The 576716-nt window shown below is 36.4% G+C and overlaps 2 protein-coding genes and 1 non-coding gene across 3 annotated transcripts in view; 2 read left to right on the forward strand and 1 right to left on the reverse strand.

Annotated features, from left to right (window-relative positions):
• Positions 1–18912: 18912 nt before the first annotated feature.
• On the reverse strand, positions 18913–299844 carry CCDC178 (coiled-coil domain containing 178). The gene is made up of 20 exons (XM_053912249.1): positions 299820–299844; positions 298813–298902; positions 292320–292459; positions 282417–282439; positions 275951–276030; positions 273336–273536; positions 270671–270891; positions 261858–262000; positions 258413–258566; positions 251650–251745; positions 251367–251503; positions 231446–231629; positions 223592–223654; positions 221748–221909; positions 220097–220210; positions 214819–214964; positions 210560–210719; positions 108345–108494; positions 43106–43240; positions 18913–19017 (listed from the first exon to the last, which is right to left on the reverse strand). Exons 1-20 carry the CDS (start codon positions 299842–299844, stop codon positions 18937–18939), a joined length of 2505 nt encoding a protein of 834 aa, XP_053768224.1. The 3' UTR covers positions 18913–18936.
• On the forward strand, positions 228016–228120 carry LOC112323085 (U6 spliceosomal RNA). The gene has a single exon (XR_002976713.2). It is a non-coding gene; the product is annotated as a U6 spliceosomal RNA (small nuclear RNA).
• Positions 299845–421888: 122044 nt separating the features above from the next.
• Positions 421889–576716, forward strand: part of ASXL3 (ASXL transcriptional regulator 3) — a 169984-nt gene continuing 15156 nt past the window's right edge. The window contains exons 1-9 of the mRNA XM_053913326.1: positions 421889–422069; positions 456241–456323; positions 490876–490984; positions 492233–492341; positions 507188–507309; positions 516554–516671; positions 517622–517741; positions 528146–528309; positions 574935–575031. Coding sequence (XP_053769301.1) covers positions 422016–422069; positions 456241–456323; positions 490876–490984; positions 492233–492341; positions 507188–507309; positions 516554–516671; positions 517622–517741; positions 528146–528309; positions 574935–575031 — 976 coding nt within the window. The 5' untranslated portion in view covers positions 421889–422015. The remainder of the gene's footprint in view (positions 422070–456240; positions 456324–490875; positions 490985–492232; positions 492342–507187; positions 507310–516553; positions 516672–517621; positions 517742–528145; positions 528310–574934; positions 575032–576716) is intronic.

The raw sequence follows: 576716 nt of genomic DNA on the forward strand, positions 1-576716 counted from the left end.
CACTGGGGATGGGGGCAGTGACAGTAAGTAGAGGGACATTGATGAATTATAGGTCTGTTTTCAAAGAATAGTCAGGAAGTAAGCAGTGTGAGGGGAAAGGAGTCAAGGATGATGGCAAGGTTGCTATCATGAGCCTGTGAGTGAATGTTTGGCCAATTATTTAAGTAGAAACACTTGAGAAATAATTTGGGAAGAAAACATGCTTCAGAATCTCGGGCATTTTGAGGTGCCTGGGGAAGATCCAAGTAGATGTATCAAGAGGAGCTAGACAATAGGGTATAAGAATCAAAGTAGAAACTGGCATGAAAGCAAAAACTTAGGGGTCCTGGGTTTAGAGAGGAAACCTGTGGGCTGTGGATAAAAATTAGAATAATACAGGCCTCCTTCTCGGGATCGTGGTGTATAGTAGACCACAGGGGAGAAAAAGGAGTAAGATTAGATGTTCGCTAAGAAGTGATAAATATGTTTTCTTTGCTTTTATACATTACCACAAATATAACATTGATTTTTTATGATAACGTATTTTGGCTTTTTACTATCTATTGTTGGCTACATTTTAATGATAGTTACCATGTGTTTTGCTTTTGCTAGTACTGCACTAGCAAGCATGAGACTTTCCCAAATACTCCGGGGATCACACAATCCAGAAATTATTAGAAAATTATCAAATGCTTTCTTATATCCTTGAACACATATAATCAGTGAAATAGCCATTCAGAGAACTCAGAGAAAATGTCAGATCTAGATATACACAGAAAACACCTACCTCTATATTTGTGAATAAATACACATCCATGCACACACACATTTGTGTCACCAAAGCCATCTTATTGTTTCCTTGATATTGCCAGTGAAATTCAGAGAGGTTGAGTGATGTCACATAGTTAACAAGTGGCTGAAAGCAGACTTGAAATCACACTCAGTTCTTTCTACTCTACCACTCCCAATTGTAATAGCCAATATTAACAAGTCCCTGTGCATTTCACTGAGCACTTTCATCCTTCCTATAACTCTGAGGTTAAAAGACCCACACGGCAGTGGAAACAGTATATAAAGTGAAGCTTTCTGACTCTCCTGCATCCCACACACTAGGAATATCCTGAGTTTGCGCAGAGGCAGCCTTGGACTTGGACTCTAGGCAAGATAACCACGGAATTGACAAGTAAGGGAGTGCCATTCACCAGGCCCACTGTGATGACAGGAGAAATACAATCAGCATAATCTAGGCTGAAATAATTGGTATGGAACACCTCAGAATGATAGGCACCTTCTCAGGGCTCAACGTTTTGATGTTACGTGCCTAAGCGAAACTCCTCCCACTCCTTCCCTGGGGTTGAATTTTAAGGGCCCAATGAATGAGGGTGTTCATTAACTGGTTTAAGGTACTTATGAGAAAAGAAGAGAGGCCAGAGGAAAAAGAAATAAACATTACTCGAGCTTCAGGAAGGTTTAAGGTAGGGCAGAAGGAAAGAACAATAACAATGATAATATTGACGGTGGGGATGATAAGAGACAAAGGGAGAGGAGGACCCAGCACATTCACAGATATGTTTCTGTTTGAAATCATCTGCACGTTTTTTTTACCTAAAACTTTCCCGCTGATAGCTGAGAGGTAGCTCAGGTATTAGCCTCAGGTTTCTACAACGTACCTGGCTGGCCCCGTGTGGCTGTGGGTGTTAGACTCACTAGGATGAGAACAGGGCTGTGGTTCCCCTCATGCTCTATTCCCCACGGGGAAGCAGGTCTGGCTGTCTTGTGCTGGAAAGCGTATTTCTCACAGAATGAGTTCATTTTGGCTGTCAGCCGTAGAGTATCTAAGAATCTCTGTATGCAAACACCGTTGCCAGACGGATGCCCACCCACCTCCACCGGGGATAAGAATTCCCAATGGGGGAAAGAGGCTGCTTCCAAGTGAGTGAAGCAGCTGTTGTTTTACACAGAAATGTCAAAAGCACAAGCAAATTTCTCATCACCAATTGGCGGTGTCATGGCCAGTGGAGATACTTTGTGTTTTTTTTTAATGTGGTTTGGGAAGAAGCAACTGGTTTTGTGAGGTTTAAGTTATAGGTATAAAGTGCATCTGGAAAGGAAACCTTTAGTTAGAATTCATTTTATTGCTAATGATAGAATTCGAATCTGAGATGTGGAAGGTGTGTTTAAATTTGCTGCATGTCTTTGAAATTTTAAAAATTATTTTATGTTTTAATTATCTTTTTCTTAATAGTTTGATGAGTCTGAATATGCTAAATAAATATGAAAATGTATAGAATTGGTCATATGTTTCTATTACCTAAATTACTGTCATTTCCCAAAATAAGTTTTTAATAATAAAGAAAATTAAAAGTTATCCAAATGAAAAGAAATAAAACTACGTGCCATTGTATTTACATTGACCTTCCTTTATCCGTGTGTTTATTCCCCCATCCGTCTGCAACCTATTCATTCATCCACGTTCCTGCCTGTCATCTAACAGCCATTGAATAAGCACCTTCATAGCCGTACACTGCATTAGATATTATAGAATACGGAGACTAACGTGACCCCTTTTACCTGCCTTCTAGAAGCTTCGATTATTTTGACTACTAATTTACAGCATGACGAAGTGTGAGCTACCTTATTGCAGCAGCCATCTTTAAAAATAAGGAAAATGATACTTAACAAGATACAGATGGGTAAAGTCTTACCGTGAAAGTGGGCAACCTTTAAACCTCTTTTAAGATGAGCCCTGTTTATGCACTTGATAAATGACGATAAAATATATATGAATTTGAGAGTATATAAAGACTAAGTTAAATGTGATTTAGGTTAAGAGAAAATAAATGGGAGTTCAATAGAAAGCAATACAATCTAATGTAACATAGTATCTTTATGAACCATGCTATAAATATCTCTGGCATTTGCCTTGATCTGTGTGACTATTTGACAGAAGTAACAAAGCAACTCTGGTTGTCACAAGTCCATTTGGGCTACAATAACAAAACTACCATAGTTTGGATGGCTAGAACAACAAACACTTATTTCTCACAGTTCTGGAGGGTGGGAAGTTCAAGATCAGGCTCCAGCAGATTCAGTGGCTGGCGAGAGCCCCTGTCCTGGTTCATAAACGCCCGTCTTTTCCGGCGTCGGCACGTGGCAGAACGGGAGCGAGAGCTCTCTGGAGCCCCTATTGGAGCACTGATCCCATGACCTAATTATCTCCCAAAGGCTCCGCCTCCAAATACCATCACAGTGGGGGTTAGTTTACAACTTAAAATTTGGGAAGACACAGACATTCAGTTGATAATAGTAGTTAACGTATCACTATAATAAGTTATTAAAAACCTTCTTGAAATTATACCTGGATTTGAAATATTTTAATTGGAAGTTCCTTTGGTGATCACGTACCTCAACACCCATTTTGCAGATAAAGAAACAAAGGCCAAAGAGATCATAGAAGTCGCTGCAAGAGGGCCCCCGAGTCCTCTAACTCTAGGTCAGAGCTCTTTCCACCTCCTCTCACAAGGATTTTTTTTTATGCCAGATTTCCCTGCCCACAGCCAATAATAGGAGCAATTTTAGCCTAAGGTGAGGCATAAGAATGTTGTTTTAAAAGTCACCCTCTTACATTTTTTTAACTTCCTTCCTCTACCCACCTCAACCCCCATCCAGTTCCCTTTTGTTTCCCACGTCTTGTTTCCCTAATGGGACATTGGTACCATACAATTTGCATCACAAAAACTCCCTTAACCCGCCCCCACCTTCCCCCTTTAACTGTGTCCCAACGACCTGGTTCCCAAAGTAACAGTTTTGATAGGATTCTCTGAGGATTGCCTGGGGATACAGCAACTGCAAGGTCTGGCTTAAAGGAGGGTGAATCTTTGTCCTTTGTCTTATTCTACCAATAACAAGTGTAAATGGCCATTCATTTTACTTAGTCTACAGCTGGCCTTGAACTCTGAGAATGTGCGCCATCAAGACCATGGATAGACAGCACGTCAGATTTGCCAGAGTTCTGGGGAAATGCTTTGACCCTTTAGTCACACAAACACACTTTCTAGACACTGCACACACACAAACAAGGAAGCATAGACTCCTATCTCTTCCCTTTTTGCTCTTATATCACCCTGATATGGTTCTGGTGCTCACAGGGGTGCATGTCTTTCGTTCTGTCTACTCCACCCAAGGACCCCCATCAACATGAAGATATTTTCCCAAGTGAAGTCCCATAAAGATGCCATAAGATCTCCCCACCGTACAAGCTCTGAGTGTTTTCCTTTCTTTAATAAAAAGGCAGTCGTTTAATAGCTCCTTTAAGTTTATTTTCCCTGGATTCTTAATTGTATTAAATACTCATATATTCCTTCCCTGAGTATTCATTTAGAAAGAAGTTTTTGTAATAGTCACATTTAATTTATCAGGGTGCAATAATTTGTGTTTCCCAATCATCTTGCCGACTTTGGTTCATTATACTATTGTTTCACATGAGGAAGTTTGCAGAGTTGGGATTGATTGACTCTAATTAACTAAAACTGGTTCCAGGCTGTGCATCTTTTGTCATGCTAGCTGGCCGCAAAGCCCTAAACTGCGCGGTTATGGCGATATAAGGTAATATTGATTTGAAAACTACAGATAATATGTAACCTTGGGCTTATCACTGTTTGGGAAACAAACTTAAAAAAAAAGGATGGAAAAGGAGAGAGAGGTATTAAGATAAATGGTAAGGACACTGGGGAGTATAAATTGCAGTTACCAGTGGATTCACGTCTTTCTTGTTTTTCCCATTCAGAGATAATCACAGATGTGTTGAATTACAAACAAACTTAAAGTTCAGCAGCCACAAGACTAAGGATTTCAAGGATTTGAATCTGTAAAGATATAAAACACACTTGCTGACAAAAAGTCCAACATCTACCCCAAAGTTATGAGCCAGACCCCCATTTGGTAGAGAAAAAGCTTTCTATATATAGAAAAGTAAGATTGTTGAATTTAATTTTTTCTCTGTTGTTGATTTTTTTATAGTCAGCAAGGATCTTCATCTGAGAAATAAAATGGTTCCTGGACAGTAGGAACAACTGGAAAAATGATTGCATCTACAGCCTATAAGCATGAACAAATATCACTGTTGCTTTCAGGGCTGGACAGAAATCAAGTTGAAAATTGTAGACCAGAATGCCACAGTAAGATTCATCAATGAATTTCCAGCTTTCTCAGGCAAGATGCTGCAACTTCTGTTGCTTACCTTAAAGTGCCAGTTAGGAGGTCCTTCCATTTGATTGCGGTTCCTCACTGTTTCCAGTTTCATAGTTGTCATAACAAGACCTCCAGTGCCCCCGTCTCCCATGACACCCATTTAATCTCTCATTTCTCACCAAGTTCTACGGAACATCCTTCATGTCCAGACAGACAGATGTAGTGAAAGTTTAACTCATGTACTGCAGGGCTTTGCTTGAGAAGTTTTCAGTGAAGAAAACACTGGAAGCGTTTCCAGTTTACCTAGCAGCTTCCTTCATTTGCACTGTGCTGAAGTCTCTTTGGAAACTGAGGGACAGGCAACCTTTATGTCGGTACCTTCTCCATCTGATTGTTCGAGTTTCTTTTAATGTTTTGCGTCCATTGTGGCCATGTGAGAAAGGATCGACTTCCACATGTCGTAGTGAAAGGAGCCTGTATTAGGGTTTTCCAGAGACACAGAACCCAGTGTGTGTGTGTGTGTGTGTGTGTGTGTAAATAGAAATAGAGATAGCTGGAGCAAGAGCAAGAGGGGTGGGATAGATATTTTAAGGAATTGGCTCAGGTGATTATGGAGGCTGGCAAGTTCATAAAGGCAATGGCTTCTTAATGAGGTTAAGGAAGGAGCCAGAGGAGAGGAAAGAGACAACTTTGTTTTTGAAAGGAGAAAAAGGCAGGCATATGGCTACTCATTCCTTGTAGGTTTTGAAGCATTTGAAACGATCACCACACAAAGATGGCATATACAACACACAGCTGTCTTTCTTCTTCAGCAGCCAAGTAACAGGATGTCCTCCCGATATTTTCTTGTTAAGTGCTGGTAGCAATCATGGCCGTTCTGAAGGGGTGGGACGCCAGGGGCAACTCAGTGAAATGAGGGCTGGTAAAGGCCCTGCTCCGACTCCTTCCTCTAACTCCCTGTAGTGGGCAAGCAGGTGGCTGCACACATCTATCCCACAGAATTTCTTCCCCTCCTTCCTTTTAGAATTCAAAAGAATAGGCCAAAGGTCTCTCCACGTTTGTAATTTCCCACCCTGTTAGTCCCTGTTACAACAGACTCAGTTCTCACAAAAGAGAAAGTGGGCTGAGCATCTCTTGCAGGTAAAATATTTGCTGTAACATCTTCAATAATAAACCAACAAGCATTCTTTAAGTCCCTAATAAATTCCCAGCACTGAGGAGAAAGCAAAGGAAGAACAGAACTAGTCTGTTCCTGTAAGAGTTTACAATTTAGGGGGAAAACATGTCTAATACAAAGCAAGTAAATAGAATACACAGGAGTGGGCAAAGTAGGTTTAGAGTTGTGAGTATGCAAACCCCAGTTTATTTTTGTATTATTGTTTATTATTGTTGTGTTATTTATACAAAAAATTGTAGACCTGGTTTTGCCCACCCCTGTGTATCAAATAATTAGCAGGAATCTTCAGACAAGAAATTCTGTCAGAGTTTATAGATGGTGGACAAAAGTATGAGATGAAATGCTCACCTTTCTACGCTGCTATATCTGAATATATGTTCCCAAAATTTAGGGATACTGTTTAGATTGATGTGTTAAGAATTGGCTTATTCTTATTCAAATAACTCCATTTTCTCTCAACGATTGTTATGTTTTCCTAGCATCCTTTTAGCAATGTATTCAATTTAGTAGTCAAATTTTCAGAACCATACAGAAAACTCCTAAAGATGGAGTTTTGACAGAGGAAGTTATTTGGAGTTTTACCTGTAGCAGGGAAGATATCTCTATACTTGTAAACTTTCAGTTTACCTTCTTAGGAAGCATCTCATTTTTCCTCGAAGGTCATAACTATCATCAGCAGACAAATCTCTACTCTCCGTTTTATCAATATTCTTTTATAGCTTTTACCTACAGGAGAAAAAATAGACAATGTTTGGAAACATATTGAATAAACCCTGCCTTTCTAGTAATTTCTGGGTCCCATGAAATGGCAAATTGATATCAGTGGCCTGTATTTGTCTACTCCCCACTCAGGACAGGAAGAACCTGGTGGCAGAAACAGTGTCAGGAAGACTGGCTCTGAGTTGAAGGGCAAGAATGTTTACTGTGGAGCTTGGTCCTCACAGTGGGTAGGAATAAAGAGGAAGACACCAAGACCATGGCTGAAATACTCCAAGGTTGAACTTGGGAAAAAGCACTAACTGTGCAATCTGAACAAAATCAGCATGGGGGAGAATGATGGTATGTGGAGGGCTTCAACAGGATGGGATTAGGTGTGAGGGAAGGCCAACGAGAGCAGCTCAGAGCTAAGATTTTGAGTGGGGACTGTATACTGGAGCATCCTTTCCACAGGATCTGAAGTTTATATTAATGGCACAGGCAAAACAGTTTAATGTATTTCACCAAGGTGTAGTAGCAAGGTGGAATGCAGAGCCAGACTCTATTTTTGTGACAGATATATGACAAGAAAATCTCTTCTGGTTTTGTTTCTTTATCTGAAAGACAAGACATTATATTTGAGATGACACAAGATAGATCTGTTGATTCCCACTAAAATCAGGCAATGTTGGAGAGGCAGTAACCTTAAAGCTTTGCTAATCAAAGTGTGGCCTACAGACCAGCAGCATCCAAATCACTTGGGAGCTCATTGGAAATGAAAAATCTCAGGCTCCAGCCAAGACCTACTACATTAGAATCTGCAAGTTAACAGGACTTCTAGGCAATTCATGTGTGCATTAAATTAAGGGACCCAGACATTCTCCCTCCTATAATAGTACTCCCAGACTGTCATCCAGTGTCTGGTTACAAACCCACCCGTGATATGAAGCTCTCAGTTTTAAAAATCATTGTGTTGCTAATAAATTCTCCTTTAACTTTAAAAAATAGTACAATAGGAAAACAATTATACTTGATCATAAATATTGTATGAATGAATCCATATTTCACTTTGAATTGAAAAAACACGTCATAAACTTGTGGACTGGCTAGACGATAAATCAATCTGATTTCCATAGCCAGCCCTAAAATTAAATAAAAAAAACTTTTTGTTTTATATAGATCTCTGTTTTCTAGGCTAAGTATGGCCAGTCCCTTGAACTATTTCTCGCATGCCAGCATATATGAGCTCCTCCCCATCCTTGCTATCCTCTTCGGGCCACATGTTGCATTTCAAGTGTCCCTGGCAGTATGTGTGATCTGAAAATAGCCTGTCCCCAGAGGTGCTCGGGGCAGCACACAGTACAAAGGACACAAGTTGATGACATTTCTCTGCTTCTGCTCTGGGCTTTTCTAATGTAGTAAATTGGCTGTCACATCACTAAAAATAGGAACTTTGAACTCTTGGGCTCCCCCTTTTCTTGTCTGAGGTTATTTTGCTTACCACAAATGAAGGCCACAGAAGCTAAATATATGTCTACTTGAATGATGACTTTATAGCAATAAAATGAGCCCACAGGGGCTAATGACTCTGTAATCAGCTTTTTTCAACCACTTTTTATATTGGGCATAATTTTCTCTCTCTCTGAGAAATTCTACATCATTTATCACTAGACTAACATGAGCAAAGGGGAAAGGCATGAGCCGAGAGATTAGAGGCCACCGTCTGTCTGCAGTTAAATCATAATAGTGACTTTGCCTGGAGGAGACTATGCAATTTTGGATACTAGTACAGTAGATGTTCATGTTGTTATTATTTTTTTAAGTTCAGAATTCTTATTTTGGCATTGGTTTAAGAAGTTAGGGTTAAGAGGAATTAATTTTGTTTCTAGTTTAAAAATGATTGGTCAATAGTACACCAACTCAGAACCATGTTTTAAGTTCCTTTTATTGTTCTCTACCACCTCCTGGTTGTCATTAAGGGAAGGGTATTAGATTCCTTTTGTTGATCGGCTTGAAAATTGGTCTCTGATAAATATGAACTCAGATACCTTTTTGGAGGGATATTATTAACATTTTAGTGTACCAGTGCTCCAGCAACACTATTGAAAACCACTTCCTTTCCTACCTTTTAATAGTAATTTGACCCACTTTCTACAGCTTGCAGCTAAGCCTGCTCCACTGGCAACTATTCCTTTTCCAGAGTCCAGTGCTCTGGGGCTGGGTTCACAGCCCATTTGTACTTAATATCTTCTTATTCCTCCAGACCCACTCTCCACCCTTCTCTGTCCTGCTCTCTGCCATGGGAGGCTCTGCACACATCACATCAGTGGCCTCCATCCTCCATGCCCTCTACCTCCCCTTATCCTTTAGGTAAAAGGTGGCAACAGCTTCACTTCTGTTAGCCCAGGATTTCTGCACCGTCCCTTATGGTCTTTCTGCAGTTTAGACATGTCTTTGTAATCAGTGCTGTGTATATAAACCCTCCTTGGATTATCCTCATTTGCTGGTACCATCTGTTTCTTCATCCCTTTATCCTGGATGATTTCAGCACCTATTCATTCATCTTCTCATGTATTTATTTTTATCAGTATACGCAATCACTTATTCATTCATGTAATAAACACTTACATATTATGTACTATTTGCCAATCATTCTGATAAATTTCTTTAGAGCTCATTCTCTGCCATAAAATTCAAGCTTTAGATAAAGATTACTTATGAATTCCTTATTTTAGTTGCATCGTGTCTTGTTGGGATAGAGACTTGTAATTGGGAGGCAGGTACTACCAGTCATCTTGAGATATGTCCGCTACTCTGAATAAGAGCCTCCTTTCCTATCAAGCCAGTCTTTTTAAAATTCACATAGGCCAAAGAAAAAGTAACAACTATTATCATTTTAAATTAAAAGACTAATACAACAGGAGATAAAAGTTGTACTGTTGGTGCCAATAACTATAGTTATCCCATTACCCCCAGACTCAATTTGCTTTTTCTTTGATTCCTGGATCTGGTGTTTGGCTAGTAACCTGACTTCCAAGGCTACTCATAAAGGAAACATTGGAGTATAAACCAACAAAAGACTTTGTTTATATATGTTTGGTGTAGTCACCAGCAAAAGGACAAGAGGTTTTATTCCTTCGATCTGCCCTGGGTCTGTGGTTTAAGAAGAGGAATCCTTGTTTATTTGGGTAAGGACAGAGTAAAGCTTCCTCTCAGGGGTAAAAGAGCTTTTTTTAAAAAGGCTTTTGGGTTTTAAGGCTTCCTTGGCTTTGATTTTGACACAATACATGGCTTTATGGCAGGGATGGTGAAGAAATGTTTAGTTTGTACTGAAGCCATCTTTGGCTACACTAATAAAAGTTAAGGACAAGACAGAAGGCTGTGCGAGCCCTGCTGTTCAATAGAGTGGTAAGAAAATATTGTTAGGGCTGCGTTCTTTCCAGAGTCCAATTTCAAGAAAGACAGTTGATCACTTTTCAAGCGGAGGAGCATAAAGTATAGGTGAGGGAAAGCAGATCTTATGGGAAACATGTGAAAGAAGAAGAGATTGCAAAAAACCAAAACAAATCTGTTTTTAAATGTGGAGAACTTATTTATTTATTTTTTAGCTCTTAAAATCAGAATACGCTGTGTTTGTATTTGTATGTGTGTATTTTCCTTTGAAATGAAGACATTACTTCCCACCTCATTTCATGAGGCCAGAGTTAGGCTGATATCTAGCCTGAGAAAGCCATTGCAAGAAAAGAAAACCATAGGCCAATATTTTTTAGGAGCCTAGACACAAAACTTCTAAGTAACATTTTGAATAAATCAAGTCCAATGTATATATAAAGGATAACACACCGTGACCAAGCAGGGCTGGTCTCAGGAATGCAAAGTTGGTTTAACACTTGAACATCCACCCTGCAAAATGCTCATAATCCATCATCTCTCTAGGAAAAGCATTTGATAAAATCCAACAATCATTACTGATTTAAAAAAACAAAACAGAGAAATTCTTAGGAAACTACAGTTAGAAAGGAAGTTATTGAATCTGATAAAAGCATGTATGGAAAACCATAGCTAGCACCATACTTAGTGATGAAAGACTAAAATGCTTTGCTCCTAAAGCTAGGAACAAGACAACATTGGGTGATGGATACGCTTGTCATGTTAACTGCGATCATGGTGTCACGTGTATGTACATAAGACAAAAAATGCAATCGTACACTTTAAACATGTGCTTTGTAGGTTAATTCTATGTCATTAAAGTGGGACGTGGGGGAGGGAAGGAAGGAGGGAAAGAAAGACTATGCCCCAGATTAGTTGCATGATTCAGTTAGAGGCTGATGGAAGTTCTGAGACTGAAACACAATTTCTCTTCATACTTGTAAAATTGTCATGAGCTGTGAGCAGATTCCATACTTCCCTCCCTCATTCTTTCCCTTCTCTCCTTCCCTCCTTTCTTCCTCCCTTGTTTCCTTCCTTCCATTGTGAGATTAAATATTTTATTTTATCTTAAGACTTTAAATTGTGAAAGAAATTAGCAAATAGTTTAAATTCTGAAAACAATTCTCTAAGTCTCTTAGGATTGCAGGTGATACCTTAGCACCTGGAACAGCAGGAGAAACAGAAATGAAATAGCTCAACTGTTCTGCCTTAGACATGAACAAACACTTAGGAGTGCAGAGAACAGAGACCAGACAAGAGGGAACTAATGCCAGAGAAACATGGCATCATCATTAAAGGACCCTTCAGGTCAGGGATGTCTAATATTCAACTTTAATTGTTCGTGTTGGTCTTGCTGTGATATAAAGCCTGTCTGTGGAAAGGCGAGTTGGGTCAACCTCAGGGCAGAGGTAAAGGAGCAGCCGCTCCATGCTGGGCACAGAAGTGGTTCAAGAGTTTTTAAGAATGGTAGCTAGAGGCATTTCTGGCAATTTTGGGAAAAGCATTTGATTTTCCACTGGAAATTAAATTAGCACTCAGGTGATACCTGGATGGCACTTCTTTGTTTATTTTTTGATCACCATGTGCCAGTACGTATACTGGGGGATGGGACTCACGGGACAATGGAAAAAATCCCCAGTTTGGTGTGATAAGTATGATGGCAGTGGTAATACCTGAGGGTGGAGGGTTGCTTGCTCCAGAACTTCCACACAGCAGTGATGCACTGGTAGCCACATGCTGCAAGGGGTGTGGCCTTCAAGATCTGTCCATCATCTATCTATCTATCTATCTATCTATCTATCTATCATCTATCTATCACCTATCTATCATGTAAAGCAACTTACATAAAAGATACATAAACATAATGAAAATAAAATTAAAAACAATAAAACAAAACATACATTATCCACGTCAAATAACGTCAGACAGTACAGCCCAGGCTGCCCACACACACCTTGGCACCTCAGTGCCCGGCATGGAGAGATACTTTCCAGGACGAGCCCCTGAATTTCCTACTCAGTAGGTGATGTTGGAGGATGTGTGTGAGCTCATGAGGCAGACAGCTTTGGGTAGGGGGTTTTGTATGGAGTCCAGAGCAAAGGTAAAAGTCTGTCAGTGAGAGAGTTCCTGTTTGAGAGTTTCTGCTTGGAAACCAGTATTCATGGGCATCATGACAAGAGCCAGCTGGACTAGTTGTTATTTCTCTCTAGCTATTGTGGAACAGGGGAAAGTATAACATCTTTGGACAATGATGCAAATTTCACCTTTGCCCCATCTATATGGCCTTGGGCCTTCGAATTCCCAGATAGGGCTGTTATTCAAGTTTTTTTTTTTTTTTTTTTAAATATATGGATTCATGCAGCTCTGCCCCAGGCATTTGGCAGGATGTGTCAAAGATTTCAGACACATCTACGAAGTCCATAAATTGGAAAAGACCAAGCTAGCACACTTGAAGCAACCAGACAACAGTACCATGTAATAAATTACTGACATGTGCTGCTTAGGCAAGAGATGTCTCAGGACCCTGCTGTACTTGGTGTCCTGTCGTCTTTCTCTGGTCTACATGCAGGACGTACATGCAATTCAATGCAACGTGCAAAGTACTAAGCGGTCCCCTAGTGGCCAGAAAGAGTTAATACTACATATACCCTGAGTGAGACAAGGAAGAACATCACTTACTCTCACTTTGTCTCCCAGGGTATCTTTATCTGAGCTGACAAGTTTCTGGTTCTAAATCAAGTCATTCTTCAGTTATTACTATTATTAATTATACTGACTTACCCTGCTCCCCAGTGCGCTCCTGAACTTACATTTCTCGTGGCTTACTGATTTCAACAGATCGTGCACTTATTCGACGGGCTTCCTGTATTAAGAAATGAACATTTTGAAGGAAGTCACTGCGCTAACGTTATTTACAGAGATCATGAAACCTAGTTTTCCCAGGGAAGTTCTGGTTTATGCTTGTTTCCCAGTGTAATTATTAGTATCACCCTTTTTTATGATCGTACTTGTCCATCTTGATAATGAATGATGTGGTCACCCTATTTATAGCTCCTGCTCCTTCCCACTCTTTTTGCCCTGTTGGACACTGCAGAAGTGTTGAGATAACTCAGCCAACAAGAGGCCAATCTGGATATGATTTCAGTCACCCCGGCAGTCACCAGGGTTTATTTGGCTGGTCTTGTTGGCTAGGAAGCCATTCTCATTTCTCTTAAATATTTCCCCATAGGCTCAGCTAGAAAAGAGGACCACTGTTGAGTTTTGGTGACTGTGTGCTACCGAGCACCCTTGTTTGGGTCCCCTCACAGTTTCTTAAAGTCACCTCTAAGCCAGGCCAAATGCTTTGACATGTCAGTTGGGCACAATGTGCAGAGCTTGGGTGAATACGTCCCGCAAACACGCCGCCTATGAAATACACTACTGGGAAAGCTATAATGGTAAAATAACGTGTTAGTAGTGAAAGAACATGATCTAGACACCAAAGCTGAACCAGAACAAAAGGAAATTGCGAACACTTTCAAGATACAGCATGAGCCTGTCGGCAGTGCCCAAATATCACCTTTTATCATGGTCAGAACGATACAGACACCTGTAAAACTTAGCCAAGTGAGGCTTTCAAACTCAAATTTATGCTGGATATGTCAGAACTAAATTGGCACATTTATAGACTAGCTGTGTGAGTGCAACATAGGAGAATTGTTTTGGAATCCAGCAATAGACTTGTGAACGCATTGTTAAAGTGAAATACACTTGTCTTGCTCAGAACAGATTTCTTAGGGAGCATGCCTATCTCCTTACATAATTTGTTTCAAATAATTTAATAAATTCAGCCACTAAAGTAAGATCTGAATGTGTGATTCAATTCAAAATGCCAAAATAAAATTATTGCAAATAAAGAGACATACAATTACACTAATATTCAGAAACTCTTTTGTGATTTTGATGAAGACTCAGAAACAAAATATTACTCTTAATGGCTTAAACAATGCATTTCTTCTATTTCTTCTCTTTTTCTTCTCATCATCTCTGACCTGTTTCCCCTTCTCACATGCTGCTACTCACATCTTTGCCATACATATTTGAATGAGATTAGGAATTTATGATTTTAGGAGATAAACACACACATATTATAAATGGTATTACATTATTTATTTACACATTGTAATCTTATACTTATGAACAGAAAAACCTTAAAAATAAAGATCCACCAAATAGGTACTATAATATACATAAAATGCATTAAAATTTATAAATAGAATAATAAGATTTGGGGAATTTAAATACCAAGCAGTTACTTATAAAATACCAATGAAATAATTCTGGGTTAATTGGCATAATACTGGACACAACAAACACCATGTTTAGTAAACCAACAGAGAAGACTTGCACCGGCCCTGATGGGAACCATTCTGAGTTGGTTACGATCACAGATAGGTGGAAGTCAAAAGTCTTCAGTGTGACTGTAAGCACTTAATTCTGCTAACGGATTTCCAGGAGAAATTCAGAGGTTATCCTTTTATTATTGTAGGGTTTTGACCTGGGATGTGTATCATTCTTTCATGCAATGAATGTTTAAGCTTTTCCTCCTTACCAGGGATAATGTTTGCCTAATACTGGGATCAGAGTTGAACATGAGACTTAATTAGCTTTATGTTCAGTGAAATGAAATGTGGTGCATTCCTCTAAATAGTCATTGCAAACTTAGAACAATCGAGCTTGCACAATGACTGTCTCTTTATGTTGGCTACTAGCGAGCTCAGAGTCTAACCTCAGTAATTACTTGCAAATATATAAGATGTCGGGGATGCAGTTTGTACTGATTTGACTCTTGGTCCATTTGTTTTCTTCTGCCTCATGTTTAACCTATTCAAACTTATGCTAATTTATGTTTTCTGGGGCATATTAATCTTTGTAAATCATGCATAGAGACATAATCACATCTAAGGGTCCCCCAAAGTATGTATGTTCTATAAATGCTGCCTCATAGCACTGACATTCGTTATATCAAGTTTAATCCCTAGAGTGGAATTGAAACACTAAGGATTATCTAATAGTGTAGCCTAGACTCAATGATTTCTACAGCGTGATTAGTTTTTCCTCACGTTTTACAAGTTGTTGTCTTCCTGCCAAAGTGTCAGAATGTTTTACATAATCCACACTACCACTGTAGTGTAAAGTAGAGCAATAGTAAAGACCCCCTTTTTAAGGTACTGTCTGACACAGATCTGTGCAGAAGCAAATTAGTGACAGAGGTGATTTCAGTTGTGCAAATACAGGTGCAAGACAGCCTGCCTGTTGTAGGCAGTTCCTAAGGCACTAAGTCCTCAGCAGTGAGTTACAAAAATTATGGAAGGATCCATTCTGATTCTGTTGTGAATGGCTAAGAATCCGGAAGCTCAAAAAGAAGAGGCCCAGGGCACAGGCGAGCTGAGATACTGTCCAGCCTTCCCTCAGCCTGGGAGAACGAGAGCTCAAATCTGCTGTCGTCATCTCTCATTTGTTTCATGATGTCAGTCAGTCATTCTTAACTAACCCTTTCTCTTGTAATTATTAAACCACGATCCCCAGCAAGCACTTGCTGTCAAGACTCTCCAGTTCAGAGCAAGGAGGCAACTTCCTCTGAGAATTATTTTTTCTACTAGCTATGTTTAAAGTTGCTTTTCAGCTTCCTCTGTAATTTTATTTGTGACAGCTCTGGGAATGTAAAGTAATTCTGCTCTGGCGCATCCTGCACCAGCTCTCTTCCTCTTTTTTTCCCTCCTTTCCTTTCTCCTATCTCCTGCTCTTCCATTGGGGTGACACTGATTTACATCTCAAAGTTTCCTCCTATAATCAGAAGTTTGTGGTGTGACTGACCTTTTAGGTCAGGTATTATTAGCGCTGTTGGAAAGCGGTGTCTGTGGCTGAGGGTTGTGATATGCGGTGTGTGATGTGCTGTACGGAACAACCAATTACATAAATAACTCCGTAGGTAGGGCACAGAATCTTCCCTTAGGGTTCCACTGAAGAAGAAGCCAAATCAGAAAGACTAATACTAGTCTCAAATTCTTAGAGGGATAAAGAGGCTGGGTAAAGGCCAAAACTGCCTTACATTTGATGATCTAATTTCACGTGGAAGAACAATTTGAATATTACACGGAAGAACCCTGCTGCCCCATTTAACTTGAATGCTTAATTCATAGAAAAACCCTCCATTTGATAAGCTCTAAGAAAACAATGCACGTGGTTGCAGTGTGATCTATCCGTGTTTACCAGCATAAAGAGGTTGCTGGGTCACAAATCTGCCACCACCTGAGCATGGATGTCACTTCACACCTGACAGCTCCTACCCAAATCTCTGCTTCTCACTCTTGTTCTGTCACGAGAGATGTTGCTGAAATGACTTCACTGAGTTGAAAGACAAATGTGGAGTCGGGCTACCGGTTTTTTACCATCTATTTTCCTTAGCACCTGATGGGAAAGCCCAAGATAACCAATATATTAAAGTCTTAAGTTTTTGCATGTTGGAAAACATTGCCATGTCACTTTATGATAATTCTGCATTTTATGTCTTTTTAATGACAAAGTCATCTAGTATGTATTTTCCCTTGGAAATACTCTAGACATATAGATTTTCATTTTAGCATGCAGAGTTACAAAAAATTTTAAATGTTTATAAAAAGAAATCATTCAAGAACTAAAAGAGAATTTGATAAAATACATTTTCTGCAAAAGTTATCTTATGAGAGATCTAACACTGTAATGATTGAGTTTTTAAAGTCATTAATGGGGAGAGATTTTTGTCCGGGATAATTTTGAGAAGGCAACAATGTTTTAGGTTCTTTGAATGTAATTTAAAAATGAAACAGGAAACCAAGGAGAGAGATTCTATAAAGTAGACACTTTTAGGGGGAAATGAAACATCCCTTTCCATGTCCTGAGAACTAGGAGATCACTGGTTCTTAATAAGAACGTTCAATTACCTTTTCGACAGTGTTAATTCCATTTAAATATTTGGACATTTTATTTAACACCATGCTGTCCTTCAAAGTTGATATACCACTAGGCTGCATTATAAGACCTTCAAGTGTTGTGTTTGTAATGAGAAGTTTCTGCAGACTAAGCCCTCACTGTTGTTCTCTGCATGCATATCCATTTGAAAAAATAAACTGAGGTAAAGATCAATAAGGCTCTATTATACTCACAAAACTTGGCTGTATGAACAAAAGACACGATTGCTGTAACAGTTGCCTAAAAATTATTTTATGGTCAAAGATTTTACTTGAAATTAATGAAAATTAAAAAAAATATATTTCTAGGCCTAGCATCATTTGCTCTAGAGATAAATATATAAAAACAAGGACTGAAACTTACCAGAGATTTTTAATTTCTACATTTTGATTAGGACCGGTAGCTATTCTTTCAATAAAGTAGGCAGTGTTTCAGTTTGTAGCAGATTCTGAAAGTCAAAGCTGCTACGTTAATGAGCAGAAGAAAGATTTGGATCTCTAGTTAAGCAGTACTGTAAACAATTAGTTTAACTGAAACATGTTTTCCCTTTTGTAGACATTGGGGAACAAATGGCCAGATGTGCCCATTAAACTGAACTGGGAGGGACCAGGGATTAGAAATTTCTCGAGGTCTCTCACCAGGGCCATCAAAGTTGTTCATTTGCAGTGCCCTGTTTTCTGCTGTTTCTCTTTCCCTCTTTCTCTCTGAGTGTGTGTGTGAGTGTGTGCGTGTGTCTGTGTGTCTCCATCTCTCTGTCTTTCTCTCTCTTTTGCATAATATTTACCTCAAGCTTGCTTCAGGCTAATGTCTCAATAATTTCCCCTCCTTTCTCAGGTCCTTACCACAAAGGACTTGACTAATGATCCATGGACAAAATGAAGCATTTAAATTTATTCATTAATCATTCATCTCCAGCTCATTGAAAACTTTAAACTTCCACAAAATTAAGATAGAACATTGAGGAGTGATTGAGAGAGACAGCTCTCAGCCAGCTAAAAAAGGTTGGTAAACACAAAAACAAAAGTACCTTAGACAGAGTGTCTGAAAGTGTCACATGGGCATAGGTATTGTTACAGTTTACACAAACCTCAAGTACTGAATCTCGAAGCCTTTATTTGGGCCAATGCGATGGGGAAATCTGGGGTGGTGAACAGTCACTGTCAACACTGCCAGTAATTATTCTCTCTTCCAATTAATGGTGACATAGATTAATTATCAGATGAGGCAAAGCCAATTGCAATCAGTCACCCAGAGCTGAAATTAGATCGTTCCTGACAGCAGCATGAAAGTCACCTGTTTCATTGTTATGGATTTGCTGTAAGTAAAAGAGTGGCAAAGCATGCTGGGAGGTGAGTGAGTTTTCGTCCATGGAAGTGTGAAATGGCAAACAGGTGAATGTCCAATTACACTGTTATCTGAACTGTGTGACTTTTCTTGTCTTTTATTTAGGCATCCAAGATACATCAGTTGTTTGCTTAACCATCGTTTTTACATGGGCTATCTGACAAAGTCTGGAAGAAATTTACGATATGTTGCATTAACTTCGAAGATTCCTCCTGTTTAGAAGTGACAAACAAAGAAGTCAATAAGTATACATAAATTAAGAAAACAGCACTATTATAAAGTCATACATGCGGAAAACTTACAAACACCGAAAATAACGATAAACACCATTAACACTATCCTTTATAGGAGACAAATAGTACCAATAACAAAGAAGACTGTTTTTCCCTATGACCGAGTAAATTCTTAAAATTAGAAATCAAACTAGCTTTAAGGTGTAAAGTGAATGAGACACTTAACATACTTTACGGCTTTAGAGATTCTTTTACCCCTGCTGTCCTTTCCCCCTTCCGATAGGTTTTAGATAATTTTATTACACAGAGAGAGTGCAATCTGAGTTATTATGTATGGGCAAGTTAGGATGACTGTCCCTGGGATTTCTTCACATTGTTTCAATGACCTGTTGTTTATATTCATTCAGCAAATCTATTTCTTTATAGTGACGGGAGAAAAGGAAACAATTCTCACCCTCATGAGGTATACATTCTAATGTGAGGGAAGAGACAACATACATGCATATATACAAAGGTATATGCATAATTAATAACATGTATGTATGAAATATGTATTTATAACTCCTTGTTGCAGTAGGAAAGAAATCCCCACCAGTTTCGTCTAAGTATGTGGTTCTTCTAAACATGAAGAGAGCAAAACCAATAACATGAACAAGGTTAATTTTGTAATCTTGGACTGAAGTTTAATTATTACAAGAGCTTTTTCTCAAGATACTCGATTATGTAAAAAGTCTTCATTTTTGTTTTTGAATATTAAAAATATTTACTGTAAATGTGTGTTTTGATTTGCAATATCGATTTGGTCTGCTGCCATTCTGAATGCATGTTATAACTGAGCCATAATACATATAAGTGGTGTTCTGGGTAATTATTACATGCCTCATCCTTCAAGTGCTATTCATAGCCTCTACACCAAAGGCTCAATTGCTTTAATTACCCAAGAAGTGAAATAATCCCTTAAGAAGCCTGGCTCTGGATGTCTCAATGCCATCATGAACACATTTTCTAAACAGAGACACAAAGGCTATACTTAAGCAGGTATAAAACATTCTTATGAAAATTAAGTGATTTGAACTGATAATTACAATATAGATATATAGTAAGATACATCTTGATACTTCTATACTTGTCTAAAAACAGACATTTATGAAAATATTTTCCTCTAGGAATAGCACATAACTCTGAGGAAAAATGAGATTTTAAGAAAGAGATAAAAATAAAAACACTGAGAATCTTTCTGAATAAAGACACAAAAATATCCTATTCTTAAAAGATCTCATAAGTGGATTCAGTAAAGATGATGAGAAAAATATCTCAAGAGAAGAATCAAGTCATATAATTACTTAACAGAATTAAGAATGTTCTACATATACAGAATATTGAGCCAATGAATGGACCAAAAGTATTTTTAGCTTTCTCATTGTTTTAGTCAGTGTAGGAACCTGTGCCTTGATTATGGATACAGCACGTGAGAGTGATGATAGGGACTGAACCTCGATCCTCGAAGTGAGAGACAACACACGGGGAAAATCCACATTTAATTTCCTTTCGGGATGAGCACTGATCACTTGCATGAGTTGATGTGCAAATGGGAGCATGGTTGGTGGATTTAATATCTGTGCTCTCCTACTTCAGACATTTGTCAGTAATCCAACTTTAGCTCTCTCTATCTCAGATGTGTGGGCCTAAATAGAGAACCATGCTCTATTGTAATTCAATAGATAACCAAATGGAGAAACACTGAATCTAAACCTTAACTTTGTATGATAAATCTAACTAAGCAAGAACTTGCTTTAATAAGTAGCTAATTACATTGATATGTGATTTGCATAATAAAATACTAATTTGCATTCTGTTAATCTTAATTTAGCATTACATTTACATTCCTCATATGTAGAAGAAATGTTTCTAAGGTGCTCAAAGAGTCCATTTGCTGTGTTTAAGTGGATAAATATTTTTTCACATTATATATTTTTTTGATCAGGGAAGTGGAATTTTTTTCATAGTGAAGATCAAATCCACTGTCAAACCCAAACTCTACATGAATTGTTCAGAAAAAGAAGAAGCCCACTTTGGAGTTAATGAAATTTAAAATAGTAAGATTTACATTTCTGTGTTTCTATAAATTTTTCACATGGTCACATTTTCCATGCCACTTTTCATTAATTTTTTATCAACTTTTCTTCTTTTGTTCCATGCAGACTTCATAATGCAGATATTATATCCAGTAATATCATCTGCTGATACCAGAGAAACAGATATTTTGTTCCTAAATTAGAATCCTATTCTTATATTACTAACAGTCAGTATTATGATCTATTTTAAGTAATCCATTAAAATATATACAGGACTGTATAAAACATCTAGGCTGTCCCCATCTGAACATTGATCAAAGAAATGAAATCAGGGTCAACTTTCTTTTCTAAACACTTTAATTTTGGTGGATGTAAGAAATAGCTTTCTGGAGTGTTCTTAGAAAGGTTCTTGGGTACTATGGGTGTAAGTCGAAGGAGGGGACGCTTCTCAGCAGTGTACAAAAGTGGTAGATAGTAATATGTGTTTGAAGGGCAGGAATGACATCTAAAAGGACAGTGAGGTACATACTTCACAGACCAAATAGAACTTCTACAGTTTAATTATTATTATTTTTGTACCCTGAAAGACACAAGTTGCTTAAGACCTCACAGTCCCAAGGGCAAGACAGAACTTAAGCCTGCAGATCTGTAACGTGGCATGCAATTAATGCTCTATGAGCCGTTTGCCAGAAAAGAGTTCAATGGTCATCAGTTAAAACACTGTGATGATCATTACAATTACTAGCTCATTTCTAGATTTGAGAATATACTTTATTTTTTAAGTATGATTACATTCCTTTCTGAGTCCTCACATGAGCTGAGAGTAAAAATCTTTGGATCTTGCCTACTCAACAGGCACATTCTGCTATAGGAAAACAATAGAAGGACAGAACCATTGAAAAGGAAAATATGATTTTTCAGGAGTGTTGTTTGGAAAGAGGAGCCCATTTTTAAAAGGGATATACTGGCAGATTAGCAAATAGCTGTCCCAGTAATTTATTGGAGGCTTTGTAACATTTCATTAAGAAGGAATCACTGAGGTTACTTTTAAATGAAGCAATCAAGTTAAAAAAAAAAGACTTTCAAAGAAACCCAACACAAAGAAATCTAAAAAGCATGCCCTGTCATCTCTTTGATCCTTTACACCAGAGTGGCACCAGCTTGTTGGAGTAGAATGGCGGCGGGGGGCAGGGCAGACGTCTGCAGTTTTATGGAAAGTGAGGTCAAGCTACAGAACTTAATCCCAAATTCAGCACGATCTAAAACTTTCCAGGAAGTAGAAGATGGAAGGACACATTTCATTGTGTCATGCTGTTTCTTAATTGTATGTTTGTGTTTTACTTTAGCACGTTCACATTAATGAGTGAACTGCCCTTAGAAACTTCCTAAAGGAAGGATTGGTGAACATTTCAAGAAACTAGTATAGTGACCTGAATATAGGTCCTTAATAAATTCTTATTGATGGTGATGCAAATCAATTCATTAAAACAGGAAGATTCCTGCTCCAAATACCAACCCACCCAGGTGACTACATAGACACAAAATGGTGGATATTCGGGATGGGCGCAGTAACTACGGTGCTGTTTTCTTCTAATGTAGTGAATGGGGTTGAAGTGCACAGTTATTTGAAAAGTCTTTTGCCCTGGAGTTTTCTGGGAGTAAGTTGTTAAGCACACTCAGTGAGAACACAGAGCTTTTCCCTCCCATATTTGCTTCTTTTTGAGAGCAAAAAGACTACCATGTGTAGTCCTGGGATTTAGAACTAGCTAAGACAGGGCTTCACAAACACAACACTCCCAGATCAATCTTCACAGCTCTCTAAGTGAGGTGTAATCACTGTGAATCTTTTTTTTTCTTTTTGCAGTTGATTTATATTGTAATTAAGGCAGAGAAGACTCACAGACAAAGGCCAAAAGTGGAAAAGTAGCTCACATTTTTCATGGAAAGTTTTCCCCCCGTAAGAGCACGAGAAAGTATTAGAAGAAAAACATTACAAGGAACTAATCATGCTCACTGACATGATATGGGAGAATGCTAAATCATCTGTGTTTCTGTTTAAATGTATATATTTCAGTTGATTAAAAAAGCACATGGTGAATTGATCTTGCAGCTTATAAAAGCAATATTTCAGCTTCGGTGTTTTTTATTCTTTTTTTTAATCAAATTATCTCCCAGAGCATTTTGACTGAAGTTTATTAACAAGGCAAAGCAGCTATTAATGCTTTGCAGTGCACTCTTGCAAAGTTAAGTAAGAGACATGACTTTTCCTACGCATACTGATCATACCTTCTGAAGGTCTAAAAGAACTCAAGATTGCATAGCTGAATGGTTTTGAAGAAAGAAAATTGTTACTTTGTCTTTCTTTATGCAATGTTATTAGATTTTTGGCGGGGGAGCATTCATAGGAAACATTATACTGCTAGATTTTAACTGGTATTTCAAATATTATCAGATTTCCAGAAAAGTAAATTAGAAATTCAGAGACCAAACCAGCTGCACGGCTTTGTGCTGGGATAGAGGAGAATGGGAGAATCCTGTACCTTATGTAGGTGGGTAACCGGCTGCCTTTCAGAAAATATGGTCTAATAATATTTATATTAACCAGGAAAATGGTCACATCTTGGACAACATACCAAATGAGGAAGAGAAAGGGATGCCTTAATATTTTTTATTTAACATAGTAATATTAAAAAGAGGGAAAAAAAGGGGGCTATTATTCCTAAAACAACATATTATAAGGGACAAAAATATTTCAGGAGTTTATTCTGGCCAGTAAGTAAAACAATCTTTGTGAATTCAACACTTTGTGATTTTTGCTAGATTCCTGGGAAAAAAATTCTGTGGTGAATAACAGGCCCTATATTTTCTTTAGGGAAACTAAGGTCTGTCTACCTAGAATTTGATGAGAAGTAACTTTCCTAAAATTATTCCTGTAAATAAAATTGGATACTACTTCATTGTTTTCTATTCTCATATCTATCGCTAAATTAATTAGCAAAAATTTAATCCTACATGTGCTTTCCTTCTCAGAGTACAATGTTTTCTCTGAGGGAAAACAAAATGTTCTGTGCTCAAAAATTTGGTAAACACTGAATATTCTATCCCACTTTTTAAAGAGTGACAAGGCACAATAGCATACTAAATGGTCTTAGATATTTTGAAATTAAAAAAATTTGCCTAACATTTTGATAGCCAGCATTTCAGAAATTTACTGTCTACTTAATCTTTTACCTGGTAGCACCTATTGAGATCCCAAAAGATATATTTTGGAACAATTATATTGGTGTGAAGAAAATAATTAAGTTAAAAAGAAGCCTGTGCTTATATTTCAGCCCTTGTGCAGACTGTGTAGATACCTTTTCTCTTTTATTCATTCACTCAGTGAACACTGGTTCACATTTGTTGTACCTAAGGCACCCCCTTCTGTTATGATGTGGTGGTCAGGAGTAGAAAAGCAGCACAATTAAAAGGTTGAAAATTGCTGGTATGGAATGTTAAACTATCATATTACTAAATAATCTTATGAGTTTTTTGATGTATACAATTGGTGAAAATGAAGATAGTTCCAAAGTTTGAAACTTTAATTTGTCATTTATTCTAATTTACTTTAGATTGCTGACTAGATAAAATTTGACTTGGAAAACAGGTTTATATGAAAACCTGTTCGAAACCTGAGTTCGTTTTCATTTGTTTCCAGGAAGTTTTTGATTTCTTCCATGTGTCCTTTATACATGTTCCTTGATGGCCCTTCCCCTAATATAACTCTCCCCCCCTCTTCTCTGGTTACTGTCTGTTCTTTATTTCAATGTCTCTGGTTATAATTTGCTTGCTTGTTTGTTTTGTTGGTTAGGTTCCACTTATAGGTGAGATCATACAGTATTTCTCTTCCACCACCTGGCTTATTTCACTTAGCATAATGCTCTCCACTTCCATCCATGCTGTGGTGAAGAGTAGGAGCTCCTTCTTCTCTCTGTTATGTAGTATTTCTTAAGTAGTATTTGTACAGTATATCTTTCTTTATTCCCACATCTTTTTTATTGTTGTTCAAGTACAGTTGTCTCATTTTAGAATTCTTACAAACCTCGATTTCTGTGTGGCGGAACCTGTATTTTTTATTTGTTTGCATATTGTTCTTTACTATGTTGGTGCAGAAACAGCTAAAACTGGTTATTCTACATTTTCGACTTGATATCATACAGTTTTGAATGTTAACAGCAGAAAAATTGAGATATCCTAGATTTAGTTTAGTTGAGTACAATTTTAAATGGTCTTGTGTTCTTTGTCAATTTTTTGTTTTTCACAGACTACAATCAAATTACCTTCCTCTTACTTTATTTCACAAGGTTCAGGAAAGCTATCTCTTGCACATTAAAGTAGGTCTGTTTGTGCCACTTATGAACTACCTCTCTTTACGTTACACTTGACAACTAGTATAAGTGTCAACAAAAAACCTCACAATATCACACATGCCTTATTGCTAACACCATTAGAGTTCCCAGATAACTTATTTGCAGTGACCCTCTGTGCTCTGAGTGCCCCGCCTGTCAGAGGCCCTCAAAGAGTCCTTACTGATGAGCGTGAGCAAAACACTGATGATGAACGAACCTTGGGAGTGGTTGGGTTTGGCTCTAAATTCACTACAATATCTTGAATTAGCCCCTAAAATGAAACAAAATTATCCTGCTTGTGGGTTTGGATTTTGCTGTTATTTTAGCAAGCCCAAAATAAAATGTCCTTTTCACATATCATCTTTTCTTTAAACTCTCTCCACCCTGGCAGCTTTCATTTAAGTATTAACAGGATTCAGACAGAGGGAAAAGAGAAAGTTGTGTCAGAAACAAGTGCCACATCAAGTTAAAGAAAAGTCTTGTTCTTAGCACCCCTTTATTATCTCTCAAATATCTTCTCTGTCTCTAATGGTATTAATTATTTGAAGCTGATAACTCAGTTTGGACAACTGAGCACCCTAAGAAACCACCTCACCTCCAGTCGTGAAACTTCTATTCCACTTCCTGCTCACTACCCACCCACTTTTTATGTTCCACACATCAGGCTAAGAGATCCTTGTAAAACTCAAATGTTATCATATCCCTCTGTTATTTTATCCTCATCAAACCCCACTCCCCTCCTCCCGCCCTATATTATCAGGATAAAGCTCAAGCTTCTTTTCATGTCACACAATTACTTGCACTCATCTGCAGCTCTAGACCAATTGCATTCATGTGAGTCACATGGATATAATGCAGTTCCAGTGATGGGCAAGGTCCTTTTGGGTCTAGATCTTACTACTTTGAATTCTGTCTGCAAAGTCTTCCCACCTCTGCATTTTACCCTGTCGTTGCATTTACCACACTATATTGACATTGCCTCTTAACCCGTCTTTTCTATTGTAGACCAGGTTTTTCTTAAGAGCAAGAACTGAATTCGGTTCACTTCTATGTCTACAATGCCTGCACAGGTATTTGATATTGAATTCATGAAGAGTTTCTGGTTTTCACGCACACACACAAATAGATACATATGTTCCCAGATCTTTGCCATGTCTTAGCATTTCAGGACTTTAAGAAACAACTCGTCTCTCTATAACTTTGCAAATTCATTATGTATTTCACTTAGTTTTAATACTTTGTGTTACTTGAATTTTTTATTGGTTTTTATTGATATTTTCTTTTGGTTCCATAATGCCTTTTGGTCAATAAGAATTTATGAAAGTTCTTATTATCTCAAGGTATTCAGTCATAGATGATCCTTAACTACAAATACAGTCTCTATTCTCTTTTCTAATAAAAAGCTTATTATTACCATTTCCCCCAAGTATCTTTTTAATACATTTGCTACCCATCAGAGTCCATTTTTCCTCATTTATTAGATAATCGAACCTTTCTCCTGATGTATATTTTAAAAGTCTTATTTATTTTACTATATCCAATACTAATTTACACATTTTTCTCTTTTGTTTTGCCTGAAAAGTGACTTAGGTATTCTCTTGCACTTTAAAATTTCTTTCCTATATCTATGTTTAAATAAGAAGGATCCAGGAGCAGTCACAAATGTTTCTATTTAGTAAACCGGGTGTGTGGGAGAGGACTTTAAAGGCTCAGATGCTGGCCGTCAATGCATTTCTTTTTCATGCATGATATTTATGTGCATTCATGGTAATTTCAACAGCACTTTGGTGGGTTTTTTTAAATTTAAAAATAAGTATGCAAATTTTATTCAAAGCCCAGAAATACAGCATACAATGTTTTTGTAACAATGATTTAAGTCTGGATAATATGTCGTATCGTATAATACAGTTAAACAGCCACTTAGCTTAACAGATGCGATGACGGTGGCATGTTTTTTACAATAAGTCAGTAAGATAAAAAATCAAATGTACAAAATTCAGGTTTCTAACAGAAAAATGATTTTTTTCTCCTCCCTCCAATAATAAAACTAAAACCACTGCTCTAAATAATTGGCCTTGGGAAGTCTTAAAGAAAAACAAGCCTACTGTGTAATAGTAATATGCTAATATTAAAGGTTAAAATTTCAAATTAATGAAATTCCAGGCTAAATTTTCAAATGCCTAAATAAAGAGTATTGATATATGATATTTTGAGGCAAATGTGCACTTTACAATGGGAAGAAATATACCTAAAAAATACCCAAGCTCTTCTCTATAATTGCAGACTGTAATGACCAGCATTCTACAACTTTCTGCTCATGGTTTTTGGCATATAGAACTGTCTTAATTATTCTCCTAACTTTCGGCCTTCTCCTTTGATGGATGCCATGCTTCTTTCCAGCTGAACCTAGGAGGCTAAGTTATTTGCCTTCATTCCTCTAATTTTCTCTGTTTTTCATTAACTTCTTTGAGTTTGTCTTTTTTTTTATGGCTTCACAATCTGATCACAAAATTTGTTATAGCCCTTCTATGTCATCAGTGTGCCAATCAATACTTCTGTTGCTCAGGGGACACCTCTATATAGGGTCCCATTCTCTTAGAAAGCAAAAGACAACCTAAATGAAACTGTTGACTAGGCTTGAAGTAAAAGCCCTACCAATTCTCTGATCTTATTATTAGGCTATCCTAAGCTCCAAAGCTTGGGACCATGTGGTTGTTGTTGTTCTGCTCTATCTCACCGTAATAAGTCCATTGTTTTAATAAGTCAGTGGCTTCATGCCTCTGAAATGTCCATTTGCCCTTCTTTTCTATTTTCTTTGCTGCTACAGGATCTTGCCAATATAGATCTCCATTTTTTTATAGTAGTTTCTCAGCCCCATTTCCCAAATATTTTCACTGAAAATCCTGACTAGATGAGTTCTGTTTTTAAAATGTCACTTGTGTAATATAATTCTCTTAAAATAATGATTCACTGTTCATTGCATCCAGTTGCTCCCTTGCCAAACTTTCGATGTCTTCCACAATAGATCCACAAAATGTATGCACAGCATGCACGTGAGCTCTATCTCTGTCTCTGCCTAGCTCATCTCTCATCCCAGACGTGAGCACTCACAGCAGCATGTTCCTTTTGCTACAGTGTGGACTGGGAATCAGAAACCATGGGATCTAAACCTGGCTCTACCATGTACACAATGTGGCACAGGGATAGTTCATTTCAGCTCTTTGAGAGATACTTTACCTTATTTTCACAATGGGCATGACAAAAGCTTCATTCCCAGAATTATTTTTGATAGTTACATCAAAATGAACACAAATTGAAAATATAAAGTGCTATATTGAGCTATATTGAAAACATGAGCTAATGCAATGCTACTGGAACTCACTAGCTACTCCCGATGTTGTCGGTATTCATACAGTGCTGCTTCCTCCATTTCTTCTCAGAAAGACTAGAACGCTACTCACCCAGCATTGTGACATGAATAACTCCTTATCATAATGTTCGGAAGAGGGTTTTTTTTCTATTTTAACTTTTATAAGCTAAAGAAAACAGAAAAGGCGGCATGAGAAAACTTCTGTAAGGTCACTGTTATTTAGAATCTGTCAAGATAGATATTTCTAAGAAGCAAGGAAAGCTAAAGGAGAGAGAAAAGATGAGATAAGAAAAAGGATCAGTTTGGTACAGTAAAAGTAACATTTTATAATCCAACATCAGCCCTGGGTTTTGACTTTTGAATGAATCAGCTGGCTGAGAACTTTTTGATCCAAAGCAGGGAAAGATGCCAGCTGGCACCTCTAGAGGCTAAATGCAGAGATCTTTCTAGTTCTATAAAAAGATTTTAATAAGAAACGTGTATTTAGTTTATTACAGAAGAAGCAAATCAAGATCCAATCATGTAGTCTTGCAGTATTTGCTAGAAATTATATGTTTAAAGGCCTATGAGATGAAAATTTTGACAGCATATGAGAAATTTTGATTTCATGCTTTGCTCACTGCACTGCAGATGTTGTTATATGTTTGTCTGTTTGTTTGCTTTTTGCATCCAAAATGGTATGATGTTAACCTAGCAGCAGGACACGGGATCAACTCTGCAAAACGAAACTCTCTCGTTCCAACAGTGTCGGCAACATCTGTAGGCATTTGTCTGGGAAGGTGGAGGTCAGGGGCAAGAGATTAGGAATTTGAACATACTGAAGTACAATTAGTGAATATAGGGGAGCCTTATACTCATCATTAACTAATTTAGCCTACTTACTTTGTGCTTCGATTTTAAAATTAGGATATTATAATAGGATATTGAATATCATATTACAGGTTATGCAAGAAATATGCCTAGTGGAGAAAATTGGGATATAGGAGAATGCTGCATATTTCCTAATTTTATACTAAGCAGTCAAGTTTTCATTTTGGTAGGTCATTTGATTCTCGGCAGGTGGCTACGCCTGCCTCTGAAGAGAGAGTCCTGAGTCACGTGTTACACAAATGAAATGCGATTATCTTTGTGGGTAGCATCATATGATTTGGAATAAGTCTTTAGGTCTAATATAAAGATCCTTCAAATAAATCATCCAGCTAAGCTTCTGTGGCCCCAAACTCCTAATTTAAAAATGTTGATAAATGAAGTACCTCTTTAGTTAATAAATGAAGTATCTCTTTAGTTATCCTTTGTCAGCAACATTCATTTTAATGGAAAGTGAGTTTACAGGGTTACATGATTGAACTACTGAGCCAAGTCAGTGTTGGCAAATGATGGGCTAAATTATTGATGTTACACACTAATGAATTCTGATGAGAAATAAAACACAGACATTACGTTTCAAGTGGTTCATAATTATTTTTGTACTTTAAAAGCAATTTTATTCTTTTTCCAAATCATACTGGTTCTGTAAAACAAAAACATAGTTAGTGATTATTCTAAAATTATTGAGTTTGTGACAAAAAAGGCTCTTGCAAGTTTTCTTTTCTGCCAAGATAATGTTATTCACACTAAGTTTCTGATTTCCTTACATCCTTCTGGGATAAAATAATTAAATTAAATGTCTAAATTTTAAAAATAGTGTCTTCAGATAAGCTAATCTGCTTTGCCACCATGGCTAGCATTTCAATAAATGTATTTATAATCTATGATATGTCTATCAACACATTACTGGAGATGTTATTTCAGGTAATGACAAGTACAAAGAGACTTCAGTGAGGCAGCTTTGTTTTAGTATAGACATTACCATCAAATGTGTGATACAGAATAAAGTGTGCACTATAAAATGATAGACAGTTTACAAAGTCCGGGCCTGCCTGCTGGCAATAATCGAAGCAGGTTCATATTCAGGAAAAGCACTAAGAGGTCTATACATTCCATAATATAATGATAGTATTCCTTATTACTTAACTATCCTAGACTGAGATGTTAATTGTGGCCTTCCTTCTGGCTAGTGGGGTGGCTCATTACTAGAGATCTTAGACTGATTTTTAAATCAGGGGTTTAGAAGTAGAAGTAGAAATCATAGTAGATGAGGTGTTAGTTCAAAGACTTATCACTTGCTGGTTACTAGTGTTTGGACACGTCCCTAAGTTTCTCTGAAGCTCAGTTACCAAAGGCCCTAAATGGGGCAATGGGTCCTCTTTTCCTAACAGAGAGGAATTCATAAATCAGATATGCTTGAAAGTGAAACCTTCTATGTAAATATATGGTCTATTTATTTCTTATATTTGCCTAGACTCCAGTTCATTTTAGGGAGGTCGGAATTAGTGTGGAAAATAGTCCCTTTACCAGCTGAGGGATATGATGCAGGAGAAAGGAATGAGAAGAGCTTTCATGTCAAGGTTTAGTCAACATGCTAGATTATTTCCCCTTTACAATAATATATGCAGATATACACAAGCACAAAACTCCAAAGGTAATAAAACTTCTTTCATTGCGTTGAATGGAGGTAGGAAATGCCATGCAGGCAACTGTAGTTCTCACTTGGTGGACACTGTATGAAATTTTTAATACATTGGGACTTAACTCCATAACACCCAATTCTTATATTAAGGATTTACTGACTCATTTTCTTCATCTTCACAATTTTCTCTTTATCTATTGTAGACTTGGCACCATTTGTGAATAATAAGGCTACTTCAAATTTTATCTCCTTAGTATTTTATTAAAATTTTTTCTCTTACTATCTTCCTCATAACTCTACTGTTCATTGTTCTACAAGCTTGATGCTTTGGGATGAAAAATCATGTGTCTGAGTTAAACTCACATCAAAGCAGCATCATTATGTAATAACGATGCTAAGTTGTATGAAAAATACCTACTGGATATGCTCCATTAGTCACTAATTTTCAAACCTAGAGCCCTGTCTTTGCAAACCTCCTCTCCCCCGCACCACTGACATGGCTCCTCTGCTTGAAAAATGTGCTGCCCATATAAAGTGAGTTTAAAAGTGATTTAGACACTGGGTATTATTTTGTTTAATTCCAAAAAAATCAGAACACATAAAATTTATATCCTTCTAATAAAACAATTATAAATATGCTTATTTTATTTTAAAATTTAAAAAGAGCAATACATTTTGGTTTAAGCATATTATTTAACAGAATAAAGGAGGTAGACAATTTAATTTGTGAAATCTAACATTAACAAATGCTTTGTTAGCCTCCCGAATCTACATCACATTGATAAATTGTGAAATGAATGTATTTCCATCTTAGATGTCAACATTTGACATGAGGTTCTTTTTTGTTTATTTTCAGATATCTTTTAATTATTGATTTCTAATAATTCCATTGTGGTCAGAAAACACACACTTCACTATTTCAACCCTTTTAACTTCATCAGGATTTGTTTTATAGCTCAGTATATGGACAATGTTTGGAAATGTTCCATAGGCACTTAAACTAACATATATGTAGCTATTGTTGAATTGAACGCTCTATATAATGTCAAATAGGTCAAGTTGGTTGGTAGTGTTATTCAATTCTTCTATGTTCTCATTGATTTTCTCTCTCAATGTTCTATTAATTCCTAGAAAGAAATATTAAAATCTCAAACCATAATTATGTATGTTTTTATTTCTACTTTGTTTTCTCAATAGTTGTTTAATGTATTTTTGAAATTTTCATATTAGCTTCATTTAGGATCATTATATGTGCTTGGCAAATTGATTCCTTCTCTTAATAAAATGACCTTCTTTATTTCTGGTAATTTTCTAGTTGTGAAGTTTAATTTGTCTGGTATTACTATACCCTATCCAACTTAGGCTTGGTGTTCTATGCTATGAGTTTTTCCATTCTTTTACTTTTACCCTATCAGTGTCTTGTGTTTAAAGTGTATCACTTTTAGACAATAAGTTTGAATTTTATATGTTTAGCTAAAGTGACTATATCTTTTTTAAACATTTGGGGTTTTTAGTCCATTTATATTTAATATAACTTTTGACATTATTGAATTTAGATCTATAGGACTGATATATCTGCTAGATAGAGAATTCTGGTTCATTTTTTTTTCTTTAAGCAGTATAAAGATATTCTACATTTTCTGGCCTTGATAGTTTCTGATGAGATATTAGATGTAACTTTTTATTTCTTCCCCTCGGATGCTTTTAGATTTTATCTTTAACTTTAATTTTTTTTTTATATTTAGTTTTCAGAAATCAACTTCAATGTACCATGGTATGATTTTCATGTAAATCTTTTGGAGGTTTCTTTGAGTTTTTGAATCTATAATTTATGTTTCTCTTTTTACCAAAATCTCCATACTAATTTTATACTTTTTTGGTTTAAGTGCTCTCCCCTGTGGTAGCTAATAAGTTAAGCTATGGTAATACCATTGCTTAGAGACTGTGGAAGCTCAAGGCAAGATGCCCCCAAATGTCCCACAATAGCATATTGATTACTTTGAAGAAAAGTTACCTGACAAGCAGCTGGTGCCCAAGGGCACCTTGACGCTTGTTTCTCTCCTTGGATGCAGTGACTACACCTCTTATGTGGAACTGTTCTCACTGCACCTGGGAGACACCCTTTATCACTAGAATTAAACAACTTGGAGCCAAAAATCTGTATAGTCAATTCTTATTGCCTCTTTTCTAATTTACTACATTGTTTAAATTCCTTACTTAAAAAAAAAAAAGCCCAAACTTTGCTTAGATCCCTTTATAATGAGCACTAATATTCTTTGCCTGCCAATTTCTCACAAATTTATTATTACTTTGTCTAAATAATGTAAAAGGTGCGTGGCTGGATCATTTCTTTAAGCCTCATTTTATGATCTGAGCATCATAGTATGATTCTCCCATACACACTCATTAAATTGATTTTCCTCCAGTTAATCTAGTCTTGTGTCAATTTTATTACTAGTCCAGCCACAATTCTCTTCCTTCTCAATAAGAAGAAATACCTGAGAAGTGCATGCCAAAATTTTAGCACTTGGTTTGAACAATGGTCAAGAATTATTTACTGAATGTTTAATGCATTCCTGGAATATCAAATCTAAATTAATCAACTTGTTATCTGTGGCCTTAAGAAACACCTTCCTTTATCTTTTGTCTTCCACTATCTTCCTCTGAGACCATCTAATCTCAGTATCAGAGACACAGAAAATTGCCACAGTATGGTGCTGAAGAGCAGGTATCCTGTAGTAAAAACATGTAATTTCTATGTGTTTCAGTTTCCTTTTCCATAAAATGGGACACTATGATGGCATCTCTTTATGTTCTTAGAGAATTAAATGACTTAAAGGATAAAGCACTGATGACAATGTTTAACACATACTGAGGACCGAATAAATGTTTTTTAAAGAGAGAAAAGAAAATCAAGGAACAATGTCTATTCCATAGACCTGTTTTCCAAGTCTTTCATATTTCCTCTGCTTAAAGGCGCCCCACTATTTCCATCTCACATAATGTTCCTCTTCCTCTGTGTATCTTCAGTGACTTATTCCTGTAAGCCCGTTTCAAGTCCCATCTCTTTTACAAAGGTATTGTCCTGAATTCAGGCCTAAGTAGCGCTCTCCACTTCCTGCCCACTCATGAAGTTTACTGTCTGTACCTGGTAACACCTAACCATGTAACTAGTTTTTCCCTAATATATTGTATATTTATTTACCTCTTCATTTTTGATATTCCCTATCTTGCATTTTTTATTCTCTAATAATATCATATTATTTGCCATTTTCCCTGTATAGTATGTACTATGCTGTTTATTTACATATATTTCTCCAAGCTATTTTCTCTTCCATAACCCCCTGCCTAACTTTTTTTGATGTCTTCTTACCTTTCAAGATTTAGTTTAAGAATTATCCCCTTCAGAAAATTGACCTTGTATTTGCAGATTGGGTAAGTGCTCCTCTTGTTGCCATCATTTATATTTACATGACATGTATGATGGAGCAAAAGTAAGTTTACAGTGGTAAGTTTGCAAAACATAGTTTATTCTTACATTATTATATATTAATCACTGTATAATTTTCTATATGAACAACTGTAAACCTACTTTTGCTCCACCCCGTATTGTGCCTGCCTCCTCCATGAGATCGCAAGCTTTTTGAAGACAGAGATTACACCTTCCACCATTGGACTCCTAGTGTCTGAAAAATGACAGTAGGCACCCCCACCCCCCAAATGTGTCTTGAAATTAATTGATAGTCTTTAACGTAACTATAAACTGCTTAAGATCAAAGATCATGATGCATATACTATATGCATGCTGTTAGCACTCAATAAGTTCACAGTAAAATCAGTTTCAATATGTTATAATAATTTACATGTCCCCCATCAATCAAAATGTAATTCTAAAAGCATACTTTACCAAGAAAGATAAAGAAACAGTCAGTCTTAAAGGTAGGGGTATAGAACAAATAAACTCATAAGTTCTCTTTCAGCCACAATTTTCTGGCCCTGAATTGATGTTTGGCAATAAGCTTTTATTTATTTATAGATTTTATTTACTTATTTTTAGAGAGGGGAATGGAAAAAGAAAGAGAGGGAGAGAGACACCAATATATGGTTGCTTCTTGGTGCCCCCTACTGGGGACCTGGCCTGCAATACAGGCATGTGCCCTAACTGGGACTTGAACCAGCAACCCTTCGATTCACAGGCCAGCACTAGGTCCACTGAGCCACACCAACCAAGGGAGGCTTTTAATTCTTAACTATAGTCAGCTTCGGAAGAGGGTGGAAGGCTAATTTTACATTTATAGAAGATATTAGTAAAAATGTGGTTCATTTATTTGATGTTTTATTTTATTTACTTACTATTTTTATAAATGTATTTTTTCTTTATTTTTATTAGAGACTCTATTGCAGATGTCCCCATTGCCCCCTCTTTGCCCACTTCTACCCAGTCCTCACCTCCATTCTCTTTGGCCATCACCACACTGTTGTCTATGTCTATGAGTTACGCATATATGTTCTGTAGCTAATCCCTTCCCTTTTTTACATTCATTCTGCTCTTCCCTCTTACAACTGTAAGTCTGTTCCATGTGTCCATGCCTCTGTTTCTATTTTGTTTGTCAATTTACTTTGTTAATCAGATTCCACATATAAGTGAGATCATATGCTATTTGTCTTTCTCTGACTGGCTTATTTCACTTATCATAATAATCTCCAGGTCCATCCATGCTGTTGCAAAAGGTAGAATTTTCTTCTTTTTATAGCCAAGTAGTATTCAACTGTGTAAATATGTTCCACAGCTTTTTTAGCCACTCATCTACTGATGGGCACTTGGGCTGCTTCCAGACCTTTGCTATTGTAAATAATGATGCTATGAACATAGGGGTGCATATATTCTTTTTGATTAGTGTTTCAGGATTCTTAGGATATATTCCCAGGAGTGGGATCGCTGAGTAACTGAAGATACATACAAGAGGAGCAACATCATGTGAGATGGAAATAGGGGAGCATCTTCAAGCAGAGGAAGTATGAGAGACTTGGAAAACAGATTTCAGGGGTATGGAATAAACATTGTTCCATTTTAAATTTTTTGAGGAAATTCCATACTGTTTTTCACAGAGGTTGTACCAGTCTGCATTCCCATCAACAGTGCACTAGGGTTCCCTTTTCTCCACATCCTTGCCAGCGCTTGTTTATTGATTTAAAGATAGTAGCCATTTTGATAGGTTTTAATTTACAACATTTGTTTTGTTTAATTCTTTTTGTTTATGTGTTTATGTATACATTAAAGGTTGAGGAAAGAATCATTAAATGATTTAAAGGTAACCAAGCATTTATTTTGTTACATTCATTATACAACAAGAGGTGCACCTACTATGTGCAGTTTCTTCTTAAGAATTTAAAATAATATCAGACATGGAGTTGCAAATTCCTGAAGGTGAAAAGATTGGAAACTATAATACTTTCATGATTAATTAATTTTGTCAAACTTTGGTAAGAATTGCATTTTTGGAATTTAATTAATGTAGCTTTTTGATGTTTTATTATTCAGTATCATAAGATCTTGACCCTAACCTAAAAACAATTTCTATTTAAAAAAAATGTCAGAGCTATTCTTGTGGATTTTTATCTTCCAAATGCATTTATAATCATCTTGTCAAGTTTTATTAAAAAGTTTTGTCAGGATTTTGTGTGTGATTGTTTTGAATTTATATATTTTTCATCATATGGCATTTTCCCATATGTATAATCTTATCATTTATGAACATAATATATTTTTACCTTTATTTGGGTCTTGATTATATCTTTTTAGTATTGTTTAGTGGCTCTCTCCAAAGGGATTGAGCTAACTTTTTATTAGGTTTATCCTTAGGAACTTTATACTTCAGTTTGCCATTTTACCACTTGTCCCAGTAAAAATTTCAGTGGATCACTTGTCTTAATTAAGACTATGGTCTATTTTAGAAACCTATATTGACTATGTGAAGACTGTTTTATTAAAATCATTGAAATATTTTCAAATTACTATTACATAAGATGTTACAATATTATAAAACATGGCCTCCCAAAGGGAAGCACATGCTACCTTGGTCTATTAAAAAGCAAAAAACTAGAAGTATCTGTTGTGTAAAAAAACAAAAACAATGATACATGTTCTTTAAAAAGCAGAATTTTTTAAAATTTATTTTGATTATATTTGATTATGCTATTGCTGTTGTCCTGATTGTTCTCACTTTACACCCCACCCCCACCCAGCACCCCCCACTCCTTCGAGCAATTCCCGCACCGTTGTTCAGGTCCATGAGTCATGTGTGTAAGTTCTTTGGCTACTCCATTTCCTATACTGTACTCTACATCCCCATGGCTATTCTGTAACTACTTATTTGTACTTAATCCCTTCACCTCTTCACCCAGTCCTCCATACTCCCCTAGCATCTGGCAACCATGAAAATGCTCTCCATATCCATGATTCTGTATTTGTTCTTCTTGTTGCTTAGTTTGTTTTTTAGATTCAGTTGTTGATAGATATGTATTTTTGCCATTTTATTGTTCATAGTTTTGATCTTTTTTTCAAATAAGTCCCTTTAATATTTCACATAATAATCATTTGGTGATGAACCCCTTAATTTTTTCTTCTCTGAGAAGCTCTTTATCTGCCCTTCGATTCTAAATGACAGCTTTGCTGGGTAGAGCAATATTGGCTGTAGTCCCTGCTTTTCATGACTTTGAATATTTCTTGCCAATCCCTGCTAGCTTGCAAAGTTTCTTTTGAGAAATCAGCTGACAGTCTTATAGGAACTCCCTTGCAGGCAACTAAGTTCTTTTCTCTTGCTGCTTTTAAGATTCTCTCTTTATCTTTAACCTTTGGTATTTTAATTATGATGTGTCTTGGTGTGGGCCTCTTTAAAACCATAGTTTTCACCAACTTGCCACATAAACAATGCATGTTGAACCTAAACAAACCAAATCTCTTTCTAAGTATTTTAATTACATGTGCACTTCATGATGCTTTTACCACAAATAAAAAGATCTTGTGAAGCACTTCAAAGCTATTTCAACTTTCATTTTCTCCTGGCTATTTTTGCTGTTTTCTTTTGAATATAGTCAACAGTCTCTGTGCTGCTTTATCACTTTTCTTGGCCTACGACCTCGAAGGCTTCAGTGCAGAGATACACAGTGATGACAGCAGCAGGAATCCTTATTTTTCGCCCTAATTTTAATAAAATGTTTCCAGTAATGTATCACTTAGTATATTTTAATTAAGATAAGGCAGTCTTGTTCTATTTTGTGACTTTTATTAAAGTGTATGTTGCTCTTATTAGCAAATATTATTTAGAATATATACGGTAATCACATAATCTTTCTCTAATCTGTCATTACATTAAATTATATTAATACCTTTTCTTTTAAAAATGTATTTATTTATTTATTTTTAGAGCGAGGGGAAGGGAGGCAGAAAGAGAGGAAAAGAAACACTGATGTGTGAGAGAAACATTGATCGGTTGCTTCTGGCACACCCCCAACCGTGTGTCCTGGCCCACAGCCCAGGCACGTGCCCTGACTGGTAATCCAACCAGTGACCTTTTGCTTTGTGGGATGATGCCCAATGCACTGAGCCACACAAGTCAGGATAATTAATACATTTTCTATAGCTGAATTTCTTTGTAGTTGAGTAAAAACTCACAGGATTTGTTATGTTATGCTCATACATTTTTATTTTTAAAAGGTTCAAGGATATATGCTAGTATTTCCTATTGTGATTATAAATTTTAAAAGTTTCCTCTGGCTTTCAATCAGTTCTTACTTTATATATTCTGAAATTATGCTGTCATGTGAATTAATTTATAATTGATATGTCTTAATAAGTTAATATTGTATCAGTACCCATACTTTAGTGTTTTAAATTTTTTCCCTTGAAGTCTCTCTCTCTCTGTCTCTCTCTCTATTTTTAAATTAGAACTTCTTATTCTTTTTTTTCTGGACTCTTCATTCATTTCCTATTTGTCTAAGGTACCATCCCTTCTAAATGAGATGGGTTTTGTTTTTATAACCAATCTGTAGGTCTGTACTTTAAATTGTGTAATGAAGCCATTTACAGTTATTATGTTCACTAATATGTTTGGATGTAGTTTGTACATTTTTATACTCTTCTTGTCTTCCTTCCTGTATTTTAAATCTTTCTATTTTTATGGTACTTTTCTACTTTAGTAGTTTCGGGATGACAAATCTTATATCTAGACTGCTAGTAGATATTCTTAAATTTTTGGCAACTATATTAAAGTATCATTTTTTATTGCAATCTAGAATTAACCAGTAAGATTTAGCAATTTAATGTTACTGCTCAATGATACTATTTTTAAATGTAAATATTTTAAAGGTCTACATTTCTATAATTTCTTTTGTCTTTAAAAGATCACAGAGCTTCAGAGATTTTCTTTTATGTCATTGTTAAGTAATTTTGTATTTTTATCCTGTGTTTTTTTCTGGCTTCTTTTCATTTGCACAGTTCTTTTGAAGATACAGGAAATTGAGCTGTCCCTGTATGTGCTGATGTATTGTGTGTGTGTGTGAGTGTGCTTGAGAGTGGGGGAGAGAGAGAGACAGAGGCAGAGAGACAGACAGACATGGTTAAGCATCTTACTTCTGTCCCAACAAAATTCCTAGCAAAGCACCCAGAGAATGCTTTTGTTTAGTAACTTACAGAACTGTAGGCACCTAGAGCTGAAAAGAACCTTTGAGGTTATCACATTCAATCTTAATAAACCAATTCACTATTTCGCTTAACAATCAATTCACTCAACAAATATTTTTGAGTACTTATGTTTCCAGAACTGTAGTTGGTGCCAGAGAGATAAAGATGAACAAATAATATGTGCTGTCCAACTGAGAAGTCTCACATTCTAGTGGGAGAGGACACAAAGACATTTGCACAGATGTTTGTGCAAGGAGGGAGGTCAGGGGAACATTCCAGGAGGAGATGTTCTTCGGGCTCTTAGATCATTCACTTTTCCTCACCCACTGCAGTAACTGCTGCTTGGGCACCGGCAGTGCTTGTTTGGACAGCAACATCTGTTAGAATCTCTACTACTGAGCCCAAACCCTCCTCCCAAACTCTTCTATTGCTGGTCCAGGTGTTGCCCTCTAGAGCTCAACAATAAACATACATAATATGCTGACCTCCACGTAGCAGTTCTTTAAATGTTTGTTCTTCTGAAGTCTTTCCTTCTACAATTAAGCATTCTACATTTTGCATATTCCTCCCTTTCCCTGATCTTTCTTATACTGCTGCTCTCCAATGTATCAATATGACCCTTAAACTATGCTTTCCAAACCTCTATAAAATACTGCAAACGTATTCAACTTTTGAAAAAGTGCAAGGGGACTGTCATATCCTGTACCCAGACAAAATATGCATGCTTACGCTGCTACGGTTGCATTTCCATACTGTAGCTGCAACACGTTCTCTCATTTAAATGATGTGTTCACAGCTGTAGCCCAGTGTTTTTTCCCCAAGAAGATACCAAAGAGTTTTACATACTGAATAGCATTAAAGAATTCCCCACTATTGGCATACCATTAAATTATATGAAAGGAGAGAATAATAACATCTGGTCTGTTGAGCTATTTTTGGCCTTTGCTGAGTCAAACAGTAGACATTGACACCTGAAGACTCACTCTGCAAACAAATTAAATTGCCATGTTTTCTTTTTCCAAAATTGGACGTAATCATTGAAAACGAGATAGGCACAGAATACTTTCAGATTCCATAAGTGGTCTTGCTACCATACGCCGTAAAAACACCTGAGCAAGAATTGAACTAATTTCACCGATGGTGGAAAGCCCCAGTGGAGCTTAGAATCTTCTAGCAAGAAGAGCATTGCAACAAATAGGAAGTGTGGGCTGCTAAAAACAAAACCAGAGGACATGGTACGCATAGAGGACATGGTGGTATGCTCCGTGCTGAAAGTTTAGGATTTTTTCCCCAAAAGCATTGCATGTGTTTCTATTGTTTCATGGCAAGATCCTGAAAATTGTACTTTCAGATTTTTATGAAAAGCCAAAAGTTAAATATCCTACATTGAAGACATCTACCGCAGTTAAGAAAAAAGTGCACCAAGTCATGCTCCTCAAGTTTCCCAAATACAGTTAAGGCTTGGTGCTGCGTCTCTAGATGGGGTTTCCCACCGACACTGCCCTGTCATCTCTGCTCCTTCATGTCCACTGCCCTATAGCAGCCATAGAAATGAGTAATTTAAGATCAAGTTTGGTAAAGAAATTATTGGTGAATTTCTAATACAAAATTAGAATAATGATTATTGAAAGTTATGGATTGAAAATTCACGTTACCAATATTCTAATAGTTTCTACTGACATTTTCAATATTTCAAAATGAATCCTAATTCGCAATGAGAATTTATCATTTGTGAGAGCTTTAATAATATTTACATTTGGACAGAAATATGGGATTTTTCTAAGACAATACTTAGAACACATAGATTATTTTTGAGTATTTAAAAAAGAGATCAAAGGTTATATAGCCAGTTCATAATTTTTAATATAATGTATGTTAACATACTTTTTAAAATATGTTCCTGACTTCTAAAATACTACAGTTGTAGCTTATATTCAAGTTTGTATGTAGATTAATTTCCATTAAACCTATACTTTTTAAGCTCTGCCTTTTCAAAACTTTAAATTTCTCCTATTATTTACAATTTTTGTTATTCATTTTCACTAGAACCCTTATATGAAGTATGCGGAGTACATACATAGGAGCCATATTCAAAAGAAAACAGCAAAAATTATCACCAGAAAAATGAAATTTGAAATAGTTTTGAAAGTACTTTACAAAATCCTTTTCTTTATTGGTGGTAAAAGCTTCATGAGTGCACATGTAATTAAAATATTTAGAAAAACATTCAGTTTGTTTAGGTTGAGCATAGATTGTGTTGCAAGTGAATGAAAGTTATGGTTTTAAAGAGCATGTGTCATTGTTTTTGTTTTTTATACAATAGATACTTCTATTTTTTTTCTTTTTAATAGAACAAGGTGGTGTATACTTTCCTTTGGGAGGCCATGTTTTATAATATTGTAACATCTTATATAATAGTAATGTGAAAATATTTAAGTGATTTTAATAAAAAAGTCTTCACATAGTCAATATAGGTTTCTAACGTAGATCGCAGTCTTAATTTAAGATAATTGATCCACTGAAAGTTTTCACTGGAACACATAGTAAAATTTCACATGCATCTAAAACCACAAAATTGCTTATTTTTCACATAAAGTCGCCTCCAAACCTGCTTAGGCAGATAAGCCTCTTGCAAAATGGAAGGGGAAAGAAAACAGTTAAGTAAAATAAACACGAGTGCCATTTTCGCTGCAGATTTCACACAAAAGGAACACAAGGCTACTGTTGACAGTATCTTTTAAACAGCTGAATGCCATCTGCAGAGCTTGAAGATTTGAAAATGTATATTTATACCAAACGTACTTATAAAAATCCATTCCGAGGTTTGTGAGAAATAAGTTCAATCTCCTTTCTGCCCCAAAGTATGCGTGGTATATATGCGAACTTACTGAATTCATCCTTCATGCAATTCCAGTTTATTAAAGAGGTTAAAAATTTATAAAACTCTGATGGGATATGGCTTTAATGCTTCATCACACTACCCATCATTTGCTTTTCAATCTAGATCACAATGATCTTTCCTACTTCCCTGCAATCACCTACCTGCACAGCTAATATTTTGTGAATGCTCTCCTGAGAGTCTGTCTGGAACTTGGCCAGCCTCACCCGGCTGTGGAGGACCACCAGTTTCAAGTACTGCTGCCACACCTTCTGTACCCTTCTCTGCAGCTGGCAGAGCTAAAGGGAAGAGGGAGGGGGAAAAAGCACCAGTCAGAGCAGGGGAGGAAATTAATGGCAGTGTTCAAGAAGAATGATGGAGGGAAATACAGAAAGCAGTCAATAGCCCATTCCGCACTGCGCGGACCTGACAGGAATTTCACAGTCTCTTGATTTTTCAGTCCACTCATGTGCATTCATCAGAAACCAGTCACATCTGGCCGCCAGGATGGGGGGTTAATTTTCTCTAAATGCCTCAGCAGTTTTGTTCTAGCTGAGGCAAACTCTGTGACTGCAAAGCTGATGAGTAAAATATTTCTACTTCACCCAGTTTAACTCAAAACCGATAGCCTCGGGACATATTCAACCTTTCTTTTTTTAAAAAAAGGTCTTTTGAAGCTGTTTTGAATGGCACATCGGGTCAAGCCAAAGTTTAAAAATGCAACTTGAAGACTTTGATGGACACCATTGCTTCTTTTTTTTTCCTCATAAAGCTTACCATTGCTTGGCAATGTGTGCTTTAGAGCATGACAAAACTAAAGAGAATTAACTTAGCCATCAACCGCTGAGGGAGAACAATAACAGGGAAGAAATTTCCAGCTAGAACTCCCTATTAATCTACCTCCCTCTGACTATGTGACGCGGAACCATCCCACTGCACCACAGTGCAGTGGACGCAACGTTCCGCAGGGACGCGTTCCGCGCTGCACCCACACAGAAAAAGGAAGACCGCTCCTATGGGACATTCCATACCTTTCAGAAGGTTCATGCAAAACCAAGCAAACAAGAAACACAGTAGAAGTTTCATCAAGATGATGTACAGTTGTCCTTCAGCAACTAAGCATAGCGACACCACCCAGAAATGTTATAATTAGATTATTTTCAAAGGAATAAATTTCATAAAAATTAATGGTCAAATCTGTATTAAAATATTTACATATACTGTCACTGAAACCTTGTTTGGATTTTGAAAATGTGGATAATTGATTTTGTTGATTTCTTTAGTGTGTTTTGTACAATAATAAACACTCACAATTTCATGTCAAACATTTCTTCATAACAGAATAAAACGTCACAAAATATAGTATTTTATGTTCTTCTATTGATCTGGGTACTGGTTACATGTAAGGGATCCTTTGCAAAACTTCACCAATCAATGCAAATAACTTGTCCACTTTCCTATATGCATATTTCGATCAAACAGTTTACTTACAAATAAGAATTTTTAAAAGTTACCTGGTACTGCACGTGAATTCTTTGTCATCATTATCTTCACTACGCATTGTAATAAGCAACACATAGACATTATGTGTTGAAAAATAAAGCCTCTATTTTTGGTTAATTGGCTAACTTAGAAAGAAAATATAACTTTATAAACTATAGATATTTCATCTTATTCAATGCTGAAATGTATTACCTGGAATTAGTTTATGGGCATTTCAGATAATTTAGGCTATTGAATTGAAGAGGAACATCACTTTTTGAAGAGAAATTTTTGGCGATATTAATTTTATTTCTACAATATAATACATATAAATAAAAATTGTAATAGTTTAATATGATATTGAAATATTTTTCTGCCAACTCTGACAGCCAATGAGGGGAGGGTGTGCTTTATCTTAATATCCTCATTAAGACATGAGGACACTTTAGCCTATGTGTTATACCATTATTATGGTATCCACAAATATGACAAAAGGTAAATGCGAGAGAGATGAGTTTTAGAAGAATACCTTAACGTGAAGGTAATTTTTTTTCAAGTGGGAGATCTTCAACATGTGGAAGGTATGACAAAGGGGAGCTCATCGACGAAAGCACACTGAATGGTAATGTTTCCCACATTCACATCTTAAATGAGGAGAAGCAGCTGTACACAGTAAGGCTCATTAATGCAGTTTTCTACACTGTAGCTTGAGGTAGCCAAAAAGGCCTTAAATTAGTCCATACACAAGTGTTATCTGCAGCTATTCAGGTGGCAAAGTTCCTTATGCATCAACTATGAAAGAGTAGCATCTCAAAAAAAGACATTTTAGGGGAAATCTATAGTCAACAGGCCTTTGGAGAAAGAACCAGCAAAGGGGGGCGGCGGGAAGAGATGAAGGAATTCTCAAGGAGACAAGAATCCAATACAAGTCACATATACACACATACATATGCATATTAAAGACAAAAAGGATAAAGAATAATATATAGAAAAAAGATTTAAGATGCCAGAAAGATGGCTGAGAAAGAGTTGGCCATGATTATGACTATTTTAAGAAAGTGCTTATGGTAAAAGCCCAGTACTAAGATGTCAGCAGTGATCACTCAGTAAATATTTACTGACATTAACTCAATAAAATGAACTCAGGATATTTTAGAGGCAGAAATGAAGAAGGGAATAAGACTTTCAGGAACTTACTAATTGGTGGGAGAAGAGAAAAATAAACCAAGTAATGGAAAAACACACAAAATACACACCCTTTAGGGGATGGCAGAAATTAAATTGGAAAAACCAAAGGAATCGGAATGTCTGATCTCTTCAATCTCAATTGGCCCAGTATTTTGCAGATGAAACACTCCAATGATTGCATTCCTGAAATGTAATCATTTGTTCTTAAAATGATTGCATTCCTGCCCTCTGATATGGAATTTAGAGAAGGTGAGGAGAGATGAGGGAGAAGTGGTAGAGAACAAAAACGGGACAGTGAGAGGCCCAAACACACTGGATGGACTTGCCATGTACTTAGAAATAAGAATGGAATTTAGAGCCATTAACATAAATTGGGAAGCCGCTGAGCCCCAAATTAGTATTGCAAGAATTTTGGAAGATAATGGGTATATTCTTATTGAACTAAGAAGGAGCACATGACAACAGGAAAAGAGTCATTTTTAGAAAAAGATACTCAATTTAGTTGCCCTCAATTTTGTTTTATGAAAGAGAAAGTGAAGATATTCAGCTTTATCAGGAAAGCTAAATCAGGAAACAGCTGGTTTGTACTCCAAGCCATTTAAAATGGTAAAAAGGTGCCCTGGCTGGGTAGCTCAGTTAGAGCATTGACCCTATACACAAAGGTTGCAGGTTTGATCCCTGGTCAGGGCACATACAAGAATCAACCAATGAAGGCATAAATAGGTGGAACAACGAATCTCTCTCTCATCAAAAAAAAAAAAAGAAAGAAAAATAAAAATTAAAAAAATAAAATGGTGAAAAGGGATTGGAAGAGTTTTCTGACACTGGTTTCTGACCAGTTCGAATTTGTAGTAGACTTGCTAAGCCTGGCTTTAGTATTTGCTTTCTGAGTTGTTTGCTGAAGGAAGCCCGAAGATGGAATTCACTGATAACTTCTGTTGAGATAATGATCACTATATACCTATTCATGAAGAGAGAAATCAGTCAATGCCATTATGACCTGGTGTGGTGAGACATGGAGAGTGGCGATCTTGTGTTAATGTGAGCATTGCATACACTGTACATTTGTGAATGTTGTATACGATAAACATTCACACATTTGGTACAAATGCGTTCTGTAAGTTTGGTTAGGTTCTCATGACATTCGTTAATATTTTAAAGCTTAATACTGTTTGACAGTAAAGCAAATTTAATGTTGTTTACAGGCAAACATTCAAGAATGGTTCTCCATTTCCTACTTTAAAACTTTGAATTATATGGATTCTGTTTTTAATCCAAGTTATTTTGTTTGCCTATATAAATTCACGACAATTGCAAACTCCTGTATATCACATAAACCTGGATTTAATACTAAATGTTATAATGCATGTATTATGACACAGAGAAGCTCTAATTATATAAATTTAGATTTATATTATTTTATTGCTGTTACACATGTAAAAATTGAAATAATAAAATAATGTTATTTGATATTCAAAACCATTAGGGCATATACATAAACAAATTAGCACCTAAATATTGCCTTCCATCTTTTCCATGTTTTCAGCATCGAAAGTAGAAATTTCAAAGCATCACCTTTTTAAGCATTCTCCAGGGCCTGGTTGGAGCATACAGTTTTCTGGTTTACATTGTGAAGGACAAAAGAATAAAGTAAAGCCTACAATATCTAGCCCAAAGAAGACAGGCCACATTGTAGAAAAATGGGGTGGAATAGAGTTGCAGTATATTTGTTATTCACTGTGCTTTAGAAAAGAAAGTGTTCATAGGTGTGATTTTAAAAATAGGGCCTCAAATGATTTGATATCCCTTCTTTTAAGAAGCGCAGCAGTCTGGTCCCTTGGAGTGTGGCCTGGACTTGGTGACTCTCTTGTAAAGAACAGAAGAGAGCAGAAGGGATAGTACGCCACTTTCCAAACACACTCACAAATGCATAATGGTGTCTCCTCTCCTGGGTTTTCTCTCTCTCTGATTCTTTCGGATCATTTGAGCTGGAAGAAGCCAGCTCCCATGTTGTGTGAACAGCTCTGTGGAAAAACCCACATGGTGATGAATTAAAGCATTTTTTTGGGCCAACAGCTGTGTGAATCATCACAAAAGCAGATTCTTCAGCTTCTTCAAGTGACAGCCATCCTGACCAGCACTAAATTGCAACCTTGTGGGAGACCCTAAGCCAAAAGCAGGCAGCTAAGCAGCTCCTGATTCTTTACCCTGGGAAACTTCGTGAGAAAATAAATGTTTGTTGGTTTAAGCTCCTGAAGTTTGGGGCAACTTGTTTTGCAGGAATAGTTAACAATAGATTATTAACTATCTTCCTCTCTTCTCTCTTTGCCTAGCAAGGAAAGAATTTACCTTCCATCTTCCATACTTGAAAGTAAAAGTGCTCTCCTAAATCATTGTTTTGCTTAAGACTGAAACTGGGAATGATTTATTCATAATAAGAGGGTGATTAGTAATAACTTAGATTGATTAAATATAGTTTGTACCATCTTGGGGCTCATTATTTTAATTGAAGACAGTAAATAAGAACTGTAATTTAATAATTCCAGAAATTAAAAAATAGTTCATTCTCAACAAATATTTTCATGTAGCATATCAATATATTAAAGAAAAGAGCATCACCCTCAAAAGGTTGATACAACTCAACACTAAACAAAAATAATCAATACTGAAAAGTTATCTAGGAATAGGAACAGAAGAAAATTTCTTTAATCTGATAAAGGATATAAATCAAAAACTATCCACAAGTATTTTACTAAAGTAGAGACACTTAGAAACATTCCCATGAATTCCAGGAAAAATAAAGTAAAGATGTCAGAAATCAATAATCTATTTAAAATTTTACTGTAGACACTGGCCAAAACAATAAGAAAATAAAAGAAAAAAGATAGGTATAAAAGTTAGAAAGAATGTCTACATAGAGAACTCAAGAGGCTCTACAATCCAACCATCGGAGGTGATGAGAGTGTAGGAACTATTTTGCCTACAAGATCAACATTTAAAAAGTATTATATTTCAAATATAAAAATGGCTTTTGGATGAGATTTTTGTTATGTATCAACTCTGTGTGATGTTACCTATCATAAAAGAACTATCTAAAATATTAAGAATTTATGTAAATATAAAAAGAATTATTACTTCCAGCGGCTTCATAAATTATCTAAGAACTTCGGTATTCCACCAATCAGGTCACATAACTAATACAGTTGTTGAGTAGTAATTGTATAACTTATTTTATACTAAATTTAAGATAGACATACACGTGCACAGATTTTCAAGAGAATTTGAATTTGCTAGAATCAGGGGAGGGTTGCTGGTACTCCCATTTGAGAAAGCTTCAGATATGTAAACTGATTAATAGAACTTTAAAGACAGTTTTTTTATAATCCCTCAAATTAGTCTTTTGATCATAATTAATTTTGTGATTTAAATTTTCTAACCATTATCAAATCAGAAGATCAAGTCTCTAATAAGAATAATGGAAGTAACATTTTTGTGTCAGCCATGTTTATATACCATAAAGATGCTTTGCTAAGTCAAAGTTTTCAAAAGCAACAATAGAGCTCAGATATTAAAAATAAATCTAAATAGACAGACATTTTTGTCATATTATACACACGTTGTGTGTTACTGTGTTAAAACAATGGTAGACTAATGTTTTTTAAAATCCTTATTGTCTCTGCACAGGACAGAACATAAATATCACGGCAAATATGCTTTAGATAAAATTAAATCACTTTTAGAGACATATGGTGGCAAAAATTAACTCCTGAAAGCACATAATTTAACTGGATTTTGCTATTTAAGAACCCCAGAAGAAAGGAAAGAGAACATCTCAAGGAAATGAGAAGTGTCCTTATAATGAATTTCTGCTTATAAGAATCAGACATAATAACAGCCTTTTTAATTAAAATACAAATGCCATATGTATAGTTATCTGAAAATGAACTATAAATTGTTTTTCCAGAAAACAAAGACCAGTCATTACAGAAAACACAGAAGTCCCTTATAATACAGAGGTGATACTAATCCAACTACTGAATGTTCGTGGGCAACACTTCAAGTTCTTTGTCTATGCATAACGATTTGTCCATCGCTGGACTAATCAAAATATAAAACTCCTGAAGAACTGACCATATGAAACATATTTTAAAACAATACTTCATTTAGATTATACTTTTTTGGAGGGAGAATATCTTCATAAAAACTGGGTAGTAGTTTAAGAAAACACAGACTACTTCTGCACAGAACATGCAAAATCCATTGGATACAACATTCAAACAGGAAATGAACAGAATCACAGCAATCAATAACCTTTATTAACACAACATGTAGGAAAAATATGAGAAATGTTTTCCAAATTCTGGGGGTAAAAATCACTCCCCAGGACACTGGGGTGAGAATCGGGGGTGGGTATATGGTGGTGATGATGTATGATAATTGTTAGAAGTTACATACAGGATTTCTGAGGGAAATACCTTGTGTATGCATGAATTAACTCATCACAGGTATCTGAAAATGTGCAAGTTCATCCGCTGTGACTGCTAGTGAGCCTAGAATTGCACAGGTGAGAAGCCTGCATCCTAAGAGTAGAAATATTATGAAGAATTTTTACTTTGGGAGAAAAATCAAAGCAGTTCAGATAATCTACTTGTATTTCTTATCTACAAACATAGTCCAATTGTCCAACTGTAGAGCAGCTCTAAAAAAACCACACGTAATTGACAGAGAAAAAACACGCTGCATTCTGCAGATTGTCACATGTGCTAAGATCATATTTAAGGCTTTGACAAAATGTGACAAAGGCCACTTGTAAAAAAATCAGTATTTTTTTATAAAAATATACTTTAGATAGAAGATAGATGGTAGAAACGCACATGTAATCACTCATTTGGACTAGAATATTAAAATAATGATAATTTCTGACCTGTTTGTTCCATGGTTTCACACACTGAAAGCATACTGCCTTTCTCTATTTCTGACAGATAAATAAAACTAAGTGCAGATATGTGCATGCGATTTTAATTCAAGAGAGGGATGTGAAGTGCAGCTCACAAGGCAAATAGCTTAAGCCTTATCAGTTCTGTTTATTGTAATAAGCCAAACAATGGCAATTACAAACTAGTCCACAGATTTCTCGCACTGCAGGAATGACAGATACACAAAATCCAGTTAATACTGATCTTTTTTTGGTACTCAGCTCCCAGGCTACACGTGTACAGTATACGAATCTCAAATTCATTCCACAGACTAGTGTTAAAGATCACATAGCTCATTTCTAGAAATGCCCTTTGTCAACTGCTTAGATATCCTTCAACAAATAGAACTCACATACATTCCCAAATCTGGGGCTGGACTTTAAGGAAATTAATAAAGAACTACTCTCTTCTCTGATTATATAATGAATAAAACATTTTTTTTTTATTTTGACCTCTCATAATATATAAAAACTCTGATGACATGAGAGAAAGAAAGCTGATCCATAAAAGACATTTCTAATTCTTGTAGTGAATAAAGGTCAAGACTATCCTTTACATGAATATGCAAATGTATTTCTTTTGTACATAACACATTACTATGACTTGTAACAGACAGTAACTAACCCAGTATTTTTATACATTTAATAGTAGTAATAAGCTGCAAAACTCACAGACATTTTTGTTTCATAGATCCCTAATTCTTAAATAAAATTACTGCATTCTGATGGATATTTCATTTTAAGAATTAAAAATAATAGTTTAGACATTTTATTTACTTAAATTACTAAATTTTATGCACAAATAACATGAACTGTTCAAAAACAAATAAATGAATGCAAGTATAATTTTAATTCTAAAATTTTTGTTAAAGTCTAAAGTGGCAATAAATACATACCTGTCAATAATCACTTTATTTTTTAATTTTTTTCATTTTATTTTATTTTATTTATTTTTTAAAATTTTTATTGGTATTCAGTTATAGTTCTTTAAATGTTAATGGCTTAAATGCTCCAATCACAAGTCCTAGGGGAGCTGAATGGATAAGAAAACAAGACCCCCATACACATACATGCTGTTTCCAAGAGACTCACTACAGAACAAAAGATACACAGACTAAAAGTAAAGGGATGAAAAAAGATATTTCATGCAAATGGAAGGAAAAATATCTGACAAAATAGACTTTAAAACAAAGGCTATAGTAAGAGACAAAGAACACTAAATAATAAGGGAGCAATCCAACAAGAGGATATAACCCTTGTAAACATTTATGCACCCGACACAGGAGCACCTGAATACGTAAAGCAAATGTTAAAGGACATAAAGAGAGAGATTGACAATAATAGAGTCATAGTAGGAAATTTTAACACCCCATTGACATCAATGAATAGATCTTTCAGACAGAAAGTCAACAAGGAAACGGTGACTTTAAATGACACACTAGATTAGATGGATTTAATCTAATTGATGTCTTCAGAGCATTTCATCCCAAAGCAGAATAATGTACATTCTTTTCAAGTGCACATGAAATATTTTCAAGGATAGACCACATATGAGGACACAAAACAAGTCACCGTAAGTTCAAGAAGATTGAAGTCATATCAAATATCTTCTCCGACCACCATGGCATGAAACTAGAAATCATTCACAAGAAAAAAACTGAAAATCACAAAAGACGTGGAGGCTAAATAAAGTGTTACTAAACAATGAATGGGCTAACAATGAAGTCAAAGAAGACATCAGAAAGTACCTCGAAGTAACTGAAAATGAGAACACAACAACCCAAAATCTATGGGACTCAGTGAAAGCAGTCCCTTATAAGAGGGAAATTCACAGACACAGATATATATTTACAGTCAGATATTTGTTTTCAACTGATGATTGTGCCTTATATTTTTATAGTATATTGTAGAAGAGAAATACTGTATCACTCCCATTACATCATTAATACTTGACATCTCCAGTTAGAATATAGTATATGTAGCTACTACTATTTGTTCACAAAGTAGACCTTTACTGAGAAAGTGCTTTGCGTCAGAGCCCAGGCCCTGGGTCCAGTGGCTCAAGGATCCAATGGGCCAGCTGGTTGCTGTCTTCGATTTGGCTCAGACGTACATATGAGATAAGTAAGATTTTTATGTAGATGGATAAATGTAGAAGATGAGTGGGAAGCAGAAGAGCAGGATCTCAGAGAATGAATGCCTAATGACTTCTGCACAGGATGGGATGATTCATGCTGGAAATGACATGAGTCAAGTTTAGTATAAGTTAGCCAAATAAAACAGGTGTTGGGCTGGACAATTGCCCAAGACTCCCAAATTACTGTGGGAATCTTGAAGAAAAAGAGCATTCTTAAATATGGAGATTATAATAGAAAAAATAGTTCAACTAACTAGAAACAAACATTAACTAAATACTTGTATGGAACTAAAGCAATAAGAAAGGAAGTCAACAAATGTATCAACCTTTGAGAGATTTCAACATAGCCATCTGTTTTGGCAAGTCAAATTAAAATTATGAATATTAATAGGCTTAAAAATGATCTAGCAAATATATATACATATGTGTGTGTTTGTGTATTCACATGTTCTTGAGAACACAGCAATGAAATTAAAAGTAAAATAAAATTTTCTATATAGCTTTAGAAGTTTATTAGTATAGTTTCTTGTGTGGCCATTTAATTAATTAATTAATTAATTAATTAATTATTGTTGTTCAAGTACATTTGTAGCCATTTGCCATCCACCATGCTTCCCTGCTCCACCTATCCCCACCTCCCATCTTCAAGCCTACCCCTTTGGCTTTGTCTATGTGTTCTTTATATATGTTCCTTGTGGAGGGCCATGTTCCTTGATGGCCTTTCCTCTATTTTCCCCCTTTATCCCTCTTCCTCCTCTTCTCTACTTACTGTCAGTTTGTTCTTTATTTCAATGTTGAGATGTACGAGTATAATTTTGTATAACACACATGTAAAAATAGATGATAGATTTTTAAATAGTTAATACTAAAGGATAATAAAAAATTCAAATATCTAGATACAAATAGATGATACTAAGAGGAACATTTATAGCCTTCTGTCCTTTATCAGAATCATTACATAGTACACTTTAAAAATATATAATTTGTTATTTATTCCTTAATAAATTTGGAAAATAAAAGAATAGTCAGAGATGAACTTATCATCCCAATTAAAAAAGTTAAATGAAGAAGAACATAATGAATACCTCCAAAAATGTAGGGAAAGAATTTAGTGTAATGAAACAAAATATATAATAGAGAGCATTCACAAGGCAGAGTTAGTTGTTAGGAAAAACCAATAAAATACATAAATTTCCACTAGTAAGATAGAAAGTAAAAGTTAATAATATTTGAATTGAAAAAGAAGTAAAATTAATAGACACATAATTAATGTGTCTATTAGTAGACACTACTGTGTCTATTAATGATAAAAACATTAAACATTAAGATAATACTCTGAGTAATCTTATATAATAAATTTAAAATAAAATGGACAAAGACCTATAAAAGGACTTAATAAAACTGACTCAAGATAAAATAGAATGTCTCATAGTCTTATAATTATTAAATAAATTGTAACTGTAATTAAAAATTACTCTCATACAGAACACACTCAGCTCTGAAAGTTTTATAGGTGAGTTTGTCCAAGTTTTACATGTGCAATTTATTTCAATCTTATGCAAACTCTTTCAGAAAACAGAAAAAGAAAATATTCCCAGGATCATTCTACAAGGCTAATATAACATGCAAACTAATGTCAGATAAGTAGTATGAAAGACAGAAAAAGTAGAATTCAATTATATTTATAAACTTGTGTGCAAATTTCTAGTATTTGTAAAATGAATATGGCAATTTATAAAACCATAACCATGACCATGGCCAGTTTTATCATAAGACTCTAAAACTTACCAAATTAATACATTTTAAACATGCACTTTACCTACCACATTAAGTGAATAAAGAAGAGAAACCATATGATCATTTTATTAGACACAGAAACTCAGTTGGAAAAAAGTCAAGGCCCATTTGTGTTGACAACAGTTATCTTGTCTTTATACACAAGGTTTGAGGAACTTTTCTGGAAAAAATGAGGGAAATATTTTAGCTTTGTGGGTTAAACCATCTGTTGGAACTACTCAAATCTGTTGAGTGAGCATGAACGTGGCCGTAGACAATTATGTAAACAAATGTGTGGCTGTATTACAGTTAAACTACTTATGGAACTTGAAGGTTATATACTTTTTATGTGTCAAGAAATATTACTCTGACTTTTTTCAAGTATTTAACAGCATCATGGCCAGCACCAAAGCATGTGGGGGGCCCGGATTTGGCCAGCGAGTGCAGTTTGTCGACCCCTGTTGTACAACTTGTACTGGAGAACTAAACATGTAGCGAGAAAAGGAAAACCAAGCCAAAGCAAAACAAATACGTATACAACCACATAAACATCAAAGGGAAGAAACTGGCAGTGATTATGTAGATGACGCAAGATAATTTACTGCTAGTTATAAGAAATACCAAATCTTTGCCAATGGCTGCATGTAAGATCAATGTTTAGAAATCAATGAAAATTTTACTCGTTGGATAGAAACTTTTAGAAACTGTAATTAATTTTTTTCCACAAAAGCACCTAATTATAAAATAATTTTAAGCAAATATTTTAAAAAATTGAATAGGATTTATATGGAAAAAATTAGAAAACTTATTTAAAGATGCTAAATAAGAGCAAAAGAAAAGAATAGGAACCATGTCCATGCCGAGAAAGACTCAATGTCCTAATGATGTCAATTCTTGGCAAATGAATCTACAGCAGTAAGTCAATTCTTAGCAACAGGGTAGTTTGGGAAACTTAGAAAAGAAAAGAAACTGATTATAAAATTAATTTTGAAGAGCAAGTAGCAAAAGTTAGCCAAAGCACTCTAGAAGGAGGTAAAGGTGAGATACTTGCCCTGCTATGTATCAAGATTTCCCACAAAGATAGTAGTTAACCATCAGTGTGTTTTGTTATAGTCATAGACATATTAATCAACAGAGAAAATAGAGAACCTGGAGTTATAAGAGTTGGCATGGCGGATCAATTAGGAGTGGACAAACTAATTATTCTGACAGTCGTTTCTTAATGTGAAGAAAAATGATCCAATCTTCGCATTACACGTAAAAATAAATTCCATATATGTTAAAAACTTAAATGTGAAAGGAAATATTTTAAAATTTTATAAATTATAAGAAAATATCCTTACATACATATATAAGAAAATATTTTTGAATTCTACTTCATCAGAACTTTTTTTTAATCAAAAATTACCATAAAAATGAAAAGGTAAGCCACAGTTGGGAAAAGGTATTTATCATATACATAAAAACCCAGAATATTCACTTCTATGATGTATCTATGTATCCTAAATATATATGAACAATGCCAATATGAGGCAGAAAAAGTCATAAAACCCAATGATAAAATGGGAAAAAACATTTTTTTACAAGAGAAATGCAAATAGCTTATTAGTAACTAGGAAAATGGAAGTTAAGACCACAATGAGATACTCTTTTATACTCATTAGATTATTATAATTATCTACTTTAATATAATAATAATAATATATAATATAATAATGAATAATAAAATTATTTACTAATGCTATATAATATATATTTATTCTTATTATTACTTGGTAAAGCATATATTACTTGCCAGGCACTGTGAAAAACCCTTTATTTACAATCCTTCAGCTATTCATCATTAATCTCATTTTATAGACTAAAAAAAAGGATTTTTAGCTAGATTAAATAACTTGCTATGTAGGGACAAAGCCTGGATTCAAATCCGTGTATTATTTGATTTCTCATACTTTTGTTGAACACTTGATCAATATTTGCTGAACAAATTAAACAGCTAATTTAGGTCCTTATTTTGTACCTATAAATGTTTAGGGCTTCAGATACACAGTGATGACGAAGAGTCCAGGACAACAGGATTATGAAGTTTACAGCCTATGGGGGAAAACTGGACTTCGTGAGTAAGCAACAAAAAAGAATGCAATTACAAAATTTTATCTGTGTTATTACAGATGAAAAACATGGTACTGCCAAGACTTCTAAGCCAGAATGGTAGTATGTCAAGATTGGGGGTGAAGGCTTCACATAAGCTTGAGGATTTTTTTCAAAATTGTTAAAACTAAATTTTAACTTGGGTACCTCTTTATTTCTTTGTTAAGTGTTGATCTTCCTTTTCAAAGTCTCTCATTGCACTTGCACCAGCCCCCTTGCGTCTTCATACTGACCCCGGGCTGCTGTCCAAAATTTGGTTCTTCGAAGCCTGTACAGAGAAATCTTCTGATCTCCTTCTCCCACTCCCGACAAAACTCTTGCTGTGTTTGACCCTGTCTCCCCTGAATTTACTTCTCAAGATACATCCCTATATGAACTAGGTTGTCCAATTAACCAATTTAATTTTATATAGCACTACTCTTAAAGGGTTTTGTGTTAACCACATCATACATTTCAAAAGGACATCTGCACATTGCTTTATCAAAGGGAGCAAATGGAATAATAGGAATTTTCAATACTGTATTGTATTTGTGCTAAATAGTACAGAGATAATGGGAACTTCTAGGCCTTCTCAAATCATACCTCAAAAGTGGCTACATTTACTGTAAATTCAACATGTAGACACTTAGTTATAGTCCTTGAAATCATTGAAAGTGTAATAGTTGAACCAATTTTATTATATTTTCTGTCATGTTAGTTTAAGTACTGTCAAATCAAACAATTGTTTTTTTTTCCTTTCACTTTGAGTAAATGAGCTTTGTGGAGATCTAGTCATTCCTTTGTTCTTTGACAGCTTGTTCTGCTTGTTACATGATATGTGGGATTATCAAATCAATAAGGTTTTGCTGTTTCTGAAATACATTATAAAGTAGGATAAACTTTCTGAGTATTTCTAAATATAAGTTTCAAGTCAAACTTAAGATCAGAGGGTTAAATTTAAAACACAGAAGCTGTTCACACAAAACTACTCATGACATTCCTAAACTGTGGCTCATGGGCATTCAAAGTTTGCTTTGGGAGTTAGAGGGAAACATCCCGAGATGAGAAGGCTGAGAAAATGTGAAGCCTTACAGTAAATAAGAGACAATGGACATTGTGAAAAAATGAGGTGACTTCTGAGCAACAGGAAAGATGGAATTGTGAAAGTGAGAAGCAGCAACAACAGGCCGAATGTCTGCTTTCGCAGCTGGGCCTGCGGGTCCTTGAGGCAGGGTTCATGTAATCATTTCTGTGTTCCCTGCGCCTCACCCAGGGACAGATGCATGGGAATTCCTCCACAAATATTATGTGAATGACTTAATTAATAAATATGAAGCTTTTAATGAATGTCAAGGAAGCTGGGTTCCTTTCACTTCAATTACACCAAATCATACATTGTGAAATTTTATTAGCTGTTAAGCCTGTTGAACCAACACCACGGGTTAGCTCTGTACAGTACAGTCCTGTGATACAACAGAGATGACTGCTCCATGGAGGAGCCCTTCCGAAGGCATCTCCCTGCCCTAGGCGGACAGAAAATGCTTCCTCCTGCAAGCTCCCGTAGGGGTCTAATATTATGTTCAACAAAGCATGTGCCACGTTGAATTATAAATCTTTTTAACACGCAAGTTGTCAGTAGATTCTGAGCACATTGAACTGAAGATATTCGCTTGGTTTCCGATTGTAGTCTATTGCTTAGCACTATAGTAGGGATTCAACATTTGTCACATGAGGATAAGAGAAGGATTTCTGTGGTAGAGTGAATCACATCCCCCTTTCCCAAAAGGTCTACTTTCTAATCCTTGAATCTTTATATGGTAAAAGGGACTCTACAGAGGTAATTAAGGTAAGGGTGTAAAGATGGGGAGATTATCCAGAACTGTCCAGGTAAACCCAATGCAATCACAAAAGTTCCTTAAAGAGGGAGGCAGGGGCATCAAAGGCAGAGGAAGTTATATGAAGACAGAAGCAGTCAGTGAAGATGTGATACCACTGTGCTGAGGTCTCTATAAGGAAGGGGCCGCGAGGTAACAAATTCAGGCACCCCCTCCCAGAAGATGGAAAAGGCAAGGGACCATTCTCAGAGCCTTCGGAAGAAACCAGCCTTACTCACACTTTAGCTTTAGGTCAGTGAGATTGATTTTGGACTTCTGACTTCCAGAATCATATGATGATGAATGTGTGCTGTCTTAAGTCACTAAGCCTTTGTTATTCTAGTACCAGGAAGCATGCACAGTTCAAATTAAGCACCTTGAAAAGGTAGGAAGTAGCTAGACAACAGAATTCCTCACCTAATTTAAAGGAGGTAGAGTCTTTTCTTCCCCTTCAATATTTACTGATCGCCTATTACTTGCATAACTTACATTAGGAGCCGTGGGATGTGCAACACTGTATGAGACACAATAGTGCTGCATTCCAAACAGAGCAGAATCCTCAAAGGCCAGGCACGTGCACATAAAAATAAGATCAGTAACATAAATCGGCGTTTGTTAAATTATCACGTGAGTGGTACAGAAAGGGTTGGAAGAACTGAAATGGATTGAGTCTTACTCTAGCTGCCATGGTCCAGGACAGTTTTTCGAGGAAGTAAGCCTCAGAACAACCTCTGAAGAAAGGAAAGGAATCTTCTGGGTTGGGGCATGAACGGAGGTTGTTTTAGTAAGAGGAGAACGCATCAATTGGCAAACAAAGCTGGCTTCAAGGAATTAATGGAATTAATGAGTCTTGTGGGGCTTCTGTGAGAGACATGGCCTGACTAGGCCAGAAAGAAAGGACAAAATTAAAAGGAAAAAAAGGAGGTGGCGATGAGAAAGTGGAAAGTGCTAACTTCTAGGTCCAGGGGTTAGAATTCCACCCTCCAGTGAAGGCAGAGTCCCTGCTCCTTTGATCGGGGAGTTCTATGTGTAACGTTAACAGTGCAGCTGCTTTTCTCACATATGACCTCGAGCGACTCCGAGTAACCTCAGAGTTACCCATGAACCTTCCCTCTTTGCTCAGGTATACCTATCCAATTGGTTGCTAAATATCTTAATTTCTAAGTCCTAAATATGTCTGGATTCCATTATTTTTCTCTAAACCTATCGTCATTGTTTTAATTCAGCTCTACAATTTGTCTTGGTGAGCTATTTCACAAGAGAAAGGAGGCTAGAGATGGAGAAAGAAAAATTGTGATAATGCAGAGACAAAAGTCAAAGCAGCGAAAATGGAAAGATTAAGGGACTCACATCTGGCAAATTTTCCTCACTTGGAAAAATAACATTAACGCTTTGTTAAACTCTTCTATAACTGACTAAAACTGACCTAGAATAATGAAAAGTTCATTGCTTTGTTCAATAGGAGTTATGAGTTAGTAAGTAAATAAATAGGTTTCTCCTCAAGTGTTGATTTTAATTAATTAACTATAGCCACCTGGAGCACTGTGTTTAGAAGGATGTGGAGGACTGACTGGCCTGTACAAAGAAAAAAGGAAAAGTGTTTGGTGCTGATTACCTATGTCTTCCATGGGTGTAAAGGGGAGGAAAAATAAGAATAAGAATAGACTTCTGGTTTTAGTGATTAGAATATTATTCTGTATTTCCAAAGAGGCTAATACCAATGAGGGTGGTTTAATACCAATAGGTCCAGTGTTTTGTTTAATGGCTGACTTGAAGATACTAACATTTTGTTAGCTATCTGGATGACAGGAACTAAGGCATGCCAACAACTTCAGATCCCATTTGGCAATGACCCTGCACTCCGTTTCATAGGTTCTGTGCTGAACCCGCTGCTGAGCAAAGGGCGTTGTATGGGCACCGTCCCTGGGAATACGTTTCAGTAATCTACATGCAGGACTGCATTTCAAATAAATGAGATTGCTTATCAATGGAAGGACCGACTTATGGTATATAATTAAAATAATTCTGCAAGTAAAAATCAGAGTTTAACTATATGATAGAAATATCTTTTTTATAGACTTCTCCATTTTACAAAAAAATGCAATTCTTGTTTAAGTAAGTGGAGTGCTTGATCAGTCCTAAACGTGATTCTCAAAGAGTAATTTAAAAATATAATTTTATATTAAGGACTACCTTTGTTTTCATCACAGTATCAGCTCTTAGTATTGTGATATTGGACAAGTTCCTTAGAGTCACTGTTTCCTCTCAATTTTCTCCTCAGTTTTTCTTATGTTAAATTAGAGGTTCAACTCAATCTAAAGCAAAGTATCAATGGACCTTTTTGGAGGGAGGTATTTAATAGTAAAATTAAAATTTATCTGGCATGTTAAACATCTAAAATATGTATTTTTGTTATATTTTGACAAAAGAACAATAAAGTAGAAGATGCTGTCATATTACACATCACAAGACATACCAAAGGCAAAAGAAATCAAAATTTTGAATTTATGAAAGAACAGGTGGACCAATGAACCTGAATAATTGCAAAGTAAATATAATAATTCCAGCATTTCAAATTAATGGGCATTATTTTAAGCATTTTATGTTTTATTATTTTTAATCTCAACAAACCTGAGTTAGATGCTATTAATATTCCTATATTATACACAAGCAAACTTAAGCATAGAAACAGTAAATAATCTTAATCAAGGTCACTGAGTTAGGAATAGTATGCAAGAAATTTAACTTAAGTTAAAGAAAGCAAAACAAACCAACAAAATGATAAACTAGGAATGTGGAAAAGTATAAATCATCGCCTCAGCTTATATCATACACCAAATAATATTCCATTTAATGGAAAATGCTCAATATATAAAGTTATATGAATAAAGTAGGATATAAAACTGCAAGTATAATATGAGTTCAAGCTGGTAAAATATGAACTGAAGACTTAAATACAAACAATTAAACCATAGGAACCAGAAGAAAATCCAGATGGATTTTTAATTGATCATGGGATGGGCAAGTATTTTTTAAGTATAAAAAAGTAATAAAAAGAAAAGTCTGGATGCATTTGATTGAAAGTAAAACTTAAAATGCTGTATAAAATAACAATATTTGAAATTATGAAATATTTGAAGCAAAAAAGTAGAAAATGTACTTTGTCATTTCCAATAACAGCATCCATTATCATAATTTCAAAACGCCAGTCTCTTAGCTACACCTGCTGCCTTGCCAGCTCATTCTCCCTGGTACCCAAAATAAAAAAAGTCCTTTACACCCATGGGAATATTTAATCCTATGATTCTATCACTATGAATCCATTGACAATCATTAGAATTGTGCTGTTACATATCATCTCAAAATATTGTGTTGTCCACACTTTATATACTTGGTTCTTTATATCCCAACCTTAGTTAAATTCAACTGAGGAAAAAAACTTCTGTTCTCCAAGAATATGAAATAAAGTAGAAGACAGGCTCTTTTTTTGGTTCCTCATTCCAAGTCTGAAAAGGGAAACCACAGAATCAATTTAAACTAGTCCCCATCAATCAATCACAGCTCCACTTCAGTACTTGAGATTCTGAGAGTCAGTTGGTCCTCAAACTTTATCCTAAATTCAGCTGATCCCTAAAGCCAACATTTCCCACAAAATAAAATAACAAAGCTCTATCCGTCTGTCTATCAAGCCATCTATCCATCCATATATCCATCTTTCAAGACTCTAAATAACATGGCTCTTAATTACTCTCTGTCCTTGACTTCCTCTTTTCCTCCTTCACACTGGCTCCTTGCCCCTTTTCCTTTCCCGCATATGCTCTTGTCTTAGTGACTTTGTGCACACGGTGTAACTTTAGTACTCTTCCCCAAACAGCCACGTGGCTAGCTCTCTTCATTCCTCAGACTTTTACTCAAGAGAACATGTGGCAGCTAATGCTTCCCTGACACCCTGCCTAGAATCCCATCCCCACCCCTCATGTTTCCTGTGCCCAACCTGGGTTTAGTTCCTGACACGGTATGTATTTGATCTGTCTTGTTTGCTGTCTGTGTCCCTCACTAGGACAGGGATGTTTGTTTTGTTCACTGTTGTAGCTCTACTGTCTAAAAGGAGGCCTTTCAGTCAGTGAATTCACATTACATTTTACACAAATGATGGTGGTTCAGATTCAGGAGTGGTGAGATTTATATTTTGATTTCTTATTTTATTTTACAAAAAATTAGGGGAGTTGATGTAGAATTTTGGGACTCTGTCTCATGATCAAAATGATCAGAGCCATTGACAGAAAGTTTGAATCATCTCCTTGGGACTCCCAAGTGAATGAACTGACCCACGAAACAATTCTATGACATTGGCCACTTTATCACTGTCTTCTAATCATCTAAATTGAACATTTCTACCTCACACTATTCAATGTTTTTATGCTCTCAGTATTAGGAGAAAATATGATATGGGGATTTCTTATGAAAGTGGAATGCAGTTGTAAAATGTACAGTCTAACTTTAATATGCATGTAAAATCCCCAGTTTTATTATTACATTTGTTTTTTTTTGCTTCCCCCACTCCTCTGTCTTCACCATTGTAGAAGTTCCATTTCTTAATGGGCTCCTGCTCAGACCTGTTATTCTAATGGTGGAGTCCCAAAGGAACACATGTTTCAGATGTAAAGTATTCCCCGCAGATTCCCTGGCGCTCATGGAGAGCAGGAGAAATTCTTGATGTATGAAGTCACTGTCACCACTGTCAAAGCACTGTAGTGTGGGAAATGAACCACAAATAAAACCGAAGGGTATTTCTTCCAAAGCACTGCATATTAGTGCATAAACAACACTTTTTTTCATGAAAGTACAAAATATCTCAGATCAAATCTCAGTGTTTAAGTGTCCGGAGAAAACATCTCAGCCTACGTGCTGGAGATGGCAAATTTTTGGTGCATGTGCAAACAATACATAAGAATTTAAAGACTCTTCATCAAAGGTCAAAAAGTTAATTTACTTTCAGAATTTTGAAATTCTGCATAGATCCAACTTAACGTCCATAGCAAATGACATCATAAATGTAGTTCTCTGTCCTTTACTTTAAAGAATTAATTTTAAGGTATGCATATTTTTTTTCTTTAAGGGCTTCTTAAACCTAAATTAAATCACCAAAAGTCGCAATAAAGTAATATTAAAGTTGCACTGAAATCCATAAGAGCAAGACAATTTGGAGGCAGGTTGAAATTCCATTCTTGCTCTTTGACCTTAAATCATTCTGCGGGGTTCAGGTATTGCGATGATCTAAGGCACTGTGTCATCTTTCATGCCAGCAATCATATGTTACAATTCCCGAATTAAAGAATAGCTATTGCCCCAAATTATTATTTTAACTACATAGTCATTCTCAGTTTAGATTTAGGTCAGGCACCAAAAGTTACTTTATACTCTTGGGAATGAATATCATACCCCTCAGCTCAAAGTATAATTGTCAGAGCTTCACATCCAGAAATGCATTATATCCCACACAGAAAAGTAGAAAAAGTTTTTGATTATTGCTAAATATGGGGAAATAAATGTGTTTAATCTGGTTAATAGCACTTTTATACAAGTGGCTGGAATGTGGCAAAACAGCCACAGACAGTGGCTGCAAAATCAAACACTCAGGCATGAAAAGTCTTTTTCTTACGTTGTTTTCAAGCTTCATCCTTTTTTCTGCAATAACTAAAGCAAAGCCACAGTAGCTGCAGCCATTTGAATCTAAGGAAGAGATGTTTTGCTTTGGTGATATAGTTAATGAGTCTAAAAATATTCAGTATAATAATTCTGTCAAAGCCCCCACAGTCTCCTCAATGAGCGGAAGCCTGCAGGATTCCAATGGGGAGCCGAGTAATGAGCTCTCAGCATTCGCTCCCACACCGTCCAGGCAAAATATACTTGGGCCTCTATGGTTCCACATCATTAGCAACATGAAACAAAGACACATGCTTGACTTTAATAAGCGACTAAAGTTGCTGGCTTACTAGTCTGTTACTGCACGTAAACTCTGTTTCAGTATTTCAGAACAGCTCCTTGCAAAGAGCAAGCAGGCAGGGCTTTGGCAAACAGAGTCAGGTTTAATTTAATGTGGTAAATGATTGAGCAGAATGCAAAAAAGAAAAAGACACAGGAAGTGATGGGTTTCTGACACTAAGTCCCCCGGGCTCACTGCAGACTGCAGTCTCGCTGTTGGAGATGATGGTTATGGTGGGCTGCAGTGATAGGGCTGTAGGTATATGTGACTGAGTTTTAGTTGCTATTCTTGCAAGACAGGAAGTGAACAAGCTTATTTCCCACCGGGAAAGGTTCAAACATGATTAACTTGGGCATGACCAAATAGGTCAATAATATGACAATGAATTTCTAGCACAATAATTAAGTGGGAAAATTTGTGTGATTTGTTCTTCTTGTTCTGCACACACCAATAATGAATTAGCATGGATTCATTTAGTTTCTTTCATTAGGTGAAATCACAGAGCTACAATTTAAGATAGTGACGGTTCAATCTGAATACTTAAAAGTTATTTCTGAAAAACAATATTAAATTATTTTTTTTCATGTTATTTTTAGCATAGACTTCTGCATGTCAGCATTGAAGGAGTGATTTGAAATCCATCTATACATGTGTACTGATTACTTTTAGAGTGATAGTCCCATCTAGTATCAGGTTTTACTCATATTGGTTACCAAGATAAAGGAAGAATTATTGGAGAGAATGAAACAGGTAAAAATAAATGCTTTCCACCCTGGTTGGGGTGGCTCAGGGGTTTGAGTGCTGGCCTGCAGTGAACCAAACAGTCATCAGTTTGATTCCCAGTCTGGGGCACATGCGTTGGTTGCAGGCCAGGTCCCTGGTGGGGGGCATGTGGAATGCAACCATGCATTGATAATTCCCTCCCTCTCTTTCTCCCTCCTCCCATCTCTTCTCTGAAATAAATAAATAAATAAAATTTTAAAAAGTGCTTTACCGTTGAAAGTTAGGATTCAATGTAATTTATACCTATATAATTCCTGTCAGTTATTAAAATATTCCAAATTTTCTTTAAATAAATAGTTCATATATATAATCTCCAAATTTTAGCACTGGAAGAATACTCAAAAATCAGAAAGTCTGTTATTCTGTTCCATACAGTGTTTCATTCTCTGGTGTCCCCTCAAAATTGTTTTTCTTTTTTTATTATTAACAATTAAAAAAAAGGAAGTGTCCATTTTCTGATTTTTATATAATTTAACAATGCAACTTAAATGTAGGAGATTTACATTGTATTTTATTTTTTATTTTGATTTTATTGTTGTTCAAGTACAGTTGTCTGCATTTTACCTCCACCACCGCCCCCAACCCCAGCCGTCCCTACCTCCCTCCCCTTACCCCACCCTCCTTGCTTTAGTCCATGTGTCCTTTATAGTTGTTCCTGAAAACCTTTCTCCCTTTTCCAGCCATTATCCCTTCCCACCTCCCCTCTGGTTACTGTCAGATTGTTCTTAATTTCAATGTCTCTGGTTATATTTTGCTTGCTTGTTTGTTTTGTTGATTAGGTTCCACTTAAAAGTAAGATTATATGGTATTTGTCTTTCACTGCCTTCTTTTAAATTTCATCTTCTTGGCTTTTTTCTACAGTAAAGGTAATCTTCATTCATTTTCTGCCATTTGATATATGGCTATTTTATCCATAACACTTCAAATTATAAGTATGACTTCAGCAAATGGAAGACAAAAATGACTGAGTTCAGCAGCAGTCCGATGCAAATCAAGGATGACCTTAAAGTGCTCATCACTTTGGTTATTGTTGTACAACTCTCTTGTCCAAAAGGATAACATAAATACTTTATTTTTGCTTTGTAAAAATCGGTGTAGTCTCTAAGTAAGAGTAAACTTTACCTGCAATTTAAGTAAGCCAATCTAGAATACTTTTCTGAGCTTTAGTTTCATTTTCACTTAGTTTTAGCTTCTTCTCCTTTTGAAAAATGAGTCTAATTTTCCAATTTCGTTTTTCTGGCATTTCTTCCACCCACTCCATAGTTTTTCATTAGTAATTGACATTGGTTCCTTGATCGCTTAGGCACATTTTTTTCAGGATTAGGAATGCTTCTGTGGGCCTGGCTACATCAGTTTTTTTCATGGGTCTTGACTCTTTAATTAGTATAAAGGTAAATTAGTTCACCCTTTCCAAGGTTATGACTAATCTCTTTGGTAAAAAAGATAGAAGCGAAATAAAAATTCATTGATTTTTACTTATATTTATCTTAAGCTTGGTGCTATCAAAATGGTTGGATCACATGACATTATTTTACTTTTATATACATTATGTTTTATAATGAAATGACTATATTGGCACACACACATAATCTTATAATAAAAGGATATGGTTGGTTTTCACACTACATTTTATATTATGATAAGTAACTAAGTTAAAAGATGAATCTCTGCTTGTAACAAAAACTGATTTAATGGAGGATTATTTGATCTTCCATCAGTGTGCGAATAGAGTATGAACCATGAAAGAGACAACCTTGCTCTACAGGTATAGAAACAGTTGAAAGACAAGCTATTCAAATAATGTGTCAATATTGCACTTCCCCAAGAAAATCCAAGATTATTCATATGCATGCAACGACCTGGCCAATGATATAACCACTCTTAGTTATACATGCTTATCTACATCAAGATCACATTTTATAAGACAGCACAATTGATTTAAAAAAATCATGTTTGTGGAGAAGTAGTTCTGAAATGGTGGAGTAAGGATCTCTGAAAATATGCTCCTCTGTGAAAGCAAAATTTTCCCCAAAACAGATTTTACAGAACTCTGAAAATTAACCAAATCTTGTAATAATCTGAGGAGCATCCATTCAAGGAAAATGGCTCAATTTAAGTAAGAACATCAGGTTTTGTGACATTTCAGCTTACCCTATTCCCATTCTCTTATGTGCAGTTCCTCACACACCTAGAAAATTGACAATTTTGAAACTACAGCAATTGTGACAATCAATTATCAAACACTAAAGGCAACAGAATGGGTTTGAAGCTCCTTCAAAAGTCCCATTCTAGAGATTTGTCACTATTTGACCTGCCTGGAAACTCTCTGGAAAAATTCCATCCTTAGGACTTGTCTTTATTTGACAAGACTCACATCTTAATCGGTGTGAACAAGACCTTCCCCAGGACATTTGACTAAAACAATCCGTGGCAACTGTTTAACACCTAAGTTACCAGAGGTGATGATACCTACTGGGGCCAGCAAAAAGCTGACCAAAAAGCTTAAAGGGAAAAAGTGGAAAATGAGATATCTTTGGAGGGTCTTAGAAAATTTCTGATAGAGTACTGGGAATCTAGAAGGCCACACCAATGTGCAGGGCTATGCACATGCCCGAGACACATGACGAGGTTCCAGTGTCTCCACTCTATCTTTGGAGACTCTGCAAAGGCAGGAAGTGAAGGTAAAGAAGAGTTGTAAACTGCCAGATTGTTAAATGCACACCCTTCCCCACACAGAGTCCCCTGGCAATTACTGTTTCATTGGTTCAGGCATTTAAAGAACTTTGTCAAATCATTAGAGAACCACTGACTGAGCTGAGGCTTCAGTGGCGGCACATGACGAAGAATACAGACTTTGCACAATTAACCCAGGAAAATCACAAAACAAACAAATAACAGCAGCAGCAGAAATAACAACACGTACCAACAACAACAAACTCTGGGGAGAAGAGGAATTTGATTCTCAGAGTTGACACATTATAGTACTAAAAGTGTCCAGTTCACAACAAAATAATGAGATATGGAATGAAACAAGAAAGTATGACTCATCGGCAATAACAAGCAGCCAATAGAAAAAAATCAAAGAAAGCTCATATGTTGGGTATCTTAGGCAAAAGTTTAAATCAGCTATTGTAAGTATGTTCAAAGAACTAAAAGAAACAATACTTAAAAATGTAAGGAGTGTATGAGATGATGGTAGACCAAATAAATCAATAAATAACATAGAAATTATTAAAAGAACCAAGCAGAAATTCTGGAGTTGAAAAGTACAATGATGGAAATGAAAAAGTCATAGGAGGGGCTCAACCACAGATTTAAAGTGGCAGATGAAAGAATCAAGTATTCTTAAGATAGGTCAAATGAGATCATTCAGTATAAATAACAAAAAGAAAAAGAATGAAGAAAAATGAACCGAGCCTCAGAGACCTGTGGGCAACCACAAAGCGTATCAACATATGTGTAATAGGAGTCAAAGAATCAGAGGCAAGTCAGAAATGGGCAGAAATAGTATTTGAAGATATAATGGGCAATGATTTCAAATTTTGAAGAAAAATAATCTATACATCCAAAGCTTGGCAAACCCCAAGCAGGATTAACTAGATATCCACACCTACATACACCATAGTTAAACTATTGAAAGACAAAGAGAAATTTTTTTTAAGTGAGAAAAATGATTAATTACATACAAGGGATCCTCAAAAATATGAACAGCTGGCTTGTCATCAGAAACCATGGAGGACAGAAGGAAGACATATCCTAAGTGCTGGAAGAAGAATGTTAACCAAGAATTCTACATCGGTAAATTTATCCTTCAAAAATGCAGTTAAGACATTCTTAGATGAGCCCTGGCTGGTGTGGCTCAGTGTATTGAGTGCAGGCCTGCAAAACTAAAAGGTCGCCAGTTTGATTCCCTGTCAGGGCATATGCCTGGGTTGCAGGCCAGGTCCTCAGTAGGGGGCTCATGAGAGGCAACCACATAGTGATGTGTCTCTTCCCCTCTTTTTCCCTCCTTCCCCCTCTCTCTAAAAATAAACAAATAAAATCTTTAAATTTTTTAAAAAGACATTCTCAGATGAAGAAAAACTAAGAAATTTGTTTGTTTTTATTTTTAATTTTATTTTTCTGGAAGACTTGTTCTAGAGAGTATCTTTCAGACTGAAATAAATGCACACTGGACAGTAACTCGAATTTAAATGAAGAAATAAAGAGCATAGTAAAGGTAACTATATAGGTAAATACAAATGGCCATGAATTTTATTTTTGTTTGTAATACTTTTCTTCTACAGAATTAAAAAACAACTGCATACAGAATTATTAAATAGGGTTGATGGGCTTATAATATAGAAAGATGTTATTTGTATGACAGAAACAGCAAAAAGGAGGAAGGTGGAACAGAGCTTATTGGAGCAAAGTTTTTGTATAATATAGGAATAAAGTTAGTATTAATCCAGATTATATTATAAAAAGATATTAGCTGTAACCTTCAGGTAGCAACTAACAAAATATCTCAAAAACATGTAAGAAGTGTTAAGGGAATTACACTAGCACAGAAATTATATATATTTAACAAAGAGGAATGCAGAATGGGGGATCAGAAAGTAGAACAGAGGAACAAAAGGATATAAAACACAGAGGAATTATAGCAAAATGACAGATGCAGAAAAAGTACTTGACAAAAACCAACATCTTTAATGAAAAAACAAAGCACACAATAAAATAGGGGTAGGAGGTAAATTCTTCAGTTTGAGAAGGGCCATCCACAAAAGTCCCCAGAGCTAATATACTTAGCGGTGAAAGATGTTTTCCCACAGTCAGGAAAAACACAAGAATGTCCATACTTCTACTGAACATTGTACTAGCAGTTTAGGCCAGGAAACAAACAAAGACTTTCAGTTTTGAAAAAAGAAATTAAACTGTATGTGTTCACAAAGGAGAGATGACGTATAGAAAAATATCTAAAGAATCCATAAAATAACTAGTAGAACCAATAAATAAAGGTTCTAATAACCTTCCTTATATTGAAAAACACAAGAGGAATAAATAAAAATCAGTGATGTTTCTTTCTATACACTAGGAATGAAAAGTCTAAAAATAAAATTAAGAAAGCACCTGCATTAAAATTATATCAAAAAGAAAATAATTTGAAATAGTTTTAATGAAAGAAGTGCAAATTTTATATTCTGAAAATGACAAACATTGTTGGAAGTAATCTAAAAAATACTTAATAATAAAAAAACATCTTATGTTCATGACTCAGAAGACTTAATATTGTTAAGATGGCAATGTTCCTCAATTCGATCTACACATTCAACAAAATCCCTATTAAAAAGCCAAATTACATTTTTTAAAAAATTGACAAGCTGTTCCTAAAATTCATGTGAAAATGCCAAGCACCCAGAAGAGTTAAAACAATCTTGCCAAAGAAGAAAAATGTTGGAGGACTTCTGATTTCAAAACTTACTACAAAGCAGTGTGGGGTTAATAAAAGGATGAACACATAAGGACAAGAATGGAATTGGGGTCCAGAAAGACACCGCTACATTTATGGTCAATCGAATTTGAGAAAAGTGTCAGGATAATTCAATGGAGGACAGAACACTTTTCTCCACAAATGGTGCTGGGACAACAAAACATCCACATAAAAAAGAATAAAGTTGATACCCTAACCTTATACCATACAAAGAAAATTAAATAAAAACGAGTGATATCAAACTTAAGAGTTAAAACTATAAAACTCCTAGAAGAAAATCTTTATGATTTTGGATTAGTCAAGGCCATCTCAGATATGATGCCAACAGTATTTAGAATACATAAGGAACTCATATGTCAATAAAAAGGCAAATAACCCAATTAAAAAATGGTTGAAAGACTTGACTAGACATAATCTCCAAAGAAAATACGTAAATGATGAATGAACATACGAAATAATGCTAAACCTCATTAGTAATATGGGAAATCAAAATCAAAAGGGGATATATCACTGAGATAGCCAAACGATTACAACAGAAATAAAAGTGCTGGGGAGGATATGGAGAAGTCAGAACCCTCACAATTGTGCTGACAGGAAGTTACAAGCCCATGTTACCACGCGTTTAATTATCAGCTTTCTCATACTCATCTTTGTGTGGAGGGCAGGAGCAGTCCATCTTGCTTTCACAGTGCTGGAAACAGGCATTTAGTAAATACTTTTGAGTTCATGAGTACATGAATGAAGGGTGAGTAAATGAATGAGTGAATGAAAGTTGAAAGGCAAATATCATCAAAGGCTGGTGTGTGCATGAGATTAAGATAATCTAGATTTATTCTCTAAAGAGACTGTGCAGCAAAAGTGGATAAAGTAAAAAAAAACACAAAAAACATTCCTTTTATATAAATATTTCTAAGGCTGCCACAGAGAAAACCCATTTGAAGAACATACGTCTCTTTTTTTCTCCTAGGTTGTCCGAGACATCTGTGATCATTAATTTAGCTTCCAGACAACCAGCCTGGGAACATGAGGCTACAGAAACATATTGTTTCTCTAGTTTTACACAGAGTATATTTCCCACTATTGATTAGTAAGCAAAAGAAAGGAAAAAAAATTACTAAGCAGTGACACTGTGACAGGCACTGTGAAAGATGACTTATTTATATTATTTAATTTGATTATCTCAATTCCATTAAATTTTTTCCCCCCAATCCTCTCTATTTACAGTGAAGAAAACTGAGACTCTAGGTTGATTTAATTTTCCCAATGTCGTAATGTATATAAATCAAGAGACATGATTTTAACTCCTCTGTTTAACATCAAAACTCATAAGTACTTTTTGTAATCAAGTAAGTTTAGGCTTAACATTAGTCCAATATATATTTGAGTACTGAAGACCCTGAGAATCATGCATTTCATCATCCTCTTAACTGCGAGATTACATTCAATATCTGGTGTTCCTAACCAGTCTCTATATTCCCCCCATTAAAAAATTGCAGTCTGTAGGGGCACTCACTTTAGATGCAATATGGTTCCAGCAGCAAAGGGGTCTGGGAAATGTTGGCCTCTCTGCGTAACTCTGTGTAGCCTCAGGCTTGGCTGACTACCCAGAAACCCTGAGCCCAAAGATAAACATCGTGCCCCCAGAAAGGAAGTTAATGAATGTTTAGAGTGTGATAACTGCCTGATGTTATCTGTTAACTTAGGAATGCACTGTTCTTTCTGCTGCTCTACAGGACCACCCACCGTAAGGTTTTACTATTAACCCCCTATAATAAGAGCCCCTCTGCTGGGTGGTGTGGATTCTTCCTGGTCTGCTGGCACTGAAAACAATTGCTTTGCCCATAGAGGTAAGTTTCTCCTATTAAAGCTCATGAGTTTGAATAAGGCTATATGTCAGTTCTTCAGAATCCATCCTGACTTTAGACTTTCCCTCAACATAGTCTTAAAAATAAACCAATAGAGTAGTGCTTACATTTTTCTTAGATAATAAAGGATTTCATAAAAATAATCCAGCCACAGTGTAAAACTTCCTGAGATTCATACATTACTTTTCTTAGTCCACTAAGAATAATTGATTCCCTTAAAGTACAGACAAGGTTTGTATTTGTAACACCCATAGTCCAATTTTACTTCTGTTTTTAAAGTCTAAAACAACCGTGAATGCATGTGAATATCTTTATTTTCTTTCAAGCAATTGGTGATTCCATAGGAACCTCAACTGTTGGGAGGGTTTTCCATTTTGTAAATCAGGGAACGTTTAACGTTGAAATCACACACTGAGTTTTCCCACCATGACAGCACTCTAGCAGTCTCCTCATTCCTGCCTACAGGGCAACCTATGACAACCAGCCGTTTTTCTTATTTCCTAAATAAAACAACACTAGTTAATTCACTGACGTGCATTTCAGGTTGTAGGAACTAACTCTACACACGAAACCTTAGTGTGCATGAGTCTTAGTGTGAAGTGCACTCAGGACACTGGGCACAGCACCTGCAGACATGGCCGCTGAGCATGCATGTTCGTGAGGCCCTACTGCAAAGCAAGCAGTGTAAGGATGGTTTTGTGATTTCTCACGTAGGGTTCCGAGACTGCTGGCGTCCCAAAGCCACTGCCATCTATCTGGAGGCTCAGAAACAGCAACTAACAATAAATGTGCTGAATTCGTAAGTGCAAGAATTGAAGTGAAAGGAAAATAGAGAAATACAAACCTTACCCAGATGTGACAAAAGACAAAAGACAGTGATATTGGTAGAACCAAAATGTAAAACATTTTGATCTGATGTATCTTCTTGCAGATGGGCCTTCTCTACACCAAGCAGTTCTTAAAAGGCAAAATTGCTTATTTCTCCTGTGTTCTGAATCTTTTTTCTATCAATTTTATTTTTCTCATATATTTCATTCTCATTGCTACTGGCTCTTTCAGTTTCTCTCTCTCTCTCTCTCACACACACACACACACACACACACATATTTTTAAGATTGTGTCTATGTTAAAAAAGTAACAAAAATTCCTTCCTTGATAATTGGTCTGCAATGACAAAGTTTTCATCCTCTTGCTTTCAATTCTTTTTAATCCAAGCTTCTTGAAAGTAACCCCAAATATGTCTATTTGGCATAAAAATTATTTTAGGCTGGTTAATTTTAAGAAAAAGCAGATGGGGAGAAACTTCGAAAACCAAGTCAAAATTACTCTTTGTAAAAATACATTTACAGAGTAAGGAAACTCTTCATTTGAACAGATGTCTCCTTTGCTGTACCAGGAAGAGGAGGATGCCCTTAGCCACCACTGCTAATGCTATACAGAGTCTAAGGCTATTCAGAGTCTCTAAAAGACAGACATGCCCTGGCTGGTGTAGCTCAGTGGATTGAGTGTGGGCCTGTGCACCAAAGGGTTGCTGGTTTGATTCCCAGTCAAGGCACATGCCTGGGTTGCAGGCCAGGTCAGGTCCCAAGAAGGGGAGCACATGAGGCAAGTACACATTGATGTTTCTCTCCCTCTCTGTCTCCTTCCCTTCCCCTCTAAAAATCAGTAAATAAATCCTCAAAAAATTTTAAATAAAAAATAAAAGACAACACAGAGAAGTCAAAATATGGAATTTAAAAATATGTTCAAGTAATCTGTCTATAAAAAGGCAGGAAAAAGAAAACAGAGTAATGAAAAACAGAAAGAACAAATAGAAAAAAACAAGATAATAATATGGCAGACTTACGTACTAACTTACCAACAACTGCATTAAATACAAATGGTCTAAATACACCAATTACAATACAGAGATAGGCAGAGTAAATTTTTTAAAATATGACATAAGTACATGTCTACAAGTTACTCATTCCAAATATAACAATACATGCAGGTGGGAAGTAAAAGGATGGGAAAATAATGTCACATGAAAACATGAATCACAGGGAAGCAGGAGTAACTATATTAATATCAAACAATATAGGTTTCATTGCAAAGAAAATAATCACAATAATAGAGGAATATTATATAATGTTAAAAGAAGTAATCTACCTAAATTCACCTGGGCCAAAAAAACAGTTGTGAAATACAGGGGTGAGCAAAAGTAGGTTTACAGTTGTGAGTATGTGAAACATAAAGTTTATTCTTGTGTTATTAATTGTTGTTTTATTTTCCATACAGACAACTAAAACTTAATTGTGCTCACCCGATATGTGAAGAAAAAGCATATAGAGAGAAGAACTAGAAAAATGAACATTACGGTTACAAATTTCAACACTTCTCTCAATAATTTATACAATTATACAAAAACTCAGGAAAGAGAACTAAACAGCATCACCAACCAACAGGATTTAATTGACATTTATAGAACATCCCACCTAACAATAGCAGAATACAGTTTTTTTTAAGTTTCCATGGAACATATATGATAGACCACATGCTGAGTTATAATAAATATCTCAACAATTTTTTAAAGATTGATATCATACCATATATGTTCTTCAACCACAATGAAATCAAATTAGAATTCCATAACAGAAAAATCTGTCAACACTTGGAAAGTAAACAATGCATTTTGAAATGACTCATAGGTCAAAGAGGAAGTATCAAGGGAAATTTAACTTTCTGAATGAGAATAAGAATGCCACATATCAAATTTGTGAGGCACAGATAATTCAGTGCTGAGAGGGAAATTAATAGCACCGTGTATACATTAAAAGAAACGAAATCTCTCAAATAATAATTTTAGCTCTCCTGCCTACTCAAAAAATTGAAAAAATAAGGGCTAAATAAGTGGAAAGCAAATGGAAAGAGAACCCTCCCCCAGAAATTAAAGATAGTAAACACAGAAAAACAGTAAAGAAAATGAATGAAATAAAGAGGTAGTTATCTGAAAATATCAGTAAAATTAGCAAACATTTAGCAAGGCCGACAAGGAAGAAAAAGGCACAGATCACTAATATCAGAAGTGAGACAGGGGATATCTTTACAGACCCTGCTGAGACCAAAAGAATGATAAGGAAATACTATAAGAAAACTCTGCAAATTACACAATCAAATTTTACAACCTAAATAAAACGAACCAAGTTGTTCATTCTCAATAAGTATAGGGTGCCACAATTCACACACTATGAAACATTTCACTTACTCAATAATTATGTAATTATTATTTAATCATCTTTCCATTATACATTTATGCATTCAACATGTTATTTGAATAATACTTCTGATATAAAGCACATTCTGAATATATGAATATGAAAATGAATAATATACTATTCTTGTTAAAACTCAAGGAGTAGGCATCTCCTACCAAGAGGCTATGGAACATAATATGTGCTTATTTAAGCTCAGTTGTTTGGGAATGCACGAATGAACATGAGGTAGAATGCCTAAGACAGGTACAAATCAAACTCCCATGAGTTTGGGAGAAGAAAGCTCAGTTCTTCTAAGGTGCAGGGAAGAATGTTTATAATGGCAGAAGAAGTAGCCTTTGACCTCTGGCTTGATATAGAGTTGGGTTTGGAGGGGAACATCCTCTGAGTCAGTATGAAGAGGCTGAGCTGAAGCACATGGGCAGACACAAAGCCCAGAGTATAAGTTAAAAAACTTGGCCAAAGAGAACAAGTAAGAAGAAAGAATGAGTGAAGTTCAAGATTTAGCTTGTACCTCATCTGGTGGAAAAAAGGAAGGATTTAAAAAATAGGAAAAATGTATATTCTGTTCTTTTTAAAGGTTGATTAGAAATTGAAATTTCAAAGATTCATTGAAGTTCATTTCGTTTGCCAGCAGTGGTAGTGGCAATGGGGATTTACATGCCCTACAAATCTATTTCTTAAATAGTTATGTGTCACTTTATATTTATTTCCCAAGTCACTGAACTTCATTCCAACTAGAAACAGGCACAAAAATGTCAAATGTGGTAGAGACAGACCTAAACTCATCTGCAACTTAAAAGGATACCCATAGGACTTGTCATGTTTTCATAATTTCTATATAATTTACATTTATTAAATATGTAGCTCAGTAAAGTCACATATAAAGAAAATATTAAAAAGAGGAAATACTTGTAATTCTCCTTATGCCTTATTTTGAAACTTATTCCTTGTTTCTTTAAATAATTTATTGAATTATTTATTTTTTTCAATTTTTGCCAGACCTCGTACTAGGCACACAGTATAAAAAAAGACCAAGACATGTACTATCACCAAGAACATCAGTAGTTCCATAACACACGGTTGTAGAAGCACTAGACACAGTGTGAATGTATGTCAGAGAGAGAAAAGAACCAGAGAAAGCCTTATGGAGGAGGTGATACTTTCACTGAGACTCAAAAAGTAATTCAGACGACAGAAATTGGATGGGGTGGGGCGTTCTAGAGAAGGGGAGGCATGAGCAAAGGCCCAGGGTAACCATGCTGCATAAAGGAGAACTGCACATGACCCAGCAATGCTGGAGTATGAAGCATAAAGACAGCATAAAGACCATTGCTCACGATAAAAAAGGGAGTCTGGCGTGGGTCAGATTATTGGGAGAGTGTGGACTTGCAGGGTCACTGAAGGGCTGTAAACTGCTGTGAGCGGGGAGGTTTAGAAACTGTTCATCCCAGCCACAGGGAGGCCACACAGGAAGCTATAGGGGTAACCCCAAGGAAAAGTGATAAATACATAAACTAGGATAATGATAATAGTGATAGTGAAGAAAGACAATAGATTCAAAATGTGTTCAGCAGGTAAATTATAAAGACTTAAAATTGTGCGTGGGATAGTGAGAAAGTGGAGTCAGTGAAGACAAGCAGCTCTCCATAGTGATAACTGGGTCAGTGACAGCATGGCCACATAAAAGAAAAAATAATAATAAACCTCAGAAGCAACAGAAGTTAAGAGGAACATTCAGAGTTGGGCATTTTCTGTTTCAGGTGCCTATAAAATTTCTACTTGATGTTCACTGCTTGAGAGATATTAAAGTCTGAAGCTCAGGAAAGAAACCTGGTGGGGATAAAGATCTGAGAGTCATTACCTATGTATATGATACCATGAGGGTGGATAGGAGCACCCAGAAACTACAGAGTGGAGAGAGCAAACGAAATCCCAATGTTTACGTTTGAGTGGAAGAAGAGTCTGTGTAGGAGAGTAAGAGTAATGCATGCAATGTCAGGGAAGATTCAGGAGAGAATAGTTCTTTGGGGATGGAGAGGGTGCCAGTGGAATAATGAATAGCACCTGCTATGGTGTGAATGTTTGTCTTCCCCTGAAATTCATATGTCGACATCATAACCACCAAAATGATAATACTAGGAGGTGGTGTCTTGGGAGGTACTTAGGTCATGAGGTTGGAGACCTCATGAATGGGAGTAGTGTTCTTATAGAAGAGATGCATAGAGCTCCCTTGCTCTTCCCGTCACAGGAGGACACGGCGAAAAGGAGCTTGCCATGAACCAGGAAGAGGGTTCGCACCAGAACGCGACCATGCTGGCACCTTGGTTCTGGACTTCCCAGCCTCTGGAGCTGTGAGAAACACATTTCCATTTTTTATAAGCCACCCAGTCTGTGGTATTTTGTCCTAGTAGCCTGAATGGACTAAGAGAACATCCCACACATAAGAACATCAAACACAATAGAAAAGCCCTGTAAGATAGTGATTGAAGTGTAGTGGGTGCCCAATCAAAATAATTTTTCTGCAAAATTATGTTATTTAACAAAAGCACCAAGGCATTAATAGAAGGTGTCGCTTTTTGGGATGAGACTAAAAGTAGTAGGCTCAATATCATACTGGTTATTTGAATTCCTAAGTTCCCTTTACTGAGACTCTTGAGAAAGCAGATGGTATATTGGTATATTTTGAAAATCAATTTTTTCTAGTACATTTCCTCACAAAAACTCCAAAATCATATTTTGAAATACTTTTGTTCTTGAGAAAATTTCCAGTGACCTAGCATTGTAAGTTCCTTGTTCATTCTTTAGAACAAAGTCACAGAATTGAAAGGGTTTACTTATTTTTTTTAATATACTTGACTGATAAGTACTTCTTTCTTTAAAAGTGTCTTTCTTGCCATCCTGACAGTGGGGAATTCTAAACTTGCTTTCAATGGTCCAGTCCAGGATGTTCACGCCCTCTTCATCCTCAGGAAGTTTATGAAAATATTTAAATATTTAAATCGGATCTTCTACTCTCAGCTTCTTCATGGAACCATGTTAGGGACCAAGAGGGCAGTTATATTTTAAGACTGTTTAGTAAGAACGTGTATTGGATTTTAAATTTTTCAAAAAGAAAACTAGACTAGTCTCTTCATTAAACCATGACTTATTAGTAGAAGTGATGTTTTATCCATGTTTTAAAATGCAGAACCATTATTTGAAGTAACCTAGACGTGGAAGCCAGAGGCAGAAGTGTTGTTGCCATGTAACAGAAATGCTGAAATCTGTGATCTTCACATAAAATAGGGGTCCATGCTATCTACTGAATAGCCTGAATTCTTTTCACTTCTCTCTTCACTGAGGAGCCAGTGGCGCTTTACTTTTATTGCAAACTATGCAGAAATTAGAATTGACCAGAAAACCGCTCTCTATTTTTTTGAAGAAAAGCATGATCATTAAAGGCCCCTACAGCTAGCAAAGGAAAAGTAGGTCATATTACCAGAGCAAACAGTTACAGATACTTTATTTCTAAAAGTTTTATTTTATGACAAGATCTAAAATGCTGGAGATTCAACATGGTTGCATTAACCAGAGTCAAATAAAACAGAAGTAAGGATAAAATTGTAAGACTGGGCAAGAAATGTCATGTTTCAAAATTGCATACATGCATCAGGAAAGCTTGGAGTTAGACTACAAAATGAAGGTTGCGTCATAAAAGTTTATGATGTATAATTACATATCTGTAATTTTCTCTTATATCTTTGAAATATTGGTCTTTATTTCACTTACTGATTTTTTTCTTTCATATTAATATGTCAATAAATTAGATATACTTATTAAATTTTTAAAAAGATTTGGGCTTCCACTTCTGACTCGTTGCCTGGAAAGGTATTCTAAGAGACCATCTGCTGTAGAATAACTAAAACCTAGAATGGCACATTCTTTGGAACATTGTCTCCTAGGAGGTAGTGAAGGCTTCCAGGAATCTCTCCTACTCCCTTAAAAAAAAAACGAGCAGGGATCAGAGCAACAAGAAACGGGGGCTGGTGAAAAGCCTGAGTCAGTAGTTGAGGAGAAGGGCAAAGTCACCTAAGAAGAGATGCTGTTAGAATCATTGCTGTCTGGAAATGGGGGTTTAAGACAGATTAAAGGTGGAGAAGGGGTCACTAGGACCCCCACATACTTCTGTCTAAAGGAGCAAGCTCCACATCGTCTGGGAGGAATATGTGATTCATTCTCAATATATAGCAAAGTATTCCCACTTGTAAAGTGTAAGCGATGATCTCACAGTCAAGGAGTACAAAGCAAACAAGAGCTCAAGTCAGACAAGACAGCAGGCAACATATCTGGAATGTCAAAAGCTCAGATTTTCAAACTATATTAAATATTAACTACATTTAATAAACTACAACTATAGTTTAACTATATTTACTAATTAACTATTAACTATATTTACTAAACTATATTTAATACATATATTAAAATGTAAAGTTTACAATCACGAAGATGACCAGGCAAAAGAGAATATTAAGAATAAACCAAGAGAAATAACAATAAAATGAACAGAACTTCTAGGAATATAATATACAAATCTTCAAACATTTCATGGGTTGAGAAGTGATATGAAGAAATATGAAGGCTGGAATAAGAAAGGCTGAGACATTTATAATTGATGTAATAGAACGAAAATGAAAGAAAGAGATAACCTTTTCAGTCTCTTCACATGTCCGAACACCAAAAAGATGAGCTAACAAATCACATTGGGTTCATGCCTACAGTGTAATTAGAAGACAGAGAGACTAAAAACCCCAATGTCCGTGAAAGCAGGGGAGTACATTTCCAAAGCCCGGCAGAGCCAGGTCTGGTGTGCGCACTGGAATGAAGCAGTGAGCAGTGACAGTACAGAAGACTGGAACAGGCTCGGGGGGCGGGGGGGGCTAACAGAGACAGCATTGCCAAGGGTTTACCCTCAGAGGAGCGGGATCTTTTTGAATAAAAAATACCTGCAGAAGATTTGATACATGATGGTTCCAATACGTGCTACTACATATGTGGAACCTGACGCGGCAGTTTTGGAGAGGCAGGTTCCAGGGTGAGAGAGAGCACCATAAAAGGCAGGTGCATCCCTTGGTGGAAGAATAGAAGACAATGGCGAAAGACAGTGCTCTTACAAAATTGAAGTCTCCGAAGATAAAAATATACATCAATGGAACAGAACTAAACTGTATGACAATGACCCAAGGATACTTTTCTGAAATGAAAAATTTCAGTTTCTAAAAATGTTACTCTACCCACGGAAAAGGCACACAGTGTATACTGGGAGAATAGCCCCAGCAGGGTCACCTTCTAGATACATATGTTAGCAAACCAATATATTTCATAGATAAAGTAAATCATCCTGTGGGCAAAAAATCCAAATCACTTAGCAAGGAAAGGAAAACTAGTAAGCTTCTCAATAACAATATGTAGAGCAAGACAACAACAGAGCCATTCTTTAAAGATGTCTTGAAAAAAGCAAGTATGAGCCAGCTCTGTCCTGCTGGTATCGAATCTATACATGCAAGGACTCGAAGTAGCACACGGCGAGCCCTTCCCGGGGAAAATGCCAGAGGACAGGATTCTTCCGCCCGGAAGTTGACTTGGGGAATTGTGGTAAGGTAGTCAGCATTAAATATAGGCAGTAATTGTAGACCTAAGACTAAAATGAAGTGATAATAGGATGAAAAATAATATAAAATACTATCGGCCCTGAAGTCTTGAAATAACACAATTTTAAACAGAGAATTAAAAGAAGAAAGGAAAAAGTATAATAATCTCAATGATATTCACTGGCAATAGGTACAAGTAAAACATAGTATTTAAAACTGTCGGAATGAATAGAAGGCCAACTAACATTTTTAGAAACTACAATTTACCAAAATGAAGCAGTAGAGGCAGGAATTTAAAAATACACATATCCATATAAAAAATTTGAAGGTTTTTCAAAGCTCATCAAGCAAAATAAACAGCCACCTTGTTGATATTTTGACAGAGGAATTCAAACAGGCTTTTAAATTCCATATAATCCCAAAGCCACTATTCTTTTCAAAGCTTTGAAAAATAAGACAAACTTAGAAATCTTTTTATGCAGTGAGCATAACACTGATATATAAAATTTTAAAGGCTGTCCAAATAGAAAACTGTAGAATAATCTTCAGTCCTCAGGTTTGGGTGCTAATTAGTTTTTTTAATCATAATTTCATATAAAATAAATTGTCAGGATATAATTCAAAAGTTGTCATATTTTCCAGTATATATTTTTAATCTACACCAAGAAAACAATTCTGAGGAATAACCAAACCTCTGAAATCATATTAAAAAATAAATTATAGCATAACGCTAAAGCTCAAACTTTTTAGTAATTATATATATATGATATTTTAAAAAGAAGATTGCTTACTAGAGTCATATCCAACACCTTTTGTCCCTTCATTTCTCACCATTATGTTATTTCAGCATAATAAAACATGTAACTATCGAAATCATATGGTACTATCCAATATACTAGAAGAAAGCAAAACAAAATTACATTTAAAGATGCTTAGAAGGTTAGTTAAGACTTTGGAATTAGTATGTCGAGTTTTCTAGGTTGATATGCTTTTAACTATATATTATTTAAGAAAATAAATTACTTGACTTAGAAGAAAATAAATGACTGAACCTTTCAACTCTAAATTTCCTAATCTGTAAAGTGGCAATAATAATACTTCTACATAGTATTGCTATGGGGATTAAGACGTGTATTTACAAAACTTGTATAGGACTGATGCCTACAGCACTTAATAAATGATCTACTGTTGATAATGTCATAGTAAATGATAAATAAAAGGTAACTTAAGATCTATGCCTACATTTTATCTTGGGTATTCACAGTGACTCTCTAGTATTAACCACAGTGCTGAGCATATAGAAGGTTCTTATTAAATATTTGTTAGCTAACAATTTAAAGAGTTGTTAAATATTTACTTTGTTGGGTCCTGAGCGGAGTGAATAAAGGAACAAATAATACATTCAATTTTATCTCATCTCATAAGAATCTTAGAGTCTAACACATGAAACTATGTGTCAAAAGTTTAATCTGATTTGCTTTGGCCCTATGTGTATGAATTCTTAGGCGTCTTGATAAAGTAATTCTATCTTACTTACAGACAGTTAAAACAGTTCAGGCTTCACATTCCCTGTAATGAAAATGCATGCCCTAACAAAGCAACGGCATCACAGGTGTAGCCTGGGAGTCACCAGATTTTCAAATAAAAGGCTTTTAATATAATATGTAGTTGAATGGTAGATGATGCTAGATTTAACAAGCATGAAATGAATGGGTATATATTAAAAACAAACCAAATTACGATGTACAAGCCTTGATTTCTAGCTGCTTGTCAAAGGAGTGACCTGTTTTTAATATTTTAACATTTTATAACTTGTGTCTAAGTTTAAAAACTTAGGGTTTTTTTTCTCCTCATACTGAGAAATCTTTGGCCAGGGACACATGACTACTATTTGGCATGTTATGTTTTAATACAAATCCATCACTCACCCTTTCAAACCACTTTCAAATTATGGATGTTTTGGTTGCCTGAACTAATTTTTGCTGGCCTTGAGAAAGACTTCTCATATCCTACTGTTTTAGTATAAAATAAGTATAGCATGCACTTATTACAAATGAAAACCTTTATAAAACAAAGCCAACTATAAGCAAAAAGAATACACTTATTTCAGAGCCTAAATGATACTTCTTAATATTTTAAATATTTTAGAAGAAAAATTTGAACAACTATTAGTAATTTATGACAATGCTACAATCAATACTTCAGTGAGAAATGAAACAATCTCTGTTTGCTATTGAAAAGCTATTTCATATACTCATTAAAAGACAATTTAAAGTTTCATTAGTAAAGATAAGACTATGTTCAGAAATGTCAAAGTGTCTTCTACAACTAATATTTGATTGACTCTCACAAAATAAATGATTCCTCACTTTAACTCAGCTCTGACATTTACATGTATGGTTAAAACATTATTTTAGAAATAGAATTGTGCTACCTTTAGTATGTAGAAATTTTTGGCAATTCCTACCAACACATAAATTATTTCATAAGCATTGTGTAACAGCACATGCAACTAACTGTCATCTGTCTTTATGTTACTTAAAAAAAATCAACTGAAAAGGCAAAGATGTCACAACTCCTTCTACTTAGTTGCTTCAGTGCTAAATTATCAGAACAGAATTAGGAGAACAAATATAAACAGTACAATAAAGAAAAAGTGAATTCAAACCTCAGGCTTATGATGTCCCAAGGCAGATACTAATGGTTCTGCTTTCTCTAAGTTCATTCTTTTTCTTCCATAGCTTCACAGCTTATGAGTCTCCTAGTTTTCACCAATATGTTATAAAGTGGTAGCCTTCAGTTTGGGAGTTTCATTTGTGTGATGTGTATGCATTTTACTAACTATGTTTGTTAAGTATGAAACTATCAGCTTCCCAAATGATAGCTCTAATTTTGCATATTTGGGGGCATAAAATATTTTTTATGGATGAAACTTTGTCTGCTTAATCCATCTGCAAGCAAGTTCTTTTTTTCTGGCCCAAATATTGCTCAAGGCCTTCAAGTGTTTCTTCATCTGTGAAATGAAAAGAGGTACTTCCAACCTAAAACGCCTTGATCTTCATGTCCCCTTGTAAGTTCAGAAATCTTTCTACAGACTTACAGACTAAGCAGCAAAGAACGCAGCACTCTGGACGCACCCTTAGCCTTCTTTAACTCTCTAGAAGGAAGGCCTAATGATGAGCTGGGTTTAGCTGTTTTTTAGTACAGTGTACTTACAATTCTTCGATGGTACTCTAAGTCAAGGGATTTGTCTTCAAGAAAAGCACTTGCTTAAATAGTAGCTATCAATTTGCTTTATATTGAAAAGGAACTTTAACCCCTCTAAATATAAAAGACCAACTTTGAAGCTTAAGGTTTGTAGGAATGATAAATCATATGTATTCACAGTTGAATTCTGTCCCCCTAAAAAGATATGTTGAAGTCTTATCCCCAGTACCTCAGAATGTGACCTATTTGGAATTAGGGGAAATCAAGGTCAAATTAGGTCAATAGTGTGGGCCCTAATTCAATATAACCAGTGTCTTTTTAAAAGGGAGAAATTGAACCCAGAGACAGACACGCAAAGAGGGCAGACACTGTGAAGATGGCCGTCTACAAGCCAATGAGCAACTAGAGCTACTGGAAGCTAGAGGAGAGGCCTGAGACAGATGCTTCTCTAGAGCCTTCAGAGAGAGCACAGCTCTTCGAACACCTTAATTTTGGATTCGTATTTTCCAGAATGGTAAGATAATCAATTTTGGTATTTCTAAGCCACACAGTTTGTAGTACTTTGTTATGAGAGCCCTAGGAAATGAAAAGATTATGCTTCAAGCATTCTGACTCAGTTTTCTAGTAATAATTTGTGATAACTACATTGTGTTATAGTAGAATATTCTAGAAGTTTCTATAAAACGAGACCTTGGCACTAGAATATTCTTCTTGCATTATGAAATAGGGCTATTCTTGAATATTTTCATAATTATGAAATGAACCATAATATAGAAATATTTATTATGCAAATGACAATTTTCCAGCTTATTTGTTTTATACCTATGTTTTTACTTACAGGTAGTTTTAGACACAAAAGGTTCTTGGAGGCTTTAAAGCAAATCATTGTATAAAAAAAATCTCTGGGAATTTTTGTTCTGTATCTTGACTATAGATTATTACTTTTGTTTATTTTTATCATAAGAGGAATTATCAAATAAAGATTTAGGATAGCTTCCTTTTTGTCAAAGGAAAGTGTAGAAGATAGGTAATGAACAAGAATGAGGTCTAAAATTATACATTATAATTTCAGAGATGTTCTTCCCATCCTTTATAGAATCTGCAGTAAAACTCTTTCTCCAACACTAAGGTCCATCCTAACATTGTAGGAATTCCTGAACTCCCCTTAGAACACAACTCCTTCTGCATCTCTATGCTACCGCCAGAATAAAATCCAGATAAATTGACACTATGACGTAAACACCAGAGAATGTCATTAAATTTATCATGACATTCAGTTCTAGTAAAAACAGTTCTGACAAGAAAACGATTAAGTATTTCTCACCACAAATTTAATAGTAATTTACTATAAAACAGACCCCCAAAAAGTTGACAAATGAAATGCAAGAGTTCACATAAGATAAATCACCTGCTTCAAAGATAGTGTATTAACTTCTTTTATAACCTAATAATTTGATTTAAAAAATTTAACACTTATTGTGTTTTTAACTTATAAAATCATGTAAAGTTGTGGAACAATATTTAGAAAATTGGAGAAATTATAAAGATATATGAGTACAAATATTTTATTTAATATGATTTAAAAAACAGCATATGATTATATACCTCACAAAGTTTAACCTAATTACCATCATTCTTTTATGTTGTTGTATATAAATGTTTATCAGTTTACATCATATCAAGGTAATTTCCATGACATTTGTCAACTTACGATTTACAGTTTGTCAGATGCTTTCATATTTAATTTTGTAGTTGCATTACATTTTACTTAACCATCTCCTAACTGTGCATTGTTCTTAAAGACTCTTGGAAGTGTTAGAGTACTTGACCAGGTGAGGAGTTGATAGTTACTACTGAGAGACAAGCTTATCTTTAAGCTAAATATAGATGCAGTGCACTCTTATTTTTTTCAGTTCTTACTCAGGGATACTTTCACTGATTTCTAGAGAGAGAGGAAGGGAGAGAGAGAGAGAGAAATATCAATGTGAGAGAGGAACATTGATCAGTTGCCTCCCACGTGTGTCCTGACCGGCGATCAAACCCACGACCTTCTGGTGTATGGGACAACACTCCAACCAACTGAGCCGCCCAGCCAGGGAAGATGCAGCACACTCTTTACTAAAGGACGGTAAGAGAATAATCAGAGGACCAGTTCTGTTCATTCTCAGCAGAATTATTTCCCTGCAGAATTCTGTTTATTTAAGAACATAACATATATAAACATTACATAATATATACTTCCTATCAAGTAGCTTTTACTAAAATAAAACTTGGTTGATGGAAATTAACTATTTTATTCATTGTAATTTTTGAGAAAAATATAGCTGGGCTTGTTTTTCCATAAGTTTGTTACATTTTTCAAGATGTGTATAATTTTGAAGGTCACATGGCAAATAGATGCTAAACATCAAATTTATGATAGAAAATTTCTTAGCTTGTAAATACTTTTTCATTAGTCTTCTGAATAGGCTTGAAAGATAAATTTCAGACATATTATTTTCATATCACAGGTAATGAAAGGCGCCCAGTAGCCTGGACTATATAAGAATAAAATGGGTCTGTAGATAATATTAAAGGAATGAGTAGGGAAGTAGAGGAGGCAACTAAATCAGCCAAAACCCAAGTCGAAAACAAACCCAAACACGTAACGTGAAGTGAACTTGGAATCCTACATAGGCAAGATGATTTACGTCAGATGAATTTTATATCTACTTAGCAACCTTGTGGATTAAGGAGCTAATGTGTCTTCTGAAATAACACATCTTATTGTTGGAGAGTAATGAGGCATTTGGACAATATGTTCATTGATGTATAAATTCACCAGAACAGGCATCGAGAAAGACCTGGAATTTCTTTATCTGTTCGCAGGCCTTGTTTGTAGCTCGCCAGTAAGACATGGAATAAGATTTCTAAAATCTGTCTATTTTATTGCATAGACTTCAGAAGTTTGGCTTTTACTGGTTACCAAATCTTTTACTCCTCACGTTCATTGTTAGAAACAAAGGGAAAGTCAGTTAAAATGTAGATACATATTAACACTGGATAAAAACCATCTCGAGAAAGAAATACAGAAATGAAAAAGCCCAGGATAGAAAATATCGTGATGTGGGGTTGGAGAGCCTTCTGACTTAGAAAGATCCTAACAATGAGCCCTCCAAAGGCTCTTTCTTGTGGAGACAGGACGAAGAAAGCCACTTGTGAAAGTTGGCTTGCCACTTTTCTATAAATCCAACTGGACCTGAATTTATGTGATGCTCCCCCTCCAAATAAATGTTTTCTAGTGACAAGAAGATTCAGAAACTGCTTCAACAGCAATAACTGGGATGGACGCTGTGTTGTAATAATTTCGATACACTTGACTAATGCAGTTATTTGCAATGAGGTTGGCTCAGTGCCCAAAGCACTGAGCAAACAAATACAGCTCGACAATTGTTTCATGCCTTCCAAGACAGCGGGAAAGATTTTTGCTCGGTCCAGGGGGGCCGGTGGTCATTGCTGCAGACTGTGGTCATCCACACCATGTCAGATATATTTTTAAAACAGTCTTTGTTAAATTCACCCATGTGCTTTATGTAAAAATGCTGGTGAGGCGCGGGTGTTTTTAATCAAATTAGTATGCAACATAAGGCAGCTGTGTATTCAAATGGGTTTTTTAGCAATTTGGTTGTTTTCCTTATAATAACAGGAAAGAACATTTTGATTTTGAAGGTGACAGAGGCAATATTACCAGAATTAAACAATCTGAATTAGCTTTTTCATGAAATGTAATATGTTTTATGCTTTTAGATGGGACGCTCCAGTGCTTGCAGATGAGTCTTCCACTGTCACAGTCAATGGCCAGGAACAGAATAAGCTCTGGAGGTAGGATTATCCTCAAATTTAATTTTTTTTAGAAGGAGCTAATGGCAAATGTTTCTAGCAAACTTTAGGTTCATCTATGTTATAACTAGAGAACCAAGACAGGATATTAAAAGAACAGATAAGTATAAAATTAGTAAACAAAGTTTGACATTTTGCTTATTCTGTGAATTTAATGCTGAAAACGAATATAATCCCTAAAATCATAAACAGCGTGCATGTCAGACAAAAGCTGCAAAATTTCATTTCTTTGTCAACTTAGGTAAATTCAGAACTCTGGTACCTAGGAGGGTAACAAAATTACACATTTAAGTTGTATGCTAACATTTCTCACTGCAGAAAGTATGCAGTCAAAACTGACTAAACAGGCAGAGAGAGGCTCTTTTTTATTATCTCAATACTTTATATGGATTGGCATTCAAAAGAGAAGTATTCAGAGTCCAGACATACCACCGTACAAATGGGAAGTTCCGGTTCCTATAAATCAAGAGGACACCAAAGCCCAGAGGAGGCTAAAAACACATATACTACTTCAGGAATATTTGGAATTCTTGAAATGAAGAGCCCCCATAACCAATTTCTTACTGTCCAAAGCTAGCATGTGTAGTTTTGAAAATGACAAGGAAGTTTTCGTGCTAGCCCCTCATAAACAAGTTGTTACATCGATCTTTGGGAAGTAGGATATTTGACTTCTTGGCGACTAGGACTGCCTATTATTAACACGTATTTGGGTAGGAAGATGGGCTGATTAATTTTGAAATTCGAAAGAGTGGCAAGCCATTTATAAACAGGGCACTGAAAAGCCCTTCCCTAAAAGGTGCATATATAGGAACTTTACAGCCTAAGGCTGGACAAATAGTGAATAATGTCAATGATTGCAGCACAGCCCAGGAGCCCTGTGATCCAGCTTCAAAAGGAATAATGTCTGTCTAATAGAATGATAAGTGCATGCACTAGGGACCACATAGATGCTCTACAAATATTAGCAAGAGCAATGTGACTAAAGCAGGCTGCTAGTGTTCTGGATGAAAAGATTTTAAAGCCATCTGGTGTCTGGACATCCGCCTGAAAATCACAGGCTTCAATCCATAAGATAATCCATTCACATAGCCCACATACTGAGATGGCTTTCCCTGCGGATTTGTTCCATTAACCCAAACCGGTCCCTGTAACCTGTGGAAAGGTCTAATGTCACCTAGGCAATAGTGAAAAAGCACTTATTTTTTATTTATGAGATATATTTTTAAGGTGATTCAAATGGTTGAGGGCTCCACTGGCAGAAAGAAAGACTGAAATGTAGGTAATATTTTGTGATTAAAACTGTATTTTCTTCTTTATGAAAAACACAGTGATGGATTAAGAATATGCTCAATCTTATGCTTTGTAAGAAAGGTAAATAACTCCAAAATGAGATTTTCAGAGACAAAAATAACATTCAAGGGGGGTTCCAACTCAATCAACACTTACTGACAATGTGTAAGATATAAGTAGAGACAAAAATAAGTTATAGAGGTTTCTGTCTTCAGAGAATATAGAATCAAAGAAGAAAAAAGCTACACAAGTGAATCAACCTATATGTACCACAAAGCAGTGCCAAAATAGTAAAATAAATGCTTGTTCTTTCAAAAAGTATTTGCACTTCAAATTAAATAATAATGTAAAATGCAGTTGAGTTACTTAAACTTATTTGGGTAACCTTTTGTAACAACATTTAATTTTAAAATTGTATTTGATTCTTTAGAGAAATATTTTGTCTGCTGGTATATAAAATAAGAGATATAGAAAATATTAAAGATGTCATTGTGAAAATATGATTTTAAAATAGTAATTTTAATACACTATTTGTGTCCTAAAACTTGAACTCTCACACCAGAATGTCTCCTTCAGAGCCAGATCATCAGAGCAAGGCACCTGGCACTCTTCCTTGCCCTTTATGTATTGTTCGTTATTCAGATTCTCCTGCCCAGTAAAAAGACAGCTCTTCCCATGACCACCCACCTCTGCCTTTCCCATTCAGATGAGCCATCTTGAGCCGAATCCACTTTACATTGAATATTCCTATGACCTGTGTCTTCAAATCAAGTAAATACAATGGATCACTGAATATTTTTCATGTGAAAGCAGTCTGATCTTATCTTTTTCGATTCTTGGTGAGTGCTGATGCTTAACTTGTAAAGGTTCTGATACAGAATGAGGCTATACGTTCTCTGATGGACAGACGCAGACTTCCAATTGCTACCTTGAATTCTCCCTGCCACTGATGTATGAGCACCTACAGGCAGAGAGTTTTACCACAAGAACTCAAGAATGCCTGTTAAATAAATGGAAAGAAGAAATTGCCTCCTTGGGCACATGTGCGTGTGCTACTCACTTGATTGAGATATCATTTCTGCCGTTATCTGGCTTCTGCCTCTATCTAGGTGAAGGGGGAAGGGATGAGAAAAGGTCAATGTCTTTACAATCATCAAGCGAAGATCTATGGAATATCGCCCATGTGCCAGGAAAGAGGAGGAGTGTAAGTAATTACTGTTCCCAGGACTATATTATCCAAAATACATCCAAGGGCTTCCTTAGCTTTTAAGAATTGCAACAAGCTGATGTTTTATTATACTTCCTCCTGCCCCAATATTGAAAGTTTTTATCAGTTTATCTCTGAATGGTCATCAAATGTGTTTTCAAACTTATGAACTGGGGCCAGCAAATTATTATATAGTTACCAACTAGCACTGGTGAAAAAATATTGCTAAATGTGGCAGAGCAAAGAATCATCCTTGTTAAATATGATTTTCACAGTCCCTCTCTGAAAGAAAAGAGGAGACTGGAAGGTGTGGCAGAGAATTATAATAAATTTTTGGAGAAGTAATAAATTAGATAAAAATGAGAAGATTAGGGATCTTGAGAGTTTCCCCTGAGAAAAAACCATCGTAGATCCAGAGACTCCCAATATTTAATACAATGTAAACTTGACAGTAGATAAATAAATAAGCAAGTGGGCTAAGAGACATTTCTCATTCAGCCAGGTAGTGAAAGTCAGCAGCCAAGGGCATTCAAACAGACCTGGGGGACAGTGAGGAGAATAGGAAGATTGAAAGGATCAATTGAAAACAGCTGGACTTTATTTTTAAAAAGCACACAAGAGCATGTGCCTTAGAAGCAAAGTTATCTCATTTTCTTGATTCTCAGTTTACAGCTACATAAAATGGGGCTATTTATGCCTGCTCCTAAGGGTTACTATAAATCCGACAGTGAAACACTGTTTATAAAGCACCGAGAACAATAATGCCACATAAAGCAGTGTCGTGTTAAGTCTCAAAAGATTCTTATAAATCACCCAGCCCAGGTTCTCCCAAGTCTCCAGGATGTTATTTGCACCTTCTTCTGCCTCGCATTTATTTGCAGCTTACTGTCAATTCAACGTTCCCCAAAGTTTTGTTCTAAGTGTGTGCATACCTTTCTTTGAAGTGTGTTCCTCTTCTCACATGTCCACCCAGAACAGGTATTGACTGCTTTGTCAAGTCTGGGATGAATTGTAAGGTCTGAAGTTTCCTTAGTTTCTCATAGTAACTTCATAAATTACAGTTGACCTTTGAACAACCCTCCAGTCATGCCCTCTGGTCACTCCCTACCGTTTCCGGGGTTTCCAATCCACTGATTGAACCAATTGAGAACAGTAATTTTGAATTCCCCACTTTGGATCAAAAATACCATTTTCCATTCGTGGTTGATTGTGAAGGGCTGACTGTAGTGTCAAAAGTTATATGTGGATTTGTGCCTTGAGGCAAAGGGCACCCCTAAGCCCTTGATGTTCAAGGGTCCACCTGTCCTTAAGGACATGTCCTCAGAGCACTGACACATAAAAGGAGTCAACTAATGTGCGTTTCAGATTGATAAATGCTGTTTATGAAAGTTTAAGTTTATTGTAAATAATAAATTTGGCCATTATTAAATTTTCATTTAATACTCTATTAAAAAATGCTTTCCCTAGAGATTTTATAACATCTTTTGAGAAAACTCCATTGCTAATGGTGCTAGGCAATCTCCTCCAAGATACAGGCATTGTCGTGTCTTTGAATTTTCCATATCTAGCAGGGTTCTAGTTTCCCCAAGCATTTTTGTTGAATAAGCAATTTTATGTCCTCTATTATTGCAATTTTTTCTTTTTCTTTTCTTTCTTTTCTGTTTTTTTTTTTAGCTTTAGTTTTCTGAAATAGCGCATTCTTGCTGAACTTTGAAATCTGGACTCACCTCCAACTTTTCTACCGTTGGTGGAAAAAGTGAATCTGATGCTTAGAAAAAACATTGTCATGCTGAAGTAGGCTTTGAACTCTCTCACAATAGAAAATTTGTTAAATTTGAAGTCTCTTTGAGAAAATATGTGGTGCCTGTGTATGGTAAGTTTTATAAAAATATAATGTTTCTGTCAACATGGACTTTAACATGAACTGGAAAACAGGCATTAAATTTAATGGCACTGCCACTAAAAATGAAGTAAGAACCAACAACAAGCAACAAAAAAGTTTCTTTTATGAAACCCATAACCAAGTTATATAAAGATGGTCTATTCTGTTACATAGCTACATTTCTGCATACTCTTGATGTTTTATGCTGAAGAAAAACCTTACACTTCACTAATGTCTAGAAAATAATATATCCTAAAATCTAGAGAAGTCACACAATTATTTAATATGTTTTCTAGCCCATTAAAACGTGGAAATATTTCAGCTATTTTATCAGGCTTACTTCAATTTTAATAACACGGTTACCTTTTTATCTTACACTTTTATAATCCAGTACTGTGACATTATTTCTGGTATGTTTAACCCATTTCCTTTTCAACACCAAACTAGAAGATTCTGGAATTATAAAATTTTTATTGATAAAATGTGAACATTAAGAAAATATGTAAAAAATAAAATATGTAAATGGTCAATTTAATGATAGTATATTCAAATCAGCTTAAAATATTATATAACTCTCCCCTCAGTGAAATAGATAGTAAATGACAATAAACATACAGTTTTGATTTTCTGTATAAAAAATAATCTATCAATTGTGCTTTAAATTTACTAATAAGCCTAAATGCTCTGTTTGATCTTATTTTGATGTTGATTAGGAGACAGAATATGAAAATCTATTTCAGGTATTTTATGAAATGAATTCAAAAGGCTTTATGATAGCATCTATTCTCTTTGTAACCATTCATTCCACTTCTGTCAAGAAATTCCTTAAATAGGAAATTTTAAATATCAACTCTTAGCATGAGTTGCACTGGAGATGAGGCGAGTAGGGGCTAGAACGAGGAAGGAAAGCTCCAGCAGGTTGTCGCCCAGTGGTTTGTTTTGTTTAAAGCTAATTCCTAAAGCTAATATGCACAGGTGTTCAAATATATGGCCAAATGAAAGTGATAGATGATCTATAAATTGTATATGATCAATACTGCTGATGTGTTTCTTTCCAAATATTCAAGATTTGCCATGCTAGACATCTATATAGAGTATGATACCAGAATATCATGCCCCCATTTAGTGGAAATCTCTCATTCAGATCACATATTGGTGAGGGATTTTACCCAGATCTGTCCTGGAAAAGTAATTCAGAGACACTATCACTTTGGAAACAATATTTTTAGTGTAAACATAATTGGATTCATCTTGCTTTTTGTTGACATGAAGTAGCTGAAGAAATTATGGTAGATGTAAATCTTGAAGCATGCGATAATGAGGTAATGACATAAACTCAGGGGTGGAGAAAGTTTTTTCAAAGTGTACTAACCGAAACCTTAAGTTTGGACATTGTCCACATCCTTCCATCTGTCTTACCCCTCCACCTAGCACCTCAGATGCTCTAAAGTACAGTGATGAAGATTAGAATAGAGGCTTTTAGGAACGTACATATTAGTTAGGTTAGGGCACTGGCAATAAACCAATCACATCAGAAACATAATCTGGCTGTGTATTAGAAGGGCAATGAAAACAGCAAGAGACAAAATTGGTTAAACTTAGAAATCTATATGGCATTAAAGGTAAAGGGAAAGTGCTCCCAATTTAAATGAATTCTGATTAACAAAGACGAATGCAAAATAAAACATGGCACAGATTCGTAGAGACGCATTACAAAGATAGAACAGGAGCTATTATCAACATAGCACCATGAATATGGCCTTAATTCTTCAAGTCAATCAAGGACAAGAATTAGAAAATCAACAGCTATACTAAAAGATGGAGAAGAAAAAAATAGTATGTGCTCCACCAATATTTGTTTAATTACAGTGAATTATTGAATGAAGAGCAGCAAACAGGCTGCCGTTAAATGACTTCTTCACCACGGCCTTTTAGGAGGAAGTGTTTGGCAACTGTTGAGCACAGTGAATAGCCACAGCGGAAGGACGCGAGCCTGAAGAGATGAGCTCACCATGTAGACATGTATTAGGGAAACAAACAGATCTGTCTATATATGAAAACCACAAGAACAGGCAAAGCAGCTGTCTGTATGAAAATCAAGAAGAAGGAGGCGTTGCAGTATGTTAAGGGCTTTTTAAATATAAAATGAAAGTAATTTGGAAAATACCAAACATTAATATACCATTAAAGATGTAAAAAAGAAAATAAAACTGGACGTGGTTACTTGGTTGCCTGGGAAGACACCAGAAGAAGTGATCAATCACATTTTAATCACCTGGAAAACTGTGGGTTCTATGAAACACCAACATGGTTTTCTGAATAGCAAATCATGCCAGACCCATTTAATCTTGTTCTGTGATAGCATTACAGGCCACAGAGACAAGGAAAAATGATGGTGACAATCCGTCTCACTTTCAGGAGGTCTTGGAATCTGCTCTGTCACATTTTCATTGACAAACGTGGAAAAATATGACCTCAGCCACATTATTTTTAGGTGGGTGGACACACAACATTCTTGAATATTCAGTTAAAGGATAAGTGAAGGATAAATGAAGTTTCAATTAGAAGTTGCACTAATATTCTTGTGTAGCTCTAGGAGCTGGTTCCTGGGGATCATCTAGTCAACTGCTATTAGATGATCTGCATTAAGTAATTTAGATGTGCTCATCAACATTCCAGCTAATTATAAATTTATTTAGTCAGTCTAGGTAGGAGGTAAAAATTGAAAGGATGGAGTAATATAAGCACACAAAACAGATACCTGGAAAAAATTTGTCAATGTTAATTGACAAATGTTAACATTGTAACTTATTACAATGTTAATCAACAACACGATGCCACCGTGAAAACTGGCAGCGCTCCACAGGAAAGTCTTAAAAGGAGTAAGACAGGCAAGGACTTAAAAAAAAGATGCTTCGGCCTTTTCTTTGTTTTAGCTAATTACCATCAAGATACTTGTTTCCTATTTTTGTCACTAATATCATACTTTTAAATGAATTCAAAGATAAAGTTTGCTCATTTTTGTGTTTTTCAAGTGTTCTGCTTGTGTATGTATTATTTTTGTAACCAGAGAATTCAAGCTGCCTTTTGAAACATGGTTAAAAAGCAAGCAAACACAAATAATTCAGAGAAATATGAGCATATGCCTTTCAAAAGTGTTTCAGGCAATAGAAGATATTGAAATTGATGCCCATTAGGAAATCATGAAATGAGGAGAGTTATTTAGCCCATGGTCAACACATATTCAGGGGGACGTACAATGCCATCGCCCCTAGGCTGGGCTGTCACATACATCTAAGCTTCACAGCACCTTATACGGAGAAAGAAGAAAGGGAACTGGAGGAAAGAAGCTGGCTGGGTGACATTCCAAAGGTCTCACAGAAACAGAATCCACACTCGAATTTGTATTGATGTCAGGTGTACCTAACTGAAAGAAGATTAAAATGTTTCTTTATTTCTTTAGTGTGTGCATGGCGTCACCATTAAAAAAGATTTTAAATTTATAAATATATACTTTAAGGGATGCTGTAGGTTTTTTCCTTTTCTTTCTCTAAACATTAATTCAGATTGTCACATAGGGTCCACCTTACCCTTGTATAAAGATAGAATACAACCTGTAAAGAAAAAATTACAAAACCTCATGAAAATAACTGAAACTACATTCTGTAACATTAATTATATTTATTTTAAGTAAGCAAAATAAATGAAGTTTAGTAAAAAAAATTTACAGTGGGATCTGGGGGCATTTAGGATTTTATCTAATGTGAAATTTTCTAAATTTTTCTTCTAGGTGTCCTATATTTTTCACAATCCTGAGATATTTACTTTGGAATGCTTACTAATTAATTTGAATATTTTATTTTGTCACATAAAAACAGTGTTCTATTTTTATATCATGAAATAATAAACGTTCATTATAAAAATGAAATAAACAAATGAAGGAATGAAGAAGAGTGTGAAAACCAGCCACAGGCTAAAAACTGGCATACAGGTTTCTAGAAATAAATGTAATAAAATCTAATATAAATGACAATAGAAAGTAGGAATCATACAGTACCTGTTGAATTATAGCTTGATTTTTCAATTAAATATGTACCACGGCTATTTGTATCACTCCTCTTAAAGACTGTATAATACTCCATTGTGTACCAATTATAGCCAACTACAGGCTTAGACAATCCATGTAACTGTGTATTAAACATGCTGAAGTTTTTTTCTTTTTTATAAGCAGCACTGTAATCAACATCATTATACATACATCTTTGCAGACTTTTCAGATTATTTTCTTAGAAATTCCCAGAATGAGAAATGCTGTCAGCGGGTCCGCATCAATACTGTGTTAGACACTTTTTCAGTTACTAAATGATGCCTGCCCACTAGGAGGCATCATTTAGTAACTGAAAAAGTATTTTCCAGGCACTTCGCTAGGTGCTAGAGTTATGGTTGTGAATAAGATAATAAGGTCTTCATTCTTATTAAGCTTACATTCAGGTGGCAGGAATAGATGATAAACAAAATGAACATAAAATAAAATATCAGATGTGAAGTGCTATGAAGAAACTAAAGTGACATGAAAGTAGGTGGCTGAGCGACAACTTCAGGGCCTCTGGAAAGGCTGCCCCAAGGAGGGGACTTTCAGTGTGATAGTTAAATGGGTGAAATGGTGAAATTAAGCCAGATATAGGAAATTTGAGGGAAGATGTACATCTAGAAGGATCTGAAATTTCAAGGACCCTATACTGAGAATGAGTTTGGTGGTCCAGTATTAGAAAATAGCATTTGGCTAGAGCAGAGCGAGGTGAGTCAGAGTGATATGAGCAGGGAAGTGAGTGGATTATGCAGTCTTCCAGGCCAGAGCAGGAAAGCAGGAAGTGTGGATTCTGAATGTGGTCATAAGTCACTGGATGATTGTAAATTTTAATTTAATTATGGCATACATATATTAAAGTGTACCCATCGTAAGTATATAGTTCAATGAATTATTCACAAACTGAACACATCTACCAGGTCAGGAAAGGAAACATTATCAGCATTTCCTAGACCCCCTTTATGTCCTCTTCTAGCCACTACTTCCCACCAAGGATAACTACCTGACTTCTGACAGCACAGATTTTATATACGTGTGTGTGTGTATATATATATATATATATATATATACATAAAGTATATACAGTCTGTGTATGTTTATATATGGTATGTGCTCTCTTTCTTCTGCTCAAAAACATGCCTGTGCAATTCATCCATATTTAAGCATCCTCCTAAAGAGAGAATGTGGATGGACTCCACATTCCACAAAAAAGTGAGTGGATCCTACCACTAAGCACTGGACAGAGTGCCTCAACATCTGGTACTTGAGCCGAATAAGAGCGGTTAATACAGGGGATACAGAGTGTCCAGTGAGGTGGGAGAAAAAAATAGAGACCATGGTGCTACTGCCAAGGCCGAAGATGCTTCCAGTAGAATGGTTGACAGTGATCAAATATTGATGAGCCATTGAGCAGGAGGGGGCCAAATAGACTTTCATGGATTTGACATCATGGAAGTCGTTTACGGGTGGGACTTCAAAGCAGAAGACAACGAGACACGATGAGGGAGAGAGTGCCAATGCAGATAGAGAACTCATGCCGAAACTTTTACCAAAAAATAAAGGACTCTAGGGAATGTGCAGTTAAAAGAGGTTTTGAGATGTTAAATAGTACAGCATGTCTGTATAATGATGGGGATAATCTACTGGGGAGGAGAAATCAGGATATAGAAACATGGGGAACTGTATGGAAGAGGGCTGTAAAAAGGTGAAAGAGAATGGAGTGCAGAGCACAGGTGAAGGGGGCTTGTCTATGTTTGGAGCCGAAGTGCTTCAGTTTTAATAGGAAGAAAGACAGTAACTATGGCGAGGATGTCAATAGGTTGCTGAGTTTCATTTTGGACAATGAGAGCACTAATATTTTATGAATACCTCTTTTCCCACACACTCCCCTATCATCTCTGTGTATAATCAAACCTACTGATCTCTTAAAAACAGAGTGTGCTCTAACAATATTACTAGTGCTTTTATGAGAAGAGGAAAGTTGGACCAGACGCATAAAGAGAGAAGATAATGTAAAGACACGGAGACAAAATGATCATCTGCAAGCCAAGGAGAGAGGCCTGGAACAGATTCTTCCCTCCCAGTTTTCACTAGCCCTGTTGACACCTTGATCTTGGGCTTCTAGCCTCCAGGACTGTGAGACAATACATTTCTGTTGTTTAGGTCACCCAATCTGCGGTGCCTTGTTACAGTAGCCCTGAGTTTCCTGAGGAAATTCCTAGTTGTTTATAATAGAGTTTTGTAAACTGAATAATAAAACAGAATAATAATGATAACGTTATCTGTAACTGGCTATGTTATGCTAAGTTAAAAGTTCAGTGCTTTACATATGTGGTAAATGCATAGCATGGTGCCTGCCATAAAAGAGGTGTATAATAGTAACTATTTTATTTTCTCTTATTTACTGCAATGAAGAGATGTTAAAGTAAGGAAAGAAAGAGAAGAAAGAGAAGAAAGAGAAGAAAGAGAAGAAAGAGAGAAAGAGAGAAAGAGAGAAAGAGAGAAAGAGAGAAAGAAAGAAAGAAAGAAAGAAAGAAAGAAAGAAAGAAAAGAAAGAAAAGAAAGAAAAGAAAGAAAGAAAGAAAGAAAGAAAGAGAGAGAAAGAAAGAAAGAAAGAAAGAAAGAAAGAAAGAAAGAAAGAAAGAAAGAAAGAAAGAAGGAAGGAAGGAAGGAAGGAAGGAAGGAAGGAAGGAAGGAAGGAAGGAAGGGAAGGAAGGAAGGAAGGAAGGGGAAGGAAGGAAGGAAAAAGAAAGAGAGAAGGAAGGGAGGAAGAAAAGAGTTAATTCATAAAAGAGAGGAGAAACTAACACATTGGGTAGGGAAGAAAGGAACCATATCAAACAAAGGCTCCCAACAACAGAGAGTAACAGATTTCAAGTAATAAGGTGCTGATGGGAGACAGGTGCTTGGTAGGTTTACTTGGCCAGAACTGTCACAATGTGTCTAGGCTTTTGTTTTCATGTGATCTTATAGTTTGCACAGTGTCTTTGCTATAATCATTTTAATGTTATTAATAGTAAGAATGGAGACACATCATGAAGTCATCATACACAGTATTGTGTTGACTGTTTTTTATTTCCTTTTTAGCTTTTTGAGTTACTGACACATTATTGCAGCAAAACATATGTAGGGTCAATTCATGCTGAATAGTTATTAGAAACCATGATAACAAAAGTCATTACACTGCAGTTCAGTTTTGACAGTAAAATTTCTGCAACATTATCACAAATCCTCATGCATTAGTGCAATGATCCTTACTATAGTTTCATATTAGAATCAAAAGATTGCTGTAGCATGCTTCGTACAAAAAGTCAAGCAAGCCAAATTCTTTTCTGCTTTTACAGATAACATTTTTGCTCTTTTTCTATGTATATCATGCAGATAGCAGCTTTGTTTTATATACTTTTTTCAATAACCTATGAGTATATTGAATATATCGTTTTTTAAAATGAGAATTTTTCCTTGAAAGAACACACAACTCTGATTACCAGCACCAAAGGAAATAATTTGAAAGACTTTATATCTGACAGAAATTCACAAAATTCTAAAACTATATTATACATTGCTTTATTATCTTTCCTTTTCTCAGATAATGTGTTGGCTGTGTGTCTTTTCTGTTAGTCAGTGATTTGCTATCATGGAATAGTAAAAGATTTTAAAAAGGACATCTGTAATAGTCAGGATTACTTTGATAGAAAAGCTTTGAGAGCTACCCTTCAGCTGACAAAAGGAAACATTTTTAATGTCTATCTGTCTACAATATTTTTTCATAGTCACTTTTCAAAAAATATTGAAAGGGTCAGATGGTGCTGGTAAAATGTTCGTGTGTGTGTGTGTGTGTGTGTTAATGGTAACTTATTCAGGTCTATTTCAAGAAAAAGGAAGAAATATTCCTTGTAAATTAGTGGCTAAAGAATTAGTTAACCTCAAAAAATTGAGTAACTCCTTCCTTAGTAAGAAAATCAGGTTTATACAGGAATACACAGAATATGGATAAGTAGAGCACATTTGGCTTTATACACAATATTTTCTCTGGAAACAGGGATATTAAAAAATCCTGTTCAGTTGTGTCATAACTGGAGTAATTGTGGGTTCTTTGAAATTGCTTTAAAATTGAAACATGAAGATGCCAGATTCCACCAAATTAAAACATTGTGTATTGTTATATCATGTGTTGTCTTTATTGTCATCTTCTCCAACTTTCTCAAAATTTTACAGGTTTGTATTGAAGGATCTAATAAAATTTCATGTTATGGTTATTTCTAGGAAATTTTTATTGTTATAGCTATTGTGAATGGGGTCTGTTTTATAAATACTACGGGCTAACTGGTGTTTCTTAGTATGAGATTTGGACATAACTGTGACTAACCCGCGTGCCATTGTTAAGTCTACCCCTCACACCTTCACATAGACACGTGTACATGGGACTTTCTGTACTGTGGCCTTCTGTCAGCTTTGCCCGGCCAATGAAGGGTTGGTCCATTGCTCTATTCCTCAGAGCACCTACATGCTTTCCTAACTGACTATCGTAATGTCACTATTACCCTATACTTCCCTCCCCTCCCCCCACAGTTCTTCCCATTTTATAGCTATTATAGACTAAAAGGCCTTTTATATTAGGTTAGCCACACCAAGATTTGTTACAAGAAGTAAAGGACACATATTTGTATAAAGAATGATAACAATATCGATAGTCATTCTTTTGTACGTGTAAAATATACAGTTTGTAGAAAACTATTTTAGGTGCTTTATATTTAAAATAAATACTTATGTTTCATAGGGTTGTTGAAGAAATTAAATAAGATTATGAATAAAAGCTTGTGAAGTGCCCAGCATGTAGTAAGTGCTTCCTGCGTGATAACTACCACTATCTTTATTTACAACAGTCTTACTACAGGTGGTGGGGAGACTTGAGTGTTCCCATTTTTTTCAGATGCTCAGGGGGATTAAATAACTTGTCCATAGATATTCCTCCTCACTTTCAATAAGAGTAACACTCTGAAGAAAGAACAAATGACCTCATTTTTTTCAGATGCTCAGGGGGATTAAATAACTTGTCCATAGATATTCCTCCTCACTTTCAATAAGAGTAACACTCTGAAGAAAGAACAAATGACCTCAAGAGAACATTTAGCATATTAGTATGCATTTTCCATATTAATGTGTATGTTAGTAAGTGATTATAAGACACACCTCTGTAAATTAAGGGAAAGGTGATAATAAGAGCAGCTTTCTCAAATGTTTATGTCACTGTGATGCATATGTGTAGTTCAAAACTAAAAAAAAGATCATTATACTGATGTTTCCACAGAATTGCAAATCAATTACAGCTGTAAGTCATGCATTAGACAAGCCTAGGTAGAAAATATACCTATTATACAAGGTGCATACAATGAACATTTTACTTGTTTTATTGTAATTTTTAAATGGCTTTTGAGTGATAAAAACTATTATTTCATTTTATGGCTGCAGTATGGCATTAAGTAAAGTCAGGCTTTTGAATCTGAATGGATTCCAAGGATCATAATCTATTTACTTGAAAATACTCCGAGTTTTTCTAGAACTTTACAGGAAATATAAAGAACACTTTTACTTTATCAAAGTTATATGTATGCAAAACTTCCCAAGTGTATGATTGTTGATATGAAATTTTCTCCTATTCTATACAGGATAACATTTTCCAAGGTTTAATTCTCTGAATACTCAGTTGTAAACAGGTTTCCCAATAGGAAATTTAGGGTTAACAAAACTAACAGGTTTCTTAAAATGGACTTCTCAGAATCTTTAACTTGCAAATGGAGTTTAAGTCTTTAAAAAGGAGGTATGAGGTACCATTGGCAAATATGTTTTCCCATACTGTTGGTTCTCTTTCTATTGTAATGCTGTTTTCTTTAGCCATGCAGAAGCTTTTTATTTGGATGAGGTCCCATTTGTTTATTCTTTCCTTTATGTCCCTTGCTTTAGGGGACGTGTCTGCGAGGATGTTGCTGTGTTGAATGTCTGAGATTTTCCTGTCAATGTTTTCCTCTAGGACTTCAGAGAGAAAGAAGGAGCTTATACCCTTTGCAATGGCATGGATGGAACTGGACAGCATTATGCTAAGTGAAATAAGCCAGGCGGTGAGGGACAAATACCATATGATCTCACCTTTAACTGGAACATAATCAACAAAAGAAAAAAGCAAACAAAATATAACCAGAGACATTGAAGTTAAGAACAATCTAACAATAGCCAGAGGAGAGTGGGGAGGGGATAGTGGGGAGAGGGGTTTACAGGAGCTACTATAAAGGACACAAGGACAAAATCAAGGGGGAGGGTAGAGGTGGGGGAGGGAGGTGGGTTTGGCTGGGGTGGGGTGGAGGGATGGGGAGAAAATACAGACAACTGTAATTGAATAACAATAAAAATTTAAATAAAAAAATTAAAAGGAGGTATGACATGCATTGTGCCTTATTATCTATATACATCTCCTGTATTTATACAATATATGTATCTGTATCTGTATGTCTAGATCTCCTTTTCTCTATATATTGGGGTGTACTGACATGACATTTTGGGGCTGGAAAATTTGTGTGTGTGTGTGTTTGTGAGGAGGCTGTCCCTGGTCTCTACCTGTTAGACACCAGGAGCACAGCACCCAGCCTCAACCCCAAGCCCACCCAGGTGTGATAAGCAAAAATGTCTGCAGGCACTGCCAGGCCTTCACAGAATCCCTGGGGAGCAAAACAGCCCTTGCTGGGGAGTCACGGACTATGTATATATATAATCTGTATATACATGTATACTATATATACACACATATATGAAAATTTATATATGTATAGTTACACATATTCAATATTTACTTACACATATATAATTTATATATATGAAAATTTTACTGTGAATGTCTTTGATATACCAGGGATCTAATCACACTCTACACATCACTTTTAATGTGTTCTTGTGTGGTTAACATGAGAAAGCTGCTGTTGCTAAACATCTCCAGCAGATCACCTCAAAATTGCATAAGGACACATAAGTCTACAATTCACTCAGAACTGGTACTGACATTTTTTAAAGTGTTAGATAGAAATAAACATTTAGAGTTTCGACAACAGAAGGGAGATTCATTGAGGTAAAACAATAGATGACCAGCTCTCTACTCCTGTCTCAGGGATTACAAAAGCTCTTCAGAGATTTCTTGAGAGTTCTTCAGAGGATGGGAACAGTCAGAATTTAATGCAAGCTTATCAGTCTATGGAGTGTGGCGACTCCTTTAGAACAAGTGTGCGTATGTGTGAGTGTGTGCGCTCACACATACCTATGTCCTAAGAAAGGGAGGAGTGATACTGACGGGGTCTTTAAGTAGCTGCTGTAGGCAGAAATTATTTTAAAATTATGGTTTTCCTGGCAAAAATAAATAAATTTCTATTTCTATTTCTTGTACTGAAACAAGCACACAAACTCACCACTCAGAGCCTAATTTTAATATATGCAAGTAAACACGCAATACAATGAGATACTGCCCATCACAGTCAGTCTCCCTCTACTTGGGTGACCTATGACCCTCTCGGTCTCAGGGGCATGTCTTATAGTGGAGATGATAATAATAGCAATGATAACAATAGCAATAATAGACCATTTTCCAGGATTGCAGAGGGATAGCAAAAAGGTAACGTTTGCAAACTGCACGGCTCAGACACCTATCCACATAAGTGCTTGTTAAGCACTGACTGATTCTGTGACAATTTGTATCCTCTCAGTTTAATAGCACGGAGAATTGGAGTAGGCAAAGTGAAGTTTTACAAGTGGTTTACAAAAATTTGAGAATGTATTTTAACCACTTTGGGGAGAGATCTTGTTTGCAGCCAGCAGAATAGATCAACGTGCTTAGCCTACCTTCCTTTGTAGGCCTGAAGAACTGGAAGCAGCAATTATATCAAACACACGATTCTATCAATGTATTGGTGGATTTTTAAAAAAGATATCTATTTGAAAATGTTGATGAAAAAGTCTATTTTCACACAGAAGTACAACCTGTTTTTCAGATATTTTTCTTCATTGCCCGTGGACATGGAAAGAATTTTGAATGATCGCTTTTGTTTACTTCTGATTTTTAAAGGGGGAGACATCCATCACAGCAAATTTTAAAAGTACAGGAAACAATCAAGAAGCACGTGCAAAAGAAGTGGACATACTTTTATTACCAAGAATAATACTATAACAGTCTAATATTTGAGTCGTCTGCATATAAAACTGTGTTAAGGAAGGGAACATTCTTATTTGTTATATTTAATTTGCTTTACTACTCTATTACATTTTCTTTGCTGCTCTTGGCATAAAAACACATAGAAATATGAAAAACATATAATTTGTGTAGAGAGAATAATACTCCCTAAGAAACATAGTGCTTAAAATATAATTATTTTCTATGCCAAAAGGAATGCATATTCAAAAGCATTGAAATTATTCTAAAATGGGAAAAAGATACACAAAAATTCCTAAAAGTGAGATCCATTTTATCTGTCAAGGGAATCAGGGTTGAACAGTGTCTTTGTGGATCTAAAACTAAGTCAGTCAAGAGATTAAAACCTACGTAGTTGGGGAATGCATCAGTATCCAGGGAATGCACGAAAATGCTGGAGGGTTTTTGCAGTTTTGATGGCCAAATTCCATCCTGTAAGCAGTGCATCAGACGCTAATGACATACGATTTCTCACTGACAGATTTAACAGCATCAATAAGGCCTCTCTGTCCATTGCAGCAAATTGATCCTACATGACACTGACAAGGGCAGCCTGCACTTAATGACCTCCATCGCTGAAGGATGGAAATGAAAAATGAATGGAAGTACAAATAAATCTTTTAAAGTTTCCCTGAAACAGGTGTGCTAAAAGTGCTTGGTTTAAGGGATCATCACAAACATAAACCCAATCTCCTAGCATGCCCCACTCTGTGCTCAAACTAAGGTTCACTTCTTGGATCTTGAATCAAGATTTGCTTTGAATCCAAAAATGACATCAAGACAATTTTGTTCTTATTATGCAAATACTATGTTAGAAATTTCTCTTAAAGGCATTAGGTTGTATTACTACTTATACAGGTACTTAGCATATTTACTTGCCACCAAAGGATTCTGTACAAACTGACAAGTATAGGTAATTTTTTTCTTTTCCTTCTGATTAGGAAAAAAAAAATACAGGACAAGCCACTGATCTTCTCCTTATTTCTCAGAAACAAATAGAACATGTTTAACCTCAATAACAATGTCAAATGCATGAAGTGATGAGACAAATGCTCCGTGGATACATCCTATCCTTGAACACTGCACAATGGTTTGAGGACACTAAGACTTTGGTATAAAGAACCATATTCTCTATTCAAGCACATTTACAAATTGATCCACCTTCATCTTGTTACTGATTCAATACAAATTTTCAATACAAATTTCAATACTTTTTTTCTCAATATATTTGGAAGTGTTAACTTGTAGTAAGAGTAGATGGATGAGAATCATAGGGGTGTTTATAAGCAGTATACCAGATGAATTTAACAGTTACTGATAGTTTCACAGTGCACTTTTATTTTTAAAGTAACTATGGATGTGTCTTTGTTATTTCTTATCAATTTTCTTCTGAGATAAATCTCATTTTATAGATGAGAAAACAAGTCAGAAAATGTAAATTACTTGCCAAGATCACTGAGCTAGTATCAGTAGAGCTTGTGTTCAAATCCTGGTTGTGTGTCTTCTCAACAGTCCATAAAAATGAGGGATAAATATTGTAGTGGTATTTTAAACTACATATAATACAGTAATACAAGTATCACTGTATAGTAATACAGTAATACAAGTATCACTGTATAGTAATACAGTAATACAAGTATCACTGTATAGTAATACAGTAATACAAGTATCACTGTATAGTAATACAGTAATACAAGTATCACTGTATAGTAATACAGTAATACAAGTATCACTGTATAGTAATACAGTAATTCCTCCTCCAAAATGGAATTATCTTCTGGAGGGTGGGTCTCTTGTAGTACAGGCTTCCCCCACTAGGTGAGTTTTCTAGGAAACTATCTGTATCAGTGTACCAGCTGGCGTTGTTGTGAGAGGCTACATTCAGTTTCAGTGAATTTTTTTGAAGACTCTTTCAACACATATGCCATTTCATGATGGGTAATTTACAAGTGCACCTGCCCACACTGCACTGAGTGTTCAGCAGTTTTTGACCAAAAAACAGCATGACCCCCCACCCCCCACCCTCCCTAATTTACCTGATCTTGCCCTGAGCAACTTTTTTTTGTTTCCCTGGATGAAAAAAGTCCTTAAAGGGAAATGTTTTGCTGATGTGGAAGAGATGAAACAAAAAATGGCAGAAGCAGTAAAAGGCATCAAAATCGACAAGTTCAAAAACTATTCTGAGCAGTGGAAAAAATGTCTCTGTAGGTATATTGCATTCATTGGAGAGTACTTTGGAGGTGACTGAAATTTAAACATGAAAATAGATACATGGTATTTTAATAAATAAATTCTGTTTTGGGGGTCCTCCTCATATGGGTGACAATGATAACACAAAGGATCCATTAGCAGTCTACTAGTTCTTATGGCTAAATAAATTGTTTAAAATAATTATGCATCTATATTTTGAAATTTAAATTCTGGGAAGAAACAAAAATTCAAAGAAAAATAAATTTTCTTGTCCATGAGAGTCTGGAGAAGAATACACAGGAAGTGGGTACATCTCACTACTCTAGTAATAAAGCTTTCTCTTCCCTTTTTATTGTGGTATATTGTATGTTTTATTCTTCCACTTTCATTATTGTAGAAGATTTTACAAAATTGAATTCCCAGTGATTTGTAGCAACCAGAGAGGGTCAACTATTTCTCCAAGTTTCTAATTAAGTCCCATATTTAAAAGAAAATAGAAACCAAAATTGAAGCCCATGCATCATGAGGAAGATTTAGAGATGTCTCACGGGAAGTTTCCTAAAGATAAAATTGAAATTTAAGGTCTATAACATATGAAAATCTATGAACTATGAAAATTTGGTATTCTAGGACATAATAATTAACAGCAAATTAGTATAAAATGGTAGATTAGAAAATAAGTATTTATTTCCTGAGTACCCTTTCAAAATTAAATTTCAAAAGGTTGATAAAATATAAAACTCTACCAAAAAAACCCCCCAAAACACGCTATCCTTTGGTGACATATAAAGGGCCACCTTCAGATAAAAAAATCCCATGACTTACCACTTGTTACTTTTTATATTACATAGGTCAAGTAAGTAATTATAAAAAAAATAAAAACCTACCTGTTTCTTATCTCTAATTGAAGCATCGAGTGATAACTGTCTATCATATAGATTGAAATAATGGTTCTTTTCTGATAAGAAAGTCATCTGTAATTTCTGATACTCTTGAGCTAAACGTCGATTTTCTTCTAGTGAATCATCTTGTAGTTTCTAGAAAGTAAATATATAGATATATTTAATTAAAATCATTTAAATTTATTTTTGAATTTTTATTTTATTTTGACTTTATTTTGAACTTTTATTTTATATGTAAAAGTATTATATTACATATTGCAGAAAAATAATAAAACTAAAAGGATATTTCCCTGACAACAATATGCTCCTTGGATTTCATAATTTTCTTTCTTGATGCAGGGGTTTTTTTTTTGTTGATTTATCAGTGTCTGTCTAACTTCTGTTCCCCTCTTTTCAGGACTTCCCTCCATATGCTTTAGGAAGTACCCAGGCCTGGAAGGCTCCACTGTGCATCCCAGGAGCCTTTTTCCAGTTTCCCATCCTCTTTTCACTTCCTTCAAGCCCCACTGCTCAAATAGGCCAAAGACAAGTGGGTACTTAGAATCCTATTTCCAAAAGTTTCAGAATGGTGGCACTCACAGGAAGCACTCAGAACAGAGAGAGAAAGAGTAAAAGACAGGAGCAAGGAACTCAAAATTCAGAAGCATACAGAGAGACCCATTATTTGTTACTAGTATCCTTTAGCGATATTAAAGCTTAACTCTCATTCTGTGTATAGTTGAGAACTTTGTAACACCCTCATGTCAAATCTAATACAAACCACTTAGAATACAACTTTTGCACCATTACCCAGCGGCAAATTGGGGACTATCTACCATTTGAAGTTAGATGTGTCAATTCAGTTTAGTTGCTGTTTTTTGTCCTACATTTCTAGCACAGAAATTTTTCTCTGGCTCCTTCAAAAAATATGGAATTTATCAACAGCCTTAAATATTTTCAAAATGTTACTCCAGTAATTCCTCTGATGGGAGTTTAATCTAAGCAAAAAGCTTTATTCATTACAAAATTATTTATAGTAAAGTTTTCAAAACACTTAAAAGCAGATTAATCATGATAATGATAATGATGATTAAATAACCAGATACAAAAATAACAATTGTGAAACAGTTAAAAAAATGTGATTGCCATTCCCTCAAACCTTTAGTGTAAGTTGTTAAAAACGTATACTGTGGTATTAGAATGTGCATAGATAAAATGTAATTCAGCAGAAAATTGCCTATACAAACATTTCTGTATTTACACACTTGAAGATTTATTAAGGTCAACAAACAAATTTCTCAGGCAAGCCTGGTATCCATATCGATCCCTAATGATTTATACTGTGTCATAACTGTTCTTCAAAAAACCAGAATGATGGACTGACAACCATTTTAAATGGTCTTGTCCTAATACAATAATTTAAAACTTCAGAAACTTCTATCTAGTAAGGTTGCCTAAAATCCATAGAATTATCTTTTAGTAGAAAGACAAAGTTTATCTATGAATATTTTTAGTTGGTGGAAATACTTTTAAAAAGAGGGTCACAGTTCTTTTTGATATCTTAGCACTAATATTAAAATATAATCCTCAAGTGATTAACTTAAAACTTTGATACATGTTCTGGAGGCAGGAGGAGAAATAATTTTGAGTTTTTGGTTTGTGTGATTTAACATGAGCATAATTCTGATACCTGTGGTGTTCTATTTCTCAATTATCTTTCTTTCAAGCCTTATCTGGCTACTGTAAACATTAAATTTGAGAGGGATGCCATGTGGGCTTTTCATTAACCCATTTAATGAATTTTAATTGGGGATATCCTTGGTACTTTATCCTTTGCTCAATGTGTAATATGCAGTTTTACTTTCAAATAAATATATTTTCCATTTCTGTATCACATCAGTTCTTATTGTTTTATACACCATAATTAAGTAGCAAGAAACTGAATTATGTAGTTATTCCAATGAATATTCAAAACACTTTTATATCCATCATGACATTATACATTACCATTTATCAGTAATATATAGAAGGATTTGCCAATTCCTGAAAGTCAGTGACCTTCAGATGTGCAATATAGTTTAAGGGTTTTTTTTAAATTTTAAATACATGTATTCTGCCGGCATTGAAAGTTATGTTTAAATGTGGTTCCATATCGCAACTCTACTTTAATTTTAACCAATAGTATTGTAACATGCATGTAAAACAAGGGAATGATCGTTATTGGCAGAAATATGTCCATGAGAAATAATGCCACCACTACTAGAACTGAACATCTTATAACATAGGAGCAGTAGAGGATATTTATTGGGGGCAGTAAAGTCAGGGTTGGTGGTATAATAAAAGGGTGAGAAGAAACTAGTAAAAGAAGAAAGGTGATGACTTTCATGTAGTTTTAAATTCAAACCCAGCTGAATCCTATCTGTAGAATCTTTCTACTTAAGGTCTGGGCTAAATATCAACTTGAAAAAGATTTTGTTTCTAAAACCATTAGAAAACCTTTATTTGCACTCTGTAGGTTAAAATGGGTGTGCTCTGAGTTGATTTAGAATATTATTTCTTTCAGTGATTCATTTATTCATTTTCATTCAGTTACTTATTTATGGTTTTATTTACTAATTACTATATGATAAGCCCTGAGATATAATTGTGAACCTCAAGAATTTGTGGTCTTGTAGCAAAGACTTATATTAAAATCACACAAATATATAATAAGAAAGTAGAATTCTAAATATTTTGCATTTATTTGTTCTCAATATGCATAAAATTCATACAAAAGTTCTAAATATAACACTTTCTCAAAGCCAGATTTATTGGCAGATTTATTCAATTCCCATTATGAGTGATTATTGAGATGATGAAACCCTGGAAATATGGCTTGATAAAGAGAAGAAACATGGTGAGCATCCCAATATTTCATTAGGAAATAAAAATTACGTGTATAAAGGACTAAAAAAAATTATATTACATGCTCCATGAAAGGCTCCATTATGGGAGACCACCATTTGTTTCATCTCTGAGACATACTGCACAACGCAGAGCTGACATGGGTGCGCAGGTTTCCATTACATCAATGAGCGAAAACAGATCGCCAGTTAGGAAATGCAGATACGAAGCACTTTAGAACTACACAGCTTATATGCCCACTGCTATGAAACAACGTATCGGCAATATAACCACCTATTACAATGAAGCACATTTGTATTATTTGATGCCATATTACTTGAGAGATGAAGATCTTAATTGTATACAGAAAAATCTCATAATATATTTTCGCACTGAACATTAGTCTAAGGATATACCGCCTTGTCTATACTCTTAGCAAGATTTCCTTCCCTGGGTACATTGTTGTTGTTTACAAGTTATATGAACCCCTTGAAACTACTCAGCGTTTTTCTTGGGTCGGCTAAATTAGCTAGCCTGTGATCCTAAAAGTATTGAGAATCCTTTACTAAAGAAAGACCTGGCTTCCTCCTCTGTCACCAAAAACGCTGAAAAGTGAAGGCAGATTGAGAACCCCTCAAGTTACCCAGATAGTAGTTCTCCATTCTTTTTCAGCTGACCTTTCCTGATCTTTACGCCGTGAATTTCCTCTTGGACTTTTCCTCCATTTTCCCCATGTACAGTTTATTTTTCTCTCTTCCCCCTCTCCTTCCCCTCTCCCATTGGGTAGGTGGGGAATAGGGAATGACAATCAGAGATTCTTTTGGATTCTTTTGGACAAAAATATAGAGCCCCTATCCTCTATTTTTGTTTCACCTTGTGATAAATACATGAGGATTTAGAAATAGGGCTGAATGTTAACTTACAAATTCCACACAATATAAAGAACTAGGACAATAGCATTGTCTCAGTTATATTATTCTCATTTTACAGAAAAGGAAAGATAAGACAAAGAGAGGTCAGGTGAGGCAAACTATATTTTTCAAAAGTGGCCACAGAAATATTTTCACTGCTACATGTTCTTCTGGAACCTTGTCACTCCATATCGAGAAACATAGTCTAGTTCTCCTTCCCTTGAACCTGAATAGACTTGTGGCTTCTCCAGCAAATAGGATATGGTGAAAATGATTAATGAAGTGACTTCCCAGGCTATTTTATTTTAAAAGGCAGTTTAAAAATAAAGTTAGTTTATTATAAAAAAGCTAGTTTATGACAAAAGCATATAGCTTCTGCCTGGTCCTCTCTTTGGGGTTATTCACCCTCAGAACTAGCTACCACGTGGTGAGGAATCCAGGCCACATAGGTAGTTGTTCCAGCAAACAACCGCAGCTCAGGTCTCAGACTGCAGTCAACACCCACTGTGAGGGAATGAGTTGGCTGAGGATGACTCTATCCCTAGTCTCTGAGTTGTCCATAGGCTGGTTCCGAATGTGTGAGACATGAGACAAATGGGCCCTGCAGTGTCCCGTCCAAATTGCTGATGCATGGAATCATGAGCCATGAAGTTTGGGGGTGTCATGTGACCACAGCAGCTGAAACAACAGGTACATGGTGCAAGATGAAGCAAGCATTGAGTGCAGGACCTGGGCTTTGCATCTAGGCAGAGCAGTTCCAGATCTGGTTCTCTCTACCACCTAATATACTTCCTTCATAAACATGAACCAGCACTCCTCAACACTACGTGATGCTGTCTTTATAAAACCTAATGACATTAAAAAATCAAATCAAATTACAGGATTACTTTTTTCTAAGTCTTTTTTCCACTGAGTGACTGTGTTTTTTTATAATCTGGCTAACAGATAGCTTGTTGCCATCAATAAAATGGGCTGCTGAAGGAAATTAGAACTTGGTCTCCTTGGAAGCTACTTTTCATTGGAGTCAAAATGGGCATGTTGGTAGCATTTAACCAGTCTCTTGTGTTTTTTGTTCTCCATGACTCTATATTTCAAGATTTGATTAGGCCTGATGCATTCACTGGCAAGACCAAGTACCCAAGTACATTGAACTTCATAGCTGAAGCCTGCGCAATTCTGGAGTATGGTTGAATGCAGCAGAATAATGTTACTCACCAATACCTGCGGAGGTCCAGCCAGATACACCCACCCTGGAGGAAGTCTAAAGCCATTTCAACTTTAAAAAAAAAATTAAGATGGACTAATGGCAAAGATTACAAGAAATAAACTTGATCTAAACCTTCTAGATGGATGATTGTAATTGAAATATTAGCACTGTACATGTATATGTAGAAAACCATAGCTATTTACAAATACTTAAAATAGCCCTGGTGTCTATGGCTAAATTTATAGTAATGCGTCCTCTACACCCTCAGTTACTCTGAATACAGGCAACTGAATCCAGTTCACCAGGCAGAGGGCCTAGCCAGGTCCTTCTTTCAACTACATATTATAAGAGAGCTTTTTTGGACCCAGGTTTAATTCTAGCTCTCCTATCCTGATATGATTTTGTATGGTTGCCTCAGATGATCTTCCCTGAAGATCTGTCTGCTGTATCCTGATTCTTGGTTATTCACAGTTTACTACAGATAGCTCCTTGCTTTCTTGCATCTGGCGAGAGCTCTGCTGCCTTGGGCGGCACCACATTCATCTTAATCCCACCCGAAATGACTTCCTACCACAACCACCAGAAAACAAAAGCTGTATTACTGGTACTTATTGATCAGTCTTACTCCAGAGCATTCTCACACCTAGCATTTCATTCATTAATTTATTTGTTCATTGAAACATTTGTTTAGCAGATACTTAGTTTACTCTATGGGTCCAGGCCCATGGCTATCCCAGGAATTAAAAAGATAACCTCTGTTCGCCAGAGATTACAGGCTAGAGTAGGGGGAGGAAGAAGTATAAACAAGTCTATTGATGGTATTTTTTGAGGTATCTTGACTTGATTCTACCAGGTGGAACTGATTCTATCAGGCAGGGAGCAAGGTCAGAAAAGGCTTCATGGAAGAAAATAATCAGTGACCTGAGCCTTAGAAGAGCCATATTATTTGCAGGAATAAAAGCTGTCCGGCCACACAGGTCAGCATATATCTCAGTACAGGTGGGTGAGTCAGTCGAGAGCAATGTTCTCTTGGCTCCTATAGGACTATTGACTCGTGTATTAGATTTTCATAGAAATCTACATGTTCTGCTCCCTCTTCACGAATAGTGTCAACAATAAAGTGTACCCACATATTTAGCATCCCATTGATGCCTATCATCACAATGCTTCATTCCAAGGACCACTGTTTCAGCGGCATGTGATCCTGTATGCATGCTTGCCCGTTACACCGCTGATATACTATTATCAATGGGGGCTCCACAGTCCCCACAGTCTCCATGTGCCTTTGACATCTTTCTGCCGGTTTAGGGCACTGCATTGATAGTTTTGCCCTCAGGAATGCTTTGATGTTATTACAGCAGGCATCGATACTAAGACTAATTCATAAAATGTGTAGGGGATAGATTTTAGAATAAAATGGGTCCTGGAGGCTCCAAGTCTCTGTGAATACTGTCACTTTAAAAACGTTCCTTTTGATTCACGGGAATTAGTGTGGTGAACACAAATGCTGAAAATACATGCCAATTCTCTAACAATATAACAGACAGGGAGAAAACATATATTTTATTAAGTATATCACCTACTGTGTACATAGAGGTGTTATTGTATTGCTGCTCTTTTAAAATCTATACACCAATTACTACAGAAAATGAAGGTTCTCCCCAGTGTTTCCAAGGAGCAAGTCTGTAGGAATGAGATGTGTCAATACCCTGAAGCCTCAAAGTAGCAAATAACTGTTTTAACTCTCCTAAGACCCACTTCTTTGTCTGTGCTGCCATGGAAACCAGTCTCTTGTCCAACATGAGTTCTCTGATAATTAGTCTTGAACATTCTTGATTTTTAAATGAACAAATCAGTCCTCTGCATTAACATTGTTACATGCCTCAAATTCTACATATTATTGTTTGACAAAATGCTCTGTATTCACTAATTTATTAAAAAATACTCATTGAACCCTGACTGGTTTGGCTCAGTAGATTGAATGTGGCCTTCGAACCCAGGGGTCACCGGATCAATTCCCAGTTAGGGCACGTGCCTGGGTTATGGGCAGGTCCCCAGTGGGGGGCGCACGAGAAGCAACCACTCATTGATGTTTCTCTGCCTCTCTTTCTCTCTCCCTTCCCCTCTCTAGAAATAAATAAAATATTTTTTAAAATTAAAAAAATACTCATTGAGCAACTTGAATAGACAAGCACTATGGAGACACTGTGAGAGGTGAAATAGCAACTTTATGACACTGCTTGATGACAGCCTGCCACACGTTAGCTGACCAGCTAAACCAGTCCCTGGCCCATACTTTCTTTAGCTGCCCCCCTCCAACACCCACATCTGTGACCGCATACAGCACTCCTTACCTTAGATCCCTGGCGTGTTTACAAATTTAGCTACTGTTGACTTACTGAAAAATGTACCAATGGATACTATGGCATTGCCTCTTGGAGCTCAGAAAAAGGTTTATTGGGAATTTATGAATACTTTGTATTAACCCTGCTTGTTCCTTATTATTTTTTACTGTGTTCATTGTATATATTTGACTGGGAATTATTGATAACAGCATGAAAAAATACACAATTTCAGGGCCGAAGGAGCTTGCAATCAGGTAAGGGAATTGAGGCATTCACACAGCTAACCTCATCAGAATACATTATACATGAAGAAAGGATAAAAGCATATCCAAATAATAATAGGAGTTCCGTGAGAGATTAGTTCTAAGTTTCAAGGAAGAGTTCATTTGTGAACAGATTCTGAAGATATTTCATATACAGTGCCCTGTATGTGTTCTTGGCAAGGAAAACCTGGCCTAGAAACACAGCAGCCTGTTAAATGCTAAAAATCACCTGATTAAGGGGGTGTGTGTTCATTAAAAAGGAACAAATACCTCCATGTTGACTGTAGTATTTCTCCTTTAACTACTCGATGGCTTTAGGAAATGGTATACAAATGCACCTATATTAGCTATTACATTTCTATTTGATCCAGTTTCCTTCCATATAATCGTATGTCCCCTCAAAGTATTCAGTACAACTGATTAGAAAAACAAATTAGGTTACAAGAAAAAGAGAGTAAAAACCAGTATCATGTAATTATTTCCAATAAATTTCTCCAAGTTAAACTATGTAATTTAGGTGGTTAAATTATATGTATATTCTAAATGACAGTCACAGTAATAATTCCTAAAGCTATTTATTAGTCATTAATAAACTTTAAATTTTAATCCTGAGTCTGTATTGGAGTTTAATAATGTGTCCTCTAACACTGCTTAAGGTCGTAAGTAGAAACATATTTGCATATTATTTCCTTTTTAAATATTCCCATGCACTATCATAGTTTAATTATATTTCAATTGGTCAATATTTTAAAATATAGTTTTAAAGTCTGCTATTCTTTCCACCATTTCATGTGAAAAACTGAACAATTTCCTCTTCATGTGCACCTCCTGATTTGAATAGTTTAAGATTTAGAAGGTTTCCTATTTACTCACATTTTAATGATATACATTTCTACTTCACTGGTGGAAAAGGCTGATCAGTCACAGAAAGGTCAGTTAACACTAAATAGACCCTTTCTTTATGTAATTACAAAGAATAATATCTTTGTGCTGATGGCACTGCACAGGGAGTGGGTGATGCAGAGAATTAATGCGCTGCCTCGGCGGCCCATGGGGTAGAGATTCCAATACAATAACCACAGCTTCTTCTAATTATGCAGCTTTAAAAGGTCATCAGCAAAAAGAGTTAAGGAATTATCAACTAACTTTATCATGAAGTAATAATGGACTACGTAAATGCAGAGACTGTAAGAACAGGACCCAGAAACTTTACGACAAATGAGAGACAGACTGACCTAAATGGTTCCAGAATATAGACTATGGTGTAAATTAAGTAAACTCATTGAAAATTAAGATATATGATATTTGTAACTCCCTGCTGATGTGGTCAGGTACCCTGACCTCACCTGATGTTTGTAAAAACTGCTTAATTTTGGAAATATTTTTTATGTTTAATGCCAATTTCATTGCAACATTCATGTTATACTAGAATTTAAATATGTCTTTAAAAATCCATTTGCTATAAAATAATGCACACTGATTATACTATACACACAAAAAAGAGAGGTACATGAAGTAGAAAATTAAAGCCCCTCTTCACAAACAACAACCATGTTTAGACCCCAGGGAGAGCATTAACAATTTGGTGCAAGTCCATAAGGAATAGAAATTAAAAAAAAAATGCTTTCCTTGGCAATCAAACAATAAGGCCCGAACAGTCAGTTTCTTGTCCAAAGTCACAGAGGAAGGGAGTGGGATTAAGGCTAGGATCCAGTCTCATTTCAGCCCAGCACCCTTTCTGGGAACACCACTTCCTAAGCTTGGATGTGAATTACCGAGTCTTTAAGATTTTAGACTGATAAGTATGAATGCTCTAATTTCTGAATGACCTGTAGAACACAGTGGTCTTTCAAAATAAACTGGATGCTCACAGAGAAAAAAAATTCTTTGAAATAAAAAAAATGAAACAGTCTCAGTGTCTTTTCTTTGGGAGGCAGGGTGAGGAATCACTGGGACTATTGCTGTAGAGGTGACAAATATAAGTACAGTAAATAATTTTTAGTCTAACAAAATATCCTGATGGATATTATTATTATTAATGGTTTTTTTCTTTTGCTTTTTTCAGTCAGATATTCCCCTTTCTAAGAAATTAAAATCACAGGTATCTCTAATCACCTGATGTCATTTTTCACATTAGGGCACCGTTCACACCTTGCAATGTATCTCAAGTGGAAATAGGATTTAAAACACATAAGGCAGAAGACATACAAATGACCATGAGACACATGGAAAGAAGCTCAATGTCACTATTTACAAGAGAAATGCAAATCAAAACCACAATGAGATATTCCCTCACACCTGTCAGAATGGCTGTTACCAAAAACCCAAGAGATAACAAGTGTTGGTGAGGATGTGAAGGAAAAGCAACCCTCAGGCACAGTTGGTTGGAATGCAAACTGAAGCAGCCACATGGAAAACAGTATGGAGGTTCTGCAAAATGCTAAAAATAGAGCTATCATGTGACATAGTAATTCTATTTCTGGGTATTCATCCAAAGAAAAAGAAAACACTAATTCAAAAAGATATAGGCAGCCCTATGTTCACTGCAGCATTATTTACAATAGCCAAGACACGTAAGCAATCTAAGTGTCCATAGACAGGTGAATAAACAAACATGATACATATATGTAATGGAATATCATTCAGCCATAAGGAATGAAATCTTGACATTTGGGACTACATGGATGGACCTAGAGAGCATAATACTAAGTGAAGTAAGTCAGACAGAGAAATACAAATACCATAGGATTTTATTTATGTGTAGAATCTGTAAAAGAAAACAAGAGAACACAAAACAGAAACAAACTCATAGATACAGAGAACAAATGGATGGTTGCCTGAGGGCAGAGGGCAGGGAGATGAGCCAGCAAGGGGAAGAGGAATAAGAAATATAAACTTTCAGCTATAAAATAAGTCACAAGGACGTAATGTACAACATAGGGAATAGAGTCACTGACATTATCATAACTATGTATGGTGATAAAGGGTTACAAAACATTGAGGAGATCTCTCTGTAAGGTATATAAATGTTGAATCATATTGTACATGTGAAATTAATACAAGGCTGTATGTCAACTGTAATTAAAAATAGACTTAAAATAAAATAGAATACCTAAGGCAATTTTCTATGAATACTCATCTTGAGATGCATCTATTCCCCCAAAATAGCTTAATCCCAGTATGAAAAAAATCATAGTCTAGAACTGGGGTCATCAAACTATGACTCTCCAGCCAGATCCAGCTTACTGCCTATTTTAGTAAATAAATGTAATTGTAGCGCCATCACCCCATTCACTCATATGTTGTCAAAGGCTGCTTCCACTCTGCTGGGCAGATTGCAGTAACTGTGATAGAAACCGAGTGGAGTGCAAAGCCTATATTTACTATTCTTTACACAAAAAGTTTGCTGACCATGCTCTAGACCCTTAATTAAAATATAAGTATCGTGCAAAACAAAGTTCCAATTTAGACCTCTCGTTCAAGACCAATTTAGGTTGTACTTATGCCTATATACAGAGAAACTGCTGGAAAGCATTTTCTTCATTTTTCCAGCAGAGGCACTAACTGAGGAGACACAGTCAATTAATAATTCAGGAATGTCTCTAGCTCCTTAAAAAATTGTGAGATGCTTAGGATTTTAAAGTACTGTACTCTCAAAATGGACACAGTAACTTTACAGAGTGGTCAGAGCTATTAAAATATCTTAAACAATGTCCAAATTTATTTATCCCATACCTTCTTGAATTAAATGAGGTTCATGTAGGTCTTGCATTATAGGAAGTTAGAGGTCTGTTAATTTTCTATTCCTGCACCTTCTATTTTGGGGGTCCAGAATTATCTTTATAAGGAGGATGCCCCCCAAACTGAAATATCTTCTGGAGGGCAAGCCCTTTGTACTATAGGCTTCCCCTGCTAGGTGAGTATTTTATGAACCCATCTGCATCAGCATACCAGCTGGTGTTGTTGTGAAAGGCTGCGTTCTCCTTCAATGATTTTTTTTTTTTTTTTGAAAACTCAGTGCATTTGACCATTTCATGATGGGTGATTTACAAGTGCGCCTGCCCACACCATGCTGCATATTCAGCAGTTTTTGACCAAAAACGGTGTGACTCCCATGCCCCACCCTCCCTATTCACCCGATCTTACCCTGAGTAACTTTTACTTTGCTTCTCTGGATGAAAAAATACTCAAGGGGAAACATTTTGCTGGTGTGGAAGAGATGAAACAAAAAATGGCAGAAGTACTAAAAGGCATCAAAAGTGATGAGTTTAAAAGCTGTTTTGAGCAGTGGAAAAACATCTTGATAAGTATATTGTATCAGTTGGAGGGTACTTTGAAGGTGACTGAAGTTTAAACATGTAAGAATAAATACACGATTTTTAAAAAATAAATTCCAGGTATATTTGGGCCCCCCTCATATGTTGCCAAGTTGAAGTTTAATTTTTCAGGTGATATAGGTGTCCATTTAAATGAAGATGGGCTAAGTCAAATGCGGAGGCCACCAACCATGAACGACTGTAAAATGATCGAGAGAAATGCACTAGATATACATTATAGCAACACAGAGTAATCTTTAAAACATAGTGGACTATATGTACAATGGGGTATTACTTGGTCATAAAAAGGAATGAAATCTTATCATTTGTGACAGCTCCCACGGGCCTAGAAATTATTATGGTAAGTGAAATAAGTCAGTCAGAGAAAGACAGACACCATATGATTTCACTTTATATGTGAAATCTAAAGAAGAAAATAAATAAAAATGAACAAAATTGAAACAGACTCATAGACACAGAGTTGCCAGGAAGGAGAGAGCCTGGGGGGCTGGGCCAAAGAGGTGAAGGAATAAAGAAATCCAAATTGGCGGTTACAACACAGTCTAGGGGATGTAAAGTGCAGCATGGGGAATATAATCAATAACACCGCGATAACTACATTTGGTGCCTGGTGGGCGCCACAAAAATCAGGGGAACACTTTGTAATGTATATGATTGTCTAAGCAATACGCTGTACACCTGAAACCAGTATAAAATCATGTTGAAAGTAAACATAATTGAAAGGTAAAAAATAAAAACGTATGAGTATATAGTGGTGAGTAGAGAAGACAGAGCAAGAATGACAATATTGCACAATTCAGAACATGAGGGACAGTAGCAGTGGGAGTCGGAGAGAAACAAGAAATAGGAATTAAAGGTGGGGAGAGCAAACATATCAAGAGTTAATACTTTGAGGATATGTAAGTTCTATATAGTTAGAAATGGCATTGCTTCCTCTTGAAATGATTAAGCCACTGGGTTCCTAAATCTTCCAGAATGACAAACCCTTGAAATAAGATAAATCAAATATCAAATAACTTTGGAAATATATCTGTGCAACAATGGGTTTCCAGAGGCTGCCACCCTAAAACACATCCCGAATAAATGGCCAGAGCCAATGAAGGCACAAAGCAATGTCATACAGAGCCCCTGTATGGGTTCTGAACCATACTGTATGGGCTCATAACTGTTTACCAAATTCATGTTTGTTTGTTTCCCTCTATGGCTTCTTTTGCTATTCTCTCAACTTATTCCTTTCCTTCCCTGTTTCCTCTTTTCTTACCTCTGCTTCTCCCTCATTACCTTTGTGAAGCATGAACTCACTCAGCTGCCTCAGGTCCCTTGTCATCACATACCCCCCTAAAGGTAACCGTCTCCCCGAACCACCCCACCACCATTTCCCCAAACCTCTACTCTTTCCAAGTCACTTCTTTTTACTACCTTAGGGCGTGGAAATAGAAGTGTCTCAAAGAATAAAAAATGCTTTTTGAAATATTAAGTCCCCCACCTATTTCTTCTAACAAAATAAGGTATTTCATGAACACCTAACACAATGGAAGAGGGAGGGTGAGATGTTTATTGTGCCATTCATGTTATGGCTGCCTTTTTGTGAGGTTGCCCAGATATTAATTTGGGTAGTTTTGAAAGAAATGAATGAGACTGAAAACTTTGGCCTATCTGGGGAGGCTGATCAGAGGTATTTTGTGTTTCGGTATCAACACACCATGCCACCCTGGCAGGGAGGTACGGGAATGCCAATGCAATGAGTTTGCACAAGTAAAATCAGTGACAAATACAATCATATTCTTATGCACACAGAGATACATATAATTCATATTTTTAATGTATTGACACATATGAAGAAGGAGAAAGAAAAAAGGTAGCACAAACTGGAATCTCCTTGGTAGTAATGCAGGACACAAAAGCAATAAACCTGGCATTTACAATAAGATATTTCTTATTGGGTAGTAATTCCTAACTCACTGGTCATAAATACTTTGTGTATGTAGTAACATGTGGTGAAATGTATAAATATTAGTATTTTCAACTTTTGTTGGAAAACGGCACTGGGTCTGCCTCAGTCAGTGGTTAATGCTATATTATGGGTATCGCTGTCACTGCAATCACCGTGATTTATTAGTATTAACATTTTATTAACATATATCTGTAGTATTAATCCCCCCTTTGTGAACTTTAAGTCTTACTAATATTTTTGCTCCAGTGCCTGGTACATAGTCTGGTACTCAATAAGCATATTGAATGAATGAATAGATGAGTGAAATTGCATAATACTCATGCTTTGTTGAACTCAGAGTTACCTGCACAGAGGAAATGGGTGGATTGAATTAGTGATTTTTATTTTCATCAAAGTATCTACTTCTGTCAAGTGTTCTTAAACGAGTGGACTTTTTGGAGTATTTTACGTGGATGACGTTTTTATGGCGTTTTCAGTTCTATAGAGAAGCACTTCACAATTCATTTTTAAAATGTAAAAACATAGGAATTTCTCCACTTACATGTTTACTGAGAAAAATAATAAGGTTTCCAGTTCTTTAAATCCTAGTTTGCAAAAGCATTTTACTGTATAATCTCTCTGTGTTGTATTCCAGTTTACTTGTAGATTTTCCTTGGAAGACTAACAGAAATCTAAGCTACCTGCTTTGCTGCCTTTATACACTTTGCTAAGCTGTGTTCTCACAACTCGGGAGATTAAAATTTAAAAAAAAAGTAGTAAGACAGTTTCACATGAAATAACTATAGTTGATTTTTTTTTCAAATTACAGAGGATCCTCATCATTGCAGATGGATATGAACGCTTTAAGAAAACTGAAAGTAGTATTGTATATAATACAAAAATAGCATTCAAATTGCCTTATCCCCAATTTTTTTGCACAAAAGAATCATAAATTTCCCGTGTATTTCAGTGACTTAAATATGGAAAAGTGACATGTTTTAAATGGAAAAAATACTTTACATACCACTCTCTCTTCAGATAAGACTGTTTTCGTAGGATTCATGCTTCCTCTGTGCCAGGTGCCACCCCCACTGCACATACCCCTGTCAACATTGGACCAATTTTCCTTTCTCCTGGAAGTTTCTTTCCTCCATTTGCTCCAATAACAGAGAGGAAGGAAGGAAGGAAAGAAGAACAAGCCTCCCAGAATCACATGCTACATCCACTCCAGAAACTGTGTCACCCGTGTTTACCTTCCTTTGGTCTCAGAGTACTGTTGGCCTGGGGATAGCCGTCACGTGGAACCCTGTTCACCTGTCGTTAGGTGCGGAGACTTGGACCCACCCAAATGGAGAGACTCATGAGCTTGGTTTCGAATAAAATAAATAATATTCATGGAAGCTATGTGACATCTGTGTAGGCCATCCATTCTCCCAGCATGTGTGATCAGTTAGCCTTCAGAAGTATGTCCGTGGGGGGTTCTCATGGGTAACCACTGGAGCTCTAGTCCCAGGAAACTATGAATATGCTCTTCTTCTTCATGGCAAAGGGGACCTTGTAATGTGACTGAGGACAGACCTTGAGATGAAGAGATTTTCCAGATTAACTATATGGGAGTATCTAATCACATGAATTCCTGAAAGTGAAGAATTTTTCCAGGCCAAAGGTCAGAGGAAGAAAGGAAGAACCAGAAGAAAATTGAAGCATGAGACCCATCTCCTTTTCCCCCTTTGAAGACTGAAGAAAGAGGTGACAAGCTAAGCAATGCAGCTGGCCTCTAGAAGGTGGAAATAGCCCTCGGCTGCCAGCCAGCAAGAAAACAGGGACCTACTTCTCACGGCCACAAGTCAGAATGAGCAAGGAAGCAGATGCTTTCCTCAAGTCTCAAAAAAACAAACAAAAACCAACCAAACAAAAAACCACAGCCCTGCCAACAACTTGATTTTAACCCAGTGAGACTCACTGTCAGAAGACTTACAGAAAGAGCTGTAATACAATGACTTAGTGTTATTTTAAGCCTCTAAGTTTGTAGTAACTTAATGGTAGCAATATAAAAACTACTAAGGTGATACAGGTATTGTGTTTGCTAGTAGACTTATAACTATTAATAATATGTTTCATAAAAACTAACATGTTACTGGTGGAAAATCAAGTATTACGGCTTCCTTGCAACAAATTCATTAATATGTGAATTTTTAAAACTATTCAATAATTTATTTTGTATAAAGCATTTGCCTTCTATCAGAATGTGAAGTAACTTGAACCATGTCAATAACCACTGAAAAATCAACTCTAACGGGATACAGACTACACCATGTGCTCCTAACTAAATTTCTGCTTATGTTAAAAGTAATAGATTAAACTATCATTTATAATTTGAAATAAAGTTTTCATCCACTTGGTAATTTATTTATTATATAAATAAATAAATTTTATAAGTCTAATATCAAAATTAGAAAAATAATTGAGAGTCCTGAGTTTCTCCATCATGATTAAAACATAAACTTAAGTACAAATTATACTATGAACTTCCTATTCTAAGTATCTCTAGTTAATAACTTTTAAGTGATTGACTTGTCTGCTGATTCGCTGACCATGCAAATATTTTTTTAAAAAGTGTTTGTATGTTTTGGAAAATTGTTTGAATTAGTAAGAATTTAATTTATAGTTAAAAACACTCCAGCAACCAAAAACACTTCTATTACAGATATTACTTGTGCGAGAGAAATTACCAAAACAAAACTCAGCAAATAAATGACATCCCTGCCCTGTTATCAAGGTCTTGTTTTTTTCCTTTTTGCTGCTGTTCTGGGTGTATTTCTAAGGCTTATTTCTGAGCTCTCGGTTGGTGGTTACAGCACAGTACTGTGCTTGTTCTTCATTAAAATGGTAGCCGGGTCCAGCCTGCCCGCTCTTTCCAAGTCAGATGAAGTTATTACACCTAAGATTCAAGTATGGTACAATCCGGATTCAAGATACAGGACCCAGATTATATTGACAGGTGTAGAAATTGTTAGGAGAATAATTCTTTAAATTTTCTGAATTATAACCAAGTATCCTTACAAACAGATTACTGGGTTTCTAAGATAATTGTACAGCTTTATGTCTGTATACATAATATGAGGAGAATAAACTTGTCAAAATTGCGCTTTCAAATCCAGAATATATATTCAATACTTACCTTACTTCTGTTTTATAAAAAATGCAAAATTTCCACAACTGGCATATATCCTTTATAAAAGGTTGATATACATAATTATAAGAATTGATAAATTTGTATAAATGAATATACCTACATAACCACCACCTAGAGGAAGATATAGGAAGAAAAATCACTCCAGAAGCTTCCCTCATGCCTATTTGCAGTCGATAACAAGCCACACCCCCTAACACACAAGTTCTGTTTGTTTTGATCTTCATATAATCATAATCCTATAGTATTTGCTTTTTTGAGAAAAAAAATTTTAATCTTTCAATTACAATTGATTTAAAATATTACATTCATTTCAGGTGTACAACATAGTGAATAAACATTTACATAACATAAAATGATCATCTCAATAAGTCTCGTTTCCCTCACTGGACACCATAAATAGTTATTACACTATTCCCTAAATATATATTTTCTTGAGTCTGGTATCTTTTGCTCAATATTAAGTCTGTTAGATTCATCCATATTTTGTGGTGTTGCAACATTTTGTTATATTGTTATATATTATTCCATTGGACCAAAAAACTGTTAACATCTCCATACTACTGTTAATGACTTTTTATTAAGGTGCTATTGTGAATAAAGCTGTTATTTACATTTTATATAAAATATTAGCACATTCTGCTGCATATGTGCACTAGTTCCTGACATGTATAAGTGTGATCATATTTGCATATGTTCAACTCTAGTTGATAGTGCCAACATTTTAAAAATGGCTGCACCGACCTACCTCCCCAGCCGAGATACTGAGAGTTCCTGTTGCTCTACATTCTTAGTTATTATGCTTCAAAATTTGAGCCATTTAGACAAGTATGTAGAGACAAGTCATAGCTGTTTTAGTTTGCATTTCTTTGATTATTATATTGAATGCCTTTTCATATGTTTATTACCCAGGTGTATAGCCGCTTTTGTGAAGTGATTTCAATTTTTTTGCCAATATTTTTTACTTAGATTGCCTGTCTTTATTGTTTTGTTAGGAGTTTCTTATTTATTATAGTTGATAGTATTTTGCTGGGGGTTATATATGTATATGTATATGTATATATATTTTATATATGTACTTTTTCTAAGCTGTGGTTTATATTTTCAGTCTTTGATGGTATCTTCTGATAAATGGAAATCTTAATTTTAAAAGAGTACAGTTTATGGACTTTTTTGTCTCATGGTTTGTACTTGTGTCCTATTTAAACCATCCCTGGCAATCCCACAATAAGTCAGATGTTCTCATAAGATTTTCTCTAAAAGCTTTATGTTGTATAACTTTCACATTTACACGTGTAATACAGGTAGAACTGATTTTGTGTATGTTGTGAAATAGAAGGTCAAGGTTCTATTTTTTTTTTTTTTTTGGCTAAACAGAGTTATACTCAACCTAGAATAGTTATCCACTTGATCACATATCATTTATTGATTTCAGCACCAATTATTTTCCAGTACATTGTTTTGCTCTATTTGGGTGGCATCTTATTATAAATCAAGAGGCCATGTTTCCATTCTAAGTCCCTTTCTGTCTCATTATTCTATTACCTACATCTGCACCAATAGCATACTTTCTTTTTTTTTCACATTTTGGAACAGGCTTTTAATTACTACTGTAAGAAAAGGAAGGGTTTCTTGCCAAATGCTTTGGTGCTGCCAAGTTCCTTGTATCTCCACTAATGAATCCATAACATATAAATAAATAGAAAACAATTAAGAGATTGAAATAAGAATTTGGTTAGTATTAGAGTGAAAGTTTTGGTAATATACATTTCATATTCCTGTAAAACAGAGTTATTTTTGGCCATAAGAAGATGTATGCATAACCATACACACACACACACACATTAGCAGCTGTGTAGAATATTTCCAAATGAACGCCTGAGAAAGAGGTAATGGTGGGAAGGGAACTGCAATCAAGAGAGAGAATTTCTCATTTTCCCATATGTCCCTATTGTGCCATTTGGATTTTTCTACCGTGTGTATATAAACTACTTTTTCTCTCTCTTTTTTTCAATTGTTCTAGTACCGTTGTCTCTATTTTCTTCCCACTACTACCCCCACTGCAGCCACCCCCACCTCCCAGCCTTGATCCTAACCCCCTTTGGCTTTGTCCATGTGTCCTTTATACATGTTTCTTGACAACCCTTTGCCCTTTTCACCCCATTATCCCTCTCCCCCCTCCCCTCTGTCAGTTTGTTCTTTATTTCAATGTCTCTGGTTATATATTGCTTGCTTGTTTGTTTTGTTGATTAGGTTCCATTTATAGGTGAGATATGGCATTTGTCTTTCACCACCTTGTTTATTTCACTTAGCATAATGCTCTCCAGTTCCATCCATGCTGTCGCAAGGCTAGGAGCTCCTTCTTTCTTTCTGCTGCATAGAATTCCATTGTGTAAATGTACCATAGTTTTTTGACCCGTTCATTTACTGATGGGCACCTAGGTTGCTTCCAGCACTTGGCTATTGTAAATTGTGCTGCTATGAACATTGGGGTGCATAGGTTCTTTTGGATTGGTGTTTCAGGGTTCTTAGGATATAATCCTAGGAGTGGAATTGCCAGGTCAAAAGGCAGTTCCATTTTTAGTTTTCTCAGGAAATTACATACCATTTTCCACAGTGGCTGCACCAGTCTGCATTCCCACCAACAGTGCACTAGGGCTCCCTTTTCTTCACAACCTTGCCAGCACTTGTTGTTTCTTGATTTGGTTATGATGGCCATTCTGACCGGTGTGAAGTGGTATCTCTTTCTTATAACATAGTCTTATTGTAAATCTGAATACTAGACCTTAATGTAAATCTGAATACCAGGTAGTTTAAATCCTCAACTTTGTACTTCAAGTTTATATTCACTACCCTTGACCCTTTTCATTTGCTCATACATTATAGAATATTAATGAATTAATTTCTAAAAACTCTGGTTGAGTTTTAAATTTTGATTCCATTGCATATACGAGTCAATTTGGGGAAAATTCTATATTATTTAAAATAGTGAATTTCCATGTCACAAAACAGGTCATTTATTTAGAAGTTTTTTGATTTTTCTCAGAAATGTTTTATAGTTTTCTGTGAATACCTATAGATTTTTGGTAGATATATACTTAAGCATTTGATGTTTAGCTATTCAATTATAAATAGTAACCATTTTAAGGTTTTATTTTTTTTACTTATTATTTATTGAATTTATTGAGGTGACATTAATAACATTTTATCAGTTTTAAGTAAGAAGATTTTATTTTTCAGTTATTTTGGCTAGTGTATGGAAATACAATAGATTTTTATTTATTTTATATCCTTTTACTTCCCTAAATTCCTGAATTAATTTTAGCAGTTTCTCTACAGAGTCCTTTAAACTTTCTATGAACAAGCAATGTTTTCAAATGATTGTAGCTTCTAAAGCCATCTTTTATCATGTTAAATGAGTCATTTTCTATTTCTAGTTTGCTAAAAACTATCATGAATGACTTTTAAATTTCATAAACTATTTTTATTTTATATTTTAAATTTCTATATCTATTAAGACTATTATTTGACCATTTTCTTCCTTTTTTGTTAATGTGATAGATTGTGTTTACTAAATTTCTTAAGGATGGAAATTGTTTGCTTTGATTTGGGGCAATTTAAAAATGCCCTTAACCAATTTTGCATGTCATTAATCACATTCTATTTACATGTTACTAATCACATTTACAATATGAGATAAAAGCAACCATTTATTTACACACAATTACTATGAGGACAGAAGTTAGATATAATAGGAATAACAGGTATCAAAATTTATGATGTCCTAGCTGTGTGTTACTATTATATTTATTCATGAGAATAAAATTTGTCCCACCTGCCTAAATGGTGGTTATAAAAATAAAATAATGGAGTGGAAATGGTAAACTATAAGAAGAATTATTAATATGAAGTTCAAATAGTTATTATCATAGTTAATTATAGTTCTGTTTAATAAGATAATAATGATATATGTAACTTGAATTTTCTTCTCCTGTACTTGTATTTTTCTTGAACATTAGATCAGGGTTTGCCCATTGATTTTCTTTCCCCAGACTTTTCAAATTGCCAAAACTGACAAATGAGAAAGTTTCAATGAGTCTTCACCAATCTGTTGTATTAAAAAAAGTATTTATCCTGCTTTCATACATTCATACATTATATATCAAAATTTAAGGTGGATAATAAGACTGATCCTTATATTTTGTTGAGAAGAAATTATAGTGTTTATATGGCTTTAGTAAAACCACAGATTTCTAAAGTGAACTCTCTGGCCTAAAAATACTCAGATCACTGCAAGCTCCACCTCCATTTCCTCTCCAGTTTTCCACATAGGAAAGAAGAACTGCTAAGCAAATTCTCTGGCCCAGTTTGTTAAGACAATTTCATATGTTAATTTTCTTCTCCTCTACTCAACCTTTGTGCTACCCGAGAACAAAGAATAAATGGAATAAAATTCAAAATAGAAGATAGATGATCACTTCCAATTCAAGCCTGCTAATTATATTCATGTCTTAGATTTCCTCTGGAGAATTTTGTTACAAAGTAGTTTTTGGAGTTTCCTTTCTCCTTTATCTTCAGGAGACACAACTTTTTACTCATTTACTATAATGCGCGGTGATGGCATTTGGGAATGCATTGTGTTTTCCTAAATGGTGAAATGAAGAACTCGGCACTTGAAGAGAGAGCAAGAGCAAAGCGACACTGGCTGTCTGTCACCAGTTTCTCTTTGTTAGCTTTCATAGCCAGTTAGCTTTAATGCTGGGTTCATCATATGAGGACTAGGTTAACACCGGGGCTCCAAACATCTTCTCTCTTATTATCGCTCCATTTGTTTTGGTGATTATTCCGTACCCCAGCATGCGCACTTATGGCCAGGACCAACAGAAGATGGTAGTGAAATTCCTGCATTTTCCACAGGGGGAGAACATATACATCAAAGGAAAACCATGCTGATTAAAAGTCACGCCTGTAAGTAAAATGACTCTAAACTGTGGGCCTAAGTTGACTGTGACAAGCACCTGTAATTTCTGTTCATAAAAACCAAAGGTATTTTTTTAAAGATATGTTTTACAAAAAGTGGTCATGGTTTTTGATGAGAGACTTCTCTTTATAAGAAATTTCTCGAAGCACAACTTTACCTAAGCATTTCTTTTTAATACCCATGGAATATCCAATAACGAAAGAAAACACATACTCAGTAAGATTAAAAGTCTGCTGAGGGGAAAACTGCCATGAATTAAATTATAATTTAGCTTTCTTGAACATTGAAACTTTAAGAAAACTATTTTATCCTCTTATACACATTTAATTATTTTGTGCAAATTATTTGTTAAAAATAACTCCTAATATGATAAAAAAAATTTCTTTTGTTGGACTTTGATGTTGTTGGAAATAGATTTAGTGTCTTGTTGTTGGCATGGTGTTCCTTAAATTATTTTAGAATAAATTGGGGTAAATATTCTAAGTAAACAAACACTCTGAAATTAATAAGAAAATAATTGGTGAGGATATCAGCTATCTTAAGTGATCACAACTACCTACTAGATCTTACTCAGATGAAATTCGCTACCCTGAAATTCAACATTTGGTAAAGTCTTCAACACTAATTAAAATAATAGCAATGGAAATGACTCTGTTTAGGATAAAATTACAAGGGCTATAAATCTCTAAGCTTCAGGGCATAAACTGATCACCAGCTGGGGTGAAAAAGAAATGTCTACCTATTGCGTAATTTTGCAAAATTAGGTACATTATATGTTTTACTCCCCCAAACATCTGGCAGGTCTACTATTTGAGACACTTTTGGGCTGAACAGGGGACACTGCTTGACTATGTCATAGAAATTATGTGGAGAATTTACACATATGTAAATTCCACATGATTGTATATATATACATATATATATATGTAACACTTAAAATTCAGACCTTGCTAAAAGAATGCTGAATTCTTCATCATAATATTCTTGCTTCAAATTCTTGCTCAAGGTCAAATTCTTCTCAAGATGTCAGAGAGAACATCAGAAATTCAAAAGAGTTAAAATTTTGGTGTTAGCCCCTTTATTATTAAAGCTAATATCATTATAGACAATACTTGGTAGTTTCCACAGCAAAAATAAAATAAAATTGATAAGAGAGAGAAATGAGTGCAGTGAATGATGTTCCATGACAGCTCTCCTCCCACCCATCTTTGCGACTCAGCTAAAGAGGCTGCTTTGATTTCATACAAAATAGACGTAAACCTGCCTGTGGAGAGGACGAGAGGATCCCTGCTGTTTTCTACTACATAAGGATGAAGAGGGAGGAAAAACCTGGAAGTCAGAGCATGACTGCAGCACAGGGTCCTGCCTCTGTCCTGGGCATGTTGTCCAGAAGGGACCCTGGAGGTGAACATCACCACAGAGAAGCCCAGGAATACAGGGAAAGGGAGCTTAGGGGCTAAAAGGAAGAGAGTCCAGTAAGTGAGAAGAAGACAGTTGTGATGGAGCAACTGAACATGGTATTTTCAGAAATAGTTACTAATGATTAATAACCATGTGATGATTATCAACCAGTTACTAATTAATGGTTAATGACTATGCCTACTCATCTGCAGTCAGTAAGTTAAAGGAGCCTTCAGAAAATCCTAAAGCAGAATATGAGGCAAATAGCTCTTTACCATGTTCAGCTATCTTCTACCAAATTCCTGAATCACAAACTTGGCAACATAAAGGTAAATGAACAAGCTGCAGTTTTTTTAAATTAAAACTTAATTTAAATGCCTTTAGGACAGCATCTTTCCAATTCATCCTCGTTCTTGATACCTCTTAATGACTTAGTCCCAGTGTTTTCATATTTGAAAATCACATTCATGGATGGCAAAAGCATTAATGTTTATAAATACTAGTATAAAGGTATCACATTTCTGTACAGTTCTATTTTATATGATTTGTTTTATTGCAATGCACTACATCCAGAATTGGTTACAGCTTTACTATAAAAGAATCCTATGAAAAAGTCAATTTTCAACATCCTTTTTTCCCATTAAAAACAGTAATACCAAGTTCTAAAGCTCCTATTTCTTAAACTCTGATAGGCAATGTTCTGAGAAAAACTTCCAAAATCTTGAATTTTTCTTTGAACATAGAGCCTACAACAGAATTCTGACTATGATTTTAGTAGTCAGTGGACAGAGATTGCATTCCTCTCCGTACATCTCTCTACAAGGCTCCCTTTGCGGACTGTGGCGTGTTTTCCCCCTAGAACAGCACCCCATTGCCTGTGGTCATTTCAGAGTTCATTACAGAGCCCAGAGGGTTTCCCACTGCACTCCTGTGTGTTCCAGGGATGGCGGCTGTCGATCAGTCCAGGTACAGCCTCAAGGTCCTCTGAAAGGAATCTGCTAACAGCTATTCTTTAGGATAAGTGCTTTCTAAGTAGTCACAAAATAAATGATGGCCATAGGATTGCAAATGAGATGAATTCTAAAACTCTTAGTTTTGACTAAATTAATATCAAATGAAATTTGAGATAGTTTTCAGCTCAAAAGTTTTTAAATAGAGTGCTACCACACAATTTTCCCTCTATTTTCTGATAGCTATTATTTAAGAAATTGCCACATTTAAGTTAGTCATCACTGTGACTTAGGATTTGTGAATCATTAACCCCAGATCTGCCAGGCTGATTCCAGAGCCAGGGGGTAGCAGCAAGCTGACCTTCTACAGAGGCGGCTTTACCTTTCTAAACCTCAACTTACCTCCAGGGACTTCTGGGAAATTTGGGAAATTCGGGTCATGACTCTGGCGGCTAAACCTATTCTAGTTCAATGCTGTTAAGAACATTTGCGTTGGAAGGAAAAATAAAGTATCCAAAGACTAATTGAGAAGTCTAAGGTAGGAATGAGCCCAGTCAATCTTACAGAAGTAAAATTGTGGATAGTTAATTGTGGCTGTATCAGTTTTGTGTAGCTACATAAAAAAAAAATCACCACAAATTTAGCAGCTTAAAACAACACCCATTTTTCACCTCACAGTTTTGTAGGCCAGGAGCTGAGGCATGGCTTCGCTGCGTTCTCTGATCGATGTTTCATATGCAAGGTGTCAGCCACCGGGTTCACATCTGAGACGCCACCAGGGCAATATTCACCTCCCAGCTTCCTCAGGTTATTGGTAGAATGTACTTCCTGTAGCTATGGGACTGAGGTCCCTGTGTTCTTGCTGGCTGGCAGCCAGGCGTTGCTGTCGGCTCCTGGTGATGCCCTCAGGTCTTCACCGCTCAGCCCACCCCAGTTTCAAGCCAGCAGTGAAGAATCTCCTACCAAAGCCCTTCTAGCACTTCAAATCCCCTTTTCTAGGAAAAGCCCAGTCTTTTTTAAGGGCTCACTTAATTAGGTTAGACCAGGATAATCTCCTTTTCTTCTAATCAAATGATTTGGGTCCTTAATTACATCTGAAAATACCCTTCATGACAGTACTTAGGCTGGTGTTAATTACATAACTGGGAGAAGCTGTGTGTATGTATAACAGGTGGTGGGAATCCCAAGTTGAATCAGAAAAGCAGAACCAACAGGATGTACAGATAGATGAGATAGATAGATAGAAAGATTTCCCAGAAATGACTGGCTTACACAATTGTGGGAGTTGGCTAAGCAAGTCCAAAATCTGTACACAGAAGGGGACAATCCCAGAAAGGCAAGACACCACGGCATGAGCCAAGGCTGTTGTCTGTAGGTGGAATTCCTTCTCTCTCAGACAATGCCTGGGGCCTCATGAGGAGCGATGGGGTTCAGGACCCTCTACCCCAAAGTATGGTACACCTTGGCATATCGAATATTTTAAGCTGAAGAAGTTTGAGAAAACAACAGAAACAGCACAGTCACTCTGACTTTCCCCTACTGCTTTCCCCTGAAACCTTCTTGTGAGATGTGCCCCACCCATTCCCAGAGTAAAGGAGGACCCTTATCTCCACAGACACTGAGAAGAATCTGAACAAACAGGCCTTGCTAAGTTTACCTCGGTTTACTATATTATCTCAGACTCTCTGACCTGTCATATTTCCATCACTATGGACTCTATAGCAAACCTACCATAAAAATACCCGTTTCATGGTTTCTTCGGGTCTTCTTTTCCTTATGAAGGCTCTCATAAAGCTTCATATAAAACTTTAAAAAAATTGTACTCTTTTTTCCTGTTAATGTGCCTTTGTTAGTTAAATTTTCAGACACAGCCAGGGACCTTGAAAACATCAAGAAAAACCTTTTCCTCCCTCTGAACTTTTTCTTCCTTTTGGTTGAGTTAGAAAGAAACTTAGGCCTGTTTTATAGATGATTCTCGATATGCAGGCACCACCTGAAAGCAGACAGCACTAGAGCGCCGTTCTGGGCCAGGCATGAAGAACAGGTGAAGGAAAAATCTTCCTGTGGGAAGTACTCGCTCTGAGCGGTGTCTCAGTTGTGCATTTTGTCTGGAAGGAGAAATAGCCAGAGCCTAGATCAATGGCATGAGTCCGTATCAGTTCATGGGCTGTGGCTAATGATTTGGCTGGATGGTCATGAACTTGGAGAGGATATGATAGGAAAATTGGTTAAAAATGTCTGGGGGAAGAAGTATGCGGATAGACCTCTCTGAATGGGCAGAAACTATGAATATTTGTGTCTCATGTGAATGCATAACCTCAGCAGAGGAGGACTTTAAAAATCAAGTGACTGGGGTGACATGTACAGTGGAGTTTGAATTGGCCCCTTTCCCCTGTCACTCCTGTCAGTGTATAATGGGCTCATGAACAAAACAACCATGGTGATTATGGCAATTAACGGGATGGGGATTCTGCATGGGCTCAGCAACATTTACATCTACCCACTAAGGCTGCACTGACTACGGTCACTGCCGAGCACCCAATCTGCCAGAGTGCAGACCAGTAGTGAGTCCCTGATACGGCACATTCACAGGGTGAGCAGCTAGCTACCTGATGGCAGGTTGATTATATTGGACTGCTTTGTTAGTAGGGAACACACACTTGCTCTGCACATGAATCTGCCTTCCCTGTCTGCCAATCACCTCAGCTGGCTGTGGTTCTTTGCCTGGTGGAGTGACCCAAACCTTCATAGCTGAAGTTTGTAGGCCATCCAGTCCTAGCTGAATTGGGCTGCTGCCGTTTTCCATTGACTTTAGCTGCAGGACACAAGACTACTGAGGGACGCTCCGAGGATTTCCTGTACTACAGACATACTCTTCATTGCCCCCATTGTGTAGTAGCAGCACGATTTCTCCTTGGCAGTCAGGATCGATCACTGCGGCCAACACGGTGAGCCCATCTGACATCGCGGACTTTTGGAACGCCTTACACACTGTCAATGCATTCTGCACGGCCTGCTTCTTACCAGTGAACTCATTCCACAGCAAACGAAATTCAGTAATGGGCTCAAGCTCATGGAATTCCTTGGTCTTATCATGCCCACCATTCAGCTTAAGTGGCCACTTGGTAGAATGGTGGAATGGCCTTTTGAAGACTCAATTATGACACCAATTAGGGGGTAATGCGTGTGGGGCTGAGGCCATGTCCTCCAAGATGTGGTATCAGTTCTTTAGCAGCTTCCAGTATGTGGAGCTGTTTCTCCTATTGTCAGGACTCATCAGTGCAGGCGCCAAGGGGGTGAAAACGGAAATGGCTCCACTCACTCCTACCCCCAGTGTTCCACTACCAACGATTTTGCTTTCCATCTCAATGACGTTAGGCTCTGCTCATCCAGAGCTTTTATATCCAAAGGAAGGTTCTTCCACTGGTGAACTTAACAATTATTCCATTGATCCAGAAGTTGAGACTTTTGCCATTTTGGACTCCTCTAAGTCAACAAACAAATAATGAGGGTTACTGTTATGGCTGGGTGATTTATTATGCCGGCCAAGGGGAAATTGTCTTCTTGCTACACAGTGAGAGTAACAAAATGCGGGTCTGGAGGGTAGTCAGTTTTCTAGGCATCTCTTATTACTCCCAGGTCCTATGATTAAAATCAATTGAAAATTACCACAACCCAATTCAGGCAGGACTTTTAATGGCCCATGATGGTCTTCAGGAATCAAGGTTTGGGTCAACCCAACAGGCAAAAAACCAAGACCAGCTGAGGAGCTAGATAAGGACAAAAGAATATGAAATAGGTAGTGGAAAAAGATAGCTATAAATAGTATGACCAGAAGACCAGTTACAGAAATGAAGTTTGCTATAGTTATGAGCATGTCCTCCTTATTGTGACATATATATATATATATCCCAAATATTTTTGGTTTCTTCTCTCTCTTAGTCGCTAATCATTTAATGTGACAGATAACTTTACTGTCCCAGTATTTCAGCTTCAGTACATCAAAGGGGGAGAGTGAATATAACTCAAGGGCTTTTTATCCTCTTCTGGGGAAAGGGTAGCATGTTTTCAGACTGTGCGGGATAGTTATATCATTATTGATGGGAATTTGACCTTGCTTTTGTCTTTATTTAGAAATCAAGTATGGTCCGGAAAGATATGTTGGGTGCCTAGTTGACAAAGGGTAGACTCTGATGGCTTTTCTGATATGTCAACTTGGCAAAGCTTCATTCCCCAAGTTATTCAATCAGACACTAATACCGGTGTTGCTGTGAACTAATTTTGCAGATGTGATTAAATCCTTTAATCAGTTCACCTTAAGTAAGGCAAAAACCCTAGATAATCTGGGTGAGTCTGACTTTTTCACTCCAAAGGGTTTGGAAACAGGGCTGAGGCTTCCCAGGGTATGAAGTGGGAAGTAGGCAGAAGAGAGGCAGACAGACACAAACACAGACAGAAGGAAGAAGTTCTACCTGTGCACAACAGCTTCGGTTTATACCCTTGGGTTCCTGCCAGTCTGCAATTTATTCTTCCCAATTATCTGCCCTATAAATTTTGGATTTTCTTAGCTAGTCTCCACAAGAGCATAAGCCAATTCCTTGCAATAATAGATGAATAAATAAATACATATACACAGGTAGATAGATGACAAATATAGATACAGACACAGGCATATAGATATCCTACTGTTCTACTTCTGTGTTTGAAACCTAATATAGGGGCCATCTTACAATTCTGCCTGCCAAAGGCTTCCTTTGGAATGTAGCCAGATATTGTAGCAATCCCCAGAATCAAAACTGGAAGACCCCAGCTTGAGACTAGGTGCTGCTAATAAAAACATCATAATCTTGGGAAAATCAATTGCCCTCCCTAAGCTTCACTTATCTCTTCTATACTTTAAGGACCTCCATTGCAGAGTTGTGAGCGTAAGATGAGGAAAACACAGAAATATTCTGCACGTTTTAAAGCGCTGAGCAGACTTTGCTATTTTGGCTAAGATTGCCTGTATCGTTCATTTTGCTCTGCTCCCTGGGGATGACTGAAATGGAAGTCAGTTTGAATTTGGAAGAGGTCTCTAGCATGGTTATGAGTTCCTGAGAATGCTTTATATTGATTAATTGCTGCCCTGGGTTTTAGAATTTCAGACCAAAAATAATAATATCTGACCTCGTGGGGAGACAAAAGGTAGGACAACCTTGAAGTTACCAGTGCAGAATTTTCATGATTTTTATGACAGTTCATACTTATTTTGTCTTCATAGTTTGCACAATGCTGTGTTGGTAAAATAAGATCATCTATGCAAAAGTTAGAACATACAAAAAAACCCCTCCTATACCCCTACTTAAAGTAGCTACACAAAGACAACCTCCTCCTACATGAGGTTATATTCTTCTGAGGATTAAAAACTAACATCCATGGACAATAAATGAGCAACAAGGAAACTCGTGCTGGGTTTTATTTCTAGACGTCACTCATTTCTAGGGTGTTATTGACCCAGAGAAGTTGAGTGGACCTTCTCTGAGTGACTACAGCTAATGACTGGCATGTGCTTGGCTCTTTAACAAGCCTAATTATGTTTTTATACTGAGGTCGTTTTCAGGTGACGTTTCTTTCTTCTTCCAGGTGAACTTCCATGTACTATAAAACAATCCTTCGAACAATCTATCACATTCAGTTAAGTTTTTCATGGACATGGTCCATGGAAATAACCTGCATTTTAGGTTTGCTGGAACACAAAGAACTAAGAGCACATGTTAAAGTTTGATTTAGCAAAACCACATGCTCTGTAACCTAGAATAAGTATCCCAGTTTCTAAAAATGTAGCTGTACATGCACGGGTATCATTTTCATTTGAAGCATTATTTTTGGGTCCAGTTCCTAAGTTTCACTTCTATTGTAGTCAGCACTTACAAGACTTAAGTAAAGCAAATTCAATGTAATTTACACTAAATTTTGATTTTGATTACTAGAATAAGATTTTCCAAATAACTATTAAAATTATGTTCAGAAGATATTATCCTTTTAATTGCTATATCTGTTTGGAATTTTAAATCAATTCTCACTTAAAATTTTTGGTAACAAGATTCTTAGCAAAAATGATGTATTTCTCAAAAATGTACACTAGATATGCTGGGGAAAGTACATTAATTTCTTAAAGGTATTAAAAAATGGCTAATGGGACAAAGTCTTACCCAGTTCATTCCCTCTTTTGAGATGTGTGAATGACGTGGAAATTGTTAAGTTATGACTCAGTACAGGACCCTATATGGAAGATAGAGGTTGGTGTCCATGATGTAGGGTTACTGGTACATATGACAAAAATAGCCAAGACTTTAGAAATGTGATTAAGAGGGCCTTGAGGACATTCCACGTGCTACCCCAAAACAAAAATATAGGCTCCTAAACTTGGCCCCATGTACACCACCCTTCAGCATATAGAAACTTGAGTTATCATATTTAAGTCACTTCTAATCCAAATATCAGTTAGCCATGTTTATACTGTCTAGAGATCAAGGTAGGGGTAGAAAAACTAGTTTCATGTTTTCTTTCAAAGTTAGCATAAAGCATGTAATCAGTCCACTTGGATATACTTCCAATAAACACATCTGAAAAAAAGAGTGGTATATTGAAATATTTAAAAGCATTAATGTAAAAAGCATAAGTGTACTATGATTTTATATGTAACCAACTAACTGGAGATAAGATTCAGTCTCACAAGAATCCAATTTGCTTGGGTGTGCCAAGACATTAATGCTATACGGAGAGGTAGGTTGCTTACGTTTATTTGCTTTAAATGTGGGATGTAAGGGTCTTCGTTAAGTGACGGAAGTACTCCTAACAGGGCGTGCGTTTCAGCTTCCTTCAAATATGTATGTCAGAATTCAACTTACCATGCACCTGCGCTCTTACTGTAGAACCAACATGCTCTAACCATATTTAAAAAGTTAAGAAATAGAAAACATAGCAAATGGTATAAAAACTTGAAAGTTAGAAATTTTAAAAACTGACATAAAGAATTTCTGAAAAATCCTTAATTAAAAAACTGAAAAGAGCAATTTCTGTCAAATAAGGCAACAACTTTGCATCTTAGAGGTTCTTCACTCTTCAAATAAAAACATGTCAGCAATCCCTGTGCATAGTTATGGTTGGTGTCAAATTCTATCAAATTTGAGATGAGACTGCCAGTTTGAGAGCTAAGGGAATATATTATCTCGTGCCACTAAGGGTTTCATAAAAAGATTGAAGGACATGGAAATCCAACACTAGTTAAGAAAATCAGCGAATAAATTACAAAAACTGTCCATTTGCCTGTCCCTTTTAATCTTAATGTCGTATTCAAACTATTGGGCATGTAACTGAATATCTCAACTGTACCTGAAGAAATAATGGAGCGTGTCTCTGCAGTAAAACAGAACGGCACTAAACTGATGAGTTTAACCCAGCAGAAAGAGCGGCTGTAAACATGACAAATGCCTGCTATTGATTTCAGGTTTAATTACTCTGTGCAGCACTGACAAAGCCCATCAGATGTTGTTGTGAAGTGTAAATGGAACAGACTACACTTCACTGCCCATAGGAAACTGATGGTGTCTGCAGTTTGCATTGTTTACTTTATCCTCCGTAAACTTCAGCCTTGATCAAATTAACAAGTGCTACTAACCTCCACCAAACTACAATGCACTATGGTTTTACAGCAACAGCCTTGGAACAACAGTTCAGCAGTGTCTCATTGATAACAAATGTCAGTCTAATGGCTGCTGGTGAACCCTGTGGCCCAGGACCTGCGGTTCCTGGCTCTGGGGCCACTGGGATCTCTTTCCACAAGGCTGACGTGTAAGGGGACAGAAAGATGAGTGTTTACACTTTTTATTGTGATTCTGATAAAGAGCTGGCACCACACAATCTTTCCCAAAGGGCTCCCAAATTATTGTTTGTGGTTCCAATATTAGTTTTCCAAGAACACTTGTAATTATAACTAACTTTCAGTTAATTGCTTTCTCGCTGTTCCGTTTTCCTTCTCTCTTTTCATACATGTCAATTGTACCCTTTTTCATTCAATTCAAATTTTGCAAGTGGTGATTCATTGACAGCTATATCTGAAAGAATTGATAATTCAGAACACTTGGAAAAGAACATTTTCCTCAAGTAGAAGGTTATACACTTGACCCATTATTGGCTTTTCTCCACAAGAGGTGTCAGAATTTACTATTTTATCACCAAAATATCAACAGAGTGCACTAAATGTGTATGCAGTCAAAGCTTCATGCAAACAGGTAAAGCAATGAAATAGGACACCTGGAAGCATTTTCATTGTGTTCAGGATCTGCCAAAGTCAGATGTGACGGCTGACATCCTCCTCCCAGCTCCCTCGGGCAGGTCTCACAGTCCGCTTACCTAGGCCTCTTACCTGCACCTGCGCACATTTGCCTGCTGCTGGTATTGACGCTAATGTTCAGCACTTGTTGCCAGGATTTTTTTTTCTGTTCTTGTCAAGGCCTAGCACAATGATAGACATCTATTTCCCAGTTTAAGTTCCCAAGCTGGCAGGCCTTGATTTCTCATCCCATATCTGTGATCTACAGAATCACTGCACTTTCCCATTTTGTCCTGGATCATGCATAATATAATAAGGCACTTCAGACCCGCATAAAACTATGAGTTATGACATACAGGGAAATTTAAATAAAAGATAAAGCAACATCTGATCCAGCCAAGCAATTGTTTTAATAAATACTAGATGTCCAACAAAACACAGACTAATTATCAGCCACTTAACTGGCTTTAAAGATAGTTTAACAATTATAATAAATGTTAATTATAATTTAAAAAATTCTCAAAACATCCTATATGTGCCTGATAATTTATGGAAAAATTAATTGGTGCAAAATCTTTCCTTAAATATGATCTTACCTGCACTAGGGGGAAAAACACAGATAAATGACTGAAATAGTTATGCAGTCAGTATTACAGTAAGTGCTATGGAGGAAAGGTAAATGAAGCCACAGGAACCTAAGAAGAGGCACCTGCTTTATTTAGACCAAGAGGCTGGGAAGGTTTCTCTGAGAACCGAGAAATTCTGGCAGAGACCTGAGGCCCAGCTGGAGATACCCAGGAGAGGGAGTGGCATATGTAATGCTCTGAGGAGAGAGCCTGACACAGCTGAGGAGCTGAAAGAAGCTCATATCCCTGGAGTTCAGGGAACTAGATGGATAATGGCCTAAGACATGGATGGGGAGCTGGGCGGTGGCTGGCTCAAACAGGCCATGTTAAGAATTTTAGATTCCATGCTCTCTGGAGCCAGGAAAGCCACTGATATAAGTTCAGCAATGAAGGATGAGAGGGGAGATTTATTCTTTATTTATTTATTTTGTTTTTTACTTAAGTTCCACGCAGACTGCTTTGTAAGGAACAGCTCCAAGTGTACAGGAGACAAGTGGAGATGCAATAACCAATTAAAAGGCTAAGTCATAGTTCAAACAAATGGGAATGGTGGCTGGGTTGGATGGTGGCTGTGGAGACTGATGCAGTCCAGACAGTGCTGATAGAAAAACAACCAATAAACTCTCTTTCTAGGCACTGTGTGTACACATAAATAGACATACAAAATACTTAGCACATGCATTTTATATACGTTTAGTATATATTAATATATTAAATACTGTATATTTAATGTGTAAATACATTTAATCATATGTATTTATTTTTTAAAGATTTTATTTATTTATTTATAGAGAGAAGGGAAGGGAAGGAGAAAGAGGATAGAAACATCAGTGTGTGGTTGCCTCTCACACACCCACTACTGGAGACCTGGCCTGCAACCCAGGCATGTGTTCTCAACTGGGAATTGAACTGGCGACCCTTTGGCTTGCAGGCCCACACTCAATCCACTGAGCTACACCACCCAGGGCTAGTTATATATATTTAATGTGTAGCAAAGTTGTTTTAATTTTCTTTACCTCCACATGTTGAAATTTTTCTTTTCAGTTATTTAAGCAATAATGCTCCTGAACATTAGCACCCGCTCTCTGAATATATGAATTCTTTGTGGGCTTGTTAAACATTCTAAGTGGAGATCCGTCTCACAGAGACACTATGAATGGCCCCGCATCTACTCGGTGTTAGTGATTCTAGGGTTATGACCTCTGTTAGAGTTCAGAAGCATTGCTAGATTCTATTCTTAAAGACCAAACCCCACAATAGCTTGATGTTTTTAACTGTTTGCTTTGCATTCTTCCAAGTAGAGAGGAAGATAAAACCTCTGATGTGGTCTGCACATTCAGCAGTCAAGGGTGACAAGGAGGACGCCTCCTAAATGACCCTATCAGTTTCAAATGTTATCTGAACTGCCCTCAGTCACAGGCCTCAAGGAGAGGAACTGATGCCCACAGGGATGTCCTGAGGCAGAATGAGGCAGCTCTAGGGCATTTTGAAAAGGTAGCCTTACAATTTCCAACATAGGTGAGAATAATTATGAATTCCAAGCCAACTCAGACTGCCTCATAGAAAACTTCCAGTCCTGGGACCCAGCTCCCCTTGACTCTGTCCCAGACTTAACGTGAGAGGAATATACATTTCTTTTCTCATGATTAATAGGAAAAGAGAGCATTCTACTTAGCAAGTCATTCTTATTAATTTACCCCATTTCTTTTAGTTATTACACAAACAACACCTCGTCTAGTCTAAAATTTTTGATCCTTGGCATTTGCAAAAAACAAATATGATTATTAAAATAGTAAAATCATATGCCTCACTTCATAATTTTATAATGCTTTCTAATTATTTAGTAAACACCTATGAGCTGAATTGATCTAGCAAAGATCCACAAACCCCATGGAGAAAATTCAAAGAATTGTTGGTCAAATTTTATAATAATTTGTGGAAAACCTAGACAAGTTTTACCCAATGGGTAAAATAGGTATTTCTTAATGGAAACATCCAATCACTCTCCCCCAAATACTGAGCAACTACTAAGCAGAAGGCCCTCAATGAGGTGGGCATCACCAACAGCATCTTGGTATAGGACTGAATCAATAATCCCGTCCTCATCTACCTTATTTAGAATACTAGTACATTAATTTAAAATTGCCCTTTAATTACTTTGCTTCACACTACTGAATGACCATGTCCACTACCGTGATCAAACATGAGGTTGTCTTGGACTCAGCCTAGGAAACCACGAGCCCTCTGTATGGAGAAAATCAGTGCCTAGCATTTTGCTCTGCACCACGGCTTACATCACATAATCTGTCACTGTCCAAATACAATTTTCTTTTTTTGTAAATGAGTCGGTCGCAAACCTCTGATTGCGCCATTTCAAATGCAAATAATTCTGTTCCAACTGCCTCTTTGCATTAGCTAAATGAAGTCATCAGTAACCAAAATTGGAGAAAATCTTAACACAACTGCCGTAAACAACTTTTAAAGTTTTATATCCCATACGAATGAAACTGTTACAAGATAGTTAAGATTCATTAGAGATATCCACCCTTGATATGATTCATATTCAAAAACAATAATACTTCCCCCATAACCAAGAGTGGCCAGAGCAAATTATAATCAAAGATAGATTTCTTGGAGGGTGATGATACCATTAGATTTAAGGAATTAAAAATACATGAAACTTTTGAGTTAATGAACAGGGTCCTTAACTGCTCATTTAATTCAAACAGCTGTTTGTTAATGCCCTAAGCAGTGTCATAAACTGTGAAAATACTGTTGAGTGCAAGACACTAGTTAATGCTATAAAGCAACACATGCTCTAATATTAAAAGGATTTAATGGGATTAATAGAGAATAAAACATTAACTCCCTATTATGATGTTTTAGAACCCAAGGGCAAATTCTGGCTAAAAAGGACTCTGGTTCTAAAACCACAAAAAGTAAACTCCAGCACAGTACAGCAAATCATGGCAATTTTATGCCCCTGAAAAAAAGTGGAACCCTGATAAGATCACATCTGTTCCAATCACATACTGGATAAAATCACTGTTTACTAAAGTCCTAAATAACTAAAAATGTGGAACCCCAACAAGATCCCATCTGTTAAGGCTACGACTTAGATATGGTCCCATTAGAAAAATTTCATATAATAATGTTCTAGCATAAAATAGTGAAGAATTTCAATATTATTTCACCAATTTTGTTTGTAGACTTATATGCTGACTTGCTGCAAATATGTCATGATGTGAACTATAATGCACTTATGCATTTTGCTTGGGGTATTTGCTATAATTTTAAGATGAAGCCAAAACTGATTAGACAAATAAATTTCAGAGTCTCCTCCAGGAATTTCGGGAAGTTTAGCTAATTTCTGTTGATTTCATTCCTTCCACTGCATAGAGATTATTTTTATAGGCAACTTATAATATAAATAAGTTTATAATATATCACAATATAAAATTTATAATAATGTCCTTTTTGACATTTTAGCTATTTGAATGTACATGAAGAATTTAAATTCTAGACTAAATGTATTAGTTTACTCACAGAAAAATGCTTTCATGTTTAATACTCTTTGGCAGTGTCATATTTTTAGACTTAAGTATTAAGATAGTTGTAAATGTAAATGTACAGTTATTATTAACGAATGGGGATTGATGGATTAAAATAAAAGTTAAAGTAGTTTTTATGAGGTTGGTGAGATTAAATAATTTAAAATGTCTGTAAAAATATAACAGACTCTAATTTTTGGAATATACTCTATCTTGTAACCATTATAGTATTTTAATTTCTTAGAAAACTATGAAAACAGAGCTTTTCAGATTTTTGTTTTAAGCAAACATTTTAAAAAATTGCCACCATTTTATTGCAGCTTATTTATGTGCTAGGTACCATGCTAAAAGTTTAATTTAATCCTCACCAAAAAATCCATTGTTATAACCATTTTACTCATGAGGAAACTGAGGCTTAGAAAGGTAAATCAAATTCCCAGGATTAAATTCTCAGAATTAACAACCGGGAGTGTCTGGTTACAAAGCTCATATATATAACCATGGTGTTCTAATGCCCCACCAGGCATTATCTTTGTGTAGAACATGAAGAAATTAAGACTAATAAAACAAATACCATATGATTTCACTCATATATGGAATCTAATGAATAAACTGAACTAACAAGCAAAACAGAGACAGACTCATAGATGGAGAGCAGACTGAGAGCTGGGGATGGTGGGGAGGCAGGGAGGGTGAAGGTATTGAGTAAAAAAGAAAAAAAGAAAGAATAACTCATGGACATGGACAACAGTGTGATGATTGACAACAGGAGGGAAGGTGGAGGTGATTGGAGGTGGAAGAGCTTAGAGAGGGGGATAAATGTGGATGAAAAACAATAAAATAAATAGATAAGTAAAAATTTTAAGAAGACTAATAAAATGATCATGTTAATTAATAACCATGGCTGGGATTAATGCAAATATTTGAGCTGGATCATTTCTAAAAAATTCTATTTGTAGGAAATACATTAACTTCCTCTTAACGGCTTCAGATTGGAGTCATGGGTGCCTTACATAGGTCACTATTTTGTTCCCCTTTCAACCTATTTTCTAGGTGAATTGTGTACTTCTTTTCATTGGACAAAAAAATAATTATACAATTCATCAAACCTTTCCTTTGCTCTGGCTGCCAACAAATTTGAAGCTAAATTTATTTAAATATTTATTTAACATTGATTTAGCTGGGACGAGGAATGCACCAGCATGCATTCCACTGAAATTTACTTCCACTTCAGCATGCTGTTATTCCTTGGTAGACGAAATTAAAATTCGTCTATCACGTAAAAAGTTGAGTGTGGAGCTCTGAGCTAATGGGAGCCATATTTCCAAATTATTCCATTGATGTTTTATTGAATGGAGTTTTAATGATTGAATTCATGATGATTAATTTTCTATCTGAAAAATTTCAAAAGAAAGTTATAAAGGTCATTTAAACTATTGAATCCTGTAGGGTCTTTCAACTTTATTCCTGTATTAAATCAATCTTCTATAATGCACTACAGTTAAATTGCATTAACATAATTTTTTTCAAATATAATTTCACTAACTAGAGAAAAGTTCTATTTAAAAATATTTGAAAGCTTGTTAGTTTTGAAGCTATCAAAAGAAATAATTGGGAAAAAATTACATTTAAAGAACAGTATGAAAGTTACAAGTTTCAGAGCAATGAAGGTAATAATTTCAAAATTAAAGTGGGATATTAATTTTCCTGAAATTTTTTAGTAGAAGTATATCCTTGACTGTCATATAGGCTAATATAATTATCTTATAATTGTAAACATAATATGTTTTATGTGGAAGTATCTTCAAAACTAAAAAGAAAGCTTAGGGTGAAATTAACTTGCTATACGTCCTATTTGAAATGTCTGAGTTACAGACAACTTTTCAAGAAACTCATTTGGCGAGGAAATGTCTTTCTATAGTCTGGGAGAAGATATACTGTTAAAAGCAAGTTCATTGGTTATTATTAATTAGCCTTTTTTTAAATGGAAAAGAATCCATTTCTTAAGGTGTCTTTTGGTAAATTAAGCTTATATCAGGTACTTAAAAATAGTTGGTTTCAAATATTTGAAACAATTCAAAACTATCTGCACATAATAAATTATCCATAGTTAAAATGATTTTTAACAATATGTATAAAATAGATTTAAAAGGATGTCATTTATGTAATAACATAATCATTCATTCAAAATGTGAGCTTTTCTTTCAGTTTGGGAACTGTATTTTTCCTTTCAATAAATAGTATCTATTTCTTTCTCTTTATTGTTAGGAACAGCAAACACAATCTTTCTAAAGAGTGCTAATAATATACCATTAACAGGGTAATTTTACAAATACAGCTACGAATAGTATGTAAACAGTGGTGGTTAGCTGGAAAAATGCTTTTATAGTTCAATGTCCTATTTATTTCATTACCAATTGTAATTTGTAATGATGATGTAGTAATGCAGCAGAATTAAAATAAGAAAGAAAAGTTTGCAACAGATTTCAATTCCCTAACCCTAAAAGTTGTTAAAGGCATTTTAATTTCCCAAAGCAAAAGATACAATTGTATACAACATTCTATTTTAAGTCTAACCTTATTAAAAAATAAAAACAACATTAAAGAAACCTATTCTCTATTTAGAGCAAGTGGAATTTATATTAGTAACTCCAATTAACTCTAATAGGAGTTGTGTGAATAAATATCTAAAGCCCTGAGAAGAAAGAAGTGGAGAAGTTCAGAGAGAAGAGTCTAGATATGATACCATGTGACCTGTTGAAATGTCATTGAAAACATCTGTGAAAATTGGTTAAGAAAGCAGAAAAACATTTTAAATTCTGATACAATGAATTTGTATGTCATCACAGAATCAAATATATGCAAAACAATTAACCCGTTTATAGAATTGTTAAGGAAGTTTTTATTTTCTCCGATTCTGGTTTGAATTGAGGGGTGGAGCTAGGCGTAAGAGGAAATGCATAAACTGATTAGCCCCAAACCTTAGTACCCTCCAGATTTTATAGAAAGGAAATACCTTTTCTGACTTGTAAATATATCTTTTAAGGCCTGTTGTGATATATATTCTTTACATTTTTTCTACATTGTCTATATTTAAATCAACTTTCATAACAAACATGTGAGGTGTCTATTATTATTTTACAAATTTTAAATATTTCAGTGATTGGAGAGATTTTTAATAACATGCCCGAATTGCTCGTGTGCGCTCCATAGATGCCCATCCAATTCTTTGGACCCCAAACCTTGATTCTGAGAAGCCACACTACTCAGGGTCTATTTCAATCAGTGCCTATTTATGAATGGCGAGTTTTAAAACAGTGATTAAGACTCTACATTCTTAATTATCTCAAATTAAGACATTTTCTTATAATGATCAAAAGCTAATAATTCAGTACTATTTAAATAAAAAATAAGCAGAGATGTAAAATATCTCAACAGCATCAAAATTTTGAGATAGACTTCTGAAAAAGAGTGGTTTGTATAATGCAGGAAATGATGAAATTCATTTAGTGGGGTGAAATGGGGATGATTTTGTCTCCATTAGATGCTTGTTAGACTTAGTGAACCAACTCTGTGTGCAATTGTGAAAGAAGAGAAAAAATTAAAGTATATATACAAAATGCTAGAAATTCATAAAGTTTGCATCTAAAAGATAAGCTATAATTAAGGATTTATAACAATTATAGGTCCGTAGTAATAGTCTTCTTAGAACATGCAGATCTACCTTTTCTTTTTTATTTAAATTCTTCATATATGCAGTTTTAGAAAAGATTCCTAATACAAATAGGGAGTTCCTTTTTTGTGCTTTATGAAAGTTCATAGTGTTAGGTAGCAGCTAGGAATGAGCGGTCAGAGGGGAAATGAGGAAATAAAGCAGGGCCCTTGCCGTTACAACCTAATGAAGAACTCAATACAGAAGTCTAGAAGCAAAGAGTAGACATGTCTCACCAATCGACTCAGCAGTCCTCAGCCTGGTTTGATGAGACTGCAGGTGTCCACAGCATCACAAGCCAAAATAGCCCAGGAGAAGGGGAGTCCTTCAGACTGTGTGGAGAAGGTGGGGAGGGGCTCCTGTAAACTTATGTAGCAAGCTCACTAAGATTGCTAGGCATTCTGAACATTACAAGCAAGAATAGCACGGGGTGGGGGCAGGGGGCAGTCCTTCAGACTCTGTGCTGGGAAAGGAAGCCTTTGTAACAATTTCACTAAGACAAAGAACCTTTACTGAGAAAGAAAGCCTTTGTAGCTGTAAATTATTCCCAAGATTTAGAAGTGGGAGAAGAAGGGGGAATGTAGAAACTGACTGAAGCATTTAACCTCTGAACCTCAATAGTCGGGGTAGTTAGATTAGATAAGTACCCACTTGTAGCCTCACTCAAGTGTATATAGAACAAAGTCATTAACTTACTAACAAACTTGCCAACAACTTTCTTCCCTCTATACGTGGGGCATTTAGACTATCTGGGTGCCTGTTTGCAGTTTTGTGCTCCTGTGTGTTTCACAAATAAGCTTACTATCTCATTTAGACTATCCACGTCTGTCTTTCTCTGGGAATCCTGTCTTTGCAGCGGGACAAGAACTGAGTTGGGGGAGGGGAGCCTCCTGACTGGGGTCTGTGTCTCAGTAACAACAGTACAGAGATAGGAGAGAGGGATTGCATCCAACATCCGCTTAGATTCAGACCTGTCTGAACATGTGCCTATTTACAAATGGCCGTTTTTAAACCAGTAATTATAAGCCTGAATGTTTAATGATCTCAAATGTTTTGAGAAATTCTCTAATAATGATCAGGGCATTTTAATGCAATTGAAAAATATTAATGGTAGCTACAAAATGTTAACTACTAGCTACTGAAAATGTACTTTATTCTAACCATATATAAGGGTTATATTTTCAAAGCTGAGTTTAAAGAAAATGACCACCAACTTGAAAACAAGTTTTACGTTTTTGAATACTATATTAGAAACTAAAACATCCCTTTGTTTCTCCTCCCTCACTCTGATCCTTCCGTCCCTCCTTCCCTCCCTCCCTCACTTTTTCCTTTCTCTCTTCAATCCTCCTCCTAATATTTATTAAACAGCAGGTAAGTTTCTGATTTTATGCTAATGCTCTGAATAAAAACTTGCTCTTAGTACAGCATACAGCGAAACTCTGAGTTTTCGCACCTGTTTCTCTTTTATTAGCAAACGAAGACGTGAGCATGGCCAGACCAATGGCATCTTCTTGGTGCCAAGCCAAAGAGCAAGTGCTGATTTTCAAAAATGAACAAGAGATATACATTCCTGCAATTCATAACTTGTAGAGTTCTAATCCAGTATTTCATAAGATCTAAAACTAAACTGTTATTCCATTAAAATATTTTTTCAATGGAGAGATACTTTAGGACAAATGAAATTAAAATGTATTTTTATTACATAGAATATCAATTTCCTCTCAAATGTTAAACATTGAAGCGATAGCCTTTACCTACATAATATAAAAATGTAAATTAAAGCTAAGATAAAGGGCAATATAGTTAAATATTTGTTAATTTTGTCATTAATAATGAAAACAGCCCCTTAGATTTTTTGCTGCAGACAAAGTTAAACTTAGAAAGGGGGACATACATAGTCATGTTAAAGTTCAAGTTTTTACTTTAATTTTTAAAAAGTAGTGGTGTTTGTAAATAAATATGTAAACTTTAATAAGACCAATTTCATGACATACATAAAATACTTTCATATTTTAAAGTAATGTATAAAAATATACATTAAAAACTGATTTTTAAATACCATGCAGAAGCATATCAAAATCTATGTAATCTAGCAGTAGACATTTAAAAAATTTTTCAGATTTTCCTGATGCAAAAATAACCTTCATCCCAGAGTTATCTAGAATTACATAGAAATATATACAAATAAAAGAAAAAATAAAAATCACAGAGTGATAACCATCTGTATGTGACTTGGCCTATTTTCTTTAATGGGACACCTTTCATTTTTCAGATATATATCTTTAGGATGTACAGATCTTTGATTGCTTGGGAAATTTCACCAAAGCTGTCAATGAAGCTGTTTTGAACTTTTCTTGATTCATTTTTTTCAATTTAGTTAAGTTGGACCATATTTGAAGATTTTATCCAGCATGCTAGTATGAAGAGTAGAGAACTATTATAACTTATACCCAGTGTGAGAGCTTGGCATTTGTTTTGTCCTACTAGCTCTCTACGCCCCTCTTCTGGCAAAATAGCCCTGACTTTCATCCACAGAGGTGGATTTGTTACCAATACAACTGATTTTAGTTGTCTATTTCATTAAAATTTGAGGGTCTTTTCAGAATTTATTTATCAGTCTGTACAAATGATCAAAAAAACTATCTAGCAAAGAAGGCCCATACATACTTAGAAAGCTCTCCATAAGGAAGGGGAAATCTGATCCTTGGCTGCCATGCTGGAGAGCAAGTTCAAAGCAAAGCCTGACCCAGCCTCCCTGGGGGATGATTATGTAGAGCTGAGAAGTCAGAGAACTTCCCCACTGGCTGTCCCAGCCAACTATGGTGTGGAACAAATGTAACTACATTTAATACTATGAGGACACATGTCCTCTTTGTCCCCATACACCATGGTAAACTACTATAACACTAGCAGACCATCCAACTAACAGTAACGGTGAATGTCTTGATTAGTACAGACATAAGACATATCTACCCCTAACTTCAGGGGCACTTATTTCCCCTGATGACATTATGTGGCAGCAGAAACATTGGAGAGCTCTTGAAGGGGACAATCATACTTCTACTTTTCTCTATGAAGGGTGAGAATGACCCCTTAGCCTGAGTAATAAGCCCTTGGGGGGAAGGTGTGGCTAGTATTAAATTTAGCAACAGAGCAAGAGGGACACTAGGGACAGGAGAGTAATATACAGGGTGGGGCAAAAGTGGGTTTACAGTTGTTTATATAAAAATAACACAACAATTAAGACATAATAACACAAGATAAACTCTGTATTTTGTACACTCACAACTGTAAACTTACTTTTGCCCCATGTTTATATGTGGCTTATAGGGTCAAGGCTTGATGGCACTGAATTTGACTGTTAAAAGAAATAAAATCTCATTTTGGAAATAAGACACATTATCTAACTTAAAAAACTTCAAGTTCAGTAAAATTTTATTTTGTATTTTTACTTTAACATTACCCCACTTTTATAAAAATATTCTAATCCCAATAAACTTGAAAATACATATGTTGCTAAAGCATTTCATACCCTATTTCATATAATTTTTTTCAGAAGAGTCAAGAGGCAAATGAAGAAATTGATCAATGTAAACATTGTACATATGATTATTCATTTATTTAATAACTATTTGTTGGGCACCTATTTTGTACCAGCTATCTTTTAGGCAAGGAGACCAAAGCAATGAACAAACGAACAACTTACTTCTATGCACTTGTAATTTAGGAGACATAATTAAAATAATGTACTTTTGCACGGGGCCCATTTGAATGCAAGAGTTAAGAGAGTGAGAATGAGAGAAAGCCAGAGAAACATCCCCACTTCTGCTACAATATAAAAATAATGAAATAAAGTAAAATCTCAATATCTCAATGGAAGAGATTTCATTAATTCATGAGTTAGTTCAGGAACATTCACTGAGCAGCTATTACGCAGTGTCATTATGTAGAAACATTTTTCTAAAACAAACAACCTCAGGTTTCTACAATTTCAACTGTTTTCATAAAATACAGATTTAGGTAAAACAAATGATATTATAAGGAATTAAATTAAAAAAGAGCTACCCTTAAATGGGTTAATAGTAATGCTAATGTAAACTTTCATTTTAGGGTTAGTGTATTCACATCATTGTCAATTCCTACAATTATTCCATTCTTGAAGAGAACCTCATCCATTTGAACAGGTATTTTTTGTTCTATGTATAAAAAGGTTAAAAATCTTTCCATCTTTTAACTAGGTGACTTTGCTTTATGTTCTATTTATACTTCATAAATCCATTATAAGCCCATCTGGAAAAGCAATTATTTCCAGGCACCAACTAATTTACCAGACTTCCTTCTCAATGGATATGTGGTTTCTACTTTAGAACACCAATTTCCATAGCAAATCAGGTGGATTTAGTTTCTGCATCTCTGTTTACACATAAGCTAAATTAAGAATGTTATCATCATAGATGTAGCTACTGGCCAAATAGAAGGTGTAAGACTTGGGAGTCACAATCACACGGGCAATTAGAGGAAGCCAGGTCCAGGGGATTTCACTCCAAGGCTCTTTCCCCTACAGAAGGCTACAGCCAAACAGCTCTGTAATTCAACAGAATAATAGAAAGTGGGCAAAGTATACAATTAGAATCTATTCTTTAGCCATTTGCTGTTTTGCACATTTATGGTGTAGAAATAATAATACTTAGCTTGATCTCACAAGTTCAAATGGGGAAATTTATGTGAAAATATAAAGGTATTGTCATTTACATCAACCAAAAAGTAATGATAAATGTGAAAACTTGCTATATGGATGTTATGCTGTGTTAACATTCTAAACCTCTAGGAGATACCCAGTTGCTGAAGATCAGTTATTTGGTTCTTTGGGTGTCAACTACCTATTAGTATTTATCTCCATCTACATGAGAAAATACAGAAGAATGCCACAGTTGTTTTGCAAAGTACAAATAACATCCATGTTTTCTTTGCATTGGAAGATTGGTGATTTATTTTACACTTAATAAGAGTAAGGAGAATTAAATGACATTCGACAGAGGTATCTTTACTATGCTAGCAGTTAAAGCAACATAAAAAAACTTGAATTCACTTACTGAATGTGATACATATACATATATATACACATACACAAACACAAATGTATACGTACATGTTGGGGAGCTTTAATGCAGCCCCCTGTCCACCACGGATGAAGAATAAGTCTACCAAGACACGATCTGCTTGGGGAAGAGAGCTGGCTGATCTCTCAAAGGAGAAGGGCCCAGGGCTTTTCCCTCCATGGGCTTTTATTAGGTTCATTCGCACAGGAATACAGATAAAGCTCATCAATCATTGTCAGCCAGTAAGGGTTAAACAATACATGATTTACAGAGAACTTTGAGGGCTTATTCTGAGTTATAGCCAATTAGTTAGAAGGCCATAAAACTTTAGGCGCCAGACTCATCTCAGGTCTGGACCCTTATCTTTTAAGCTGAGGGTACAAATTAAGTAGGTTTCACAGGAATGTATGTATTTTTCTTAGGCCTGATTCCCCAGGGAATCTGCCCCTCCCAGCACAGGACTGCACTGCCCTCTGTTATGGCTTCAGGCTTAAGTCAGGCAAGGGAAGTAAGGCAGCCAAGAGATTAGGAGACTTCTTGCAGACAGAATGAGGACTCAGGCTATGTCAAAGCCGAGGGGCGAGGGTCCATCACCCCCTTTCTCCATAGCCCCTTGAGTCCTTCCCTGAGGGCCTCTTCCATGACCATACCTGTCTTAGGTTGATCCTCCCTTGAGGATTCTTACCCATCATTGGCTAACTGGTCAAGCTCAGGGACAAGCAGGGTGAAGTGGGCAGAGGTGGCACACCTGCCAGGGAGACAAGCTTTGTCTCCTTCGTGGCTTATGGTCCCAAGTCTGATTCAGCCTTAACCATGAGGGGTTACAGCCTCTGAAACCAGGCAGGGCGGTTCCCAACACATATAGACACATCCATGTATATACAAGGTCTGTCCGGAAAAAGTCCACCATTGTTAATGAGAATAGTTTGTGTGACATCAATGTAACCTGGCAGCCAAGAGGAGTTGACTGGAGTGTGCATGCATGAACAACGATGAGTTCACTGTCCTAGTCAGTGGGGGCAGTAGACCCTGTTGAGTGAGCATGTGTACTGTGTGGCCATGGCATTCAAAATGACTGAGCGAGTAGAGCCATGAATCTGCATCAAATTTTGTATTAAACTTGAACATTCCTCCACTGAAAGTATTGGGATGATTCAAAATGTTGTAGCTATGGGCAACCTGTGATTGGCAGCTTCACCACGACAACATACCCACTCATGCATCACATATCCTGCAGTTTTTTTGTGGAAAATCAAATCACCCAGGTGACTCAGCCCCCCTATAGCTCAGATTTGGTGCCTTGCAACTTCTGGCTTTTCCCTTAACTAAAATCACCTTTGAAAGAGAAGAGATTTCAGACTGTTGATGAGATTCAGAGAAATACAACAGGGCAGCTAATGACGACTGGGAGAACTGTGTGAGTCCCCAAGGTGCCTACTTTGAAGGGGACTGAGGTGTCATTTTCTCATATACAGTGTTTCTTGTATCTTGTATATTCTTCAATAAATGTCTCTATTTTTCATATTGCATGGCTGGGCACCTTCTGGACAGACCTTGTTAGTGTATGTATATGTGTCTCTTTCTATATGATGTGCTCAGTATTTAGACACTACATTGAAAGACAATCAAAACTTTGCATAAAGTCATTCAGACTAGTCTCCACTCAACTAACATCTTTCATTACAACACCAAAATATAGAAAATATATAAATAAAAATAGCACGCTTTATGCAAACTTTCTGAATGACTTTATAGAATCACTTGATTTGCTTACATACCCGGTAACTGATTTATTCAGAATCACATGACTCCTGAGGGGGAAAAGACTTATCTCTCTCTACAGCTGGTTTCTGTGTTATCACTTATATATACGAATGATTAGTGTTTTAGAGACATGTCACTATTTTTCTGATAAAGCAAAAATTTCCTATTGTTCAAAAACTCATTTATTTTAATAAATTGTTTTCTTATTGATTTTCATGTTATATATACTTATAATATACATATTTAATGGAGAATTTAAAGTAATTCTATCATGATATCAATACATTGTTGGTAATTTTTTTCAATTACTTTTGAAAAATAATTGAAATCACATAAAAATGCAAACTCCTCAGGTATCAACATAATATATGAATACAGTATGTAAGTCAAAGAAAAGTTAAAATTGGTAGATATGAACAAGTCTAAGAAAGTGGTGGAATTCTAGAGAACATTTTTTGGAATTTATATGGTATATGTAAAGATAAATTTCAACTCCGAGGCTTTATAAAAATTACACTAATAACAATGATTAATGGTTCTTTTAGTATTTAATGATAACATCTGATAGAAAAAGCTTTCAAATTATTGTTTAACTATAGCAACAAGAATAAATACAAGAAATCAGAAAATATAGATGAAATTTGTAAAGTTCCATGGAAGATAACAAAATTCATTTTTTAAACTTATTTGTGAACCTCAAAAAACATGCAAATTAACTGCTTCTAATAAAACACCTGCAAAATGGCAAATTGTTTAAGCTAAGACCCAAACTCATCATAAAGTATTTTCATAGCATTCAAAAGGAACTACACAGAAAACCTTCATATCCTGAAAATTGTTATTTCTGAGCTATAGAATTGGAAAAGGCCAAGAAATAGCCCTGGGTTCAGTCTCCTCTGAAAGCTAAGTATCATTCTGAGGTATCCTTTAGTGACACAGTTACCTGAGCCTCTCCTTACCAGCAGAAACAAGGCCCAGTATGTGTCGGCGGCATCTGTCAACTGTGAGTGCATTCTCTCTGTGGCAAAATGCTCTTTCTACGAGTACTGTCCTGCAGCAAACTTCTGAAGGACTCACTCGGGGCTGCTCTGGGGAGGCAGAGAGAACTCTCATGCTCAACAGATGAAGGTAGAGAAGGTTATCCTCCAGCAATTAAGACCTGGTTGCCTATATACATTCAAGCATGAAGTACATTTTCAATGTTCAAAACCAGATTTTTCACTTAAGAGCACTTCTGGAGAATTTGGCCTACATACTTTGTCCGCCACATGCATGCCTCTATTTGTAGAAGGATGACAGTGGGGAACCTCCAACATGATAACAGCTTACCGCTGTGTACATGCACAGATCTGGGGCTTGAATTCTAAGAATCCAATGAGTAGAAAGGCTCTTTGAATAGGATTAGCAATGAGGGTTTTCATAGGAGTAACATTTAAACCAGTGCTTGAATGACAAGAAGGATGGAGATACGTACACAGGAGAGAGAGGAGCAATTCTAGCAGAGGACAACAGGAGTTCAAAGACTATTAGGCCCTTAGGAAGCTGGGCAGTTCACAACAGAGAGGAGGCCAGGGGGGCTGAGCAAGGTGGGTAAGTGGTAGAGTGATAAGGATAAAATATGAGAGGTAAGGAAAGATCCTGCGACTCTGAATGCCCAGGCAATATCTTTAGATTTTATTTTGAGGGTCACAGAAGCCATTAGAGAGTTTAAGCGGGCTCATGGCCTGATTGACATTTTTTAAAAGATCACAGCTCTGTGATGCATTGATCATAGAGGTAGGCACCAGGGAAGACGGGCTCCAGAGTGTCAGTAGAGAACAGCGGCTTTGATTGATAAAATGTTCTAGTGGACATCTGTTGTGATTCAGAAAGTGTTAACTTCCTTAAAATGCACAGAATTAAAAAAACTGTGTCCTTTTGTTGTTTTAATTCTAATAGCTATTAAAAACAGTCATTATCATGTTGGGGCTTTTCAGCTTTTGAGTTAGAAAAGAGCCCCTGAGCCTTATGAAGCAGAGGAATTGTGGCCATAGCTCTAGAGGGTCATCATCCTGTATTGAGGGAGAAGGAGACAAAGAGGACCTAGTTTCCCAGTCCTTCCCTCAGTGCCTGCTCCATTAATACCAGTAAGACACACCCTGCCTACAGGAGTGCTTTAGCAACTCATGGAAATAGTGAGTTATGAACAAATGAAAAATGAGGTACTCAATGAGTCATACAAGCAGTAACTAACTTAGAAGATAAAATTATAAAATAATCTCTATTTCACATTTATTGTGTGTTTAGGACATTATTTCATTTTTTTTTATATTTTAATATCGCCCTGATTTGAAACCTGAGAAACCTAAGATATATAGAAGTTAAATAACGTGGGAAAGTTTGTGAAACTTGAGAGAGTTGTGAGTCAAATGTAGTTCTTCTGACCCCAAAGCTTCTCTTTCACTCACTCTTAAATCAGCTTTCAAATGGAGGAGTAGTTGCTTTGAGGTGTTCTAGACAATGAAGGTCTCCACTAGGAGATAGTGAAGAGTTAGAATTTTCAGCAACAATAAACACAAAGGCAGAGCATTCCAGAAAAAAGAAAGGAAAGAATGCTAGAAAAGCATGAAAAGATATAGAGGGGCAAACTTGGAACAAACTATTTTCCTTGGGGCCAGTGACAGACACCGACAGATATCACCATTTTAACTATATTCTGGCCATTAGGAGGTCAATGGAAATAGTATGTTATTCCCTAGTCTAGCTCCAAACACTTTCTACAAAATTCTTTACATGCCCTTTCTTTTACCATCTGCAGGTCAGAGACAAAGGAGCTGGCAGGGGGGACCAGAACCTGGGAATGGCAAAGCCTAAGTCTCCAAGAGATCCCACAGAAGGTTACTCACTTATCAAGGTTAGCCACATGGGATGTTTTGAGAAACAATGAAAACATCATTAGGTTAGGCTACAGAGTTGTGGCATTTTATTTCACTTCTGGAATTACTTATTCCAAATACCTAACAGAAAGTTCATCTGGTGAAGATGTGAAGTTAAGACATATTAGACTCTGTAGGCTGACTCCTCCAAATTCTGTCTCCAGTGCTCTCCTCCTTTCCCTGGATCGACTCTAGACTCAGGTTCTCTGAGAATTAATGCGGATCATGAAACACCATACTGGTCAATGAGATGCAAATGCAAAATTTCATGAGTATGTCCCCAACTTCTTTCTTTTTGCTTGACAGAGGACGTGATACCCGATTTGTACCAGCCTCCCTGAACAATAGTTGAATCCCAGGAAATGCTCACCTACAGACTCCTATAAACAAACAAATAAACCAACCAACCTCTGTTTCATTAAACTGTAGATATTCAGTTGTTCGGCTACTTGCAGCTGAACACAGTTCTAACCACCACAAAAAAGGTAAGTGGACGCAAAACAGTGTTTCTTAGTGGGGGTGCTTTTGCCCTCCTGGCCACCCCGCCTCTGGAATGTTTGTAAATGTCTGGAGACATTTTTGGTGGTTACAACTGGAAGGACGTTACTGGTACCTAATGGAGAGAGGCCTACAATGCACAGGGCAGCCCTCCACTACCAAGGATCAAGTCCAAATGTCCATAGTGCTGGGTTGAGGAAGTCAGTGCTAGAACATGGAAAAGCACCTCTGTGGCTTTCCAAGGGGATGTAAACATTATCCTTTACAGATAAGCACATGCTACTGTAGGATTTCAAACAAAAGTGTCATGAATAAAATGAGGAATCTGGGATTTTATGCAGAAAATGAGTGGTAGAGAGCTGAAGTCTAGAATTCAGAAGCCCAGCTAAAAGGCTGCTTACTAGCCCCATTGTTGGTGGTGAGAAAACAAAAAGGAAGGAGAAACTCACGATTTACTAGGGAAGAGGAGTTTGGTGATAGGATGACAGATGTGGGTGATGAAGAACTGAAGTAAATAATTCAAAATTGGGTATTGAACTAGCAGAATAATATTGAACATATGTATGGGAAAATTAAACATTTAACCATTTTAATTGTAATATTTGCAACACATAACCCTCTCAAAATTGTGAAAACAAAATACTTAAATAGAAAATATTATTTTCCACTTCTCTCGTGATTTGTTTGGAAGTGTTAGAGGGCATTGCACGTGGAATATCAAGGTACCCGTGATTTGAACAAAGATGTAATATATTTCCTACTTAAAGCCTAATGTGGAAATTATTCCCCCTATTAAAAGAGCACTCTATTTATCCACAGATCACAGAAAACATGGCACAAATTAAAGAACACGCTATTGAGACCGAAGGACAAGCAGAGTTGTCAAAAGAATTACACGGGGATATAGAAACCCTTTTCCTGGGTAAGCAAAGCAGGCGGCTAGCATTGTGCAGAGATTATTGGGCAAAATAGTCTTCACAATAATATGTGTTCATTAAATTTTGGGAATGAGTATAAACAAAGAGTTTGAGACCATAAAACTAGAACATGTCTTTTTTTTTCAGTGAAGATGAATATAAAACAAAATTTGCCTTGAACACCCACAAAAAAGCATCACAGACTCTAGACACAGAAGAAAATAAATGAAAATGAAGATTGTTTTCATACACTTGGCTATATGTTTCCATCACAATCAGAATCAGGAGGAAATAGAAGTTTATAAGTCCACTCATTAAATAGTCTCTGTTATATCTTTATGTCTATTATAAATAAATGATGGCTGAGTAAATGTTATAAAAGTGCACGGAGCTATTATTCACAGTGCAGCTTCAGACATGCTCCAGTCAGCTCTGGTAAAATCTATTGTTTTAATGAAGTCCTTTGTGGAATAGCGCTCCTCAATATTATTATATGGAAATACCTAAAGTGGGTAAACTTTATGTGAACTAGAGAAGAGGTAATGATTATAAACATATTTTTAAAAGTTTTAGCAAACAGCCTTATGAAATATTGTTGTGAAAATGTCCTTCTTTTGAAATGTGACATATTGCTTCATAAAACTTTGTAAAAAACAGTATTTATCCTATTTATCAGATTTACCACATATTTTTAACCAAGGAATTCTTACCAAAAGGGCATAAGCTAGACATTGAATTAAGGCCCAGGAGAAAGAAAGAATGTCCACTTAGAAATGTTTCTGAGGTAAATTTATTGACTGAAATAAATATCGGTGCCTCATATATAATATCCATGGATGAGTTTGGAGTTCGGTAAATTACCTTTGTTTTTTCATTGTTTCTGATGTATAACAAACTCTAATAGATTACAATACTTTATAAGTAATATTTTCCCTACCAAAGTTACACTTTATTGAGGACAGAGTTTTATTCAATAAGATAGGGGATTCAAGTTGCTCCCCAACTACCCGCAAGCATCCTGAAAGTTAAATAGCTTGTTTCTCCCCAAATGAAAGACAACTAAAATAAGCAGTATGAACAATCTCCAACTGTGAACTAATTAAAGACAATTCCCTTTCAAGGTTTTTTCACTAGATGTCATTTGTGATTTTATTTTGCTTTCCTTAAATTTGTCCTATTTTACATGCCTGCTCTTTCTAAGATTTATCCTTAAATGGCATGATATTTTAATATTGGAAGCTAGTGACATTCTAATGGGTCACACTTAAATTAATATTAAACTGTTTAAAAATTATAAAACAAGTGAGAAGTATATTATAATTCTATGAAGCTAGTAGAAGTAGCTTGATTTAATGAACAGGTAAGTCTCTACTTTTTCAAGCCCATTGTCATTATGTCCAAAAAGGCGTAGCTCAGTGATTGTAGCTAAAGCCCCAAATTCTGTGCCTTAGTCCCTCCATAATCTCAGCTCCTTATGTCCTACTTCCACTTCCACTGCCAAATTTCTAATGTGGAAAAGGTTGGGGCAAATAATAATGAAGTTATTTTAGGACAAAATCAAATCTAAAATCATATAAGGTATAAGAATGTCTAAATAACAGAAAAACCAACAGAGTAGAAGTAATGCCTGAAGAAATCTGATGAAAAGATTCAAGAAAATATTAGAACTCAATAAAGGAGGAATACTTTCTCCTAGAAACAGTGCTATGCACAGTCTGCTGGCCTACTGACCAAGATGACCATTTTCTTGTCACTTCCTACTAAATTTCTTTCAAAGTCTACTAATTTATTGAGAGGTCATGTGCCAGGCACTGTGTGTGTATTATTTTATATGTAATACAGCAACACCTTGTATTAAATACTATTTTTATCTCCATTTTTATGGGAAAGGATATTATATAGCCAGTAGAATGGAACCAGTCTGACACCAAACTATTGCCTCTCATTGATTTCTCTTTGAATAGCATCCATACTCTTCAGCCTAGAAGTTCAAAGTATCTCCTTATTATCACAGCCAAGATTAGCAATTTCATATCTGATAATCTTGAATCTAACTTCTAGATATCTAAATATTTTTATGTAAATTATTTTAAAGGTTTGAACCCTCTTTTCAAGAATTAGTTTGAATTAGTTTCATAGTCTCTGTCATCTTATTCTTTTCTACCACTCAAAAAAATTATTTCTCATGATTTAATTCATAAACCTTCTCTGTTCTTTCCAAATTGGTGTTATTCATTATTCTCAAATTTCCATTTTTTAAAAAATATGTTATTAAAAGAGTCTGAGTTTATACTATTTCCCAGGCTTGGGCAAGAAACCTTCATGATTCCACAACATCTCTACCAATTCCCATCTTATGCCTTATTAATACAGTGCTCTTGCTGAGAATATCCTTCCCCTTTTCAATTTTAAGTAAAATATACTGTTTATAGCATATTTGAATTCTGTCTATCAAAAGGCACATAATGTTGACCTAGCATTCCAAACACTTCTTAGAATTTTAATAACATTTGTGGGAGACATTGACTGCTTATCAAATATCCATGGGCCGCCCCACATTTCTCTGCCCTACTGCAGTTTGGAAAGGCCAGAAGTCTACTTTGCAGGAAGAAACATGCATTAGTCTGACACCAAGACATTTAACAGATGCTGTTTGATCCTCCAGCTTTTTCTTCCCCTGCAAGGAGACCACAGAGGCCTTTGTCTGAGATGGTGGAACTGAGATGAAAATGAACTGGAGTCCTTTGTTACTTTGTGGAAGTGAACTACCCTGGAAAACCACAGAGATTCAGTGAACTTCTGTGAGTTAGAAATCAACATCTGTATCTGCAAGCCACTGACATTTGGAAGCTGTTACTGGTGGAGAGCCTAATCTATCCTCATCAATACTAGAAATTGATATAAGACGTAGGTGACCGTGTTAAAACACAACCAAAAAAGCAAATAAAAACTAAACTAAAGCAAAAAAGGTGACATTTGATGAGTAGTCCGTGGAGGCTGAGAGGTTTTAATTCAGCAAGTGGCACAATATCTGAAACTGCTGTTGCCTCTGATAACTTGCAGCGCTGACCAAGTAAGCAACGAGCTCCAGGGGAGCGCTACACTTTGGAAAATGGAACTTCAGGAGTGTGTGCTGGTTGGCAAAGTATCACAAAAAGATGATTTAGCAGGAAATATCTCAGTCTGAAAGCAGAAATTTGGGAGTTCATAGAGTCATAAACCACACACAGTAAGAGACAAAATTGAAAAAGCCCTCTAAAGACAAAGCCTTTCCCTCCTCGGAGGCAGAGACCGGATTGAGAGAGAGGCCTCTTCACCTATGTTAAACCATCACCAATGAAAATGCCTCAGCAAGAAGTAGAACTAAGACTGAGATTTCCTCTCTTGGATGTGACAGCCTCAAGATCACCTTACTTAAATCTAGAGGGGCATGGAATGTGAAAACAAAGAAATAAGCGTTTGAGAATGACTCAGACCAAACTATCACAGGTGTAAGTAATGAGACTCAAACAGAGCAGTAGGAAAAGACAGAAAGCCTATTGGGCCTTTGAGAGTCACAACAAAAATATGTATATATGCACCAAGTCCAACACAGGAGCCTTATCAGTCCTGGGACTTCCAATTTTCCACGGGCGAGACCTTAATTAGGAAAGCTCTCTAGCCACAACGAGAGCATATTCTACACAGCCACTTAAGACATGGCTAAGAAATATCTTGAAAACCAGACAAAACTCTTAAAGCCTCAAAGAACAATGAATAAGATACTTCTCCTGGACGGCACACCAAGCCTCATCTAGGAGCAGATACATAGGAGCAGGTTCACCGCTTCACCACATGCCCAGTTTGGGGATCTTTGTAGAGTCTGCCTAGCAAGATTTCAGTATTTCAGGACTGCCACGAACCAGAGCCTACTGAATATCTGTAACACTGCGCACAAAGCCACCAGCTGACAAACCATACTCAGGGCCTTTAAAGGTTATTTTCATACCTTTCACCACCAGACAGTTGAAAATTATCAGATATTTTAAAATAACACAAAAAAGGGAGCTAAACAGACAGGGAAAACCCCAAGTAAAAGAGAATTTGCACAAAACAGAAAATAAAAAAAAATTTGTAGTTAATATTCTCAAGACAAGGAATGTTCTGAAAAAATACAAATTAAATGAGAACACTTCATCAAATCCAAAAAGGGTTGAGAAAGTCGAAGGCATCTCTCAGAAAGGAGAACAAAAATGTAGAAAATAGAAAAGAAAATAATCAATCACAGAAAGTCATCATCCTAAAAAACTTATCATTTATTTCTACATCTGTCAAATTGAGATAATAATGATGACAACGCCCCAATAAATACCCTACAGTGAATGCCCAGGTAATGTAGTTAGATTAGCTAGTCTAGGCACTGAGAATTGTGTTCGGTAGAAAATAAGCACTCAAATATCACAATTAGTATCAATAGCAGTATCACTATTGGCCTCATACATGTTCCTAAAACAAGAAAAAGAGTAAAAGGAATGGAGAACATAGTACAAACAAGTTATCTATAAAATTAAAAAAAATGTCTCTACACTAATGGCACATGTCTCAAGATTTTATTTATTTATTTTGATTGATGTTCATGTATAGTTGTCTCCATTTTCCTGCCACCGGTTTCCCTTGTCCCACCCACCCCCACCTCCTACCCTCAATCCTTCTCCCCTTTGTCTTTGTCCATGGGTACTTTATACATGTTCCTTAACAACCCCTTCCCTTCTTTCCTCCATTATCCCCCCCACCACTCTGGTTACTCTCAGTTTGTTCTTAATTTCAACGTCTCTGGTTATATTTTGCTTGCTTGTTTGTTTTGTTGATTAGGTTCCACTTATAGGTGAGATCATATGTACTTGTCTCTCACTGCCTAGCTTACTTCACTTAGCATATTGCTCTCCAGTCCCATCTATGCTGTCGTGAAGGGCTGGAGCTCCTTCTTTCTTTCAGCTGCATAGTATTCCACTGTGTAAATGTACCATAGTTTTTTGATCCACTCATTTACTGATGGACACCTAAGCTGTTTCCAGTACTTGGAAATTGTGAATTGTGCTGCTATGAACATGTCTCAAGATTTAAAATGCTCACCTGGTATTAGACGCAATTAATGAACACAGACACACACCAAAAAAGATAATTGTGCAATTTCACAACACTAGGGATTAAAGTGAAAAATCTAAATATTTCCAGAGAGGAAGAGGAAGGAGGAAAGTTAAATATATGCAAAGTATCAGTAACTGGAATGGCATCAGAATTCTTACTGGCCAGAAGACAATGGAAGCCAGAAAATAACGTCCCAAAATTATGAGGGTAAATTCTTGCTAATTTAGAACTCCATACTGAATTATCAATCAAGAGGGAGGATAAACTAAAATCATTTTCAAATATGCAAGGTGGGTAGCTTTTAAAAAAATAGTCACAATATTTTGCAGTTTCTCCAGTCAAAATATGGTGTTTCTTTGTCCACCAGTAAGGCTCAAAAACTGGCTGTGTACCTGGGCTTGAGCACTCATGCCACTTCAAACCCAGAGATCACCATGAAGAAGCTGAGGCCAGCCTCCCAGGATGGGAGACTATGTGCATGGAGTGAGGCTCCAGCTGTCTCAGCCATCCTAATGGACATCTCTAAGGTAGGAGTGAGGCCACCTTAGATTCTCCAGAACTGACCAACTCAGCACATTGAGAACCAAAACAGCTACTCCACAGAATTGAACTGAAAAACAATTATTGTTTTAAGCCACTAAGTTTTAGTGTGAATTGTTACAGAGCAAAAGTTAATGGATATACCCTCAAATTTTCTCAGGATGCATCTAGAGAATATATACCTCCAAACAAACAAAAAAGAAGTAGATATAGTCAGTTCAGGAAGTTGGTTCCAGGAAGTAGTGGCTCCAACACAAGGAAATAGCAGAGACAATTCAAAGAATGACTCTGAAAGGCAGATACAAAACAATAGCTAAGCAGCGAAAACAAGAGGCAACAAGTCAGATGGGGCAGGAGAGGGACTGCAGGAAGGCATCATGAAAGAAAAAAAAAATCACAGATTTGAATTTGTTTTTGGTGATGAAAAATTAGGCAAAAAAATAGGAGTCAATTATTATTGGGTTGGCCAAAAAGTCTGTATGTTTTTTTCCCATAAAATAAAAGACATGTTTTTCATTTCCAACAATAACTTTACTCATTTGGATATTTTGAGTGTGTCAGCTATCTCCCATGTGGTATAATGTAGATCGTTCTCAGTGTCTCTAGATTTGATCGCTATCAACTTCAACAGGTCTACCCGACCATGGAGCATTGTTCAGGGAAGAATCTCCAGCACGAAACTTCGCAAACCACTTTTGACATGTTCAATCAGTCACAGCACCATCTCTATACACTGCACAAATATTTTTTTGCACTTCAGTTTTGTTTTTACCTTCCTTGAAATAATAAATCATAATATGCCAAAAAAGTTGGTTATTTTCTTCCATCTTCAATATTAAAACGGTTGTACAATATTTACCAATTTTGATGTTTGTTTTTTTAATGCACGCTGATATGACAGCTGTCACAATACAATCTAACAGAATTGTTTCAAATGAAGTTAAAGACAACTAAGCGTTACCAGAGCCATCTTATGGAAAAACAAACAAACAAACAAACTTTTTGGCCAACCCAATAGCTCCAAGAAAAAGAGGAAGGAAAAGTTTTCTTGCTACATATATTGAACAAGTTTTGAGCAATAATTATATTGGTACAGTAGTTTGATATAGAAATGAAAACAAGAAAGTATAGTAGGAAGCTCTTATATAGAAATATGATGGTAAATACCTGAAAAGATTTTAAAGTAGTTGCTTCTAGCAAGGGGCACCAAAGGGAATGGAAGAGTGTGGCAGGAGATACTTCCTCCTAGTGTACAATTTAAACTTTTCATTTATGTAAACATATTAATTTAGAAAAAATAAATTAAAATACATATTATTATATTTTATAATTATATAAAATATATAAATATATATATTTAATATATATTTAATATATATATTAAACATACCAAGGGAAGAAATTTCTAACTAAATTTAAATCTTCTGTACCACTTACATCTTATGTCTATGTTTATGTTTATGAATCTTAGATTTCTATGCTTATTTCTTTAAAAATTCTGACCAAGTGTTTATAACTAAACCATAAAGATTTAAATATTTTGAACCTGTAATTTCCTTACTGGTAATAAAGAAGAAATAAAGAGCAGCACATTTACCAGAAAAAAATTACCACAGTATTTTATAAGGACAAAATCATTCGGAAGTCACATAAAAACACAAAAATAAGAAGAGAGGAAACATCATATTTTTATGAATTAAATGTTAAGACAATAACACTTCTGAAGATTAACAACATAAGGATAGGTGAGTTTAAACTACAACAAAGCTAAATTGAGAATAATATATCCAGTATTATATATAATTTGTAAACAATATGTGTGTGTGGTGTGAGTATAAAACATTGGATGGAAAGACGATTTTATTCTCTTGTACTTTCCAAATGATCTGTAATGATTTTGTACCACCATATATGATCACAGAAAATATATGATACTTAACTTCATTATTTTTGCAAATCTTGTGCCTTTATGAAAACTCAATAACCATTTCATGGAAAAATCTAAAAATATAATGGAAATGAGTTCTGTTTCTGGTTAACAGCAGCATAGCTTCTTGTAGAAAGCAATTATAATCTGTGGCCACAATATGAAAATCAAATATTGAGGGAACGAAAGAGTAACCAAAGGTAGACAGAAACTGGAGGACATGAAGGGCGATCTTCATTGACACAATTTTTTTCTTGGAGGACACCCTGTACTAGGGCAAAGCAAAAATCAACGTGATTAAAAGACAGATAAGAGTGTCCAGAGTCTTTATAAAATCCAACAAACCACTAAAAGTTATGGCCCAGAGGAAAGATAAAAGTTATTCTGTAGGTATAGACTCCAAGATGACTTTCAATGACTCTAAAAAGAAAGACTTTAAAGCAGCTATTATTAAATACATTTGAGGATTTAAGGAAAAGATGGAAATAATGAGCAAAAAGAAGGGAACCAATAGAGAGCAATAAAAATATGGAAATATGAAAAATAGGAATAACCTATATGAAGTGAGCACTGCAATTAAAACGTATAGTTTGTTATACTGAGATAAACTTTGAATAGAAAGATAGAGGCCAGGTGAAAGGATAGAAAACATATACCATGCAGATGACGTAAAAAAATCAGTATGGCTATATTAATCAGACAAAGTACACACCAGAGTAAGGGATTATCAGGAATAAAGAATGACATTTCAGAAAGATTAAAGGGTCAAATGATTAGGAAGATATAACCCTAATGAATTTTTATGAATCTCTGTTAGAATTTCAAAACATATGATGCAAAACCTGACAAAACTAAAAAGGAACTAGAAAAATCTACAATCACAGCTGAAGATTTTAACACCTTTGTATCCATAGAATAACTAGACCAACCCCCCCCCCCACACAAAGTTTATAGAAGCTTAGTATAACAGCATTGAGATTTATCAAATTATACCTCTATCACCTAAAGAATACATATTCTTTTAAATGCACAATGAGCTTCCACTAAATAGAAAATATGCTGTAGTATGTCTCAGTAATTAAAAAATGAATTTGTACAGAATACGTTCTCTGACCACCATAGACTTAATTATAAACCAATGACACAAAAATAATTAGAAAATCTTCAAACATTTGTGGAATCACTTGAGAAATTTAAATATATTTAGGTCAGAATAAAAGGGAAAAGATGAAACACCAAAATCTGTGCGATGTATCTAAAGCTATGCTTTAGGTAATACTTGATAGTATCATCTGCTTATATTAGAAGAAACAGTTTTTAAAATCAATGATCTATGTTTTCATTTTAAAAAAGCTAGGATAATGAAGAAAAATTTAACCCAGAGTAAGGAGAAGGAAAAAATAAGAAGTAAATCAATCAAACTGAACATAGACAGTAATCTAGAAAATTCCAAGTGCATTGCTTTCTGGTGGTCGAATTTAAAATTTAAAAAAAAAATTCTTAAGAGAACCAGAGTAACAAATATCTAGTGTTCTTTAAACTAATTCTCTCAAATATTAGATATCAAGCAAGTTTTATCAAATACTTCTTGGGAGATACTTGACGGTTGACTTCTCCAATGAGACCCCGACAAAGAGGATAAGCTGTATTGTAGGTGAAAATGAAGAGATGGAGCCTATGGAGAGCAAGTGGCTGCATGAAGGCCAGGGGCAGCGACTGGCAGCCCCAGATGTGGAAAGGATGCAGAAGCATGAAATTCCCTAAGAACTGGGGGGATTTCATGGTGGGTAACTGAAGGAAAGGTTGATGATCTATGCTTAGTTGTACATACAATGAGCCATTTGAAAAGCTTTTTATCAGGGGTTATTTCTATGTAAGACGGGGAAGTTTTACTAAAAATGGTCACAATATTTCAAGAGAAATCTTTAGTAAAAGAAGCAAGTGACAACGGTTATCCTTGGGCATACAGATCATCTGGAAATATTGATGATGTTTGGTCATCTAGAAAACCTTTTACTTTTAAATAATCTGTAATATATGGGGAAGTATCACCCATAAAGGGGTGAAAATATCTCAGACAGCAAATATTCCTGGGCATGTAAAAGCAAAGAAGTAATGTTGAATATCCTATTTATGATTTTAATTCTTCTTTACCATTTCTAGAATGATCCAAAGCACCTTTAAAGACAATTCTTTTTTTTTTTTTTAGACAAGATCTCTTCTTTCCTTTACCAATTCTTACCCCAAAAGCCAAAGTAGTGAATTGTTTAGGGTGGTATGGAGCTGAAAGCCTCTGGCAGGAGCTGGAGTTACAGTCAGTGATAAACGACTCCAGGACAGCAGTTTGTGGTCCTGCTTTCTAAGAGTGGAACCGGAGACAGAATAAACTAGATTTCCCAGATTCCCTGCTCCTACCATAATTCCTGGTACCAAGCTGGCAACAAAATTATCTAGCCTTAGCTCATAAGATTTATGTCTAGGAAAAAAGTGTAAACATCTTATCCTAGTAAGGAGAAAGATAGGTTAAAACTTTCTATCTGTAATACATTGGATTACCAGCAGTTTACATAGGATCCTTTTTAAAGGTTGGTTCAAAAAACCCAATATGATGGCCAGATAACTTCTTTGGTTTTAAACATGTCTAGAAATGCTTCTTTATTTATTTAAAAAAGAAAAAAAAAAAAAAAGGTGTTCCAAGGAGTACCAGAATACAGCCTCCTTCCTTTCCTCTCTACACATTTTTAATTTCTGTGGTTGATCTTCTAATTTAAACCAAGAAATACTTCTGCCTTTGACTTTTCAAACAACTGGCAAATGTGATTCACTGTCTCCGAGTTTTCTAGATGCAAGCAATTGCATTTCTTGCACCTAAAACTATTTTAAGTGAATTACTAATAAAACCAATGAAATCCCTCTGGGCCTAAGCAGTTATTAGGTTCTATGTTTTCTGCAAACTTGCTTTGGTTTTGTTCTCATCAAAATAATTCAGGATGGTCTCAAATACAGACTAATGTGCTAGAAAATATCTTTTAAATCATTTTATTAGAAAATACCAGCATAATTCTTTTAAAAATAAAACCAATCTCACAATTATGTTTTCTTTTCAAAATACACATACGTAGTTATTTTACAAAACCTTTCTGGGACCAGTAGAATATTCCTATTTGTGAGTCATTCCTCTGACTTTCAGTAACATCCTATATTGATTTTAAGATCTCGCTTATGGCTTTTTAAGCATTTCATGGTTTAAATATTCTATACCTTTCAGATTGATTACTTCTATATTATCTGTCACTTTTTTACTGTCAGAGCAGGGGCTGCTTCCTGCTGTTGTCACAAATGGATTCCCATGAGGCTAACACTTTTCATGCATCTTGCTAACAGAAATTGCTACTTCTCGAAGTAAGTAATTTGGAGCCTCTTATAGCTTTATAAAACATAGGTGTAATATTTTTTCTACTGGATTTGAAATGCTCACTTATCTGAGGGTTTGTTCTTAGATTAACTGAAAGGAATTTGGAGCTTTTGTAAACACTGGATGTATTTTCGTCTTGATAATAGTGCTATTTTTAGCTACTTCCCTTTCCTAAAAGTATGTCAAAGGAGCAAAACATTTTCTGTAATTCAAAGCTCTTGGAATTGCTTTCTTATTATTGATCTCAAGAGTCATGTAATATTATTTGTGTATACTTCCCAAAGCGGGTGACTATTTCCATGACGCAGTCTGATTTGCCACGGTTCTCGAATCTATTGGTATGTTTTTCCTCTCCCTTGAGAAAACCATGAACATGCTGGAAGCCTCAGAATTTCCTCAACAAATGTCTGCCTTCGACCCACAGCAGTAGAAAACTGGACGGATCATGAATTTAATATTTTGTACTTTATGTTCATAAAATGGCTGAAGACAATTGAAATTTAAACTCCACGTATTCTAAAATAACATTTAAAATAAGTTTAATTTAGGAATTCAGAAAAGAACTAATGTTTTCATAAACAGTAAGCATTTCAATTTAGAAAAAGGAAAATATTAGATCTATTGATATTTTAGTGCCAATTATTATGATTCTCATAAGTCAAATATCACTAGTATAAAGAGTATTTCACAAAATTACACAATGTGGGATCTGAAGCACCTTTCAAGATTATCTAGTACAAGTTATTTATTTAAAAGATAAACAATGTTTTTTTAAGGTCAAGTCTTCAGTAAAAGGAGTAGGAACTTGAATGCTACTTTTCTTATTCTAAGACTAATGAATTTTCTCTATACTAAACTGTCTGTGCCAGAAGTTTTTCCAAATTATTGCCAGAACAAAGACAAGAAAATGGACATGACTAGAGTTAGACCTTAAAAGATCTATAGAATAGATCTTGAACGTTCTCATCTTGTAAAGAAAACACTTGTAGCTATGTGAGGTAATGGGTGTTGATTAAACTTATGATGCTAATAATTTCATAATATACACATGTATCAAATCATTATGCTATACACATTAAACTTATACAACATTTTAAGTCAATTACACTGAATAATACTGAAAAAAATCAAGAAATGGAAAGAAGAGTTCTAAAATAAAAGTTGTATTTATGGAAGCCCCGGAATTACCTCCAATTGGAAAGGTAATTTGGTTCCTGAAAGTTCATTATTTGAATGAAGTAGGTTCATGGACTGAGAACCTGACAATATTTCCCTTTTTGTCACTGAATGATGACATCTAATTGTCATATGATAATTTTTAGTAATCAGTATGCATAATAGAAGTAATTTGCCTTTCCGTAAGAACAAAGACCTTCTGATTAGATTCTGCGATATGAAATGACAGGAGCCTGATGATTAATTTAGGATGAGTAGCAGTTGTACATTTGTGGGTCAGATATACTCTGAGGTCTATGTGATTGAAAGCAGAAGTGTGGAAACTGATTATAATAATAAATAATTTACCAAGTGTGTGCACTTCTGTTGTAGAAGATTGTGCCATCTAATTCCTCTGTTGAGAAAATGGCAGGAAAAATGTCGAATCTTCAATACTGCCTAATGAATTTTATTGGACATTATTGTAAGCTGCTATAACAACTACCACAAACCTAGTGTCTTAAGATAACACAAATTTATTCTTGTACTGTTCTGAAAGTCAGAAATCAAAAATAAGTCTTATGGGCTATAATCAGTATGTCAGTAGAACTGGTCCCATGTGGAGGCTTTGGGAAAATAATTCCTTGCCTTGTCTTTTCCAGTTTTCAGAGGCCACCTGCATCCCTTGGCGAGTGCATCACATTACGTTTCTTCCCTCTGCTTCCATCATCACATCACCTTTTCCCTTCAATGGTCAATTCTTCCTCAGCCTCTCTCTTACAAAAACACTTGTGGTTACACTTAGAGCCCATCCATATGATCCAGGACAATCTCACCGACACACAGTCATTAATGTGCCCATACTTGCAAAGTGCATTTTGCCATGTAAAACTACATTCTGCTGATTAGAATGTGGATTCCTTTGGGGACTGTTATTGAGTTTATCATAATTAATATTAATTTTAAGACATATTTTCTCATTTAAACAGTATCTCTCTGGGAGTGAGAATAAGCAGGCTTTTAAATACTTACATTATTTTTGGGTGGTTATTAAATTAAGCTATCTAGAAAACTTCTAACAGATGATCCTTGATTCAGGAAAGAAACCTACTAGGATAGAGGTAGTATTTCTATAATCAGCAAATAGCAGTAGCTATATCACAACAAATACACTTAACTCTGTCTTTTGAAAGTTGTCAGGATTGAGAATGCCTTAAAGGATAGCTATTACCCACAAAAGTAATTTAAGAGAGGAAAGCTTTGGAATATAGTCTGCAGGAAAGCTACCCATCCCCGTTCTCCTGCATAAGTGAGCTTTTGCTTTAGTGACTCAAAATACCTGGGAGGAAACCATCTTCTCCCAAATGTAATACTGGCATGTCACTTATATCAGATTAAAATTCCTTATGCATCTTTATATTCCATCCTCAGAACAGGGCTTGGCACATATAAGGTATTAAATTATATTTTCTTGAATTGAAATAAATACTTGAACTTGTGCTCATACACATTCCTTTCTACTTCTCATGTTTTCTCACCCCCCTTATTGATAGACAATATGTAGCACTCAATTAAAAAATGCCTGTATTGCAATTATAAGTATTACTTATTTCACCTTAGAATTATATATAATGTATACAGATATATACACATACTATATTTTTTAAATTTGAACCTCAAGCTTACCTTAGACAAGTAGAATTTTCACAATTTAAATCCTTGATGGCCCCCTTTAACCATAGCACTTAGATCAATAATGAGGTTATTTCTCTCAACTCCTTGTCCATCAGGAAAGCTAGATACTTTGATTCTAGACTTGGGACTCATTCCCTAGCTGACTCATTTGTTCACGGAACAACATTTTGACTTGATACCTCTTCCTGGATCTGGTTCCAGTTATAGAAGCATATTGAATCAATTGTTTCTCTTTTATAAGGAGCTTGAGTCTTCAGCTACTACTCAGAGTTTTAGGGCCTTGAATAACATTTCTAAGACTTCTGTAAGTATTTCCTCTCCATGTACAGTACTCCTAGCTTTCCAAATTCCCATTCATTTGGTTTTTCATCATACCTTCTAAAAAATCACCCTAAGTGATCTCACCTTTTCTAGATTGCCACATACCCAAATGGAAAGAAAATAATCACTATGTCCCCAAAATATGTAACTTTGGAAAAAACTATTTTATTTACCATATATGTAAAAAATCCTCCCTAAACATTTCTAAAACTAAAAAAATATATAAACTGTTCTAGTACTGGTTAGATATAAGATCTGGAAGAGCATTATTTTAACCATAAGCTATTGAGAAGTTTAAGAGAATAGGGTGTAGAAAGAGAAATGGAATTGAATAAAAAGAATGGAGCTAAATGATCAACTATTAGAGACAACAGAAAAGCAAATTTCTACTAAGGAAAGCCTTTAGGACATAGAAAGCTTATTTATTAAAAGTATAAACATTTTACCCATTCCCTGTACTCAACTTCGACTTCATACTTAAGCCATCACATGGGCAGAGGCACAAATGACAATTACCTGTGTGGATGGGCCAAGAATACTGGTGACATATTCTACTAAGATTTAGCTCTACACAATAAATTAAAAGTCTATGTCCTGTCTTGTAATTTTCCAACTTTTTTTACAGGATTTATGACCACTCTTTACTACTCAGATTCAGATATAACATTTAGTTCTCATTAAGCTACACTTAAACTGCCTTGAAATGTTGCTGTAAGCAGGAGTTGGCAAGAATCATTTCTTGTTGTTATGAAAAAATAGAGGTTAAGAATTATCCTGAGGATTCCATTTAGTTACCTTCACATTTTCTGGAGATTTCTATAAATAAGAATTGGTCAAACCTGATTGATAAGAAGTATCAATTAATCTGAACTACCAACCTAGTTCAAATGATGCATTCAACATAATTTTAACAAAACCTTTCCAGTGTTAAAGTTTCAGAATTCAAGAGTTAACTATATATATTTTGCCAGTACTCAATCACTAAGTCAGACAGAATACATGAGTTCTGTACACATAGTCTCAAATCCTAGAACACTGATTTCATTTTAATATATGATTTGTAGTATTTTTAAAGCAATAATGATAACAAAAACATAGAAAATACAGCCCTAGTAATAAGATGTATTCAGCATTTACTGTTCTTACAAATTATGATCTATTTACTTGTTTATCAGCTATGACTTGGTATAAAACGAAGAAAAGAGTCAACAGCTTTGGATAATATCTCATATTCTGTAATTAATTCTGCTATTCAGTACTCCTGTTTCAGAATTTTGACTGTTTTGATTTTCTATAACTATTGTTTAACAAAAATTTGCATTTGATAGGAAAATAATAAAAGTGACTAGTCATGGAAGTTTGGTAGCCAAAACTAACCACTCGAATTAAAAAAAAAAAAACTGAACAAAATTTTTTTCTGATGTCACAACTTTGTTTACCAAGTGGTAGTTTTCTCTCGCCCAGTTTAAAAGTATGTTCCTGCACAGCAGTGATTTCCCCCAACCTTGCTGCGTGAAAATAATTGCATATATGCAGAGCCAAGTTGTAGTCTCTGAGAAATAATAAGAAAGTAACTGAATATCAGAACATGTTCTTGTATAACTGCAATTAAATACACACCCATTCTTTGTCACACACCATCAAAATGCTGCCTGCATCAGTTTACAGAAAGAGCTATGATCTAAACTGAGTTTTTACATGAGTGAAACTTGTCTAGATCAATCATTTGCAAATTTTTAGTTCTATGGGTCCACTTGTACTTTTAAAAATTATTAAGGAACTGGTGTATGGTGTAAGTTGGGGGTCTAGTTTCATTTTTTTTTTTTGCATGTACCAGTCCACTTCTCCCAACACCATTTATTGAACAGGCTGTTTTACTGCATTGTATATGCATGCCACTTTTGTCAAATATTAATTGACCATAGAAACATGAGTTTATTTCTGGGTTCTCTATTCTGTTTTGTTGATCTATGTGTCTTTCCTTATGCCAGTACCAGAATGTTTTGATTACAGTGGCCTTGTAGTATAATTTGACATCAGGTATTGTGATCTCTCCTATTTGTTCTTATTTTTCAAGATTTCTGAGGCTATTCAGGGTCTCTTTTGGTTCCATATAAATTTTTGAAATACTTGTTCTAGATCTGTGAAATATGCCATTGGTATTTTAATAGGAATTTCGTTGAATCTATAGATTGCTTCGGAGGTATGGACATTTTAATGATGTTAACTCTTCCAGTCCATGAGCACAGTATATACTTTTATTTATTTGCATCCTCCTTAATTTCTTCTTTCAGTGTTGTATAGTTTTCTAGGTATAGGTCTTTTACCTCCTTGGTTATGTTTATTCCTACTTTATTTTTCTTGTCACCATAGCAAATGGGATTTTTTCCTAGTTTCTCTTTCTTATATTTCATTGTTGGTGTACAAAAATGCCTTCAATTTCTGAATATTGACTTTGTATCCTACTATTTTAGCAAATTTACTTATTAGGTCAAGTATTTTCTATATTGTCTGCAAATACTGACAGTTTTATTTTTTTCTTTCCAATTTGATGCCTTTTATTTCTTTTTGTTGTCTGATTGCTGTGGCTAGAACTTTCAGTACTATGTTGAAGAAGACACCCTTGTCTTGTTCCTAAGCTTAAGGGGAAAGCTTTTAATTTTTGCCTATTGAGTATCATATATGGCCTTTATATGTTGAGGTATGCTCCTTCTATTACCACTTTGCTGAGTGTTTTTTTATCATAAATGGGTGTAGGATTTTGTCAAATGATTTTCCAGTATCTATTGATATGATCATGTGATTTTTGTCCTTCATTTTGTTTATGTAGCTATTACATTTATTGATTTGTGAACATTTTACCATCCTTACATCCCTGGGATGAATCCCCTTCCACCATACACCAGAATAAACTCAAAATGGATAAAAGATTTAAGTATAAGTCATGACACCATAAAAGTCCTGGAGGAAAACATAGGCAGGAAAATTTCAGATATCCCATATAGCAATATTTTTGCTGACATATCTCCTAGGGCAAGGGAAATAAAGGGAAAAATAAACAAATGGGATTATATCAATTTTTAAAGCTTCTGCACAACTAAAGAAACCACCATAAAAATGAAAAAGGAAACAACCATATGGGAGACCATATTTGCCAATGATACATTGGATGAGGGTCTGATCTCCAAAATACATGAAGAACTCATCCGACTCATGCCAAGAAGACAAACAATCCAATTAAAAAATGGGCAAAGGACCTGAATAAACACTTCTCCAAGGATGACATACAGAGGGCCCATAGACATATGAAAAGATGCCTAACATCACTAGCCATCTAGGAGATGCAAGTTAAAACCACAATGAAATACCACCTCACACCAGTCAGAATGGCCATCATAACCAAATGAACAACAACAAGTGCTGGTGAAGATGTGGAGAAAAGGGAACCCTAGTGCACTATTGGTGGGAATGCAGACTGATGTGGCCACTGTGGAAAACAATATGGAATTTCCTCAAAAAACTGAAAATGGAATGACCTTTTTATCCAGTGATTCCACTCCTGGGAGTAAATCTTAAGAATCCCAAAATACCAATTCAAAAGAACTTGTGCACCTCTATGTTCACAGCAGCTCTATTTTCAATAGCCAAGTGCAGGAAACAGCCTAAGTGCCCATCAGTAAATGAGTGGATCAATAAACTGTGGTACATTTACACAATGGAATACTATGCAGCAGAAAGAAGGAACTCCTACTTTTCACAACAGCATGGATGGAACTGTAGAGTATTATGCTAAGTGAAATTTAGCCAGTTGTAAAACAAGTACCATATGATCTCACCTATAAGAGGAACATAATGAACAAAAATAAACTAATGAGCAAAATAGAACCAGAGACATGGAAACAAGGAACAGACTGAGAGTGACCAGAGGGGAGGAGGAGGGGGATAATGGTGGAGTGAAGGGGAAGGGACTAGTGAAAGAACATGTATGAATGACCCACAGACATGGACTACAGTGTGGGGACTGACTGTGGGAGCGGGGGTTGGACTGAGTGGAGGAGTGCAAAGGGGGAAAAATGGGACAACTGTAATAGAATAACAATAACAATTTTAAAAAATTTGTAAAATATTGAGAAACTCAAAGGACTTTTAATTATTCAAGTTATACTTATTGATATTTACCATTTTGGAAATAAAAACTGAGATATTAGACAGTTTATATTAAGAAATTAAAATAGAAATGATAAATAACACAATTTAATAAAAATTGGCTATTTTCTATTACAAAAAAATTGGCAACAAGAATGGCACTAATTTGCATTTTTAAAAAACCTCTCTAGTACCTGGCTTAATAAAATAGAGATGGATTCCTATATCTGCTCCTACATTGAGTATATTGCCAATGTTTTGATTATAGTAATTAGAGAAAACTCTAGCCTCATCTAGATAAGTAGCTGGAAGTGGAGCGGTATTTTCAAGTGATTGTGAATGTTTTCTTGGCTACTACACCCAAACTCAGCAAGTGGTCATTTCTTCACCATTGCTGGCAATTTGCACTCTAAAGCCACATCCGTGAGTTTCACACTTTGTTAACTTAAATCTACTAATTCTATTACTGGGAGTATACCCTAAAACTCCCAACACATCAATTCAAAAGTATTTAGCACCCCTAAGTTCATAGCAGCACTATACACAGTAACCAAGTGCTAGAAACAGCCCAAGTGTCCATCAGTAGATGAGTGGATTAAAAAACTGTGGTACATTAACACACTGGAATATTATGCAGCAGAAAGAAAGAAGAAGGAATTCCTACCCTTTGCAACAGCATGGAGACTATTAGGCGTAGTGAAATAAGCCAATTAGTAAAAGAAAAATACTATATGATGTCACTTATAAGAGGAATCTAATGAACAAAATAAACTAACGAGCAAAACAGAACCAGAGACGTGGAAAAAAGGAACAGTCAGACAGCTGCCAGAGGAAAGCAGGGAAAGGGGAGTTGTGGAAAGAAGGGGAGGGGATTAGTCAAAGAACATGTATGAATGACCCACAGACATGGACAACAGTGTGGGCATTGACTGTAAGAAAAGGGGGTAGGCTGGGTAGAGGAAGGCAAATGGGGAAAAATTGGGACAACTGTAATAGAATAAATAAATAAATAAATAAATAAATAAAATCTGGTAATATAATGCATTGGTCATTTTGAAAATATTAGTTCATTGAGTTATGCAGATCTCCCACATATTGATATGTTCATTTTGCAATATCAAAAAATCACATTTGTTAACATCACCACCTATATATATCATTAGAAAACTCTTAAGTTATGGGAAGCTGTCAAGTTCACAATGGCATGTATAAGCTTTCTAAAATCTGAATTTTCATTTGAAAGCTCAACAATTTTTTTATTGGCAACAGATACTACACCTTGTTTTCTTGGAAGTAACAGGTACATTTTGTTCATTTTCAAGAAGATGTATGTCAAATAGTTGAGTATGAGTAACTGAAGTTTGTTTTTAGGTTGTCCAAAAATAATGTACCATAAATAAGTGGCCAGATCATTTCAGAACTTAAAAAATCAGACAAGTGCTTTTCCTGGAGACAGCCTACTTTGGTATTCAGCAGAAGTATTCTAGGTATATTTCATATTTCATCAGAGAATATTGAAAGACATGTATGCAAGTCTTGAGACTTAACTGTACTTAACATTTACTGCATCGCCTTGTAAGTTCTTAATTAAAGTGGGCCTGGCAGTGAGGAATACCATGAGTATTCATACTATCTATGCTGTTACCTTCATTCATACTAAGGCATCAGTTTTGACCACCATTGCTTTTGTGCTGAGAGTGCAAATGTCAACTCAGTCAACAAGGCAAATACCTTAGTACTACTTGAAGATAGTTTGATGTTACAGAACCTGCCTCTTACCCCTCAAAGGGACTCATAGACCACAATTTGAGAACCACTGTTCTAGACAGTGAGAGACAATGAACACATAAAATATATACTTTTAAGAAGTTAAAAAAATTGTGGTGGGGGGAGAATGGAGACAACTTTACTTGAACAACAATTAAAAAATAAATTTAAAAAATTAAAATAAAACTGTAAATTTAGTGTTTTCTGAGTATCTACACATTAAAATCCAATAAAATGTAGCTATTAAACATAAATATTAGAAAAACCCCACAAACATGAAGTTGAAATCGTGAAGTGTTTCATCATTAGCAAGAACACTTGAACGATGTGTTAGGAATAGCAGTTAGCATGTTGATTGAGATGGTGGATAACATAGACTGAGATGTTTGGTAACATAGGCTGATTTGTTATTTTTCCTTAACAACATGCCCTGAAGCTACACAAGGTTAGAATGTAAAGAATCAATATTATTTAGAAATGAATACTCACTTAGTAAAATTTTGACTGGACAGAATTTGTTTGGAATACATATATACATGAATATATGCAGAGTCTGGCACAAATAACGCCCCTATTTTATTACAAAATCATAAGCATGTAATTCTGTCACATAACAACATCACACTCAAGCACACCATATGACATTTTAGGTGAAATGCTCAAATTAAAAAAATAAAACTATGAACTATTACACCCATATTATTACCCTAATCATACTCAAGCAGGCATTACTTCTGCTGGACCCTGTATTAATTAGTTAATTAATCAATCAATCCATTATTTATTTATTTATATAAATCCTCACCCGAGGATATGCATATTGATTCTAGGGAGAGGAGGAGGAGGAGGAGAGAGAGGGAAACAGTGATCAGTTACCTCTCACATGTGCCCTGACTGGGGATGGAACCTGCAACCCCCTGATGCAGGAGACTATGCTCAACCAACTGAGCAACCTGGCCAGGCCTGAACGCAAAATATTCTGATGAATGCAGAAAATAAAATAAGCCTGGTTAAAAATTCTGCATGCAATTCAGATATGGAAATGTTTGAGTCGTGTTTACCAGATTTCTCAGTCTACCATGCAGGTGTGGTTTTGACATCTATTGCTCAGTGTAGTTAGAGCCCGTGGTTAGCTTACATTTTAAGGGTAAATAGGCTGCTTATGTCTGAATAGACAGACAGTGGTCGTTGCCCAATTGGTTGAGGCTTTTATTTAAATCACTGCATCAAAAGAGTCAGAACATTAGGCCCACACATCTAAAACTGTGGGGCAAGTTAAGGAAATTTGCAAAGAGAATACACTCTTTAGCTATTCAAGTTTCTTTTTCTATCAGGCATTAAAACCTAAGTAAAATGTGCATTCAAATCACACCTGTTTCAGTTTCTCAAAAGTGCAATTTCAGCTAATTTAACAATTCATTCCTCTTAGGGATACATTTTACTGGGAGATTTAAGCTACTGAGATCAGCCCGAGTAAATCATGCAGTTAACTGATTTTTGATAATAGAAAAATTTGGCTGGTTGGAAATGCTTAAAGAGTGTGGAAATGCAGAATGTGGATGGGTCACTAGAAAAAATTCTGCTTCTATAACCAGGAGGCAAAGGCCCCAGTCTCATGTCACTAACTGCAAGTGTCACTCTCTAACTACCAACCCTCGCTCTATTACCCAAAAACAAGAATTAGAAAGTTGACAGAAATAATAAATCCAGGGTTACGCTGAAATATAATGCAGAAGGGTGGTTAAATAGAACCGGCTTTCATATTCTTTCTGTCAGATTCCAAGCATTAGCTTCAACTTCTTATAAAAATGACATTTTTTTTCAAAGTCTGAATAGCAGTGTGTTGTTTACTGTCTACATGTCAGGTTTTAAGCTTCGGCATAGCTAAACGACACTCTGTCCCTGTAGCATGGGAATGCATAATGGCATAACCGTTCTGCTTTGAGGAGGAAAAAAAGAATATCATCACTTTCACGTATTTAATTATTAAATATGACCTGGTTTCCTTTGGTGGTCAGTTTGAGAAACACCAGCCTCTGTGCATTATTATGTAAAGATGCTATTCATCACCACCTGTCAATAAGCAAGACCTCCCTAGATCCCCGCAGCCACATGAGCGGTGGGTCTCTCTTCCCCAAAACAAACACCAGCTATGAAATGTTTTAAGTTCAAAGATGTCTTGTTTTGAGCGGCACCCCAGGCATTTGCTTTGGGAAGTGGCTCCTTCACTTTGTGGACAGTGAGGAAAACCAGGGAACGTTCCTACAGGAAAATGCCTGTCTCCAAACGCATTCATGGCCTCCACGCGAAGCAGATGGCTTCAGGAAGTTCAAGTGCTCCCTGCAACCCAAGGTCACCTGTGTTCAATTTCTGTTTAAAACATATTGAAAAAACACCTAACAAAAAGGTCTGTGAAATCTGTAAGTATAAATGTTTCTTGTTCTGATTTCCAGGGAGTAAACCTCTTTTAGGATTCTTTTTAGTTCTTAGTTTTAATAAGAACAAAATTAAATAATTACTCTTGAAAGTGCAATTTAAAATCTGTAACTACAGCTTTTGAAATACTTGGGTCTTTTACATAAAATAAAAATACAATATCAGCTATGGGAGAAATTCTAGCACTCTATACAGATTGTGTAAAGTATTTATAAATCTAAATTAATAAGTACTATGATAAATAACTACATGTTAAAATTACAAATAGAATTTTAAGATATATAAGGTTGATGAAAATGGATAACTATTCATATTATCAAATTGATATCATTTCATGTCATATACAGAAGCTGTGCTTAATATAGCTCAAGTTTTTTTTGTCAGGAAAGTAGCAGATTTTGCATATCTTAACTTGGCAAAAGAACCAATTAAATGGATGTTTTCAGTGTATTACTAATGCATTGTATTACTCTGACCATTCTTACTATAACTTCACCTTATCATGCCACATTATTTTCTAGAAAAAATACTGTTTCTCCTTCATATTATAGTTTTTCAATAAATTACCCATACTAGCCTATAAATTAACTGAGAACAGATCCCGTGTTTCCTAATCTCTGTATTATGGTATTTTGCATATAACAAAATCTCCCTTTGTCTCCTCTTTCCCCCTTTCCTAATCCATCCTGAGGTGGGATTCTCACCTATTTACAAGAACAAACACAAAAGAAAAATATACTGAAACTAACTGAGGAAAAAAATAAAGAAATAAGCAAGCGTGAGGCATAAGATAGAACCTCTGTACTTCCTCTGCGCAGCCACAACTAAGTCTAAGCTTTCTAGCAGACACCATCAAAAGGGAAACCTAGTCAATTCAATGCCCCGAAGATCAAACAAACAGAATCCACAGGATAAATTCTGTTCACTATTCTTGATACTTACACCTGACAGAAATTTCTGGTCTCAGAGTAGATACTGTGACTTTAATCGACAACATCCTCTTTATAGTGAACACAACAATGAGTTCCATTAGAGCCATTTCTTATAGTGACCCTCAAGGTAGTAATTCTATAGAGAAGAGGTAATACATGGTCAGAAATAGCTCTCTGCTGGTTTAATTCAGGAAGAAATTTCATAATATCTAACAGAATGGATTACTGAATAACTATTCTGACCAAAAACTATTTCTTTCAGTCAAGGTTTTGTATCTACAGAGAATTTGAGTTTGATTGCCTGTGCTTCTACATATAGAGGAGCCAAATACCTCAGCAACTAGCTCTTCTGGGCTTACAGTTGCCACGCTCTTGGGGAAGGTGCAGAGGAAAACAGCCTGTTTCTGAATAAAGCGGAACTACTCTCCTCGAAACAGAGGGACTACTACGGCCCGCTCAAGATTGCCCAGGTCAGATAATGGCTGTCAATGAATCAAATTTGTTATAATATTAGTTTTATTTGTGATATTTAAACATATCTATTTACCTACCCAATGAGCCTCTTTGAAAGCAATAGAGAATTATCCTTCTTTACTATAATTAAATATCACATATATATCTGTTTTCTTGACCTCTGAGCTGTCCATCTTTATTGAAGTAGCTGGCAAAAATTTATTGTTCCTGGAAAATTCATGATCACTCTGTTTCAATTCAAACTGCCTAAAATATATTTATTACATATTGATATTATATAGCTAAATATATAAGTATATATAAAATATAAATATGAAATATATGAATATATAAACTAAGAAAATATACTCAAAGTGGTTTGAATCAAAACTAATAATCATGAATAATTATGTTTATATACTTATCTTTATATATATTTTGAAATACAGTGTAGAGCAAAAGTAAGTTTACAGTTGTTCATGTGGAAAATACTACACTAATTAATAAATAATAATACAATTATAGACTCTAGTGTTTCATGTACTCACAACCGTAAACTTACTTTTCCCACACCCCGTATATGGGCATAGTATTTCCTAACCACTAAAACCTTAGTAGGCGTATTCCATTTTGAACAAATCTCAAGGCATTCTTACATTAAGGAAATTTCATACCATCTTGGTGTTTTTTAGATAGCCCTTTACTTTATTATCTTCACATCCTTTCCACTGCATTTTGTTTATGTTTAACCCTTGCAGAAAATCTTTGGCTTCTGGAGGTTTCAAAGTGTCCTCTATCTTCAGATCTACTTAACAAAACATGTACTGCTTCATCATCTACATCTTGGTTCTTTCTATATTGTTGAGGGTTTTTTTTTAATTTTGTTTCCATGAAGGATGCATATCTCTTTTACTTCAGATGGACATTTTTTATTGTGCTTTCTTGGCTTTTCCATACCACCCCTTTCTCCAGCCACCAAAGATCCACTTCATTTAAAGATCATGTCATGCAACTACAACACGTGCTACCTGTTCTTTTTCCTCTTATTGTCAGTCACTCTTCTACTTTTGCTGAAGACTTTGGCAGCTGGCTCATCATCTTCCTTCCAACTCAAATACTGAAATGATCTTAGACGATTTCAACACCCGTGGAACTTTTCTCCTCAACAACAAAAATGCTCAAAGCCCCCAGCTAAAAGATAAATAAATAAATTCTACCCTTTATTTCTACCTACTAACTAAATTGCCACTTCTGATACAATCTATGCCTTTGAAAAGATAATCAACACTAAATTTTTCTAGTCTCTCTCACTTTACAGTTAACTCCTCAACCCATTGCAATATGACTTCTGCCTCCTCCACTCCATTTAACTTACTAAGGTAGCTTTGATCTATTAATTGTCTCTAGATTCTTTTACTTTTATGCAAAATTTAATGCTTGACTACTTCTTTTCTGTTGATGTTGAAAATCTTTACTTTCATGTTACTCGATTCCTAGTTTTCTCTTCATCTCTTTGGTCGCAACTTCTTGTGTAGTTTTCTGAACATTCATGCTCATGAAATTCTCATGTCCTCATGAAACATTAGCACCCCCTAAATTACTCCACATCCTCAGCCCCCTGCTCTTACCTCTCACTGCACTTATCCTTTGATACTTCAGTAACACCATTCACAAATGTTTCTCAAAAGCCCAGCACAATTCTTGCTGCTAAGAACATAGGTGTATCTCAGCGTCTTACATTTCCATTTGTATGGCACATACAAGCCGAGCTCAATATTTTCAAAACTGGAAGCTGTGAGTCACCCAAACCTGTTCACTTTCCAAAGAGCTAGGAGTCCTCCATCCAGAACCATTGTATCCTAGCTTGTCTACATTTATTAGTGGTAATATTCTGTATGTATAGTATATTTTGATAGCCTAAAACATACCTTTTTTTTTTTCAAAACTGAATTCATGATACCCTTTTCCCATACCCTACCTTTTTCATTGCTCTTGGAGAAACACACTGCCACTTGCCGAATTTCACAAGCTGGACTCCTGAGATTTCTTCTAACCTCCTCTTTCACTGGTTCCACTGCTCCCCACATCCAAATTAGTGACCAAGGTTTCCTCATGTCCCATGAAATTTCTCTCCCAAATCTCTCTTTCTTCTCTTATTTATCCCCATTTTTACTTCCTCTCTTGAAATTTTTAGCACTTCAAGAAGACTGAACTAGTTTAAGAACCTCCTACCTTGTATTTCTGCCTCCAAAATGTTCCTGCTACAAATCAGTCTTTACACTGATGCCCAAGTCATTCACTTTACGAAGCCAGCACTGGTGTACCCATTACCACGTTAAAGCCTCTCACTGCCTTTCCTTTCTTCCAGGATAATGTTCGAATATAGTGCACGGTGCCTTTTGCAGCTCTGCCCTCTCTAGCCTCCCTCCCCACTGCCATAAACACCTGTCACTTTTGTTCCCTGATCTATTCAGGAATACAACTTTTTATTATACATGGTTTCTACATGAATAGTTCCTACCTATTTCTTAGTTTTTAATAATTTTTATTAAAGCACAGTTAACATACAATATTAAATTAGTTTTAGGTGTACAACATAGTTACTCAACATTTATATAACTAATGAAGCAATCACCACAATAAGGCTAGTACCATCTGCTACTATCCTTACAAATGTAAGCCAAACTCAGTTCAGTCATCTGCTTGGGGAAACCCTCCATGGCCCCTATTTTGATAGAGGTGCCTCTTCATGAACTGTTCAATGCTCCCCACATTTATCACTTTTATTTTTCTTATTCCATTTTTCTGTCTAGACTATAAACTTAAAGCAGTCCAAAAATGGTTGTAACAATTTTACATCCAAGTTTCAACATGTCTGGCACATGTTAGTCATTCAATAGATATTTAATGAATGATTTACTTGATATAATACTAAAGCACTAAATAAAAATATTGTTTTGATGTATACAAAACAGCACAAAAACTGATCTACTGCTAAGTGAAAACAGTGTATAAAATTGGAAGTGCACAATCATTGCAGCTTTGTAAAAATATAGATGCAGTGAGAAAAGAGCATAAAAATCCATCCAAAGTTGGTGACTTAATTATGAATCTGGATTCATTGATGGATTTTCTTTTTTTCAGAATAGTTTCAGAAAATAATTCTATTAAATGGTCTCTTAATCCAAATAATAAGTCAGCTATGCTTTGTCTTCTTGTTGGCATTATCTACTTGATAAAATGTCACCTGTACATCATTCTTTTTTGTCATCCATCTTCTGTCATAACACCAAGCAAATATATTTCATGTATGGTTTAATAAAATCAACAAACCAGACTCTACTCCCCACAAAGTTTGCAACACAGAGGTATAGAGCGATGTTCACCAATCAGATTGTTTATGCAAATAACTGCATCTAGATTAGCTTGTAACTAAGTGCAGTGGAAACCATCACTCACCTCTGATGAGCCAAGCAGATAGCAAATGCAAATCTCGGGGCTGCATAATAGTTTTTTCTGGACCTCTAACTTCAGTTTCCTTTCAGAATATTAGTTTTAACAGCACTAGTCTACAAACTTCATGGACATTAACTGGACAGATTTTTGTTTGTTTGTTTTTTGGTTAGGTTTTTTTTTGGGGGGGGCAGAGTTTTTCAGGATATAAATAACACATATATACATGCAAATACCTTTATTTTATAACACCAAATTATCAGATTTACAGACTATTTAAATTAAAGTAGGCAATTATTTCCTTTGTCTTATACTATGTGTCAAATTATCTTCATACAAAACATTTGAAAATATGACTAGAAGAATAAATTTACATTAAAATTTCATTACATGAGTCTACCATTTATTTTGCCTTAAAGCATCACCTTTTCCTATTGAGTTTTGAAAATTAGTAAAATCTTTTATGTATTAAGTATTATCTTATCCTGCTGATTTACTACCAGTAGTCTAGACATTAAAATTTTATTCTATATCATACATGTATTTTATTTCTCTTATTCATATATAACAAGGCCCTCCTTTATTTCCCTTTATTCTTCAAGAAAGCAAGACGAAAATATTCCCATGCTAATATTTTTATTAACTGCATTATGATTAGTGATTTTCACTAAATCATAGATCACTAATTTTTTACATTTAATTAGACCCAGTATAATACATCATACTGACTCCAAAAGCTATGTTAATAATAAAACATAATTCACCAGATCATACTGTTTCTCAGATAGTTTGAAAAAAAAAAGATTTAAAATTACAAATGACATATTCTTTTGTCTATTGTTTTGTTAGACGTTTTAATGTACCATTCCTATCCAGAATCATGCATTATAATCTCAAACATGTATCGCAGAATGTGACCTACTTCAATATTTTCTTACCTGTCAATTACATGAGGTAAATTAATAACATTCTCAACCATATCTGCAATCACACACAACTGGTGTATGTAATTCAGGTACAATTTACATTAACGTGCACATTTGTTTGCAAATTTCCTTTAACTGTATGAAACAAAGAGTGAAAACTAACATATCATTTAATTGTGAGAGTACAGTGGAGTAATTTCCTTCTACCGTTGGCCAATGCCACTCGTCTACAACAATAGCTTGCGATCAAATTTAAGACTCTTATTTGGGAGGTTAATGCGAGGTAGGAACTTCATTCAGTGTTATTTTGGCTTAAGGGCATAATGTCACAATTTGGTGCATCCTCTAATGACTTTTTTTTCTAAAGGCAGCTTACAGCTTAGACCTAGTTCAGCGAATTTCCTTGTAAGGTCCTTGGACGACTGGAGGAAAAAAGTACAATTGATTGCGTGGCCAAATTTCTGTTCATGCCTGCTTACTGATTTTTGTTCATTTCACAAATAAACAAGGCATGAATACATCAACCCACAAACCATAAACAATAAAGAACTTCATCCTGTAAGTTTGCTACGGCCAGCAGTTTGTGGCTGAATCTGCTATTTGTCATAAGATAAATGATAAAGTGATTGCCATTTGTCACTGAATACACAAGAGGAGTGCTCAGCTGTGAACCACTCAAATGCAGACAACAGTAAATATTGCCATTCTTATTACTAACTTCCTTTAAAAGGGTTCCCTAACACTATGAAAATAAAAGTACATTAGCGTTTTGGGTAAAAATTCTTATTCTTTTAATGTAAGAAGAAAAATCATACAGTGAGTACAAGGCATCTGAATATTCCCAGTTAAAAACATTGTATTTACTACTACATGGAATGCATGCAAATGTAGGTCATCTTTTATAAAGAAAGGTGTTTTATAAAGTTGAGTGTTGAATTTAATTTATATGTATTGTTCCCATTTTTGTACTGTTCAGTGATTTTTAATACAAACTTTTTTATGTTTCTGAGAATCACTGGTGCTTGACGGCTTTCAACTATATTAATAGAGGTTATAACAGCGCCCATACATTAATGTAGTCTGTGTTTTATCTAAACTCTGATTGAATTTAGGGAGTGCCTAAATTCTGTGTTGCTATACTTGCTGCCAGCTACATGAACTTTATTAATTTCTTTGAAATGTTACCCAACAAAATAGAGGAGCATAAAATGCAAATGACATACCAAGAAAAAGAAGCGACTGCTAATTAAATCCCTAAGTTACAATATTCGATAGTAGCAAATTTGACTCCAGATAAGGAAGGAGTATTATAATTATAGTACATTATACTACAATAAAAATCTCCAAATTTGAAACATATGTAAGGAAGTATAAAAAGCCACAATTTTTTTCAGTTTATGAAATTGTGACTTGCAAGACAAAAACAAAAATGCAAAATAGCTGACACATATTGTTTGAGACTTTAAAAAATGTTTATAACTCTCAATTTTATCATGGAATATATTACTTTTCACAAAATAACTCAGATTAAATAACACATAACCTGAAATATCTTTACACTATTAGACACAGTTCCTTCAAGATTAAGGTTGAAATACACTGGTGGAAAAATGTAGGGAAGTATGCACTTTATAGTATCTTTAAATACGAGCTGAATAACAAGTAGAAAAATCAGTATTTAGTGGCAGATACTTCCAGAAACTGATCTTTTAAATTCAAATTATTATAATAAAGGAGTACAATAAGATTAAATTTGGACAAAATCAAATTATAAATGTCTTTGAACTGTTATCCAATATTAAAAAACTTCAAAATCTTTATTAAAAATAAATATGAAATAACACTTCTAAAATATGACTCTTTATACCTTGTGCTAATGCACACTAGACTTTCGAAATTTGAAGCTGGGAGTTGAGATTTCCTGACATAAGCTAATACATTTTTCATCAGTGCTAATGAATGAAAGTGATTAGTTAGACCACTGAAATGTATGCAAAAAGCCTCATACTTCAAGTGTCAACGCTACATATAAAATTAATTTTATAAATATTTGTTCAAATAGTTATAGCTTTATTATATACTTCAGTTGTATATAAAAACTGTAACTAAAATCATTTAATGATTGTTAATTTCTGTACATTAAAATGTAAAATTATTAAAATTTGTGGTAGATACAGATATGAATCATAAGTATACACTAATGCCTGTTCAAACAGTATATTTCCAATGTGAACACTGGGTTTAATGATCAATTCTCGAATAGGAGGAGGTAACAGTATTGTTTCTAAAGCTCAAGTATAAACCATATAAATCCCAGTTTTCATTGTGTCATACAGACACTTGTTTCTCCCATTTTTCTCTAAAGAATTAATTTCTCTGTTTATTTCTGCATTATCTACCAGCCACTTTATTTTTCTATCTTGATAAATCTATGTTTTAATGGATTAGGTTATTTCACTGATACATGCATTTTATTGCCTCTACAACATTCAAAATATTGTTTCAGGGGCTTTTTTTTTTTGGTATACAAACAGAAAACAAAAAAAGGAAAGGCTGACTTTTAGGCTTTTGACAGCAGTCTTGTATAAGTGGGAGACTTTTAATTCTCAAATTGTTTCAGTTCAATAACTCTTTTAAAGTTGTTGCGCCAAGATGCCTGGCGGATTAAGCTCCATTGCCTTTTCTTGTTTTGAACTAATGTATTCTTGATCACCGTTTAATGAAACTATATACCACATGGAGATTTCACATTAGATAAGCCATGTGAAACCCTCATCAGACAAGTAGCTCTGGCTGGTGGTAATCCTTCAGATGAAAATTTCAGACTAGCAGGTTTTCCAATTTAAATGAGCCCCTTTAACGATAAAAAATTGGCACGGTATGATTGCTAAAAATTATTTTTAAATTTTTATGTTGCCAAAGTGCCCTGGTGGCTGTGAAAAACAGAAATACCGCCGTAAATACAGAAAACATTAACTGGTCACTGAGGGGATCCAATTTACAACCCATAGAGACAACTCACACAGCTCACTGGCACGGGCACTGTTGGGTTTGTGAAAGGGCACTTGGCTCCGCTCCCCCCGCACAGGCGCGAAACTCATCTTACATATGCAATTAAATAGATTTATTCTACAAGTTTCTCTAGTCAGTGGTTATTACTCACTCTTACTTCATTGCACTCTGATCTACAGAATTTTCATGATGTGTTCAGGTAGCCTTTAGGAAGCAACAGATCTCGTTATGAATTTTCAATGAAAAATTACTTTCTTGTATTAACATGTGCAATTTCATTCTTTATTACAGTGATTCAGCCCATGTTAAAAGGCTATCTGTTCTTTATTTTTACTCTAGCCTAGAACCACTGTGCCTGTTAGTGTTTCTAAAGTTTGAATTATAAGTATTAGAAATAAGTGGTTCTCAGCTTAAGTTTGATTCGTAGGTTGGGATTTCAAACAAGAGGAAAATGGAATATATTCAGATTTCTTTTCAGTGTATATTATATATACTGGGGTTGGCAAAAGTAGGTTTATAGTTGTGAGTATGCAAAAGACAGTTTATTCTTGTATAATTATTTATTAATTACTGTATTTTCCATATGAACAACTGTAAACCCCCTTTTGCCCAACACTGCACCTATTTTTTAGTCTTATCACAAGTGTCAAGTGAGATATGCACAAGCGTGGAATATGCCAATGGTTAGTTACTCTCTTTTGTTCACAGTTGACAATATTAATAGATATTGGTTTGAAAAGAGTACTGATGATATATTTACTCTGGAATACCACCGTCACCTAGGTATAAAATATAGTAAAACGTTGCTTTATAAAGTAAGGGTGCTATTCAGAAAAAAGGTGGCTGCTTTCAAGGAACTAAGAGCTCTGAGTAAATGTTTCAAATATGAGGAAGAAGCAATGAAATCAATAATTCTCTGCAAGGAGTGAAGATAGAACAAGAGACTGCATAAGAATTAGGTTGAATATGTATGCATTGAAAGTGAAGGCCCTGGTGAGTTTAAAATAGTTGCTGTAGCAAAGGGGTAAAATTGTGTCGTTTTAAAAATACTGGCCCATGTTTTTTTGCGGGGGGGGGGCAGTATGTCACAAACTCAGAGTCATATAGGATTCTTTCTCATGAATCAATGGTTTCCAGTTAGATTTCCAATATACACGAACTAGATATAATCAGAGTGTATTCTATACTAGGGAATTATTTTATAGTTTACTAAACAAATGATGGAAAATATGTACAGTTATCAGCATCAATATTACAAACTAAAAAAAAATTATGTCAAGGAGCAGTGGCCATCATTCAGGTTTAGTTAAGCTGCCCACAGTTACTTAATGAAATCAGGTCACTGCGGTGTTATTGCCCCTTTTAACTAGTTGCACTCAAGTGAGGAGGAATAGAAAGTTGATTTGCTCCTACACCAGATGGTAGAGAACTGGACATAGTCTTTTCTCCCTAGAGGACAACAGTAACCATGTAAATACCCACCAAATCTCTTGGGCTAAATGTACAGGACATACGACTCCCTAGCCCCCTCCTTGCTAGAAAGGTGCTCTGCAGCCTGAAGAAATCACCTGGGAGGGGCTGAGAAAGAACAATGTGCTCACCCTCCATCACAATTACTGCAGAGAAGGGGAGAGTGGGAAATACAAAGGGGAACTTGCAAGGATGAATGAGCAGAGGAAACCCCAATCTCTTTCAGAGTAAGCAGTGTGACGCGAAAAGTCTTGCTTAAAAGAATAAATAAGAACCTTCAAAAAAAAAGAATAAATAAGAACCTTCTATGACAAATGAGAAAATGCCAAAAAGAGATAGGGGTAAAAGTATATTGTATTGCTTTAAATTTTTGCAAGCAAACAAAAAAATCCCAAAATATTATACTCCAGACTGTGTTATCTTTTTTGCTATCTGATTGATATTATCTATATTAGTAAGCCAGTTTGTTGAAAAATAAATCACCTCCATTTGAAATTAAAAAAAGATAAACCTTTGAAAATAATAATAAAGCCAAAAGGGGAAAGTTATTACAAAGATCACAGTATAGAAATATAGAAAAGCTCATAATAAGTTTTTCTGACAAAGAAAAACTTAGATATATTTAGTACAAGAAGTTTAGAATTGGCAACCATATAGTTTAAGGAATTATTGGATACTCTTAAGAAAAAGAGAGAGAACTTAGCTGGCTTTATATTGTAAATTTTAAGGAAAATCTTACACAGAAATTATCATCTAAAATCGCCATGGCTCAGTAGTTCCCAACTCTGTTTTCCTGCTCAAATGGTTCACCAGAATGACTGTCTCTGGATGGAGAAAGCGAATATAACCCGCAAGAATAAAACCACTACCACTAGCACTACCACCACCTCCAACAGTGACACAAATAATAACAGCAACAAAATGTAGGCTTACAGAGTTCATCTTTGAGCTTCCATGAGCCCGTCTTTCATCCATTCAGTCATGCCTCTAACAAGAATGTATTTATTGCTTAATATGTGCCAAGCATTGTACTAAGTTCAGGTTAAATACACCTGTTACAGTTGTTGGGTCAACTAAAACCAGGACCTGACATTGGCCTATACTAGATGAGGTTGAAACGATATAAGCTTGTTGGAATACTGAGGAAGGTGGTCAAGTCTCAGGGAGACCTGCTCATTAATCTCTACCTATGTTCTCTATGGGAGTCCAGAGGACAGTCCCTTGCCCAGGCACTGAGACATACAGTGGGGAAGGAAATGTCAACATTCTTAAAGAACTCCGTAGTGGTGAGTCTTGGCAGGCCAGGAAAACCATGGGAAATAGTGCTACCAAAAATCAATGATCTGCACACAGTAGGGATGAAAAATGTTGGAGTGGCAAGAACCAAATAATGGCACTAAACTGGCAGAGAAAACGTGATAAAATGATGGACTTGGGTATGGTGCCAGTTGGGTGAAAACATCATGCAGGATAGGGTAATGCCTTCCAGAATTTCATATCCACTCTAATCAACAATCAATATATGGTACAGAATTTATGGCTACGGTAGGCAAAAGTTGAAAGATGTTCCCATAAGATTCCCATCTTTTGGTTACTCAAACACTAATCTAGGTACTACTGAAAAATGGTTTTGCAAGTGGAATTAAGGATACTCACCAGATGTCCTTAAAATACAGAGATTATCCTGGATTATCCAAGCAAAGCCAATGTACATTTACATTTAAATTTTACAATCAATGTACAATCACATTTAAATTTTAAAAATAACAGAGGAAGACAGGAAAGGAAAGCATGAAAGATAGGTCAGAAGTGGGGAGTGGTCAGGGAAATTACAAGGGTGAGAAGGATATGATCCACTGATTCTGAGACTGGAACCATGTGGAAAGCCCAGAGTGAGGCCCCTAACTGCTAAGAGTGGTCTCAGCCAATGGCCAGCGACTAAATAGAGACCAGTTTTATAATCACAAGGAACTGGATTCCTCCAACAAACTGAATGAGATTGGAGGCAGATTTTCCTTCAGTCTCCGGCACAGACTACCCTGCGGGCACCTTGATTTCAGCAGAGCCCATGAGATGTTTCAACTCAACTGTGAGGCAATGGATGCCGTGCTATTGTAAGCACCTTAGTTTGTTACAGCAGAACAGAACACTAATGTAGTGGCCCAAGTATTAAGAGGTGGAAATAAAATAAGTGATTATCCAGAGGAAACAGTAAAGGTTCTGTTAAAATGGAAGTTGAATCTTCCATATGGTCACTTTGGGGTCTTTGTGCCAGTGAATCAACAGACAAAAGAACCATGACACTGTCCTGGCTGGGGTGACCGATTGTGACTCTCAAAGGAACCTTGAGTTAACTGCTTTACAATGCAAGCAAGAAGGAGTGTATCTGGAATGCTGGAGTTTTTCTGGTGTAGCACTTAAAGTTCCCATGTCACGTGATAACAGTAAAAAATTACAACCAACAGGAACAAACTAGCTAATGATACAAACCCTAAAGAACTGAAGATTTGGGTCATCTGATAGACAAGCAACCACAACAAGGTGAGGTGCTGGCTGAGGGCGAAAAGTATAAGTAGTAGAAGAACAAAGTTATAAATACCAGCTATGATCATGTTGCAGAATCAAGAACCGTAGTGACTATGATTAATTCTTTGTTATAGAAATATTACAGATTATATATATATTCTTTTTTCCCTACACATTGCCCTTACTATTTAACATGAGATGTATTAATAGTGGTTAACCCTTTACCTTGGTGTTGAAGTAACAGGATGGTACATGGGGAGCATTAGCTAAACACACAAGACATGTACAAAGTGATATGGACTTCGCGTACTCTATTTTGGCCAAGTTATTGTCATGTTTTTCATTGCATGGGGAATAGTCGTACCATGAGAATCAGAAGCATTGTTTGTAATTGACTTTATTTGGAAGTTAAATATACTTTTGTCCAGCTTTATTGAGGTATCATTGACAAATAGTTGCATATATGTAGGTTGTACAAAGTGGTATTTGTAATACACATATGCACTTTGAAATGATTACCACAGTCCAGTTAGCACGTCCATCACTTTACAGTTACCATTGTGTGTATGTGCATGTGCGGTGAGAGCACGTAAGATCTGCTCTTTTAGCAAATTTCAAGTATACAATACAGTATTTTAACTATACTTTTAAAAGATATGCATGGATATCACTCATCAAGCTTACAAGGGGCAGACTGTACTGAATTACGTAGTCATAAACGTGGTTAAGTTGGGAACTACTTTTCTCAGAAACCTTTTCTCTATACAGTTCCAAGTCCGAGTTGGACAGAGAGAAAGATATGTGGAATCTGTGTGGGACTTGGAAGGCATAAGTGAGCTAGTAGCCAACATCTTGAATGATCGCCATGGTCATATGTGATGGCAGACAGATACAGGATTGTCCTTTGCATACAAGTGTGGGCTTATTCTCCTCTGCTGTGCACCTCGACCATGCTCCTGACTGCTGGCCCTGGACCAACCAAAAGATACTTGCCTGTGGGCCACCGTGGTAGCTGATACGCAGAAGCCACCCAGTCCCATACACCTCCCCACAGGCTCCCCTTTCATGGTTCTACACTGAGAGCTGGATTGGCTTGGCTTCTTAGAATTCCAGGGAAGTTTAGACTTTTCCACCTACTCCAGTGCTTTAGAAGACCAGTTAGTGACTCTCTAAATTTCCAACTTGACCTTATAGACCTTCAATTCCAAGCTTTCTCCACTTGTAAGGTGGAATTCCTATAATATATCCCTCATTCCCAAAGGCTCTGTTTCTCTGACTGAATCCTGACTGATCTAGAATGAATGCCTTTGCAGCTACGCAAAATTCGAAAGATGAGAGAGATAAATTTGAACAGAGACTTTTCTAAGATGACAAATAGACATAATTTGTCCTAAAAAACTATATTTTATAAGGCATTGATGATACTTTCTTTAAACTTTGAATTCACTGTCAGGTTTTACAAGAATAGTTTGCTGTCCATTTTTTATACTAAGAGATTTAGGCTTGGAGTACGCAACGTAAGCCTTTTCTCAAGATTCAATGAACGTGATGCAGTGTACAAAAATATATAATATTACAGATACATTTTCCTTTGTAATATTATTTGGAAACTTCAGTTGGTAGTTAGATTTTTAACAGATAGTCATTGAAGAGGTTTCATATGCATAAAGAACACAAATTTTTGATTTCTAGCCTTCAAATATTTATTTGATATATATATAGATATATATGCCTCAGTACCTGTATTTCTGAACTATTTCAAAGAATAAGATGATATAGAGGCAAATGAAATGAAATACAGAAAAGCTAAAATTCTATGGTCAGGGAGAAATATAATGAAAAAAATATCTATATATTGACAGTTGAAATCCTAGCTCTCAAAGATGGTATTAGTAGCTGGAGCCTTTGGGAAATGCGTAAGTTGTGAAGGTAGAAACCTAGTGCCTTATTAAAGGGGCTTCAGTGAGACCCCTAATCCCATGTGAAGATCCGAGAAGTCTGGGACTTGGATGAGATCCCTTACCTGACCATTTTAGCACACTGATCTTGGACTTCCTGCCTCCCAAACTGTGAGAATAAATATCCGTTGTTTATAAGCTACCCAGTCTGTGGTATTTTGTTATAGCATCAGGAACAGACTAAGATATGCGCTTTTCTGAGTTCTGTGAGCTTTCTAAAAGTTTGCTGTACCCGAGGGGGGTCGTGGGGACCCCCAAATTTGTAGCCAGCTGCTCTAAAGAGAGGGTGGTCCTGAGCACCACCACACTGTGGCTGGCATCTGAAGTGAGGGCAGTCTGTGGGGACTGTGCCCTCTGACCGTGCAGTTTCTTGTGTGTGTTTTTTTTTAACTCTTGGGTATTAAAGGTACAGTGCCACCACATGCCAAGATATCAAAAACTGAGCACACAAATGTCTCTTAATTATGGGTGCAAATTATAGTGCTGTACTCTGCTACTTCATCACTCCTGACAATACCTTGGCCCCAGCATACACAACCAGCGTGTCACCCGTCACACAAAGGGTGGTTAGGATGTCGTAACAGGAACAGGCTGAAATCGGGAGATACTTTCTCTGTATGACTAAGTAAAGAGTTCTTGATGAACACAAGACCCATTTACTAATGAACATTTTGAGAAAGCCTTGATATACTGTATCCTGTCTACCTTTTAATTTCAAAAGGACACATAATTACACAAGTTACTGTCAGCCCAACTGGGCTTTAGTTTCCCTTGATTAATCCTAGAAAACAAAGAACAATGACCATGGTAAAGCCACCTGGCACTGTGACAAGTAGTAACAATATCTTACCGCTTTGCTGTTTACAGAGGGCTTTCAGGTTTTTAGAGGGAGAGGTGAAGGTAGTAACAGAAAAGGCACCCATTTTAATCCTAGATGTACAGCTTCAAAACTGAGTGATTATGGGAAAGTCTTGTTTAATGTCTCTAAATTTAAGTTTCCTGACTGCAACTGTAAAATTAGAAAAATAATACCTTTCTTGTCTGCCACACTGGTGTGCTTTATCAGCAAGATAATCCTCGTACTTGAACCCTCAAAGAGCAACTTAGAGTGGCCAAAGATAAAAATTAACATACTTTATCTTAAAGCTGTTCTAATTCAGAATTAAACTAATCTAAACTTAAGAAAAACAATGCAGAATTTTGAGTCAGAGGCTAGAAGTATTTTTACTAATTCTTTTTGCTTTTATCATTCATTGTTTTTTTTCATAAGTGTGCTTTACATCATAAAAATCAACAAAGGTGATGGAAAAACATTTTCATTATTTTATATAGTACTGAAAATGAACATGACACTACAATAGTTTATATATTCCATTTCCCTTTTCTTTATAGCCTATTTCATTTTCTCTCAAACTGTTATTATTATCATGGCACCCAAATTTGAGACATGTAGCTCCCTTAGGAGGTCAGGTGTACACGTTTTCTATAAGCAAATAAATCAGACAGTGGGAGTGCTATTTGGGTAACGTTAACAATGCTCCCCACAGGACACTATGCAAGTCACTTTTGCGATATTTGTCAGAACATCAGGGCCAGATTCAAAATTCCTGCTTAAGAGGCTGTTCCTGGTGCTGATACTTAACACAGAAAGCTACTGATAACTCACTAAAGGTGAAGTGATAACTAGTCTCCCCCCATCTCTCTCCCTCTCTCTCATATCTAACTTTCTATCTCTATTTCTCCAGAAAAGCTCTGAGAAACAAACTAGAAATGCTTAGTAACTGAAAACAACTTCCTGCTTGTGGTAGAGCACTTTATGCTACGATCTATGCTTTGGAACACTATAATCCTGTAGATACCTCATTTATGCAACATTAAATTCTCTTTTTCTTAGAGAAAGACAAGGTGGCCTTCCTGAAGGTAACACCTGAAGTAAAATTCCTACTATTTAAAGGAAGACGGACAGGGCAATTAAGGTTCTTTTAATTATACATATAACTAAAATAAAAACAATGATGTTATGCTATTTAGCACTGCTTAGTCTCTTTAGGTGACATTTAAAACAATTCTTGACTGTAGAACTAATATATAAGTATGTATTTATAACTTATAAGATATGTAAGTTTGTTGGTGACTTCATCAGTAGCATATAGATGAAGCAGTACTATATGAAGTCTTGGTGGTCTCAGTAATTCACTGTCTCTTTTTGAAAAAAATTTTGATAAATACAAGAGACAATATTTACCAGCTGTATTTTAGCAGTCTCTCTTCCTTTGATTCTTTCTCTGGATTAAAAAAAAAAGCTGTCAAAATAATGCTATGATTGTCTCTCCTCTGTGAGGCTGGTATGCTTCTCAGAGTTAAGAATCATGCTTTATTACAATAATCCTCAGCAGCTAGAATAGTGTATTTTATGTAGTAGGAATTCAGTATATACTTATTAATTGGCCTGGACCATTATCCCATCCTAAACCTTTCCAATGTGAAATCCGGAAGGGCTATTCATTGCTAAACAAGCTCAGATTGCATTTCATTCTCATTATACAATATGGGGTAAAACCATCTGCGTCAATTAAATCTTGGCCTGAATTAAAGCATATTCATTTCTCAAGGCCCCACATAGTAGAGGGTCTAGTTTCAGTTAGCATAATCTTAATTCATAATCTTAATCTTAAATTTTCTGTAATTGCTTCCAAACCATCATTCCTCCACACCTGTGTAAAAATGCTCTGAGTTTTATATTGATTAAAGAATATAACCCTTTACCTTCTCTCACCCTATGGAACTGCCATTTAATAATTTCCTGATCGTTTGTCCACAGTAAGGGAAGACTTTGGCTCATGGGACTCAAACTTCTCTTCCTGTCTCTGCCACGTTCCACCATCATTCTGCTTTTGTAAAAATAAATTTTTAAACAGAGAGACAGAGAGAGATCGATTTGTTGTCCTACTTGTTTATGAATTCATTGGTTGCTTCTTACATGTGCCCTGATGGGCAACCTTGGCTTATGGGGCCGACACTAATGAACTGAGCTACCCGGCAGGGCCATCGTCATTCTGTTTTATTTCAATATCTATCTGGATGACCGGGCCAACATTTTAATCTCAGAGTCTACACACTTATTCAGATCTAGTTAGCTTCAATTCCATGTCCCATTACCAATTCACGCCCATGGCCACCTTTTTCATTCTGTCATCATCTAGAATGGCACCGCGGCTGGATTTTTAAATACCTGTTTCACTCTCTGACTGTAACCTCTGTGCCTTTGCTTGCTCTGCTCTTGCTACCTTTTCCATATTATAATCGCCCAACTAGGACTGTGTCTTGATCTTTCTTCTCGGCCTTCCCTATATCATTAAAGATTTCCTGAGGCTTCTGTGCAATGTATACGCTTACAGTTGCCACCACCATGTCGTCATTCAAACTCCTGTTTCTTCAGTTCCAGGTTCTTACTTCATTCGGCACTGGGCTCCAAGGAGCTCCATCAAAAATATCTCAAATATGATGAATCCTGTTTCAAACTTATTTCCCAGTCCATACTCTCTATTTTTGGATGCTGATACCAATAATCATCCTATTGTCAAAGTTGGAAACCTGATATATACTTGAATAATTTGTCTGACCATCTAGCCAAGAAATCCTGACTCCACCATACCGGGATAAAGGAGCAAGACTCTAATGGCATAGGCTTCTGAGCCCAGTCTCAGCTATTTAGGCCTTACATTCTGATGGGGTCAATATCTTTGTCCACTTTGGCTCCTTAGCACCACAACATTGTGCCACAGCAGGCCAGTGGAAATCTCTGCTAGTTTTAGTGGATTTTCAGCTGCTATGGTAGCTTTGTTGTTCCTTGGATCAATTATTCATGACCTAAAGCCTAAGCTCATTAGTGTGTCAGTGAGAGCCTTCGTGTTGTGGCTCCTGCCTGCATGTAAGGCCTTTCCCCCTGCATCTGGTGTCCCAACGTGATAAACTACCTGCCATTACCTAAATAACACCGATTTTTGATACCTGCATGCCTTTCCACCTATTGTTTTCACTGCCTGAAGTATTCTTTCCCGAGTAACTTGTTCCTGCCCTCCAAGACGTAGTTCTGTTACTATCACCTTAGCAAGCTTTCTCAAATTTCCTTTAAGCTCTTTTCCCTGGGTTCCCGAGAATTCTTTGCTTAATTCAATAAAAGCAGTTGTTGCAACTATTTTAAATTGTACCTGTTTCTTCATCATTGCTCAGCGAAGCTAATTAAGAGCAGGTGTTACCTTTCATTTACTATGCTCAGAATCTCACCTAGACTTCAAAATGAATGGATAAATGGATGAATAAGTAATAATTTCCTGTATCCTTGCCAAAGTAAATTAAAACATAAATCTCATTCTTTCATTTATTATTTTAGGTGTCACGTCACTTCATTTGGACTTCAGTTCGGCAAATGTTGAGTGCTTATTAAGTTCTACACTTTGTGACAGACACCGGAAGTACTCACCTGAGTGAGGTCCTCTTTGCCCCCTCAAAGGCATTGCCGATTGCAACGGGCATCAAATGTTCAAGCAAAACCACATAATATGACATATAATACAATCTCTCCCTCTATTTTGTCTCTTTCCCTTTTTCTCTAAAATATACATGGGGTTTGTAATTTGCAAGCAAACAAATAGAAATGTATAAATTCCTTTAATACCAAAGCTATTGAAAAAGTATTCTAAAGCTGCATTCTCCAACTTTCCTCAATGCTCTTGCTCCTTTCACCATTATATTTAATCTTCAGCCTTTACTGATTTGCTGCTATTACTCTTTCTGTCACTAATATTCTACTAATGGCCAAATTAAGAGTGATATCAGAGTTTAAAAAGTCGGCTGTGGTTCCATTCTGGATGATGACAGAATGAGAAGAATGTCCATGGTATGGGGACATGGAATTGAAGTTAACAAGATTTGAATAAGTGCATAGACTCTATAATAAAATATTGGGTAGGTCATTCAGATAGATATTGAAATAAAACACAATGATAGTGACCCTTGTAAGGTACTCGGTTGGTAAGAGCATCAGCCCAATACATGAAGGCTGTGGGTTCAATCTCTAGTCAGGGCACATAAAAGAAGCAACCAATGAAGATCTCAAATAAACAACCTAACTTTACACCTCAAGGAACTGGAAAAAGAAGAACAAAGTAAGCCCAAAGTTAGAAGAGAGGAAATAACAGACATCAGAGCAGAAATGAATGAAACACAGGCCAGAAAAATAATAGAAGAGATCAACACTAAAAGCTGGTTTATTGAAAAGATAAACAGAATTGACATATCTTTAGCTAGAATAAGAAACAAAAGAGAAGATTAAAATGAAAGAGAAAATATTACAACTGATACCATAGAAATAAAAAGGATTATAAAAAGAAGAATGAAAATCATGTTATTGCAACATGATTTAGCACTTGACAAAATCGTACATGTATTCATGATAAAAAATTTTAACAAACTAAGTGTAGAAGGAAAGTTCCTCAACATAATGGAGACTACATCCAGGCATAGCTCGTTTTATTGCGCATCATAGATATTACGTATCTACACACCCTGCATCCAGCAGCTGTGTTAGTGCCATCTTTCCAGCAGGCTCAGATGATAGCATTCTTCCACAATAAATTAATTTTGTAATTAAGGAATGTACATTGTTTTTAAAAACATAATGCTATTGCACACAACATACTACAGTATAGTGTAAAAGTAACTTTTATATGAACTGGGAATGCGAAAATTTTGTGTGATTCACTTTTTTTCTGATATTTGCTTTACTGCAGTGGTCTGGAACAGAACCGGCGACATTTTTGAGGTGTGACTGTATGATAAGCTCGCAGCTAATATCATTCTCAATGTTGAAAAGCTGAAAGTGTTTCCTAATATGAAGAACCAGATGCCACTTCTATTCAACATAGTACTGAAAGTCCCAGCCAGAGTAATTAGGCAAGCGGGGGGGAATGCATCCAAATAGGATAGGAAGACGTAAACTAGTTTCTAATAGCCATGTGTAAAAAAGTGAAATGAGGCTCGTATTTCATACCACTCATGAAAATCAAATTGAAATAGATTAGTCTTAAATGTAAGACCTATAACTATAAAACTCCTAGAAAAAAATATAGGAAAAATATCTTTGACAGTGGTCTTGGAATGATTTTTTTCATATGACACAGAAAGCACATGAAACAATGTAAAAGTACATAAATAAAAATATAGCAAATTAAAAAGTTTCTGCACAGCAAAAGAAATAAGTTGAAAGACAACCTACCAAATGGGAGAACACATTTGCAAACCATGTACCTAATAAGGTGTTAGTATTCAAAATATATAACTAATTCATATAATTCAGTAGCAAAAAAAAAAAAAAGAAATAGTTACATTGAAAATTCACAAAGGCCTTGAGTAGACATTTTTCAAAAAAAGATACACAAGGAAGATATACAAATGGCCAACAGATAAACGAAAGGGTGCTCAACATCACTAATCATCAAGGACATGCAAGTCAAAACAACAATGAGATATCAGTCACCTCACACTTGTTGGAATGGCTTTTATCAAAAATAAAGCACCCATGGACAAACACAATTGGGGGGAGGATGGACTGTGGGAGATGGGGGGTGAGTAGGGCAGAGGAGAGTAATGGGAGGAAAATGGGGACAACTGTAACTGAACAAAAGCAAACAAAATTAATTAAAAACAAGACAAGCGATTAGTGTTGGTGAGGATGTGGAGAAAAGACAACACTTACACACTGTTGGTGGGAATGTAAATTGGTATAACCATTATGAAAAACAGTATGGATATTCCTCAAAAAGTTGGAAATACCATATGATCCAGCAATCCTACTTCTAGGTATAAATGTGGATAAAATAAAACCAGTATTTCAAGGAAATATCCACAATCCCATGTTTATTGCAGCCTTAATAGCCAACACGTGGAAACAACCTAAGTGTCTGTCAATGGATGAATAGAGAAAAATATTCATATATTTGTAAGGATGAATAGAGAAAAATATTCATACATTTGTATGGATGAATAGAGAAAATATTCATATATTTATACATATATATGAATATGAATACTATTCAGCCATGAGAAAGAAGGAAATTCAGCCATATGCGACAAAATAGATGAACCTAGCAGACATTATGCTAAATAAAACAAGCCAGATAAAGGTAGACAAATACTGTACAATCTCACTTATTTCAGAATCTGAAAAAAGAATTGAGCTCATAGAAAGAGTAAAATGGTGATTACCAAGGGACAGTGGGGTGGGAGATGAAAAGGGGAGATGCTGGTCCAAGGGTATTAAGTCCTTAGTTTTAAGATGAATGACTTCTGGAGATCTAATGTATTACATAAAAGCTATAGATAATAATGCTGTATTATATATTTTCAGTTTGCTAAGAAAGTAGATCTTAAGCATTCTTACCATATACACAAGAAAAGATAACTGTATACCCAGATCAAATCATCACATTATACATTTTAAATACATATAATTTTATTTATTAATTATCTTGAATACATACATTTATGTTAAATGATTTTTATTTAATTTGTATAGTATTAACAATTATCACTATAGTTTATGTGCCATTGATAATTTATATAGAAATAAATATGTTTGGTTCAACCAGATTATACTTTTCACATCATATAAGTTCCTATATTTCAATCTAATTGAACATCGTAGTCTATTAGCAGTATGTGAGATTTCCTACATGGAGTAATTGTGGGTTTTGCTTTATAAATTCATAGGTCATGTTATTCAGTGCATACAGACTCATAATTACTGAATGACCATTCTGTTCACAATATGTTTTATATATAATGACAATTCTCTCCTATGTATTATTTTACAGTTAATATTATCAGCACCTGTTCTTTTTGTTAGACTAACCTAATTTTACATTTCATTATCAACTATTCTGGCTTATTTTTTAATGTGCATGTAACCTTTATGTTTACAAAAGTTTTATTTTATCACTTTTAATAACAAAGTGTAAAAATTCTACTTGTATGATCATTGTTTCAAATTTCCATCTAAATGTGCTCTTATATTAGTAATGCAGATAAACAATGAGAAATAAATTTGAGACTGTAGGTTTGAGATGTATCATGAAGAACCAGTGGAAAAGTTTACACTTAATTTGTAAAGAGGTAGGAGGCATAAGGAATTTTCAAGGAGTGCAATGTGCTTAGAGATAGGCTGTAGAAAAATCAACTAGACAGCATTAGGTAGGATTAATTGAAGTTAAATGAAAGTACAAGTTGCAACTATGTTTCAAGAAAGTGCCTTTGTAATTAAAGAGAAGTGGTGGGAAGGCATGAGGATTACAGGCTTAATAGATGCTGACGTCGAATTGGGTGTGACCTGCACATAAAAGAGCTATATATATGTAATGTGGTACATTACTAGATGCCTGAAAAAATATGGTGGCATTTATAATAAATTTTTTGATGACTGGTTTCATTAGAAGATGATTTGGGGGGCCTGATAGAGACTATATAAGAGGAAACAAGGACCTAATAACCCACCATGCAAAGATAAAGTTTGTGTAAAGGAGTAGAAATGAAGAAGATTGGTGAGTCGGCCACTGTATTGTCAGTCGAAGCCATGGGAGCTCACGAAAACTTTAAAGGAAAGTGTTAGAGAATATGTGAAGACAGAATCTGGGTGTATAGTTGTTAAACTGTATCAGCATTTTAGAAAAATTCGCTTGTTGACTACCAGGGGTGGGCTCTGCAGACTCTATATTCATTAGCTGGGAGTGTAAGTTCCACATATTTGAGAATTTTCTGTTTTCATCCTATAATTAGTTTCTAGTTTCGTACAATTGTGGTTGGAAGATACATGGTAATCTTCTTAAATTTGTTAAGATCTGTTTTGTGACCTAATATATGTCTATCCTGGAGAATATTCTGTGTGTGCTTAAGAAGAATGTGTCTTCTGCTGGACTGAATATTCTATATATGTCTATTTTGTTCTAAAGCGCAGTTCAAGTCCAATGTTTCCTTATTGATTTCCTGTCTAGATGATTTATCCATTGTTTAAACTGAGATATTGAGGTCCCCTACTATTATTGTAGTGTTGTCTATTTCTCCCTTCATATCTGTTAGTATTTTGCTTAATATATTTAGGTGCTACACTGAAATTTTAATCTTAAGCAACTGCATTTACAAATTATAGTCAGTAAAAACTCCATGGCATTAAAAATCTGTCATTTAAAGATATTTGTCATGAATTTTCTACTGAAAAAGATTACAGTTAGGTCCCAAACCACATTATATATTATCTAAAGTTTGTGTATATTTTTCTTAAACTATTGTATTAGCTATTTATATTTTTATATTTCTAATTCTGTGGTGTGTTTCCTCAGTCCTTGATTCCACTGTGGCTTTTATGAAGTCTTATGTTAAACATTTCCTTCCAATGACCCATAACTGTGATCGATTCTTTAGTCCAAAGGGGGCACCCCCAGAACCGTAGTATCACATACACAGTGACGTCTAATAAGACTTGTTTCTTTGGCCCCAGCCAGGTATTTCGATTGGGTAGAGCACTGTCCTAATATGCCAAGGTTGTGGGTTGATCCACGGTCAGGGCACATGTGAGAATCAACCAATGAAAGCTTAAGTGGAACAACAAGTTGATGTTTCTCTCCCTCTCTCTCTTTCTCTCATCTCTCTCAAATCAATCAATAAAATAAAACGATTTTAAATATGCTTTATATAACACACATATTTATAAATTTTTATCTCATTCAATTTCTAAACAGGGGTGAGAACAGGTTTTCTATGAAGGATGGTGTTGTCTTTCTACTCTTTAATACTGATAACTGACCCTAAACAGAGTCACTAATGATGAGATACATCAGTCTCTAAACTGTGCATGTTCAAACTCTATGCTTCTGATCACGTGAGATGAATGCATAACAAGCTGCTAGCCCAGCACCGACAAAAGAAAATTGCATATAAATTCAAGGTTACTTGAGAAGCATTATTGAAATATTTAGCAAATCCTTTAATTGCTAGGAAGCAACAGACAATTTAACCATCTTCACCTAGAGGGAACAGACTGAATAGTAAATTTCTCAAGTGTTATCACGTGAGTGAAGAGAGAGTGAACTGGAAGAGTCGGCCCTTGCACAGCATGAGCACTCGCTGAAGTATCAGGCGGGTGCAGTACGGAACACATCTATGCCAGGCTGCTGCCTGTAGCCATAATCACGCATGTTGACATCAGAATCACCAAATAAGAATACGTTTATCCACTTACTTGTTCAGTTATTGAGCGAGTGTTGATTGAGTGCTTCCCTTGTACCAGGTTTAGTTCTGAGCTTTTAGGATACAGAGACTGTGACAGAAAACTCTCCTATCCTCATAGTAAGATTTTGTGTCTTTTAAAATATACCATATGGGTATTTCAGAAAATAAGATATAAAGAAGTAAAAATTAATGAAAAAAAAAAAAACAAGTTCAGATAGAGATTAGTACTAAGAAAAAAAAAAGCGCCTGTGATGTGCCCAAGGTACACTGCCGAATGGGAAGAGAGAGACGGGCTTTGGGATGAGAAAAAATACAAATCTCAATTACTGAGAGGCTAGTTATACAGGGCTTTTTCTTTGTCTCTCTCCTGCTGACCATATTTTGCCATTTCACTAATTATTATTGTTCCATTAAGTGTTGAAATGCTAGTCAATAAATGATTATTGAGATCCCACTGTGTTCTCAGCACCAGTACGATTGGAAAATGTGGTTGAATTCAAACAACTAATTCTACTGCTGTGATAAAATACGAGGCGGGGAACGGTGCTTGTCAGTAAATAACTTAAGCCCTCTTGTTTTGAGGGGCGCATTTGAATCTAAGCTTTCCCATCCATTTACACATCACATCTCCGATCCAGCCATCGAAGTTCCGACTCCTCCAAGAGGAGGCATCATTTATTGCCACTAGATGGCACCCGTTATTTTCCTATTTAGGCCAACAAGACAAAAGCAAACCTTTTTCTATGTAACGGCTAAATTTTAAATGAAGATTGAAGTACCATTCTTCATTTAAAATGAAGAATATTACTTAGCACTATTATTAATAAATGTATTGTTATTTTATTAATATTTACCTTATAGGCAAGGCCAGAGCTAGCAATAAAAACTATGTTCATTCTCTTACATACCTATTTATTCAATGTATATCTATCGCAAATAATCTGTTAAAAAATGTATAATCAAGGTCTTTGGAAACACAAATAAAAGTAATGGAGTATATTAAATATATATAGTAATTGAATATATAACTATCAGGATCAAAAATAGCTGATGAAAGTATATTACGATGTACCCATGTGTCTCTCAAAAATAATATAAATATATATATTGAAAAATCCATGGCATTTATTATAACAAGTAAATGTGAGAATGTGAAATCAGATAAGAATCACTTAAGTAATCTATACTAGTTAATCTATATCATTTAGTTATATGTATATAAAATTTTAATATGTATATCTATGAAAATAAAAACTCAGATCTGAAAATATATATTTTTTCACATAATTTCCGTTTCTAACTAGTAAGTGCAATTAAAACATATGCAAATTGTTTCTAAAGAAAAAGTACACAAAATATTCTCATTTTTCAAACAAGTGATTAGTAAACAAAGTATGTTTATTCAGAAATAAAATGTAAATATTCTCACATCTCTCATTAAAAATATTAAAATGGCCTAGATTTAAATTTTTAAATTATAATTGACATTAAGTATTATTTTATATTACTTGGCAGTGTATAGCATAGTGGTCAGACATTTATATAATTTATGAAGTGACCCCCGGTAAGTCTAGTGTCCACCTGGCACCACACACAGTTATTACGATATTAGTGACTATGTTGTCCATGCTGTACTTTACCTCCCCGACTACCTTTTAACTGCCAACTTGTAGTTTGTAACCCCTTCACCTTTTCCCCCAACCCCTCTCTCATCAGGCAACCACCAGCCTGATCTCTGTATCTGTTAACATAAGTCTGTTTCTGTTTGTTCATTTATTTTCTTCTTTAATTCCATATATAGGTGAAATCATACGGAATTTGTCTTTCTTGGTTGACTTATTTCATTTAGCTTACTACCCTCTAGGCTTATTGATGAGTCTCAAATGGTAAAATTTCATTCTTGTACACACTTGAGTAATATTCCCTTTAGATATGTACCACAGCTTCTTTATCCACTCATTTACTGATGGGTGCTTGGGTTGTTTCCATATCTCGGCTATTGTAAGTAACACTGCAAGGAACATAGGGGTCCACATATCTTTTCGAATTAGTGTTTTGGATTTCTTTGGATAAATACCCAGAAGTGGAATTGCTGGGCCATAAGGGAGTTGTATTTTTAATTTTTTGAGGAACCTCCACACTGTTTGAAATAGCAGCTGCATCAATTTTCAATCCCACCAACAGTGCATGAGCGTTCCCTTTCCTCCACCTCCTCACCAACACTTGCCGTTTGTTGGTTTGTTGATGATGGCCATTCTGACAGGTGTGAGGTGATATCTCATTGTGGTTTAAATTTGCATTCCTCTAATAATTAATGACATGGAGCATCGTTTCATATGTCTGTGGGCCATCTGCATGTCCTCTTTAGAGAAGCATCTATTCAGGTCCTTTGCCCATTTTTTAAATTGGATTGCTTGCTGTTGTTGTTATTGTTTGTGTTTTGGGGGAGTGTTTAGTTGTATAAGTTCTTTCTTTCATTTTTAATTTTTTATTATATTTTTCCTTTACCATTTAGTTCCCTTACATCTCCCCCCCTACAATCCCGTACTGTTGTCCATCCGTGTCCATGAGTCCTTTTTCTTTCTTGCTCAATCCCTCCACCCCTCCTATACTTTTAAATCAGTAGCTTTCCAAATTAAATAAAGTACAATGACAAAATGAGGGTGCACAGAAAGTGCATTGAAAAGTACACGATGTATGAATATATTATAATTACTTAACAGGAAAAATGAATAGTTACATTTATTATGCTAACAGATTTATTTTAAAATTTTAAACATCTTTGCTACTTCAGGATGAAAAATAAGTGCTTCCAACTCTCTGCTACTTTGATTCTCCTTGTATTTCCTTAATTCTAAAATAGTCAAAAAAGAATACTCACTTTAATATCTGCCAGAGTTTTTTGCCTCATGGTAATGAGAGTCCCGTGTCTCTGTTCTTCCTCAGACAGCCTCTCTTCACAGGCTCTCTTCTCACTTATGAGATGATCGTACACAGCCTGCACTTGTTCCTTTTTAAATCTTATAGTTAAAAATTGCTCCCTGTTCAGAAAGAATTGCAATTACCACTAGTCAACTTATATTTTATTTCCTAAAAATATACTTATGATACATTTTTAAAGACCCAATATTGAAAAATCTGAGAACCGGGGGGCTTTGGAAAAAATTTCCCAGTCCCTTCTATCACCTCCAGAGAGCTACACCTAAGAGATCCAAGTGCAAGAAAATCTCTGACAAAATCCAGTGGATTCTCTTGGACGTTGACCCACTATGCCTCTATTTTGTTGGCTTTCCAAAAGACCTCCTCCTCCATGCAGCATGTAGATCCAAACACACATTCTGGTTAGATTAAGCCAAGCAGCCCTGTGGCTGATTAGCCAGGAGTAAGAATATATATTGACAGAACAACAAGATGCAAGGCAAGGACCTAATACCATGTAGAAGAGACAGGACCACTAACTGTAAACAAGGAATCATGTTTTCAAATTTGCTGACAAAGGTGTAATAGAGAGAGAAGAAAATGAGTACATAGTGTTGAGCTTCTGAATCAAACAACCCAGTAGCTTACCTTACCCATAGCCTCCTGTTCTATATTATACATTCACCTATTGTTTAAGCTGGTGTGCAAGTGTGTTTGTGTGAGCATGTGTGTGCATGCACGCATGAACAAATCTGTGTGTATTTTGCCATATGTAACTAAGTACATCTTGACAAAGAGGTAAAATAATTTTTATCATTGGTAATATCATTGGAAATCAGTGGTAATGTAAAAAGCAATAGTAGTAGAATAAGCATCAAAAAGTGGTTAATACAATAGTGCAAACATAAATATGCTTTAGAAATAATTTCCAGACTTGATAAGCAACCCAGAATCTAGAATAAGCAGAGCTGCAAAAACTCAGCACAGCGTTTTGCCCACATCTGTTTTCGTCTCTACTGGTATAGAAAATTGAATCATTTGCACAGTTAGCTATAAAGACAGCGGGACTAACATTTCTGAGGGGCTAAAATGTTGAAGTGCTTTGAATGTAATATCTCATTTAATACAACCACCACCCTATGGAAGAATAATTATTACAGCAATTTGCAGATGAGGAACCTGAACTTCAATGTAATTAGCTTGTGTAAGCTAATTAGTAAATGACAGACAATTCAAATCCAGTTCCGTCTGGCTCTGTTTGACTCAGCAGCTCAGCATTCAAATACTCATTTTTTTCCTCTCTCCACTATGACGGTCAGCAGTGAATTTGAAACCATGACCCTTTGTTCACACTTTACACGTGAGCCTCTCCCGCTGCATGAAAAAGCCCCTCTCTTTTCATCTGCCTTGCCCTTGGTTTTTCCACTTCATCATTTACACAAACAACATCCAAAATTCTTTGTAATGTCCTATATAAGGATTCTGTAATCTTGACGTTCTGAAACATAGCGAAACAATTCGCACAGGGAGGAGCAGGCATGACCAAGGACAAAACTCTCATATTTGCTCCCAGCAAACATCATGATATCTTGATCCCATATACTTTATGCTCTACACTAAGTATTTTAATATTAGATTGTATTCAATACAGCATTGTATTAATTTCATATGTGTTATGTACAGTACATGTGTTTATATGTATATGTATGCATGAAAATAGTGTTTCCTTTCTCAGAGTGACAAAAAGGACAAACACTGGAGTCCTGTGTTCCTGGGTTTGGATCCCTTCACTTTCTAGGTCAGGAACAGTTGTAAAACTTGAATGAGAGCCAAGAGGAGCCTTGTTAACTATGATTTTTATCAACATATTTCAATTGTTTTGCATATGCAAGGTTTGTCTCTCTGAAAAATATCTTCAGACAGGTAAAGACACACTTTCCCACTTGATATTCTTTGTTCTTCTTGGTGCTTGGCTCTAGGCACACTATGGGTTCTTAATAAATAATGATTAACTGGACATGGTCGCCTATTGAAAGTACCAATAGTTTATCCCTAATATGGTCATGTGCCACTCAACAATGTGACATGCTCCAAGAAATGTGTTGTCAGGTGATGCCGATGTCATTGTACACACGTCATATAGTGCACTCACGCAAAGCTAGAGGGCATAACCTACTACATACACATCTAGGCTGGATGCTGGAGCCTGTTGCTCCTACACCTTGTACAGCTTGTCACTGCAGAACAACCGGAGACTAAATCAGGCGCAAGGGAAAATGATACAATCAAGAGAGGCGGTAAATGTGAGATGTATGAGGCTGCTGTCAGTGGAGAGGGCATACTTTTTCACAGCAAACGTTGCTTTATAAGTTGACAGAGTACACTCCAAAATAATTAAAAGTATGCTATGATCAATACATAAACCAGTAACATAGTCACTTATTTTCATTGTAAGTAATATGTACTGTACACAACTGTACGTGCTACACTTTTATATGACTGGCAACACAGTAGGTTCGTTTGCACTGGCCCCACCGAAAACACATGAGTAATGCGTTGAGCTAGACATTAGTGACAGCTATGACATACTGGGCAATAGGAAGTTTTCAGCTCCATTATAGCCTTAGGAAGCCGCTGTTGTACCTGGGGTCAGTTGCTGACTAAAACATTGTTTTGCATTACGTGACTGCACAGGTACTGTGAGTGATTATCTGCAATAATCTTCCTTGCCAATCCTGGTTTAGGGACTCACTATGGATGGTTGAAATAACACTTTGGAGCAGGATGGCCTTAATCTGGAGCTAGCTCTACCACCAGTTATCTGTGCAATCTTAAGGCGATCATTAAATTTCCTTGAACTTCTGTTTACTCAGCGATCGTATGGGAATGTTATAACCAAATTCAAGAATTTGTTGTAAGAACTGGACGAGATAAGGTACATAGGTTTCCTTGCAGAGTGCCTGGCATGTTAGGAAGATAATCAATGGCAGCTATAAATATTCCTTGCCATTATCTCTGTTAATTAATAGATTTGTAAGCGAGGCCACAGTGCCATCTATTCTTTTTCTTTTTCCTGTGGAAAGGCAGATTTTGTCAGGTTGAGAGAGGGAATTAATTCACTGGGACACAGTGACCACTTTTATCTCAAGGGCAATGTAATCTAGCCACAAGCTGGAAGAGAATGTTAGGATTGAAGTGGTAAGAATCCTGAAGAAAAAAAAATCTCCAGCTCACAAATTTGATCTTTTTAATTTTAATGTGAATTATATAATTTTAGACTGATACCTTTGAGCTCCAAAACATTCTTACAGATACAAACAATGGAGATAAATATCTTTCAAAGTATACCACATTTCCTTGCTTTCTTACGTGATTACTGAATATGATTTAGTCTTTCAGATAAAGCTACATGATCATTTGGAAAAGAAGTTTTTACCCTATGGTAATAGCTAAACAAATATGTTTTGAGTGCACTGACATGACTCCATTAAGGAATATGGCATTAGGCTGTGCATAAATGTTTCTCTGAGACTGTATCCCTTGAGTGGTATGATTTTACTGGTGCTGTATTAGCCTCCTATATTTAAATCCAAGGATAATTCCTAAATGCGACCAATGCTTATTCCTTTAACAGCCCTCCAAGCCCTGTTCTCAATATATTGTGCAATAGGAAATAAGAACCAAGAGGAGAAAATGAAGAACATTTAAGTTCTAAGTGAGAGTGTATGGATACACTAAGCCTCTTAGAGCACGATTATTCTTCAAGAGAAAGACTTTACCAACCCTTGTCACGTCACATATGACCCTGACTAACGTGGGGACTGGAAAAGAGGCTTTTGAATAAATTACGTGAGTTTTTGTAGAACATCTGTTTCTAAACTCTCACCTCAAAACTTTTCAAAAAAGTTTGAGTGAAAATCTTCATGTTATTAACTATGTCAGTAAGTGAGAAATACTAAAATTTGTGGGACAGTTCATTAATATCATAAGAAAGAAAAGTTCTTATACTTGGTAAAAGAGAAGCATTCCTAGTTATTCAAATTAAACGAAGGGGAGCAGTGAAAAAGAAAAGCAATTTATGATTTTGTTTATAAACCAAAATTGTCAAATAGCACATTGAACTGTGATAGAAAATATGGATCATTTTTAAATATAGAAAGTTTATTTTATCTCTTTTATAAATAATAAACATTTAATAGTTGATACAATTTAAGTACTTACCTCAAATTTTCAAGTATCTCATTAAAATTTTTCTTTTCCTCTTCTTTTTCTTCCAGGTCCTTATTCAATGTATTTATTTTTGCATGATAAATCACTGTTTTACTTTTAGTTGTCTGTATTTCATTAAATATTACTGAGCATTTTTCCTGGAAAACAAATTCAGGGATGTTTCATTTTTAAATCTTCAGGATTTAGAGGCCCAAAGATAATTATGTTTGGCTATATGAAAAATTCAAAGCAAATACTGACTTCTTTTCAAAATAAGCACTAAATTATTTTTACATTATTGTTGCCATTGTTACATCTTATGAGATTTTGTAAAAGGTGGGTTAGAACTATCTATTCTGTCTCCCTCATCTCTCTCCACCCCCCCTCCCTGCACTAGTCTGTTCCCACTCTCCGATGCACACATACCTTAGAGTCATGGCCTCTCCAGATGCAAACATATGGTTACTGGTTTTCAGGCATGTGCAGTGAAGGTGGGAAAGGATACATATTATGCTTGTCTTTTAAAAAAATTCATTGATATTTAATTCCAGTGCAATTTCCCAAACAGGCCCGTGCAATTCCAGGTGGATACTTGATTTTTGTGCAATCCTTTCATATCTATTGGTACATGTATTGACTGACTAATTTACTGACTGGGTGACTAACTTACTGAAGGTCATTCATTCTCTGTGTCTGGCGTTGCTTCTAATTAGTGCTACTTTTCTCACTGAGTCCACAGATCTCAACTGCTCCATGCTCCTATTTTCTTCCATTTTCCTCCATATGCTTCCCAACTCTCTCTCTACTCTTACAGATTTCAAAAATGGCTAATCTTTCATATTTATTTTCCTATAAAAGTCTGCTGTTTGTCCAAGATTTTGAACATTGGGTAAGTCTTCGAATTTACATGTCCCCTCTGTTTTCTTTCTTTTTCTGGAAGTTCTAGAATTTTTCTACTGATAAATAAAAGTTGTTTTTTTGTTTGTTAATACCAGAATGTAGTCGAAAGGTGGCTGATTGGTATTCTTCAATGGATCCACTAGGATATTTTGTTATTACTGGGAGAAAAAAAATCAACCTAAAAAAAAAAAGAGCGTGAACAGGCAAAAGTATGCATTAAGGTAAGTAGGTAGGAGTCAGCGGGAGTCAGCTCTCAACACAATATGCTACCTATCACAAAACTTGACCTTCAGGGCAGATTCCATAATTCATGCTTTAATTTTTTTTTTTTTAAGATCAGTGAGTGGTTCTCTCTCACGCATCCCCTCCTGGGGACCTGGTTGGCAGCCCAGGCACGTGCCCTGACTGGGACTCGAACCAGTGATGCTTTGCTTAGCAGGCTGGCGCTCAATCCACTGAGCCACACCAGCCAGGGTGCATGCCTTAATCTTGAATGAAGATTCTCACAGGAAACTGAGAGGACTTCAGAAGCAATGGTTTCAACCACTTACAGTGGTGACCATGTAGCCAATTCAGCAACTGAAGGTGGTGCCAGAGGATTCTACACTAAAGGAAAGAAAGAAATTGTGCTCCCTGCAGACAGCAGTGAAAAACAAAACTTGTATTTTGGTATCTTTAAGAGGTACCATCTGTGAGGCTTTGTAATTGTGAGCAATGTATCCATTCCCATGGCATCAAAAATTTCAGAGACATCCCCACATTGATTTGAGTCCGGAGAGAAAAAACTTAGGTGCCACCTGTCAAAAGGATCAATGTGCGTATCTCAGTGAAGAACTGCTAGAGGACTCCGAGAGCCATTTGGAAGTCTTTCGATGAGTGCTGAAATGCCACCAGAGCAAATAGGAATAGAGGCACAAAATGGTAAATGTATAATTTGACTATTTCAGGGATTATTTTTTTCTCTAGCCTGGGTTCCAGCCATTTGGAGGCTTTACACCCAAAGGTACTTTCATGTCCAGACTTCAAAAGGTCTAGAAAGCTGAATTGCAGTTAATTAATATTTTATTATACAACATTTTTCATTATTCCCTTATCTGAAAAACTTTCAAATCATACATATTTTAAAAATTAAGTAATAAAAACTATATTCAGATTCTAAATTTTCAAGGTAAATCATACTTTAATTTTATGAAGATTTAATAAATATGATATGTTATCTAAATGTTATAAGTTCAAATTCTATACCTAAGATTTAAATAGGGGTTAAAAATAGTAAAAATTCATTAGCACTGTGCAGCTTGGCACACAAGTGAAATGCTTGTGCATGGTAAAGAGAATTTGTGTGAGAGCTGAAGTTCTCAGATGACAGAAAATGGCACCTGCAGCACCGACTGTACACCCAACAACGCAATGAACACTTAATAAATGCTATTCGTGACGTTTGATAGTGCAACAATCTGTGCGTTTCTTTAAAATGGGGTTCAATAGCATGGCCCACAAGGTGTTTCTTCACCTGGGCATGGCCTGTCTCACTAGCTCCATCTCTCCACTTTTGTGATAGTTGCCCTGCTCTTGGACCATGCTGAACTACTGGCCACTCCACAAACACACAGCACACTCCTATGACCTCTTTGCTTTGCAAACATGGTGTCTGTTTCTGGAATGCACTTACGTCATTTCTCCAAGATAAAATTTATATACTACTACTACTACTACTACTACTACTACTACTACTACTACAACAAATAGAAGCCATTATTAAGTATTTCTAGTGCCAATTATTAGTCTTTTAGGAGTTTTATGTATATTGTCTCTATTCTCTTCAATATTATAGCAACCTCCATTTTTTCCATTAGTCTTCTCATTTTCAGGCAACAATTCTTCTGTGAAACCTTCCCTGCTTCCCTCAGTTGACTTCAGTTCCCTCCTCCACGACCCTCTCGCACATTATTACATGGCCACCATGGCTCTGCACAGAATATATTAATGTTGTCTGTCTCCTTGTCTGCTCCCCAGCAAAATGATGTGCTTCCTGAGTTAACCAAGTTCTCCTTTTAGTTCCCCAACTCCAGCAACTTCCAACAATATTTAATGTATTTAAAGTGCTCAGTAGTAATTGGAAAGACAAACTGATTTGAAGGACAAAACACATTAACCCTTCTTCTCTAACCCTCCAACTTCTAGCGCACTCTAATATTGAGCATGCACGTGCAAATAGTGTTCAGCCACATTTTTTTGCCACTTCTTTATATTTGTTAGATATGCCACCTTTGGCAATTTTTAGTTAATATTTTTGAAGTTAGTATTCGGATATGGACATAAGAACTGTGGTGGCTTTCTCATGCAGTGATGAACACATATGTTTTATCTTTTGAGACATGTGACAAGTAATTTGTTGTCAATAACAATAGTGCTAAGTAGTAACAGCTGGTGTGAATATTTTGTCCTGATTTTAATGGAGATACTTTTCATGTTTCATCATTAAGTATGATGTTTGGTGGAATATACTGGTAGACAGACTATAACACATATTGTGAAAGTAAGGATGCTTTCATTCTATTTCTAGACAGGTAAGAGTCTTTCTAAAAATCATTAGTGGCTATAGAGTTGTATCAAACAGTTTAGGCTAATTGCCTTTCATTTCTGCAAGTGTAGTGAATTACATTAATATAATTGTTTATACTGAATCATCTTCATATTCTTCAAAGGAATCTTATTTTGCATAATGTATTCTTTTTAGCTCATTGTAAAATTCAATTTGCTGGTATATTTAAGGATTTGTCCTCTATATTCATAAGTGAGATCACCTATACATTTTTATGCTAATATTTTCCCTTATGGTCTCAAGGTTATATCATCGAATGAATTTAAAAGCTTTTCATTCTTACTTATGCTATGAACCTGGCCTCTGTAGGAAGCCTGTAAAATACCCAGGCTTGTTCAAGTCTTAGTGGTAGAGTTTGGACAAATTAAGTTTATTTTATAATTATTGGTCTATTGCTGTGTTTTTTCTCTTCATCCTGTTTTCATCATTAATATTTTATAAATGAAATATATACTTCATGTAGATTTTAAAACAAATTGCTATGTAAAATAGCATTGTTTCCTTCATATCTATATAAAATTATGTCTTAATTTTTCCTATTTTTCTTTCTCAATTTTTGTTAATTTCTATTTTCTCTCTTTTTTCCCTTAATATTGAATACATATGCCAAATACTTTTAGTTTGTCCTATAAAATAATGCATTGGTAATACCAAAGTATGATCTTTACCTAATTTTGTTGTATAATTTATCACCAGTCATTTATAAATAAATGGTAACTTGTGTTTCTAAATATTCCTTAACACAGAAGCAAATCAATAATAAAAATATGACAAAATATTTCCAGTACTCTATATATTTCTCTTTTTCTTTAGGCTGTATTTTTTGTTATTGAGTTCTGATTTTGCTTTATGTGGTCAGTAAGAGTAACCTGTAAGATTTGAGTCATATAAAGTAATGGTTAGGGGCATAGATTCCAGCACCCAGTGTCAAACATAGTGAATCTCCGCTCGACACTAATGAGTTACGTGAAAATGAACAAGCTTGTTAAAAAACAAGGCATCGGATGCTTCAACTGTACAATGGACATGACAACAGCACACTGTGCATAGAGTTGTCATGAAGACAGAGTGAATGTGTCTGCACTTCAAACAATGCCTCGCATATAGAAGACATGCAACACGCTAACAACCCACTATTTCATTATAATTTTCCTTGGTAATATTTTTTATGTTTTTTTGGTGGCCCAGTACAGGGCAAACTTTTTAAAAATGATATAATCACATCTCTCACTCATGGCCCCCATGCTGACCAATCACAAATCCTATTGTGGCTACCTTTAAAATATATCCAGAGGATAGCAGGTTAAAGACTATTTCCACTTCGCTATATCCAATGATTCTCTAAAGACAGAGTATTTGATGTAAGGATTTTAGGGAATAAATATTTATAATTTGGAAATTATAAATAAGCCTTTTGATATACCGCCATTTGTTCATGCTGCCTACCTCCCAGTTGGAGGGGGAAATTTTGATGTCAGATATTAATAAATGTTTCAATCTGTAGATTGGCTGCATTTGCAGAAACAGGGCACTATTTAGTACACCACAGGCTGATACCTCTACTCTGTAGGAAAGGGAACAGGGGGTACACTAGATGGGTGGGGAAGAGGAAATGAGCACAGAGACGGTGTGCACGCATGCGCGTGTACACACATAAGCACATGCAGAATCAACTTAGTGCAGCCGATTAGAAATGAGAAACGTCCATCTAAAATTAAATTTTCCTCAATAGTTTTCATGGACATAAAGTGTAAATTTAAAACTTTTTCATATTAAATTCTTTACCTCAGTTTCTATTAGTGCTTCCTGAGTTTTCTTCCCCTTTTTTCGCAAGTTTTTCTTTGTTCTTTCCACATTTTTTTTAACATAGTTTCTCTTTTCAATTATACGATGTAGTATCTAGGAGGCAGTCAGAAATTAAGATATGTAGCATTTACAATTCAATTATCCTTGTGTAAATGAAATATATCCTGAGTGACTATTTTAATAATAACAATAGATATTTTGATGTAAAGGAAAAGGAGCACCACACATGAATTATGAAAACATACTACGATATCCACAGTCCCAATATTCAATTTGAGTTACTTGAGAAATCAATCATATCAATTTTAGCTAAGGAACAAACACTGTTAAATTCACATAGAAATTATGAATTTTCATCACAATATTTAAAATATTTTAACCAACATTAAAGCTCCAATACAAATTTTCAGTAATCACTGCAGAAAGTATATATAAACTATTTTTTCCAAGAGCTTTTGCTAAATTAAAATTTCTTACAATTTATAAACTATTAAAATAAAAAAAAATTATTACTGAACTACAAGAAGATATAAAACAATGGCTATTATAAAATAAGGGGAAATAAAAGTCATTAATCTGTTCTGGAATTTATTATTATACTCAAAGGATTATATGGAGACTTTTGATACAATTAATACATTTCCATCCTGAATGTAAGGAGAAGTCATTATCCAAACCATCCATCTCTCTAGGTGTTAGTCACAAGCGCTCCAGGAAAAGCATTCGGAAGCCCTAAGTAGGGTAACACACTCGGAATTTGTTTCCACGCTTTATGGACTCGTACAAGTTGCTTCATGCATTTAGGTCTCAATTTTCTGAAGCCTATAATGCAGATAAACTGTCTCCTGTCTATTCTATAGGGAGGTTTCGAAGATTAAAAAAAAAATACTTTCATAATAGGAACAGTTTGCAATCACAAAGTTTTTTAAATAAAAAATTTTGAGAATTTTTAAAGACTAGAATATAAAGTTACATCAGTGCTTGCAATGAAAAAAAATCTGGTTTTCAAAATGGCCCAAATGAATAATAGGTATGCACTCCCTGCAGCACAAGAATGTACGACTCTTACCACACCCTCTACTTCTCCAAAAGACTAATGACGTTATGTATACATATTTTGTCTACTACATTTTTCTTTGGGAAGGTCTGGTAATATCAGTTACTGCCATAAACTTGTTGTTTTGAAAATATTTTATCAACATTGGCTTTATTTTTTATCCAACCTATTTTTGACATGCATCAAAAATGTACCATGAAAATGTCAAGATGCATTATATTTTATATTTGAGTAAACATAGCTTTACCATTTTATTAATGAACAGTGAAGACTTTAAATTCAATGTACCATAGGGGGCAATCATGCCAAATAAATCATTACTCAGCTATTTGAAAACTGCTTTTCATAAATACACTCTAAGATATAGTATAGGGTTCCAGGTAATAATATTAATAGTCATTCTACATAGTTCCAGTGTAGATCACTTGTGTGCTTACGGAATATTTATTCCGTTCATGATTTCACATCTTCCTATACAAAACCATAATTTTCCAAGTAATAATATAAAATCATATACATAATTTATCAACTTAAATATTCCTATAGATTTATTCCTGAATTAATTGGAAATACCTCAGACTGTTTTTTGTGGATATTTTTGATCCTTATAGCATCATTTTCCATTTGAAGTAGAGGTGCCTCTGCCTCTTCCAGGATTAGGGAATACATTACTTTCCTTTTCAAAAGGTCCTGCTTTTCAAGTATCTGTTGTTCTTGCAGAGCATACAGTATTTTCTGCCATCAAAGATTTAAAACAATTCCTTCAGTTATTAACTAACTAAACATTCATTGTCTTCCTCTTGCACCAGGCAGGAATATTTGCTATTATTTGAAAATCAAAAAAATAAATAAATGCCACCACAAAAAAATGATAGGCATGAATATGACATATTTTAAAAGTAGACACATTATTAGAAAAATCATGAGAGGAAAATATTAATAGACAATAAAAATAAAACATTCTTAAGTAAGTAATGGAAGGTGATAAGGCTAGAGAACACACTAATGACAAATATTGAAATATATTGGGTTGGCCAAAAAGTTCATTTCATTTTCACCAATAACTTGATTGATTTGGATATTTTGAGTATGTCAGCTATCTCCCACGTGGTATAATGTTCATTGTTCTCAATTAAAGTCTCGATTTGATCACTATCAACTTCAACTGGTCTACCTGACCATGGAGCATCATCCAGTGAGAAATCTCCAGCATGAAACTTCTCTAACTATTTTTGTCACATTTGATCAGTCACAGCACATTCTCCATACATGGCACACATCTTCCTTTTTGCATATTGGTTGCATTTTTATCTTTCTTGAAATAATAAAGCATAATATGCCAACAACATTACTTATTTTCTTCCATCTTCAATATTAAAATAGCTATACAAAAATTTACCAATTTTGATAAGTTTTTTCTTAAATGCATGCTGATACCATACAGCATGTATGGTATACAGCTGTCACAATACAATCTAACAAAATTGTTTCAAATGAAGTTAAAGACAACTAGATCCATCTTATGGAAAAAACCAAAAGAACTTTTCGACCAACCCAATATGTAATTCTTGAAATCTAAGACCAAATAAAACCAATGAACACAATTTAATAACAAAATAGTAAGCAAAAAGAAGTGAGAGATTGTAGAATACTAAATATATAAATAAATTAGAAAATTTGGCATTTTCAAACACATAGAAGTAGAGAAACACTGCTTTATATGTTCGTAAATGTCCAATTTCCTAAGAGAAAAAACATTGCAAAATTTGTGTTTGTTTCAAAGAGGACCACAGGTGCAGATAATCTCAAATAATCTTGAAAAATAACATTGTTTTGGATTCTTTTGCCCCTTCATTTTATTTTTCTTATAATAATAATTTCAAATATTTATATATTTTTGAACAGGAGGCATTCTAGGAAGATGGCAAGGATCAAAGGACCCAACCTGGGTTTCAAAGGACATATAGGTAGTATAGATAAAGATACAAAATTAAAAATAATTTTACTAGCTACAATGCTTTAGTCTCAATGTTTTTTCATAGAAAAATCATAGCAGATTTTTACTTTAGGGTTAAAAAAAGAAATTCAATTGAAAGACACTTAAAATAAAGAAAACATCACATCATCACAAAGCAAACTAAAGGGACACTTAGGAATAAGATCCCACTGCCCTTTTACGAGGCTGGCAGACATTCCCATTAAGCCACAAAATGAGATACGTATATGGGAGGTCAGTCTCTTTCTGCATGACGGGACACTGCTAGTTGGACACAGGGCAACTGTCATCAGCTAAGGAGAAAAAACTGCTGGCTTGCAAACCGAGTAGTGAAAAGATGCCTCATTACAGGCAAATTTAAAATACTAAGGAAAATGCAAATGAAAGGAAGGATAAAGTATTAAAAGCAAATTAGGATCACCTGAATCTTCATTCCATTAGCCACTGCACCTCGAGTGAGTTTTTTCAAGAAATCTTCTCTACCCTATAAATTACAAGAAAGAAATTTTTAAGAGATTTTATTTATAGAATATCAGAAAACATCTTAAAGACAATTACTAACACAAGATACATTTTATTTTTGTTTAATAAAAAGTAAAATAATTGTTACGAATTGAGTGTTATTATAAACAAACAAGCCTGCTATTATTTGAGGCAAAGTTCGCATGTGACACGAGCCCACGGGATAGAACACAGAAGATCAGGTCAAAGCACTTGGTACTTTGTAATCTGGGACTAAAATATCAAAGTAATCAGAAAAGGAAAAACTGGACAGTCTTCAATTCTTCTTTTTCAAAACTATCCATTTGTTTTTAATATTGATTTCCATAACAAACACATTCAACTTTGAAAACAAGATAGATACAATTCAAGTTTGAAGTTTGCCATATGGAATTAGATTCTCCATTTGTCAAGAATAATTCCTTTCTTTTTTATGTTTTCGTTCTCTTTCCCTATATCATTCCTTGAAAATGAGTGGGCATGATATATTCGGAAAAATCTTTCTCTTACTTAAAGAGTTTTAAACTCTTCATAGTTGTTTATTATATTACACACTATCATACAACAATTTTCTTCTGTTTTAGAATGACACGTGTGAACCCCCTACTGAGAGCGGAGTTGGCTTGTCTACAGGCTGTCCTCTGCATTTGAAAGAGAGGTAGAGCTTTGCAAAGGTACAGTGGAGGTCAGAAATGTCTCTAACATCCCTCCTTTATTATAGACTCCCACACCATACCCCAGAGTCTACAGAGACAACATAAAGAAAGAATTCTGTAAATCTCTCCTACAATGCTTCCTTTTTATGGTGTACCAGCTCATCAAAATTAGGCTTTCGTAAAGCAAAAGAAAAACTCCAAAGAAGGAAAAACAGACGTGACAAGGAAAGCAGTAACTTTAACACATCACCTCACCTAAGGACAGACCTCTATCTAAAGCCAATGCTCACAATGATATATTTTGATAATTTAAATGAAATTAGTTGCCTCTTCTAACATGATAACAGACATAGTGGTTTATCAATTTGTTCAATATCTAATTAAGAGGGAACCAAATTAAAAATGCCTCCATAAACTGGAGAAAAAATATATTGTATTCCAAAACACAGTGCTACATTTGACCTTTATCTGAAACTAATTGAAAAGTGTGCGTGTGTGTACGGAGGAGTACACACATACACACACACACTTGGGAGAGTAAGGCATGAAACTGAACAGATTATGTAGAATTTGTAAGGCATAGTAAGAAAAATAGTGAAGGATGTTAAGAAAAGTGTGTGTTTTAGAAAGGTGACACAGCTACAATTCTCCACATTCAAAAATGAAAAAACAGGTCCTAGAAGTTGTGGGATTTGTCACACGACTAATATTCAACAAGTATCATTATCCAGGACTGCCTGACACTGTAACGGGGTACAGGGCAAGGGGTGCCCAGGAAAACAGGAGAAAACACCCACAGCCCAGGGCTGGGGGATGGGGGAAGCGGATGACAGGATTAAGGTACTCTGCATTATAATGGCAACAATGGCTAGTTTAATAGCTGTGCTAGTAGCTGTTCTACTGCCTCAGGCCTCAGGGCAAAAGGTATAAGGACTTTCAGAATGTATCCTGACTCTTGACTAGCCAGAGGAGCAGCTCCCCCTAGATCACTGAGTCTTGCTTGCCCTGACTAAGGATGGCAGCCGAGAGAAAGAAGATACTGGGAAACTAGCAAATGTAGCTCATTGTGGGAGAAGTCTGAGATGAGGTCACGCAGGAGGCTTCAGGTCGGGATTTAAAACTAAGGGTGGGCAGCCCTGGGGACAGAGCGAGGAATGAGGCGGAAGAGCTCTGATGCAGCTGGTCGTGGACTCTGGCCCTGCAGTAGTGAGATAGTGAGATAGCAGCCAAGCTATAGCCTTTCTGGCTGTAGGAGCTGGTCTGCCAGGGGCTAGTAAGAAAGCAGGCCTGCTGCTTTGATAGTACCTGGTCTAGTGGCCTCCGAAGCCACCAAGGACTGCCTTGCAAGACGCTGACCTGCTACCTTGCAAACCCGGACTCTATCTGGACTCAGGGGATGTGTGCCTTCCTGGACTTCACCAAGATCCAGTGTAACACGCACATGGATCCCTGTACTATAACATGTAAGCTGATGACAACGTGCCCCAGATCCTGAAGGGGAGAGCTGTTGCGTGAGGATGACAACATCAGTGCCTTCCAGAGGGACTGGAGAACTGTTTGCACAGTTGGCTTAAGATAAGGAAATGGGGAACTATTGGGCTTAGTTTTTTGGCTTAGAGCCCTTTGGGGAACAAGGGAAGTGCTGGGTCTGGGTCTCGTGGGAAAGGAGGACTCTGAGCATAAGTGCCCTGAGCACTGCCCCCAAGGCTATAATATTATAAATAAAACCCTGTTTCTTCCAGCATTAATTTTTGGGTCATTCACCAAGGCACCAGGAGGACGGGCCCCTGGTTGCTCCATATGGTTACACCCCCATAGCTTGGGTACATTCGACAGCACTTTGAAGTAAGCACCCTCCTCTATCCTCAGCTTCCAGTACTCTGTCCCAAACATAATATTTGTTGAATGAATAATTTATTGAACAAATGCATTAACCTAAAACAAACAAATTGCTTTTAATCTCTAGTTTGGGGAATTAAACCGTAAAAGTTTCAGGTTCTTTCTAACTCAAAAATGCATTTAAAAAAAATGTCTTTATATAATAAGAAACTCGGAGTCTGCTCTAAGGTCATTATCACACAAACTGCCATTCATAAACAGCTTCTTGAGGATGGATAATAAAACAAGGCCTGCAAGCTGTTTTCCCGGAGATGTAGCGAAATGTGTGATGTTGTCGGAAAGGCAGGGAAAGAAGCACCGGAGTAAGAACTGAGAGAAGACTACCTTTTCTCAGGAACACAGCCTGCGGCCCAGCTTGTGCCAGGCTTTCCAGATCTTCAAATGGCCAACTCATTGCAAAGGAAATGAAAGCCCAGAAACATCACCATTTCATAGCTGTTACAATAATAGATTCAACCAAAAATTGCCAATAGATGCTGTCTATTGAGTGAAATATTTTAAAGACACAGACAGTTGCCTATCTTAAAATATCACTAAATTGAGTATTTATTAACTATAACAGGGAAATGGATAAATCTGTTGGCCATAACTTTAACCAAAAGATTAAACTTACTATCACTTGTAATAAAACAAACTTACACTATGCACTTTGTGATGTATTTCGTCGACACAATAATATTACCATGAAATATTCCTGCCAAAAGTGTTTAACCTGAATCTAATCGTGAGCAACTAAAAAGATAAATCCATATTGAGAGAAATTTTGCAAAGTAACTAGCCCAGAATCTTTAAAAAATGTCAATAAAAGACAATTTTTTTAAATCTAGGGGATTCTTTCCAATTAAAGGAGACTCAAAAGTTATAACAAAAAAAGTACAACACAAAATAATCAGTTACATGTAGCAACCAGTTAAGTTTGCATGTGGACTATAAGTTTGTGCCAATTATCTAATTATTGCCTCTTAGCTCTACACCACTCTTTTAAGTGTAGTTTGCGATACCAGAGTTGAATCTGGCAAACAGTTTCTCTTGCAGCTAGAGTGAAGAGGCGTTATCGATAGGGGCAGTGGAAGGGCTTACTGGCCAGGGTAAAGGGTTTCACATCCTGTTCCTCTCTGATTGTTTTCTCCTTCCTCCAGCAGAAGTGCTGCCAGCTGGTGTGCGTGGAACCGATGGGTCTTGCACCGCAGCCAGGTTCCTACTCAGAAACTCCACAATCTCCGTTTAACCACCATCCAATTTCTCTAGCATCTGGCCGGTGGCTGCTTATGGACCATGTACTGAGACACAGCCACACCCTCTCCAAAAGGGTTTTACCCTTCTTTGGAGGAGAGCAAACTCCTCCACATTTGTTCTTTCTTTGGGTACTTGCCCTCATCCCTAAAGCCTGGGGCTGTTCCTCACATTTGCTATTCCTGTATTGTTTGGTGCAGGGGCCTACAAGCTTTCTCTGTAAAAGGCTAGGTAGTAAATAATCTAGGCTTCGGGAGCATAAGGTCTCGGTCACAACTATTCAGTTATGGTTTTGCTGAAAATTAAATAAAAAATATCAATAGACCACTTAGAAGAGCTTGACAGACGCTGAGGTAAAGGGAGTGACAGCATCTGCTGGGAAGGGCCCACACTAAAAATAGTCACCTTTGACCTGCTGCCTGGTTTTAGCGGTCTGAAACCAGAAGGTGGCAGCAGAGAGCTATGCTACTGAAAGGCTCCAAGGACAAAGGATCCCTGAAAAGCAAAATACTGGAGTCAGCGCTGCATCCAGAAACTCACATGCAAGAAAAAAGGGGTGCTCACTTCGGCAGCACATACACTAAAATTGGAACGATTCAGAGAAGATTAGCATGGCCCCTGCGCAAGAGAAAAGGGGAGTACACACTCAATGCCAATAGATTCAGATCAGAATTGAGGCAGTAGCATCAGTTTGTGTCCCAGGGACACAGAGGGCCACTAAGAAAAAAGTTAGATGACTCATTATTATCTAAGCTCTGAGACCAGGAAGAGAGAAAAACAGATTTTAAAGTTCAAAGTTAAAAATCACAAAACAAAATTTTGAATTTGTGCAAATGACTGTTGGGCTGGATTAAGTTAGTGGGGCAGGGCAGCTGTCTGGCTGTGCGTTGCTAGGGCACTTTATTGGTGGCCAGGCCCCTAACGGAAAGTCCAAGTGCCAGTCCGACCTGGTGTTTAAAGAACAATACCAAAGAAAAAAAAATAACACAGGGTACTATTTATCTTTGTTTTCTTATGAGGGTTCTGTATGTATTTTGTAAAAACACTTTAAAATTACGAAACATAAAATAACTTGAGTCCCCAGGCCCAGAGATATGTATGCATTACAACTTTTTAGTGTATTCCTCTTTTTTTGGTCCAGAGGTTAAAGTTGTTATCTTTGGTAAGTTCATCCCACTAAGATCTTTCTCAGCCACTAAAAAAGCAGAAGTTCCATTAACTATTTTAAATTCAAAACTGAATCAATTTATAATTTGTTCTTGTACTCATATTTAACTATTCTGTTACTGAGAAACTTGTGTATTTAAATTTTCCCACTATATGTTAACTATATTCATGTTTTCCATAAACACTAAGTACCTACATTCTGAAGACATTACATATTGTCTTTTCCTAGCATTAAAAATGACCATTAAACATCTAAACAAATTTAAAGGACTAGAAAAACCATACCACGTCTGCTGTCAGATCACAATAGAATTAAATGAGAAATCAATAACATAAAGATAACTGGAAAAATACCAAAATATGTGGATTAAACAACATAGTTCTAAGTAACACATGTTCAAGTAATAAATCTCAAAATTTATGGATTTATTTCTACTAGGTCTAGTGCTATTATTTTAATCTGGAACCAGATTGCCCTGATGTTCACTTTTCCACCAAAATTCCAATATGTTCAAGCAGAACCCCCACCTCCAAATTCCTGCAGCTCGCAGAGAATCCTATTGCAGAGTTGAGAAGTATTCAATATCTGATGAAAGCTTTCAGCATTTTTTGTGTCACAATACCACATCCTCAGACAACACTGGATGCTTTTCTGTTCATTCCATCAGCAACATAACTGAATACATATTACACTTTTATTGCTTTATCTCCCATAATTATCCTGGGACTTGGATAATCTTGTCTTTTCTGAATAGGTCACTTATTGGATTTGAAGATACTGAAAAATTGGGATAAATTATCTTTAACATATGGAAAATTCCAGAAAGCTCTAGATGTCTTGATTGTTCAAAGTGACTTCCAGGCTATGGCTGCCTAAAAGTTACTGTGCATTTTACATATGCAGTAATTTGAAAAAAACGTAATTCATAAATTGTTCCTCTAAGGCTTCAAAAGGTTATCTCTGAGCTTGCTCACAGGTGGTATTGCTACAGTTAACTTCTACAAGACATGAATTAAGGGCCAATTTCAGGCCAGGATTAACAATACACAAAGTTGTCTATAAGAAAAAAAAATGATGTCCAGACTCAAAAAATTATACAGATTTTCATTAATTAGTCAATGTAAAACAATAGGGGCATTACAAAGGCAGAAACTATACGCTTTAATTACTACAAACCTGAATTAACTAAAGACTAACGAGAAATTTATTTTTAATTCATTAGCAGTCATGTGTACATCATAGAAATTTAATGTCCTACATATTCAGCTCACAGATTAGCAGAAGTGTTTAGCAATGGGAAATATTTCCTACATGGAGCGATTTCTTTCTGTTACCTCTTTCGAGCTATCTCTCAGCTACCATAGGGCAGGAAAAGGACCTGATGAACACCTTCTCCAACTGTGCTTGAATGAAGCCAGGGGACATGTGGCTTTGGGTGGCAAAGCAAGTACAGTGGAATCACAGCAAATTTGCACTTAACCTACAAATTTTATTTTATGGCAACAGAAAATTTTAGAAAAAAATAAACAATTTAATGTGATAGCATTCTTAATAAGTGAGGGTCTCAGGTTAGTGAAGCAATATGTCTGAAAAACTAAAGGTAGGTTGCAACGACTGTGAGAAAATATGTGAATGACATCAAGGGTTTCCTGCCAATTGAAAAAAATTAAAACACATTGTTGAGCAGCCAGATGATGTTGTCTTCATTGGTAACCTCAATAAAAATATCAATGGCCACAGAGAAACACATATTAATGAAAAATGCAAGAAAATTATAAACTTCTATAGTATACATCCCAAGGCATATATATATGTATATACATACGCACATATATATACATACACATATATAATCATATGCTTTATAATTTTTAAATGATTTTGAGGTTAATCTTTATATTATTTGTATCATACTAATTTTAGAACATATAAGATATAACAAACCCACTGAAAAACCCATGAGAAAGAACAAAAGCATGATACACCAAGTCAGCTGCACAGCTGGACTCCATGTGGGAACAAAACCCCAGTCTCTCCGAACAGAAACATTCACTGGCAGATAATCGACAGGTCCTAAATTTAGATAGCACAATAAATAGTCTTCACCAAAGATAGTGCTTGGACAGGACTTGGACGTAGAATACGGATTCTCTATTTTACAGATGACTGCATGATCATAAGTCTTTAGAAAGGAAACACCCAAGACGAAAGACGTGTGGGTGTGATGTGTGTGGACAGAAGTAGTCCTCATGTGCGGTAAAATGGAGTTGACTTTGCTAGTCTCTATGCCAAATGGCAGGGAGTGGCTATTCATCATACTTCAGTTAGGAATGTGTCTGAGGCCTATTAGCCCTTGTTTCTGCAGATTGTGGCCTACTAATCCCTTGTACTAATTCCTTGGTGTTCTGGAATCCAGTAACTTGTGGGCCTGATGCACGCACTCCTTTTTCTTACACTAGAAAGGATGCAGAGGCATTTCCTAGAATCCCCCCTTTTTAGCATAGCAGGAATATTATGCATTAGATGTGTAGGATGAGGCTGAACCAAGCGCCACTGTTCTGGTGGTCCACGTGGTTTGGGGTCGGTAACGGCAAAGAGTAGACACAGTGTTGATTAGTGCCAGTAGGCCCCAGTGCTCCTCTGTTTAGGCTGAGGCTCTGTAGAGAGGTGATTTTCCTTCTGATTTTTCAGAAGCAGTGATTTAAAAAAAAAAGGACTACTATAGCTTAAGTTAAAATCTATTATTATCAATATTAAATCAACAAAATTCTGGTTTAAAACTGTTTTTCACAGCTAAGAAGAATGCAGAGATACTAACCTTGAATTTTCTTCTCACTTCTGCTATTTGCTCTTCTAATTCCTCTGTTTTAAATTTGGTTAGGTGGAAAACAGCACCAACTTGATAAGCTTCCTTGTATAGTTTTTTAAGATACTCATCATTTTTTGATTTCATTTTCATCAAAGATTGCACTTCAGATTCAAGCTCTGATTTTTTCCTTATACTGGAAAAATACATATAAAATATTGATAAGATTATTCCAAAAGAGTATATATTGAGACAAATATATTTAACAATAGTAAAAAAGTTGTTCCTTTTTGGCTTGCAAAATACAAAATAACAAGATAAGTAACTAAAACTTGAATACAGAAAATATTTCCCAGAACTCCATTTCTTTTTCTACTTCTGTCAGATACCCCTAACGGCCAGGCCATGCTTCATCTCAGAAGGAGAAGCACAGCAGCGAGGAAGCCCCGGGCTCTCTGCCGCTCGGCTCTGCGACCATTCATTCGGAGCTGTAGCCGTCCATCCTTTACAGCCCTGTGTAGCAACACTAAGAATAATCGAATATAAGAAAAATCCAGTCCATGTAAAAGAGAAAAAAAAAACCAACTAAAGAAAACCAATAACTAAAACAAAACTCTCAGGAAGACAACCAACAAGAGTTAAGGGGGAAGAGTTCATAGAGGGGAGGGAAAATAAGACAGTATCAGTATAAGATTTTAAAAGACATAGAGAAATACTAGTCTCTAAGGAAAATTAACAAATTATATTTCCTGTCCAGATTGGGTACCATCTTTGTTCCAAATATATACCACTGACACATACAATATATAAAAAAGAAATATATATATATATATATAACACAGAGCTACATGCACAAATGAGGTAGGTGACCACCTCTGTGGAATAGAAATGGAACTTGAAAGCAAGACAGGAGTGGGGGTGAAGTGGCGTGAAACTGGCTGAAGGTATTCCATCCGAAGGCTAACCAGGGCCAGGCTCACTGCACCCTGGGAGGGGTTTGAGTGGATTGTACTTGTTTAGAAAAACACCAACTCACTGACGGGAGCTAGAGGTTTATAAAAGCTAGGAGCTGGGGCACTGGGAAGGAAAGGCCCCAAATCAAGAACTCAACCAGTGAGTTAAGAATAAATCAAAAAGGAAAATTCTAAATAAATCTTGAAACAAATGAAAATGGAAACACATAACAAAATATGCAACACAACAAAAGTAGTTCTAAGAGGAAAGTTTATAATGATAAATGTTTACATTAAAATAATAATAAAAATCTCAAATAAACCACCCTCACTTTACACTTCAAAGAACTGGGAAACCGAGAACAAATGAAGCCCAAAGTTAGGAGTTGAAAAGAAATAACATCCAGAGAAGAAACAAGTGAGAAACAAAAAACAATAGCAAATCTGAACAGACCAGTGAGTAAGGAAATTCTATCAGTAATCAAAAACTTTCAGTGAAAAAAAAGCCCATAATCTGATGGCTTTACTAGTATATTCCATGAAACATTTAAAGAATTAACACCAATCCTGTTGAAACTCTTTCAAAAAGTTGAAGAGGAGGAGACACTTTCAAACTCATAAAGTCAGCATTATCCTTAATATTGAAGCCACACAAGGACACTATAAGAACAGAAAATTACAGGCCAATGTCCCAGATGAACAATACAAAAAAATCTTAAAGTCATAGCAATAAGAATTCAATAGCACAATAAAAGGAACATACACCATGATCATGTGGGATTTATTCCTGGGATGCAAGAATGTGTCAAATATGCAAATCAATAAATGTGATATATCACTTTAATAGAATTAAGGATAAAAATCACATTATCATCTCAGATACAGAAGAAGTATTTGACAAAATTCAACATCTACTTATGATTAAAAAATTCTCAACAAAGTATGTATGAGGGAATGTACCTTGATATAAGAGAGGCCATACATGACAAGCCCACAGTCAACATTTTACCCAATGGTGAAAAACTGAAGGTTTTTTATTTAAGATCAGGATTAAGGCAAAGGCGCCCACTCTTACCATATCAACACAGTACTGAAAGCATTAGCCAGAGCATTTAGGGAGGCAAAAAAAGTAAAAGGCATCCAAATCATAAAGAAATAATTAAAATTTTCTGTTTGCAGATGACATGTAGAAAAACCTAAAATGCCACCCTAAAGGTGTTATAATTAATAAATTAATTCTGTAAAGCTGTAGGTTACAAAATTACCATACAAAAATCTGTTGCATTTTTATACATTTACAATGAACTATGTGAAGAAGAAATAAAACAATCCCATTTGCAATATTAAAAGAAAAACACTTAAGAATCAATTTAGGGAGATGAAATACCTGTATACTGACAACTATAAGACATTGAATAAGAAAATTCAGGAAGACAAATGAAAAGATATCCTATGTTTATAGATTGGAATAATTAATAATTTTTAAATCCATATTACCTTAAATGTTCTATAGATATTCAATGAAATCTCTATAAAAATTCTAATGGAATTTTTTACAGATAGTAAAAATCCTAACATTTGTATGGAACCATAAAATATCTCACATAAAACAATCTTTTTAAAAAAATTTTAAAATATTTTTTATTGTTGTTCAATTACAGGTTTTTGCCTTTTACCCCCCCACCACCCACCATCCCAGTCCTCCTCACCTCCCTCCCCTGTTTCCACCCCCTCCTTGTTATTGTCCATATGTCCTTTATAATTGTTCCTGCAAACCCTTCACTCTTTTCCCCTATAATCCCCTCCCCTCTCCCCTCTGGTCACTATCAGCCTGTTCTCAATTTCAGTGTCTTTGGTTATATTTTGCTTGCTTGTTCATTTTGTTGATTAGGTTCCAGTTAAAGGTAAGATCATATGGTATTTGTCTTTCACTGCCTGGCCTATTTTGCTTAGCATAACGCTCTCCAGTTCCATCCATGCTGTCGCAAGGCTAGGAGCTCCTTCTTTCTTTCTGCTGCATAGAATTCCATTGTGTAAATGTACCATAGTTTTTTGACCCGTTCATTTACTGATGGGCACCTAGGTTGCTTCCAGCACTTGGCTATTGTAAATTGTGCTGCCATGAACATTGGGGTGCATAGGTTCTTTTGGATTGGTGTTTCAGGGTTCTTAGGATATAATCCTAGGAGTGGAATTGCCAGGTCAAAAGGCAGTTCCATTTTTAGTTTTCTCAGGAAATTCCATACCATTTTCCACAGTGGCTGCACCAGTCTACAATCCCACCAACAGTGTACTAGGATTCCCTTTCCTCCACAACCTCTCCAACACTTGTTGTTTGTTGCTTTGTTTATGTTGGCCACTCCCACCGGTGTGAGGTGGTATCTCATTGTGGTTTTAATTTGCATCTCCCTGATAGTTAGCAATACTGAACATCTTTTCATATGTCTCTGGACCCTATATAGGTCCTCCTCGGAGAAGTGTCTGTTCAAGTCCTTTGCCCATTATTTTATTGGGTTGTTTGTTTTCCTGGAGTGGAGTTGTGTTAGTTCTTTATATATTTTGGAGATCAAACCCTTGTCTGAGGTATTGGCAAATATATTTTCCCATATGGTTGGTTCTCTTTTCATTTTAATGCTATTTTCTTTAGCCGTGCAGAAGCCTTTTATTTTGATGAGATCCCATTTGTTTATTCTTTCCTTTATGTCCCTTGCTTTAGGGGACATAGTGAAAATATTGTTGCGTGGAATATCTGGAATTTTCCTGCCTATGTTCTCCTCTAGAACTTTAATGGTGTCATGATTTACATTTAAATCTTTTATCCACCTTGAATTTATTTTTGTGTATAGTGTAAGTTGGTGACTGAATTTAATTTTTTTGCATGTAGCTGTCCAGTTCTCCCAACACCACTTGTTGAAGAGGCTACTTTTACTCCATTTTATGCTGCTCCCCCCTTTGTTGCATATTAATTGACCGTAGACACTTGGGTTTATTTCTGGGCTCTCCATTCTGTTCCATTGGTCTATGTGTCTGTTCTTATGCCAGTACCAGGCTGTTTTGATTACAGTGGACTTGTAATACAGTTTGATATCAGGTATTGTGATCCCTCCTACTTTGCTCTTCTTTCTCAAAATTACTGCAGCTATTCAGGGTCATTTATGGTTCAATATAAATTTTTGAAGTGTTCATTCTATATCTGTGAAATATGCCCTTGGTACTTTAATAGGTATTGTGTTGAATATATAAGTTGCTTTGTGTAGTGTGGACATTTTGATGATGTTAATCCTTCCAATCCATGAACATGGTTTATGTTTCCATTTGTTTGTGTCTTCCTTAATTTCTCTCTTCAGTGTTGTATAGTTTTCTGAGTACAGATCTTTTACCTCATTGGTTAAGTTTATTCCTAGGTATTTTATTTTTCTTGTTGCTATATAAAATGGGATTTTTTCCTGATTTCTGCTTCTGGTGTTTCATTGTTGGTATACAAAAATGCCTTTGATATTTGAATATTGACTTTGTATCCTGCTGTATTGCCAAATTCATTTATTAAGTCAAACAGTTTTTTGGTGGAGTCTATAGGATTTTCTATGTACTATCATGTCATCTGGAAACAATGACAGTTTTGTTTCCTCTTTTCCAATTTGGATTCTTTTTATTTCCTTTTCTTGTCTGATTGCTGTGGCTAGAACTTCCAATACTATGTTGACTAGAAGTGGTAAAAGTTGACAACCTTGTCTTGTTCCTGATCTTAGTGGGAAAGATTTTATTTTTTTGCCCATTGAGTATGATGTTGGCTGTAGTTCTCTCATATATGGCCTTTATTATGTTCAGGAATGCTCCCTCTATTCTCACTTTTCTGACTGTTTTTATCATAAATGGGTGCTGTACCTTACCAAATGCATCAGAACAATCTTGAGAAAGAAGGACAAAGCTGTAGGTATCATACTTCCTTATTTCAAACTATATGACAAAGCTATAATAATCAAAACAGTATGGTACAGACATAAAAACAAACACATAAACAAAGAAACATAATCGAGAGGCCAAAAATAAACCCAAATGTATACATTCAACTAATCTTTGACAAGGGTACCAACAATATACAATGGGAAAAGGATCATCTCTTCAATAAATAGTGTTGGGAAAAATGGATAGCCACATGCAAAAGAATAAAACTAGACCCCTATCTTATACCACACACAAAGATTAACTTGAAATAGATTAAATACTTAAATGCAAAAATTAAACCTAAAGCTTGTAAAACATAGGGAAAATAATCTCATTGACATTGGTCTTAGCAATTAATTTTTGCATATGCCACCAAAAGCATAAAAATAAACATAAAAATCAAAATGTTGGACTATACTAAACTAAAACACTCCTGCACAACAAAGGAAACAATCAATTATTAACTTAAAACATAACCTACAGAAGGAAGAAAATATTTGTAAACCATTTATGTAATAAGGGTTCATATCCAAAATACATAAGGGACACATACAACACAGTAGGTAAAACCAAATAACCCAATTAAAAAAATGGTCAAAGGATCTGAATAGACACTTTTCCAAAGACATAAAATTTGCCAAAAAATAGTGCATGTAAAGGTGCTCTATATCACTAATTAGCAAAGAAATGCAAATCAAAACACAGTGAGATATTGCCTCTCACCAGTTAGGATGGCTTTTAACAAAAAGATAAGAGATAGCAAATCCTGGCAAGGATGTGCAGAAAGGGATCAATTACACACTGTTGGTGGGAATGTAAATTGGTACAAGCATTGTGAGACATAATATAAAGATCCTTCAAAAAATTAAAACTAGAACCATCATCTGATTCAGAAATCCCACTTCTGGGTATATATTTAAAGAACAAAATTAGTTTCTTGAAGAGATATCTGCACTTTCGTGTTCACTGCAGCATTATTTATATTAGCCAGGAGAGGGGAAACAGCCTGTGGTGGTCAGTAGGTGAATGGATAAAGAAAATATCTATATCTATATCTATATCTATATGTCTATACCTATACCTGTACCTATATCTTATTTGGACATTAGAGAGAAGGCAATCATGACATTTTCAACAAGATGGATGAAACTAGAGGACATTATGCCAAGTGAAATAAGCCAGGCAGAGAAAGACAAATGCTGTATCATCTGACTTATGTGTAGAATTTAATAAAAAATAGAAACAGAGAGCAGAATGGTGGTTACCAAGGGCTGAGGGGTGGTGGAAATGAGGGAGATAGTGGTCAAAGGTACAAGCCTTCACTTGTAAGATGAATGAGCTCTGAGGATCTAATGTGCAGTCTGCTGACTGTAGTTAATAATACAGTGTTACTTGAAAGTTGCTAAGGCTGTAGACCATAAGCAAAATCACCACAAAAGAAAAAAAAGTGCCCTGGCTGGTGTGGCTCAGTGTATTGAGTGCTAGTCTGAGAACTGATGGGTTACCAACTTGATTCCCAGTCAGGGCACATGCCTAGATTGTGGACCAGGTCCCCAGTAGGGGGCACATGAGAAGCAACCACACATTGATGTTTCTCTTTTCTTTCTTCCTCCCTTCCCTTCTCTCTAAAAGTAAATAAATAAAATCTTTTTTAAAAAAAGTAACTACAAAGTATGATAATTATTTCCTAAAGTATACATTTGTCAAATTATCCATTTTACACTTTAAATATATAGTTTTGTCAATTATACCTCAATAAACATGAAAAATATTAAAGAAAAGAATAAAGAGGGGGTATATGTAACAAAATTATATCTGTACAATTTCCAGCACTGAAAATCAATGGGGGTCATTAAATTGAAAAGCCCTAACTAGCATTAAACCGGATACATGGTACACAGAGACACACATACCTCTAGACATGCAACTGTGAAATTTCAGGGCTCCTAAATAGGAAGAGAAAAATCTAAAGTTTCTAGACTGAAAAAACAGATTACCTGCAAAAAAAAATGATATCCAAATGCCATCAGAGGTATTACCAAGTAAACTAAATGAAAGATGGATGTTTAGAGATCTAATGTACAACGCAACAATAGTTACCAATATTATATTAAATACTAGAAATGTGCTAAGAGAGTACATTTCAGGTGATTTCATCACACACAGAAACAGCAGCTATGTGAAGAGATGTACCAATCATCTCACTATTTATATCAAACCATCATGATGTACAGCTCAGTTATTACACACAATTTTTTAAAAAACTAAATGAAAGAAAATAAGAAAAGTATCTTCAAATTAATTAGGAAAATTGACTTTGGATCTAGAATATGATACTTTGATAAAATCCTTGTTTGAATGGGTTGAATAGAAAATGAAATGCATGTGAGCGCATGGAAAGTAAAGTATGTTTTAAAATAAGATTTATGATAAAGACTAGAAAGGCTGAGCTGGGATGCAGGGCTCTGATTTATCTTGTGTTTGCTTCATTTCTAAGGTGAACAATATTTGCAATGTCCATATGCAGTCAAAGTAGAGAAAAATAATAATGATTCATGAGGAAGAAGAGATAACTGTAGGTGCAAAGCTCCTGGATGTATAAGAGAGAATGAAATCCACTTGGTAAGTGCATGGGTAACGGGCACTCTACACATGAGCAGCTTCTGCTATTACATTGTAACAGAGGAGAAGACAGAGGATGTGAAGACATGCAAATAGGCTGGTAAGAGAAAGAGGTAGTTCTCATTTGACTGCATCTATATTTTCTATGAATTATTCAGGAAGATTATTAGCTTAAAATGAGGGTGATGTAGTCATTAGGATTGGAGAGTGAGAAAACATGAAACAGTTGTCAGAAAAACTAAACTGTCTAGAAATGTTTTGGCAAAGCTGAATGCCACTTGAGCTGTATAGGCACAGAAATTAACATTTACTCAGCAGCAAATGCACTGCAATATTAATGAAACTTAAATATGAGGGCTTCTAACTGATCCCAACTCCTTGTAAGGCCTGATGAGTGTTTCTAAGAATGTTTTTACATGGTGATATGTTTTTATAAAGTTTGCAAAAATAATATATTTTAATCAAAACTTATTAAGACTAGTTTCTTTTTCTAATATAACATATCCTTGTCAAGTGGCATCGAAAGGGCTGTAGGTATTCTCTATTCATACTCTTGTAACTCTTTTCTTATAAAGAGGCCTTACATTCTAAACCTTCATGCTCACCAAGCCTGGATCCACCATGTGAGATTAATTAGCACAGTTTCACTTTATTTGAGCCACACTCAGCTGTTATGACCTTGATTCAGTTCAATGATAGGGTTTTTCAAGTCATAGAAACAAGGTTTAGAAGGTTATTTAAATGAATACCTATTTTGATCAAATGTAGCTAATCTCTGTAAGAGAGAAGAACAAGAGGGTGGGGTATATAAATGTAGTAGTAATGATGGAGGGTCAAATAATTATTGGAGTGACAGTACTAATAGGGTAAGTAATCAGGAAGGAGTGGAGTGACGGTACTAGTAGAGTAAGTAAGCAGGAAAGAGAGGCGTTTGCTGTCAGAGTGGATTCTTAAAATCAATATCAGAAAGTGCCTTCGTTATTGGAAATGACGAGGTGCAGGATAAAACTAAAACAGAGGGTGGCTGGTGTGAGGTGGAAGAAAAGATTGATGGGTGCATGGAGGTCTGGGAATGGACAGTCCAAGTCCTCACATGCACTGAACACAGACCGAACTCAAATTGTGACTTCCTCTGCAGAGGGAGAGAATAAAAAATGGGAAGGGTGATTTATCTGTAATACTTTTTTCCTTAAAAAGTGTGTAAAGTAGGCTACCATATTGGTAAGTAGTTAATTTTGAATGGTGCATATACCCTTGTCTCTTTTAATATCTGAAAAGTTAAAAAGTAAAATAAAAGCAAAATAGCTTATGAATATTCATGTAAAAATTTGTTATTAAATGCTGGAAAAATCATATTTTATATTCCTACGAAGTAACTCCAATTAATAGGCTGGCAAGACACAGCTAAATGAGTATGAAAAACACAGTACCCGCTGGATTCATTCTAAGCATTCCAGGCTATTTAACAATTTCAATAATGCTCTAATTGTGATCTCTGTGAATAAGTCGCCATCCTGTTAATTCTTGATAAACACATTTCACAAGAGATGCTAGTATGTCTTTATTGTGTTCAACAGCTTTTTTGCTCATTTCCCTCGATTATCAACCTCATCGTTGGATCACTGCAGTTAAAATGGCATTGTCTTGCTTGAGATACAGTTGAGGATTCGAAGTAGATATTCAGAATATTTTATACAGCTTTAATGTAAGAAAATGGCTAAACAGAAATTCATACCACACAGCTAACTTCAGGCAAACTAAATCAAAATTAGTCAATTTCAAAGCATCTTCAACAATTTCATTTTCCTTGACTTAGGTTGCTGAGGCTTGCTTATCACGTGATGAAGCAATCAAGTGAAATTGTGTGCTCAAGTCAAATTTCCCAAATGTAAAGGGCCTATTTCTAATGGATGCTGGCTTATCTGAAAGACAAAATTATGAGATTATACGCCGCTACTACGAGTTAAACAATCGTATGCCACCATCATCACCAGAAAGTCCTGCAAGTATTTGCATGCACAGGGTACTGAACAAAGTGTGTTAACTAACATGCTGTCTGCCTTTCAATGTGGACATTTTAAAAACAAACTACATATGAACAAAACCATATATTGAATTAGTTATATAACATTAAAAAAGTATAACCGTTGGGAATGGCATCAAATGGTGAGATGGTATTTAGTCCAATCTTAGTACATATAACAGCCTAAAGTTTCCTGGGAGTATTCACTGGACCTGTACAAATGTCAGTGATTTGTTTAAAATTTTTCTTCTTATTATTTTTAAGTTAATTTAAAAAGAACCTGGGACTAAAGGGATGGTGATTCAGGTAAATGGTAGACTAACAAAGAAAAAAAAATAAAGGACAGAGCAAGAAGAAAAAGACCTCTTTTGAGAAAAGCTATAGCTATAGTCAAATATAGGGATCGAGGATTGAATAAAGCAATAAGTTTTTGACATTTTTTGAAGTAGTCAGTAAATGTCTGTCCACAGTCTGCTGTAACATAATATAGGAGCCAAGACTTGCCAATGGAGGAGGAGAGGCAGTGTTGCTAACTGGAAAAAACATAAATTTTGGAGTCAGACAGACCTACATTGACATCCTGATTGCTCCTTTATAACTGGGGGGATGGTTTCATGTACCATTTCCTTATCTGTAAAATTTGCTTAGTAACAGCTATCATAGACATTATTGTAAAGATTACATATGAAGAGGATAATACAACAGGTCTGCTAATAACATCATTTCATTCAAGATCACTTTGTTATAAAGTTGATGAGATGCTGTAGGGACTTAATTCTGTCTGTATCAATAATCTTACGGCAAAATTGGTTGCATTATATGTCAACCTGCTGTACTTCCAAGAACTTATTGATGATGTTAAGTGAGGACTTGCTGTATATACATTGTGTTTATTATGCACATTGAGTAACACATACAAATGAGGTAATAAAGTTGTTTTGTTAATTAAGCAGCATATAACAGCATGGATCTTTATTATGATGTTATCTGGTATAATGAGATGGAAGACAATGAGAGAAAAAAAGTATCAAAGGTAACATGAAAAAGGTAAGAAACCATTGATATTACTTAGGAGCAGAAAGGGATATCACAAGTAGTTTTAACATCAGAACATATAGCAGAGAGAATAGGAGCACAGCGATACCTAAGCAGAGAAAGAAATAAGGATAACAAACTTTTATTTTTGGCTCTCATTAGTTAATCATGCCATTTATTTCACACAGAGACACTCAAACAGACACACCCAATGCCTGCAAATTGGAGCTCAGCTGAGGGGAAACAACAAATAACTGTACATAATGTGGTAAGTGCTAGAAGAAAGTCTATGAACCAGAGATTAGTTAAATGGATACTTGTTGAACATTGATTACATGTCAGGTGCTACGCTAGGTGGCTGGGATACAAAGATGAATGAAAACAAAGGTTCTCAGTTTATACTCTCATGAAGGAAACATAAAACATGAAAAACAGCATCCTGTGCAATCATAAGTACAATAATGGATGAAGCAGAAGAAGCACTTGATACCACCTTGGTTTATAGATAGGGGAAAATAAGTTACCAACAGGGGAAGCATCTGGGAAGAGTTAATGTCTGAGTTACTGTATGAGTAATCAATCACATTTAAACATACAAGGCAGAAAAAATGGAGCAGCAGCAGCGAAATGAGGGGAGTTTCAGTCAGAGGAATACCAGAAACGTAGACTGATGCTCAAAACAGTGAGTTTGATAAAATGTAAGCATTTTATCAGGCTAGGACCATGGAGGGGAGTGGTACGAGATGACTCTGAAGTTGTATAGGTGACAGATTACAGTGTCCAACCTATCAGTCTAGGAGCTTTGATTTAATCCGATAGCTGATAGGGAGCCTCTGCAACATTTTCAGTTGCTGAAAGTAAATAACACTTCATCTTTTGTAGACGATTTGCACCACCGGTGCTATATATGCGAGACCTGAGGGCTCAAACTTGCAGTGCGGTAGACCAGTTGGAAGCTTACTTTAGTATTCCAGTTAAGAGACAGTTAGGGCCTGGCTTATTTCAATGGTCATTGAAACAGATGAAAGGAAAGCAACTATTGGAGAGATACTGAAGAGACAGAAATTGATTAAGATGTTGGTCGTCAGTGGGTGGAGTATCGGATGACACAAATAACTTGGTGGATAATAGTGTCAAGATGTGTTGTTGGGGGAAGAGAGAAGATATTCAAAATGATACTAACAGAAGAAATGAGAGATGTGGCTGGAGATTAAAAAGGAAAGAAAAAATATGATACATACGAAGATAATGAGAGTAGGCAGAATTCCTGGAATAGGGAGTAGATCAAGAAAGTAAATTGGGCTGTGGTTACAACCCTGAGCTAACCTATCAAGGAACTGGTAGCGATTAAATGAGCTGCTCTAGCATTCCTCCACGGAATAGCTTCAGAGAGTTAAAGGGAGAACAAAGAGAATGTCATTCTGAATCTTACAAAGGGCATAATTACATAATATATACTATACATACATTATATGTGCTATATATAATACTATACTATACCATATAGTATATCCTATATGTTATACTATAGTACTATACTATACTATACATAGTACTATACTATATAGCACTGTAGTATATATAGTATAGATATATAGTGCATATACATATATAGTATATATATTATTTCTATATATAATACATTTGGATGTCCTTTGTGAAGTGACTGTTCAAGTCAAGTCATTGGCCCCTTTTTATTGGATTATTTGCTTTTTATTTATTTTGTTACTATTTTTATACATTTATTTTATGCTTATTATATATTTATATTTATTATTATGTTTAATGTTGATTTAATGGTGTGTTGATTTATCTCCTCAGATATAGGTATTACATATACATTTTTTGTCAGTCTATGTTTTGCCTTTTCACTGACTTAATGGTGTCTTTACTCACCATTTATTAAAAAATTTATTCGATGTTTATTTTCCTGTTTAAGAAAGCTTTGCCTTGCCCATATTTAATAAGGTATTTTTCTGTTTTCTTCGAGGCTTTTTATTGTTTTCTGTTTTCTTCGAGGCTTTCACATTTACAACTACACCCTGTAAAAATTGACATTTGATGTGGTAATAGGTAAGGGTCAGTATTTGTTATTTTTATATGGCTATTAAAAGTCCACTCACTCATTCTTCGCTGCACTGGAGTGGCATATTTATCACAAATCAAGGGAGTGCATAAGTGTGGGCCGATTTCTGGACTCTATTCAGTTCTATTGGTCTATTTATCCTGTGACGACAGTATGTCATCTTCCATACTGAGCTTTATTATAATTTTTTAAAAACATAAGTTCTCAAGATTATTTTTGCTTTAACATTGTTTGGAATAATTTTGCTTCTTTGATTTTCCATATATATTTTAGAAACAGCTTTCCAGGTTACACACACACACATTCATATGAACACAAAATGTGCTAAGAGTCTGTTTGAGATTTCATGAACATCTTCGCAGTGCTGTTTCCCAATCCATTAACAACGTATGTGCCCCCGTTGATGTGTGTCCTCTTTAGTTTGTCTCGGTAATGTTCAGCAGTCTTCTGTATAGGGCTATTGTGCATTGACTACTAGAATTGCTCCTTGGATTTCACGTTTTAAAATTATACTGTAAGAGTTGTCCTTTTTATTGCTCACTAATCACTGTTAAAATCTAGTGATGTTTCAGTTATCCAGCTATCCGTACTTTGGCTAGCACTATACCGTTTAATAATTATATAATCTCTTTCACATTTAAACGTATCATAGAGCTGTTTATCATCATGAATGATCACTTTTAATTTATTTGGTGAGTCTCTCTGGATAGTCATTTTATTAAGTCATAAAATAATATTAGATTAGGAGTTTAGTTATAATCACAATAAAAAATTATAATTTATTTATTGGGTTAAAACTTGACTTTTTCTCATTATTGTGCCATACTCAAAAGTGTGATATGCCCCTATATTTACTAATTTTAAAAATATATTTCTGCAAGACTTACTATAAAACTATAGTAATCAAGACAGTGGGATATTCGTGAAAGGACAGATAAACAGAACAATACAACAGAATAGAGACCACAGAAATATAGTCAAATGACATTTGACTAAGAGGCAAATGCAATGGAGTGGAGCATAGATCATCTTTTCAACAATGGAGCTGGAAACGACTGGGTGTACACAGGCGAAAACCATGGCTAGACACGCACCTTTTGCCTTTTAAAAAAATAACTCAAAATGGATTACAGACCTAAATGTAAAATGCAAACTAAAACACAGAATTATGACTCCTAGAAGATAAAATAGGAGAAAACGCAGATGACCTCGGGTATAGTAATGACTTCTTAGACACAAAAGCAAAGGCACAATCTATGGAAGAAATAATTGATAAGAAGACTTCATTAACATTAAAACCCTTTGCTCTGTGAAAGCCAATGTCAAGCTAATGAGAAGACAGGCTGCACACTGGGAGAAAACATTTGCAAAGACACATCTGATAGAGGGCTGTTATCTACACACACAAAGCACTCTGAACACTCAACACGAAGGAAGCAAATAACCTGATTAGAACATTATCAAAGACCTTGTAGTCACCTCACCAAAGAATATATACATGGCAAATAAGCAAATGAAGAGATGTTCCACATCTTATTTCATTAGGGAAATGTAAATTGAGACAAAAAATATCATAACAAGCCTATTACAATGACCAAAATTCTGAAAGCAGACGACACCAAATACTGGCAACGATGCGGATCAACAAGTACTCTAATTCATTGCTGGTGAGAATGCAAAATGGCACAGCAACGTGGTAATACAGTTAGGTGGTTTCCTACAAAACAAAACATATTCTTACCATATGTGTTCCTTGGTATTTACCCGAGTGAGTGAAAGCCTTTTGTCCACTCAAAAACCTGCATACAGATGTTTATAAAGGATTTATTTATTTATTTATTTATTTATATTTTTATTGGATTTATTGGGTGACATTAGCCAGTAAAATTATATAGGTTTCAGGTGTACAGTTCTATAACACATCATCTGTATATTCTTTATGTGTTTACCACCCCAAGTCAAGTCTCCTTCCATCACCATTTATCCCCTCGTTACCCTCTTCTACCTCCACCACCACCTTTTCTTCTAATAACCACCAAACTGTTTGTCTGCATCTATGAGGTCTTATTTTTTTCTTAATTAAAACAGACTCATATAGAGGATTTATTTATGATTACCAAAACTCAGAAACAACCAAGGTGTCCTTCCATAGGTGAATGGATAAATTAAATAAACTGTTATATATCCAGATATGGAATTTTAATCAGCACTACAAAGAAATGAGTTACCAAGCCGTGAAAGGACATGCAGACACTGTAAATGCGTATCGGGAAGTGAACAAAGCCAATCTGAAAAGACTGCGTACTGTATGACCCCAACAACAGGGACTGTGGAGACATTAAAAAGATCAGCGGTTGCGTGAGTTTGCGAAGGGGGGCTAGGGGGATGAGCAGAACAGCATAGAGAATATTTAGGATAGTGAAAATACTCTGTATGGTACCATCGTGGGGAATGTCATTATACATTTGTCCAAACCCATAGAATGTACAACATCAATAGTGAACCCCAATGTAAGCTATGGATTTGGGGGGATTATAATATGTCAGTGTAGTCTCATCAATTGTAACAAATGTACCACTCTGGTAAGACATGTTAATAATGGAGGAGACTGTGCATGTGTGGGGGGAGTGGGTTTGTACATTCCCTGTGATTTTGCTGTGAACCTAACTTCTCCAAAAAATAGTTTCACTTTAAAATATACAATTTTTCCTCTCAAATGTACTTCAGTAAAATAAAATAAATCAAATAAAATTTAATACATTTCAGTAATATTTGGTGTTTTATTTATGTTTCATTCTCTAATGTTGAGGTATTTTCCCCTTCTATTTTAAGTAGATTTTGTGATATTCATGAACAACAAAGATGTTTTCTTTTATCTTCTTTCTTTTTTCTTTTCTTTTTTTTAGTGGATAGTCTATAAAGGCCATTAATTATATTTCTTAATTCTGCCCTGTCAGACAGTGAGGAAACATTATTTTATACTGATTTATGACTTAGTGTTATAATTTATCCCATGAGATTCCTATTTCATAAACCTCTAGTTTCTAAGAAGCAAATGAAGGGATAAACATTAAAAAGTCTGTTTGCCAGTTTGAACTACTTCCCCAGTGAGCACCTAACTTCTGTCTCCACGAACATCTTCCCTCAGTTTCAGGCCCGTAAGTCAAAGCGCTATCCAGTCACCTGCACCCGAATCACGCCACACACATTCCGAGTCAATCATATCAGTATCTTTCTTCCAACTTTTTTTTTCCCTTCCAACATTTCTCCTTTAATATCTGGCATCACCATCAAACCAGTTATTCCAACCTTAACTATCCAGTTACCACTAAGGAGAAATCTGATCAGACAGCTTCTCTAGTGGATTTCCATAGACTTAAGCAGAGTCACAAACTTTAAAATGAATCATCATTAACCTTAAGTTCTCTACCCTCAATATCTGTCCCTGCCTGCCTGCTACATAAAAACACACGTACACACACACACAGCCGGGTCAAGCATTTGTTCTGAGCTCTAGCCACGCAATGGGAAGCACGGCTCTGTGACTTCACCGCAATCTTACCTGTGCCCTAAGAAAAGTGCAGTTTTAATGTTAGGACTGCTATCTGGGATGGTTATTATTAGGTTAATAGGTCGAGCATATTTGACCACTCACTAAATGTCAGTTCATCTAAAGTGAGATTAAATTGCAAAAAAAAAAAAATGAGATAAGGTAAAAAATCCTGAATCTGAATATAGAAAGTCAGGTTTTAAATGCCAGCAGTGCTAGTTGTGAGGCTTTAACAAAAAGTACTTTGCCTATCTGAATCCGAAGTTCCTTATTTCTCCCTTGGAGGCGTACAACAATTATTTAGAAAAACAGAATTCCAGAGAAGATGTATAAAAGTTCTACCTCCTTACTAATCAAAGAAGTAGAGTTGGAAACAATATTGAGAATACGTACTTTCATGTATCATGTTCGAATAGACTTTTTAACAACCACAGTGCGGGGTGTTAGTTAGCGCAGGGACATAACAGAACAAGCTCGTGTACTGCCCGTCTTCAGTAAGTGGCACAGCCTCTGTGGAAAGCAGTGCTAAAGAGGCCCTGGGAGTTTGAAAGTATTATAGGCAACCTAACCTCTATAAGTCTATTTCAAATTTTACAAAGGAATGATGCTAAAAATTATTTCTGAATAAAAAATTCTCCACAAAATTTATACTAAAGCATAAAAATAAAAACCTAAATACAAAAATTAGAGTATTATTGATAAAAAAATCATGGTTTGCTCACGTAATAGATTTTTGTATGGATCAAGTGACGTACGTGTTTTACATTTGTATAAAAACATAACAAATATTATATCATCCTAGGAATTAAATCAGGACACACAATTAGTTTCATTAAAAACCAGTAGCATATTAACAGTGATAACATCGATATATTAAAATAAATTGAGATTCAATGTGCTTCTTATAATTTTTTTCTTTTTTCTTTTTATAAGAAATAGGCATTATAATGTGCTAAGAATAGGTCACACAAGATAATTTGCTCTGAAAGCACTGGAAATTTTGATAAAATGGAGCTTTGAATATCATGACTTGAGGGAAAAAAAAAACCTTTGGGGCATATTTAAGAATACAAATTGAAAAACAAAACTCCTCTCAAAAATATAGTGCTGCAAATGATTTACTGAAATTTATCCTAGAATTCAAAGATTTTCCCCAGTTTCAAGAAAAAAATGTGCAACACAGTAGAAATAGCTGAGAGCATGAGAAAACACACCTGGAAAGCATGAGCTAGAAGCAGTAGATTGAAAAGATTACAGCTGTTTATATTATTAGATGTAGATTATAAAATAACTATTGATACTATCTTTAGAAAGTAAAAGATGAGCTTTAAACATCTACATCAAATGGGATATCATAAAATGACTCTAGAAAATTTGGAATAAGTAAGTAAAAAAATTGGGGAAATAATTATTTTTTCATGTATCTATCTGAAAGACCTACCAGTTACAAACAAGAATATACAAACTATTTGCAATATATGGACTGCTGATTATCTAATCAAATATTGGCTTTGTCCTTTATTTTATCTTCTGTCTCTTTGGAACATCACTTAGCTATGTGGTAGACCTGACTCTTGCCTACACATCCCTTAATTTCTTTCTTATTTTACTAATCCTTCACATATTCTCTGTTCAGCACTGTGTAATCCGCTGAATGGATAAAACCATCCATTTAATTTTTAATTTCAAGGAAAAATTAAGTAATCCAGTGGCATCTTAAGATGTTACCTGAACACACACAATGCCTTACATGGAAATCTTTCCCCATAAACAGGACTACCTTCCCACTGCATGTGATACATTGTATTAGTGTTCCCGTTTGTTCACTCTCCCTCTTTTTAAGAGTATGAGAATTCCCACCCTGGTGACATCAGGCATGGCCACGTGACCTGCTCTGTTCAATGCAGTATGAGCAGAAGTAACACGTATCATCTTCCTGCGAAAACGGTGAGAGCCATCAGTGATCTCACTAACGCACATGTGCTGTTGGAGCAACATGCCCTAGAGGATCCAGTCCTTTGCCCTGGGTTTGAGAGGTAGAAATAGCCTGAAGCGCAAACACAGCTGAGTTGCAATGCAAGTGGAAAACAAACCTTTGTACTCATGTCAATATATCACTGAGATTTGGAGGTTGCTCATTACTGCAGGATAACCTAATAAATGTTCTCTCACATTCTCTTCCTTTCCTCCAGAGGGGTCTTCTCATTAGCTTACCCACTCTTCAAATATTTTTTTCTCCTCTGGTTCTCCTTCTTAATAAAATAAAATGTAGTAATATTAGCAACTACTATTTTTGGTTACCCTTCAGTAAACAATGTTCCTTTTGCTTTCTTTAAAAACATATGTTTAATACATGGATAAATTTTGCAATTGGTGACATTCTATCATTTCTGAAGATAAAAACACCACTAAAAAAATTTAACAAAATGGAGATAACTGTACTTGAACAACAATAAAAAAATTTTTTTAAACTTCCTATACAATCATCAAGTATCACCATCACTTTTCTCTTCTTTCCTCCTTCCCTCCCTTCAATAATTAATTGTGGATAGTATAGTACGTGTCAGGCAGCATGTTTGATGAGGGGGATTCAAAGTTGAAGAATATATAGTCATGGTCTACATCTGCCCTCCTGCATCTCCCCACTTTTTTTGAGGGAAACCTACATCAGTCCAGTATTTACATGCATAAAATTGCACATATAACAAGAAACATGAAGAGGAAAAGTATGTGTACCAGGTACACACATAATAGAGGAATTGGATTTAACTGGACAGTCAGTGAAAGCTTCCCAGCTTTCACCCCTAAGCTATAATCTTAAGGATAAATAGTAATCAAGTAGGTATAAAGAAGAGAAAAACCATTATAAGAAATGGAAATAGCATAAAAATGCCATATGGGTTGGGAAGAATATGCAGCAAGTAGGAGAAATTCAAGTAAAGTAAATGCATTTGAATCAAATAAATAAAGGTGAACCAGGTGTGATAGACTGCAGAGGCCAGTGTGCCTGCCTATTCAGAGACCTTGTGGGACACATTAAGGAGAGGGTTTTGTCCCTTTTTCTCAGCTAAAATTAATGCAAGTGTGGAGGAAAATTGACCATACTTATAATTAAAAATAACAAAGAATGTACCTCCCACAATGTAGATAATAGTTTGGAAAATGAACATAGAGATTACATGTAAAGCAGCTTTGAAAGTCACTGCAAATTCGCTCAAGATATGACTTAAGCTTGTACCAGGGTGCTGTGGAGTAGTGAAAAGCAAATAGATTTTAAAAATACTTAGTATACGGAACATTTCTCGTTAACATGTTAAACATGGGCATTGAAATAGAAAGAGGATTCAAAAGAATTGCAGGTTTCTGAGCCAAGAGAAGTAATTTAGTAGTTGCAGGGAGCTCAGGGTTGATTGAAGGAGATCACGAACTTCATTAGACATATTTTAATTTTCAAGTATCTTTGAGTATAAGAGGATATTTCAAAAAGAGGAGATATGACTGAGGGTAAAACTCTTTACAAGATCATTTTTTCACTATTTTGATTTTTTAAAAGGATTCAGCGTGACTAAAGAGCAAAATTTGAAACCGAGACAAAATTTATGTTAGTGATAAACACAAATACCACCACACCATCAAGAAACACAAAATGAAGAGGTTTAACTTATATTTCACATATTAGGTGTGTTATATAAGAATAAAAATTAAGTGTGCAGAATTACCTGTTACTGATTGAATCTGCTGTGGTTTCAATATCATCCTCAAGTTTTTTCTTTTCCTCCATCAAGATAGTATATGTTGTTGAAAGATCTGAAAAATCTTTTGTGATATTAGAAAGATCAAAATCCCATGATGTTTTCTTTAAGAAAAGAATAAAAGAATCATTCATACATGTTTATGTATCTCAAAAACAACATATAAAATAATAAAATTACTTCAGTTGCATAGGTAATGTTTGGAAATAGAAAATTAAATCTAGTGGGAAGTAGAGAAAGGTCAACTTACTGCAGCATAAAAATTATTAAGTATTTCCATATATTGAGCTGCATAATTTTTTTTCTTCCATACCAGTTGGTCATAAAGTTTTTTCAAATTATCTAGCTAAAAAAAAATACACAAAAATAAATGAATTACGGAGAATTATTTTGTAAAATAGGAAATAGGTTATATTTCATTTTGTGCCACTACCATAAGTTAATAAATATTGATTAAAATAGTATAAAATAATATCAGGCTGTTTTAACTTATAAAATTGATATAAGATTCAGAGTAAAATATATCAAGTCTATCAGTGCTCAAAGAAATAATAGATCATGATAAAACAGAATGTGTTTAGTTATGTTGTAAGATGATAAACATTAGTAAGTTTAAGTCATAAGTCATTATATCAACAGATTAAAGGAGAAAATAAACATGAATATGGCCAACATGTCACAAAATAGCCATTTGACACTTCACTATATAGTTTTCATAATTTTTAAACTAGAACAAAGAAAAACTACCCAAGTATAATATAAAGAACCAACAGCAAATATTAAAATAAATCATAAAATGCTAAATGCATGCCCAATGAACTAAAGAGTGAAAATGGATTATCTTTTATCAAGACTATTATTAATCATGTCTAGTGAAAGTTTAGCTAAATACATGCAATTGGATAATGAAACCAAATGTTACTATTATAATATTGGATGTGAACAGGTAACATGTCTTCAAATTTAGATTCTATAATTGCATGTCTAGGGAAACAGAATATTCTATCTAAAACTGCAGTAAGTGATTTTGGGAAAGTGGCCATGTGTAAACATAAGAAACATCACAGCTCTATTTATAAGAGAAATAATCTACTAAAAACACAGTGACAATACTTGCAAAATTTTGTCAAGAGGTTATAAAATATTTGGGAATAAATCCAATACAAAAGGGAGAATTTATATAAAGCAACACAAATTCTTACTTAAAAGTTTAAATCAAGACCCACAAAACAAAGAATGACATGTCATGCAAAGGTTTAATAAAATACAGTATCAGTTATTCCCAAATTAATATAAAACATAATTAAAAGAAATATTTCTTTCAAACTGCATGAAATGAAGTTAGTATGAAAGACTAGCCAAAAGGTATAGGAAAAATAAGAATAATGTTAAAAAGTTGATACCAGATATTAAAAACATCATATAATACCATTAGAATAAAGCACTCCTTATTTTTGGCATTGTAATAAAGATCACTGGGAAAAAGGAGAGTCTCCAAATAGATCTTAATTAACATTTTTAGAAGTGGTATTTGAATTCAGTGAGAGAGATGATTTACTTTAAAAAATGGGACTGAAATAATGTAGTATATTTATTAAAAAAAACAAAGTGATCTCCCTAATTTACATCTAATTCACATTATAACAAAAATAAACTTCAGATAAATAAAATCTAAATGCAAACACAATACAATGCAAAATATTAAAATAATCAATATGAGTTTATTTGTTTAATCTGGGGCTAAGGGAGAATTTCACCTTAAAGTAAACCAAGATCTGTTGACATGTTTGGCAGCATATTTTACAATAAACAATACTAAAGGAAAGTAAGATTATTTAAAAATGTGAAGTAAAAGCCCAACATTCAAACATACAGACCTAGTGAACAGTGTCAGTGAAAATAATAGAGTAAGAACATCTGAAAATTCTCCTCCATATAGGTAATAGGAAAAATGGCCAAAAAAATGCCCAAATTAACTTTCTCAGAACTATGGAGATTAACTGAAGGCTTTTGGCAATGCAAGGTACACTTATTGAAGAAAAACAGCCTAACCTTAGAAGTATGTGCTTTGTGGTGTTTTAACCTGTCCTAATCCCTTCCTCCTCTGGTCCTTGTTAGCTTTGAAGAATAACACGCCACACTCGTGGAGAACAACAGCAGTCAGGCAACTACCAGAGGGAGCAGAACAGAACTGGAATGCCTTCAAAGCTTTGTTCTATGAGAAATATCATTATTTGACTTGTCTGGTGGTTTTTCTTGAAGACTCCACTTGCAAGGATGTCTGTATTTCATACAAAACTCACCCAGTAGAAAAAGTCTCCCCCAAGAGTTTTTCCCAAGGCGTGATTGTCACACACACAAAAATAATCATAGGCAATTAATTAAATTTGTGGCCACCTTTGTGGATGACAATTGGGGCAAAAAACAGACTGGCCAACAAATTTAACCAAAGCTGTTGAAGAGAATGAGATGTGTAGATTGGTTTGTAAAGCTCCAACATATTCCTGAGAACCTGGAAAACTGCAAATGCACAAGGATGTGCTAAAAGCCCAGGGCTGCTCACATGCACTGATGATACCCGAGAAGCCCTTCAGGTTCTCAACTCTGGCTGATTTTGACATTCTGTGAAAGCAGAAAGTGAAGACTAAGGCAGAGTTGACAACTGTCTAAATTCTTGTTGAGGATGTGCCTAAACAAGCACACAAAATCCTTGGCAAAGACAAGAAGGTTTATTGTTTCTGGACTTTTAAGGATCATTGTCTGATCATTAATAGACCAGTAGGATAACTAAGAAGACATTTCAGTGGTTACATGTGACAAAGAAAAGAGATTTTACAGAATTCATTCATAAAGGTCACGAAGCAAAGAAGTAACAACTTCAGCAAACAGAAACAGGAATGAACACAGGGGAGGAGTGAGAATCTTATCCCCAGTGTTGCTACAGTATATTATTTGAAATGTCCATTTTTCAACAAAAATATGGAACATGTTAAAAACAAGAAAGATGGACTGCATAGGAGAGAAAAAAAAAAGCATTCAATAGAAACTGTGACGGAAAAAAGTTTAGATGTTGAATTTATTAGTCCAATCAGCTATTTTAAATATGTGCAAAGTTCTAAACGAAGATGTGTAAGGAACTAAAAAATGTAGAAAATATCAAAGAAGAGATAGAAGATAGAAATAACGTTTCACACACAAAGGAGCTTTATAAGCTTAATACTGGCTCTATCATCCAAAACTATGGGACGAGAAAGCATGTGCTAACATATTCAAAGTTCAAAGAAGGGGCTAATAATCCTATATTATTCAAAACAATCATTTAAAAATAAAGATATTAAGACATTGCCATATTATCAAGAACTGATAATATTGTCACTAGATCTGTCCTATAAGAGATACTAAAGGGTGTCCTTCAGGCTGAAAGAAAAAACACCAGGAAGTAACCTGAATATAAAAGAGGAAATATAGCAGTAAATATAACTACATAGATAAATATAAAAAATTGCATGTCTTATTTTGTAACACTATATTTCTTACCAGATTTAAAAGACAACTACATAAAGTACTAATTATATATAAATTTCTGTTGATGGCCACACATGTAGAAGAATGTAATTTGAACAATAGGAGCACAAATGGTGGACAGATAGGGACAATAGAGAAGCAAAGTTTTGTATACTGTTAAAATTAAGTTAGTATTAGCCCAAAATAGATTCTTTTATAAGTTATTATTTGTAATCTCAGGGAAGCTACTATGAAAATAATTTTTAAATACCAGTCAAATAAATGATATGGCAATTGAAATGCTACACTAACAAATATCTATTTAATGCTCAGAAAAGGTAGTAATGGAGTAATAAAGAAAATATAAGACAGAGAAAGCAAATACAAAAATGGTAGACATATATACCACCTTAACAATAATTATACTAAATAGAAATGGATTAAACACTTCAATCAAAGTATAGAAATTTACAAGATAAGTTACTTTTTAAAAAATGACTATGTCATACACTGTCAATAAGAGACACATTTTAGATTCAAATACAGAAATATGTTTAAAGTAGAAAGTTAGAAGAGGAAAGAATCACAGAAATGGAGATCACATGGAGGGTTATCAGCAGGGGAGTGGGAGGGGGAGAGAGGGGGGAAAGGTACAGAGAACAAGTAGCATAAATGGTAGGTAGAAAATAGACAGGGGGAAGTTAAGAATAGTATAGGAAATGTAGAAGCCAAAGAACTTATCTGTATGACCCATGGACATGAACTAAAGGGGGGAAATGTGGGTGGGAGGGAGTGTGCAGGGCGGAGGGGAATAGAGGGGGGGAAATGGGACAACTAATAGCATAATCAATAAAATATATTATTAAAAAATAAAAAATAAAAGTTAGGAAAAAATACCATGAAAACCATAGCCAAGAAGAGCTACAGTGGCTGTATTAATATCAGACAAAATGCACTTTTGAATAAGAATTGTTACTAGAGATATTTTATAATGACAGGAGTCAACTAATCAAGAAGACATAACAATTACAAATATAGTTACACTAAGTGACAAAGCCACAAATACATGAAGCATCACACTGATGGAATTTAAGAAGAAAATAGGCAATGCAACAAAAAGAAAGACTTCAATATACACTTTAAATAATGAGTAAGACTAGAGAGAATATTAACAAGAAAATGGACTTGAACAATGCTAAACAATGAGACCTAATAGCCATCTACATAGCACCCTATCCAAACAGAAGAGAATAATAATACAGTGCTCAAGTACACATAGAGCATTTTCCAGGAAAGGCCTTATGTTAGGCTATAAAGCAAGTCACATTCAGTTTCTAAAAGCTGGAATCATGCAAAGAGTAAGATTAGAAATCATAAACAGAAGCCCATTATCATACTAAGATACTTTAATACAGCTCTCATAGTAATTAATATATCAGTCAGAAAGCAAATCAGAAATATAAAAAATTCAAATAATACAGTTACCATAATTCACAAAACAAACCTATTTAGAATTACATACCAGTATCATAGAAAACATTTTCCCAAATAAAATGTTTATGCAAATTACCCATATAGTAGGGCACAAATTAAGTCTTAACAAATTATAAATACTATCTACCATATAGATTACCTTATCAATTAGATAATTCTAAAATTTAATGAAAATATAAGGGTTAATCTGTCCAAGACTGATCACAGGCTGATTTGCAGAATTTGCCTTCTACAAAGTTCCAAGGAAATTGGTTAAATTCCAATTTAAATAAACCACTTAAATAAGCAGAAAAATAGATCATGTTTATGTTTAAGGATATCCATCATAAATATTTAATTTCTCTATCAAATAATCCATATATAATGTGATTTCAATCAGAAATATAAAATCTCTGAAGAAAAGGAACATAATACAATAACACTAAAACTTATGGGGAAGAGCAAAGGTCAAGATTAGCTTAAATCTCATAAAAAATATAAGACTAAGGGATTCACCATAATAAATAATCAAAATTCATTATAGAAGTTCAGTAATGTAGACATTAAATATTAAAGTAAAATTGGTTAAGTAGACCAAATGAATAAAAAGAGAATGGAAAAAGGGAACTATACAAATACAGAAGCCTCATTTGTGACAGAGATGACACTGAATATTAATATATAAACACAATAAACTGAATTATAACATTTTGTTTTCTATATAACGAAGGAGATTAGAACCTTACATCACACCATATCTATAAATGAATTTCATATTGATTATGCTTTCCATCTGGCAAGCAAAATTGGCATTCCTAATATTCTAGAGATAGATTATTACTTCCAAACTTGTAAATAAAATATAGAATGAAAAAAGACTCAACTTTGAAGATTTTAAACATAGTTTCATCTAAGAGCATTGCATAAGTATGAAAAACAAAATTTCAAATCATTTGCAATAAAATATCATAGACTGATTTCTTGACTTTGAGGTAAAAAAATTTCTTAAGCTGGTTCAGAAAAGCACAGAGTTCAAATAAAATTTTTAAAACTTTTACTAAACTAACATTTCATTCATAAGAAGTTATCATAAGGAAATAAAAAAAGACTAGGTGAGAATAGTTTTAACTTATATGTAACTTTAAACCATTTGGTATCCATAATATAGAATGAATCAATAAAAAATAAACAATCACTCAACATATAAGGGAAAAATCATGAGCAGATTTTACATTAAAAAAGAAATATAAATAAATAAATAAGAGGAAATACAAATGACCTTCCAAAAGTCATTAAAATATTCTCAGCTAATTAATATTATGGATTAATTTTTTTAATGAGATACAATTAAGGAGACATAATAGAAAGTGGCAAAAAGTCACATTGTAACTCTAGGTACAAATGTAAATTACTACAAGAATGTGTATATTATTGCCCTCTAAGATACTGTTATTTCTTTTTAGCATTTTATAATGTCCTCCCACTATTACTTCCTCTTAGTACAGTGAGTGAGATGCAGCAGAAGAGGAAGACAGGAAAGATGAGTCACAAGGGAAAGCCAGAGTGATACCAAGCACGACACAACTCGACCCACCATTTCTGGTTTAAAGGTGAAGAGGACCACCAGCCAGGGGATGCACGCAGTCTCTAAATAAAGGGAATGGTCCCATTCTGACCATCACTAAGGAATGAGGACCTCAGTTCTAAAACATTGGGACTGTATCTTGGCGAAACTGAATGAGCCTGAAAGCAGATTCATCCTGGAGCCTCCAGAAAGAAATGCAGGGCTTGATATCCGTCTTGGCAGCACTAGAGGAGAGGGGCCAGCTGAGCCATTACCCAGAGAAACCCGGTGATAACAAATGGCTGCTGTTTTAAGCTGCTAAAATTCTGGTAATTTTTTATGCAGCTATAGAAAACCAATATAGTCAGAAAGTGGGCTATCTGCTATTTAATTCTTGACAGGGAATGAGTTTTAACAGTGTGGTTCAAAACTAAACTCAGTATTTTCTTTATTTTTGAACATGAAAACTCACCTTTTTTACTAAATCATGTAATTCACCTGTTGATGTCTTTGTTTCCTTCAATACTTCAGTCATGGCCTCTTCATTCTCCACAAGAATAATTTTAACATTTTGAATTAATGTATTGTAGTGACTGTATAGAAGGTTAAGTTGTTCTAACTTTTTCCTAAAAGGAAAAATAAAAACCCACAGCTGACTGTATCTGCATTGAAGATAAAATTATATTTAAAATTAGGTATATTTAAGTGAGCTTCAGGCTTAATGTAAATCCATGAAATTCATGTATTCCTGAAAGTTCTCCTATCCCAAAGCAACTCCTGAAAAGTAAATATCAAAACTAAACAGTGAGAAAAATATTCATCAGTAGTATTTATGTTTCCAGTGTAGAGGGATTGAGAGAAAAGTGATTTGTAAATTATTTAAAATAAATCACTTTGTGATTTGATTTCAGATGAGAGAACTTTAATTCAGAGGTTGGATAACATAAGGATGGGGCAGCAAGAAAAAATAAATAAAACTAAGAAAAAAAGAAGATGTGAAAATGAAGAGACTACATAATCTTAGAGGTTACACAGAGGAAACTTCAATTTAGGATAAAAGGAGGCTTATTTTAAAGAGGTGATTGCAAGGGGCCCTTTGTTCCCATGTGGCTTTCCACAAAAAAGGCCAGTGCTTGTCTGTGAGTCTAGCTTATACGAATATGACTTTTTCTATGCTAAATTACTGATCAATTTGAATGAAGTTTTCCTGTCACATAGAACCATAAAAAATTTAAAGCTAACAAGAGGAATTAGACAACTGTTTTAAAATACAAAAACATCAAAAATAAAATAAAAATCACTTCAATTACATATATGCAAGATATAGTCCACATATATTTTTAAATATTCTATTTTATTAGAGATCAAATAAATAAAAATTAAAATTATTGGATGCTATGTTTATAATTAATGCAAGGCTATATAATTTGTTTTTAATAATATCCCATGTTGAAAAACTTTAAAAAAAAGATTTATTTATTAATTTTAGACAGAGGGGAAGGGAGGGAGAAAGAGAGAGAGAAACATCAATGTGTGGTTGCCTCTCATGAGCCCCTTTCTAGGGACTTGTCCTACAACCCAGACATGTGTCCTGACTGGGAATCAAACCAGTGACCCTTTGGTTTGCAGACTGGCACTCAATCCACTGAGCCACACCAGCCAGGGCTGAAAAACTTTTTAAAAATAGTCACTATTACACAGTGAGGTATAAGTAGATATGTTTCACTTCCTCACACAACCAAAAGAAGGATAACAACCAATTTAAGGACAAAAAACAACCAGAATTGCCAGAAAATCAAACTGCATGGAAGTCCAACAACTAAGGAGTTAAAGAAGAAACATTCATTCAGACTGGTAGGAGGGGTGGTGATGGAAAGCCGGGGCAGAGAAGATGCCAAGTGGCATGGTGGTGGCTGGTGGCAGACTGGGGCATAGATGGCAGCAGCTGTCAGACTGGGCAGTCACACATTTGTGCATGGATAAGTTGGGAAGACAACTGGGGAGAGAGACAGACCACGCAACCCAGGGTTCCAATACAGGGAAATAAAGCCTCAAAACCTCTGGCTATAAAAACTTATGGGGGTTGCTGCAGCAGGAGAAAATCCCAGTCTCACAGGACAGTCCATTGGAAAGACCTATGAGGTCCTAGAATGTACACAAACCCACACACCCAGGAATCCACAACAGAAGGGCCCAATTTGTTTGTGGGTACCAGGAGAAGGTCCTGAAAGTGGGGTGAGAGCAGAGCAAGCGGCATTGTTCCCTCTCTGACCCCTCCCCCACATACAGCACCACAACACAGGGAAGAGGGTTGCCCCACCCTGGTGAACACCTAAGGCTCTGCCCCTTATAACTTAACAGCTGTACTGAGACAAAGAAATATGGCCCAAATGAAAGAACAGATCAAAGCTCCAGAAAAAGAACTAAGCATTGAGGAGATAGACAACATATCAGATGCATAGTTGAAAACATTGGTAATCAGATGCTCAGGGAATTAATTGAGTATGGTTGCAAAATAAAGGAAGAAGTGAAGGCTATAGAAAGTGAAATAAAAGGAAAATATACAGGGAACCAACAGTGAAGGGAAAGAAACCAGGACTCAAATCAACAATTTGGAACAAAAGGAAGAAATAAACATCCAACCAGAAAAGAATGAAGAAATAAGAATTCCAAAAAATGAGGAGAGGCTTAGGAACCTCTGGGACAACTATAAACATTCCAACATCCAAACAATACAAGTGCCAGAAGGAGAAGAGGAAAAGCAAGAAATTGAAAACTTATTTGAACAAATAATGGAGGAAAACTTCCCCAATAGGGTGAAAGAACTAGACATGCACAAGAGTCCCAAAGAAGTGGGATCCAAGAAGACACACACCAAGACACATAATTAAGTTACCCAAGATTAAAGATAAGGAGATTATCTTAAAGACAGCAGGAGAAAAGGAGAGAGTTACCTACAAAGGAGTTCCCATAAGACTTTCAGCTGATTTATCAAAAGAAACCTTATGGGCAAGAAGGGGCTGGAAAGAAGTACCCAAAGTCATGAAAGGCAAGGACCTACATCCAAGATTACTCTATCCAGCAAAGCTATCATTTAGAATAGAAAGGCAGATAAAGTGCTTCCCAGATAAGGTAAAGTTAAAGGAGTTCATCATCATCAAGCCCTTATTATATGAAATGTTAAAGGGACTTATCTAAGAAAAAGAAGAAGGTCAAAACTATGAACAGTAAAATGTCAACAAACTCACAACTATCAACAACTGAATCTAAAAAACAAAAACTAAGCAAACAACTAGAATAGGAACAGAATCACAGAAATGGAGATCACATGGAGGGTTATCAGTGGGGAAACAAATGGGGAGAATGGGGGGAAAAGTTCCAGGGAATAATAAGTGTAATAGGTGGATACAAAATAGATAGGGGGATGGTGAGAATAATATAGGAAATGGAGAAGGCAAAGAACTTATATGTACAACCCATGGACATGAACTAGGGGGCGGGAATGGTGGTGGGAGGGGGTGCAGGGCAGAGGGGGATAAAGGAGAGAGGGATACAGTCATCCCATTGGACAACTGTAATAGCATAATCAATAAAATATACTTAATAAGTAAATAAATAGTCACTATTGCACATAGATAGGGATATATATTGCTATATGATATCCATAGACAATTTGGTAAGATGTATGAAGAGCTTTTAAATGATGCTGAAAAACAGTGCTTTAGGAATTCACACACAAATAGATTTACATATGTAAAGATACATATTTTAATTTATGTATAAACTTTATAGAAAATATGGGTAATTTAGATTTATTCCTTTCTCTTTACATAAATTTTTATACAGAAATATAAATTACATTTTAGTTAATATTGTACTTCTAAATGATACAAATAGGATTTGTGAAAAAATCTTACTTGAAGGTTTCTATGCTTGCTTCATCATTATAAATATCTTTTTCCATTTCTTCTTTCATTCGTTTAGCTTTCAATTTGGCACTTTCATAGTTTTCTATAGCTTCTTGGAGTTCTTCACGAACTTGTCTGTATAGTTCCATTACCTAGAAATAAATATATTTTGTTAATATATGCAATTGATGGCTAGTTAAAAGAATCAGACAAGAGAAAGATCAGAAAAAGGACAAACTTACAGTAGTTTTTATTTAAATAAAAAGTTCTTTATATTAATTTTCTTCCCATATTTAGTGAATTGTTTAGCACAGTAGCGTGTTGAGTTTCCTTTTCCCTGAAAGGCATCAATACTAGAGATGTACAAAAGCTACTGAAGAGAACAACTTCAATACCTCAGTTAACATGACCAAAATATAACCATTATCTTTTCATCCACAAAAGCAACTGCTAGTTTTTACTGTTTTTATTGATCAAATACTTTCTTAAAGAAAAATCAGAAAACACAGATAAAAAATAAAATAACCTGTAATATTCTCATTCAGGAGTAACCATTATTATCTTATTGTAAGTGTCCAAAATATTCCATTTTTATGGGTTTTGTTACTAGCATAAACATTCTCCCCTCCCTCTTCCATCTGTCTCTTCTCTGTCCAACTAAAAAGAAGGGGGTGGTTACAGTGCTCTTGCTTGAGAAAAGGGCTGACTGTCCTGTTGGAAAGTGGGAGGGAAGGGTGTCAGAGAAGGCACAGAGGAATAAGCAGTCCTTTCCCCGAGGGGTGAAGTGGTAAGCGGATATGAGGCAGTTGCCTCCTGGAAAAGCAATAAATCTCATTTTTTAGACTAGTACAGCAACTTCTGTAGACAGCAACTTCTACATGAATTTCCTTTAGGCACAGCAGTATACGGGTATATACATTTTAGCAGAGAGCTAGGAGCACACCAGGGTGATGGGCTAAGCAAACAAAAAGCTCAGGAAAAATAATAGAATTCCTAGTATCAAAGGAAGAAGTCCAATAATTAATATCCTAAGTCCAATTTTTCAGCACCTTTAGATGAGGAAGCATGTAGGCATTACTGGGGCAATGGTCTCTGTGTTGGGAGATGGGGTGACACCATGTGATTCAAATTCATCCCCAAGATAAGCATTTGGACTGGGTCAGTGTGGGACTCATATAGCCTTTCATACGGATACTCATCTGAGTTGATGTAGATAATATTTTTGTGTCTCTGTGATGTTATGAGGCTGAGTTGCTTGTAGAATTTGAAGGCTATGTTGAGCTTTTGAGCTTCATTCCCAAGTATCTACATACTAAGGCTCAAGCATGCTGGCTAAGTGTCTTTAAAAAAAAAATAATTGTTAGAGTTCTTTTTAAATTAAATTTATTAGGGTAACATTGGTTCATAGGATCCTATAGATTTTCAAGCATACATGTCTATGATACATGATCTGTATAATGCATTGTGTGCCTTGCATTACATAAGCAATTGGGCTATTTCTTAGCAACTTTCAAATATGCAAAATGTTTAACTTTAGTCACCATGCTGTATGTTAAATCTCTAGGACTTACTTATTTTATAATTGGAAATATTTACCTTTTGTCTCCCTTCATCCATTTTGCCCACCCCTCATCCCCTCTGGCAAACAGTAATATGTTCTTTGTATCTGTGAGCTTTTTTATTCTTTTTTCCTTTTTTTTCATTGCACATATAAATAAGTCCATACAACATTTGTCTTTCTCTTCTGTCACTTAGCATTATGTCTTCAAAGTTCATCCATGTTGCCGCAAATGGTAAGATTTCATATTTCATGGTTAAGTCATATGACATTATATATATGCACCACTTCTTTACCCATTCATCTATGCATGGAAACTGAGGTTGCTTCCATACCTTGGCTACTGTAAATAAGGCTGCAGTGAACATATGGATACATATGTCCTTTTGATTTAGTGTGTTGGGCTTCTTCAGGTAAATACCCAGAAGTGGAATTACAGGGTCTTTCTTTGTCTCATTTTAAAGCCTTTGTTTTAAGTCTATTTCATCTAGTATAAGTATTGCTACCCCAGCTTTTTGTTTGTTTCAATTTTCATGAAATGTCTTTTCCCAGTCCTTTACTTTCAGTCTATGTGTATCTTTTGATCTAAAGTGAGTTTCTTGTAGACAGCATATGTAAGGGTCTTGTTTTGTTGCCCATTCATCACCATTTGTCTTATGATTAGAGTATTAAATCCATTTGTTTTTAAAGTAATTGTTGATAGATATGTATTTATTGCCTTTTTATTATTCACATTTTTTATTTCTTCTTCTCCTTCTCTTTCTCCTTCTCCTCCTTCTCCTTCTTCTTCTTCATCAAGAAGATGCTTTAACATTTCTTGTAATACTAGTTTGGTGGCGATGAACTCTTTTTGCTTTTTGTCTTGGAAGCTCTTTATCTTTTTATTCTAAATATTTATGGGTACAGTCATCCTGGTTGTAGGTCCTTACTTTTCATCAGTTTGAATATTTGATGCCAATCCCTTCTGGCCTGCCAAGTTCTGTTGAGAAATCAGCTGACAGTCTTATGTGAGCTCCCTTGTAGATAACTGCTTTTCTCTTGTTGCTTTTGAGGTTCTCTCTTTGTTGTTAACCTTTGGCATTTTTAAAAGAAGGCTTATGTATTTATTTTTAGAGGGGAAGGGAAGGAGATAGGGAGTGAAACATCAATGTATGGTTGCCTCACGCACACCCCTTCTTGGGACCTGACCTAGCCTGCAACCCAAGCATGTACCCTGACTGGGAATTGAACTGGCAACCCTTTCGTTCACAGGCATGTACTCAATCCACTGAGCTACACCAGCTAGGGCTACCTTTGGCATTTTAATTATGATGTGTCTTAGTGTGGGCCTATTTGGGTTCATCTTGTTTGGGTCTCCCTGCATTGCCTGGACTTGTATGTCTACTTCCTTCACCAGGTTAGGGGAGTTTTCTGTCATTTTTTCACATAGGTTTTCAGTTCCTTGCTCTCTGTTTTCCTTCCGGCATCCCCAGATGTGAATGTTTGTATGCTTGAAGTTGTCCCAGAAGCTCCTCATACCATCTTCATTTTGGAGGGATTCTTTTTGCTGTTCTGTTTGGGTGTTTTCTGCTTCCTTGTCTTCCAAATCTATTATTTGATCTTCTGCTTTATCTGCTCCACTATTGATTCCCTTTAATATATTTTTCATTCAAGTTAATGTATTCTTCATTTCTAACTGGTTCTTTTTTATATTTTCTATCTGCAATTTTACATTTCCTATCTCTTTGAAGAAGTTCTCACTAAGTTCATCTACTCTTCCCCTAAGTTCCTTGAGCATCCTTACAACCAGTGTTTTGAACTTTGCATCTGGTAGATTTCTTGTTCCATTTTGTTTGGTTCTTTTTCTGGAGTTTTATTCAGTTCTTTCATTTGAAACATGTTTCTTTGTCTCCTCATTTTGTCAGCCTCTCCATGTTTGTTTCTATGTATTAGGCAGAGCTACTACATCTCATGGGCTTTATAGAGTGGCCATATGTAGTAGGTGTCCTGTAGGGTGCAGTGGCACAGCCTCCCTCATCAAGCAAGCTGGACCCAAGGTGCATCCCTCATGGGGTCTGTGGACACCATCCTATTGTAGTTGAGGTTTCATTGTTGTTGGCACCTCCATGGGAGAAATTTACCCCTAGGCTTATTGGCTGCAAGGACTGGCTGTGACCACGATGGAGGATCAACTGTGCAGGGGCCAACTCCATGGAGCAGTACTTACTTCAGTGGGGCTCTGGTGCCTGCTGACTCTGCCCCTTGAGTGTGTCGCTTGTGGGGTTGCTTGGGTGGTGCTTCCACATGGTCTGAAATTGTCCACCAAGTGTGTGGTCACTGGGGACTCCTAGGGGGTGCAGGCCAAGGTCTGCTGCCACCTGTGCCCTGCCTGGGGCCAGCTGGCTTGAGCTACAAAGCAATCTGCAGATGGTTGCTACTTGCTCTTGGCTTGGAGGTGCCCAGGAGAGGCCAAGCTATGAACTGAGGCCAGCTGCCATTTGTGGCAGGCCTGGGGCCACTTAGCAAGACATACAGTATATATTGAGGCCAGATGCTGCTTGTTTGACAGGTTTTAGGAAAGTCCCCGTCATGAGCCAAGAGAGGCTCTTTGTATTGAAAAGCCACTGGAAATGGCTGAGATGGGCCTGCTAGTTGGTGGGGCTAGGATTCAGGGAATCACCAGGGCAGGGTGAACAGTGTTAGCCAGGTTGACAGAAACTCTGATATGGTGCCTGCCTGCTGACTCTGTAGGAGGAGGGCTGAAGAAAGGAACAATGGCCTTTGCCAGCACTGCTGTCTGGGCAAAAGCTTCCATTCCAGCTCTTGCCCTGATGCCAGATAACTTTCTCCTCAGGGGGGAGCTCTGAAGCTGAGATATCCCTCCCAGTTTTTATCTGCCACATTGGGTGTGAGACCAGACTGTTCTGTGTCTCTGCTGCCCCTCTTACTAGTCCTGATGTGGCCTCTTCTTTGTATCATTAATTATAGGACTTCTGCTCAGCTAGATTTCAGGCACTTCTGAATGATGGTCTTTCTGTAGTTTAGATGTAATTTTGATGTGATTATGGAAGGATCTGGATAGCAGATTTACTTACACCACCATCTTGACCAGAACCACATTTCTTGTCTTATTGATGATAGCCATCCTAACATGTGGAGTAGCATCTCATAGTGGTTTTGATTTGCACTTCCTTGATGATTAGTGATATTGGGCATCTTTTCATATGCCTATTAGGCCATATCTATGTCTTCTTTGGAAAAATGTCTATTCAGATCTTCTGCCCATTTCTTAAATAGAGGGTTAGCTTTTTTTCATATTGAGTGCTAACAGTCATATATTTTGGATATTAACCTTTTATCAAATATATTATTTGCAAAGATTTTCTCCCATTCAGTAGGTTGCTTTTTCATTTTGTTGTTTTTTCACCTGTGCAGGAGCTTTTTAGTTTGATATAGTCCCACCTGATTTTTTTTTTTTTTTGCCTTTGCTTTTGGTGTCACATCCTAAAAATCATCACTAAGATTGATGCCAGGGAGTTTACTCCCTTTATAGTTTCAGATCTTACATTAAAGTCTTTAATTCATTTTGAGTTAATTTTTGTGTATGATTTAGGGCAGTGGTCCAGTTTCATTATGTTGTTGCATGTGGCTGTCCAGTATTCCCAGCCCCAGCTATTGAAGACTGTCCTTCCTCCATTGTGTATTCTTGGCTCCTTCATGGCAAATTAGCTGACTACATATTTGTGGGTTTATTTCTGGGTTCGCTTATCTATGTTTCTGTTTGTATGCCAAAAGCCATACTGTTTTAATTACCATAGTTTTGTATATAGTTTGACATCAGGAAATGTGATGCCTCCAGCTTCGCTTCTTCTTTCTCAAGAATGTTTTAGCTACTAAAGGTCTTTTGTGGTTCCATACAAATTTTAGATTTTTTGTTCTCTTTCTGTGAAAAATGCCATTGGAGTTTTGATAGACATTGCATTTAATCTGTAGATTATTGTGCGTAGTATGGATATTTTAACAATATTAATTTTCCCAATCTATGAGCACAGTATATCCTTCCACTTATTTGTGTCCTCTACAATTACTTTTTCAATGTCTTATAATTTTCAGAGTACAGGTCTTTCCACTCCTTAGTTAAATTTATTTTTAGGTATTGTATTCTTTCTGATGCAATTGTAAATGATTTTTTTTTTAAATTGCTCCTTCTTATTGTTCCATATTAGTATGTAGGAATGTGATGAATTTTTGTGTATTAATTTTACATCCTGAAACTTCATTGAATTCACTTATTAGTTTTAATAGTTTTGGGTGGGTTCTTTAGGGTTCTTATATATAATATTATGGCATCTGCAAATAGTGATAATTTTACTTCTTACTTTCCAATTTGGGTAGCTTATTTTCTTTTCTTCATCTCTTGCCAATTTCTCTAGCTAGAACTTTAAACAATATGTTGAATAAAAGTGATGAAAATGGGCATCCTGATCTTATTCCTGATCTTAAGAGTGAAGTTTTCAGCTTTTTCACCTTTGAGTATAATGTTAACCATGTGCTTGTCATTTATGGCTTTTATTAAGTTGAGGTACATTCCCCCTACACCCACTTTCTTGAGAGTTTTTATCACATGGAATAAGTGTTTAAATTTGATAAAGTTTAATTTCTCTACCTTCTTCTTTTGTTGCTATAACTACAGTAATGTCCCAACATTCATTTCTAATATTAGTAATTTGAATTTTTTCATTTTTCTCTTGATCAGTCTAGCTAAAAAGTTGGTCAATTTTGTTACCTTTTCAAAAAAAAAAGCAACTTTTAGTTTCTTTTACTATCTCTATTTTTTCCTATTATCTGTTTTAGCTCCACACTCTGATCTTTATCATTCACTTCATTCTGCTTTTGGGTTTAGCTTGCTCCTCTTTTCTAGTTTCATATGGTATAAAGTTAGGTTATTGATTAAATGTAGATGTTGACAGCTATTAATTTTTCCTATGGACACTGCTTTCACTGTATCCCATGAGTTTTCATGTGCCCTATTTTGTTTTCATTTTCTCACAGTATTTTGTAATTTCTCTTTTGATTTACTTCTTTTTGATCCATTATTTGTTTAGGAATGTGTTAATTCCCACGCATTTGTGAAGTTCCCAGTTTCCTTCTATTATTGATTTCTAGTGTCATTTCACTGTGGTCAGAGAAGATACTTTGTATGAATTCAGTCTTCTTAAATTAGTAGTGGAAGCAGATATCAGAATGTATGATAAAATTTCACTTGTATAGATTATGAGACTTATGAAATATAAGTCCAATCTTATTTCCTGTTATTATTTCACATCCAGATTATTTTCTACTTACAATTTGAACTATTAATATATGTTCTATTCTACATATTTCCACATAGAAATTTATTTCATGTGCTCATTAACCTTATGATACAGGCGCTGTTATTATATTAATTTTATAGGTGAAGAAACTGAGGCACAAAGGTTAAAAACATACCTATGACCTAAATGGTATAGCTGGGATTCAAACACATGAACTCATGCTTTAGAACCTGTCTCTGAAATACAATTCTATCTTACTTTCCTACAGTATCTATGCAAATATTCTATTTCTCTCTGAGGAGGTACTTAGGTCTCCCACTGTTCATAATTCTGCTTTTCATTTCTCAGTTCTGTCAGTTATGCTTACAATATGAAAGAAAAATGCATTCTCTTATCACTTTTTTATAAAGTATCACTTATTTATAAGGTGTCTGCCATAGGAGAACAAAAGGATACCAATTTACACACCTATTGACAAATTTTTAAATCTGACAATAAAAATGTTGAAAACAACTGAGGTGTTTCAGTTAGGACTGTCTTTCAGTAAAACCCAGTCAATAATCCCACCTACATCTCATTACAAATACCATGAGAAAGAGGAAATTGGGAAATGACTTTTAGCCTGACATATATCTATTAAACTAGATAACAAAGAAGAATAATACTAAAATTCTTGTCCATGGTGAAGAAATGGAGAATCTTAAGCATTGCTACTATGCCAGTAATATATATTGTTAGAGACTCTTTAGAGAGCAATTGAACGTATAAAGTTAAAACTGTGTATAACCAATGACCCAGTAAATACCCCGCTAGCTATATATCTAAGAAAAGTTCGCAGGCCCATAGAGAGAACCATGATCGTAGCAGCTTACTGTTTATAGTCAAATTAGTATTTTTGCTGCCAAATAAAGGAAACAACTCAGCTGACCAAGAGAAGAGAAAATGGTAAATAATACATTGTGAGATATCTATTTGATGCAACATGGTGAGTAAGATGAACAAACTAGATCTGTATGTACGAACAGTAGCTTGATCTCTAAGATAATGTCAGCTTAAAAAACAATTTGCAGAAAGTCACACATCATTTTATACGATTTGAAAATTTAAAATACTAGGTATTATTCATAAATACATGAATATGTATAAAAATATATAAATTTTTCCTAGAAACAATTTCATGAAAAGGTTGTCTTTGGAGAATATGGGAAGAAAATGGAATTCTTGAGGGAAATACAGGAGATATTTGACTTTATTTACTTTGAAATTATTAAATATAATACAAAATTAAATTTGTTCATTTTGTGGCAGGCATAAGGAACTTAATTTTCTATAATACAATCCCACAAATAAGAGAGTTTAATTAATCATTAAAAAGACTTTACTTCATTTATTTTCATCAACAATGAAAATGACCAATATATTCTATTTGTATCCTCCCTCAGTTTGATTTATAATTTCAAAAATTACCATGTTTTTTAAATCTCCTATATAAGTAGGTTGACTAAATATTATTAATACTCTTAAATATAAAAGTACGAGAAGGCCATACAGTTGATGTGACCACCAATCAACTGTCTTGTATGTGTTTTAATAATTTCTTTGGGAAATAAATAGCAAGTCAATTTTCCATGAAAAGGAAACCTTTAAAGACATACTAACTTTTTAGAGACAAAATTTTTTAAAATTTTTTTCAGATTTTATCTATTTATTTTTAGAGAGAGGGGAAGGGAGGGAGAAAAAAAAGAGAGAAAAACATAAATGTGACAGAAAAACATCTGTTGGTTGCCTCTTGCAGGCCACCAACTGAGGACCTGGACCACAAACTAGGCATGTGCCTTAAATGGGGATTGAACCGGCGACCTTAGGGGTTGCAGGCTGGCACTCAATCCACTGAGACACTGGAGTTGAAATATTTTTGTGTAACTGCGTAACAATCTGTAAAAGGTATATCCATTCAACTATTCAGTTACCTCATTTTTTTTCCTAGTATATTCCTTCAGAGCTTCAATTTCCTGGATCAACTTTGAATTCAGTTGAGGACCAAGTTCATTCATATAATCTATATCTGCTTGAAGCTTTGCATTAGCCTCTTCCCATTTTGTCTTTTGTTCCTCAAACTGTGTTTGTTGATGACCTCTATCTTCAAGATGCCATCGTAATTCTAGAATATCTCTCAAATAGGCCTCATGTTCTAGACATACAATAATAATAGCAAAAGTTATCTTATTATTGCATTATAAAATATATTGCCCTCTGAATTTATCATTGATGGGATTAAAATATTTGTTTAAAAGTTCATAATTGTTTTAGTACAATTCTGTTTATTACAACCAATATATACATGTACATAACCACTCTAACTTTGTTTTAAAAGGTCAGTCATTATCTTGTTAAGTCTTACCATTATAATCTCCATTGTGGTATTAGATATATACTAGATATATTAGACATATATATAATATTCTATTTTAATATTCTATTAGATATATATTATACCTTCTCATTTTATGTTTTGAAAGATTTTATTTATTTATTTTTGGTGAGAGGGAAAGGAAGAGAGGAAGAGAGGGAGAGAAACATCAATGTGTGGTGTGCCTCGCACATCCCCTCCTGGGGTCTTGGCCTGCAACCCAGGCATGTGCCCTGACTGGGAATTGAACGAGTGGCCCTTTGGTTCACAGGCTGGTGCTCAATCCGCTGAGCCACACCAGCAGTGCATCATTTTATAGTCCATGCTTTTAAATACTTATATTTTCCTCTTCCTGTGTAGCTGTGATGCATTCCGTGTAATTTCCTCAAATTTTACAGCTATCACTTTTCTTTGTCTAAAAAGCTATTTAACCAAACACTGTCTTATTAATTTTAAGGAATATAATTTACATTTCTAGTAAGTCTTTTTTTTTAACATTTTTGCTTTCCTTTAAAAATAGTCCCTTAGTCCTTATTTTTATTTTCAAACTTCTATTTTTTGAAACATATTAAGTATACTTATTGTGTAATCTACTATATAATTCAAGATCTGAAAACTTTTTGAGTAAGATTCTGTTGTCTGTTTCTACTGATTTATTTCTACTGATTAAATCTGGATCTTTATGTGTTTTATATTTGCTACTTTCCTTGGACTTTTATCTGAGATAAAATGTATTCCTTTGGACAGAAAAAGATAAACTCTTACCTGAGCTTAGAGTGCTTTTGGCATAATTTTTATAGTTAACTTTTTAGTAAAGGGTGAAAAAGACATAGAAATAAAGAACAAACTGACAGGAACCAGAGGGGAAGGGCGAGGGGGATAAAAGGGGAAAGAAGGGGAAGGGTTGTCAAGGAACATGTATAAAGCACCCTGGACAGAGAACACTGGGGGTGGGGAGGATTGAATGTGGGAGGTGGGGGTGGGTAGGTCAGGGGAGAGTGTTTAAAACAGTGTTTAAGATGAAAAAAAAAAAGGTGAAAAAGAGCATAGACAAAGTCTGAATGAAAGTCATCCCAGGCTAGGCTATGGGCCCATTTCCTGCTTCTTCAGTTCTTTTCCAGAAGAAAGTGAACAAATAGAGTTCAAGCTGGGAGCCCAGTATTACTTTAAAAGGAGAAAAAGCCATTCAACCTACATGTAATTTATTTTATTAAAATAATATAGTTGAGGGACCATTGGATAATGATACTTTTCTAGGCACTATAAAGATAAAATTAAAATGCAAATAATCAAGAAAAAAATTTTAATTATAAATAAAATTTCTAATCTTTTCTTGCCACTCCCTGAAATGTGTACATCCTACTTTAAAGACTACAGTTTTAGAAGACTTAAAACAGGTGAATATGAGTTTGGTTTGACACATTATTTGACACATCATTGGGATAATGGCCATTATCCCAGAGTAATAATGAATAATAGCATCCCTTTTTCTCTCAAAGGTGTCTTGGTTTAAATGATAGGTTATATCAGCACCATAATATAACCCATTTATAAAACAGGGGAATTCTGAATTAAAATTTTACCCTGAGAGAGCATAAACAACTTTCAGCTTCAGGCAAAATCAGGTAGTCAGGCATGTTTTGATAGGTAGACACACTGTTTGGAAATAAAAAATCGAATGCCTTTAGGTTGTTTAATACTTTACCAATAGTCCCTCATCTGTAGTCTGAAGGATACCATTGATCTTTTGAAGCATTTGTTACCTGCATAGTTCTTGGAAATATCTTAAGTTTTATTGCCTGCTAGCAGTTACCAATAAAATTCACTACTGAATTCTCTAAAACAGCTGCATGCAGTTGCTAAAGTATCACTTAGAACTCTTGCATTTTCCTATATTGAAAGATGTAGAAAATAATACTACCTGGCAATCACTTTAAATTTCTAGTCTTCAGATACTGTAGTTGTTATATGAAATATGTGCTAACATTTTGCACACCCTTGACTACCATAAAGCCTATGGAATTTCAAGCACACACCAAATGACAGCAGATCTAGGTTTGCTCAGTGCGTTCCTTCCAACTAAGCATTACCATTAACAGCATCCATCAAAAGTGAACCAGTTGGGATGCAAAATCATATGGTCACTAAAACAGTTGTTTTTTACTCAGAGCCACAAACATGCCTAACAAAGTAAGTGTCGATATGGAGAAAATCCTTATTGTTACCTTTCTGCACAGCTAACGGGATTTCTTGAAGTCTCCAGATTGACCACGAATCAATTGTCATGTTTATCTTTTCCCTTCTTGATTGTTGTCTTTTTAAAGCTTCTTCAGCTTCTGCACGGTCAGTTTCTAGACTTTTAATGAGATGGATAGCCTCTGATAGCAATGTTTCCATTTCCTGCTTTAATTCTGGACACTTTTCATCTTAAAATAGGAATAGGCATTCACATGTGTTAATGAATTAGCCCATAAACTGGGTGGTGGGATCATGGGCACTAGTAGTATCACTATATTTAATATTAATATATATAATAAGAGGATTTTAGAAAAATGAATTAGGCTTTTAAAGACTGCTTTTCATAATGCAATCATGACATTGATTATAAACTTTGAAAGACAGCTTTTTAAATGAATATTTTATAAAATAGTTAGAATAGCTAAATCTCAACCAATATCTTTCATGCTTAATATTTTATCTGAAGAAAAAAAATACATGTTCTATTTACAAGCTGCATTTTTAAATTATGCTGTGTTTCCTCTCATTCTATGAGAAAAGTAAATCATAATTATTATACCAGATAAATATCAGAAAACCTTAGATGGTTTCTAGAAACAAGATACTTAATATTTTTTACCTTATCAGATAATAACGTCCCTAGTTAGCCTTGCCAAAATTTCATTGCTGTTTATAAATTCTATTTATTCAGTTATAACACAAGTTTACTCCCTTAATGAGAGATATTTGTGATTCCTGGTTCACAGCTCTAAAATGATAAGGTTTAATAGTAAAATGATTTATATGACTATTCATTCACCTATTTATACAAGAAATGGATAGAGAACCTGTGCTGTTCTAGGCAATCTGCTCTCTCCCTGGGAAGATCAGTAAGGAATATGGATATGGGCCCCACTCTGATGGCATTTCTGCTTATAAACAGTGACTTCTGCCAAAATGTGATATAACAAGAAGACATAAACAAATACAGTCTCAAGAAAGGCAAAGCCCCCCAAAGAACTGAAGCTGAGCAAAACAGTAAAACTGGATCAAGAAGAAGGCAACTAATAGATCTTCGTTTTCTTTTGTTTTGGACAATTAAGACAATAATTCTACCAGAAAGTAGTATTACATAACAGTTATAAGCAGAAGCTGAGTAGTCACACAGTTTCTGCTTTGGACCTATGTCTTATCAAAGAAATTCAGCATTCTACCTGAAAAAAAAAACCTCTTGAAAAACAGGTTTCCCTATTGCGCTGCATAAACTTGTCTTTTTCTAGACTGGTCTTTTATTTGGTCCCTATTTATTCAGGCTATTACCTTCTTTTTTTCCCCTCAAATTCTACTACATCCTGAAAACTTCATATTCTTAATTTTCTGTTTTTTATGACAATATACATATTAAAAACTGGGTTCTCCAGCCAACATATGATCCATTAAATTTCTATAACAAGACTTCAGTCTGAAACACATGATGAAGTTAATGCCACTGAAATTAAAGCACTTCTGATGGGACATATTTGTGTCCACAGGCATCTACTATATTTGCACGAGATGTCCTTTTATGCTGCTTCTATCACAGCATCTAAAATAAATGCTGTGTGTTTAACTTGGGGGTCCTCCAATTATTGTAGTTGACATCTCTCTCTTTTTTTTCTAGAATACCATCTCAGTTAGTTTTTACTACTTCGTATTGAATAAGTAAGTAACCACCTGATATTTTTTATTGTAAACATTTACAATAAATTTTTCTTATCTCAATACCATCTTCTGTTTTAGAGTCAAATGTGCATATTTATAATAAATATAATTATAGTTCATTTAACAGTTATTGTAATTATTAACATTTTTTTCTTAGCATTTATCACATAAAAATTTTAAAAGTAATGAATGAAGTTTTCAACTTCATTGTAGACATAAAAAGTGGAAACAGAGCTGAACTATGAATGACAGCTATGAATAAAATATTCTTGCTTTTAAAAAGTCCTGAGTTTATAGTTACCTTTCATTAAAAGAAGACTTTTAACAATTTTTTTGTGGTAAGGAATGGGGAGGAGATAATATAATATCAAGAATATATTCAGATACATTGAAGAATTTTAACGCATACTTTATTCCAATATATAAATTATTTTACATTTTGTAAGTTGTGACAAGAATATTAATCTTAATCTCTGTGTGCAGTAGAGCTGTCATGTCCAATGTGGTAGCCGTGAACCACATGTGACTATTTCCATTTCAATCTAAGTTAAAAATTAAACTCCTCAGTCTCACTAGCCCCATTTCAAGTGTTAGAAAACTGTATGTGGCTGATATTTTATTGGACAGCGTACACGTAGAACACTTTGATTGTCACAGAAAGTCCTTCTGCACAGTACTGGGATTATACATTAGCTCCTCGAGAGGTGGGCAGGGCTTGTTGTACACTCAGGGCCTAGACAAGTACATGGTACATAGTAGTCATTGATGAATGTCTGATCAAAGGACATGGGAGGCTCTTTATTGGACACTCGTAAGAGTTATAAAACTGTTAAACATTGTGCAAATGACAAATATATCAAATGAAAATTCAGTGATCTTTCAAATGCGATCACACTTATCTAAGCATGGGGTCCAACTTCACCTCTCTCTTTCCTGGGTTTGACCCCTCCCATGGGCGCTGCAACACTCCAATCTTCTCTCAGGTCTTTTGAAGACCTGCTCCTGTGTAACGGGGAAAAAAGAACCAATTACTACAGGAGGGCTGCACTTAAAGATATAAAACAAAGTCTAAGTGATGCTCTTGCATTGAATTTTAAATGTTGGGGGTGAAATTTACTATATACATGTTAATTCCACTGCGTTGGCAATCAATACAGCAAAACTCTAATAGATGGGCTCTATGCTTCATGATAAATGAATTGATATTTAAAATTTGTTACAAATGATATGAAAATTTTAATATGATATTTAAGGAGTATTTTTTTTTAAAGAAAGTAGTCTTTCCTAGAAACTGTTGCTATTAGAAAAAGGGATTTAAAAAAATTAAATGTACTACTTTTCTAATTTCAGTTTAGTAATTTCTGTAGAATCAATATAAATTACAAGGAGCAAGAATACTATTTCAAATTTGAAGTTTATAAGGTTTAGAAAAATGTCCAAACTAAAATGCTATTTTCTTTTCTAAAGAATCTTTTAGCTAAGTTCTATATGTTATATAACAATATATTTCTCATTATCAGTATTATTCCAGTCCAATTCTTGGATCGTAGACTCAATTATATTGTTTTCTTTATTATTTTTTATTTTTATTAAATTTTTGATGTGACACAGGTTCATTGTATTTAAACAGAAGTATTTTTTCTCTGACAAAAGTTATAAGAAAATCAGTATAAACAACAAAACAAGAAGTTTCATTTTTTTAAATTATTACTTTCTTCTTATTAAAGTAGTAATACAAATTAAAGAAGGCTGGATATCTGACTACCATTTGCTATTTCTGATGGCTGCATATTATTTGTCTCATTGTTATTCTGCAATTTACTTAGAAAGTCTGTCTACTCTGAGGTACGAAATATATTCAGTATATTTTCTCCCATTTTTATTTCATTTAAATATTTTTTTGAATAAGGTAATGTACTTTTTACTGTTTGTTTGCTTTTATTTATTTATTTATTTATTTATTTATTTATTTATTTATCTATTTTAGAGTGGGGAAGGGAGGTAGAAAGAGAGGGAGAGAAACATCAATGTGTGGTTGCCTCTTGAGCGCCCCCCACTGGGGACCTTGCCCACAACCCAGGCATGTGCCCTGACTGGGAATGGAACCAGCGACCCTTTGGTTCACAGGCCAGTACGCAATCCACTGAGTCATACCAGCCAGAGCTGTTTACTTTTAAAAATAGAAAAATAAAATCCCAGCATCTATTATTAAATAATGCTCTCCTCACTGCCTTGTAATAACAATTACATGATGTAGTATGTTATTACACATAATTGGATTTGTTTTCATGTATGGTATTCCAAAATTCAGTTAATTTTTAGACCAGCACAATTTTGTCTTAACTCATATATACAAAAGTCTCAAAGCAGAACATTAACAATTTGGAAGTGTAAACTTTTAAAAAAATTGTTAACAGTATTACAGATGTCCCCAATGTCCCTCAGTTGCCCCCTTCCACACAGCACCCCACCCCGGCCTTCTCCACATTGCTGGAAGTGTAAACTTCAGTGGCATTTAGTACATTCAATGTTGTGCCATCATCATCCCCATCTAGTTCCAAAACTTTCTCACCACCTCAAAAGAACACCCTCTATTTATTGAGCAACTTCTCCCCTTCCCCCCTCCCATTAGCTCCCGGCAACAACCGATTTGCTTCCCCTCTCTATAGATTTATCTAGTATAGATATTTCATATAAAGGGAATCATACAATGATTGTGTCAATATTTTAACTCAGCTTAATAGTTTAGAAGTTTATCCACAGTAAAATATGCATTAGAACTGCATTCCTTTTTACGGTTGAATACTATTCCACCACAGAGCTACACAACCCTTCATTTATCTATAAATCCATGGAAGGATCTGAGGCTGTTTCCACCATTTGGCTACGTGAATACTCATGACATAAACATCTGTAAAGTTTTTGTTTGAACAACTGTTTTGAAATCTTTTGTGTATGTACCTCAGAGTGGAATGTTGGGTCATATGGTTACTCTAGGTTTAACCACCTGAGGAATAACAAACTGTTTTTCACAGTGGCTGAACCACCATCCATGTGCAAGGGTTCCGATGTTTAAGAAAAGTGGCAAATATGATGCTAAACATAATAAGCCAGTCAGGGAAAGACAAATACCATATGATCTCACTCATATGTGGAATCTAATGAACAAAATAAATGATGAACAAAATAGAACCAGAGGCACGGCTACATGGAACAGACTGCCAGCTCTCAGAGGGAAGACCAGTAGGGGGACTGCAAGAGAACATCTCTGTGTGTATACAAAGCCCATAAACACAGACCATATGGTGAAGACCAGGGTGGGAGGAGGGCTTGGTGGAGAAGGAAAAGTCGGGGGCTGGGGGAATGGAGGACATCTGTAATAGTGTAAACAAGAAAATTTTTTTTCGAAAAGTGTCAACAGTGGGCCATCCTTGTCTTGTGAGTACGTGAAAGAATTTATTCTTGTACATATTTATGCATTTTTGAGTTTGCTTTGGTTGTTGATTTCTAGTTTAATGCTATTGGGGCACAGATGATACTTGGTATGATTTCAATATTTGTAACTTTATTGAGATTTGTTTTGTGGCTTAATATATAACCTATCATGAATAATGTTCAATATGAACATGAAAAGAATGTTTTTCTACTGTTGTTGGGTGAAGTGTATTATATAAGACAGGTATATATATTTCTAGTGTTGGTCAAGTCTATTTCCTTATTGATCTTTTTTTTTTAGTTCTTTTATCCATTATTGAAAGTGAGGATATTGAATTTTCACACTCTTATAGAACTGTTTATTTCTCCCTTCATTACTGTCAGCTTGTATTTCATATATTTTGAGGTTTTGTGTTTAGGTTTGCATATGTTTAGAAGATATGTATATATATCTTCTTGATAGAGTGATCTTTAAACAAGATACCAAGTATAATCTGTTTCTTGTAATATGGTTTAACTTAAAGTCTATTTTGTGTAACATTAGTATAGCCACTGCAGCTCTATTTTGGTTACTATTTTCATGAAATATATATTTTTTCCTTTCCTTTTCAACCTACTTGTGTCTTTGGATCTCAAGTGACTCTCTTATACACACAATATCATTGTACCATTTATTTTTATCCATTCCACTACTTTATATCTTTTAATAAAATAGTTCAATACATTTCCATGAAAAGTGATTAATGATATGAAGGGAGTAACTTCTGCAATTTTGTTGTTTTGTATATTATATCTTTTTCATTCTCTATCTTCTTCAAAACTGCCTTCTTTTGCAGTTAATTGTGGGGGGGTTTTGTTTGTTTGTTTTCATATTGTATTGTTTTAGTTTCCTTCTTATTGGCATTTCTGGAGTTGTTCATTTATTTTGTTTTTAGAATTTTTCTTAACGGTCCCCTGGTGGTTACAATGAACACATTAACTTTATGAAAATTAAGTTTGAATTAAAATCAGTGTAGTTTCAGTAACATTAAAGAATTCTGTTCCTTTACAGCTCTGCTCCCTCCCTTCCTGCCATTTTCACACACTGCATATTTACACATTGTGTCACTGCCATTAATTTGGATTTGTACTTATGGTTTTACTCATTTATATTTTAATTATATAGGAAAATGAAGGAGATAAAAAAAATAATGCTATTACACTGACTTTTGCATTTATCTTTGTAGCTACTTTTACTGTTGTTTGTTGTGGTTTTTTGGCTTCAAGTTACTGTCTAGTGTCTTTCAATTTTGCTTGAAGAACTCCTTTTAGGGTTTCTGATATGTGTACTAGTGATGAAGCTCCTCTGTTTGTGTTTATCTAGGAAAATCTTAATATCTCCTTTATTTTTGAGAAACACTTTTCCAGGATTCAGAATTCTTGTTTGACGATTTTTTAAAGCAACTTAAATATGTCATTTCACTGCCTTCTGGCCTCCATAATTTCTGATGGAAAGGTGGCTGTTAATTTTATTGAGGATCCCTTGTACATGATGAGTCACCTCTCTCTTGCTTTCAGTATATAGGTGTACCCTGATTTTCAAAAGTTCACATTATGCAACTTTGCTTTTACAGAAGACCTACATTAGTACCTGGTTTCACTAAGTGAAAGGAAACCAAACAGGATTTTTGCTTTTAAAAAAAGGGCAAAAAGCACAAGTAGTGTTCAGCATTCGTTTTGCAGCAAGTCATTTTAAAGGCAGCGAATACCCTGAGCAGTGAGGGTGACACCTCCAAGCTCCTTCTTTGGGAACTGCACTCAGCATCTCAGCATCAAGCCATGATAGCTGTGAACTATGTGAGCAACTCTGCTTCATCTCAATTTATTGTGTGCACCCATTAGCCAGATGTGTCCTAAGGTATCAGAAAAGCCTAAGAGAGCTTGTAAGAGAGTCACACTTAGGGTAAAACTAGATGTAATTCAGCATATTCAGTATGATTCTGGGGGTCTGAGAATGCCCAGAAAATTTTCCATATAAATTCATGGTAATTGCCTCCTTGCTTTGAATCACTTCAGTTTACAAAAAGTTTCACTGGAATACTCTACTTTTGGGTATGGGGGAAAACTGTATTATCTTTGTCCCAGGCTTTCAAAAATTACGTTGAAAAGTGTCTTAGTATTGATCTCTGTATCATGCTTGGAGTGCTCTGATTTATTGGAAGTACAGATTCATGTTTTAATCAGATTTGAGCAGTTTTCAGCCAGTGTTTCTTCAGATATTCTTTCTCCCTCTCCTTCCCTCCCCAGTCACGTTTGGACTCCTAATGTGGGTATATTTCTTTTTTTGGTGATGCCCCTGGAGTCTCTTTGGCTCTGCTCATTTTTCTTCATTCCTTTGACTTTCTGCTCTTCAGCCTGATTGACCTGCCTTCAAATTCCTGACGCTTTCCTCTGTCTGCTCAAATGTATTGATGAACACCTCTAATTAATTTTTCATTTCAAATATTGTATTTTCATCTCTGCAATGTCTATTTGGCTCTTTTTTATATTTTCAATCATTTTATTAATATTCTATATTTGTTGAGATGTTAGATTCCTGATTTTGTTTAGTCCTTAGTCCATAGTTTCCTTATCTCTTTGAGAATATTTAAGACTGTTGATTTCAAGCCTTTATATATTAAGTCCAATATCTCGGCTTCCTCAGGGCCAGTTTCTTATGTTCTTTTTCATTGTTAATGCAACAAACTTTCTTTGCTTCTTTGCATGCCTCATAATTTTTGTATAAAACTGAACATTCTGGATATTTTAATGTGAAATTTAAATAAATTTACCCTCCCTCTGTTGGGGTTATTGTTGCTGTTTGTTGTGTATCATTGTTATTTATTTGTTTAATGATTTTTTAAACATGTTTTTAACATCTGTGTTCCTTGTCATGTGTGGCCACTAAAGTAAGTGTTTCATTAACTAATTGGTGAGCTTGTGTTTTGCCTGTTAGCTTAAATACCTGGGGCCAAAACAGAGAGAAAGGGGATACAAAATACCCTTCCAGTCTTAACAGATTGGCTCTGTACTGGAGTACTTCTTCAGTGCCTATCCAGTCTGTTTATAGCTCTGCTCTTATCATCAGTTGTTGCCGGTGCAGATCCTAAATATCAGCCACTGGTAAATGATTAGGGTCTTCTTGGTTCTTTCCTGAGCATGCGTCTGGCATTGAAGATCTGTATATACTTCTTGATTCTCCAGTAGACGTCAAAGCTTTGAAAAGCCTATTCTCTCATGTAACTCCTTTCCCAACCTCTTCTTTCCCAGGCATGTCGGTCTGTCAAATGTTTGTTCCAACTGCGATCAATAGTCTCATACAATGGTGGCAAGTATGTGCTTTTAAATGCTTTCAACAAACACTCCCTGGAAGTGGTTCAAGCTCTGGGGTTACTCCAAGTCAGGCACAGTGTAGAAAAGCCTTTGTGTCAATCTTTCAGGGAGTTGGCAGACAGGTCAAAATACTGAACCACAACTACTCAAGAATAAGGTCCATATTGTTCCCTCTGGCACTAGCCAATGGGCACCATAAGTGCAGGCTGCCCTCTTTATGGCCTCCCCTGATCTGGGGGCTGGAGGATGGCCAGGAAGCAGTTTAAAATGCCACAATGTTCTCTTAATATAATTCAGCAGACTTTTTCTTCATTAACTTTTCCCATGGTGGTTGTAATTTTTTGACTAATTACAGACTTTGGAAAATGTTGATTCTGACCAATTTTTGCCAAATTTAGAGTTGTTTTGGGGTGGAACAGAGTCCTGGAGATTCCTATTCTGTCATTTTTGGTAATATACTAATTATTATATTTTCAAATTATATTTTAATATGTAATATGAAAAATTATGCTTTTAATTTTGTCTTGAAATAAAACTCACTCTATAGCAGGTTAATAAAAATGTAAACATTAAAAATTAAAAGAAGCACAATAGGATCTTACCATTCTTCAAAAGCAGCTTCAAACTGTCAAAATAAAAGATCTCAATAAAAATCAAATTTTAAACATCTCAGAAAACAATAGCAAACTTAACCTTTACTTGAATTCACTAGTAAAGTTACAAATACACAAAGGGTATATAGTCAGAATGTTATAGGTTTCTTAGATAATCTCCAATTCAAGATGTTAGATGGGGCATACATCAATACTTCTCTTCAATTCCCATACCACACCAAAATTCCTAGAGAAAAACATATATGTATGTCAATAAAATCATTGGAACATTTTGAAGGATACCCAGGAATAGGAAGTAATCTGATGGGGCTGATAGGAAAAATAGAGCAAAGAAAAGTATAACTCGGAAGAGACAAATGGAGATCATCATCAAGGTGTAAGAATAAACAGGTGATAATCAAAGTAAGTAGTAGAAGGTCTGCCTGTGGTGACATTAGCTAGTATTATTGCTTTCCCCCTCCAAGAATCGAGAATACGTGGCCGAGAAGTTGCTTTCTAGTCATTGTTGTGAGAACTCTACCCACACTGGAGATCTGCCGAAGATGGAAAGCTTGTCTAGAAGTTATGGTTTCTAGAGAGAAACAAAACAGAGCCTATATAACTAAAACCTCACATAAACACAATCAGGTGGAAGGAAAAACAAAGACAGCTTCACCAATGAGTGAAAATATTCTAAGGTACTAGAAATTCAAATGTAATCTTATTTAGGCAAAAATAGAGGCCCTCGACTCCATTAAAATCTTATGGGAGTACCATCCTATCCCAGGTAACCTAAGCAAGAAAGTTGATTAATTATATTGATTACTCATTTTCCTCACCTTTTATGTATAATTACTGATTTGTTTTGATTCCATCTCTGGCATGTGTCTCAACTGAAACAAGTCTTTCCATTCGCATTGCAGTGCCTTCCTTCAGGCCACTCCCATTTCTGCCTGGATCATGGTCAGAGCCTTTCACTGGCTTTTCTTCACTAGTCATTTCCTCCTCCCATCCACCCACCATAAAACAGGCCATACACCTTCTATTTCTAAATATGTTTTTGGATAAAAAAGGTGTGGTACATATATTTAATGGAATACTACTCAATCACAAAAAAAGATGAAATACTGCCACTTGCAACAACATGGATGGACCTTGAGAATATTACATGAAGAGAAATAAGTCAGATAGAAAATGTCAAGAACCATGTGATTGCACTCATGTGGGATATAAAACTGAAGGCAGCAAATGAAGAAACAAGACAGACAAACAAAAACTCATAGACACAGAAAACAGTACGGTGGTTACCAGAGGGAAAGGGGGGTTAGCGGGAGTTAGTAAAAGAGTAAAGAAGGTCAAATACATGGTGGTGGAAGGAGATTTGACTTTGGGTAGCAAACACCCAAATATACAGATGGTGTATATAGAATTGTACATTTGAAACATATAACTTTATTAACCCCAATAAATTTAATAAAAAGATATACCTTTGTCAATAATCTGTTTAAAATCCTCCTCTGAATCTCTCTCACCACATGATTAATTCACTCTCCTTGGCATGACATAAAACCCCCTTTACAAAGTACTATATACTCTGAAGCTTTGTGTCCCTTCACATAGTCTGCTCTAGCTTTGATTAACTCTTACTTCTCTGCTTTAACCCATGTAATTTGTTATCTCTGTTTAACTCTCACTTCTTCCCGCAAAACTATCTTTGTCCTCCAAAGCTTAAGATAGCTGTCTTTCCTTGAAATCTCATATCACATTTTACTGACCACACTGTATTTTAGTTGTTTCTTTATGTCTCTCCTTCTTCTGTCAGATTATTAAGGTTTTGGAAGTTAGAATTTATATATATTTCCACTAACCATAATACTTACCAGAATGTGGCATGTTATAAGCATTAAATAAATACTTTTGAATGAATGGACTTAGGGATAATTTTCTAAATTATGTCAGGTTTTACATGAGGCTGCTTTTTAAAACATAGGAAGGATATACTTGTTCTTAAAATTTTTTCAAATTTGGCATATTGTTTGACAAATACTGCCTATGTTTTCAAGATGATTTGTACTATTGAAAAGGATATGTATAGAAAACCCCAAACTGATGAAAATTCACATGTATGAGTATTCTTTTCAGAAGAAAGTAGGTCAGAGTGGGGAAATAATATTCAGAATTAGTACTCAACATCCACATATATTTCACAATAAAAAGGACATTCCCAACATGAAGTTAATTTTTCCTTTTTTTTAAGAGTAGAAAATAGAATGTTTTGTAAATAATTTTTTTTGTTTCAAAAATTTAAATAGTATTTAAACAGCTAATGTGTGGCAATAGTCTCCAATACAAACATAGAGTTAAAAAAACAGGGTCAGTTAGAATGTTATATGTATCAAGAAGGAATTTCTAAGCGATATTATTTAGAGTAAGTAAAGTGTTTGATTTCCACTACAATGTAATTTTTAAAGTATGTATTATTTGACATTTTTAGTCCCCTTCCCCACTTTTGTTTCTCTTTGCTCTTTGAAAGAGACAGAAATCAGAAATGCATAGACTTATTTGTGGTTAGTTGGATAAAATTGATAATATCATAATCAATAGTTACAATGTATATGGCAACGAGTGAAATTCTTAGTTTAACTGTAACAGGAATTTTATTAAAATCATTTCAAGTGACTTTGGGATATTTTAAAAACTTGTCTAAATATTTCAGATGAGCATTTATGAATGTAAAGCTCAAATTGTTCTCTGGTATAGTGGGCCTTTCCTATGATAATCATTTAATCATTTAAATATTCTGGTTATTTGAATGCCAGGAACCTGAAATTTTGCCTTCTCTGAAATTTTGCCTGTTTCTGGCTCCTGCATTTCATTGGTTAAATTTACCTGTGGATTACAATAAATCATTTCACTTATTTGCCTGTTTCATACTATATTTTAATAACTGATATGATAGTTCCCTCCTTCTTTTCCTTTATAGACATCTTTGGCTATTCTCAGGATGTATAAATTTTAGAATAAGGTTGTCATATTCTATGCAAAAACCTATTGGGATTTCAAGTAATTGCATTCATCATTTTTGATTATGTAGATGAATTTAATCTCTTCAGAAGTGTGTTTTGGATTCTATTGTATCTACTATACTAACAGCATAAGAAAATTCCAGCAGTAGAGCAAATACCAAGACCTCTTTAGAGAAGAGAACTAAGTAGGAGGTAGACGGGGAAGATGGGCAAACTGTTGAAAACTTACTGTTAAATTATTGATTCTGTAACATACAGTCAGGAGCTGCATAATGTTTCCTCTACCCTACATGCTGCTCTGCTGCATTAACAGGGGATGATTATGTGCTTTGCTTTGCACAGTGGGACTGGCAAACATAACACAAGCAAAGCTTTGTTAAGCATCTGCCCATTGAGATTTGTCCTTTTAGAACACTCTCCCAGCCACTAGACATGTGAATTAGGCCATCTTTACCACTATTCCCAGTTGAGTGAGCAGATGTGTGCATCCACATTTTTGGCCCCAGGCAAGAACCAACAAAATTTCCCAGCTGAGCCCAGAAAAAATTGCTCAACGGTAACCAAATACATGTTTGCTTTAGCCACAAAGTTTTAATGTGTGTGTTTGTATATATGAGTATAGCAACAGATAACAGAAAAAAACAAGTTACTTTTATGAAGGTATTTTCATTAGAATAATGGAGACCAAATGCAGATTTCAATGAATAAGTGAGGAAGCAGAGATACTGAATTTAGACAACTCTTCAGAGGTTAAGTGGAACAGTAAGAAAAAGTGAAAAAAGGATATGTTTAAAGGTATGTATAGGGTAAAAATTTTTTCTGGAGAACAGGAGAAACATCAATATTTTAAATGGGACAGGAGCGAGTTAAGAAAAAAGGATCTTGTTATCCTTTTTTTCAGATGCAGAATGCAGATGAAGGCATTAGCCATTGGTGGGGAAAGAAAATCTTCTATGAAAAGGACAAAAGAAACAATGTCTGCAGAATTCAAGGATGTTCATACTTGGGTAAGAGGAGTTTGAGCTATTTCTGTTATTATGTCTCCCATTTGTGGGGGAAGTAAGAGATTAATGAGTAGAGAGGTGGAGGACTTAGAGACCTGAACAAAGGAAAGGATTGGAGTAGATACCAGAGAATAATATTAGAGAAAGTTCTGGTTGACAAACAGCATAATTTCAGAACACTATTAAAGGTCCCATTAAGGTTAGAGACCACAAATGTATAATATCTTAAATTTGAATTATTGTGTAACGTTCTTTATCACTATTCAGCAGGCTGTGTGTAGGGAGAGGAGATGGCACAATATCAGAGAGATCTCTTCAGGGCTGGAATTTTTCCAGACTATAGGATAAGGATGTGAAGGACCAAATATACTAATATAAGAGGTGAATTGATTAGGCAAGGAAATAAAGAAAATGGGAATGATAGAATGGGAAACAGTGGCTATGTGAGGATTCTAAGTGCCCTTAAGTTTCAAATGAAATATCATGGATAACTCAAAGTATCAGCAATTTGGTCAAGAGGGTCAGTTGATTAAATATTAGTTTTCAAACTTAAAAACAAATATAAAATGGTATAATCAAAGCAAAGTTTTCCAACTAGAATTATAAATATTTTAACAATCAAGTGTTTTGGTCATCCCAGCTGACACGCTCTCAGGATAGATGACACAGCACAATGATAAACAGGATGCTCTTGGAGCTCACACACACCTGGTCTGAATGCTGGCTTTGCCACTGACTGTGTGATCCGGGGAGAAACCAACCTGTGGAATCATTTTCCTCATCTGCAACTGGGGATAATGGCAGTTTCTACCTCGCAAGGTTGCAAAAGGAGTCAATGAAATCATGCATATTAGGACTACCATATATAGTAAGCACTTAATAAAGTTGAGCTTCATTATCATTGTTATTGATGGTAATGTTACTTCTGTACAATATAATCTTTGTATTTTAAAGAATGATTTCTAAATATGGACAGTCCCCAACTTAGGATGGTTTGACTTGCTATATTTTGACATTATGACAGTGCAAAAGTGATACCCATTCAGTAGAACCTGTACTTTGAATCTGTAATTTAAATCTCTTCCTGCACTAGCAATATATGGCAAGATACTCTCTAGTGACACAGCTCCTCATCAGCTACACAACCATGAGGGTAAACAACCAGTCCCACACAGCAGCAATTTTCCACCTTTTTCATCTCATGGCACACACATACTTATTCCTAAAGTTCTGTGGCACACCAAAAAATACACTATATTTTTTGCTGATCTGAAAAAATATTGGTGTAATTTTGATTCATTCACACAGGACAGCTATTGCTGCATCGGCTGTTGTCATTTTTTTATTTGGCAATCTAAGGGAAAAGAGGTCAGTGCCTCTAACTAAATAGTCAGGTGTTGCATGGTTTAAAAATTCTTGCAATAATTTTGCCCAGCTGTAGTCTAGTGTAAGTGTTCTGAGCATGGTTAAGGCAGGTGAGGCTTAGCTATGATGTGCAGTAGGTTAAGTGTGTTAAATGCACTTATCAGGATGCAACCCCATCGTAAGTCAAGGAGCATCTGTACTTTGTCTCTATGCCATTCCTCATGGTTGCATCTTAATGACTTGAATTGACTAAATAAAGAGAAAATTTTCAATTCAGTAGAGATCATTCCAAATTAAATAAAACTATCTCTAATCTAGCAGAATAAGGTGGCAGAAAACTAAAGCAAAACCTTAATTTCTATGGGAAGTTATCCAGGCAATTATTTCCATCATTTTGCAGTATTTTCTCATTCTTTGCAAAAATAAAGGTAGAGAAAATGTTCATAGTAACTCTACTCTGAAGAAGCTACTTTTCAAGATTCAGAATTGCAATTAAACGGTTATGAGTGATGGACAAGCTTACGGCAGATGCGTTTCTGCCCATCAGAGGATCTACAGTATTTATTCAGACTCAAAGGAAACCACTGTGATGCAATGAGTGAACAAACTAATGGTGGACCCCCAAAAGATGGATCTCTCATTCATCTAATATGTATTCCATACCCGAAGTACACGGCAGCTTTTCAACTACTTACAGAGACTAATCTAATAAAAGATTAAAACTATCCTCATGAAAACCAAACAAGCTTTATCCCATAAAGGAACTCCACGCCCATCGGCAGTCTCCACAGCCCTAGGAAACCATCACCTGTTTTGCGTCTTTATAGCCTGGACCATTGCGGACATTTCACACTAATGGGATCATACAATTTGCGGTCTTTTGTGATTATGACAATGGTTATATAACTCTGAAAATACACTAAAAGCCATTGGATTGTACACTTTAAATGGCAAACTTTATGGTATGTAAATTTTCTCAATAAGTAGTGTTTAAATATCAAGCAGTTTGAAATCACTGGGTCAAAAGGCACTTCCATTTTCAGTTTTTTGAGGAAATTCCATACTGTTTTCCACAGTGGCTATACCAGTCTACATTCCCACCAACAGTCCATCAGTAAATGAGTGGATCAAAAAACTGGTACATTTACACAATGGAATACTACACAGCACAAAGACAGAAAGAATTCCTCCCTTGCACGACAGCATGGATGGAAGTGGAGAATATTATGCTAAGTGAAATAAGCCAATCAGTGAAAAACAAATACCATATGATCTCACCTATAAGAGGAACCTAATGAATACAAATAAAGTAATGAGCAAAATAGAGCCAGAGACATGGAAACATGGAACAGAATGACAGCCACCAGAGGAGAGCGAGGGGGACGGGGATAATGGTGGAAATGAGGGGAAGGTACTAGTCAAAGAACGTGTATGAATGACCCACGCACTTGGAGAACAGTGTGGGGATTGACTGTGGGAGTGGGGGGTGGGCTGGGCAGAAGTGGGCAAGGGGGAAAAATGGGACAACTGTAGTAGAATAACAATAAAAATGTTTTAAAAATCAAGCAGTTTGTAGAGAAACATAATGAACACTTTAGACAAAAGTAAAAATGTTACAAGTTAAAAGAAGAGGAAAAACATCTTGGCCTAGACAGGGCATCACTTTCTTCCTGTGCTTGACTCCACTCTACCCCATCAAAATTATAATCATCGAGTCCCCAGGAAAAATCGAACTTCATCAGAAGGAAACATCACTGTGGATTGAACAAAGTAAAAGTCAAGAGCATTGAACTCCCAGATCTGTGGGCCTTGGCAGGAGCTACGTAAATAAATCTGTATTTGGGCAAACACCCCCTTCTCTTGTGCTGACTGCTGAACACTTCATGGGCCAATCTGTCTTCATCACTGCACCAAATTTTTCCAACAGTTGGAAAATGAAAACACGAAATTAAAGAATTTAGCAAAATCATTAAGCCAATTGTCTGCTTTGACTCTCAACCCTAAAATTCAGAGGAATCAGAAAATCTGCAACTCAGAATAAGAATTATTTTGTGCAGCTCTTGATGGGGCTACAGTGGAATTTGGGGCCAAGGCTCCAGCTGGTTATCATAAAGTTGTTTTCTGCTGCTTCCTTTTGCTCACTGTACACATAATCCTCCTGGAAACCAGAAAAGGAGGAGGCTCCATTGCTCCCCCAGCACTAAACAGGTACAAGACAGTGCCTGGGATTGTAGGCGATGAACAAGTAACGTGAAAAATGTTAATCTCCTCTCAAAGGTACAGTCTGTTGACAACTTTTATTGGGTCGAATATTTTTAAGTGATAAAAATGTTGAGGAGAAATGCTTTTATCTCCATTTCATTCAGGCATTCTGGAATCATTAAAATGTACCCAGATACACACTTCAAAAATTCGGTATTTTCTGCAAGATAAGTATTCATTTCAAATATTTCTTAAATAAGTAATCCACTTTATTTGAACTTAGGTTAAGGCTTAGGTTAACTAATTCTGAATTATTTTCTGTAGAAAAAATATCATACATAATATTTCCATAGAAAATCCATGTGTGTTTGCCTTTTTGGAAATAAAGCTTTTGTTTATCAGAAAGTCACAAGCTAGTCTTTACATATTTCTTTCAATTCCTGTTTGCTTCATTTTCTTCAATTGAAATTTTGCAAGAAGTATGAATGTAAAGTTGTCTAACTAATCTTACCAAAAGTTCACTTTTTCCAAATAATAATGGGAAGTTCTTTTCTCATTTTAGTAGTTTAATCAGAAAGAAAATATCTTTAAAGAAGAGAAGTAGCTACCAGTTCTCAATATATTAATTCAAATCTAGATAAGTAAATGTCTGATCAATAGTTGTGGTGACCTCAACAAAAAATACAGCATAAGAAACTCAGGTAAATAGACTATATTCACCAGTTCAACACCAGCAAATTTAACTAGTAAATATACAGTCAAAAATAGAATATTTTTAAAATTTAGAACATAGAAAGTCTATAATAGGTCTTGAAATTAAAAAAGGATTATAAGCATTTATTTCACAATAAGTTAGATTAAACGTATGTGGATATGTAGTTACCTATATACACATTATGTTATCATTATTAGAGGTTTTTTTCTAGAACTGTGTTTATCTAACATTCTTATTTTGTGTGTTTCATGTTGTCAAATATGCCAACTAACACTCTATATTAATGAGGATTAAGCCCTTCTGTTGCCCTTTAGAGTCATAAAACACAGGCTAAAATGGGCTTTGGAGGCAGATGGAACTCAGTTCAAATTTCAACTTTAATGCTTGCTACCTGTGCAATGACATACAAATTACTTGAGTTGTCTAAGTCTTAGAATCTTCACCAGTAAAGTAGGATTCCTGTAAAGGACAAATATAAAAATACATATGTATTATGTGCCTAGAAAATAGCAGATGTTTGGTAAAGGGTAGCTCTTGCTATATAAGGTGGATAGATGCTTCAGATGAATCCGGAAAAACAAAAAGGCTCTGTTTCAGGACCTCATTTATTTTTTCATTTAACTGACATTTATTTAGTGCCTACTACCTATTAGGCTCTCAGGTAGGCACCAGAAGACAGCATTAACAAAGAAACAACAGAAATAATATGACACTAAATAGGGTGATACAGATAGTATTACAGAAATACCAATCGCTAATATATACAGAATTCATATCATATGCTGGCACTCTAACACAGTATCTTCATTCTCATTTAAGGTAACAGAATGTGTAGCTATAAAGCCTGTGATTTTATTAAACACTTTTCTCAAAGGAAACAAAACCCTAGACCAAGCATCACAGATGACCCCCACCAGAAAACCTTTTCAGAGCTACCCAGTAACAGTGATGAAGGAAGAGAAGTAACACAGGTCTCTAGCAAACTTACCCCCCGATTTGGACACTCAAATTGTGTATTAATTGCTCAGAAATACAATCTTTTAAAAAATCTGAAAAGGTTATTATTTTTAAATCATCCTTTGAAAATAATTGAAAGTTACGATGATTTCAAGATTGAACTCCCTTCAGAATAATAAAGGCAAAGTAAAAGTTTAAAAAGACAAAAAAAAGAATAATTACATATTCTCTTTCAACCTATCAAGTATTTCTTTAGAACAAAATAACTCATTTAAAAATAACACATTGTCCTTTTATATAATAAGTTACTCATCTAATCATCTAATCAGTTTAGTGTCCAAAAACAGTGTGCAAATACTATTTAATTTATTAATCAAGTTGGTTATGGAATTATTACATAGCATGATTGCTTTTGGATAAAGAAGAAATAGGTAGTGGGAAAATTTAGTTAATGAGGTTGTTTTATCCTTCTGGAGTGAGAGTATCAAAATCATGTCTAAATTAGAAAATTATAAAACTAAGCCAAGATTCTATAAACTATTTGAACTATCATAAAAAAAGAACTTTTTGAGTTCTTGAAATAACAGATGCCTATAGGCTCTGTAGGGCTTATAAAAATGTTAGCATTTTAAATGTCACTTACCTGTTTCAAATGCTCCTGTATCTTAGACTCCACTCCTTCAATGTGTGAAATGATTTTGTTGACACATGGTGCTGGAATGTTTACTAAAGAACAGCTGTGGCGCCGACATGGGTAGCTAAAGTAAATGCCTTTGTGCACCTCTAAAAATAAAGCAGACAGAGGAAGCTAACTATCAGTTATATACACTGTAGTAACCTTGATGTTCAGAATGTGCAAAAATACTCAGCTTTATTAAAACTAATACTCTCAAAGTGTTTTAACAAACACGTTGATAAATATTTCACAATTGTGGAATGAACCCTCTAAAATTTTAAAAGCTAAAATAATTATTTATGACTTAAAATGTAACAAATAAAAATGAACCTAAGAAGCAAAAATAAAACTTTGAAGTTAAAAAGTTTGTATTCCACAGCATTATGAACTAACCATTGGGAAGTAAAAAAAAAAAAAAAAAAGGCAGAAAACATATTAATCCATTTGTTTCTAAATAAATCCTGAATCACTAAAAAATGACTTTGAAATATATTTTAAACTCTCCTTTCAAAGAGATTCCACATCTTCCATTGTAAATAATATCCAACCACTCGTGCATTGAAGGAGTTCTTCCTTAAACTCAGCGTGAGTTTCTCTTGCTGAAGAAAATAAAAGCAGGTCCCCTTCACCCTCATAATAACCTCATTTTCTACCTTCCATTTCTGAAAATTGGAGTCTCTTACAAAGAGTGATTGATGTTCTCACTATAGCATTCAGGTTGTATTCATCATAAAATCCACTCAGTCTGCTGTGCCTCAGTGATTCTAACCCTGGCATGTCCCAAATCAACTGAAGGTTGCAGAAGCACAGCAAAGTTGTCCATGAAACTCCACCGAAGTGCTTACTTGCAGTCCTTTGGCCTCTAAGGACTCCATTGGGCTGGAGTATAGCTACAGTCACTGATCTTAAATGCAAAACACAAAACAGGCTTGGTGCCTCAATGAGAACAGCTGAAGGCATCGTTTCAGTTGACCTTGAGAAACACAGAGGTAATGCTATTGCCTACTGACTGTGCCTTTTGTTTCAATGCCAACCCACAGGGATGGCAAGTAGTTTAGATATCTTCATTGAAACTGCAGTCTTTTAACTGAAGTCTCACCATCTCCTCCTCTAAAAAACAACCACTGTGAAAAGAGCGTATGTTTCATTTATAAATGAAAGTTTTTACTCTATCCTATAGGAAGATATACATGTGTATATATATGCATATATAATATATATTAATATCTGCCAAACATGGGGCTATGCTTACTTTTTCATCCTCACCTGAAGACATTTTTTATTGTTTTTTTTAGAGACAGAGTAAGGGGGTTGGAGGGAGGAAGGGAGAGAGAGAGAGAGAGAGAGAGAGAGAGAGAGACATCAATATGAGAAAGGAACATCAGTCACTTGCCTCCCATATGCTCTGACCAGGAATTGAACCCATAACCCAAGTATGTGCCCTGACAAAGGATCGAACTCACAACCTTTCCATTTACAGGATGACGCTCCAACCAACTGAGGCACAGCAGCCAGGGCTATGCTAAGTACTTCACATACAATGTTTTTTTAACCCTCACAACAATCTTATGAAATTGGATCATTATCTTGACTTCATAAGTGAGGAAACCAAGGCTTAGAAAAATTTTATAACATGTCCAATTTCAAAGAACTGATAGGTGGGAGAGCAGGCACTTGAACTATACTTCCCTGGCCATGGAGCATAAGCTATACTATAGAGTTTGTTTTTATATTTTAAGAAATGTGGTAAAGAGAAGCAGTCCTAAAAATATATTTCACAGCATCTCAAATGTTTCACATACCACTTGATTTGGAATTTGGATGTTCCTTCAAGAACATTCTTGAAGTGCTGGTACTCTGAAGTATTTTAGTTTGTTTTGACCATACTTAACACATGTACTTGCTATGACTATTTTGTGTGTTACATTCCATATTTCCTCTTTCACTGATACACAGATATATATTTTCGTGTCTGTAATAGTCAAAGGACCAAAGCACATGCTGGTGAAAATTACATATTGATCTTCTATACAAGTATCTTGATAAGGGCATGTTGTCCTTCCCTTTAGAAATAAGATTTTAATATACATTTAACAACTAGACAGTTTTCCTTATACTCAAAACATTTGTTTTGCTTTGTCAAATGTGGGGAAAACAAGGATAGTAATGACTCATTTAACATTTCTCTGCATGTGCTACTCTCAATCTATTATGTGAATACTAACTCGTTTCTGTAGCGCCCCTATGGCTTGGGATTAACACTGTACAAATGGTAAGGTGGGGAAAATGAAATACTGTGAAGTTAAATTTTGTACATCATAAGCAGTAGAAGATAGAACCAAAATTCTGGAGTTCTTATAATTGTTTTTATTCTGATATGTACATGGTGTCAGTTAAAATTTTGCATTTCATTTTAATTTTACCCACTTTAAAGAGACACAGAACAGTGAACTGGGTGTCATGGTCGTTCACTCTTTGACTTGACTATAAGCTGTGATTCCTAAGCTGAAACTATTCAATCTCTAACTCCAGATTGCTCATTCAATAAATGAGTGGGTTGATAGGGCATTATCTAAAGTATTTTGCACCTAAAATTCCATGATACAGTGAGAATTACTGGTTTTAGTCCAACATTCATTCATAGAGCTGCTCCTGGTGAAGTGTTCAGGGTGTTTAAAGAATTCAGCTCAAACAGGACTCTCATCCTTTCTAAACATCCGCCCAACTCTAACATCCTTGCTCAGAATCAATGTGTAAGAGGGAAGATCCTCCTGGATCCAGCTAGTCCACAGTTGAGGTTTGTTGAGACTTTGCAACATGAAACTTCCATCTGAGAGAAAATATGGACTGGTTGATTGCATTGGCAAATGAAATGAAAATACCATGTTCATAAAGTGTCAATTCTCCTTGTCCTTGAATTTGATCTTTACACAATTTGTTCACCCAGGCATAATAATTTAACACGTATTTAAAATTTTAGAATGGTAAAACTAAAATCATATCAGTGGATATAGGAAGGGATGACTGATATTGACTACAAATGTCATGAATGAACTTTCTGGAAAGATGGGAGATTCCATATCCTGTTTAGATAGGGTTAAATAAATATTTGTATTTGTTAAAAGTCATTCCTGTTTATACTTGAAATGAGTGAACTGTATTGTACTTAAATTATACCTCAACAACTTTGTTTTATAAAAAGACCACTAACCATACTCTAGTAGCAGAATTCAATAACCTATCATCACCATCTCTTTTAACTCTTAACACTACAGAACAGAGTAGACAACACTTCCATGAAATGCTCTTCTTCAACAGCTTTCTCACACTTCTTCACTGCCTATTTCTCCGCATAGGCATGACTCTTGGTAAGAATTAATTTTCTCTTAGTCATCTCCTCTAAGTGATTAACTCCCACCTAAACATCTTTAGATTTAACTTTACCCTGAATTCGTTGTCAAAATGTACAAATCTTCCAAAACACATCCTTCCTAGAGCCTGATGCTAGCATTGAATGTAGAAAAAAGAAGGTGAGACCTGAGGGATCCTTTGAGGGATGAGAGGATGAAAGTTAAAATTAGAATGTACACATTGAGAAGCCGATATACAACAAACAAAGAAATAAAGAAGTCCACGTAGACACCAGTAGACTAAGATGTCAAAGCCAAAAAGGCTACAGAGGAAAAGAAACACATTCCTACCATCAGAAATAGAGCTGGGAACGATATGGGAGGCACACAGAGAGAGCTCCAGGATGGGAGGGATCTGACACATTCCGAGCAGCGAGAAGGGTGTCTGACACAGAGTGGATAGCAGAAACTATCTGGCAAATAACAAAATGATGAGAGACTAAAGATACACCAAGATAAAACTTTTGATTGCAGGCCTGCTTCAAATCTATTTGGTATTCAACATTTGGACTTTTTCAAGGCCAACGAGCCAAAGGCAGTCTTCAAGAGACACACCAATTTGCAAAGCCAATATTTCTAAAACTAAACTCATCTTCATTCCACTCAAAACTCTCTTTCTTACTTCCCTGTTCTCATTATCAAAGTGTGCAACAGTTAAATCACTATTGAATCCTCTTTTCATTCAAGTTCCTATATTACTATGTTACCAAATATTATTCCTTTGTAATGTCTCTTTAATTCCTATCTTTCATAACCATTGATCCTTTATAAATCAAGCCCTTATTACCTTAAGCCTGGACTATAATGATAAGGTAACCAGTCTCCATATTTCCTCCTGTAGCCAAATAATTCTGCAGAGCAGACTCATTGTCAAGCAAAGGATTTGGTTATGTAATATCTCTGCTTATATATAGAATCACTCCTGAGCCTGAAACTCAAAATGCTTTATTTTAACTAATCATCTTTACATTTCTGAATCTTCCTTATGGTATAGTCAAAATCTATGTTTCCCTATTTTGTACTATTTCATCACTGTTATTTGACATCCAGTACTTCTTGCTTAAACACTGCCCTCACTTTTCACAAACAAATGCACCCTTTGAGATCAGTTCAAACCTGTCCCTATCCACTGACAGTTCTCCTCATCCTTAAAGAGCATAAATATTGGTGTTACTCACAACACTGAGGGTATTTCTTATCCGTACTATTCATTTGTCATGTACTACTGTGACACTCTGATTTACGATAAATAATTTGTATTTGGTCTTTGTCCTGTTTTTGACATAGAGCTCCCAAAACCCATGGAATTTCCTGAGTGAGAGCCATAAAGGTGTCCTTCACTGTGTTAATGAGGTGACTTTGGGATCAACCACCAATGGTCAATGATTTAATACAGCATGACTATGTAGTGAGGCCTCCATAAAAACTCAAAAGGACAGGGTTCAGAAAGCTCCAGGTTGTTGAACATATGGAGATTTGGGGGAAGTGGTCCACCCAGAGAGGACCTAGAAGCTTTGTGCCCTTTCCCCATACCCTGCCCTATGCATCTATTCCATCTGGCTATTCCTGAGTTATATCTTTTTTATAATAAACTGGTAATCTAGTAAGTAAAATGTAGTGGTTATTTGAGTTCTGTGAGTCACTATAGCAAATTAATGAAACCCAGGAGGGGTGTTCATTAAAACCTCCAATCTATAGCAGTTGGTCAGGAGCTGGTGAAACCTATGATTTCCCCTGGTATCTGCAGTAAACAGAGAGGCAGTCCTGTAGGACTAAGCTCTTACTGGGATCTGATGCTATTTCCAGGTAGATGGTGCCAGAATTGAGTTGAATGCAGGACACCTAACTGGTTTCAAAGAATTACTTGGAAACCTCATGCCCACAACTCAGAATCGAGTACAGAAACTTTTTATCCTCATTCAAAGACATCATTTCATTGCTTTCAGGGAGAGAGATGTCAGAGAGAAACATTGTTTGGATTGGTTCCCTCTCATCTGCACCCCAAAGACAGATCAAACCCACAACCTGGGTATGTGTCCTGACCAGGAATGGAATCTCCAACCTTTCCATCTATGGGATAATGCTCCAACCAACTGAGCCACGACAGCCAGGGCAAGTACAGAAACTTTTAACAACTTTATTTCATCTCTGTTACTCCACCTAACCATTCTTTTCTATTGTTTTGTAGTAGTTAGTGCATAGTTACATATTATCTGGCCTGAAGATTATATACTCCATTTCTAAAATATATATAAATCCTAGCACACATATATTCCAGTGTTTTTAATTTATTTGTTCATAAATCAATCCTTTGACAATTTAAAATTTGTCCAAACCTACCTATGCCTCATAGCCATATTGCCCATAACTATGGGCAATAAACTCTAAGTCAAGACATTCAAATTCTATTCAGGATTTCTACTGGACAGAAATAGATACAGGATCAAAATGGCAACTTATCCCAATTTTACCCTATCAAACTGAAAATCTCCAGAGCAGAAATTTACCAATCAAGATTAAATCAATGTTAACGCTTTTGATATAAAGTTTGCCACCAGAATGATCTAGGAAACAAGTATGAACCCCTGTATATCAAATGTACACATTTCATAATCTCTTTCTACATATAATATCAAAAACACTTTCAAAGATGTTTAATGGATTTTCAATGAACAACTTTTAATTCTGGATTTCATACCCTCAAAACATAAATCCTTCTTCTCTTCCTTTAAAAAGACACATCCTTGTTAAACTGGAAAGTTTCTAGCACCTGCCAATCATGGCATGAACAATTAAAAAAAATGTTCATTTTTAAAATTCATACATTTGTGAAATTGTAAATAATTCTTATGAACCAAATTGTAATTAAAGATTTATTAGTAATAAAATACATTATAATATTATATTCTCTATACTATATCATCACTTTGTTAACAATTGATATTTAGGGGTTGTTTCTCAATAAAAATATAATACTGACATCACAAACTAATGAGTGAATATAAATATAGTTTACATAGGTTACTGTACAATTTACATTCAGTCCTCACCTTCAGTATTTGTCATTTTATTTTCAGGAAAAATCTCACCAGCTTCATTAGGGGCACCAAATAAAACCAATGCTTGCGATGTGGCATTATCTTTACAAAAGAAAAGAAAAATTTTGGAAAGCAGTTAACATACATGCTTAAATAATTAAACTAATGCACAAAGCTATGTTGTGAAAGTATTGTCCTTGAAAAGGCAACGATAATGCAAATATTAACTGAAACCTTCAGAAAAATACTTTTAGATGTTTTCTGGGTTATTCAATTTGCTTAACTCTCACAAAATAGCATGCAGCTATTAGCAGCAAACAGAGACCAATCAGTAGATATTATGAGGTGATAAAAATATTTTGTCTGGAATGAAGTGGTAGCTCTACATTTATCATGTATACATTTAACAAAATGCGTTAAATTATTATTTTAAAATGAGCCTTTCATAATATGTAAATTATAAAATAATAAAGAATTATACATATTGCTCTAATGGCATTCAAATATTTTGATAGATTATACAGGCAAACATAAATATAGGATTTAAATGCTTGCAGAAGAACCGATACTAATATTTAGTAGCCATTACAAGCAAGATATTTATCTTCTAAAACTGCACTAAAAATAAAATGAGGCAAAAATAAATTCATACAAAAAACTAACAAACATAAAAAAATAATGTATTGAAAAAGTATAAAATGATAAAAATAGTGCTAGCAGCTATTATATGTGAGTGATTTAAATTTATCTAAAAAGAATACCAAATAAAAGTGATACAGAAAAAACTGTAAATAAAATATATACATTTCTTTCCTGAGAAAGAAAATGTGATATAAGCAAATTATGAAGGAATATAGAACTTAAACTAAACAATTATTAACTATTAAACCTAAAAAGTAACTATTTTATAATTAAATCTGTAGTTAATATTTATATGTGTGTCGTAATACAGCAACATCATATTTAAAAAGCAATGCATTTTAACACAAAACAACTTTTTAATTTAAATTTTAACTCACCATCATTTATGTATAACATATGCATCTCAGAATAACCAAATTATAGAGAGAGAGCTGATAAAAAATGACAGATTTGATAAACATATTATGAATCCCACAATGAAACAGAATACATGATTTTAACAGTAATGAAACTTTATAAAAAGTAAAGGTATCTCAGGCAGCAATATAATAACTCAAAAAATTTAACAAGTAGAAACAATTTACAATTCAAAATTAGTCACATAAAATTAATTCAATAGTACTTGGAAATTTTAATGTTCATTTCCAAATAACATGTGAGTCAAGAAATAATTCCATGTCATGAGGTTTTCATTAAAAAAATGAAAACACTTTATAGAAAAGCTTATTAAACTGAAAATCAGCAACTCTTGTTAAATCCACCAGGGAATTGAAACCACAATGCAAACTAACCACAAAAAACAAAGAAACAAGGCAAACGCACAGAATCATAGCTTTCTGGGAGGAGAAGTTGAAGTCAAAGGGAGGGTATAAAAATGTAAACTATAACTGATGAACTGTTGGAGGCTGTGTGAACTAGCTTGTGGATTAAAAAAATTCCTGGGAACCAGTTTAAGAGGGTCGCTCACACTTTCATTAGCTCTGTTCCCAGGAGGTTCACCAGGTTCTCCCAGTAAACAATGAAAAAATATTCTTTCCTGTTTTCAGAAGGAGATGGGGGGAAGTAACTATTTTGAATTACATCCAGAGTAAAAAAATAACCATTTTCAAGGCTATGGGCTATGCTCACAGCGTTCTGGGTTTTGTGTGCCCTCGAAAGAAACTACTCTGACAGAGCCTAACTGATAGAGAAAAGGGAAATACCCAACTCCACCTCCCCGTAGCCTTCTGGTCTCATCTAATGTAGAAAAAGATGTAGCAGCGTGGCATAGCATTATGTATTTGTCAGAACCCATAGAACTAAACTGCATGAAGAACAAGCCCTAATGTAAAATATGGACTTTAGTTCACAACAATCTATCAACTCTAACAAATGTACAACACTAATGAAACAGGTTAGTAATACCTGAAACTGTGAGGGGGCAGACAGTGGGCATGTGGGAACTCTATACTATCTGCTCATTTTCTGTGAATCTGAAGCTACTCTAAAAATTAAAATCTATAAATTAAAAAATTCAATCAATAGGAATCGTCCCTGAGGAAATCAAGATTTTGGATTTACTGGTCAAAGAATTTACATCTATTTACAAGAGAATTTACAAAGAATTTACATTTATTTTTTTTTATCCTCACCTGAGGACACTTTTTTCTTTGCCTTTAGAGAGAGAGGAAGGGAGAGAAACATTGAATGGCTGCCTCCCGTACAAGGCTGGACACAGGATCAATCGCATGATGGACCAGGTATCAAACCCACAACCTACGCATGTGCCCTGACTAGGAATCAAACCTAAAACTCTTCAGCTACGGGACGATGCTCCAACTCACTGAGCCACACCAGCCAGGGCAAGACTTAACATCATCTATTTAAAATATTTTCAGTGAGCTAAAAAATCCATGCTTAAAGAACTTTTTAAAGGTATGAGAATGATATCAAATAGATAATATCAATAAGACAAAAGTAATAAGGAACCAAGTAAGTATTAGGGAGTTGAAAAGTATATTAAGTGAAATGAAAATTTCCCTAGAGGGCTCAATAACTACTTTGAGTAGGCATAAGTAGCATAAATGGTAGGTACGAAATAGATAGGGGGAGGTTAAGAACAGTATGGGAAATGGAGAAGCCAAAGAACTTATATGTATTACCCATGGACATGAACTGGGGGTGGGGGGATAGAATACTGGTGGGAGGGAGGGGTGCAGGGTGGAGGGTAGTAAAGGGGAGAAAAAAATAGGACAATTGTAATAGCATAATCAATTAAATATACTTTAAAAAATAAAGAAAAATCAATGAATTTGTAAATAGGTCAGCTGAGATTACCCAGTCTGAGAAACGGGGAAAAAATGAAGCAAAATGAGTAGAACCTCAGAGACCTGTATGACAACATCAAGCCTACTATCATATGCATAACAGAAGTCTGAGAAAGAGAGGGCAGGGGAGAAGGAATGGAAAGACTATTTTAAGAATCAATGACTAAAATATTCCAAATATGATGATACATTTTAATTTATACATCCGGGAAGCTCAAGGAACTCCAAGTAGAATGAAAAAATTTAGACAAATCACAACTGTGAAAAGCAAAAGAATCTTGAAAGCAGAGAGAGGCAAGAAATAAATCATTCACAGGGAATCATCAATAAGAGCAAAGGTGATTTATGAATAGAAACTACACAGCCAGAAATCAATAGAATGACATTTAAAAATGTTGAATAAAAAAACTGTCAACCAAAAATATTTTTAGTTTAATCTTTATTGTATTTTTCTCCATTACCTTTTAGTCCCCTTATGCCCCTCCCCACCAGTTGTTACCACACTGTCGTCCGTGTCCATGATTTAATCTGGCAAAACTACCATTAAAAATGAAGAAAAAAGTAAGACATTTACAGATAAGCAAAAACTGATGATTTCACTAGCAGACTTGCCTACAAATTTAAAAAGACTCATTCAGGTTCAAATGAAAAGAAAATAGTAACTTGAATCCTCATAAGAAATAAATAGCATAGCACCAGAAAGAAAGGTAACGATGCATTACATATTAGTTAAATATAAAATAATCTTAAATGTAGCTTTAGTTTATAACTTTTTATCTCCTATTTGATTTAAAATATAACTCAAGAAAGCAATAATTTTAAATCTACAGTAGTGGGCACAAATATACAAGGATAATTTGTGACAAATGTACAGACAATTTGTGACAACAACAGAAGAAGGAAAGGTGAAATGAAGCTATATAGAGGAAAAGTTCATGTTTAAGATTAAAATCGCATTATTATTAATCTGAGATTGTTACAAATTATGATGTTAATTGTAACCTCCAGCATAAACACTAAGAAAATAATTCAGAAATATATAGTAGGACAAATGACAAGGGAGTAAAAAGGGTACACTAGAAAATATATTTTTATTGTATGAAAGAACAAGGGAAAAGAAAGACATGAGACATCCAGAAAAATATTAAGTGGCAGATTTAAATGCTGCTTTTAACAAATTAAACTAAATGTAAATGGATTAAACTCTCCAATCTAGTCAGACACTAGCAGAATTAAAAAACATGCTTTAAATTCAAAAACAAAAATAGTGTGATAGTAAAAGGACGTTAAGGATATACCACACAGAGAGCTGGAGTATTCATACTAGTATCAGGTGAAATAGACTTTAAGACAAAAATTATTACTAGAGATCAAAATCTATGTATAATGATAAAAGGGTCAAGTTATCAAGAGGCTGTAACAATTATAAAATATACAAACCTAACAAATCCTCAAAATGCTTGAAGCACATTGACATAGGTGAAGGAAAAATAGACAATTAAACAAAAAAATGAGAGACTTTGATTGCCCGCTTTAGATAACAGACACAACCAGGAAGAAGTTAGTCACATAAGTAACAGAACTGAAAACAAGATAAATCAACTGGACCTAAGAAACAACTAGCAGGGGTGTCCAACCCATGGCCCGCAGCCTGGGATGACTATGAATGCAGCCCAATACAAAATCACAAATTTACTTAGAACATTATGAGATGTTTTTGTTTTCATTAGTGTTGTGTATTTAATGTGTGGCCCAAGACAACAGTTCTTCTTCCAGTCTAGCCCAGAAATTCCAAAAGGTTGGACACCCTGATTCTAGAGAATATTCCACTAATGAGCAAAAACACATTTTTTAAAGTTCACATGGAATATTCTCCATAATAGAGCATATAATAAGCCATAAACAAGTCTCAAAGTATTTGAAAGAGATGATATACAAAGTATCTCCACAGAACACAATAGTGAACATAGAAATCAATGACCACAGCAAATTTGGGAAATTCTCATACATGTGAATTTTAAACACAGCCCTGAATAAACAATGGATCAAAGAAATCGCAAGGCAAATTAAAAAACACTCCAAATGAATGAAAACAAAATTACAACATATCTAAACTGATGCAGTTTAGTGAAATCAACGCTGAGGGAAATCTATAGTTGTATATACCTATATTTAAAAAAAGGTAGGAATTTGAATTAATAACCTAGTCTCTCATCCTAAGAAAAAGAAGAGCAAAACTTAAGTGTGAAAAAGCAGAGGAAGGAATATTAGAGACAAATGAAATCAAGAACAGCAATACATTAAAGAAAATACACAAAACCAGAAGATGTTTCTTTGAAAATATTAACAAAATTGGCAAAACTTTAACTTAACTGACACAGGGTCAGGGATGGGGGAACACAATACTTGAAGTACTAAAATCAAGAATGGAAGAGAGATGTTACTCACTACTTTACAGAAAGGCTTATAAGGGAATACTAGAAACAATATTATGCAATGAATTAGATAAATTAGATGAAATGGACAAATTCCTAGAAAGCAACATACTATCAAAATTGACTCAAGAATAGAAAATCTGAATAGAATTATAACAAGAAATTAAATTAGTAATAAAAAATCTTCCCACAAAGTAAAGTCCTTGGCCAAACAGCTTCATCAGTAAATATCACCAAACAGTTGAAGAGTTAACACTGATCTTCATAAATTTTGCAAAAAATAGAAGAGAAGGAAACACTTGCCAACTCGTTCTATGAGCCCCACACTACCCTGACACCAAAACCAAAGACATCACGTGAAAATAAAACTATACACAAAAAATTCCATATGAACACAGACACAGAAATCCCCACAAAATACTAGCAAACCAAATCAGTAGCATATAAAAAGGATTATACACCATGTTCAAGTGATATATCCCAGAAATGTTCAACATATAAAAATTTATCAATGTCATACACTATATTAAGAAAAGGGAAAAAACACACGATCAAGTCAATAGATGCAAGAAAATGTATTTCATAAAATTCAATCCCAGTGTGTAAAGACACACAACAAAATAGGAACAGAAAGACACGTCTTCAACATAATAAAGGACCTTTGTGGAAAATCCACAACTAACACATTTTATGACAAGGAATAAAACCTTTCCCCTAAAATCAGGAAAAAAGACAAGCATATCTACACTTTGCCAAAGCTATTCAGTATTGTTGTGGAATTCAAGCTGAAGTAATTAGACAAATAAAAGACAACCAAAAATAAAATTAAATAAAAGTCATCAAAAAGTAAAACACTTAGTAGTAAATTTAATAAAAGAAGTTCAAGATTTCTTAACCAAAATCTATAAAACATTGCTGAAAAAAATTAAGGACCCAAATAAGTAGATAGATATATTGTGTTACTGGACTGGAAGTAACCATGTTAAAATTTCAAAAATCTTCAAATTATCTACAGATCAATGCAAGTCCTATCATTTTCCAATAGCCTTTATCTTTTTTCCATTTTTCCTTTGCAGAAATTGTCAAACTGATCCTAAAATTCACATGGAAATGCAAAGGACTCAGATTAGCCAAAAAAAAAAAAAAAGAACAAAATTGGAGGAATCATACTTACTGGTGTCAAAAATTACTGCAAATCTATAACAATCAAGACAGTGTAGTACTAGCATAAAGACAAATGTGTAAATCAATGAAACAGAATTGAGATTGTTGAAATAAACCAATATCTATAATCAGGTGTTTTTTATAAGAGTGCTAAAATGATTGAATGAGAAAAGAATAGTCTTTTTCCAACAGATGGTAGGATGATAGGATGTGTGTGTGTGTGTGTGTGTGTGTGTATAAAAGATGAATTTTGACTCCTACCTCAAACCGTGTATAAAAATTAACTCAGAATGGATCAGAGACTTAAATGCAAGCATTTAAGCAATAGTTTGTTTGATATTACATTAAAGTAACAAGCGATTTTAAAAATTAGATCAATTGGCTTCATTAAAATAAAAAAATTTGTACAGCAAAGGACACCATTATTAAGAATCTGCCATTATTAAGAAAGTGCCAAGGAGGTGAAACTACAACTCCTACTATGGGCAAAAAAACATTTGCAAACCATATATTTGATAAAGGTCTAGTTTCTGGAACATGTAAAGAATTCTTACAACTGAATGATACAAAAGATAAATAACTCAATTTTAAAATAGGCAAAAATTTTAAATACACATTTCTCCAAAGATATACAAAATGGCTAGTAAGCACATTTAAAGATGCTCATCATCATGGATGGACCTTGAGAATATCATCCTAAGCAACATAAGTCAGACAGAAAAAGTTAAGAACCATATGATTTCACTCATATGTGGGATATAAAACTGAAAGCAACAAATGAGCAAACAAGAAAAACAAAATCTCATGGACACAGACAACAGGATGGAGGTTACCAGAGGGAAGGGGTGCTGGGGGGGGCTAGAAAAGTGTAAAAGGGGTCCACTATATGGTGACAGAAGATGATTTGACCATGGGTGGTAGGCGCATAATGTGATATGAAGATCCTGTATCACAGAAATGTACACTTGAAGCCTATATAATCTTCTTAACCAATGTTGCCCCAATAAGTAAAATAAAAAGAAAAACATCCTCATCCTCATTAGTCATTAGGGAAGCGCAGATCAAAACCACAATGAGCTGCCACCTCCCACCCATTAAGATGGCTATCATATTGTTAAAACAAAAAGACAAAACAGAATTTAACGAGTGTTGCCAAGAGTGTGGAAAAACTGGAATCCTCATATATTGCTCTTTGGAATGTAAACTATAGCAGTTACTTTGAGAAAAACTTGGCAATTACTCAGAAAGTTAAACATAAGTTATGAAATGGCCCAACAATTCCTGTTCTAGGTGTATGCCCACCAGAAATGAAAACAGATGTCCACAAGAAAAACCTGTACTCCAATTTTCAAATCACTATTCATAACTCAAATATCCATCTATTGATCAATGTATAAACAATGTGTAAATATTCATGCAATGGAATATTATTCTTCCATTAAAAGGAACCGTGACTAAATTCTAGTTTAAGAAGACAGGCGCACAAAGTCTTCACATGAAATGTCCAAAATGGTGTCCCATCCTGACTCCCTACCCCAACCAGCCAAATAAGTCCCTGCTGAGTGGGCATTTCTGTTACCTCCGAAATGTTGGAATGAATATTGAAAGAAACGGCATGAGTGTTTATGTGGAGTGATGACACAGGGGGGAGGGGCCCCAGAAGCCCGTCAGGCGGGACAGCACTGTCTGGACAGCCTCTCAAGGTGCTGTGAGCCAAGTGCGAGGACTTGTGGCTGTGCTGGAACCTGGGCCAGGTGCGGGTGTGGAGCTGAGCCCCTCCCTGGGGGGCGGGGGACACCTGGAGGACCGCCTACAATTTGTGTGGGGGAGGGGGGGACTGGGATGCCGAACTTCAGACCTTTGGGCTTATGTGTCTCCGCTGCAACCTGGCTGGGCAGCTGGTGCTGTCGAAGGGTTCTCTGGGCAGAATCTGCCAGCAGTCCAACATGCAGGAGAAGCCTGGCTGCTGGGCCCACAGGGAAGCCAAAGGGCTCGTTGACTGGCAGGTAGCCCCTCCCTACAAACGTTGAATTGCCGGCTACCTGGGACTCCCCCATGATGCGGGCAGTTTCCCGTTTAGGACACTGCACCGTAGCTGCCACCATCCACTTGTCCCGGACACTACGTCTCCACAATGGAGCGCCTTGAGCCGGTGCCGGTGGTCAGCACGCTTGCGTCCAGCTGGGCTGCGGGGACGATCTGGGCAGCACCGTGTGCAGCACCACTTCACGGACAACTAAAGCTCATGCCCCCTGTGCAAGGATGACATACAAATTCGTGAAGCATTCCATATTTTAAAAGATATAAAATAAAGCTCACGTCCCGCATGGTCTCCTCGCACAGCGTGCCCACTGGAAGCCGGCCACCACGCTTGCCTTCATGCTGTTGGTGAGGATGTGGGGGCAGGTACAGGTGTCTGCATCCCTGAAACACTAGATCTTTTGCACCTAGGCCATGTCCAACTCATACTTCTCTGCTAGGTAGCAGCTGATGTCCCGGCTAAGTCACTGGGGGAGCGGAGGGGAGCGGGTACTGCGCTTTCATGTACATGTGCTCGCTGGGGCACATTCCACTCCTCACTGATGGTCTCATGGTATAAGATAAGAGGTCAGATTTTTTTATTTTTAATTTTTTGACAAGTCAGATTTTTTGATAGGGATGCAGGTGAAGCCTCAAGCAGGTCTCCAGGTGAGCTCATGGGCACCTGCGCTGATGTGCTCCACCAACACCTGGATGATACATTCCACCGTGGGATGCAATCTGGCCGGCAGATTCAGCCCCTCCACCTACCTGGGCAGGTCGGCTGGGATCTTGGCCTCCACAGCGACCCTGACACCTGGGTTTACAATGAATGTTATCGCCTGCATGTTGTGAGTGTGACTGAAGGGGCAATCGTGTCGATCTTCACCAGGAACTGGTCTATGTCTGCCAGGCCTATGATGTTCGTACAAAGCAGGTAGATTTGTGGTTGCCAGGGGCTGGGTGGAAGGAGAATGGGGAGTGACTGCTAATATTATAGGGCTTCTTTGAGAGGTTATGAAAGTGTTCTGGAATTAGATAATGGTGATGGTTGCACGATATTGTCCTTATACTAAAAACATTGAATTGCACACTTTAAACAGGCAAGTTTTTACAGTGTGTGAATTCTAATAATTTTTAAAGGTTAAACACAATAGTGCTTATAGTAAGTGCTTTATTCAGCAAAGCTGCATGCTGAGTAAATCTCTACTTCATTTGAGTCTGACATGACAGCCCAATCCTTTCTTAAAATTTCTCTGCTATGCCAAGGGAAATTTGTAGCTTTAAATAATTATATGTGAAAGCCAAGAAAACCCACCTGAAAATTAGTAATCTAAACATCCTAACTACGAATATGTGGAAGGGAAGAATTAAAGAAAGTAGAAGGGGTAATAATATCTAAAATTAATGAAATAGAAAGTACACCAACAAATAAAACCCTAGAGATGATTTAAAAGGTCAGAAATTTCTACTTTGAAAATTTTAGCACAAATGAACATATCTGGCAAAATTGATTAAAACAAGAGAGTAGAAACAAGAGAAACAAATCCAATATGATAAATGGAAAGGAGGAATAATTGCATATAGAGAGATATATAAATAAGATACTCAACAATATCGTATCAATACATTTAAAAATTAACCGAAGGGACAAATGTTTAAAAGAAAAAACATAATTTGCCAATAGCGAAATAAGAATAAATAGAAAGCCTAAATAGTTCTATAACCACTAAATATTTTATATGAATAGTTTAACATTTTCCTAAAAGTTAAGACATAAGTTCAGCCATTCAAGAAAAATAATTAAAATATTATATATTTTTCTTAGAGAATAGAAAATGAATAAACATCCTCCAATTCAGTTGTGAAGTTATTAGTATCTTACTGCCAAAACCAGACAAGAACAAAGTAAGAAAACTTAGGGGCCAATTTGCTATGCTTATTGATAGTATAATAAGAATTTTGATATGGCCACAATGGTTTCATGATGATTGACACAACATAAAGATAGAATTTAATGTTGATGTTAAGAAAAATACTGTTATGTTGAATATTATCTGGTAGAAATTAATAAAAAGACCTCACATAGTGTGCTTGTGATATTAATGACAGAGTTAGTGATGTACATTTCCAAAGGTTGGTACATAATTAGATTCGGTACATCATCCAGCAATTTGCTTTCAGCATAAAAGTTTAAAATCTGCCAAGACATAGTAACAGACACTGAAGGCTGATGAATTCCTATTATTTCAACATAGATATCTCAATGCTTTGCTTGATGAGCTGAATGCTATCTATGGGGGTTGGGTGTTTTACACAGAGTATGGGGAAGTTAATGGAGGAATGATGCCAAAGAGATGGAAATTAATTTTAACTGATAATCACTATTTATGCCAGCATTCCAAATACTGGATCTGATGTCATCTGAATACAAATATCCTGAACTTACTAACCAATCCAGACAGTGGGTTTTCCTTAAACTGACTTATTCCTTTCGCATACCTCAGCTTCCTGGTCCCAGTAAGTGTTGGTTTTGTGACCACTGGTCCTGGAGAAGACCCCTGTCTTTGCAGCTGCTTGCTTCTGTGAGTGAGTAGAATTGCACTGACCTACTGATCTAGTTTCAAAGCAAATCACTTATGGATAAATTTACCTTTCTTGGTTTGATCACCATCAGAGGCAGAACAGGAAATTGTCTTATTTTCAGGCATGGTTATTTACAGTATTTTGAGACCTAATTAGAAAGAAAAAATATTTAAATATCATGAATCAAAATTAGTTTATGTTTAATTTCACTAAGTATTGTCAATTTAAGAATTGTTAGTGTCAGGACAGGTTTCTAATATTATAAAATATAGATGTGTAAAAATAAATATGAGATTATGTTTAAAATGTAAGGAAATCCAACAATATACTCTTTCTCCTACAAGGGCAAATATGATCTTATCTAGGATCACCAAATATGAAAATCCTTATTAAAGAAGGTTCTTTGATCCCCTGCATTGTTGGTAACTTATATAGACACCTGACCTAATTCCTAGATAATTTAACATTCATCATTCTCACTGTGGGCTCAAAGCCCCAGGGACTCTGGAACCTACAATGTTTCATTTCATATGATATAGTTAAACCTCTCTGTCTATCTCTACTTTACTTCCTCTCAGTTTCTTTATAGGCATGTTATAATAGAGAAAGGCAAATGTATACAAAGGGAGAGATATGTCCATTAACCAATTTCAGTAATTATCATCTTAGGGGCAATATGATTCTATACACCCACCCACTGCCATGTTTAAGCTACCCTTGATCATGGTTAAGCAAATCTCAGATATAATAGTATTGCATTTGTAAATATTTCAAAAATGGTTTAAACATAGGCATAATACCATTAATGTAATTAAGACAATTAATAATACTGCCTTAATATCACTGAATACAGTCAGTGTTTATATTTCTTGGATTTTCTCATATTTTTCCTGTTTTAAAAAATCTTTGGAATAATGATACAAACATCATGGCATTTAATTGAAATGTCTTTCAAGTCTCATTTAATCTATGAGTTCTCCCTCCTGTTTTCCTCTGCAATTTATCTAGTGTAAATCAAATATTTTGGTTATAGAGTTTTCCACGTTGTTGACAACCATTCTGTAAAATGGTGAGGTTTTAATGGTGTGGTTTACAAAGCTCCTCCTTTGTACTTCCTGTAAATCTGTGTTTATTAGAAATGTAAACTACTAAATGGAAAAAACAATTCTATAACAGAACTAATAGTAGCTACCTCTTTTAATTTGTAGACCTAAAGCATTATATATTTTGGAAATTAGAAATATTTTAGTTCAATTGTTACCTTATAAATCAGATAATCCTGATTGAAATGAGTAAACTTATTCAGTGTAAAAAGACTACTTAGGGAAGAGTGCTATAAAAGAAAACCCTGAATCCAAGTACAGTACTTTTTTGACTAAACCAACTGATTTACTTCATCAAGACCAACTTATTAAAGAAAAGGAAGCTATAGGAAAGTATGTAACTAAATTTTACTTTATATTAACATTAAAAATGTTTTAATTCAATGAAAATTGTAGTTGAAACATATACTCCGATTTCTGCTTCTACACAAAATTACTGGAAAAATATAATAAAAAAGAGGAAAATAAATTGGTCCAGGAATGTAGAACTGAGTAAAATGGAAAATGCTTTCACAGCTTTTTACAAAAATACTAATAAAAATCTGGTGAAAGCATATTTTTTTAATTTTCATAAAAGCATCTGAGAACTAACAAGTTAATATGAACAACTAAATAAGATCTGGTAGAAGACAGAAATACAGAGAGGTGAGACCAACCTATAAAGCCTCTTTTACCACGGGCAATATCGGACCTGAAAGAGGTGGCTGAAAGGCTGAGCGGTAGTTGCAACGGACACACAAAATTTTGGAAACGAGAGACGAAATCCAATCTCTGCCAAGCGTAGGCACCCTGGAAAACTAACCCATTCCTAGGACCGAGACCCCAGAAGTCTGTATCTTGAGAACAGAATGAAACTGAAATACAGTCTATGTGAAGAATGCCCATAGACTGAAGCCAAGCCTCAAACCATCTCAAAATCTGACATAATGAACGTAAATTAAGGTGATTCTTGCCCAGCACAAAATCAAAAGTAACCCCACAAAGAGACTAGATAGATAACAGAAATCAACAGAAATGGAAAGATAACAGAAACTGACCCAAAGGTACTCCAGATAGTGAAGTTGCCAGATATCAATACCTAACTATTCTTAAGGTTTGTATGAATATAACAGCAAATTTTAAATTTTCAGAACTAAAATCTATGAAACTTGATATTGCATATCTAAAAAGAAGTCAGTTACAAATCCATGAAATATGCAAATAACTGCTATAACTGCAATTCTAAATTCACAGGTTTAATTTAAAAGCACACATGACAAGACTAAAGAATGAATTAGTGAGACAAGTTCAGAAAGAACACCTACCTTGATGAAGCATGCAGTGCTAAAAAGATGGAAAACGCAGAAGGAAGCATAAAGTCAATGCTAATCTCTGCTTTCAGGAAGATGGGGTGGATATACTTACCTCCATTCTTTCCCCTAAGTACAACAAAAAACCCCAGATTTTATATTTTTGTACATATATATTATAATATATCAAATATATATGAGTAGACCTAATAAGAATCCAGGACTTTTGTCCCCACTGGACACTATGTGAGGAGCCCACTTCTACAGCTCCCAACAGCAGCAGTGAGGAGGTACCTCTTCCCATCCCACCGAGGCAGTGTCAGAGCAGGTCTAATGGGGGGTCACAACTTTCACCACGGACTAGCAGTAACAAGGCCACACACTCTGCATGGAGACAGTGGAGGACACATAGGGAGCAGTGACTAGGTACTCCCTACCCATCCCTATTGGCACCTACCTAGGGAGGTAACAGTGGAAGCCTAGTGGGTACAATTAGAATTCAAAGTCTGTGTTGTTCACTGCTGTAGTTCTAGTATCTCCAACGGTACCATTACTCTTTACAATGATGAAATGTTCCAAATCTGTGCCTTTCAAAATGGTAGACACTTCACCAGCCACATAATCACTTGGGATCACTGTTGATCACTTAAAATTTGACTATATAGTGACCAAGGAATGTATTTTTACTTTTCCTTCATTTTAATTAATTTAAATATCCACATATGGCTACTGTATTGTACAGCACATATAAAAGGGCTCAATAAATCTGGTTGAAAATGAAAGGATGCAAGAATAATAAACTGCATAAAAGAATGAAAGTCTTTCAGTCAGTTTATAATCCTACAGATTTGGCTTGGACTGCCACTTTCCTCCAATGCTTTCTGGCATTGGTTCTGTTAGTAAGCTTTCTACCAGAATTTTTTACTTGTTTACATACTTGAAAGCATACCTTTTGCTATACCACTCTTAACTGGCATCTCAGCAAATCACTATAACTTTGTTTGCTTCCTCATTCCTTAAACAAAATTTCTGAGCTATCAGTGTTTCTGGACAGATGACTCTCTCTTACCCATTTTCTTTCACTTATTTATTTGTAATTGTTTTAAATATTCTTATACTGAAATATTACATAGCAATATAAAAAATAACTTTTTCCTGCAATGCAGCCTAAGAAATAAATGGTTAATGATAATATGCAAATTCCAATGTATTACTCAGGGGTCACATTTCCCTTCCTCCCTCACCAGAAATTACAGCCATCAACTATATAATGCCCATGGTGTCAATTTATTTTTATTACATACGTATCTCAAAACAATATACTCTACTGTATTAGTTTGGAGTTTATAGCTTATATGAATGATATTATACTCCACAAATCATTCTACAACTTCTTTTTTTCTTTAATACATTTTTAAGATTTATGTATGATGTTACACATCATACTGTATTCAAAATTTCATTCTTTTTCATGCAGAATTTCATTGTTTTAGTATACAGTTCTCCTACTGATGAATATGTCAGTTGTTTTGAAATGTTTTCCCTATTGTAATTAAGTCTGATGTAAAGATTCTTGGATACTTTTGTATGTTATAGTAGAGTATCTCTAGGGAATACTCATGGGAAAATACATGCTAGGTTATGTTGGTCTTTTTTTTTTTTTTTTTACTCTTCAGCAGTTCTAGTCTTCTGTTTTTAATATGCATTACAAAGATATTCTCCTAGCTCTGGCTGGTATAGCTCAGTGGATTGACTGAAGACCTGTGAAACAAAGAGTCATTGGTTCGATTCCCAGTCAGGTCACATGCCTGAGTTGTGGGCCAGGTCTCCAGTTCGGGGCAAGCGAGAGGCAACTAATCACACACTGATGTTTCTCTCCCTCTCTTTCTCCTTCCCTTCCCCTCCCTCTAAAAATAAATAAATACAATCTTAAAAAAGTGATTTTCTCCCAGTTTACTACAATGTTTTTTTTTAAATTCTTAATGGAAATAAGCATATATACCAATTTGGGTCACCAATTGCACAAACCCACAAACAGTATCAAAAGTCTGTAGTTAGACAGCTTAGAAAACTTATCCCAAACACCCTCATACACTAAATCCTTTAGTTCAATGACAATAAGTTCCATCTACTCTGTTAAAAGTTCACAGATTTTTATCCTTGTAAGATGGTGTTTGTTTTTGCCCATAGTATTGCGCGGGCTTTCATCAGGCTATCAAATTCGTGCAGCACTTTCCTGTTGCTTCATATTCTCATGAAAATACAGGGCCCAGCACAAATAATGCCCCTCTTCTATTGCAGAATCTTCTATTACCAATCATAAGCATGCAATCCTGTAACATAACAATACCACACTCAAGCACACCATATGACATTCTAGGTGAAATGTTCTAACTGAAACTATAAATGATCACACCCATATTATTACCCTACCAACCACACTCAGGCAGTCCTTACTTCTGCTGGAGCCTGTATCAAACAACTTTATCGTGTCACCTCAGCAGCCGTGGTTCCCTCACACATTCTTTCCAGTGAAGACTGCAAACATACCGACGCTCTTCCAGCAATTATGAAAAACGTATTTATGTGTTAACTCTTACTGGTTTTATTTATAGTTCAGCTGATTTACTTGATTCTAATCTAAAAGTGCCCAATAATGGTTAGAAACCCACATTCTTTTCACAAAGGAGCTTAAAAAAAAGGTCTGGCAATGGGAAATACTTTGTAAACTGTTGGAATATTTAAAAAAAATACTTTTCCCCAATTTTTCACCTCATAATATAGTTGATATTCTAAACTCATTTCTTTAAATTTTATAGTTCAATAAAAAATTATGTCATATATGCTATTTATATAGTTTCTAAACCACTAAACCAGGTTAAACACAGCCAAAAAACACAGAATACAAATGCAAACCATGAAGTAAGGCAGCAAACAGGGATGAGAATCCGAATCCTGGCCAAAGGCAGTAATCAAAGATTTGGATCTTGTCTGAGCAGAGGAATGACCAACCACTACTGAGACTGATGATCTAAACGGTCTAAACCAGGCTGTCAATTATGTTGGTTCTATAGTTGCTGATATAGTTGAGAGAAACTCAACTTAAGCAAAAACACACACAAAAAAGAAAAACTACAACATAAAAAGAACTATTTATGGAAAAGATACTGGTTAATTAAAGGTAAACATCACCAGTCCATTAATAAGAGAAGCAAGAACACAGGGACATAAATGTCTTCAGCATTTTCTATCCCTCGGTGTCAGATACTTTATTCATATTCATTCTCGTTTTCTTTCTCCAACTTGAATTTTTCGATGTCCCAGAAACTCTGGCTGCTGCTACCTCCTGCATTTTATATCACAAAGCATCAGCCACCAGAGACGCTGACTTTTTCCCAGATTTGACTCCAGTGATCACTGGGAGGGTTTTAATTAGCCTAACTTGGGCCAAGTGCCTATATATTTAACCCAGTCAACTGTTGCTGGGAAACCAGGACACTACTATTGTACTAGCTTGAGTCAGCTCTCTCCATTTCTGGCCACAATTATAGTTAGGGGTGAGGTCACTACTACTGTGGCCTGCTATATAATGTTGGTAATGGTGGGGTTGGGGACAAGATATTGTTTTTTTAAATATATTTTACTGATTATGCTATTACAGTTGTCCCATTCCCCGCCCCCCCGCTTTATTCCCCACTGCTCTGCATCTCCCCTTCCACCCCTATCCCTCCCCTTAGTTCATGTCCATGGGTCGTACATATAAGTTCTTTGGCTTCTACATTTCCTATACTATTCGTACCCTCCCCCTGTCTATTTTGTACCTACTATTTATGCTTCTTATTCCCTGTACCTTTCCCCCATTCTCCCCCTCCCATTCCCCTGTTGATAACCCTCCATATGATCTCCATTTCTGTGATTTTATTCCTCTTCTAGTTGTTGATCAAAAATTATGAATAGTAAAATGACAACATACAACTATCAACACTGGACCCCCAAAAACAAAAACAACTAAGCAAACAACTAGAACGGGGACAGGATATTACAGTAACTTGAAGCACTGCTAGGGGCTCTCCTAGGGGCTCTATTCCACAATGGCAGGCAGACTAACAGGTGGTGGTTCTAGACCAAAGAAAGAATATTTTGACAATCTTGCAGGAATGTTTGTGACAATTTGAGTTTTTCCAGCTGTAAGCAAACCTGTGTTGTAAGGTACAAAGCATTACATCACTCAAAGGTATTAAGGAGAAGCTACAAAATCATTTATTAAGTATTATATAGCAAGGATTTGGGAAATATCTGAGGCCAGACTGAATTACCTTCTAAGATCCACTTCACTTTAATACTCAATAATGCTTGATTTATTTCATTTCAGTTATTCATTGATTCATTTAGCAATTTTTAACATATCATTTTATAGGAAATGTGTAATTTTATTATAGTGATTTGAATTTAAATGATCTTTCTTACAACTGTAAAATCAGTTCAAAATAACATGTTGAACTATTTCTTTTTAGCAAATATTGATGTGTATGTCAAAATATGCATATTTTTAATTCTAATGTCAAATTCAAAATATTAATGGAAGTTTTTATTAGTTATGATAACTCTTAAATTCTTAACTTACTTTTTTAAAAAAATTTTTGTTCAAGTACAGTTGCCTCCATTTTCCTCCTACCACTATCTCCCGCCCCACCCACCGCCACTACCCCCCTTAATCCTACCCCCTTCAGCTTTGTCCACGTGTCTTACACATGTTCCTTGACGAACCTTCCCCTTCTTTCCCCCTGGTATCCCCTTCACTCTCCCCTCTGGTTACTGTCAGTTTGTTCTTTATTTCAATGTCTGATATATTTTGCTTGCTTGTTTGTTTTGTTGATTAGGGTCCACTTACACATGAGATCATATAGTACATGTCTTTCACCACCTGGCTTACTCCACTTAGCATAATGCTCTCCAGTTCCATCCATGCTGTCGCAAAGGGCGGGAGCTCCTTCTTTCTTGTTGCTGCATTGAATTCCATCGTGTAAATGTACCACAGTTTTTTTGATTCACTTTTACTGATAGCCACTTGGGTAGCCTCCAGCATTTGGCTATAGTAAATTGTGCTGCTACAAACATTGGGGTGCATAGGTTCTTTTGAATTGGTGTTTCAGGATTCTTAGGGTATCATCTCACCAGTGGAATTGCCAGGTCAAAAGGCAGTTCCATTTTGTCTTCTGAGGAAATTCCATACTGTTTTCCGCAGCGGCTGCACCAGTCTGCATTCCCATGTACTAGGGTTCCCTTTTCTCCACAACCTTGCCAGCACTTATTGTTTGTTGATTTGTTTATGATGGCCATTCTGACTGGTGTGAAGTGGTATCTCATTGTGGTTTTAATTTGCATCTCTCTGATCACCAGTGGTGCTGAGCATCCTTTCATATGTCTCTGGGCCCTCTGTTTGTCCTCCTTGGAGGAGTGTCAGTTCAGGTCCTCTTCTCATTTTTTAATTGGATTGTTTGTCTTCCTGGAATGGAGTTGTATGTCACTGTGCTACTTATGTAGGAGGGGGTCAAAAAATGAAGAAGATATAATCTGTGCCTTCAAGGTATTCACTAATTTATATTATATATTGCTTTTAGTAATACAAAGGAATTTTTATAGAGGGCCTAGAAGTTACATGTTCATGAGATAATAAAAATATTCCTTTGTACATTTCTGCCACCCATTGCCTCTTTACCACGTGTTCAGTCATCAAAACAAGTCATGTGCTTCCATGTTGATTCCCTTGCACATAAATCTTTTCACTCTACCTTTTCTTAGGTCTCTAATGTAATGTCCTTTTCTCACTACAAAAGATTTTACTTCTTCTCCCTGTACTTTCTTATCATTTCAGTATCACATCACACTGATCATATAGTTTCTAAGTAATCGTGCACTGTGTATTTTCCCATTGAATTAGGAGATCTGACAGGACAAGGATTTTGTCTTGTTTTTCATTATCAAAGCCCAACAGAGTAAAAATTCAAAAAGTTGCTTGTAATAAGATGAAGATTGTACACAGTGGGAATTTTGAATAAAATTCAATCTTGAAAAAAATTTTTGAGTTGTTAATAAAACAAATAAAATAATTGATATTTATATATATTTATAAAGAGCTGAAAGACAATGTTTTTTCATAAAAAGAAATAGCGTAACCTTGCTTTAAACATAAAAAAGATTCATATTTATATGAAACTATAGATCAGTATTCTAGTCACAGACGCTGGGAAAAACATTTCAGTTTTCAACATGTAATCATTTGACAACCATTTTCAAAGTTATTTCAAGGAAAATGATTGTCAAATAAAGTATAAACATTAAAAACAGTTGGTGATACTGTATACACATTTATTAAATATTGACTTTCATTTTAACCTAAGTTCCAAAACATTAAAAACGCTATTTTAGAAAATTCATAATATCACAAGAGTAATAGAAAAAGAATAAACCCCGTCTTGAGTGTTGCTTTCACAAAGAACATCCTTTTCCCAACCATTTTATTTCTTGTTATACAATAATAAATTAGCTTATTTTGTGACAAGACTGAAGGCACTAAAATAACAAAAAATAATAATAATAAATAACAAATTGCAAAAAAACAAGGCATTTTTCACATTTTTCCTACATGTATCTATAATAATTTCTTTTATAAATTTTTAAACTCTATTTCTTTGATTCCTAATCCATCCTCTCTTTCTCTGATGAAGTTATATTGACTTTATGTCTGTATTATATCCAACAGATTAGAGTTAAGATGCATTAAATATTACATCTCATTGTATTACTAAAGCCAAGCACATCTTAAGAAAGATTAAATATCACTGTCTCTCCAAATCAAATTAGAACTGAGAAATTCAGTTTCTACACATATATTCACAAAGATATCTCATACTTTGTTCTGAATTTGTCTGAGTAAAGAGATAAGCTTTTCACCTTCTCGTAATTAGACTTGAGACACAAAGAATGGCAAGCAATTCCAATCAGCTTTCATGATGTTAAATTATTTCACAGGTCAATTTCATGTACTAAGATATTATTTCACCTCTGGGCTAGATCAAAAATTTTATAGTGAGTGTACAGAGAAATATTTACATTTGCTGACAAAATATAAAGTACTTAAATTGTTCACATTCAATAACTACATCTCAAATGTAAAAGAACAAATTCTAATAAATTTGAAGTTTCAAATTGTTATGGAAGAAATACTTTGTTAATTAGGAAAAACTATGCCATTTTCCTATGAGACAGCTTTTGTTCCCGAAGAAATGTGGCTTTCGATTTTACTTTTTAAAAGAACGTCAATAACTATTTATTGACCATTTCTGCCTATTTCTGATAGATATTTTGGGGAATGTAAGAAAATTATGAGATGCAGACCCTGCTCTCTGAAAGTTTTAATTTATTTGGAAATACTGCTAACTCATGAAATAACTAGAGGAGGCTGGACCCAAGGAAAACAAAAGTGATAGCTTGCACTTAAAACATTCCACATGCGCCTCTACTCCCCACATCAGCCCGGGGGAGCACACAACTCCTGGCCCTGTTTTGGCAAAGGAGACCCTACAGCACTGAAAGGTTAAGTGCTTGCCAGTCGGTGTCTTGTCACTGTGCAGTACTGACCCGGATTCTGCCCCGGAGCCTGTGACCATGCAATTATGTCCATGTTATAGTCCTAAAAGGAGACAAGAGGGTTATTGTAACGAGTCTCCTAAGGTGAAACAAAAATAAGAAGAGAGTTCTGAGGATGCTTTCCTGTGCTATGCACAGTAACTCGTTAAAATAAAAAAAAAAAAGTTCAGTATTTCCCAGTCATTTAAAAAATGTAAACCTGGTTTGAACAGAACGAGGGGAAATGATTACAAAGTCTCTGCAACTGTAGAATTTGTCTCAAAATCAAATAGCTTAAAAATAAAAGAAAAACAAACAGCCAGAGGAAACTATTTACATAAAAATAAGATTAGAAAGCCTTCTTTGAGCAAAACACCAAAAACACATAAAGTTCTAGAGATGTGACTCCATAAAAATATAAAGATGCCAGCTATAAAAAAATGCCACTCACGTCAGGAAGAGATACTTAAAATGTGGGTAACAAAGAGGTTCTGAGTTAATATATAAATAGCTAGAAAAATCAGTAAGAAAAAATAAAATGTCCAAACAGAAAAAAAAATGAACGAAGGACCTACAACAGGCAATCCCTTAGACACACGCACGTGCAAAGGGGAGAGAGAAAATTAATACAGAAAAAGGGCTTCGCCTTCAGTAATTAATAACAAGATGAAACTGTTTTTGCTGAAGTAACAGGAGAATGAAGTTATCACATAACAAGAGGTAATACGGACATGCAAATTGCGCAAGAATGTCACGTAAGGCAATAACGTATTTGTGAATGGATATATTCCCTGAATCTTTGGGGGGACAGAAAAGAATATATAATAGAATACTATATCGGGGGGGGTTGAGAAAGGAAAACTATAAAAACTTTGAAAGACCTTTTAAAATTCAGGAATCATACTTATTGAAAAATAAAGTATAAAGAAAAATCACTTTTACCTAGAAATTATTTTTATCCAGGTAACTGTGTTGTAAATCACTTACCCTCATTAGTCATACAAACTAGATAAAGTAGAATATTTGCTCATGGAGCCAAACAAAGAACCTATTTGTTAACAAAAATAAGCTTAGACTTCATATTACCTCACAGCTGGGGTCAGGTTGCATATGCTGTGTTTTCCAGTCATTCGTGTAAAATGATAAGCACTTTCTTGTAAAATTATTTTCTCTCCCGACTGAAATGTAAACTTTTTGTTTTTTGACATCTTTGGTATGTGTAACCAAGTCATACTGACTCTCCCCACCCCCAACAAAAAACACCCTGTTTGTTAAAACACTGTGCTGTCAGATAAATCTATGGAAATATTAACGTGTCTGTTTTCTCCATATGTTCCTCCAACCCACTCAGTCCTGTCTTAACATCACAACAAGACGTGTAGTCTCAAGGTTTTGGGCCTGGAGAAAAGCAAAGGCAACTGAAGTATCTTTGATTTCTAGCACATGGGATGTGCTGGAGGGGAAGGAAGGATTAGTGAGTTGGGTAGAAATGTTCCCCAAAACCTGGTGATGGGGGACGTCTGTGAATTTAAGAAGGCTGTGGCAGCAACCAAGGAGGTAATCAGACCTTTTTGCGGGGAGGGTAGAGAGGACTGCTCCATGCATTTGGACAGGCTGCATCACACGCATGAGGCTCTCTTTTGTACAATACCTCTAGTAACTTACGTAAGGAGGGACCGAAGCTAGCAATGGGGAGAGTATTCTCTCCGTGTTGTTTCTATGGTTCACCTAGGACGCTTTAGTAAAAGAAACCAAAGAAAATCTTTTTGTAAATTGCTTGCTTTTGCCCATTGATTTAATTACTTTGTAAAAGTATGAACAACCAGCTGCCTTGCAATTTTTTTAATCTATTTTCTATTAAGGGATTAAATGTTGACAACTCAGTTACATTGATTGATGTGGCATTAAGTTACAAAAAAATATGACCTTTCTAGGGGGTTATTTATTGCCTTTATAAGAAAAACTCAAATTATCAACTAACTGAGGTTATATTTGAATAATGAAGAAACTACCTACTATTAGTTAACATCAATTTAGGAATTTTAACAACATTCACCAAGATCTGTTTATTCTGTCCTTTTTTACAAACCTTATGGGATTTAAAAGTTGTTTTAAAGGTTGGATCTGAGAGGAATCCTGAATTTTCCCATAAGCAATGCTTATAAAATTCTATTGAGAATTATGACCTAGTGTAATTTTTCTGCTTTTGCAAAAGGATATCCATACATTAGCATGGAGCCTCCAGAGTGTATCTGATTTTTATGCATCCAGATTCCCTAAATGATCTTTCCCAATATGCAAGCTACTGAATTAATGCAAAGCATATGTTACTAAATACGAACAAATTCTAGTTCATATGAGCTACCAAATTAAAATTTAATAAAAACAGAAAGACTAACTCTCCCTTGAATATGACCTCAGCAAAGGTCATTTTCCCCTCACAGAGCCCCTCAGGCACTAAATTGAAAACAGGTAATGCACTGCTGCCATTCACTCCAGCACCCGCCATTCACGCAGGGCTCCTCCTCTTCGGTCCTTCACCGGGGCCCAGTAAGTCATCCAAAGGGAAGGAAAATATGAGACTGAAACTAATAAGAATATAAAGAAGTATAGGGTGAGGTTTGACAATAAAGCTTTATTTCCCTCTGACTACAGCTTTAAGCCGTTAGTTGAGAAAATTTAATAAAATATTGAGGTTTCCTATTACATGTTTCATTCTAAACGGTAATGCACCTTAATAGATTCCCATTCCATGATTGGTCCATAATCCAACAGGTGTGATCTCTTTGTATGGAAAGGTATAGTTTATTATACTTTTTAAAAAGAAAATCAAAATGATGTCACTATGAGGTAATCATTATTCACAAGAGGAAAAAAAGCAAGTAAAACTTTCATTAATGAGTCTTATTTTTGAAAGATTTTAACATATAAATGCTTGTTTTTTCTAAATTACTACGATTTAATAAAGATCTCAATACAAATATATTTTCTAGGAATTATACCATTTTCACTACTAAAATATTTAAATTATTGAGGTTCAGTAAAGAGATCAAAATTGCCCTGGCTAGTGTAGCTCAGTGGATGGAGCACAGGCTGCAAACCAAAGGGTCACCAGTTCGATTCCCAGTAAGAGCATATGCCTGGTTTGCAGGCCAGGTCCCCAGTGGGGGGCCACAAAAGAGGCAGCCACACAGTGATGTTTCTCTCCTTCTCTTCCTCCCTCCTTTCCCCTCTCTCTAAAAAATAAATAAATAAAATCTTTAAAAAGAGAGAGAGAGAGAGATCAAAATTCATCCAGTGGAAAAGCTCTGGAGAAACATTAAATCACACTGGAAAATCAAGCTTTCCACTAATTTTCTATTGTTTTTAAATTATCAGTTAAGAAAAAGTTTTTGTTTGCTGCAAGACAAAACAAAGATACAAATACAAATAAATAAATAATAGCACCCAGTAAGAAATCTGTACTTAGCAAAATAACAGACAAATAGAATGCAAATGTGTATCCATCTGGAGAATAAGAAAATCAAAAGTAATAAGCAGCATTCAAAATTTATTACAAAGAAATTATGCCAAGAGCTTCTTATTGCAGTTTTCTGCAGAAATGTTCAAATTAGTGGGTAAAGAAATACATTATATACTACGTATTTAGGCCCTACTGATATCATTTTATACATGATCTCATGGCATAATATTTGCTAACCAATCTAAATTAACTTGGCTATAAATGCTGTCATACTGATTGAAAACTTGCTATCACACCACAAACAGCCAGTTATAATGAATGACACAGTTTGATGGAATTGTCTAGAGCCAGAGGGGTATGATATTTGGTCATCTTTGATATTACAGAGTGCAAGGATTTAATAAATCTGAAAGCAATTGAGATCTCAAGCAGATACAAAATAGAGGCTTGAAAAGGGAAGAGACACAATGAAAACTAAATAGGTCAAATAAACCAGCAAAAGTTCATCAACACCTTACTTCAGAAGAGGCATGCAGGGGGATTTAAAATGGTTCTCATCATCACAAGAATAATTTTGACAATTCTACTTCCTTCACTACTTCAGACTCTAATCTGGGAGGAGGAAGGGGGGAAAGTGGAAAAAAATAATTTAAAATGTTCTTGCCCACAGACTTAACTCTTTAAAAATATCCCCCAAATTTCAATATTTCAGAAATCAAATTCCATTACCAGTTGGCATTTTTCTGCTGCATCTCTGAATGCATAAATTATGTGTTTAATTTCTTTTGAATCCAGTGTCTGGTAAATACTAAGTGTTCAAAAATATTTCTTGAATGGAATTGTTAAATTCCATATGAGAGAACATCTCTAGAATTTTAGTATGAAGTGGTGATAATTAATGGAACAGAAAAGAAAGTTCCTTTTAGTTTATTTCACTTGAGTTAATTTAAAATGTTTTTTTAAAGCAATTTCTAGACCCATTTTCTAGAGGTGTGTTGTCCTATATTTTATACACTAGCTATATTAACATTTAAAATTAAAACTTTACTTCCTTGACCACAATAGCCACCTTCAAATACTCAATAGCCACGGGCAACTAGTGGTCACTGCATTAAACAACAGTTCCATTATTGCAGAGAAGTCTTTACGGTGACATTGTTCTACAGCACGGCAGAGTACATTATCATTTTCCGTACATATTTTCTAAATCGTACAGTCATTTATTCGTTCAAAACTATTTATTAGATATACCTTATATGCTAAGACACTGAGGTTGCAAAAATAAACAAAACCTCTTTTTTATCACGTTGAATCTTTTGTAGGAAGACATTAATGAACAAATAGTTCAAATGCAGTGCCATGCCACGGAGGCTTAATTGGAGAGGAAAAAATGATGAAGAAAGAGACGACTGCAGTAATCAAGGTAATTTTTTGTGTGTATAATTAAGCTAGAAGTAGAAATGGGAAGAGAAGAAAGAAACGAGAGGTGTTTCAGACACACAAATAGCAGGGTTTAGTGAGAAATTGGGCGTGGCAAGTAAGAGAGAGGGAGGAATCTAGAATGATGCCCATGTTTCTGGCATGAGCTAATGAATAGATGGCATTGCCGTTATCCTAAATTGGGTGCACACGAGGAGGCACAGATAGAGTGTAGAGGAAAGATGGCCATTTTACTGTTATATCTGGGTGCTTTTTAATGCTTATAATGTATGTGTGTCCAACATTCATGAGAAAGTTTGAGACGGAGCTAGAGGTTTGGCTATTATCATCGTGAAGCTGGTAGTTGGATAAGATCACACAACAACAACAAAAAGAAATGTTGACAATGAGAGCCAAGAAAATTAACATGAACAATTTCTAGAAAACTGCAGGAAAAACAGAAATGAATGTGGTCATAGAAACCTATAGAAAGGAGTTTCAGAAGAAGCCAATAACCTAAAAAGTTTCAAAAAATAGATAAGATAAAGCTAGGGAAAAAAAAAGAAAATTCCATTTAATGTGGCAATAGGCCATGGGTGACCTTAACATGAGCATTTACCCTGAACGACGGTAGCAGAATTTCAGTAGCAAAAAAGTCAGGAGTGAATGAGTGAGGAAAAAGAAAGGTATGACCAGACCACACTTCCCAGAAGCTGAACAAAGATGGGCTTGAAAGAGCTATACATGAAGTGACATGTAGATGCAAAAGAGGATGTTTGTTTGCTAATTCTATTGTGGCAAAGTCTTGAACGTTTACTTTAAAAGCACCGTGTCCATAGGCTGTGCATATAATGGGTTCATCTTGGCTGCTTTGGATTAATTGCAGGTTATCTCTAGAGCTACTGACCCTTGGCTGATGCTATGGAATGCATTCACTAAAGATCAATGATGTTTTTGAAACCATAGGTCTGTAAATTGTTTCAGAGCAGGATGGATCCACCTGCCAGCACTATTTAGTAATAATAGTAAATGGACTTATATTTGCATCTACCTTTGGTTGAGCCTGGAGGAGGGGAACTTTCAAAGTCAAGTCTGGTAACATAGCTAGACTATGTTTATAGGAAGAGTTCATTATAAGAGATCTCCACCATGAGTGGCTGTAGGTTTCCTGCTTCAGAGGGGCTTCAGATGCGTACCAGTAGTGGTTATAGGCTTGTACAGACCAAGAGCATCTGTCGGACCCAGAGCTGGGAGAATAAAGAAATCTGTGCCTGAGACCCCTGGGACACTTTTCCAACCATATCTTTCTTCTTTGTATTTGTGCTATATCCTTTGCCTGTAATCAAGTGGTTCTGAGACTATAAACTAACTGAGTTTAGTAAGCAGGGAAATACTGATGGTGATTAAAACATAATTAACACTGGCTAACGATTTTATTAGCAAGAATACTCATCTTTTTCAGTCTCTCAAAGAATGTATCACAAGTGAAATTTGGGGGCTCAACAATCACAATTCCTGAGGATAGTTTTTCTCAAGGAAAAAATTAGAAGTCTCACTTTCACAAAACATTTAGAAGAAAGAAAAGGAATTGTCTAGTTTGTCCATGAAGCATCGTACCATCAGCACAGGCATATCTGAATGACTGTTTTTCCATGCAAACTGTATGAAGAGTTCATTAAGAGAAGCAGTCCATTTTAGTGACTCATGCCTCTTGGTTGTATTCTTTCACTGTTTTATCAACCATTTCACCACCCCCCACCTTTATTTTCTATGTGATTTCACGTGCTCAGGCATCTCCTCCATTTCATTGGTTTGTGGTTAAATCCAAAGTTTCTCCAGTATTATGTGGGTGAGTTGAATCCCTCCAGTTCACACTGCAAGGTCTTTTTGTTACCTTTATTCAAGCAGACATCCTACAAATACCCAGGAAAGGAGGCCAGATGGCAGTGTTCATAGATACAAACTAAGGTGAAATACAGTAATTTAGTGATCAAAGGAGGAGATGATCACACAGTTTAATAAAGTGCCAAAGAACATAGCTTTTAAGTCAGTAAGTAGATGCGAGATTAAATTCCAGATGTGCTCCTTACGAGCTATGTGGCCTTGAGGAGGGTACTTAATGTATTTGAGCATCAGTGTCCTCCTCTGAAAAAAGTGGTGAAAACAGTAATACTTCACAGTATTATCGTGAGGATTCATATAACATATATATGCAAACTCTTGAGTCCACTGACCAGCCTATAATAGGTACTTAATAAATGGTAATGGTTTGAATTCATTGAATGAGGGTTCATTAACAAATTATATATTCATGAATATAATACTTAGCCTGTCCAGATTCTCCATATCTCAGTTTTCTAATATGACAGTAAAATTAAATTTAACTTAACTGAATTTTTATGAGCTTAGAGAGGCTGAATAGAGACAAATGGACAATGGCCAGACTACATGTAAAAATAGAATCCTAACCCACAACCTCTGCACCAACCAGCCGAGGAAGCCAAACCACAACCTCTGCAATAATCAGCACCGAAAAAACGGGACTTTGTCGATGACTGCTAGCTTCCTAATATTTGCTTGCACTTCTAACTCAGGACCAACCAGAGAAAGCCGAATAAACTCCCCAAACCAATCACATAGGCTGTCCACACTTCTTGTTAGCCCACCTCCAGCTTCCCATGTCGACAACCTTTAGTCAGAGCACACCTGAAGCCTTCCCTTTCTCTGCTATAACACTTGGGCACTCCCCTGCCTGCCTTTGAGTTTCTACCAAACAAAGTGATTGTGGCTGACTCCCTTGCTATAGTGAGCTCTGATAAATTGCCTCTGTTTGCTTTCATTTGGGTGGTCTTTGTTTCTACAGCACTATAGCTGAGATTTAATGTTCAATGCCAATTTTAAAATGCCTTTTCTATTTTATTAATATTACTATTGTGCAAAAATCAGACATTGTGATCACTAAGGCTCACCCAAGCAACCATCTGCTTGTGGATGTACAACTTGTCCTCCAGGTGCATCATCCAAATGCTTGTGACCAATCCAATTCTCTCCCTACATAAGCACCACAACACAAATTCTTCAACCAGTTTAAGTGTTCCAGCTTCTTAATCTCTCTGCTTTCCCTTTCTTATCATACACCCTCTTCTTTCCGTGCTGTCTGGGCTCCAGAGTGAAGCATTGTAGCAATTCTGTAACCAGCAGTCTCATTAACTCTCAGTTTCATGCGCCTGGACTAACTCTGGGTAGACAAATACTGTTGTCGACTCTCCTTCCTTTACATGAAAGAGGGTTTCTTTCTTTTGAGACATGGTTTTCCCACTCCACCCATACAGTTCGATAGATTGCTGTCCATCCCTGTGGCCCCATCCCATCATGAATGCTCTGGGGACAGGCAGGTGAACCAAACGGGCTTAAGGAGAGTCAGTCCTGGGGAATTTCTGGATTTTCTTGTTTGGTGCAAGGTTAGGAATTTGTGAGTCCAGAGCTCTTGGAAGTCATAGTTCTAGCCTAATGGGATAAGCCAATGTGAAAATGAAGTCCATAGTCAAAAGGAAAAATAACTGTATATGTAGAGATATCACTCATTGGTACAGGGGTTGGGGAAGGAAGAATGAACTCTGAGGATGTAGTGACAGGTTAGTTGAGTCTGAGGCGAAAACAGAGGAGAGAAGGCTGGGTTGTGGATAAGAACTCTGGCAGTTACCAACATAATGAGACTTCACCATGGAGAATGGGTGGACTAACATTCAAACTCATATTTTTGATAGTTCTGGAAATTATCTGGGTATGTTACTAATAAAGCCTATAACAATGACATGAGAAGTATTATATATTCAAGATGGAAATGCACCATTCTCACATGTAAACATTCAGATAATAATTCAGCTTAAACTAACAACTCAAAATCCTTCAGATTGTTGGATATTTCTCACAATTAACCAACCATTTGCCTCTGAGTTCTAACTTTGGTAAGTGATGTCCCAAAGCCTAGGGACATAGTATAACCAAGAAACAATTATGGGGTAGGGATATCGCAAGAATGCTACATCTGGGTCAAGATACCCAGGCAGACCATGTAATAGTAAGTAGGCTGGGAAGCAATCAAGTCAATTCACAAATGTTTATTGAGCTGCCAATGAATGTCAAGAAAGAAATAATAGAAAATGCTTAGATTTGGGGGTCAGGAGACCCTTAGTGTCTTGGATCTGGAGTTTGGTCAAGTCACATCAGCTCTGAGCCTCACTGTCCTCACTGCAGAAGGGAGGTGCTGTGGATCATCTCATTGGGGTGCAATAAAGCAAACAAAGAAATACAAAATCCCAGCCTCTCTCATAAGAAGGTGTACAGTATTTGGGCAGACACTTGAAAAATGAAATCTCAGAAAGAACTATAAGTAGCAATGCAAAATAATAAATACACGATTCACCACAAGGAGGCCTTATAAGCAAAAATAAATAAATAAATAAAAACAATTTAAAGAATAGGACCTTAGGAACGCGGTTCTAGACAATGTGGAGTACAGATGGGTGGCCAGTGGAGGGAGACTTCCCATCCCTTCCCAGGCCAGGGGATGATTCTCAAACTCCACCAGTGGCAGCCTCGCTTCGGCCTTCAGAAGGGATTGATTAGCAGAGGGATTGATCCAAAACTGGTGTAAGCCCAGAGGCGGCGACCCAGGATGCTTGTGTTTGGATGCTGCCCGCGGGAGCCACGAAGGGAAACAGAGGGGCGGGCCCTAGGCTGCCCTCCAGGCCAGGCACCCTGACTCACCGGCTCCGCCAGTCTCCCACGCTGCGCCTGTCCACCCCACCGGCTCAGTGGCGCCAGCGGCGGAAGCCCTCTGGGTCAGTTACCTGTTGTCCAGGCAACCGCTGCACCGCCCTGCGCCGCCCATAGGCCTCTGGGCTCGCGCTTGCGCTTCCTCTGGCCTCCCGGTGGGTCTTGCCTCCTGCCCTGCGTTTCAGCTCCAGCTCCAGATCGAGGCATCGCTAGGCCCTCCCTATGCCGCCACCACCCCACCCCTCGCCGCCCACCACACCCTGCTCTTTCTTCTTTCCTTCTAACCAGCATGCCCCGCCAAACTCAGTTTCCCCTTTACTACAAAGAGGAAGGAGTCGACATCCTTCCCTACAGTAGTTAGGATTAGAATCACATAAATCACAGACTTATTAAATGTGAAACATGGTCTGTCTCAGAAAATATTAAGAGATACAAAATATATTCCTAAACTTTGTTTCCTTTTCAACGAACATATGCTGTGACCTGAAATGGGCTTCAAGGAAAAGCACTTGTGGGTTACACTGTTTTCACCTGCTACCTTTTGGATGAAATCCAACACAGGGAGATGAACCGAGGAAGGGTGAAGATTAGTACTCGCACACAGGCAACACTGGCAGCAGGCAAAGGGCTGCCATAGTTAGGTAAGCAAAACCGGTGGCCTTAAGAGTCCGTTCAATTAGTAATTCTTTCTAACGGGGTACATCTGCAAGGCCGGACCCGGGATAAAGTAATTTCAGGCAAAGATGTAACAGAGGAAGCAACTGCAAACAAACTGCATAAAGGTCTTCATCTTCGGTCCATATATGCAGACACAGAACTTTCCTTGTAATTAAAAAGTAGATTCCAGAAGGCGCTCTCCAGTTTTCCATCTCTTTCCATTAATTATTAAAGTTTGACATGTTAGCAATACAATGTTAAATTTAAACCAAATGAAGCATTTGTAGAGCAGTAAATACCGTGTTTTTCAGACTATAAGACGCACCAGACCATAAGATGCACCTAGGTTTTAGAGGAGGAAAGCAGGAAAAAAACCCTGATCCCCCCCCCCCCCCCCCCCCCCCCGCCACTGAGCCAGGTAAGTGACTGTCGGACTATAAGATGCACCCCCATATCCCCCCCAAATTTGGGTGGGGTGTGTCTTATAGTCTGAAAACTACGGTATGTAGTATATTCTTTTTATTTTTTTTAATCTTCTGGTATAGGTCTCTTGTTTTCCCTTTTTTGTTGCTCTGTTCAGACTCCTTACATTGACTATTGTAATAGCTCTCTTTATCTCTATGTGGTAATCTTGAATTAGCTGCATTCAGGATCGAACCTGCTTTTATCACTTTTTGCCTTTTCCTCTTGCCTGTCTCTGACAAGTTTTAGTGTTTCTTTAGTCGTCTATCTTGATTCTTCTTTCTTTTTAACTTCTCTCATTGTCTTTTCTCACTCTTCCCTTTATAATATTTCTAGTTTCTGTCCACAGTTCTGCTGGTTCTTAGTCAATTAAATTTAACAGTGCAAATCTGTTTTTTTATGTGGACTTTAAATCCACCAGGGACATTATTTATGTTATGTTTTGGCACTACAATTATTTCAGTGCTCTTCTTCCGTTTTTCTCTAATGTTTGATATTAACAGCTCATGGTCCACACCACAATCTGCTCTCGGTCTTGTCTTGGCAGAGAGAACACAGCTTCTTCGTCTCATGCTTCCAATTACATAGTCTATTTAATTTCTATATTGGCCATCTGGTGATGTCCATGTGTACAGTTGTCTGTTCAGTTGTTTAAAGCATGTGTTTGTGATGGACAACTTGTTCGCCTTGCAGAAATCCAGGAGCTGGCTTTATTCTTGAACCCTAGTCCAGATTTCCCAATGACATCTTCTTGTATTCCTATTTATTATGTGTGGACAGTGAAGAAGGTTGATAGGGGAAAAACATGGTTCATTTGAAATACAGTATTGCTGGAAAGCTCTACAGATACCCTAGACTACCAGAAAGATGGAAAAAATAGATTGTAGAGCAACTTAAGCCTAAAACATCACTGGAGGTAAAAAATGGAAAAACTGAAGCTGTCTTATTTTTGGAACACAATGAGAAAGCAGGGTTCTTTGGGGAAGACAGTAATGCTAGGAAAAATAGAAGGTAGCAGGGAAAGAGGAAGACAAAATATAAGGTGGGTGGACGTCATAAAAGATGCCAGAGGCATGATGAGTCCACTGGAACTGGGCAGCGTGTCGAGGGCAGGACCCTGTGAGCATCACTCAGAAGGTTGCCGGGTGTCAGAGCCAACTCAAAGACATGTAACCTACATGAATATATATTCATGAGGGTTCAAAGAATCTAAGCGAATATATTAAAACAATGGGAGACTTTCCTCCCAAAACAAAATTTTATATACTAAAATTTCATTCTTCAACGATTTTTCTCTGAATTAATTATCATAGAACTTACTGATAATTGCTATAAACCTATTGTGGTGGGCGGATTCTAAGATGAACCCCAAAGGCTCTTCCCCCTGATAAACATGCCTAATCCCTTGGACTTTGAATATGATGGATTTTAGTTTCACAATTTACGTGTTATATGATGCAATTGACTTTAAACAGGGAGATTACCCCCTGGTGGCTCAGTTCCTCGGACCATCACTCCATTCACCAAGATTTTGACATTCGATTCCCAGTCAGGGCACATACCTCAGCTGCAGGTTTGATCGATCAATGTTTCTCTCTCACATCGATGCTTCCCTTCCTCTCTCTCTCCCTCTCTCCCTCCCACCCCCTTTCTCTCTCTCTAAAATCAATAAACATATCCTTGAGTGAGGATTTATTTTAAAAAGGGGGGAGATTACCCAGGGTAAGTTTAACCTAATTGGGTATACCGTTAAAAGGGACATGCCTCTCCCTGGAGTTAGAGAGTTGAAGCATCAGAGTGATGTGACACCTGGGCTATGCCCCACCTTCAGCTTTGAAGGTTGAGGGGCCATGTGGCAAGGAATGCAAGCAGCCTCCAGGAGAAGGGAATGGCCCCACCTGAAAACAAACAAGGAAATGGAAACCTCAGCCCTGTAACACCAAGCACTAAATTCTATCAACAATCTAGTGATCTTGGAAGAGGGTACTGTGCCCCACAGAAGTGTGCATCCTGACACCTTTGTGAGATTTCAGCTTTGCAAGATCCAGAACAGACAACCCAGTCAACCTCACCTGACCTCATGACCTACAGAACTGTGAACTAATGAATCAATGTTGTTTTAAGCTCTTGTGTTTGTGCTAATTGTTATGTGGCAACAGAAAAATAATACATCTATGAACTTACTTCAAATAAAAGAAGTAAGAATTTTTTAGTAAAGATACGCTGATATCTCAGGAAACCCAGGGCAGGGTTGTAACGGAAACTCAAATACAACAGATATTAAACACTGCAAAATTAAATCAATTCTAGATCTATTGTCATAAACAAGATCACACTAGATAGGTCATCTCATTGGCAAGTAGAAGAACTGATTTGTACAAAAATAGAGCAAACAGAAAGTTGATATTTTTAGCAGCAGCAATAAAAGTCAAAGAGAGTGATATATTAATAGTACATAGAGGAAATAATGATCAAATAAAAATACATTCCCTGCCAAACTATCATTCAAGAATGAGACACCCAAAACAACGTATTTTGAAAAAACTAAAACCAAGTTTAGCACTAACAGAGCCATACTGATCTACATACTTTTAGGAAGAAAGAAGACAGTAAAAATTTTAGAAAGACGTGTGGTTAAATTTAAACAATCTTTCACTATATAGAATGCATCAGCCTTCTACTTGTCTTTTAGTCAATCTTGGCTTTCTCTTGCTAGTCACCCCTATCCAATAGTCCTTAAGATCTGTGCACGTGACAATTTTAATATATCTCTGGACAGTGCTAGACCACATCAAGAATTAGACTTAACAATGGAGTATTCTGGACTCCTTTTTTACTTACACCAGAATTACTTAGGGCCCCTTTTAGATTAACTAAATGCATACTGCACCTGCCTTGGAGAATTAGCAGAATTCTTTATTTATTGATCATAATGTTTTATTCAGATGGACCAGAAGGGTCCTCAGTAGACTATTGGAACTGGTATCTAATTATATCTGAAAGAGTGGCATAATATCAATTTCTCTAAATTAAAAATTATTGTCTTTGGCAGGCATTCTCTTAAATTCAATTTGCTCACATCAAATTACTTCTAACAGCAACTTAATTCATTTTTATATTGTCAGTAACTCATACCAATGTACAACGAAAAAGTAAGAAGTTCCAAAATAGCATTACTGATGTTTTTCTACAATGACATATGATTTAAAATATTCCAAGATCAGAACCATTTTTGCTCTATCTTAATGCTGTAGAATTTGAAGACAATCTTATGCCTTTTCACATGCTAAAGGTTATCACTGCAGCTTTCTAAAGTGAATTTTAAGTGACTGTAAATAGTAACCACTCTCACAGATGTCCTGATTGCCATGCTCTGTAAGATGTAGTCCTTATCCAGGCCGGTGCCCCCAGCTGCTCATCATAAGATTCCGTTCATCTCACATGCCTGTATAAGGTATATGGATATGTTTTCAATCCATATGCTTTACAGAATGCCTACAACTCAGTATTTCATTACAGTACACAACCTCAAACTCTCTCTGGGCAGTTTTACCAAAAAGAAAATAAGTGCAATACTCAAGCGAGGACACTGAGGAAAACTTAACAAAGGCACTGTTTGCACAGTGGAGGACTCAGGAAGCAGTAAGGAGTTATTTGAAAGTAGATTAGTTATAAATTATACTGTAAACTCTCTGGCAACCTCTGAAAAAAATTCAATTAGTGTTTGATAGCATAAAAGGGAAGAGAAAATGGAGTCATACAAAATGCTCAATTAACCGCCCACAAAAACACCCTGGCAGAAACAAAGGGAAAGATAAAAAAAAAAACAAAGAATAATACGACAAAATGAAAGCTGACATTATCTAACATCAATACTTATTATAAGCTTGCAGTAATCAAGACAGTGTAGTATTAGTGAGAGATCAGACATGTAGATGAATGGAACAGAACAGAGAGCCCAGACATAGACCAAACAAATACAGCTGATTAATCTTTGACAAAGGAGCAACGCAACTGAGTGGAGAAATTAGTCTTTTCAACAAATGGTCCTGAAACTTCTAGACATATATAGGCAACAAAACAAAAATGAATCTATACACCAAACCTTAGACTTTTCACACATACACAAAAAAAAATTAGTTCAAAATTGATCATCAACCTAAATGTAAGATGCAAATCTATAAAACTTCTAGAAAATAACGTAGGAAAAAATCTAGGTGATCTTGGTTTGGTGATAAAGTTTTAAATATAATACAAAAAAGCATGATCCCTGAAAGAGAAAAGTTGATGTTGGACTTCATTGAAATTAAAACTGCTCTTTGGAAGATTCTATTTTGAGAATGAGAAGTCAAGCCAACAGACTGGGAGGAAATACTTTCAAAACACATATTCGATAAAGGATTTATATCCCAAATATACAAAGAACTTTTCAAATTCAACAATAAGAAAAGAAGTAACTCAATATTTTTTAAATATCCAAAAGATCTGAAAGGACACCATATGAGACAGGCCTGACACCTGTGGAAGGAGAAGGGTAAGCTGAGCTCCAGGCTGTAATGCAGCTCTGAGAATGTCCCCACCAAGCCAGGAGGGCAACAACTGTCCATTAGAGCGGTCCCGGGTTGGGCAGCAATGGCCCAGGTCTAGAACCACTGCCATGGTTTCACCGCTGTGCTCTGTCAATGGCTGGGAGGAGGCTTGGGAGAGCTTGGCCTCCATGTAAATGCTAGGAGGCATTCCAAAGTCGCCTTGACTAGAAGCTGCCAGCTAATTACACTACGTACAGTATATCCTTTCTCACAGGGACATCTGAGCTGGGCACTTCCCTGGCTTTAAAGCAGTTTTCCATAATTGCTTGGTGTCCTAGTTCAGATGTACATCTCCAAAGAAGTTGAGTAATAACCCAGGAAATGCTGTTGAAATAGATAATAGTTTTCAGCAGGATAGATCATGACATTTGACAAAATGCAATATGAGTTCTTGTGCAACTTACCAGAGACTGTGAAACATCTCAATTTGTGACAGACTCCTTTAACACTATTGTGTTTACTGAGCCAAAAGGCAAGAGGCGGGGTAGTTTACCCCATATTCTGAATGTGCTGCACAGCATTTTACAGCTCCAGGTGTAATTCACAACTGACACTCACATGTGGAATTTAATGAACAAACTGAACTAACAAGCAAGCTAGAGACGGACTCATAGAGAGCAGGCTGACAGCTCTGGGAGTGCAGAAGGATCGAGCAAAAAAGGAAAAAAAGAGAAAAGAACTCACAGACAGGGACAGCAGTGTGGTGATTATGGCAGGGCAGGGAGGTGGAAGAGGGTGTGGGAGGGTAAATGGAAATGGAAAAGATACGATAAAAAAATAACAAAATAAAATAAAACTGACAGCATTAGGATTACCTGGTCATCAGGTAACCAGGTCAGAGCAGCACATATAAAATGAGTGTATGTTGCCTTTGATATTAAGAGGTCCACTGAGTATTTTTCTTCTTTGATTAGCAACAAAAGGTGCCACCATCAGCACCTCTCTGTAGAAGGTATATCTTGACATGCCCAAGATCACCGGACCCTTAGAAACTTCACAGGTATTGCAAATCCCTGAACATTTGCAATATACTTCCCATCCTCTGGAATCCATCTGTTTTCCTAAGGCATTTAGGGGTATTTTATTTTCTTAATCACCAATAAAATGAGCCTTACTTCATCTACACAATGAAGCTGCATGGTATGCTCTGGAACTGTCTAAATGAAAAGGGTCCTCCAGGCTACGCAGAGATAAAGAGATGAAGATTTGACATATTGTTATGGCAGGAAGTGAAGGTGTATTGCTGCTTTCCAAGTGAATCCAACTTGCTTTGGATTATATTTTTTGGGAATAGGAAAAACAGGAGCATTTGCTAAGTCTATAGTTTTGTGGTATGGACTAAGGAACCTATTGATTTGTTTCAGTAAAGATACCACACCTGGAACTACATTGCAAGTTACCAACTGAGTTTTCAGCAATTCTACACTCTTTCTCAAGACCCAAATGACTTTTGCACCAAAAGAGGAGGTAAAGTACGGAGGACATGGTAGGATCGGTGCCTTGGCCTCTTCGAGTCTTCAATCCTGGCACTACTCTGTAAAATTCCCCTGGCAATGTGACTTTATTACTTTTGGTTTATTTTCTTGGTGAGAGATAAGATTACTTACAGAGGCTTCCACTTGGCTTTTATACCATAATATCCCCCAGTTCCTGGTTACCCATGTGGGGATTCTGCTGTTAAGTATACCCGTTTGCGCTATACATTCTCGGATTAGGGTAATAACCATGTGATTGGTATATGGTCACAATGCATCCGCTGGAAGGAGAAAAGAAGCTAAGATTTTATTTATAACCTGGGATTTTCATAGTCTTCACTCTGACTAGTGTACTTTGGTGGCACTTTGGGCCTCAAAGGATTTCAGAAGCAAGACCTAATAAAGCTCAGAAGTTCTGGGTAAATTCTTTAACCCAATGCGTGTGGTAATGTCTGTAAGTCCTCTGGGCAAAGTTTGAGAAAAAGTCAGTCTGTACTAGCAGTTGCTCAGTTAAGGTGCCTTATTTCTGGGAACTGGCTGAGGTCCGGAAGTAGGTAAGGGTATATGGCTCCCTGCAGGGGTGTCCAACCTACAGCCTTCAGGCCACGTGCAGTCCAGGATGGCTATGAATGCGGCCCAACACAAAATCATAAATTTACTTAAAACATGACGAGATTTGTGATTATGAGTTTCAATGTATTTAATGTGTGGCCCAAGACAACTCTTCTTCTTCCAAGGTTACTGAGACTCCAAAAAGTTGGACACCCCTACCTTAAGGAGATTGATTTTAGCTTTTGCCCCCTAAATCTGTACTTTCTGCTTATATGTGTCAAGAAGCAACTTGTTGGTTGCCCAGCTGTTTTATTCCTAGAGATCCTATGAGTAATTGGACATCATTGCAGTTTCCTATAGGACATCATCTGATTGCCACTCTACCCATGCTGCTGAATATGGTCATTGTCCTCCCTTTGCGTCTGACAGCAAAGTGCATCCACCTGGCTCCTACAAGAGTAGGGATGACCCTGACATGCAAGGAGGTTCCCTGAGATTTCGGGATTCAAATTCCATGGCTTTGACTGTGTCTGTCTACTGTTTCCCTTTTTATTGTGTAGTCAGTCTCTGCTTCTCCATCAGTGGCCCTAACTCACCATCAGAGACCTAGAAGTGTTGAACACTTAATTGCTGCTGGATCTCTGCCTACTTTAGAGTCAAGACATGCACTTGATCCTTAGCCATTTTTTTTCCCAAAGACTTCAACAGATGGGGAGTTCCGTAAAAACTAACACAGAAGCTTTCTCATTTTCCACTCATGTACTGAATTACCATTCAAGGCCCTCAGTTTTCTCTGTATATATTATACCATACATTTGGACTAGGCCACTGAGGAAGGCAGTGAATGGTACCGAAATGGATCCAAAGGAGCAAATAAAAAGTAGCCTGCAGAGTGGTAAATGCTGTCACAGATATCTAAGAGGGCATCCTGAACCCACCAGACCCAATGTGGACCTTACCTCATGGCAAAAAAATAATAGAACACAGCAGAGATTTCAGATATTTTTGGTGAGGATATAAAAGCTTAAGGATACATGAGCCTCACACTCTGGTTGAAACCCAGGAAGATGCCAAGCCTCAGAGAGAAGTCTCTAAAAGTGCATGGTATAATAACAGTAGATTAGAGATTGTGACAAAGTAATTTCGTACGGAGATGATCTGAGAAAGTGCAAATGAGAATTTCCTGTGCTCTCTACCCTCTTTGCAAGGGTTATGGAAAGTCTGAAATGGCTGAAGGAATTGAAAAAGTCCTCAAAACCATTACAAGAGTCCATAAGCCAACCAGTAAAAGCAACAGTGGGACTAACATATCCTTAGATCCCAGGGGGACTAAGGGAGAACAACCAAAGACCTTTGGTGATCTCTGCCTCAGTTTGGCAGCATAGCACAGAGGGTATACCATACCCATCGATGACTATGGGAACAACCATTATAGAAAGAGGAATCTTGGGTATCTCTGACTCATTGATTACATATGAAGGGAAAATAGTGAAATGTCTGAGCGTATTTGAAATTGATTAGATTCAATTATTAGTCCTCAATCAGAATGGGTGTTCAAAACAGGCTGTTCAATCAACAAGTAAAATGTTGCATTTAACACCTGAATGTCTGATTTGAAAATTCCTACCCAGAAACCTATAAACACACACATTTACATAGTACTGTACTTTTGCCGTGTATAATGTGCACCTATGTTTTCGTGCACATTATACACGGGACCCATTATTATGTCCATGGTATGTAATCATTCTATCCATGTATAACACACATCCTTATTTTTCCCTCAAAAATGTGGGCAGAAAAGTGTGCATTATACATGGGAAAATATGTACATCCAATCCACTGAAAGTTCAGCACTAAAGGTAATTTGGGCAAAAGCTTAGATTAGGGTGAACAGAAATAATTTTCAATATCCATAGTTCTGTTCTGATTTCCATTAGACATTTCAATGTATAATTCTAACAATATATTTTACCCAAATGGCCCACTGAGTTAATCAGCACCACTCAGTTTAAACTGTGCAAGCTTTTCCTTTAACACACATATTTCTATAACTCAGTATCATCAAAACGTTATATTTTAAAACAGCAAAGACATTTGCAGTTACTTTATTTTGTGTGAATCTGAGGTTGATTCTACTCGATTATACTTAAACTTTATCCATTTTACAAAAGGAATAGCACAGTTATTATCCCTAATGAAGCCCCTGTGGTGTAACAGCCCAGCCAGTGACTATTTCCACATGTCTTACTTGGCCTTCAAATTTCCCCTTTGTCACAACATGCCACTGCTAAGTTAATTATAATCTAGAATTCCCATTAAGTTTATGTGCATGGGCTGCCTTGCAGTCTTCAAAATGTAATCATAACTTCTAAAACAAAAATTTCCATTTTAAGAAAACTCTACTTTCCATTAGAGTTTAGTAAATTATAAATATAAAACTAATGTTTTTATTGCTTTTCAAAATTTAACAATAAAAATTTCTAACTAATGGAAAGCCATTTATGTTTCAAATGAAAACAACATATGCCATGTTTCAACCCCTAGGCAATTTTTATTATCAACTCATGAGATCCTGAAAAGAAATGTTTATGGTGGAAATGTCATTTCTTTAATATACACATAGTAGTTTTAAGGCCTTTGCTACATTAATTGTTTTTATTAATAATTTGGAGGCTCAAAAATTATTCTATCATGTTTTTAATATCTTCTATCTTATTCAATGTATTTGATTCACCATCTATTTTTCATTGTAAGATTTACACACTTAGCAGTGTTTCTAGGGCTACATGGCCTAGTGTGTGCAGTCAGGAAACAGTTACATTGAAAAGATTACTGCCATGGCTGGTGTGGCTCAGTGGATTGAGTGCTGGCCTGCAAACCAAACAGTTGCTGGTTTGATTCCCACTCAGGGCACATGCCTGGGTTGCAGGCCAGGTCCCCAGTAGGGGGCAAGTGAGAGGCAACCACACATGGATATTTCTCTTCCTCTCTTTCTCCTTCCCTTCCCCTCTCTCTAAAAATAAAAATAATAAATAAATAAATAAATAAATAAAATATTACTATTTCTCCTTAATTTATTATTTAAAATAAGGGGTATCGCCATTGACTTATTTAATAAGTAGCCTATATTTAGCTGTTACTCTTTTTTGACATTCTTAAATTCTTTGCCACTCATCCTATTGATTTGCAAGCTCATTTAGGAGAAAGAATGAAATCTAGCAAACATTTATGACACTTACTGAATATGTGTTACATACCAGGCACTATTCTAAGTAGTTAGTCTACATTTATTTAATCATCACGGTTCTCTGAGGTGTGACTGCTGTAGGTGAATAACAAAGGTTTTCTTCCCCACAATATCACAACCAGTAGGTGGTGGAGAAAGCAGTCAAACTCAGACAGCTGAATTACAGTTACATTCTTAGCCACTTTGCCGCACCACCTGACATATGAGAAAACATAGGAAAACACAGAATGTTTCCTCTAAAATCACAGTCTTCCATTTTTTTAAGTACAGTTGACATAATCAAGTCCTCCTTCAGCTATTCTACCACATACATCTCCACTCCCATTCACTTTCCTTAGAAGTCCTAGTTCAAGAAATGTGTAAATAGAATAGTAAATTCCATGATGGCTTCGATTCTCCTTGGTAAGGGTCAGACTTCTTGTTCCCCACAGAGTTTTTAACCCTGGGCAATGAGAGCCCATTATTGCACTTGACACGTGAAGAATAAGGAAAATTAATAATGGGTTAACTCAAATAGGTTGTGAAACCCAATCCTGAAAGGAACAAATAACCAAAGAGATCACATAGTACTTCATATAGATTCTTCAAATATTTCATTGGAAAATAAAGAATGTAACTTTATGATTTATGAGTATGAATACACTCAGACAATTTTTCTCATTTGAAGATCTGCCATCCCCACCGTGGCACAGAGCTTTAATTTACTTTCTTAAAATTATTAATGACAACGTTAAGCATCCTAAGGCAATCCTTTTTAGTTAAAAGAATTTTAGCAGTTATATTTAAGTTATTAGCATTGGTTTATAGCTAAATATATTAACTCATGAAATTACTTTAACTGGTGTTTAAAATAATTTATTTTATTTAACATGTAGTTGAAAATGAGAAATTATTTTCCCAAAGTAGTCTGCACCAAAAACTATTTATGGAAAAAAGTGTTTATTATAAGAGGCAACTGTCTACACATTATATCATTTATTTATAAATTCAATAAATAGTTATTAGCACTTAGCTGTTTGACAAATGTTTTAACTACAGCGAATAAAAACGTACAAAGATTCTGCCCTAGTGGAGCTTACATTCCAGTGTGGGAGCCAGACTATTATTCCATACACAAATGAACACATAATGTCAGGTGCTAAGAAAAAAGTTAAGAGAGGTTAAGGAGATAGAGTAATGAAGGGTGAATGTTATTTTAGATGTGTCAAGTAAGAAGCCTTCTTGGGGAAGTTGTCATTTGAAGAGAAGCTGAATGAAGTGAGGAAGGAAATCACGAGATTATTTGGGAGTATTATTGATGGGAAGAACCACAAATGCCAAGTCTCAGAGGCAGCAGAGTGTGAGGTTTGTCTGTTAGTTTTATACATTTAGACTAGTGGTGGAGGATAAAACTGCTTTCTGCAAAAAATATGGGCTTAAAGGGGAATTAAGAAAAAGAGAAGATCATGCAAAGTCTGTACAACTGTGAAACCAGAGAACATGAACAGCCATTGGTACCACAAATGGCATCGCCCAAGCAGGTAGATGAGGATGACTGGAGGCCACCACAGGGAATATTTAAAGTGCCCCAAAGCAATAGCTCAGGAAGCAGCTGGCAATGCTTAATACCAAAACAGGGCTAGAAGAACCGAGAGAGTGCAGAAGGAAATGAAGTTCTAAGAGCAAGGGGCTGCCATTAAGTGGACTTGAGAGGCACGCCAACCTCCATAGCTGAGAGCTATACCAGGCTGGGGGCCCCTGGCTGGGTGGGGAGATGCTGGTACAGATTTGTTTCTTCTTAGAGTGGGTTTTTATTCCCAGTGCAGCAGGTGAGTGAACTAAAACTTTCTCTCCTTCTGAAATAGTTATACGTTTCTCTGGATATTTTGTCTCTCTTAGGAAAAATTGACTTATAGACCCAGTGCAACTTTGCATCGTGCTGTCATCATTGTTCTGTTCGCCAAATAGAAGCTAATATGTATCATTAACACATGTAGAGAAAGACAAACCTTGGTGTGCTTGTGGAAGAAAAATCACAGCAGTGTTTCCGGAAGTCAGTGAGTGAACAGGAGTTCAAGGAAATGTGTAAGCAGCTGGGTAGCCAGGACCAAATCTTGAAAGCTTAGATGCAGAAGCCAGGGCCAGATCATACAGACTTTAGGACTTTGGTTTTCGTAAAGTGAGTGTGATAAGAAGCAACTGAAAGGTTATGCTCAGGGGAATAAAGTAATCCTTTTTCCACTTTAGAAGGACCATTCTGACAGTTATATAGAGAATAGGGTCTGGGGATCAAGAAAGGAAAACCGGAAATAAGTAGCTATCCTGGTAAAGAGATTATGGCAGATTAAACATCATTGAACCATGGTCGTTGTAATAAATAGTCAGATTGTGAATATGTTTTCACAGACAAGGTCAATAGGATTTTCTGATGGACTGTATGTGATTTCTGAGAGAGAGAGAAGTCAATGATGAGGACAACTTTTTTTTTTCTTTTTCTCTGATCCAACTGAATAGATGCTATCCACTAAAATGAGAAACCCAGGGGAGGGAGTAATTTTATTAGGGATTCAGAAAGGAATCAAAAGTCCCACAGTGGACATATTAAGATTGAAATGCCAAATAGAAATCCACCAGGAGATGAGGGGCGCCAAATGAAGGAGAAACATTGGGTTAGAATTATAAATCACTGCATCAGGAACATATGAACAGCATTTGAAAACATGAGACTCGACTAGAGAGTATGGGTAAATATAGAATATGTCTGAGTCTGATTCCTAGGGCAAATAGACCTTAATAAAATAATCAAGAAACTTGACAAGGGTGCAGAAAAAAAGCCGGGGAATGAATGTAAAGTAAGACAAAGGACACTCAAGAGAGTGTGGGTTTCACTAAATTAGTAAAAAAAATATTTTGAGAAGGGAGAAGTGACTAACTCATTGCCAAACACAAATCATTATTCAGAATTCATAGAGAACAGATACTCATGGTCCCTAAAAAGGAAGGGCTTAGCTGCGGAAGAACTAGAAAAGTATAAAGTGGAAACAATAGAGTAGGAGGGGGTAGCCCCCCAAAGCCTGGAATTTCTTCATAAAAATTGTGTATTTATTCTTACATGTTTAAACTTCAGTCGCCTTCACAGTACGCTCTATTTGATGCAATACACCTATCAGGATGTTTCTCCCACTGCTCAAAACGGTTTTTGAACTGGTCGATTTTGATGCCTTTGAGTACTTCTGCCTTTTCTTGTTTCACCTTTTCAGCATCGGCAAAATGTTTTCCTTTAAGGACTTTTTTTCATCCAAGGAAACAAAAACAAAAGTCACTCAGTGTGAGACCATCTGAATAGGGAGGGTGGGACGCAGGAGTCATGCTGTTTTTGGTCAAAAACTGCTGAACCCTCAGTGCTGTGTGGGCAGGTGTACTTGTAAATCACCTCTCCTGAAATAAGCAAACACACTGAGTTTTCAAAAAAAATTCACCAAAGACAAACACAGCCTCTTACAACAATGCCAGCTGGTACACTGATAAAGACGGGTTCCTAGAACGCTCACCTAGCAGGGGAAGTCCACCCTCCAGAAAATAATTTTGGGTTCTTTTTGGGTTCCCCCTTGTACAGAATGAACCCTGATATACCCTGAAAGAAAGTTTCCAGATATTGAAAATGCCTGTTTTTAATGACAAGCAATAACTGGCATGGGAGAAAGACCTGCAGTTGATAAATGAGGAAGCTAATACATAAAAAAGTGCCACATTTTCTGTAAGACTTCATTGTCTGACACTAATGTTTCTGGTTAATATTTTATGGTATTTCCTTTATTGTCTGTCTCCTCTATTTTCACCATCCACCCACACAACATACTATATTAACATGTGTTGAAAATAAACCAGTTTGTGAAGTTTAGTAAAGCAGCTCTCCTCCTACAGTATCCCCCAGTCTCCCTCTTGAACTCAGATCCAAAGGGCCTAACACTGTACACAAACTGTTAAGTTTAATATATTCAAACCACATTAAGTATCTTCCTTAAACCTGATATCTTCTGCTTCCCTTTGTGATTCATACAAATTAATATTCATAGCATCTACAACTGAAGACCTTGGAGTCACATTTGAAGACTCAAAAAAAAGAAGTCAAAATCCAAAAGACTTGGAGCCATATTTGAAGACTTCTTGCTTCCCCACCTCCCACCCTACCCTGCTCAGCATCCAATCAGTTGCCAAGCAATGTAGATGCCACTGTGTACTCCATAATCCTGACAGATTAATGTTCCTAAAGCACAGCTCTACCCACATCATTTCCCTGCTCCCAACCACTCTTCACCTAGTGCGCACTATTTTAATTGAAGAGGAGCTATGAAAAAATAAATAGTCTCATATACTAAGTTTATAATCCTAAATATAGCAAGGGCAGTAATGTTGCGAGAACCTTGAATCATCACAGCACTTAAGGTTCAGGAAAGCATCTTGTACTATCGAGCCACTGATGAAGTACAGTAGACAAATTCAGTTACAACACAAAAGGACAATGCTATAAATAATGATAGCCTATTTAAAATGTAATTAGTAAATTTTGCCCCCAGCAGGCTTTTTTTTGTTAATTCTCAAAATCATCAGAGATATATTTATATTATGTATATACATATGTGTAGGGGGAAAGAGAGAGAATTTCATTTATTTTTAGTAATCGATTCTGTTCACAGCTATGCCCACTGGCAGAACTACTTTGATTTAAGAGGACCAAGCATGTATTACCAGGCAAATCCATTTGGGATAAAAAGGTTGCTCTATGTATAATAAAAATCTTAACTCACCAGAAATATAATATATGTTCCTGATATTATTGTTATAAAGTCGTTCTGCATTAGTGTTCCATGTTAAAGAAAGGAAGAGGGGGAGGAAAATGTGATAGGAAAAAAGCTACTATTAATTTATTTGCTTATTTATTTACTTTTATACTCACCTGAGAACATTTTTATCATTGCTTCTAGAGAAAGGGAGAGAGATACGTCAATCAGTTGCCTCCCATATGTGCTTGACCCGGGATCAAACCCACAACCTGGGTATGTGCCTTGACCAGAAATGGAACCTGTGAACTTTTGGTCTATGGGATGACCCTCCAACCAATTGAGCCACACAGGCCAGGGCTACATTTTATTTAATATTTTTTAGAATAATATAAAGAAATAGAAGTCTCTTTGAAAGAAAATTATATTCAGTTTGGTGCTGATTCGTGTTATGGTGTTCATGTCAGCTAAGCATTTCACACCACTCAACAGTAATTTTATTTATCCCTTTTTAGCTCCCTTTCTCATGCATGTCACCATTACTCACCTAAAGCCACCTCCATAAACTATAATTCTTTAACTTCCTTACTAATTAACTGAAAAAAGGTGAGATTTCCAACACAAACATTCTCACATTTCTGCCATACTTCCTCCAGAAAATTACCCACACCTGCACTCCCTTCTCTTCTTCCTTCCTACACATGAGCATGAGGCAGTCTTCCTACTTGAGAATGATCTCTCCTCGAGTTTTTCTTTTTCTATAAGTAATTTCATTATTTTTGAAAAAGTAGTATATAAACATTAAAAATTTTAAACTACACTATAAAAATTACATAGATGTAAAACAATCTTCTTACACTGGTTCCTTAGTGCTCCTTCCCTAATAAGTTTTGTGAAGACTTCAAAGAATTTAAGAAATTTTTACATAAATGAGAGCATACCTTTGTATCTCTTTTAATCCAATATGCTCAATTTTTCTTCCTATATATTCAGCCTCTCCATGCTTTCTTCATAGCTTCCTCTACTTGACCCTTAAATTTTTGTTTTATGGTTTTCTATTCTACCATTACCAGTCCTTCCAAAGTATAGACTCTCCCAGAAACATGTACTGTATTGTGGTTTTAACAAGCATCTATTGTTTGAATTTGCTGCAGATGGAGAAAGTGGCCAGGCTCTTGGCAGTCACCAATATTTAAAGCTAAAGGAATTCATCATCCCCAAGCCATTCTTACATGAAATGTTAAAGAGATTTATTTAAGAAAAAGATGATCAAAACTATGAACATTAAAAAGGCAACAAATTCACAAATATCAATAATTGAATCTAAAAAAAAAAACCAAACTAAGCAAACAACCAGAACAAGAACAAGAACAGAATCATAGGTATGGAGATCATTTGGAGGGTTATCAGCTGGGTGGGGGAAGGGGGAGAATGGGGGGAAATGTGCTGGGATTAAGAAGCATAATCGAGGGTGGAGGGATGGGGAGAAAAGGCATACAACTGTAATTGAATAACAATAAAAAATTTTTTAAAAAGAAGCATAATCGAGGAGGGCTGGGGTGGGGGGGAAAGGCAGAAAACTGTGCTTGAACAACAATAAAATTTTAAAAAGAAAAAAGGAAAAAAAAGCATTATCAGTAGGTACAAAATAGACAGGAGGATGTCTATTTTCCTAAGGATTTCCTAAGAATACTCTAGGAAATGGAAAAGCCGAAAAACTTACATGCACAACCCATGAACATGTAGTAAGGCAGGGGGGTGGGGAGGAGGTGGGGAGTGCCGGGGATTGCTAGAGGGAAGGAAGTTACCATATTTTTCAGACTATAAAATGCACTTTTCCCCCCAAATTTGGGAGAAAAACAGGGGTGCGTCTTACAGTCCAAATGTAGCTTACCTGGCTCGCTGTGGGGGAGGGGAGTTGGGGCAGTGGTGGAGCAGGGTCACAGGAGGTAGGAACAGGGTCACTGCTGCAGAAAGCCGGCCGGGGCAGGAGTGGAGCGAGGCTCCAGGTCCTGGGCTGGGAGGAGAGGGTGTCCCTGCGGTGCAAAGCGAGGGAGGCAGGAGCAGAGTCCCCGCTGCGGCATACTATAGTGCTAGGGAGGAGGGTACAGGCGGTGCAGGCGCATTAGGAGAGGAAAGCCTGCGGTGCCCGTACGTGCCTCCGTCACGTGACTGGTGTGTACTGCATTAATGTTAACATAGGCAAATTCCACTGCAGGGTCACCTGTCAATGTGGCCCTGCAGCTGTTGCAAAACTCCAACTCCCATCATGCTTGGACAGGTTGGGATGATGGGCGCTATAATTTGGCAACAGCTGCAGAGCCACACACTTTGTGCAAAACTGCTGTCCCCACACGAGAGTGTTGCACTACCTGTGGCCCTCCAGCAGCAGATCTCCCCCATAACAGTGCGTCATCCACTGATGTTCTCAGCTACAGTGCCCCCATAACTATGAAGGACACAGTGCTGATAGTTCTGTCGTTACTGTGTTTTGTTGTAGAGGATACGATAGCATACAATAGTTTCCTGCTGAATCTACCGTAATTCTGGAAAGATGTCAAAGCAGGAAAGGATTTCTGCTTTAAAGGATGTTATTAAATATTTTACCACATTTTTTGCTTCAATTTTTTTTTCGTATTTTCCTCCTCTAAAATCTAGGTCCAGTGAGTCTTATAGTCCAAAAAATATGGCACCTGGTGGAGGGGGGCAAAGGGGGAAAATTGGGACAACTGTAATAGCATAATCAATAAAATACACTTTAAAAAATTGGAATGACCACGCAGACATTGTAAAGCAAAGCAAACGGGAAACTTAGTAAAGTCTACTTCTCAAGAGAGGAATAGCCATCTCTGGCCAGGGAATGTAACTCTTCTACTGAACAGTCACAGGCTTGATAGGGTTTTTACTTAAGCTTCTAAACATGCAATTTCCCACAATCCTCCTTGATTTCCCACTCAGGGAGGAAACCACAATGCTAATTTTTATCAGATGTCACAAGGCAATTTTTGGAAATCAGAATGCTGACTGATGACAGCTACAGTGTCTCAGGATTTTCTATTCTATCTCCTGCCTCAACTTCCCCCTGAGAGACATGGTTCTCAAAAATTCATTTCTGGGGGGTTGCTGAGGGAGAATGGTCAATCTTCTATATCTACTTCCTGATGGAAAATGAAAGTGAATGACCCCATATCAACAAGAAAATTAATTTTCTTACCTGCCACATTAAGGGTTACTTAGGGTTCCTTGGTAGAATCGAGGTGCTGGTATAGGCTGGGGCCAAAGTTTCCTGTGCACCCTCAGTCCTCAAGTGCTTCCATGGCTTAGGTGATGACTCCTTTCCACTCTGGGAATGGAGGGAGTCTACCTTCTTGTGCCAGGCATCAGAATTTGTGCCTTTGCACATGAGATATAGCCCCTGGGGTGGCCTAGTGCAATCCCTCGCCCCGTGTCCAGGGTGTTTGCACTTAAAGAATGCCCTTGGTGTTTTATGGCTTTCCCAGGTTACCTTGAGGTGGCTGGACATTGCCAATGTTGTTGCTAATAGCTGGCACTATTAGTTTGGCATGTTTTTCCTCCCTCTTTTTCTCATGCTGGCTCTGTTCTTTCTTTTCCTCCAAATTATGACTGTTAAAGACTGAGAAGGCAATACCCATCAGCTGGGCCATAGGAGTTTATGGGCCTATTTGTAATTTCTGAATACTTGGCCCTCTTAAGAGGATGTGTCTTAATTAGTATATTCCCGGAATACCTCCACCAGTCAGTTGCAGAATAGAACAGGGTGCTCCTCTTTTCTGTGTGTTACTTCCCTGATTTTACCATAGTTCACTAGCTTTTTGATACAATGTCTCATTTCAGGCAATAAGCACTATATCATAGTGTTTTTGTTTCTGTCCCCTCCCACTGTATTACAGTGCTGTTCAAGGTTCTGATCTGGGACTGCCTGAGCTGCAGATCCTACATCAACGGGGTTTTGAGCATGTAATTGGTATGCATGTTTTGCAGGCTTCTTCCCAAATTCATTTTCCTACTCTGGAGAGCAACAGGTGGTCAAGATTATATAAAGGCCTTTCCAGCTCATATCAAACACAAGGATTAAGGTTTGGAAGTTACTAGTGAAGCATGAGGTATCCTCAGAAAAGTTTCCTAGTCTATCTTGGTCAGTTACTAAAGAGGGCACATGTACCCAAATAGGGCCTCTGAACATCCTACTTCCCTAGGGGCAGAAGGGCAGGAGCAGTGGGGAGATATGAGGCTCTGCTCCAAGTATGCCCTGCTGGACTGGTTTTCTTCTCAACTGGTATTTCTGGAGAAGCTGGAGAGTAGGGTGGAAGAGAGATTGATTCATTTGAGGAGGAAGTAGAGGCTTCAAGACTTTGGAGCCTACCTTTTCCCCAGAAAGACAGATGGGGTACTTAAAAGGGGGCCATCTAGAATGTCATTGTTAATACCTAGAAAGGCCACCTCCCTTGTCCCAGAACAGAGGGCTAGATTGCAACAGAGTGCCCTGAAGCCTGGAACATAGGGAACTTCTGACCATTTGCCTAACCTTCTACAGAACAGGTCTTACTGGAGTATGGTGTTGTAATTGTTGCTCCCACTTTAACGCCAAACTTCCTCATCTCCTAGTTTATGCTGAGGCCAAGCCATATTACAAATGAAAATTAGCCCCTTTTTCTTGATATTTTCAGGATCAAAATTTTTCCAGTTTCTAAGAATGCATTCCAATGGGGATCCTGAAGGGATAGGAGGTGTATTACCCATCTTGTCCATGACATACCTGGAGAAGAGAAAAAGAGTGGAATTCCCTGGCTCCCTACAGGCATCCCCCTTTGTGTGCCTAAGGAGTTTGCTAGTGAGTTTCAGGGCATCCCCCATTATCCCATGTTCAAAGCTACCAGATGTCTCTGGCAATACAAAGGCTTCAATGTGCCAGCTGACAGAGAAAAACACTGGAGTTGCCATGGACTAGTTGTACCCTCTTTCCTGGTCTCTAACTTGGAGGCTTCCATTAAATTGGACATGGACTGCCTCAGGAAGAGTCCAGGTAATTTGGACTCCTGCAAAAACTTGTAGGGAAGAGACTGTACCAGTATTTCGAAACATTTCCTGAGGCCAAAAGAAAAACTGCTGTTAAAGAACCAAAGGGGAAATTGATTAACTCACCTCTTGTTCCTCATAATTGATTAAATCAAACTAGTTTATCTATTTTACAAACTTAATTTAGGTTGGGAAGGCCTCCAAAGGATTTTAAAGGGCTCACCAACCCTGACCTACGATCAGCAAATGCAGCAAACATTTCAGTTGCAGAAGAGATGAAAAAACAGGGAAGAGATGAAAATAGAGAGTTCAAAATTCATTAGTTGAATCAAGTCTTAGGAGGAAGGTGGTTGGTTTGCAAATGAGGCTGATAGTATAAAAGGACATAGCAAAGAAGAGTACACCTGGCAGCCCTTTCTAAAGTTACAATAGTCCTACATGGAAAGGCGCAGGGAGGGGATGATGTTATGTTTTACAGTGTACCTCACTGCATGGATATTATCTTGTGACTGGTGGGGAGATGGCCTCTAACCCAAGTCCACAGCCAGATAATCCTCACATGGTAGTCTTTTGAGACGCAGGAACTCTTTTGGCCCTTAATTGCCCAATCCATGCCTGCACAAAAGTGGCAAACTCTCTTCTAGAAGCCAGGTGTCCCAAGGCATGAAGGAGGCAGAGAGAAGAAAAGTCTCCTCCAACCACCAGGGTGGTGAGTTGTCTTACGACTCCAGAGATTCTACAGAAGCCCTCCTGGCTGGTTCATCAAATTGCTGCAGATGGAGACAGGGTCCAGGCTCTTGACAGTCACAAACAAAGAATTGTACAGACCACACAGATATTTTAAAGCAAAGCAAGTGGGATATTTACTGAGGCAAGTACACTTTCCAAGACATGGGAGGAGGCTATCTGACTAGGAAATGGCTCTCTTCCATTGAACAGCTACAGGCTTTATAGGGTTTTTACTTAAATTTTTACACATGCAATTTCCCAAAATTCTCCTAGATTGCCCACTCAGGGAGGACACAATAATGCTAATTTTTAACAGATGTCACAAGGCGACTCTCAGAAATCAGGATGATGACTGATGGCAGCTGCAGTGTCTCAGGATTTCCTATTCTATCTCCTGCCTCAATTTTACAAACTTCTGTCTTGAAGCAAATCTGAGCTTGTGTAAAAGTAGTAAATCCCACTCCTACTGGATATGTACCCTTATGATATACCCATGTTCTTCAAACTCATCCCGTCCAAACTGAACTCATGTTAGAAAGTTCCTTAACTTTTAAGTCACAGGATATTGCTAGCCTGGTGATTTTGGGCAATACAGTCTCCCCAGCAAATTAGGCTTCCATTTTATTTTTGCCTTGTCATTTTCAAGTACCTACAAACATGGCTGTGATGTAGTCAATACGCTTTAAAAATCTTATTTTTAATCTGCAGACCATTATATTTATCATCTGTTTCTTTTGCTTAATGGCCATTAATTAGATGTACTTTAAAAGTCTTGGACTTGAGACTTATAGTCAAGATGGTGGGATAGGTAAACATGGCTTGCCTCCTTGCACAACCACATCAAAATTACAACTAAAGTATAGAACAATCATCACTCAGAACTGTCAGAAATCTAGTTGAATGGGAGTCTGAAAACTACAGAATTAAAGAAACCACATCCATCCTCACTGGTAGGAGGGGAGGAGATGCAGAATGGTCTGGTCCCACATCCACGTGTGGTTGATAAAAATTAGGGAGGAATATCTCAGGGGCAAGGAGTCCCAGCCCCACACCAGGCTCTCAGGCCCAGGGTACCAGTACCAGGAAGATAAGTCCCCATAACTTCTGGCTTCAAAAACCAGCAGGGATTGAGACAGTGGAAGAAAAACTTGGAGTTCCAAGCAGTTTACCTTAAAGAACCCACACATAGACTTATTAAGACACACTCCCTCTGAGCTCCAGCACCAGGGTAGCAGCTTGAAAGGCACCAGTGGCATAGAGGGTGGAACTGAAGTGTCTGGCATCAAGGCAAGAGCTGAGAGGCAGCTTTCCCCCAGAGAAAAAGGCAGTCAGAGACAAGTCCCTTTTCTAAGCCCTCCCCCACACACAGAGCCACAGAGCCAGCAGTCAGGTGCCATATCTGAGTCTCCATCAACCTGGCTAACACTGTTTACCCTGCACTGGAGATCCCCTGAGACTCCATCCAATCCAACTTATGGGCCCATCCAAGCTGTTAACCATGACTTTTCCATATGAATGGCTAGTCTTGGCTCATACTTCACAACATTCTAGATCCTATCAAACAAACAACAGCCAGCCTAAGTAAACCCCTGGCCCCTGTACCTCTTGCCAAGTGGCCCCAGGCCTGGCACTAGCAGCAGCCAGCCTGGATTCACAGCTTGGCTTCACCTGGGAATCTCCACGCTCAGAACAAGGAGCAGCCATCTCAGGTTGCTTTATAGTTCAGGCAAGGTGGCCCTGGGCAGAATACACGTGGGAGATGACCTTGGCCTGCACCATCCAGGAAACCCTACAGCCTGCACACGCAGTGGACAGCTACAGACCATATCGGAGCACTGCCACCTTGATTCTCCACAGAGGGTAGAGGTTGGTGGTCATTGGTCACATCCAGCTCTTACAGCAAACTGGCCTGGGTAAATCCCTCCCATTGACCTGTCATTGGCAATCAAGGGTCAACTACAAGAGGAGGGTGTAGTCAGCTCACATGAAGGCCACACCTCCAGTACACGGCTTGGGTGATAGGGTAGGCTGTGCCACTGGACCCTACAAGACACCTCCTATATTATTAGGCCATGTTACCAAGATAGAGAGCCATAGCAACTCTACCTAACACACAGAAATAAACACAGGGCAGCTGCCAAAATAAGGAGACAAAGAAACATGGCCCAAATAAAAAAAAAAAAAAACAGATCAAAACTTAAAAAAAAAACTGAACAAAAGAAAGACAAACAATCTGTCAGATGCAGAGTTCAAAATACTAGTTATAAGGATGCTGAAGGAACTTAGTGAGGACCTCAACAGCACAAAAAAGATCCAGTCAGAAACAAAGGATACACTAACTGAAATAAAGAACAACTTACAGGGAAACAACAGTACAGTGGATGAAGCTAAGAATCAGATCAGTTATTTGGAACATAAGGAACCAAAAAACAACCAACCAGAAAAAAAAATAAGAAAAAAGAATTAAAAAAAAATAAGGATAGTATAAGCAGCCCCTGGGACAACTTCAAGAGGTCCAACATTCACACTGTAAGGGTGCCAGAAAGAGAAGACAAAGAGCAAGAAATTGGAAATCTGTTTGAAAAAATAATGAAAGAAAGTATCCCTAATTTGGTAAAGGAAATAGATATGCAAGTCCAGGAAGCACAGAAAATCCCAAACAAAGTGAATGCAAAGAGGCCCACTCAATGACACATCATAATTAAAATGCCAAAGGTTAAAAGCAGCAAGAGAAAAGAAGTTAGTTACCTACAGGGGAGTTCCCATAAGACTGTCAGCTGATTTCTCTAAAGAAACTTTGTAGGCTAGAAGGGATTGGCAAGAAATATTCAAAGTCATGAAAAGCAGGGACCTACAGCCAAGACTGCTCTACCCAATGAAGCTATCATTTGGAAATGAAGGGCAAATAAAGAGCTTTTCAGACAATAAAAAACTAAAGGAGTTCATCATCACCAAACTATTATTATATGAAATGTTAAAGGAACTTATTTTAAAAAAAGATCAAAACTATGAACAAAAAAATGGCAATAAATACATATATATCAACAATTGAATCTAAAAAACAAACTAAGCAAACAAGAACAGAGACAGAATCATGGATATGGAGAACGTTTTGATGGTTGTCACATGGGAGGAGGGAGTGGGGGAATGGGTGAAGAGGTGAGGGGATTAAGAAGCACAAATAGGTAGTTACAGAATAGCCATGGGGATGTAAAGTACAGTGTAGGAAATGGAGTAGCCAAAGAACTTATACGCAGGACCCATGGACATGAACAAGGGTGTGGTGATTGCCAGAGGGAGTGTGGGCTGCTGAGTGGAGGGGGGCAAAGGGGAAAATATTGGGACAACTCTTATAGCATAATCAATAAAATACAATTAAAAACATAAAACTCAGAGACTTAGTGGAAGGTAGTACCTTCATCACTTTTTATTTATTTACTTATTTTGTTACTGAAAAGGCCAACCTAATAATTGGAGAGCTTGCTACCTCTACTAGTACAAATTTCTGCCTGTAGCAGAAAAGTTGGTTGTTGGTTTGCATTTTGTCAACATTAATGGCTTCAATTTACATATTTAGAAAACTTTTACATATTTAGAAAACTTTAAAGGCTGTATTTTCTGACTTTCCTGTTTTCAGACAGGCTACTTTTAGTCTCAGTTTACCCACTTCTTGTAGTTTATTGCTAAAATCATTAAGAGATGACCATTACCTGGGAATCTTTTGGATTTCTCCACGACTAAACTAATGATGCAAAACAAGCTTCACCCAGCACCAAGTTTACTTGACTTTGAAAAAGGAAAAGGGTGAGAAATGATAGAGCATGCACAGTAAGGGTAGGGGAGAAGTCTCCTGACATCCAAACATAACTTCCAGTTTCCTAGTCTTCTGCCTCCCTAACATGTATGATCATGAGAGATGAAACTGAGTACGGGTGGGAAAATCCAAGGTAAGAGAAGCGAGTAGCCCTAGGGTGCATCCAGCCTCACCAGTCACGTAGTTCCTCAGGCTTATGACTAGCTAGTGACCCTCGTCTCCCAAGTGTTCTTGATCATCTGGCAATATCACCTCCTCAGTTGTACTGCACTAGTCCCAGTTCTTAGGCAGCTCTATCTCATCAATACGAGGTCATTACTCAGTCTCAGTGTGGAAATAAAAAAATGTCCTAATGTACAGACTTTGACCCTATTCTGTTTTATCTTGGATCAAATATAGGTAATCTAATAACAATTCCTTGAGTTAATGTTGCAAGAGAATTTGCCAAGAGTCATCAGATGAAACTGGAGGAAAGGTTATCAAACCAGCCATTAATTTTGCTCTTCTACCATTTCTCTTAACTATCTTGTCCCGATTGGCTGGCAGTCCATGCCCAGCATGTGATAGTAAGACCCACTATTCAATCAATACATTCCAAAAGGTCCCACTCTTTTTTAGCTTTAATCCACTATTCAATCAATACACTTAAAAAGGGTCACACATTTTTGAGCTTTGAATACTGGTCTTCCTGGTGACTTTTCTATTACCTACAATCAGACAAAACCATGCTCACTCTGTGTGCTCTTTATGTATTTTCTAAATTTTCTACCGTGAAAAAAATACTACCATTCAAATATATTTTTAATAGAATGGTATAGAATATTGTGGATTAAATTTGTGAAATTTGTGAAAATGTCAAGAAGTCATTAGATATAGAGATATATGTATATGGAGAAAAAGAGAGGGAGAGAGATGTTTAATGAGAAGCTATCTCTCCTGTATATATGCATACAGAGTATAGAGGTATATGTATGTATAGAGTCTGTATGCATGTTGTTCATATGGAAAATAATGCAATAATTAATAAATAATAATACAAGAATAAACTCTGAATTTTGCTCACTCACAACTGTAAAACTACTTTTCCCTCATCCTGTAGAAAGGAAAATAGTTCCTTATTAAAAATATATTTAATACCTGTAAGTATATATAATTACACATATATTCCAATTTTCCCAACATATTTAAAACTTTTGAAATAATTTCTTTAAGACCTTTTTGTTTTATCAAAACCAAAATTAATTTTCACTCTCCAGATTTTATTTCCATAGTCACCAAAATTATGACCTCATAATTATTTTTATATTTACATGAATACCTGTTATCTTATTTCATTCTGATTTAAGATTCTAGTATTGTATGTATTTTTTTTACTATAGAGAAGAGACACTGACACTTCTCTCTGTGAGCTAAGATTTGATGTGGGAAAAAACAAAATATACCAAAAAATTAGAATACAGAGAAATGCATATGATAAATGAGAGATATGTGCACCTAACTAGTACTGGATAGAGAATAATTCCAGAAAAAGGAGAGAGGGTAATAAGAAAGGTGATCTCTGATGTTATGTTTAGAATTTTAAGCAAAATGTATGCCGGGTCCATTATAATAAAGAGAACTGTCAATATTGTTTTATATTGGAAGGCTCTAATGTATGTAATATGTTAAAAATTGCAGCTTATAGAGAAATGTCATTTGAATAGCACTTCTAGCTTCTGTCAACAAAAGCACTAAAGTGTATGTGCTTTGTTTAGCGGATTACAACAAATATAAGCCTATGAAAGTTTTTGAACTTTATGATTTTCTTGTTTTGTATATATCAGACATTCAGATGTTTCAGTCTTAGATTCCTAGTTTATGGAATAGTGACCAAATTTGCAACAGGCAGTGATTAAATTGTGCTCTTTAATTTTGCTTTGAATGTTGATATTCTAATTTGGTATCAGTTAGGATCCCAGTTTATTCAGACGGTATTTAATTAGAAGAATGAGAAAGAACTGGAAACCATATTCTCTATATTAACGGAAAAAAAATGTTTTGTTTTTATAGCCAAATCACAAAGAGAGTATGTAGATCATTTTAAAAAATTCCTTATGTTTAGGGTAGAAAATATTTTTTTGTAGATTATTTGTTGAACTTTCTCCAGATAGGCTGAATAAGAAATATAGAATCTAAAATATGATCTGAGGTGGAGCATGTAGAATATAATTTAATTGCTGAATGATTTCACTGGGGAAAATTAATGATTGGGATACAAGGAGGCATTTTTATTCTAGGTTGTTGCTCTTTTCGCCTACATTCTACAGATGATTGCACACATATCTCAAATTAGCTTAGATTTGTATCAACAGAATCTCTCATTGGGAGGAAGAAAATATTCTTCACCGGTTCAAAATGTCTCAGAACTCTGGCATTTGAACCCTGGACAATGTCTTAACTAATAAAGGAACCACAGAAAAAGTTTATCAGAAACTGTAAATTGTGTCAAGATAAATCTTGGAATGTGATTGGCACCTTTGCCCATCTGTTTACCTTACTTGAAAATGCTTTGGTAAGGTGTGACCTTGATGAATTAGATCTTGAAAAAAATATGTTGCGAAGTTTTTGTTTCGAACAGCAATTTTCATACTAACATGTGTGACTTATTTAAAAAGGAACACATTACTAAAGAAAAGAAGGCTTTGGTTCAAATAATTTGCCTAAAATCTTTAGTTAAAAACAAACTTTATGAAATACTCTTAGCAACTCTTCAAGATGAAGCAATTTATTTTACATTTTTAACTGGGTTCCCATTTAGAGGGGAATAAGATTTAATCAGATAAACAAGGAATACACTTTTAATGTAAGTATGTCCAGTACAATAATGGGGAAATACTTATGCTAAAATATTACTAGTTATTTATCTAAAGTTCTAATTTAATTAATGTTCTTTATTTTATTTAGCAACTCTACTATTAGGGAATAAAAGAACCATAACCTCCTTTATTTGGGTTGTGTATACACTTATAATCTGAAATATATTGTCCTCATTTGTAGTTTTATTTCTCAATTTTATTTTTCTTTATTATTAAGATTAACCAAAATTTATATGACTTGAAAGTAAAAGATTAAATGTTTAAAAATTCCCTTTCAACAGAGTTTATGTATTCTACAGTTAATTTGATATGAGTATGTTGTTCACATTCATAACTATGATGAAGTCAATGGAAGTATCATTAACTATAATGCAATCTCGTGTGCTCTTTATTAAACCACTATTTGTTTTCTAAGTTATAAGCAAAACTGTAACATGGAAGCTTTTAGAGGATAACGGTGTTGAAAAACTTGTCACGTAAAGTGTGGCTTAGAGGAAATGCTGTTTGTTGCACAATACTGACCTAGAACTCCACACCCGTTCAGGGATGGCCTCAGAGGTGTTGAACTGTGCCAGGAGTCTTCTATTTGGAGAAGTTGGTAAGCGTAGGTTCATTCTGTGGTCCTCTCTGGTCCACTGTCGTATCGGTTTGGGTCTTCTGTTTGTTTCATGGCCTCTTGGTGAAGAGGAATCAATATTCTGGAATAGTCCTAGGTCATAACCCCTGTGCTAGAGCAAATGATTTCGTGACCCTTCTAAATCTTGTGTCCAAGATTCATTCTTCTTATCACACCTCAGTCTTCTAACTTCTGGAGATTTGTTTTCTGACATCAAGAGAAAATGTATATTTTCACAGCAAAACTAACATTAAAAATAAAATGCTAACAATTCTTACATGGTTTGTAAAATAATAATAAGTACATATTATGTTAACAAAAAGTTTAACTAATTAGTCCTTTATTGCCCTACAGATAAATGTACAAATAACCTAGATTCTCTAGCCCACCTAGTGCATCTTATGGAAAACTGAAAAGGAAAAAAATTAATAAATTATAATAGCCTATAGAACATATAATAATATTTACCTCATACATGGCATAAACTTTTTAACTAATTGGGGATATTCTTTACCAGGGGAGCATAACATACTCATCAGGGAAACTTTTCCAAAACATATACACCAGGGGCTCACCCCACAGGTTTTGGATTTACCAGATGTAGACTGAACAGCAGGCCATACACTTCTGAAAACTAAATGAAAGAAAAATATAAGAAAAGCCTCCAGGTAAAAATGATACTACCTACAGAACAACCGTTGAACCGACAGTCGATTTCTGATCGGAAACCGCCAAGGCCAAGGCCAGGAAGAAGTGGCGCAACTGTTAGCTGTGAGTCCCACGTGCGGCAAAATTGCCCTTCAGAAATGAAGAGAAGAAAAAGACGTTCTCTGACAAAGAAAGACTAAAGAATTTGTCATTAGCAGACCTATTCTTAAAGAATGGATAAAGGGAACTCTTCAAAAAGAGAGGGGTGGGGGTGAGGGAGTAATGGTGGAAAGAAGGGGAGGGGCTCGACAAAGAGCATGTACGAATGGCCCACGGATGTGGGGACTGACTGTGGGAGTGGGTGAGGCGGTGTGGGGTGGGTGGAGAAGGGCAAAAGGGGAAAAACTGGGACAACTATAATAGAATAACAATAAAAAAGGATTTAATTTTCAAAAAAGAGTGAACCCAGAAAGCTCAATTTATCAGCCATGACAGTTCTCATGGCTTAAATTAATCAGATTTTTGCTGGCTCTTTTCACCAGTGCATTCTGTAACGATTTATCCTACCCCATGTTACTACTCCACAATTTTGAAATCCAAAATTTAGAAGTACCTTATGTTCTTAATTATTTTGAGGACAACTAAGAAATATTTAATCCACAAGTACAAAAAACACACAATATAATCAATAGGAATAGCAACAATTTTGATAATACACTGATAAAATTAAATCTGTCATTTTTAAACTAAATGTCATAAAAATCAAAATAAAGAGAAATTCTTTTACACATAAGAGGATAGAGATGGATAGGACCCTAACATGTAAAGAAATTTTTATATATTATGAGATGAGACACAAAGAGGCCTAACAATATACATGCAATAATATAAAACAAGTAAGATTAAAGTGAGGTACTACTAAAGGTTAAAGGGGGCCAAATATGGCCCCATGTAAAGGGGGTGACAGAAGATGATGTGACGTTGGGTGGTGGGCACACAATACAATATGCAGATCATGTGTCACAGAAGTGTACACTTGAAACCTATATAATCTTATTAACCCATGTCACCCCAATAATATAATTTAAAAATAAAGATAAACCACAACAACAAAAAAAGAAAGGAAATGATAAAAGAAGGAATCTTAGAGCAACTGGGAGAACAAGAAGGAAGAAAGGACAATGGAATGAGCAGTAAGATAAGTACAGGTATCCTTTTCTTCATGAGTTTTATAAATTATATCTGGTGATTAAAACAAAAAGTGAAACTAAACACCAACTGAAACTAAAGACGTAGGTATTCAAAAGTGAGGAAGGTGGAAGGACCTCAGTGGAGGTAAGGCTTCCTGACTTCACTTGAAGCGGTGGTGAGGTGGCGTGGTGATAAGGAGGCCACAAGGCTGATAAAAAGGCAAGAGGAAGGGTCCTTGGCATTGTGACTGTTCTGTATGTTGATTGTGATGGTGGATACATAAGCCTACACATGTAATAAAACTGCACACACAAACACACAAATGAGTACAAGTAAAACTGCAGATATCTAAAAAAGGATAGTGAATTGTGCCAATGTCACTATTTAATACTATAGTTGTACAAGGTTTTACCGTTGAGGGGACGGATTCATGGGATCTCTGCATGAGTTCTTACAACTACGTTCATCTATAATTATCTCAAAATAAAAAAGTTAAATTAAAAAAGTACCCAAGCATATCCCTAAAAATTCTGTGAATATCCTTCCATAGTTCCCTCCTTTTTAGACGCCACTAAAACTATGAAGACAATGTTCTTCTTACAGCATTAAGTTTAATAAACTCGGATTTGCCTGATTAAAATGAAAAGAGGAAGTCACTGATGCATGCTTATTTCCCAAGTTTTCAGAATTTTCACAAATTCTTATTAAATTATTTCCACCTTTTCTACTAGTCAGCAGCCACAGAAAGACTTTACATGTTCAACGAAGTGAACATTCTTATGGAATAGTTCCGTCCCAAGCACTTCAGAGCCTTGGCTCAACCTTGGGCTTTTAGGTTAAGCATGAGTCGGTTTTGACTGCTCCTGAAAGTGGGAGCTTTCTTGGTCATCACAGCCATACATCCTTGAACCTCCTCGTATAATGAAGCACTTGGCCCTGTATCTACACCTACAGTCACAAGAATCACTCTTAACAATGCGAATAAATTATCAGATATATATAGCAGATAGTTCAAAATATGTACAAGACGTGTCATTTCTTCAGTTTTGCTTTATTTTCCAAACTAAATGCCACCTGTGGGGTGGAGAAAGATGGGAAGGATCTGAAATTTCTCCATTCATTTCAACTTAGAGTCTTAACATGTGAAGGTTCTTCAACGTAGACTCACTGTCTCCTCTGAGACCACTTCTGTTATGACAGGCACTGGAGAGCAGTCACTTCCCTTTTGCAGCCCCTTTCTCTCCCCTTCACCAGAGTGGTCTCTTCAGAGTGGTCTCTGTGTCCCTTTACCTCCTGTGCTCCTGTCTGTTTGGAAGCATAATATTTATAGCAGACCACCAGCATGGGGGAGGCTTTGCCTGCAATGAGCAATGCTCCAGTTACACAGCTAGAGATTTTATATTATGAAGACAGGCTCTTCCTTGTCTATCTCTTTTATTATCATGCTGAACACATTCAACTCCTTCTTTGTTTTGACAGTGACATAATGTTATCATTGCCTTGGAATTTGCCTGCCTTCAGAAGGAAGGAAGGAGCAGGAAAAAAGTGTCACTCCCTAAGCACACATACTGGCTTTTTATCCATTAAATAGTCTACTTGTGTCTGAAGAATGTTTCATGATTACATAAAACATCAGGTACATCTCAACTCAAACACTTACTAGAAATTTTAATGACCACAGCTATGACTTTTTAAGCAAAGGCATAAACTTTGGGTTTTATAACAACAAAAAAGAAAGATAATAAGTCATGATGAATTCGGCTTTTTTTAACCTTGAGTTTTGGCACCAGATGGAAATATAGCCACAGGAATTTCATGTTACATATATAACAGAAAAGAAGCAAGGCCTAACATTTTCTATTGATCTTACGTACTAATAGCAATTTATATAGATCAAGTTGTAAATGAAACCCTGTGACACAGGAACTACAATCAAGTGTTGCTTTGATATAAGTTGTTACATTAATTAAACAATGAGGCCATTGATTATAGTGGCCACAGTGCGTTAGTGGCCTGTGTAAACAAACCAAAACCTAACACTGCAATTCATCAAGTTAAGAAACTGAACGGAAGGATAAACCATCACAAATAATGTACTGGTTAAGCTACAGCCAAACAAATAATATCCTTGCTTTACTTCCACCTCTTCCCCATAAAAGTCTTTCTTCTAGCTCCTCTTGGTGAAGTGCTCCTAAACACTTCTGGTTGCTGCTCCTGATTCCAGTAGATTTTTGCACAAAAAAACCCCTTTAAATTAAAAAAATATATTTATTTACTTTTTATTTGTTTATTTATTAGAGAGAGGAGACGAGAGGAAGAAAAAGAGGGAGAGAAATTGATCACCAATCAGTTGCCTTCCTCATGCACCCCAACCAGGGACTGAACCTGCAACCCAGGCAAGTGCCTTAACCAGGAGTTGAACCAGCAGCTTTTCATTTTGGAGGACGATGTCCAACAGAGTCATACCAGTCGTGGCTAAAACATTAGAAATTTTAATATGCCCCAGTTTATCTTTTAACAGAGAGAATTGTTTGCAATCTTTAAGTTCCACGGAAATAGCACTACAGCCTTTTTATAGCAGCAGTTTCAACTGCCACACAGCAAATTGTAAAGACAGAATGAAATCCAAGAATACACAACTTCAAACGGGTTCTCTTCACCATGAATCAGGGGGAGTGCTTAGTTTTGTAGTCTGGGTTTGAATCTAGCTGGTCAGAGGCTGTGTGACCTTTGTCAAAGTATACAGCCTCTCAGAATTTAAGTTCATTAACTGTGAAATGGGAGGATTATAGTGTCCCTACAGTAATTACAGGGTTGTGAGCAATAAGCGATTTAATACATGCAGAGTAACTTAAAACACTCTTAGCAGAGAGTGTTTCATAAATGTTAGCTCTTAAATTTGGTTATGATTTTTATTTTTCCTTCCCTCCCCTTATTTCTCCCATTCACTTCCAATAGAGTTACTAACATATTATATATGCCTCTGCTCTTCCTCTCTATTGTCTACACAAACCCTGATCTACCACCTCTATTACTGATACTAATGCAGACACGAGTGGGAAATACAATCCCAATGAGGGCATGTCACTAGGTAGCCAGGGACTGTCATCCCCAGACTAGTCAACGCATTCCCAGCAGACCACCACTAACCAGCTTACAGAGCTGATAAATCTGGTGCTGCAGCCAATCAACATCCCTCAGAGACGTTACTTTCCCAATATGGGGCAGAGACACTTGATGGTATTTTGCCTTTGAAATCCTACCCCACTTCCCCCACCCCCTTAATTCCAAGCCTACAGCCTACCTAGACTCTGTACCGGATCAAATTCTCTGCTTGGCAAGAACATTTTTCTCAGTGGCCAATGTTTTTGTCTCTAATAGTTTTATATTTTCTTTAACAGTGTGAGTAATAACACCAGATTCTTGATTTATTGGATTTATTTTTCTCCTGGAAAGCTGTATTATATTGGAATTGCTATTGTAACAAATTTCCACAAACATAGGGGTTTAAAATAACACAAATTTATTTGCTTACAGTTCCGGAGGTCAGAAGTCTGAAATCAGTTTCACTGATCAAAGCGTGCTCAGGGCTGGTTCTTTTGGGAGGCTCTGAAGGGAGAATCTGTCCCTTGCCTGCTTCAGCTTTCAATAACTGTCTGTTTTTCTTATCTTGCAGACCCTTCTTCTGTCGTCAAAGCACATCACTCTGCTTCCTTTATTGCGTGATTGTCTCCCACTCTGACTACTGCCTGCCTCTTATAGGGACCTTTATGATGATAGTGGGCCCAGCTGGATAGTCCAGGATTATTGCTCCATCTCAGGAATCTTCATCACACCTAAAGTCCCTTTTACCATATGAGGGGACATTCACCAGTTTCAGGGAACAGGAGGTGGACATATTTAGGTAGTTGTTACTCAGCCTACTATAAAAGATGCTTCACCAAAAAAAAATAATCATAATAAAATAAAAAAAGAAGGGAGGATACAATGAGGGAGAAAGGGAGGGAGGGGGAAGGGGGAGAAATGTGAGAGAGGAAGGAAATAATAAGGAAGATTTTGTATCATGTGGATCAAACTAAATCATACACAGATCTTCTCTGATAAAGCATAAAGCAACAGCCCATCATCATAACCAGATGGATTTCATGTTTTAAAAAAGAAACAGGATTTGCTGACATGAAAGAAGAAAGGGTAAAAAGTAACACAGGTAACACAGAAGCTTTCCAATTTGAGAAGTACCACAATCAAGAAGAGTATGAATTATTTAGGGAAGAATTTTAGAAGGACCCCGCTGCGGAGATTCAGACTGAAGGGGAAAAATAACAAATTTCTGTCTCATTGTAACTCAAGTGAAATCATGAGTGGTAAGAGCCCTTCAAGTAACCGCTCACAGACTTCCCTCTGGTATAAGCCTGATTGATTTTATTGGAGGGTTTAGTGGAGAAGAGTGCCACCATCTGTTTGAATTCAGCAATAACAAATCCAGCACGAGGCTACCAGGGAAAAGCCTCTGTCCCAGCTATGTCAATGCCGGGTTGTTTCCTAACAGCCAATTTTAAGAGATATAAAGTGGCATAAATCAGTAAGTATATTCACACTCTGGGGATAATTTTCTTATAAAAGAGTCATTTCTTCCTGTATGGTCAGGCAGAGAAAAACTTAAAGTTCAACAGGAAGCAATTATAGCATATTAATTTAGTCACTTTAAATCCTGGCTAGAAATTATTTTTGTTAAGCTTGTGTTTTTAATAGAGCAACAGTGTTAATTATTTATAATACATAGGTGTCTGACTTGAGCTATGTTGTCATTTCATCAAAGTAATCATGAATATGGATTTGTGAAACATAATTTCATCATATCTCATGGTTTACAGATGCTTCTGCAAGTGCCTGTCATGCAGCCTTTCATTAACGGTGCTGAGGTAAATGCGATTGCAAATAAGAAGTCTTAAAAATAACATGAGATGTAAGTAAAATAACTAAACTAAATTGTAATATGTACATTTGTTTAATAAGGATTATGAGAAAAATATCCATGAGGCACAAAATGGGAAGACTATTATTCAAGTAAAACAGAAAGAGTTGCTATTTTTGTCTACAGAAGTATGGCAAAAAAGGAGAAATAAAACATTGGAAAAAGGAAATAAAACTGCTTGAAGTTTTTCCTCTCAATATAAGCAATACTGTAAGTTCTAGAAACTTAGGAGCCTTATTCTCATTTAATGAAAGTGACAGTCACAATTGTACACAGAATGAAAGTATGAATGGGGTCGTTAGGATTCGTAAAGACACACACGGTGCTATAAATTTCACTTAATACTATTTGAAACACAGACAAGAATGATTAAGTAGGATGTATACTAGCCTAGCCCGTTCTAATTTAAAGTATATGTTTAGATAACCTGTCATTCATGTAAACTAATTTATTTCCAGGAGCCAAAAAGAAAGGGAGGGCACAAAATAGAGTTGACATTTTTTCAAAATATTTTACTAATGTAAAGCCAAGAGTATATGAGCTCTACATCTTTGGTTTCTTCATTTTTCAGCTAAGTAGTTATGGAAAACCTATTTTATGAATAATTACTAGCTGAGCTGTTTTGTCAGGTTCTGCGCCGTGCAGTCGCGCAGTGCACCATGGGGAAACTGTCTCCTCTGAATCACCTTGAGGCAAAACTACAAAATACGTCACACTAAAATGTTACAAGTACTCTTTCTGCCTACCCACACCCAAGTCCTGGGTTCTCTTCATCCCTTCCCCCACTCAGGTCAGTCCGCAGGCTCAGGAACTTTCCTGAAGGCCCTTGGCAAATCCAGCATTTGCAAACGCATTCCATTTTCTCAGGGTCTTTCTATGTCACTGGCTAGTTAACTGGGAAGATTAATTCCAGCTGTGAGGTGGTAAAGACAGATAATACTATGATCGTTAAATTGCAGGCTGGCTGGGAGGGCAGCCAAAGCCACAGGACAAATACCGAGCATTAGCATTGATTTTAAGTGCTCTCAAAATACTTTCATATACGTAATTTCAATTTTTGCCCTAGAAGAATCTTGTTAAAGACTATGATATATCTCCTTCAAAGAAGCCTGAATTCAAGTATATTACTTTTAATGTAATGCATTGATTTATGTATTATAAGCAGAGAAGCAAAATTATTTTAAGAAATTATAGTTATTTAGTATAAAATTCTTTTACTTAAAAAAAAGAAGTTATGTGATGAGGTACCTATGAACTACGCAAAAAGTGTTTGTTGCCCTAACCAGTGTGGCTCAGTTAGTGGGGCGCCATCCCGCAAAGTGAAGGGTCACCGGTTCAAGTCCCTGTCAGGGCTCATGCCCGGGTTGCGGCCAGTCCCTGGTCAGGACACATGCAAGAGGCAACTGATTGATGTTTCTCCCACACATCGATGTTTCCCTCGCTCTCTTTCTCCTTCCCTTCCCCTCTCTCTAAGAATAAATAAATAAAATCCTTTTTTTAAAGGTTTGTTTCTTCTAAAACTATAAGGAATGATTGCTGTATCTTATCCTACAGTAAGCCATCATTTGAGTGGTTAATCAAAATCCCAGGCAGAACGAAAAATAATGTTCAATGAAGATTGATAAATAATTGAAAAGTAGAATAATTTCTACTCTATAAACATATTTGTTCTAAGTGTGCTCTGAGAGTACAGGTATGTTAAAGTTTTGCAGGAAGAAGAATTTTCCTCCATGTTCCCATGAGAAAAGATCAAAGATCCAAATGTGGACAATTTGGTGCTGTCTTCATGGTCCATTCCATCACAGTACACATCATTAAGTAGATTGTGCTAAACAAAGTCACAGGTAAAGAAGATCCTAGAAATATTAGTTTTTCTGCAACTATAGTACTAACCATTTGTACTAAAGCAATTAATATGCTAATTCCAATAGATGTGCCCTTATTCTATTCCTTAGATTGGAGTCGGCAAGGCCTGTCAGGCCAGGGTTGTCCACTTAAAGAACTAAATATACTTAGAAAAAATATTGTTATTTTTTTAGCAATCAAGAGAAACTGCCATTTTACGTGGCTGATTATTCCGCAGATTTGGGTATCTCACTTGTCACACTCACCCTGTGAACCCTAACAGCTGCCTAGCACAAAGCTGTGTTGCACTATAATTAACTTATGAAACAGGTGTAGCTGCTACTTCTTTTATCCCTCTGCCTCATTTTTAAAAAGAGGCTCATGTAGTTTATAATTCAAACGTTATGCCAATCTCCTTACTGGCTAAAATTTACAAAAATTGGTCCGTGGAGTGTTTGAAAGTGGTAAATTATTGACTTTTACTGTTAAACATACTCTGAGGCAGCATAGAAGAAGGAAGAATCAGGAGGGCCTTTTTGTGGCTTTAATATTATTGGGTGCCATTTCTATTTACCGTTTTTGGCTTCATTGTTTTCTTCCAGTTCTGTGGCATTTCGCTCTAAAGTTACATTTGCAATGCCAACTTCCATAGGGTCTGGGTACTTGGTGAGAATGGATTTAGATGAGCAACTAGCATTATGTAAGAGTGATATATAACTTCAGTATTTCCCCTCTGTCGAAATACTTCTGTCCTTCAGTACATCTTCTCCTTCATATTTGCCCAAATTTATTAAAAGTAATGAAAGAAAATATGTAGTGAGCTTGTGGTATCCAAGAATAAAGGAAGGAAGGAACACAGAACAGGGAAGGAGAGGAAAAGAGAGGGTGAGTAGGAAAGAGGGAGAAAAAGAGAGAAATGAAAAAAAGAGAAAATGGAAAGAGGGAAGCTGCTGCATTTTGAGGAAGGAGAAAGAGATTGTTAGAGTCTTAAGTCTGAATCAGGTAGAGGTGTAGTGGGGCCTGTGGTTACTTGAGTCCTGGTCACACTCCTTAGTTCTCAGTAAACAGCAAAGTTACCTGGATCCTCCTGCAGTATCAACGGTAGCTGGGAGTAGTTTCTTGACTTTGGCCTTATGGATATATTGGGCCAGATAATCCTTCACTGCCAGGAGCTGTCCTGTTCCCTGTAGGATATTTAGGAGCATTCCTAGCCTCTGCCTACTGGATACCCTTAGCACCTTCCCTGAATGTTGTCACAACCAGATATGTCTTCCATCATTGCCTAATGTCTCCTGGAGGACCCAATCCCCCAAGCCTCCCCTGAGAAATACTGGTTTACGGCAAAGTGACAGGTGCTGAATTTGGCATGGAAAGAACAGAGGGAATACGTGTCAGAGCTGCAAAGCCAACTGCCTTTACGTGGGCCTCTACCGTCAAAAAGTCAGCAAACAAAATGATGCCAATACGGACTAAGGTCCAGCTTCTCCAGATCGTGGAAAACTGAGGACCGTATCAATCCCAATGGTTGCAGGCTGGAAGGCTACTGAGAATGTTTTGTCATAGACCCTGGCAGGTGGGGATTAATCTAGACTTGATTTGATTTAGGAAACTAAAAAAATGTAACAATTAGTTTATGTAAGTGTCATAGTACCAATTTTAACCTGTTATGGATTAAAAAAAAAAAGCCAGTGGTGTTCTTAGCATACAGCACACAGCCAACAAAATTAAATGTGCTATTATCCCTACTTTATAGATTATGAAAACGAGTCACTAAAAAAGTAAGCACCCTTTCCAAGAACCAGAGCTAAGTAATAAACAAAATGGATACTAAATGAGTTACTCCTTTTGCCCTTATTCTTCATAACACTGTTGCCTATATTAATGGTTAATTTTGTTGGAGTGCCTAGAAACTACCACTTTATCTTCTCTCAGTTTAATTTAGAAAATACAGGCATCCACTATGTTCCTACCACCCATTTTAGTCATTTCACGATACAAGAAAATTATATAACCCAATTCAATTTTTTTGGACAGTCAAGATATCTGAAAAAACATAAAAACCTGCCAGAATGAAGGTGCTTACGTATCAAAATGATGGATACAAGCTGTAGGCACTAAAAACATTCTGAGAAAGGAAACTCAAGGTTTTCCTGAAGTAGGTGAGGGAGGCATGATGGAATTTGAGCTAGAAATTGAAGAAGAGAGTAAGTAGAAAATTTGGGGAAAGGCTTCGAGACCAGGAAATATATTTCTGCTGCCGAGAATCCCCACGGTGTGGCATCAATTTTTAATCTCCAGCCTCTGTCTTCTCTCCAGCGCCTGCAGCCTTTCCCTGTGCGTATAAAGTCAGGCCTTCACACTGCTCTTCCCTTCCACTGAGGCTGTCAGGACAGGCCCCACTCTTGCCTGCAATCACTCTGTCCACTTCGGCCTACTTCACTTAAAATTCCTATTTTCTTTTCAGATGCAAAACTCAAATTCACCCCCTCATATTTCCTGAGAGAAAGCCAGTAACAACTTCTCTTTATTTATTTGATCATTTTTGGTTAGTCTATTACAGTTGTCTCAATTTTCTTCCCTTTGGCCTCCTCCATCCATCCCACCCCCGCTCCCACAGTCCATTCCCACACTGTTGTCCATGTCCGTGGGTCATTCATACATATTCTTTGTCTATTCCCTTCCCCTTCTTTCCACCATTGCCCCCTCTCCGTCCCCTTTGGTCACTGTCAATCTGTTCCATGTTTCCAGACTCTGGTTCTATTTTGTTCATTAGTTTATTTTGTTCATTAGATTCCAATTATAGGTGAGATCATATTTCAAATTCTGTCATAGCATTTACTACATTATTTGGAGATTATTTGCCTACAGGTATGCCTGCCATGTATCTAATGTAAATATCTGATAAAGTATACCTGTATTAATTCAGCATCAGGCAAAATTTAGTTCTACCCCTTAATTGAACACCATCAAAATTTGTGTACGTAAGTACTACTCACGAGACTCTTAAAACATTTTTAATTGCATAACTAATTGCATATTTCCAAAATCCTTTACATTTTCAAAAAGGTTAGACCTGAAACTTTAAAACTCTGATCTTCATCTCCATTACTATGGTATCCTCTCCCATTTCCCCAAAGTAATAATATTACATCTTTGGTGCCGATTTCCATTTTTTAACCTTTGTTAGTGTGTATGTTGTTTTAAATTGTTTTGCATATTTGTTTTCATTTAGGTGGAATCATATTCTATGTATTGTGCAATATGTAACTTTTAGAGTTATCTGTGGTGATACCTGTGGATTGAGTATTCATAGACAGTGTTCTAGAAAATGCACATTCCATGTTTGGTTGAAACTTCATTAAGTTTGTTTGCAATGTTTTGATAATTCAAATAATGCTGCAGTGAGCATTATTTTGCCCTCAAACAAAGATTTCTAGAAGTAGAATTGCAAGGTCACATGCTTAGAAAAATTATTTTTTATTGTACTTTCAAATTTCTATCAAAACTGAGTAAATCAGTGTATTCATACCCTAAAAATAGTTTGGGAAGGGCCCTGTTTTCCACGTTTTTACTGACACTTTTAGTTCTCAGCCTTTTTTTTTTTTAGTTTGGAAGAAAATAATCTCCTTTATATTTTTATATACATTTCTCTGATTAGACTAATTGGGAAAGGGCTGATATTTCCTAATATTGAATATTGTCATTTATTAAATAATCTAGCTCTCTGTTTATTAGGATTTATTCAAATCATTGAGTAAAGGTTTATTATTTTCTCCATTAAAATCTTGCATTTTATTAGGTTTTTTAATGCAGTCATTTTATATTTGTAAGCTGTTGTGAACAGTTTCTTAGTCTCTATTAAATTTTTAATTTCTTACTCATGAAAAATAGAAATTTTTGATCTTTGCATGGGGAATTTTATCCAACCAGTTTGCTAAGTTCTTTTTATCAGTTTCATTATTTATTAGTTGATTCTCTTAAATGTTCCAGGAAAATCACCATCATTCCAATCTTTGAAACATTTTTCTTTTCCTGTTCTAGATTTAATCTCTAATATATTGATCAATTATAATAATGATAGATAGTCTGCTCTTATTTTTGACATTACTGAACATGTTTCCAATATTTCATTATGAAATATGATGTTTGCACAAGTTTTTGTCAGATAGCTTTTAGTGGATTAACAATCTTTCTACTTCTCATTTTTAAAGTTGTTACCATGAATGCATATTAGATTGCATACAATTCTTAATCAGTATTCATTAAAATAATCATTTTGTCTGTTAACAAAGAGAATTACCTTGATGGAATTTCTCATGTTGATCCATCTTTTTGACACATAGATAAACCTTCTTAAAGTACATTCAGAGAGGCCTGGCTATAGTGGGCTAAACACATGCATGCTTATATTTCCACAATAACCTAGTGTAGAGTAAAACAGTTGCTGGCATTTGTACAGCAATGGAGGGATATAAAGAAGAAAGTTTTTGGCTTCTCTTATTTTTTCCTCGTAGTCCCAAGATTACCACTAGACATGTAGACATCATGTCCTCATTAGGTACAGGAAAAATGGAAAAAAGTAGAAGAATAATAGTTTCTCAGAAGTTCTAACTCACAATTTTTTATTGCATTTCATTAGCCATCCAACTTCCAAAGACTGAGAAGAACATAATTTTAAGCTGGACATATTAGTGAATGGGTTAAAATGAGGGGTTTTTCTTACTAGGGAAGCATGAGGCTGACTGAGTACTTAGTAGGTTACTAATTGTCCATTACACAGTCATGAAATGTTGTTCTTTTAATGCATCGCTGGATTTGAATGGCTGATATTTTCTTTTTGGTTCTTCATTGTCATCATTGATACAACCCATAAAGTTTATTCAGATTTTACCAGTTGTAGGTGTACTCGGTTTTGCTGGGGAGCAAGGAGGTACGGCTCTGTGCAATTCTATCACATGCATAGCTGTAGTTCACCACTACCCCAATCAAGATGGAGTCTCCACAAGGTGCCTCCATGATACTTCCTACAGCCACACTAACACCTACCTCCCCTTCCTAACCCACAGCAATTGCTAATCTGTTTCCCATCTATAACTTTTACTTCACAAATGTTCTGTGAATGGAATCATGCAGCGGTATATAATCCTTTTGATACCAGCTTTTTCACTAGCATACTTTCCTTTAGGTTCCTGCAAGTTTTTGCATGTTTCAATGACTGGTCCCTCTTTTTATTCCTGAGTAATATTCTATAGCTCAGATGTATCATAAAGTATTAACCATTCACCCACTAAAGGACTTTTGGGTAGTTTCTAATTTGGGGCTACTATAATAATGTGTCTAGGAATATTCATGTATAAGTTCTGCATGAAAATAAGTTTTCAGTACTTTGGCATATATACACAAAAGTGCAATTGTGGTTAGTATGGTAAGTCCATTTTTAAGTTTAAAGGGAACTACCAGACTGTTTTCCAGAGTGCCTGTAACATTTTATATTTCCACAGGCTATGGAGAGATTGGCCTTCCACATCCTCGCCAACATTTGATATTATCACTATTTTTTATTTGGCTACTCTGATTGTTGTAGAGTGATATTTCACTATGGTCTCAGTTTGCACTTATTGAATGGCTAATGATGTTAAATATAGTTTATATGCTTATTTTCCATCTGATTATTCTCTTTGGTAAAATATGACAGTTCAAGCCCTTTGTCCACTTTATAATTTAATTTTTTTAATATTGAAATTTGACACTTTTTATATATCCTGGATACCAGTTCTTTGTCAGATACATAATTTGCAAATATTTCTCTCGTACCACAAATGGGTTTGATACTTGAATGTTTAAAAAATTATAGCATCTATTTTTGTGTGAAGGATTCTGTAAGTAAATGCCAACTAGGTACAACTCATTTATGAGTTCAAAACTTCTAGAGTTTACTTACTTCATGTCTATTAATCTGATAGTTATTTTTAAATTTCTCAAAATGACTGGATTTGTCTTTTCTTCATTGAATTTTATGAGTTTAGTTATTTTGGAAAGATGATGCCATATTATTTTGAGGAAGAAGGTTTCTTTTATCCAAAAGAAACACCCTCCTCAATCCTTTCAACGTCATGTGCTTGGGTTCTTAACGTTGCTAGAGTTCAACTATTTTCTTGTTGTTATGGTTTGCCAGAATTTTTTCTATTTCTTTATTTTTTAGCATATTGTATCACTTTGTTCTAAACATGTGTCTAGTAAATAAACTATAGATGTATTTTTACTACAAAGAGCTAACGTACTTTAACCAACCTCTATTCATTGTTATTGTTAATTTATTTGAATTTATTCCTGCCACCTTATTTCATGTTACATATTTATGATACTTTTAAAAAAACAATTCTATCTATTATTGGCCTGATTACATTTTCACTATTCCATTTACTTCTTTATGGGTATGGAAGTTTTACAGTTTAGTTCTAGAATAATGATTTGTTTTAAATTTTTATACACATTTAGGATCAGATTTTTTAATAACATCAAGATTTAGTCTGTTATGTCAGATTCCTAGGCTGCCATCTTGAAGCCAGATGTCTTTGCCAGATATATGAGGTTACACTTCACTGAACTTTTGGGGGAGATACATTTTATTCATATGTCAGCAATCATTTATGCCTGTAAAATTTCTCTTCTCCAAATCTGCTTTTCAGTTTCCGACGATTTGCTGAGTTCATGCTTTGGTTCCTGACTTAGTCAAAATGGCAATGAGATAAGAGGGAAATTTCTCACTAAACTAGTGAGATAGGTTCTCAGAGCCCACATATGGCAATTCTATGGGTTGAAGGAAAAAAAATAGATGTCTTATCTCTAAGGAGTGGATTCCCGAGGGAGAATGTTAAAATATATATATATATAATTCCACATTCTCCACCTACCTCCTATAACAAATGTGTGCTCATCTGAGTTACTGAAGGTACTTTTTTGCACTAGTGAAGTTGCTTGTGCATACCTGGGCAAAACTTGCTAGATGTAAGTTCTTTGAAATGTTTAGACTAAAAAATTTCAAATAAATGGTTGAAAACAGAAATGAATCCAGCACTATTTAGAGAGTATCAAATTAGCAAATCAGTGCAATATGAAATGCTGACAGGTGAGCCAAGCCTTGCATTGATAAAGGATCTGCTTTCTGGATGGGATTATGAAAAGCTGTGAAAAGAGGAATCATATATTCATTAACATGAGCAATTAATTAAACTAGTGTCATTAGCAAATAATTAATCCAGTAAAACTGAAGTTCATTAATCATTTTAAATTAATTATGACAGTGACGTTAACAACAATTCAGCATTCACATTTGTATGAACATGTTAGAAGAGAAGTATGTATATATCATAGACTTAGGAATAGTGGCTCCCAAGAAGAATTATGAATCAGACTACTCTCAGGAGGTGAAACTTGTTAAAAATGTAAATTATTGGGGCCCACCCCTCAGAAATTAAATTTATTAGATGCAAAAGGGCCCAAGAACTTACATTTAATTACCGCCCCCCACCATCCCCACACAGAAATGGTCATTCTGATGCTGGTGATTGGGTAAATAACACTTCAAAAATGTTCCTCAAGAAATAAGCATTGATAAAAATAAAAATTGTTATATTGTCTATTTTTAATTGAATTGATTGGGATGGCATTGGTTAATGAAATTATATAGGTTTCAGGTACACAATTCTAGAGTACAAAATCTGTATCTTGTATTGTGTGTTTTCTACCCCAAGTCAAGCCTCCTTCTATCACCATTTATCCCCCTTTACCCTCTGCTACCTCCCCCGCACCCCCTTCCCTCTGACAATCACCATACTGTTGTCTGTGTCCATCAGTCTTCCTTTTTTTCCCTTGATTCCTTCACCCCTCTCACCCAGTCCCCAACCTCTCCCCTCTGACAGCTATCAGTCTGTTCTCTTTATCCATGAGTCTGTCTCCACTTTGTTAGTTTATTTAGTTCATTAGATTCAACATATACGTGAAATCATATGGTACTTTTATTTCTGTGAATGGTTTAATTTCACTTAGCACAATACTCTCTAGGTCCATCCATGCTGTCACAAAAGACAGGATTTCCTTCTTTTTTATGGCTGAGTAGTATTTCATTGTGTAAATGTACCATAGTTTTTTCATCTACTAATCTATTCATGGGCACTTGAGTTGCTTCTAATTCTTGGCTATTATTTTTTGTGATAGTGTTTATTTGAATATTTTCTTCACCATATATATATATGTTATTTAAAAATGCTTATTTCATTGTTAGGTAGTGAGGTTTAATTATCTATAGATAGTAATGTGAGTATATATATAAAGTATTAACATTACTACAAAAGATAAAGTAATGTAATTAACTAAAATGGCATGATAGTTGGCTCCTTTCTCCAACAGTAACCATGGAGAAACTAGAGAGGGAAGTGCCAAGAAAACAAGAGAAGGATAAATTCTTTTAGGGTAACAGGTTGATTGCTTTACAATTGTGTGTTTGGAAGGGGGTTGGTTCTAGACTTGGCCAGGAAGCCGGGGGTTATGGTGGAAGGAAAAGTAGGAACCATGTAGCTAGAGTTCTGCTTTTGCTTCATTCCCATCATTGCCTTGTCTGTCCACAGCATGGGTGATACAGAGTTCTGGCGCAGGTGTTTGCAGGAGGCAGTTCCTGGTACAGAATTTGGAGACTAGTGGAGCCTCAATACATGGCACAGTTACTGACTTTTGAAGCTTTATGGGGAGAGGAGAAGCAAGTGAGCTATAATAGATACCAGAGATGAACTGTATGCAATCTCAGAAAACAAAGGCCTTTCAGGGAAAGTGGCTTTGATAAATACACCAGAACCAGTGAATGGATGATCTGAAGCCAGTATTACTGTGCAGGTATTTTACTAATTTGGGAGAGCTGGTGCTATGGGTCGAGATGCCTAGCTTGGTGGGACAGAAGGCCTCTGCATGAAAAGCTGATCTTTCAGCCAGCACAGGGGATTGGAAAGACAAAATTGTGGGATATCAAACAGACAAGTTTTTTTATTTTAAACATTTACATAATTTTGAAATGCTTCAATGCACAAAACTAAATAGTTAAATCAAAAAATCTGTTGAAGGATCACAGGATGTATGTCAATTTTGCAATGCTGAGAGGACAGAGACTAGGAGGAAGGGCCCCAGCAAACACAGCAACACTCTCACTGAAAAGTCCCAGAAAGCCAGGCTTTAGTGATAGGACACACCAGGGGTAGACTGAGCCTTATTAAAATGTCAAAACCAAAGCATTCAACTTCTGCTTAGCACTAAAAAGGGATGATACTCTTGGGGCATGATAATATCCTCAGAAAGATTCAATAGAAATTTAGTTATACCAAAAGAGAAGACAATATGACCAAGCGAAGGAGAAATAAATAGGCAACAATAAGGGAATCAAATGCAGTCCAGATATTGGAATTAGCAGACAAAGACTTTAGAATAATTATAATTAAACTATTCAGAAGAAAAGAAAAAATGTTGTAGAAAATACTGAGTTTCACCAGACACTGAGACTACACAAGGAAAAATATATAACTGAGATTCTAGAACTTAAAATATAATATCTAAAAGTAGAAGTTGAGCTGATATGTTAATATCACATTAGAAATAGCAGAAGACAGGATAAGTAAACTGAAAGGAAGAACAATGGAAACTGAAACCAGAGCACATATAAAAATGGGTCATAAAAGTACCAGAAAAAAAGAAGAAATATTGGACTATATGACAATTGAAACAGCCATAGATGAGCATCTCTAAAAGTTGTAGGAATCCCTAGAATAAATAAGGAAATAACCCTTCTGAGGCATGTCACAGTAAAACTGCTGGACAGCATGATGAAGAGAGAATTCTAAAATCAGCAAGAGGGCCCAAAAGACACATTACCTTCACAGGACGAGTAATAAGACTGATGGTGCAAGCAGGAACACAAAGCAACGACACAATTAAGGAACTGAAAAGAAAAACTGCCACCCTAGAACTCTTTACCCAGTAAAAATATTCTTCAGTATACCCTCCATGAAGGTAAATTTAGGAGGTTTTCAGACAAAGCAACTGCAAGAATATGTTTACCAACCTATACTAAAAATGTAAAGCAATTAAAATTCTAGAGCTCTGTTATGTAAAAAGCTTGGAAGTTATCAATTCTGTCCTTACAACAAGACACGAGCCAAACATACTGAAAACCATGACTTTTCTTAGACTCTTCAAAAAACTGGGGTCCCAAGGGCATACCACCACAGTGGAATCCAGAGAGAGAGGTTAACATAGAGTCACAGCTAAGACCTGCTTGCCTTGATCAGAAGCTGCTGGAGCCATACTCTGGTGGGAATACTTAAATGGTGATTTTGATGAAGGGTTGGAGGCTGAGGGTGGACTAGATTCAGAGTGAGAAACTCTTGAGGACCCCACACTTTCATGGGTTTTCCCTCTAGGAATTTTGCCAAGTTCTAACAGTAAATATCTAAGAAAAGTCTCCTCCTGTTCCCAGCAGAGGAAAAGGGAAAGTATCCATTTTTAAGTATACCCAGAGATTTCTGCATAAAAGCTCTCCAAGGGAAAATACTTCACCAGAGTCTTTTCTGACCTGGGAAAATGGCAGTTAGAGAACATCGAACCTGTAGCCTTCCTGCCTCACTGGGGGGTTGAGATGGAGCTAAGAAACATTTTGAAGATTACTGCCCAGGGACTCCAGCCCACTAAAAGACTGATTTTAATCAAAATATTATAGAAGGCGTCCCCTCCCCGTGTCCTCACCCCTACATCAACAAGACTACAGTATAAAAACAGTAAATTACAGCTGAAATAGCTTCAAGACACAAAATCTGTTCATGAAAGAGTTTTTAGACCACAGGGAAGAATAAAAGGACACTGGAAAAGAAACTGAAGCCTCTGCATTTATAGATACAACGAACATAAAACACAGCCCAACTCTGAGCCAGATTAACAAAAATCCTCATGCTAAAGGCCTAATTACCTTGGATACTATTACCCAATATAACACATTCAACTTTCATCAAAAAGTTAAAAGGTATTCCAAAAAGAGGAAAAACCAGTGTGGAGATATAAAGCAAGCATCAGAACCAGACTCAGGTATAACACTGATTTGGAAATTTTAGACAGGGAATTTAAAGTCTCTACAATTAATATGTTAAGGGTTTTATGGAAAAAGGAGACAACATGCAAGATTAGATAGATAATTTAATCAGAAAGATGGGAACTCTAAGAGTCAAAAGGTATGCTAGACATAAAAATTGCTTTTTTCTCAAAGTATGCTTTTGATGTGCTCACCTGTAGACTAGAAAAGGAGGAAACCAGCAGTGCATATGAAGATACTTCAATAGAAACGTGCCAGAGGAAAATGAGATAACAGAAAGGATTTCAAGAATTATAAGATTGTGGTGCATTTACAACACGTGTAGCACAGATGTGATTGGATACTAGAAGGAGAAAAAACAGAAGAAACATTTGCAGTAATAATGGCTCTGAATTTTCCAAAATGAAGACAGACACAAAACTACAATTCCAGGAATTTCAAAGATCACCAATTAGGATAACTAACAAAAATATGTAAAGCCTAGGAGTATCATATTCAAACTTCAAAAAAAAACAAAGACAAAGAGAAGCTTGGCAAAAGCCTGAGAGGGAGGGAGGCATACCTTACCTCTAAAGGGAAGAACATAATATTACATGAGATTTCTTATCAGACACAAGAACAAGAGGAAGAAAGGGGAGTAGTATATTTAAAGTGTTGGGAGAAAAGAAGAAACTACCAACCAAAAATTCCATATCCAGCAAAAGTACCCTTCAAAAATGAAGAAATGACTTTCTCAGATAAACAAAAATGAGCAAATTAATTGCCAGAGAATTTCCCTGAATGGAAAGTTAAAAGAAGTTTCTTCAATTAAGGGAAATAATTTGGGTCAGAAACCCAGATCTACATAAAGAAAAATAGTGTCACAGGAGGAATGAGTGAGAGGAAAATAAAATCTTTTATTTCTCCTATTCTTAATTTACCTATTAGATAACTGCTGAAAGTAATAATAGTGATAATGTGTTGGGTGGTTACAGTTTATGGATAAATGAAATAAATGGCAGAAATGTGTTATAAGATATGAGAGAGAAATTGGGACTACTCATTACATGGAGCAGTATAGTTTTCAAGTTTTCTGGGTTCTGTTATATAATACCTGTACTACTTATGAAGTGGTATTGTGTTATTTGAAAGTTATAAACTCTATGGCAGCAACTAAAAATCTTTTTAAACGTATGATATGCTAAAAGAGGATAGAAAAAGGAAAAAATGTAACAGAATTAAGAATGATATAAATTAAGAATGATATAAATGAATAAACAACTGGAAACAAATTCATGGATACAGAAAACTGACTGATGGTAAGCACAGAGGAGGGGTGTTAGGGGACTTAGTGAAAAAGGTGAGGGATTGAGAAGTACAGATTGGCAGTTACAAAATAATCATGAGGGTGTAAAGTATAGCATAGGAAATATAGTCAATAATATTGTAACAACTGTGTATGGTGCCAGGTGGATATTGGAAATATATGGAGGAATACTTGGTAAAGTTATGATTGTCTAACCTCTATGGTGTACACCTGAAACTAATACAAGATAATATTAAATGTCCACTTAATTGAAAAAAACTTTTTGAATTTTTTTAAAAAATGCTCAATTTAAACCAGAGAAGGAATAGAAACAAAACCTGGAAAACTAATTGGTGACCTAAACAAATCAACAATTGTATCAGATTTTAATGTACCTCCTTCAATAGCAAATAGAACAGCATAAAGAGTCATCTCTCTTAAGTTGGCTTCTACCCAGAAAACAAAACTTGAAACTCTAATGAGAAATGTTCTCCCAAATGAAGAGCAATTGTGGTTGTCTGGTGAATGGACCTCTGAAATCACAGACCATATCCACTGTCCTCCCTTGGAACTCACAGTACTTTACAACCTGAGATCTGACTGCCCATGCGTAGCATCGGATGGATATCTGATATTTTCTGGAGGAAATATCCTCACAGAATGAATAATAAAATATTTGAAGGGATTATTTGGAAAAAGTAAAATAAAAAGAACACACCGCATGAAGTCATTCAGAAATAAAAGCATTAGAATACATAAACCAAAAATTTTAAATAAATCTAATAAACAAATTAAAGTATATTAAAAGATAAACAAGATATGTGAACTAGAATAAGAACACATTAAAAGAACAAAGAGGAAAAACAATTTGAAAAATTAGGTAATTGATATAAAGGCCACAATGGTTATACAGACATGAATTGATATAACTGAGGAGAAATTAGTATTGGGCAGACCCATTTGAGTAACTACCCAGAAGGAAGAAGTAAAAGCTAAAGAAAAAGAAAACATTTATTAAATGTTAAGAAATATGGAAAGTAGAATTTTTTTAAATACAGATAATGGAACCCCAAGAAGGAAAGCATAACAGAAACTGAAAAGGGAGAATATTTTTTAAAGTAATAGAAAAAATATTTCCTAGAATTTAAAAAATAAATGGAGGCGGGGGAGGGAGGTGGGTTTGGCTGGGGTGGGGTGGAGGGATGGGGAGAAAATGCAGACAACTGTAATTGAATAACAATAATAAATAAATAAATAAATAAAAATAAATGAAACAATTCATATCTCAAGAGTTCATAGATCATTAAAGGGGAGAACTTAGTGGGGCCAGGGGAATACCTGGGAATTAAAGAATATATCAAAGACAAAAAGAAACTTCTAAAAGCTTTACAAAAAAAGAACAGATCAAGGAAAATTATCAGATCAACAACCCAATTTTCAACAACATCTCTGGAAGCAATATGAAGATGGAATGGTATCTTGAAGGAATGAAAAGAAAGAAATTAGAACATATGAGTTCTGTCCAGAAGTTATCCAGCCATGTAATATGAAAAATAGGGACCTTTATTGAAGAAGATACAAGATATAAGAAACTTTGTACACAGGACAATGACGCTTCACTTCCCTTCAAAATGGGCACCTTGGGACCTCACACAGTTCTCCCAGTCTCCATCAGCTGCCCTGTTATGTTTTCCTGAATCTCATCAACGGTCTGAAATCTCTTCCTTTTCAAAGGTGATTTTAGTTTTGGGAAAAGCCAGAAGCCACAGGGCACCAAATCTGGTCTGTAGGGGGACTGAGTGACCTGGGTGATTTGATGTTTCACCAAAAAACTCTCCACAAGATGTGACGCATGAGGGGGCATGTTGTTGGGATGAAGCTGCCAATCACCAGTTGTCCATAGCTGCAGCCTTCTGAACCATCGAAATAATTTCCGTGTAGGAATGTTCAAGCTTCACAAAATTCGATACATATTCATTGCTCACTGGCTTAGTCATTTTGAATGTGATGGCCACACAGTACACATGCTCACTCAACGATGTCTACTGCCCCCACTGACTAGTACAGTGAAGTTGTCATTGTTCACACATGCACATTCCAGTCCACTCTCCTTGGCTGCCAGGTTACATCAGTGTCGTGCAAACACCTCTCATTATATTAACAATGGCTGGACTTCTTCTGGACAGACCTCCTAGATCCTTAGACCCAAACAAACTAATCTGAATATTAGAACAAGATAAAAAATACTCACATGAATTTAAAACCTTAGCTTTTCTCAAAAAGGATTTACTTTGAAAATAGGTTTGGATGTTTGTATTTTTTATTTTTTAAAGATTTTATTTATTTATTTTTAGAGACACGGGAAGGAAGGGTGGGAAAAAGAGAGGGAGAGAAACATCAGTGTGTAGTTGCCTCTCACGCACCCCCTACTGGGGAACCTAGCCCACAACCCAGGTAGGTGCCCTGACTGGGAATCAAACTGGTGACCCTTTGGTTTGCAGGCCGCAGCTCAATCTATTCAGCCACACCAGCCAGGCCTAGATGTTTTTAAAGTAGCATTTTAAATAATAACATTTGTATTTTTTGATAAATCTATGAGATGTTACAGAAAGAGTAAGAAGACATTTAATATATGTCAGTAAAATTTGTTTTCTTTAAAAATACAGCGAGCATCAGAGAAAATAAAATATATGTATTACCCAAGAATTAAAATCTAGATAACATCAAACTAAAAAGGAAGGAGGGAAGGTGATAGAGGGATGAGAAAGTGTATCATCTTGTTGGAGATGAGAAATATAGGTAATGGTTGTAGACAATAAGTAAATCAAGTTTTAAAGTAGACATAGAAAACATAGTATGAGATAGTAAAGCAAAATATTAGAATTAGATACAAACCTATTAAGAAACAACCTAAATGTAAATTTTCTAAACTCAGTATTCAAGACACATTTTCAGGCTATTTATAAGAGAAAAATCTAAAGAATAAACACATGCAAAGATTGAAACTTTTTGAGAAATGAAAACATTTTGTCAGACAAAAAATAACCCATAGAAATCTGGTTTAGGTAAACCACTGTTAGGAAATCTACTGATACATACTAACAAGGTATGCTCATCTTGCTCTGCCCTGCTATCTCCCCAGCCTTTTGCCTGGAGACATTTCTGACAAGGCCCCAAGCCTTGTCAGGCAGTCTTACAGGAGGAAAGAGGTCAGAGTTCAGGGAGAGAGAAGTAGCTGGAAATCTGCAAGGCATTGTAACAAAGAAGGAGAACCCTGCACATGAAGGGCTCCAGAAATCTTCAAATCCATTCAAATAATGACCAAGAAACCGTAAAGTAAATCTTCCACAAAAGTCACGGAGCTTCCAATCAGCCAGAAGAGCGAATCTGTGGAAAACACTGGAAGCATTTAGAAAAGACAGCTCAAGGAGCATGCATTAGTAGAGGGCTAAATTTCAAAGAAAAAGCACTGTACATGACCATAAACGTCTTAAAAACAAGTGTCCAATGGAAAAACAAAATCTGAATAGTTCTGCGTCTCTTTAAAAAAATTGAATTTGTATGTACAAAGCTTTCATGAGGAGACATTGCCCCACATGGCTCCAATGGTAAATTCTATGAAATATTTCATAAGAAGTAATACCATTCCTATAGAAAATGTTTTAGAAAATAGAGGAAGGGGAAATATGTGCCAACATAATAAGAAAAACTGTATTATAAAACCGGAAAGTTATAAGCAATAGCTAAGATTAATATTTAAAGCACACTTCACCCAAACAACATTTTGTGTTGTTCCTTGTTAAATACCCAGATCGGCACCATACAGAGATCTTGGATGGGTGAAAGGCAAGTGAAAAAGAAGAGTTGACACGATTCAGGAAGTGGTATATATGGAAGTTCATGGTTAGAAACTTGATAGCCTTAAAATTCTTGTTACCTCGAATGTCCTAATTTTGTTAACCCAAATTGGATGCTAGTAATATTGTATAAATATCTGCCCTGTTGCCTGAACAGGGTTCAAAGATTTTTCAGAAAGGAGATCTAATCTCCCAGGATTCTGTTCTGCTCTGCCTTTTACTTAGTGTGGAGCAGTTTCATTTACCTTTCATTTCAACTAGGTGGTTTTTTACTCACCAACACAATAAGCACAGAGATAATTTCATCAAAAAATCATTATAGTTTTATTTTGAAACATTTATTATAGTTGTTAGTTCATTTAGGCATAGAATTCTGTTCCCCACCTGACCAGTGATTAGCTGATCATGATGTTAGAATACTGTAGCAGCTGCCTGCAATAAAAGTTTCATGCAAAGTACTTATCACAATTCCTTAAGGATACAGAAGTGGGACTTCACCAAGTCCAAAAGAATAGTTGGTATTTTTATGTTTGCCTGCTAATAAATATTTAATTGTGGCAGAAGTTGTCTGAAAAATTGGATTTAGTATAACATAGAACCTACTAGAAAGTTTGTGGGGGAGGTCTCTAAAGCCCTCACCCCTACCTTGGATTGTTTAAAAATGCTAGTGGTAGATGGGCAAACTGGGGTGGATCAGCTCACGTGACAGTACCCCTTAAAAGCTGAAGTAAGGTTTTCTTCCTTATGCTTTACTGTCCTTGCCAACTGTTTCTCACTCCTCTCTTTATTCTCCTTCGTATTCCTTCTCCTTTCTTTCCATGAAACAGGTATTCCAATGTATTTAATCCCCATTAAATAGTTTCTTAATGACTTTTCTGGCTTTAAGCAACCTCCTAAAAAAACACAGCATTTTGCTTACTCATAGCTGGAGCACCTCTTCGTACGATGTTGCAGTGGCCCAAACAGGTACCAATTTTTTTTTAAATAATTTAACTTAAATTTTAAAATATTTAAGCATTAATAAAAATCAATTAAAATGTTGATTAATCACATTGATTTTCAGTACCTCATGCATAGTTATTCTGCTTCTTTAAGTAAAAATATTGAATATTTCTTCACATAAAAACACATACTACATCGATTTCTTCTTTAAAACTGCAACCTCAGCTGCCAGGAGAAGTTCCTTGGGGATTTTAAAATTATCAATCAATTTCACAGCTGGAGAGAAAGTACTTTCTCGGAGAACAATTTTAGCTAAAAGAAGAATAGGCTTTGTCATGTTTGAAGGCACATAATGAGTTAAATTTAAGAAATTGCAAGAAACAGCTTTTCACTCACAAACTGACTTCACTTGAATAGAATAAAAATAGAGTGGGCAAAGTGACTAAACATGTTACATCCTACTTATGTTGCAAACAGTGCACGGTGGTGATGGCCACTGGGCAGGCTGGGCCTGGGACTTGCCACTCCCATCCTACAGAAGGGCCTTGAGGTGATGTAGCTAAACAATAGCACTTTATAACTCCTGCTTCTCCCTGGGTGGAAAGGTATTTTAGCCTCAGGTCCAAAACTTGACAGAAAAGGAAATTGAAAATCTCAAGTGAGAGCATTGCCCTTTACTTAGTTTATAACTTGTGTTTTATTTTCCTTTCACTCGAACTAGATGTTTTTACTCACAAAATGTAATAAACACAGAGAGATAATTTCATAAAGAGGTCTCCATTATAATTTTATCTTCAAATATTTATTAGAGTTATTATTAGTTCCTTTAGGCAGAACATAGTAGTGAATTAATTGTATCTTCTTGGCATTTTGAAGGACTATATACGTTTTTAAAGGATAATTATTTGGCATCTAATAAAACTTTGTTCAGAGTAACTTTGTTTTTAGCAGTATTTTAAATGGGATAATTTCCTTCCCTATGTCATTGTCATGGTATTTTGTTGAATATGCCAAGGAATGAAGGGGATACTTTTAGCCAATTAAGATAAATGTAAAAATGTACTGTTGAATAAAACATTCATTTTTTTATCGGTTCATACAAATGAAAGACAACTACCACACTACTTAACAATTGAGCTAATAATGCTCTTTTAAAAGTTTATAAATCTGTGTGTCAATGCATTCATTTCTGTGGCTAAACCATCAAATAATAATTTGGTAATTAACATTTAATTTTACCAAAATAATTGTTTTAAATAAACCACTGATGTTTCCTTCAGAAAAATCTGTCAAATTCAGAAGCAAAGAATACCTCATTTCTTTTGTAATTTTAACTTGTTTACATGTCTGAAAATAGGCAAAAAAAATCACTGAATGTGAAGATGGATTAATGTTAATAAAAGCATTTGAAACTCTCATGTTTATATTTATTATGTAAATATAAATGAATGACTAGTAGGTACTCAAGTGTACTTTGAAAAAACAACTTGAGATTTTCAGTTCTTTGTTGCAGATTTTTATCATTTTATTTATCCTGTGTTATTTGTTTTGACTGGCTCTAGTCTTTGAAATTATCCATTTCATCCTGAATTTATTTGCCAAGATTTCCTTTAAAATGATGATGTGCTATTTTCTATTATTTATTTAAAAAGTTTACTCTTTCCATTAACAAAGAAAATATGGTCTGACCTGTAAATGAAATAGTCTGATAATGAGTGGCGAGCCAGCGGGAAGGGCAGAAGGTACAAGGAACATTGCACAGAAGACAGCATTAGTCGAACACCTACATGAAATGATTCTGGGCACTTTATTTTTAATGTCCACAGATATGTTGTCAGGTAGTTATCATTTTCCAGTTTTTGTAAAAGAGGGATTTGGGGACGAAGAAGTTTAGGTAACTTGCCCCACGTCAGCTAATAAAAGCAGAGCTTTGGCGTGCAAAGCCAGATCCAGTTGACTCTAAGGAAGATGAAATAACTAAATCCAGTGTTTTGATCTTTCTGCAGAGTCCTGTCGAGGTGAGCTACTACCTTCTCCCTTAAAAACTGTGACATGGACAAAACTTTGATTTAGCATCTCAAGGCTCTTTAATGCTTCTTTGCCTATACCATGCCCCAAATGTGAACACATCCACTCTCACCTTCACCCCCAGAATCTTCAGTAATGCCCCTCCTATTCCACCTATTTCTTCCTTCCCTGTCCTTGGCTATTCATTCTTCAAATTGTTCATTCATTCATGTATGCATTCATTCATCAAATATTGAGTGTTCACTATGCTAGACACTCAATATTTGGCACTGAGTTTTGGCACTGAGGCTGCAAATGTAAACTAGAAGAAACCTATCCTTGGAATTATCATTTAATTAATTAAATGAAATTTAATTAAAATTATCATTTAATAGGCTCTCCCTGTTCAAAGTAACCCCTTTCCTACAGCCTCTACTTCCCTGTGCCCCTGATTTCTGACCTTTTAATTGATCTCATGTATGTAGCCTCATGCTCAAACATTGATCAGAACAGAATTCAATTCTCACCCCTGGGCCTCACGACTCTCTAGGTCAGGGCTGGTGCTCACCTTTCAGTTCTTCCTGCTCGTGATTGCTGTGGATGCCCATAAAATTTGAGCCATCCCGTATTCCTGGAACTGCGTTTCAGCCAACATGGCCTGAATTCATGCTCGGGCCTACTTTAACTCCTTAGGAAAAGGAATTAAACCCTCACACGCTACACCTCTTTGAATTTCCTGTCTATGTGGGTGCGCAGCTTGAATCTTGAATTTGGTTTGGATTCCACTGTTGGATTCTCTCACTATGGATTAAGCTCATCTCTGCCTTTGGACTCCAATGCGCACTTTTTCATCTCGCTTCCTTTATTTCTTGAGGTTTGACATAACTGTTAGGTCAGCTTGAGAACAGGTGTTTGGCTTTTCTCAGTCAGAATTTTTCAGCACCATGAAGCCTTCTGCTTCTTAAACCCTATGCCTTAACATACTAGGAAAGTATCTGGAGAACCAGTTGATTTTTAATTGGATAGAGTTTAGTTGCCCAATATAGGATTTCCTATACCTAAGAATTTCAGACTTCCCTCATCTGTCTAGATTGCTCAAGAAGACTTCAAATCATCCAGAACAACACCATCTCTACAATATCTCCAAGATCTTGAGAATTTAACTTTACCCTCCCAGGAAAAATTTAGCAAAAAAAAAAAAAAATGCGGAGTAGATTCTACCATTTTAGACAAATATGAAGCTTTTTAGCCCCAGAAAATTACCTGACAGCTAGAGAAAACACAAGAAATCTGGTGCTATCTCTTCTCTCCGATGGAGTCCTGTGATCCTCAGGTTAAAAAAGGACAGAGCAGAAATACTAGAAATTATCTCCTTCCTGGCTCTTGTTATTAATGAGTTAAACATTATCCTCAGTGTCTCCACACATCGTAGTTATCACTGCGCGCGCTCTCTCTCTCCCCCTCCCTGTCTCTCAATCCCCACCCCCACCCCCACAGGAAATGGAAAAGAATTGACTCCTGTCAGCTGTTATTTATTTCAGTGAGGCTACTAAAAATGTATCAAGGTGCAAAAAAGTCTTCTAATTCAAATTGCCACCAGAATTTAGCTATTTTAATTCTTACTTACCAAAAGGACTTTTTCAATTAAGATATACTTGCTTAACAGGAAAACAAAAACAAAAAAAAACAAAAAAAACCCAGACTCAACCAAGTTTATCCAAGGGAATCTTTTATTTTGAATTGCAGAAAATCACTGTGCCAGTGTACAAGGTACCATTTCTTCAATATATATCCAAATATATATTTCTTTATTACCGAAGGGGAATGTTATGCCTTTTTCCCCATTGAATAAATGCATATTTAGTTGTGTTTATAGAAGAACAGGAGAACATTTGGACAGAAAAAGGGAGGGTATTCAAGGGTAAGTGTGACTTTCTGACCTAAGATTTATGGTCTCTCCTTGATGTGGAGACAGTTATGCCTGTAAATCTTTGTGCACCAAGAAGGGAATCTATTTCCTATGTTCTGTGCTAGGTGCAAAAGGGGAGGGAGAGCTCAGCAAGAACAGATGTGACCATTCGCTCACTTACCCAATGAAAACAAGTAATTTCCATGGCAACTAGGGAATATCATGGGGGACACAAACTGTTCTCTGAACTCAGATTGCTTTATGCTCTAGGAATTGTATATATATTCTTGCTTCTTATGTAGATTTCCTTCCTATGGGAGAGTACTACAGTGTTAAAATAATTTTTTTTCTTTCTCCTTCTAGTACCCTCTAGTTTTATTTTGATCAAAAATTGAACAAACCAGAAAGAATGCCTAGCCTTCGATGTCGGAACTACAAAATTGCTATTAAAGGTAAATAAAAGATGAACTACCATGAAAACATGAAAGGATTCCTACTTACAAACAGCTCAGGGAATAAAAAGCTCAGCTGCCCTTCAAAATACTTGTACACTGACCCGAAGCTGTATTCTTACTGCTGTTTGTTTTATCCGTGGGTTCTTTCGGGTGGAAGAGTAACAACAAACCTGAATGGATAGATTCCTGTGAACAAACGGATGTGTGTGTATAATGTAGATACAGTAAAAGTCAGAGTGGCTCATTAAGCGTCTACATTGTTTAGTGCTTTTTCACTCACAGGAATTTGTTGTAGGCGTGCGACTCAAACAGGATAATTGCGGTGCAATTGCTCTGTGGTTAACTTTCTCCATGTGATGAACAATATCCAAAATTTAACTTCGGCACTTGGAAACCTGGGATTAGTTCAGCCTTTGCTAGAGAATTTCTCTGAATATGAGAACAGTTTTCCAGGAGGAGAAATTGGTAAAACTTCTGCAAGTTAGATTCATTTCCGCTCCCTGACACCTGCTGAGTGGCGTTGCCAGGCCTGAGCAGGGAGTGTGTAGACTTGCCCTTCTCTTTAAACAGCTGAATTTAATCATGTTCTGACCTCCTCGCTTTAGAAAGAAAGTTGGCGTTATGGAAAATCTCCGTATAGACTGTTTAATGTCACTCATTTCTAAGAGGAAAGGAAAAATGCTAATTAAGAATACCATTAACTTTAATTACAAGTAAGATACATCCTTTTGTTCTTGGAGATGCTTTGACTGTGGTTGAAAGGAAACTGTCCTGGACTGGGAATAAACAGACCTTGATCCCCGCTGTACATCTCACAAGAATACTGGGCGTTTGGCCACAACATTCCCTGGACTTTAATTCTGCCATGTGTAAAGTGAGAAAAAATGATCTCTAAGGTTACTTTCAGTGCTAAAACATAGCAGTTTTGTGAAACTAGTCATTAATCAGTAATGTATAGTTCCATATCTTCTAAGAACTTAAAGCTCATTAATGTCATTCATCAGAAAAGCATAATAATTATAATGTATTCCCAATAAGGTCATTCTTTCAAATACATTTTTTATCTAAATGTTAAGTTGTAATTATAAGTCAAGAAAAGCTGAACAAGAATTAGTAATATTATACTTTCATGGTCAATCAGAAGAGACATTATAACCTACATTTTTAATAATTAAAAACATTTCAAAAATATAAAACAGCATGATCAAAGTTAAAAATAAGCAACATACTAACAGATATCTGCAACATAGTAAACAAAGATATTGTTTAAACCTAGAATATATGTAAAGAATTTCTGCAGATAAATAAGGAAAAGACAAAACATGCAATAAAACACAAACAAGGATATGAATATGGAATTCATGAAGAGAAAGTCTCAGTATCAGAAGAAAATTCAACTAATAACATAATGAAATTTCTCACTCATTATGTCGACAAACGTTAAATGTCTGACATCATTATACATTGGCTAATAAGAAAGGAAACGACTTCATTCACAGCTGTTGGGAGTGTGTATCTATATAACCTGGTGGTTGGACACTTTAACAAAACCTAGCAACAATAAAAATACGTCTACCCTACAACTCCAAAATGTTCAGATATCTACTTTAACAGAAGAACACCTCCCACTTGGTCATAAAGAGATGGATACAAAATTGTTCACTGCTAAGTTATTTATCACAGCAACAACATCACTGTCTGCACAGAAATGGGTAAAAAAAATGGAAGATTAGCAGAATGAAATAGTGTACAGTAGTAAATTAAATAAAGTTGGTCTATACATTGGCAAAGATAAAAAAAAATTAGAAGCCAATAGCAGAATGACTAAATAATATGCCATTTACATTAAAGATTTTAAAACAGCCCTGGCTGGTGTGGCTCAATGGACTGAGTGCCGCCGCCTGCACACCAAAGGGTCACCAATTTGATTCCCAGTCTAGAGCACATGCATGGGTTGTGGGCCAGGTATCCAGCAGGGGGCGCAGGAGAGACAACCACATATTGATATTTCTCTCCCTGTCTTTCTCCCTCCTTTACCCTCTCTAAAAATAAATTAAAACATTTTTGAAACACCTACAAATTGTATTTTCCCCAATAATACACATAGAATTTAGATCAAATACATAGTAATGAACAGTGGGAGAGATTAAAATTTATGAACCAAATAACACAGTATACTAGTGTTTATTGATTCTAGTATGTACATATAATTGTTTATGGAATTTCTGTGTATTTTTCATTCTTATATTTTTTCAAAAATAATTTTAGAAATATATGATATAAACATACACTTAAGTACTTCTATCCTTCAAAGTCAGTATAAATATTTAAGAATCTAATATATATTTAATTGAGTCAGTCATAGGATCTATAATTAAATTCTCATGTATTTGTTGATACTATTATTTTCTGATCATACAAGTGACAGTAAAAACTAAAATGAGCACACACTGCCTAATTTAATGTAGAATAAACAAAACTGATGAGAATTAAGCATAATCTGGGATACAAAATCTATAAGAATGCCAAGAAGGTATCTTAGAATTCCCAACTCCACTGACATGAGAAATGAGCTGTAGGATAGATAATCTGCCACATACAGGGTGGACAAAAGTAGTTTATAGTTGTTCATATGGGGAAATAATACAATAATTAACACATAATAACCCAAGTCATGTACTCACAACTGTGAACCTACTTTTTGCCCCACCCTGTATTTGCACATTAGAAGAAACACTTAAAAACTGAAGGGCCAAAGAATTAGTCTGAAAAAAATGAATATTTCATACTTATATTATTTCAAAGTTAAAGAACTAATATATTAAGACACTGGCTTGCTTAAAATAACTGAAAGAGCCTCAATTAAGAACATTTAAAAGCATTATATATCACCAATGAGATTGCAGGTTTTCCTGAAGTCTGGCCCCCATATATCAGCCCAGTCCTTCCCTGTAAACACCCAGCTAAAGGGAGAGTGAAGCTAAGTGCCGCGAACTTAGAGTGTGGCATGAAAGAATCTCTAGGGGCGTGTGACATTAACATTGTCTAAGAAAATGTAGAGGGAAATATTGTGATTTGGTGTAGGGCATTCAAACATTAAAACTGCATATGTAAAATGTTTCAATTTGGATATTAAAACATTTCAAATTACAGCATTTTTTTGGATTTTATGCCTTCAAAATAATTTAGATAATTTGTCTTAAAAATCAAGAAAAAAATTACCTTTACTTCCTAAAGAATGACACAATGATGAAAGGTGGGTAGAAGCCCATTAGCAGATAGTTTTAAAGCTTTCTGGTTTGGAGAACCTACTCTCATAAAGTTATAAACCGTTAAGCAAGCAAGGAGGTGGGGGGCAGGGGAAGCCAGCAGATCTAGTTCTCAGTAAGAGGAAATTTTTACTCACCTCATTATCTGAAACCAGAACCAATAATCTCGTTATTTTTAATGTGTTTCTCTGAATAGGATTGGTCTATTTACAAAAAGTGTACTTATTTGTGAAGGAGACTATTTTCCAATATGCACCTTAAAAGAGTAAATTTAAGGTTTCCATAATTGGAACCAGCCTGTGCATGACAACGAAACAGGAAAAAACTAGAGAGCAAAAAGTAGTAGGTTAGAACAAGAGAGAATGGGGAAATGGAAATTAAATTGGGATAAAACAGAGAGAAGTGGTTTGGGGAAGGAATCCAGGCAGGGGATAAAGAAGAAAATTACTCTGGAACAGAGAAAGGAGATAAGACCTAGTAAATCTCGATATTGTTGATTTTATAAGTAATTGTGAAATCGGGCTTCTTTTAAGAGGATGTAGCCAATATTACCTGGGAGGATCCGATTTTCTGGTAATCACAGGTGCAACAAAGCACTTTCTGCCAAATTAATTTTTAAGTACTTGGGAACTAGCATTATGGAAAATGGAGTCAGTCAGGCTCCCTCACCTGGATGTCTGGGCAACCAGGACTTAGCAGTGTTCATCTAACCTTGAGTATGGGCCCTCATGCGCAGAATTAGGCTCTGTGGATAGTCTTTTGGCATCCTGCCAGCTTTGTGCGCATTTAGTATATAAGGGAGTGGGACTTCCCACACGCAACTCGCAACTTGTGGCATACGTGGGTCGTCCCACCCCAGAATCAAGGCACCTCAGACTTCCGGACTGCTCCCCAGATTTTCTTTCATCTGCCCAAATCCCGTGTCAACCTGCCGGGCCTTTACCGGCTGCAAGACAGAGCAAGTTGTACCACATTCTGAAGAATAGGAAAGAAAGGATTTTACTGTTCATTTTCGGACTTAAATTTAGCCTTGTTCCTCTCACATAAAAGTGTGAAGCCAGAGGCTCAAGAAGAAATTTCTGGAAGGATTCCCCACACCCTTTCTTAACTACAAAGTAAACACCTCTCTAAGGACCCTAAAATTCAAATGTACTTTAATGTAGGATTAAATGCAGTTGAAGTGGTTTGGAATTCTTAGAGGATTTAAGTAACATTCTGTCCATAGGATGAGTTCATTATGTAAGTACTCAATTATAGAAGGATCTGATACACAGAAATCTGATCTGATCACTGGGAAGGAGTAGGGAGGGGCCATCAGAAGAGGTTGCCCCAGGCAATGGCAAACAGCCTAGGGCAGGATTGGCTGAGAAGCTGAATGCCCCCAGAGAGCATGGAATTATGGGCGAAAAGATTTGAAATAAAAGAAGTGCTCTGGGGCAGGCTGGTCTAGCTCTTGGGCTCTTCTTCCTCAGGGGTGCCTGGATGACTGTGCTGCAGCTGCCTGTGTTTCCCAACGGAAGGTATTTTGGATGGGAAAGAACTCCAGGCGCAGCCTAGGATAAGTCTGGCCTGGCAGAGGGGTGGCAGGTTTATTCTTAATTGATAGGTTTAGGTGATTGAAGCTGTAACTAAAGAGTTTAGCCTTAATTGATAGGCCTAAGTGACTGATTCACGTGGAAAGCTGTTACTCCAAAGTTGTGAAGCTTTTAGATAAAGATGCCTTTCCTCTACCATCAAACCTTTGCCTCTGGAATTTGCCTACAGGGTGGTAGTGGGCTGCAGCACCCCAAGTGCTGTTCAGTCACATGTCCACATAAGAAGCATCCAGGGCTGAAAGAATTTCATAAGATTTTGTTTGAGCCAAAACTGAGGACAGTTGCTGGGAAACAAGATCTGAAGTGTCCAGAGAATGGCAGTTTTGCACCTTTTTTATACCTTTAGAATTAAGGAAGGGCCATAAGGAAGATTACAGTGAGGAAACAAGACACAGGATAGTTAACAAGATCAGGGCTCCATGAGGGCGGTTCCTGAGGTCTGGAAAAAAGGATTTCTTCTGGCTTGTGTGTTGACCTACACATACAAGAACAATGGACAAGGCTTGCTGAAGGCAAAGATAAGTCTTTTGGTAAAGATGAGGGAGAACTGAGCTGTGACTACTCACCAGGACCCACCCAGTTAGGAATTTCTGATCAGATCACCCTGTGAGGTTACTTTCCAAAGAAGTTAGCAGATAAAAAGTACATAACATTTGGAGATTGTCACTAATCTATCAGGAAAAAATATCAAGAAAAACTTTGGCTATCTTTCTCTAAAATTTGATTCAAATAAATCAGTGTAGGGGGAGGGACCATAGAAAATAAAGTTCTTCTGCATTAATGGTCATTGTTCTAAGGCCGTAATTCTCCAACTTGGGTCTGCATCAGTGTGGCCTGGAGATCTTATCAAAACACAGATTCCTGGGACCTGATTCTAGAGTTTCTAATTCAGTAAATCAGTACATACCAGATGGAGCTGAGAATTTTTTCCCATTGATATATGAGACTCACATAATTAAACAGTGCCAGTTTTGTAATGGAAATTCTAATATTTTTACCAAGATAGTTTAAAAGAATTTTGATTTTTCTCTTTCCAGCCTTCCACTTTTTGGTGGTGGTGGTACAGGGTACCAGAGAGACATCCAGGCAGAAAGGACTACAGTATCAGAAGAGAAGGGTAATTTCTTCTCCCTTACCTCATTTTTTTTTCAATGTATTTTTTCTCAAGTATATTTCCCAGTATTTCAACACCAAACAGTCCTCAGAGGTCGAGGGCATATTCTCTTAGAGCAGATTTATTAACCAAATCCTTCAGGAAGATCCTCACTAGAAAAACATTATTAATTGCTATGGATCATCATCACACCTGGCCATCCAGCCATGGCTGAGTCAGTTTTTAAGGAGACTGTGAGTTTAAGGAGGAAATAGTTCCAGTTCACAGAGTTAGAGTTATAATGCAGAAGCACTGTTCAAGACCACTCTGAAAAAACATGTTGAAAATATCAACTCATGAGAAAAATCCAAATTAATCTCTTTTTCAACCAGCACAAAGAATGTATTGATCGGAGTGAAGAGAAAAGAACAGTAACATAAGACCTCAAAAATGGATGTCAAGTGGGAAAACAGTTAGACATTTATTATATCAAAGCTATACTTCAAATCCTGCCCTTAAGACATGCATTATTGTTACCTGTGTTTGGGTCCTTCTAGCTGCTAGATTGTAGACTCATGGATAACATAGAGTATGCCTAACTTGTCTAATACTTTGCCATGACCATAACTAGGTTCTTTTTTTTCCTATTTTTAAATTAAATGTATTGGGGTAAAATTGGTTAATAAAATTATGTAGGTTTCAGCTGCCCAATTCTATAACGCATCACCTGTATATTGCATTCTGTGTTCACCACCCCAGGTTAGGTCCCTTTCCATCACTATTTATCCCTGCTTTACCCTCTTCACCTTCCCCACCCCACCCCTTCCCTCTGGTAATCAGCATTCTGTTGTCTCTGTGAGGGTTTCTTTCCTTTTCTTTTCTTTTTTTTTTTGCTGAATCCCTTCACCTTCTTTACCCAGCCCCCATCTCCCCTCCCTCTGACAACTGTCAGTCTGTTCTCTGTATCTATGACAAAACTACGTTCTGATTTTTGAGAGGGAAACCCTGCCCACAGAATATAAGGAAGATCTCTCTTGCTCATTCAAACTCCAAGTGCAGAGAACACTGGATCTCTGTCATGTTTTCTGTAGCACACTGTTGACTGAATTCTTAGCTGACTAAAGATTACTTCAGAGCTCTACTTGTGAGAGTTTTCTGGTAAAATGGGGCATAGGAAGTATTCATCTCTGCATTTCTACATTCCCCCAGCCTTAGCTTAGTCATAGAGTAGGTAAAATATCAAGTGACTCAGGCAAGATATAAAAGCTAATGTAAATCCAAAAGTATCTGCTCCACTGCTCCTTCTCCAATGCTTTTTCAGTGCTCAGAGATTAATGGAAACTTCCTACCAGGGAGGTACTGGGGCTGAGTCACACTGGCTCATGAGAGCCGATGTTTACAGCTCTTCTCAACTCTGCATTCAGTGACAACTCTGTTGGAAGTTAGAAATCCTCCATGATGGGACTATTTACAGAACAGAATTGGCAAACCCTACAAATGAGGACTTCTGGTTTTCTGGAGAGCCAGTTGTTAAACATTTGCCAACACTCAACTGCTTCCAACTCAACACGAAAGTGCAGCATGTGTTTGTGGCAAATCAACAAGTTTCTGGTCTGATTATCCAGAGTGTGTCACTGTTTTTAATCTGTGTTCAAAAGAGTTCATAATATTTGGTGGAAGTACTTATGCACTCCAACTAATAATGCACTGTGAGGCCTACCCGGCCAGAGAACTTTAAGAAATAGCAGAGAAATTCTCTCTTAAAGCATTTGTCGACTTCACAAAGGAATGGAGGACTATCTAAAATAATGAGGCCAGTACCAGATGTTTGTTTTATGCATGCAGCAACAATTTATCTCCGGACCATTTAATGAATAAACTTTATTTTACATAGAAGCACTTCATTTTATTGGAAAAGCTCCACAATACCAACAATATGATTTTATCCTTCAACCTATTCTTAGATCCTTTGTCTTCTTGTCTTTAACACAGAGAAGAAAATCCTTTTTTACCTCAAGTTTGTTGTAAGAATCTAAAGAGAGAATGTATGTAAAAAGTGCTACATAAACTTTAAATCAGGTGTAAATATTAGTGTGAAAGGCATTTCCTAAGAGTAGAAAAGGTGGCTGTGCGATTCCTCCTATTTCTAATTCACATTTTGAAAATAGTACATGTATTTCCACAAGTAATAGAAGTTAAAAATGCAGCTTTTTCTACTTTAGAATGCTATTTGGATACATATTATTGAGGTTACATAGCAAATTTTTATACTACCCACATGTGGCTTAAAAAATTAGTGAAATTATGCTGGATCAAAAGAGCAATAGTTAAATTTATCAATCTAACATTCAGGGAGATAAGGCCCAGAAGGAAGTGATTAATGAGAGCACTTTACATCTGCACGTGAAAGTTTACAAAATACTTTGTAAACAATAAAATTACACCTTATAGTATTGTGTTTATTCTCTTTCAACCTGCCTCGTTTAATGAAATAAGCCACTTAACTTCCTAGTGCACCTCATTAAATTAACTCTAAAATGTCTTGTTACAGGTAATTTAGACAAGAAAAAGGAGCTCAATATTGTATTCATTAACATCCATTTAGTCAAGGAGACTGTGGTGGATTTGCCCAAAGACTAGTCCAGAAGGAGGTGTAGTAGAACTTCAAAGACAGACCAGTAAATTGATTAGGGAATCAGGCAAAGAAATTTCTTTTTAAAACCTGAATCACCTGGCCAATTAGCATAAAATCAGGCTGTAGATATGACTTTTGCAATCAAATGATTCTCAGTTCAATTTTCTAAAAGACAATTTTGCCTGAGGCTCAGTATTATGAATTTACAGCTACATTAAATGTAATTCAAATAATGGAAGTGTATGATTTCTTTAAAACTCCCATATGGATGATTCTATATGAAAGACATAATTATGACAAGGACATTTCAGAAATAAAATGAATAATTGCTCTAATGCTTCTAGTTCAAGACAGTCACTATGAAGACATTCACAGTTTTTCATATATTACGGTTACTAGCCCTTCAGCTGTGCTATAAATTACAATGTTTTCTCCAGTTTGACATTTGGTTTTAGATTTGTTTTCTTGTGTTTTGTCATGAAAATGATTTTCCTTTTTCATAGCAGAATTTACCAAGTTGTCAACGTTACATATGGATTTTTAGTCATTTTTAGAAATCCTTTTATATACCCAGGTTATTGAGGAGCTTACACATAGGTTTCTTTTTTCACTATTTGTATGCATTTTTTTGTATTTCCGTCCCTGATCCATATGAAGATTTTTTCTTGCACATAGTGTGTGACATTGATTACCACCTTCATCTTTTTCAAAATGGCCAGCCACTTATCATGACACCATTTATGAAAAAGCCTATCTTTGCCCAGATATTCGTGACACCATCTTTATTCCATATTTAATTTTCATATGTACCTTGGTCTATTTCTGAAACTTCTATTACCTGCTGGTTTATCTATTTATGGGAAAATATTATGGTATTTTCATTATAGATGATATCTCATGTGTTTTCATATCTTGTGAGTCTAGTCCCTTATAGTTTTTATTTTTCATTGTTATTCTAATTATTCTTATGTGATTATTTTTCCACATGAAATTTAGTATCAAGTTTTCCAGCTGCATAAACTAGTTTATTGGTATTTTATTGAAATGTATAAAATTTACACATAACTTTGGGGAGAACTGACATCTCAATGATGTTCACTTGTTCAGTTGAAGAATAGTGCTGTGCTTCTTCTCTGCAGACCTATGTCTATGTCTCAGAAATATTTCAAGCTTTTCTTCATATTGGTTTTGGTTATTTTCTGTTACATTTATTTCCAAGTATTAAATATTCTATAAGATTTAAAATGGGGTTTCACTAATATTTTACCTTCTAACTGGTTATTTATATACAAGGTCTTTCAAGGAAGTATCCATTTAATACTTTTCATATTGGCCATTTAATATGAAAAATCAAGACATTTATTCAAGATACAAGATACAAGAAACATTGTACACAGGACAATGATGCCTCAGTTCCCTTCAAAGGAGGCACCTTGGGACCTCATACCATTCTCCCAATCACCACCAGCTGCCCAGTCGTGTTTCCCTGAATCATGGTCTGAAATCTCTTCCCTTTCAAAGGTGATTTTAGTTTTGGGAAAGGCCAGAAGTCACAGAGCACCAAATCCGGTCTGTAGGAAGGGGGACTGAGTCACCTGGGTGATCTGATGTTTTGCCGAAAACCTCTGCACAAGACAAGTTGCATGAGTGGAGACGTTGTCATGATGAAGCTGCCAATCACCAGTTGCTCATAGCTGTGGCCTTCTGAATCATCTGAATAGTTTCTGTGGAGGAATGTTCAAGCATAAGGCAATATTTGATGCAGATTCATTGCTCTACTCTCTCAGTCATTTTGAATGTGAAGGCCACACAGTACACATGCTCACTCAATGGCGTCTACCACCCCCACTGACTAGTACAGTAAAGTCATCATTGTTCATGCATACACATCCCAGTCCGCTCTCCTTGGCTACCAGGTTACATTGATGTTGTGCAAACCCTTCTGGTTATATTAATAGTAGTTGGACTTTTTCCAGACAGACCTCATATATGAAAATTATTGACTTGTATCACTTGTGTATCTTCCTACCTGACTCAATTTTTTATTGTTTGAAAACATAATAATTGATTCTCTCAGGTTTTATAAGTACACTATCATGTCTTCTGCTAATAGTGATTTTTTTTTACCTCATCTAATTCATTGGTCTCCAATTGATTTATTTTATTTAATTGTGTTGCACAATAGTCCTATTCCTCTAGTGCAGTACAAAATAATGGAAGATAAATTAGGAATATTCCCTTTTCCTTATTGTGTATGGTGTATATATCTATGTGCATTTATGTGTGTGTATGTGTGTGTGAGAGAAAGGGAGAAAAGAATAATCAATCAGCTTTGTATTTTTGAAATAAATACTACTTAATTTTCTTTACATAGTGGGCTTATCTTCATGAATATTTAATTTTTATTTTATAAATTTCTCTTTGTGCTATCTTTATTTTTTATTCTATTTTATTTATTATGCTATTACAGTTGCCCTGATATTTCGCCCTTCACCCAGCATCCCCTAACCCTCAGGCAATACCCCCACCATGTTCATGTCCATAGGTCAGGTGTATAAGTTCTTTGGCTAGCACAGTTCCTATACTGTATTTTACATCCCCATGGCTATTTCGTAACTACTTATTTGTACTTCTTAATGCCTCACCTATTCCCCCATCTCATCTGGCCACCATCAAAACACTCTCTATATCCATGACTCTGTCTCTGTTCTTCTTGTTTGCTTACGTTGCTTACATTTTGTAGATTCAATTATTGATATGTATTTATTGTCATTTTATTGTTCATAGTTTTGATCTTCTCTTAAATTTAAGTTCCTTTAACATTTCATATAATAATGGCTTGGTGATGATGAATCCTTTAGTTTTGTATTGTCTGAGAAACTCTTTATGTGCCCTTCAATTCTAAATGATACCTTGGGTAGAGCAATCTTGGCTGCAGGTCCCTGCTTTTCATTACTTTGAATATTTCTTGCCAATCCCTTTTAGCCTACAAAGTTTCTTTTGAGAAATCAGCTGGAAGTCTTATGGGAACTCCCCTGTAGTTAACCAGCTTCTTTCTCTTGCTGCTTTTAATATTCTCTCTTTATCTTAAACCTTCGACATTTTAATTAGGATGTGTCATGGAGTGGGCCTCTTTCCATCCATCTTGTTTGAGACTCTCTGTGCTTCCTGGACTTGTGTGTCTATTGCCTTCAGCCAATTAGGGAAGTTTTCTTTCATTATTTTTTTTTAAATAGATTTCCAATTTCTTGCTCATTCTCTTCTCCTTCTGATACCCCTATGATGTATATGTTGGACCTCTTGAAATTGTCCCAGAGGCTGCTATATTATCCTCAGTTTTTTGGATTCTTTTTCTGCTTGTTGTTCTCTAATTGGTTGTTTTTTTCTTCCTTATGTTCCAAATCATTGTTTCGATTCTTGGCTTCATGCACTCTACTGTTATTTCCCTGTAAATTGTTTTTATTTCAACTAGTGTCTCCTTAATTTCTGACTAGATCTTTTTTATGCTGCTGAGGGCCTCACTAAGTCCTTGAGCATCCTTATAACCAGTGTTCTGAACTCTGCATCTGATAGACTGCTCATCTCCATTTCACTTCATTCGTTTTCTGGAGTTTTGATCTGTTCTTTCATCTGGACCGTGTTTCTTTGTCTTCTCATTTTGGCAGCTTCCCTGTTTTTGTTTCTATGTATTACAGCTGCTTTGATTCTGTGTCTTGGTCATATGGCCTAATGTAATAGGTGTCCCGGAGGGTCCAGTGACACAGCCTCCCCTATCACCCAAGCTGGGTTCTTGAGGTGTGCCCTTCATGTGGGCTGAGTATACCCTCCTCTTGTAGTTGAGCCTTGGTTTCTGTCAGCAGATCAATAGGAGCTGGTCCTGGGGTCTCCTAGGTGATACAGTCCAAGGTCAGTCCCCACCTGTCTTTTTCCCAGGGCCACTCTTCCTGGGCTGTAAAGCAATCTGAGATGGCTGGTACTTGTGCTGGGCTTGGAGATTCCCAGACAAAGCCAAGCTGTCAATCTAGGCTGGCTCCTCCTCTTAGGGCTAGGCCTGAGGGTCACTGAGGCCAGCTCTTGCTTGTTTGAGAGGAATTAGGAAGTTATGCAGTATAAGCCCAAACCAGCCATACATATGGAAAAGGAGCTTCCATGGGCCCATAAGTTGCTTGGGGCAGAAACACTCTGAGGATCTCCAAGGAGTGTCTAACAGTGTTAGCCAGGCTGATGGAGTCTCTGATAAGGGCACCAGTTTGCTGGCTCTGTAGCAGGAAGGTTTAGAAAAGGGACAATGACCTTTGCTGGCCTTCATACCAGACATGTCAGTTTCTCCCAATATCCCACTGGTGCCTTTCAAGCTACTACCCTGGTGCTGGAGCTCAGAGGGAGTGAGTCTGAATACATGAGTCCATGCATGGGTTCTTTAAGAGGAGCTGTTTGAGGCTCTGGCAGTTTCTTCCACCAACTCAATCCTGCTAGTTTTTGCAGCCAGAAATTGTACAGACTTATCTTACTGGCACTGGAAGCCTGAGCTGGGGTATCTGGTGTGGGGCTGAAACTCCTTGCTCCCAAAATATCCCTCCTGAATTTTTATCCACCGCAGGTGGGTGAGCAACCAGCCTGTTGGGCATCTGCACCTCTCCTACCATTCTAGATGGGTGTGGTTTCTTTAATTCTGTAGTTGTCAGACTTCCATTCTACTTGATTTCTGATGGTTCTGAGTGGTGGTTGTTCTATATTATAGTTGTGATTTTGATGCGGTTGTGCAAATGGGCAAGCCATGTCTGCCTACACCACCATCTTGACCCAAAGTCCTCTATTTGGTTTTAATTATTAACTTTAAACTAGCTTAAAAAGAGTTGGGAATTTTTCTTCATTTACTTCCCTCACAACATTTTATGTAGCATTGTGATTCTCTCTTCTTTGGAGATTTGGTAGCTTTCTACTGGGAAAATAATGACCTGGTGCTTTACTGTAGAGTGGTTTGTTAATAACTTTTAAACTTTCTTCAACAGAAATTAATGTGTTTAAATGAACCTTTTTACCTCTAATGGGATCAGTTTTAGTAAAGTGGTTTTCCTTTAGTTATTAATTTAAACTAGGTTTTGAAATTCATTTGCATATAGGTTTTCAAAGTTGCCCTTTTCAATATTTTTATAGTAGTTCTGTTTCAATGTTACTACCTTCATGTCATTCATTGTATGTCTGCGTTTTCTCTATTTTCTTTATTAAATTAGCTAGCAGTTTGAATATTTGGTGTTTTTTCAAGAACAGTTGTATTTATTCATGTTAGAGCTATCACTTTTCTGCTTTACCTCATTAATTTCTTTTTTAAAACCACCTTCATTGAGGGATGATTAACATATCAAAGTCTGTACATATTTAATTCATACAACTTGATGAATTTGGAGACACATATATACCATGAAACCATCACCATCTATGATATAAACATATCCACCACCGATAAAACTCTCCTCCCATCCTCTATTTATGTTATTGTTATTTTTTGTGATAAGAACACTTAACATAAGAGCTAACCTCTTAGCAGAATTTTATGTACATAATAGAGTATTGTTAACTATGGGGCTCTGTGCCGTACAGTAGGTCTCTAGGATTTATTCTGTTTAACTGAAACCTTGCACCCTTTGATTCATAGCTCTCCAGTTTCCCTTCCCCTTAGCTATTGACCAACACTGTAGTTGTATTGCATGGTGATCAGACATTGCAGTTCATAACATTTCTCTCTGAAAATTAATGATACTTTTTTGGAATTTCATGTGATTAATTTTTGCAATTTTTTTAATGCTTAAGAAGCTTCACTTACTATTATCATAATGTAAAGTTTGATATACATCCATACATTTCCTGACTTATTATGTTGTTTAGGTCTGCTGTATCCTGGCACGTTTTGTTCTTACACTAATAGGGGTATATTAAAAATCTCCTATTATTAGTATTTAAATCTATCTCCCTATCATCTTTTTAAAGGTGCACACTGTGTTATTTGGAGAAGAAGATGTTCACAACATGAACATTTGGCTTTTAGAATTAAAACGTGGCCTTCCCAGTCATGATTTCATGCCTTCTTAGTTGAGTTCTACTTTGTCTTATATCACATCGCCAGCAACACTTTCATCTTGTTTTATTGTTCCACTCTTGTCCCCCCTTTATTTTAGTCTTCGTTACAACTATCCATATTAAATATTCACCACTAGTTTTTTTCCTCAAGTTTTTCCTAGTCAACTCTTAGTCAATTTTCTAAAAGGTCTGAGGTTTAAGTTGGGATTCATTTTGTTGTTGTTTTGGCCTACAGGTATCTCGTTGCTCCAGCACCATTTGTTGAAAAGACTGTGCCTCCTTCATTGAATTGCTTTGGAAACAGTCCAAAATGAGTTAGCTCTACTTGTCTGGGTTGTTTCCTTGTTCTCTATTCTGTTCCATTAATCCGTACATCTATCCTCTGCCAATACCACCCAATCTTCAGTAGTGTAGCTATATAATTTGTGAAATAGAGCAGACTGATTCTTCATACTTTATTATTTTTTAATTTTATTTTATTAGTGGCTCTAGTTTCTTTGCCTTTCCATATTATATTTTAAATAATCTTGTGTATGTCTACATAAAATATTATCTTTTTCATTCTTTCCAGGGGGTAGTTGAACATTTTTTTAAGAGTTCCATTTTGAGTTCTATATAGTGTTTTTAGTGTCTCTGTATACTTTTTTAGTGCCTGCTCTAGGTCAGGGTGTCAAACTCATTTTCACCAGGGGCCACATCAGCCTCACAGTTGCCTTCAAAGGGCCGAATGTAATGTTAGGACTGTATAAATGTAACTACTCCTTAACAGTTAAGCGAGAGCTCGGTGCTGCCACAGGTAGAACCTAGGTGGAGGGCTGGATTTGGCCCAAGGTCCTTGTGTTTGCCACCTGTGCTCTAGGTATTAAATTATCTATGCATAATTTGTCACAGTGTACTAGTGTTGAAATTTTAACAGTGAAGTTAGAAACTTTACCCCCCTTATGTGCCTTCTTTATGTACCTTTCCTCATTTATATTAAATTGTCTATAATACACCTTAAGAACCACATTAGACAATGTTTTAATTTTTGCTTAAATTATAAGCATGATTTAGAAGACTCAAAAGAAAGAAAGTCTGTTTTATTGATTGATATTTTTACTTACTGTGTTCTTCCTTCCTTCCTGATGTTCAAATCTTCTGTCTTTGTTATTTCCTTTCTGTTTAGAGAACGTCCTTTAGCCATTCATTTATGGTAGGGCTATAGCAACAAATTCTCTGCGTGTTCTTTTTATCTGAAAACATCTCCTTATGGGGTTTCACTCGATACAGGATTATAGGTTGGCTACCCCTTTCTCTCAGCACTGTAAGTATGTGTGTCACCTCCCTCTGGCCTTCATAGTTCTGATGGAAAATTTGCTGTTCACTCCAGTTGATGTTCCCTTATAAGTAATGCATGAATTCTCTGGCTGCTTTCAGTGGTTTTTGTTTTGTTTTCAGTTTTCAGAAATTTGACTCTGATGTATGTTAGCTTGAGTTTCTTTGGATTTGGAGCTCCCATAGCTTTTTGAATCTGTAGATTTTTTTTTTCTTTTGACAAGTTTGGAAGTTTTCAGCCATTATTTTGTTGAGTACTTTTTAAAGTCCACTATATTTCTCCTTTCCTTCTGGAAGTCTAATACCAAATGTTAGATCTTTGTTAAGATGAAATCTCTCAAACCCTGAATCTCTGTTTATCTCATCTTAGTTTATTTTCTCTCTGTTGTTCAGATTGTCCAGTTTATATTGTACTATCCTCAAGTTCACTGCTGGTTTCCTCTGTCCTCTCCATTCTGCTATTGAGCTCATCCACTGAAACCTTTGCTTCAGTTATTGTATACTTTAGATCTAACATTTCCATTTGGTTCTTATTTATGTTTCTATTTTTTGCTGAGACTTTGTCCTTTTTCATTTGTTCCAAGAATGTTCATAATCGCACGTGGAAGCATTTTTATGATGACAGCTTTAAAACCTTTGCCAGATAATCCTCACATATGTGTTATGGTAGTGTTGACATCTATTGATGCATTTCCTTATTCAAAAAGATGTCCTGAGTCTTTTTTTTTTCTAGTGCAAGATGTTTGTTTAGCCTTTTATTTTATTTTTTGTATATTTTTCTTTACTTTATTGTTTTCACTATTATAGACCTAACCATTTTCCCCCTATGCCAGCCTCTAAGCAGCACCTGCCACCCCTTCCCTCTGGCCATCACCACACTGTTGTCTGTGTCTACGTGTTATGCATATATGTTATTTGGCTAATCCCTTCACCTTCTTTCATCCAGTTCCTCCCAAAACCCCTCCCCTCTGACAGCTGTCAGTCTGTTCCATGTCTGTTTCTATTTTCTTTGTCAGTTTATTTTGTTCATTAGACTTCATGTATAAGTGAGATCATATGGTATTGTTCTTTCTCTGACTGGCTTATTTCACTTCGTACAACAATCTCCAGGTCCATCCATGCTGTGGCAAAAGGTAAGATTTCTTTTGATCTGGCTGTGACATGTCACTCCATTGCTCGCCAGCATTGATTCGGTTGATCTGGCTGGCTAGGCTGCCGTCCTCTTTCTCCCTCACTGATCTATGTGTGTCCCTCCCAAAGTTGTGATCTAGGGCCAAAAGGATGACCTTCCCCACTAGAAGAGAGTACCATTTTTCAGTCAAGGGTATACGAGTAGCTGGACTCCCCTGATCACACTTCCAAACAAGCTCTCAAGGTCTACTTAGCCTTTTAAAAAGAAAGTCAAAGAGGCAGAAGAATTGAGCCAGATGGGTTGCATGGACTCATGAAGCAAGTTACAGAGACAAAAGGAGGACCCTTGGAGCTTAGAAGAAAAAGAGCAACAGATGTGTACCCAGGGAAAGAAGGGAGGGAAGGCTTGGGCATGGTCCAGAGAGCATGCACCCTGAGTCTTTGTATGCGTGATTTTTTTTCAGTGAATACATGAACATTTGGGGTACTATGTTAGGAGACGGGATCTTATTTAAATCTTGATTTAGTAGATCTCCTCTGACACCGATCTCATGGGGAAAGGAGGACTCAGCCTCCTTATTGCTAAATGGTAGTGGATGGTCTAGGTTCTCCACACAGCCTCTTGGAACACCTGTGTGAAGGGGAGGGGCTCCTTGTTACTTCTGGACAGGCTCTCCAAGTAGCCACCACCATGAGGGTGTGGCTGTTACCCCTGAGCCCTGGTGACAGTCCTGATTCTTCATAGGCCTCCTCTGACACCACCCTGGGAGGGAAGGAAAGGGGTACTTTGGGGATGAAATCCAGGCTCCCCACCTGGTCTCCACTAACACTGCAGAAGTAGAGAACCTCTTTAACACCTGGCATGGATGAAAGTCCCAGATCCTGACTCAGCCTTTTCCGACACGAACATGGCTTGGGGCAGGGGAGGTAGTGGATGAAGGGGCTTGGGGCACTGCATTATAATCACCTGAGTGATTACAGGCTCCCACATAGCCTTTGCCAGCGTGGGTAAGGATGGAGCCACCATTTTTTTTCTGGAGACATTTGGCTGGAATAGCATAGAAATTGTCTACAGTCTTCTGTCTTAGCAGATTGCTCCTTTGCTATCCCTTGAGCAAAAGGCAGCAGACCTTTGGTTGGTTGTTTTTTCTTGCATCATTTGGTGTTTCTGACTAGTTTACTTCTGCAGCACCCTGGTTGGAATACTTAAGGCAAAAGAGAACCCAAGAACCACATCACCTGAGTCCCACAGTCTCTAGCCAATACCCTACCTTTCAAAGATTTCTTATATTTATTTACACACATGGTAGTGCAAAAGTAGGATTATAGTTGTGAGTCCACAAAACACAAAATTTAGTAAGTATCGTATTATTTTCCTACAAACAACTGTAAACCTACTTTTGCCCAACGCTGTATCATACCCAGGACTTTTCGGCTGTACATAGCAGGAGGAATGGGAAAAAGTATGTCTAACATACTCTGTCTTCCCCAAATCTGCTGTCCTCAGAACTCTCCCCTTTATTTAATAAATAAGTTAGGTTGTCTGGATTTATAATCTTTTCTGAAAAAAGAAAGAAAACAGAAAAAATACATACTTTCTTAGTTGTAACACAGAGTGACTGGTATGTATGTCGAGGAGAATGTTAGGTGTCTTGAAGGAAGAGGAGAAGAGAGGTTATAGGACAAGAAGGGCCTGACAGCGGCTCTCTAAATCTTTGATTCAGTTTCAAGTCATTCAGTGTACTGTGAAGTAATGGACTGATGGAATTTATGATCTTAAATAGTAGAATCTTTGGAGTACCGTGTAAAGAAATCAGGAGTGGCCACAAAAACCTTTGTACCATGCAAGACTTTGAAGATTATTCAATTGTGAAATACTTAAAAATCATTGAGCTTAAAGATGTACTTTTTTTTTTAAAAACAAAGATACATCTATTCTTCCAATTTCACAAAAACTTTTATATCATAATCCATGGCTGTCAACAGTATGCCAGCTACAGATATTAACATATAAAAATAAGTATACTTGGTTATGGCTTTTAAGGGACAGATACCGTTTTGCAATAATTAAGAAAATGTTGCTTTTTCAAAAGAATTTCATAGAATAAAAGAGAACATTAAAAATAGATATTTGGAATGTTACAATCGTTAAGTGAATTTTGTTTCTGAAATGGTATTATTTCAAATTTAAAGAACAGATTTTCATGCTTGGTCAAATTAAAACAAAAACAAAAACTTGGAAACTGAATTTTCTAACTTGTTCATCTTCCAAATGAAGAATTACAAGAATTTATGTTTAATCAATTTTCTATTATAATTAAAATCCAGTATCTTCCAGTTAGTCTGCTAATGCAACCAATTGGCATTGGGGAAGATGGATATATATTAGCTAAACTTCAACAAATCTTTTTCATTATTGGAGCATGTGGTAGAGTATGTGTATCGTCATTTAGTCAGTACAGCAAATGAAACTTTCCTCCCATTAGTTTTTGCACCATTGTGAAGTTTTTTTTCCAGTTATATGGCTATTAGAAACAGTACCGAAAGTAAATCTAATTTAGAACTAAATTAACTTTATTTCTAATTTAATTAGTTAGTAAGTTATTTTAAAATTAAACTCGCTTTTTCAAAATAAGATATTTTTCATTATAGTGCTCTCACTGAAAATTAATATTGATTAATATTTCAAGAACAAAAATATTTAGTACAATTAATTAATAAATTAACTAAATGAAAAAATACCAAGAATGTCTTATTTAATATTTAAAACTTTCTTTTTATGTTGTATTTTAGCTTTCTGGGGTGTGTGCTTGGGTAAATGTGTTGCAAGACCACCACCCTTGATGGTGTAGGTGCCCTCTCGGTCTTCCCCGAGGCTAATTGTACACTAAGACTCCACCCCGACATGAACGGGAGATGAAAACAGGTCCTCACCGCAAACTTGCAAATTTACAGTAAAGCTACTTACACATAAGGATACAAACACACCCACAGAGCAAGTGCAAAAGTGACAACTTTTAAATCTAAGTGGACAAAATATGTGTTCATTCATTCAGCTTTTAGCTTTGTTTAAACATTTTTTAGGTAGTCCTGGCCAGTGTGGCTCAGTTGGGGTGTCATCCCATAACTGAAAAGTTGCAGGTTTGATTCCCGGTAAGGGCACGTACCGAGGCTGTGGGTTGGTCCCAGGACTAGGCACTTAGGACCCCCCGTCCGGGCACGTACCGGAGGCCACCAATCCATGCTTCCTCCTTGCATAGAGTGTCTCTCCGTCCCTTCCTCTCTCTGACAAGGCAATGAAAGAATGTCCTAGGGTGAAGATAAAAAATTTTTTTAAATACTTTTAAGGTAAGAAGTTTCTGAAATGAAACTTTTTTGCATACATCTAGTAAGAAAAAGTTTAATTTTTCACTACACTTTCATAAATGTCATTTCTATTCAGCAAGTAATTATTGAGCTTCTGTCATATGAAGACAATATTTGAAAAAATTTTGTTCTGATATTTGCCTTGCTTTCCCACTTCAATCTGCATATATATATATATATATATATATATATATATATATATATGTATGTATATATATATCCAATAGTTTCAGCTACAGTTGGAATGGACTCTTCACTGAGTAACAAATGTCAAGAAGTATTTTTCCCTAGAAACCAGTTCTAAGGCATTCTGTATTCTTGGCAGAATACACTCTGCATCTGCTATTTATATTCATTCCATTTTAATATTTTCTTTATCAATTTGTAAACAGGAGGCCAGATAAAAAAGATGAAAAACTCAAGAGGGTTGATTCATCCTGAAAAAAAAAGGTGCTGAATACTCTTCACCATGGGAACCATCCTGAAGACAAAAATGCACACAGATTTCCAAAACAGCCTTCCAAATCTTCAATGGCATTAAAGTTGAATTTTACAGGTTTTCTCCCTTCTGCATATGTATAAACTGAGAATAGAAACCATTCCCTGTAAGGAGGCTTCTATACATACATCAAAAGATTTTGATGACATTATAATAACCCATAGAGTGAAGCTGAGGTAGTGTGTGATGATTTTGGAATCTCAAGACATTTACTTTCTGTTGTAAAATATTAATGAACTAGCCAACAATCCAACAGAATGCTAAAGGAGCACATTCCATAGGAAAGAAATTTGTTGACACTGGTTTGGACTCTGAAGTGGGTTTCATGAACTCACGGCATGGGTGTGCCTACTCTGACCTGTGTGTTAATTGTACATTCAAGGGCAAGGTGCAGTGCTTTCAGAGATAGACATCATCCTAACCTCTTTCATTATCCAATGTGTTTTAAAGCTATAGGGCAGTACAGAGCTTGAGCTGATGCTATTTTATTTGCTTTTAAATAGAAGTGACTTGCCTTGCGAAATGAATGTGGATGGGTTTTTGTTGTTTTGATACTGGGCATTTGTGGTTTAAAATTTTATAGATACAATTATTCCAAGGCATGGTGCTTTTTATTAGGAAGACGAAATTCTTTCATCCATTGGCAGGAGGGGTGTGCAGTAGTACACGTTGCTATAGCCACAAAGTTTAGGGCAAGAGACTGATTCCAACCTGTTGGGATATGAAAGTGCTGGGATAATGAGAATTTCCAACAGCAGAATATACATATACATTTTTTCCTTCAGTTCTTCATGACATTTTTACCTCCGACTCCAGGGGCTACTGATGGTGAGCTGCTGTGTCAAAAGTAGCCTGCAATTCTACTGCATGCTGGGAAAGAACAACTGACTTCCAAAGTATTTAAAGTTCATTTGGCTACTGATCTATCATGTGTCTACCTATCTCCTTGGTGCTTTTTGTTTTGTTTTGTTTTGTTTTATACCAACAGGGCAATAAAGACCCATCATTTTCACCATATATGCTTTTTGGTGCTGGATTTTAACTGGGTAAGCTATTTGGAATATTTTCTCTCTTTATAACCAAGTATGTACATCGGCAAATCAGTAGGCAAAGTCAGAGTAGAAGATTGGAGAAGTACCAGCACACAGAGGCACACGTGTCCAAAACATTTTGTTTGTATGAACCCAAAGTGCTTGTGTAAGACTTAACTTCAATAGTGACCTCAAGAGCACCATCTTTAAGTAACCTGTATGTCTTGGCAATTTTTCTAAAAATCTTGAGAATGTTATGCTAAGCTAAATAAGTCAATCAGAAAAAGCTAAGAACCATATGATTTCACTCGTATGTGGGATATAAAACTGAAGCTCACAGACACAGACAACAGTATGGTGGCTACCAGAGGGTAGGGGGTGGAGTGTAGTAAAGGGTAAAGGGGGCCCAACACACGGTGACAGAAGATGATTTGACTTTGGGTGGTGGACACGCGATGCAGTATACAGATAATGTGTCATAGCAATGTACCCTTGAAACCTATGTAATCTTATTAACCAATGTCATGCCAATAAATTTAATTAAAAATAAAATAAAAAGCTGAAAAAATAAAATAAAGACCTAAAACTGTCCTAAAATTCTTTATTTCAAAAGTGATGGTCTCAAAAGTCCTAAGGCATTTAAGCACATGTTGGGTAATGGAAAAAAAATAACATAAACATTAAATTTAGAAAAAAGAGCATATATATTCACATACAATCTTGAAGACCACAGGGAGGCACATGCTTCTTTTACAGATATTTTTGGATAAATTAGGTCCATAATGTAGTGGAATCAGTATCTTTCAGCAGAACCATAAATATAATAAAATCATAAATGTAGTCTTATTTTCACTTTTAACAAAAAGTGAAATTATGTTATACTAGGAAAATGTACACTATTGTGCCGAGGTGTGCTTAGTTGGAAGAGGTGCAAGTAAGACATTCTGACGAGAATGCCTAAGTTTTATCTCAGCTCTGTCATTTGCAAGTTGTACGAACTTTTGTAATTCACTTAGTCTCCCTGCAGTCTAGCTCCCATATCCATAAAAGAGTAAAATAATCATATAGAACTTGTAATGCTCTTGCAAATAACAAGACAAATCCTTATAATAGTCCCTACGGCATAATAAGTACTCAATAAATGTTGGCTGCTGTTAAAATTGGCATAATCCCAAGAACCGCCACTCATTTCCACATATGTATTATCCTTAACACGGACGAATATTTGACCTAAAAATAAGTCAATAAAATTTCCTAAAGTGCAGCCTCGTAGGTGTGAAGATCAGAAAATTCCATACTGATCATTAAGGCATTGAAAAAGAAAGTTCAAGTGCATTTTCTCTCTTCACCTCTCCCTTCTACAACTTTATCCCTCACTTTTTTGTTTTCTTTTTTCTACTCCTTTCAAATGCAGGAGGGGTAGTGAAAAGAAATACGAGTAAAGATGGAGAAGGCATATTAGAGTGTTCTGGCCTGAGATGGTGGGACTTAATTAAACAAGCCTGAGAATTATAGTAAACCAAACTGGTGTTATATAATCACTTTATTATTTCTAGTTAATACAGACACACTGCTTAACCAAAATAAGTGAGTAGAACAAATGCTACAAATGCTACTTTGGAAATTCATGCATTAGTTCATTCAGATATTGGTTAACTAATATGTACTAAGCCCTGGGTTCTTCATAGTGTACAATGCTGGCAACAAAGACATCATTCCTTCCTTAGAAATATCCAGTTAGTAGGGAGAGTGTTGAGGGTTAGATACTAAGCTGAAAGGCCATTTGAAGATACAATGGCTGAAATATTTCCAAATTTGGTGAAAAATATAAATTTAGATACAAGCAGCTCAACAAACCCCACAAATAAGAAACCAGAAGCAAACTAAAGCAAGGAACTCTCTAATAAAATCAGCCAAAGCCACTAATAATCTTTAAAAAATTTTTAAGTAGCCAGAAGAAAAAGAAAACACTCCTTTTCAATAGAGGAACAATGATTAACACTACTATAGGTCCCTCATAAAAAATAACACAAGAGTGAAGAAGGTGGAAGGATTTAATACAGACAGCAGTCTCCTCCTCTTGTGACAGAAATCGATAAGCTGATTCTAACACTTAACGTAAAAGCTGCAGAACCTTGAGTAACTGAAACAACTTCAAAAAAGGAGAACAAGATTGGAGACTTTATGCTGCCTGATTTCAAATTTATAATAATGCTACAGTAATCAAAGCAATGTGATATTGGTGTTAACACATACACATATAAATGCAACCTAATGGACAACCCAGAAAAATGCCTATATAATTCTGGTCAATTGATTTTCAACAAATGTGCCAAGACATTTCATTTGAAGAGTTTTTTTCTGAGCAAATGGTGCTAGGATAATTGGATATTTATATGCCAAAAATTATAAACCAATATCTTCACCTCACACCACACATAAATTCCCACCATAACTCAAAATTGATCATTTAAACATATTTGCAAGGTAAAACTAAAAACCTTTTAGAAGAAAACATAGTAATATATTTGCGACATTAGATTAAGGAAAGATTTCTCAGCTATGATACCATAAGGATACTACATAAAAGAAAAAATCATAAATTGGATTTTATAAAAGTTGAAATCTTTTGCTCTTCAAAAGACACCACTAAATAAATAAGAAGATAAGTCATTTTGGGGAGAAAAATATGTGTCTGATAAAGGACTCGTAAGAAGGATATATAAAGTACTCAAAACTCAGTAAGAAGATAAATGATACAATAAAAAATGGGTAAAATATTTGAGTATACATTTCACCAAAGAATATAGTACCACTTCAGAAACCAGTTTGACAGTTCCTTAATAATATAAACATATACTTAAAATAAGTTACTCAGTTTGAAAATTTAAGCATCTTTTTATAAGATACAGAAATTCCATTTATAGGTATTCATAAAAATGAAAATATATGCCTACACAAAGATTTATATACAAATATTCATAGCAGTATTATTTACAATTGTTAAAAACTAGAAACATTCCAGATGTCCTTTAACTAGTGATTGGATAAATAAACAAATATGTATCCCTTCTGTAGAATACTACATAGAAATATAAAGAAACAAACTACTGATACACGCTGCAAAACGGGCAAATATAAAATAGGTTGTCCTGAGTAAAAGAAGCTAGATGTGTGTGGTCTGTGCCCTGCAGGTAGTAGTGGGTTTTGACTTCAAATGGGCATGAGGGCACTCTTGGGGTTTAATCAAAAGTTTCTAAAATTAGGTTAAGCTGATGGTTGCCTAACTATATAAGTTTATGAAAAAACTACCAAACTGTACAGTTACATTGAGTAAATTTGTAAATTATACCTCAATAAAACTGATAAAACTTTAATAAAATAGAATTTAGAGCAACAGTAGAGTGAATTAATAAATAGCTTTTGATACACTGAAATAACTGGATTTGCTGTCAAAACATTTACACACACACACACAATGATAGCTCCAGTTCCAGGGGGCTTTAACAATAAATTGTACCAAACATTTAAGAAAGAAATAATGCTAATCCAATAACAGTTATTTCAATATTTTGGCATACAAAGGGGGAAGAAACTTTCCAAGTCATATTATGAATTCATCAATGCCATGATATTAAGATATCTCAAAAATATTCTAAAAAATAATACTAAAGACCAATATTCCTCATGAGCATAAAGACAAAAATCATTAACAAAATAATAGAAAAAGTGAATCCAGCAACATAGAAAAGCATAATTTAAAAGATGAAGTGGGATTTATTACAGAAGTACAAGCTTAGTTTAACATTGGAAATCAATCAATGTAACACTCAACATTAACAAAATAATTTTAAAAACCCTATACTTATCTTAATAGATGCAGAAAAGTTTTTGATAAAATTTAAAAGTCACCCATAGAGGACAAAGAGAGGAACTGTTAGCCTTCTAGGAAAAGAAGAGAAATGCTTCAGTCAGAAAAAAGGCATCTACAAAAGTCATACAGCTAACATGATACCTAAGTGAAACATGAATCTCTTTCCTCCAAAATTTGGGAAGAGGGTAAGTGTGTTTACCCTTACCATTTATATTCAGAATTTTTCTAGAGGTTCTAGCCAGTGCAATAAAGCAAGAAAAAATAAGTAAAATGCATTACATCAGAAAAGAAGTATAACTGCTATTATTTATAAACAACATAATTATAGACATTGCAACTCTACCTGAAACTATAATAACCATAAGTGAATTCAGCAAGGTCACAATATACCAGATCAACATTCTAAAACCAATTTTATTTCTATTTATCATCAGCAAATAATCCAGAAATAAAATTAAAATACTATTTTAAAAAGCATCAAAAATATCAACACTTGGGAATAAAAGATATGAAATTATTGAACAATGCTCAAAAGCCCTATTTATAAGAGAAAAAAATAATAAATTGGACCTCTTTAGGTACACCAGACACCATTAGAAAAATGAATAGACAAACTATGGGCAGGGAAAAATATAAACAGTTTATTAACAGGCCAAACTCATGTATCATGATTAAGGTCTGAAAGCATCTATTTCTGTAAGGGGTGGGGAATGAGTTGAAATAGCATAAGGAAACATTCTGGGCATGATGAAAATATTCTCTATTTTGTAAATGTTGCTGAAATGTGTATAATGATCAGAAGTCACTGGATAGAACACTTGAGATATATGCATTTTATTTTTTGTTAATTATACCTTGAATTAAAAAACAGAAATCTTTTTTAAAAAATTAAAAATTTTTACCAAGAAAAATACTTCTTGTCTGGATAGAGAACTCAGCAATAAGCCCGCAAATAGAGAGAAAGAAGGAATTAATTTTATGAAATGGAAATTAAATGAATGATTACGGTTAGGTGGAATAATTGTGATCTAGACATTTTGGATCTACTACAGAGTTAATCACCTCTTGGTCTAAAACAGAAAGGGAAAGTCTCTAGAGAAAAGAATTTTCTACTAAGAAATGCACATTGATCAAAATTCTTACCAGCAACTCAACCCAGGTATTGTTAAAATGCATGATTCCTTATTTTGACATCTAAATGTCATAACTATCTTTGATGCTTTTCCTTGGGGATACCTTGCCTAAATGTGATGATAGAGTGGTAGAAAGTCAGGGGGAGTAGTAGGTGAGGAAGAATCTCTTTTTCTGGATCTCTATTCTCACACAAAAGGTAAATATACTTAGCTCCACCCACAGGACCCCAAGCCTCACTGAGACTCTGAAAATCCTGGACAGAATTCAGATACCGCAGAGACATTGTTCTCCTTTCTGAAATACAGTGCTGCTGCCTTTCCTGAGTGTTAGGAGACTCTCTGAGCAGAGGTGGAGATTCCTGCACACACACACACACACACACACACACACACACACACTCCCACACTCCCACTTCTTTTCTCTCATCACATAAACCAGTAGATAATCAGAATGCATTTCCATGGCTACAATGGGCTCCCAAAAGATCCAGTTATTCCTGCTATTTAGCTAATCAATCATGTCATCCCATGGCTACTGGAAGGGTGTTGGCTAAGATGATCCCCCATGGCCCCTGCAATAAACTTGATGGGAAAGCAATAGGAATTCTTCAGCTACAAAAAGAGCCCTATCTCCCCATCACTTCCATTCATCCTGGTAAAAGTTGCAGAATGGCCTTATATCCTCCTTTGAGCTTTCGGCGCTATGCCTGGAATGGAGAGGATGGACGTTCCACTGCTAGCTTAGTGCCTCCAGTGTATGCTCTGTACACCTTATTGTATAACTTAAAATAGCAGGGAGGTGAAAAATCAAAATAGCAGGGAGGTGAAAAATCACTGGAATAAATTACTTGCTGGTGATTCCTCTGAAATTCTTTTTCGGGGGCCTCTCAATCACAAATGCTAACCTTTTGGTAAACCTGGAACCTGAGGCCAAGATTCTTTTGAATTACAGAGCCTGAGACAGTAGTTGGAATCAGAATTCCAGTCTTCTTCTTTGTGAACTAAGAACATTCCTTACACACAAAGATGAATTTAGCAGCATGCAATTTTCCTTCTCATCCACTAAATGTGGGACTGAATTAGAGTTTACCTAGAGGAATCTAATTTGTAGTTTTGAAAATAAGCAAAAAGCTGTTAGAGTGCAGTGTTGATATTCTGATCACATTACATATGCATAAGAAGATAGTATCAAGCAAAGCTTTATTTACATTTCCTAAGAGGGTTTTTTTTTTTTTCATTTTGTATAAACTTAATGAGTGGTGCTGTTAAGGAATATGTGTATCCCTCTTTGTGTAATGGATTAAGTGTGAGCCCTGTTAAACACGAGGCCATAAATCAGACTGAGTTCTCTATGCCTAATTAAGGGTTTAAAGGGGGAAAAGGTAAATTCTTGAATGAAGGGCTCTACTCAGAAGCAGAGTTTGTTATTTCACAAAGGAAGTACACAGATAAAGCAGGAAAAAAAGAGCAATTTAAGAAAGTGAAAAAGAGGAAAATATTTTTGTTACTTTATTCTATTTCTTCTCAGATTTAAGAATGCTTTAGAATCTAGTTATTTTCTCCAGAGTTTTGATGCTAAAGGGTTTGGAAATAACATGAAAAAACTTATTTTTTTAATTAGTGCACTGAAATGTAATAGTAACACAAATTGACCAGATAATTAAAACATGAGATGTCTTTAAAAGTTGATCATTTAGCTCTAATCCACTAAAACAAGAAACCTATATGATTTGGCAATGCAAATAAAATCAGCTACACAAAAAGTTCTAGAAAAAATGTACAAGATTTTCTTCCTTTTTACCTATATATCTCTATAATTATAGTACACTGAAATCTTAAAATATTGAACTACTATAGAATTCAAGTAAAACACAAAGTAATCACAGTTAGTCCATTTGTTTCCTAGTGGAAGAATTGTCCCGACTTTAGACACAATGAGTCTCAGATAGTATTATTAAGGCACTTCTCTGTGTGTTCCTAGAGTGCAGCAGCTAATGTTTACATTCAGAGTGTAAACTGACTTTACGTGAATACGTTGAGAGAGGTGAGAAGTTAGTTGCATAGGATACATACGAATGGAATAGAGAGAAAAGGTCAAAATTTATTAGCCGTTAGAAGCTTCACTCAATAATGTCTGACTACACATAGTTAGCACTGATATCTGGCTTTATTTCACTTCACTTTGTATTGCTCTCGAACTGCTCAGTGAAATATAGAAGAGGGGGGAACCCCCCCCCCAAACATCTTGCTATTAGAAGTGGGGGAAAGGAAATATATCTCGATTGGCTGGACTTTTATCGTGCTTACAATAAAAGGATTACATAACTAAGTCTCCAATCTTTGTCTTTTACTCCGTAAATGTTTACTGTGCCCGAGATCATGACCAGTAATTGGCTCAGTGCTGGAACTGCGGTGAACTGGGCACTGGACAAAGGAGACAAGGTGACCATCTGCATGGAAATTCCTAACTGCTCAGGAAAAATAAGATTATTACATTTCTAATTTGTAGAATTCAGAGACCTTCAGTTCATGCATAATAAACATATTGCAGGAATAAAACTCATGTTACGTGGTCATGAAAACCACCGAAGACTTCTTCCCTCTCCCCAGCCACGCTTGCCTTCATTCCCTCCCCTCAACTTTTACGACTCCCTCCTCACCCCACCTTCTGCTCTGTGTTGTGCCTGCTGGTAGGCATGTATGGGGGAGGGGTGGCAGAGACTTCCATTCACTCCAGACTTCCACAGGCAGGGGGTGTGTGGGATGGCAATAAAAGCAATTCCAGGCCCTTATTTCTTACTACACTTTCCCATTTTTGGTCAACACTTTGATTATATTTTCTGACAGACCAGTCAGGACACAACTTCCGTCTTCAATTTCTCAAGTCTTTCTTTTCTTAGTAGCGGAATCTCCTATCAATGTCAACCCTTTTCCAGGACACCACCTCTATTTTGTCTTATGTTAACTGCCATTTAAAACTGTTTGGGTTTGCTCTGTAGTGAATGTTCATCAATTGTTAAACATCTTGGAATCTATAACAAAATAACATCCCAGGAAATGAAAAGATCTGCTGGAGTTGATGCAAGGAAGCAGGCACAACAGGAGTTTGAACTGTTGGATTCCAAACCTAAATTCAGCAATGGAAGAAAGCAAGCAGGGGAACTCAGAGAAGGGGCTGTTGGTTACATGCCAATTAAATTCTGTCTGGTACTATCCCCATTGCTGTGTAATTGGGGGGGGGAATCTCAGAAAAGGAAGTGTAGGGTAGTTTAAACTGAAACCTGTGTGCTTTGAGGTATTCCACTCCTCATGTAAAGGAAGGGTTCTTGAAATACATGTGATCTTATGTGAAATTTAAACAACTGCTAGCAGCACCTAGTAGGTGTCACCTACCTATTTAAATATTTTCCTAGTCCTACATTGCCCTGACTTCCACTGCACTCATATCGGGAAAGCTTCTCTTCATCCTTACACATTCGAATGTTCAAATTCTACCATCTTTCAAATCCCATTTCAAAGGACATCTCTTTCTTAAAGCCTTCCTTTAATCTCTTCAGCAGAGTGATTTCTCTTATTTTCATATAATTTGACTTGTATATTTCTTGCGACATTCATCACTTTTCTAGCTCTTTTAAAAAAGATATTCATGTAATTTACCAAACTATAAAAATCTATAATTGAGTCACATAGTCCCTCCTTCCACCACAAATATTTATTGAGATTGAGTGAGTCATAAGGGAAAGTATGACTGAATGTACATAAATACATGTAGAACAAACAGATAAATCAAAAGCAACAGCTGTTCTGGAATGGTGGCCCATCTTTATTCTGGTGCTCTGTAAAATATGTTATTTTGGCATAGACTGTTTAACAAGTCTTTAATCAAACTTACCAGCTAGGGGCTATTTATACTGAAATACCCCAAAAGAGAGGTAGATTCTAAGAGTCAGTTTCTAACATTGATTATTTATACTTGGATCGCTGTCAATGAATGGGTGTGTAAAGATTGCTTTTTGTTTCAGTTAAAAAAACCCAATGAATGTCTATGTTTAAGTGAGATGATATACTTTCTCTAATAACCAAAGTTATAACCAAAGAATAATAAATTACTGCAAAGCAACTAAATATGTATCTCTTACTTTAGCTGGCTCCAAAACTTCTTATTAAGCACTATTTCACAGAAAAATAACAAATTATATGTTATGGTCTGATTGCTTAAAATAGCTCTTTCTGAATAGAGAAGAAACATTAGGATGAGAATACTTTGAAAATATGTCCATTACTTTTGCCATAAAGAGAATTCTTGAAAATAAAAGCAGATGTGAATGTGAATCAAAATTTAATATATTTGAAATGTACAGTAAAAATATAATACACCTGGATAGAGTTATGCAAATTGCATGTGTAAATTTTTTCCCTAGGGATAACTTTAGTGTGTTCTTCAAATCCACTTAAAAAAAAAGAAAGAAGGAAAAGTGGAGATAATCTTTTGATAGTTCCTGAAACTGATGCATAGCTTTCCCTTATTATGGTGAATTAATAAAGCAAATATTTTAAAGAATTAACATCACCAGTTCATTATGATTATGAACTGCATCTGCTTAAATTTGGGTAACCAAACATCTTCATTACTTCCGTCACTCCCCTCTGTTCTCAAAAGAATCGCCTTACTATAATTCTTCTCATTCTTAGACTTACGTCCGTCTGGCATTAGACGTAAATGTTCATTTCTAGTTGGGAATATTTATTTTTAAGCATTTCCATGTAGAATAATAAAAGAAAAAAAAGAGGACTAGGGTCAAAAGATTTGGGGTTGATTCTTAACACTGATTTAGCAGGAGACCTTGGATACAAGGTAATGTTTTAAGCTTCATTTCCTCATTTGTGCAACAGAGTGAAAAATATATTGAACTGCGATATTTTGAGGATCAAATGAGATAATGTATATAAAAAACACAAAGTCCTATTTACATACCATTATTTTTATATTCAGGAAATAACCTTACATAAACAATCCAGCATGAGTGCCCTTTTTGTTTTTTAGATACTCAAGACAAATACACATATAATTACTGCATGGGTCATAGAGCCATTTCTTTCTTTGTTTAACAATAACTTTATTGACCTACACAATTCACCAGCGATCTAAGAAGTTGGAAAGGCTACAGTAAACTTTCAAGTCTTCACACAGTTGGGGTTTTTTTGGGGTTTTTTTTTTTTTTGGTAGTTCGCTAACAAGGCTAACAATTCAACTCTTCGTGCATCCTAAACCTGGCAATTATACACAATTTTAAAAATAAGCGAGCGTTAGCTGTGCAGTTGTTTACATATGCAGCATGTTTGACGCTGATGACGGCACGCGATTTGAAAATAACTCGTGCTGAGGCAGGGCACGGCCTTGATCCGCCGCCACAGCCCCTTGGTCTTGCATTGTTTAAGATGCTGTAGGTGACTCGACGCTGTGCCAAGTTGTACCTTCAACACTAGCTCCGCAACAGAAGAGGCTGGTTTTGTACCCTTTCGACGAGGCTCTGGGAATCCGTCCAGCCAAGCAGAAAAGGGTTAAAGGAGTCCAGCAGAGGGGGTGTACGGAATGTGCGTGCGAGAGAGAGCCTGTGAGTGTGTGAGCGAGTGTGAGCGCTCAGGACAGAGGCAGCGACTTGCGGAGCTGACTCGTTCCCAAGTTCCAAAGCCCACCGCGTCCGCGGCTTTCGGCCCTAGCGGGGATGGGCACACCGGCCCGCGCCCAGCGGGCAGCGCCCCGTGGACCGGGGAGGTCGAGCTGGAGGGAGAGGGGTCTCGAGAGTGTTTCAGGGCGTGGCTGGAGTGGGGGGCGCGCGGCTAGTGTGCGCGGGTGTGCGCGCGCGAGAGGGCGAGTGTGAGCGCGGCGAGTGTGAGCGCGGCGAGTGTGCGGCCGCGTCGCCATTCCCCGTGACGTCAGAGTGTATTGTTGTGAGCCGGGCCAAGCGGAGCATCCCCGGAGCTGTCACCGCGGCGGCCGCGGCGGCGGCGGCGCAGTACGAGCCCCGCACGAGCGGACCCGGCCGGCGTCGCCCCCGCCCCCGCCCACGGCCCCGCCGCCGTCGCCCCCGCCCCCGGCCCGCCCGCCGCGCGCCGCCGCCGCCGCCCGCGCGCCCCCACCCACCGACCCCACCCCCGCGCTCCATCCCTCCCACCCGCCGCCGCCGCCGCCGCCGCCGCCCGCGCGCCTCCCCCCGCGGAGCGAGTGCGGGTCACCGGGTCACTGGGTCATTGTCTCCGCGCCCGAACCCTGAGCACCCCGTGGAATCCCCCACGTCATCATCAGAACCATCAATGAGATGCAAACATGAAAGACAAGAGGAAGAAGAAGGACCGCACCTGGGCCGAGGCTGCCCGCCTGGTACGTACCGCCCCCCGCCCGCCGCCCGCGCGTCCCGCCGGCCCCGTCGCTCGCCCCGCGCCGACCCGCGGCAGCGGAGACGGCCACTTTCAGCCGGAGCCGCCGCCCGCTCGCCGGGCTCCTGCTCTTTGTTATTCTGCGGGAGTGGGCTCGCCCAGGGGCCCCCGTGTGCTTGCGTGCGCGCGCGGACGGGCGCAGCGATTATCGCGGGGAGCCCCGCGCCCGTCGCGCCCGGGACCGCCGGGACACTTCTCCCGGCACTTCGCTGTCGGGGCTCGGCTGTGCCTTCTCCACGGGTGAATTTTCGAGCGCTTGGCCCCGCTCGACTTGCCTCTCTGCCGCTCCGGAGACCTTTGTGTGGCAATTACCACTCCCTCCCGGCCCCTCCACCCCCCGGAATTTCATCAATAACTCCCCGTGCACGGTCTGTGTGTATGTTCGGCGTTTGTGAGTTCATACATTTTACACGTGCATGCACGGTGTGTGTCCGACCCGGACTTGTGGGGAGTGTGCATGCGGGCTAGGTCGTTGCGTTTCTGTGTATCGTGTCGTGTGTATTATGTATGCACACCGATACGTGCATGTTTTGTGTTGATCAAGTTCGTGTTTATAGGTATTGTGCTCTGCTCGATGTTTGTGTATACATTCTGTGCACGTGTGTGCAATTTGTGAGTGTGTGTGTCGGGATGTGTGTGTGTTTGGTGAAGTTGGGTCGGTGTCATTTGTAGCGGGAGGTTATTAAGAGTGTACAGCTAGGTATGTTTTACTGCTGGCTTCCTGGGCGGTGTTACTTGGCTGCTTTTCCTTTTCTTTAACCTTTCGGAGCTTACGTTTTAATCATCGAAAGAATGTCTCTATAGAAATGCTGGTTGGCAGAGGGGCGTCGGCGTCTTTGGTTTGATGCATGTGTATGTGTGGGTTTTTCTTTTCTTTTTTTCTTCTTCTTTTAAAGGACAGCTGCAAATGGATTTTTTTTTTTTAAGGATATTTCTGTACAGTGTGTCTCAAGGGAATGCAAGGCATTACATTTGAAGCCTAGTCTTTTGGGGTTTTGGCTGCATAAATTAAATATTTATTCACCAACTTACTCTCTTATAAATTGGCCAAAAGAAAGCAGACTGCATGAAGCAGGGGTAGGGGGTGGGGAGGGGGGAAGACCCCAGGACATTTTGTTGGGTTGGCTTTGTAAAGGTTGTTTTACTCTAACTGTGGTCTATTTATTTATGGTTTTGAATAACTGCATCATGCTCAAGGAGAACATTTGTCAAAAGTAATTATCTGAGTTTGGCTGAAGGACCTTACTGGTATGTCTCCGGATTCTAGCAAAGGGTTTTAGATAATTGGTCCTTTCTAATTGCAGTCTAGTTATTGGTAGCACAAGTGGCCGGGCCCCTTTACTTCATTTTTTAATTTGTAGTTGTGTGTGTTTTGATTTCTCCCCTTGTCTGCAATCGTGTTAATCACTAAATCACTCACTCTCTGTGGATGAATGGGCAGGTGATAGTCATTGTCTAATGAACTGAGTCTGGGAGAAAAAACTTATTTGCAAAGAATATGTGAAAAGTAAGCAGTAAGTGTTAAGTAGGTGCCGGATTGATGTTATCACTGAATTTTTGCTAGAGCAGAGTACATTACTTATTGTTTGCTCAGCCATTAATTCAGAATTGTGGGGGGGAGTGCAAGGCTTCTGAAAATGTATCATTCAGGGTCCTTGGAGTGGCGGGCGAGTATTATTATAGAGCTTCTGTGTATGTATTTTAAACAAGTGAACAATGTGTCAATTTATAAATATTTTTAAATCATGAGTCATGAATTAGCCATATCTGCCTGCAGAGAATTATTTAATAACATTATTCTGATGGAATTTAAAGCTAACCATTTGTGTTCAATCAGTATATGCTACTATTCTTCAAAGTACTGTGCTTTATTTGATCTAATCATCATATGTCTGTATTGACAAATCTTGGAATAGATTTCTGAGCCACGGTTTTTTGTTAAAAGTTGTATTTTTCTCTGGCAAAGTCCATTGATTGGAAAAGACACACTAGGAATCATCAACACAAAAGAATTAATGATAGACCAGATGTCTCTATTTTAACCAGACATATTGAACTAGTAGTTATGGTAATTTTTCAATTTGGTTCAAGTTATTTTTCCCCTGGTAGTTGTACAAATGTGTATGTATTCAAAATGTTACAGTCGAAATAAAATGCTGAATAAAATAGCATGTAATTGTACTAGAAATATCTTTTTTTTATAAATTTGTGATTTGTAAAAGTGACTTTAAATTATTCCTAACTTACTTTGTGAATTAAAGAGAAATGGATCCATCTGGGTAATAGTGACATTTTTCATGCTTTCTTTATGATTACGTGAATGCATAGAGACTTAAAATCTCCTCCAAGCTTGCATGAAAAATATTTTTACTGTTATAGTTGATAATATTAATTTATACTCATTGCGAAAGGAATACTTTTTTCCCTTGGCATTTTTGTGGTAAAAATACTACCGTTACATATTTTACACTGTCCCTTGCTGTGCTGCTTGTTGTTGAGGACTTTTACCCTTTCTTCATTAAATGTTAAACCAAATGTCTGATTTTAAAAGTAAATACTAAGGATGGACTGAAAATATACAACTCAGGATGGGGTTGATGCAATATATGAACTCAAAAGAGACTGTCCGAATCAACATAAAGAATAGCCTCCCAATTCATACAGCACACATTACATACACTGGAATGTGTGAGAGAAGGAGTGATTATCTTAAAGGAGAAGATAACAAGGGGGAGGAAACGCAAAATAGATTTTTTACACTGTGACTAAAAGCTCTGTTTAAATGTAGTTTTGTATTCATTTTTAAGAAAAATATATATGGAAGAACAAATCTTTCCAGAGTAACTAAGAACTTCCAGCCAACAACAGAATTTTGTTTTTTGTTTTGTTTTGTTTTCTTCCTTTGTGAGAAAAGTATATGGTCTCCAGATCCATCAGCTCTGAGTGGCAATTCCGGGATTTTGTTTCAGATAGAGATGCCGCTATCAAGCTCTACCAGTTTTCTCCAGAAGTATGTAATGTTTGTATGTGGTGGGCTTTCTGAGTTTAGGAAAGAAGGGATGGTGGTATACTTCCCTTGTATTTTCAGGAATGCAGTGATTATTCACAGGCTGCCATTTTAAAACAGTAATACCACATCTTTTTTTTCTTTTCTTTTTTTTTTCCCCCCTGCTCTGCATCAGTTGCAGAAATTTCAGCCTTCAGCCTCCTCCCCTCCCCCTCGGCTTTCTGCAGTTGTGGTGGTTACTTTACGCATTGCCATTTAATATGGAGTCTGCTCCCAAACCAGATGCATTTTCATCTGTTTTATCTGCTCTTCTAAGGTTGTAGAGTCTCAGAGGATCCCATAATCACATGGAAGTATCTTCTGTCTTAATATTTGTAGACCACAATGAGAATAAAAATCAAAACCATAACTCATGTGGAGCTGGGGCTTTGACTTTAATCTTTTTGACTTTTATCTCAAGTCTTCACTCTGTTACTATAAATACAGTTTAAACCATTGTGAAAGGATCTTCATGCTTCTTTGTAAAAAAAAAAATGGGGATTTGACAGGACTTTGTTTTACAGCACTAAGGGGTTTCTTTGTTACTGGCTTAACACAGAACATACTGTTATTTATATATTTATTCTAGGTTAATTCTTTTTTTTTGACATGCAAAAATGTTGTTGCTTTGAGAAGTGCTTTTTGATAGTTTCATCACTTTGTTCTGTAGGGAATACTGCTGTTAAGATAATGGTTCAATGTATTAATTTGTTCCCTGAGTTTCCTTCCATTTGTTTCATTCCTTACAATCTTTGTTTAGTCTCACTGGCACCTGAAAATAAATCTTAACAATCTTGAGTAGCTTTGTACTTGGTAACATGGCTGATTTATTGGCTCATAGTTTAGATACAGTCATACAGATACTGAATATCAGTGGGGTTTTTTGTTGTTGTTGTTGTTAGTTCAAGGTGACCTTTGGAAAAATATTTTAAATGGCAAATTTGCCTCATTGTTGTGAGAAAACAGGCACATATCCCTTCACGCCATAGCAGGGTTGCTGAAGGTTTTAAAGTAACTGAAGTCTTGCAAATCATATTGTATTAAAAATTAAGTAGAGGGTTTATTCATGAAAGGAAATCTGTGTGAATCTTTTGCATAGTGAAGATTCATAATGCATTATATTCTAAATAAACTGTTAGGAAATAAAGCTGAATGGTATTGGTAGCTGTTAAAATAGAACACAGTTCATAATTGTTAATTTACTGGTTGCCTGGCCTCTTGTCTTTGTGTTTAAGAAACAAGCATAATTTTTCAGGAGTGATGAGCAGGGGGTGGTGGAGGGAGCATTGGTACTGCTTTTGGCGTTTTTCACTGTGCTACTGGTGCTTTGATTTTAGGTAATGAGCAGGCTGTAACAGTTGAGAACGTTGTGACTTGTGATTTGGGGTGAGCCCCACAGGTGCACAAACGTATAATGGTGACAGTGCTTGTTGGCTTACAAGCCTGGCTAATGTATTTGGCAAATGGCGTTTTATTTTCAACCGCTTATATTTCAGTAGGTTTGATTCAGCTGTTTTCTGTGATCGCTACATAGCATCATCTCTTTATGTATGAATCTCATCATGTCTTCTTTCAGCTGCGGAACCTAAATTTTCATTTTGCAATTTAAAAGATGGAAGAGTTAGTGATCTCCATTTTGTAAAAGTGAGTTTCAGGTTGAAAAACGTGTTTGGAATAACGAGAAATGTGAACTTAGGCCTAGTGTTCAGGCTGTTAATTTTTTATTTCCTGCCGACATGAAAGGGAATTTTAAGAATTGTCATAAGTTTTTCTCTTTGACAAACTCTTTGGTAGCAGATGATTCCTGGGATGCCAGAAACGGACTTTTCTTGGCAAACTCTGGCTTTTAGACTTGTAGAGTTATACCTGTAAAGGAATTAAAGGAATTTCACTACAGAAAAGCTAACTTGTAAAGTGATTAACTTTAACATTTAATAATGTAATATTTTCAATGCTTTACTGAAATGCATTAGAAATTGAGATGTGGCCCCTAAACATTTTGAGGGCCCTAACATGTACAGATCAAACGCTGGGGAGGATGCAAAGTTATTTCCTCCAGGAGTGTAGAGTTCAGCAGAGAAGACAAGGAAGGCTGGAGAACGACTGAGCAGACCCCACCTGTAGGTGTCACAGGAATGATCAGGCAGGTGCTAGTGTACAGATTTACAGAAGGGAGAAGCCACGTGGTACAGAGTGACTGAGGAAGGCCTGATAGGTTAGAGAAACCTTGGTTCATCCTTGAAATATGAGTAAGATTAAACAGGTAGCAAGAGGAGGACATTCTGAGAAAACTGCATGAATAGAGGTGTAGAGTCAGGAAACAGGGAGGGTTCAGGGGCCAATGAGCCAACAAGTCTAGAACTCTCAGAAGACTTGAGGGGATAGGCACTGCAAAAAAGGTGGAAATTATTTTGGGGAGAGGGCTTTGAAAGTCTTTTTTTTTTTGGTTTGTTATCATTTGTTTTTATTAATAGGATTAAATTATTTATTTATTTATTTATTTATTTATTTATTTATTTTGTTGTTCAAGTACAGTTTTCTGTCTTTCCCCCCTCCTGTTTCCATCCCCCTTCCCCTGTTATTGTCCACGTGTCCTTTATAATTGTTCCTGCAAACCCTTCACACTTTTCCTCTGAAATTCCCCCCCCCCCCCCGCCCCCCTGTCACTTTTTCTGGCAGTTGGTCTTTGTAAATTGTAGCATGGGGCTGGTGAGGTAGGTGGTAGTAGAAAGTGAATTTTTTTAAAAAAAAACCCACAAAACAGCATCACTACCGCTTCTAAAGAGGGAACATCAGTGGTCTTGGGGTGTGTCTGAATGCTTCCATTACTTGGTAATAAAGAGTCTGAGAACCAAACTGGTGTAAGAAATACTTTATTTTAAATAACACCACTTTACTCTATCCCATATCCTTTGCCAAATGAGGCAAAGTAAACATCAGGAAGCAATATTCATTTGCAGAAAACATACACAGAGCACTTTGTTTACTAAAATACTCTCCTGAGATTAGTAGGTAGCTAGGGTTATCTCAGTAACTTGGTCTCCAAGTGTGGCTTAATGATATGCTCGATACCATCACTCTCTGTAAGGAGCAGAGCTGGCACTGGATCTTTTTAAAATTCTGTGCTGTCTTTCTGATTTTTAAAAATAATACAGGCATTTTAACAGATGTGAATTTAACTGATTTGCTGCATAGTGTGTCTAAGCCTGCATCAGACTTCTTTCATTTTTCCACTCTTTCTCTCTTTTTTTTAATCATCAAAAGTCTGCATGAACTTGTTGGGTTTGCTGTCGTTGTTGTTGTTAATTTATAATTTTAGATGCCTCCCCCAGAGGTTGTCAGCAGCAGATTCTGGCCCCTTCCTGATGGGGCGGGGAGGAGGGGCCTCTGTATAGGACCACTTTCAGCTATTTGCCAGCACTGAGTGCCCTGATTGTTCTGCTTTTGTCCCCGCACAGTTGGTAGCTGGGGAAAATCTAGCCCTGACTGAAACTTTCCCTGAAGAGCCCTTGGGGAACAAATAGAAACATTATATGATTAGCCACATTGTTTTCATTATTATACAAATCTACATAAAAGGGTAGCAATTAACAGCTTTATCAGCCTGAACTTAGACACCTACCTCTCCTCTTCCCTCAACTTCCTACTTGAAGTGGTAACAATTAACTGTTGCTGGTTTTAATGTCAGCAACTGACAACACTAAATTGGGAATAGGCACTTCTCCAAGTTGATTGACATATAGCCCTCTGACACATTCTCATGTAGTTTTAAGGCAAATTCATGCCCTGGGGTTAGAGCCAAAGGGCTTGTCAGAACATTGACTTTAATAGCTGAAATATATAACTTAAATGACGTCCAAGACCTTAGCTTTGGTGGAAACTTTAGGACCTGAGGAATTTTCCAAGGCTGTGCAACTTATACTTAGTGGACAAACTTAGAAATGATAAGATTATTTCTAAGTATACAGATATCTAATTTACTATGATAGTTATTTCCCTTGGTTTATTTTGCATATCTTTAGCATAAATTAGTCTATGAAAAACTAGATAATGATTTCTAAATAATTCCACAATTGGTATTTTTGGCAAGTGTTCCAGTTTCTTTAGTTATGCGATAGTTGATTTTTAAAAAGATTTATTTATTTATTTTTAGAGAGAGGGGGAGAGAGAGAAACATCAATGTGTGCTTGCCTCTTGTGTGCCCCCTACTGGGGACCTGGCCCGAAACCCAGGCATGTGCCCTGACCGGGAATCCAAATGGCGACCCTTTTCTTCACAGTCTGGTGCTCAACCCACTGAGCCACACCAGCCAGGGTTGATTTTTAAATATATCAATATTATCTGTGATTTAAAGAAGGGAATAGAATTGACCCTCTTCAACTTCTTCAGAAGACAGATGGCATTTCCAGGATTTTGTTAACTATAATGTGCTAGAGTCTATTTTAATAATTTCAAGGAATTAGAAATTGAGATCAGACTTTGAAGGCTTGTTTTCCAGCTCAGTCATAGAGAAGTCATGGCCTAGTGCAGGTGTTGTTTATTGTTAATGCTTTTTTTTTTTTACTGTCAAAAGTTAATGACTGTATATATAGTTGTATGTTAAACCTTGTTGACATGGTTACAGAACTAAGCTGTTGGCTGGACCATCAGAATTTTCTATCACTCTCCAGCCCACCACATCACCCACCGTCCCCACCCCCACCGTGTACACACAACAGATAATCTCTTATTTTAAAACATGTTTATGAGAAAATCGTCCTTTAAAATGTGTGCTATAATTCTTCAAGATCCTGCAATTAGAAATGGTCTTTCCTAAATCCTTTCTGTTTAGTTTAGTTTCCTATCTTTTAAAAATCAATCCTAGAAATTCAATGAAAACATTTTGAATCAAATTTCTTACATATTCCTCTTGTTCTTTTCCAATCACTCTTCTTACCCTTTCCTGCCTGCTTAAGGGCCCCTTCTTTTCTCAACTTCCTCTGTGGTGTTGATCTGTCTCAGAATTCTGCCCACCACTCTCCTTTTTATTTTATTGCCCCCCCGCACCCCATAGTCGTCTCACCCACCCAATGGCATTTCTCCCACTACCAGGACTACAGTCTTAATGATACCCCTAACTATATTAACAATAGCTATTGTTTATCTTTATGAACTATGGGTACTTCAAATGAAACCCATCCAGTTCATTTAAACAGCTATTGCATGCCTCCCACAAATGTGTTAGGCTTTGGGTGCAGAAGGAGGAATGTGACAGCATTCCTGTTTGGGAGGGGCTTCTCTGTGTTACCTAAATACGTGGTATCTGTGGAAAGTGGTAAATTCTGTCTTCTAAATATACTTCACATGTAGCTCCTTCTCCTTTCACTCACTATATTTTACATAGTCTTGACCTTCCCACCAATTTTTATCTCTAATCTCCTTTCCAAATCTTGCTTATTACTAAACCTGTATTTATCTTCCCAGAACAGATCTGAGCATACTAAATCATTCCTCTGCTTAAAATCTTTTGTGATTAATTATGTGTAAGTTAAAGTCCAACAGGTCACAGGAAGCTCTTTTCAATATTGGCAACACCTTTTTAAAGTGGTATATAATTATTTCCCCTAATTATACGTAGAATTTAGAATATCCTGCCCTTATACATTACAACAACCTTCCCATCTTGTACCGATTTCTAGAGTATTACGTTTATTTTATATTCCTTTAAAACACAACAGAGTAGTCATTTTAACAGTAGTTAATTAAATTTATTAACATATTTATGAACTTCTGTGCTAAACTCTGTATTTTGTATCATACTCTTCCCCCTACCTTTTTTTCTAAATTGCCTCCTTTAACAGTTTTTTTCTTCTAAGTGGGAGTTTCTGGGTTCATAAAGGTTTTGTATATCTAAAATGTTTTGTTTTACCTACCCCTTAAAATCTTGTTTATTAAACTTTTGTATATTGAGTTAATTATAGACTCACATGAAGTTATAAGAATTAAAAAAGAAAAGAATGAGCAAATGGCCCGTTTCTCTCCCTGGTATCCACACCCTTTCCCTAAATCCTTCCTATCCTTGTAAATGTCACAGTCAAGATTAGACGTACGAAAGTGGTCAAGAGCAGCCTTTAGGAAGCATTATCCCCCCAAAATGTGGATTATGATTCAGAACACCTCTCCACAAAACTTTGCACATCTTTCGTTTTAAAAAAAGATGGAGAAACTTGGTAGGAAAAACTAAGAGATCCCACATTGCTTTCACCTGTGAAGGATAATTTAGCTAGTTATGAAAGTTTCTAAGTTGACAGTTTTTTATCCTTAGTACTTTGGAAATGTATCTTTATTACATCCTTGCATCAATAGTTGTGATACCTTGTCTGCAATGAGTTTTTTTTTTTCTAAGAAGTGCTATGCTCTTTTGTATCTGAAAGTTGTTGTATATTATCTTTATCCTTGAAGTTCTGCTGTTTTAATACTCTGTATTAAATCTAGGGTCTGGAACAAATAATGCCCCTTTTTTATTACAAAATCATAAACATAATTCTGTAACGTAACAATATAACATTCAAGCACACCATATGACATTATAGGTCAAATGTTCAAATTAGGACTTCTGGCCAAGATGGAGGCATAGGTAGACATACTGTACCTCCTCACACAACCAAAAGAAGGACAACAACAATTTAAAAACAAAAAACAACCAGAACTGCCAGAAAATGGAACTGTATGGAAGTCCGATAACCAAGGAGATAAAGAAGAAACATTCATCCAGACCGGTAGGAAGGGTGGAGATGGGCAGCTGGGCGGAGAGGACTCGAGGCAAGGTGGCAGCTGGCAGACCCAGCAAGGTGGCAGATGGAGGACTAGGCAGTCCCACATTTTCATGCAGATAAACCAGGAAGAACAACTGGGGAGCAAGACAGACCTAGCAACCCAGGGTTACAGCGCAGGGAAATAAAGCCTCAAACGTCTGATTGAAAACACCCATGGGGGTTGAGGTGGCAGCAGGAGAAACTCCCAGCCTCACAGGAGAGTTCGTTGGAGAGACCCACAGGGGCCTAGAGTGTGCACAAGCCCACACACCTTGAATCAGCACCAGAGGGGCCCAACTTGATTGTGGGTAGTGAAGGGAGTCAGTGAAACCCAGCAGAGAGTGGAGCAAGTACCATTGTTCCTCTTGGACCCCTCCCCCACGTACAAGGCAGCGACGTGGGTTGCCCCGCCCTGGTGAACAACTAAGGCTCTGCCCCTTTAGGTAACAGGCATGTGGAGACCAAAAAAATGGCCCAAATGAAAGAACAGATCAAAGCTGCAGAAAAAGCACAACTAAGCGACAAAGAGATAGCCAACGTATCAGAAGCACAGTTCAAAACACTGGTAATCAGGATGCTCACAGAATTAGTAGAATATGGTCGCAAATTAGATGAAAAAATGAAGGCTATGCTAAGAGAAACAAAGAAAAATGTACAGGGAACCAACAGTGACAGGAAGGAAACCGGGACTCAAATCAATGGTGTGGACCAGAAGGAAGAAACATTCAACCAGAAAAGAATGAAGAAACAAGAATTCAAAAAAATGAGGAGAGGCTTAGGAACCTCCAGGACATCTTGAAACGTTCCAACATCTGAATTATAGGGGTGCCAGAAGGAGAAGAGGAAGAGCAAGAAATTGAAAACTTATTTGAATAAATAATGAAGGAGAACTTCCCCAATCTGGCAAAGGAAATAGACTTTCAGGAAGTCCAGGAAGCTCAGAGAGTCCCAAAGAAGTTGGACCCAAGGTGGAACACACAAAGGCACATCATAATTACATAACCCAGGATTAAAGATAAGGAGAGAATCTTAAAAGCAGCAAGAGAAAAGGAGACAGTTACCTACAAAGGAGTGTCCATAAGACTGTCAGCTGATTTCTCAAAAGAAACCTTGCAGGCGAGAAGGGTCTGGAAAGAAGTATTCCAAGCCATGAAAGGCAAGGACCTACATCCAAGATTACTGTATCCAGCAAAGCTATCATTTAGAATGTAAGGGCAGATAAAGTGCTTCCCAGATAAGGTCAAGTTAAAGGAGTTCATCATCACCAGGACCTTATTATATAAAATGTTAAAGGGACTTATCTAAGAAAAAGAAGATAAAAAATATGAACAGTAAAATGACAACAAACTCACAGTTATTAACAACTGAACCTAAAACAAAAACAAACACAAACTAAGCAAACAACTAAAACAGGAACAGAATCACAGAAATGGAGATCACATAGACAGTTATTAGTGGGGGAGTGGGTAGGGAGAGAGGGGCAAAGGTACAGAGAATAAGTAGCATAAATGGTAGGTAAAAAATAGACAGGGGGAGGTTAAGAATAGTATAGGAAATGTAGAAGTCAAAGAACTTATATGTATGACCTGTGGGTGTGAACTAAAAGGGGGGAATGTGGGTGGGAGGGGTTATGCAGGGTGGAGGGGACTAAAGGGGGAGAAATGGGACAATTGTAATAGCATAATCAATAAAATATATTTTAAAAATGCTCAAATTAAAACTATAAATTATTACACTCATATTATTATCCTACCAACCACACTCAGGCAGGTGTTACTTTTGCTGGACCTGACCCTGTATTTATGGGTGGATTTGTTTGTACTCTACTTGGTACCTAAAGTATACTTTTTTTTGGAGTATGCCTGTTATCTTTTTTATGATTTAAAATATTTAATCATGCCGTGGTATAGAACTTATTAGTGCTTTGTATTCCCACCGGGTCATAAATTCCTTGAGGTCTTCTAAGAGTTCCTTCAGCATCTAGCAAATTTGGCATATCTAGTTTATGGATTGGAAATTGTTTAAGAGCAATGTAGAAAGAACTCCCCTAATACTTAACGGGATACAGTAATGAATGTGTCTTTTTTATCAGTCAGAATTACAGGTTATAAGCAACAGAAAACAATTCTTGCTAACTCAAGTAGAAAAAGAGGTTTTTGGAGGCCACAACGTAGTATGCATAATCATCAGGAAGAATCTAAAAAACAAGGCAGGAGGAATAGGCAGGGATCAGTAGAGGCTGCGGAGCACAAGCACACAGACGAAGCTGTGCTACAGAAAGAGTGTACTTGGGATATTGTGGGCACCACTACCACTGCTGATAGCCACCATTGTGACTTAGCGCTGACGTGGGATCCTGCCGTTGCTGCCAATGTATCATGTGAATGTATCATGATCTGCTCTGTCTTTGCATCTTGTGTTCAAGGTTGAATTTCACAGGCAGATGCATCTCATTGTCAGACTCTACTTCCCATATCTATACTGCAGCAGCTAGGGACTGGTGAGAAGGTGTATCTAGCCTCTTCAGCACTGTAGCAGAAATTTTTCATTTGCATTTTATAGCAACAACAAAGTCAAAAAGATTAAAACCAAATATATCATCCCTTTCCCACCTCCCACTCCCAGCAAGTCTGCTCCCTCTTACTTTCATTTATCAGTGAAAGCCACCATCATCTTCATTAATGCCTTTTCGTATTTTTTCCTTTTACTACATAATCACTAAACACTGCTGACTTTATCTCCTTTTCTTCAAATCTTCAAATTCTTATATTTACATCCTATACAACTATCCATTTCCACATAATTTGCATTGACACTGGCAGTATATGATCGGACTATAGATTAATGATAGGCTTAAAAGTCTGGAAGATTTGAGTCTCAGTTCTGACATTTACCGTGTGTTTGACCTTGGGCAAATTATTTAACATCTTTCAATTTTAGTTTCAGTGTCTATTAAAATGGAATAATAACATTGAAGAGTGTTTGGAATGTTTAAGTAAGATAATGTGTTTAATGTACTTAGTAGAGTGTCTGACATTAGACATGCTGGTTAATGATAGTGTCTGGTAGTTTCCATCTTCTTGTTAAATCGTTACAGCAACTGTGTTACTGGCTTCACAGACTCTAGACTTGCTTCCACGTGGAATAATTCTCTTTATTGCATCCATAACTGTGTCTTTAAAGGTAAAACTGACTTATGGTCCCCCCTTGAGTTCTGACTGAAGGTAAAACTGGTCCATGCTGGTCCATGGTACTGAGTCTGACTTAGTTCCTGTAGGAAACAGATGGCACTATCTTAAAGAGGTGATAAAAGAAAATTAGGGCATAGTAAAAGAAAAGAACAAAGCATAGTGAGGAATATTGGGATGTCACCACCAGGAAGCTGTTGCTACCCTTGACATAAAGGGCCAGGAAGATCAGGGACCCCTATGATGCAAATGTTGGAATGCTTGAAGTTGTCCCAGAGGCTCCTTACACTATCTTCATTTCTTTTGGATTCTTCTTTCTTTTTATTGTTCTGATTAGGCAGAAGGGAGTGGCAAGAAATATTCAAAGTGATGAAAAGCAAGGACCTACATCCAAGATTACTCTACTTAGCTAAGTTATCTTTTAGAATTGAAGAACATGTAAAGAGCTTCCCAGACAAGAAAAAGCTAAAGGAGTTCATCATCACGAAACCAGTATTACATGAAATGTTAAAGAATCTTCTTTAAAAAGAGTAAAAAATGATAAAAAGCATGAACCAAAAATGGCAACAAATACATATCTATCAATAGTTGAATCTAAAAAAAACAAAATAAGGGAACAAGCAGAACAGAAGTGACTCATGAATACAGGGAACACTTTTGATGGTTGCCAGATGGGACGGGGGTTGAGGGGATGGGGGGAAAAGGTAAAGGGATTCAGAAGTACAAATTGGTAGTTACAGAATAGTCATGGGGCTGTAAAGTACAGCATAGGGAATACAGTCAGTAATATTTTAATGACTGTGTGTGGTGTCAGAAGGGTACAGGATTTATTGCGATGATTTCTTAATAAGTTATATAATACCTTATCACTAGGGTATATACCTGAAACTTATATAAAACTGTGTGTCAACTATAATGAAAAATTTTTTAAATGATTAAAAAAAGGAAGAATAGCAAGGAGTGGCTTACTGCAATGTTGCAAGCTTTGAGTGTAGGAAAAGGGTGTGTGATAGAAACTGTAACTGTAGGTAGTGTAGCATAGCTGTGCTTCGGTGGAGGCATGGCTATCAGTACTCTAACCCTTTTCTCCTCCCACGCTCTGATCTCCAGTTGGTTCCTCCTATTGGCTCAGTCCATCCAGAAGCCAGAGAGGACAGGGGATCTTCACTGAGAACATTTATAGCTGTCGGACTACTGAGCTATAGATTTGGGTGGAGAAGGGTAGAGTGTGAATTTGGAGTCACTACTGGAGAATATACAGAATATCTTTTTTTTTCAAAAGTGTTTTAATAGCTTCTCATTATTTTGAGAGTATAGTCACACATATTTCAGAATCCTTTATGTTTGTCTTTTGCATACTTCTCCCATCTCATTGCTTGACTCTTTGGCCGCTGGTATTCAAACACCAGTCATATAACAGTTCTGTTAGATCTTTGAATTTATCATGCTGTCTCATGTTTTGCTTTGACTTTGCACATGTTGTTCCCTCTCTTCATCAAGTCCTCCCTTTCTAGCCTTTCCCTTCTTTTTATCTGGTAAATTCCTACACTTTCCTCAAGTTTCATCTTTCTTTGAGAAGCTTTTATATGTTCCTAAAGCACTTGTAGTTGTGACAATATAATTAGTTGTTTACTTGTTTATAATTGTTTCCTGAGAGGCTAATGCACTACTTCATGTTAAATTAGTGCTGATTACAGTTGAATAGAGTGAATGAGTCAAAGAATATTTTTCAGGGGAGCTGTTAGAACCCAGTCTTTAAAAGTTTTCAACAGATCAGTAGAACTATAAAAATCATGTCTTAATTTATTTCTCTCCTGCTGCTGAACTGTCACTGCACAATCTAGAGAAGGGATTCAATTTCCCAGGAATCAATTGGACAGCTGATGGGTTTTGCGAGTGTGTCCACTTTCAGCCCACTTGTATCTTTTAATTCTTTAGGATAATAATTTAGTAGTCATCATGCTTAATGGCACTAAAAGGTATTCTGTTTCTGCTTTTACATTAGCAGATGTGTGAGTGAAATAAGATCCGGACCTTAACCTTTGGGAAATTAATGTAAGAAAAATACAGACACTTCTCTGTGAATTCAAATTTGTACAGTGTAGTAGAAATTTAATAACCTAAAAGTAATCTTCTATGTTTGAGTTTAATAATGTATAATGATGATCTCTAAAGACTTGCCATCACTTCCAAACCAAGAGAAGAATTATCTATGTGCATTGATTACAACACAGATTGCAAATGTTTACAAACTAAATAATCTCCTTTATAATTAGAAGAAAAATACTTATATGCTTGGTATCATAGCCTCCTTTTGAGAATGTGATATTCTGATATAATGATAGTATAGTCTTAGTATATCAATTATCATAAAATATTACTATCACTAAAGTAACACTAATTAATAATAATGGGTAAGAGCTTATACTTTTTGAGTACTTATATGCCTGACACTGCACTAACTTGTTATATGCATTCTATTGTTTAACCCTAAAAGCAAACCTAGGAGACATATAATATTGCCCATTTTTTTCAATGAAGAAATTGAGATTTGGAGTTTCTGTTAGTTTAGTTTCTCTCAGTTGCAACTGAAACAAATTTAACTAAAGATAGTTTGAGCAACAAGGCTGATGTAACTGAAAAATCAAGGGATAGACTTTAGTTGTAAGTAGACATAGAGATTTAGCTCCCGCCATCAAGGTATTTTTTCCCTCCATCTTTTTCCTTGTTTTTTCTTGTCTTCATACGTAGGCAGGTTCAATCCCAGTCTTGCACAAGATACAATGGTCACTAACATCACAGACATGCATCCTCCAAGTTTAGCAGACAGCATAAGAGTCTCAGTCTGTCTCGTTGTCTACATATCTATCTACCTTCCTACCCACCTACCTAGCACTACCTCTTCCCTCTCCTTCTTTTCATTATTGTTATCATTTAATGCCAATCCTAGGATAGTTTTCACTGTGTCCTACTTGGCTGATACACCCATTCCTCACCAACAGCAATGGCCAGGATCAGGTAACATGATTGATTGCTACACAAGAATTACAGGGAGCAAAGGAAAATTACACAGAAACATCAATAAAAGGCAGATAGAAAATATTCTGGGAAAACAAATTATAAATGCCATTGATTTTACTGCAGAGAAGGTAAATTAACTTGCTGAGCTAGTAAGTAGTGGAGCAATTGAAATCCATGTCTGCCCAACTTTAGAACTCTAGATCTGAAGTGTATTAATGAAGGTAATTTCTCATACATTCTTTCTGGTATTATTTTTATGGTATTCATTTTACACTTTTAAAATGTTAAAGCCAAGGCAGCCATTGCAAAAATTCTGAAGATTTCTTTGATCTGTTTTCTCTGAAACTTAACTTTCCTGACTTAGGGGCTAGAAGTCACAATGGTTTCTGTTCTACTTTCCCTCAGACCAGTTTCTTTCTTTCTAAAAAAAAAAATGATGTATTGATTTGAGAGAGAGAGGGAGGGAGAAGAAGAAGGGAAAAGAAGGGGCAGGGAGAGAGAGAGAGAGAGACATCTATTTGTTGTTCTGCTTATTTATGCATTCATTGGTTGCTTCTTGTATGTGCCCTGACTGGGGATGGAACTCACAACCTTGGTGTATTGGGTGGGCATTTTAACCAACTGAGTTACCTGTCCAGGGCCAGGCCAGTTTCTTTCGAGTTATATATAAATAATTTATATGTAATATTTATAACATAGTTTAACACAATTTAGGGTCTGAATTCACTGGCTATATAATTATGAATGAAGCTTCCACATACTTTCTGGATGGAAGTAAATATTTTTATTCACTAATCTAAATGCCAAGTTTTCTTCACAGGATTGTGATCCACAGAAGACATTGGTTTAGCAAAAGAGAGCAAGCTTTTCTTATGCATAGTGGAAATCTGCACTCATTTCTCTGAATACTGTGATAAGATCAGCATAAGATAGTGACTCCTTATTTCATGTGGAATTCTATGGACATTACAGTCTTTTCTTTCACTTCTTGTTCATTCATCTAATGGAATTTCTTTTCTCTCTGAGCTTAAATGAAATAAAGATAGTGCTTTAGAAAATTTCTTCTTCTCCTTATCCCTCTTTTTTTCCCTCTTTAATCCTTTTGGAAATTGAACCATACCTTTCCATCTGGGTGAAAGTGGATGGTGCTTAGAGTTGATGTTATTCATAGTTTGCTCTAGGCAGCAATGCTATTGTCTATGAAGGAAAAAAAAAACACACACCACATTTAGTCCACCAGGGATTTAATGAGGAAATGAGGAAAAGAAATAAATACACTGTTAAATGTAAAAAAAAAAAATGTTACCTGTTTCCATCCTTTCTCCATTTTTTTGTATCTGTCTTTTCACTTTTTTAGCTAATGTTACCTTCACAAACCAAATTCCAGTAGATAAATAGGAATGGAGATGGACTATCTGTAGGAAAAAAATCAATGAACAAATACAGATATTGCATTTCCTTTTAATCTTCTAATGACTCTGCTTCTTTTTCTTCTAGAATTCACTTCTGAGTTCAGCTTCATGGTAGGGTATGCAAGATTCATGAAAGTTAAACAGTTTTTATTTCTTAAAAGTTGCAGTGGAGAATGAGACCATTTCTTAATTAGTCCAGTCTTCCCACTCCATCTTTTCATGAAATTTTCTCTCTCCTTCTTTTGGTGGTAGGTGAGGGGAGTACGCAGCTATACGAAAAGAGGCAACTTTAAGCACATTAAAGGTGTCATTTAGAAAAATGAATGATGAAGAAACAGAGTAGGGCTTTAATAAAACTTACAGCATTGTCATATATTTTTCCTGTGTCTTTGTGCATGTATCTTTAATTGTGAAGGATAGAGTTGACAGAGAAAAAAAAAGATTGGCTTCTACCAAGGTGTTAATTTTTTTTTGTCTGTCTTTAATGCATGGTTGACTGGGTATTGCATTATAGTCAGTAGGCTGGCGCACGATTCCCTCCTTAGGGTTGTGTGGTAGGGTAACACTTCTTTGACCCCTTGAAGTTAGGCACTGCAATGGGAGTTGTCTTGTTCCCTGTGGCCAGTGTGTGAGTCACCTTATTTCTTTCCCACCTGTGTTGATCACAGAAGCTGGTGACAAGATGGAATTTCAGTCAGCTTGGTTCTTGTTTGGACATATAGATGTGAGTGAGAAATAAGTGTTTGTTTGAATCCACTGACATTTCAAGGTTGATGTTTACTGTTTTGTATCCCTGCCTATCCTGACAGATAAATTCCTTATAGCAAAACAGATGTTTTTATTCCAGGCCACCCTTTACCTTTGTTTATGAGACACTAAATGCATAATTACATGTTTAAGAGGTAAGTAAGGCAAACAAGGTTAAATCCCTTTTTTTCTTCCCCAGTATATTAAATTGCCTTGTAAAATCATCCACTGTAGTATTTATGCTTTGATATTTTTAAACCAGTAAACAATAGAGAATTTTCATTACAAGGAAAGTTTTTATATTGTATCTCAAGATAATTCCGTTTGTAGTTTTGCTTTATAAAATCATTGTTTTTCCACCCATCTGTCTATTGAGGAGGAAAGGTTTTTTTTAACCAGAAAGAGTAGCACAATTATTGTTAACAGGGAATTGAATTCCAAGATAGTTGAAGAGATAGAAAAAGGGCACCTGGATAGTTTAAATGAGTTCAAGTTCCCAAGTCCAGACAAATTGTGTTTCATTGAAAAGGTATGGCCAGATTTCCACACACCATTGAGAAGAGGAAAGCAGACACTGCAATAACACCTCTTTCCCTGCCTCTCTCCCTCTCTTCCTCCCTCCCTCCCTCCCCCATCTGTCTGTCTCTCTGTCTCTCTCCCGCTTGCCTAGAGTAGTGCTGGTAGAGAGGAGCACCCCCAATAAGGGATAATATTTCCCAGTCTGTCTCCAAGATTCCTGTCTACACTTCCCTTCCATTGAGAGCAAAGTGACCCTCAGGCTATTTCCCACCAGTTTCCACTCTTCTCTGCCTATAGCGGAAGAAACTCCTGACAGCTGAGAGACTCCCTATTGAGCCCTACCCCTTCATGGAGGAAAAGGGGGAAAAGTGAAGAAAACTCATCTTGAAAGCCTGCAGACTTTCATACCACAAGGAATGTGTTGACCATATGCATCTCAAGCCAGATGAAAACGTTTGTCCAGCCCTTCAGCTCCCCAGTATGCAGCCATATCTGTTCTGTGCTTTAAAGCAAAAACTCAAAACTAGAATTTCCAGAATTTTCTATCAATCTTTTGCTCAAATGGGGATAGAATTGTTAATGCACAATCCTTTATATGTTAGATTATAGTTTTCCTTATGATATTTATCTGCTGGAGATATTTATTCTCGGTGAATTCCTTCAAGATTTGGGGGCTTTTATTAAGTAAGTACTTAATTATATCAATAATTGTTATAGGTAAGGTCACTGCTGAATTGCTGGGGCCACAAAACAGATCTTCCCTTTTTAATTCCCAATAATATGGAGACGGTATGTTTTACATTTATATCCCCTTTGCACAAGGATCCCTACAGAACATTCCAGTGCTTGTTGTCCTATATGTTCTTACACCTGATAGCAGGTGTAGTTATCTCTTAAAACCTGAATGTCAAGGTAGTTAACACAGCCCTCAAAGCATTTCCTATGTATAGCTTTCGTGGGGAGGATTTGGTTCCTGTGGGCCTAGGGCCTACTGCCTGCAGTTGAGTGAATCTGAGAGAAAAACATCTGGCCTAGTTTATCTTCAGGCATAATTTAATAATGCTGAATGGCAACCTCTGGGAAAAATGTAAGTATGACTTTATGTAAGTGCGAATTTAGAGTTGGTTAATAGGTAACTCTTATTTGTTTTTCTTTCAAAAGGATAGATATTTTGGTCACATGAAAGCTAATCATTTTTCTTCATTCTGACATCTAAACATAGCATTATAGTCTAACGAGCTCCCAGCCTGGTAGTATGTGGAACTCTACTGGTAAATTCAGGAATGAGGAAGGCTAGAAAGCAATAGGGACTATCTGATTTCATAGTGAATCTTTTGTTGGCAATGGTAAGTTTTAATGCTACATTGCCTCCTTAAAGAGACTCAGCCCATATTTCATATCAACAAGTATTGGCCAGTTGAAACCAGTTCTGTTTGCTTTGTGCCCCGATAAATATGGTCTTCATTCCTCTAGCACATACTTGAAGGAACAGGACCCAAAGGGTGGGAAAGATGGAGAGGGTTGGAAAACTTGGCTAATACTAAGGTGGGTAGTATATCGAGTAGAATATAAAAGTAATTGCCCCCAAGAATGTATTTAGCATAAGTCTTGATATAGATACTTTAATGCTATCTTTATTACTTGAGATAATGCTTCTTTTACTTTGTTTTTAGTATAAACAATTATGGTGGGTTTTTGTGCTCGACTCCAGTTGGAGACAGGAGAGCGCACATCTCCCAAGCCTTTGGGCCCATAGAAGACTTCCCATCACGTCGCCAAAATGTTAAGATGCCTCATTTGTACATTGATACTCACACATTTAATGTTGGTCCTCTTTTCTGAAGCCTGGGACTCAAAAGTGTTTTTCTCATCAAACTTGAATTCTAGGTAAAGGCCTCTAAACTGCTAGAATTACTTTATAGCTTTATATAACACCTTTATAGAATTATAACAGGACAGCTTTGCCTGGTGAGCTTCTAATTTTATACAATTGTTTAATTTTTAACTATCATCTCTGGTTGGGGCAAAGTGAATATTTGACAAAGGGCTAACACTCTGCATTCCCAAATTTTACTTCATTAAGAATTTAGTTTGCCAGTGATGAAAAAGTAAATGTTACCAATGATTACTCTTCTATTCATCTTCCAAAGGAATGAAAATTTAACATCAGACTTAGAAACATCATTTATTTTATAATTCTTAAAAATCCTGTGAGAGGAACCAACAAAGGGTTTTTTCCCCCCCAAACATGTAGTTTTATTTTTTTATTGTATTTTTTTATTTTTTAACAAAGGGCTTAATAATTAGTATACGAAACACATTGGTCATGAACAGTTAGCCATGAACAGAGACAAAAATCCAACTCTAACTAATGTAGTGAGAAGGAGAACTTACTGGAAGAGTTGTATAAACATCAGCCAATACAGGTGAAGGAAAGTCCTCAGGAATACCTGAGAAGAAGGAATGAATGTGCCTAGGATGCTCTCATCTCTGCTCCTCTCTGTACAGAAGCCTTAATTTCTGAACCGGGCTCCTTCCACATGGCTAGGACATGGCATCCAGCAAATCTCAGGGTCTCATCTCATGGGGTGATTACCAGAAAGCAACTGAGATTTGTATCCTGGGGAAGATCGGTGATTGGCCCTCCTTGTGTACCTGCACCTTGCCATCCCGCCACCCCATCACTATAGGTAACTCTTTAGGATCCACAGGAATGTGACAGCTTCCATTCGAATTAAAGTGGGAAAGGGTATTTTTCAGAAAGAAGAAATGAGTTCACAAAAACCGATAAATTCAGTACATCGCTCTTTCCTCGTCATTTGTTCATCTTGTTTTCATTCATTAGGCAAATTTTTATCAAATGCCTACATGTGCCTGGTACTAGAAATAAAGCGGTGACCAAAAAGAAAAAAACAAAACAAAACACGATGATCATCACTACTGCACAGAATCTGAATTAAAATATTACTCTTGGGGATAGGGGAGGCAAAGGTCATTTTTATATAAACTAAATTGGCATTTTGAACAAATATGGAAGCAGGTATATGGCTTAGTCTCTTTCCTTTTATTTTAAAATCTATTTCTAAATAAATTAGATGTTTGCTACCCTCCCCTCCCCAACTACACAGAACCACAGAAGATAAGTGTCTCCAGAGATGGTGATAATATGTTTTGTTGTATTTCATTTTGGTGTATGTGTGTGCTTGGTAAACATTTGTTCAATCAATGAATTATTGAGGAGGTAAGGCTGTTGTTTAACTATAGTCAGGAGAAAAGGGCTGTTATTAACTCTGCCAAAGCAAGCATCATTGTCTTTGTCATTCTTCAACATTTAAGTGGTCAGAATCAAATAATTCCATATAGCAAAGTCATTTTCTACAATTATCTCAAGATATGTTTTACAACTAATTCCTTTTGGCAGCTACATCTGGATGCTGTGTCATTTCAGACTATCTGTGAGAATAACGCTGGAGAATTATCCTGACTCAGACTGAATGATGAGTAATGTTTGCTTTGGAAAAAATTCAATATACCTATATTTTATTTTCTGCATGATGCTTTAGACTATAAGGTATATGGCTCTGCCTTTTGTTCTCTGAGTGTTCATTTTTGTTTTGAAACTGATTTTTATATTAGTTATTAAATATTAAAATGTAAGCATATATTACATAAATTATATAATATACAGTTTAAAGATTAGGAAAGTACTTTATGCTTCTAAATACAAAAATATTTTAAAAGCCCTTTTCTGCCACTCTCCAGGGTAACAACTGTTCACTGTTTGAATGGTTTTATACGGTGTGAATGTGCGTGTGGGGTGGTGGTGGGGATTGTGGATGTGGGTGAGAGTGTATGCGTACTACACGCGCTTGAATATATGCTTCCTCTGTGCTTACGTTCTTCACCTTCCTTGTCTTCACTAATCACTTTCTCATGGACACCATTCTATGTCAGTACCTAGTTTCTTTGTTATGGCTGTGAATTATTTTATGCTGTGTATGTGCCTCCATTTATGTAACGATCTTCCTTTCAGATTGTCTTTTTTAAAAATTTCAAATAATGCTTCATTGAACATGCAGGAGGAGCTGTGGGTTTCTGTAAGAAAAATACCTAAAGGTGGGTTAGGTTCAACAAGCTGGACAGCTTACCTTTTATATTTTAATGATCCTGCTAAATAACACTCCAAATAAGGTTGTACTATTTGCTACAAGCTAGCACATTATGATGGTGAAACACTTGGAGTCCAGAGGCATGGTTTTTAATTCCCGCTCTGTTTATTACTTGGAAATAGCCTGGTGTAAGTGAATTAATATATTTGTTTCTCAGTCCTATCATCTACCAAAAAAAGTAATACCTACCTTGATGGGTGATTTTGAGAATTAAATACTTGAACATACTTCAAATTATTATAAAAGTGACTCAGCTATTTCTGTTACAAAGTGTTTTTGGGATTATGTAAGTATTATCCCCTGGTTTTAATAGGAGCACCTGTAAGAAACCCTATGATATGCAAAGCTGGAGTCTCAACTGATTGCTGCTTCAGAGTGTGCCCTTGAGGGGAGTGTGGCTTTGGCCATCGGTTTCTTTTTCATGTGGACAGGTGTTTGTTTGGTTTCCCGACTGTGGACACACATGTACACTAAGCTCCTTAATCTTCATAGTACTGCATCCTGCTACCCTCAAGCCCGATGTTCAGGATTATTATGTCTACCTGGAGTAGTAACGTACTAACTCCAACCTATTGTTAGAGTATATAATCTTAATTCTATCACATTAGACCTTGGGAAGACAATCTACTTGGGTTATTTTACCTAATTATTCTTGATTATACTTTTATGTTTAGATTTTATAAGAGGTTCTACAACAAAGTTTACATATGTCCTATGCTTGCTTTTGTGAAACTCTCATTGAAGATCCTGCCCATTATTACCCAGTACCTCTATATGAATCTCTATATGACAACTGTGTCTTAATTTAGAAATAGGAAAGTCTTTATTTGTTCTGGCGAACTAATGTTCTTTTATTCAGCTAATGGGTGTTAACTGACTAATGTTTGCCTCCACACTTTAGCAGCCGTGAGATTAGTAGTCAAGAGTCAAAGCAACTTTCTTATCAAAAATGAGAAAAAAATTCTCACTTTCGAAATATTTCATTGTATTTTTTTCTTTAAAACTAGTGCAGAATTTTTTAAACAAGGTGTGATGAGGAAAGTAACATAGAAGTTATATCCACTGTGTTTTGGATGGGGTGAGAAATGATGAATATGAGCTCAATGACAAGACACTGAAAGCATTTTCAGGTATGATCCAGAGCGCTGTTGACAATCGTGGGGAAAATCACAGACAGCAGGGGAGTATTTGCCCAAGACGTGAACCACCTGGGTAGCTGTGTGACTTTGGGGGAGTTAAATTAACTTCTCCTCACCTTAGTTACCTTGTCTGTCCTCTATAAAATGAGGAATAGTCCCTGTAAAATAAAATGATTGTTTTGAGGATTAAGTGAGATTATATGCATGTTAGAATAATGCTTGATGCAGAAGAGTACCTGATGTTTGAGTGTTTGCTATTGTTATTATTAGAAAAGAGGTAGACAGGCCATGGCCGGGTAGCTCAGTTGGTTAGAGCATCATCCCCATTTGCCAGGGTTGTGGGTTTGATCCCCAGTCAGGGCACATACAGCCATCAACCAATGAATGCATAAATAAAAGGGAAAACAAATTGATGTTTCTCTGTCCCTCCCTTCCTCCCATCTTCCCTTCCTCTCTCTCTCTAAAGTCAATAAATTTAAAAAAAGAGGTAAAAGAACATTTTTTGAAATCACAGACTACTGATCTTTGTCTCAACTCTCAATAAAATTCTAGGGTATCTTATTAAACAGATGACTTGTGAGCATTTAACAGTGGAATAGTGATCCCTGGAAGGCATGTGGGTCCTCTAAGTTAATTCATGTCAAACTAAATTGATTTATTTTTGATAGGATGATGAGAGTTACACATCAGGAGGGTGCTCCTGATGGAGCTGAATTTCAGCCAGTCAGTTGACATAGTCTATTATGAACCTCTTTTTAAAGTGATAGACAACTATTAACTGAGTGATAGTATAATTAAATGAGTTTGTAGCAGATTGAACATCTATAGACAAAGTGTATTGATTCGCTAATCAGTGTCAGTCTGAAAGGAGATCCCAGCGGCAGCCACGATGGTGTGTTGCTCTGTTTTCCATGCCTTGTTCAGCTCTGTCATGAGTAACTTGGAGAAATACATCAAAGTCATGCTCGTCAAATATGTGGATATCAGAAAATAAAAAGGAAACTGAGCAGTTGGACAGGAGAATAATGATTCCAAGAGCATTTATAAGCTTGAACAGGTAACCTGAACCTAACAAGATGAAGTTTAACTGAGATAAATATTTTTCAAATTTGTGGACTGTATAGTGTATAGCTATTGTTCTGGATAATCACATATTTTGGAATAAAATTTCAGAGGCTGCAAAAATATATTGAAACTAACACTAGTGCATTAAACAAAGATACATCATATTTTGCTGTGTATAATGGACACTATTTTTTGCCCAAATTTTTGAGGGAAAATTAAGAATGTGCATTATACATGGGTGTAATGACTGCACACCATGGGTATAATAATGGGCATAATAATCTCATGTGTCATACATGCAAAAACGTGGGTGCACATTATGCACAACAAAATATAGTATTTATGTCTGGCAGGTGTGCAAATCACACCCCAGAGTTAGGCGTGTGATTTCAGAAGCAAATACTAGGGATCTGGAGGTTTCGGTTGCCTGACAGTATTTGGACTGCCAAAAAAGAGGAAGTGTCATATTGGGTTGCATTAATACGGTTATGGGAGTAAGCAAAAGGGAAGTAATACTGTATTGTTTTGATCAAACTACATGTAAAATATTTATCAATGATATTTAGCTAATTTACTTTAATTAGTATAATTCTTAAAGACATGCTGTGTTTGAAAGTGACATTGACAAACTCAATATTCAAACAAGGAGGATTTGGGAGGTAATGCCTGCAAGCTATTTTATGTGGGAAATGATGGAAGACACTGAAGTGCCATTAACGTGGCAATAAAGGGAGACCAGGCCCCTAATAGTGTTTTAAAACCGGTGATAATATATCATGTAAATAAATTATTGGACCCCATTTTGTAAATTTATATATCACAATTACATTAAGCTCTATGTTAGGAAAATGCTTGGAATTTAATATTAAATAATTGTCACATTCAATGGGAAAAACTAGTACTCCACAGTAGAAATAATAGGAAAGCATAATTTTTTAGTTGATATGTAGAAAAAACATTTTAACAATTACTAAGTTTTGAATAGAGTAGACTGCCTGCCAATTTCTGTGGTAGAAAGATCTCTTTTTCATTAAAGAAATGCTTTACATTTTAAGATGGATTCACATGTATTATCATTTGAATCATTACTTTTTAAAACTTTTTTAAAACATTGTAGAAATTCTGGGTGTCTCTCACTTCTTTTTCTGTTTAAAAACGGAATGTCAACTGTTTCAAAAGATTAGAAACTTACTGAGGCAGAGAAAAGTTGCCAGAATCTCACAGGAAATCAGAATTCAATTCTCGACATTATTTGCAAATTCAGGTAATAATTACTCTCTGAACTATTCCAGGGCTCAGAAAGATGGTTCTCTACTCTCAGCTGTGCTCAGGTTTGATGAAGCTGGGTAACTAAAACAATTTTCCTGTAAGAGAGAATTTTCTCCTGATGGATATTTGCTTGAAAAATCATCTTTAATTATACCTTGTTGGGAGTAAGTAGTTACTGTTGTTATCTACATTTTTACTTGATTTGTAGCACAAGTACCGGAGGAGAACGTGTCCCGGTAGCGCACTGTTCCTCGTAGGTGACAGAGCAGTGCGTCCAAGAGTGCCACAGGGTCTAATCCCTCTTGTTAAACAGAGGAAGCCTGCGGGGCGGTGAAATTAGGCACAGAGTGGTACAGGGGACCCGGTTTGGCAGTGGTCAGATGATGAAGGATGGGGGCACGGGGCTGACCTGACCTGTAGCACTCTAGTGCAGTTTATGCAGGAAATCTCAAAGAGAGACCACATCTACTGTCCATCATTTTCTCACAGCCCCCTTCTCTGTATTAAAAAGTTTGATCCCTCTAGGCTGTGCTCAAAGTGGGCTGTTTTTTCCACCAGTAATAGGATTAGCTAATGATTATTAACACATATTGCTGTGTAGTCATTTGTTATATCAGAACAATAAGTGCTTTACATTCATTATGTCATCTGGTCTTCACAACACGTTTATAAGTGAGGAAATGATGACACTGAGGTTCAGGGAGGTTAAGTATCTAAGATCATTCAGCTAGTGAGTAAGGGTTTCCTGGTCAACCCGACTCCAAAGCTTGGAACCATCTTTATTATTCTATAAAGATTCCTAATATAGAACAACTCACATCATCTCCCAACATTATCTTGGTCTTTACTGAAACCTACTTAGTAGTGTCACAGTCTGGAGCTATAGATGTGAGTGAGGACCAAGGTCCTTGATCACGTGAGGCTTGCAATGTAGCGGAAAGAATATCATTAAATGGATAATGATCATTAATGACATTTTTGACAGCTGCCACCAAAGGAAAGTATGGTTTAAACCATTCTATGAGAGTTCAAGAACATGCCTGATTGTTCTCAAGTGTGAGATTACTGACGTGGGGATTGTGAGGTAGATATTGTATGTAATATCTTTACTATAGACCTTCAGTTCCTATAAGCACCCTGTCCTCATCATGAGAAAGAATTCAACTTAGTAGAAAGAGCAAGCTTCAGCGTCAGGTGGGCTGGACCCATCATTTACGAGCTGCCTGACCTCGCAGGCACTTTGTCTTCTTGGAGGCTGCATTCTCCTGGGTGAAGTAGGCCTGACTGTGAAGGCTATTGTAACACAACTTCTGTGTTCTTTAAGTCACATATACTGTTATGGCCTATGGCATATAATTCCCCCATGAAATTTATTTAAGTAGAATAGACAAATTATAGGCATCATCTTTAAGCCCTTACCTAGTAATCATATGTCTTAGGAATAGAGAATAACCTAATTTAGCTTTCGGCAAGGTGCTGTCATTTTTTTACATGATTTATTTCCTCATCTGAATACAACCAGTGATCCAAATTCATGTTTCATTAAAATGACATGGATCTTTGAGGTTTCTCAGGAATAGGGGAAATAAGAATGTTAAATATATGAATCCCAGAATCTATTGCACTGTATGCAGATCCCCCAGAGACCTAGCACAGAGGGGCTAATAAGTATTAGCTGCTCTTACTATATTTAAATGTTATCATCATGAACATCATCATGTATACAAGTCTTGTCATTCCACTTCCTAGTTTTATGACCTTGGACCAATTACTGCAACTTTGTGCATCTCAGAATAAGTTAACTGCCTCTTCTCTGTATCTCACCAAGTTGTTGTAAATATCAAATAAAATAAGATCATTGTATGAAAGCAAATGAAATAATAATATATGTTGTGTGAAAGCACTCTGTAATTGTAGAATATATATGTGTGTTGTGTGTGTAATCCCCACATTATTTCCCCGAAACAGCTGAATATGTTAATGAAATGCCAGTGTGGATTAAGGGAAGACACAATACTGCTAGGAATGGGGATGGAGCCTGGTGTTGGATACTCATTCGGGATTCCACAAGGCCAAGCACGCACCATAGACGTGGTTTTAAATTGTGGAAATCTTTTTATTTTGCAATCAAATAAGTAAGCTCAGCGTATTTTATTTAGGGCCCCAAAGTGACCATTTTAACCATTGGACGAACACTAATCTAATGTATTTATCTTAGGGATACTTGAAATGAATTTTCCATTTGAGAGACACCAAGGAAATCTTGAGTAAGCCTTAAAATATTTGAAATATTATACTTAATAGGTTAACATGTTTGAACCTAAAACAGAAGAATACATTCTTAGCTTGGCCTGTGGCCTTGATGATTTGGCAAACTGCCTCTCTCCTTCTCTTAACTATACTGCTATCCTTTTTTGAAGGGGTTTATTTTTTTCTCCTCCTTTTGTGACATGTAAAAGTCTGGGGGAGGAGGTTTCTGGGATGAGCCTGACTTGCCTCAGGGTACATAAACTGAGATATCTTTGACATAGGCTCTCACGTAATTAATCACATAAGTGAAGAAGTTGAGATCAATCCACTGGTGTATTTGTCAGTTCTACACGTCTATTCACATCCTCAAAAATACAAGAGGATCCTTTGCTAGGAAGGTAGCTGATTGTATATATTTGTGTCCCTAGCCGTGGAAATTCCCCTTTGTAGAGAGAAATGCTGAATTTGAAACCTGCCGGGGGTAGTGGTGCAGAAGAACGAGAAGGCAGTTGAGAACTGAAAGGACTTCAGTGTGTGAGGCAGGAGCATGAGAGGTGCAAGATACAATCTTAGAGGCTGGAGTGAAGAGGAGTCCCCAGTATAGCTCTAACACGGGAGAACAGTTTGTTTTACATAGAAAGAAAGGACATGTTATGGAAAGACTGAATGCTGATTCAGACTTCAATTTGTACAGAAGAGACAGTGATATCGGGCCAGTGGTTTCCAGTTACAGTCTTCCCTTGGCTGTTCTCGCTAGTTCTTAGCGAGTTCTAACTACAGATATTCTTAAGGAAACTCAGTGGTTTTAGGGGCCTGGTTTAGAGGAAATAAATTACAAAGCAGCTCATTTTTCCAGCAAAAGTTTTTTTGACAGGGACTAGAAAAGATCAGTATTTATCTAAAGCAAATAATGTAGGAAAGAGAAAATAGAGCTGTTGGAAAGGAGACACAATTCACATTATTTAAAGAAAATATGATTCTGTACTTCTGCCCTACTGGAACTATTAAGAATTCAATTTGCTGTTCATATAGACAATAATTATCACAATTCACTGGCTTTTGTATGTATTAGCAGTGCGGTTTGAGAATATTATATCAAAAAGTGTATTCATAGTTGCAATTGAAAATGTAAAACAATAAAAAGCTTATTACAGTTTATAAAATAAAACTTAAATACATGGAACAATATGTGTAAATTTCTTAAAACTTTAATTAGATGTCTCATTTAATTCCAATCTAAATTTCATCTGGAAATATAAAGACATGAACAATTAAAAATGTAAGAAGGAACGATGAGAGCAGTGTCCTATCCAGACAGTGAAATGTATTATACTATCTATGACAGCAATTTAAAGCAGTATGGGGCTGGCACCACAATTGAGTGAAAGCTCAGGAGAACACAGCAGGACTCCTGGATGAGCCCCAAGTTCAATGGTTTGCAGTTCATTTCAGAGACCCTGAAAATGCCCAGAAGTTCCTTTGGCCATAAGAGAAAGTGTGGGACCTCGGAGCTCTCGCCTCTCAGCATCAACAGCAGCTCTGCTTTTGTGCATTTCCTATAATGGGTTCCCACATTTATCTGTTGGTTTCTCATCCAAAAGGGTTCTCATTGCCATAATATTAACAGGTGGTAGAGGATGCCTTACTAATCACAACAGGTTTATGAAACAAATTATGTTGGGGAATCTTTACTTATTAATAGGAGGTGGGAGGCTTAAGTTAGTGCTTTACCTTGGTACAAAAAGATAAATCCAGATGAATTTCAAAATAAAAACAAAAATATTTGGAAGCAATATTTGTAGATATTTGCATGCTTTCTGCATAAAAGGAATTTCTAAACAGAAGAGCAATGTACCATGGAAAAATTTGATAGAATTGTTAACATGAAAAATAGAAAGTTTTGCATATCATCCTAAAATATCCAAAAAATAAGCAACGAAAGGAATAACTATTTTACTAATATGCAAAATCTTACGTTATGAAGAGCTTTTCACATGTTAATAAGAAAAACAGAAATATCCCAAGTGTCATATCCTATCCCACAAGATATTCATTTAAAAGTATCTTTCTCCTCATTAGTGTTTACAGCAGGGTAATAAAAACAACAATAAATTACCACTTATTTGACCTACTGAGATAATGCTTAATACTGATAAGCTTGTGGTGAAGGAGGTAGACTTAGTTCTGCTTAGTGAGAGTATAAATTGTTAAAATCTTTCTGCAAACAATTGGCAGTATGTCAAGAGACATAACAGAACTCACATTCTTTGACTCTAAAAATGTTACATGCAATATATTCTTTGGGTATCTATCTTTATTAATTGATTTTTTAAGACAATATAAATAATGCCTACTCTAAGGGAAGTGTATATCATGATGCCCATTTTGAAGAACTCAGTTTATGTGGAGAACAGTATGACAGCTAATAGTCTATACATGTATTTTATAGAATTATATTAAAAATCACATAAAATAGAAAAACTAGAAAGAAAACAAATGTTAGTGGTGGTTAACATTCTTGGTTGTAGGCCTGTGGATGCATTTTGTTTTTAATAAAATGGGTATGATTTTCATTTTTCTAATTTTTACTGTCAGAAAGCAAGATCATTTTAAATAATTATCCTTCGCAAACTTTAAAATTGGATTTTCTATTTTGTCACAATTATGTCATTATTGCCCAAGTCAGTTTGAACTTATTCTGATGGTCTGAAATATTTATTGGATCTATTTCTGGAAAAATCTTATTGTGATAAATAGTCTTAAAAATCCTACTTCCCTCTCTGCTCTATTGCATCCTTGACCCCATTTTCTAAAGAAATAGATACAAGGTGGAAAGCAGTTGGAGGAACCTGTTAAATTCAAAATAAGTACTAATTAACTGTGAAAGCATGTTCAATTACTAGTATTTGAACATGTCCTGAAGGACAGTCCAGGAAGGATCACTTGGCAGGACGTGTGAATCTCTAATATCTCCACTCCAGGAGACTGTTGGGGCGGTCTGATTGTTGGGGCTGGGGGGGTTGGGATGCCACCTCACTCTGACTGTGGCTCCTCCCCGCCGTGGTGTTTGCGTATGGCTGCCTGCGAGTCTGATTCACGTCTCTGCCGTGTGTCACATTATTTTGATGGTATCAATGTTTTGTTCTGTGAAGGTAATTTCTCTCTGCCTTTTGTTCTTTTAATGTTCACAGAGCTAGTTCAGTGAAGTGTGCTCACACCCAGGAACCTCTCCTTCTCTGTCTCCTTTCTCTGTCTTGCAGGAACGGAGGGTGGCTTCTGGTGTTTGTGTGGCTTCATCACTTCCCTCCTGCCTCTCATCCACTTCATGATGTAATTCTTGGCACTTTTACTTCCTTTGTAGAGTAGGATGTGATGTCATAGAGAAGGGGACAGGGCTATCCAAATTCTCTCAATTGCTGGGAGGAGCTGCCCAGGTGTGCTGAGGGGCCTGTACTCAGGAAGAGAAACAGGGAATCCTCCACAGTGAGTAACCCCACTTTCCAGTGCACCCAAATTTTTGTTAAAACATTGCCCAGTACACCGGAGTTTCCTCTTTGGCCCTTTCTCAATGTAATCAGTTTGCCTTTTGGACATTCCCAGTTCAGCTCAATTTTCCCCCTTTCTCTCCTTTCTCCTCTAACCCAACCCCTTCTTTCTGCCATCCTGTGCCTCTCCCTGCCAGTCCCCTTCTTCCTTGCCTGCTTACTTGTGTATGTCTGTGTCTACTGACCTTCTGCCCATATCTTCTATGAGAGACCATTAGTGTACCCAGCATTGCCTATCATTTGGGGTGATGCCCACCCCATATATAGTCCATGTGACCACAGCATCTCCTTCCAGTAATTCATAAGTATGCACTTCTCTACTTACAGTTCTTCTTATTTTAAAAATTCTGTCAGCTTTTTTTGTTTTCATGTCTGTTTCTTTCCCTCCCTTTGTTGTGGTCTGATCTTTACCCTTTTCAGCTCTATTATGCAGTTTCCTTCTTGCCTTTTTTTAAAGCAATATTGTTACACATTAGTCCTCTTCCCTATGCAGCTATGCCTGTGTTTCTTTTCCCCCTTTCCCAGTTTTCAGTTCAGCTCTCAGTGTCCCCCTTTGTGAGGACAATTTTTCTTCTTTCCTAATGACATGACCTTTCTAGCATAGCTCATGTTTCTATATTCTTTAAAAAACTTCCCAGCTATGACTAAGGGGCTGATCCAGACTGGGAAAAATGGGGAAATTACCTGGGAAGTAAACAGGAGAGACCAGGAAAGTGGCCCCAGTGGTGAGGTGGGGCTGCCTGGATGCGACTCATTGGAGGACCTGAGGAGCAGAACCTTCGCTAGTGACTTAGTTGAAATTTGGCCGTTGATAGCAGGAGCGATCACAGAGCTATCATGAGCAGATTTGGAAGCCTTTTCAGTTTATAACTTTGAGAGTGCCCCTGTTAATTCTTCATAATTATGAGCCTTCCAGTAAATCATCACAAATCAAAACTCTAGAATCTTTAAGTTGCACAGGGCCATGACTTGTGCAGAAGCTTCTGTACGGGGCCTTTAAGTAGGTGCTGTCTACCCTTGGAGGAAGTCATGGTGAAGACGTGTGCACACTTGTTTCTGGTACCTAGAGGTGGCCCCCGTAGTCTGTGTTGCTGAGCACTGAGGTCCCTGCTCTTTACTGCTTTCAGTACATGCAGTTAAGTCCCTGGCTAAGTAAAAGAAGTTGGTTTCCAGGGCGGACGGTCTAATGCCTGTGGACATACCTATGTCCCGTGTATTCCCCACACTTTAAGGAAATCCCTTCTACTCAGTATAAGTAGGACAGCAAGGGAGAGGAAAATGGGGCTCAGTTTATAAAACTGAGATAGGCTGAATGGGAAGAGGCAGGGGTTTACTTGACATTAATTGGAAAAGGCAAAAGAAAGGAAACTGAGCTGAACTGGAAAGCACACTGTAATGAGTTACTTGGGTTTCTGTATGCTTCTTTCCATTTTGGTCATGAAGGTCCTTTTTTCTGATTTTCTTTTTAATGTAAAATAGGTTGATCAAAATGTGAATCCAGTGTGGTTGTTTCTGACCAGCACTTTGTTCTCTGCTCTCGGTAGTATTCAGGCTCCATGTTTCGAAGGTCCTGGAAATTTAGGAACCATTTTAACAGCCTGAAAGCATGTCTTTAACTATATAATACTAGCAATTTTTAATAAAGGAAGTGATATACATTTATTAACCTGGTTTTTTAAAGTTTCACCTTTATTTTTGGTGTGTACGCCTTTGTGACTTTTTTTTTTTTTTAAAGAATGGCCCCTATATGTTGCAGAAATTGCCATAAATGTCCAGAAAAAAATTACATTCTTACTTTGGACACTTGAGTTGTGTGATGGGACCTTATTTTGACATAACAGTCCCTCCCCCTTTAAAATTTTAAGGAAACACTGCATGATTCACTCCTGTTTTCATTTTGTATGTTTCCATGCAATAATCTATGAATCTTATGTTTATTTTTATTTTTCAGGCACTAGAAAAATATCCCAACTCACCAATGACAGCAAAGCAGATATTGGAAGTCATTCAGAAAGAAGGGTTAAAAGAAACAAGGTCAGTATTTATATTTACAACATTTCTCATTTTTATTGATTAATAATGGCCACTAGTTGCCAAGCAATAGATGTATCTACATTTTCATATTATAGTTGATTGCGAATTAACTAATTGCAAATTTTGTGTGACTGCCAAATATTTGGATGACCATCTATTTCCTTGGAACTCCTTGTTGGCTTAATAAATTACACTGGATGGATTAATAGTGAACATACTTTGTTAATAAAGCACAGCGCTCTGTGAATTATCCACTTAACTGGAATCACTCCCCCTTCTCTTTCTCTAAGAGGAGACTGTGTTTCTGGAAGTGAAAGAGAAACACTTTTACAGGCTGAATAGACAGGTCCTAGGATATAAAGATGAGTTCACGCTGATGAAATTTCAAGTGCCCATGAATGTGGCTGAAAATATAGTTCTCTTATATTTAGAACTCCTATACTTGGAGCATCATTAATTAGTTATTGAGCCTTTAAAAAAATGGTATTGAGATATGATTAATGCAGCATAAAATACAGCATTTTAAATGTACAATTCAGTGGTTTCTAGTATAGTCACAAATTTGGCAATTATTACAACGTTCTAATTTTAGAACATATTCACCACCCTAAAATGAAACCCTGATACCCATTGGCAGCCATTCACCCTTCCCTTCCCCCAGGCCCTTGGTAACCATTAATCTACTGTTCGTATCTGTGGATGCGCCTGTTCTGCACACTTATATATATGGAATTACACAATGTGTAGCCTTTTGTGGTGGGTTTTTTTCACTTAGCGTAGTTTTTTCAAAGTGCATCCAAGCTGTGGCATGAATCAGTACTTCATTCCTTTTCGTTGCCAAATAATATTCCATCGTGTGGACACAGCACATTTTGTTTATCTATGATGATTCTTTATTAACTCGTTTTACAGTTTTGGCTTTAGCCAGCAGTTTAGGGCCATACAGATGATGTCACTTAAGGAGAAAAAAAGAAGTCTGTTAGAGGACAAAATAACCATAGAGTTGTTGTATATGTAGGTTACAATCTGTGTTACGTAGAGTGAAATTTTTTGTATGAAGTTTGGTTACCTTCCAGCCACTGAGCGTGCAATGGCTGTAACCTGGTGAAAACTAAACCTGTGGAGCTATCTTTTGAATGGTTTGACTGATACTGAGATAGAACTGCTGAGAGAAATGAATATCCTCCCAAGGCCAACTCTTCCTAAAGAAAATCAGTATTACCTACAACTTCTAAATCTGTAAAGTGTGGGTAATATCAGCCCCTACCTGTTTAAGATGCATCTTTTGGAGGCGCAATCGTGAACATCACAATTTAGTGTGGAATAGAATATCTAGGCTCAAATTTTCATCTCTTTCTTAGAGGCTTTTGCTGCCTGTTCTGAAGGAAGAGCCTGAGGCCGTGTAACTACACATCACATTACTGCGTTCGCGGTGACCGCGCTTCCACCCAGCGCGGGCAGCGGTGGGGAGGGACGCTGCTGACAGAGCCCCACAGCCCTGTTAGAGGCGAGTCTGGTCTTCTAAGCCAGGTGTCAGTGTGAGGAGTCAGAGAGCAAAATGGGGGCGCCTGGAAATTAATTCTCTCCTTGCTGCCTGTCAGAAACCTTGAAAATATTTGTGCCATTTAGAAAGCACTGAAAATGTTTGTGCTATTGCCAAAAGAAAGAGGGGGTAAAAATCTAAGGATTTCAGCTCCTATCGAATGTGGGGTCTGTGCCAGGGGACTCTGCCAACGCAGACATAAAAAGCACGCCCTGTACACACACATTTGAAATTTGTTCATTACTTTATCCTTCTCCACAGGGGTGACTATGTTGTTATGTACCTTGAGGTATAAAATTTTTGTACCCTGGCTCTGAACAGCGTTTTAATTCCATTTATTATTATAACAGCATTATTTCATATTTTTCAAAATACCTCTCTTCCCAGAATGGTATATTAAAGGGTTTTAAGCATGCATAGTTACAGTGAAAACAAGAAACAAAACAGCTTCTTTAAAGAGTAAAGCGCAATGAAATAGAAAACCTCACCTCCCATTCCTCTAAATACAGCCATGCCTTCGCCCCACCCCCCAACACTGTGTTCTTCTGTAAAGAAAAAAGATATTTTTTGGTGCAAATACTGATAAACCAGTGCAGTAATATTGAAAGTAGCTGCAAAGAATTTGCAAGTTGAGCAGGCAAAGAAAGAAATGATAGTTCTATTTAAGTTCTATTCTGTAAAATCAGTTTTATACTGAAGGGCCCCAGATTATGCATTTTATGTTCTCATTTATTTCTAAATTTGTTTAGATCTCCTTCTTCCTGTCAGTGGGGACCCGTTACTTATGGTGGGTATTTCAGTGACCACTCTTCCTTGTTTTCTATTTCTAGTTTGCATCTATAAAATAGAAGTATATAGATTTTGAGTGAGTTTTTGGGCTTTCCTACATGGAATGTATGTTTTAGGCAGCAGATTCTAATATTTATTTTGCCCACTTAATGTACTGTTTTGCTACCTTCCATATTCGTGTTTTCCAAATATTCAAGGTAGCTGAGTAAATGAAGTGTAACTGTATCTTAGTAGAGTTACATTTAGAAATTCCATCATCATAAGGTCAAACATAGCTGTTTAATTTCTAGGTATTTATTAATGATGTATTTTTCAAGAGACACGGGGTTATGATATGCCTGGTAAATGCAGGGGGGTGACTGCAAAAGTTACTAATGTGACCATAGCCCTCTGGTAGTCCCCTCTGTGGATGAGAGGTCATGTTAGCAGTGCCCCTCAAATACTCCAACGTACTGAGCATCCTAGAAAAGAGGATGTTGGGTTTGTAATTCGTCATCTTTGCAAATCTGGCTTTGGAGTTATGCCTTTTGTCTCAGGTACCCCGGTGGCGGGGGTGGGGGGGGCGGGGGCGGGGGTGTCTTTTATCTTGTGTTCCAGGCAGAGCTCCTGCAGCATTTACCTCACTGTGCTGTAATTTTGTCCTTGTATGTCTTCCCACTGGCCTGTGAGCTCTTTCCGGGCAGGTATCTAACACTCCTGGTACTCAAGAGATGCTCAGTAATTATTTGTTGAGTAAATAATCTTCTTTATCGAGATGTTAATTTGCTGGTGCCTGGTGATGACTTTGGCTTGCGTTTAGAGTGAGAAGCTTCTTGTATTTTCCATCCTCTTCAGTAGTTTGCTTTAATCAAAAGGAATCTAACAGTTTTGTGGGAATCCCATGAAATATATGCATGCCGTGAGTCTCCAGCAGCTCATCTACGATCAAGTAAGGTTATTATACTGTTGCTTGTTTTCAAACACTGTAAGTGCTGTCAGTTTAAACTTGTAACATATAATAAAAAATACAGCAATAATTTTGGCAAAGCTGATATGACTGTTTGAATGTGTTCAGTATATGTGATATTGTTAATTTATTTGACTGAGATGAAATTCTTGACACCTTATGCGATCTTTTTCAAGTGACACTTTAAATACATACTTTTCACGTAGACAAGATAAAAAAGACATCTTTTCTATATAGTGTTCTGTGTATTTTCTTCCTGTTTTGATGAAACATGTAGTATATGATTAAATTCTATTTGGAAAAGCCAAACTGAAATATGTACTTTCCATGTGGTTTGCAAAGGTCTGTGAATATAATAAATTGTTAGGAGGACAGATTTTTATTGAAAAAAATAATAACACCATGGCCTGATTTCCTAGAATTGGGTTTTTTTTTGATGAAAATATTTTGGTAAGTTTTAATTTCCTTCTGTATAATAGCACAGAAGATTCTATCAGTGCACTTTTACTCTGGCCCATCTCTGTACTTGCTCTTACTGATTCTGAGTGATTATTTTCAGGCTTCTGTTACTCTGTGTTTATGACTTGCCAACAATTGATAAGACATAGCAGTACGAATGCTTTTCAGATGATCAGAATCTTGTCATCAGTCAAATCGCAGTGCTGCTTGTAGAGAAGGGGATAAAAGCATGCTTATTGCCATCTGAGGCTTTCATAGGTGGGTATCTAACCTGCCTGCTTGGGCTCCTGGCTAAAGATTGCCACTTCCTTGGGGAGTTAGCATGCCAGCTGTAGAATATGGTCTTGTCTGCAGTAAATACAAGTATTCGTAGAAGAAAGAGGGGTAACTCCAGTTATCATGTTGGTTTGGCTACTGATTTCAGGAGTTGTCTTAATTCTTCTTTTCTGGTTTTGGTTTGCTTTTTCAGAAGTTTTAATTCTTTTACAAAGAGGACTGAGGGATTTTGATGCCTGAGAATGTTTTTGTCTGCTCATGTAATTGTTAAAGTGATGCTTCCAAGGAAATGTGAGCTCAGTTATAGTGACCCATCTGGTTCAGAAGGTCGAGGAGTGAGGCTTGTAACACTTAACTAGCAAGAGCAGAACAGCTGCTCGTCAGTGAGGCATGTTTTTATGTGTTGGCATTAGCATTACAAGATACCTGTCATTGATGCAGCATGAACTGTGATACAGTTTTCCTATTATTTGATAATAAGGAAATAGTTTTTTAATGGAGGCAAGGCAGTCATAAAACAAAGGCAAACAAAAGCTCACACAAAGTAAAAAAAAAACACACTCGGACCACACTTGGGTTGGGGCAGGGCAATATTTATGAGGTACATTTTTACATTACAATTGCCTTACTTAAAAAAAATCTACGTTAGATTTTATCAGCCATTTACAGATCAGCAGCCTATAATTACCTGTCACAGTAGGGACATTTGAAAAGGTTTATAAACAATCTCTGGTGTGTTGCGTGTTACTCAGAATACGGGCGTATTTTCTGATTTCGCAATGTGGAACATGCAACTGACAACCTAGGACTTGTAATTATTCTCTTATTGAAACTTTTTATTCCCACTGATAATTCTGAGAATAAATTTGTTTTTAGCTACTTGTCTTAAGGCTTTGCATGTTTTCTGCTTTGTAATTTCTATTATGATACATGGAAATTAGGATCTCCACTGGGCAGTGGTTTCTTAAAGATGTTGCATTTTTCTAGGGGAATAAAGTGTCAGGAAATTCTATTACCATGTATAGTGACAAACAATAAAATTTCTTGGCATTTTTCTCAGTGAGATTTATGTTTCTAATTAGTGCTAAAGGAGATGATTCTTTCTCGCTGCTCAAATGTTTTGTCTGGAGATAAGAAAGAAACACAAATAATTTCTATTGCAAAATCAATTCTTATCTCCAGACTCCATGTTGGCATCCATCCTTTCAAACCGAAATGGTGGGTGAGCTTGTTTGTGTAGGGGCATTTCACAATTACAGTGTTAACTCACAGTGTCGTCCCTGCCATTTGCTCACATTTAATCCTCTCCCTGTGTAAATGGTGTGCACCGTCAGCTACTTAGGGATGGATGAGACAATGGTGTTATTAAACAGAAATGTAGGGTCATCTAAGTATATTTATGTATGTATGTGTACATGATGTGTACATGGTGTGTACATGAGTGTGTATAAATGAGCCTTTGGAATATATAATTTATCTCTTAGTTGACATAAATTTTTCTTGTTGTCATTACTCAGATTAGAAATTTAAATTAGATTCATTCCTAACTCTCTGCTCCCCTCCCCCCGTGCTCACGTGCTACTTGACTAGTGTTACTTCTGTTTCCTAAATACACCTTTCTTTCTTTGTAACCCCACTCTTTGCCGTGCATTCACTCAATTGTACAGGTATAATTTCTTTTTTAAATTTGTTGGGATGGCATTGGTTAATAAGATTATGTCAGTTTCAAGCGTACACTTTTATAACACACTATCTGTATGTCGCATTGTGTGTTCACAATCCAAAGTCAAGTCACCTTCTGTCACCATATGTTCAACCCTCTCTACCCTTTGCTACATCGCCCCACTCCCCTTCACTCTGGTACCCACCATACTATTGTCTGTGTCTATGAGTTTTTGTTTGTCTTGTTTGTTCATTTGTTGATTTTGGTTTTACATCCCACATGTGAGTGAAATTACATGGCTCTTGATATTTTCCACCTGCCTTATTTTGCTTAGCATAATGTTTTCAAGATCTATCCATGTTGCGTTGCAAATGGCAGCATTTCATCTTTCCTTATGGCTGAGTAGTATTCCATTGTATATGTACCGCACCTTCTTTATCCAGTCCTCTATCAAAGGACACTTTGGTTGTCTCCGTGTCGTGGCCACTGTGAATGCTGCAGTGAACAGAGGGGTGCATGTATCATTACAAATAGATGTTTCCAAATTTGGGGGCTCCATACTAAATCTTTAGTAGTCACCATACACAAAATGGGTCACTTACAATTCTTAACTAGATTAACACACTGTCTCCATATCTGATTTCTTTAAACACAGTCTCCCCCTTCTTAAATCCATTTTTTCCTCAAGAACTACCACCTGCAGTAGCATTTGTTAACTGATAACCTACAATATTCCAGAGAATATGTTGCAACTAGTGAACTCTGCATCAAAAGATACTGTCAGTTGTGTGCTCGGTGATAATTACATAAAACTGGTATGATAACTTTTCACTATTCAGGTGACATCTGAATAAACGTGTGATGTTATGATAATTCGGGGTACAATTAGGTGAGATTTTTGAACTTCCAATCTGGTATTTTTATACACATTTGGTTCCTCCCAAAATATGTCACTTAATAGGTTGTTGGCATTATTTGCCCTTTTGTACATATTTAATTAGTTTTAAATTAACTGGTATAAAACTTGTATGTAAGAATTCATAATTCATACATGGATATTACTACTTGTTTAAAAATAATTATGTAATTTGTTATAAATGAAACTATTTTTACTTAAAATTCCTTTTTTTGTATTAACAAGGTCGTTAAAATAATTCTTCAGGGGGATCGTAAGATTATATATTACTATGGAAGCATTTCCTGAGTTAAAAAGTAATTATGTGAAACATTACCCTGTGGGGTCAGTTTTGAACTCCTCAGCACACCCCTCATCAGTCTGGGCTCGGGCCGCTGAAAAGCCTTCATGTTCAAGCATCTGGGGTGGCAGCCACAGCTGACTACTTGCCATCCCGTTGAAGGATTTCCCCCGTTATCCTTTCATGATTTGGAAAGTAGAAGTAGAGTCCCATCAGGCATTCATGAACTGTGTCGTGCGTGTGTGTGCTCACGCGCATGTGTCAGAGGGTTGCATTTCTGGTAGTTATCCCATTGGTCCATAGAGGCAATAAGATTGGATTGCCAAGTGGGGAGGAAGTGCTTTTCAGATACAATATCTCATTTAATGTATCAAAGTTGGAACAGCACTTTTCTTGGTTCCCAGATTGAAGTCACATGTGATTGGCTTAGTCTGCCCAGGCTGCTCTAACAAAACAGCATGGACAGGATAGCTTAAACAATAGAAATTTACTTTCTCACAGTTCTGGGGGTTAGAAGTCACACATCAAGGTCCAGCAGGGTAGGTTTGTGATGAGGCCCCTCTTCTTGGCTTGCAGATAGCCACCTTCTCACTATGTCCTCACATGGCCTTTCTCGGGTATGTGTGTGCAGAGAGAGTGAACTCTTTGATGTCTCTTCTTATAAGCAGGCTATTCCTGTGAGGTCAAGGGCCCATCCTTACGTCCTCATACAACCTTAATCACTTCCCTAGGGGCCCCATCTCCAAATACAGCCACACTAGGGCTTCAGTATATGAAAATTCGGTTCATAACAGTGATTCAGAATTTGGAAATCTACATTTCCAGAATTCATGGCATACCATAAGAATACTTCTAGAATTTTGAGTATCTGAATCATCTCGAAAGGTATTCTCATAACAGTATGCTTAAAACTGCACTGTGCTTCCATTTTTACATACTTCTAGTGTATGTTTTCATGTTATTCCTAACATAAACCAATAGAATACTTGATTGTTTTGTGTTCAAATAAAATGTGTAAATTCACATAACAAAAATTGATTTGGACTTTATTTGGAGCCTTTGGTAAAAATAGCTGTGGTGCCTGCATACATACCTCAAGGCATCAATATTCACTAAGGTATGCAATTACAGCTATGAAATGGCCATTTCTTAATACGCCTTTTTGTTTTGTCAAACTTTCTCCATTCTTCCAAATAATTGAACTAAAAGGTAATTTAGGTGATTTCAGCTTTATCAAGATCTAGGTGTAATTTACTCCCGAAATATTGAGCTCTCTATAAACATTTCAGTGCAGAAATGGATATAAAATTACATTTGTATGTGAGCCTTTCTAAGGATCTATGCAGGTGAAAATCTTTGGGGAGGAATAGGCATTTAACTGGGGTGATTTCATTTAATTTTTGGTGTTTTTCTCTGTGTCTCTTCATTTCATTGCTTGTGCTCTTAATTGCCACGTGCCTAAATGGTTTTAGTTTTGCTTCCTTGTTTTGAACTTGCATCATAATTCACATGCAAAACAGTTGATACGCTGACATAGGGACTTCTTTTTATAGTTGATTTGTTTTCAGAGGAATAAAAATTATGACAGTTTGTTAAGCCACGTTTTATAAAAGCTACAGTGCATAATTCCTAAGAATAAGTTTTAGTTCTTTCAGGGCAATTAAGGACTATTTACCTTATACCCTCTGACATGCCTATACAAAATCAAATTAATAATTATTGACTGGGAGTCTGCCTGAAATTTATAGACTCATAAATAGAGAGCAGGCTGACAGCTGTTGGGGGGGGGAATGAAGGGATGAGCAAAAAAGAAGAGAAAGAAAAAAACTCATGGACACAGACAACAGTGGGGCGATTGCTGTGGGGAGGAGGGGTGGAGGAAGGGGGAGGAGTGTATAGGGGGATAAGTAGTGATGGAAGGAGACTTGACTTGGGGTGGTGAACACAGTACCATGTACAGATGATCTGCTGTAGAATTGTGCACCTGACACCTGTATAATATTGTTAACCAGGGTCACCCCAATAAATGCAATAAAAAAGAAAAATAGGTGACTTCCATTAACATATTTTTTAAAAGTTAAAGCCTGTTCTGGGTGCTGTGCAGGGCTTCTGTTCTGGGTCTGCTCTATCTTCAGTTGGTAGTCATCTTCTGGCCAGGTCACAGTACTCAGGTATGTGGGCACAGAGCTTTTTCAGGTGCTTAGTAGTCAAATTAAAGAACATCAGAGAAATGAAAATAAGGGTGTGGAGGTACAGATATTGTAACATGAAGTCAGTTGAACACATCTGCTATGCTCACACTGTGTAAGATCCTGGGGGTTTTATGGAAGCTTTAAGGTGCATATTCTTTCCATTCTCACTCAAGCACATGCTTTGTTCTCGAGACTGTAAAGTTGCTGGATTAACAAAATGTAGTCCCTGTTTTTGATGATCTACCAGCACAGTTGCAGACCATTGTTCTCTGACAATTTCATCAGGTTTTTTAACCACTCTCTGGGAAGCATATTTTTAGCCCAGTGAAAAATGTTTTTTTTTATTATTATTATTTAAAAAAAATTTTAATTTAGGAATTTCTAAATTCTCTCTTGAATTCTTAATAAAATATATTATTTTCATCATGCCAAAAAGTGATGCCTTTCTGTCACAAATATAAGCTTATTATGGTAGGGAATATACATGTGTCTCCATTCATTTGTTTGCATAATGCTGAGATACCATATTTTATGCAATATGTCAAGCGGATTGAGGATAGCAGGCTGAGCAGTAAAAGAACCTAACTTTTTCATCATTAAACTATATTAGGCCCAATGTTAAGGACTTTACATGAATCATCTTTTAAGACTCTTTGAAGTGGGTTGATGCTACATTTCCCATATTATAGATAGGGAAACTGAGACAGCTTATCCAGGTAGCAAGTGACAAGACTGGGATTTCATGTCTGATTCAGAACCAATTGCACTTGACCTTTTAAAATACTTATAGCATGAGCCTAATAAGGTTTTGATTAAGAAAAATATTGGTGATATAATTCTATTGAGTAAATTCTTCTCATCCCCCACAGCAGTTTTTCTGGCTAATTGTTGAGTGTCTTACATATTACTGATATTCAGGACTAGCCTGTACATAGAGGTGTATTGAGACTCCTTCAGTTTATAGCCTCACTGTCAACAGGGTTGAAGAGTGAAAAATATGTTCCATAACCCGCTTACATTCGGGGGGCACAGAGACTCAGATGAACTTTTATGCCTGTCACACATGAGGGGTAGGACCGTGAGGGAAGACCGGGGCTTATGGACAGCAGCTGGACGTATCTCAAGTGTAACTTCTCACTGTTCATTTTAGAAGGTAAAGCTGGGACGGGGGGGAACATACCTTGGGGAATGGAAGCGCTAAAGACTTTTTAGGACTCTTGCCGTTTCCTTGTGGATAGTGGACTTAGAGATTGGATCTTGTTTCTGGGGAACTTGCTAACTGCGAACAGTCAAACCAGAGTTGCTAACAAAATGTAGCCAGTCCAAAAGGCAATATTAGAGGGTGGCAATTGCTACGTGTGTGAAACAACTACATGAAAATAGATGGGACTGACTAAATCATGCTTAGGTTGGGGTAGGGAAGGTTAAGTTAGTAATGTTGTTCTCCTTTCAAGAAATGCATCTAGGGAGGGAGGGGTAGTATGATTGGGGTGGCGGGTAGCAGTTGGGAAATGCAGACAACTGTAATTGAACAACAATAAAATAATTTTTAAAAAAGAAGAAAGAAATGCATCTAGAGAAAGGAAAGGAGTCCCAAATGAATAAGTGAGTGCAATTTCAGAAGCGTCATTACTGCATTTTAAGGGAAATTTTCTTAAGCAAAAAACAATCACGTATACTTTACTGTTATAGGTAATCTGTATCACAGACACTTATCCACCCTTCCTCGTCTCAACCCTTCCCTGTATTTCCACCGGGAGATATAAAAACACTACTCTTTCTTCTTTATTTTTACAGAAGACGGGTGTAAAATTTCCAGGCAGAGCGTATTCTCTTAAAGTCACTGCAGCTAGCCTGAATTCATCCCTTAGTTCTTCTGTAGCACGTCTGCACGAAATAGAACAATTTGTACAATAATTATCGTTCAATTTGTTGCTCAATTTGTGTTTATTGAAGGTGACCTGCTGGTTGATGTATATACAGGGTCCAGCACGAATAACGCCCCTTTTTATTACAGAATCGTAAGCATGTAATTCTGTCACATAACATCACACTCAAACATACTATATGAAATTTTAGGTGAAATGTTCAAATTGCTGTTCATCTCATGCAAAACATTCACCTACCCTACCAACCACATTCAAGCAGGCTTTACTTCTGCTGGACTATATATATATATATATATATATATATATATATATATATATATATATGTGTGTGTATATATATATGTGTATATATATATATGATATTCATGAAGATTTATTAGAACAAGTTGTTGCTAGTGGGATAGCTTCAAGAATGACTCAGATTTTACATTCTTAAATGTTGGGATTAGCAAAGATCGCTTGGGAATTCCTCCATATTTCTAACCCAAAAAAGAAAGTACTTAATCAGGAATACAGAAAGTACTATTTGGAATTACTAAGAATAGATTTTACTGCTTACTTCTTTTATCCATCCTTAATATTGGAAATGTTAACTTGATTTTTCAATTTTAGAATTTCCTTAATTTACTTTTTTAGATACCATTCTTTTGTATCAGCCACTTATAACTTAATTTTCAAAGTTTTATAAATTAGTATGTATATTAGAGATAGTGATACATTCTTATCTTTTCTCATAAGAGAGTGCTGAGGAATTATAAAATAGTGTCTGTAGAATTTTGAGTAGGAGCAGATCATTATCTCAATTTTAAACCCAGTCATTCCCTTACACAACTTTCAACCACCTCGTCACTGAAGAAATTCCTAGCCTTTATTAGAAGTGTTTCTGGTGGTAAGACAGTAGTGGGCTGAGTGATTCCTCATAGCTAAGGAATCACACCCTTTGGTAAAGTCAGGAATAGTTTATACAAGGGGCCATTCGCTGGTGTCATTACTATCGCAGTGTAAAGCCATGCTTTGAGAATTTATTTGAAATCAAACTTTTTTAAAATCATAAGACATTTAGAGCAGCCTCTATGACATTAGGATGCAATCTAGGATGTGAATGATGTTTAAATCAGAACTTAACATTTTGTTTCTGGTAAGAACTTTGCAGGTCTTATAGTCTTAAACTTTTATTTTACATGTCAATAAACTAAGGCTTAGAGAAGATGAGTTACCCACCATAATAAAACTAGTAAGCATTTGACTTATCTTTAAACTTAGAAGAGACTGATTATTTCAGAATTTGAGAAGAGTGTGTGAAAGGCCAGTAGTAAGTACAGGCAGACCGCATAAAGAAAAGATAAATCTTCCATACTAAGGTACTATTATAAGGGACACGTCTTTCAATTGATTTTCCTGAAGTGGTGGGTTTTCATTGATTCAGTCACTCTCTATTACCTGATTTTATTTGCCTTCAGTAGTACAGATTTGTAAGACTCGTGGCAGGAGTTAGGGGTACAAGAGAGATTGTACTGTAATGTATACTTCAGATGGTAATCTAATATTCTTGATTCTGACCTTAGTGGCTTCTTGTTGCCATCAGGACCTTCCTTACCCAAAGGAGGACAGTGAGAATAGGGGAAGCATCCCGTTCCTGCGTCTGTGGGCTGATGTGGAGAGCCAGTGAGCTCAGTAAGACACAATCCCTGAGTTAATTTTATTAAATATGCTTATTCCATTTATTTGTAGGAATGCCTTTAATATAAGGTAATGTGTGAAGCAAGGGCAAATAGATTTGTCTGCAAGCAATTTGAGACAAATAAGCCATCCAGCACCCATTGTTCTCCTTTCAGAATTTGTCCCTTTGGATTCTTGCAGCACTGTGATGCTAAATAGTTACTAAATTTTCCTCTGTTCTCTATAAAACATAGAATGGATAGCAATCAAATATTTAAATGAGATCACAGTAAAATTGAGTGGTCTGATATGTCCAATGGGTAAATGAAAACTTTGTCAACTAATGTGAACTTACAGCAAAAATCTAGTTTTCATTTATTGATGCTTTTTTCTGGCATTAATAACTCATTTGGCTTTTTTTGGTAAGTGGCTCTTTAACATATCAATGCATATGGAACATATGTAATGATTTTATAGATTAAATGAGGTTAAATCCAATACAATGTGGAGCTATCAAATACTTTGTGTAATGAATTCATGATATATTCTCTTGTTCTTCACTTACAAGGTAATGTTGTAGATCTCTGATCTTTCTACTATCTAGGTGTTGATACAGATTAAAATTTAAAAATAAATTCGAAAGTCTATTACAATTGTATATTGCTGATTATATTAAATGTTTTGCAGTTAATTTAAATATTTTCAGATTAGGTATTTCCTCAAGTTTGAGAATTGAGAACCAAAAAATTACTTTTAATTTGTATTTACTTTATAGCATAGCCTATTTATATAAATTAGTTCACATGCTTGCATGGGTATCATGGAGTCCCAAAATAAGTGGTTAAGACAAGTAAAAGTTCATTTATCATAGCCCAGTCTTCAGGCAGATAGTCCAAGGAATAATTAGATAACTTTGCTATACCCTGATATCCAGGGAGCTAGGGTCTTTCTGTCTTGTTGCTCTGTTGTGCTTAGGATTTTCTCATTCCCAAGGTCTAATATGGCTTGCCATGAAATTTATGTCCCCAGCTGCAGCTGGAAGAAGGGCATATGCAGTCCCTTTATAGATGTGTTCTGAAAGTTGAGTGCATGTCTTCCTCATGCCCCATTGGCCAGACATGTAGTTGCACTTAACTGAATGGAAAGCTGGAGAAGACAGTCTATTGCAGGAGCCATGTTCTCAGATAACATGTGGGAGTCTTAACTGTAGGGAAACAACTTCCAGCCTCTGCTGTATTTATTTTTAATTAAATCCCATGTTTGGGCTTGATTTAGGTTAAATATGTATTATCATTTTTGACACTTGGAAAAAAGTATCTGTATTCTTGATTTTATGCAAATATGCCATATATTAGGTCTTTCTCACTGTGCTCAGCCTGTAATGACCTTCACCATTTCTTGTCTTCCACTCCCTACCTTCAAAGCCCAATCCAAATGCCATATAAGACCACCTCAGTGAAGAAGTTTAACTCCATCTTTAATGCATCATTTTGCCCTTGCTATTCCATTATAACCCACTACATGTGTTCCTTTATTGTAGTATCTAATAAACTCAAGTTTTCTCCTGTTATAATAGGACTACAATTTCCTTAATGGTGGAGTTTATGTCTCATTGATCCTTCTCTTCCCTATGTTGCCCTTCATATAATAGGTTTATAGTACTTTCTGAATGAGAGAGTGGAAATTTGAATTGTAGCTCTACTCTGTGAAATAATGTATTATCCTGGTGAAGTCACTCAGTCTTTTTTTCTTTTTTTTCTTTCTAGTAAAATGGAGGAAAATTATAACTCTTAATCTGCATCATAAGGGTATTATGAAGATAAAATAATTTGAAAAAATGCAATAAATGTTAAGATATTTGATTTATGAGATTTCACTGTTTGCTGTATTATTAGGAATCTAGGGAAATTAGTCAAGATTGAATGGGTTTTCAAGTCAAATTTGTACTCTAAGAAATTTCACAGTGTTTTGTTACAATGGTTCCAAAAGATTCACATTTCAGTAAGAAGTATATAATATTGTTTAATACTTAATTTTATCTAAAATTTCCTGAGAAGTTGGAAAAGGAATTCTAGTTTGTGTTCTTGGCTTAGATTCAGTGATAAGATTTAAAACCATGGTTACTTGATGAATCAGAGCCTGAGTTGTTTTCAATATGATATCTGTCAATGACTAATGTTGAGACACTAGTATCACGTATTTTCTTATTTACAATATACCAGTGAATGAGTTATTTTTCATTAAATGAGATGTTTTTGGAGGGGTCTTAATTGTAGCTCAAAAGGTTTATTTCTCTAGCTAGCTCTCATACGTGGGCCAATGTAGCCTTTAGAATGTGCAGTACTGATGTAGTACTTCCTCTCCTTTCTCATCCTCCAGACGTGTATGTATTAACTTGTAGTTTCCTGACAGTACTTACTGATAATTATCTAATTGGCATGTTCTGGGCGGAAATGATGTGTCTCAGAGTCCTATGAATTTGTACTATCATCCAAATTTTTTTTGAAATTTGACTATGAAGCTTCACATACATAAATTGCAATTTTAGAGAATAGACTGTACTGAACAAAACCACATTGCTTTCTCTTAGGAGGGCTACATTTACATATGTAGGTGACAATTAATTACCTGGAAAATATATGTCATTATTTGTGTGCCTCTATCACACAAATAATGTATAATTTATATGATGTTTTTGGCTTGTATAATAATTATTAAGTGTTCACAGTGTACTAGGAGTTTCCCATTATACTGAAACAGTTTTGTTATCTATTAAACTAAGTGTAGGATAGAAAATATTTTACTTTTGAGTAGTGGTCTCATTTCCAAGAATCTTTTTTTTCCTAATTTTATTGTTATTCAAGTACAGTCCTCTGCCTTTTTCCCCCACCCCAGCCTAACCCCCATCCACGAATCTTATAAATGACACGTATGCTGATGTCTTAGTGATGGTTGTTACCATCACTGCCCCCTTAACACATCTTTATCATCTCAGATGCAGATTGTCACCTCCCCTGGGAACCTTTCCCCACAGTTCCTGGGTGTAAATCTGGTTCCTTTTTTCATATTCCAAGGGAGGTTTTCTAATGTATCTCTGTCCGAGTTCTTTTTGTTTATGTGTCTCTCTCCTAACTAAGCTCTGAATTCCAAGACAGCTAGTCACATACCCTATTCATATTTGTATATTCTGTGTACTTCCTAGATTATGGCAGACATCTCAGTAAATGCTTATTTGACTGAACATACATTATTTATTAACATCTTTAGCTGACAGCTGTGTAAGGGACAGTTTAAGGAGACTCTTATCTTACTGTACTTGGTCAGACCCTCAGGTATGCCATAGAGGGTCAATATGTCATATGAGGACTTTAAATTTAAGAAGGAAATGCATTGTGTATTGCTAAGCACCAAGTGGACTGTAAACAACCAAGTGATCTGTTCCTTTAAGTATAATATTTTCTGAGGTCTTTGCCTCAGTGATCCATTCATTCTTTGCATTTTTCTTATGAGAGATGTGTCACTTTTTTATGAGATGCAATGAAGTTAGTGGAATATGTCCAAAAAAACATAGTGCATATTATACTTAAGTTAAAGGTCCAGACCTGTCTAAAAGGCTTTTGGACATTTGACACCAATGGAATAATTGACTTGGGAACCAAAGTAAATTCTGAGTGGGTATAGGAGGCAGTGCACCAAGTGGACATTAACAAGCTTCTTCATTTTAGTGTAGACTGAATATAACTGACAAGAATCGGATGAGTCTGGCCAGTAGAGCAAGTGAAATGGAGATTAGAAGATGGAATTATGTTAATTTTAAGTGGAATTATATATGACAAGCAGTTTTATAAATAGCCATTTACTGGTTGCAAATAACAACTTGGGATATGTACATAGAAAATAATGCTGCAATGATATAACCCATTTAATTTTAGCCACATTCTGGGGAATATAGAAACTTAGTAACATTTTGTGCTGGGATTGAAAGTTTTAGTTTTCAGTATTATATTAATTTAGGAGAAAGCAAAAGGAAATGTGTAGTCCTTAATTTTGTAACAAAGGTCTCAATTAGAGCAAAATAGTGAATTCTGTGGTTAAACTTTGAAAACTTTATATAATGTCTATCACTTTGTTTCTAAAAAGCCTATTCGTTAAATGAGAAGAAAAATCGATATATTTTAAGTTCATTTGTTCTTGCTGTTTAACTTACAGTAGTTCTGAGGACTCCATTGATATTATTATTTTTATTATTATTATTCCGACCATTTGAAGTTGTTACGCACTCGAAGGTCCCTGGCCCTGTCAGCGGGATGCGCACGTGCTGTCAGCATAGAGCGCGGCGGGTCAGTACAGAGTCTGATGATGCAGTCAAGGCGATGGTGGTTAGGAATTCAAAAGCGGCGTCACACAGTGGGGTTCCGGAGGAAAAAGGCGCGTTTGGTAATCCAGCAGAGCTTCAAGGGCTAATCTGGCATTGCCTTCCCATAAAGCCAAAATTTTTCTTTTTCTTTTTAAATAATATTGGAATAGTTTGATCCTGTATACCAAGTGTAGAAGATTAGCCTTGGAAACCAATATTGTGTTTTCTCTTTTCCCTTCAGGACAAAGTATGTTCCATTTGGGACCGCCTCAACTACCTTACCAGGCAGCACCAGGTCTTCATATGCTTTCAGTTTACCTTCTACTATGGAAAGGATCTTTCCTTGAATGTTCATACTTTCACCTTGAGAAGGCAATATATATATAAAAATATATATGCATAGGATGGGTTAAGCAGCTGTAAACAAATATGATGTAGTGGAAGAGCGGTTTGTGGGAGTTTTACTATATATACACATATATAATATTTTCCAGTCTGGTTTCAGACCCCGGCATGGCTTGGAGACAGCGTTGGTGTGTATGAAGGATCTTCCTCGAATGAAGGATTTGGGACAACTTTCCATGATGATTATATTAGAGCCTCAGCTGCTTTCGTGTTGGTCATGATGTGATGCTGAACCGAATGCTTGAACTAGCAGGAGTGGCTGGGATTGCAGTGGAGTGGTTCCATTCATTCCTTCCGGGTAGGTACCAGCTAGTGACGTTGGGTGAAAATGGACACTGAGGGTCTCCCTGTGTGGAACCCCATAGTTGTCACTCATTCCCTTGTTCATGTTTAGTGGGTTTGAGAAGACAGCTGGACACCTGAAAGCCAGGCAGAGTGATTCGAATGACTGTGTAGAAGGTGAATCCCAGACTGACGTCACTCACATGTTATTTCTGTTTCATCGGTGTGACAGGGCAGACTGGAATCGAAACTGAGAAAGTGTGATTTGTTGGAAAGGGAAAATTTGGGAGGCCTTGGTGTGCTTGCTAATTTCTCTGTCTGCATTACAGTCTCTGTTAACTGTGGCCATATTTTGACTACAAATTTATCTATACCTGAAAATCCTGTTACAGTGTTAGATAGAAGTGTTATATATTCTTTCCTGGTATATATTCAGGCCTTCTTCCCTGTGAACAGTGACTGTGTCCCCATGATCTTTCTTGCCAAAGTCGTAGTCTGCTTGTTCACCCTTTTGCTTGGGGCTCTTTTAAGCAAAGTAGCCTGACTACAATAATAATATTCTTGAGGGTGATGAGTGATTTTTCCCAGAGAATGTTTTGCTTTATCTTCACAGAGAGTCCTTCATTGTTCTAACCCTGTTTTACTAAGAATCAAATTGGGTTGTACAATTAAGGAGTTTTCTGCCTTGCCTTCTGTCTGACTGCTCAGGCATTTTACGTTTTTACAGAGAATGTTCTAGAGTTTCTTCAATTTTGAACATGTCCTTTAGAAATTTGATGCCTCTTTTGGTTTTTACTTATGTGGTATTATTTTAGTTACTTTCTTTAGAGCACTGAAAACCTTGATGAGTATTGAACATGAAGTTTATTAATTAGGTCTAGGAGTAGAATATAGGTAAATAACTAAAAAGAAGAAACATTGATATATGTGTCTGTAAATATCATTAGAACTGTCTGTTGAATGTCATTTTGGCAAAAGGGCAGGAAACTAACATTTATGCAGTAACTGATCAGTGTCAGGCCGTAAGCCAAGCAGTTTCTATTCTTTTAGCTAATTTAATCCACACAGTGACATTGAGAAGTGGGTGCTATTTCTTCATTCTACAGATGAGGAAATTGATGCTGAGAGAAGTTAGGTATCTTGTTAATATCATGCAGCTATAAGTGGAAGATCTGATATTTGAGCCGGGGTCTGGCTGATTCCAAAGCTCAGTCTTTCCATCATAGTCAAATGTTAGGCCCCAGGAAAATGTTAGACTTGAAGGGGGTGTCCCAACAGGGGAAAAAAAAAAAAGAAGAGAAAGAATGCCTGTTAGAAGGCATGAGCAAACCAAGGAGGAAATGAGAGATATAGGAATGTACTATAGTATAATATGTTTGTTTTGAAAATTGCCAGAGAGTTCTTAAAATTCAATTTAACAAGCCAAGTAACAAAAGGAACAATTTTAGGATCATCAAAGATTTACAATTTTTAAAAAAGATTTTTATTTATTTGTATTTTTAGAGAGAGGGGAAGGGAGGGAGAAAGAGAGGGAGAAAAACATCAATGTGTGGTTGCCTCTCACACCACCCCCTCTGGGGACCCGGCCCACAGCCCAGGCATGTGCCCTGACTGGGGATCAACTGGTGACCCTTTGGTTTGCAGGCCAGTGCTCAATCCACTAAGCCACACCAGCCAGGGGCAAGGATTTATTGTTTAAGGAGTTAAACGTGTTTAGAATTTCCGATTTTATCTCTGTTCATTCTCTGTTTTGAAAATGAAGTAATGGTCCCCCACATTTAAATCCTAGGAAACTCTAAGGATCAGTGTATGGAAGTCAGTCAGGTAGTAATTATCGGAGGAGAGACAACATTTGAGGACCAATACCAGGGGGTTACTGTTTATGAAAGCTTGTATAAAAAATGTGTACATGTCTACAAAACTTTTCTATGTGGAACCTCAGCTTACTGCTGCCTTTCCTATGTACAATGGTGCTCGTGACTGAAAATGTGGTGAATTTTTGTGTTCTGCTTAAATAGTAACATATCTGGGTTTCAGTAAATACTTGTTTTCTTTTATCTTTGGGTGAAGTTTGGATTGATATCATCAGTTTTCATTTTATCAGTTTTCGTATGGATGGGGAGCTGTATGCCACAACCACAATAGGCTCCTTTTAGGTATGGGCAGAGAGTGTGTCTCATTGCTATAAACTGACACGGGGCAATAGAAAAGTGCATATCACATATTAAAGTTGTTATTGTTATCCTAATACGATATGCTCTTATTAATTATGCTAACGGTACCTTAGCAAACATCCCTCCAAAAGAAGTAAAGCTATTTAACTGTGATGATTTTCATCTTCACTGCTAGGTTTTATCCACTAGCAGCTCATGAAGCATCAGTCATAAATCGAATTCATCACTTAGGATTTCCTGACTTAGCTTAAGTGAAATATTGATTTCACGGAATTAGGTGGCAGGTGCATTGAGGAACCATTTCCTGAAAGCTTTAAGTGATTATAAAACCTCAAGAATATTAATTCAGGTCAAATGAGTGGATTGTGCTTCCTTAAATAAGATGTGTGCCCAATGGCCAGCAGCCATGATCTTCCAAGTTTTGCTTTTTAAACATTAAAAAATGAAGGAAGGCAGAAAAACATTTCTCTTATTGTTATATAAACATAGATAGTTTTGTATAATTTTAGCAACTGCTTAATCAGTTAGCATTTAGTTAGTTGATTAAATAGGGTTCCAGTTTTTTTAAAAAAATTCTTGAATTATTGCCTTGGCTCTCAAATTCTTCTCCTTTCCACCCTGATTACATTTACATGTTGTTCTCCTATTTTCTTATCGGAGTTGTTGCCAGGAGGGCCTCTGCGTGCCTGGTTGGAACATTGGTGTTACTGTAAAATAATGTGCAGGAAATGTTGTTTTGTTTAAAGATACATTTCTCCCATGGGTCATCAAAATGCGCATTTTTTTCCTAAGGAAGATGTTTATTTCTGTAAAACAGAGGTTATATATACATATATAATGTATTAGTGGCATTACTTTCGGAGTCTATTAATATGTATGTGTGTATAATTTTATAGTTTTCTAAAACTATTAGCCTGAAACCGTATTATTTATTCTCTTTTTATATTCGCATTGATCCTAACCATTCTTACCTTTCCTTTACTGTTTTATTCCGTATGGAAGAGTATTAATATGGCTTGTAGCAAACACAAGCATTTCTGCAGTTCTGCTCCTGACTTACGTCTCTCATGAATCCTGTTTCCCAAAGGACGAAATGAAAACAAGAGCTAGATGTATTAAATTTCTTTTAGGCCTGCTGCCAGATTCTTAGGTATATACTTAAGTGTCAGATATTAAGTTTGGAGAAAGGAAAGATGCTTAAATTCACTGGCCTTTGTATTTATTTTTCCTTTCTCAAAGCATATTGTTTCTATAAGAGATCTTACCTAGAAATTCGGCCTTTTGTAAAGTTTGTTTCTACTTTATAATTCTGTCTATATTTTGTGAATGTATTTCATGCCATCCCAAGTAACTCTGATATTTTAATTGCACAAAACTTCTGTTTTAGGGTGAAAAGGTTATGTTCATTAAATATCTTTATATGGTAACACTTCTAATCAAAGCAGGCGACTACCACTGAACAAACTGCCTTGAGAATGTAAGTGGACAAAGAAAGAGGAGAAGGGAGGAGGGAGGAGAGGGGAAAGCTAAAATAAATTGACAGTTGTCCTGTGGTATGAATGCCAATCTTAACAGTTTTAGTTGGTGAAGTTAATTTTAGACCTTTCCTTTATCAAACATTTAAAGGTAAAAATTTTCCCGTAGCCAGCAAAACTCTGAGCTGAATTCTTTTGACATTCTGCTGATCAAGGAATTTCCAATGAGTGGTACCAGAGTCTTTTGCAGAGAAGAGGTAGGAGAATGAATCAGAAATTAAATATTGGACAATGGAGCTCTGCTCTTCTTTGTGAACCAGAGAAAGCCATTAAAAATGATACATGTTTATTGAACATATAATATGTTAGTTGTGTTTATATTAAGGAAGATACAGACATAATAGAAAATTTAAATATGAAAAGTCATGCCAGTGGAAAGAAATCAGAAAAATTGAAATCTAACAATTTAATCCATATTTGACAGGGAAATGACTTTTGAGAGTTAGAAACTATAAAATAAACTACGAAGGAAAGATGGACTTAATTGACTACATACAATTTTGTGTGTCTGCGTGTGCAACACAAAACGTTAAGTGACACTGGAGGAAATGTTTCAGTTAATATTATAAAGGTATCCTTTAAAGAGATTATTAAAACAATGCGAAAAATGATGAGCTTAGAGCATTGTGGTCAGAGGACATGAATAGGAGAGCTCCAGCTCATAGAACTAAGGGATAAGCAAGTATGTAAATATGCATTTAATCTTACTAATATAATCATAGAAATGCAGAGGAAAGTAATGATTGGACGTTGTTTCTTAGTTTACCTAGTAAATTAATCAGTCCATGCACTTCACCTTGACTCCAAATGATGCTTCTTGCTTGTATATTACTGGTGAAAATGTAAACCTAAACAACTCATTTGAAAAGCCAGTGGGCATTAGTTGCAAAAAAGTCATTACATAACTTACATCTTTTGAATTAATAATGCCACTTCTGCAAGCCTATATTAAATTGTTCTTGAGTATAAGAAGAAGTACTACGTGCACTGTGATATTCGTATCAATGCTATTTTAGTTATAAACAAAGAATATAATTTAAATGTTCACTGGTGATATCAGTGGCTCTCAAGCTTGGCTGCATATTCAAAGCATTTGGAAAGATATGAGAAAATGCTGATGCTGATTATCCCACCCAGAGATTTTTAAAAATAATTTGGAGTTGCCTCAAAACTTGCTTTTAAAAAATTCCCCTAAAAGTTTTAATATGCAGCCAAATTGAAAATTGCTCACTTGAAACAAGTTGGTAGAATATGTTTAACCATTTGACATATCTATGATGGTTGTATAGTAGTATGGAAAGGGTATAACATAGAATAAAATATTGTGATTCAACAGTTAGATACATGATAACTTTAAAATAGAAATATACCAGAAAAATAGACCAAAGAAATTTTATAAAATTCTCAGGGTTGCTTCAAGGAGTTAGGATTTTGAGTGATTTTTCTCACCTTTTCTTCAATTGACAGATATTTTATAATATTCTTACATACTGCTTTTTAAAAGAAAAACTATATTTAAAAGAAGGGCTCCTGCTGGCTAGATCTAGGTAATTTTCTACTTGTAGGTTATTACTACCTATGAATACAGAGATTTATTCTGACTTCTGAAGTAATCATATCCTGAAGTAAGAGTCACACCTCATTATTATAATGAAATTCTTCATAGGATTCTTTTTTCCTTTTTATCTCAGAAACGTTTTCCCATGCAGTTTTCTGACTTTTAGAATATAATGAGTTGAAGTCATTAATTTTTATCATCTTACATCATTTTAAACTACATCTGTGTCTATCCATTTTCTTTTCTCTAAATGCCGTGGACATGGTGATGGTTTCCCAGTGTTTATCTCTGACCCCAACCTTAACTCTGTGATTCAAGTGTGTATCTGAATTTTCAGTGCTAACTTTAAATTAGTAAGTCCAGAGCTGAATTTACCATATTTGTTCCCCAAACCTACCTCTTCTCCAATTATATATCTTAATTATGCCACTGTTTGCCCCCAGTCCCTGGAGCAATCCTAAATTTCTTCTCCCTTATCTTACCCATCTGGCCAGTTTCTATGTCCTTCTAATTTCCCCTGTGATGGGGAAATTTCCCCATATTTCTTCTCATATTCCTTGACTCATTTTCTACATCTCTGCCCTGATACTCTTGCTCTGGTGAGGTTCTTGTCATCTTCCCTGCAGTCCAATAGAGCAGCAGGGTACTAATTGACCTGTTTTCTTCTAGACATGCCTCATTCTAGGTCTATCCTTACCCTATAAAGGGACGAGGGCATGTCCCTCCTTAAAGCCTTCTGGGGCTTTCCACTGTCCCCTGCAGGAAGACTAAGCTTCTTGCCAGGGGATTTGAACTGTATTATAAAAGTCAAGCACATGGTGTGGTACACACCTTCCTTCTGGAATGCGATCCTAACCTTACTGCGATCTCTCTCCCACTCACTGCTCTGGAAATACCAAATAATCATGTTTCTGTGCATCACATTTTAATTCTGTCCATCAGTGCCTTCTTCCTGCTGCTCCCTCTCCCTGGAATGACCTAGTCACCTCCATTTTGATTAGATTAGCAAGTATTTAAAGATTGATAGTGTCCACCATTGACTAGAGTGAGGAAAATAGTTACCCTTAAGGAAACTAATTTGGAAATATCAAAATTTTGAAAGCATCCTATAATCTAAAAATTCTACTTTTTGGAATCTATCTTAGAGCAATAGTAGTACATATTGTCTTAGTTTGTTCTGGTTGCTGTAGTAGAAATAGAATAGAATAGACTGGGTGGCTTTAAATAGCAGAACTTTGTTTCTCACAGCTCCAGAGGCTATGAAGCCCAAGATCAAGGTGCCTACAGATTTGGAGTGTTGGTGAGGGCCCGTTTTCTGGTTCATAGATGTTCAATTTCATGTGGGGAGAGAGGTCTCTGGGCTTCCTTTTATAAGGGCGCCAATCCTATACAGGAGGGCACCATCCTCATGACCTAATCACCTTCCAAAGGCTCCCCCCTTCACCTTTAAATGCCATCATATTGGAGATTAGGTTTCAACATATGAATTTTGAGAGTAACAAGTATTTAATCTATATCATATACATAAGGAGAATATCAGATTCTTCATTGTAGCACTATTTTAATGGGTAAACTTAGATACAAACCAAGTATTAAATAAAAAGAATATTTTAAAATCATGGTATAATATATTTACCCTATAGGATATTAAGAGCATTAAATGAATATTAAGAGCATTCAGTATTCTATAGAAAATTAAGGGCAAAAATATACTATGGGAAAAATTCCCACTCAGGTTATTAAGTTAAAAAAGCATATAGCTACCAGTATGCACTCAATGCCATCATTTGTGTTGAAAATAAATTTAAAATACCAAACCATAGATTTGAATATATGCATGTATATGAATATAAATAGAAAAGGCTCTGAAAGGAAACATGATAAATATTTAATAGTCATTACTTCCGAAGCAGTGCGTGCAGTTGGGGGAAGTTAATAGGGACTTTTTAACTCTGTATAATGATGTACATTTACACTCTGTATATAATTTTCATGTGGTTATTTATTTGCTTGCATAAAAATGTTTAAACATTAACATAACTTGAAACAAGGGAAGGATCTGATACATTAGAGAGAAGCCAAATTTGGGTAAAAGAAAGTCATCAACAATTTTATTTTATCTTTGGAAATTTTCAATATACAGTAAAATAGCAGAGACCAAAAACCACCAGCTGGAATTCATAGTTGTGGACATGTCACCATAGTTGCTTTGAATGTCTTTTACGTAAAGTGTAGCAGAAAAAGCTGACATTCCCGTGACTTCCTTCTTTTCTCTGAGGCAATCAGTGTCATAGATTTGCCGAATACTATTATAGTTCAGAATTTTGTAGTTTTACTATGAATATTTGGGTAAAAATATAGTTTTATAGCTATTGGCGAACATTTAGTTTATTGCCAGTTTTTTTTCCTGAGACGAATAACGGCTCTGTGAATATTAGTTTTTCTAGAGTCTATCCCAAAAAGCGGCATTGCTGATCTGTAGACCATGCGCATTTTTCTCACTAGATATTGCCAGATGTCTTTCCAAATTGGTTGTGTCAATTTATATTCTCAATCGAGTATCTCAGAGCTCTATTTCTGGACATCCTCAACCAATATTTGGTATTGCCAAGCTTCAAATTTTGTTCTACTCTGTAAATTGTGAAATGTTAGCTGATCAACAGCCCCTGGATGTTTTCTGAGTGCCCAAGTCTGTCAGGGCCCTCTGAGGAGAACACTCAAAATCCTCATGAAGTTGGAGCCCCAGGAGCTGGCTGCCATCGAGCAATGCAGTGCTAGACAGCCCAGGACGGGCTGGAATGCTGCAGAGGCTCAGAGCCAATCATCGCGTGCTGCAGAGGTTATCAGAAGGCAAGGGAGAACACAGGGTGCCTGGACATGAAAGAAACAGGAGGGCGGCAGCACTGCAGGAATGAGCAGTAGGCCCATAGTCAAGTCCTCACTGATTGCCCTTACATTCTTAACCAGAAAGGGGTTAGTAGAGCTTTCAAGCATACCTGTTCTAAACTCATTTTACAGATGACAAAACTGAGGCCTAGAAAAATGAGGTCAGCTTGCATAAATCACTTAGTCAAGCATCAAAACTAAAATGAGCAGGGGTCTTGCTGGTTTAATAAACTTGAACATCCAATAGACTGATCTTCAACGTGACTAGATAATGCAGAGTTCAAGTAATATCATTTCCCTTCTCTTTTCTTTCCACGTGTTGCTCTGCTTTCCTTTGGTTAGCTTCATTGTCAGCAGTCTGTGTCCTCATGGAGGCAGAGGTAGGCACCAGCTCATTTCTGGTTTTATACCTTTCCAGCTTATGTTGCCACATGCCCTGTTCTCTTTCTTTCTGTATCAGTTCCCCCAAAGATACTCAAACTCCCACTGTTTGACCAGATAGTTTAATCTTGCTAGCCATCCTGGTGTGAAACTCAGGACCATTTCATTGATGGCTAAACTGGAATCACACTACTAAGGAAGGGAAAATCCCTAAGAGAAACCGGTGCTAGGCATGCAAATATAAGATGGTATAATAGCCCGTGTGGTATGTAGGGTGATTGATGCATATGCTTGTAGTCATGAGTTTGAATAGAATATAGATGATATTCATTGCAGGTACTTTATGTCTACAAATCCTTGATTGTAACAGTTTTTATAGCAGTGTTTAAATTCATCTCAACAAACACCTTTTGAGTACACTCAGATTGCTTGTCAGATAATACAAAGATAAATCACTGTGTGTCTATCCCCTATGGAGTTTCCAAACTTGGAAGTAGCAAGGGCAGGGATGTTAGAAGTGTAAACAATTTTGATGAAAAGAAGCCATTAGAGATAAGCAGTGTTAAGATTGTGGTGCAGGAATATTAGAAAAGGTGTCACCATACAGGTGGTAGGTAAAATTTTTATTCTGGGTGGTCAATGGAACAAAGAGTGGGACGCATTTCCTTATAGAAGGCTGCATATGAGCCAGAACAGAGGGCTGAGAAGCCGCGGAGGCACCAGGTTTGCCGAACTGATCAGATCGTAGGTGAACAGTTTCAGAGTGGGAGAATAATCTGAAAGCTGGAGAAGATGAAGATGAGTTCGGCGCCAGGTGTGCTGGACAGGACCCTAATGACAGCTAAGGAGTCTGTGCTTCCTTTGTCTGGTAGGCAGTGAAAACCACTGATTAAATAAATAAAAAATACTTAATAAAAATTCAGTGTATGGCATGGCCTGAAGAGTCTGAGCAGTGGGTTTTTTTATGTTTTGCTTTTGTTTTTGTTGTTACTGGTTTGTTCGTAGGAATGCCGCTCTGGCACCAGTGGCTAGGCTGAATTGGAGCGGGGAGATGCTGAAGGTAGGGTTAGGGTCAGGGGGCTGCAGACCTGTCCTCTTGTGATGTAGAGAGTTTGTGAATCGGAGCTTGAGGAAGTGAGAATGTAAATTGAAAGATGAACTTTGTTGAGCCAGAATAGTTTGAATAGTGTGAGAAATGCTGCCTTCCAAGGTGATGAGGAGGAGGGTGGCACCCATCAACGAGTGAGAGAGACAGAGAACCCGGAGGCAGATCCTGAGCGATGGGGGAGATGACTGAGGTGGTTTTCGTGTTGGTGATATCATATTGCAAACACATACTGACTTCAGTTTTTTGTGGATACCGCTTATACATTTTTCAGTGCTAAAGTTCCTGGACATGTTTTTCAGTGTTATACGTTTACGTAGAGAAAAATAATCTCCATACTGCTTTATTTTTCCACAGAGAAACATATTTTGTATATTTAAAAACATTTTTTAAGCATTTGGCTGATAAAGTTAAACATTCCTGGGAGTATAACTGCTAAGCACTTTTTTCCTAATGATCCCAATCATAAATATAGTATAGCGTTTCCCCAAATATATCTCTTGTTGTACTATAATGGGACATGTTGTCGAATATGGAGGGGATGATTTTTTTAAATTAAAAATGCTTAGAAAAGACTGAGTTAAGCATGTTTCTTGACCCAAATAGGGTCTTTCAGAGACTGTAGTATATATTAGTAATGTATCGGTGAGTTTGCAAGGGAAGGACGCAGCATGCTGCTTTTCCAAAACTCATTGGATAATTTTTTTAGAGCATCACTTGGGACTAGTGTTCCATAGAACACATTTGGAAATGCTGCAGAATTAGCCGTTGCTAACAAGATGGGAGAGTACAAGTAGCTGCAAGAAGAACATAGCAATTCACATTTTTATATGAAAGTAATTTATCATACCAAATATAATTGCAAGGTCTCTTCTTTAATATGTGAAATTTGATATTTTATTTTGGTAAACATACAGTTTGTTCTCATTGAAAATATTCTCTTTGAGACCGTAGTGGTGAGAAAACAGTACAAGTCCTGAGGAGCCAGTGATGGCCACGGGCTGGCTGCCTCTGCACAGAGTCAGCAGTGCTATTAGAAATGTGCGCATGATCCGCCTAAGTCATCTCCTTGGAATAAACTAAGGGTAACATTTAAATTCCAAATGATTTCCTCTTGTTGTGCCACATGCCTCAAGGCTCCTTTCTCCTGAATCCCTTGTCATTTCGTATGTATTCATAGAATTCAGTTCCGCTCAGCCTGCATTTCTGTTATGTGCAAAACACTGTCAGAGTGCAAATTTATTTCAACACTGGCTTGACATATATAATGTGCTTAGTAAATGATTACTCAGTTAATGGATTTTGTTATTTTTGTAATGATTCAATTCTACAAGGAGGCATCCCGATTACAGATCAGATCTGAATTCCCTACATTATTCGCAGGGTTCTTTCTTCCTTACTTTCTGTAGGTAGCATTGCCTGAAGAAGATAACCAACAATGTCGTTTCTTCAGCCTAGTTCTTTCTTTATAATACTTGAGATATACCATGGGGAGAGTCATTGTAAAAAGGCATCGTTGAGAGAAGATGGAGTCAACCACCTTAGGTTTCGCCAGCATCTGGCTTTTCTTTATGTGTTTCCTTCAACTGCTAAATATATATGTATTTAGTAGCCAAGGCTCATTAGGTGGAGAAGGCAACTCTTTGGGCAGGGAACGTGGAATAATGCAAAGAGCATTGGATGTAGAATCAGAGCAGAACTTGAATTTCAGCTGTATCACTTGCTATTTGGTTGCAGTAAGATTCTCAATGTCTCAGCCTCTGTTACAACTGCTAAAGTGGGAATTATGCTTACGTTTTATGGTGGCTGTAAGAAATATTGATAATAGTTGTAAAAGCTCAGTCACATAAGAGATACTGAATAAATGGTAACTATAATAATAGGTATTTATTATTTTTATTCTTTTTCCTCTCCCTTTACTGAATGTTATTTTCAATTTTATTCACATGTGAAAGGCCATATTTTTAAAGACCTCATATTTTAGTTGGAGGTCTTTAAAATTACAATTTAGATTATATGCTTTAGTTTCTACTTTTTTAGGACTATTTCCTAATTTCCTTATAGTACTATTCTAAATTAATGTTTACTAACCAAGCATTTGCTGTGTAAATCACCATAATGGAGCTAGTGGTACCTTGGTAGTGCCATAAAGTAGGTAAAGGGTCTAAGTTCAAATATCTTTAAATTAAAGAAAAATATCTTTTTATATTGTTCAAGCCAATTAGAGATACATTATTTAGGTCTGGAGCTTGAAATTTTTGCTCTAATTTTAAGAATTAATTTGTATAACATATGTTACTTGGTAATTATTTCCTGCCTCAATATTCCAACTCATAAAAATGTACCTTAGAGACATGCGGAATATTGAAAACCATGTCAATATTCTTAACATAGAAATGGGCAAAATATCTTCCTTTTAAATATAACCCATCTCTTGAGTTAATTGGTTGTTTCTGTGTCAGTGCTCATTAAAATCTTTGATTAGTGACCTTTTCAGTGGGACTGTGAAGTTTGGGATGCTGTTCTTTTATTCAAAATTGAATTTAAGGGTTACTGTAGGTCATTTTTTGGGTAACATTGTATGTGCTAGAATTATTCAAATAAAGTATATAAAAGATTGTAGCCTTGAAGTTTTTATTTTCAGTTATTTTAGGGAGTTCTAGACTTAGTAGTAATATCTATCGAGAGTAAGTGGTTGTTTGACCTTGACTTTCTAGGGTAGTTTTTAATCATCTAGGACTACTAGGTTATTGATTTATCAAATGATGTACACTGTGCTGAATTACTTAGGAATCATCTACACATTCATTGACAGAAATGGCTTAATTTTCCCTCCTAGCAATGACATGCCCATTAAATACATACATGAATATATAAATCCAAGGGTGCATTATTCCTTTTATAACATTGAAATATTTGTGTGAAGTGTAGCATAGAGTTAAATGCACAAATTATAAGTAATTTAATTTTACATAGTGAACACATCTGTATCAAGAACTAGATAAAACATTACCAGCACCCCAGAGGCCCATATAATTTCCTGTTAAAATAAAGTTATTTTCTCTAAGCTATCAATACTAAAAATGCTTGAAGGGAGCTAGTGTTAATTTTTTGAAAGGAGACTGAACATATACTTTTAATCTATTAATTTATATTGGTAGCACTTAGCACAGTAACTGTTTAATAATGCTTCCTAATAAGTTTCTTGGATTTTTTTAATTTTTAGATTTGTGTTGTTCAGGATTAATTGTTTTTAATGTTCCCATATTTGAAAAGTGAGATTGAAGAATGTTTTCAAGAAATAGCTTTTATCTGAAATTTTTATTAGGATACTTAATAAAGTAGTTTAAGATTTGTATTACTTAAATACCATCTTGGAAATCATTATCATTTTATCTACAAAGAAAAGGAAGGCCACAGTTATGATATTTTCTTTTTCATGTGTATAAATATTCTTCCAATTGCATTCCCCGAGTATTCTTGCTGCTTCTTAAAATTATTAAAATAGGTAAGCCACTCATTCCATTTATTAAGTGTGCACTATTAGTACAATTTTATGTGCTCTGTCACCAATTTGATATGATAGAGCAATGATTTTTCTGTATTTCACACAGCACCAGTCTCTGCAAAGCATCTCTGGGGGTTCTTTGATGTCTAGACAGTTTAAATTATGCCTGCTCCCCTGCCTCCAGATTCCACCCCTGTTCTGCTTCAAGGCTTGTGGGCAATGAAAACACACCGGAAGAGTTCCATATTGCTACAGTCTGTGGAGAAAAACAAACAAGCAGAATAAGCTGTATACCTACCCTGTCAGGTGTATAGGAAAGTGCCCAATTATAGTGAATGGCAGAGAGAAAAGAATTAGGGACAAATATTGCCCTACGTATTTATTTCTAATTATATTCCTCATGTGGAAACACATGTGCATTGTGGACAAAATTAAAATACTGTAGAAGTATTAGGGGAGGAAGTAGAAGCCACCTTTTACCCCAGCCCCTCAGTATTTTCCTCCCTATGGGTAGCCAGCCCTGAGTCTGGTGTGTTTCTTGTCCGTTGACCTATTATTGAAATGGTAAGATACAGAATTGCATTGTAAGTTGAAAAACTAACTTTTTTTCTTCTTTTTTGTTTGTTTTCCTTTCATAAATCGGGATATCATGATTCTTCCAATTCATCTTTTTAGAAAGTAAGTAACTTTGAAATTTTAGAAATGAAAAAAATTGATGTTTTATTATTTCATATATACATATACACGTATACATACTCTATTACAAAATGTTTAACTTTTAAATTTTGACTGAGGTGATTAACCCTTACATTAAGTGTGAATAAAAAATTAATAATAAGAAATGTTACATGTTTGCATACTAAAATTACAGATTTTTAACACATATTTGCCATATCATTTTTATGCCCACAGCTAATCATTGTGATATATGTATATGTGTGTATATATATGTTTATTAAATATATATATTTCTTAAAGTAGTCCAAGACATGCTTGCTAGTTCTACTTTTTCTGAATATAAAAATAATAAAAATATATAAATAATACTTTTACTCCTGTTCAATTGGAGTTAATTAAGATTCATTTCTTCAGGAAAAGCAGTCCAAATTTTCTAGACTTTATGGAACTGTTCAGAATAACAGCAAATGGTAAAGTAAATGCTCTAAAGATTTTAAAAATCATTCTTTTATGTATATTCTGCATTGGACAAAACAGTTTTCTTATAGTAAGCACTTAACTCTTTTGATGCTAATGTTTTATTGTTTTTAAATAAAACATTATATCATCAGTATTTTTTTCTGTAAAGAATTCCAGGTGACATGCTTAAGACTAAGTGACTAATTCACCAATGATTTCAGTTGTAAAATTTGCATTTGATTGCAAAGTATTTCCTAATTCTTCTAAAAGCAAATATCGTATAGTTTTGAAATAAAGTAAGTTTTATGTTTGTTTTGGGTAAGATTTAAGAAAAATTACAGTAGTCATTGAGACTTTCAGAGATATATTGTCATATGATTGTGAATTAGATATTTTAAAATATTTCTATAGTGAATCTTGAGTGTGTTGAATTAAAAAAACAGTATAATTAAATAATATATTCATGCTCAATAGAGTTTATTATTTATGTGAAACTGGGTGCTTATCACTTATGTTTGTAGCAAGCATAGCATTAAACTGCTATTTAATAGTCAATTTATCTTCAATTATCTTTTGTTTACTGTACCTTAGAAAAAATTAAATTATAGTGATGTTAAATTATATTTGTTCAGTGTGTTTTTTTTAACTATCTTTAATGCTGTCTTATTTTTTAAAATTGTAACTCTTAGTTCTTGGACTTGCGTAACTAGGACCTTAAGAATAAAGAACAGGAAGAATGTTGTGAGGGTTGATGTTAGGTGGACAGTTTTATTAAGTTATACTTTTTAAAATCTACATTGTATCATTTTTATGTATTGGATTCTATTTTGCTTGTAGTGTTAACATCCTCTTGCCAAGTCCCTACAAAAAATCTGTGTTTCTGACAGTTTCACTAAATTAAAATTCCACAAATCTGGCATAATAATTCCCAGCTTCAAATTGTCTGTGCTTTTGCCTGAAGAGAATAATGATAAAAAGTATATTTTGCAGTATTCCATGTAACATGTATAGCATCATTTATCTGGAATTTAATCATAGACAGATATTTCTGGGAGATGAATATATTTTACTTTATAAAGTATGCCTGGCCTACTTTAACTGTGAGCAAAAAATCTTTCGTAAGGAAAAATAATGAAATGAAGCTGTAAGCTTGTAGAAGTTTCATGAGGAAAGATATTACATAAACACACAGCATTGTAACCATGTGTACTTTAGTGTTATAACTGCATTGTTCTTTGACCGAATTTATATTAGGGCTCTTGCTTCCTGTCATACCCAATGGAATCATATTGACATGCTGGCACAGAGAGTTGCTTTCTAAAATAATAGAGAGTGCTCTTATTATTTTAATACTTATAAACCTTTATGACTGTGATGTGTATATATGCTGACTTGCTATTAAGTCTGTTATGGCAACTCAGCAAATACGGCTTTGTCATTTTACTGGTGAGCTTTCACACTAAGTAAGAGATTTGATAATGTTGGTTTTTAGAAAACTTTCAATTTAGTAGCACGAAATTATATTCCTACCACAGAATTTAAAAATTCAGAACCTTATTATCTTACAGGTCTTTTTGTCCCAGAATATTTTGGACTAAATATCCAAAACCCCTAAGAGGTGAATAGGGTGGAGTACGGCTTCTATTCAATATTGGCTCAACCAAATATTGATCTTTTACCATATTAGGAAGTAAAATGTACATGAAAACACAAGTAAATGAATGTAATAATTCTGTTTTTAAATTCTAGTTTGCAAAAATATAAGTTTGCAAACAAAACACAAAAACATCTCTAAAGTCTAACCCAGGAAATACATATGTGTCGCACATTTCATAAACATCTTTGCATGTGTATGAGTACATTTCAATAATGTTTATACATATGGGCTTTGATATTTTTAATCACTAGTTTAGTGCTGTTAGACTTCTTTAAAAAAAAACTGTTGATTTCATAATTCAGTCACTTGCATCTTTCATACAGAACATAATTATTAGCTGGGCAGAATTCCCAAACACACATTTCTTTATTTGACAAATCTGAGAAAAGGATGTTATTGTTGAAGCTGTATCAGAGATATAAACACAGATATAAATTTTGATTTGGCCTTGTGAAAAATGCAATCCCATGAGTAACTTAAATGCTTGTAATTTCAAATCAGTTCTTCCCTAGTTTCTTATTATTCTTTTGTTGCTTTTCAACCTATAGGATGGAGCTGTCCTTGAACTTGGTTTATTTGATCATTCAAGTGCAACCATCAAGTTGTCTGTAATATTTAAATACTGAGGCTTCCTGGTATTATTTGCAAAATAACACCACATAAACGTTTGGGCTTTGGTTTCTTTGAAATGTAGTGTTGGTTGCTTTATGAATAAAAGCATAATTTCAATTCAGGAGACTTTTTGCCTGGAGCCTATAAGACAGATGCATCTGATTAACTTTGGCGAAACTGGACTGGCCTGTTATTGTAATGTAGATGTTTTCAGGGTTGGGAGGATATTTTTAAAAGGCATGCTAGAGGGTGGTTCTTTTTTTTTTAAGAGACAGAGAGATCAGTTTTGCCACAGAAACTGCATCTCAGACTGCTTCATTTTTTGCACACTTTTATTTTCTAGTGGAACTTCTCCATTAGCCTGTCTGAATGCAATGCTTCATACTAACACTCGAGTAGGGGATGGAACATTCTTCAAAATCCCTGGAAAGTCAGGCCTCTATGCTCTCAAAGTAAGTTGGATTGTTCTGCATATTATGTCTGTTATTTCTATGTATCACTAGTTTGTTTTTTTTCTGACATGTGCAGGTAAACAAAATTAGATTGGAGTAAAGGGTAGATGAATGACCCCTATGTCTCTTAAATGTTTTCAGATGTTTTAAAAATGATTTCATAGTAAGAATAAACAATGACATGTTTCTTTAAGGAAATAAAGCATATCTGTGGTTTCACTCTAACATATGGTATTGGAAAATAGTTGTGGCTTCCTTAAAATTCTTGATCCTTAAAAATTTACATGGATGAGGGCCAAGGATCATCAGCCAAGAGCTTAAGATGATCAGTTGCCACAAACTATCTGATTTAATGACCATCAGTTGATACATAGTTTCACACCTGATGCCTTTCTGTATTTCATACAAATAAGAAATTTCTCCATTCTCCCTGAAAACTTGCTGATTTAAATCAGTTATTTTATTTTTAAAACAAACAGTGAAGGAAGTCAAGGACATTTTACTAACAGTGCATATTTGTTATATGAGAAGAATCGTGAAATACAACTAAAAGCTTCAGGTAATTGAGTCTTAATTATTTTAGTGCAGTTCCCATTTTCATTGAGAATGGGAACTGCCACGTAAGATGCAAATTTCCAAAGGACAAAGGCTGATGGTCTACAAATGGTTGTGAGCCTTGGAACAAGGAAAATCAGTGTGTTATTGCTTACAAATTAAAAAGTCACTGCTTTAATAAATGATGGATTATATTTAAAGGTCATTAATTTCCTTTGAGAAAATTTTGTTTTTAATGCTAAAAGTTATACCTGGCAAAGAAGCAAAGATTCTTTCTCAGCAATTAAACATTAGACTCCTGTCGCTGTGTGTCAAAAAATAGCACAGGTTAACCAGCAGGACTTGTATTATTTTAGTTGCTTTTTATAGCTACTTAGATATGTTATTTGGTGATTAAAATTCTGAGCTGTTAAGCCATTTCCTAACCTAAAGAAGAATGTAGAATTGAAAAAAAAAGAGAGAAAACATCATATGTCAAAAAGAAACTTAGTTGTTGCCTAGATTTTACAAGGTTATCTAAAAACTCAGCTTGTTTTCAGGTTTTTCTTTTTAAGGTGTGACTTTATGTTAAAAAGTAAATCAGTATTACAACTTCAAATTACAAGTAAATGTGATAATACTTTAGAATTCTGAAAGTATTTTGTCTGTTCTCGGTTGCTAATCTCCATAAATCATCGTTTATAAATAATACAGAAAGAGGAGTCGGCGTGCCCAGCTGATGGAACGCTGGGTGTAGGCTGTGAGTCTCAACTGGACGGCACAGAGATGGCGGAGACCAGTGCCCGTGGAGAAGGGGATGGAGGCAAGTGTGATGGATTTCAAGATACAAACCCTATTCTCTTAAACATTATGCAGAACTTTAATAATTCACTAATTCAATTCCCTACCATGGTAGATACAATTTTCTTCTAAGTTTTCATCACCTACTTACATTTATCATCAAACAATCTTGATTCAAAAGGTTAGTACCTAAGAAAAGTATACAGTTTTTTGCTTTTTGTTTTATTTTGTTTCTAACTGTATGGATTCTCCTGGATAATCCCAGTATATTTCTCTTGGAAGGTGAGAGGGTTCCCAGGGGGTGTCTAGTGGTTTTATTCTCAGGTGAAGCTTGAGAATGCTAGTGTTTTATGTCTGATTGTGCTAATATTTCCTGTGATCACAATAGTTTTACAATAACTTCGTTCCTAGGCTTGTCCACAGTAAATTAAGCTTAGTGTTAACATTCCTCACAGTGAAACAAGGGCCAAATAAATTATATTTTTGTGAAACGCTTTTGAAAAGTAAGCAACCCATCCAGAATTCTAAGGGGACATTTTCCACCTCTGAATTCTGTCCATGTTAATTCATTTTTATCTTCCTCTAGATATTTGCATTATGACTCTGTTGGTGTATATAATTTCTGTATTGCAATTTTGGCAAAGTTTTGTTCCACAAAAGCTGCTTTACTTTTCCCCCCCCCCACTCTACTCACTGGTCCCACAAGTGGACCCAGATCATGATTTGGGAGGAAGATTGTGTCATTAAAGTCTCTGTCATTGGACTCATAGGAATCAGTAAATTATCTTTAAACAAACAAACCTTAAAGGATCCTTGCAGAAATATCGTATTTCCCTAATAGCCCAAAGCCATTCATTTTATTAATGGCTGTAGGAATCCCTCCGCACCCCAGCTGGACACTCCTGTGCTTTAACTGGTGTGCTTTCTGACAGAGCCCCTGAGGCTGTTTCTGCTTCAGCGCCTACCTGATCTGAAGCACAGATTGTCTTAGTGGGCAAGTAGCCTACTAAGTAGCCTTGTAGACTTTTTTAAAATCAACGTTCATTGAATTTGATGTCTTTAATCCTATGCCTTTTGAAAACTTAACCCTCCACTGTTGTTGTAACTGTACTGTGAGCTTTGGCAGGTCGTTGTGGTTACAGAGAGAACAAAGCAGAGGTGCACAGCAATTGTGGGTGTTCTGGAAGGACTGATAAATGGGGTGAACTCTATTCCTTCAGCAGAATCAAGGGGAACCTTACTGGGTCATTCCTCCACTTGTACTGCCTGCTTGTATGAGCGCCTGTGTGCTTTCTCTCTCAACATGTATATGGAGCGTTTACTCTGTGCCAAGCACGGTTCTTGACACTGCAGTCAAACAGTGAAAACCCAGAACAAAATTTGTGGATATTATGTTGGTAAAAAGACAGACAATAATCAAACATATGTAAAATGTATAGCTTATTCAGTGCTGACAAGTGATATGGGGAAAAATAAATTAAATAAGGAAATAAGGTTGGAATAGAGGGGTACATTTGAGCAAGGGCCCAAGGGGTGTGAGGGAGAAGGTAGTTAATGGGGGAGAGTTTTAGGTAGAAGCAGCAGCAATTACAAAGGTCTTGAGGCAGGAGAGTGCCTGGAATGTTCCAGAAACATCAAGAGGCCAGTGTAGTCAGGGGCCAGAGTGAGCAAGGGGAGAATATGGTAAGATATGAAGTAAGAGAGTTATAGGGCTGGATTATATGCTGCCTTGATGTTGGCTTCTGTTTTGAAAGAGCTGTTAAACCATTGTAGGTTTTTCAGATAAAGATAATAATCTCACTTAGGATCACTAAGTATAATATGTATAGATAAAGATGTATAGATACTGATCTTCCTTTATCAGTATCTACCTATATATGTATGTGTATACAGATATCAACATACATACATACATATGTGTGTCTGTGTATACATATGAACAAGGAAAAAACAGGGAGACTGGTCAGAAAGCTATTGCCATAATCTAGAGAAGAGGCAACGGTGGTTTGAGTAAGAGAAGTAGCGGTGGATGTGATGATAAGAGACTGGGTTCTGTATACATACAAATGTAGATCCAACAGGAGCTGCTGAAACTAGTGCACTTATGAAACAAAGAAGCGCTAGAGATTCTTCCAAAGTGTGAGTGTGCGCAAATGGAAGATAACATTGTCTTTAATGTAGATGGCAGATCTGCAGGAGAATCGGTTTGGGGCAAGAGGTTGTTAATCAGGAGCTTAGTTTGGGACATATTAAATAAGAGACTCATTTTCAACAGCATGGTTGATAAGTTAAATAATTGGGTTTCTCTGTCTTAAATTCATGGGGGAAAACCTTGCTGGAGATATACATTTGAAAGTGGTTAATTTATAGATGGTATTCAAAGGCAAGAAACTGGACGAGTTCACCAAGAAACTGAAGGTAAATAGGAAAGAGAAGAGACCTGAAGACTAAGCTCAGGGGTACTTGAATTTTAAGAACTTGGAGGGATTATAGGAACCAGCAAACGAGACTGACAATAAATGGACAGAACGTGTTGTCTGTTCTGGAGACTGAGTGAAGAAAATGTTTCTGGGAGGAACTGACTCAAATGTATCAAATGCTTCTATATGTCAGCTTATAATGAAGACGGAGAAAGAACTATTGGAATTAACTTTGTGGGGCTATGGATGAATCTGATAAAGACAATTTTTGTTGAATGGTGAAATTGCAAGCCTGAATGGAGTGGCTTCGAGAGAGTGGGGAACAATTAGTGACCCCAAGTATAGACAGTCCTTTCAGGGTTTTTGAGGTAAAGGAAGGAGTGAAATGGGAGAAATTACTAGAAGGGAAGGTGGAATCAAAAGAAAGTTTTATTTAAATACAAGAGGTAAATATTAAAATAATTGTATACCGGGGAGTAAATGGGAAAATCCAGTGGAGGAGGAGAATTTGCTAATGAGGAGGGTGTCCTATTGCCCTCCTCATTTGTGCTTGATTAGATGAGAGGGAATGGGATCTTTTAAGCAGATGAAAAGATTGGCCTTATTTAGTAGTATGGAGAGGTGCTCTAAGGAAGCAGTAGAAAAAGTCAGGGAGTTTGGCTAGAAATAAAGTGAGTACATGTGGGAGAGGGGCTTATAGAAGTTGGCTTCTTATTGCTTCATTTTTCTCAGTGAACTAGGACCTGCGTTCACCTGCTGAGGGGACGACAGGGAAGAGAGTCTTGCAGGTTTAAGGAGAAGATACAAAATGTTTGTCTAGAGTCTGACGTCATTAAGGACATTCATAAGGTTGCTGACCCTGAATTTCATATGAGTCCCGTCAGAATGGTTGTACATTTTTCTCCAGTCAGGTTCATGACCCCTGTACAAGAACAGAGTACATACAGAGTTGGATTTGACCAGAGTTGAGATTTTGCCAGGTGTCAATGATGAAAAGTAACGGGTGAGGGATTTGAAGGTGCGTGAAATAGAGGAGTTAAGATCAATCTCCATGGAGGTGAAGCTGGTTGTGGAGGAGGGTGGAAGATATAGTGTGGGAGAGATGGCGTGAAGGAGGAGTCCCCTTGGGGTGGAAGGATTGTTCGATTTGGTGTTCTCAAGCAAATGAGTTGGAAGGATAGGGGATGTGAGAGTGGGATGTATTCAGCTGGGTTTAGGGTAACACTCTGGAACATATGTCTAAAATGAGAGGAAAGAAGGAGGCTAGGTGCAAGGCTGTCAGGAGTGGTTAGGCACTGTGTGCTCTCACTTGCAGAGTGGCCTGGCTAAGGGGCCATCAGTGGCCGGAAGTGAGAGCCCTCCATTTCCCCACCTAGTGTCATGGGGTAGAACAGGGTCTGCTGGGAGGAAACGTTGTCTTTTCTTATTTGCATGAAGATGGTGTAGAGGGTAGTCCTGCCATAAAATATTACAGAAACACCTGTGTGGATATTGAAACAGGCAATTAGGATAGAACTAGCGTTGGAAGGGTATGACATTTAGGAGCTAAAGTCTTCATAAAATGCAGGGGAGTAATTCAGCTGTTAGTTGGTGGATAAGTACAGCAGGGAGGAGCACTTAGTACTGTAGTCTGATGCTGTGACATACAGTGCCGGAGGCATCTCAAGAGTGGGGAGGGAGAAGAGATGTGACCTCTCCCCTGTCCAGCCCAGTGGTACAAGATGTGTGGAAGAGAAAAGGGATGTTACCTGAGAAGGTAGGAGGGGAAGAAGGGTCCAAGGAGAAAGCTAGGTTTTACAGATCAAGATGCAGAGGGAGTGCTCAGAAAGAAGATGGAGCTTATATGAGATTTTGCTAATGACTAACCCTGAATTTCAGAGGAAACAGTGGGAGGGTTTTAGTGGCTGGGGACTGGTTGGGGAAGGGCAGAGAGCATTCAGCCAATAATTAAACCAAAACAGAGATAAGCAAATTCCCCTTATTGGAAATGTGGATAGGTACTTCACAAAATGACACATTCCCACACATCTCCAGCTAATATGACCAAAACTAGATTGTTTCCTGGCCTCTCCCTTTAAACTGCATTAGAGAAATGCTTTGGGGAATCAATGAAAGAATAGTAAATAGCTTATTTCCTTGAGTATTCCTCAATTTGCCCATTTTTACATCTTATTGCAAACCACACTTGCTTCTTGTAGGACAAGTATATTTTCTATCCTTGTAAATATGATACACTTTTATGTATAGTTCATTCACCTAGTCTTTGGATGCATTTTCAAACCTACGTATTGAAGGTATGTTGAGTGCATATAATGCCCCACCTTTGTAAACGCTTTACATGCCTATTGTTTCGTCCTCACAACATTCCTGTGAGGTAGTCACTCCTGGGCTCTGTTCTTTTATATTTCTACTGGTGAGGAAACAAACTTAGCTTAAATGTCTCATCCAGGTGGCAAGCCCAGGTGGATGTGTTGGCAAGCCTTCTGGAACACGGGGAACACTATTAGCCAGGAATCCTTGATGCAATTTACCTTTACAACATTTATCTAAATCTGTTCTGACCATAAACTTGAGAATTTGACAAAGAGGAACCCTTGGCTTATCCAAATGAAGAAGAAGGATAAAAAACCATGTGGTCATGGTTTCTTACAAATTGATAATAAATTCCATGCAACTGAACTGGTTTAGGAATAAATTCCATGAAACTGAACTGATTTCCTTGCTTACTCTGTTTCTTATATTTGAACCAGAAGTGAGAATGCATATCATACCCACACTTCTTACAGCTATACAACTATACTTTGAAAATATTATCAAAGAGAGATGGTGGGCATGTGTGGGGATGTGTGGACGCAGGAGAAAGGGCAGGACAGGAGGAGGAGGGGAAGAGGAGGGTGCCACCATCTGCTTTTTTATCTTTACCCCCTCTTCCTCTTTCATTCCCCCTTTGGCATGGAATATTGGGAGGTATTGAGGTGAATACTAATAACTATCAGTTTGTAAGATACCCTTGTGGCAACCTCAAGCATAAACCTCTGCTACCATGGAGTTATTTCAAATTAACAAAGATGAATTGACATTTACTAGACCATTAAAGGAGGTAAGCAGAAAAGTATGTGAAAAGAAAGCATTTTACAAAAACTGGTAACAAGAAAAAAATCTTAGCAGCTTAATTCCGTCGGTAAGACTTAAATTGTTAAGTAGAGTTAAGATAAAAAATGGTAATGCCTTAGTCTTCTTCTTGCAATCAACTGGCTGCAGAAACAGATTCTTTTTAAGCGGGAATTGCTTTGCCAAGATATTTTGTTTTATGGTTTTGTTTAAAATTTTTACAATGTGGGAAAAGTGGTATATTATTGATTATAGGATTTACAAGACACAAAACTATAGTTATGTGTTATGTTTCTTTGACTCCTAAACAGTTTCTCAAGTTAATAGGAATTAGACTTACAGACTCAAGAAAGTAAACTCTTCAAATTTTACAAGCTTAGCTCTAGAAATCGAAGAGTGATTTAGGTGAATCACTTGATATATCTCCGTTGACAACCCATGACCATTCATGCCAATATAAGTATAGATCTGTGTCACCCAAAGAAAATATTTTGAATTTTATGAGCTATTTTAGGTGGAGATTTATGGGTATGTTTGTGTCTGAGTTGTTTTCTGAATGTAATACATTGGTATATCATAAGTTTGCTCACACATATTAAGTTGACTTACAGCACATTGCTGGCTGCAGAACCCATACATATTTTATACAAAATGATACCATCAGTAGAGAGTCTTAATCTTCTACACCTTCTATTTATAAAACGTCATTAACAAGAAAATGAGCTTCTCCTTTTGTGGCCCTAATATAGTTCATGTTTAAAATCACGAGCAACCATTCTAGTTAATTATTTTTAAATGAGGAAATTTGAGAATGCACAATTTTCATCCACAGAGATCAAAAAAGGTTCTGCATGTTATTAACCCTAATGGCTTTCAGGGAGGAAGCAGCAATCTAGCAGGGGAATTAGTATTTTAAGTCTCTATTTAGGGGGAAAAATTATAGAGAACATATATCCTATGTTTTAGTCCTTAGATCCCAGGGTATATAATGATTCCAACAGTTGAAGAATTTTATATGGTCCTTTTTCATTATTCTTCATGACCAGTTTTATAAGGGGTTTCTGATTGTATGATTCCTGGCAGGGTTGTGTTAACTTAATGAAACATTATGCAGCTCACTCTTTGTTTTCATTGCCTCTGAGGCCACACTTTGAGGGGTCTTTTTTCAAAAGTGAAAAGTGCTTTAAGATGGCCTGAAGTGTGTGGATTGGATCTCTGTTGAGACATCAATTACATACAGATGAGGAGCTTCCTGGAGGAAGTGAGATGTGTACTAATGAAGGATTAGGTGCCCTCGGGGAATAGCACTGCCAAATTTATCAGTGGCATTTTTCTACAGGGTAGGGGAAAGGAAAACGAGGGGACTGTGCAGTTGCGAAGGGAGCGTTTTGACTAACTTTCAGAGACGTTGCCAGTGTGTTTGGTGTCTCGTTCCTTATGGTGTGATGGGTCTTGTTTTGCTGGAAGTGTTTCAGCAGCTTGCCTGTGACTGTTCCACGGGCGATTTCACGTAGGATGGCCTCTGTGTCTTCATCTCGTGTTCATGATCAATTTCTACCTGACAGCTACTCCGAGCAGTGTTGTAAATGAGGAAGGGGAATTCTTCCAGGTCCCTTGACTTTTTAGGTTAAGCTAATTTGTCTTTTACCGACATCTGCATTTTCTTTAACAGCTTTGTTAGCTTGTGGAGACACCTGTTCCACATTGGTGGCCTAGAGAAACTTAAGTCTGTGAAAATTATGTTGTTTTAGTTTCACATGAAAGAAAATGCAGAGGAAAGAGAATACTATTCACAGTCAGAAGTGACCATTGGCAAGATATAAAACTTCCTCTTCCCACTCTTTCTCATTTTCTTTTCTTTCATCCCAGCCCACAGCTTTCACAGGTCATGAGAAGTGTGGGGGACTCCAGAAGTTCCTGCAGGCCTGTGTCCTCTCTCACGCCAGCGTTTTCCTTAAACCAGCCCATTCATTAGACATTATTCTAGCAGTAAATGTCCAGAGGGGTAGGAATCTCACAGTCCCTTTATACTTGTCTCTCTGTGTTTTTGATAACTTTTATTGTTTTCTCCAGAGATACATTTTATATTTTTATGAAATTTGTTGGGGTGAGCTTTGTAGTCAAGAATTTTTTCCTTATGCTGAAATCATTTGTGCTTTTAATTAAATGAATTTTCTCTCTTTTTTTTCCCTGATGATGGAGAACAGCTGGGTGTCTAGATCCCACCCCCTTTATTTCAACTTCTCTGTGTGACTTAGCTAGCCCAGCTCTTTGAAACATGAACTATAGATACTATTTTTCACTTCTTTTACCCATCAGGGACCTCTTTTTCTTACATATTTCCACTGGAACTGTGAACTTTGTTCTTGTATAAATGGATTTATACAAGAGTCATGGAAGAAAAAAGAGTTTTAGTTTTAAGTGCAGATAAATTAACCCATTTAACTGAAATTCCTGCCTCATTTTCTATGTTATGAGGGAAATATTTCATAATATAGAGATAAGGATTGTAAAGAGACTGTGATCTCATAATAAAAACAAAACCCCTCTCAAATAAAATCAAAATTAAAGGTGCTCCCACAAGTACTCATCTTAACTAGCCAAATTTGTGTTTGATTTATGTAGTTTGTGATTGCTGCATAGGAACAAAGCACCCATGTTCTAAAAATAAAAAAGTACTTTTAAAATTGATGCCAGATAACCCATTCTGTCTTTTTTTTTCTCTGAAATAACAGTATATAACCATTTCTCCATTAGTTAGCTACCTGGACACCTTATCTAACTTTCCTTCATTGTACACTGGGTTACCTTTCCTATGTTGAAGTATAAAGTAATTGATAGCAATGCCCATGAGTGAAGCTCTTACCCTTGACCTGTAGCAACCTTTTAGTGATATCTTTCCTCCCCACTTTTCCCCTGCTTTTCATTTTCTAGGTGGATTGCTGTACTTCTGTGTAGGTGTTTCAGGACCCTGATGCGCTGTAGAGCATCACAGGTGCTGTGCAGTGCAAAGAAATAGCTCCTAATGTGTTTCCTCACATAGGCAGCTTATTGTGTTATTACTGGCCATCATCATTCTGAGAGAGGAACCTTTACTGCTTCTGTGGTACAAGGGGTTAGGTGGCTGAAGGCTAGTACCAATAGGATATGCTTTTCCCATTAACTTTTTATTTCTGGTTTGAATTTTTCTTTTCTTGTCTCGGTTTACAGCAGTATTTTGATAGATATGCACAAATATTAGTATAACTAAATTGCTCTGGTGACAAGTTGAGTGTTTGCATTCATTAGCTTGGGTTAATGAAGCAGGCTATAAAATACAATAAACTTTTCAGTTATAGTAGGTATATTTTATTCATAGATTGTATCATACTAAGTATTATCAAGTATCAATACTTGTAATGTTCAGATGCTCTCTCCCTTGACAGTGTCTTAGGGGGAACTTATTATTTTCATTACTTTATTGCCATTATTTCTCTATTTAATTGCTGGCCTGAGTTGATATCTCATACCCTTTGACTGTTTTCATTTAATGCAACAAAGGAAATTGTTTAAAACCAGACACTACCTTGGAGTAGGAATGCTTTGAGAGAGAGCACTCTTCCTTCATCTGAAACAAAAAAGGACTAAGGAATTTTTTTTTTTTCACTGAAAGAAATGGAGTCCAGGAAAGATTTAGTTTGGGTCAGATGGATTTTTCCTGGTATTTGTCATCAGTCTTTTTTTTGGCATTTATTTTGCTGCTGTATATTTTCAGTATATTTGATGTACACGATTTCAAATGTAGGTTATGTATATATTAGAATCCAAACAAGCTATTTTGATTATTTGCTATCTAGGGATACTTTTGAATTACCTGCTTATAGATATTTCAAAAAAAATTATAGTTATCATGGCGAGGCTTTCATAGACTTAGTTTTTCTCAGGTAAAATTGATAGTTCTATACTGTTGTTCTCTGAAATATCTATTTGAAAAAATTATGGTCTCAACATTAGGTCTTGGGTCTTTTTCACTGTGTTTCTCCCTGCATTTTATACAGGGCTTGGCATGAAGGTGCTCAATAAAAGTTTTACAACCGAATGAATAATTAATAAAAAAGAAATAAGCTCCTTCTAATACTCAGTTCACTTTGAAAATGTGATTGAATTCTAACATGTGGCACACAGTGTCTAATATAGTGTGTGGTGTTTGATTGAAGTGCTTTATAAAAACTGTATTAGGCTTATCGAGTATGTCAGCATCATTTCTACAGATCACTGTTTTGATTTGAGAACATCTAGTTTGAGTTTTCAGAAAATTGCAAGGGAGTAGTTGGAGGGGAACCAGTAGAAATTAAACTGACGAAAGGGTGCTCCTCTCCCTGCTCTGGTTGGACCTTTGAATGTCAGTTAGCTCAGATAGCCTGTTACTTACCGTGTAGTTTAGTGAGCCTAATGCAACAGATACCTTTGTTGCAGCAACTACTGCATTTTTTGGACTATAAAGCACACCGGACCGTAAGACACACCTAGGTTTTAGAGGACGAGAATAGGAAAAAACCCTGCTCCACTACTGCCCCCCCCCCCCCCCCGCAGTGAGCCAGGTAAGCTACATTCAGACTATAAGACGCACCCCACTTTCCTCCCATATTGGGGGGGGTGCATCTTACAGTCCAGAAATATGATATATTATCCAAATCCTGGTCTCTCCTGTGGTTCTGTCCACACACACCTCTCGCCATTTCCAGTAAGCAGTGTGATGTCTAATTTTGACTTTAAAATTTATTTTTATTTCACTATGCAAAACCTCTAAACTGTGACTGTCCTCTTAAACACGGCAGTAAAGACAGAAGGAAGTATATCTGCATTTAGTTCCAGGCCATATGACTTCCCACTGACTTGAATAAAGGTCAGAGCCCTCTTGCACACCTGTCAGCGGATTAGTAATTAGATTGGGGGGAATATCACCCATACCTTCTCTCTAGCACTCAGCTTTAAAAATACATGCTACAACCTAAGTTCCTAATTTCAGTCACATTTTCAAGTTGAATGCTGAGTGAAAAAGAGGAGAGTGGCAACTTGGAGACTGTGAGAAGAGTCTGTAATTCATCCTTGCCAGATAGAACACAGTCACCAGTTTCTCCAGCCTTCACGCCTGTCTCGTGATTACCGCAGTTCTCCATCTCGCTTCGCTCCCAAGCCTTCTAGATAGAATATTTTAGAGGAGGACTTTGGGAATCTGAGTGTGAGTGAGAGTACAGGTAGATGAGCAGCAACTACTGAGAATCCCATTAACTGTGTGAATTTAAAAGCAGCAAATTAGCTTTCACTATGTTTTTGGCTTGCCTAGTTTGGGCAGGCAAGCAATATGTAGAGAGAAATAGTATTTCTATGCCTTTAGATGTGTTTCCTCATCTTCAGTGTGCCCACCTATGACAGAGCAGGCAGCCTTGTGGGGTTTCGAGGTGTAGAATCCTGGTGCTCATTTGGTGGTGGCGTCAGTGCACAGTTAGAAAAGAAGGTTCCCATTCTGTTCCGAATGCCAAGACCGTATCACTTTCTAAGCTGCATGTCCGTGTTTGATATTTATTGGATAAAACACCTGTCCCGATTCTTCAGTTTCCTGGCTCCTGTTGGAACTTTGCATACGGGGGATTTCCCCCCGTCCTTTCTTTAACATTAATTTTCTTCAGCTTGTATTTCAGAGGCCATACTCAGTCCCTTAGATAAAATATTCAGGCAACCATTTAAAATAAACCCTCTATTATTTGTTTATCATACCTGTTATTAAGAAAGCTTCTATAAGAGTAAGTAAAAGTGGAAACCATGTGTTTTCTCAGAATGTAAAACTGCACGAACCTGCATAATCCAACTACTTCGTGTTTTTAGTTTAGCTGCCCTCACATGCTTGGCAAAAGAATAAATGATGTGACACGTGCGCCCGTGTTAAGAGTATATTGGCAGGACAGACACACGCACGCATGGGCAGGCACGCCGTTGGAAGTCTAGGGATTCATTACATTGGGTCCCACCTGTGTTTTTCTTTCCTTTTTTCCTCAAGTGTTTTTAAGCTTTTATTTTTTTTGTACTTTCCCCATTACCACTTAGTCCCCTTATTCCGCCTCACCCCCCCATTGTCCATCTCCACAAGTCTCAAACTGTTTCTAACCCAAAGGAACACTCACAGATTTTATTGTCTACTGTATTTGCATTCTTTACGATTCTATAATTATTTTTATCAGAAATAACTAATTAGGGAAAATGGTTTGACCTAGAAAAATAGGACAACATTTCAGAAAGGACTGGGGAGAAAAATGACTGTATAGTAATGGAATTCTCATAATGCTTCATTGGGGTCTTAGATGGAAGGTAAGATAGCAAAACAGAGTTGCTTTCAAGGAAAATGAATTATCTTGAGAAAACAACTTCAGTATATTTCTTGACAGTGTTTCAATGTTATTGTCCTTCCTTTTCTCTGAAGTTCTGGACTCTAAATTGAACAAAATGTTGGTTGGGAAATGTGGTATGTAAACATATGTGACTCACATTAACATTGTGAATTTAATAGTGCATTTAAACCAAACTATACAGCATATATAGTGATGCTGAAAAAGGTAACATGATACCAACGTTCTCCTAAGTCAGAGGGAAATGGAGTGAGTTGTAAGTTAAGTACCTATCATCCTTAGGAGGGACTGCTGAGTGTACTCTGTAGGAAGGACCGGTTATTGTAGCAGTCAGAAAATGTAAAGGACATGAGGCTTTCATTACATACACACTGATTAAGCATTTGTTGGTTTTTGGTCCTGCTGTATTGAACTTTACCTTTGAAACACTTATGAATAATGTTTCCTAAGAAAACTGGTAACTTTGTTTATATGTCCAGTAGGCAGAAGCATTCTCCTATTTTCCATAAACTCCCTAAAATCCATGTACTGTATTTGGGTATCCTTTTTTTAAAAAGATTTTATTTATTTATTTATAGAGAGATTGGGGAAGGGAGGGAGAAAGAGAGGGAAAGAAACATCAATGTGTGGTTGCCTCTCAAGCACCCCCTACTGGGGACCTGGCCTGCAACCCAGGCATGTGCCCTGACTGGGAATCGAACCAGTGACCCTTTACTTCAAAGTCTGGCACTCAGTCCACTAAACCACACCAGCCAGGGCTGAGTATTCTTTTTAATTAACCAGTGAGTTCCATTCTTTTAGATGGAAATACTGCTATAAGAATGTAAATGTAACAACACATATTGGCTAGTGCACACTTTCCTCCGGTCCGGACTGGCATCACATTCGTTTATGTCTGGCCATCGGGAACAAGTGTTCCACCTGCCGGCTTCCTCTCACCTGCACCGTCTGGTCTCTCACACTTCGTGGAGACTTCAGAACATTGAAAAGGCCATCTATGTAATCAGCATAAAAATAAACAAATCTTTATATTTTCAACTGATTATTGTTTCTAGTATTTCTTGATAAGTAAGCTTTGTCAAAATGCTACAAATTACTCCAGTGATCATTTTAAGGAGAAGAGCCTAGGAGCCATGGTTTATGCTAGCAATGTTATAAACTGTTTCTTAACCAGAACATTAAGGGAAAATGTCATATTGTGTCAAAGAGAAAGAGTCACCTGATCTTTAATTCAGGGACTTCTCTCACTATATCCATGGGCAAACCCTTTTGCTACTTCAACTGTAGCATTGCCGGGCAATCCCTCCAATGAACAGCTCTCAATTTTTTCACGCTGAAGGGCTAGATGAGTTGTTCCCCCTGCCCTTATTAACCTCCTATCTCAGTACTGCCAAATGATGCAAGCACGTTAGGCTTCTTTGGACATTAAATTTTCTGCATCGGTTCTTGGGTTTGAGGCCAGATATTTTAAGTGGAAAATTAAGGGCCTGGCCTTGGATCCTGGCCCTGCTGTTTCACTGGCTGTGTGACCAAGGGTAAGTTATTGAGCCTTTCTGAACGTTCGCTTTCTCCGTCCACCATGGTCATCATACCTCTCCACGTTGCAGGGAAGCTGTGCGGGTGAAATGAAATCACATAGGCTCTGCGCCTGGCATTAATAACTAATAATTACTTTATCTTCCAGAAATTGTTCATTTTGGTCGGCTTCCTGATTTTTTCCTGTATTAAAACAAAACTTGATTACTCCTTCTTCCCCAGCATTATCTTCCATGACCCACATTTCCATCTCTGGGCAGTGTGTGCTTGAGTCTATCACCAGGAGCTTCAGTGTTCTCAACCCTGTGCACTTCCATGCGCTTCCGTATTTGACTAGAGTAATTTTTACTTCATATATTTTTTAACGCTCAGGTCAGAATCCTCCCAAGTTACTGTTTCTTGGGAAATTTTCTTGGATTAGTGTTAACACTGTTGCCCTTAAAAAGTCACATCTTGAGCTTTTGCAATATGCTCTCGAGTTAATTTCTTCCATCTAACTTCCTCTTGCCTCCTGCCTTTGACATATGTCTCCATTCTGCCACCAGCCATAGCGCTCCCTCACTTCGACTTTCCAAATAACACCTTCTCCCCTCGTGTGCACAGAAAAGGGTCTGCATCTGGGCTCCTCCCAAAGCCATTCATGTAAAAACTGGCGTCTCGGGCGGAATGTTTGAGGAGGACTGAAAGTAGTGTTCTCGTTCCACCACACGTTCATAGGGCAAGGGGTGACTATGGGCCCTTGGTTATCCATGTCCACAAGGCGTCAGGTCTTCTGAAAAGCAGTCTTTTCTAAGAAGATGTCTTCTGTAGAGTAGGCAAGAGAAAAAATTGACTCCGGTACCAATGGCCAATCGCATTGTAATCTGCAGAGGGCTTGATTTTTTTTTTCTAATAATTGTCTTAAATTGACACCCAGCATCTCGGATTTCATTTTTTCTTCTCCATTCTGTCTGACTAGGCCCGTAGGAGAGGGTGAACACACCCTAGTAGGCCATGGACTCTGTAGAGGAGGGAAGAGAAGAATCATAATAGCTTGAAGGTTGATAGATTTAAAGCAATTTCATTAACTTAGATCGTTTCTTCACAATAATAGGCATTGCCCAATCTCCACATTGAGGTTTGCCAAGTCTCTCCTGACTCCCACCTCCTGAGGCAGATATGTGCTCTTTTTTATGTCCATGCAATAGCCGTACAATGTAGGAATTACCATCAATTAGTGGGTAAGGAAATGGAGACTTAGGTTAAATGTGACTGTGGCCACACAGTTATTAAATGATCCCTTCTTTCAAATTTAGATACTCCTATTTTGCTTTATGTTAGGTATCCATTTCCAACTGGAGAAAAGCTTCGAGTTAATTACAGTGGATATAAAAAAAGGAATTCAAATTAGTTATGTCATTATCTCTCTCTGTTTCTAGTTTGTGCGAAGCAGGTAACTGATGAAGCATCTTCCACTCGAGATTCAAGCCTTACTAACACAGCAGTGCAAAGCAAGTTAGTGTCTTCCTTTCAGCAACACACCAAAAAGGCTCTTAAGCAGGTAAGATAGCTGGCATTTGTTCTCTGTCCTTTGGCTCTACCTATTTAAGGTGATGAGTATTATGCAGATACAGTAAAATGAATAAGAACATAACCATCCGGAGGCAAAAGAAATGCCCTGAATTCAACCACTTCTGTAATGTTCAGTACGGTAATTTTAATCTATGGTAAAAACTAGGAGAGGCTTGTTTGACAACGTTGATGTAAAAATAGAAGAGGGGAAGTGTGCTTGGAAACATATAAAAACTTGTATTAAGATTTTTGTGTGTGTGTTTCATAGTAAACATTGGGTTCATAAATGAGTTGCATGTTTTGAAAATAGTATCTCTATTTATGGTCTCATGTTTATCTGATAGCTGATGTAAAAAATAAACAGATGATAATTTCCTTCTTATTACCAAGAGACATTAAGTTGCAAATAAGAAAAATAGTATTTGTGGCTTGCTTACATCTAGAGCAGCATCCATCTTCAGTGAGTATTGTTTGGTGCTGAGTGGAGGTTACCTTTGCCGTAGCATCCTGATGTCACATAAGCATTCCTGACCTGTGTGTCCTTGTCCAGAGATAGTGGTGAGAGGTGAGAGTTACAAGGTTGAACTCCGGGCTCTGACATACCCTGGTTTCAGTTCTCGCCGCTCACTGCACGACTCTGGGCAAGCTACTTTTAGTCTCTGCACCTTAAATTCTTTTTCTAGAGAACGTGAGGATGATCTGAGAATTGAGTGATGTGATATGTCGACAGCATGTGGTAGAGTGAGTGTCCAGCCCCTCATAATCACTCAGTAAACGTTAGCTGCAGCTGTCACACTGGCGCATGCTCAGTTGTGCTGGGAATGAAAGGAGGACATGCTGTGGTTAGATGGGGACATTGTGTGACGGTCATACTGATAATGTCAATAAATGGAAGGTTCACATATTTAACCATGAATTCATGGTTTTCCCAAGTGTAACTGCTTTTCCCTTATATTTCTATTTTGATCCTCGTGTGACAGTCTCCGCCCCACCTCTTGCTGACCCTCACCAAGTGTGGTGCCATTCTAGTTATATAGTAATCAACAAGGAAAGAGAAACCATGTTTTAAATAAAGCTCAAGATTTCCATTTTTGTTATTTTTTCACCTTTTATTTTTTAATGTCTTATTGTTTATGCTATTAGAGTTGTCCCATTTTAGCCCCTTTGCCCTCCTCCACCCAGCCTACGCCCCACTCCCACAGTCAGTCCCCACACCATTGTCTGTGTCCATAGGTCCTCCATACATGTTCTTTGTCTAGTCCCTCCCCTTCTGTCCTTCAGTTCCCCGACCCCTGCCCCTCTGGCAGCTGTCAGTGTTCTAGCTTCCATGTCTCGGTTCTGTTTTGCTTGTCAGTTTATTTTGTTTATTTGATTCCTCTTATAAGTAAGATCATAAGATACTTCTCTTTCACCAACTAACTTTTTTCACTGTACAACTTCTTACTATTCATATCCAATCTCCTAGATTTAGACTGTCCCTACTTCTTCTCTACTTCAAACAAAGAAACTTAGGAAATAAACTTAAGATTGTGTACTGAGTTATATTACTTTTTCTTCCGCGTTAATTATTAGGATTGCAGTATTTTCATTCATTGGGATTATATTTATGGTAGTAACAGTGTTTCATCCTACACAGGTCAAGTAACCTTTGCCATTTATATCACTGCTCTTGTGAAATGTTTTAGATGCCAGAGAACAAAATGGAATTCAATGTTGAGGTCCCTTTTTAACTGAAAAAAAGGGTGGATGAGGGTAGAGAAGCCTTGGAAATACTTATTCAGGTAGCAAATAGGATGCAAGTAATAAAATACTAACCAGGATAGAATGGAAGATTCAAAACCAGATACCGGTAGTCACAGCATTTAAGAAACCCAGATGCGATCGTAAACGAAACTCATACTTCCAAAGAGCAGTGATCTAGAATATGGACACACTACGCAATCTTGCTGTGTGTGAATGTAAAGATAAAAATTCACATCTCTGTATTGTCATGTCTCGTTATTTTTCACTTCCTTCATTTTGGTTTCATATTACTTAAACATGTTTTACAATTACTAAAACATCACGTAACTCCAAGTTAGTGGGTTTTGTTTTGTTTTATTGTAGAGCACGTGTTCATGGGAAGTGGTGCTTGCTTCCCATGAAGCCTTGTTTTAAGAAATCAGTTCTGAAAACTTCTTAATGTCCAGAAACAGCTATTTATTAATTTTTTAAATGTCCTATTATACAACCAAGTTATAAATGAGTTACAAGAAGAATATGGTACATTGTATAGCAGCTATGCTAATGTTTGATTAATAATCAAGTTCATATTGGAAATACATTTGGAAGAAAAGCTGTTCTTGCAGAATTTTGCTCAGATTCCCTATAATTGCTGAATTTCTTAAGACAGCATTTCAAAAATGACTGAACACGAGGCATTTTAAATTGTCGCAGGTCAGCAGAACTGCAGCCTTCTTGTCTTGGGTAGTTGAATGGCCCTGTAGAAGTCTTTGTAAGTGCATATATTATATATGCAGATATAGCCACATACATGTGTTCTGTGATTGCAAATATATGTGTTGCACATATATATTTACATGCACAAATCATAATTTCATGAATGTAGGGCCAGCTGAATGACCCTAATAGTAATTACATTAGCTGACATTTACTTTTCTAAATCCTAGACATTATGTTCTGCATTTTACATGTACTATGCTACTTAATCCTAATATAAATCCTTTAAAGCGTGAATAGTATCCCCATTTTTCAAATGAGAAAACTAAGGTCCAGAGACGTTAAATAACTTGCCCAAGATCATCCAGTGAGTAAATCTTGGAGATGACATTTCAGCCCGGAATCATGGTTTCAGATGCTGCCTCTCAGCACATGGCATATAATAGAACAGATGAATTTTTGACATTATTGATGAAAATTTACATTCTTGAATATTTGTGTAGTGTAAGGAAAGCAAAACAGCATAGTCATTAAGAAGAAAATATGGCAAACTCTCTTTCTGTCCCCATGTCCTCCACCCAGCCAAGCCGCCCCCTTTCCCTCTGGTTACCACCACACTGTGGGCAGTGTCCGTGGGTTGTGCATATAGTTTTTGGTTGACCCCTTCACCTTGTCTCATCCAGCACCCTCCCCAACCCCCTCCTCTCTGATAGCTGTTTGTCTGTCTTGGGAGTCCACACCTCTGTTTCTATTTCGTTCATTGGATTCTTTTATTCATTGGATTTCCCATGTGGGTGGGATCGCGTGGTGTTCATCTTTCTCTGACTGGCTTATTTCATTTGGCATGGTCATCTGCAGGTTCATCCATAGCGTTGTGGATTGGGTTTCCTTTTTGTGGCCATGTAGTATTCCATTATGGTGGGTGCACAATGCGGTGTGCACATGATGTTTTATTGAGTTATACATTTGAAACCTGTATGATTTTGTGAGCCCATGTCACTCCAATAAATGCAATTAAAATGGAAAAAAGAATATCATTTCCAAACACAGACTGCTTATGTTCAGTATCAGCACATATTAATGGTAGGTACTCAAATATATTAGCTCTTATCGTTTTCCTAGAAGTATATGCTGAATTAGTAGGGCTTTGGTAGTTCAACTATACATTGGCTACATACTTAAAAGTAGGTGGGAAAAAAACCCAAATCCAGTAACTTTATACTCATAAACAATAATTTAAAACAAACCTCTATACAAACGAAGCCAGATATATTTCCCAGTCCTGCGCCCACACCCCCACCTCCACCTGAAGCATGTTGCCATAGAGAGCCGTTCTTTTACTTAGCAGTACTGTTGACCGCAGAGTGTTCATAGGCAGGTGATTATGAAGGCTATAATACCCATCGGCTCCTGACATAGATCATTTTTGTTGTTTCTAAATACTTGGGACCCTTCTACTTTCTAGTCATCAAAACGTTAGTTAGCATCATGCGTTGGGTGTATTTGGATGAATAATGTATTGTTATTTCAGTAGTTCTTTTTTTCTCAATAAGCATATTCAGAAGCTTCTGGAGAGTACCAGATTGCCAAATATTACCTTGTTCCCTGTCTTCTTTCTGCCTTGTTGTTTTAGTTGTAATGATCCTGAAATGTGTGAAGTGAATTAGATTTTGAATTTTAAAGAAGGACAGTTAAGAAAGATTAAATTTTGGAAGTTTTTTAAGAGAAGCAAATGAAAGATTAAAGAAGGATGAGGTCCATTTGGGAGGTAAATGGTGGAGAACGCAGCCTTTTTATGTTGTTCCTGTTGGTTTGACTTCCTGCATTGTTTATTTAGGGTGGTAGAATTTACTCATAAAGATGCACGTCCATTCTTCTCTTCATGTCACAAAGCAGATATATTCTTGGTATTTGGCTTTTATATGTTTGACCAGTATTGCAAAATCCCAAAAGGTTATGTTGCATGATAGCAGTTTCTGAGTGTGGGTGTTGACATTTAGCGTGCTAGCAACCGTGCAAGTTGTCGGTGTCTGACACCGCCAGCTGTTCCGTATGTATCTATTTGTAATTATTTTAGCTTTCACAGACTGTGATATTTTCAGATTTTTCAGCGAAGGACTTAATACATTCAGGGCATTCCTAAGTTGCATTGTTGGTGTTGTTTTTCAACTAAAATGTAGCAGACATTACTTGTTTTTGCAAATTCAAAGTTAATACAAGAGCCTCCTATTTTGGGTTTTATTTTTCATTAGGGTGGTAATGAGCACAGTGTGATTGTAGAGTCATCTGATAAGCTTTCTATTTATAGTTTAGATGTTTATCTAAAGTTTTTTTGTTTCTTTTTAAAAATATATTTTATTGATTATGCTCTTACAGTTGTCCCAATGTTTCCACTTTGCCCCCCTCTACCTGGTACCCCCATTCTCTCCATAAATCCCTCCACTTAGTTCATGTTCATGGCTTGTGCATGTAAGTTCTTTGGCTTCTCTATTTTCTATACTGTTCTTACTATCCCCCCATATATTCTGTACCTATCAATTTTGCTTCTTATTCCCTGCATGCTTTCCCCCATTCCCCCCCTTCCCCATCCCCTTTGATAACCCTCCATGTGATCTCCATATCTATGATTCTGTTCCTGTTCTGGGTGTTTGCTTAGTTTGTTTTTTAAGATTCAGTTGTTGATAGTTGTGAATTTGTTGCCATTTTAATGTTTGGTTTTGATCTTTTTCTTAAATGAGTCCCTTTAACATTTCATGTAATCATGGCTTGGTGAGATGAACTCCTTTAGCTTTACCTTGTCTGGGAAGCACTTTATCCACTCTTCCATTCTAAATGATAGCTTTGCTGGATAGAGTAATCCAGGTTGTAGGTCCTTGCCTTTCCTCACTTTGAATACTTGCCAGTCCCTTCTAGCCTACAGTTTCTTTTGAGAAATCAGCTGATAGTCTTATGGGAACTCCTTTGTAGGTAACTCTCTGCTTTCCTCTTGCTGCTTTTAAGATTCTTTATCTTTAACCTTTGGCATTTTAATTATGATGTATTTTGGTGTGGGCCTATTTGGGTACGTCTTGTGGGACTCTTCTGTGCTTCCTGGACTTGTCTATTTTTTTGACCAAATTAAGGAAGTTTTCTTTCATTATTTTTTTCAAATAAGCTTTCAATTTCTGACTCTTCCTCTTCTCCTTCTCGTATCCCTATGATTTGGATGTTGTACATTTGGAGAAGTCTCAGAGGCTCCTTATCCTGTCAGGGTCCTTTGCCTCAATTTGTTGCCACAACAACAAAAAAATTTCCCCTTTGATGGTGCAAACCTGCCAGGACCAACTGAAGTGGCCTTCCTAACCCTATTTAATAATCCCTTGCTTGCATTTGCATCTTCCAGGCTGTGGCATACCTAAATGTAGATCATTACAAATTAAGTAGCATTTAACTTTTATCACATCTGTAACATAATGTAAAATAGGAACTTTCGTTTTCATGGAACTCTAGCTAAAGCTCAAAGTTGAGGACAATGGGACGCAGTGCTCCCTGTTGTGAAGAGAGGTGCTGGACACAGCTTCAAAGGACTCACAAGAGACGGCCAGAGGGCCACTGACCGTCCCCCAACAGCCTATATAAAAACAGCTCTGTGGACTTCCTATTTAAAATATCTTAGCAACACTGTCTGTCTTTGTTTCACAGGGACATTCACCCAAGTAATTTACTCTGCATTACCCTGCTAGTGAAGGGTTTCTCTGACTTACAACCTCACCCAGAACGGGTGCACCCCGCAGTCATTCCCACAGCCCTGCAGCGGGCCCACTCCCCAGCAGGTCGGCACGTTACAGGGGAGGGTTTTACCACCTCTCGTGGGCAGTGGTCAGACTCATTTATTTGGTGGTGTGAGGAGCATTGGGAACGCTGTGTAGGAGGTGTCAAGATGGGCGCCCTTAGGCGGAATTTGACTCAGAATTGTCTTTGTGTTGTCTGGTGCATTGTTTAAAAACAGGGAAACTCACCTAACAATGTGAAAAGTCCAGTTGTGTTGCTTCTCTTAAGCAGGTACCACCTGCTTTGAGGGTGTGTGTGTGTGTTCCTACTCAGCACAGCCTCTCCTTCTGTCATTGTCCTACCCCAGTTGGCGGGGCCCAAAAAGCACTGCACATTTTCCAAGGAATTAAGGACTCAAGTAGCATTTGTAGGAGGGGTCAATGTACACGTAGTTGCAGAAATAGTTACATAATCACAGAAAAAAACATAAATAGCTAGCTTCTTTACCTGCAGGACCTGAACTCTACAATGAGAGGCCAGGAATATATGAAATATATGCATATGTATAATAATATAAGGCAGGATTCACTTTCTAGAAGGCGAATTGGAATATTCACAGCATCTAAAACTGCTCAGCCTACAATGATGGCAGATCTAGGAAATGCGATCAAGGTGCCCCTTCCGCAGCTGAACGCTCCTCCAGTTTTACCAGGCAGCCTGCCGCTTTGCTGCTGCGACAGGCATCTCAGGTTCTGCTTCTTTGCCCCCTAGAAAAGTTACTCGGGGTCAAATATAATGCTTGTTTCTTTACAAAACAAGTGTATATATTCTCCAAACACTTAAAACCATTATTTTTTTTAATATGCTGGACATTTAGTTTTGATCATCTACAGGCACAAAGTGTTGAATTTCAGTACTTTTTTTAAATGTTATAGTAAGAAATATTATTTAAATTTCTGAGTAGAAAATATAAATTCAGAAAAAAAATCATTGGAATGGGCTCAATGGTTAGCATCTTTTATCCCTACCTTGGTTCCACCAAGACTCTTTAAAATTCAAAATAACTATGGCTTCTTCTTATTATTATTGTTGTTGTTACTATTATGATTATTTCTGTCATGGTTTCTTTTTATCCAAGTACTAATTTTTTATAATAGCATCTTCTCAGCTCTAAAAATTGAGGATGAAATTTTTATTACTTTCTACAAAATGATCTGAAAAGGTAGGCCATCCTTGAGTTTATGATTCAAGCTTCTAGGCCTCTTGTTCTTTCATATCTCTCTCTTTTTTTAACCAACATTTTCCAAAATGTACCCCTTCACCCTCACCTAAAATGAATATTTTTTAAATGCCTATTTGAATTGCCAAGGGAAATAGTTTAAATCTAATGTGTAGAGCTTCCTAAAAACTTGTCACACCTAATACAGGGTTTTTTTGTTTTGTTTTGGGAGTTCGTACATAGTGGGCAAAGGTGGACTTAATTGTACTGTTTCCTCATTCTGTTTTATTATTGGACTGATAGGTTAACATCTATAAATGGCTTTTTGTTCTTACAGAAGGGTAGAGGAATTTATGCAGTTATGTACACACCTTGATGATCAAAGAGGAAATGTCTTAAATATTTTATAGCACACTGCTCTCATTAACTATATTTTTGAGTGCAAGCAGAAGGTGAAGGATGGCATCTTATTCATTTTTGTATCTCTTATCTCCCCCACTGCCACAGTGCCTGCTCCTTTATAAAAGCCAAATACATCTAAGAATCGAAGGGAAGATGTCTTGTATCATCATTAGCAACAGAATCATTTGTAATAAATTTCCCAAGCAATTCACTTTTCCATCTGGTTTTAAATATAATCTGAATTATATTTAGCCTGAATATGCCTTCTCTCATTTAAGTGGTATTTCATTTCTTTCACTTCTGTAATTATTTGATTGCTAAATCTTGTAATCAACAAGTTGGACATTCAGCTGACACCCTTTGGAAATAAAATGACATTGTTTCTGACAGCATGGGGACGTAGAATGAGTGCAGTATTTCAGCAGAGAGTGGCAACTGTTGGTCAGGGGACATCCATCAAGTAACTGAGATGTCATAAAACTGGTCGAAATTACACAGGAACCGGGAATAAAAAGGCTTGAGACTGCCTGTGGTCAGCCTTTGAACCTTTTGAGGAGTTTTAGTATTCCTGTAAGTGTGAATTTATTGTCTCATCTGCTTTGTGTGCTTAAGACCCTTTTTATTACAGGTAATTTTTGGCATAAAACCATCAGCTCGATAAGCTGTATTTCAAAACTTTTAAATGTCTTTTATTACATTATCATTACTGTAGTTGTCTCATTTATGGAACACAAAGCACTCCCATTTAGAGAGATTTATTCGCGTATCAGTTTATTTTTTTCCTGATTTGCCAGCACGCCGTCATGTTCGTGTTCTGAAGGTTAATGTCCAAAGTCAAGCAGACAGAAGCCAAGTGCTGCAAGGTTTCCAAGATTAGGACTGATTCCCTTCGCAGAAATAAATGATTCCTGCCATGTTCGGTGATTTTGTGCAGCGCTCCCCACGGCTGAGTGAGTGCATCAATACTGGAGCCCTTACCTGCTGTACATACTGATGACACTCGCTGTTAACTTGATTGACTGAGCAGTGTGCCGGAGAGGACGCACCTGCAGGAGAAGTGCAGACACATATATTTTTATCCTGGTCTCGAAACATTTATTTTACATTTATTTTCCCTGGGAGTCATGGTTTCAAATTCCACAGCCTTTCAAGCCACACTTCTAAGGTAGAACAAACCTTTAAGTACTGCTTTGTTTTCAGAATTATACCAAAAATGGTCTCACTTTGCCAAAGCCTGATTTTTATGCTTTTGAGGGAAAATAACATGCAAGTGACTCTTAAGAATTCTGATCAATTAGTAACTCTGTGGCATTTAAGTATCTTAAGAGGTTCTATCTAATGGGCAAATGGGTCATTTAATTCAATCATGAGAAATTATTTTGGCTATATTTTTATGTTATATTTTTATTATCATGTCTTATAGGCTTTGAGACAGCAGCAGAAAAGAAGAAATGGAGTCTCAATGATGGTAAACAAGACTGTTCCTCGCGTTGTTTTGACACCATTAAAGGTGTCTGATGAGCAGTCGGATTCGCCTTCAGGTAAAGAGCTGAAATGTGCTGTGTGCTCGGCCAGTTTCTTCCCGGAGGAGACTCCTCGCTGAAAAAGAGATGTCATGAATTTTCTCTGCAACTGAATAACATTTCCACTTGAGGTTTTATTTAATTTTTCTAAACACCTTTCACTCTTTCAGCGATGAAAAAAACCAGGGTGTTTTGCTTTTTGAAAAAGGTACCAGCTCACTCATCATCAGAGGACTTCATTTGCTAATGTCAGTTGGTTTAGGAAAACGTGTGATACTCTAGGTGGATTTTTGTTGTTGTTGCTCTGGCTTTTGTTTGAATGTTGAACTTTAATGGTGGACCACATGCTGATGTGTAATGCCATCAAAAGCAGTTCTTCCCTCAGAGAGTGTGAATTTGTTTTTCAGTCCTTTGCTGCAAAATCAGAATCCTTTATTAGTTTTTGTGTTCTGACAACATTCTTCTCACCTCAGTGCAGCCCTGACCTTTTCTAATTTACCTTCTGTCACTTTATCAGCTATATACCACTCTATTTATTAGAGACTGGTGTTTGCATTTTCTGTTCCTACTTCGACATAAAGTTATTTATAAAGGTATGATCTCTCCCTCTCTTCAAGCATCTCTTGCTTCATCTTTCTGTCATGCCTTCTCTAAATGATACACTATTGTTGAAGCTTATTCGTGTGTTTTTAAAAAAGATCTGAGTGTTTCTTTTAAAAGCTATCAGATCAGTGAATGTGTTTTTGACTCCACTATTAGACCATCTGTTCTTGCTTTTTGTTCTGTTTGATTGATTTATTGGGCTTTCTCTTTGTATCCAGTGGAGGAATCAGCTTGTGGCCAAAGGTAGAGACTTAACTCTTAGAAAAGGAGATTGTATCTACAGTTTTTAAAAAAACAATTTTAGATTTTTCATTTCAAGGACAGTAAGAGGAAGATAATGACATAATAACTATTTCCTTTTTTAGGATCTGAATCTAAAAATGGTGAAGCAGACAGTTCAGATAAAGAAATGAAACATGGGCAAAAATCTCCCACTGGAAAACAAACAAGTCAGCACTTAAAACGATTAAAAAAGTCTGGTTTAGGTGAGTGTTCAATAGATTATGACATTTCACATTTTAGAGATATATATCTTTTTGAATGAAATTATGGAATATCTCAGAACATTTTTTTAATGATTAAACAAAAATTTTTTAAACCTTTCCAACTATCTAAACCAAAAGGGTACTAAATAAGGAAATGTAGTTACAGCGGTATGACATTAAGCAAAAAATTATTAAATACTGTTTAAATATTGCTAAATTCATGAATGACATTAGATAAGACAAAGACTAAAGCTATTTTAAATGATATATGTAAACAAGTGATTATCTGCCAAGTCATGATTCTACCTAACGTGCAATATTTTATTCCTGCAACTGGATTTCACTTTATTAGAATATACTCTACTTGGGGGAAATGCAACTTTTATAGAGTTCATTGCACTGAGGGCACGTCGTCATTGGGGTCCGCTGTAGTGAAACTGCTCTGCCTTGCTTTTCGTCTTTGCTGCTTGAAATATTCAGTAGTGCTTGTCCGTAAAATAGTATAAAATTTCTAAGAAGTGTGGGAGACACAGTCCATGGGTCTTACATTTCTGCACCACAGTTTCTTCTGAAGATTTCCTTCCTGATACCGTTTCATCAGGAACTCAACAGCAGCATTCAGGGAAAGAGGAAGATGAGAATTAAAAGGACAGAAATAAACATATCCTGGGCGGAACATTGTAATTCTCTACTGAATCTGCCTTGCTGGAAGTCTGGACCTAATGGCTTCGCCTCCCTCTCTCAGTTATTGCACCTCTGAGTGAGGGTAATGATAATGATCTGGATCATTGTAGCGTTTTGTAAAATCATAGAAACTACAAATTTACTGACCTGAACTTCATTACCGGTTCTGCCACTTATTTTCTTGGAAACATAGGGTAGTTCTTATTTGCAAAGTTTGTCTGCTTGTAAAATTCAAGCAAGATTCAGACTCATTTATTTTTTTTAAGTACATGTTTATTGCTTGCCTATTGTATACCAGGAATTTTGCTAAACCCTAGGAACATACTTTTAATAAAAAGCCTTTGAATAGGATTTATATAATTTTAGATAACATACCTCCTGGGAAGCAGAATTTATTATGGTTTTAATTATTTAAACGTAGCATAATTACCTCTTTTGCAATATTTCCAAGGCTAAATAATTTTATAGCTTTTGTGTAGCTGAAAATGTATGTTTGTGTATAACCACACTTACACCTATACCGTGTTTTTTTCCTACTAGCCTTTTGGGTGTTGTAAAATACATCCTTAACTATGAATAGCTCCTGAAATAGCAAATTGTAATGGGAGAATGACATGTAAAGAATGTCCTAAAGAAGTGCCATGTTATGATACCCTAAATAATTGAAAGTCAATGACCTTCAGTTAAAAGAATCTGCTACAACCTCAGTAAAGCCAGGGTCATATCATGAGTTTAAGAAAATTCAAGGCACGAGACCTCCCTGTCTACTTACTTAGCTGACTTCAGGGCTGCACCTCAACAACAGTGTGGGCCGCGTCATCAGAGTCCTCTCAGCGGCTCAGGCCTTCGGTAGGGATCTCTTACAATCTAATCGGTACCTAGAAGCCTGCACGCCAGTGAACAGCTACATGTTAAAAATGGTATTGTCAGAGTATTTTAGCTGACTCGTTAACAAATTTAAAAGTCTGTAAAGGAGATCACTGTATTCTTTTTTAACCTGCTTTCTTTTAGTGTACATAGTAGCAATAATGAAGCTACCTTAATGAAGGAATGGAGGACTAAAGTCATGTCCACTGTCCATATGTAATGCAGTGGTCTAGGTATTTCAACAAAAGTTACCTCATGTAGCCCTTACTTCAATTATGTATAGTAGAATTATTTCCATTTTTTTTTTTCAGCTAAAGAAACTGAGGCCCAGAGGATTAAGGAGGTTTGCCCATAAATGACACAGCTAAGATACAAGCCAAGGCACAGCCAGCCCCAAAGTCCAAAGCATTAATCTTAGATATGGTCTGACTGTCAAGTCACCTAGCCTGAATTGTAGACCTCTAGGCACCACTGACGAGCAAGCTGGCATTCGATGGCATGGGTCTGCCATAGGCGCTAGCGTGCAGGGACACTAAGTTACACGTGGGAGGAGAGTGAGCAGCTCGAACATTTCCTGCCTTACCCTGTAAAATCAAACACTTGGAGGGAAAATGTGGGATTTAAATTAAATCAGCTAAGGTTAAAGTTTGTCAAAAATAAACTGAAGGTAATTCCTAGGAGAGAACTATGGCTGATTGACTAACCTAACTAGCAGCTTGGTAGAAAGGCTTATTTGGTGAAAATGAAGTCAGTTGTACTTATTAAGCCTCCAAAATATGCCCAATGAAAAGTAAAAAAATGTAAAATCGAAGAAAGAGCCTTAAATGTAACCATCTCCAGACAGTAGCCCGTGTCTCTCTTAGAAAGTAGTGGTTTTGATGTTGTGTAACCTTAGGGATCTCACAGAGCAAAAGATTCTGTGTGCCGTGAAGCATTTGAGAGTCAGAATGATATTTAGTACTCCGTAAGGCATATCTGTGTACATTTTGCTCTCCCCTCATAGCCACTAAATTGTTCAGTCCTTGGGAAGAGTGACCTTCCTGTCCATCTTAGAGATTCTCACCACACCCATTATATCCCTCTTGTTTAGTTGGTGCTGAGTATGTTTTGAATGAATTATTTATAAGTAACTGAATGGGCTAGTAGTGTGTCTGGATATGCAAGGCATCCTATAGGTTTCAACACAGTAGACGACAGTCACTTAGATGCCCTTGAATAAAAACAGTCCTCTGCTCTCGTGGAAAGGTCATTTTTTGTGAACTGATGTATAGGTCCAAATCCAGTGCAAAGAGAGGTGCACACGCAAACTCCTTAGCCAGCCAGCCGGGGAGAGCTGCTTTTGTTTGATCTGTTTATCCCACCAGAGTTAGACATCCAATTCGTACAGTTTCCGTCATGGGCTCTGAAAATTCTTTGTTGTCTCTGGATAGAGGTAATGGTAAGTAAGCCCTAACCTGTTGAAACCATTCTGAATTGAAACGAATGCTGTAAGCCTTTTCTAATTTAAACTGGTAATTCTGAAACTAGTTCAATCAAAATCAGACATTAGGGCGCAAATCTAAATTTTCATCCTCATTGTGAGATTTCCCTAACACCGCAATTTTTAAACAGTGTGCTGCAAGAATTTTTAAAACACGCCATACCTGACTATTTAGTCAGAGGCACTGACCTCTTTTCCCTTAGGTTGTCAGATAGGGGAAAAGAAAAATGACAACAGCCAACACCGTAATAGCTGTTTGGTGAGAATAGATCAAAATTATACCTATAATTTTGTCAGATTGGCAAAAAATGTAATATATTTTTGGTGTGCCACAGAATTTTAGTAATTAGTTCATGTGTGCCATCAGATGAAATGGTTGAAAATTGCTGCTCTAACAGGATATGAAATATTTTAAAATTATCCCTTACTTGCTTCCTTTTGGTCTTTGGCAATTACTTAGAAGGCAGGATATTCACCCCATTCAAGGTATCAGTTTTACCTGGGTCTTGGAATCTCAGGTGTGTAGCCCAGCACGCAGTGGACTCCAGTGTGTTTCCCTGAGGACCCTCCAGTGAGGGATGCACCGAAGACCTCCTGGGGTCCCTTTGTGGGCCAGCTTCCCTGGACAGGGCTGGGAGCCCAACATCCCACAGTCATTGTAGTTCTGATGTTAATCTTGAAATCCTTAGGAGAAAGAAATCACTCAGCCTATGAACCCATACTTTTGACATAGTTGTTTTGTTTTATTTTGGTTTGATTGTTCTTAACCAGGGTTATTTATGAAAATTATGAGAATATTTCTCTGAGCAACTCTCTGATTGAATAGACATGGTACATGGGGCAATTGAGTGTGGTTGAAAAAAACAGTGGATCTGTAGAATATTTCTCCGAGGATGTTAGAGTGACACAACTTTGTTAGTCTTCTCCCATTTCTTATTCATTCACGGTAAAAAACATTCTGTTATGTATACAAACAAATGCTAACAGTATCTACAAAAGTTCTTTTAGATCCTATGTCTGGAAAATTATTATAATGGTAAGTATTAGGCTACCAAATTATCAGGGAGTCAAAAGCACATTCAGTGAGGCGAAAGTAGGTAACAGCCAGATTGAGGTTTGAAGCGCCTGTTTTTCTTGCCTAATCAGTTGTTTTAATGTCCTGTCTCCTTATCTTAGCAAAGGATGAAACTCATTTAAAACCTCCCTGTGGAGTTTTCTGAGCTAACCCTGGTCCATTATCATCCATGGTCTTCAGGGCACTGGAAGGATGGGTTTTAAACGTTTAATAAAATGTGTTTAATGACATTCTCTCCTACTATTTGTTTTGTATTAATTTCTCACATTTTCCCCTAACTAAAATGTGCATTCCTTAAATTAGGGGTCTTTTACCTAAACCAGTTTTTAATTATAATTCTCCCTACCTAATCACACAGCAGGAGTTTACAAAGTGCCTGCTAAACAAATTTAAGATTCTAGTGGATGTCTCTGAGGGGTTTATAATGGATGTCCTTGCTGAGCCCAACTTCTGGGACTCATTCCAATATATTTGGTTTGGTTTAATCTTTTTGTAGTGGAGAATTATAACATTACTGGTTTCATAAAATGTTATATACTTTTAAAATAAGTCAATGCAGAAAAATAAAATTTGAACAATAAGCCTAAATCTATCATCCAAAATAATTTCTCCCAGTGTTTTATAAACATTACCTGACATCTCTTAATGTGTAACAATACCAGAGATATCATAGAAAAACTTTATTATTACCATTTAAATTAAAGCATTACATTTAATTAAGCTTAGGCTGAATAGTAAAAAAAGAACAGAAGTAAAATCAAAAAAGAAAATTACTGAGCATTGCCACAAGATATATTTATAGCTAAAAGTTCTTTCCAAAGATATTAAAAATATGAAAAACCGAAATAGGAATGGTTATCTTTTTGAGTACTCAGTTAACTTTGGACAGTATACTGTAAAGGACAGGGAAATAATTACACTTACAGCACCTCCTAACTCCATGTTTTTATTGAGTTTTACAGTTTTTTAAACATTAAGGTCGTTAACATTTATATTCTATTTTGTAATCAGAATCCCCATAGTTCATTAATCCTGGTACTGTATTTTAATGGGTTCAGTGCTCCCCGATGGACTTTTCACACAGTTTTTTCATTTGTGAAGGCTTCATGGGTTCATATTGTAGATGATTAGATTTTGACCTCAGACTTCACTCTTTGAAGGCTTTTCTTCTCAAAGCACTTTCTGAACATTCCTTTCTAACTCCTTTGAAACGATGGAGAATTCTTTTTGTTTTGAACTTTTCATGTATTTCCCTAGTGTCATAGAAGTCTCTGGTCTGGTCTGGCATGCACTCCTCCCCTCTGTGTGACTGGAATGTCTCTGTGTTCGTGCATTTCATGTGTGAATCCCGTGTGGCTTCCCTTCTGGGAAGTGTGAGTGTTTCAGCCAGCAGACTGCCCGCTGATCAACAAGAGCTCCAGAGTCTGTAGTCTTTCCTCAGATTGGAGACCTTCCAATTCCCTTTGGTCAAAATCACAGAGAAGTTCCCTGACCCTGACCGGACGCAACCCGCGATTTTTATCGTGGAATCAGCCCAGTGTCCTTTCATACAGCATCAACTCTCCGGGGCAACTGGGCAGACTTTGCTTCTCCTCCTTCCTTCCACCAATCTCAGCTGCTTTACGCTCTGTAGTGTCCAGTAATTAGACACGAAAATGACTACATCGTTTTCTTCCTCCGAATACTGCAGGGAGCTGAGGTACCTACCAGCTTTAACAAGACAATCAGATATAATTGGATTGTTGTTAGTCCAATTAAGAGTGAGTGCATGAGGATGATTAAAAAGAAATTAAGCATTCTGTGCGACAGCAAATTTAGCAATAATTTCATCTGCTCCGTTTTTGTTCCCGAATTATGAAGCATATTTTTGCTTAGATGGACATCTTTGAAATAGATTTTTCTTTTAGCATAGCCATAAAAGACTATATACCTCTCTGTATCTTTTTCTTTCTATGGTATTCTTAACAACTTTGAACCATACTAAATAGTAACCAGCAGCGTAAGCCTACTTCTCACATTGCTCATAATGTGTATTTCAAAAATTTTTTAGTTTTCTCATTTCCCCAACACTCCCTCCCAATCAGAATTACTGTTGGTAAATGACCTCAGTTCATTTATATTGAGAATATTTAGGCCATAAAAAATTAAGCAAGTTACTTTGTTATATTTTTAACATTCCTTTGCCTTTGATGAGAAAAGCAGCTTTTTTTTTCAAATATTCTCTCCCTGTGGTAGTTTTTTTTTTAGTTGTGAAGTACTCCAAACATATAGAAAAATACAGATGCTATTAAAGCAAACACATACATATCTATCACCTTGACTCAACAAATATTAGGAGTTTGCCAGATTTGCTTTACATTTTTAAAAGCTAGGTACAACTTTTGTACTTTTCGTGTTCATAAGTGAGATTGGCCAAGAAAATTTCTCTTTCATTCTATCTTTGTCGTTATTTTAGAAAATAAGGGTTATATTTACTTCATAAAGTGAATTAAACAGCTTTCTTTCATTACCTATTCACTAGAATACATATACAATGAAGTAATGGGAAATTTTCTTTGTATGGTGGTAAAATTGATCTTTAGAGCTATTTATAATAAGTGCTTTGTGTGCATGTTGGGGGGGTTGCCTATTTAACCATTTTAAAACGTATTTACAAATATATTCAGGTTTTCTATTTTAAGTTAAATTTGAAAATTTATAAACTTATAATAGTTTATCTGTCTTCAAAGATATTGGCTAAAGCCATAGTATTATATTATGCTTCTTAAAATCTATTTTTAATTATAATTATATATGCCTTGTAAATCTATAGTATATCTCAAATTATATACCTACCTTTTAATCCTGTGCATGTTCATTTATGTCATCTCTTACTAGAGGTATGCCTATTTTATTAGTCTATAAAAGAAACACTATTTTGTCCTTTTTTTCTATTTCATGAATGCTGACCCTTATTTTTTACAATCTTCTATTTCTTCCTTCTCAAATTTTTATTCTCAGGTTTATTTATTAACTTCTTGACTTTACATTTAACCCATGAATTTTCAATATTTTTCCCCTCTCTAATATATACAATTTACCTTTAAAACCAACTGAGCTGCATTTTACAAATTATGGCAGTATCATTCAGAATCCAAATATTTTGTAATTTTTATTGCAATTTTCCCCTTTAATTTATGAAATACTTAGAAATGCGCTTTTGAATTTGAAAATATGTAATGGATGTGGGAGGATTAGACAGTTGCTGTGTTTGTGTTATTGATACCTGATTATATCCCTTTGTGGAAAGAAAGGTTTTATATTATTCTCCAGTTATTTGTTGAGATTTAGTGCTTAATTTTCTTAATTTATTTGTTTGTTTGTTTTGGTTTGTTTTTTTTCTGTCCTTGAGTGTTGACAAAAACCTTGCTTTCTCTTTAGGGCTCAGTGCAGGGCTCTGTGTTAAATTCATTGGTTCAACATTGATTACTGAGCTGTTGAAGTCCTCTGTATTCTTGACAGGGTTTTGTTTGATGTCCCAATTTCTGATAAAATATGTTAAGGCTCCTCATTGGCATTGTGTGATGCCAATTTCTCTTTTTAATTCTTAATTTTAGATTTTGAATGCTAGACTGTTTAAATGGATTCAGGCTTAAGGTCATTATATTTTCCCAGTGAATTATTTCTTTTACAATCAAGGAATGATTTTTTTCATGCCCAATAAGGTTTTTTACCTTTGATGATCTTGCGGATGTTAATATGGGAGTATTGCCTTTTTTTGAATGTCTGCCTAGTATTTCTTAGTTTATCTTTTCATTTTTATCCATTCCATGTGATTTTTATTTTAAGTATATCTATTTTAAGTATCGTATAATTAGATTGTATTACTTTTTAAATATAATACAGAAATTCATTTAGGTATATTTTGGGTGGGACTTAATTTTTAAATATTACTTCTCCTTTTATGCCTTCTTTGCCTTTTATGCCTTGATTGATTGAGTTTTCCTTTAATGCATTTATTTAGAAATTATGAATCTCTTTCCTACCCTCCTGCCCCCATCAATTGCTGCCTATAGAGTTGTTTAAAAATTTACTTTTTTGTACTTTTCCCATTACCATTTATCACTCTTACACCCCTTCCCAGCCCCTGCAACCACCACACTATTGTCCATATCCATGAGGTCTTTCTCCCTCTTTGCTTGATCTCTCCACCCCCTAACCCCTGCCCATAGCTGTCATCTTGCTCTCTATCTATGAGTCGGTCTCTATTTTTCTTGTTAATTTAGTTTGTTCATTAGAGTTCACATATGAGTGAAATCATATGATATTTGTCTTTCTCTGACTGGTTTATTTTACTTAACATAATGTTCTCCAGGTCCATCCATGCTGTCTCAAAGTGTAAAATTTTCTTGAGTTTTAACTAAGTAAAGAACTGGCCCCGGTCTCTCTTGTTCCTAAACGATGCCAGGGTTTTATAGTATTCTCACTTCAGTCGCATCTTCTCATCTCGCATGCATTCATGGCCTACTGTTTTATTTCCACTTTGTTTTAACTCTCATTAGCTATTAGTAGTATTTTCACCATTAAGTTTATTTGGAATTACTCATGTCTATTAGATTTCAGGTTACCATTGATTTTGCTACCCACTCATTCCTTCTTTGATTTATTTATTTGTTAAGAACATTCACTTGTTATTTCAGCAAGATTCTCTAAAAGAAAGAGTTTCCATTTTGGATACTAAAAATGTTCTCGTATCAGTGCCATTTTGAGAGACTTTGTTTTTAATGTGATCCTGGATTGACATTTATTTTCTCGTGGCCCTTTGAAGCTATTTCACTGTCATCTGTTATCTATTGAGGATCAAATTTCTGTGTCTTATTGTCATCCCTTTGGAGGTGATCTATTTTTGTTCAAAATTGTTCTAAGATATTCTTTTTATTTTTGATGTTTTCTGATTTCAACACATCAAATGGGTATTCGTCCTTCTTCAGATTTAGAGCATTGCTCTGTCTGAGGACTCTTCATTTTTTCACTTCTAAAGAGTTAAGCCGTTAGCTCTTCAAATATCGCCTCTCTGACATCTGCTGTGCTGCCTTTTCATTCTGAAACTCCTACAGGTATGCACTTGGACGGCTTATCTCATTCCTTCTAATTCATTCTCGATCCTGTTTTTTCACTCATCATTTTATATTCTGTATTGTAGATATTTCCATCGACTGTATATTTTATTCAATAATACATCCTTGTGCTATGTCCATTGAATTATTATTTTTTTAATCTATTTTTTTAGAAGTTCTGTATGGTTCTCTTTCAAATTTACCTATTGTTTAAAATAATATGTCCTATTTTTCATAATGGTTTTTATTCCTTCTTCTGTCTCTAATTATTTAAAATGAGGGCAGCAGACAGAGGACAGAGAGGCAATACTGTATGTTTGCAGGTCATGCGATTTCTGTCACAACTGTACAGCTCTTGAGTTGCAGCGCAAAGGTAGACCTTGGCAATATCTAAACAACTGGACTGGAAATAGCTTGTAAAGCCCTGATTCAAACATACTCTATTCAAATCACATCAATGATTCTCTCAGCTCAAGTAACTAGGAGTGGTAATTCTTCTGTCTGGTGCATCAGCTGACTGTCCCTCATGGTGGATTATTTCCTTGTGTGCCATCACTTCAAGCTGTGAACTCTGCACACAGCCTTTTGCTGGAGGTCAGCATGGCCTGAGTTGTAGAATTATCCTTTGAAGCACACTGACATTTCCGACCTTGCACCTAATATTTTTATAAAGGATGGCTTTTTAAATTATCACCCTCAAAATACCCTGAATAAGAATCTTCTAAAACAATGCAGTGCTTGGTGCGCAACCTGATGCAGGAGCACACGTCATCAGTGCTACCGTTACCTCCATTAAAATCAACAGCACGTTGTTATACATCCTGTGTGTTATGGAATCTACAAGTGTTGTAATCGTTCCCTTGTATGCTCCCAAAGTTTTTGAAACTCTGGTTCATTGGAAGAACATTATTAAAATACTTCGCTCTCTAGAACTGGTGCTACTCGGAGTTAAAAACAGAGACCATACTGAGTGAAGTATACATTATGAATATTAAAGACAACTAAGGCAGGACAGAAACACAAAGCTTTGGACATTTCCTTCTGCAGTGCCATTTTTACAAGGGGCAGAATTAAATATATTCATGAATATATGTGTCTGTGTGTATATAATATATATTTTCAACATATACATATATTTGTGTAGACATGTGCATGAGTTTTCTAGTCTATAGTAAATTCATGCCTCTTGCTCTTTATCACAGGACACTTGAAATGGACCAAAGCTGAGGACATTGACATAGAAACCCCAGGATCTATTCTTGTCAACACTAACTTGAGGGCATTAATAAATAAACATACGTTTGCTTCCTTACCTCAGCATTTTCAACAATACCTCCTGCTTTTGCTTCCAGAAGTGGATAGGCAGGTAAGTAGAAGTTCAGACATTTGATACTAGTCACTAGTTATATAATTATGGAGTGGCGAGTCTATTATGGAAGATGACTGATATGGATGGGCCATTTTGTAATGATATAGTGTATTTATGTAATTTATATACTTATTGCTAACATTGGTGTATTTGTTTAATCTGCTAGAATAAAACCATTTTTTAACATTACCAGTAGTGAGCCAATTCAAAATTTAAGATACAGCATATTACTGCAGAGTGAAAACAATAGACCTACCCACGTTGGGAAGGAAAAACAAAGAAATCACACTTTGCATTATCCAATAAATCTTTGAAGTAGCTGCTGCTCCCTTGCCTGAAGGGAATATTGAAGTGTAGCAATAAAAAGCCAGGGTTTCTAAGAAATTATGTAAATGTTTTTATTCTCAACTCTTCCCAAAAGCATTTAAAATTTATGTTTGCAGTTGCCTTCTGAGACTCTATCATCATGAATACGATTGCCTATAAATAATCATCTTTTATCTTCTTTTTAGTAGAACTGGAAATGCTGTAAGAGTATTTTTGTATTTTTGAAAAGCCTCTAAAGTAAGGAAATAGAAATATAAAGCCGTAATAGTAGGCATACTCATCTTCTAGAGCTGTTTCCTTAGAAAAGGAAAAAAATGAATCACATAAACTTTTATTAAATTTCAAAAAAATTATTAAATGGTAAATAGGAAACATTTCCCTGTGACTCTTATTTCAGTAAATTTTGACACTGTATATAGTTTCCAGCAGATGGACATTCTGTGTGTATGTTTATGAATTTGTATCTGAAAATGAATTCATATTTCCAAATGATAGGTACATTCATAAATTGAAATGAGCAAGATTGATTCAATATTTCCACATTACTTTGAATAATTTTTGAGCTTTTAACTTGATTCTGTGTTCTACTAACTTACCTGCTTTCACACAAACTTAAAATTTGTCAAGCTATAGTTTTTTATCATTCTTATATATTTCTTTGGTAGAGATTATTGTTTATATTTTTAAAAATAATATTTCATTTCAGATACATTTTTGTTTGGAAATTTGTCTTAGTTTTAAAAAATTGTTTAATATTTACTATGAATATGATGTTATAGGTGCTTTGGAATAATGGAAAGACAGTAAGTGACAAGTGTTTATGAAATCAATGATTAAATACACTCTAGTTAAATATATGTTATATTTATAAATAAGCCAAATATGATGTAGAAACAGGTAAGATTAAGGGGGAAAGGACAAAGTATACTGAGCTTTCATATGCAGAAGGGGAAATCAGAGACAAATTTAAGATTGAGCCTGGAAATACAAGCAGAATTTGAAAAAAAAATGATGGAAATATAACAAGTGAAAGTTTCAAAGGTACAAAATCAAGAGCTAATTTTGTGAAAGTCTGGATTTTAGTTAGAATGGTGCAAATGAATATGAGAGACAAAATAGAAGTTGATTTTGGAACATTCTTGCAGATGAGGCCAGAGTCCTGAACAGGGTTCTCCCTGTGTTTGCAGTGCAAAGCCATTGAGGGCTCGTGAGTAGAGCTGTCATATATGATATCGTTGCTTTTTAAGAAAATTATTCTGGCAGTACTAAAAAGGGATGTTAGAGATGGGGAGCATGAAAGTGGAAAGAGTGGTTAGAAAGCAATTTTAGTTGTTCCAAAAAGACAAAATGAAGGCTTGAATTTGGAAAATACCATTGAAATTAAAGAGGAGGAGGATAATGTCATCATTATCTTCATCATCATCCAGTGGTAGCAATTTTACATTTTGTCAAATGACAGCTGAAGTAAGATATATGGAGAAGCTACTGATGACTCTTGGATTTTAAGCTTGTGTGACTCAGAGTTGAGTTCAGAAATTAAGAAAAACTTTTACTTTTTTGTGGTGGTAGAGACAGATATTTTAGTTACACCCTATTTCTTCCACTTCAATATCCATGTGGTTTATCTTGTTTACAATTCTATCTCCAGCTCCTGGAATAAGATTTGGCATATACAAGATACCTAATACATCTTTTTGGAATGAAGAAATGACAAATTGTACTAGGTTGAGCCAAATATTTCAGAAACCCAGGAGGCCAGCCTAAGCCAAATATTTTATTCAACCTGTAGCAGTTTCTGTTACTCAGTTTTTTCTAGTTGCTGTGAGAAATATAAATGAGTAAGGCACAGTACCTGTCCACAGATGACAGTTCATCAGGAAATTATTTATTCAAGAAATATTTATTGAGCATGTATTATGTGCTAAATGTCCTTTACTGAATATAGAGATATAGAATGATTCTGACAGAGGAGGAAGCAACCTCATGCTAAAATTCTGTACAGTATCCACTTATTACTGCAAAAGAAGTCTAATAACTGGATGGATCTATACTAAATTTAGTATAAGACTAGGCAAAGTAGTGGAAATGTCAAAATGGAAGAATAAATAACATCCTCTGAAAAAGAACGTCAGTCTGAAAGCAGTATTAGAGAAGATTTCATGGTGGAAAGGATACGTGAACCTTGAAGGTCTAGTGGGGATTTAGTAAATAGGATCAAGGGACAGTGGATTTTCCCAAGGACTTACGAAGACTTGCTGCTTGTGTGTACCAGAAAATCTAGTAGTTCAGGGTGTCTGGGCCAGGGCAAGACAGGTAGGGTACTTGCTGAAAGGCAGTGTGATCGACAGTCTTGATGGCCTGGCTGCCGACAAAGCTTTTTGAACTATTTTTGGAAAGGAATGGGTACCATCAGAGATTTTTCAAGTGAGAAATGGCATGCATGGGATAATTTATATAAATATTTTAGTGCCTGGATAGAGGGGAGGACAAGAAGATCCAAAGGATAAATAAAATAGTATTTTTTCTTTCTCACTCTCTCTCAAGAGCCAGTAGCCCTGTGAAGGATGGAATGAACAGGCAGAAAATTAAGACAGGGAGACTCCTTAAGAGATGTTCCTTGGTAGTAGTTGAGATCTGAGATAAGGGTTTGACCTTGGACTTTGGCCTTGGAAATGAAAAGACAGGACTGACTTCCAGGCCTATTTTCAACCCAGATGAGAAGGAATAAATGACAGATTGCCAGTGAGGTGGGGTTTTAAAACATGGAAAATGCAACTGGAGATTTTATCTAGGGCAACTTGGGAGGGCAGAAAGGCTCTGTGATCCTGCATTTGTGGTCAGCATTTGACACCAAGAAGTTCAGAGAGCTTTCTTTCTCTTGTCTCGAGATAAGCTCAACCCTCTCTTCTACCAAAACTGCGAGTGTTTCAGTTTAGCTTATAAATATCCAAATGGGAATGAGCACCACTATTTTCTGGGACAGAATCAGTAGAAACGGCATGGAAATGTGAATCTGATTACACAGATTTATTTGAGCCAGTGGAAGGTACTATAATTATGTGACATACCTAAGAATTTCACTTGTATGAAAGCTGCCTTCACATATTTTTACAAAGTTTGAAATTTCCAACTTTCTTTTCCTTCCTGTGACTACTCCAGATTTCTGCCCTGAAGCAATGCTACAGGGCCTCCTACTCTGGACCATATGAAGCAGGGTTCATTGAGTTACTACACCGATAAATTATGAGAAGCTAGATTTCCCATTTACCTTGCCAATGCCAACTGTCATTAAACTAGCATGTCAGGTATTTTGTTTTCCTATATTTGTACTTTTCTTTCTTTTTTAGAAGGTATTTTTATCTTGGATCACATTTTTTATTGACTATGAGTTGTTTTATAACATTGTCACATCTAGTTTTCTATTTAATTTTACTCTCCACACATCATGCTGTAAGAAACAGAAAATCGAACTCAAGCTGACTTAAATATAAAGAGGATTTATTAGCTCAGGTAATTAGAAGAGAGAGGATAGAGTGGGCTTCTGGTTGTTGGTCCTGGTTTCAGTTATTATTTAGGACCCATTTAATTGTTACCTAATGAATTAATTTAAAAATCTTCTCCCTTGTTGTTGGCACTATTCTAAACCTGAATCCTTTTGTGGTAGGATGGCTATCTGCATTTAAAAAATTGGTACTTGTCTCTTGGCTCATATTCATGAAGAAAATACTTCTATTTCGGTCTTTCAACGAAAAGACCTAAGAACTCACACTAAGGGTACTAGTTAGATCACATGACCACCTCTTAAACAATGCCGCTAGCCAAGGAAACGGAATATGCAAATTGGCTTAAAGCAACCAGGCCTACACTTGAACCCTAGAAGTGAGATGGCGCACTGGGGCAGAGGTCAGGGATACTGCAGGAATCTGGTGTTTCGGCAGTACTGTTCTAAGGATGTGTCATGGGGGTGGGATGGAGAGAAGCTTGGCAGTCGACTAACAGTGCCCACTGCAGGGCCAGAGGTAGCTGTGGAGTTAGTTTCAACCTTTTTGGTTGATGTGCTTCTACTATATGAAATGTCCAGAAATGATTGTATATTCAGGTTGGGGGACTGTATAAAATGGAGTTAGTGACTGCCCTGACGGGTGTGGCTCAGTTGATTGGGTATCATCCTGCAAAGTGAAAGGTTACCAGTTGATTCCCAGTCGGAGCACATGCCTGGGTGTGGGCCTGGTCCCCGGTTGCAGCTCGTGCGAGAAGCAGCCAATCAATGTTTCTCTCGCACATTGATCTTTCCCCCTTTTTCCCCTTCCCCTCTCTAAAAATAAATTAATGAATAAATTCTTAAAATGGAGTTAGTAGTAAAATCTACATAGAATCAAGGTCAGCTCTGGGATTTGAGGAGACTGAGAGATATCACAGACATCCCAGAAGAATACCTGTATTCGTGAGAAAGTGTAGGTAAGAAGGGTATATGAAGGAGCCAGAGAATAGATGGAAAACACAAATCCATGAGAAATGGTCAGTGTGGATATCACACACCAGCAGTAGCGCCAGCGGACATTGAGGTCATTGAGCAGCAAGACGGATGTTTCCTTTGTCCCTCTAGATCCGCCCATCAACTTCCTTCGCTCTGCTTAGCTCTGGGAGGCTAACTCTCATGGATGACTGCATCAGCAGGACTTCCGCCTTCTGTTTTCTTTTTTGAAAATTTTGAAATAATCATAAACCTGTAGGGAATTTAAAGATATATAGAGAATAAATTTCCAGCCTGGTGATCCATTCTGTCCCCCTACCCAGTATATTTGGTTGGCCAAAAAGTTCATTCTGTTTTTTCCATAAAATGGCTCTAGTAGCGCTTAGTTGTCTTTAACTTTATTGAAAACAGTTTTGTTAGATTGTATTGTGACCTGTCATATCAGCATGCATTTAAAGAAAATAACAAACTGGTGAATTTTTGTGTAGCCATTTTAATATTGAAGATGGAAGAAAATAACATTTTTGGCATATTATTCTTTATTATTTCAAGAAATGTAAAAACAACTGAAACGCCAAGAAAAGATTTGTGCAGTGTATGGAGAAGGCGCTGTGACTGATCAAATGTGTCAAAAGTGGTTTGTGAATTTTGCGCTGGAGATTTCTCACTGAACGATGCTCCACAGCTGGGTAGACCAGTTGAAGTTGATAGCAATCAAATTGAGATGTTAATTAAGAACAATCAACGTTATACTATGTGGGAGATAGCTAACACACACAAAATAGTCAAATAAATACAGTTACTGGTGAAAATGAAATATATGTCTTTTATTTTATGGAAAAAAAACAGGGTCTTTGACCAACCCAATATTATGTCTCTAAGGTTGTATTTTCTACAAACAAGGACATTTCCTTACACATGCACAATCCAAGCAAGCAAGAGCAGAAAATTAACAGTGGTCATTGTTACTATGTGATTCTTAGACTGTATTTAAGATTAGCCAGTGGTCCCCATAATATCACTTTGAACAAGATCCAGTTCAGAATCCGTTACTGCATTTAGTTGGCATGTCTCTTTACCTCATTTATTCTGGAGCAGCTCTTCAGCTGTCCCCAGACTTTTATGATTTTGACACTTATGGAGTGTGTGTGATTAGATTCCGATTACGTATGTTGGGGAGGAACATGATAAATGATGCTGTATTCTTCTCCTTGCAACTATTAGGTGGCACACAATTTCGATTTGTCTCAATACTAATGATGTTCACTTGACCATTTGATTAAAATGTATCTGCCAAGCTTCTCCAGTGTAAAGTTACTTCTTCTGTTTGTAATTAAATCACATTTAATGAGGAGGGTCTTTCAAACTGTGTAAATATACTATCCTTCTTTAGACTCTCAATTTATTCATTTGTTCATATCTGTGTGGTTTTACTGTCTCCTATTTTCTCGATAAGCTCATGCTTGATTGTCGTGCATTTGGTCACTGGGAGCCGGTTCAGGTCATTTGTATGTCTGTGACATTATTCTTTGAGCACTTCATTACTTTGAAGCACATCAGAGTTCGGGTCTCATCTTCTGTTTTCCTTGCCGCAGCCCTGGAAGGTACTCTTTGTTCAGTGAGCCATGGTTCCCTTTAGTGGAGGATGGTATTTAGAGATCAAGATCTCGCAAAACCTGTGCTCTTTGCCGATAAAGTGTTGCTGCTCCCAGATCCAGGACAGAGCAATGAAATATATGAATAGGTTTCTAAGCCGAGCTAGAAAATATGAATAGAATATGAACACAGAGAACACATCTGTGAGTGTACATGTATGTATGTGTGAACACCGTTTTTACCTCTGTCTTGAAGATGAGGAGTACCTTATAGAAAAAAAAGAGTATGAGCCCAGTCACAATATATAAATATAGCACAATTTATATCTACACTTACCTATATATGTATTCTCTATATCTTATAAACCATGGATTCACACTAACACCTCTCATCGTAATCTAATACCCATGGTTCAGTCCAGTTTCCTCCCTTTCCATAGCTGTCTTATACCGACAGTGAGAAATCCTTAGTATACTTAAATATTTAGTTAATCCCCTTGTAGGTAGCCAGTCTTCCGCCTTGATTACCATACCTCCCCCATGTGGATGGTCTCCTTCCTGTACTCAGGCTCTGACTCCCTGATAGGCCACCTTCCCACCCATCCAGATTGGGGATTGGGCAGCCTCCCTTTCCTGCTTGACTTTGACATTCACAGCAGGCCACTCCTTGTGCAGATGCCAGCCTCACCACGCTGTCTCCACAACCATTTCCAGGCCTCCCCTCCACGTGGATGTGTGCCTCACCCCACTAGGTCCTGTGATCATACCCTGGGCCATCATGGGCCCCATCTCCCTCCTCTGTAGCCTACCTTGCTTTAAGCTTAAGGCCTGGATTGTTCAGGAGGGGAAATAGAAAGAGAAGGCCCTCTGGATTCTAACTGGGTTCAGCTTTGGGGGAGTCCCAATAGAAGGCTGGGTAGAAGAGGAAGAGAAGGATTGAGCCCCTCACTTGCCTTGTGTGGTCAGCACCTGTTGACTAGCTCCTATCAGAAGCTCTTGTCCATGCAGCTCTCTCTAAATTCTGATAAGCCCTTGCTGCCTTACCTTTCAGGTCAAATACTACCCCCCATTAGCAGCTCTAGTTACTGCACTATCCTGTGTGGATTTGCTGCACACTGATCATGCCTTTATAAATAGTTGCATTAATTTACTCTCCTCAAATAACCCTAACTTGAAGGAGCCCTCTGTGCCTGCTAGGACTCCCAGCTAAATAACAGACCTTTGAGGAAGTCACAGTTCCTACCCTGAGGGAGGAAATGATTCTGAAGGAGATAGAGATGTGAAATCCTATAGTTACAGAACATGTCATTTGATAGTAGAATATATGCATTGTTTTCTGGGAACATTGAGGAGATAATTATATTGTCTGTGGGAGTTAGCAAAGGCTTCACAGAGAAGGTGTCATATGAATTGGGTCTGGGAAGATGGAAGAAGTTTACAAGGTTAAGACGTGTAGCAGGATATCCCAGCAAAGGAAAGAACATGTGCCGCTTACAATGCTAGGCCTTCTAAATAGGTTATCACTGATCCTTATACTAACTCTCCAAAGGGTCTGTATTAATGAGCCAACTTTATGTATGTGGAAACTGAGGATCAGGGAGAGACTAGGACTTACCCATCTCCTTCCAAGTAAAATTGTGGGAGCCAGAATTTGAACATAGATTTTGTCTGACTCCAAGTCATGTGCTTTCCCCTAGATGATGCTCATTGCCCACAGGATACAAGCAGAGAAACAAATGATGCCTGTCAATGCATAGTTGAGATAGCTGGGGTATGGAGTACATTGAGGCTAGAAAGGCAGGTTGGAGCAAGGCTTTAAAAAAGGCCTCACAGGTCAACAAGCAATGTGGAATATACTGAAAATTTACATTTGAAGCATGACATTCTCATATTTATGCTTTGAGAAAAGGGGATCTATTGGAGGGATGAAACATGGAGCACAAGAGGGAGATCCCCCACTTTCCACCTTGCTGTGGTTTAGCCACTCTATCTTCCTCCCTGTCCCTCAAACCTAATTCTCTCTTAGCCTCTGTGCTTGCTATCAGCTGCACCAGGGATGCTTTTCCAGTATCTTTGACAAGGCCAGCTTGTTCTCATCCACCAAATTAGTCTCAGTGGCATCTCCTCCCAAAGACTTTTCTTGCCTCCCTCCCATCTAACACACATGCCCTCTGTAGTTGTTTTCTGCCTTATTTTTCTGTTTATTTCTTTCCCTGTACTTATCGTGAAGTCATTATTCTTTCCTCAGGAGGATAAACGCTCCAGGACAGTGGATTTGTTTCTTCTGTTCACTGTGCCTGGTAGACAGTAAACGCTCAATAAATGTTTTCTGATTGAATGAATGTAGGTTGGGAATACGATAAATGTAACTTTAGCCAAAGCTATTATAGAATGAAAACAAAAGGCCTGATTTATGCGACATTGTATTAGTTCATTAGGGGTGCCATAACAAAATACAGACTGGGTGGCCCAACAACAGAAATTTATTTTTTGTCAATGTTCTGGAGGCTGCGAATCCAAATCAGGGTGCTGGAATGCTCGGACTCTCCTGAGGCCTCACTCCTTTTTCTCATTGCACAACCACATCCCTGGTGTCCCTTCCTCTTTTCCTAATGACACCAGTCATACTGGATTAGGGCCTCACCCATGTGACCTCCTTTATGCTTAATTACCTCTTCAAAGGCCCTGTCTCCAAACATGATGGGGGTGGCAGTTTCAACATATGATTTTGGGGGTACACAGTTCAAGACTTTGTAATTGGGTTTGGGGGTGGGGGAGGACCTGAATACATATTTTTAGGCAGTAAGTGCTTATTGCGCATTTGAGAATAGCAAAAGATTGGTACTTTTTAAAGCGAGGGAGGACTTAAACATGTTTTTGTCTTAAAAATTGAGGCAGTTGCAGAGAGAAATTAAAGATGATAGAGGATTTGATTTATGGACCAGAGTTTTAGAATAGATTAGAAGGGATGGGGATTGGAGAAGGTGGTGAAGGGAAAAAAAATGCTGATTTGTGAGATCAGAGAGAAGAGAACCACAAAGGAAGAAGTAAAGAAATAACTAAATATGAAGAGAACAGTGGAAAGGGAGGGGTTTCAGCTGGGTTGTGGTGTCTTTGATCAGACACTAAAAAAGGACTAGGGGTTTCAGGAGACTAAAAAGGCTTTGGAAAACAGCTCAATGTGTTGTCGTATGGATTTATCCTGGGGGGAAAGTTGTTGCTGACACCACTGAGACCCCATTTGATGTTAGGTGAGAGTAGACACGGTTCTGTATTTTTCACCCCAGCAATGCTGAATATTTCTGCATTTACCTTGGTAATAGATGTGCCAGAGTTAGGTTTTACAAGGGAGGTTTGCAGAGGCTGAAATTGAAAGAGCTGAGAGAATTTAGAGGACTTGTGAAATGCTTGTAGAAGTGGTTGATTATAGTGTTCCGGTTGGATAAGGAGAAAAGTCAGGTCAGAGGGGCTGGGCTGAGTGGAGGTCTCACGGAGAGGAAAATGTGGACTTAAAGGAAGAAATATATGTTGCTGAATGGTGTTACAGACTCAGAATATCAGGTTTAGGTAAAAGTCCTCTGCTTGGCCACAGCATTTAGGTTCAGAGGTCAAAAAGACAGAAGGCGAGGGGTCAGAGCAGCGTCGGTCACTGTGCTAGTGTACGGGTAGAACTGCCGCGAGCTCTCCAGTCAGTGCCCATGTGGGAATACTTCTTTAATAAATTCAGTGCTTGGGTTTGTAGCCACACATGTCTTTGCGCACAGCGCTCTGCCAGATATGCTTGGAGAATTTTTAGAACCTCCTTGATTATACATAGCAGATCCTTCTTTCTCCAAGGATTCGTACTTTATTAACTGTGTCTACACAGAACAATTTTCTGACCTTTCAGAAATATATGGCAGCTGGTGGAGTAAGTTTCAACTGAAGTGGAGTCGTATTTAGGTTTTTATTACACTCTCAAAGGGAACATCACTGATGAATACGTTGTTGTCATTTCTGTCATCTGTATCATTTCTAAGTGATGTTCATTTCTGTCTCCATATGGTGGGAGCAGGGCTATCAGGGTTGTCTCTCCACATGCATACAGGACCATTCCCCAACTGCTCCTAACTACATTTTGCCTATTATTATTTTTTGTCCAAATGGTAATTGCAGCAGTCCAGGTCTATTGTTACTGGTGTCCCAGTTTTATTATGCATTCATGCCTGTGTGGCTCTGGTCCGTTAAAGGATTAGCCACTGAAGGATATGTACTGTGTAGGCCCTTTAAAATCCTATCTAGCTTTGTGCTCTTCAGGTTTTTGCACTCACTGGCAATAATGCACATAATTTTAACTGTGAAGAATGTCATTAAATTAAAATGGAACATTTACACAGTCCCTTTTGCAGAGAATTTTGGCCTAGGAAAATGAATGTGTGTGTCAGACATTTTACAGCACATGAGAGTGTGATTTATTGATATCTGATGGCTCTGTTGGCATCAGTGTATATATTTAAAGAAGTCATGCAGCCTTTATAAATGCAAATGGGAAATGGCTTTCCATCTTTTTCCTCGATGGAAATAGCTCATACATTTGCAATAACTCAGATTCTTCTTAGAGATTGCTCTGTGTACCGTATATATTGATTTAAAAATTATACAGTTATTTTATTCTACAAATAGTGTATATAATGAAATGTCAATTTACCTAACAGATTATAAAAATTCAAAAGTATTAAAGATATGAAAAGATACTAGTATCTTAAGCCTTTAAGTAAAAGTAAGTGTGTACTTGAGATGTAATTATTTTAATGGAACTGACACTTTGATTTTTTTTCCTTCTTCTGAGAGCATATCTTAAAGTACTTAGGAAATCCAATATTGCTTCTAGCCTAAGTCACTTACTGGTGATAGTAAATCATACAGGGCCAAAGATATCCGTTTAGACCACGCCTGGAGATTTTTATTCTTGCCATTTGAGATTTATGCTTAAGGGAAGTGATTTCATTCAAATAGTACGTATTTCTTAGCTAACCGGATACTTAACACCAAATCCTATTTATCAGTATCTACTTTAGTATATGTCAAATATTGTGTGAACTGGATTGAGTTACAGACAAACAAGTAATTAATTGCACGTACTAGGCAGTCTGACAAACAGAGCTGATTTCAGTCCTGTGCACAAGGCAGTTAACTGAGGAGCTCACGCTCATTTAAGCTGGAAAACATCCCATTCTGTGCATTAAACCACTTCCTCCTTTTTTAAATTGGACACGTAAGAGGATATGTTAGAGAGGCCATGTTTGATCAACTACTACCACTCCCATATTGAATTATTAAATATTTAATATTGTCATTTAATATTTACTTAATTACGTTTGTTATCTGTATAAGTCACTTAATAATATATGTATATGTAATACTTAACCATCAGTTTATGTAGGAGTGAAGCACAAGGAATGTTAACCTTACTTTAGCATACAAATGACTGGAATTTAAGAAAGGGAGTCATGCATGGGGCAGATTGCACATTAGTGCCTGTCATTTTAATAAAGGACATTCTAGTGCCAAGGTCACCGTGGACCTTTATGAACAGGTGTCACACAGTGACTCACCCCTAAATTAGGCTCAAGGGTAAGAAAGAAGAAAACTGAGTTCCTTACTCAATCACCTTTAGAACTAGAAGTTATTAAACACTATTCAAAAATAGTTGCCTGAGAAAAATACTTTGATTCCATTTGTACCATTTATTAACGATCATTGTAAAGAAAGAAAGAATCAGCTATAAGCATGAAGTGAACATTGTAGTGATATTTGAACGTCTGGATGATTGTGGCAGTGTAAGTATGCATATTTAATTCCCTTTCTGACTTCTTAACTTTCATTAAAATGACACTGGCTTTTTCCCACAATTGTATTTCTTTGTTAGTCCTGGAACCTAGGGGCAGATGCGTAATACTGTGAGGAATTTCTGCAGGAGATAATGAAGGTGAGACTAGAGTGAGCTAAGAGATTACTAAAATGAAAGTGAGTGCCCTGAAAGGTTGGAAAATTCTTTGTGGGCTTCGACTGAAATGGACTGTAGACTTGCCCTAAACAAGACCAGCTCTGAGTGGTCAGGGCCAGAGGCCAGGGTGAAGCCCTCAGTAGGAGCAGATCTCTGTACTGCTCTTGCTCTCTGGAAATGTTCTTCAGGATTTAGTCTCCAAGCAGAAGGGTGCCGCTGCAGAAAACGTTCTAGTCTTTATTTGCTAATGCGGTTGCCTTCTGTCCTGAGTCCAAAGGCTAGCTGTTTTGATAGCTAAAGGGAGGCCTAACCTCACTGATGTTTCCTTAAATATATGGCTAGGATGTTCTTTATTAAAGAAAGCGTCCCTGCTCCTTACAAGTGCCAAACCTGTACCTGGGAAGAAGCATCAATGGGACAAACATAAACTTTTTCCTGATCCCTTTTCAGAGCCCGAAAGATTTATGTAGGGTCCAAGAGTTTCTGACAGAAACCATCTCAGTGTCTAACACAGATCCAGCACCTACTGACCTCTCTCGGGATAAAGAGGTAGAGCAATAATGAGAGACAGGAAAGATTTGGCAGTTGAAAAAGGAGACCCTCTGCGACAGACAGTTCAAAGAATAAGACTCTCTGTGTGTTACTGCAATAGGATAAAAATGATTTCAACAATATCTATAATAAACTGAAGGTGATTCAAAAGAATTGTTATTTTTTTCAAGAATGTATTATTTTTCAAAACATATTATTTTTTATTCAAATAAGTTTTCAATTTTTTGTTCTTCCTCTTTTCCTTCTGGTACCCCTGTAATTCGGATGTTGGAACGTTTAAAGATGTCCTGGAGGTTCCTAAGCCTCTCCTCATTTTTTTGAATTCTTGTCTCTTCATTCTTTTCTGGTAAAACCAGGGATATAAATGATATGCATTGTAGAACAGAATAAGAAGAGATCCCAAGACAAAGGCTTGAGATTTCCAAATCTTCATGGCCAAATGAAATTGGTTAAGCTTGCAAAGCAGAATGAAAAGTAATTAGTCAGTGAAATGAGGTACAAGAAGCAAAAATGTGTATCACTGAAGTCAAAGAAGTGGATATTTAAGGAGTGGCTTTGAAAGAGAATGGAAGGAGAGAATTTGGATAGAACTCTTCATCTTCCCCTACATGTAAAGAGGAGCAGAAACGGAGCGGTCCATCTTAGAATTTCTTGTTGAGTACATTGAGGCCATTGCTCTTTTAAAAATTGCTACTGTAATGGGGTCTTTTTCCCATTAACATAGTTGTTGTATTGTGTGTACATGTGTACGAAAGCTAATTCTTCTTAGCAATCTTACTCAAGTTTTGATAATTTTTAATTTTTTTTTAATTTTTTTCTCTTGAGTTTCCCAGATAATCATGTTACTTACCAAGAATGATCATTTTATCCCCTCCTTTCTAGTTGGTATAATTTTTAGAACCATTTGTTTGGCAGGGAAGAAAGACAGATTATATTAGAATGAGGACTGAGTTGAAGAGGAAAGGAAGTAGAGAATATAAACATGCCTTTTAAGAAATTTGGTTATGAAAAGGAAGAGTCATAGGAGAACTGAAACAACATGATTTAAGGAGAAAGGTGGAGTTTTGTTTGTTTGATATATTTTTTCCACCTGGGAGATGATTTAATATGTTTAGTTATCAAAGGCATAGAGGTCCCTTTGAGAGGGAGCAATTAAAAAAATCAAGATAAAAATGGCAGTTATAATGATCCTTTAAAAGGCAGGGGGGATAAGGTAGTGACCACAGTACTGGTGTGGGGTTTTTCTTAAAAAGGAGAATGGGAGGGAGGAAGAAAGCGGGAGAAGAAGACGGGTGTGAAGTTTGCTAGTAGAAAGTTTAGGCGTTTCCTATCTGATCACTATAGTTCTATCTCCCCCAGAGAATTAGGAATGAAAATTGTGGATGGGTAGTGATGGGTGGAGTGAGCACAGGGAAGAATGGAGAAAGCTTGAGAATGGAGATTGAAATAGTCACTGAAGAGTGAGAAAGTGAGTTCACTGAGAGGAGCACGGTAGGCTTGAGGGAGAGTGATAATTGACATTTGAAGACTTAATTATCAAACCTGTTTGCTTAAAAGAGTGAATATTCCAAAGTACTGGCTCTAGAATGATGAAGTCCACCACAGATTGAGCTTTTTGTCATATGTGTGTATTCAAATGGAGAGAAGGACAAGAATCTTAAGAACATCATGGACCAGAAAATCTAAATTCGAAAAGGAAGGAAATGATTCAAGGAGAGGAACTGATGGGCCAATGGACCAGGTGAAAGGAGAGGGATGCGTGGCCAGCAGGAGGTCACAATGAGATCCAGAGCCATCACAGTAGAGTATGCGAACCAGTCAGCTGGGAGGAGGGAGGTGGGTCAGCATCTTAGATGATAGACGGTTATAGGGATTGAGCAGTTTGGGATTTTCACCATTTTTCTCGCAAACATCTACAGTATTTTGGGGTTTTTTTAGTTATTAGTAGCTTTAGAGAAAATCTGAGTTTCCCCTTATGATTTGGAGCCTTGTGTCTAGCTTAAGACTATATTCCCTACACCAGTTTATACAAGTACCCTTTAAAGCAGTTTAATAATTTTAAAATATTTAAATTACTTTTCCTTTAGATTTTTTGATGTGAGAGTCCTGAAATTTCGTGGTTTTTTCTTTTCTTTTTCCAGACTTTGTCTATTATGTGCCCTGATTCTATATGAATTTTAGGACCAGCCTGTCAATTTCTGTAAAGGAACCAACTGGACTTGTGATAGAAATTGACTTAAATCTGTAGGTTTCTTCAGAGAGTGTTGTCACCTTAACAACATGCAGTCCTTTGATCCGTCAACCGGATATGTCTCCATTTATTTAGATTTTAATTTCTCTCAACAAGGTTTTTTAGTTTTCAGAGTGTATGCCTTACATTTCTTGTGTGAAATTTATTCCTTGCTATTTTATTTTTTTTTTAGTGTTACTGTAAATGGATTTTTTCTTTATTTCATTTTTGGATTGATAAGCAGTCAGGTGTTAATGTTTTTGTGGTTCCCTTGTATTATATAGGGTCAGGTACAAGTAACGCCCCTTTTTTGATATAAAATCATAAGCATGTAATTCTGTGACATAACAATATCACACTCAAGTACATCATATGACATTTTAGGTGAAATGTTCAAGTTGCTGTCCATCTCATGCAAGACATCCACGTACCCTCCCCGCCACACTCCAGCAAGCCCTACTTCTGCTGGACCCTGTACATGACAAATCACATTTCTCTGTCTTCTTTTCAAATGTTCTCTTTGGCTGTCAGGGATTTTACTATGATGTATGTGAACAAGCCAGCTTGTCTGCTGTACATCTCTTCATGTTTGTTTTTTTTTAAGTATGTTGAGCTTGTTTGATTTGTAGATTAATGTTTTCAGAAAATTTGTCCATTATTTCTTTGAATGTTTTTCTACTTCCTTGTCTCTCCTGTCTCACTCCTGTTATCCGTCTGTTGATGCAATTTATTGTGTGCCACGTTTCTGAGCGTCTGTTTTTTTATTCTTTTTTATCTTTGTTCTTTAGAACACATAATTTGTAATGCTCTATTTGCACGTTTGCACATTTTCTTTCCTCTGCTAGTTCAAATTTATTGTTGATCTCCATCCCTCCATGAAATTTTCATTTTAGTTATTTTACTTTTCAATTTGGAATTTCCAATTGGTTCTTTTTCATTATTATATCTCTGTTGATATTTTCTACTTAATAAAACATGGTCATCATATCTTTCTCAATTTATTTAAGCATGGTTTGATTTAGTTATTTAAAGATACTGTGTTGGCTACTTTGAAGCCTTTTGTGTTAAATCTGACATCAGGCCTCTCTAGTCAGTTTTCTCACCTGGTTATTTTCCAGTTTATGGGTGACTCTCCTGCTTCTTTTTGCCCTTCTCCTTCCTTTTTCCCTTCGATGCCTTCCCCTTTCCTTCCCCTTCAACTTTTCCTTTCCCCTCTTTCCCCCACCCCCTCTGCTTTCTTCCCTCTCCTTCTCTGGACATTTTAGGTTATACTGTATCTTGCAGCATCTGTACATTGATTCCATAGCCCCCCTCTTCTAGGGAATATCTTATTGTTGTTGTTCTCTTATTAATTTGATTAGAGACTTCACTGGATTATTTGAGTGAAATTGATTTCCCCTGCAGTGTGAAGCCTCTGATGTTGCTTCTCAAAGGGCAAAGTTTGGGCCACATTCAGTCTCGCTGGAGTTCTTTTTGTTCCTTTCCCTGATGTCTCTGGTAAACCATTATAAATACCTATGTTAAATGTAGTTAGTGTTTACAGTATTTTTCCTTAAAAAGTAGAGTACTTTTAACTGTAACTTTATCATTATTTATCATAAATTTAGAGGAGTTTATTTATCTTTGCTTTGGGGAATAGAATAATCAATTTGCATTAGGTTTTCAAGTTATATTTGCCATTCATAAACATTGTGAGCCTACTTCTAAGTCTTCTGTTTCCTTGCTAATCAATGGAATAAAATTAATGAGTTAGTACAGTGCCTGTGCTCAAGGACTTTACAATCTCATTTGGTATCACACTGAGCCCTTTGGCTGTATCAGTTGCTGTCTAATTGCCTTATCTGTTTCAACAATGCCCAGGGGCATAAATATCTCTGGTAGATTAGCTGACCTGTGCTCTTTGCTCTCAGAGAGCTACCAGTCTCCTCTTAATTGCTCACCAACAAAATCTCTATTCCTTTTAGGATCACTCTTTGGCTTAAATTTTTCTACATTCTTTTAAAAATTAGTTCCTTTTGGGAGACCATAGAAGCTCTCTATTCTTATGGACTCCTCCTCTACTTGGAAAAAACCTAGAGCCACTGTTCCTGAGCTGGGGACTGCAGTGATACTCCTACTTCAGCAGAGCATTGGGTGCAGGTGACAGTCTCTGGTCTTCTCATCGTGCCTCTGCTGGGATGGAACCTTCACCCCATTAGTGAGCTGGAGCAAGAGCATCCCAGGTTCCAGTGTTCTTGGCCTGCCACACCTGGGTGAGCCACCACTCTGGAGTGACCACTGGGTAGAGAAAAAGATGCCCTGACCTCCTGGCTTTACTTGCCTGGATTTGGCCTCTGCACTTCCAGGCTAGAGAGGGGGAGGTTGGCATGCCTCTCCCAAGGAGTTACTGCCTTCCTTTACTGGGATCCGAGAAGAGTGGGAGCCCCCTTACGGCCACAACCACCTGGAGAAGAGTTTTCCTCATAGGAAACCGGTGGGTGGAGGGAGTAGGTTTGGGCTCAAGTGGCAGAGACTCTTGTTGTGGATATGAAGATTTAGTAGGTTGTTGAATAACTGTTTTTTCACTGGCTGTGTTCCCTTAGGACAAATTTCAGAAACTTTAAATACTTGTTTTTTAAAATAATTTTCACTATTATGGTTGTTTCACTGAGGAACAGGTTCACAGAGTTCCTCATATCACCATTCTGGAAGTGGACCTCGACTGCCTTTAGATTTTAATGTAAATTTTATATATGATAGCAAATTATTTATAATAAATAGTTTATAAAAATAAAATATATTTCTCTGCTAAGTTATCAAGTATGCCAAAACCATTTACTAAATCATTTTTTTCAAAAGTGACATATTAGTAATACATGGATATATTGATATGTGCAATAATGTACATATCTAATAAATTTTTACACTAAAATTCAGACTAAAATCTCATTTCTCTGAGTAAAACACTTCAGAAAAACTGCTTGATACACTTCCTATCATGTCTTTTTTTACATTTCACATTCAGACTTCAAAGAGAAGAGCTGCAGCTTTGCAAAGATTTTTATATCACAGAAGCTTGTAAAAAGATTGTATTAAAAATTGATCATTTGAAAAACAATACAGTTTGACAGTTTCCATTATTAATACCTTTATTGTTCAGTAGATTTTCCTCAAGAAGGAGAATATTTCCTTTGATTGTACATTTAACTTACAGTTACTTATATTTACTTTGTAGAGTGCGATAATTTATATTAGAGTTTCAGTGGTCACAGTAAAATTTCATTTCGCAGCTCATAACTATCGAGCATGTTTCTAAGTATCCTGTTTCTTTTGTATCCACTGGGGATAAAATTAATGAGTAGAAGCCTGTACACAAGGACTTAAGAAGAGTCTGATATGCGGCCCTCACAAGCAGTGTGATAAGCTCTAAGACAGAAGCATGCCATTGGAATGTGGGAGTTCAGAGGTTGTAGTGGGACTTAGAATATATGTTCCATCTATTTTTCTTGCCTAGACTAATTTTGCATCAAGCCTTTAGAGATTTGTTTTTATTAATTGATGTTTTAGTGCCAAAATTTGGGTTATTTAAATCTGGTGTTTTGTACATGGAGATATCATTAAATAATTGGTAAGTGAAAGAAAGAAATAATTCATTAATGGATGGTTGATAAAATGCTTCCAGTGGTTCAATTCTCCTGTTTTCTTTAATCTCCTCTTGGGATTGTTTCCAGAATGTTACTTTTTGTACTCTGTGTTTTCATTTAAATTATTCATCTAATGTTTTATCTAATCAGAAATTCCATTGAAAGGAAAAGAAGGAAGCTAGAAGAATATCTGTTAAACAGGATTGAATAAGCTCTTATTGATACTCAGATATTATTTGATATAGTTAATAGCTTAGGTATATTATAATATATTAATATATACTTGATTCTTAAGAAATAAGGAATATTTTCTGCTTTTGGGGATATTTTCAATTAACATACATATATTTCATATTACATAAAATAAAATAATTTTATAGCAATAATGAAGCCAATATTTATTGTGTTATTAATATCACCTAAATATATTGTACTGGGAAAGGAAAAACATTGGGATACCATCCCACCAACTTTATACAGATCCATTTCCAAATCTTGAAGATACTCTGCATGTTTTGGAATTTGACTGAAAATATCTTTCTTATACCAAATATGTTTGACAAGTTTACTTAAATTTTAAAATATGGTTAGTTATTACTATAAGCTTTTATGTTATGTAAAAGGACCGTATTAAGCACAAAGTCACAATTTTACTCTAGATTTTTAAAAATATACCAAACATAATTTCAGACAATATAAAGTCTACATTTTTTAAGTAAGCTCTCAAATTTACCTTGACCATTTATGATTTTATCAATCCTAGATCTTCCTTGGTAGTCACATTTATTTTTCTTGGTCTTTTATAGCTCAGCTGTTTCTTAACATGAGGAAGTAATCAAAAGAAAACATAATTACTTCTTTATTCTTATGTAAATGTTTTAAGTACAAAATGCGTACAGATAAATGCCTGTCTTATGAATTTTTAAAAAGTAGACGTATCCTTGTAACTGGCATACAGATTTTTTTTTTTTTAAGAGGGGACATATCCTATTCAGAACTCTTCTCATTTTAATGAATTTTTTTACTGGGGCAACATTGGTTAATAAAATCATACAGGTTTCACCCTGGCCGGGTTGTGCAGTTGGTCAGAACGTCGTCCTGGTATGCCAAGGTCGAGGGTTTGATCCCTGGTCAGGGGACACACAAGAAGCAACCAACCAATGAGTGCATAAATAAGTGGAAGAACGAATTTATGTCTCTCTAGCTCTCTCTTTCTCTCTTCCTCTCTCTTCCACCTCCCTCTCCCTTCTCTCTCTAAAAAACAACAAATAAAATTATATAGGTTTCAGATATACAATTCTATAATACATCACTTGTATATTATATCGTGTGTTCACCACCCAAAGTCAAGCCTCCTGTTACGATTTATGCCCCCTATGCTCTTCTGCCTCCGCCACCCCTCTTCCCTCTGATGACCATGTCTACGGGATGTGACGAACAAAACAAACAAAACAGAAACTCACTCATGGATACAGAAAACAGATCGACAGTTGTTGGTGGGGGGGATGTTGGGAGGCTGAGGGGAAAAGGTGAAGGGATTAAGCAAAAAGCAAAAACAAAAACGTCAAAACACTTCTCTCTTTTTTTGTAGTTAAGTAGCTATTTTTTTTTTAATTTTTATTGTTCTTCAATTACAGTTGTATGCCTTTTCTCCCCATCCCTCCACCCCACTCCAGCTGAACCCACCTACTTCCCCCACCCCCACCCTCCCCCCACCGATTTTGTCCATGTGTCCTTTATAATAGTTCCTGCAATCCCCTCTTCCCACTGTCCCCACCCCACTCCCCCCTGGCCACTGCTAGATTGTTCCCAACCTCAATGTCTCTGGTTGTATTTTGTTTGCTTTTTTCTTCTATTGATTATGTTCCAGTTAAGGGTGAGATCATATGGTATTTGTCCCACACCGCCTGGCTTATTTCACTTAGCATAATGCTCTCCAGTTCCATCCATGCTGTTGCAAAGGGTATAAGCTCCTTCTTTCTCTCTGCTGCGTAGAATTCCATTGTGTAAATATACCATAGATTTTGGATCCACTCGTTTGCTGATGGGCACTTAGGTTGCTTCCAGTACTTGGCTATTGTAAATTGTGCTGCTATGAACATTGGGGTGCACAGGTTCTTTTGGATTGGTGTTTCAGGGTTCTTAGGGTATAATCCCAGCAGCGGAATTGCTGGGTCAAAGGGCAGTTCCATTTTTAGTTTTCTGAGGAAATTCCATACTGTTTTCCACAGTGGCCTCACCAGTCTGCATTCCCACCAGCAGTGCACTAGGGTTCCCTTTTCTCCGCATCCTCTCCAACATTTGTTTGTGGATTTGTTTATGCTGGCCACTCTGACTGGTGTGAGATGGTACCTCATTGTGGTTTTAATTTGCATCTCTCTGATGGCTAGTGATGCTGAGCATCTTTTCATATGTCTCTGGGCCCTCTGTATGTCTTCCTTAGAGAAGTGTCTGTTCAAGTCCTTTGCCCATTTTTTAACAAAACGCTTCTTTACTCACTTTAGTGCACTCAGTTAAAGGAACCCACCATCCACACTTCTGTTACCATGAACTAGTGTTATGTTTCTGAGCCTTTTGTAAATGAAAACATTCTGTGTGCACCCTCTGCTTTTTTATTAAGCTTAGTATTAATGAAATTTATACATTTTGTTGTATGTGGCAGTAATTAATTTATTCTCACTGCTATATGGTATTCCATTGAGTAATCTCTCAATTTTTTTATTGATTCTCTTGATGGACATTTGGGTTGTTTTCATTTTGGAGCTATTTTGAGTGCTACTGCTCTGAACATTTCTCTCTCTCTCTCTTTTTCTCTCTTTTATTTGTATTTGTTTTGTTCACCTAAGAACGAACATCTTTGGGGTCATTGGGGCTCATGCCTACAGGTCTAATTGCTGGATCATAGAGTGTCCATGTATTCAGCTTGTTACAATAGTATTCAACAGCTTCCCAAAGTGGTTACCCCAATTTCACCAGATATATGTGGTCAGGTTATTTCATATTCTTACCAAGACTGGATATTGTCAGAGTTTATAATTTTTTTACATTTTGGCTTTAATTTGCATTTCTCTGATGACTAATGTAGTTGAGCAACATTTTGTATGCTCATATGAATTTTGATTGGTGACTGCATATAATATGCAGATTAATTTAGGCAAAAATTGATACTTTTAACACATTGAATCTTCTAATCCATGAATACAGCTTGTTCTTCAACTTATATCTTCTCTAATTTCTCTTGATAAAGTTTTAGAGTTTCCTTAGGAAAGGTCTTATATATTTTTTAATAGATTTGTTCCTACATATCTAATTTTTGCTGTTATTCTAGACTGTTTTTATTTTTCATTGATAATATAGAAATACATTTTTGTATATTGATTTTTCCCAGTGAGTGTACTAACTCACCTATTAATTCTAAAGTGTATCATTTATTTTGGATTCTCCTCATATGTAATTATATTGTCTGTAACAGTTCTTTGTTTATTCTTTTTATTTATTTTATTTATTTTTTAAATTAAATCTTTATTGTATTTTTCCCATTACCATTTAATCCCCTTGTACTCTCTGCGCCCAGCAATCACCACACTGTTCTCCATGTCCATGAACTCTTTTTCTTTTAAAGCTCATGTCTTTATTACATTGTTATACTGGATAGTATCTTCCTACAGTGTTGAATAGAAGTGGTAAAGGCTTCCATCTGTGTCTTATTTTCAATCTTAGGGAAAATTATATCATTTCACTTATAAGCAGGAAGCTTAATGTAGATTTTTATAATAGAAGTTTTTATCATATGAAGGAAGTTTTATACTATTTCTAGTTTTCTGAATATTAATCACAAGTGGTATTTTCTGCATCTATTAAGATGACCGTTTTCTCTTTCATTATATTAATGTGGTAAATGACCAGTTGCTTTTCAGATATTAAACAAGCTTTATATTCCTAGAGTAAACAAAACATATATACACATATAAATACAATTTGCTAATATTTTGCTTAGTATTTTTTACATTTATGATTGAGAGGGAACTTGGCCAATCATATTTCTTTCTGGTAATGTCTTTGTTGGGTTTTGCTAGTAAAGGTAATGCTGGCCTCTTAAAATTATTTAGTAAATATTTGACGGGAAAATTTTTTTAAGATTATTACCTTTCAGAATGGAAAAGTTCACTTGTAAAGTTATCTGGGCCTAAAGATCTCTATGTGGAAAACTTTCAATTACAGACTGAATGTCCTTAGTAGATGTGGAACTTCTCTCAAATTCAGTCAGTTTTTATTAATTTTGTTTTTTGAGAATTAAGAAGATTAACAGTTCACTGAAATTTAATTGACAAAATATACTGCACACACTGAAAGTGTACGAGTTGATACATTTTGACACAGATATGCATCCATGAAATGAGTCCTACAGTTAAAATGAATAGGTTCATCACCCCAAAGAATTCCCTCATACCCTCCTGACATCTATACTATAGTAAGCCTTCCAATCCATAAGCATTGGATGCTCCATCCCCTTCTTTTACTTAGGCCTGCTTTCATCATTTAATGTTTTATGGTTCTCAGCATACTGCAGGGTTTTTCAGCCTCCACACTAAATGATGCTTTGTGCTGAATCGTCTTCTGTTGGGTTGGGGCACGGGCTTGGGGAGGGCCGTCCTGAGCATTGTAGGATGTTGGCCATCACACCTGGCCGCTACACACTAGAGCTAGACGTCAGTGAGATCCCACTCCCCTTGTGCTAACAATTGAAAGTATTCTCTAGATATTGTTAAGTGTCTCCTGGGGCACAAATCTCTGAAGGCTGTGAGGTTGAGAACGCTGGAGTAGAGGGTCTCATACATCTTTCATTTGCATTTATTTATTCCAAAGCATTATTCACTCTAATGTGTATAGATAGTATCTTTCTAAAATTTCATTTTCTATTTGGTGCTGATATTTAGTGATGACATTGATTTCTATGGATTGCAATCCAAAAATTTTGCTAGATTTATTTATTAATGCTAATAATCTTTATCAACTTAGGAAAAAAACTCGAGATGACATTTCAAAATAAGTTACAAAAATAGCCAATAAGTATATGAAAAGTTGGTCATCAAGTAAACGCAAATGAAACCATAATGAAATACAACCACATACCCGGGAATATGGCTGGTATGGCAAGCAAACATAAAAAATTGAGGAATGTATATACAGACAGTAACAAATGTTGGTGAGGAAGTGAAGCACATGGAACCCTCGCTTTGGTGGGAGCGTACAACCACTTTGAAAAATAGTTTGACAATATTTATAAAAGTTGACCCAGCATTTAAATTTCTACATTTGTAATTAATTAAATTATATATATGTTTACCAAAAGACATGAGCAAAAATGTTTATAGCCATACCGTTCATATAACCATAAGACTCAAGATTTGGAAACTACTCAAATGTCCACGAACAGCAGAAGGGATAGATTTCTGTGTACCATTCCGGTGGGTGAATTTACCACACTGAGGACGAACAAAGGACCTCTGCAGGCAACGGTATGGATGAATCATACAAACACGCCGAGCACGAGAGCCCAATACAAAGTATGTGTACTGTGTAATTTTATCTCTGTGAAGGTCAAAGATAAACAAAACTAATCTGTGGTGTTTCATTATCCTTGGGGATTAGTCCCTGGGAGGTGGCTGTTCTTACTGTTCTGTTTCTTACTCTGGATGCCGATAACAGGAGGGTTCGGTTTGTGAAAATAAACCAAGTTATACTCTTGTAATTTTTCACTTTCTATGAAAAGTTGTAAAACAGTTCAATGAAAAGTTGTAAAAATTGTTTAAAAAGAAAACCCACCATTCTTTTCCCCATAATTTGGCTCTGCAGTGGCCAATCTGTTCTATCACACCTGCAATGAGAGTAATCTTTCTCCTCCTCACCACTACTTCCTTATCACCTCTCTCCCACCACCACCTCTAGCCCACCTGCCGTGAGGTTGGTATGTCTGACTGAAAAGCTGCATCATGGACTAATGTGTTTTTTTTTTTTTCCTGCTATTTGTAACTCAGTAAGGGTCAGCTAGGAAACTATACTTAACATTAGTTTCAGTTTAAAAAATTGCATCCACAATTGAAATGCCTAAACAGAGTTGTTCATAATTAACTTAATTTTTTTAGTTTTCTCTTTCACTTGATCATAGTTAGAGAAAGGTATGTCTGTGAGCTTCTGAATATGTGTTCAAAGACACAGAAAGTATACTCTTCCTTTTAGTCTAATTATTAAAGACATATCTCTCTAGTCTTTTTAAATAGTATTGATTCCAACCAGTATAAATTTTCCTTGAATTTTTGTCTTTGATTTGATTATCTAATTTTGAATTCCCTGATTATTTACATATGAATCTATTGGTGAATTTTTTTTTTAATTTCACTTTCTCTTTTGTTTCTTTCAAACATGAAAGGTTTGTGCATTAAATTACTGCTTTTAACCATATAATGAGCTATGTGGATTTCCAGTTTACCTGACAATATTAAACTTGTGATACTATTTATTGAATATTTGGGAAATTTTGTTTTATTGTTTATAGAAAATAAATATTACCAAGCCTTGATTTTATAAAATATTTTTTAAATTGATGATAAAATCAATTTATATATATAAAACACTGCTGTTTATGCATATCATTGTATTATTTTAAAATATCTGTTTTCTCATTTTTTTCAAGCTTCATTATTTCATTTAGATTTTCTGTTTTGTTTCCTTTATTTTGACCCAACAGAGCTACTCTGTCACTTTAGACTGAATGTTAGATAGCATGGTTTTTCTTGGATTGATTTCTAAATTAAGTAAATTACATCTTATTTTGTAAGCAGATGTTTGAATTTATTTTATTGCCATAGTTTCTCTATTCCTTTTGGCGAAATAAATCATTTTTATATTTCTGATGTGGATAGCATTCACATTTGTTCTTTATTTTGCCTTTATATGCAAATTTCATGAATATGCTTCCCATTTAATTTTTGATTTGATTTTGTGCCATATGCTTCAAACTGGCTTTCAACATATACATGATTTTCTTCCAAAATTTAGTTTGGATCCCCTGCCCTAATTTCATACAATATTTATATAACTGCAGCTTATCCCTGTTCATGAGGGAAGAACCATATTATGGACTATCTGAACTCCAAAATGCACTAATTGTTAACTTGTCAGGATATGGTTGTTATTTAATTAGATGGAAACATTTTTCAGTTATTATGATAATGAATTGTGTCACTGGTAACTGATTTTTAAACAGCTTGGAATTTTGAAAGCCACTCATTCCCTTTAGCACTTGAATAAAATGCGGTTGTTGACTTGATTGTCTGCACGGAGGTCAGCTGTGTCCTGCGGCTGAGAGCATATGGTGTGAGAGAGGGCCGCGTCCGCGCGTGTCCGTGCCCGTGAGGCCATGCTGCATTCATACAGTAGTGCTTCCCCCAGGATTCCTCCCAGGGGTCCCACAGTCGCAGATTTTTGGTCTAGGCACTTGTATATCGTTCAGCAATACAAAACTTCTGTCAAAAAGATTAAAATTCTCTCCATTCCTCCAGTCGCTGGAAAAAACAGCAATGCAGTCATGAAATATGAAGTCCTTATTTCCTTACATTTTCATACTATATGAAATTAATTAGTTTCACATACTCCTGCAATGTCTAGTTTACAGACAGTGGGTTTTTCTTTAGACATTATTATTTGCTTGCTAAGGTGAGAATAGAATTAAAGAATAGATAATGTTGCTTTGGCAAAATTTTGAGCATTATTGTTAATCCTATAAATTTTTAGTTTGCTAAAATTCTTACATTCTTTTTAATGTGTATTTGTCCATAGTGGTTAATCATAAAGTGTGGTTTTAGCTCTTTGTTTTCCATATTATTTATTGCAAGATATTTGCTTCAGATACTCACCATTTAGATATTGACTGCCCCCGACAAATGCTCCTCCAACATCTTTAAGCTCATTGTCTAAGAGACTCTTTAGCTACCCTGTACACCAGAAAATGTTCAGCTCAGAGCACCAGGGGGTTATGAAATTCCTGAACTTTTGTGTGTGTGCACGTGTGTGTGCATATGTGTGTGTGCATTCATGTGACCATGCAGTCATCTGTTCATTTCTAGGATGTATTAGTCAAGGCAGAGGCTATGTTGTTGTAACAGATGGTTTCAGAAAAGGGCAGCTTAAACGCAATAGCAATTTTTCTCTTACGTAATAGTGCACAAGCAGAGAGTTGGTCCTTGGGGATTGGGTAGTTCTACCATTTAGAGTTGCTCATTCCCAAAGGCTGAAGCTGGGACATCCACGTTCTAGCTCAAGGATTATGGAGGGCACGTTTGTGGAAATATCGTACAGAGGACACACGTCATATTTGCTCACATCCCTTTGTTCAGATCTTAGTCTCATGGTCACATCTGAGTGCAGGAGAGTAGAACTGGCATCTCCAATGCTGTGCAAAGCTAGGGCAGGGGTTTGGTGATGTGCAAGAGTGAAGGACAGGGTGGATACTGGAGACGGTCCGCCATGCAGAGTTTTCATCCACAGCGCTCATAAATGTAGAAAAGGCATCATGATTCCAAAACATTTAAAACTACTGACATAGAGTAAAAGTTCTCAGAAGCAATGACCCTATTTTTAAGTGCAGATTTTGTGAAGTATTTTTATTGTCTTTAAAGTCACAGCAAAGGTAACTTTCCTACACACATATTTTTTAAGTATGTAAATAATATATTGTAATTACGGTATGCAAGAGAAACATAAATTATTATTAATAAAATAATGTGTTCCAGTATATAAGTGGTCAGACATGAGCATCTGTGAAAGCATGATGGAGAGTGGAATAATGCACATATATAGAATGACTGCGAATTCTATAGCAGCAGTTGGAGACTGGTATACAAATCACAGATTGTCTATAGAAATTTGAAGTTAAATTCAGTAGTGCAATTTTCCATAAACAACTTTTATAAAAATTCTGAACATAGCAACCTGTAGTATTTGCTCAAAATACACATTAGGTGCATTCTTAGAAAGAAGACTCGGTATATATAAAACCCACGCAAAAAGATGGTGCTGTATTCTAGTCTTGGATCATCATAGCAGGTGTTTTGCTTGCTTGCATGTCCATTGAGTCATGTGTAAGGCATTTGGGATGCAGGGAAATTCTCTATTGTGTGTGACTGTACGGACATTGCAGGGCCTCTGTATCTTTTCTTTTTTTTCATATTTTTAAAATTGTATTTATTTCAGAGATGGGAAGAGAAAGAGGGAGAGAAATACTAATGCATGAGATCCACCAATTGGCTGTCTCTCACACGCTCCCCACCCCCCCACCACTGGGGTCCTGGCTCACAACCCAGGCATGTGCTCTGACCAGGAATTGAACCAGCAACATTTTGATTTGCAGGCCAGCGCTCAATCCACTGAGGCACACCAACCAGGGCTGTAGCTTTCCTTTTGCCCACTAAAGATGAGGAATGCCCCATAATTGTGAAAAATACCCCCCCCCCACCACACACACACTTCAAGGGCCATTTCTTATTTTTGGAAAGTTGTCTCCTAGAAGTCCCCTGGCCTTTTGCTCTTTCAGTTCTTCTTGGTAGCCGCGCACTCACACATATGGTCTAGTCCTTTGCATCTCTGCAACGTCAGTTCCTGTTTTCTAGTGCAGACGCCATCAAGGATTCAGACGGCCTTCAGTGCAGGTGGCCACGAGCTCGTAGAATCACACCACTCATTGAATTTGTCAGCAGCTACTTTCATCCGAACTCTGTTGCACCCTATTTTCATTAAGTGGTGCTGTTTGGGGTTTGATCTTTGGGATCACTGCTGTTTTGTTCTTCTTTGCTCCAACCTATGTCATAGACTATTGGATCTGGAAGAAACATTATAGATCTTCTATTTTAATCACTTCATTTTACAAACCTTTTAAATGAGTTTCATATGGTTACAGCAACTTGCCCAGGGACATATGGTTCATTCTAACTCTAAAGTGGGCCAAGGATATTTCTTATTACTCCCATATTTCCCTTGGGAAGCAAGCATCCTTTTTATTCTGTCCAGTTTTCCTCCAACTCAGCTTTAGACCACAACTCATTTCCTGAGTTGGTGGTATTTGCTAGACCCCACCCTGCCCCAGGTTCCCCTATCCTCCTCACCGTAGTCCTTCTTTCTGTGTGGCTCCTGATGAGTTCATAGTAAACGGACCTATGTCAGCTTTACTCTATTTCCATTTGCTTAAATTTGCTCATTTGTGTTGAATCTATTTCTAAGTAGGGACATTTTCAAGCCTCTTGTCCATTTTTTGATAATTAGTTTGGTTAAAATTTATAATTGGTGAAGTTACTTAATTGGGAACAAGCTGAGTTCAATGCTTTGACATACAGTGAACCTGAATGAAGGTGGAGGGTTCTTCCGCATGGCAGTAGGACCCTCTCTTCCCTCAGCACACGTCACAGCAGTGAGTGACTCAGGACAATGGACGTGAAGGTCAGGTGAGGTCTTAGTATTTTAGTTTATTTCATTGATTTGCAACCTCTGTGTCCCGGCACACTGGTGTGCTGCAAGAATTTTTACAACATGCAATACCTGACTGTTTAGTTAGGGGCACTGACCTCTTTTCCCTTATTTTGTCAAATAAAAAAAAAAATGACAACAGGCAATACAACAATAGCTGTCTGGTGTGAATGAATCAAAATTACTTTTTTTTGTCAAATTAGCAAAAATATTTTTTTCTGCAGAATTTTAGTAATTAGTTTATATGTGCCATGGGATGAAAAAGGTTGAAAATCACTGCTTTATTTTATTTCTGCTTCCCACTGAAGTTCTGCATGGTGTCCATGCTTTGGGGCTGAGTACCATGTTGGAGACCACCGATTTGATTCCCTGCATGAGTTCACTGAACTCCCTACCTTATGCACATATTTTTTTTAATTGAAATTCTGGATCACATGACCTTACTAAGATTTTTTATGCTCCCAGTTTTCTCTCAATTTTTGTTCTTCCTGCTTCTGAACCAGCAAGTTCTCTTTAAAACTGTGCAGATGCATTCCTACCACTCTAAAGCCAATCGGACATGTACAGGTCTGCCGTGTACATTAGCTTGGTAAAAACGGTAGGCCTATACTTTCCATCCCAGTATTATCTCTTTGCTTGTCACATTAGCTTTTCAAAATGTCATTTAGACATTTTATCGCATTCAGTTTAGCCTTTTGCTACTACTCAAGCTACAGTCACTGAAAGAGGGGCAACTTTGTTGTGGGGAGTGGGCCTGGTGTGGACTTGCAGTTATCAGAAGATTCTGAATAATGCCTCAGACATCATCTTCACACGAGTAATGTTTTTGTCATTAGTAATGATGTTTCCATTTTTAGCCTTAGCAAGAAAGCTGTATTTTTCATATTTATCAAATATGTACAGAAGAGTTTTATTTTAAAAATAAAACTGCTTTTATTTTTTATGATCTCTTTACATTTAAAAAGCATTGGGAGATATATGATTAAAAAACTTAAATTGTGAGATGTAGGTAAAGAGACACAAGGCAGCTACTAAAGAGAAAAGAGATGGAATGTGGATATTATACCAGAAACCCCCTGAGTAAAGGTCCTGCACTTGAACACACAACTTACTTCAAGGATTCCTGTGATCAAAGGCAAAGGCAAATATAAGAAGTCACATGGACCTGATTTTTTTTTAAAGGAATCATTAATTTATATGTGGGAAGTACCAAACAGTATTTAAATAATGCTTCAGTGGGAATTTTGTAAGAATGGCCAGGGCATGGTTCACAGAGGCCGTTTTGTATTCTGACCTCTGACAACAGGTTGAGAGTTCATTAAATTGGAATTCAGGGCCAGATTAATAGAATCGAGGTTAGCCCTGTGCTTCTGGAGCGCTTTGACTTGGTGTAGCTACTGTAGGCAGCATTTCCTGCAGTGAACGTAAACTGTAGAACATCGTTCCCACAGAATGTTCTTTGGAGAGCAGTGCTTGGAGCTTTCAGGAGTTTGAGGAATCTTGCACTCGTTTGCATAATAAAGGCTCCAAAGCTCTGTAGTGAAGAAAATTGTTGGACTTTGTGTCAACAATGTTTCTCAAATGTAAGCGATCATAAAATCTTTTATTCCTTAGGAACATCTCAGGGATTACCATCATAGAATGTATTTGGGAAAATGAGGAAGTAAAGCAGTGAAGGTTTGGCATGTCACTAATCTGTGATGGAAGCATTATGTTTCAAATATCGGGTGACGGATAGGCGTTCTCTATCACTAAGGGAAGGACAGTTGGATGTCTCAGGATTTGCTTCCAGATGCTCAGTGTCAGTGTGATTTGGGTGGCATGTGTGGCATTTTGCTATGAAAATTTAAAGGGTGATTTAGTCTTCTCTTCTTGAAACTCTCCCCTTGCAGTGTGCTGCTGTGATGTGGACTGCTGGCTGCTTATTTGTATTGAAGATTCACTTTTTTCATGGTCTTTGGCTTTTTTTTTGCAAGTGGACTTTTTCCCCCCCTCCAATAAACAGTACTCAGTCTTCAAAGTGGAAAAATGTTTAAAGATCACTCAGTGTAATACATTTTAGTTGTATTTGTTGGCCTTGCCCAGGTTGCAAGAAATAGAGACCTGCCGAAGGGAACAAAAACCCTTTCAGTAATTACAGGGGACGAAGACGGAGTGTAGCATGCACTGACCTCTCTGTTCTTTTGCTGTTTGGTGCCGGAGATCTGTGTTCCTCTCAAGACATCACTTACTGGTATTTCAGACCTTATCTCTTTTTCTGAAACAGTGAGGTGATTAATTGCTTATCTTAAGTCACAGAATGTTGTTCTGTGGCCCTGGACTCTGGACCAGTCAGCTGTGGCCTGGGCAGTAGGACTGAAATTGCTCAAGTAACCAAGGGGCTGATCTCCCAGAAGGGGTAAGGTCAGGTGACCGGCCAGTATTAACAGCAAAGCTGACCCTGTCCACTAGATTTTCCAGCTCTGATACCCAGCTTCAAAGCAGATAGCCCTTTCCAAATGTTGTTTCTTAGATATCATGGTATCTGTGTTCAGGTGATGTAGACTTAAGGGGACGTCCTTGAGAATTCTGAGATTTGAAAGATCACAAACTAAGCAATAAATGATATTTAGTGTTATTATGTATTAATCTTTTAAATTTCACTCCTTGCTGAGTAGTATGTGAGATTGCTTATATTTATTATATCCAATTTGTGTAATAGCTTTTTAAGTATGTTTGTCTTTCCCATTTGAATAATGCGACAAAGGGACTCAAAGCTGTTAAGAAAGTGGAGCACCTTCAGACAGCTCTGTAAATGCTAAGAGGTGACCAGTGGTGTAGTGTTTTAACTGTGGATGCAGCCCTCTTTCCATTGTGACATGCTGGGTTACTTGGCAAAGGAGAATACCAGGGCATGCTGTGCATATATCGGAAGTTTGATTTTTTTTAATTTCTTAAAAGATATTAGATGAATCAGGAATCAGGGTATACATAAAATTTAAATCCTCCCAGGGTATTCCTTCCATTTTCTGGTTTGCACAAGTACACTGATTCAGTTTGAAAATAAACACTTTTTACACTTAGGAATGTTGTGCCATAGCAACATAACTGTGGTGTTGCTGACCCTTCAGTGAAAGCTACCATTGGTTGTCTGCTCTGCTTCCTCTTTGTTAACTTATATCAAAGACAGCAACTAAAAACAACTACCCTTATAAAACTAGTTGTTTATACACCCTCACAAAAGTATGTTTTGGGTATCATCATAATAAGACTAGGCAGGGTTACGTAGATACGTCAAATATTGGTGCAGCTACACCGCAACAAAATTAGCTCGTTCAACAGTATTTCCTAGACACCTACTCTGTCACGGGGTGCAAGTCCCAGGACTCACGGTGATCACAGTCTGCTCTGTCATCATAACCCACCTTCTCTGATGAAACTGCTCGGAGTCCTGTGTTCTGTCCTTCCGGTCCCTAGAAACAGACACATGCACACGCACATTCACACACGTCAACCAATTTTCTCTCAGCTAATGAAGAAGAAGCATCAAATGAGTTTTTCACCTCCCCTGTGTTAGTTCTCTGTGCTGTGTACCACATTACCACACATTTAGAGGCCTTAAAACAGCACATATTTATTCTCTCAACCGTTCCATGGGTTAGCAGGCTGGGCACAACTTAGCTTATTTGTCTGTTCAGATCTGATGAGGCTGAAATCAGGCTCCACTCTCGCTGCAGCTCAGGACCCTCCCACGCTCCTTCAGATTGCAGGCAGGTTGTACTTCCTGCAGCTGTAGGGTTGATGCCCTCAGCTCTTAGAGGCCACTGCTCTCTGTAGACAGATTCGCAGCATGGTTTTCACTTCTTGGAGGCCCACAGGAGTGTGTTTCTGCCTCCTTTGGTTCAGATGGAGTCTTTCATAACATAATCAAGAGAGTGACAGCCAGTGACCTGTCCCGTTTTTGTATAGAAACAAGCCACAGGTTCTTCCCACGCTCAAGGGAAGAAGGCTATACAAAGGTGTGACTCATTGGGGGGTACCCTAGGGTGTGTCTGTCACACCTGTTACCAAATAATAATAATTACTGTTAAACTTCTTGATATTTTTCCCTGAATCAGCGCTATTCAAAGCATTTTGCATGTACTTACTGATTTAATTCTCACAAAACTCTATGAGTAAGTAGTTTATTATTCTTAGTTCACAAATGATGAATCTGAAGCATGGAGAGGTAGATGCTTCTCAGGTAAGACTATCCATTTAAAAAAAGAGGTAAAAAGGCACAAACAACAACAAACCTTGGTGCTGCATATTCCTTCAGCTCCCACACTCTCAGCCCATTTCCCTTCCTAACCAGCTACTTTACTTCCCTTTCCAATTTTGGGGGATTTCCTTCCTTACTCACTGGAGGGCTCACTCCTCCGCAGCATTCATTTACATCTCTGCCTGGAAGCGAATACTTCAGAACCCTTCCCGCACACACATACACCTAGAACATTCTCACATTGTACTTGTTACCTTTCCTTCAGGGTCCTTAACACAGTTTGTCATCCCAACTTTAGAGGACAGGGACCATATCTTTTTGTTTTTGTTTTGTCGTTGCTGTTGTTGCATTCCCAGCACCTAGCACATAAAGGTTTTGAGTGGAAGAATGAATGCCTGCACGTTAATCAAAGGAAGCCCTGTGTAATGGAAAAGGTGCATTCCTGTCCAGGCTGGTGTGGCGCAGTGGTTTGGGTGCTGGACTGCAAAGCAAAGAGTTGCTGGTTCAATTCCCGGTCAGGGCATATACCTGGGTTGTGGGCCAGGTCCCCTGGAGGGGGCACACAAAAGGCAACCACATACTGATATTTCTCTCTTTTCCCCTCTCTCTGAAAATAAATAATATCTTTAAAAAAAAGGGAAAAGTGCATTCTGAGGGTCAAATCCTGCTTCACCACTTACCTACCTTCATGGTTGTAGGCACTATATAAATATATATATATGTAGTTATTATACATTATTGTACTAGTGAACAATTAAATGGATTGAGGCCATCATGTAATCGAGGAGAGGAACAAAGACATAAATATTAACAGACCAGAAAGGGGGGATTTAGGGCATACCAGATACCCTGGCCTGGAGGTTCCATATAGCTCCATTTTCTTCTCTGGGCACTTACAATACTGTTACAATGGACATTATCCGTCTCTTTCATATGCTCAGAAGTCAGCGTTTGTGGCAGCAGAAGTTATCTGTCCATTTCACAGTTCTTGACATGTAGTAGATGCTTATGAAATGTTTTAAAGAAATGAGTGACTAATAGTCACTTAAACACAGCTGTTCAGTGTATTTCAAATGTAAACATAATTTATTGATTCCAGCTACATTATAACATAACCTTATTTTATCTGCACAAGAATATGAGCTTAATTTTCACTAAATAAAACATTAGTATAAGGGGGGACCAAAAAAACCTAGAATTTATTTATAAAAAATTGTATATTTAGTCTTACATGTTTAAGCTTCAGTTGCCTTTAAAGTACTGTTTGATGCAATACACCTATCAAGATGTTTTTCCACTGCTCAAAACAGTTTTTGAACTTGTCGATTTCGATGCCTTTTAGTGCTTCTGTTGTTTTTTGTTTCACCTCTTCCACATTCACAAAATGTTTCCCTTTGAAGACTTTTTTCACCAGGGGAAACAAAAAATAAGTTGCTTGGGGTGAGAGCAGGTGAATAAGGAGGGTGGGGCAGGGGGTCATGCCGTGTTTGGTCAAAAACTACTGAACACAGCGCGGTGTGGGCAGGTGAGCTTGTAAGTCACCATCATGAAATGGGCAAACGCGTTGAAAGAGTTCTTCAACAAATGAACTGAAGCAAAAACGCAGCCTCTTGCAACAATGCCAGCTGGCATACTATGCAGATGGGTTCCTGGAACACTCACATAGTGGGGGAAGCCTGTATTACAAGGGACCTGCCCTCCAGAAGATAATTCAGTTTTTTGGGAGGTCCCCCCTCCTATTCTGTTTCATGACTGGTTACATTGAAAGTTTGCTTCTTTAATATTCCTCCCACAAAGGAAACACTGATGAAAATGAAGAGATCTTCTTTTAAGACATGTACACATTGTCAACATGTTCAAATTTTACTGATATACATTTGGATTAAAAAAAATCACTTCTTCGTCAAGGTTGATCACATTGTCCCAATATATGGCCAAGGAGTCGTCCACAAAGTTTAATGAAAAAGATGAACCATAAATATCAAAACATACTTCTTTAATTTTGAGCAGTTGACTAATCTTGATCTGTGAATGACCCTGCTTTTTCTTTAGATGTCTTTACTTCATTATTCTCACCTGGTTCACTACAGGCAGCATTTCCCCTGAGCAGGGCTCCCACAGTTCTGGAGGCGGTGTTATGACACTTTGAGTAGAAATTCCTCCCTTTGAAGTTTGGAAACAGGATGAGTCTTAGGAAAGGTGGCAGAATGTAAGACTGTAGAATAATGTCATTAGAGAATGATTTGCTTTTAATATTGTGTAGAAGTTAAGGAAAATCCCATGTAAGCGCAGTAATTGACACTCGATAATGGAAGCTGTTTAAGAATCAATATCAAGATTATCTTTTTGAAGTGTGTTTCTAATATATACATTCTTCAAATATGGTTTACCCTATTGCTAACGCTGAAATTCTTTTCAGCGATTCAGAGAAAATCTTTTTTTCCCCCACACTACTAAAGAGTTCCTCTTTCCCATCGGTTCAGGTCAGAGAAATTACTTGCCAACAGGTCTTGCTCCAAGTGACGGCCTTATGCCTCTGCCTCTAATTGAATATCTTCTTTGCAGACTTGTAGGGTTGAGCAGGTCATCTGGTGGAAGGAAGAACATTTCACCTGGGAGGCACAAGAGATTTCATTCCAAGGAAGACCATTATCTCAGCCAAGAGTTAGCTGGCTTACAAATTGTGGCACTAAAGGAAGAGGGAAATTATATATATATTGTATATGTGTGTGTGTGTATATATTTATATGTATATATATATGTGCATGTACACACATTTTTGTGGGTATACATGTGTAGGTAGACATAGATAAAGATATATGTCTATAGGCATGCACATAGTTATGTTTATATGTATTAACATATAATTATGTTTAATGAGAATTCTATAGTTCTCACAAGTTACTATGATGTTATTTTATAATTTTTGGTTTTCAAAGCCCTTTGCAATTTACATACTCAAAAATCTCACTTAATAATTAAATGTTGCTGCATGCTTCTCCTGCCCACTCCTCTGCCCGGAGAACTTTATTCTAGTAAAGAATTGTACCCGGGATCATCCTGAGTATGGTGGAGCTTCTGTCTCCCAAATGCTTCCATGCTGAACTTTATTCCTGGCGATTTTGCGCTAGTATGATTCCCCAGAGGAACAAGTAGTAGGAGAAGAAATCAGCTCAGCTAGGAAGAGGGGCTTTTATTATAAATGCAACTGTAAGGCCTATAATGACAGTAGGGGCACAAGAAGCCTTCCACTTTTATCGAAATGTTGACTTTTGTTGGTAATATTTTCTATCTGTGATTTCCCTTTTGTTCACATCAGCTTAATTTCATGCATATTTTTAATTAGATGGAGGGAGGGTAAAAAGAGTGTAGCTTACCCCTTTAATATCCATATAATTCCAAACAATCTTGGTTACAACTTTAAAAGGATAGTCTTTAATTTTTTAGAAAAGTTGTTATGCACACTTATATTTTCATACACTTTTTAAAAAGGAATGTCAAGTAATTGTTTCCAGAAGTGGGCTTTGAAACCAAAGTTGTTTTAAGTTTGCAGACAAGCTTATTACATTATCTTTTACATGCTTTTACTATTTTATTTATTTTGAATATTTGGTTCTTGGAATGTATTGAAAATTATTCCATGTTCAGATCTTAGAGATTTTCATGCATTTATTCAACAGGGATTTCGTATCTAGCACGTGCAAACACTGTGCCCAGTTTTTCCCATTTGACTTCCCTGACAGCGATACGTTCACAATACTTAATGCATCGTTTCTCAATTGTATTCTGGGGAACACTTGTTCCATGAGAGATTGATCATTTTTTTGTGAAAGGATTACAAGGTTAAAAAGTTTGGGAAATACGGAATGGTAAATATATTCTTAGGGGTTTAAAACAAATTCTAGCATTCCTGATTGACTTATGTGGCTCAATTCTTTGGGCATTATTTAGTGAAGCAAAGGGTCACCGGTTCAATTCCCCATAAGGGCACATGCCCAGGTTGCGGGTTCATTCCCTGGAAGGGGCATGTGCAAGAAGCAACCCATTGATGTTTCTCTCTCACATCGATGTTTCTCTCCCTCTCTTCCTTCCTTCCTTCCCCTTTCTCTAAAAATAAATATTTAAAATAAACAAAATTAAGTTCTAGCATATCAGAGAATACTTGTAGTAAAGAAAACTATTTAACCATATTTAGTAAATATAGGCTATATTTATTGGATGCTAGAATCATTTTCCTTTGGATGGGTTACCCATTGAAGTTAAAATTACCTATTAAAATTCCTATTTTGAAAAGCACTGTTTGAGAAATATTGTCTTATTGCAGTTTTGGAAAAAGCATTCAGAAAGTGTTGGGCAAATTGTCTTTAGTATATTGTTGGTCCTAGCTCCTTCACTGATTCTCTCTCTCAGCCACCTTTTTTTATTTTTCTGTGTAACTTTCTGCTTACAGAATTACATTTTCTCTTAAGGATGAAACTTGAGGCATACCCTCAGATCAGGGGGTAAGTGGTTCAGTGATAACAGTTCATATAGTTCCTCTGCTCATCACCCTTCTACTATTGCATTCAACTCCTGGTCACTGCCAAGGCTGGCTTTGCTCTGAAGACCCTCGTGATTGTTTTTATTGGACAAGAGCTGACAGAGTATACTGCACAAAGTGTTGACCTAAATAATTCTGCACACTGGATAGATGTTAGCACATGTATAACACAAATCATTTTCTTGAAACACCTTCTTTCCTTGCATCTATGATGCTATTTGCTCTGATTTTCTATTTCTGATTGGTTTTGCTTAGTCTTCCTAACTATTAAGTTTTCTGCTCATCTCTTCTGTGTTGGTATTCCTCAGGGCTCTGCTTTAACCATTCTCTATTTTATTAATTCTTCCTGTGTGTTATTAACCATGTCCATCTATTCAAGTATACTTCCTTTACTAATAATTCCTAATTTTCTGTGCTCAATTCCATCCTCACTGTGGAGCTTCTTGCCCTAGTGTGAGTTATTGATTAGACCATCTTTCCTTAAATGCCTCCAAGATATTCTCATATTAGCCTATCCAAAGAAAAACCTATCATGTCTTTGTCCAAAGCACTGCTTCTCCTTGTGCCTTTTCCTTTCCAGGTGTCTACTGCCAGCATCTACCCAGTTACACCAACCTTATTCCTGGGAGTCATCTTTCATGCCTTTATTGTATTCACTACTCACAGGCTCACTCATCCCCATCAATTCTGGTTCCTGTACCTCTCTTGAATGATATGTGTCTTTACTCCCACTGCCTGAACAAACTTTTCATCGTTTGTTCTTTGGCCTTTGCTTGATGCTTTTTGACAGGAGTCCCTCTCTCTAGTCTTGCCTGTGTCCAGGGCTTTCTCTACCCACATGCAGGATGATACATCTCAGACATCTACGTGGAATTCCAATCAACATTTCAACGTTAATTGATTCAAAACCTCCTCCTTCACTAGTCTTCTCCATTTTAATAAATAGCAGTTTCATAATTTTAATTGCCAAGGCCAAAAGTCTTTGCTGTCACCCTTGCCTGTTCACTTTCTCTCATACCACACATCCAATCCATCGTCAACTCTTGTTGGCTCATCTTTCAAAGTACAATGAGAACCGAGGCATTTCTCTCCATCTGCAGGACTGTCACCCTAGTCCAAACTGCTCTCATCTCTTTCCTGTTTTTGCAATAACTGCATGCTCAGGTCCCTGGTGAGTCTTTATCTTCTAAAACTGTGCTGTCCAATACTAGCCACCTGTGGCTGTTGCGCAGTAGACATGTGGCTGATCTGAATTGAGATGTGTTACAAAATTACACGTTGGCTATTAAAGAATTAGTATACAAAGAGAACGAAATCTATGTCATTAATAATATTTCATATTCATTATATGTTGAAACAGCATTTTGGATAGGTTGGATTATAAATAAGTTAATTTCACATGTATTTTTTTTACTTTGTCAATGTGATCACTAGAAAAAGTAAAATCACGTATGTGGCTCACATTTATATTGCTTTCAGAAAGCATTACTTTAAAGTCTTCTTTAAACACAGCAGTCAGAGCAATCCTCATGAAATGTCAGCTCTTCAGTTGTCAGGCCCAAATCCACTGAAGGTTTCCCAGCTAAATGGAGGAAAAGCCAGCTTTTCCATTGGGCTACAAGGCCCAGCATGATCCTATCCCTTCATTCCCATTCCTCCTGCACTCTAAGGTCTTTCCAGCTCTTAGGGCCTCCTCGCAAGTCCCAGCTGAGTGCTTCTGCATTTCCATCCCTTCCTTCACCTAGCCCACCCTTCCCCAGATGGCTGCACGCCTCACTCCCTCACTTCTTTTGGGTGTCTGCTCCAATGTCCCTTACCAATAGTGAGCGTTAGAGAGGCCCGTCCTGAGCACCGTGTCTAAAGCAGCAGTCTGCTTACCTGCACGCACTCAGCATGAACCTTGTTGTCATGTTTTGGCTTCACTTTGAGTGGCTCCTCAGAGTCTGTAGAATGAGGTCCAAATCGCTTAGTAAATCTAAGTGTCCCATTATTACTTAGTCACTTTCTAATTCTTCCAGCACATTTCTTACTAGTCCTCTAAGCAGCCCACGTGCCAAACACTCTGAATCACTCACAAGAAACTCAAGATAGGAAAGAAGTGATAAAGAATGTGGTAGAGGGCTAAAGCATTTTAGTAAGTGTCATTGTATTCTTGTACAGAATTAACATTCATTGAAGCTCAATCGTTGGGTGGTATGCAAGTAACAACAACATTTTAACCCTTTGAATTCCACTGACATCCATCCCATAAAATGTATATTAATATAATCAATACTAAAAGCAAAGATATACTCACCAATAGTTTAAACTTCTATAAAAGGATCTATGGATAAATGTTTCTCTTTACAAATATTTATTTTTCTCTGTAGTAATCAGTATGATCAGAGTTTTCTCCTAATTTAAAAGAACTTACCAATGGCTTGGTTAGACACTGCAATATAAGAGAGAGAGGGGAATTTCTAGAATGAACATTTCTGTTGTGGATAATCAGGAAAACAAGAATTTATAGCTCAGTGATAAATAAATAAATAAACCTTTCAGAAATGTGGATTTTTCCAGCTCATTAAAATGTTATGTCTTTTGGACAGTATTTCTTAAAGACCATAAAATTAATAGTGTATTTTAAAAGTTTTATTGGCATGTATTTCCCAAGTCTAATTGAGCCCTAGTGTTTCATTGTGCTGTCTCGTATAGGCTGGAAACCTGGCTGTTAATATTATTTTTCTGCTTTAAAAGACAAACATTTTTCTCCAGGGGTAGCTTCCATATTCTTGAGTATGTTTATTTCACACTGCCTTGCATTTTCATGTGCTGAAGTCTTGAGAATCTGTCAGAGCTAATCTGGAACTTATTTCCTTGTCTCTTAAAATTACGCTGAAATTTCAATTAATAACTAGCCATGCCCCTGGCCTGGCAGAATACATGAAACTAAAATCGTGCTTACCAGCCACTGGAGTTAAATTTTAAATCTTTAACTACACGGAGCAAGGACAACAAACATTTATCAAGTACCTGCAATGTACAAGGCACTGCGTGGGTGCAGAGGATTAAAAGGCACCATACAGATCCTCAGAGGTAGAAAATTCTAATCTTTCCACCATGCCTCCTGTAAATGTACTTCATAGCAAATTCCTTTACCTTTTCAGGGAACTTGCCTCCACCTACTAATCTACTTAAAATTTGTGCAATAAGAATACCTCCTCCCTTTTAATCTTCCTAAATAGAGTTGTTTTTACACAAGGCTCCCAAACCGTAAGGACAAAATATTCAGAGTCAGTATTCACGGAAAATTTCAGACTTTCTGGAAGCATATCCTTCAGTTGGTCTATCTTCTCATCCGTATTGTATTTGCTAGACATCCTTGAGAACAGTCCTTGAAGACTTCTACTCAGGCTCGGCTGCCTTTTTCACTCATCTCATCTGCCAGAATTAGCTTGTACATGTTTATTGTCTCCTAAAATACTCGTCCAAAGCCTTTACCTCCTCAGTCCTGAAGCCCTTCACCCCATCCAGAGTATCTCTCAGATTTGCTACCTTTTATCATCTTTTATGGGCATATTTTATTACCCTTCTAGCAATGTCTTTGTACCTCTCTTCTACATTCCATTTTTTGTAGCTAATAAAGTCATCTTTTTATTTATTTATTTAATCCTTACTCAAGGATATACTCATTCAATTTAGAGAGAGAGGAAGGGAAGGGGGGGAGAGAGAGAGAGAGAGAGAGAAACAGGAACATTAATGTGACAGAAACATCGATCGGTAACCTCCCATATGCACCCCGACCAGGGATCGAACCCACCACCTAGGCATGTGCCCTGACCAGCAATCACACCCATAACCTTTTGGTGTACAGGATGATGCTCCAACCATCATATGTGACGATGTTGATCCAACCAACATCGTCAACTGACGAGCCACCCAGCCAGGGCTACAGTCATCTTTTTAAACACAAATCTTTTCAGGCTTTTTCCAGGCTTAAACCCTTTTAGCAGTTTTCCATTCCCTGGAGCAGTGATTCCCACCTTCCCCCATCGTGGAGCACATTGAACAAGGCCATAAACATACCAGGTAAATTGAAGAGGAGACCTGGACCTGGATCCCACTAACCTTGGCCCTCATGCTGATTCAAACGCTGCAGCAGGGTTACCTTATAACATATTCCCTGGGCCACCCCTACGGAGAGGATAAAACCTATACTTAGATTTGGTGATATAGGATTCTCCCCTGCTCCTTCCCTCCCCAGGTGGAGTCTGGAACGAGTCCTTGAGCGCAGGGGGCTTGGAAACAGAAGCCAGGCATTGGATAGTATGAGATGAAGAGAGGAGGAACCCTCTGAAAAACTGGGGCAAAAATCTACTAAGAACCCTCCAAGAAAATGTGTAGAATGAGCCACAGAATTGTTCCAGCAAAGGACAGCAGGGGCGTGGGACCTTCTACCACAAGCCCTTGTCTCCCATGAAGTACAAGTTGTCCTCAGGGCCGGTGTCTGCATGTCTAGGCTTCATCTATCTGCATGCCATCTCAAAGGTCTTGTGTTTCAGAGCAGGTCCCTGGTTTTATCGGCTTGGGTAGGACAAGTGTGTTGCACTGTTTACCCTGGGGGCTCCAGGCTTATGCAGGCCAGGTGGCATGGAATGAAGAATCCATTATAGCCTGCCTATAACATCCATTATAGCCTGCCTCGGTACCAGTCAGATCGTGTCATGCTTCCTGTTAAGTCCACTCTGTCCTTAACTCTTCAAGGAGTGGCTGGTCATGGTATGTTCAAAAGGAAAGAAAGAACAAGACTTATGGCCAGAGGATTAGTGGTCCAGCTGCAGGCTCTGCTACTCTCAAGCCAGTCTGGAGGCTGGTATTGAGGTTTATTATCTCTCTTCTTTAATACCCATTTCTGATTTTCCTCATCCTCAGTGAGCATTTCTGCTAGTTTGCCTGGGGACATGGCCCAGGAGGGCATCCCTGAGGAGTCTGAGCCCTTGGCTACCATTGCTGTAATCCATGTTCACTGTTTCCAGCAGGCAGGGAAGCACCAAGCAAGGTCACATGAATCCCCAGCATTCCCAGCATCCTTCTCTCCATGCCCTACCCCCACTCTATAGTAACAATCGTTTTTCCTCATGATAGATAGATCTGATTATCCCACCTGTCCAGCAACTCCCATCTTTGCCTAATGATCCACCAGCTTGAGAGGCACAAAGGAGCCAGGCAGAGCTTTAGTTACGTTGGAGCCCTTAACATGTCCACTAGGGCAATCATTCTCTGCTGGAAATTATTTTGCTGTAGCAGACATCTGGTGATGTTTGGAGACAGTTTGTCACATCTTGGAGAGGGTTTTCTATGGGTATCAAGTATGTAGGGAGCAGGGATGCTGCTAAACATTGTACAATGCACAAGTCATGCTCCCTCAGTAAAGTATCTAGACCTGCAACGGAACGCAGGTCCAGCTGCCTGCTGCTACGAAAGCCAGTACTCGAGAGGCAGGTGCTGATGCAAAGGAAACTGGTTTATTTGCAGGTGCTGGCCAGCTGGAAGATGGGGACTCATGTTACAAAGCCCATCTCCTGGGAAGATGGGGGACTAACGTCTCAAAGCCCTTCTCCACCTCTCAGTGCAGGCAGAGGTTTTTATTAGGAGGGAGAGGGGAACAGAACAAAGAGATGAAGGAAGGAGGTTGCGAAGTTCTCTGTGCAGATGAGCACAGTCCTTTCTGATAAGGCTAGTGACAGTCCCATGTGCCTCATCCTGGATTCACATCATCCTGGCTCCATGGATGAAGGTCAGCAAATCTCCCAGAGCTGGGATGCCTGTGGTCGGAGTGTGTATCTTCTGAGGTTAGTTCCTAGGATTCTTATACAAACATGCTGCTCATCTACAAGGTACATATTAGTCAGAGCCAGCACTTACAGAAACAATGTCAAAATAATGGTGGGGCATGGGTTACAATTTCCCACCATTATACTTTTCCACTGTTACAGACCTAAATGACATTGGCGTCAAGGTAGAGAAACCCGGACCTAGCAGGAATTATTTACCCTGGGAACATGGACTTCTATTCCCACATAATCTACAGCTGTGCGGACAGGAAGTACACAGTGTGCCAGTGGTACCCTGGATGTGATGGTACAAAGGTCCATTCATTCCATGCCTCATTCCCAGACCCATGTATTTTAGCTTTGGGGGACACAGCACCAAATGGCATCCATCGGTTCAGTGCATATACTGCATTCCAGAGAATAGTATCCCAGCACTGTCCAATCAGAATGTGGGAATGTGGGACATTAAGGTACTCACATCTTGGGGCTGTGGTAAGACCATGAGGTGGGGCACTGTCACAGTAATACAATTGTTTGTTACAGCTGTGCTGCACTCTGGTGGGTGGAAAGGATGCACAAAGACCAGAAGCATCGGCTGTATCTAGAATATATTAAAAATATGAAGGCAGAAGCATTTTCTTTATTGCCACTGTATTTCCAACACCCATACAGGTGCCCAGTACATAGGTTCGTATGGGTACCTTAGGAAGTATCTGTTGAATACAAATGAAATAATTGAGTAAACAATAAATCAATGAACAAATGAAATCATGCTGAAATGTTTCAAGCATATTGAGCATTTTAGTGTTTCTTAGATGAAACTTAACGTACTCAGCTGAATATTTTTTAGATGAAAAAATGCAGGATCTGAAATGCGGCTTTTCATAGCTGTCGTGATGGGAGCGTCCGGCATTTCTCCCATTTGTTCACGGTGTCGCTCCTTTCTGGGTTTGATGGACCATTATCCCTGTTAGAGTAGTTAGTATAACATTTCCCTTTATTTTTTATTTTTATTTTTTCAAATTTAAATTTCTTTTACTATGAGAAAGGTTGATCTTTTTTCCAATTCTTCACAGGCCCTTTAAATTTTCTCTTTATTGTTATCTTCACATATATATTTTTTCTGTTTTTCTGCTATTTCTTTTCTTTTTTGCTTTGGGTAGTATGGACACTTTATTTTTTTAAACTTTTTTTTATTGTTGTTCAAGTATAGTTGTCTCCATTTTCCTCCCACCACTCCCCCCGACCCCAGCCATTCCCACCTCCCACCCCTGACCCCACCCCTGCCCCCCTTGGTTTTGTCCATGTGTCCTTCATAGATGTTCCTGAAAACCCTTTTTAACATTTTAGATTCAGGGTTCTCCTCTCCTCCTGAATGGCGATTTAGCTGACCCATTCATGAAGGCATTATCTGAGTTAAATTTTAAAATAGGAGTATGTGTCAGTGAGTAAAGATGGAGTATAGGGGAGACCACAAACAAACAGAAACATGGGGCTAAGAAATCTATGAGTGTGTTTCCAGCTAACAGTGACTAATACAAACTTAGAATCTGTGAAGTATGCATATGGGAGTACGAGGAAATCTGTGAAAATATGATTAGAGCTGCAGTTAGCCGGGCCATTGAGTGGCAGGTGAAAATAAAACACCCTCGTACCCTCATAGGCAGTCTAGCCACTGATCGTCCATGATGTCCCGCCTCTGCAACTCAGCACAGGCCCTCTGACAGGGTCCTGTTTGCTCTACCCCATCACCACCCTGTCCGGTCTGTCAGTCTCTCAAGACCCCGTACCACTGTCACCTCTGGCATTAAGTTCTACTAAGCCATTCACGTTTACCTGTATACGTCTTCCCTGCCCTTTTATTTTCTGCACTCCTTCATTCTCACCTACCAAATGCTGGCCTTGTCTAACTATTGATGTGTTTTACCTTCCTTCTCAACTGCCTAACAAGCCAGTCAAGGACCAGACTAATTCATTCTATCCCCTATGTCAGCAAGCAGAATGCATGCACCTACATGTAAGAGGCAGTAAATATTTGGAAAGTTGGAAACATCCAGTTTGGTGATGCTTATCTGAATCTCTTGTGAATGAGAGTTTTTGAACAGTTGGTATATATGAGGAAATAGATCAGTAGCATGTAGTGGCACATATGTTAATCTTTGTCGTTACCTGATTTTGTGTGCATCCAAAGAGGTGAGAAAAGTAGGAGGGGCACAGGGGTACGTGTGACGGTGTGGGTGTCCTTGTTTTAGTATATTTCACAGCTCTTTGATGTCTAAACCTCTGACAGCAAAGGAGTTCAAGTGACCAGGCCAGATTTCTTTATAGTGTTCACACATTTTACAAAATTTCATTTAAAAAACCTAACCTAAAGGTGTAAACATGTTTAATTTGGTACAATTTAAGGCATATTAGAATAATAAACATATAAAACTTATTTTGATTAAACCACACACATTCGTTATAGTCACCACCTATAATAGAAATGCCTAATAAGGATTTCCTTTAAATTGATGTATTTTGTCATTAAAACAGTCACTGCAAACAGTGTACTTTTCATACTAGGAGAGTCATCTTTTTGGAGGCTCCTTTCCTCTTTTCCTCCTGCCTGCGCTTTCTCTCTCTCACACACATCCTCAGTTTTTGCTTCTTCCCTGCATACTTTTGCTTTGAATTATTCTTGATGGAATCTTTTTTTTTTTTTTTTGTCGGCTTGTTTCCTAGATGGGAAGTGATGGAATTTTACGCCTCAGTACTTCAGCTCTAAATAATGAATTCTTTGCATACGCAGCACAAGGATGGAAACAGCGACTGGCGGAAGGTAAATTCCCATTTCCCATTATTATTTGACATATTAGAGCACCTGTGCTGTACTGAGCTTTGCACCTTTCTCTGGTTTCCAAGTCTTTTTACCCCCCGAAGTGTACTTCAATTTAGTAAAACTTCACATTCTATTCCAGATGACTTCACCAATTTTTTTGTTAGACTTGGCAGTTTTGAAATCCAATATTTTTGAAGAAAGCATGACACTATCTGGAACATAATAAATTTTGATATACCAAGGTTTTGGAGGGAACATTAATTTTACTTACTTGTTTGACACATTATATATTCTATCAATGTCCTGGGGAGTAAAGCATCTTCTTTTAATACTTTCTTCCCTTGAAATCACCACTTTACTTTATCCTTCCTTAAGTCACCAAGCTTCTTGAAAGACTGAAAAATACCTAATGCTACCACATTTTACTCTCTCACCCACTCAAATTGTCATAGTTGGCTGTGAACCCATTATATACAGTTGAAATAATCTCTCCAAGAAAATGCTCATGGCTTTCCAATGGCAAAGTCCAATCTCCTCTTCTTAGTGCTTACATTTCAAATGTTCCCTTTCCAATATCTCATTTGCTTTTCATCCCATCCCATTTAAAACCATCTACTGTAGGCATTCGTAATATATTTAAATTTTCTTCCTAAAGCTGCATTTCTGATGGCCATTTCTCAGCTTCCTGTGGGATTGCCTATTTTCTTTCATCAGAAAGTAAATAAATGTTACTGTCTCCACCATTCTCTTCCCTGATATTTTCTTTTGTAACTTAGACATTCACTAAGCAGCCTCTTTCACCCTGTTCTTATGGCCTATATGCTGGAAGCATTCAAATGTGTTAAAGGGGACTTTAACTCCTCTTTTCTACTCCTCAGTGCTTACTGGATTTCCCTAGCTGATATCATGTACCTTAAAACCAAAATACCGATGTTAAACTCACTGTCTTCCCTTTCAAATGTGCTATTCCTTCTGCCTTCTCGAGGTTAACCTCACCACTGTCTCCTCACAGCTCCTCACTTTGAAACCTTGATGGTATCTTTGGTCCTCTTCCTCCTCCCCACGTCCATCTGGTCATGAAGTGTTCATTGTGCTGTGAGTCTGAATCCTCTGCACGGTCCCAGAGCTGTTGATCTGACTGTAATTTCCATGTCTCATTCATGATATTTCGTAGGCTCCTAGGTGGAGTCTTTCAATTACCTCACCCTGCTTCTTACTGTTTATCTGTCCCTATTTCTCCCTCTTGGAACACCACCAGAACCTCCCTCTGTGTCTTACAGGAAAAATTCAGAACTCTCTGTAGAACGCACACTGGGTAATTGGCCTCAGACTGCCTGTCCCATTTCAGTTCATTCCGTGTGCTACTTGCCATCGGCCCCTCAAAAGAACATAAATATACATATTCATATCTCTGTGCCTTCTGAGTTAATTATTTTCTAAAAGCTTGATCATCCTTCAGAAGCTAACTCAAGAATCACTTCTTATATGAGGCCTTCTCTAATTGATTTAGGCAGAATTAAGTGCTTTCTTTCCCTTATATACTTTTACTACATATATGCTATACAGGGCTTTTGGCATTACATTGGAGTCAATGGTGTGCCTTTTTTTAAATCACCAGACTGACTTCATTAAGGACAGTGAATGCACACTCATGGACAGCCCGAGCATGCAGTGCATTTGCTGAA

This window comes from Desmodus rotundus, chromosome 10 (assembly GCF_022682495.2).
Source record: "Desmodus rotundus isolate HL8 chromosome 10, HLdesRot8A.1, whole genome shotgun sequence".
Taxonomy (NCBI): domain Eukaryota; kingdom Metazoa; phylum Chordata; class Mammalia; order Chiroptera; family Phyllostomidae; genus Desmodus; species Desmodus rotundus.

Coding starts and splice junctions, on each gene's coding strand:
- CCDC178 (XM_053912249.1), bottom strand. CDS start 299,844: ATGCATATGTTATACATAAATGATG. Junction 220,211..221,747: donor TCCACAAAAAACAGTCTGAG/GTATTTCCAATT, acceptor ACTGCCTCCTAG/ATACTACATCGTATAATTGA. Junction 108,495..210,559: donor AAACTCTGGCAGATATTAAA/GTGAGTATTCTT, acceptor TTTACTTTCTAG/AAACTACAAGATGATTCACT.